The following is a 562153-nucleotide window of genomic DNA, read 5'->3' as shown; positions in this document are numbered from 1 at the left end:
CCATGAGGGCATAACAGAGCCACTTTAGTTATCCCTGAAGAATTCCTTGCTTGCCAAGAGAAGAGTAAAAGACCTGTCAGAGGTGTTAGTGGCCATTCCACAGCTGTTGTCAAGTAACATGGGCCCTGGCAGGAGGACCTGTGGAGAGGACCTAGAACTGCATGCAGTGGCAGGATATGGGACATGGTGTGTGCATTGGACCTGTGCATGGGGTAATTAATGCTTTTTTGTGTGTGATCTCATGTCTTTGTGAAGAGTATCTGCTGTACAGTTGGGCCAATATAGCTAACAGGAAAAAACCTCGACTGTGCATGGTTTTAGTAACTGCATCTATTTGAATTAATGTGGGTTTTTTTTCAATCCAGTATTCTAACTATTGTTAGTGTTTTACTATCGTAGTTGCTAACAATAATCGCATATTAATGTAATAATGTAAATGCTTTTAAAAATATTGGTCATATTAAATTGCTGTTTAAGGACAAAATAAGTCAGTACTGGACAGATATGTAGTTAACTTGAAAATTCTATATGGAATAAGCATAAAATATTTATGTAATCATTTTTCTATAAATTTGGTAGTATGCAGAAGTATATGAGGTAATTTATAAAATAATTTTACTCTATAAAATTTTTATGAAATTTTGTTTATTGAACCCATAATTCAACTGAAGTGATTCCATTTTTGGTGTCTCAAATGCTAAACTTGTTGGTCCTTTACAGAAAGAGTAAAGTATTTTTGGATTCCAAGTGTCTATATTTGAATAAATGTGTATCCTCTTATATTTCTTTGAAATTATTCCAGTATCCCTTGAAGATAAAAAGTTTATGGAAGACAAAGTTGACTTGCAGACTTCCTCATTAACCTGCAGGTATAAAATAAATTAATGTTTTATTGTTGATATAAGACAGTTGTTTCAGAGTAATGAGTTGGTAATATATAATTATGCAAAATATTAAGCAGAATTTCTAGAACAGAAGGACACTGCACTCTCTTACTGTCTCAGCTCACAGAGAATGAAAAATTAATGAGAAAGATTCCCTTAATATTGTCTCAGAGAGCTTTCTGTACTCTTTCTTACTAATCCAGGATCGTGTGTTTTATTTTGTGAAGGTTTCATCAACCTCCAGCCTTCCTCCCCATCCCTCCCAAAAAGCCAACCATACCCCAAACCTGTATCAGGACATAGAAGGGGAACATTTCTGGGGTTTTTTTTCAAATCTTGGCCTTGCTCAACTCTATAACAAAACTCAGTTTCATTTCTAAGGGCAGGACTTATCCTGCATCCATCCTACAAGATTACTTGTGAAAATATAAAAGGGGGAGATAGGAGGGGGAATAGATAGGATATTGCTCATTTGCCCTTTTTTTTTTTTTTTCTTAAAGAGGCTTTTAATATGTTCTGGGGGTTGTTTGTGTTTTTCAGCAAGAATTCCTGTTGCAGAGTGGCGTGCCTAGCTGGAATGGCTGCAGTCAGAGCATGGCCCTGGCAGCGCGAGATGTGCCAGCTGTGGCGCCTCCAGCAGAGGGCACAGGCGGCCGCCGCTGCTGCCGGTGCCGGGTGGCTGCGCACACGGGCGGCATGCACACACTCAGACTGCAGGCACAGGGGAGAGCTTACAGCTTTACAGACAATGGATAGATTTTTATATCTGTTACAGCACGATAATTCCTCTTGTTCTGTAAAGAAAGCCTTGTCGTTAATACTTCTGTGACTGAAACAACACTTCCCCAGATTTAAGTTTTGTGCCCTGTAAGTCGTGGACCTGTATCCAGACCTGACACCACACTGCTTGAGAAATGCCATGCTCATCTGAGCTTACTACACTACAGCTGAAGGGTGTTGATGCACCAGGGAATTCCACAAATAGTTCTAGTTTTACTTTTATTAATAGGCATTATTCATCTGACCCCACAGTGCACCCCTGAAACAGCCCCAGCCTTCTAAAAGAATCACATATGAAAGTATTTATGTCACTTTCAGTCATAAATATATCAAAAATGCAATTTTGGGGGGACATAAAAAGTCCTTATGATACTTGTTCTATAGTACGGGTTCAGAAAGGCTTATCTAGCTCAGTAGAACATTAGAAGAACTAATCTGAAACATCTGCAGTGTAGGAATATTTAATGGCTCACAAACCTCTGCATTAGCAACATCTTTTTCAGTGGGGGATGGTACCATCTCTTTCATTGTCTGAGCACAACTAGGTTTTGTCTGTGTGATACAGCATGCAAGCTCTGGCACTCAGCATGTTTATTTCTCCTTGGTGATCAGTGGGAGCTGTTGCACAGCGAAAGAGACATATTCTAGTGCTTCCCTAAAAAAAAAAAAAAGATACTGCAGTGTAACCCAAGCAAAGTAAACTGCGGCACATTTTCATCCCTCTGGAGAGGGAAAATTGCATGCTGAAGCACACGTGATCTCTGCTGCAAGAAAAGCTTTTGATGAAAATAAAGAGTGACACTTCATAAACAATTTATAACAATCAAACCAAGCACTTCCAGACATGCTCTGCACTTCCATTTTCTATTGTCTTAAAAGCATGCTACTTTCTCTTTAACAACAATCTTGATAATAATCTTGTGGAATGTGACAGCTGATCAGAAAACACCACCATATTCTTCAGAAAATGTGTATCTGAAACAGAATGTAAGAAGCTATTTTCGTTTTCAAAGGAGTATCTGCAAATTCATGTTTAAAAATGGTCAGAGAATTACATGCTGTATTGGTATTTGCAGTATTGCTTTATAAAATGTCAAGCTTGCAGATACCATAGCAACCCGTCGTGTGGTATTTTTTGATTGCTAAACTGTATAGTAGCTTTATGCTCATATTCTGTAGCCATACTTGCACTAATATCTTTATACAGTGGAGTAAAAATTGCATCTGCATTTGCAACATAAGGCAAACTGGATTCTGCCAGCAATGGTCTCAGGTTCATGGTCACAGACAGGCAAAAAGTTAAAATATTCTCTCCAATAATAAACATTGTAAATAGTCATAACCTTTCTCTTAACTTCTTCATGGCCTTTCATGGCTGTCAAGTGGGGCCTACAAGGATTCATGCAGCATTGCTGCAAATGCTAGTATATTTATTTAAACAGATGGAAAGCAGCTGCTCATGCTCTAACAGTGTAAGATTGGAAATTGGATGTGACTTATATGATGATGAATAGGTGGGCAGATAAAGGCCTGCTCTTGATAGCCTCTATCTGGAACTGCCTGCACATCCAAGACAAACCCCCACATTTTCAGTGATGTTCAAGAGCACCATGAAGTTACCAGCTTTACCACTCTTGCTTTCTTGTGTATTTGAAAAGCAATTACTTGAAATTTCATTTATCGTCATAGTGCAACAATCTTTTAGAATTCTGTTAATTTTGTATACAAATTAAAAGAACAAGGAAAGGAGAGTGTTTGTGTTAAAAGAATGGTAACCAATGACAGATATGGGAGAAACATAATAAAATGTTAACATACTTTTTCTGCTTATATTTTAGGATTAAAACTTTTATTTCACAGTGGAATTCTACTCCGTATGAGGAGAGTTTCAAACCCAGGAAATTTCAAAAGGTGTACATAAAAGGACTGACAAGAAAGGAAATTACAGTGCTGATATTACTGAAAGGGTATTAATGTAAAATCTTTTGCAGAAGTTAATTGGAAGCTGATGCACTCTGAAAATAAAAAATCATTCCAAAGAACACACAGTGAGAAAAATCTGCAGTGAAGTACAATTAGAAATTATTGTCTTGGCACAGTGAAACTGTTTTGCTTTTGTGGTCAGAGAGAAAAATTCATACTGAAATCTAGGATCAAAAAAATGTATATATGTATGTTAACATCCAAAACACCTCTATGTAGATGTACCCTTTTTATTCATGTCTGTTACTGTATAACGTTCTTTAACCATTTTAAAGTATAAAAATCTTCTCCATTTTCTTAAGAAAAAAAGAGAAAAGGTGTAATAAAAGGGCACACCGGTTCAACTTTTCTGTATTACTTGGTACCTACTCACATTACAGCTTCTCTTTCTCTGTTCCACTATCAAATCATTTGCATGAGGTGAAGATTTCACATGACAATTCAGACTGATGTGGTAGAATCCACTCCTTTTGAAAATCCATGATGAAGTCAAATAAAATGCATTTTCCCTCTGAAGGACAGCAAAAGGTGGAGTTTACAGGCCTTTCTAGCCTTGTCAACAATATACTGCTCCAAAACCACTCATGCAATTCTTAGCTTTGAAAAAGTCCTGGGTTTTATGTTAAAGGAACTGACCTGAAAGGTTTCCTCAAAATTCCTTCATATATGCCATAGTAAAAAAAAATACGTTTCTCACAGGTGCATTTAGACTACAATCTCTGACTCCATTTTTGCCTCTGGTCTTATGGAAGTATATTTGTGGAAGTCTAAAGGAAGAGCATGTAAGTAGGTAGGTAAGAGCCTAGACCTATTCCTCTACCTGTAGGTTCTTTTCTGACTTTAAGGCACCTCTAGTAGAGCATAATTCAGCCTCCCTTCCTTTTTTTTTCCTTCTCTATTTCCAGTCTGGAAGACAGAAGTTTCCTTTCAAGCAGGAAGACCACAAATCAATTTATTGTTGCAGAGGATTCAAACAGTGGAGCTGAAGAGTTACTGGATTAGCTGTAGCAGTTATTTCACATATGACAGCACCAGCAAATGATGGTAGGTAAACCCATTAGCACATAGACTTCCGCAGCAATTAGAATAAATGTTAAAGAGGGAAGAAAGAAGATACTGGTATTTAGAAAAACAATAATGGGAGAGAAGTTAAGGTCTGATAGGTTTTATAGGTAATTTTATTCCACATAACACATTTGTGTATGAATTCTTTAAAAAGCAGAGGCACAGTACTCAGACCTCCCTCATGGGGACAAAGAACAATCTAGAAGTGATTTTAAATAACTTTGAAACATGGCAAAAATGTCCCATTTGACTGTAAGTAGAAGAAGATAAAAGTTCATACTCAGAGACTGATAAATAACTTACTTCCTCCTTTTACTTAATTTTTTCATATAGAGAAGTTGGGTTTGTCTCTTTAAGACTTGTTGCATCTGATGGAAGTGATACAGACTTCTGCAGTGTCTGGTTTGTTCATAACCTCCTGAACGTTTCTTTAAATTTGACTGCATTTTCCTAACAGTTTCAAGAGTATAGTTAAATTTCTGGGCAATTTCAGCTGTAAAATTCTCAGAATTTTCTCTTGGAGCCTAATGGCTTTTCTAAAAACTTGCTAATCTATACACCACTAAATGTATGAAAAAAGAAAGGAAATTAGAATCTGACAGAATGTAATCTAAACTTCTACTACATTTCTGGTCCTTCTCAGCTCAGCTGCGATGCTGGTCTGCAAAACCTTCTGTGGAGATCACTGGCTGCTGGCCGTTCTGATGGTGAAAAACCATTCATTTCAAAAAGCCGCTAAATGTATTACTGGACTAATCTAAGGTTTATCTGATTCCCTGGTTGAGAGACTGACCAATCGATTGCTTTCTGATTCTTCCCAGCCAGCTGTTTGCAGATGCATTGGAAAACTCGTGGTAGTTACCATGAAGGTAAAAAGTTCTTTTGCCAATCTGCAAACTGCCCAGCATCTTAACTCTTCAATAAGTCTGTTTGAGAAAGCATTACAGTCAACAAGAGTTTGCTTCAGCTTGCACAGTGTGGTGAAAGCCTTGAGTGTATACTGGCAATCTTTGCTGTGAATGAGGTGGGGTTTCTCTGTCACAGTTTTCTGCTCTTTATTGTTACCACAGTGTGAGGTGAGGGAAATAAGGGAAGGGATGGAAAGGAAGAGAAGTGACTCAGTTTAGAAAGCTGACAAGAAGCTGGGCAGTGTAGGGATAAAGACAAGGCAAAGGAATGCAGTTAAGCTGGGCACTAACTCCTGTTGCAGACTGTTGAAGACTAATTAGCTGCACTGGTTTCATTTAGTGTAAAGAAAAATTATGTCAGAAAATCATGACTCCACTGTAAATATGAACATGATATCCCTGATATCTTCAGGATAAGAGGTATTGAGCAACTGCACAGCTTGCTTCATATTTATAAAACATGCATGCTAAAGAGTTTCTGACTGCTTCTTACTAGTTTTTATATCAAAGGACTGCTGCAAACTTGTCTGAAATCATGTAGATCTATTACCGTCAGTTACACTGACATGTCATGATCAGTCTGTACTGTCGGACAGTGTAGTTTATTTCAATTAGCATTCCATATCACTACCCTTCCCTAATCTTGGTTGTTCCTAGCTAGGAGAGGAGTTGAGTCAGCTCATTGTTTTATCAGTGCTGTCCCCTAGTATTTTTGGAAACTGGAAATTTTGGTGCCTTTGGAAGCAGAATTAATAACATGGACACATTTATATTCCAGTATAACTGAAGAATACTCCAAATGGCTCAGAAACTTGCTAGGATACATTGTCAGTTTAGCAGCTCCTTCACAACTCAGCTGTGGGAGAGCATTGTCAAAATGTTTCTGCAAAGAATTTGTTATAGTGCTGTTAGGTACTTTTAATGTTCAGGATTTATGTAACTGATTTATTAACATAGCTACTAGACAGTGAATGGGATACAGAGAAGTTAGGGTCAAATCTTACCAAATAAGAGAATTTTCCTGATCTTCAGTGACTTAGAAAGAAAATGTCATTCTTTACATATTAATAATGCAAAATTATTCTATTTTGTAGACTAACATAAAATTATTTGCCACTGTTTGAGTTCCCTTCCTTAAAATGTAATGCAATTACCTTGATACTCCTGATTCAGTGTGAATTTAGTACAAGTAATACTGACAGCCATGTTTCTAAGCCTGGTTATCATACAATCATAATTTCATTTAAGTAGGTATACATATGTGCCTTTCTCTTTCCCTCCTTAAAATTCTTGACAACTCTTTGGTGAGTAAGCTCTGGTGCTGGTGACTCACTGCGATTTTTGTTTCAGTAGCACTTCTGACAGCTGACATCTCTGAAAGTGTCTTATCCTTGCTAGTTGTCAAGTGTAAAGTCTAAATTAGGCCACAGTTTCACAAGAATTTTAACTGCCATAAGGTGGCAATGTAAGTGAAAGAGGCAGCTCTTTCCCCTGGGTTAGAACACCAATTTGTGTTTCCCTACAATAAATTAGATTGGAGAACTAAAAACTTAGTGAGTACAAAATAAGGTTATCCTTAACCTAGATAATTTTCCTATTCAAGTCACCCTGTGGCCATACCAATGCTTGTGGTAGACAGAAGGGAAGTGCAGAGCAGCAAGCAATGCCTTTGTGTGCTAATTTGGTATCTGTGGAACTATGACTTTGGATCTTTTGGTGGTCCCTCAAGCTAAAGCCTTGATGTTTTCCTTCCCTCCTAGAAGAGAAATAAAACTGCAAAGTATTACAAGAATTAAAAATTAGGATTCAGACCCCATTGTATCACAGAATCATGTAGGTTGGACAAGACCTCTGAGAGCAAGTCCAACCTTTGACTGATCGTCACCTTCTCAAAGAGACCATGGCATGAAGTGCCACATTGAGTCATTCCTTGAGCACCTCCAGGGATGGTGACTCAACACCTCCCTGGGCAGTCCATTCATATGTTTAATAACCCTTTCTATGAAGAAATTCCTCCTGATGGGCAGTGTAGGTCAAACTCAAACCTGTGTATGTTCAATTTGCAATACTCTATACCCCTGAAGGCAGTCAAATGCCACCCTGACACCCGTTCCTGTCAGATCTCAGAAGCTCAGCAGGGTCAGCCCTGGTCAGTACTCGGATGGGAGCCCTCCTGGGAACACCAGGGGCTGTAGGTTCTAGTCCCGAGTACTTCCCTGTCACCGTCCAAGCTCGCTCGGCCGTGGGAGATGAACCTGAGGAGTCAAAGGGTGGAGCCAGTTCCATGCACACTCTGCCTCACCTAAAAAGCCCCTGTGATATAGTGTTATTTTTTCTGAACTATTTGTCTCTACTATAATTTCTAAATTATAAAATTATGTTCATTAAAAGCAAACAAGCAAAAAAACAACAAACCCTGCACATACAAAGAAACAAAGAAACAAACAAACCCCTCAAAACCACAATAACCAAACAAATAAAAAGGCAAGAAGATATTTACAGAAACTTGGAAAATCAGCATCATTGGATCAGAACTTTCATGCTTTATGGCTAATGAAAAACTTGTCTGTGGACACTTAGTAGTTCAAGTCTCAGTTTATTATATAATTTTTTCCTCTTTTAAGATTATTTAAAAACCACCATTGTCTAGTACTGTATTTCTATAAGCTGTGTCAGCAATATGGATATGCCACCTCATAGCAACTCTTATGTTCTTCTCTAAGTTTAATCATAATAATTAAAAACTGTACTCTGGAGCAACTTTTGCTTGCATGGCTTTATTTTCCCTGCCTCTACTGCTAGTAGTTTTATAGTCTCAAAAATGTGATGCATAATTTCTTAACTTCTCTTTCAATCATTTTATTTTCAGTACAGGAATTACTTTCTTCAAAAATTTGTCTAACAGAAAACTGCTTTCTTGTTCTTTCAACACCGTAGTCTCATTAATAGTTATGCCACCTCCAAAGCAGACTGCTCCGTGCTCCATGTGTAGTTACTGATTGATCAGCCAGTCATTTCATCTACCTGTATGAGAAGTCACGTAGCCAGTCACTTCACTTCTGAGTGGTGATTTTTACACCTTTATAACTCTTCCTGGGAGTTACCTCTCCTTACCCAATCTTCCCACAAATAATTAGACAAAAGTATGGCTACAGTGTAGTCCATAAATAATACATAGTGCCACCTCTTAAAATGTGCTCATTCTGGTTATTCCAAAAACATTGCCTTCTTACAGTGAATGTTGAGGGGCACTGAGGTAGAGTAAGCCAACACAGACTACTTACATTTTAGAAGAGGACTTTACTCCAGTTCCAAGTAAAGGAATTTCCTCTGTTATTCAGTTGGAGTATATAGAACTATATTTTTGTCTGATACGAAAAATGTACCTTGACAGAGGCAGAGTGAGGTGGCAGCAGGTTGGGTGGGTTAGGGCAGAGACAGTGACTTAGTGAGATAGGAGGAGAATCCAATATTGTGGTCCTGCTGCTGGGAGCAAGTATCATAGACAACTGATATGATAACTTTGGGATATGGTAATTGTATAAAATCCAGGGTCAGGGATGAGATGCCATCCATTCAGTGAATTTACTCTCACTTTCAAGTTGACTTTTATCTTTTGGTGGTGTGTCCCTGTACTATTTATTTCATGAAGATCTGTGAATTTTTAGACTCATGAGAAAAAAAAATAAAGAAAAAAAGGCAAAATAAGCGCATTAGGTTGGGTTTCTTTCTGGCTTTTGAGTGTGCATAATAAATGATTAGTGAAGAATGCTTAGAATCTGGGGATTAAGATGATGTCCTCTTTAGGATTTGCATAACTTGGAAGTACGTCATACATAACTGTCTTTTCTAAAGCCAAGTTTTCCAAGGATCAGAAGAGAGTTTTTTTAAGGAGTATTTATTCAATTGAAGATAAATCTTTGAATTTCAGAGGTCTTTTTATGAAGCAAAATGTGCCTGTGACTTTTTTATATAATGGGCTGTGTACACATTTATCACCATGCAGTTGATTTTTTTAAAATTTCCACACTAATTGTTCTTAAGGCATTTAGAGTCAAAATTAGGGATTTGTATCTTTTTAATAGTTCTTAATGTCTGAAAGGACAGACAATAATAATAATAATATTAAGACATAATCTCCCACGAGGTGTGTTTATCATCTTGACAACCCACCTCTAATGGCTTTTTATCACTTTTGCCTGCCTCAGCCTATCAACCTGAGTCATGCCATCAGGACTAAACTGAATGGAGGATTCCCAGATGGTGATTTTTTAAGTCAACCTGATGTAAATACTTCACATTTGTGAACAACCTTGAGAAATTGTCTCTATTTCAAAATCCTTATCAAACATTAAATTTAAGAAATTCAGCTTTTAGGAGCAATAAACCTTTTGATAAAGAACATGCATAGATTTTCTTTGAATAACCATTTTATTCTGACATGAATATCTAAGCTATGTATCTGAAAATAATTGATTAACCTAATTCATACATATATCATGTAATTATATAAGACCTACTAACAGAATAAAAATATATTTTCATAGCTTTAAAGGTTTTAATCAAAGCAGTGCTCCCCTACGAACAAATAGAATGATCCTTCTTTGGGCTCTCTGCCAAGATTCCTGAGTATGGCAAAAAAATTAGACTGAAGGCTTTAAAATTAGATCTTACCTGTCTCTCCATAAATGCTAATAAAATGGAAAAAATAACTCACTTGAATGCAAGACTCAGTGAGTGTATCAAGATCTGGGGGGCTAGGATGGAGAGCGTGGGTTGATTCTGCAGCCTGCTGCTGAGCAGGGGGTTCCATTTCGGAAGGAGGCAGCCAGCATGTCTGCAGCGCTTTGCAGGTGTAAGGACAGCAACCTTTTACAGTTGGTGCTCTCAGAAATCCACCGATATTGCTGATGCCTTTTAAGAGAATATGGAGAAATTCAAGAAATTTCTACTTCCTTAGAGGTTTGTGGCATATATTAACACAGTGGAGTCCAGAGGTATGAACTGGCTAAAACACCTTCTTCACTACCTAGGCTCAGGGAAGTGACTGTGTCACTGTAACAAATAGTAACAAACCTGCTAGTGCTGTATGTAGGGACAGATACTGCTAGTGACTCTTCAGCTTTTGTTCCAAGTGCAGAATGTAACCCAATTGAATAAATAATAATAATAAAGCACTAGCCTTCCCTGTCACAATATTTTTGGGGTTAAAGGGGAGCAGGACAAAATCAGAATAGTGCTTGTGATTTTATTATTTCAAGGTGAATGGTAGACATGTAAAACACGTTCTTATTACTTGTGTTTTAATGATTTTTTTCCAGACCAAAGTTGGAAGAATGATTATATGTACCATTCAGTGCAATGCTAATGCAAAGTAACTTGAGGAATAGCCAAGAATGGTACCAAAAAAGCTGCAGTCTTGATGGCTTGTGTAGTGGGTGATTGAGCAAAGTGTGAAGTTATTAGCATGTAATCAAAGCAGACAGACATTACTTTGAGCCTAGTTTTACTGATCATTAAAAACCTCGGTAGTAAATCAGCTGTAGAGGGGTTCATTTCTGCCTGCCATGTGGGGATGGAGGCGTGCAGGTTCACAGAGCCTGAGCAAACTCCTGGGCAAGAAAAGAGGGCTTGTTCTCTAGAAGGTACAGCTATGGCAGGGAGCGGCTGGGGGTGGCAGCAAGCAGGGCGGCATCCAAAAAGCCAAGTGCCATCAACATTTGGTGACATAGTTAGACCTAAATGCATTTGTGTCATTCTGTGCATGAACTCATTATGCTCACAGTACACAAGCAGGTGGGAGTAGGTCCCCAGAATCTCATTTCAGTCACATTGATGTTATTTACCCTGTTACAATGCAAAAAACAGAAGAGTACCTTTACAGAATGCTACCCCATTACTCCCATTTTTTACATTATTTGTTTAATGAGAAAGATAATTTTTTATTATAGAGGTTATAATAGAGATAAGCCTGATTTGCTGCTGCTTTTCTAATTGCAAAGCAACTGATATGAAGGTGAACCTGCTGTTCTGTGGAATGATGTAGGCATGGGGAAATAATTTTAAATTAAAACTTTTTTTTTTTTATTCAGAATAGCATGAGAAAGCTTCTTGTGTCTCCTGACTCATCCATCCAAACAGTTACTGGTAAGTACAACACTAAATGAAGTATTCTACTTTGTTCAGGTTTTCTTTTGAAAGCTTTTCATACTTTTCATTTCATTACATAGGTACTTTAAAGGGAAATTCAAAGACAATGATTAAATATTACCTAAGAACTTTCCCTACGTTCAATTATACTATGCCTACATTCCTCCTAATTTCAGAGCATGACAAGATATGTTAAATAAAATTAAAATTATAGGGCTAAAATGCAAACAGGTTACTTTTAACACACTTACTGTGGCACATAAGCAGACTTCTGACAAATAGCAGTTGCTCTAATCTTATTTGCAGTATTTTCTGGTGTACCTAAAAAGACTTCTGTTTACTGAATTAATGTTAATTTCAATAAATAGTACAGGATGCTACTTCATTCTGGTGATTGGTAATGACATACAACCCCCTCTTCTGGCTTTGGAATATTAAGGCAGCAGTTTAGACCTCTGTAGGACTTCAGCAACTGTGAGCAGTTACCATTTGATGGTCATTCAGCAGCCTATGTAAAATGAATTAGTGATTTCTGGGGCACCATAAACAAGCCTGCAATGCTGCTTTGCCTATTCTCAATATAAATAGACAGGCCAGTTCTCCAGAGATGTCAGTCTGGCACCTCTCACAAGCTTTGCATTTACTTACTATTCATTATTAATTGTTAAGTGCTTGCAGCACACTTGATATTGTAAAAAGTACAAAGATATGCTCACTGCCTGAAGGAGTTTACTTTAGAAGATAAGCAGAACCAACTCATTCTTTTCCTGTACAACAAATACAGTTTTCCTTATGTTTTGTTCAAATTCTCTGAAACTTGAAAAATATGGACTTCAAGGCAGGTTACATAACATTTCTTTACTGACTTTCACATTACCCAGTTCAAAGTGAAAGAACTGTCAGAGCATGCTCAGCTCTATGCAGTGTGACAGATTTCACTGTTCTGAACAATTGGTTCCAACTGCTCTTCTTGTTTGAGGTTTCAAACCACTTTTGAGAGCTATCAAATTTCATGTTAATCTCCTCAGGAGGAGAAAGAATGAATCTCTGGATGGGAAGACAAGTTAGAGTTGATGCCTACTGAATAGCAGGAGAGGCATAATATTACTTGGAAAGGCCTCTGACTAGTCTGTGCCCCCTTCTCCATAAGGCAGAAAGTTTTATGATTTTGCTGGGGGGACAAAAGGAGGAATTAATAGGTTAGCAAAATGTGGCATTCTCTTGAAATAAAAAAATGCACTACCCTTCATTTTATGAATAGATTTTGTGTGATTTTATTTGTATGATTTCCTCTCTGGTAAGAATTTGGATTTTTTTTATGTCCATGGCTATACTTGTTCCATCCTATTCATTCCAGAATCTCAAGCACAGTCACCAGTTTTTGAAGGCTTCATAAGAAAATGCTAAGATTTGGGTGAATGAGAGGGAATTTGTAACTAAAAGGATAAAATGGGAGGAAAAACAGGCAAGAGGAAGTAGGTGACTTGAAACATGCAGAGAAAGATATAAAAATATTCTGAAGAAAATTAGAGATCGAATCACAGTTGTTTTTCTAGCATGACAAACAAAGCATCTCTGCAACAGTTTTTGGGTGGTGTGTTTGGGTAGTTTTACTTGTATGAGGCTGCTTTGTGAACAAGTCAGTTGTTTTAATAGGGCAGAAGATTATGAGGAGGAAAAAAGGGAGAGATTGGAAGCAGTCACTCCAGAGGCTTCTAACTGGAGGGCAGTTGAGGTACTTGGTCAAACAAGTGAACTGGAAGATTCATGGCTTGGCTGCCCACAGGTCCTAGTGAAGCTGACCCATGAGTCAGGACCTGGATCTTGTCAGGACTATGGGAGCACTGGGTGCCAAAAAGGAAACTGTCTGCTAAGACAGGCAATAGATGTTGGGAGCTACTCAACTTCCTGATCAGTATGTAGGAACTTAGAGATCTTGAGGTAATATTTTTAGCAAAACAGGTACTCCATGTGTACTGTTCTAAATATTTTCCCTGTTGGTACTTATTCCTTCTGTTAAATCAAAAATGCCTGGTCACCATCCTTTCATTACATTCACAAATGAAGACCTGCAGATGCCAGTATCAGAAGAAACTTGGTAAGAGCAGTTCAGAAAAATTAACACAGCCACTCAGTTCACCATGATTTTCCTTTTCAGTTCAGCATACCAGATACTCCTCATTGACATTACAATCCTTTCTGTAACTTTCAGACTCTTTTATGGAAATATTCGAGTCTATGGATCAATAATCTATTGTAAAGAATCTAAAAGCATCATGAAGATCAGTATATACTTTACAATAAGTGTGGTCCAAGGGGATCTTGACAAATTTAAGGAATAAGCCAGGAGGAATACCAAGCTGATCCAAGTATAGTGTCTTTCAAAATTTGTCTAATGGGAGGTGATCAACTGAGGAAAAAAGCCAACTGAACTCAGAAAGTGCATTAGGACTGGCCACAGAAGCAAACAATAGGTTCAGGATCAATATTTCAGACACTTACCAGCAAATTTAAACAAAGCTAGATTAGATACTGAATACTCAAGAAAACTTCAATGTAAAGATGGAAACACAGATAATTGAAAGTATTCTCCATGTTTGAGGCTCTTGACTGTGAAGTTAGCTATAAAATTAAGCATTCTCGATATGCTCTGAGCATCATAAATGGTAAGTGAGGGCAATGAATTTTATTTTAGTTGTAACCATTTAGGCAGAGCACCGAGAGGCAATCAACATCTACAGAGTGTAAGGAAAAAAAGAAGTTTTGAATTCTCTGATGAGTGGTGATATGTAAAATTAGGCCTAGGCTTCATCCCAACACACACATATTCTTTTTAAATTCCTCCTTTTTTTTTTTTAACATCAAGATGGTTAGAGAAAACCATTTTAGGCATGATGGTCCATGAACCCAACAATTTTATTTTTGCTGACTGAGGTTTTTGAGTAACAATAGCCTAAGATCTTCTGAAACTTCCTTTGCTTTGAGTTTCAGGTTGCTGGAATATAAAATGCTTCAATCTTCTTGAAAATAGCAAGGTAGATACCAGCCATATTTGAAAGATGAAGAGGTTATTATGGTAAGCAATACAGCATGTCTATGTGCTTTCTGCTAGAGACTCTTTGCTCACACATAGGCCTTTATAGCAGCTGCAAAAAATGTCTGTGTTTCCCATCGGTTCTTATGTCTCATGATAAAAGGAGTTCCCATGCCCAGTGTATTTCCTATTCTATGTTATATGGATATGGTTCAGAGGGTTTTATTTCCAAATCATTTGGGTACAGGAAGGAAACACCAATAGGTAAGGTCAAAGAACTACTTTCTTAGTTCCTATACTATAACATCAGCAGAGAAAAAGGTCTTTGTAGACATGAACTGTAGCATCTAAGCATAGAGTGACAAATAAGTACCTATCTAGACATACCTATTACATAAAGAAAAAAAAAGGTTTTGCAAAAGCTTATTATTTGATAATTCATTGCTACACTCCCAAACATAGTAGGTTCCCAGCTGTACTGATTCAAAGAATTGGCAATGTAAGTAAGAATGTTTCAGTCACTCTCATGACTAAAAATCTTTAAACACTTTCCTGACAAATTGTAGAAAAATAATATAAAAATCATGCTTGTGATGGCTTCAGACTTCAGCCTGCAAATGCAACGCAGACAGTTTAATGTGGTAGTAAGAGTCTGCAGCTTCATACAGGAGCACACCAGGAACACCTCAGGGAACAAGAAACTCTTCAATAACAAAACCTTCAAGACACATGAAAAGTGAGACACACTCCTACAGAAAGAGCCATGCATAGCTTTATGCAATGCTTTTAATTATTTAGTATTTAAAAAAGGAAAAGGAGAAAATACAATTCCAAAAATAACCAAACAAACAGAAAAGCAATATTTTAATAACAAACTCGGGAATTTTAATTTACCTAAAACAGTAGAACTCGGAGGCTGAAATGTTATTTTCTACTATTTTATATATGGTGTGTTATTCAGATATTGATTCTGGTTTTAAAAAATTATTTGGGAAATGTAATAATGTTTTAGACTAAAGGTTTCATAATCTTTCTAAACATTATTATTTTGTTTTCTTTCAAAAATTTAAGAACTTGGTCTGCTCTTTGCTTGCAGGATTTTGTTTGAAAATTATCTAAACTAGTGTTGGCAATTATTTTTCTAGTTATTATTATAAGCTTAAGGACCTTTGGGAGAATGTCAGATTATATGTCTATAATTACTACAGCCCCCTCTAGTTTCTCTTCAATAAAAAAATAAGATCAATAGCTCCTGGTACACAGTAACTGTGCAGAGCTCCTTGTCTCTGCAGGCAAGAAAGCCCAACCTATATAAATGATGAATTCTCATCACCACAAAATCCTGCATTAAGTTGTCTTAACTTAAGTCCAGAGATTGTGTGAATCCTCTTTCTCTAATGTTTATATCTGATAGAGTGCAAAATATTTGGGAATAGGAGGAAGCTGTTCCCAGGAGTATGCTGAAGGAATCTTGAAAATGGTCCATAAGCTTAGTGTATTCTAATGGCTATTCCTATCCAAAGAAGCTGGTGATTCTAAGATTTCAGGCTCCTGTTGAATATGAGGTATGCAAAGCAAGGCAGATAGGCATTTGAATGCGGGTAAACATTACTGATGCACTTTAAGAGGAATTGTGCTTTGCAGCGTGATGCCATATAGGTAAGAAGACCATATTTTATACTGTTCTGTGCAGCATTAGTGTGTTTTTGGGAATTTTTGTGGCACCCCTTTGTTGTGTATTGGACTTGAGGAAATGAAAAAAAACACCTTGCTGCTCTTTTGCAACCTCTGGGATGCACCAAAAACTGCTTTGGTTATAATTCAGTTTCATTGCCAAATTTCACCACCTATTGCTTATGGTGGCAATGTCCAAAACATGTAGTTATCCAGTGCTTGTAAAACACAGAATTATACCTTGGCATATTTTTTTCTTAGATCAGAAAAAACTCTTCTGTTCAAAAATTATTTGTAATGAAAGTTTAAAAAGTTTAAGCATTAACAAAATAACAACACAAATACAACTGTGAGAATAGAGAATCATCTAACCACAAATTACCTTAAGTCGTGTCTTAACCACATTATGAATTGCACAGGCCTGCTGCTGCTACTTATTTCCCATTTCAAATCTCAGCTAAAATATTACTAAAATTACAGAAATTACTACTGTCATCTTAAGAAGATGCCAGGTTTTGCTTAAGGAAGTTATACTGTTCTTAGTGGGCTGGCATGCAGTGGGCACAGGCAGGGATGGGACCCCCTAAAGTTTATCAATGGAAGTTTGTGCTCAAATTATAGTAAAAAAGTTTGAGAGCCTCAAAGTATTTTGTGAGAATTTTCAGCATGGTCCACAGGTAAACAAATGAATTCACTATTCATGGCACTAACAGTAGTCCTCGTGACTGTTAATGGTAAATTGCATTTTACTGGAATAACAGAAGAAAGAAAGATAAGCAACACATCATTAGAACAAATAAGAAGAAAAGGAGAGAAAAATACATTATTTTTAATATTCTGAGTGCTGTCTCTTGAATATCATGCATGGACTCCATTTTATTACTGTATATCACAAGTTGAAATAAATGAGATTAATCAGTGAAGACTGGTGAACAATATTAATATTCGCTTATTGTTAACAAAACTAACAGCAAGTTTCTGAAAATGTGACATTAAGAACACTGGAGGACTGCCAATCTTGCCCCAAATTTATAAATACTAAAAATTACATTTTGAAGAACTATTGATTAGTTACACGAATGCCAGTTTCTAGTAAAGTAGGGAAGATTTTTGAATATAAGCAATGAAAAATTACAGGCTAAAGTGCTAATTATGGTAATCAGCACAAAGATAAGTCTTGTCAAATGACTCCATTTTTTGAAAGGATCATAGATCTATTTAAAAAGGCAAGTGTAGAAAATAGTTTGGTTTGGGGTTTTTTAAGGCACTAAATATGCACTCATTAAACACTTTGGTTGGCTGTAAGAGAACATATTAGGTGGGCTACAAGCTGGGCTGATAGTTTTTAAAGTATTACTGACGAGGAAATGTATCTACAGGGTATAATTTCTAGTAAAGGCCCTCTATGAATAGGGTCTTCATTTGTTGTAATTAGTATTTTTTTCAGTTACGCAAACAATCCTTTAATGCTGTTGATAGTAAAGTTTGCAGATGACATGGAGAAAGAACAAGATTAATAAGGTTGCTATTTCAGGGCAAGCTGAGTAGTTTGGTTTAAATATTCAAGTTGAAAACACTGTATTTGAACATAGTCAAATGCAAGGTAGAACAACTGGGACTTTGGAAAACGGGATAAGAAACTTCATTTTCAAATGAAACAAGAATGAAAGATTTAAAAGCCAAAACCACCTCAGAGTGAGTGGACTGGGAAAGAAGGCCAATGTGATACTGTGATGACTGGAATGGAGAGCAGCAAGTAGAAGCACAGATATGACTATGGTATGAGTTGGAACGTGTTGCACTGATGGGGTTTCTTTGGAATATTCTGCCTTTTGTTCAAGAAGGAATTTGAATTTTGTGGGAGAGCCACAAAAGTGTTTTGAGGGGTTGGCAATGAGATTTAAACCAAGCCTTAACAGCTCAGCTTATGAACTTGCTGAAAGGAAAATTAAGAAGCCCACATGACTGCTGGAGAAGATATTACACTGGGACTCCCCAGCTTGCCTGAAAATGAAATAATATTTCCTCACAACTGTGAGTTGATAGTAGGTGAGTTCACCTGGTAAAATGCAGTTTATTTTAAGTAAGTGTTGGAACAGCTAATACAAAAGGCAGTGGATATAAAACTGGTCTGGGCCTTTAATTCAGATTTAGAGCACACTGAATTTAAATTGTTCACTTCCATCAAGCAATTTGCTAACTTGGCAACTCCTCTTTTCCCTTCATCTTGAAAGAGGTTTTTCCTATGACTAATAGGGACAGTTCTGCTTTAGGACTATTATTATAATCAAATTATGTCCTTTAGAGGTCGTGAAACAACTTCTCAAAGATATATAAATTAGCCATTTTCTATTGCTCTTTTTTCCCTTAACTGCTTTAAGGAAGTATAAATTAGCACTGGACAATAGATAGTTTTTGGGATATACCTGTAGTCTGAAGGACTGGTGGGAATGAGCCAGCTGTATCTTTCTCATGTCAGTTTTAAAGTGGTTTTTGTGCCTGGGACTAACTTTGAAATCAGCAGAGAAAGGCTTTTAAGGGCTTTTCTCTTCCTTTCTTTTGCAGCACAGGATACCTCAATACATTTCACCCAGTGATCACTTGCCCATACAGGCATTTGTCACAATTCTTTCTCTTCATTCTGTGACCTTTGTCACCCAATTATTTAATTTCTTTCTGATTCCAGTCAAAATAAATAAATTATGGTTATATTAGAGGAGTAACTCAGCTAAATCCAGTGGAATGAAGCTCAGACTAAGCATTCTAGTCCATGAAGCCTGAGCCTGTGTAAAGCAATGTTGCTTATATTTTCCAACTTTTTTTCTTAAAATCACTTCTTTATCTGAATGTGGCTGCAATGGAGTAAACTCCTCAGGGATTAGTGTTCCTTTCTATACTGCTGTTGAAAATGCTTAAGATCAGCTCTCAGCAATGGCAGGTTGTAACATACTGCTCCAATTCAAGACTGACATGGCTATTCCCACACACTCAGAGTAACAAAAAGCAGGACTGAGTTTGTAGGAAAAAAGTATCAATACAGCCCCTCAGCCAATATCAGGGTAACCCTGCTGAGGGTTAGGGTTAGGGGAGCAGCACTTACATGATTAGTAGCCTCACATAAGTGCTATGTTAAGAAGGGGAAAATAAAAAATTACTCGGTCCTGTTCTCTTAGTCTTAAAGGAGAGGGTAATGAAAGTTCAGTGGAAAACGTGTTGTTTCCACAGAGCTGGTGAATCAAAATAGAAATCCTGGAGGAGGATTTGAGACTGCAGAGCTGTTGTTATAGACAGAAAGTCCTATTAACCTTTCTGTTCTAATTTCTATTCTAATGGCACTTGGGGACATGGTTTAGTGGTGAACACAGTGGTGCTTTGGTTAATGGTTGGATGCAATGATTCTATGATTCTACTAGAGTAGCACAGAAGTTCTGACAACTCTTGTGAGAGAGAGCTCAATCTCTTTCCCAGGTGACTCTGTTTAGACCTGGGGCTTTCAGGTGACTTCAGCCAGTTGTTCTTAGGCAAAATAACAGAGAGATTTGCATTGCTTGATTTCCTTTGCAAGTCCCCCTTTAGACACCAGGAGACTAAAATCCACAGTTTACCAGGCAATGATTCAAAGCTGACATAAATTGAGATACTGGTCCTTGAAAGAAGATGGTCTCTGACAGAACACCCTAGGTATGCACTGTAAGTAACTGAAGAATGTCTTTCACAAGGTCACATTGCCACAGCTTCCAATGAAACTTAAAAACTGTTAAAGAAGTAAATATGATGAGAGAAAGAATTTTGCTTTAGAATTTTCAGAATTCACTGGAGGAGACCTGGAAAAAATAGGAAAAGAGAGGTGTTTTCCCTTACTGACCTTTAAGAACCTTGTGATTTGAGTATATATAACTGAATCTTGAAGAATGACCCACTAGGAATGATTGAGAAAGGAGGAATTTCTGCAATACATTTCTCTGAGATGTCACTGTTTTACACTGTGAAATCTGCTCTAAAGAGATTAGCATAAAGAGCTAATATGATTTAATGTTGAGACATTTTATGCAGTGCTTTGGTCCATTTATGGTTGGTTTTGTTTGGTGGTTTTGTTTTTTCTTTTTTACTCTGCCTGAAAGCAAGCCACAGTGGCTTACAAGGACATTCAGTTTGCTTTCTCTTATAAGGGAAGGAAAAAGAGACAGCAAAGTCAAAAAATGAGCAAGATAAGCAAATACAATGCAGACTTTCATGTGTCTTTGTCCTCAAAATACTATTGCTGATTATGCAATTATTGTGTTAATTGTTTTTAGTTGAGAGTGTACTTAAATCAAAGACCAGTTAACAGTGGCCAAAATAATACTCCTTCTGAAAGGTAAAATAAATGTTTTTTAAACAAGGCATTCTACAAGTTACTAGAATTTTCTTTAGATGATGTAGTAGTAATATCTTTTTTAAAGCTTTTATGCAGTGCTTCTAAGCTCAACGTTAGAAACAGAAGCACTTAAAGTGTAAGTAAAAAGCATGCTGGCAAGGATATATCTTGCTATGTAAATAAATAATATACTGGTTATCAGTCAGCAAAGGACTGAAGAACCTCAGAACCTGGGAGCTGCAGAAAATAGCTGACAGCCCCTGAATCCTCTGCTCTGCAAGGGACCACCCTCAACTCACAAAGGTTTGAGGCATCCAGTGTGTTAGACCACTGCGCCTTTCAGCACTGCATGAAGCTGGAAGACTTGCCTCATTCTTACAGTCTTTATCTTTGGGTTGTTGAGAAATGGAGATAGAAGCATGCCCTGACCTAGATGCCCATGCACCATCCATATTTAACTTTGCATAGTGTGAAGGCAGACTAGTCTTTTGCTTTTGAGTGCTTGTAGTGTGCAAGTTCAAAATTTGGATGTGCAATACATAACCTGAAGAGCTTTGATTACTGCTCAGTAAGTCCTTTGTGGAATAGAGCTACAAATGCGAGAGACCTGAAAAGTTGCCAGACACACAGGGGTGTTTTTTAGGTAATTGTGAGCCCTTACATTGCAAACTATGCCTAAGTGACCCGGAACCTCTTGGGAAGAAAGGCAAGAGACCAAAAGGGAATCTGTATTATTTCCTGGAAGCATCCAAATTATGGAAATAAAGGGAACAGAATACAGGAGCTGGAACATTTACTTTGGTGGGAACCAAAGAAATGTATTGAAAACATTTAACAGGTCACCCACACTTTGTTACCCTGCGTATTAAGCATAATTCTAAAATTTCTGGTAAAACAATCACTTCTCTATAAAGAATTGTTGTGGGTGAGAGTGGGGACTTTAGATAAAGTTTGTTAGAGAAGCCCTCCCATTGACTAACAAGGTGCCTTTTATACTCCTTCTCTGAGACAGGAGCCTGGGTGCAGCTGGATCCAACCTCAGCCCCAGACTTTGTCAATAGTTTAAATACAACTTTGGCCTGCAGGATTAAAGATAGCAAACTGGCTATATTTATATAAAATGAATTATTTAATATGGCAAATGAACAGAGAAAAGAGCTTAATCAGAATTATTTAAAACACAACAGAAAAGCTAAAACTACTAATAGTGAATAGTACAGTGCACTATAATAAAGCAATTATATTAAAGCTAGCAAAAACCCCCAATCGTTAATTAGAGATGGATGTACCTTACCATCCCAACACTTGTGGCAGATCTCTTCCACTCAGCCTCCAGGAGTATCCTTGAAGGGGCATCCCAACTGCAAGGGAGAAACTCCCCACACTCCAAGAAAGGGTATGTTAGAAGAATCTGCTCTGATGGACTGGGCTTCTGTTGTATAAAGTGATATGCCTGTCAGTCACATATCTCCAGATAAGCTAAGCAGATCATCTCCCATTTTTGCCTTACTAGAATGTTGATTTTAGGTTGATGTGTCAGAGGTTTTACCCAAAGCAGCACAAGACATCCCCTCTCAACCCGCCACAGAGATTTGCAAACGGGGCATTGTCCTGTGGAGCTGCTTTCCAGGAGCATTCCAGGATGAAGAGCCCTACTACAAGAACTAAACCTGAATCCTTTTTTCCCCCCAGAAACATAAACATTTCAAAGACTTGAAAAGAGATTAAAACCTAATGAAGGCTAAATATAGTTTGTTTGACTGGTCCAGATCCATGTCAACTAAAGAAAGACAAAAATAAGCTACTTGAATCGAGAATGAAATTGAAGTGATGAATTTATGCCCTTTAACTAAAAGTCAGTACTGATTGTATTTTCATTTGTTGCTAGAGGGGATGACCAGTCTTGCAAACTTGTTCATTGCAGTTGGTCTTTCACGATTTTGTGTTAGCCAGTTCTGCATCTATGTTAAATCAATATCACAAATGATGTATGCTGTGGGCTATGTAGGAGGAGTTTGGGGGGGAAAAAAGGGAAAAAAAATTGGCACTTTATTGCTTTTATTGCTAATGGTACATTCATTATGCTGAACCATAAATCTGTTTAGCCTGATACTGTTCTTAGGCATCAATAACTCATGGCTTGGAGTTCAAGGTACTACCACTACAATTTCTATGTGTTCTGGTGGGTGACATACAACTTAACTTCATCTCCCAAACTCAGTGGTTTGTTTCTTGCTTTTCAGCTCAAAAGAAGTAGTTTAGGGAGATGCTAAAAATAATTAAAACCTAAATTCAACATTCTGGAATCATTGACAGATGAAAATTCAACAGAAGAGCCTGCCAGTACTAATTATTTTCAGTTGATAAAGATCATTCATTTATTCAAAATAAATAGGCATATTTACTGAATGGTTAATTAAACTGCTTTTTCATTTTAACTTTTTTTTTTCCTCCTATTTTTGCCATTCTGTATTAGTATTAGTATGCAAAACATCAGATTTTTTTTTTTTTGTGAGATAAGTATAAAAATAATGACTTGGGAAATCAGTTTATAGGCTCTCCTAGATATATAACAGGTGACCCTATAAATCTTACAAAAAATCTGGGAAAGGAATTAAAAAGACTATCATAGCTAGGTTTATTGTAGAGGAAAAGATGTCAAAGAGAAGTGAAAGACTAGTCAATGGCTACTAAGATTACTGTGACCTTGACCTATTCAATGTTCGTAGTTTAATTGTAGAAAGTTTTATGCTTAATTAGACTATATTTTTTTCAGTTATTTTCTAGGATAATGTATGTTGTTATATACCAGAAAGTGCATGTGAGTACAGAATTAGTGATATCTGACGTTGAGAATTCAGTGTTCACCTATCATTGCTGGAATAAATCATAATTTGGAGAAAAATCAGGTATGTTCTTGTAAATATGTAGAATAGTAAATATTGTAAAATACTAAGGAAAGGAGACACTGACACATCTTAACATCTAAACCACACAATTTCAGATGCTTGGAAATGGCACTACTTTTGGAATGCTCTTTACTTCAGTTTCAAGTTGTGTAAAGTATCATCTAAGAATAAAATAATATTTATAAATGTACTTCTGCCAATTTGAATATTGGCATCAGTTGGATGCCAGAAAATTTAGTCAACTAAAAGAGAAGACTATTCCTCTTTGACTAGTCGTCCAGTGATCTTAATTATGATATGACTGGGTGAAATAATAAAAAATATATGTAGAGTAAACTGAAGTCTTGAGCTGCTGGATAATACTTAAAGAAAGTAAAAGCTTTTCCTATCTGTTTCAAAATGGAGATCTGTGGTATTATTGGTTTTGATTACAGAAGTAGCACATGCATGGAAATGGCTGAAGTCTTCACAGGGAGTAAAGGACTCCTATATGGAATCCTCCTTGTCCCCTGTTTAGAACAGTATGTGTTATCAGGTCTAACACAGGGGTTTATTTTTTGGAGACTCTGAGCCACTGTTTACACATTTCAGCATGAATCACTTGTGCAGGTTGTTCATGAACACAAGGGATAAATTATTTTGAGAAAAGAAATAAAGGTCAAAGGAGGATGGAAAAAACCAAAAACCTGCACCTCAAGGCATTGTAGTTGTGTCTCCATCAGTGTTACCAGAGCATTTTAATGTTTCAGCAGATCCCAAATGGAATCTATCTTAGTATGAGAAAACCTCAAATAATGATTTATTTATGTGCAAGGCATCTTAAGAGCAAGGTGTCTAAAAAAATTCTCCTGTTTACTGAAGGTTGTTGGCAGGACTAATGCCTATGAGATACTGCTCCCTTCATTTCAGTATGGAATAGAAAGGACCCTGTGGAAAGAAACTCAGCTAGTAAGGATAATTTAGTGATAAGCATTGCAAACATCTACTGCTAGATCTCCCATAAAAGAAAAATTGCAGAACTTCTTTCATAGGCTTATAGTCTTCCATATGAACATGACTAGCATTATCTTCATAACACATGTGAAGCAAAAAGTCTCATTAAACTCTCAAAGATGCGTATTTTCATCTCTATCATGGGAGGGGTCATCTAGTCCATTCTTCTTTTCCAATCAGCTGCTTTGTTCTACAGCAATTTGCAAAACCCCACAATTTTTAAAAGATTTTTTTCAAACTGCGTTTACTTTATTTACTTTGATAGAATTTTTTAATCTTCTGGGGCATCAGAATAATTAATTTGCTAGTTGAGTGTGATATAAACTTGAGTTATTTTCCTACCACTGTCAAGCAATAGACATTAATACTCACCAATGCAGCTGGCTCAGAAATGGTCCTTCGCTGAGAGTCCAACATGCCAGCAATTTCTGTATCAATTTGTATTAGGATAGTCTTGAGTTGCCAACAGATGAGACGAAGTTCATGTACCGGAAAAATGCTTATAAGAATTATTATAAACTGAAAAATTCTGTGCCTCAATGGAAGAGCAAGTTGGTTGGTACCTGAGACAAGTAAACAGTTTTTGTACTCCAGACAAAATCTATGGCTCTCAGGTGCAATTTGAATGACAATAACTTAATGTTTGCAAAATATTACATAGTATTTACCTATCCTCATGGCAACAGACCATGATGAGGCAGTCATTGTTCTGCAGTTGGATATACAGTTTATAGGGAGAATTGTAGAAAAGAAGACTAGAAAAGCTTTAAAGGAATATCTAGTTTATCCTTTCACCCAAAGATGGAACCAGCTGTGTCAACTTGTCTAAGTTTGCCTCAACTGTAACATCAAGCAAAATGTATATCGCCTTTGTAAGGCTGGTGGTCAGGTTTGTTAATCTGTTCATTTAGGTAGTGTTTTCTACTCAATCTCTGTTGAGTTGGTTTACCTGTAGTTTACTGATGAACTTTGTTTTTCTTCCTGATGAAGTCAACTTTTGGTTACCTGTAGGCAGTTGGTCCTGGTGATGTATTAACAGTGCCATGGCTGTTCAGGCATCTGAGTTTTCCTTAGGTTTGGCTCCTTTGCTGTTTGGAGTGCCACAATAAACAGAATTGCTAAGTTTTTGCACCTTAATTAAACTTTCATTGTATGCCTCATGCAGGTTATATTTTCAATTCTTGATTAACCCAGGTCAAGTATGTAAAAAGATTTTTTTCTAAAGCTGGCACTTTCCTTTAACACTTGAAGAGGTTGGTATATATAGCTTTGTTGTAATAGGGATTTGTCACTGACCGTCTGCACCAATATGTGAAATAATAATTGGACAAAGATATTTTTAATGTTATTTTCTGAAGTGGTATAAATAAGTAGTGGGGGTTGGGGAAAAAAGTTGCTGATTTCAAATACATCAATAATTGTTTTAAAAAATCATTCTCAAATTATATTTCTTTTGCATTTCTTTTGTTTCCACATTATACTTAACTCAGGATATGCTAGTTGAAGGTCTTATTACTGATCTGCCTTTTATATGAAATGCTTCTGATATTTTCCTGTCTTTTTCTCCTTTACTTTTCCTTTTTTTTTTCAATTTTCAAGAAAACAAAAAGAAAAGCATTCAACAAGGGACAAGAAAAAACATATTTCAAAACCCAGTGACAATAAACCATTTTTTTTATTTGAACAAATATGGTAGAAAACTCATTGTATGTTCATCTTTGAAAGAAAAGTCATAATTTACATACATTTTGTAAGCAAAAAGTTGAAATATTTTTACCATTTCACATTCACCTTGATTTTCCCATTTCACATCAGAGCTCAAGTTGTGTTTACTCTGCTAACATAATTAAGACTAACAGTCCCTGCACCTAACCCAACTCCTGTAAAACCCAGTCAGTGTTCCACATTGAGACTAAAACTTTTTGTGACTTGTCTTTTATTGTTACCATGGGGTTTGTGGCTAGTTGCATTTCCTCTTGATTATGCCTAATCAAGCTGTCTCAAATATAAGTAGAAAACTTTAGATGCTCCATCTTAGTGAAACCTTTGCCTTCTGTTGTAAGGAGAAACTATATCAATCTACGTATTTATTCGAGAACAATTTCTATATGCATTATCAGTATTTAAAGCTATTTACTATTGAAGTATTAAAATTAAATAACTGGAATACAAGCCATATGCAGTAATTTCAATTAACATAAAGTGCTTTTTGTAAACAAGATTGTGTAGGTTTCTAACAGCTGGTTGAGCCTGCATACGTCTTTCTCCTGTTGTGCCCTTCATAGAGGAAGTGCTGATTTGACCCAAACAATAATAAACTGAAATATACCAAACCTTCTCTCTCTCAAAAAAAAAAAAAAAAAGCGCAAAGAATTGTTGTAAAATCTTCACAACCAGGACTGTGTCTTACCCATCATTTTCTTGAAAAATCACATCTGGAATACAAGCACTTTAACGTCTGTAACACCATGGAAAACAGGTACAAAAGGCTTATTTTCCAGCAACTAAACTTCATGCACTAAGATTTATTTGAGGGGATAGCACTTCTCTTTGGAAATTAATCCCAGCTTTTTTCTTATACCAGAGCTTTTCTCCTACTCACCACAGTAAGTCACCCAGACGCTTGCAGAGGAGCGTGTCTCGTTCCGGCCGTGCTGCTGCTCTGTCAGCTGTGGCTGTGCAGTCCTGGGGCAGCGAGGCAGGAGAGCTGAGAGCAGGTACAGCCTCAGGTGTGGCTGTGCAGTCCTGGGGCAGCGAGGCAGGAGCGCTGAAAGCAAGTACAGCCGCAGTCTCAGCGCTCGCCGTCTGGCTCCAATTCGTGACACCCTCGCTCCTTCCGGTCATTCGTTCCAGGGGAGGAATGACACCAGCATTTCTGAGCTGTTCTTGTGTTTTCTCCCAGAACAGGCAGGGAGAGCAGACTTCGTGATCTCCATGCTAACTACCAGCCTGCCTGCTGCCAGTTCTCCCCACTTCTGCCAGTGATGACATTCAGCTTGCTCCTCCACACAGGATACAGCGCTGCTTCCTCATTATGTAAGGCAGTCTAGGTCAAGTGTAGGAGAGACGCTGCTGGCCCGAGCAAGCTAGTGGATTGCTCCCTCAGCTTCATGGGGTCTGGAAGCTGGAGCCTGATCTTTGCTGCATCTTCTTTGGTGAGTGTTTTTGCTTGATTTAAATGGTTCCTGTGCTGTTTTTCTATGCAGATAGCTGTCAGCCATGCTGTGAAATGCAGAGATAATTTGCTAGGTGAAACCAGCTCTGTCAGCATGATTGAATTAACAGAGTAGTAGATATTTTAGACATCTCAGCTTTGAGACACTTTTAAAATAAATAAATAAATAATAATTTGAGTTTGTTTAACAAACACCATTTCTAACCATATGGGGATTAGTATTAATTTGGCTGATTTAGCAGTGAATTAAATCCATTTGCTTGAAAATGGTGTGGGAAAGCATTATTGGATATTGCTATTAACTCTGAGAGGTTTACTGCAGTTCTTGGCTGTTGCATTGTTTTAGCTTTGGAAATTGCAGACATGCTTCTTCTATTACACTAAACAAAATAATCAAAAAGGTATTTAATTGTCTTTTAATCTATGTTTTTTTTTCTGAAGTAGCACTTAAATTCAGGGTTCTATTTGCTATTTACTGCATGAATGTGTGAATCTATGTGCTTCTGAGATATGTAAGGTGAATACTGCAGATAAAATTGCATTTAGTGACTGCTCTGCAGAATGCCAGAACAGTACATATGAGCTAGATTTGTATGAGAGGGTAGCTTTTTTCTTGCGCCATGTAGAATTCAAACATGTTTTTTGTATTTAAACCCTGCTGAAAATCAGTCTGTAACAAAGCACAGAACAGGTTTGTCCTTAGAGGAGTTATACATACTTGATATCGTCAGGTGCTGGAATGTCTGGCTATACTGGAATGCAGCAGAAGAGGCCCGGGAAAGTAACAGCATAGCACTGATACTGCAGTATCATGTAGGGAATTTCAACAAGGCTAGCTGCCCTGCTAAGGACAATTATTGTCTCATAAATCTGAAAATATTTTTAATGCATTTCAGAAATTAATTGGAAGACTTGTCTTTATGTGCAGTACCTTGGACAGCAACTTTTTGTGTTCTCTTGTACTGTGCCTCTGCATAGTAGTCAGCAATTTTTGAAAATAATACAATTTTAAGATACATTAATGAATTCAAAAATACAGGGAAACTCATAGTAAAAAAAAAAGAGAGAGAGAGAAAGAAACTTTGGTCAGCATTGTATCACTGCATTATATTTAACTACTTACTACCTTTTAATTTCCTTTCACTTAATATTAACTTAAAAATAGTGGTATTTGTATTAAATTATGTTAATGAGTATCAAAACAGAAAATTAAAAATGCAGAATTATTGACTATTTACAATATGGCATTTATAGAATTTGCATGTCTAATAGGTAACTGCTTGCTTTAAAAGTATCAAAGTCCCTTCCTTAAGTCAAAATAAGACTGGACTCTAATATAAGTTTATGTATTAATATCAGATTAAAACTAATTTTGATGGGAAGAATGGAAGCCTTTTAAATGTGGTTTTCCTCCTCACAAGAAATTAGTTTTTCTTCACATTGTTCTAGAAATAACTCATAGAATTTAGTTTCAACACTTTTTCTGAAATGAGATGAATAGTTTTAGCCTTTTCTTATAATGTTTAAAATGTTTCCCTCTCTGGAAAAGAACTGCCAAGAAGTCAGTTTTCTCTTCATCATGGCCTCACCTTACCGTTTACTATTTTTTTTTTAAATGACAGTCCTATAAATCTATGCTGTGATTTAGTAGAAATACCAGGCTGGTTCCTTCACTAATTACATTGTATAAGTTAGGTTCAAGAAAATGTAACTAATTTTTGGTATCTCAATAACATTCCTGTTGCAATGCAGTATATCACATTGTATAATATTTTATAGATACTATTTCATGCTTCAAAACACAGAAGTATGCCTTTCAAACAAATAATAGAATAGTATAGGAACTCAGAAGAAAACTGTCAGGTACTGTGCATTATTATAATGATGTACTTCACATTCTTTGTTTCTTGCTGCATGAAGTGTTCTAAAATAGTTATGCTATTATGTATGAGTACACTGTGTTCCATCCCATTTCAAGTGTGGGTGCTTGAGGTATTTTCTTACAGGCTCAAGAAGTATTAATAACCTATCTATTCAATTAGAAGGGGGGGAAAAAAAGACTTACTGTCTTTAAATGTATAGTGATTTTCTGGAAGTGTTAGTTTTATTTTTGCATCATGGTTCATAGCAGGACACTCTACTTCACAGTAGACCAAGCTGCAGGTACTAAAGTAGGATATAAAGCTTTAGAAAATGGTAGTTCCTATGTGTATTTCTATATCCTGGTATATCACTTTGGGTCTGAGAAATTGAATCTGAGTCGTAAGGTATGTTTTGAACCCACTACAATGCAGCATATTGACTGTTAATGGTCAGTGTCTCCTCCTGGTAACTTTCAGTGGTTTACTGGAGATATCCAATCCATGGACATCAGTAGCTTGCTTTAAATATTCTGTATATTTTCTCAAATCAAAATATGCAGCTTGAGTTTCTGACAAACTTTTCACTTTTCCTCACAGCACTAGAGTTTTCTGTACTGGAAGGGAGTTACTTTGTTATCTTTATAGTCATGAAAATGACACTAAAACTGAGGAGCATGGAAAAATATGAAAGTGTGTGAAATAGTTATTTTAGAAGAATTTCTTTAGCAGAAAATATGGTGTGACCAGTTTTTGTAATCCATAATGTTTAAAAATATAGGAGAATACAGTAGATCATTATTTTCTATAACGATTTTTACATCTCAGATTTTATCTGCCTATTTTGAGTAGTTGAGATATATATTGTGCTTACAATCATATGCTAAGTTAGTGCTAAATTGAAAAATAAAGATTACAAAGATTAAGTTTACTTCATGTAACATCTTAACTGTAAGACTGAATAGTGTAGTTGTCAAGATTTCCAGATAAGTTTGGGTTCACAAATGCAGATCTTGCACTGTCCAGAACAGTCAACTTTTATTTGCATCTAGTACACAGAAACATTGCAAATATGACAAAAATCTATTGCTGTAGAAATGGGCTTTATCTATTCTGAAGATACATGTTTAGAAGCTGGCAGATGTTACTCTTCCTTTTATTCAAAGGTTTTCCTTACTTTTCCTTGAAACTGGTTGGATGCAGTCTTCTGTTCTATATTGCTACAGTTTGTCTCATTTTTCCAGGTTCTGGTTCTCCTTTATGACGTTTTTTCATCCTTAGCTGCCTGTGTAGCACATCTGTGACTGCAGTACATTTGGTTCACAAGTTTAGAAAGAGAAAATGTCCCCTGGATTATCATGTTCACCTGCTTGTCTGTGGAAGATCTTGGTTGGCTCATTCCTTATATAATTGATTAATTACTCCCTTAGCTCTTTTCCACACCCACTTTAATTCATAGAATTCATTCCTAGAATGCCAGAAGGAGATACTGTAGAGAATCAAGGGAGTTTTCTTAATGTTTTGATAAATAAAATGTACCTCAGGCACTGTCATTAAATATATGTGTGCATATATATATATATTGCTCTTAACACTTTAGTAATTGTGTATGTAGAACATACTACTCTGCATTGTTGCTTCTGTGGTTGCTGCCATGGCTGAACGTCTCAGCTTCTAAGGTTAATTTTAAAGGTTTCTCTAGATTTTATGCAACTATATTTACAGCAAAAATGCTGTAACAGGATGGTGGAAAAAGGGACTACATTCTCTTTTTGTTCAGTTGCAATTCATTATAAATTCCTTTCAGAAAGGGGACTGTGCTGCAGAGGATCACCAGAGAAGGACTCCCAGATGAATCCTTTCATGTGCTGGAGAAAACCAGAATCTCACAATGCCTGGTGATCACAAGGCTCTTGAGCCAAAAACTTACCGGAATGTTCTCGCCAATGCTCTTAAACATTTACACAGGATTCCTGAGGCAGAGCCAAGAGTAGGACTGGTCAAAATTTATATGAGACCAAGTGAACCACAGATCTCCATTAACACAAAGTTACCAGGTCTGCAGAATCTGAAATCTGCAAGATTGCAAGCTCACAGCTGCAATGGAAAGTTTGCCTGGCAACTGTGTCCCTGCTGTGCCTTTGGGCCTCTTGGATGGTTCCTTCAGCCCGTGCCCATTAAGATGATTTATTCTTGGGCACTCAGGAAGGGAGTTGTCACCACACTTGCAGAAAGAAGTGCTCAAAATTTTCCAAACAAAATGCAATCAGTATCATAGACTTGCTTGGATGTGAAAATTATTTGACTAGCTATTACCAGTGTTCTATTTGTTTAGAGACAGTAAAAAAGGCAGGTTGGATTTTGGAGAGGAGAGGGAAGGGAGACATGTCTTATTTACTAAGTTTTCATCTATCTTAGAATTGGGGCAGCTGTGATTAACAAGTCTACCTTTTTCATTTTCTTCAGTCGTGGTGCAATGAATAATGTAAGAATTTTTGGGATATAGCTTTTCAGCAGTTGGAAAGAAGTTGCTGTAGTGTTGATGAAGTCTTCTCTCTCAAACCCTGTATCAGATGACAGTCTGGTTAAAGAAACCACCAAAGAAGCTTGTTAAGATAACCAGAGGCGCTATCAATTTTCCTGACAATGTAAGCTGGTGGCACTGAATTTGAGCACCTGGTTATACCACTGTGACCAGTGAAAATGGAGCCATGAGAAATACTGCTTTAAAAAAAAAGCTTTTGTATTCTATTTATTATACTTGGAGATTTCTCAAAGTCAGTGGTCATATTAAGCATCTTATGCTGAATCTCTACTGATGCTTAAAGAAGGGAATTTTGGTTCATTCATTCCTGGTTTATTGTTTAATTTTGTGGTGTTTCTGTCATTTCAAAATGCAATGTTTTAGAGGAGCTATGGCTGAACATGTCAAACATGCCCAGATTGTAGCAAAGCCTGGAGGAGCTTGTATTAAAATTTCAAGCTGAGGAGCAAATATTCTACCTTTTTTCTCAGTGATAAATCTGTGTTTATAAACACCAGAAAATTAATCATTTCCAGAAACATCCCTCATTAACAGAAAGATTTCTGTGAAGGACCAGTTTGCATCAGCAATAGTATCTGAACATCTGTTTAGTATTTAAAATTTTGGGGATGATTCTGAGTCAGATGTGTTACTAGTGTTACAAAGTAATTTGTCACCTGTAAATGCCCTTCATGACCCCAAAGAACTGCAAATATATGAAAAAAGACAAATCAGCCTTTAGAATTATACCTAAGAAAGCATCAAACAGTTGAAAAGGGTGTTATCAGCTGATAATAACAAGATAATGGTTTAAAGAAACATTTTTCTACCTGAAGGTCATAGACTTGAACTCCGTTTGGCTCATGGGGATGTGCCTGAGCAGCCAACCAGAAATGCCAGCAGAAAAGCTTAATTTCAAAACTGGTGATCATGACAGAAGTGAAAGATGAAAGCAAGTGAAGTCTTTTTAAATCAGAGCTCAGGCATATTCAAAGGATACAGGTTGCATGATTGTGTCCGGTTTGGTCTTGCTTTTTCTATGTCAGTATTTGAGTATTAGTATTTGGATCTATTATGGTGTATTTTAACTAAATATTTAGTGTCCTAAGCTTTCCTTGCTGTGTCCTTTTAATCACTGCAATATTTGAAGAGAAAATATTTTAAAATTTGTGAGATTAGATTTCATTGTTAGAACAATTCATGACATTTTGTATTGATAAACGCTTGAAAATGAGGTGTTATACTGAGAGATTTCAAGTGCTTCTTGTGAAGGGACAAGCATGTCAGGTCACCACTGGGAGGTGGAGAAATTCAGATTCACATAGCTTGGCTTCAAGGAAAATTTAAGCACTGAAAACCTCATGATGTAAAAATATCAAAAAAACAGTATCAGAACAATACCAGGATTGAAACTAGGGCATCATTAAAGCTGCCTGTGGTCACTGAATCAGAGATGAATGTTAAGTATATGTTATATCATACAGATTTTAGACTTCCTGCATGCAGGTATAAATTAGATTTATTTTCTTATGGTATTAAATAATGAAAGAAATGCAGTATTACTTTTGGCCCTTCTTCCATGCACCTCTCACCTTCCCAGTCCCTGCCCCCTTCCTTCCTTTCCTATCACACCGCACCCCTCCCCTCCAGCACGGAGGACACGGGGGTTTGCACAAGTGTTTGCTCGTGGCCACCTCCACTTTTTTTTTTTTGTCAATAAAGCAAAGTGAGAAATATCTAATGCTGCCTGATTTAGCTCAAACTGAGGCTGAGCCAATGCAGATGGAGTTCATTGTGTTAGCAGTTACTGTTACTTAGCAGTGTGAATTTTAAAAAGGAGCATTTTTTGTCTGGGCTCCAGCTTTGGCCGCACAGCTGCCGTCTGAATGCAGGGGGATGTATAGAGCTGACGTGGCAAGTGTGGCCCGCGCGCCGGGATCAGCGGCACAGGCTGCAAGGGGTGGGCACGTCACGGAACTCGGGCGCAGGAGCCCTTTTGCCTTTTTTGTGGTTGAAGCCCTGACTGGGGGCGTTGAATCTCCCACCGCTGCTCAGCGGGGAGGTGTAAAACGAGGGAAGGACGGGTAGCCCTGAGCTCTGGCGTGCCAAGGGCTGACCTGCAAAGGTATCTGGTGCTTTCGTAACAGCCAACACTTACTCAAACTATTTCTTTCGCACGTTTCAGAGACAAGTAATTAACAGAAAAGAAATGAAAATTACTGAAAACTGTAGCTTGTTTAACACTGGGTAAAGAAATCTACTCAGCGCAACCCGTGCCCTTTGTTCCTCGCTGAAGGAAAACGGGGTTGCAGATTTTCAGACTCGCGTTAAATCAGAAAATCGCCTAAAAAGCGATCCTTAACAGCCAGTTCTTTGCTTATGCCGATAGATGGGGCTGTTCTTTAAGGTATCTCCCCCCTTAAATTTTTCTTTCTTCACCCTCCTCCCATCCCCCCTCTTTTTTTTTTTTTTTGTCTGCTATTTGCTGATTTGTATTAGGTACCACAGAGTGAGCCTCAGAACAGGAAGCTGAGAATGAAGCGGAGAGGATACTGCAGAGGTCTTTTTTTTATCCTTTCCCTTCTCAATGGGAATGCAGCAATTTATAAACACTTTCTAATATTTTGGAACTGAGAATCTAAAAAAGTTTGTTAGCATTTCAAGTATTTCATCATGACTATTTCTTCGTGGTTTTTAAATTTTTGTATTCTTCATAACATACTTGAAATTCCCATGTTATCAGGTAAGCCAGAAGGATGTTAAATCCTAGACCTTTGTGTATTTATGTGAGCTCTCAGCCTGTATCCCCCCCACACCTTTTTTATTTTTAAAATAGTTTCTGAATGCTTGCTTCATAGTTATTGTTAAACATATAATTAAGGAGAGAATAAAATTTTGGTGCTTTTAAAAATTTTTCAAAGGCTGCAGTCAGTTCTTTTTGGCATGTCAGCATTTTGTTATGTTTGTTGGATTTCAGTGGCCTTGTATTTTGGGGTGTTCGCCATTTTGTTGTGGGGTAATTTTTAAAAAATTATTAAGTATTTTTCCCGAAACTGTTTAGAAGGTAAAAGAGGTCATATTATCCCTTCACATAGAAAACACATTAAGGACTAAAGCAAGCATTGCAGGAGTGTACAGTTTTCCATCCTATAGAGAAGCTCTGCTTAAAGGCTAAATGCTTCACAGAAAGGTTTTACCAAGGGAAGAAAGGCATCCTTTTCTCTCTCTCGCCCTCTGCCCTCACTCTTTCTGATCAGGTACACTGCTAGAAGCTCTTACTTTCATTTACTGACCAGGACTGGTTTTAATACTGTAGATATAACTCGGTTCATAATCTGGACCGTCTTGCTTTTTCAAACAGCACGAGAAATTTGCCAGGTGGACATCAGGCTCTTTCAGCGTCTTTTCTAAAATGGATTTCTCCTCTGCTGCTTGTCTGAGGTATGTGCTTAAAAGAATCCCACTGAAATAATTTACCTGGGATTGAGCTGTTTGTTCAAGGCACCCATCTTCCATCTCCACTTTGGAAAAGGTGTTGTTAATCATTCAGCTGTATTTGAAAATGGGTTGGTGTATTTCTATTGCTATTGAAGGCCTGTTCAGCTGTACTTTTTCCAGAAATGCTTATTTTATGGTTATGACATCAAACTCCTGAGCTGTATTGGTTGATGTTAATGCTGCATGCTTGAAGTGCACCTAGTTTGCTATTGTGATTTTCAGGCTTGACCGCTGTGTTGATATAAAGTACAAAGGATAAAAGGCAGTTCTAAAAATTACTCTCAGATCTAAGGAGAACCAATAACAGGATGATTGCTGTCAACACTGACACCCTGATAGTCTATTCTGTTGAGCCTGGTTTGTGTGATCTTGAACATTTGCTGAAGTATTTAGACAAAGGAAAGCAAGTTGGAGACAAACAGCCTCAAACTGGTTGTCCTCAGTTTGCCAGAAAGTTTTCATTATTTTAAAGGAAGTATAAAGGGGGGAGAAGGGGGCGGGACAGAGAATTAGGGGAATTAAAAACTTGTACAAAGCACAGTCTTATCGGTACAATTCTAGTGAGATTCTAGGAAAACAACAGCTATTTGCATAACATCTTACATCAGAAAGAAATAATTTTAAAAGTCTTTGATGACTTACAGGAAAATTATATAGATAAATGTATATAATGAAATCATATATCTTATCAGCTGTTTGAAATGATACTTTATATCAGGACAAGGGTAGTTTATTATTGATCACTGAAATCTATGTTGAAATTGTACTATTGGAACCTATACTTGCTTTGAAGTTTCAGAAATTGTAAATGTCAACAACTGAGATAACTGAGAAGCTAAAATCAATTACAGATTATTTCATTCTTAAAATGAAGGTGGCCTTGAGCTAGAAAAGCTTCAGAATGTCTATGAATACGACTCTTCAATGTACTACCCCAATGCCAAGCAGTTTGAAAGACAGCTGATTATTGACATTAAGGATGGCATCACTGCTCCTATCCACATTACTCTACATCCTTCCAACATGTGAATTCTATTGTTAGAGTTTCGTACATTAATGACAGAACCTGATATATTTAAGGGACAAACCCACAAAGCTTAGCACTGAATTTTGATCCTTAAATAATATTTTTTAAATCCTTCTATAAAATTTTTGGCTACCTGAAATGTGTGAATGTTCTCCTGCTCTTGGTTATGAGAAATAGTCTAATCAACAGAAGTGGGTACTTCTTCACAAATTTTTTTTAAAGAGGCAGAAAGCTTGATCTTATTTGTAAGTGTGCCTTTAGAATTGTGTTATTCTTCTGGATTAATATATTTCATCTTATTAATTTTCTGAGCTCCAGTGCCAGCTCACCTGTGGAAACACTTAGTGGATCTTTTGGGCTAAATATCACAAAAAGAACTGTTGATTTTTTTCCAATAACATGCTCTATCTTCTTTTTCTCCATTGATAACAGCTGATATATGTGGGAGGCAGTGGGATTCCACCAGTGTCCTGTATTTGACCTGCAGACTTTCTATTGGTGCCAAAATGAGTACAGCAGAAGACGAACCAAATTAAAAATTGAACAAAATATATTCCCACTTGTAAGCTGAGACAACCAATGTTATGGTGACACTATGACATACTAGATGAGGAATACTGGGAGGCTTTTTTTAGCATAATATTTTAGAGCTCTTAAGAGGTCACATTGCTCCAAGAGAAAAAAAAATCATAAAGTTGAAATATCCTAAAATGTGAACAAAACAACCTTTGAGTAAATTTTAGCCATTCAAAGGTACAACTGATCTTTCTGACTGACGTAATTTTTGTAGGGAAATGGGGAATGTCATGCAACTTCAGGGTTTTTTTCCAAAGCTCAGTAGTTCTGGTACGTTATTTCCATTTTTCTGGTTGTGGTTTTATTCTTTGCAGATTCCTATCCAAAAAACATAGAGAAGTTGGATGGAAACAACTGAAAGTTTGTTATGGGTGAAGTATTTAGTTAAATGAGAGATGTGGACTTTGAAATCTTCACTCTTTCCATACTGGAGTTAGTCCAGCTTTTGTAAAATGTACCAATTTCTTTTTATTCAATATTACTGGTATTCACTGAAAAAATCACTGTGATGGCCTACTGAATACACAGGTGTACGGTGTTTTTAGGCTTGTTGTCTTTTATTCATTCTTGTGTTATCATTTCTGTCTCTTCCACTGCCACCAGTGTGTGTGGTTCCAGGTCCCTTTTCACCCTCTTCCAAAATGCTCTGATAAAAAAAAAAAATATTTTGCACTTGCTTAAAAAATTCTGGGTAGCAACCTTCCCTGCCATAATAAATATTACTTGAAAATCCACAATTCTGATTCAACCACCATGCTATTTATTGTAGTCATTTATCAGCCTCAGAAACTCTCAACTTCCTCTTTCTACTAGAAAATTCTCCTTATGTTGCATTTTCAGAATGCAAGTTTTCATTGCTTTCCGTGTTGGCAGTATCCAGTGGATCTCTAACCTTCCAGTGCTATATTTTTTATATTAATTTCTTCTTTTTATTAATTTCCTCTTTTTTCACAAGTCTCTGAGAAAAAAAGAAAAGGACATAGCCCATCTGGGTCTCAGAAACATCCAGCTCAGTTCAAGCTTTCGAGCTCTATCCCATCTCATTCCCTCTCATTTGGTAATTTACATCAGTACCTTGTAAACATGCAGACCAATCTTCCTCATCTTTCTTACTCCTTAAACAGATTCTCTAATTTTCTTCCAACACTGGCTTTTAAAGTTACTTTATAATACAATTCAAAACACTGAAGATCATCTTCCTGGTTGAAAAAAACAAAACAAAACAAAAACCAACACCAAAACCAAAAAAAACCCCCAAATCCTGTCAGGGTCAGAAAAAACCCCCAAAAACCTAGGAATAAATGTAGTGTGTGTGACTCAGAGTTTGTTTAACAGTGACATTGGTCCAAGATGACAGCACTAAATAGCAACCACAGTATTGTTTAACTGAAATCGTATGTCTGAAGGAAACTTTCAAATGCTTGGTTATTTAAGTGCCTTTTAAGCCAATAACCATGTTCTAGGTGTATGTGCCTGCAAGTCTACCACCCTCTTATTCCTCTCCATACTCCCTTTTCTCCTTAGTCCTTAATGGTTTTTCATTCAAAGTAAGACCTTTAATTTTCTTTATTTAGAGTGTCTAACCTCTTTGTTTGAAATTATTGTTGAATTTGTTTGCTAAAAGGAAATCGCTACGGAGGTATTTCCGAATGTAGACGGTAGGTGCCCCTCTTGGGAATGGCACAGCAGGGCTCTTTCAGTAGCTTTGCAGGATTCCTGGAATAGGTCTACAACACCTGAAATCAGCAGTGAAGTGACTGGTGGATCACTGGAAGCAGAATGCTGAAGATGACCTCTGCTCTGTGTCCACATGGGTGGGACAGGAAGTGAAGACTGAAGAAATGGGCTCACTGAGATGAGATGTGGGGACAATATTTTAGTAGACAGAATAGTGGAGAGCTGAAATAGTGTCAGAGTAATCTGAAATTTGTCCTGAAGGTCTGTAGGAAGAGGTTAGTTGAAACATCTGTTGGGAAATAGGTATAGCAACCTTGCCTTGGGCAGCAAGGTGAACTAGGTGGCCTCTGATCTTTTTTCCAACCCAATTTTTCAGTGAGTCTACAAAAAGAAGTAGATATCTGAGGTGAAATAGATTTTAAAAAGAAGTGTATAATAAATTATATAGGGTTGAAAGTAGACCTACTAAGAGCTAACTTCATTAGGATTGCCTAAAAGTATATAAAGATCCCCTGAAAATATTTATCTTATGGTATATACACTCTACAACTCTTCAAATACATCCAGAATGAACAGAAAACAGATTCTAAAAAGTGACTTAATTTCTTAGTGTTTCTTTTAGATTAAATAGTCTTTACTGGTTAGCCATAACAAGTGTGTGAATAAAAGGGGCAGGGAAAGGATATTTAGTAAATCTGATCAAATTTGCTTATTGTCAGGAGAATACTACATACTTAATTAAAAAGATTTTTAACCTCATAGTTTTTCTTTGTAGAGAACTAGAACACTTCAGAATCTGATTAAATAAAGTGAGTGTACCAGAGCCACTTCAAAGTTTTATCTTTAGTGTTTATATTCAATATTTGTATTCACAGCTAAGAAAACCAATCTGATAATATTTATTCTCTAAAATTAAACCCTAAATACTGCCAAATATATAATCTGAAATGTGAAGTGATACATAAAGACAGAGAACTATGCAAAGCTCCATACTGCCTACATTAACAATGCTTGATTGAAAAAGAAGTTATCCAACAATTTAATTTTTTTCCTTAAACACTAACTGTGTGATCCAAGTGTAATCTAGAAACATTGCATCTGAGTATTTTTGCCTTCAGGTTGACTTGTTTTCTCTTTACACACACTGGGAGAGATAAACCAGAAAGGATGATCCTTTATTATTTTTTCAGGACTTCATATTGTCTCAAAAAATTTTATTACAAATCAGCTACTGTGAATTAATAAAATGTTTTATCTGAAACAAAAATTTTCACTGCAAGGAAAATTATATATTCTAATACAGTTTTTTCTTACTCATTTTGCTCAGTCTAAGACCAAGACTAAGTGGCATTGAGATATCCTGTATCTATCTTTACCAATCAGGTGGCTGTTTGCACCCTGTCGACAGGACATGCCTCCTGCTGTGAGCTAAGTCTAGTCATGTTCCCAAACTCCTTGGGCAACCACTAACTAAAATGAGTGAAAATTGCACCAGGATTAGCTCTTTTTAGCAAGAGAGGTGATTATGTCCCTGGATCCAGAAGTATTTCTTGCCACAGATTAATGCATTGGTCTGTAAGCTACAGAGCAAATAAAATAAATATTGTTCATGTAAATGTATATAATGCAAAATCTATATACTAACCTAGGATGAAATAATAGTTTATTGAGAATTTTTTTTTTTTTTTTTAGAATATGGTTTTAGAATAAGCTAAATTAATCCACAAACTAGTGTAGCGTGTTAGTCACGTGGATACAACAGAGCCTGAGATCAGCTCCCTTGGTCAGAGCCTGGTGCTGGAAACACCAGGGTTGTGCATCCAATCCCTGTATGGGCCATTCACTTAATGTTGGACTTGGTGATCCTTGTGGGTCCCTTCCGGCTGAGAATATTCTGTGAAAATATTGCAGCTTCTGAATTAACAATTGCAAAGAAACAGCACAATACTTTCCTAAGTGTCCTTTAGGAACAGCTATTTTTCGAAAAAAAATAAAATTAAAAGCTTCTTTTTCTTCCATGAACATCAATGTTATGGAGGGACACATCTTCAGACAGATTGTTTAACTTTAATGCTAATTAAAAATGTTAATTATAGCATAGAAGATTGTTAATAAATACTTACAAGAAATGCAGAAGCAATTTAGAAAGTATCTTGCTAAATCAGATGCCAAACTGAACTTAATTAAAAAAAATTGTTTTATTTCCTTGTAATAATCATGAATACTTATCTGAAAACCAGTGTGCACGAGTTGTTAAAATTACATTTCTATTTAATGGCAGAATAAACTGTTTTTGTTTTAACAAATGATGGGTAAGACATATATATAAATATTAGGGACTGAGAAAAGAAATATATATATAATATACTTAAATCTACTGCAAAGTAGAAAACCCTATAGCACTGTTTTCTGGGGCCGTGGAGCTTTGTAAAACTATATTTACTGGCATGCCTAGATGAAGAAGGCTTGTCAGATGTTATTTCAGGATGTTGCTATCTGCTTTTGATTGGTAAATATAAAATTGCCTGCAACATTTTATGGAAGTAAAATTTACACCCATCTGGGATAATATCTGTTGGGAAAATTTAGCAAAATTTCTTTATTCTAATACAACAGCCAATCTCTACCTCAGCCAGTCTATGAGTCTGTAATACAAAACCACATCCTAAGAGTGCCCAGTGAAGGTTTTCACCAGCCTGTTTATTTCTAATAAGGAAAAACTAAGCACCAAAAAAACAAAAATGAGAACATAAATTGTAAAATATGTTTTAAATATATAAATTATAAAAATATTTCTTTTACTTGAAAATATTAATGAAAATCTGGAAATGCTAATGCAGTGTTGCATCACCAGGTATGAGGAGTGTACCTGCTCGGAAGTAAAAGACTGCCATATTTCATGAGTGGGTCATGTAGTAGACAGAAGTTTTCAGCTTTATGATGTGCAATGAGATTAGGAGAAAAAACCTTAATTACTATGAGTACCTTTTAGAAGAATTTCAGTTGAAAATTACTTCTATTCAAACAACATTTTAATTTTCAAGTTTATATTTTGCAAACTTTTGAAACTGTTTTCTTGCAACAGTAGGATCAGTGGTGTTACCACTTGTGTCACACAGAAACTTCAGCCCAGCCTAGAAGGAACCATTGTCTTCTTTGCTTTGCTGTCAACCACAACTGCTGAGGGTATCACTACATTGAGTTTAAAATGAGCAGCAGCTTAGAAGGGCATACACAGTCTGTGGTGAGTTTTCAAAAAATTGATAAATGTTATATGTACTGCTAATCCCAAAGATTCTTACAGTTTATGGGAACTCTAGGGCTGCAGCGTGGTAAAAGAGTTTCTCCTATCTTTTAGCCAGTGCATCTGGTAGTTTTGCTGCAGGTTATGTGCTGTCCAGCTGCTGCACAGACTGGCTGGTAGGCTGTCCCTTGTAGGCATTGACCTCAGACTTGCTCTCTGCCTTCCCCTCGAGACAGGTTTCTGTACAACTGAGAAGTCTAAGTTCAGATTATTCCTGAACCAGCACTAAATAATATTTAATGTCTGCACTGGGAGAAACAAAAATGCTTACTGTCCAAGAGTAGAGAATGATAAATTATGAGACTTGCTAACAAGAGAAAGCAAAGTAGCCGATACAGTACCCGCTCTCTTATGTCTGCGTGCCTATTTCCTAGATGATATCTAACACTGAGTGTGTGTGGGAAAGCTGGGGAAATATGAATTAATTAATTTTTTAAAATGCAGGGAAATAGTGAACATTAACTTTCATTTTTAAAAGCTATTTCTTTGTTCCAAAACAAATTTGTTTTCAGGACATTAAGTTCTATTTAACTCTCTAATAGTATTAGCTGTTTTATTCAAAATTTTCTTTCCCTTTTTTTTGACCTCCTTGGAAATAATTTTTCTCTGGTGTCTCAGCAGTGACATTTATTTTTCAGGGTTATATACTTTTCAGAATTCTGAAATGCAAGAAATTGCTTGGTTTTGGCAGTATTTCTTTTCCTTGTGATTAAAGTAATATTGATAATGATGTAAAACTGAAATTTCATACAATAGGTATATGCTTATGTATTTAAGTCTATACTTTGATGCTGAGGACAAAAATACAATGTCTCCAAACAGAGTGATGAGAATTTCATATTGACTTTTGTGTGAATTCTTGATTACTTAGCACTCTGGAAAAGGATGGCTTGTGCCTTTAGCTGTCTGTTCAGATAGGTTTCAGATAGGAAATATGAGCCATTTGCTCTCTTTCATGTGAGAAAAGATTGTGAAGATGGCTAAATAATGGCTGAGGGTAGTGAAACTGTGATTAGCAGTGTACTGAAGCCCACAAAGTAAGCAGTTTTCCTTTCTATTTAGAGGCCTGTAGGTCTGTGTTTCTCTGTGTAATGTTTCTAATTCAAGTGGCTTTGCTGAAGCAGTAATTGTTATCAGCTTTGGGGGATTAAAACAGGACAGATTTCAGGTTTTTTTAGACATTCACGTGTCAACCAAGTTAAAATACCATATTGCAGTGCTGTGGGGTGTCTTTCTACTTCTGGAAGTTTCAGAACTTTGTTATTAAAATCCACTGGCTTTCCGACTCTGTCGGGCTCAAGTTCAGAATGCATCCCTCCATATTACTCCTCTTCCAACACCTCTTAAAATCAGATTCTTACCTGCAAATTACTCTCTTTCAATTTGTGGCCTCCATTACAGGTTGCCTTGGTATGGCATATGGATACATTTTATGCCTGTAGTAGACAGGCATTCAGGTATGGAATCTAGGAGCCCAATCTGTGTGTGCTATTCAAACAGGGAGAGAAAGGGAATTGCTGTTCCAACCAGGATACAATCAGGTATAAGGAAAAATGCTTGGATATCACAAAGGGAAGGAAGACCTTTAAGGTGATGGAGTAATTTTGGTAGATGAGCAGCCTAACCACTGAAGAGTTATAGAAGGTATCTTGCAAAAGAAGAGGTTAAAGACAGCATAATGAGGGATCTTTGAAGATTTTCGTATCTGCTAATTGGGACTGGAAATCTTAAAAGTACAGTGTCAATGTAAATTTAAAATTTAAACAACAGAGTTAACATCTAAAAAATTAAATGCAAGAAAAGGAAGAAAGGCTTCAAAGACCCTCTGAGAGGAAAGCAGTCATCTGTTTTCTGAGAACTGATAGAGCAGGATAGCATAGCCCAAGCAACTACTTAGAATAAGGGTAGATTTTCTTTGATAAGGAGAAGGAAACTTGTTTTCTTTGTAAGCATGATGGAAAATATAGAGGGAGAGAGGAGAGGTGGTCGTGTTGGAAGAACAATAAGATTTAAACATAGTTTGTCTGTAAAATTTAGACAAGGGCATTTGACATGTATAAGAGTCAGATTCATTATGACTGCCAGTAGCACAGACACCACTAACCTCAGCAGCCCTCAGGCTTGGTTGCCTTTCTTGTGCTGAGCTGCTGTGTTAAGCACTCATAGTCTGGTATGAATCACTCCATCTAGAAATTGAAGACACTTACACCAGCCATGGCAGTGGAAGGAAGTCTGAAATAATTAAAACTTGGGTCAATTGGACTACATATAGGATAAATAGGATGTTTCTTAAGGGAGCTTAGAGACTAAAATAGCTACAGCCTTCCATTCTGCCTGCTTTCAGCAGGGCCCATGTGGCTTGAACAGTTCTGATACTATTCTGAAAAGATAAACTTCACAGGTGTGTGATCCCATTTACCTGCAATGTGAACATGTCTTGGCTGTCTGTTGCTCAGGGCAAAAACTAAAAGTAACTCAAGAGAGACTTTCCCGGAAAAGCTCAGATATCTGCAGACTTGGAGATCTGAAAGCAAGCTGTCTCCCTAGTTCAGGACTGCCTGGGAAAGGCAGTATCACCAGAAACACACCAGAAATATGGGAAGGTTCATGTTGCCTCAGAAGCAGCTTGTGGCAGAATGCAGTTTTGACTGCACACTGTCAAATATAGTACAGAGGTAGCCTGAGAAAAATAGGTAGTAAAACAGAATACTAAAATATTATATTGGTGCTGATGAATTTATGTTTTCTAATTTCAAAACAAGCATCTTAAAATTTGATTTTGTAAAATTTGCACTTTTTCGCTGAGATTCTTTCTTCTTAGGGGCCACAGTCACTAAGGGGACAGGCTGTGTAAGGTACCTAATCACAGTCTTATGCTTTGGCCATCTGTTATGCGTCAGACCACTGTGTTCTTCCTGATAAAAATGCCTCTTGCTCTGGACTCTCCCCTGGCTTTAGCTGTCTTTTACAGTGGTAAAAATTTTGATCTTGACCTTATATGGGTTTGGAATATTTTAGATATATTCACCTTTTCCTGCTTGCTGACTTGTTACAAGCTTCTCTGGTCAACGTATTCCCAAAGCCTCAGCCTGCAGCAAGCCCAGCTGCCTGGGAAGGCTCGGCCAGACATGAAGGGAGGGAGCACAGTGCATGGCGCTCTCTAGGACACACTTAAGGACAGTGTTAAGTTCAAGTCCTCCATGGGCTTAGCAGAAAGATGAAAAGATTTCATGTAGGAAGAAAAGTCTGAGCAAGAAAAATAAGAGAGGAAGGGAGAGCAAAAATTTTAATACCCTTTTTTTTTAAGACTCTCTTCAGGCTAAATCCAAGCCTCCCATTTTCAACCTTTCTCAATTTGAGAATTGCTGTTTTATAGCAGTTGTTTCCAATGAGATTATATGTTGTATGACATCACATGTTGTAGTATAAAAAGCATTTTATCATCCCACAATTTAAAGTATGAGAAATAATTTCCACTATAAGTGACAAAAGAAGGCCTCTATCATAATGAATTTATAAACACTACAAAAACCTTAATAATTAATTATTGAATGATGGATAATATATGTATATTTGCATGATTGCAATTTTGTGTATATTTACATGATTGCAATAGTACTTTTATTAATTTATCAATAAAAATGTATCTCATCTATCTTTTTTATGCATTAGTCATACAGCATTGAAATATCAGAGTATGTTCAGAAAAAGAAATTGCATCATTTTAGTATACATAAAGTCAGCTTATAAAATTTCAGTATGTAAAAAAAAACTAGAGGGAAGTATTTCTCTGGGTTAATGTGCCTCTATTTTAAGGTAAAAGAGTTTTAGTTGAAGATACATTTTGACCTAGCACAAATCAGAATTCTTCAAGGTATAACTCAAATGTATGAAATAGGTAAGAAAACTTAACCTGCATGAATGAGGTCAATAGCATGTTCTGAGAACAACTTCAATAGGATCAAGACTTCCTCTGTTATATTACAAACATACATCCTGATGCAATTTTAAATCATAGAGAAAACCAAGAATTTTAAGAGTAATAAATATGAAAAAGTAGATAAATAGGCATAACAAACCTACTCCTACTCAAAATTGCTAAGCCCTGAAAATTATTCTTTGTACTTTTCATAGGCTTTTTTCTCAAAAAAAAATTAAGATGTTTGATGTCTTTTCCGCTTATGATATCAAATCTCCAATTCGTCCTTGACTCACAATGAATGTAACATGAACATTTTTTAGCTTCTTAACTGTGCATGTTTCCCTCAGACTTAAATGTCTTTCGATTCCTTAGAGCCATGACCCAACAAATTGCATTGATCTTCTCTCTGACAGTGCTCACTGTTGACACACTTTTTATAAGTGGATATTCTCATCTCTGTGTAGTGCTGTTACTTCCATTGGTCTACCCTCACTCAAGTGCATTGAAAATGGGTTTTAAAAATGGAGTTCCCTACTTTGGCTTTTCACTGTAAGCTTGTTTATACAAATGCATCTAGGTTGTGTGTCTAAGGCCCACAGAAACATTATTCAGCTCTCAGAGTCTGGTGGGAAATGGTGCCCCGTCTTGAGCTGCATTGATCAGACCAGAAGTGTGACATGCTGAGGAATCTCTCCTCATTTTTCTCAGCTGGGTGTATTGTAAATCAATACCTGACTCTGGGAGGTTGAGTGGTTGAGGCTTTCTCTCATCTAGTAGAGTTAGAACTAGTTTTCACACTGGTCTGCTATTAGTGGAGTAAAGAGGTATGGGACAACAATGACTAACCTTATAATTAATCTTTAAACTAGTTAACATAATGCCCTGGGCACCTAATGCCAAAATACCATAAGGTATTAAAACCCACCATTATAAACTAAAAACTACTATGTAGAAAAAGCATTCCAAAACACTTTAATCTCTAATACATTAAAAATGACAATGTAGCAATAAGTAGTTTCAATCTTAAATGCAAAAGTATTTTCAGTCAATGAAAAGACAAAACTGTGGGTTTAAATGAGAATAGTTGAAAGTACTCTAATCACCAATGACAAATCCTACAAAATGGGTTAACTGTTATTTTTCAATCAGATAAGCTGAGATTGAAAGAGATGTAATTTGCTGTTAGGCAGATCTGACATTATTTGCTGTGGTCTTCAATATACTATGTTGATTCTCCTGTTGGAGTTCTCATCTTACAGATGGAGCCACATGGACAAATTCATGTGATGCAGACCTTGTAATCTATCCATGTCAATTTAAAGTAGAATGCAAGATAGAAAACTTTAAAATTATTAAATATCTTATTACTTCATTAGCTTCATTAATACAGTTTAAGTGTACATTTGATTTGCATGAGTGATATTTATGAGAACTAAAGATTTCAAACCCCTTTCCTTTTTTTTATATTTCTGTATCATGATTTGAGAATGGGGCAAAATAATCACTAAAAGTTCACTACAATTCTATGTTTAACCACATAGAAGTACTATATTTGATGAAGTAAATTTTGGTTGCTTTTTGGCAAATTATCTGATCTTCAGGTAAATACCAGAAAGTGGCTCAGAAATCGAATGACTGAATGTTTTTCTGAAAAAACTTTTTATCATTTCTGCTATTTTTAAGTATATATCAGTATTTCAGAATTTTCTGATTAATGTCTTTCCAATTTTAAGTAACATGTAGTAGCCAGTGCTATTCTCATAGTTTTACATATTTTCTGATTTCTCAGTACACTTCATAGCACTAAGTTAATTAATATTCAAATGTTCTGGACTTTTAACATTTAAAGTCCCTGCCCATAACATAGTCTTATTTATTTTTAAAAAGCACATTTTTCTTTAATTGTTCTTCTTGGAATTAAAAAAACCCTCTCAAAGTCCCAATACCACCAGATTTCATAGTTTATAATGTTATTTCTGTTGGCTTTTGACTGGATTATTTATTTTATCTTTACATTCCCATAGAAAATCAACATCCTGAACATTTATTGTAAGGTTAGAATACAAAATACCAAGTGACTGGAAACTTTCCAGCACCTCAGAGGGGAAAAAAAGAGGCAAAACTTCTTTTGCTCTAAAATGAAAATCAGTGTGGCTAACAGTCTGCACTCAGTGGCTTTCAAAATGCTGCTTCTGCAGAAATACTAATTCCTAGGCTCTGCCTTTCTTTGCTAATTCAAAACTTTTTCCAATAAGGCATTTCACAAAGGGTGGGGCAGAGGCTGCAGATGTTGCTGCAGCTTGTTGTTAACTATTTAATAGCAAGAACCATTACACTATCTCTAGGAATTTTCAAGACTGTTTTCGTCTTAATGCAATTGAAAATACTGAGTGCCATGTGAGAGCTTTTTGAATCTCAAAACAAGCTAAATATCTAATATTCAATAGAGTAAATGAAATATGCAACTATACCTCTAGGGCATAAGGTGTAGGGCTTGGCATTGTCATGTCTCAAGACCATGTCATGTATAGACATCTGGACACAAGACTGAGACGTGGTGGCATGAGTGTCCACTGAACGAGAACTTTCCAATAGCATATTGGTTAATTCAAAGCTTGTAGAAAATCAGTTCAAACCTAATCAGAAAAGGGGTGAGAGTCATTTACTTGTTTGTTTTTGGCCAGGTCTCTGTTTTAAAAGAAGTTTTATTACAGCAGTGATGTGACTTTTTAAATTTTTTTTTGAGAGCTATATGTATCTATAAAATAGTTTTTTAAAGTAAAATAGAAGTGTATCTGAAGGAAGAGATACTAATTATACTACTGTAAAGAGAAGTTGTTAATCTCCTGGTAATAAGCCATTTCTCACAGATTATTAGGAAATTAGTTAAGTTCAAAGCAGCTTACTAAGAAATAGCAGAATCCTCTTACTGTTGGTAAAAATGGTTGCTCATTCGTGTGTTCAGAATCCCAGAAATGCAGGGGGACACGTGGGGAGAGCTGCAGATGAGTTCTGAAACTTAACAGGATCAGAAGTGTGTGGTGAGCAAGGACACATTGCCTTGCCCATGTAAACAGCAATACAAGTGTGAGGTGTGTACAGACTTGTCTTATGTGTAACATGACATTAGCATGGGGCATACAAATTACTTTGAAAAACACTTGATTCACATGTAGCCCATGTATTTGTTGCATCTTTAAAACCTGAGATAGGCTGAGTGCTGCAGAAGGGGCTGATGAGTGCAGGAGCCATACCAGTCATGCAGTGGCAGTGGTGCTTCCTTAGGCTGTGCAGCTGGTTTGTGGTTTGAGCATCTCCATGCCTTTCAAACACCATCTGTGAGATGGATCCCTCACTGCACTGCAGTGACTTGGCACAATACCCTGCTTCCAAAGCACAGTGGCGGGGCTGTTACTGCCTCCTCTCTGCACTGTGCACAGCCATGTGCTGGGACATGCCTTGAGTGTACAGTGAGTTAAAATCAAGGGGGTAAAGTTTCAAAAGTTTTACCTTTCATGTGTGTCTGGATTTCCTGTGCAGTATAAAAAGTATTTACAAATTTCTACACTCTGGGGAAGTTTACCACTTCCTAACAGTCCCATCACTGTGCAGGTAAACCAGAAATTCTTTTGGTTTCCTTAATTATAGTTGATTTTTTCCCCTGTTATCTTGTATGTTAAACATGCTCCTGTTGTTCCTGCATCGGCTTTCCTGCCTCAGGGAGACCTCAAGAGTGAAATCAGTGCTTGCTGTCCAATCTGTTTGCAAACAAGCATTGCAAAAATTGTTCAAAAAGTAAATATTTTTGCCATCATGTCTTTCAGGCTTCTGGCCTTTTCATGGATCACATAAGACAGCAAGTATCTGAATGCTATTTTTGGGGTTAGGCAACACACAAAACTAATAATTTGAGTATGGCAATGTCTTTCGGTTTGTTAGCTCTGCAAATTTGGCATTGTTAGAGGGTATGGAGCAATCTGTTTTCCATCAGCTTTTATTTCTTCTTTCCCAAGTGTGGTAATATGCCAAGACCAGAACTTAAATCTTGTCTTAAATTCAGTTTTACCTTAATGTAAAATGAATCAGTAGCATTACGTAATGTACACTGCATAGCCTACATGGCCTTGTTTATTGATTTAACTGAGGAAAGGTACTATTATGTTTGCTAAGGTAAATGGAATCAGATGTTTTGGAAACAGATGTTTAAGAAAATTAATCTTGAGTTAGTAATGTATATTGGCAGTAGAAGGGGTCAGTGCTTTAATCAAATGAAAGAAAGCACAAAGATTGCTGCTCTGTACTGCAGTCATTTGCTGCCCAAGGTACACTGCAGGAACAGAGTAAGCATGGAATTCATTCAGCTTGGTAGCAGTCCTGTAGTTCTAAGCTATTAAATGTGTTTGCTGAGATGGAGTAGTAACGCAGCTGCATTGTGACTTATCCCATTAAAATATTTTTTTTCCTTTCTATGCAGCTATGTAAGTAATTTTGGCTTTTTTCAATTTTCTAAAATAGAAATTACTTGCTTGCAGTGAAAAGAATTAAATTAGCAAAGCCATAAGCAGAAGAAACTTTTTTTTTAATCTAAAGCAAGGCAGATTACCTATATTTTGGTTTAGATATAATTACTTAAATTTAAAAATGTAATGAGAATAGCAATTTCAACAATGAATACATATATGTAAATAATAGAGATGGACAATATGCTGTGTCCACATTATGTGGCTTTCTGATTTCTTCTAAACAAGACATAAGGACAGGGCTGAGAATCTAGGTTTTAAATCTAAAGGAAAAAAGGTTGCAGTGGTCAACAGTTCGAGAGTTCACAGGGAGCATTCTGGTTTTACCTGCATTGAGATTTTGCTTGGCTAGTGGTCCTGTTTGGGTAAGGCTGTCTTAGTTAGTTAGTTAGTTAGTTAGTTAGTTAGTTAGTTAGTTAGTTAGTTAGTTAGTTATATTGAGAACTGAGGCTTGTATATTCTTCCTGAATTAAAGACATTAATTGTGAGTGAAAACTAGAATCAAACTCTCTTTTCCCATAGGTAGTGCTAGGGGTTTTTTCTCAGTGATGAATGCATCTCCGGTGATTTTCGACTGACTTTTCTCAAATAACTTTACCAGATATAACAGAGAAATAGCTCTAGGAGCAGGGATCAGAAGCCATGATTGCCTTCACAAATGAAAGCTTACCATTAAGATGCAAAGTTCATGTTTTCTTAAAGGCTCTCTTTCTATTCCATTTATCTTGATTTCATTCCTGCAGTGATGGCAGAGAACTGCAAAGAGAGATCAGATGGTCTGTTGCCCGTGGCTGTGTATGAGTTTTGCTGACTGATGGAAAATGTGGCTTTGAAATCCCTGGAGCTAATGAGGGAGTTTAGCATAAATACTCATGTAATGAAATGTAAGCTAAGCAATTGTATAACAGTGTGGGTATCATAGACATGAGCTGTATTTCCTCTCCCTCTCTGTTCATCTTTCTGGCTGCTGGGCAGCCTAGACTGAGCACTAAACTGCCTTCCTAAATCACATAGATACCGCCTGGATGTTTGCAACTCTGTGGCAGACTAAACAGTCATCCTCTCCCTTCCTCACTCCCCTTCTGTGACTCTTTCACTGTGTGAATAACCTTGTTGTGTGTCAGCTTAAGTAATGGAAATACCCAGCAGCAAAGCATAGATTTTCACTTGAGCTGATATGTACTATTTGGTTGCTTCCAATATTTCAGGTAATTTATTTATAGCTCAGTGCATATCTATGTACCCTATTCTGATTTCTGCAGAGTTAATGTACCCACCCTTTATTTAAAATTAATACACATTAAATAAACACAGTTAGGCAAGTCCTAATGCATACAAGTCCTCGTGCCCAGATCTGTGTTATCGATGCTAAGAGGGAACATCAAGAAGATGGTAAAAAAATTATATGGGAGAATCCTATTAACAGTCTGGTAATATGCATGTTTTCCTTAAAAAGCTGTCCGTGAGAATTGCATTTAATTTTATATATGAGCTAAGAGAGTTGTAAAAAGTTGTATAGTCCCAAAATTCTTATTTGGTTTCTGCCCTTCTGCCAAATGTATTGCTTTGGATACCCTACCTACTTTGCTACCTGCAGTAGCCCTAAAATACAGACAAACCGGCCAGACACAGGCTTGGTTCTGTAAAGAAGGAAATAGGGATTTCTCCTTAGCTAAGGCCACACATAGAAAACTCCAGTGGTTTCTCATACCTTCCTTCCTCTCCTCTCGCAAATCCACACTTTGAGGAAGTTAATTGATATTTATTCTGTATGATAAAAGACTAGAATCATAATGTCTAGTTGATAAATCAAAAGTAATGAGAAACTGCACCAATCAACAATGAGAAATATTGTAACATAGAGATCTGGACTCTGTGAATTTATAGGTAGATTCACTAATTTATCTTTCTTTGTAGCAGTTAAATTTTAATTCATGGATGTTATTCCAGGAGATCAAACATCAAGGCATGTTGCAGCTTTAGATTTAGATGTATGGATAATATAAAGAAATTTACTGGCTAAAGTTTAGGTATTTGCAGCACTGTAGTTCTACATATATGCTAAGGTCCTCCTGACCAACCTCTCCAGAAACTCATCTCACTATTTGCTGTGAAGGCATGAAGAACATGAAAGCTAACAGTAAATTAGATGCTTATCACCTTAGGGAATAATCTTGTTGAAGCTTGTCTCTTTTTCAGAGTTATGCATCATTTAGTTGACTTCCTCAAGGGGTAATGTGTAGCTGATTTGGAAGCATTGTTTGACGAGGCACCATCTCTTCATCTAGTTGCCATTATCTCCCTCTACTTTGCCTATAAGAATTATTAAGGTGAAATTTGAAGACTATAAAAATGTGCAGATGCTCTGCGGATATTTCATAGTTCAAGTTATTTTCGACTTCAGTGTAAATCTAAAATTACACAAGTTGTACAGTAGATCACATCCATCAGGGAAATGCTGAACCAATTGTATGTGTATGTGTATAGCCCAGATGGTCTGTGTGTGCATAGTTAAGCCAGCATAGTTCTGGATTCTTCAGACTTAATATGCATGGGCAGATCAACTGTGCTTTGCGCAATTACACAGATACACCTGAACAACTTGTGGCTTATTCTGCTTGTGGTCTATAGAGGGTCAAGTCCATGCACACGGAGTGTACTGAGTGTGCTCTGCAATTACCTGGCTTACAACAGTGTATGCTACAAAGTATATGTGAATGTAGTTTGCCTGGGAAATATCAGAAGAAACACTGTGAATTTATTCTCAAACGTTCTGAGTACCTTATTTTCCAAAGTTTGAAATGTTTTGCCTACTGATAAACTGACCATAAGAAAATCTCAGACTTGGAAATATAGAAGGAAAAAAATCTCATTCCCTCCAGGAGAGTAGGAAAGAACTTAGTAAGTAATCTGTATTTTGTGTATTTGTATATTCTTTCCTATGTTGAATTACTAGCGTAATGCTAAAGAAAAAAAAAAGTCCATTTGTATCATCTAAGCAATCTATAGTTATTCAATTAATATTTAATAAATAATTTGTAGAAATCAGTAGGATATAATTTGATTATTTGGCCTGGTATCAATTTTTATCCATCCCCATCACAGATAAGTGAGAATAAATTCATTGACTATAGTAAAGGAAATACAAACCTATTAGTTAACCACTGTGATATGACAGATTAAAGTTATTTGGGACTAAGACTGTAGTGAATTCTGTATGTATTTAGTATTGACTTCAATTTATAGAATATTTCTATTTGCAATTCTAAAGACTTAAAATCATGGAAATGCATGAAGAAAAGGAAAGTGTATCTAGTGTATAATATCATCCTCTAATCTGCTAAGTAGAGGATAAAAGTAGGTAATCTTCATAAAGCCTCATGAAACATTTTGTTAAATTCAGCCCACTTAGATTTAGTTACATCTAAAGGTGTAGCTGGCTAGCTCCATGTACATTTGACAGACCTGGGAGCATTCTAGGATTAATTATAGAAAAATCATGTAGAGTTCCTTTCTATAGAAACAAATACAGGTGTTATTAGAAAAGCCCACAGCATTTTCTGTTTTTAAACTCAGTGTGTAAATACAGTAGCTGAATCAAATGTTTTTGCAACATAACTAATGGCTGTGAAGCAGCTTCTTTCTGTGCACCTGCGGGCAAGTCCTGCGGGCTTATCTCCCAGTCCTGCATGCCAGGTGGGGACACTCACTGAACTATAAGTTGATCCTGACACAGCACCCTCTGGTTTCAGACCTCATCTCTACTGACTGCTCACATTCCCTTCCTCTTCAACACATGAGATTGCCCTTGCTGCTGTCCAGCACCTCACTCCCACTGTTCCAGGACTCGTTTGGCTTGCTGAGCCCTCACTGGCGACTCTGGCAGGGAACACCGAGTGCTGTGTACAGTAGTGGTTTCAGACAAAGAATGAAATTTTCAAAGGAAAAATGGCAAAGGGGAAAGCCACCCTCCTTGGTCTCACTAGAAGGAGGAGAGGGAAAGGCAAGCAGGTCTGTGTAGACTCATTTGCTGATGCCTATGAGAATTGCACAAGAGAAGAGAAGGTCTTAGTCCCCTCCTTTGCCTGATAAGCTGAACAAAGAGAGCCTGACTGTCTCTTCTCTCTTGAGTCTCTATCTACCTGAAGCCCACAGAGCTGATTGTATCCCCCTACAGCTGTGTCTCCTGTAATATTTGAATAACGGCTTAGTATGGGATCTGTTTTCCAAATTGCAGTGCCACTTATGGGGATCCGTTTGGGATCAGAAAGTTTAGTGATGTGGCAGGGAGTTTTTTTCTCCTACTTTCCCAGTATCCACAAGGTGTGATGGAAGTGTAAGAACAATGTCAGAGTGTGCAAACTATGAGTTTGTAACCGTTCAGTAGTTATGTGATTGAAGCGTTCGTTCCCAGGAGTAACCAAAACCATGATACAGGGGAGCAGAAGGCTGTCTGGAGGACAGTCTCTGTGTGGAGAAAAGCAGGATTTTACATCCTTTTTCGTTGAGATACATTTTATTATATCCTTTTCCCCCTATTGGAAACAGAATAGGATGATTCCTTTTCCCTTAGAAAGAGGGGAAATTGGTACTGAACTGGTTTGGGCATGAGCCTATACTCTGTATGGGTGAGTACTTTGTGTTTTGATAAGGGATTAGCTCACTTTCATTTTTTTGAAGTGAGAAATTTGCCACCTTGATTCTTTAGAAGTCATTCCTCTGTTTTTGGGTGATGATCCTATATATCTGTGTGTAATATAAGGGGTTTAACTTTTGAGAAATCAAGAAAATTGAGTTTGTAGAGCCCATGACAACATTGACCTCTCTTTCTTATTTTATCCACTGTACTCCAATACTCAGTACATACATGTGATTAAGATGTTATTGCTCATCCTGCCATTATTAATCTAGAGAATTTGGGGGTTATTACCTTACATTATTTGGTGACCTTCTTTTTAATTTCCCAGCTATATTTTTCTTTTTGCTGCGTTTATTTGTCATCTAACTACTTATTCTCCTTTTTGACTTTTCCATAGTAGAAAGTTTAACCCCATCTGTATTTGCTTCCCTTCCTGCTCGTTTCCCAGTAATCTGTTCTTCTACCTATGATTTATTTTTCTTTGTTTTCATCTCTGCATTTTTATACTGATAATCTTCCCATTTTCCTATTTTTAGATTTTTGCATTCTTCATTTTCCCCCTTGATTATTTCTACATTCATTTACAGTCTCCTCTTTAGCCATTTATTTCGCTCTGTTTTCCTCATATTTTATGGCTTCCCTGACTTCTGGGGTTTGCTGTCTTTTAATTTGTTTTAATGTGTTTTCCCCCAACCATCTCTTGTATTCTTACTTCTTTCTCATTCCATATCTCTAGCTAATTTCAGTGGCTGCCAACCTGCACTGACCCTTGAGTTCCCTGAAAGGCTGACTCATCATTTCATAAGGACTCCTGCAATACACATTCAGGCATGAGGGATATATGCACCATTGTGAGCCCAAATATACATTTCATCTGTATGTCTGGTATCATCAGAAATCTATTCAGCAACATGAAAGATGCCAGATTTGTAGTTTTAACAGGACTTCTGTTTTCCAACACCCCCTCTCCCTCCAGTTTTTTTCCTTAGTTGCAATATATAAATAAATATGTATATTAGAATATTTCCAGAATTTTCCAGTTACAGATATTGAACAAAGAACCAGATACATAGTAACAGCTAATCTGAAATAAAATGAGGCAATTGCTCTTCTTATCTAGAATAATTACTCATACAAATACTTACTTGGAATAACTACTTTAATATTTCATAATATACAGACTTGATTTTTATTTGTTTGGTAGAAATATCTTCTTTCTGATACTGTTACTGAACTCAATGAAAATTTCTGTGTTACTGCCGATGAACTGTGTTATTTATAGCTACCTATGTAATCCTGATTGATTCCAGAGGCGTGTGAAGTGGTCATAGTAGAACTAAATTTATGAGGAAAGAAAATATTTGATTATTCTTAAACACAATGCTTTTCCTTATTTGGAGTAAAAGACTGTTATAGTCCTGAAGTTGAGAAATATTTGCAGTTTCAATAACTAGCGTATGAACCACACAAGTGCTTCTTACAAAGGTCAAATCACCAACTAAACTGCTTGCTTTATCTTTATTTACATAATTTCAATATTGTGTATTTTAATGTTTCAACATAGCATAAACAAAAGCATTTAAAAAGAAATGCTATATCTTTCTTACTTGGTAATTTCAACCTATTTGTTTATTTTCTGCTTTCTTTTAGTATTTTCCTATGCAGAAGAATAAATGGTAATTAAAATGTGCAGGATGAAAAGATGGAGCAGTCAGTGCTTGTACCACCAGGACCAGACAGCTTCCAATACTTCACTAGAGAGTCTCTTGCAGCTATTGAACAACGCATTGCTGCAGAAAAAGCCAAGAATCCTAAGCAAGAGCGTAAAGACGATGATGAAAATGGGCCAAAACCAAATAGTGACTTGGAGGCAGGAAAAACACTGCCGTTTATATATGGCGACATACCTCCAGGAATGGTGTCTGAGCCCTTGGAAGACATGGACCCATATTACATCAACAAAAAAGTAAGTCTAATATCAATCCTGTTCATATGCCAGTGTTTAGAGTGCTTTATTATGTTCATATCATTTTCGTGGAGTGGATCGTGTAGTTACTTCAGTATGTTAATCTGCAGCCAGAATCCATCCACCTCAATGGTTACTAACCTTCCACCCTTTTCTTTTAACTTACACCAAAATTCACTCCTTTGCTATAATTCAACTTGTATCAGAGAAATATTTATATCAAGACTGAAACATAGTATGTGGTCTTTGCCTATAAGCAATATATAATACCTATACAAACATGTATACATAATGGGTATATACTTAGTGAACTTTAAAAAAGTGAATATATATTGGAACTGAGTACATCAACATTCTCTAAGGTTCTTCAGATTTAAAACTGACAACATGAACCAAGGCATAGCATATTTTGTTCCCAGAAATCTGCTTTGATAGCAAATTCTTGGGAATTCAAAGAATCAATAGAGAAACAAACAGATAAGCAGAAAATATACAAAAGAGTGTAAAATTGAATTTCAAATTTCTGGTGGAACTGGCCTTGGAAAGGCCTGGAATCCTTTCAGGATGATTCTGTTGCACAGCCTATATGCAGCAGAAAAAGTTTGTGGTTTATAGCAGTAGCTAGATTGGGTGATCCTTTATTTATTGGATTCTGTGATTATAAAAACTCTATCAATATCGGATTTATTTTGACTTTCACAAGCTACTCTGTTCTAGGTGTCTCAGCTTGCTAAATTTCATGTGATTTATGAGTCCTATTTTGACAAGAGAGAAAATACTATATGAAAGAACAATATTTTTATCTTTATTATTTGATGCCTCTGAAAGAGCCTTTATCTGCCATTCACAGCATATGAAGATTTATCTTTAAATCACAGTTCTACTTTTACAAAGATAAAAGATGTGTTTCTATAAAAGCAGGCTTTGTAGAGTTCTGTACTAATTGTGTCTGTTTATGATACAATATCCCATACAATTTTATCCCTACCTGCCCACAGCTTATCCTGGACCTTTATAGCCAAATCAGTCTGTCTTGTGTGTCTTACAGTGAAAACAGATACACGAGAGGTATGACCTATCATAGATATGCTTCTAAAGCCCTTAGAAATAGAAGACCCTTTCGATCCCTTCACAAATGGAGCTGAAAACTTATTGCATCAGCCAGGTTCTGATGATAGAATTTAAGAAGTGAAGAAAACCAGATGAACATATTCAATTCAGTTTCTGTACTATTTGAAAGGAAGAATCTTTTTATTTGCACACTAAATAACTTTAATGGGCCAGTCACGTACCCTCTGGGATCCTCTTCTTTCTGCTGAAGTCCACACATGCTCTCTATGCAAATGCTTTAATCTTCTACAGGACAGAAATAGAAACAGCCCTGTCAGTCTAAGACAAGAGAAAAATTTCTTACATGCTGCAATTCTCTCTATTTTTGCTTCCTTCAGTAAGAAGAAAATAGACTTTCCGAACAGAAATTCAACACCTATTTCAATTTTACATAAGTAATTTCACTTTAGAATATCAAATTTCCAGATTTTCTTATCTAGCTATATGTGAATTCTGGAAATACTTTTGTCATGTTTCACTTCTATTTTAAAAGTACTGGAAGTAGTTGAAGTTCCTGCAAGTCTCAGAACAGGAAATACTTCAAGAAAAGCCTGAAGCAGAAGTGAACATCTCCAGGAAGATACATAGGACTCTTAATGCTCAATGTACTTATCTCTTTTCCCCTCTCTGAATTACACTTTGTAAACCAAGAAGTCCATCAGCACGCTCTCCTGGAATGTAACAGTGTGACACTGCTGCATGTTCAGTAGAGATTTGATGTTTCTGCCTGGGGAAGCATCTGTCTGAAATGTCATGGATCTACCAAACCCCACCAGAATGGAGGAAAGCCTTTATTTCCAAGAAAGGGCTAGGACAGGTGTATGTACTATCAGATGCCACCATTGCTCCAGACCTCTGTTAAGATCTCTGCATAAACTGTAGCTGATTTATCAACAGGAACTGCATCAATTTAGCTTTCAGACTTTCAAATAGGGAATGGAAATGGTTGCCCACAGCACTTACCAAATGACAGTAATGAATGCCATCATGGTGTTTATTTGGGAAACCTGTTTAGGATTTTTAGGACTATCTTTTTTATTACAAATTTGGGTCATGAAGCAAATCATCATTTGCCTCATATGCAAGTATTGCATCCCACTTGCTGGTGTTTGGGGTTTTTTTCCTGTTTTTGTAGCAAGATTGATCAAGCTCATTGTATTTTTTCATGCACTGAATGTTGTAAGGTCATCTAGTGTTTTGCATTTCATCTTTGGGACTGCTTTTTTCTAAACAAAAGATTTGTTCATGCCATGCTTTGTTAGAGTTTAATATTGAATAAGACAGGAATAAATAAATGCATTGAACTGATTTGAGAGCCCTAATTTATGCCTAGGGTAGGCCTGGGATGAAAAGTTAAAATGTGAAAACCTGTTGAGAGAAGAAAAAGCAAATATGTATACTAATTTTATGGTTTTGTAACTGTATGCAAAACCTACCACGAAATAGGACGTATTCATGTTCAATATTAATCTGAATTTGAAAGAAAAATTTAAAAATTGACAACAGAGCAGCCCATTAAAGCAGTTTTACACACCTGACAGTATTTTTGATTTACAGGGTATCCCAGATAGTCTGAATGCCAGCAACTGTACCCTGGAAGCATAATTATCATATTAGAATAGAATACAATACTGGTCTCATATACTTATGATTTCATTGTAATGAAATGCTGCCAGCTGTGGTGGCCAATAATGGTGGTCTTTAGAACTGTGAAGTTTAGCATTCTAAAGGGTGGCAATACTTTTTTTTTTCAATGCATAATTGAGTAAAAGTGAACTGGAACTTTGTTCATTTTTTCTGTTCTGCTTCTGTGTAAGTGCAAATAAGTATGTTCCAGCATAATAGTGACTGTCTGTTCATGCTCATGCTGACATCACAAAGGATCAGTGATGCTCACATCACTGTCTATAGAAAAAAGATCAGCTGGAACCCCCTAAGATTCTGACCTGTGGGCATGAATCAAAATCTGATCCACTTGGTCTCATGCTTTAAGGGCTGACTCTTTTCCTTTAAACCTTTCTGCTACATTAAAAAGGAAGGAGAGAATAGGTGGAACTAAAGGGGTAAAACTTTATTTTCCTCCTGCTATAACAGAGATGTAGCAGTGGTTTTTGCCATTCCATGCCCTGCCTCTTGCCAGAAGGATATTGAGTGATGTCTATTAGAAAAGATGCCTCCTTTTGTGCTGGCACTTGGTAATATCAATCCCTAATCTGATCAAATCATTGACTCCTGTGTTTCATGTTCTGAGTTTAAAAAAAAAAAAAGATTCTGTAAAATTGCTTTACTTTGTAAAATCAGTAGTGGTGAATGCACTAGTGATTTTAGAAATTTTCATAGTTGCAAGTGAAAGAATTTTAAGTGAAAAGTGCTAACAAAGCAAACAAAGACTTACTAGAAAATATGAATGCAAAAGATAACCACAAACCCAGGAATGGCAACTTCCCATATGCCATGAATCTCTTGTTCTAGCTGCTGCAGGAGTTTTTCCTGAAAACTGGGGACCCAGCTCAATCATATGTTACCTTCTGTCTTTCAGAAGGTCCTGTGAGGTTTTGGATGGTGTTTATTTAACTGTAGAAAGTGGAAATGCAACTGGGTAGCAGTCAGCCTGCTAAATGTAGCCTTCCAGAAACTACATTTAAAGCTAACTAGGAGGAAGGAGAGGAGAAATAAGGTTTTGTCCCAAAAGGTTCTCAGAGACCATATCTTTGATCAGTATTGACTATTCTCTCTTAGCTACATCTTCTCAACACTCCTCCTCCTCCTTTGCCCTTCTAAGAATGCAGTTTCTGGCTTTATTTCAAATATGGCAGAAGTTACAGAATTGGGTTTTAGGTTACAGATGCAAAAGCAGCAAATCAGGGACTTCTCTTCAGGGAATTCTTTGAATTTATATTCACAGTCAAATACTTTGAGTGTGAGGCAGGTTTGTGCCTTTACAAAAATGAATAAAGTACTTCATAAAACTTAAGCCCTAAAAAGTATACATAATCCTTCATACACGAGCATTAATCTTACAATGCGTTTAGAATTCTTTTAGCTTTCCTCAGTGTATGTCTACTTTGTCCTAACAGCTTTGGGTACAATTCTTCATGTTCATCCACTCTGCCTACACATTGGCTTGCATCTGGGTTGGGAATGGAGTGAGAAATAGCAGGCATACCAGGGAGGTAAGCTTACACAGGGATTGGATATCAGCTCTTATCTGTATTTTTTAAATGAAAATTCTTCTTCAGACATAAGATACACTTTTAGATCATGTTTAAGGCTAGAAGTCAGAGGACCAACAGTGTCATTCTGAAAGCTCGAGTCACGAAGATGCTTTGAGTGAAAAATTTTAACAGAGTTAGGGAATTTATGTCTTGTTGGTTCTGCTTATGCAGGGCAACAGAAAGTAGAACAGCTAAAATAGCAGCAGCTTCCAACTGAAACTGGAGCTGTGCCAGCATGCTGTTATTTTCCATAAGGCATGTCAGAAAATAGATGTATGTTTAATACGCTTGTGTTCAAAGATTTTTAAAAAAAATGTAGGTTGACTAAATGTAGGTGGTGTAGTCTTAGATACAGAGTTAGTAGGGAGTGTGATTTTTATTGCATTTTTTCAACTACCTTACAGCTGCAAAAGCAGAGAGGATGAGTTGGAGGCTCCTGAGATGTGAGTCTCGGGGGCTGGGGACAGACCTGGGAGGAAAAACTCACCTTCCCCCTCGGGGTGTGAGGCTTTACAACATTGTGAAAAAAAAATCATTCATCTGCTTGGTTGCTTCAGTAGTTGAAGTGAAAGCTTCATTTAAGGTCAGGTCATCAGCAGGCTGTTGTTACCTGTAAGCCATAACTGGAAATGTCCCCAGCTTCCTATGCAGCTTCTCCATTTCTGTGTAGGGAAAACAAATATGTATCTTACACTATTCCTACATATCCTGAGTTTGGACTCAAGACAGTGTAAATTCTTGACTAGTATTGTCCCTTGTTCCTAAGGGGTTTGGTCTGCATGGGAAGAAGCCAGCAAGTGAGCTGGCATTGGAACAACTCTTCTTCAGGGTTTAATCCTTGCTTTTCCTCTGCCTTCAGTACTTGTTATCTGTAAAAGACTGGTGGTAACCCTCATCTCTGCATCTCTCTCCAGCTCCTGTGGGCTTCTAGAGATTTCTATATGTATTTCATGGTTCATACATGCCAAGATTTCCAAATCTCAGCCAACTGAAGGATTGTCCTCCTTGAACCTTATTGACATATTTTCTCTGTCTATCAGACTTCACAGAAGTAATTTTATCATTCACTTGCTTACAGTCTTGAAGTGATGCTTGATGTCCTGGGCACCAGATGCAACCAACATACCCTTTCCCACACTTCTACTTGCATTCCAGTTTACAGCTCATTTTGTCAGCAATGTAATGAAAATCAAGGAGGCTTTCTCATAGACTTTCTCACAGCTTAGTTGCAAAATACACAAGTCTGACAAAAAAGAAAAAAGGCAATTTTAGACATTTCCCTTTCATTTCATTTGAATTTAGGTTATAATCCTTGCATCTTCCCTTCCACTGGATGCAGATGTCTTCTGAGTTACTGAACCTTCTGCAGCGTTCATTCTTTTCTGATTGATCTTGCAATTGAAGAGCAGCTTAGTAACACAAAGAAACCTGCCAGTCCACATTTGCTGTGCTGCAGTGTTCATGCTGTTGCAGCCAGGATGGCCTGCAGTGGAAGCAAAGTAATGTTCCTGCTGTTGCACTCAATCCATGGCACAAAGACAAAGAAACAGACTAGAACAAAAAATATGAACAAGTAGTTATTCTATTAAATCAGTTTTTAGAAAGATTTCTAGTTAGTAAGACAAATATATAATTAACATCCACAGGTGATATTTTCCTGCTTATGATATTTCAAACAGGAAGAGAGAATTTTCTCTGGGAAAACATAAAATTGTAATTTTCAGTTAATAATTTTTCCATCTTGTTTTTTCATGAAGCACATGTAAATGTATCATATTGCTACACTGAGGTGTTGAATGAAGAAGTATAAAAACATTAATGAATTTAATAATATTTTCATATGTCAGGTATATCAGGTAAGTGCTGGAAATAATTTTTATTTTAAAAATTAGTCATGAGATTTGTGTATTACTTGTTCAAAATTTACAATTTTGGTGATTGGTCACGTGGAACAGTTTTTAAATGAGAATTTACAGTGAATAAATACTTAAAAATGTTTTTTCTTTCTCTTTTGCAGACCTTTATAGTATTGAATAAAGGGAAGGCAATCTTCCGATTCAGTGCCACCTCTGCCCTGTACATTTTAACTCCCTTCAATCCTCTTAGAAAAATAGCTATTAAAATTTTGGTACATTCATATCCTTTTTTAGTGGTTGCTCAAAATGTTGCACACTGAAAATAAGAAAACACGTAACTATTTCATCATAAATAGGCCATCATTTTTATTTTACAATTGAAGACTTACAGTAAGGTTTTACAAATATAAGAAAATATGTATATATTAGATACATGCATTGATTTTTGAATCAAATTATTTTCTTGAATTTCACTTATTGTACTGTAGACTTAATCCATCTTGATTATTTTTTCAGAAAAGCTTCTACAGATTTATTTTAAATGGAATTTTTCTGCATCTCATTCTTTCATGTGCTATGAAGCCCATTCATAAAATAGTTACATCTAAAAAAAAAAAAGGAAAAAGTAGTTTGTGCTCACGAGTTCCATAAGAGTTCTGACTTTTGCAAGCAGTTAGAAAAATATGCAGCTGCTCAGGATCAGCCAGCTCAGGGTATGTTTGTACTGCCTCTTTGGGGTCCTTCTGGGGCCATCCTCAGGATCAGTTTGATCTGTGTTTCTGGAAGCCTGGCTCATGCATGCTGATTCTCACATTCTCAAACCTGCCCAGCTGTACCATAAGCCTCTGCCAAATTCAATGCATTGCCAGAAAGCATAGGCAGCATTCCTGCAGGCGGTTTGCAAAGCATCTGTACATGCAGATGGTGGACAGATTGGGGGACCATAAATGATTGGATGGTGCATGAGGTAAAGTTTCAGACTGACATGTGGGATTGCTGCCTGATGGTCATAACAGGTTGATGGGAATTTCTAGTGGATGCAATTTTGGTACACTTGTTTTTTTGAAAAACCTCAGGACTGGGAAATGAACTTCAGTGTGACAGTAAGAATTTCAACATTGAACAAGTTGTCAAATGCAGAAACTTTATTATTAGAGACGGCTGGCAGAATTTTCTAGGTCTTTGCAAAAAGTAAGAAACAAGGCTGATGGTTGCTGACTCAGAATACCTTTTCCTCTCAGCTCCTGGAAAGTTAAAGCAGTGAGAGAAGGGGGAAAAGTTGTGTGGAAGAGTCAGGGAGCATTTGGGGACAGTAGCTATGGGATCTGACAGGCACAGTGGTGGTGATGATGAGAAAGCACAGCCAAATACTGTCAGTTTGCAGCCTCCAATGAATGCTCATCCGTGCACGCGACAGACTGATTTGCAATACCTTCCAACCTTGCTGCTGGGTGAGCTGGGGGTAATCCTTTCACTGGCATACTGGTTATTGAGCTTGGTCTTGGTTTTAACTTTCTCCGAATTGTGCTCAAAGAGTATCCAGCTGGTCTTCATGGCAGAGATTCTAAGAGACAGTATGCAATTCCAATGCTTTTCCTCCTATCTATTAACTGCTTATACAAGGTTATTAACAGCTGCTTATACAAGGTTAGCTACCTATACAAGAAAAGATTAAGGGGTAAAATTGATTATTGTTTTTAATAATATTTTGACTTTTATTGGTAAATTCTACTGCCCTCACATTCTGTGGTGGATGTTTGGCATTTGGTCCTTTGTAACAGAAATGTACCTTTCAGCATGAAAAGCAAGTGTTGAGCACAAGGAAACAGGCACATCAGTTGGAAACCCTTCGTCTGTATGTCCTCCAAATTCTCAGAACCTCTGTACAGGAGACTCTGATCATATGCACCCAGACATGCAGGCACATGTCGGTCCCCCTGCAAAGAAACAGAGTGTGTCTCTTCTAAGTGCTCACAGATGTTCTCTACAAGTATTCTTCCTCACTGCTGGTACCTACCGTAATACTGGATACAGGAACTGGTAACAGCATGAATTTATCTCTCTGCTGACTCACCTCCTAATAATCTTCCTTTTTTTTCTTTTTTTTTCCCTTTTGCTTGCCTGACTTGAGTTAAAGTAGAGCATGGAAACTAAGGGGGCAACACAAGAGTGATGGGAGATGGCCAGACTTTGGCAATGAAGAAGGATGAAAAGGTGAAAATAGGTGGAGTGTTGAGCAGACAAAAAAAGGGAGGTGGCAGTGGCTGGAGCTGCAGAGTGTTAAAGAATGTTAGCAAGGAACAGGGAGATGCTCTAGAGAAAATGTGTAAGTACCCCTGTGCAAGTCTCTGGAAACTGAAATTACAGTATTCCTCAGTGTGGCCTGACTGCCAGCAGGTGTCTGTGAAACCAACTGGCAGTGTTTGGTTTTTTCAAATGTCCATCTTCCACTAATCGGCACAGGCGATAAGAGACTGCAGCTGCTCCTATAACTGATTAGCTGGAGGCCGTGTGGTGCCTCTAATCCTAGCGCTTGCCTATTTGGGAAGAGCATGAAAAAGACACTTCATTTCCATGAAGTCACTATAGATCAGAACTGTTTACCTATGTGTATAATAGAAATAGTAAATTAAGGAAACATTGAGCTTGTAAATCAATCACTCAAAATGTGGGAGAAGACAGAAGAGGTGCATGGATGTTGAATGTGTCAGTTATGTTTGAGATTCCCATAAGGGAAAGCATGGTCAACATTTATGTTTCAAAGGATGTTAGTCCTCACTAAGAATCTACTCCCTTGGAGAGTGAACAGCACTTTGGCCCTGCAGCTCACAGATGTGGCAAGTTATGTACAGAGTGAGAAATTTGCAAGGGCCTACCTGTGGCCTTTGTTATGAATGATATCATAGTACTTAGCTGAGAGCACATTGCACAGGGATGAAACCTCAGCTCTCCTAAGAGGACATTGTGCTTTAACTCTTTTATGAGACAGCGGAAGCTGCAGGCAGGCATCTCTAAGCTGGATTCCAAACTGAATTCTCTTTATTTAAAGGATTTTCCCAATTATATTGACAGACTCTCTAGTCTGTGGACTGTGGTGAAAAGCAGTGTAAGGCATTCTAATAATTTATTCTAAGGCACTGAACAATTTTTACTGTTCAGAGCTTGTATGACAATATGATCTCCAAAACTAGTTAAGTCACTTACTGAAATATATCACAATATTCACTGCTGGTCAGGCATTAGACAAAGGTCACACATACCTGTCTGTGGGGATCAGACAGCTAAATCCTTTCCTGTGATTTGAGTGTTTAGTTTAAAAGGTATGCTCAAGTTTGAATTTTTCAGTAGCTGCAAGCAGTGGTCCTAATGATTGCACCAATTACCTGATTCAGTTTAGACTATGTTGTTATTTCTATTCCTTCTTCACCAAGAGTGAAAGGTTGGGTTTTTGGCTTGGGTTTGGTGGTGGTGGTAGTGGTTGTTTTGGGGGCTTGTTTCATTTTGGTTTTGTCCATGGTATCAAAATATACCACATACGACAACATGCTTGATTAAATCTACTTTATAAAAAGTAAAAAATTAAATCATGGGCTCTCAGATGCAAGTTTAGCTGTAAACAGCTTCTTTTGCAGTTATGCAACTACTTTTAAGGAACACATCATTTAGAGAGATGACTAGAGAAAAAATCAGAGTTAACCATTTGGTATACATATGTAGGAGAGCTTATTTTTTGCTGCCATCATGTGGCCGTTTTGAGACAGATTTTCATCTAGTTTGGTTACTTCATTTCAAATATTTCCAAATGTTTGAATAATTGACTTTATTGCTACAAAAAGGGAAGGACCGCACTGTTTGTAGAGCCAGGGATTTGGTAAACCAAGAACATCGTATTGAGTATAATGAAGCCCCACATCCCTCTGAGCTGTTAGTATTGGGTTGATAGTCCCAGAATACCTAAATATTCCTTCCTGGTACTTCAAATAAAAATTAATTTTCACCAGTTATCCATGCTTTTCAAGCAACTCACTACAAAATACTATTGGCCCATTTTCGAATTATAGCATTGGTAGAACCATAGGCTGCTTTTGCTGCTTCATGTGTGTTTTGAGAGAGCCCAAAGGTAATAGAAAATTATTCACCTTAATCTGTGAGCTCTCTATGGATTTCTGTTTCACTGATTGAAGCACACACTGCTAAGCTAGCATTAGGGAAACATGGGATGAGGTCACTTCAGCAATTAAAACCAGTGTTTTGTGTTTGGGTGTGTTTTTTTGACAGACTGGCTGTGCTAGGTGCTGGAGTGGCACTGACTCTGTTCAGCTCTACTCAGGGTATATAGGAGAAACATTTTTTACCTTGCATATGCCAGTTCTTGAGTTTAGTGCCAAAACTGTAGAACTGAAAGACTAAAACTTATTCAGTCATACCAGGTGCTTAAGACAAACTCTATTCTTCTGCAAGATGTTTTGGTTTTGGCTGTTGCTGGGTGTTGCCTCCCAGGGTGTGAGAGCCATCTCCTTCACCTTTCAGTACCGGCTGAAAACAAAACATGAGGACACCAACAGATCATCATCAGAGCATCAACAAATCAAGACAATAGTAAAATTTAATGAGCTAAAGTGAAAACTGTGAGGTTAAGCAAAATGTATGTCAATTTTTACCAAAGTCTAAAATATTTGTGTAAGTGGCAATATTTTACTGTACTTAAGATATATGACAGGTGATATTGTGTTAATTACTCTTGTGTTTTCCTTAACTATATCTACATTATTCAGCATGCTTATCATGTGCACTATTTTGACCAACTGTGTATTTATGACCATGAGTAACCCTCCAGACTGGACAAAGAATGTAGAGTAAGTTGCATGTTATTTAAATATATCTTTAACTGTTCCTATAGGAGTCAGCATGCCAGTAACTGTAGTGTAAGGTGTGCTAAAATGAACTACCCTGAGGTACTACTACTATTTCCTTTGCAAACTGTATGGAAGTGTTGAGTAATTATTTAAATCTCCTTCTAGAAGAACAGTTGGGAAGGAAAAATGGAAGTTGTTTACAGATGGTATTCTACTGAGATTGCACTAGTTGTCTTTCCTTGTGGTTTAGTACCTCCCCAATATTCTTACCCTTCCTTTACACCACTGCATCACTAGCTGAACCATGGCCATCTATATGTACACATAGAACATGAAGAACAACAAATAAGCAAAAGTATTACTGAAGTGAGAATTCGGTGCATTTTTCCCTCTCTAGAGTCAAAACTAGCTGGTTTAGATGGTAGTGAGTCATAACTTATGCTCACAGCTTTCTCATTTAAGACTAATGGATGTAGTGTTGCATATTGTTAAACTGAACGTCACCAATAAATTTTAATATATATTATGTATTTGTTGGATTTATTTATTTTGATTTGTGTACAAGATCAGGACTGCTGTACTTCAACAGCAGGTCACAGGTAATGCATGGAAATACACAAGTATCTATGATGCATATAATGCTTTTTAGAAGAAATTGATAATTTACTGTATTTCTTCTGCAGTTTTGAAATAAAAAATGCTTTCATTTGGTCATCATGTTGCTGCTAGATTACCAATGTAAAATATTGCTACTTATTCTTCTTTTGATTAATTTTTTCCTATATTTCTCAGGTATACCTTCACTGGAATTTACACATTTGAGTCACTAATCAAAATCATTGCAAGGGGCTTTTGCTTAGAAGATTTTACTTTTCTTCGAGATCCATGGAACTGGCTTGATTTCACTGTCATTACCTTTGCGTAAGTTTTTGTTTTTTGCTTCTTCTTTGAAAGTGAAGGGCAAAAAGGGCATGAAATTAGTATCAATACATATCAATTTTGTTAAACGGAAAATCTTGTATGGCTTTACCGTTGTCTAAAACAATTTTCACATTCTAAAATGCATATTTTGGTGTAAACATAAATACTGCAGCAGCCATTAGTACAGCTAGTATTAGAGAGGCTAATTTCATGTCCTGCTTCTTTTTTTTCCTGAGCAGAAAAGGAGCTTCCCTTTTTCTTCATTCTCCAAAATTCCCAATTTAGTTTAGATAAATTTTAGACTTTCAAAGTAAAATCAGTGTGATTCACTTCAGAGACATTTAATTTAGCTGAAGGCTCTGAAAGTATATTAATACAAGGCAAACTGCAGTGAAAGGTAAACCTCTGACTGTTGCTATTTAAGTTTTTGGTAAAAACGCCAAAGAGGTCTTGATCAAAGACCCAAGTAAGTAGCATAACTTTGCCTAAATTCTGAATAACTGTGATTTAATCCTACAGGTATGTAACAGAATTTGTAAACCTAGGCAATGTTTCAGCTCTTCGAACTTTCAGAGTATTGAGAGCTTTGAAAACTATTTCTGTAATTCCAGGTAAGAAGTAACTGGTGTAAGGTGTTAGGCCCCTTGTACCTCCCAACTGTTCCTTTTTATCCTGTCATTGTGTTTGTGTGTGAACTCCCCTATTACAGATATGTGACAGAGTTTGTGGACCTGGGCAATGTCTCAGCGTTGAGAACATTCAGAGTTCTCCGAGCTTTGAAAACAATATCAGTCATTCCAGGTGAGAGCGAGGTTAAACACTGAGGCTGACTTTAACTCACTGAAAGGAATTCATGTTTTTTTAAACATAAGTCCTATTTCTTTCCACAAAAAAGCAGGAATCAGAAGATAGCAGAATTCACTGAAATCTCTGATTCATTGCTTTTGAAAATGAGCACTTTCCTTTTGAAATCAGCCTTTGAGTTTAACAGATCCTTGCATGAGACATTGCAGTACAGTGTGTGTGGTTTGCATCGTATGGCGTCAAGCTTTCTTCTCCACATTCAACGAATATCAGTAACCCTGAAGTTTTCTTACCCATGTGTATCCTACCTACATGATGTTATGTGGTATTTGTTGTGAATATTTGTGTTTGAAAAATAGAAGTGTCTGAAATGTTGACTTAGTAAGAAGATGAAGGACTAAGATAATAAAGAATAGCATGGGCATTGCATGGGGGATTTATTATCTTAAAAATCTACAATTTTCCAAACCATTTACAGTTTTATAGCATTAAATTTTAATCCTACTTAATGTTGAACAGGCTTTTTACTACTGTCTTCTAAATCTAGTATGTTATAAAACTGATAGTGGCAAAGGTTTGGAGCAAGAGGTGTTGACAAATGAAAAGAAAGAAGACTTTTATGTGAGATTCATGTACAGCATGAATAAAAAATAGTTGCTTGTTTTATCATTAAAACAAGTGTTTCGAAATATATGCAACTCATTCCATTCACAGTTTCAAATGAACATAAATTTCAGCTGTTTATTCATTTTCACAAGTGGAAAAGCTCTTCACAAAAATGTGGTTTCACAGACATTGCAATCATTTATTTGGTCTTATGCATGAAATCTGTAACTTTACTGGGAAACACTGTCATTTTTATGCTTTGAAAAAGTTTCCAACATCAGAATAAAAATTCTTTTCCATTTTCAGGCCTGAAGACTATTGTGGGAGCCCTAATTCAGTCTGTGAAGAAGCTCTCGGATGTGATGATCCTGACAGTGTTTTGTCTGAGTGTATTTGCACTAATAGGGCTGCAGCTGTTCATGGGCAACCTGAGGAATAAATGCCTGCAGTGGCCTCCAGACAATTTTACCTTGGAAACAAATATTACTTCCCAGTTAAACAGCACCATAGGTGAAAATGGTACATTACTTAATTCAACAGTGGCTCCGTTTGACTGGAAGGGGTACATTGAAGATGAAAGTAAGTATTGTCTACAGAATTCTCACTGTTTGTGGCTGACCCAGTTCTTAGAAGTAAGATGATATATTTACTTAACATGGAGCTGAAGTGTTCTCTCACTCACAGGTCTGCTCCAAAGGCCTGTGTGGAAGAGGGAACAAGGAACATGGTCACGCTACTTGATATAACTCTTTTTCTCAGCTCCATCTGCCAAATTCTCATCTCCCCTGAGACAGAAAGAAGTTCAAAGGAGTCTTAAAATTACTTAATAATCTTAAATGTTTTCCTTTCTGATACTCCAAAGTAAAATCGGTAGCAGTATGTTCTGTCATTTCTGACAGATGAGACTTCCAACATACAGTGAGAAGTCCAGTGATGAAGTCCTCAGTCTGTTCATCATCCACCCATCCTTGTGCCTCTCCGTCATTATTATTAGGAAGGGGTTTTTTTTAAGCTAGGAGATTTTTCTGCTAAAACTTTTGCTTATTGTTCTTATCACCTGCAACACAGGCAACAAACTCAATTTTTTCCCTATCATTAATCCCTGTCTCTGAAGTATTTAGAGACTATTCTTAGGTTTCCATGCCCTGTTCTCTCCTCTTTCAGTCTTCTTTTATATTAAACAACCCAGATCATTAACTATTTCCTCCTACAATGTATTTTCTGGATTTTGATCTCTCATCTGGCTTCTCTCTTGTACATAAACATCCTTTTTAAAGTGCAGTACCCATATCTAGGCATTTTTTTCTCCACACAAGGCATACTGAGTAGAGAAGAAGGATAATGTGGTGGCACAGTGACTTATACTGCTATTTTATTTATCCTATACAGCTTGCTGTTGATTACAATTGTATCATTGTTCAGTTTATGGTCTATCTGCTCCTGAATCTTTTACAGATTTCTACCACATTGAGTTTTTGCTTTGTGTTTGCACAGGTTACAGTTCCAGCCTGAAGTACCTTGCATTTTCAGACTGTCTACAATTGTCCTGGACTTTTTAAATTGTAATTGTTTCCTCAAATGCACCACCATCCTTGTCAGATCAGTGTAATTTGAAAATTTGATAAGCGTTCTTCCATAATCTAGATTAGTTAAAACCTCAAATAGCAGCAGTCTTAGACAAACATCTTCAGAAGTTGTTTTGATGGATCTTTCCACCTTGATAATTTCTCCAAGTATGACTTTCCAAATAGTTTTGGAGCAGTCTGGCAAACTGAGAGTAGGTAAAGAAGTGCATTTCAGTATAATTAAATGTGAGAGGGAAACCTTAGCTCCCTGTCCTACAAATAATCCTGCACAGTTCTTGTTGAGACAGTTTTGCATGCCTGGAGACTGTAGGTGATGGCATACATAACCTCTAATAGTGAAAGTTACTTTTGAAGTAACTTAAGAACTAAAGAGGGGAGAGGGATAGAAAATGGAAGGGAAGGGGAGAACTGACCATAGTAATCAGCTGCAAAAGAAGTGGGAATCCTTGCTTGGGAATCCTTTCTAGTGCAGCAGTGATCACAATACTTTTCTCATAGCAACTGTGAGGTTTTTGTTAGCATCTCCTCAAATTCCCTACAGCTCTCCCCTTCTTACAGTGCTATTAGCACTAATTGGAATGCACTTTGATCAGAGCAGGTGCTGCATGTCTTCTTGGTTTTTAAGCTCATGCGTGCATGTTATTAGGTCATCTAATATAAACCAAAATCTACAAGCAAGGAGTAGGGAAAAAGGGGGAGAAAGAGGGGTGGATTTCAGACCAGAGACAATTGCCTCCCGTGTGGACCTGCTGTGGCAATAGTGTATTTGCAAGTGTAATGTCATGAGAATAAGAATTACATGAAAAATGAGAACATAGGAAAAATAGTGCTACAGAGGCTCTGGAGAACATTGCACAGCAGTTTATGTGTGAGGCTGCCGAGCAACAAAAAGGCAGGATATAGAAATGCAGTTGCCTTGATAATAGAGAGGCTGAGGCACCTAAGGCACTGTGGAGCAGCCAGGACTGAAAAATTAAGACTAAAACTCTGCAGCCAAAAAGCTAAATAATATCCTGTTCACATAAATAAATTATTGACTGGGAAGGCAGAATTGCTCCTGTATTAAGCACTACTGCAGTTGCTACTGGAATACTACATAAAGTTCAATTTAGATAGAATGTTGAAAAAATGGAGGATTTTCAGAAAAGAGCAGAATGAATAAAGGGCTGGAAAACATCCTTTATACCAAGATAGACCAGGAGCTCAGCCTACTTAGCATATCAAAGAGAAGGTTTAAGGGGTGATTTGATCACAGTTGAAAAAAAAAAAACCTCATGGGGAACAGAAATTTCATCCTAGACATATCTTTGATCTAGCAGGCAAAGATATAACAGGTTCTATAGCTGCAAGTGAAAGTCAGACAAATTTTGAATAGAAGTAAGACAGCTTCTAACAGTGATCACACAGCTGAAGAATGAGTATGATGGATTTCCAGCTGAATTTCTAAAATCAATTTCTTTGTGAAACTTAATTTACTTGAATATGTGAATTCACAGAGATACCATGACATGAGGTATAACAAAGTCTAAACAAAGTCCCCTAATGAAGACCTGGACTTTAAGGCCTCAATTTATTTCCTCACTTTTTAACACAGAAGCTATAAACTCAGGTTCTCATTTAATTTGATCTAAAGAAGACCTGAAGCCCCCTGAAAACGAAGGTGAATTGAATCAGTTACAGAAAGTTCTTTATTGAATGGCTGCGTGAGCCTTTGGTAGCTTTACACAGGATTTTGTATGTATTATGAAATTTATAATGAAATTATGAGCCTTACTGTGAAGGTAATAAGCTTGTCCTTGTTTACCAGCAGTTTCAAAGAGATAAATTATCTTCTCATGGCTTCCTGCTTTCTTTTTGCAGGTAGGCAAACAGGATACAGAAACCAGCTGCATGACAGGGCAGTAAGAAGGGGCTTACCTGCAGCTCAGAGCAGTGCAATGGCACTGTATTTTGTAGGAATTATAGGAGTATTTATGCCACTAGTTGTGTATGCTGTGCAAAGGAGACATTTAAGCCCTAATTTTGCCACTGAGCTCATTTTTGGAGACAACCTTTAGAGGAACTAAATGTAAGCATTCCTGGCATTAATGAGTCAAGCACCCTTTTTTTTTTCCTGCCCCCTTTTTCTTTTTCCATGGTTAGAAATCTGATAAACTTAGTTCTAGATAAGCTGAAATTTATCTTGGTAAGCTTTCCATAAACATTTTTTTTTCTGGGAAAAAGCATCTTACAATCAATTTCGTGAAATAATGATTGTTCTGTCATTTCCCTACACTTTCCCAAAAAACTATAAACCCCCTGGAAGTTAAGTGCCCACCTACAAGGGATTTTTTTCTCATTTCCCTATCAATTAAAGGGGAGTCGAAAATATACCTTTCATATAGTGAGAGATTTTTCACATTACTTTGGTAAAATACAATTCAAAGTTTTGCATCTATCTCAGGGCACATGCTTTTACTGCTCAGCTTGTGTGTTATAAAACTTCCTATCATGATAATATTTTGAGCACTTGTCCTGGTTGTATGAGTGTACTCAGAGAAAGTCTGTATGGCTCTTGTTTCCTATGGAACTGGCAAGTACAGGGTGCTTACAGGGCACATCTTGTCTGAAGCACAGAACCTGAATGCAGACCCTACAGTAGCAGTTCAGCTCAGCTGTTGCAGTACTGATCATGACTGACTGCTCCATGTAAACTAAATCAAGGCAGGTTTGCATTCTCCCCATCAGCTGTTATGTTCCAGTATGTTTTAATCATGATTAGCTGACATAATGCAGAGTACCATTTGCCTCCTAAGGGTCAGTTGTGGGCAGCATCCTGTCAGCTTCCTGTTTACAGCTGCGTTTCAGCACAGAGCAGCTTTGCAATGCACACCAGCCCAGAGGGACCACGGCTGCACTCAGGGCTCTGCACTTCACACAGCACAGGAGATGCTTCCCTGTAAGACACATATATACCATTAGACACTGAAAATGAGTCCTTCACACAGTGCCAGAACAAGGTCTACATGCAGCTTAAAGCCTAATTTTTCCAAATGGTGAATTTAGCTCACAGGATGGAGGAATGCAGCTGACCAGGGTACTATGTCACTCCTGCAGCAAATCAGTGTGCTGAGCCAGTGGTTTCTGATGCCTTCTCAGACTCAGAATTCAATAATATCTGTAGTAACCTGGCTTGGGGAGCTCAATCAGCACAGCCAGAGTCAAGTTTAAACTCAGCTATGCTGGTAGCATTTCAAATGAGATCATTTTAAAGAAATTTAACAGGACAGTCCAATGGAAAAAAAATCCTATGTGGGCTTCAAATCTTCTCAGAAGCAAAAAAGGTACCACCTTAATTCTGAAGCTGCTGTGCTTCAGAAGTTTTGGACCTGAGGAGGTGCTCAGAGGCACATCACCATGTTCCTGCCCCGTCCTTAAAGACAGCCTGAGGTGATGCTTTCTGTTTCCATCAGAGATGGGATACTGGTCAATGCAGTCTGACCCTGTATAAATTTCATCCTTAAGCCTGTGATCAAGCAGGAGATTTTTACCATGGGAGGAGGCTGCTCCTGTGATAATTCTTCCAAAAATCATGAGTTTAGCAACTGTAGGCATCTGCTTTGAGAGGCAAAACACTTCTCAAGGATACAGTCAAAATGAATTTGACTAAAGTTTTAATTATCTCTTTATTCTTCTAAAAAGAGAGAGGTTAATGTCTTTATTATTTAAACACTTAAAACATCCTTTAACTACAGGGTTACAGAACAGACTCTGGGATGGTTGGACACAGGGTGATTTGGTGGAGCTTACCTTTGTTCTTAAGGTGTTCAATAATTTCTCATGTACTCTTCAAATCCTACCTACACGAGTTGGTGATTGCAGCAGCAGTTCTGCCTGGGTTCAATGCAGGGTGTGCCAGAGTACTCACACCAGGCAGTGGGCTCATTGCGGAGTGCACACCCATAACGGTTCGAGCCACTGGCAGCTGAGGGGATTTCTGCAGTTTACCCATTAGGTAACTCTCACAAGTGTTTATAAGTGAAAAACTGGAACCCTTGACAATGCTGACTGGAAAGTTTTAAATAAATTATGAGTGTGTTTTTTTCAGTTACATTTTAATTGCTATAATAAACAACTGTACAATATATTTTCACAAAACTTTTAGTTCAATGCTCAGGTGGAAAGAAGAATCTACGTCTGGAAGCATTTGACAGATTTTTTAGTACATTTTGGCATTTTAACAGTAAGTGCTGTTAGTGACAATGCTTACTGAAATTCATAATGTAGTTTACTCTAAATTTGTGGTCCTGTTGAAAAAATAACACTGCTTGTTTTAAATTGCATCTGAAATAGTCTTAACACTTTTAGAGTGGAACTGTTTATTTCACAGAACTTTAGGATTTTATATTTGGAATTCCATAATTTTTTAAAATTCTTTTCTAAACAGGTCATTTTTACTTTCTGGAAGGGCAAAGCGATGCTCTGCTTTGTGGAAATAGTTCTGATGCTGGGTAAGACCAAATTTCATCATATTATTGCACTGTGTACAAACTAGATCCATGTTCTGTAGCTGTGGAGTTGAAGGGGGGCTGTATTTTGAGTAACCACTTCCTTCCACATAAGAAATATTAGGATTTTACACTGGATTTTTGTTCCTGCTCAGAGCTTAGTGCATTGGTAAGGTGAACTTTGAGTGAATGAATGAGTAATTTTGTATTAGTGTAGTTCCTGCCTGGTTGAAAAGTAATAGGAACAGCAATTGGAAAAAAGAAAGTTATTTTGCAGTTCTGGCTGCACATATGAATGCATCAACATCCAGCTGATAGTATTAGAACGTAATAGTTTGACCCATGGCTTCCTCAGTAACCATTGTATCTAAGGACGTTACAAGTATTCCACACGTGTATTCCACGTAGCGGGGGGGAGTGGTTTAGGTTTTTTTTTTCCTTCCTTGGCCGTGGAGCCAATAAATAGCTAATATCCAGTTTGTTTTTGTAGGCAGTGCCCAGAAGGATATACCTGTGTGAAAGCTGGTAGAAACCCCAACTATGGGTACACAAGTTTTGACACCTTCAGCTGGGCTTTCTTGTCACTGTTTCGATTGATGACTCAAGACTTCTGGGAAAACCTTTATCAACTGGTGAGAATTTTTTAATGACAATTAACTAAATATGTTTGTATCAGTAATGCAAGAGGACTAGAGTAAATTTTCTCATCTTAACAATCTGAAAAACAGATCTTCTGTTAACCTATTCTTGCTTGTAAATATTTTATCATTTCCAGACACTGCGTGCTGCTGGGAAGACATATATGATATTTTTTGTTCTGGTGATTTTTCTGGGCTCTTTCTATCTGATCAACTTGATCCTGGCTGTGGTCGCCATGGCCTATGAAGAACAGAATCAAGCAACCTTGGAAGAAGCAGAGCAAAAAGAGGCAGAATTTCAGCAGATGCTGGAACAATTGAAGAAGCAACAAGAAGCAGCTCAGGTATAATCTGTGGTGTAGTAATGCAGAAGGGTATGGAAGTGATTTTACTAGAGATTTCATCCTCTGCTTTCTGAATTTGGACACTCTTTTGGTCATTCAGTGAGAGAGCTAGCTCACAGGTTTGCTATTCTGCCCTCAAGACATTGCATTGTGAATTATTCAGCCATCATGAAGGAATATTGAAGTCTATATATACAGTATTCACTGTGGTTTTCTAGTCATTAATACAGTCTAGTAGACTTCTGCATTTAAAATCTACTCATGAAGGGTGGAAGAAGGTTATGACCAACACATATCTGGAGTAAATTGAGTAGTCATAATTAGGAAAAAACCCTAGGAATAGGATATCCTACAGAAAGAGTTAAGATCCGGGACATTTGGACTAGAAATTATGTAATTTTTTAAAAAATGAATTATGTTGTGATTTTCTCAGGGACATAACTTCTTTTTGCATCATGGCAGGCAGCAGCAGTGGCAGCAGCAGCAGTAACAGCATCTGCAGAGTCCAGGGAACCCAGCGCTGGGGGAGAAGCAGGAGGGCTCTCAGAAAGTTCCTCAGATGCATCAAAATTGAGCTCAAAGAGTGCAAAAGAGAGGAGAAACAGAAGGAAAAAAAGAAAACAGAAAGAACAGTCTGGAGGAGAGGAAAAAGATGAAGATGAATTTCACAAGTCTGAATCAGAAGACAGCATCAGAAGGAAAGGTTTCCGATTGTCCATTGAAGGCAATAGACTGACATACGAAAAGAAATATTCTTCCCCACATCAGGTATTGCATGGACTCAATTTTTGTAAAAGCAGGCGTTGAAAGCATCATAGGCTGTTGCAAAACTACTTTAGTCTTCCAGGTACTGTAATATGATGCTGCTGCCTAAACAAAGGAAGCACTGAGATTTTTATTAACCTTTATTAATGTTGCTTGTGCTTGAGTGCAAGAGCTCTAGCTGCCTTGTAAAAAAAAACCCCAGAATTAAATGTAACCTCATATCTGTATTCCTCTAATAGAATTGTTTATAAATAATATTAAACTACTCTGTTCGATTTAGGATGGGGGAGGGGTGGCTAGTGTGATTTTTTATTATTTTTATAGAATTAATATGTATTATTCATGTATTATTTATATCAAATTTTTAAAATGCAGCAGTATATTTCCATTATGATAAACTCATATTTTCCTCCTGCTTCAGTGATATTTGAACCAATATGTGTTCACTATGGGCAAGATGCTGCGTACATGAAAGAATGTGCATGTATAGACTTGCTTTTTATCTTGGTGGGCATTATGCAACAAATCCACTCAGCAGCTCTAGATGAGAAATGAATACTCAACACTGGTTTTGTCTGAAGAATCCATGAAGAGCAATATTTATCTGCAAAATATATATAATGAAATACATACAAAAATTTCACAGCAGCATTTAGCTTCTGGGTAAAATGGTTACTCTCATTTAAGAAAAAAAAGGAAACCTATGCTAGCCTAACAATGGTGCTAGGTCTGAGGATTCCAGCTAATAATTACCTGTGTTGTTTGCCTACAGTCTTTGCTGAGCATTCGTGGCTCCCTGTTCTCCCCAAGGCGGAACAGCAGAACAAGTCTTTTCAGCTTCAGAGGTCGAGCAAAAGATGTAGGATCAGAAAATGACTTTGCTGATGATGAGCACAGCACTTTTGAAGACAATGACAGCAGAAGAGATTCTCTCTTTGTGCCACGCAGACATGGTGAACGGCGCAACAGTAACATTAGTCAGGCCAGTAGGTCATCCAGGATGCTGGCAGTGTTTCCAGTGAATGGGAAGATGCACAGCACTGTGGATTGCAATGGGGTGGTTTCCCTGGTTGGTGGACCATCTGTTCCTACATCGCCTGTTGGACAGCTTCTGCCAGAGGTGATAATAGATAAACCAGCTACTGATGACAATGTAAGAAAGTTTTAAATAGCTTAGGCATGGTGGCCTTTTATTACTGCACCAGCCAGTGTTTTCTACAGAATGGAACCCTTGGCAATGCTCCCTGGTTGGTCAAGCTGTGAATGCTCCTGCATCTTGTAAAGTCTTTAGTGAATAAACAGCTAAGATAGGTTTGCAAACTAAGCATTTACTTACAAAGATTCTCATAACTAACAAATGCAATTTGCAGTTTCCAAGTAATAAAATATTAATTCACACATTCATAAAAATGCTATGCTTTACTATATTACTGTGCCACACTTTCATTTAGCTGATCTAAAGGTCCACCTAGCTATTACAGTTGGCATACAATTGAAATTAGTATACGAAAATGTTATATAACTGCAATCAATATGATGCTGCTTTTACCACTATCAAAATTAGCGTTATTAGTTAATTTTGATAACATTCTTCCTTATCAGCCTGGTTAAAAATGTAAGGAAGTTGTCAATTCTTTATAATCATTTTTTTCTCATTCCTCTATATTTTCCATCCATTTCTGGTGGAGTTCTGTAGTATAGATAACAAATAGTTCATTGGAAGGTCACAATTCAATACACACTTCCAAAAACACAAATGTCTGTGTGAAAACATGTGCAGCACATATTGCTGCCATTCTCTTATTATATACAAGGTAAGAAAAGAAGTCTTCAAAAAATTTCTTTCTTAGTTCAAATTTGTCCACTCACATTGCTAAAAAATACTAGCATGAGGAAGCATGAAGAAGTCAGACTTTTCTTACTTGCTACAGTTTGCTTAGGGGGAAAGATTATTATGTTACAAACCCCAGAACATTCTGTCAGCAGGAGCAAAGAAAAAAGAATTGCAAAAATTTTAGGCAATATTTTGAACTCAGTCCTTTTCCATTTGTTTAAATGGTTTTTTTCTAACTTGACAGAAAGAAATGCAAAAGTTCAGTAAATAAACTAACTTTTAGTCTTGAATGGTAAATAATTATGGCCTAATACCTTTTTAAAAGATACCACAAAGTAAAAAAAGTCTGACAATAAAAAACTAAGTGCACGAAGCACGTATCCAAGCTAAGATATTAATAACAGGGTTATATAGTATTTGCTTATCTTACTGTTTCTTCAAGGTGATCTCACTTACTATTGTTCTCTGTACAGGGTACCACGACAGAAACAGAAATGAAGAAGAGAAAATCAGGTTCTTTTCATGTTTCTATGGATTTTCTGGAAGATCCAGCTTTAAGGGAAAGAGCCATGAGTATTGCTAGTATCCTCACAAACACTGTGGAAGGTGTGTGCTATGCATAATTTAATATTTAATACCTGTTTTTGTCATGGATTTCTAAAAATTTGAGTTGGAACCTAAAACCTGATTTAAAATAGCTCAAATAACAAATACCATCCTACAAATGACACATATTTATTAGTAAACTCAAAGCTCTTTTTTTATTAAGGTTATTACATAAGTAAGCATTATTTCACAGACTTTCACAGACTATTCTGAGTTGGAAGGGACCCACAAGCATCATTCAGTCCAACTCTTAAGTAAATGGCAAGTAATTACATAAATAAACATTTATATATCGTTACTTTGCCACCATCTAACTCATATGGATAGTCATAACTGACTGGATGTTTATGCATAGTAATTAAAAATATATTATTGGACACAAAATGGCCACTGAACATTCCTCAAACATATGCAACTATTGTTAAAAAAAAAGTATTTTTACCAGTCATATTTATTCAGTTTCTCTTTAAAGAAGTGCTATTTCAGGTGATTAGGATGTTTTTTTTCTTGAATTAGGAATGAAAAGTTTTACCAAAATTTTCCAAATTTTAAAATAAAAATATTTCCATACCAGAACAGTAGGTGGGAGAAACAGGCTGAAGTGTAATCAAGAAAAAATTAAATACATAGTACAAATTGATGCATATATTGATGCTAATCAGCATAGTGAATACAAAAGTTGTACCTGATAGTTAAGCTTTAAACATAGTAAATATATTTGATAGCAACTTTTAAAGACTTTCCTGAAAAGCCCTGTAGAAAGAGGGCTTATAAGAGGTTAATCAGTACCAGTACAGACTGACAACTTGCCTGGTACAATTTATATAGGACTGAGGAGTGTTAGAGCAATCACAGAGTTACCTTTATGAACTTTGTTTTGCCACAGAACTTGAAGAATCGAGACAGAAATGCCCACCATGTTGGTATAAATTTTCAAATATTTTCTTGATCTGGGACTGCAGTCCACACTGGCTAAAAGTCAAACATATTGTCAACTTAGTGGTAATGGACCCCTTTGTTGACCTGGCTATTACAATTTGCATTGTTTTAAATACACTCTTTATGGCCATGGAGCACTATCCGATGACTGAAGAATTCAATAATGTACTTTCAGTGGGAAATCTGGTAAGTCCGTTGGGTTTTTATGTTCGTGATGTTTAAGGAAATACATCTGAAATAACTAAAAAAAAAAAAAAAAAGAAAAAAGGAGTTTTAACAGCTTTATTTTTTTAACTCTTTATCAAGTAGAATTATTAGATATTTATTGGTCTCCAGACATGAGTGTCAGAACATTTTTTGAAATTTCACTGTCAACCCTGACTCATGAAGCATAGGATAGTGTAAAATCAATATATTGCAGTTTTCTGTGAAACCAAATTAAAAATTTAAAAATTGTCTCCAATGCTACATTAAGTGGAGGTCATCTTAAACAGAAGTTGATTTATGTAACTACTAAACCAGGAAATGCATTGCTTCCATGAAAAAGACACTATGCAAATAAATGTAGTGTTAATTTCTTAATCAAATCAATACAAATATTTAAATTATGAATGTGTTTTTAATTGCTGTTTCCTGAGCATAAATTTACAGTAGCTAAAAGGTCAATCTAAAAGCATTTCTAGAATTTTCTTCTGTAAAAGACTTTTTATGTGGGTAATGGATTGTTTTCTTTATATTATATGCATTATGTGAAAAAATATTCAGTAGTACTTTTCCTCTATGGTTTTTTGTTGTCCTCAGACAATTAGTAAGATATATTTTCCTCATGTCATCAACTATATTTCTCCCTTCTACTTCAAAAAGATAAATTATTAAAGATTTCAGGAGTTAACTTTTTGTAGCTCTCATGCTTTTAAACTGACAGGTTTGATCACATAGAAGTATCTGCAGCTGCAGCTCTTCTTTATCTCTTATTTTAAGATTTGATTTCTTATAATGGGATTTTTACTAATCCTCATTTTTAATGAGGAAAAATATCTCAGATCATGCAAATAACTACAGGACTTATGAGGGAGGATTAATAGATAATTGTATTGTTGATTTTCATATATTTAAAATAAACAAAACTCTGGAACTTAGTTTCCTAGTAAAATGCAAAATTTTGTATAGTAGCATTTTATAGGTTTGTTTTCCAACCAAGAATATCCATATAAATCTTGATGTACATCTGACTGCAAAGGATGTGTGAGAGAACGTGGCTATAAGCACCATGCTCTCCCAGTTCTGGCTCCCTGACATAAACAAAGCCCTTCTGCAATACAGAGGCTCTTGAGGATTGCCTGGTGCAGTAGTTCCACTTTGAAGCTCCTTGAGAACCTTCCTGTCCTGATTGTTAGGAACCTTAGTCAGTGTTTCAAACTGTATTTATCATTCTTATGTCTCCCTTAGGGATTACAATCCTGTAGCTTAAAAATTAGTAACCTTTCCCCCATTGGTGTCTGTATCTAGAGTGTATTTAAAGACTGTAACACAATCTGTCTTGAGTATTGGTGTTCTCAGGCAGAGCAAGTCAGACTCTTCTTTTCCATTTCCTTATTATCCCAGTTAGGTTATTCTCTTTAGCTGTCCCATTTTCTGTTCAGCTTGCTAGAAAATAGGTTATCAAACCCAAGAAAAGAAAGCATTTCAGAGCAGGGCTTGAACAGTCTTTAACAGTGGCTTTAGTACATTCCTATCCTACAGGAAATTCACCCAAGACTTCTCCCAGAGCTACTCAGGGTCATTACCTTGGTGGCTCTTAAATATGATTCTTCCTTCATTCAGCTTAGCATCCCATGATGAGAAGCCATTATCAGCAACATTCTGTTTAAAGTGCAATCTTAAATGCTCTTTCATTCCTGATATCAAAGCGATTGTGCCAAACAGCTTCACTGAACTTACCGGCAACACCCAGGCAGAAGTTACTCAGCTTCAGCAAATTGTTGTGACTTAGTATATTATAATGTATCTCAGTTGCTCTATCAACTGAGATTGATTATAATGTACTATTTATTCATCAGATATTAATAATTATGGCTCTGTTGAACTGAATGGCAGGTTATACCAGTGAAGAAGCTGCCCCTCTGGAGTCTTAGATTTGACCTCATTTGTAATTTGTATACCAATAAAGATGTTATACCATGTAATTTCTTGGAAAGCGTTCTGGTTTACATTCTGAAAATCAAATTTGGGATATTGTTTGTGCAGTACATAAGAAAGTCCACATCCTGATGGAGTTAAAATTGGATTATAAATGGTCTAAAAAAAGTTTATGTAGTTTGCATGGCATAAAATTGAATTAATTGGTTTGTATGGCACTTGTTAAGGGAAGGTGGGCATAATAAATCACTACAGTAAACCTAACTATTTTTAAGTATCAGTTTAGGATAAGACATTGCAGATATGTAGCTTGAATTAAAAACCTAGACAACATCTAAATCTGCAGTATTATATCTCACAAAGAAGTAACAAACTGCACTTTGAACTCAGGTCTTCACTGGAATCTTCACAGCAGAAATGTTTCTCAAGATAATTGCAATGGATCCTTACTATTATTTCCAAGAAGGCTGGAATATTTTTGATGGTTTTATTGTAACCCTTAGCTTGGTCGAGCTTGGACTTGCAGATGTGGAAGGACTATCAGTTCTTCGGTCATTCAGATTGGTAAATATACACCGATTGCACTGATTTTTCAGTGGGGCTTCATTGAAATAATTTTATTTTTGCCTTAAAAGTTTTCTTGATGTTTGCCATTATACTGATCCCGTTGACACTTGCATTACTGCTAATCCTTATTAATTGTGGTATCTTACTGTCTCCAATGGGAATTGACAGAGATGCAGACAGCCAGCAGTGGCTGCCCTGGGCCTATTTCCAATTTATCTGTTGTATATACAGACTTTAAACATCATGCTATGCAGAAATAAATTCATTCTCTAGATGTGTTGTTCTGTGATTGGCATCACAGGAATAGATAAGCTCTACAAATACCAGTTGAAATGGGACCCAGATAATTTTAACAGAGGTACCCTAGATTTTAAATTCCATCTGATGCACAAGTAGCTCCTTTGGACTTCAGTTAATAACTATGCTTTGAGGATATCAAACTCCAACTTTACAAGTTTTTCTCAAGGTAACCTTCAATCTTCATGCTTTAGACAAGATGATTTCATCTGGACAATTATACTCAAGGCTTATTTTGCAGTAATATCCTTCCACAAATTAATTTTAAAATATATTTTTGTGTTTCTGGTTGTCCTAACAGTATTTTTCTTTTCTTCCAGTTACGAGTTTTCAAATTGGCAAAATCTTGGCCAACATTAAATATGTTGATAAAAATTATTGGTAATTCTGTGGGAGCTCTGGGGAATCTGACCCTGGTCCTGGCCATCATTGTGTTCATTTTCGCTGTGGTTGGGATGCAGCTGTTTGGGAAAAGCTACAAGGAATGTGTCTGCAAGATCTCCAGTGACTGTGAACTTCCACGCTGGCACATGCAAGATTTTTTCCACTCTTTTTTGATTGTGTTCCGAGTGCTGTGTGGAGAGTGGATAGAAACGATGTGGGACTGCATGGAGGTTGCAGGCCAAGCCATGTGCCTTACTGTCTTCATGATGGTCATGGTGATTGGAAACCTAGTGGTATGTAATCAAAGCGTTAGCGAGATGTATTTGGCAATAGAATGGTCTCTGTCCTGAAGTGAACTATGTGCTCTGGCTCTGCTTCAAAAGAGCACTTAAGGGGGTGGTTTCAAGCAATGCTTAAAGTTAAGCTTAAGAGCTTTTTTGGATAGAGAACAAAGTATTCTGCAATATCAAAATCCTAAGAATGTTAAAGTGAGCACTTAAGAATGTGACTACTTTGTCTTTTGGCTCTTTGTAAATATTTTGCACTAAAAATTGTTTTAGTTTATGGGCTCTTTATAAATTGTTTGCTGTGGATTTTTTATTATTTATTCCATATGATTAGTCACCTAAATAATCTCATTTCTGCTGTGTGATGGGATAGAATAAAGTTTTTAATCATGCTGAATAGCAAATCTGATATCTCCATTTTTGGATTATAAGGTTTGGCACCAAAACATTTATATACAGTGTGGAATTAAAGACACATTTGCAGATATTATTCAGTTGTAGGAATATTTTTGGAATTGTGAGTAGAACCTAAGCTAAATTAAATAAGCTTTGGTTTTTATAGAGAAGAGAAGAGAAAAAGTTTTGAGGGTGCTGTTCATGTTTATGGTGAATTATAGGAATTTCAGTATTTGATGACACTAATACAACATTTTTAATAAAATAAACGCTATTTGTTGGGATAAAGTCTAGAATATCCTTTTTTAAATCTTTTTGCAGGTACTGAACCTATTTTTGGCCTTGCTCTTGAGTTCATTTAGTGCAGACAACCTGGCTGTGACAGACGATGATAATGAAATGAACAACCTCCAAATTGCTGTAGCAAGAATGCAGAAAGGCATCGATTATGTGAAAAGGAAAGCACGTGAATTCATCCAAAAAGCTTTTGTTAAAAAACAGAAAGCTTTAGATGAAATCAAGCCACTTGAAGATTTGAACAACAAGAATAGCTGCATTTCTAACCATACAACTGTGGAGCTAAGCAAGGACCATGACTATATTAAAGATCCGAATGGAACCACCAGTGGTATAGGCACAGGCAGCAGTGTGGAAAAATACATAATTGATGAAAGTGATTACATGTCATTCATAAACAACCCAAGCCTCACTGTGACAGTGCCCATTGCTGTGGGTGAATCCGACTTTGAAAATCTAAACACAGAGGAATTTAGTAGTGAATCAGACCTGGAGGAAAGCAAAGAGGTATTTAGATATTTTGTGCATTTCTCTCTGATCTTTTGAAGGTTTTGGTTTTGTGGGGGGTTTGTTGTTTCTTGAGTTTTGTTTTTCAAAAGCCAGTGTATTCAATTCTTGATCATTTGTTATTTTTACACTTCTTTGTAGATAGGCTTAAATGAGTATATAAAGGAGGGTTTAACGATTGATAAACAAAAGTATGAGAAAGGGTTAAAAATTATAGCCTACAAGAGGGGATAAGAGGCCAGGTAATGGGACACCAAACCAATCCATAAAAACTGTTTATGGTCCATATGGTAGTTACAACAACAAGGCAGTGCCTTAGCTACTATAGAAACTTTTGTTTGCCTTCTGTAACAAGGGTCCCATGAGGACCGGTCATACATCTTTTGGCCACTCAGAAAATTCCCCTCAGTGGGACTTTTTCTGTGAGCAGATATAAACCAGAAAACACAAAAATAGTTTATGTATCTCCTTTAGAGATCCTTTTAGACACAAGAATTCTTTTAGATTTTAAAATTGTCAGCTGTTCTAGACCTGGATTTCCATAAAAAGAAGTCTTAACCATAGATTCTTCCATATACTTCAAATGCACTTGTTAAAGTTGAAAAATATAAACAGATCAAAATATCTAATGTTGCTAAAGGAATGCCAAAGCAGGCTATAGATATAAAGCCTTTTTGAGAACTGTAATTTTAAAAAACATACTGGGGCTATAACTGTTCCTTTATGGGACTTTTTGTCTGTGGCTATTTTAACAAAATAATTTAAATTGATTTGATAACAGAGTTTACAAAACAGCTACACCCACAATAAATTACTTTGTTGATATTTTAGTCAAATTATAAAATTACCTTTCCAGACCCTTAACAATATTAATTTTCTGACTTGAAGAACCTCAGCCTTACACTAGCTAGTTTCCATTCTGGTAGCAGGGCAGTTTCTTTACAGGGATAACTCATCTTTCCCGCTCCCTCCCACTGTTGTATTGCTACCAATACTTCAGATACCTAATTGTAGGGGAGCAGTATTCTTCACCACTGTCCCTTCAGTGTGCATAAGCCCTCTAGTGCTTGCAACAAAACCCCAGTGTTAAGCTAAGTGCAAACCTTGGATTCTTCCCCAGGACAGGAGAACTGTGCAAAACAGCCTCTCCCCATGGCAACCTATGTCAGAGAGAGTGTTATTCCAATTTCCAATTAATATCTGAAACATTAATAATTCTTTTCCTGTTAAATATTAGGCAAAATCCCTATAATCTGGCTTTGACTCACACTTCTGAACTGCTGTTACAAGAGAGGTTCTAAAAAGTTCTTTGATCACATTATGAACTTGCCCTAGCATGAAGAATTTAAAAATAAAGCATTTCAGCAAAGATACTTTGGAGAAAAACAATGGCTCATCATCTACTCTCTCCACAACTACCTTCACACTGATCAGTTCAGTCTTTCAGACCATCATAGTGCAGGCAGTCAAGTTGGATCATGACTGAACAATGGAGAATGGATTTCTTTTAGAAACAGGTTCAGTTTAGGAAGGCTTTCTGTCAATGTCCTACTACCTGTAGGAACAGGGTTAGCTTTTATTCTATTTAAAAAGTACTATGACACTTCTGACTTACCACTACCCCTGCTTTAGGAAGAGTTTTGTTGTTAGGGTTTGGGGATCTTTTTGTCCTCAATATCAAAAGGCCTGCTGCAACCTGGCATTGAAAGGAGCGTGTTAGGGAGGTGGAGGTGTCATCCAAATAAGGATGGCAGGATGAGAGGAAATGGCCTCAAGTTGCACCAGGGGAGGTTCAGATTGGATATTGGGGGTAATTTCTCCACTGAAAGGATTGTCTAGCACTGGAACAGGCTGCCCAGGGAAGTGGTTGAGTTGCCATCTCTGGAGGTATTTAAAAGAGGTGTAGATATGGCACTTGGGGACATGGTTTAGTGGTGGACTTGGTAGTGCTGGGTTTACAGTTGGACTCAGTGATCTGTATTGTATTGTTTTCATTATTTTGTTTAATCCTACATCCTTAAATATGTTTTCTTCACATTCTTTACCTACCCTTTAGCCCTGTTACCAATCATTTAGATTTCAACCAGGTCCCAGCTATACATTACAACACTTTTAGGATGAGAATTAAGTGATTTTTTTTTTTAATTTGGCTTCCACTTTACACTTCTCTCTTTTTATGCTCATCATGTTATTGAAAACAACTGTCTGATTTTTTTATGGACTTAAACTCCCTCGGCCTTCTTGTATGCAGATTCTGCTTCACTCTGAGCTAGACTTTCAGCAATTTTAATCTGGATATACTGACTTCTGAAGTATGGCTTTCTCTTCTTTTTTCCCTCATTCCTCTGAGCTCCCATCTAATTTATGTAGTTATTTTTAGACTCTTATCTGATTTTTCAGTAGATGCTCCAGATTCCTGCATATTTAGTTAAGCTTCATTATTTCTATGCAGATCAAGAGATCATCACCACTTATGGCTTGTTGGGGTCATAAATCTTTACAGGTTTAGCATCACCACCCATATTTTTCAGTTTAAAGCACAATTCTGTTTATTCTTGTCTATCACTGATGCCCCTTCTATTTAATAGATCCATACAAGGCAGAAGGAATACCAAAGACTGTGCAAATTTCACAGATGTTCATCAGCAATTTACTTATGTTGAATTCTAGAACATTCTCAAACATTTGCTAATTATTTACTTATTCCAGAATAAAATAGTATATGCCTTAAAATTATTTGCTGTGTCTTTTGTGATGCTACTTTCCTTTACAGAAGTTAAATTCATCGAGTTCATCTGAAGGTAGCACAGTTGATATTGGACTTCCTGCAGAAGAACAACCAGAAGCTGAGCCTGAAGAAGCCCAGGAACCAGAAGCCTGCTTTACAGAAGGTGTTTGCAACAAAAACACTAATACTTACTAATAGAAGAATAGAATCATTTTCTGTTTAAATTAAGTATTAAGAGTTATGGCTCATATTACTCTTTTGTTTATGTTTCAACTTTTGGTTATTAGCAGTAGTACTTTTAGTTCAAAAAAGCTGTTTAGTGATAAATAAAATCTGCACCTAAATGATCTTGTGCAAAATGCTAAATGAACCCTCTACAAACTGGCAGAAGAAGAAGGAAGAGTCTTGTGGACCACTTGGGGCAAGAATAGTCTCACCTGGTGGACTACTTCATCTTTAATTCTTCACTCTATTGGCCCAAAATTCAATAAGACCAGAATCTAGTCAGAAATGTTTTTCCAATGCCTTTTTCTTTTAAGAAATCTTATAGATGTGTGCATATGGGAAAAGAAACCTGTTCAAAATAGTAATGTAAGGATACAAATGCCATTTCTGGTATCTGCAAGCAAAAGTTAGATTTAGACATTGAAGAATAAATGCTACTGTCAGGCTGTATTATTTCTGGACATGATACCAGATCATTTTTTCAAAATTTACATTGGACTTGTAAAAAGTAGTACTGTAAAAGTCTAGAATTTGGCAAGAAAAATACCGTTATTGTTTACTGGTATTTTTCTACATAAAAGAAGAAAAAAAGTAAGTCAGCAGGTATATCATAAAAGCTTAAATAAACTGTGGGCACCAGTTAGGTTAGCTGGTATGGAAAAGCCCAGACTCAGTTAAGAGGCTCAGATTTTTTCATCAGATGAATGCAATATTGTCTAAATAGAGTATCCTGTACAAAGAAAGGTATAATTTAATATCATTTGCCCATATCTTACTATATAAACCTCCTTAATGTTTGGATAGGTTTTTATATGTTAACTTAGATTTCGTATTCTGTAATTTGGCTTCATAGAATCATAGAATCATAGAATCGATTGGGTTGGAAAAGACCTCCAAGATCATCGAGTCCAACCCTTGGTCCAACTCTAGTTCATTTACTAGATCATGGCACCCAGCGCCACGTCCAATCTGTGTTTAAAAATCTCTAGGGATGGTGAATCCACCACCTCTCCGGGCAGACCATTCCAATGCCTGATTACTCTCTCTGTAAAAAATTTTTTTCTGATATCCAACTTAAATTTCCTCTGGCAGAGCTTAAGCCCGTGCCCCCTTGTTCTATTGCTGAGTGCCTGGGAGAAGAGACCAGCCCTCACCTGGCTATAACTTCCCTTCAGGTAGTTACAGACAGTGATGAGGTCACCTCTGAGCCTCCTCTTCTCCAGGCTAAACAACCCCAGCTCCCTCAGCCTCTCCCCATAGGGCTTGTGCTCCAGTCCCTTCTCCAGCCTTGTTGCTCTTCTCTGGACCCGCTCCAGCACCTCAATATCCTTTCTGAACTGAGGGGCCCAGAACTGAACACAGTACTCAAGGTGTGGCCTCACCAATGCAGAGTACAGGGGAAGGATCACTTCCCTGGTCCTGCTGGTCACGCTATTTTTGATCCAGGACAGGATCCCATTGGCCTTCTTGGCCACCTGGGCACACTGTTGACTCATGTTGAGCTTCCTGTCAATTAGTACTCCAAGGTCCCTTTCTGCCTGGCTGCTTTCCAGCCACTCTGTGCCCAGCCTGTAGTGCTGCAGGGGGTTGTTGTGGCCAAAGTGCAGGACCCGGCACTTGGCCTTGTTGAACTTCATCCCATTGGAATCAGCCCATCTCTCAAGTCTATCCAGATCCCTCTGCAGAGCCCTCCTGCCTTTCAGCAGGTCGACACTCCCTCCCAACTTGGTGTCATCAGCAAATTTGCTGATGATGGACTCAATCCCCTCATCTAAATCATCAATAAAGATGTTAAACAGGACTGGACCCAATGCAGACCCCTGGGGAACACCACTGGTGACTGGCCGCCAGCTGGATGCAGCTCCGTTCACCAGCACTCTCTGGGCCCGACCCTCCAGCCAGCTCTTAATCCAGGAGAGGGTACACTTGTCCAGGCCATGGCCTACCAGCTTTTTCAGGAGTATATTATGGGAGACAGTGTCAAAGACCTTGCTGAAGTCCAGATAGACCACATCCACAGCCTTCCCCTCATCCACCAGGAGGGTCACCTGATCATAGAAAGAGATCAGGTTGGTCAGACAGGACCTGCCCCTCCTAAACCCATGCTGGCTGGGTCTAATCCCTTGTCCACCATGAAGGTGCTGTGTGATTGCACTCAGGATGAACTGCTCCATAACCCTGCCAGGCACGGAGGTCAGGCTGACAGGCCTGTAGTTGCCAGGGTCCTGCTTGCAGCCCTTTTTGTAGATTGGGGTGACACTGGCCAACCTCCAATCATCTGGGACCTCCCCAGAGAGCCAGGACTGTTGGAAGATGATGGAGAGTGGTTTGGCAAGCTCTTCTGCCAGCTCCTTCATCACTCTGGGATGGATCCCATCTGGTCCCATAGACTTGTTAGGATCCAGCTGGCTCAGTAAGTCAGTAACTATTTCCTCCTGGAATACAGGAGGGGTATTCAGCTCTCTCTCCCTGTCCACCAGCTCCAGAGGCCAGTTGTCTTGAGGGCCACCTCTCTTACTGGTGAAAACTGAGGCAAAGTAGGTGTTAAGTACCTCAGCCTTCTCCTCATCTTCCTTAACTATATTTCCCTCCAAGTCCAACAGAGAATGGAGGTTTTCCTTGCCCCTCCTTTTGTTATTAATGTATTTATAAAAGGACTTTTTGTTATCCCTAACTGAAATAGCCAAATTTACTTCAAATTCCACTTTTCTTTCCCTAATTTTTTTCCTGCATGACCTAGCTCTATCTGTAAATTCTTTGTAAGTAGCCAGCCCTTTTTTCCATAGTCTGTAAACTTTCTTTTTATCCCTGATTTCTTGCAGAATCTCCCTATTTAACCAAGCTGCCTGTCTTCCCCTCCGGCTGGCCTTTCGGCACACTGGGACAGCCTATTGCTGTGCATTCAAAATCTCCCTCTTAAAACATGTCCATCCCTCCTGGACCCCCTTACTTTTAAGGGTTGTTTCCCAGGGTATGCTCTGAATCAGTTCTTTGAATAGGCCAAAATCTGCTCTCCGAAAGTCCAAGGTAGAGGTTTTAATGGTGGCTCTCCTTACATCCCTGAGGACTGAAAATTCTATTATTTCATGGTCACTATGCCCCAAGCGGCCTCCAACCACTACATCATCTACCAGCCCCTCTCTGTTTGTAAACAGTAGGTCTAGCAGGGCCTTCCCCCTGGTAGGCTCATTTACCAGTTGATGAAGGAAATTATCCTCTATACACTCCAGGAACCTCCTTGACTGCCATGTTCCATGGAATTTTATCTTTTCATGTGCACTGTACTGAGCATGTAGCTCTTGGTAAATGAGAAATACTTTCTTGTCACTTGTTCATTTAACAATGAATTTCAATTGTTGTCTTAATGTTAATTTTTTTCCTTTGGAGATAAAGGACATCTAGGTGAAAATGTATTCAGTTTTTACTAAAAACCACAGCTTCCATAAATATAGCATTATATAATTAACAAAATGCATGACCAAATTAATGCAAATCAACAAAATCTCTTCTTTTTCTCCCCCTTTCATTACATACACTGTTCTAAAGGTTGTGTAAGAAGGTTCAAGTGCTGTCAAGTAAGTATAGAAGAAGGGAGAGGAAAGCAGTGGTGGAACCTTAGAAAAACCTGCTTCAGAATTGTCGAGCACAACTGGTTTGAGACTTTCATTGTCTTTATGATTCTCCTCAGCAGTGGAGCTCTGGTAAGTAAAACATGAACACAATGTCTCCGTGTTGTCAGAAAACTCCTTAAAAGTTGGGTCTTCAAGCATTGTTTTAACTTTTAGCAATTCCATGTCTTCAAATGACAGGACTAAATTTTAGCCAGGCCTTTGAAAAAATGTCATAAAAAGTCTCTTCTGAACAATATGTAGAAAAAGGACAGATGTGATTGGAGAAAACCTGAGTCCATTGGTGAAAATGCTTGTGCTACACCTGAGGCAGAGGGAGAAACAACTTGTGAAGAAAACATATTTAACTTTATTATTTGAATTTGCTCTCTCATTTCACTGGTGTTTACTGATGTAACGCAGGGAAAAGAACTGTCACTGTTGAAGAGTTTTGAACTAACTGTAATGGCATAAACAGCTAAAGCCAGGGCTGGCTTATGCAGTCTTATAAATGTTATGTGCTAGAACAGCAAGAAAGATTAAGACTGTGTGTTTTTCAGGATTCCTTTGTAAGAATAAGAATTTATTACTTAGGCTTGCAATTCAGCTTCTACTGACTCATACTTGTGTAAAGGAACATCTGTAAGAATATGAATTTGTTTTAACAAACATGTACAAGAAAAATAAAAAGAAGCAAACCATCATATAAATCTATAACAATAAATGAAATAAAACATACCAACAATATGTTATTTCAAGGCATAAAAATAATTACAACGAATAAAGAAATTGGAGATAAATTGGGAAATAAAGGTGAGCCTCGATGTCTACTGAGGTGAAGTTTCTTAGGCAAATTACTTGCTCTGAGACAGCATAGAGTGAATCTAGTATCTGTCCTGGTAGTTGCAATTGCCCTTTGGCAGTTCCTTAAGTTCCTTGAGTTATTATTTACATAATAAAAAAACTGTGTTGCAAAATTCTATTATAAACTCTTTAGACCACTCCCAACACTTTAACATATTAATGGTTAGCAGTTTATGATTATACCTATCACTACCTTCATTTATATCTCCAAGAATTATTCTGCTTTTGTTTGGTCTAATATCAATGCAACGATCAAAGAAACAACTTTTTCTCAACACGATGTGAAACCTTCCCTGTCATTTAAAGCCATCCAAATAAAAAAAAAAAACAAACAAACCAAAACAAAAAAAAAATCAAGTCTATACTTTCTAGTTCTGTGAGATAAAGCTTTTAAGGAACACATAAGAGTGTTAGGTGCCATCTAAGTATCCAGAATTACTGGTACACAAACTTTAGCTTGATGCCTGATACACAAACACTAATGATTTGAACTGACAGATGTAAAGTTGTTCAAAAGCAGGCTGAGTAAAAATGAGTTTTAGTATCAATAAATATTCAAATCTTTGCAAGCTAGCATATCATTCCAGTTCTTTCAGGCTGATGAAATCAGTCATTCTCCATAAGAAATAATAGCATAATTGAAATTTGAAAGCAATTAAAGGAAAAATATTTTTGAGACAGAAAAACAAGCTTAGAAAAGTGGAAGCTGTTTGCTTTTTCAAATGCTTAAAAATGAGAACAGAAAAAGTATAAATAACATTGCAAGGAGCTCAGAAATTTTATTTATCTCATAAAACATGAATAATACATTAAAGCAGGTATTTGATTTAAATATATTTTTGAGGAAAGAAAGAACTTATTCTATGATTTATAACTTAAAAGTTTCAAAAAGCAACAGGACTTAAAATCAAAAGTTCATTTGTGTTGTCATTGTCCTGAAAATTTAAATAGCTATGGCCCTGGATTTTGGAATTGCATCTACTGACATACAAACCAAATGGTCTCAGTAGAGTTCAGTTCAGGCATAACACTTTGCAAAATTGATTCTGTTACCATTAGATAGAAGTGACATACCCATGCCTTTTCTTGAAGATTGCTTCCTTTTTTTGTTGCCCTTTTTTGATGTTTTTGTAGCAACCCGAAGTACCTACAGTAACAAAAAATAACATATCTTTGTTTCTACTCACAGGCTTTTGAAGACATATATATTGAACAGCGTAAAACTATCAAGACCATGCTGGAATATGCTGACAAGGTCTTCACTTACATCTTCATTCTGGAAATGCTGCTGAAGTGGGTGGCCTATGGCTACCAAACATACTTCACTAATGCCTGGTGCTGGTTGGACTTCCTGATTGTTGATGTATGTAGTGTATTTTCTAGGTGACACTTTTATATTTATCTGATGATTTTTAAGTTGCTTTCTCTGCAACCGTAATATCTACTAATGCCTATTTTACTTTTCAAATTAAAAAGTAAGGTAGCTGGAAAAATTCCATATTTCTTTGTGTTTCACTTTAAACTTGTAGCACTGCCTTGCTATACCACAGAGTTAGGAAAGACTGGAAGTTCTCCTGCTAACAGAAGGACCTTACATAGTAATCGCACTATCAGTTAAAGGGCTTAGCCCAACACTGCTATTGAAAGGAGTCATGCTGTCCTCCATTCTGGCCCAGACTGCTCATTCCCACCTTCAGACCCACCATCCCTCCTGCTGTGGTCTAATTTGGATCCAGTGTTTACATGGGTGTCTGGTGCCCCAGACATCCAACAGACATCTGAATCAAAACTCCTCTGGCAAGAAAACTAATACTATGTCCCCAGATTTCAGCACATGGATGAATTAGGGGTTTACAAGGAAAGCAAGATAGATCTCTAGCATTGATAGTATGGTTTACTTAAAGTCCAATAACTATTACTGAACTTGCATATTTGAAATAAGGCTCAATAGTCTTTGCTGCAAGGGTTATCTCATAGTTCTAACTCTGCTGTGCCATGCTGTGAAATGGGAGAGAACTTTTTTTGATGCATTGAAACAACTATGGAGAATTTAAGAACATCCTTATTATACCCTTTTGAGAAAATCTCCAGTGTGCAGGAATGCAAATACTATGTTTTACATAGTTACAAAACCACAGTCAGTCACTATATTTATAAGACAGTAATATCCGGCAGAACATACACAAACCCCAGATATGGAATGAGCTTGATTTTACAATTAAGATTCTTTTTGTCCTGGTTTAGATGACTTAGAAAGAGATACTGAATAGGCAAAAAAAGAAATTTATAAGCATTTATTATTCCAAAGAATTGCCAAAAATCCAACAGTTTCTGAATGTGTTCCCAGCATACAAGGGCTAATCGGAGCAATTAATTATCTTCAGATTTGTTTTATGATGGGTGTCTACAAAATTTTTGATTTGTGTACATTATGGTTTAAATATATCCAGAATTCAACTCCACATATACAGCTGCATGTTCGTACACAGAAAATACTCACTCTTGGAAACCCCTTTGTTCTTTAGTATTGAAATTCTTCTCAAAATTGCACCTACAACAAAAAAGCTTGAAAAAGCATGCAAGCAGAAGCTGCTGTTCCTTTCCTAAACTAATTTTCTCTAATATTTGACCTTATTTAAATCATAATATCCCAAACAACTATCTTGTGAATGGGAAAATTTGAATACATAGTTGTGTGAAGGTATAGTACATATTCAAGTGTCTGAATAAGTTTTTGATTAAATCTTGGATTTACATACATAGGTATTTTCTTTAATTTTGCTTCAGATCATGGCACCTGGAAAGTTTTCAGTAGCATGAGCAATGTGCCTGAGAACAAAACTCAGATTTCATAAGAACTTAGTTTCGTGGGTTGCTAGAGCTCAGGATTGACAAGTACAGAAAAGCTATTAACTCTTAAAAGCTGAAGATTTCACATATAATGCTTAATTTAAAATATGGCTCATAAAGAGCACTGTTCCTAGAGTACTCTTTACCTGATATATTTTTTCTTGCAATGAAAGAGTACATGAGAACATTATGCTTTTTGGCCCAATGAATAGTTAAGGAATTAGATCAGCATAGTGAAGAAACATTTAGGGGAAATGGGAAACAAACAAGGTAATATTTTGTACAGAAACCATAGCCAATGTGGAGAATGTGGTATTTCTCACTGAGGTAATGTAGGGACGTGGAATATTTAAAGGCCTGTCAAGTTCTTCCACCTATGGACTGTTCTTATAAGGTCTTAGAAACAGCATAATACAGGTTAATGTCAGCTTGTAAAGCACATAAATTCCGCAGTCAGGCATAAGGATTAGTCAGTGTTAAAGATTATAGAAAAATTAATCCTTTCTACCAATTTCCAGAGGAGCAATATTGCCCTGTGGCCCATCTGTTAGTTCAACACAAACTTCAATCACTTCCTTTTCAGTTCTGAGCAACAAAATGGGCATTATCAACCATAATTATTGATCCCAATAGCATTGTAAAACAAAAAGAATAGTGAGAGCAATACCTAAACTGATGTAAAGGAGAAATTGATTTATTTGCTTTTTGTTGTTTTAAATTGTCCTGGGTTGAGCTGGCAAAACGCCAACTGTCCAAGACAGAGTGAAAAGGGTTCCTCCTCCCCCCAACCAGCTAAGGGGAAAAGAAGAGGGAGAGAAGAAAAAAAAACTTCCGAAGCCAGGTTTAAGCTGAAACTAACTACATGTATTTATACAGAAAAAAGAAAATTAAGAGGATACTACAATATAACACACACTTACACAAGTTACATATATATAACAAGGAATAGCTTCCCACTCCCCAATTAATACAAAGCCCATTACTCTAAATTCATAAGCACTCCAACAGACACTCAGCAAGAAAAAGTATAACAACAAAATATTTCTACTTCCTTGAATGCAAACAAAATGCAAGCAGAGGCAATAGAAGCAGGGCCTAGCATAGCAGAGGAGCTGCTAGATGTCTTTCTCTTAGTGCAGCCATGGTGGAACTAACTAAGCCACTCTCACACACTGGATTTTACCCCCTTGAGATTATGTAGTATGGTATGGAATACAATATTACTGGCTGGAAGAAGTCAGCTGTTAGCTAGCTTAGCCCAGCTCAAGTCAGCTGACAATCCTAGCCTTAGCTGAACTTTAAAACTTAAATTTAGGTCTACTTGGCTAAACTCATAACATAAATGCCCTCAAATCACTAGCAAAATATGAAATTCAGAAGTATTAATGTTTTCAGATACTAGTTATCTTATGCTATTTTTGTTTATTTACCTATTCTTCTTTCATATTACTTCTTTCTTCTTTTTTTTCTTTCTTTTTTTTTCTTATTTGAAAGACATCCTATTCCTGAAGAAAGTGATCCAAAATTAGAACCTTCTAAGGAAGTGTATATCTCACATCTATGGTACGTAAAGTAGCGTGTACAATATAATAATTTTTACTTTCCTGTTTTCATATAGGTCTCTTTGGTTAGCTTAACAGCAAATGCATTGGGTTACTCTGAACTTGGTGCCATTAAGTCCCTTAGGACACTAAGAGCTTTGAGACCTCTAAGAGCTTTGTCACGATTTGAAGGCATGAGGGTAAGACCACATGAAGAATCTGAAAGTATGCATGCATAGAAGGAGTACATGCATGCAGAATAAGGAATGACAAGTCCATGCAGAAAGGCTGCACTATCTTTTTATTGCATATTTTTTACTAACAGATAAGCAAAAAGCTTCATCAATTCACCTAAATCCATATGCAGTATCGCATAGAAGTTACATTCATTAAGGTTACTTTACTTTCTAGCCAATCTCAGGAGTTTTTCAGATAAGTCTTTGAAATTACCAACTATGAACTCTCTTAACAGACTCTTTATAATTAATAAAACATAACAAAATTATATTACTCTTTTACTGATAAACATAATACAATATTTGTACAGGAATCTAATTTAACATTAGTTAAAGATATTTTCTGTAAAATTTGAAATCTTTTTTCTTTATATTTGGTAAACCCCCTTTTATCCAACCCCACTGAATTTTGCTAGGTGATACTACAGACATATTTATACCCACTAGTGGTTTAAATCTATTTCTGAGTTTGGCTGACTTAAAAAAGCAAATCAAGTTATTTGATTTCTCTCTGAAATTATTCTTTTTTTAAGGTATACACTGTGTTTTATTTCAACTAATCTCTACTCAATATTCAATACAATGTATATAAGGTCATTTCTTATTACTCTGAGCAACTTAGAGGCCCTGCTTACTATTCATCTCACTCAAGAAACCTTTTTAACTTATTTTTTCATTTGTTTATATCTTCTGTTCCTTAAAGCCACTGAATACAAACTAACTCTATATGCATGTCAATGAAATATGTTTTAGGAGAATGCTTTTTCCTTCTTCATGGGAACATAAGAGGAAACAATGAAATCATGAATTTCAAGTCAATTATAAACCAGTGGAATAGGCTGGAATATACTGTCTGAATAATTTTTAGAAAGAAATCTAAGCTCAATGAAGTCCAATTGAAGCTTCAGAATCTATTCCTTGAATTGTATTCAGCAAACTACCTATGTCTTCTTCACAATGCAGCAGAAAATACATCACTAACCCTTTACTAGATTAATAAATTTCAGCTTCATACAGCAAATTGACTTGTGACAGTTGTGTCCTTATTCGAAACTCCTGAACTGATATTCAGCAGGATTAGAGCTGGTCAAGTACTGCAGAATGCACAACTGTTTAATTTAGCCATTTTCTCTTTGTCTTTCTTTGTACCTACTGTTCATGACCATTCAGAAAAATATATGTGGCTTTGTGTAGAGAAATGTCATGAAACTGCTGTCAGCTTTACTTTTTTAATAACATTCTGGTCAGCTGCAGGAGGACTGGGAGATCGGTATAGACAATAGACAGGCAGACAAAAAAGCAGCTCTTAAAATGACATTGGAAAAAAGGTAATTTCTAGAAAGAGAATGTCAAAACTGATTTCCAAATGTTTTATTTGATTTCTCTGTATCCTTACATGATTGCCTTAGTAAAGTTTACACTTAAAAGATTTAGGCTAGTTATGCTGAAAGAAAAGTACCTATTACTTGAAATCTGTTTACTGCTTTCCCTTATTTCTTGCTGAATAACTATGAAATTATGCCAGAAGCCCAATCATATGATAGAATTTCAGCTACACAAAATGAATAATTCATGAGCAATTTACTGTGTAGGAATCACAGACAAGCTTGGAAAAGCAAAAAGGCTTCAGCTGTCCTCCAATATTAATGACAGTCAATGAGGTACCTGATTTCAGTCACTTAGTATATTTGACTCACCAATTATATTTACTATTAGTTACATGCACTGTTGAATTTTTTTTTCCAAAGTACTTGGCAAGTATTCATAACAGCTCACTGACAGTTGTTGGCATCACTTTATGAATGACTCACGAACAGTAAAAATATTCAAATAATAAATAATTGACCAGCTCATGGTAAGACTATCATCAGATTGTAGTCTTCTCAGAAACTGAGTTCATTGCATAAGAATTCATAAAAGGAGATTCTTTTTTTTCTGCCTGCAGAAAGCAAAAATAAGTCAACCCTCTTTGCTTTCTTATATTTCCCATACCTACACTGAGCCGTGATAAAACAAGCTGACTTCTTATTCAGCATGTATTTAAATTTTAATGTTCACCCCATGTTCAGAACTGTGCAAATTATGCCTTGGAAATATAGAATATCTTAACTATTCCACAGAACTCCGTGCATATAAAACAATCTGCTGAGTTCTCAACTACTTTAAATTCTGGTGAATTGGAAGAGCACAGAATTTTACACAGTCATTAGTAGTTACAACTTAATTTTATAATAATGCTGTTTCATAAAAGGGATAAATTCTCTTTCCAAACTGAATATAAGACATATGAATCACTTGCACCAAAATAGGGTCAAAGTGATCCATATCCTGTCCTTGCCTAAGCACAGAAGTGAATCTTGCCATATCAAAGGCATTTAGTATATCTCCAGTATACTGAAGTCTAAAAAATTTATTACTTTCTACAGTGAAACTCAAAACCAACTCCACCCAGATGCTGGAAGGCAAAGTAAAGGATTGCTTTAATTTAATTTAAATTTCTGTCTTAGGGTTTATATTCTCATCTCAATTAGTGTATGTATAAGCAGAAGTAGCTTTAAACTGAGATTTGAATATACCCATTGCTTTTTGTTTAGCTTTCTAGTCCTTGCAATATAATGCTTTTGCGCTAGTTCTGAATTGGTATGCTATCTGTAAATGTAGAATACTGAGTATACATTGCTTTGCTGAGTTAGAGAATTAAGTGACAATAAAGCATGCATTTGTGTCTAATTTCACAAAATAAAGCATGTCATGCTGTGCTTGATTTATTGATTAAAGAAATAGTAGAAGGCAGCAAACAATCTGAAATCCACTTGCACTTTCAGTTTTGCATGCCTTATGCATATTTCTGGCTGATGGCTTTAAACATTTACTGTATTTCAAATTTCCAGTCCAATTTCATAACTTGCAAAACCAAATTAGAGTATTTGATGTCTTAAATATCCTGTAAAATTCAATGGCTATTCCTTAGATTTCCTTATAAGGAAAGTACTAATGAGGCATTTTCGAGTACTCAAAACTTCATTAGTATAAAAGAAACATTTTTCATATAATTGAGTTTTAAAACATAACCTCAAGTGTCTGTCATTACAGATTCATAACTAATAACAGGCTCTATATTTCTATTTCATATAGGATAACCTTTCAGCATGGATGGGGTGGACCACTGGTTCCTCCCCTTATCTATATTGTGGGTACAGTATTTTGCCCTTTTCTACCCTTAATAAGCACAGTCTGACTAATCACTACATTGTATATTTTAGGGTTAGAAGGAGAGACAACCATATTTGAGAATCCCAGTACCAGCAAAAGTAGCGTATATATATTCACCCTACACCCCTTCTTAATTGCTTTAAATCTTTGGAAATAATTATTTGAAATTTTGGATGTTACGGAAGCAAAATGAAAACTTTTGAGCAAATCAGTACTGTTCTTTAGAGTTTCCAGAGTTCTTTTTGCAGGAGAAGGTACCTCAGCTATTTTAAGATTTTTAATTGCTTTTTTAACTGAGATAAAAATTGGCTTTCTTTAAAAATTTGAATCTGGCTTTCATATTGTTTTAGAAAGATCTGTGCTTTACCCTCTTATTCAATTTATAGCTATATGTATTAAAAAATATCCTGTAGAAAGTTTTGAACATTACTCAATATATTAAGCACACACCAAAACATTATGATCTGAATAGTCCCAACTATAGATACTTATAAAATTGCAGTGTAAATTTTTGCTTAATTTTAAAACCCCTGTATGTTGCATTAAGTAAATCACTCCAAGTATATACAGATAACACGAGACAATGTGTACATATGTAATCCTTTCTTGGAATCTGAAGTCAGTTTTCTTTGGCCTCTGTTGGCAACTAGTTTCTGTAATTTTGATAAAATGCCTATAACAGTAGTTTCTTCCTGAGGGTCTAGGAATGTCCTGCAGGAGACATGTCAGTGATATAAAAATTTTGCATTCATTATAATAATTAGAAAATACACTTCTTAGAACTAAAACACTTGCAAGCACCAGCATAAGAGGGTATCAGTGCAGTGGGGTTTGTAGCTTCAGTGTAAATGATGTATCAGCATAAACTGCATTCACTACTAATTCAGTGTCTTATCTCACAGTTAAGGATTATGTATTCACTCTCAACAAAGCGTATTCACTATTTTCTGCAAGTTTCTCTTAAAAATAGAGGAATAGATTTTGTTGAGCTAAGGATTTTACACTTCGAACAATTCTTTGAGGACAGTGATCATATTCATTACCTTTGAGGTTTAAGGAAAGTCTATTAGATATGTTGTCTCCTGAATGGCAATTAAAAACTTTACAAACTCGATGTAAGAAGGCTCTGTATATAGATGTTCATAAATCATACAGGGAATATTATTTTTTAAACTATAATTCTGCAATTAGAGGAGAACCATTGGAGAGGTGTCTTATAATTGAAAATGATAAGATTTTTTTCCCCAGATTTGTATTTGTTGTATCTTAAAGATAATCCTTACTTTTAGAAGTAATTTAATGAAATTTGAACAGGATAAATAATGCAGTTTGCATTTTAATTGAAAATGTTACAGGGCACATAAAAGTCAGTAACATTTCATTAATGCAACAAGAAGGGCAGAAAGTTGGGCTTTTTCAGTGCATTCAGTGAAATATGAAGATATTGTTTCCACATCAAGTAATTACTTTGTTTTCAAGCTCATGTCTCTTTACAATATTTACTTGGTCTTCTCAAACAAATTGAGTCGTGTGATTTATTACTTGGCAGATAATTATCGTATTTTATCCTGCAGTGTGTTAAATCGTGTCTTTTCTTCTATGTTGTCTTCAAAAGTACTTTGTTGTATACTTGATTTCTGGTGAAAAACAGTGTCAGGCTGCTTCAGAACTTCCATTCTTTTCTTAAATCCAACAGTGTAGCTTGCTTTTAATAGACTGCTCTGTGAATAACAAATGCTTGTGTTGCTGCTTTAACTAAGTTACATGTTCATATAAAAGCTGGGACAAAACTGCAGAATCATCTAGTTGAACCACTCTGCCAACAGCTGCAGCATTCCAAGATATAAACTCACCACCCAATAGCATGAAATTTCACCAGCACAAACTGTTATAAAAATACTTGGTGTGTTAAAAATTTGAGCAACTATTTTGCAACTATTGATCAACTTTCTTTGAAGATAAAATTCACTATCGGAAGTATTCTTCAGTCAGGTGCACCTGTACAGTACCAGTTATTGAAAAGTAGAAAATACAGTAATTGGCTTGGTAAGGGAATGTTTTTCTTTACCTCTTAGATCTTTTACCTCTTACTTCATCTTTATTTGCTCATTACTGTTCACATTAAGATTTACTTGTCAGGTCTCTGGTTCTTTCCACCTGCCTGCCTTTGCATACTCTCAGTTAAATCCAACTTTTTCTTTACAGTCACTGCTCTAAATTGTAGTTTTCCAATAATCTTCACTCTATATTCCCAATGCAGTCTTCATTTTACTAAAATAATTAAGACTTGGCCATAAATAATTTTTTTTCAATTGATTCACATTAGATGCTTCTCATGCCAGTTCTACACTCTGACAAAACACATTCATTATTTCTTTCAGGAAACAATCTTCTGTGCTTTTTAAATTTTTAATCAATTTAAATAATAATATAGTCCCACTATCACAATCTTCTTCTACAAACTTTCAATTTACTAATTTTTAGTGATTGTGATTTAAGGTTAAACATTAGTTTGCTAGAATGAGATTTTAGTTTTATTTTTCAATTGTCTTATAACTTTTCTAAATGTTATTTAATTCTGGCTCAGCTGAATCACAGATCATGTAGTTAAGAATAAATTATATGTATTTACATGGCATTACGGCAAACTGTGTAGCAAAGGTGTCAACCAGTTCTTTTACTATGCACTTCTTAAAAGCAAATCCATAAACATACTCCGGTTTTCGTTAGAAGATAGATAAAAGACAAAGCTGGACTCTTCTCAGATGTGCACAATGGTAAGAAGACAAAAGACATGGGAGATTCTTATTTGATATTAAGGGTTTTAGGAAGGTTTATGGGTTTATGTTTTTAATTTGGGGGGTGGGGGCATATGATTTTCATTTTGGTGTTTTGGGATGGAGTTTTTTAGGGGGGTGAGGTAAATAGTGGAACAGTGGAATGTAATTAGTGGATTATAGATCACACTTTCATACCAACATAGTGTACCACCCTGACTTCTGTTTGTGGGACAAAGTTAGGGAAGTTAGTTTCTTGCAAGAAATCCATTAAGATGAAATAAAGAGCAGTAATTAATTGAAAATGAAAAGCTTTGAATTACTTGGATTAATATACATTTTTAGATTCCTAGAATCTAAAAATTCTCCTAGATCCTCCCCAGAATCATTATTTGGACCATGTCAAGTAGGCTGCCCTTTCTCTCAGAGATATATTTCATTCCCATCCTCTGTTGTCTCTACAGCCAGTTCCTAGCTGACCAAGCATATGCAGCATGCTTCTTCCCAGTGTACCCATTTCGAGCTACCCTATGAGAAAATATGTGGCGTAGAGGTAAAAGAATTATTGCCATCTCTCTCAATTCCTTTGCTATCTTTCTTCCTTTCCCTTTCTGTCCTCATCTGCTAGACTCCATTGTCATATGTTTTATTATCTGTTAAAACATTGATAAAACAAGAAAAATTTTCTTTATTATCAGTGAACAAAAGTTTCCATCTACATTACCACTGTGGCAATGTACAAATACTTTATCCCTTCGACATAAAGAACTTTTAATCCTTATATATCCATACATGGCAACCCTCCTCCATCAAACCCATGTATTCACTCAGATGAGACAGAATATGAGACATCTGGGAATATTTTTCCTGAATTGCATCATCAGTTATCTTCCTTGATGGGCACCTCCAAACCCCACACTAAGCACCTGTGGCAGAGAACCCAGAGCTTCTGCTGAGGATCAGTCTTAGTCCTGTGCACTGGGCAGAGTTTGTATTCTCTCTGCTGGCCCAAAGGTCTGGTACGTCCATTGCTTTTGTGACAGAAACATTTTCAACTGACAAAGCTACTCCTAATTTAAGCCCCATAACTATTTCCCCCCAATCCCACTGACTTTCTGCTGTGTAAGGATTTGTAGAAGTGGCTCTTTTAACTTTGGAGAGTGGCAGTTTCCATCACCAGTTTTACAGTACCGGGAAGAACAGGAAGCCATTACTGCAGCATAAGATAGTGTTAATCTTTTTGATTCAGGAATGGGCTTTCTTCATGGTCTGCCTCAGATGCTCTTTTAGTCCCCTGACCGGGAAAGTTACTGTATTCTTTATGTCTTTTCCTCCCTTGACTCAGGTCTTCCACAGATTGAGAGAGAATGCACCTGTCTGTTACTTGATACCCACTTGGTCAAGTCAGTGTGGTTTCAGCATCTTCTAGCCTTCCTTGTGTGTTGTCCTCCAAGTCCTTCACTATGAGAACATGCTAAACTCAGATCATGTGTGTCACCTGCACCTCCATTCCTATCCATGCACAGCACACCTCCTGCTCATTCCAGCAATCTTACCTGTGTGAAGCACCAAGAATCTAAACCAATGTCTACTGGCTCACTTCTTCTTCCGGTGCAAATGGTCTCTCTGGCAGCATCTTGGGAACTTTCCCTGTTTAAGCATAAAATTCTGAATCTGACACCTTCCAAAGTGGAGGCAACTTTTAATTTTAAGTGGGAATAATGTTCTGGACACAATCCTAGAATCTTCCTTTCCATCCCAAAGATGGTAACTTCCTCCTCTTTCACACCAGGAACACAGTTTGGAACTTCTTCACAGAATCTGCAAAAGTTATGGGAAAAGTGGATAAGTACTACTAAAGATTTTCCCTGGTTTGTTTACAGATTTCAGGAGGCCTTTATATATCCACTACTCAGCTCCAGTGCAAAAATTCCTGGAAAGTCTGTGGCTGCTGAGGTGCCAGGATCTATGGAAAATATTTTGCTATGGGAAATGAAATACATTTATGTCATACTATGTGTTCAGCTATGCCTCCTACAGCAAGGCTGAAAGTAGTAAAGCTTTCTTATATTCTGCTCATACAGCAGGGATAAGCTGGTGTTTGGCAAAATCCTCATTCTATGCATATGAACAGTTCTGATAGGACAACTTTTTTTCTAGTTTTTTTATTGTTTTCTTTGGATATTTGTCCAGAAAAAGATACAAACAGCAACACAAAGAACAACTGGACTACTTATTTATATTGACATGAAGTCATATCAGCCAGAAGACAGAATAGAGAATTAGTATTGCAGTAATTCTTTTATTTTATGTATAAATCTGATACTGGAAGATAAATATTATGGAAATGTAAGCATGAAAAAATACGTTTATATATGAAATACTGCTTTGTTCTAGAGGAGACATGGTTTCCCAGGACAATGTTTTTATCCCTGGATAATTATTAACTGAAATGAAAAAATAGTCTAGAGCCCCTTTGTCTTTGTGTGTATCAAGCGTTGCTTTTCACTTGCTCTTACTGCTGTTCCACCTACCTGAAGCTATAGGAAGGTGAACAAGCAGAGTCAACTTGGGCTTTTGCAGCTTGCTCACTGGAGGCAGCCTGACCAACAACATCCCAGCCTTGAGGAAATGCATAGGTAATTCACAAAACCAAACAACTGTGCAAACATCTTTTTCCAATTTACTGGCATTATATTCTGTATGAAGAAATAATGGAAAATAGGCCCAGAGAACAGCCTCTTAAAATAAAAAATGCATTTTGATTCACATATCTAGATTTAAAGAACAAGCAAAAATAAGAGCTGTAGTTGTCAACAATCTTTTAACTTTCTGCAGACTCTTTGAAACAAGATGAGAATGAAAATTTTCATTTCCTAAATTAACTCATTAAGAAATGCTAATTAATCTCTTTTCTGCATTCAGTTCCCTTTCCAATTGGTTCTCCCTTTCTACTGTCCATTTGCTGTAACTTGTTTGTAGGTGTTGTCTGTGTATGTATGGGTGCTATCTTGGATATATATTATGTAAGTTAATGTCATGGGTATCCTGACATACCTCAGCTAATTCCTGAAGCAAATACCAAAAAAAAAAAGTAAAACAGAAAAAAGCAATTGCCTTCAACCATATGTGTTGAAGAAATTAAAGAGTTCTTCCTAAGGTGGACTTTACAGTCAGCCGAGCATCCGACCAGAGTGTAAAAACACAGTTTTAGATTATAAATATGATAGGGGAAAGGCTCAACACTGGTGGGGAAAAAACCATCAAAAAAAACCAGAATGCAAACAGGAAACAACTTCAAAAAGTTTTAATTTTCTTTTCTTCTTTTCTTAAAAAACCTTCCAGGGGGACTGGATAGCTCAAGGGGTTGGTAATAGGAAACAGAGCCTTTCATCTCTAGGTCACCAGTTCGCATCCAGGCCAGGTCAGTAGTGACCAAAAATTGTTACCATTTGATGGGTTTTCAGTGACCTATATGAAATAAGCTGTTGGAAGCATTGTTGGAACAGTTGCTGGAAGCTGTTCTCTTTTTATCCAAGAAGATGTGGCTGATCTTTTCATAAGCTCAGTGGGGAGACTGCATTACCCGTTCATCTAAAGATGCAAGACACACTGATGGCATTTTGTAGAAATCTTTCTTTCTACAACTATTATCAATTCATAGTTGTTGTAACAATTACTGTAGCTGTTAGTATTCTTCTGCCTGTTCTGGATCTGTGCTGTGGTCCAATGGATCTCAGGGTTGTTATAAAAGTAATTGTTATCAGCACTCAATTCATGCAAAACCATTCTTCATGTGAGCGCAGGTAAACTTAACTTGTTTAAGTTGCAGAACTAAATCCCCATCTTTTTTCTTGACATCTTTATTTTCAGGTTTTTCACCAAGATTAACAGAGGAATTCAATCAGTATAACACATCTGGAACATTTTTATGAGCGGAAAAAAAAAAGATAAGACAAAAACTAGCTGGCCTAGAATTTCAAAGCAGCAATAGCATAACATAATGTCATAGACCACGTCAGACTTGGAATCAATTCCAGAGTTTCTAATTCCATCTCTGATTTTTATGTTGTTCTCAGTTCCATCAAGATAAGTATCACCAGATTTATGTTCAGAATATTACTGGAACCTTTTTAGCCTTTTTAAACACTTCTCAAAATGGATAGCTTATGCATACATTGCCTAGATACTTCACAGTTTCTAGGAAATCTCAAGAAGCAAGCATGATTTCTTTAAAGCTCTCACCAAAAACAGAAGCTACCAAAAAAAAAAAAAAGAAGCTTAAATAGAAAAAACCAAATACATGGTTTTATAAAAGATAAGGATTGTTCTCAGTTACAGAAAGGTCCCATTTCTATTGTCTGGCAATGGAGGAGACCCTTCTAAATAGGAAAATATGCCCTGAAAATAACATTTCTTCCTAAGATCTCTAAACAGATCCTAATTCCTGAACATAACATTTGGGAGGAGGAGGAGGGTGCTGAGTGATGAATAACACAACCACAATATTCCTCTTCCAAAGGCCCTCAAGAGGCTGTGGAATACAGGTAGTAAGACAGCCGTTCTGAGGTTGCTCAGAATTATGTTGGTAGTGGGAAGGATGCACCTACATTGCAGAAATAAGGGATCAAAGATGGACTAAGACAACTTAATACAGTCCAAGTATCCATGCCAATCCTTTCCTGCCTCACTGCAGGACTTGGATTACTGAGAATCAGAGCCCTACTATATATTTTATTTTACTTTTATACAAGGTTTACAGAGGAAAAAAATTAAAATAAAATATAACTTGTGAATGAGAATCTGGTATTGGATACTTCAGGAGAAATAGCTGCTCATCACAAATGTTTTGATAGCTCTGACAGACACATGTGATTAATTACTGTACATATCAGAACAATACACTTCTTATTGACGGAAGGTTTGTTGACATCTTGCCTGCATGTGGCTGAGAAGGCAAATGGCCAAAAGTAATTTAAAATGCAAAATCAAAAGCCCTAAATATGTCCTTCTTTAGATAAATGAAGGGTATTGCTGACTTAAACTCAATACATGAAACAATAAGACTGGAGCTTGAAATAAATTATGTTGATTCAAATAGACACATACTGCAAAACTGTCTTGCTTTTCTATACAAAGAAATTAATCTTTGTTATAATCTTGCATGGAACAATAAGGCAATAAAATATGTATTTAATTCGTGCATAATCCTTTTAATGTAGAGCTTAGTTTCTAGATTCATGGCATTTGTTGTTTCAGCTTAAATTTCAAAGCTACTTTAGTCAAATCTACAGGTTGCGATTTTTCTTTAAACATTTTTAATCTATAATTTGATGCATTTTTAGTATTTTGTTATGTCTGTATTTTCATTTAACATATTTTTCTTTTTTATCTAGAATACAGCAATGTCACCTTCATCTTGTTACCACCGGGTCTTCTCTTTTGTTTTTATATTCATTGTTTTCATTTTCTCACTTATTTTCCTTTTGTTACATGTACTAATGCTAATAATTTAAAAGAACAGTGCAATACTACAGTTATTAATGTACTACTTTAAAATTTATAGTATCAGTTTCTGAACAAGCATTTATTAAGCATTGGTGAAACAGTATACAAAACTTTATTGCTGTAAATTTGCTTACACTCTTTTCTCTTTCCCCCTGTATTTGTGTATTAGGTGGTTGTGAATGCCCTTTTAGGAGCAATTCCATCCATCATGAACGTGCTTCTCGTTTGTCTTATATTCTGGCTAATTTTCAGCATCATGGGAGTAAATCTGTTTGCTGGGAAGTTCTACTACTGTGTTAACACCACAACTGATGAAAGGTTTGAAGTCGACCAAATCAACAATTTTAGTCAGTGCGAGGAACTCATAAAAAACAATCAAAGTGCCCGATGGAAAAACGTGAAAGTAAACTTTGATAATGTAGGATTTGGGTATCTTTCTTTACTTCAAGTAGTAAGTGATCACTCTTTATATACCTTTTACTGTTTATATATAATAGTGTAAAGCAATTCTAGCAACAAGGGGAGAAACATTTACCTCATGATTTTTATCTGTGACTTAGTAATACCACTGCACTGGTAACTGATTACTCTTTTCACCATAAGCAGCAAGTAGAGGCAACTATGATGAATAAAGAATTTTAGGACATCTGAAGAAACAAGTGCTGTTCTTCCTGTTTATAGCTCCCTTAGTTCTCCAGCCCTTTCAAACTTTCAAAGCTACTAGAAATACCTAGGGATGGTAATCAGCTATCTGAATATTTTAAGTTTTCCTGTTGCTAAAAAACAAATATCTGCATTGGTGTGATTAAGTTACAGAGAAGAATTCCAGGTAGTAAATCTCATCTTTGTCATGTGGCTGCCACAAGTGCAGACTTATGTGATCTAGAGAAGCAATTTCTCATTCAGAAGAGAAATAGGAAAAGAAAAATATCACTGAATACTATAATATATGAAATATTTTCTCTGATACTTCTGTGCATAAGCACCTAGTGGGGTTTATTTAGCAAAAATTGAAGGAAGAAGAAAAAAATATGTAGAAAGATACTATAAGATTACGCCTTCACTATCAAAAATTGTGTCCTCACAACTCTATCTTTGTATTTTGAAGTAGCTAACACTCTTTAATACTTTAATTATAAATTATTAATAATTTAATAACAAACCAGCTTTAATCAAGAAAATGCTGGACTCTAAACTATGTTGTGTACCTTTAGCAATCTCTATGGGTACCTTAGGTCTCATTTTTATAGTTTTTAAATAAGTTTCTAGCTTTTATGTTGGCGGATGAAATCTCAGTAATACAAATCATTAACATAATGCAGTTGTATCAAAATGGTCCTGCACAAAGTCTAAAACAATAGTTTTGTGCTATGTAAACTGCCTCTCCCAGCTACTGCAGCTCTTACCTGTGTGACTACAACTGACAATTTAAATAATAATTTCATTATCAATATTTACGTTACTGTCACGTCAGGAAAGAGTGGAGAGGGACCAACAGCATTAAAGAAATAAACTACTGAATGGAATTTCGTTTTGATAAAAAAATTTTATTGTAATAGAAAGACTTGAAATACTTTTTTTTTTGCCTTTTTTATGAAATTCACTGACCCAGGTAGGTAGAATGCTTTATTAAACAAGTTCAGGAGAAACAAGACATCAACAAAACTCTTTTCAAGTAGTTTGCAACTGTTTCTAGTTGTAAGCTAGTCTGCTCTGGGTAATAACACGTAATTTCCTTCCTGCCTTTGTGGCCGCAGTCACCACTCCTCAGCTACTTGCAGTCCTATTTTTCAGCATCTTGGCTATGCAGAGCTTATTCAATTTTCATTGAAAAGCAACAAATATTTTTTACATGAAGACTTAGATTCTTAAATTCCTGGACTTTTCTGGCAGGCAAACTGCGATAAATTTGCTAATTGTTCCCACAATTTCAAAGGAAAAATTAATCTAGACCTACCACAGAGGGACCTAGCTCTCCTGGGAGGACAAGCCCGTTGTTTTTGCAGTATCTGCAATATAGAGATTTAGTGCCAATATGAAAGGCTTCCTTCATGATAGAGGGGACTTTCTGTGTGAGTGGATTGTCCATGTATTGCTAAAATGCCTGTGAAAGCATGAAAGGTTTTTTCGTTTGACATACTGGAAAAAAGGAGGCAGTTCTGTCATTGCACAAAACAGACACTTGGTCCTGCATCTTTTAAGGTTTGGTAAGTAAACCACTAGTAATGATCTTGCTGCTATGGAATGATAAGAGCTCTAGGGCAAAGAAGGAAAAGAATCAGCTTGATTTTCAGTTAATGTGTTAAAATGTGCAGAATCTATGTTTTTTCACCTTCAAGAACACAATTCATAAGTGTTCCAGAGTCTTATATTTCTTTCTCAATCAAAGAAGACAGTTATAAGGTGATTTTCTATTTGATATATAAAGTACATTGGATGAGACTCTAGAACAGGACTGCAAAGCTACTGTGTCCAAAATAAACATGAGGAATGAATAGTTGTCACAGCCCTCTATTTCCCTACCCTTCCTAAGCAGATTGTAGCAATAGTAAAGATGACTAAATACTAAGGTATTACACAATTAGAGGTATCCATTACTATGTCAGAAACAAAGACAAAGCTATTGAAACTTTAGTATTTGGCCTAAAATAAGATATTGAGCCTGAAAAATCTGATTATAAAAGCTTGGTTGCAAATGGGTATGATTTTGTGCACCTAATGTGAACATTAATGGCCTTTTGAAAACATCTTAATGATTACTTGAAGACTCTATTGAAGTAATTTGGTTCTCCACCTAATAGCCTCAGGCACAGCCTTTTGTTAGGTTGTGATGGACCTGAGAAAATAACCCCATAGAGCTCAAAGTCATGTTCCTAACGACGATCTCCATGCTAAGTGTCAATGCATGAATGACTGACACAAGGGCCCTGTTTTCAGGCATCTAGAACCTAACTACAGAAACCTTCTTCCAGTTCTCCAAGATTATTGCCATTCTCCATTTCTGCCCTCTGATTCGTGCCCTTTGCATCAGCTAAAGAATGTTGTGAATCCTTTCAGCTTCTCTGGGTTACAGGAACCATAACTGTTTACTTTCTGTATCACTACCTTGAGTGAATATTACTGGAACTAGTACCATTTTCATTACAAAAAAATCAAAATGAAAACAAGTCAAAAAACCTCCAAACCCAGGCACGGAGGACTTAAAAGTTCTTGGAAAGACATGAGTCCTGTGAACAACTTTTTTTTCAAATGTTTCTGGTAGTATATGTGTCTGTTCGTCACAGAAAACGCTTCCTTTTTTTAAGAGTTATATGGAAAAGAAACATAGGCATTTCACACAAGTGTTCAAAAGTAGTGGGTTTATTTCAGAAAAATATTCTGGGATCAAAAATTAGAAATATGTCATAGTAGCTTTTTAAGCAAAAAGAACTCTCTGAAAAGCTCTTTCTTGAGTTTACTTGGCAGTCATAGCAAATGAATTTCTGGAATGAGTGGCCTAAGAAAAGCACACAAGCTAATTTTGGTTGGCATTAGTTTGGGGTTTTTTTCTTTTGGGAGACAGGTATGTGTGCAAAATCTTCAGTATTATAAATCCTTAGTCTTATAGCAATGGTACAGTTCTTACTGCCCAAAACTACAGGCTAACAGTATATGCCATTGTTCAAGTTTTATGGACTTTATTGATCAGGCTATTTTCCAGAATTCTTACAGGATTTGGAGTATAAATATTTATGCCATCAGTCATATAAATACACATTCTCTCTGTAAGAATTTTTTTCTTCTATGATGCAGCATAGATCATGTGGGTTTCTGTGGATCTTCAAGCTTCTTTTTTCATTTCTTGCTCTGATCTTGCTTGAGTATTTCTCTGTCCCTAAAGAGAAGCATCAAAGCAGAAACAGATCTGCTGGAGAAATTCCTTTCACAATTGTCATGCATCAGTGAGTGAAGAGGAAGAGGTTGGTGTACACAAAGAGATGTGGCATCTGCCCTGATAATTTTATGGCCTTATGCCTTTTAACCTGAGCCTAGTGTTTGGATTCTTTGGTAAGTAAATCTCTCAGGGGCCCGCTTTTATCCTGCCAACAAGCATACACCCTGGTTACCAGGAGAAAATGTGGCAAACCAGTGGGCCTCCAAGCACAATATTATGTTATACTTCAGTTACTAATAGCAGTAAGAAAATACATCTTGTAAAGTGTAGGGAGAAAAAATCAGAAGTTGAATTCTAGGGCTAGAAGTTTAGGATACCTTCAAAGTTCCAGCAGGTCAATGTTTTAAAAGCAAGACGCTATTGTATCTCCAAAAGGGAATGTGAATCTTCCTAGTGGTTATATCTGGTAAAGAAATTGAGTGGGGAACTCCAGCATGACTTACAACTTCATTAGAAATTATTTATCAGGGGGAAAAGAATCTATGTATTTTTACCGACAGTAAAGGAGAAGGGGGATTTTTGTTCTATTTTTTTTTCTAACTGCATTTGAATTTGCATTTGAATGTGTCACTGACATTTCCTTGGGGGAAAGAAAACATTTGGAACAGAGGCTGATTTCTGTTATACTGCTGTAATCTTTGAAATCAATTAATTACTCGTAATGTGTTGTCACTAAAAATATGCAATATATTTTATATGGTAATATGCAAAAAGGAAACTAATAATTTGATCTCCTGGTCATTTTCTGTGTTACTTTCTATTCAATATGCACAAATACTCAAAGGATACCTTCTTTCTGATGAAGAAAACATATTGCAGATAAATATAAGCAGGCCTAAACATCTGCAGTAGAAATAACACACTATCACTAAATGTGATGCCTTGACTCTCTCTTAATTCCTTCAATAATTTTAATCTAACAGTTTTATGAAACTGACTGTGTAAAACAAAAGGTAGTAATGTGTTATATTTCTGTTTTTCCACACCCACACTCTTTTCAATTTTTTTTTTTTTAACAGCAACAATACTAATACAACTCAGTTCTTCAGTTTTCTAGTACTAGCTGAAAGGTACTCTCTGTTTATACTTCAGTACTTTATTGATCATGGTGAAGCTTCATATTTTAAAATTGGTCTATTTTTTTTCATTCACGGTAGTCTAGGTTACACTAATAAATTTTTTAAAACCCCAATAATAATTTAATTTTTCCTGGAGGATGATAGGTAAAGATCATCATGTGTCTGAATCTGAGGCAACTGCATAGACTTTGCAAAAGTGCCACTTCATCATTTGCATCATCTTTCTCATATAAAAGTATACCCATTACTTGCATTTAGTATTTCAGGTTGAAGTGCTGATTTCAAGTTATGACATTAAAAAAATGCAAATAGTGTACCAAAGCAAAAACAAAAGTAGCAAGGCCTGAAGTAATCATCCTGCCCTACTTAGATCTCACTAGAGGAAAGGCCAAGACCCTGTTTAGTCATTTCCATAGATGAACTACTGTAAGAGAGCTCAGAGGAAAGTAATGAGAGTGACCAGAGTTCTGAAGAACAAGATCTATGTGGGAAGATTGAAGGAACTGCCTAATGAAGAAAGGCAGCAACAATCAGTTTGCAAATAAAAGATGCTGCATGAAGGTGATTAATACTGTTCTCCAGATATGTAATGACTATGACAAGAGACAGTCTTAAAAGGAACAGAAGGATGCAGGTGTTAAGAAACAATAAAAGCAAGTGCTGAAAGAAATCTGTTTTATAATGTTGTGGAGTGTTCACTATTAAAAGCCTTTGAGACAAAGTTAAACATATATTAGTAATTATATCTACTTCTAATCCCTTGAAGTCCAAGTATTCCACAAGGACTTCAAATTCTTCAGTTGAGACTTCTACTTTTTTTCAGATTTAGTCTTGATTTATTAGTACTCTGATACTACACCTTAAGTTCACCATTGTACTGTTAGTTGCCTGAACTTCATGTTTGCTGTCTTGACCCCAAGATGTGAAAGTTGATGCATATTGGATTTGCATCAAAACATAATTATGCTTTTTTCAGTATTCCACTGTTTCAAAAGTGTAAGAGACCTCTTTTCCTTTATGAGAATAATTTCTTCTCATTTTAAGTTCACTTCAGTAGAATGCCAAACTGCTCTGTGTGCTGCATAAGCAAAGGCTTTTTGAAACTTCCACTGGAACTAAACCTCAAGAAGATGCTGATGCAGCAATAACCATGGATGAAGAGTGTTCCGTTCCTGATTCTATTCTGCAACTGGTCTCTATGGCAAGGAATATGAAGGAACTAATGACCTGCAGTCTTGATTAGCAAAATTATGAGGATTAAATGACAGAGGACTGTCTACTTTTTGCTTTATTTTGGACACAACTGGATTAAAGCTTGAGTGATTTCTCCTTGAGATGTTGCCTAGTTAAAAGAAAAGTAATTGCTACAACAAAGTAAATTACTTTCTGTTTAGAGTCTCAGATTAAGCAATCTACATTTCACTGTCAAATATAAAAACTTACAGATTTGGGGCAGAAGAAATAGCTATAAAATTTCACTAAATGCTGTTATCTATGAGACAAATTAAGTATTCAATGCACATAAAACATTCTTACCAGTTAATCTCAGAATGTATCTGAGAGATCTAGCCTCTGTAAAGCACAATACAATATATTTAAAGTAGAAGTATTAAATTAGGTATAATCTTTCAAAGTAGAGAAAAATGTAAATTCTGATTGATAGGAAAATAACTTTTTTGAGCTGATCAAATTTTTGGTTCCCTTTTATTGCACCTTTCTGATTTGAGAGGGAGGAACTAGATATCAGTGTTCATTGGTGGTAACTGAGTTGCATGAGGCTACTTCTCAGCCTTTGCAGTTGACATGATTTTGTGAACTAAAATGATACCGCCTTCTGTAATTTTTGATAATTAATTAGAAATAAGAAATAAGTTAATTATGTTTACTGCTTAAATTTTCATATAGAGACAAAGTAGTGGGATACACAGCAGTATATCTGACGAGCAGCTCTGTAGAAAGCCAAGAGACAAAATTCTTTGAAATCCAATGTTATGCTAATTATTCCTGGTGCTGTACTGAGTTGCTGGAAATTATTAAATGAGTTGTCTTCAAGCTCTGTGCTTAAACAGGTGTGTACCGTTTACAGGCTACATTTAAAGGCTGGATGGATATTATGTATGCAGCTATTGACTCAAGAGATGTAAGTAATGCAAAATATTATCTTTTTTTTCTTGAGGTCTATCAGCAAGTGTGTATTTATGCATTTTACATAAGCAGTTAATATCCATACAACAGAATGAAGAAAATTAAATTGATTAGTATGAGATTCTGTGGTAATAAAATGTGGAATAATGAATACAAACTGCCAGATGCTCTCAGCAATGAATGGAATGGACAAAATATATTGATAAATGTCATAGGAGTATTATCCAAACACAAAATATGGGAGACATTTTGTCCAAGGTTGCCAATTGTTCAGTTGAAATTTTCACATGAAATCTTAGGAATTATATTTCATTTCTTTTCCCCCTTAGGTATTACAGCAACCCAAGTATGAAGACAACCTGTATATGTATTTGTATTTTGTCATCTTTATTATTTTTGGGTCTTTCTTCACCCTGAACTTGTTCATTGGTGTCATTATTGATAACTTCAATCAGCAAAAAAAGAAGATAAGTATTGTTACATTTCCCTTCTAAAGATATTCTACAATATTACATTTTTGCAGGTGCATGATATATAGAAAGTAGACCTATGGTTTGGTTGAAACTGAAAAAGCTTGAAGTGTGTTAGGGCATAAAATCATACCTGTAGTATGCATTAACATCATAAGATTTTTCATTGTAGCGAATGGGACAGATCCTTCTGTTATCTATGTCCAGTTTAGCCTTCCTCAAGTCATCTGCTTGTCCATGCCTAAACTTCATGATCAAACTCCTGACTTGGGTCCCTACATTAAAGCACTCAGAATTTCTTGATTTTTTTTTCTTCTTGATTTGTAGTTATTCTATCAGCACACAAAACTATGGTTATGAAACACAAGGCATAATTTCAACACACAGCCACAGGTGCTGTTTTAATAACCACTACAGGTGCTGTTTTAATGATCCCCAGTATGCAAGTTCTATTTTGTGGCACTGAACAATCAGAAACTATACAGAGCAAAAATGGTTTGTAACTATTGTTTCGCACAGCAGATGTGGATAATGTCATTGGTATAGATGGTCTGAATATATATAGATGCTCATCTTTAAAATTATTTTCTGTAACCAGATAAAATAATGAAAGCTAAAGGACAAAAGCAGCTATGAATTACCAGTTTACTTTTTCTATACTGGACTGCATCACTTTCTTTGGGTTTATGTTAATAATGAGAGATGCTAAGTAAGATTTTTGGAACCTGTACATGGTAGAGACCTAGAGATATATGGTCAGGGAATCTGTCCGGCTTATGGTCCACGCAGTCTTCAAGCTTACCACACACTCATCCACAAAGGGCTGTATCCAGTCCTATGTGTGCATTGACATTCCTGGAATTAGATGTTTGCAAGTATCTCTTGTCCAGGAAAAATTTTCTTCAAGAGGTATGAAAGTCTCATAGGTTTTTATTCAAGCTGTCTCTAAAAGAAAGTTATTATTGAATTTGGTTAGGTTGCCATGAAAGTCCTGTAATTCTGTCTTTATCATTGTTGTCAGACTACAAAGGCCAGTTCAGGCTTTTGCTAAACAGAACTTCATTGAACAAGGAACCTAATCATGATAAAAGACTCAAAAGACAGCATTTTGCTCTTAATAGTATCAAGAGTGCTTCAATCTCTAGTTATGTTTCTCCAAAGTCTGATAATCCATCTTCTAAAAAACCTTGAAGACTTTGAGTCCCAATGTTAATTTTATGATTGCTAAACAAGGCATACCTAATGCCCTAACACATTCGTGTACTGAAAATCTGACTTTGTTTGCTTCCTTTGTTTCACTAAAATCGCAGTTCAGAAGTCACAGTACTGAGCAGTCCAGACTATCTGAGCTTCTCTCAAATATTATTTTCTGTCTCTCTTCATATAGAAGAGGTACTGAAAATTATTTCTTGGAGATCAAGGAAAGTAATTGTAGAGAAATGTTGTATTGCTCTTTGTTTTTGTGAGATGCAGTCCTAGATGTCCACACAACTTCTAGACTACCTGCTTATACTGCAGACAGCCACATTTGCTACCCAAGAGATTATTCTCAATTCAGTATTCTTGATTTTCATTAAATCACTCAATCAAACAGTCAATTGTTATTTCTCTAAGAGTTTTTTCTGCACTGCATATGAATGTGATTATAACCAGTTTTGATTTCATGTTTTTACTTTGGAGGTCAAGACATATTTATGACAGAAGAGCAGAAGAAATACTACAATGCGATGAAAAAGCTGGGATCCAAAAAACCACAAAAACCTATACCAAGACCAGGGGTAAAATTATTTATACATGTCAGACCAATAGCTGTTTACAAAGAGTTTTTACTGATACAAAGAGAGCAGAAATATGCCCATGTGAAAATTATCATTAACTGTGTATTAGCCAGCAGAAATGGAAAATAAAAACATGAGGAAAATTAGTTTTTCCCTTTACAACCAATTTATGTATGACTATGCAACAAAGGAGGCTGAACTAAACTGTTGTATTTGAGTACTCTACTTAAGATCATTAGTTACATTTTTATTGAAATCTCATAGGTCGTATTGCATGTGTTTTTCTACTTTCTTCTAACAGGAAAAGAAAAACATTTGCTGTTTGTATTGGATGTTTCTTCTTTTCTTTCTTCCTCAGAATAAATTCCAAGGCATGGTCTTCGATTTTGTGACACAGCAAGTATTTGACATCAGCATCATGATTCTTATTTGTCTTAACATGGTTACCATGATGGTAGAAACAGACGACCAGAGTGAAGAAATGGAAAATATTTTATACTGGATAAACCTGGTGTTCATTGTCCTTTTCACTGGAGAATGTGTCCTAAAATTAATTTCACTTCGCCATTACTACTTCACTATAGGCTGGAACATTTTTGATTTTGTGGTTGTGATTCTCTCTATAGTAGGTACGTCTTGTTTATTAAACAAAAAAAGAAAGTAAAATGAATATGAGGTAAACTTTTACTTGAACAGAGTTTATATGATTAGCTTTTGCCTTTGCAAAATTTATCAACCAGGTCATTCAACTTTCATTTTATCTCATAATTTAGCTAAATCAACCATCACAACTGTTATAATCATTCAACATATATTGCACCTGCAACGATTAAGTGTAACTGCTATAACAGAAACTGTACAAGTGGAATCTACGGAGTATCTTTGATTGCTACACAGAACTGCCAATTTTAAAAATATTTTTCTAAATTCCTATTGTGATATGGAGATGAAGAGATAATTGACTTTCTTCTTTTCTTTTTTTCTTTTTTTAGGAATGTTCTTAGCTGAGATGATTGAGAAGTACTTTGTATCCCCCACACTATTCAGAGTCATCCGACTTGCCAGAATCGGTCGAATCCTGCGCCTCATCAAAGGCGCCAAGGGAATCCGCACTCTGCTTTTTGCTTTGATGATGTCCCTTCCTGCTCTGTTCAACATTGGTCTGCTGCTCTTCCTGGTCATGTTCATCTATGCCATATTTGGCATGTCCAACTTTGCCTACGTTAAGAGGGAAGCTGGGATTGATGACATGTTCAACTTTGAAACGTTTGGCAACAGCATGATCTGCTTGTTTCAGATCACCACGTCTGCCGGCTGGGACGGTTTGCTCGCCCCAATCCTGAACAGTGGGGAGCCCGACTGTGACCCTAATAAGGCTCATCCAGGGAGCTCTGTGAAAGGTGACTGTGGCAACCCTTCTGTTGGGATTTTCTTCTTTGTCAGCTACATTATCATCTCCTTTCTGGTAGTGGTGAACATGTACATTGCTGTGATTTTGGAGAACTTTGGTGTTGCCACTGAAGAAAGTGCTGAACCCTTGAGTGAGGATGACTTTGAGATGTTCTATGAAGTCTGGGAGAAATTTGATCCTGATGCAACACAATTCATGGAATTTGAGAAATTGTCTGATTTTGCAGCAGCACTTGACCCTCCCCTTCATTTACCCAAACCAAATAAAGTGCAGCTCATTGCAATGGATCTGCCCATGGTGAGCGGTGACAGAATTCACTGCCTTGACATCCTGTTTGCTTTCACCAAGCGTGTTTTGGGGGAGAGTGGGGAGATGGATGCCCTCAGAATACAGATGGAAGATCGGTTTATGGCATCCAATCCTTCTAAAGCTTCCTATGAACCAATTACGACTACATTAAAAAGAAAACAGGAGGAAGTATCTGCTGTTATTATCCAGCGTGCTTACAGACGCCACCTTTTAAAACGAACAGTAAAACAAGCTTCCTTTATCTATAACAAAAACAAAACTGAAGGAGGGACTGGTCAGGGTATGAAAGATGAAATCCTTATTGACAAGTTAAATGAAAACTCATTTACAGAGAAAACTGATATAACCGCATCAACAGCAGTTTGTCCACCTTCTTATGATCGTGTAATGAGGCCAGTCAAAGAAAAGCATGAAAAGGAAGATAAAGACAGTCAGAAATAAAAGCAAAATAAAATCATATATGTGCAAAATAGTTCATAGCCTGTAAGGATCATGTGTTTGTGTCAACAGGACTCCTAAAGGAGGTCTATGCCAAACTGACAATTTTTACGAATATACTGTATATCAAAGGTCAGTGCCTATTAAAAGACAGTGACCCCTTGTCAGTGACTGTTACTGTGATAATAGGAAACAACCTTGACAGGAGGTTACTGTTCTCACTACCAGCTGACACTGCTGAAGAGGAGAGAAAGAATGGCTACACAGACTGTAGGGACCAGTTAAAGGGGTGCAAGACCAAGTATTTGTGTGTTTAGCATAAAACAATATGGTAACTGTATCCACTGTTTGCATTTCAACTGCCACACACTTCATATTTTTACAAAATCTGTGTTGGTGGATTCATCTTGTTTTTATTCATATGTTGTTTATTATATGTGACTATTTTTGTAAATGGGGCTTCTGTTGGGGAAGGGGATTAAGTACACCTTTACAGGTACAAGGGCCAGATGTTCTATTATACAACTGATATACACACAGAAATTATTTGCATGAAGGCATGCTGCACTTATAGATCATGCATGAAAGTAACATTAAGTCACAAAGAACAGATTTTTTTAGCACAGTGTTTCTGGAAAGGAGTAACAGATTTTGAGGTGCTTAATTAACGTATTCATGTTGTCTCATGTCCGAACAAGTCTTGGTATGCCTGTGGAGTCCCCGACAAGAATAGTAGAGAGGGTTTTTTTTTTTTGCACAGACCATTAAGTTTCAGAAGATGCAAACTTCTTCCTAGGTCCGGAGTCACAGATTTTGTCTTTGTCAAATGTCTTTCTGCATACAAATACTAAATGAATCTGCCTCAGCCCTCCAAATTGAACAAAAAGAGCCCGTTGTTCTGCTTTATCCTGCAGTATTGTTTAGCCATCTTCAGCTCTCAGTAAGGTTGATGTTGTACACGTTAATGAAAAGCCCTTGCTATGTAAATAGTAATTTTTAACCTGTGGTGCATGTTTGAGCAAACAGATAATGACTTTAGCACATTTATTGCATCAAATATGTACCACAATAGGTGTAGTGTGCAAGCGTTCAACAGGTAAAATTAGGTATTATCTACCATTATAGATAGTTTGGATGCAATCAATGCATGTTTATATTGCCTATGCTGTTCCTTTGACTGTCCAGGATTCTTAAACGTGGGAAGCCATACATCAGAGCTAAGTGAAATAAACTACTCAACAGGACCTCATTCCTCCATACCATTAAGCAATATTTTGCAGCTATTTAGGAGCTTTATTTGTTTTACATTTTTGAATTTTCAGTGAAAAGCATATAGTGTATATCCAAACTGTACAGACATGTTGAAAACTACTAAACCTGTTGAAAATAATGTTAGTATTTTATAAGCAAATATAAATACTGTAAAAATCATTTTATTTTATTTTTCAGCATTATGTACATAAAATAAGAACTGAATTTTATCTTCAGGTTGATGTCACACCATTTTTGTTACTTTCTGTCCATAGCACTTTTTCACAGAAGTACTTCAGAAAACAAGGTATAACTGAGTGAATGGATAGCTGCAGGTTCTTATTTTTTACAATATTTGCAAACATGTCAATACTTTCTGTGAAGTTCATATTTTGCTTCTAAAAATCTAAGGTTTTTTGCAGTTGGGAAATGGTCTAAAGTTCAAATTGAATGTCTAAGCAGTGCCTGCATCATAAGTTTTCAGATACAACCTTTCCTTCACAGAATCCTTAATCTTTTCTCATATTTACTCACAGATTTCTTTTTATTCATGCTGCAATAGAACAGTTCTAAATGTTATCTAGGGTCAACAATATTTTTTCACAAAGAGAAAGTAGCAAAATTGTATAATCCAACACATCAGGACATTTTATGTTTCTTACACAGGAAAATTAAATATAGATTACTTTTATTAAAATTACTGACTAACTCTGTATTAGTGAACTGCATGCAGGAAAATGCTACTATTACCCTAACTGATGCTAAAGAACATTATTAATGCGTCAAAATAATAAAGATTACATTTTTTATTGTATATTCCTTTTCTCTTTATTATTTGTCATTATTATTAAAAAGTATGCTTCTAAAACCACAGGATGAGAAGGTACTGGAAACAGCCAGCTATATGGTTCTTCCACATAAGGAAATCCTTAAGACTTGCTTGTTAGTCACCAACTGGAATTTCTAATTCAGTGTATCTTAGACAGTGAGCATGATGATCCTGCATGGAGCAATAGTTCTGCCCTGAGTGACTTCACTTGAGCAGCCCCATGCAGTGGGGTACCAGAGCTCTGCTGAGAGTGTCCCAGGAGGCTCAGAGCATTTACAGAGATGAGAACTGAGCATTCAAGAATTCACAAAGAGAAAATGAGGACTGAAAATAGTACTAGATACATGACATTCCCCACCCTGGATGAAGAACCAGTTTATTCTTTATGGTTACTGTTCACAAACAGGTTACAGAACATCTCATATTCAAGTGAATTTCTGAGAAAGGTGAAACAGAATTGGGATGAATAATCATTGGTCTTTTCCTCAGGAATTTTAAGAATCTCTCTGGAAGCACCATGTTCCTAGAAGCAATAAATTGTGGATACGGATGTGGAAAAATGCAAATGCTGCTGGAAAGTGGGCCTGTTGGTTGTTCTTTAGCAATGGCTTCAGTGAATTTCTGGAAATATTAATTTCACATGTTGACATAATTTTATATCGCATTCCCCTACAACTTACAATGAAAATACTGAGAGGCAAACACTGAACTTATTATAAAACCAGTTTCTGAGCAATTGTAGTTCTATAAGCTTCCTCAGTTGCTAATGCAGAAATATAATTTCATAGCATTTTCCCTGAAATTCATCAAAAATCTTTTGAGGAAGGGAAATGTTTCTTCTGTAGAATGTTCTTAAAGTCTAAGGCTTCGATAGAAAATCATAAGTATCAAAATGGAAATATAAGTATTTTCAGATAATGTATACACAAAATATGTCTTAAAAGGTTATCTTAAAAACTATGTAAAAAATAACTTGTTTCTTGTACTACTTTTAGGTTTTAAATGTTACAGAAACAAAAATGCCGCTTCAGAACAAGTGAAGCATAACTTAAACATAACAGGAAGGTCAGAGGATTGTCGTGGCCAACAGGGAAACCCAATATGCCTACACAGTGCTCCTGTGGCACCTTCCCGACGCTGGGAGGAGCAGGGTGCGACGGGGGAGTGCCGGGCGTGGTGGGCTTGTTTGGAGAGCTCCCTGTGAGCGCTCCCTGCTGGCAGCACTGCGACCCCGATCCACCCTCCAGGCTCGGCGGTGCTGCCCTTGTGCCGGGGCCATCCCTCCCTGCTGGGGCCATCCATCCCTGCCTGGGCTATCTATCCCTGCCGGCTGTCCTGCGGCATGGAGAGCCCACTCGCTCCAGCCCTTGTCTCTGGTGTCCAGAAATTCTGAATTTCACTAGTCTTTGCACCTCTTTAATTCTCCAGAAGGAAAGAAAGGGGAGGAGGAGTGAACTTTCTGTATCTGATTTTACCTATTGCTGTTTTATTTCTAAGAGAAGGGTCACGTAACTTGAAGGGCTCAGCACTGAGCTGTACTATGAAACATATGGAGTGTGGGCCACTTAGTCGTATGTTCAGCTAAGCAAGGAAATTCCCAAAGCTTCCCTTCCCGAGGGCGAGCCGGAAGCACAGCCTCCGGCTCGGGATCGCCGGGATTGCCCGGCTCGGCTCGGCCCGGCCCGAGAGCCGCGTTCCTTCGCGTTCTCCTTCCCGTGTCTCCCCCGCCTCCTTCCCGCCCAGGCCAATGGCAGTGCGCTGCCCTCGCTCTTCCGGAGCCCCCCCTCCGTGGCGCTGGGTAGCAACGATGGACGCTGAGGTGCAGCAGGTGGGCGCTGCCACTGTCCGGCCCCCCCGGGGAGGGAGCAGCTGGGAATGAAGGACGGAGCGGGGACGGCTGGGCGACGAGCCGCAAGAGGGGCCGGGGGAGCCGGGGTCGGTGGAGCCGGGGAGCCGGGGCGGGAGGGCGAGCGGCCGGGCTGGGGCAGGACGGGGCAGTGGGCGCGGTGTCCCCTCCCGGGGCCGTCCCGGGTGAGCCGATGGCACGAGTGATCCGCGGTCGCTCCCCCGCAGGCGCTGCTTAATTACTACTGCCAGGAGGGGCGATTCCAGCACGTCCGGGCCGCGGCGGACGAGGCACTGGGGCGGCTGGGCAGCGACCCCGTGCTGCTCTTCTACCGGGCCTACGGCGCGCTCAGGACAGGTAATGCGGGCTGGGCCGCCCGGAGCCTCCCAGGCTCAGTCTGCAGCCAGTTGCACAGGGAAAACCAGTGATACGGAGGCTGAGTGTTTATCGTGTGAACTAAGTACCGGTGTGTCACCGCTCCTCCCCAGTTTGAATGAAGATGATCTAGATCACACAGTACCAAAGGGAGAAACACTTGAGTGTTTTTAATTGTTACATGAACGTGGGTCAGGTAAATGAGTTCCGTGAAGGGAATTTGAGCCCTGCCTAAAGGCAAATTGCATTTGATCAGAAATCATTCCTGCGTCCCAGCTAATAGCTCTTCCCTTCAAAGCAGCTGTATCTAATACCTATTGGGGGATTTCAAGGATGTCACAGAACATTAACAAATAAAGTGGCAGAGGGATGTGGCAGGGTCTAGGAAAGTGTGCTGATTTTGACGTAGTTTATCTGCTCCTAAACTCCCAGATGTTTTCTATTTGTGTTACAGTCATGTCATTGTTCAAGATACTGTCTATCGTATTGATGTTCAAAATATTCACATAAACAGGGCAAAAATCCTGGTTATATAAAGAAACAGGAGCAAAAATTGCTGCTTAATGCCCTGTATAAAGCAAGTAATAAATATGATTTTCATCATTATGGCAGTTGGCAGAACTAGCACATATCCCCTTTCAAGTTCTCTGCATTGAGATGCTATTTTATTTCTTGTGACTGTTTGAAGACTTGCACAAACAAGTGAAAACAGATGTGTGAATAATGAACAAAAGCTTGGAATTAAAAATAGAGGGGGAAATTCAAGTCAGATTGATGTTTGATGTTGATATTCTTTGTCTTGAAAGGTGTTATAGCTTATTGTGCACTTGTTTTCACTAGGTGACGTCCAAGAGGGTATTCAACAATTGGAGTCTATTAAAAACAAACAGGAGGTATCACTTTGTACAATGATGGCTCTGATTTATGCCCATAAAAAGAGCCCTAATCCAGGTATGCTCATTAAGACGTGCTGCTTCATGTTCTAACCAGCTTTGTGTGATGGCCTGAGAGTTGTTGGCTAATTCTGCCTAATTGAAAAAGGTATACTCCAGCTTTGCATTTGTCATAAGATCTCTTAATGAATTGAGTTACACTTAGAAGATTGTAAACAAAACCCAAAACTACTGCCAGGAGTAGTTTTACTCTGAAGAGTAAGACTGAACATTAAAATAAAGCACACACACAAAAAATCTGACTTACCCACCATGATGAAAAATCTTTAATGGAAAAAAAATTGAATCAAGATTCTTGAGATACTTGTTCACTGGAGTCTGATACTAGCACTTTTGAGCAAAACTGCAACTTTAAAGAAATCTTTAAAACCCTGTCATTTCTAACTTTCAAGTTACCCTGACCATATAAACATAGAAGAGAATTTTGTGAATGTTGGTATTCCTATCTGCAGTCTAAAAACTGGGACCTCCTCTTCCCACACCTGTGTTTTTGGGAACCCTCTTCTGCCTTTTCCATCTCTGTCACTAAATATTTTTAGTCTGAGGGATTGCCTGTGTGTTTATCAATGTACAATAAAGAAAACAGTGTTTGCTTTGGAAGACCTGTGCTGCTCTTTTGTGGTATTTTGAGAGGTTATCAACAAGAGCTCTGAACACAACCTTTCCAGATCGAGATGCTATTCTAGAGTTGGATGGAAAATTGAAGGAGCAACGTAAAACAGCAGGACAGCAGGCTCTGTACTATGCGGGCTTATTTCTGTGGCATCTTGGTCGTGAGGACAAAGCCCGGGAATATGTTGATAGAATGATCAAGGTTTCTGGTGGTGGTAAAGAGGTAACTGTTTTTTTTGCCATATAAAATATTAATAGGACCAGATATACTGTGAAGCTCAACTTACTGTATTAATGCTATTTGGAGGTTATCTTTAACTATTTTCTGTTCTACTACTTTCCTTCTTAATGTCATGAGTTCATTTGACACAGTTGAGTAACCTCCCGTAATGATTTTTTTGTCCACTATTCATTTTCGCTTAGTAAATAATAAATAATGGGTTAATAAATAGAAAAAAAGCATTTAATAAATGCAAATGATATGCAGTTAAGCCAGTATTGTTACTTGATAGACCATCATAATTCCTAACAAAAAAAATAAGCATGCAAGTCTCAATAGAGGGAGACATCTGTTTTGGATCTGAAAACTCAAAAATACCCAGAGGACTTGGGATTTAAATTTTGCAGTTAAAGGCTAAATTTGCCTAAGGTTCTACTGAACTTATTTAAAAATCAGTGTAAGTGTTGTGTGTGGCAATGTCTTCTGCATTTGTGTACAGATGTCAAAATTCACTAGAATCTTTAAAGAGATTTGTGAAAGCTTACTGTGTTATTTCTTTAAAGGAGGTATCAGCTTTAGTTCAAGGAGAGAAAAAAACCCTGAAATTTTTGTAGTCCAGCATCTTTGAGGCAGAGCTGTCAGAATTGAGCGTATAACTGTTCTCTCAGGACAGTAGTGTTGAACCCTGATGTTGTTTCTAAGTTGTTCCGCTGTGTGGTTCAGTACATTGCTCAGTTTGTAAATCTGCAACTATTCTAAACATTGATTTCTGAAATTACATTATCATTTAAGTAACAGCTGAGATTTCCAACTGACACTGATTATTAATTACAATTGGTAATTATTTTAAATTACTGACTAATTTGTACTAATTAAGAAATTTATATTAATGAAGATATAGTTAAGGACATCACAAACCATTAATATGTTAATTCCTAGAAAGACTAAAGATAGGTCATTTTGGTGAAATAGCAGTATTTATGACTTTGGAAGTCATAGTAGTTGATTTTTGTTGTTAAGAATTTGGAAATGTTACTTAGTAGGAAATACTTCTACCTGAAGTATTAATAATATTTGAAATAATTAATCTTTTTTTATAGACACCTGCGTGTAGATGAAAAAGTACATTGATATTTAAATATCAATGAAATATGATTTGCTTAGTATATCCAGTTTGTTTTGATAAGGTACTTTCTGTACTTCTTGTGTAGAAGTACAATACCTGCCTTTCTTTAAAAAAATGCTCTAGTATATGAGGTTCAGCCAGTTTCTGTTGCATAACAAAATCATGACCCTGATAGCAATTACAAAATTAGGCCCTTGTACTAACCTTTGAGTTTTAAGTACAGGCCTTCTTTAATTTTATGTTACAAAAGAACTGGTGATATTTTATATTCTAAACTTTTGTTCTGATGGCAATTATAATTTGGTTAAATAATTCAGCAATTCAAAGTAGATTTTATTTACTTAAGATATAATTAATGTCTGGAACATATAAGAGAAAAAAATCATGATTACAAGTAATAATTTATCTAATGGAAAGACACATTGCACCTTTAAAGCTTCATTTTTTTTAAAAATAATATTGTTGTTTTAATATTACTGATGTAGATTTGGGAGATGTCAGATTTTTCCCCTTCATGCATAAGTTTTAATTTATAATCTGAAAGTAGAAGAAAAATCCCAAGTTTCTCAGTTTTTTTGAGCACCCATATGTTTCTCTGTGTCTCGTGTAAGTGAAATCTTAAGAAAACACTGTTAAGAAATGTTTGTGGAAAATATTCTGCCTCATAAGATTACTTCTTTGAGGTTTCGTTGTGTCTCCTGATCATGTTAGACTAGTTCAGTGCCATTGGTGGATTTTTTTAATCCTGTAAGTAAATATACTGTTTGATTAATTTAATGCTGGAATAAATTACTAATATTTTAGGTTCCACTATAGACTGCTTATAATTATATATATTTTAAGACATTAAAATACATACTCAAAGTCCGATTTCATATTTAGGTTATTTCTGCTTATTGTATCTAGTATAATTTTTTTACTACCTTTTTAGCAAAGTTTTCCAGTTTATATTTTGTTTATAGGGGTTAATTTTGAAAGCATGGCTTGATCTCACCTGTGGGAAGGAAACTCAGATTAAAAAAGCTGTGAAATACTTCGATGAAGCACTGCAGGAAGGCAATGATGTTTTTGCACTGCTTGGTAAAGTAAGTTTACTTCATGATTTTACCTCTTCCTAAATGTCCTATTAGTCTTGTAGAGTGATTAGGGAGATGCTGAGAAGAGCTGTCTATGGTGAGCTTACCCAAGGAAAAAAAATATAGCTCAGATCGTAAAGGAACTTTAGGGTCCATTAGACACCAATTTAAAAAAGAATGGTAGAGATTAAATACAGTCAGTCTAAATGTATACTGAGATTATGACTTTACTATGTACACAAGAAAAACTTTTCTATTCATGTATTTATATGTACAGAATGAGGTTTCAAATCACTTGAAAATGTAAAAAATGTGCGATCTCTTCCTTCTTCATGGGACACCTGTGCACATTACAGAATTGCTGTGTGCGTGGCACAAACGTAGTAGCTAAACACTGTAGTGTGATCTTTTGGGAACATTGTTAACACTCTTTTTTAGTTGCCATTAGTCTATTTCAAGTGTTTATTTTTATTATATTTCCTTAAAGGAGCGGTATGAATTGTCTTCTTTATAGGTGTTTCTGTTTCAGAGCATATTAGTTTGCTTATATCACAGACATTATTACTCATTGGCATAATATTCGTTTAGTATTCTAAAGCTAAATGCAAAAAAAAATTGTTCAATGAATATCGGAACACTAAAGTTCCGACGTGTGTGCTTGGCTGCGTGTGGACCATTGAATTAGATTAACAGTATATGTCAAATTTAGTTACTGCAATTAGACTTTTGACAGGCTACCTCTTTAGGGCTTAAGAAATTAACTCTCAGAAACTACTACTTTTGCACCATTTCTGTCTTAAAAAGATGAAATAAAATGGCACAAATGGAATATGGTAAGTAAATTTAAAGCATCAAAACAAAACAGGTTTAAGGCCTGATTTTTACCTGAATTAATTTAAAACTGACACTTGACATGAAGTAGTTCTGTATTTGGAGTACTCTGTAAATTGCTTTACAGTTAAAAAGTTGTTAATTCTGGCAACAACAATTGCATGCTGAGTGTGCATTCTTACAGGGTATGTACCTCAGGCCTTGAAAAAATGTTTCATCAATGGGTTGTGTTAAATATTTTCTCTCACTAGCTCTTTTTTCATGTTTCTGTATGGAAGAACAACTGAATTTTGTCCCCTATGTGAGTGTGCAAGTTCTTAATGCAGGTTCTTTTCCTTCCAATAGGCACAGTATTTTGAGGTCCGACAGAATTACTCAGGAGCTCTGGAAACTGTGAACCAGATAATTGCAAACTTCCCAAACTTCATTCCTGCTTTCATAAAGAAAATGAAGCTCCAATTAGCCTTGCAGGACTGGGAGCAGACAGTTGAAACAGCACATAGGTTGAGTATTAAGAAGCACACCATTAAAATGTTTTTTGCCATGTTTACTTGCACTCTAAGGACTCTGAAACAAAAGTAGATAAGTTTTCTTTCCTTTGTAATGAATCTGAATTAGTTAAATCAGTTTTTTGAAAATAAATTTAAAGTAAATTAAGTTTATTAGAATCCAGCCTTGCAATTCTGTCAGGATACTACATCAATATGTGAATCCATTTGGGATAGAAGAGCACCTTTCTTGACCATAGGCATGAAATAAGAGCTGTGTTTTCAGTTGAGAGCCACGATGTAAAGTGACTGTGTTATACAAGTTATTCCATTCTTGTTTTAGGATAAAATAGGTGATTGAGTAAAGGTTTTGTTTTAGTTTCTTCACATTCAACTTTTGTTTGACTTTAGACTACTGCAGAAAGATGCCCTCAATTTAGAAGCCATAAGAATGGAGGCCCTGTATTATCTGTGCAGGGAAGGAAATATAAATGAGGTGAGTCTTCTTATCAGCAGAATGTTGAGTACAGCACAGCTTTTGTAGGGACTGGATGCCACATGCACTGTCTTTATATGTCTTCTCCTCATACACTTTGTCTGATCCTGTGCTACACTGCTTATCTGCAGAAGGAGGTATATTCACCTATTCTGACTTGAATGGCTGCTCTAGCTTATTCTTGGGGTGTTTTCTGGATGCCAAGGAATAGAAAATTTTTAACCTCCTCCTTTCCAGAAAACAGGTATCAAGCCAAACAGAAGTCTCCTTTGGACAGTTAATTGAATCACATTGATTTGAATCAAATTTTTTTTGTTTAAATGCTCTTTTGATAAATTCTTAAGCTATTGTAAACCTTTCATTATTTTTAAGTATTTTATTAATTGAACTAGGGGAAATAATGAGGTCTGGTAGTGATAGATTTTTGGAAGCTGGTCATAGTTACTTATCAACAGTCTGTGATGTTAGGCTGTGTACTTTGTGTTTTGTTCACCATTTTTTGACAATTACTGTTTATTATTTTCATCTCTTAAGAGTTCTGCCTAACTTCCTTTTACTCCCAAGATCCCTTTTCTGTTTTTGCACAGGTCTGTATGTGTGTATTTTGTCCATATGGTGTTTGTGCCATTTTCTGGAAATTTTAAAATACTTGATCTAAATTGTCACCAAAAAATCATTCAATATTTTTTCTCATTATGCAAAAATACTGGTATAATTTACCTGGAAATTTAGCAAAAAAAGTGTTTTCAGTGTGTTGTAGGAGTGTTCAAGTTCTAGAAGAAAAAGTACTTTAGGTTGCTTAACATATTTTTAGTTATTGCAAAGAACTCAGTTATTAGTCTGTTTGTAGTCAAATTTAAGTCTTATGCTCAATCACATGGAGAAACAGTAAGAATTTTTGACTCCAGTGTAGCTGTTCAGGGAAGAAACTTGCTTGACATAGTAGATTGTAAACTAAACATTCTGGGGTAAGGTTTCACATGTGACTGAGAGCCATGTCCAGGGAAAAATTTCAAGGCCTTTTAACATTTTAACATGTTTCAGGTGTTTGCATTTAACATCACATTAAAACAACCTGTGTACCTTATTATTATAAGCCCAAAAAATCACCCTACGTGCTTTGAGAAACTGATGTTAAAAGTCTGAGCACCTGGAAGTGCATTGGTTTTGAGCCTGTGTATCTCACTGAATCCCAAACAGGATTCACACAGATCGGATTCCTCAGACTATCTTCCTTTATGGGACTCTTGTGTTATATCAGACTTATCTCAAGTCTTTCACCTTTTTTTTTAGAACATGCCTAGAGGACATATGGTCTGCTTTATTGTCACTTTACTGCTCCAAAGTATTATCTTAGCAATTCTAAAGTCTAAGTCCTGAAAACTTCTGAATTTAAATTTTAGGATATTATTGCATAGTAAAAATGTGACTAGTTTTTAGTGAAAACTGTTCAGTTGTCTTAGTCTGTTAATTCTATTACTTATTACTATTTCTATTTCCTTTTTCTCTAAGGCCTCAGCAAGACTGGGAGACCTAATTAAAGCACTGGATAGGTTAGAACCACGTAACTCTCAGCTCTTCTGTAAAATGGCTTTAGCTTTCAGCAGAACAGTGAGTATGCCTTTTTTTCTTAAGTGGCATACAACTATCTATATATCCTGGGTTTTTTTTATTTTTTGGTAGACAAATGTTAAATATCTACAGAAAAGTAGGAAGATTAACTTGTGTAGCCTTTGGGAACCAGATATTTCAAGTCTCATATTCAGTACAAATTATAATACTGAGACCATCTCATTCCTGAAATGGTTTTACTGTTTGCTTTTAAATGAGAAACAACTTTCCAATGGAAATACACTCCATTTTCACCAATCATATTCTTAATGTAGGAAAGTGACAAGGTTGACCACATAGCCTTGAAACGGAAGGTTTCTTTAATTTCTGTATTGATCAGAAATGCTGTTAAGGAAGCATTCAAAGCAACTATCAACTATTCCTTGTTGTATAATATTGTATATTCTTGTTTGAATCCATCCTGCTTTAATGTCACACTTTTCATTGAATTACTGCAGATTTGAGTATTCTTGTAGGAGATGTTTTCTCAACTGTGACAGCTGTATTCAGTATGGTTTTCTAATTGAATCCGAAAACTAAGAAAAACTTAAGGTTTAAAGATTGTTCTTACCATTAGTGTGGCCGGAACCAGCTCATCCTTCAACATACACAAACCTTAGTTGAAAAAGCATTTGATTTGGCATCTGACAATGCAGAATTTGCTACTGAACTTGGCTACCAAATGATTTTACAAGGGAAAGTGAAAGAAGCTTTAAAATGGTACAAGACTGCTATGACACTTGATGAAACAAGTGTTTCTGCACTAACTGGTAAGGTCTTAACACTTTTCTTTTGATTTTTACTGGACAATGCTTTTTTGATCAAGTTTTCCTATTAGTCTTGCTAGGAAAATCTGGAACAATTAGAACAGAAGCACTGGGCTGTACTTTCAAAACCATGTTGTGCTGTCTTCCTTCTAGCAACAGTTTCTCCTTACTGGATATGTCTCTTGGGTTTCCTTTTTGAAAAGTGAATCTTTTCTCTCTAGCAGAACCCTCAAAGTAATGGTGGGATCAGACATGTGGCTGTATTTTGTTTTTTTATTTTATTTCTGTAGTGCCTAAAAACTAGAGAACTACAAATATAAAAAAATCAAGGGTAGTTGATAGAACAAGCTGTCCATTCATGTCCATTAGACTGAAAAACATAATCAGCTCAAAGCATCATACTTCAGGTACATGTTACATAAAAAAAATCACACTTTTTATGAAGTCCCATTACTGTCAAGAAAGTTGACAGTAAATATGTCATATTTGCTTGACAGATTTTCCTTTATTTTGCCTTGACTATGGCCTTGCCTTAAACAGTATGAAAAATTTAGATGGTAGAAGTGGGTTGGGGGTGTGTGTTTGTATGTTTATTTTGTTTTCCTTCTTGTACTTGGCTAGAATTTAGAAGCTAAACTTTATGGTGCTTCTGCTTAGTCTAGAACCAATTGAGGATTTGCTATTTCAAACTGCTTTATAGCATTGAGTGTATGAGTGTATCAGTCATGTATCACCTACCCTAGGTTTTTCTAGATATGTAAAATTTGCATTAAGGTAAGTCTTGATCCATTCTTTCTTATGTCACTGCTTTGTGAAGAGGCTAGGGAGAGAAAAAGTTCATTCTGGCAAACAAAGCATGTGCTTGACCTTGAAGTTGAATTGGCAATCAAGTCTTTAAATATGTTACAGGAATTATCCGTTGTCAGCTAATACAAGGACATTTAGAAGACGCAGAGCAGCAGTTGGAGTTTCTTAATGAAATTCAACAGTCCATTGGGAAATCTGCGGTAGGAGACATTTTTCTTCATTAAAATCCTCTGATTACAGTCCGAACTGTGGTCTGCTAGCTATTGCATGTTCTATATTTCAATCACTTGTGCAGAGCATTTTTAACAGAGGACCGTTAAATCTCAGTTTCAGTTTTAGTCCCTATCTTAAGTATTGTGTTCCCTAACTTTGCAACATGAGGCAATTTGGTTTGCTTGCAGAGCTAAAAGATCTTTGCTCTCCAACAGTGCTTTTTCTCTGAAGATAAGTTCAAAATGTCAGGGAGAGAGAGGTACTAATTATTTTCAGGATTTTGTGCTTAGACAAATTTAGAAGTTCTTGCCCAAATTAAAAGAATGAATTGATATCATAATCATCAGTGTCTTTTACAGTGAACATACTAAATTTTTTACAGTATTCCTAAATATAAAGAAGAAATTGTTAGCATTAATAATTATGTAGTATTGTGTAAGTAATAGATGAACATATCTGGAATATGGAGAATGTTTGGAGTTTTTGTGTTGTTTTTTTTTTTTCTGTAGGAATTATCTTTCTTGTATGCAGTCCTAGCTATGAAAAAATGTAAGAGACAAGAAGCAGTTATTACCTTACTGAATGATGTTCTGGATACTCATTTTTCATCTTTGCATGGATTTCCTCTCGGTGTGGAATATTTTGAAAAACTAAACCCTGATTTCTTGCTAGAAATTATTAGAGAATACCTTAATTTTTGCCCAGCACAGGTAAGGAACTATAGATCACATCTCTGAAAATGAGAATTATTTTGTTTTGAGACCATTTAATCATGAACCAAAGATATAGAAAATTTTCCCTCTTAAAAAGTGGATTTATTTGAAGTAAGAGTTGTTTTAAGATATTTCACCACTATTTAATCAAAGTAATGATAAATATACATCTTTTGTGCTGTAAGCAAGTTGCAGTAATAACACCTGAGGAAACTTGGGAAATTTCTGTAATGCACTCTGTGTGTGTAGTTATACTTCCTTAGCATCTCTTAAGAAACCGAAGCAATACAGTGAGTAGAGCTGTCTCATTGTGAAACCAGGATGTGCACACTGACCACCCTATTAATGAAATGGTTTCGTCAGCTTAGGATATCGTTTCAATATACATGAGTTCTTTCTTCATTTCAGTTTCTTTTGTGAGTTGGTAAAAATCAGTGGAATATTGCTTTTTTTATATTAGCATTTCTTATTCCAGTGAAAAATCTCACTTGCTTAGGGTGGCTCGTTTTCTGTGACTGAATGTGTGTGTGTTAGTTTTGGCAATAAAGGCATGTAGAACTTAATAAATTGAATGGGGACCTGACATCTTTAAAACAGAAGAAACACATATAAAGTTTCTTTAAATAGTGTCTTCCTTAAATAGATTATTCTTCTGAAATAGGTGGGAGCTGACTTCTGTCATACTGTCATAACTGGATTTCTAGCCTAGTTATAGAACCTTTCCATAAATATGTTTATGTAGGGTTTTAAAATCTTAACAGGCTTTTCTAATACTCATTTGAGTTTATAGTGAAGCTCAGACTTAAAATGAAATAAAAATCCTAAATTTTTTGACTCAAATGCTGGTGGTTGTTTTTTGGGGTCCTTTTTGTATTACTTTTTTTCATTTTCTTTTTTGTTTTTCTTTTTACTTCTAGCCTGCAAGTCCTGGGCAGTCTCCTTCACCGCTTCTCAAACACTGTGCTTCTGTTCTTGAAACTGTTGTAAGAACTGTTCCTGGTCTTCAACAAGCTGTGTTTTTATTTGCAAAAGTGAAGTACTTGTCAGGTAATGCTTATATGAATGGTTAGTTATCCCCGTCTTTAGTGTATTAATTATAAAAAATCATTTCACACTTTTTAATCATAATGAATATTTTCCTTTCACTGCAGAATGCTGTGTTGTAACTAAGTGAAGAACATTTGCACTTGCCTTTTTTGTCATTTATTTGAGGGTATCTTAATTGTACAGACACATAAATACAGTATATTTTTATTTATTGCTTCCCAAACAGTTCACTTATTGAATGACTTACAGATGGAACAATGACAAAATATCATACCTTTGACCTGCTTTTGGTTTCATGTCATAGACACATAATACTTTGCATATGAGTTTATTCACTAAATGCTGACATGTATTAAAAAAACAGTGAATAATAAATGCTCTGTATTTAACTTCTGTGTTTTTTATCAACTGTTTTTTAACTTTTCTTGTTTTTAACTTCCTAGGGGATATTGAAGCAGCACATGGTCACCTACATTACTGTCTGGAAAGGAATCCTTCTTATGCAGATGCACACTTACTGATGGCCCAGGTGTACTTGGCTCAAAACAATACTCAACTGTGTTCTCAGTCCTTGGAACTTTGTCTAAGCTACAATTTTGAGGTGAGTTGAAGAAAAGAATGAAACCTCTTTATCCATTCTCTCATCTGAAGTTGTATGGTTTTGTATCTAGTAATTTTCAACTTAACATTTTATGAGTACAAATTTAATATCTAAATGTTTATATGAGAACACAGTATCTGAATCATGGCTTGGCTTCACCAACACAGATTTGGGAAGGGCTCTCCCCACGTGGGTGTGCCCTTCCAGCCTGGGCAACGGATGTTTTAGGTGAGGCACAGCGTGTGCAGAACTGGCCCCACCCTTTAACCCCTAAGGTTGGTCTGCCACGGCTGAGCGAGCTTGGACGGTGACAGGGAAGTCCTTGGCACTGGAACCTACAGCCCCCAGTATTGTCAGGAGGGCTCCCACCCAAGTACTACCCAGGGCTGACCCTGCTTGGCTTCCGCGATCTGACGGGATTGGGCGTCAGGGTGGCATTTAACTGCCCAGTACCTGAAAATTTACCAAAGAAATGACCATAATGACAAAACTAATGCCATATTACAACATACTGAAACTGCTTTGAAATACCAAGGAAAGAAATGGCAGCTTTTCCTGAAATTTTACTTAAATACTAAAATATGTTACATAAACAGAATTTGTAATTTCATACTAACCTTGCAACAATCTTTAAAAGCCAATATAGAAGGACTTGAAGAGTGATCCAGTGTTGTTCTGGACTTTTTGCACAGAGGTACAATTACTAATGAAAATATGCACAGATACATAAGGGGATCTAAAGAGGTCTGTAGGTATCTCTTGACAGTTCCTCATGCTTTAAGCACTTGTGTTAAAAGAGTAGGCATATGCTATACTGTCTTCCATTAATGTCACATCTTTGTGCATTTTTTCTGTCCCTTCAGGAGGAAATTTCATAAATTGAGCACTGTATTAAAAAACGTCCACTGTTTTGCAGTGGTCTTCACGAGTTTTATTTCATGGGACTAATATACAGTATGGGATTTTTGATTTGTTGACATCAGTGGAACTTTATGTAGGATTAACACAGAGTTGGAAACACTGTACACACCAGTCATCAAGTCACAGTTGTAAAAAGTCTCTTGAGACTGCTTAGCTGAAAAGGGATAAACTACCATTTCCTTGCAAGCATGTTCCTATCTTAGTTTCTTCTAGTTTCTTCTTCCAAGTGGTACAAGAAAACTGAAGTTTAATATCCAATTAGGAGACATTGAAGTGCTTGAAGTTGTATATGTTTGCAGGAAGAAAAGAACACAGGTCAATATTAAAAAAGAGTCTTGCAAGGGGTTTGAATACTATACATAAGGTAAAATTTGGAAACCCTTTATCTTACATTTTTTTCAGGTTAGAGAACATCCTGTTTATCACTTAATTAAGGCCCAAACCCAGAGGAAGATGGGAGAATTGTCAGAAGCTATTAAAACCTTACAGATGGCAAAGAACTTGCCTGGAATGAGAAAACCTACAGCTTCCTCAAAAACAAAAGGAAAAAGTATGGAAATTGATGCAAGTGATCGTGTGTCTGTGTTCCTGGAGTTAGCAGAAGCTCATCGTTTGAATGGAGAACTGGTAAGATGGCAAACTTACGGAGTTGTAGAACACACGTGAGAACAGCTTCCTCTTCCCATTGACAGAAGTGCATGTTCTCTGCTCAGAATAGAAAACCATCACTTCTTTTACTCAGAGGACTTGCTTAGTCAAATTTCCAGCGTGTGAAGATCTGACTTGAGAACTTTTACCTTAAATTGTACAGAGGAAAAACAAACTGCTTGCAGGTGCTCAATTTTGACGCTACAAACCCCCTTTAATTTTATACTGTTGATGTTCATTTGCTGGGTGTAGATTTCCCCTTTTGTTCTCAGAATGCTATTAGCAATATTTTTGGATTATGTCCTTATCTTTGTGTAGCAGCATCCTTAATATCAGCTGTATCTGGATGAACAGTAGGACACTACATAAGTATAAGAATATAAGAGGAGCTATACAGTCCTGTAGTTTGGAGATCATCCTGCTCAAAACAGAGCTTGTTAGAGCAAAGTGCTAAAGACATTGTCCAGTTGAAGTCTGAGCATGTACTTGCATATATGCAATGCAAATGTTATTTCCTTTATATAGTAGTTCATATCACATAATTTTTATTTACAAAACTGAGAGGAAAAACCATTATAGCAAATAAAATGGATATTGCTTTGGGTTTGGGGTTTTTTTTTGGTTGGTTTGAATAATACCCATAAATACTCATTGGCTTATGTTGTCTTTATTTTTGGCTCTTCAACAACAGGAAATAATAAATTAATTCTATTTTTTTATTATTTGCAGCATGAAGCTGCTATAGTACTCCAAGATGCCATTAATGAATTTTCTGGAACTCCTGAGGAACTAAGAGTTGTGATTGCAAATGCAGATCTGGCAATTGCTCAAGGAGATGTTGAACATGCCTTGACTATGCTCCGAAATATTACACCTGAACAGCCTTACTTTGTACAAGCCAAAGAAAAAATGGCAGATATTTATCTTCAGTATAGGAAAGATAAGAAGTTATATGCTGCCTGCTACAGGTAGAAATTTGTGATGTGCATATATAGTTTTCTAGATGTTTAATAGCATGGCGAGCTTATTTTTTCTCTATACTACAGTAAATCAGAATTATTTAGTGACATGAATTCATTTGAGTAGTGTGGTAACATTTAAAAGGGAAATTGAAATTCTTACTTTGAAAGGATGTCTCAGATTTTTTTTGTTTTATTTTTAGAAATAACTAAAATCTGCAGAGGGTAAAATTGTCATGCCCTTCTATTCTTTAAATACCAGTACTGACATGGTAAATATTGAGCAAGGTTTTGTCTTCTGTTTCCAGTGACCTTGTAGAAAAACTGCCAAGTGCTCATACTTTTCTTCTTCTTGGTGATGCATACATGAAGATTCAAGAGGTAAGTGCTTGCAAGGGATTAATTGAATATTTTGAGTCCTTCCTTGACTTTATCTAGTTGAAACAATGTGGCATTCTGACTCGTTGGTAATTGCCAAACAAACTGCTTTAGAGTATAAAGCAATTAAAGATAAAATTATTGGCTACAATGTAACTGCTTAAATTCAAAGCAAAAGTGTTGAAAATGCATTTCTTCTAAAAACTGAGGGTGTGAGAGTTGAGGTTATTTCCTCTGGGAGAACACTGACTAACACTTAGCTGGAGTGAGAGCTAAATTAAAATCAGAAAGAAGCTGGAGTTGTATAGAAGTGTTTTGAAGTCTAGAATAGTCCTAGGTAGCATATTCTCATGCTGATGGTTTTATTTAAAAAAATTAAATTACATAGTTCCTATAATGTTTTTTACATCCTTTATATTCTTTGTCAACTGGAAATGTTACTCAGTATTTGTAGAAGACAATATAGCCAAGTGGACATAGCACTTTGAAGGATACAGATGTAAATTCATATGTTAAAAGAATTGATGAGTTAGAACATGCAACTGATAGTTAAGATTGTTAGTTTGGGAATCTCTAGGTGATTAATGGTTGTTTACATATTAGTGTTTGTATGTAGCTTTCTCCTTAATGAAGAATTATCACACAAAGTGGAATTTCTTTGATCTGCTGCAGAGTGGCTAGAGCAAATAATGGATGATCATCCAACTTTAATACATTTGCCTCTTAGTTAAATAGTGAAAATGGTAGTAGTGAAATTTCAGTGAAAAAAGAATGAGGTTAATTCAAACTCACTTGTTTGCTAAGTTCTCTCCCTTTTTTGTTTTAGCATGGAATACTTAATTTACATGGCTTTTATACTTACTGCAATTTTATAGTGACCATTCTTCTCTCAGAAGTATCAAAGCTTATGAATCAACAGCACTTGGCAGTCACTCCTGGAGTTGTTAGCACGTTTTGTTTTCTTCATGCACTTTGTATCTTAATCCTTGATTTATGTGTGTTTATATTTTACTGTTGAAGCCTGATGAAGCCATAGAAACCTATGAGCAGGCCTTGAAGAAAAATCCAAAAGATCCATCTTTAGCAAGTAAAATTGGAAAAGCCCTGATCAAAACGCATAACTACTCAAAGGTATTGTATAAGTACTGGTTAGTTGGGTACTGTATCCATTAATGTCAACACATGGGCTTTGCCTGACAGGTTGGGTAGAAGAAATGTTTTACTTCAAGTGCTGAAAGAGATGTTTTATCCTGAAAGTAAGTTTGTAGATCCCCTTCAAATCATCTGGCCAAAGGTGCAGTTGGTGGATCTGCATATTGGTGGATTCAAATCTATTCACTTGTGGTTTGGGTGACTTGCAGTTTCTGTGGGTTTGGGCCGCACTCAAAACCATGTTTAATTACTTCTCAATTTACCCAGTTTTGCTACATCTCCTATCATTAATATTGACTAGGAGGCTAGTAATAGAAGCTTTAGCTTCTTATTGTAGGAAAACCAAAAGAAAATGTTTGGGGAAAACTTGCAGAAGCAAATAATTTCATTTGGGCAGCCTCAAACTACTCAAATTGTGCTTTGTGTTTGCAGTTACAATTTTTACTTGCTTCTGTTTAGGTCAGTATTACAATCAGTATAGTGTATAATTCTTATCTTGCTTCTTGCAATTTCAGACTTTTTTTGGGGGTGTAATACTCTGATGTCTTATGAGGGCTCCTAGAGGTGCTACAGAAAAAATTTGTAATTTGGATAGTGATGTTTTACAGACTTTGACTTTTCTATAATGAGGCTTCAGCTATATTATCCTTATGATGCCTAAGCCTATACAGGTAACCAGCTTGATATGTGCATTATTATGCATGTTTAAATGAGTTGTGCTTTAAAACAGTACAAGTTAATAAAATATTTCAAATTCATTTTGGAAATACAGCTTTTCAACATAATTCCAGTTCTCATTTTTTCCTTTACTTATGGAAGTAACATCATATTTCAAGACTACTTAAGTTGTTATTTTTAAGCTTTATTTATATAATAATTTCTTTATCCATAGTTTCTTGATCTTGATTAAATTATGCTTAGTTGGTAATTTTAAACTTTTCATTATTTCCTTTTATCTTCATATTTTGCAGGTAGACTTTGGGTAAATATTTGTCCTTTGTACACAGTGAAACAGAACTTTACAACTCTAGTCCGACTGGAATTATACAACTTCAGCAGCTAATGAAAAAATAGTTTAATTAGTAGTGATCCTGTCTAAGATAGCCTAACCACATTATCACATTGGATGTAAATGCATGCTTATCAGAATGTGGGATAGAGTTATCCTAGTTACCTTAATTTGACATTACATTTTGGAAGTCTGAATTTGCAACTAAATAGCACTTGTTTAAGATGGTATTAATTAGACATGACTTGGCTACAAGACAAGTAAAGAAAGTAAAGAAAATTCTTTAGCAAAATGTCATTAAATACCTAAGTAACAAGGTGGTTGTCTTCAAGATTTGTCTTTAAATTATATACAGATTTTTGCTTCTTCCTTTTAGGCAATCAGTTATTATGAGGCTGCCCTGAGAAGTGGTGAACAGAACTTCCTTTGCTATGATTTGGCTGAGCTTTTAATGAAATTGAAGCAGCATGAAAAGGCAGAAAAAGTACTTCAGCAAGCTTTAGATCATGAGCCTGGTAGGAGTGTTATTAATTCACAGGAAAACATACAATTTCTACTGTTATTTGTGTTTTCTGCATGGTTCTAAGAAGTAAACAAGTTCCATGTAAACCATTTTTTGAACTGTTCAACACAGGAAACTATTAAGTCTCAAGCACTCTGAACTAAACTAAACATTTTTATTTAAATGTGTTTTGTCAGGATTTTTAAACTTGGAATATCTGTGATAGCTGAAGTCAGTAATATAATGGCAGAGCTCTACACATGCAAGGTTCATTCTCTTCTGTGGTAACAATGTTCTGATTCTGAATTGATCAAGTATAGATGACTCATTCCTGTTGTTAGGGAATGGTTGTTTAGGTGGTCGATGCTACCCAGTATCCTTTAGAGCAAAGAGATTGAACTGGTTGAAGATGTCCTCCCCTTTTACATGCGAGGAAAATGCACTTAGAAAGCTTAAACTTCTGGGTTTTTTTTCCTTGTCTTTGTTAAAATTAAGAAGTTTTTCGCTGTTTAGTTGAGCTATAGCCTTAATTAAGGAAATCTTGTTGCAGTGGTTTAATTATATTTGTTAACTATATTTGCTAAAATATCCTTTATATGTGAAAGAAAAATGAATCATAGGAAATGTACTGGGTGGACTGATCTTACATGGTTGTCTACATGGTCTAATCTCTGACTGAGATCAGCATGTCACAATTACAGCACCTGAAGACCAATTTGCTAATAGAGTGTAGCTCTAAATACTGGTTTGTTAAATTTTAACAAAATACAAATTTCCCTGTCTTTTATATTTTAACATGGAACTGTACTTGATACCACTTTGTCAATAGATTAAAATGAATATAAGCCAGGGAGAACTTGTATTCTTCAAATATTAATTTATGCATATATAGTTTAACTATTATTTGAAAGTCATTTGCTGCTGTTTAAGTAGGTACTGAAATACTTAGTTAAAATAACCTTGTATTCCTGCCTGATCCAGATTCTAGCAACTAAAGAAACATAGTTTGAGGTCTGACTAGAAATTTTGTCAGTCTTCTGCTTTTTGCATGTACAGTAACACATTGAATCAATCTGGACATTTTTCATTGACTTCGAAGAGGATTTAGACAAGAAATGTCAGGAATGGCTTTATTTCCTGTTCACTTAAATCAAAACATTTTCTCTCATTTCTGAGAACGTGAATAGACTAGACAGTCAATTTTTTTGTATTCCTTTTGCATCTTTCAATATTTTTGGCCTTAAATTTCACTTTGTAGTGTGTAATGTTTGCTCTGCTCACTACCAACATAGTCTGCCCAATATCAACACACTGTCAAATCACAGTCCTAAATACGTAAGATGGAGCTGTGAATTTTTCACGTAAGCTCTTGCCTGGAGTATGTGGAAAGCTTCATCTTTCTTTGACTTTACCAGGTTCAGTTCTTCCAAGAATAATGTTTGTTTAATGTAATTCTTACAGTTAATGAATTGTCTTCACTGATAGAAGATGTACGTTACCAGGTGCTTCTGGCAAAAATTTACAGCAAAATGGAAAAGATTGACAAAGCTATTATTTCACTCCAACAGGTAAAGAAGAGAACAAGAAACACCTAGGAAAACTTGCAGGGTGTCCTCATGTTTATCCCTGGTTTCTCTTTTATTTCAGATTCAAACCATAATATTCTTGTGAATGCAGGAAATGCATACGTGCCAGAGATAAAGCACCAGTGACTGGTGCAAAATGTAAAATACATAAGGTGCTAGAAAATCTCAGCTTTTTCCCAGTGGTGTTACCTGAATTTTAGATCAGAATTCAGTCTTTTACTGGAAGCCTGAACTCCTACTATGCCTACATTTGCATGTGGAGTATCGCAGTTTTAGCAGAGCATGTGAAAATGAAATTGGCCATGGGGACAGCTTGGTTGCCTGTCTGTATCTCTGCATTGAACACCATTCAGAGAGCAATCTGGAACAGCTTTCAATGGCTGCCTGTCATTTTGTTGTACTCCTGTTTATTTTAAATAGCAGTAATAAAATCTGTTCATTCTGGAGCTGAGTATTATCACTCAGGCTGAGGCTAGAAGGAACAAAATTAGAAGACAGAGACTTAATCCCACAGATTAAGTCTCTGCTTTCTCAACATAAAGGTTGAGCACGAGGTTGGGTCAGCACATTCTATTCCATTACACGTCCTCTCTGTGAAAGTGAAGGTAATAGAAATGGTAAGCCTTGGCAGCATCTTCTGACCAGCAAGAAAAGTAAAATCTGTAGATTGGTTAGGAGGGCAATTGTATGTAAGAGTCAAAAACCTACCTACCTTTATTGGTATTTAATCTGTTGTTAAAATCTTACTTCTTTTTTCCTCATCATGTACCTTTTTCTTTCACAAAGTTGACTTTTTTCACCCCAATGTTCCTTTGGTAAAATTCCCTCAGAGCAGTCTCCTTCTCTTATCTTTACTTCCTTAGTCTTTCAGGTTTCTCAAGAAATCACATTTCAAAAAACTTTATCTCTCTCCTTTAGTTATTGTTTTTGTTACTACCCTCAAAACTGTCCTTCCTAGTATCTATTCTCTTTGAAATATATCTCTGTTCCTTTTTCCTTTTGATTCCACATCCATTTACATAAAACCACCTGTACTTTGATCATTTCAGTGACATGCCTGGTTGTGTTACTGCCTCTTAAACAGTTTTATTCCCTTTGGTTTAGAAATTCTCCCCAGATTTTACTTGGTGTTTTAGTTCTTCTTCCCTTCTAGGCAAAATAGTATAAGTGTATGAACCAACAGAATAGTTTTAATGTGTCCTCTTAAAAAAAATGAAGTACACTATTTTAAAGCAGATAATATAAAATTAATTCCTTTGAAAATTTTTGACTGCTCCCTGCTTTCCCCACACTAGGCTCGGGAGTTACAAGCCAGAGTGCTCAAACAAGCTCAAGTAGAACAGCTGGATGCAGTTCCTGCACAGAAACAGTTAGCAGCTGAAATTTGTGCTGAGATTGCAAAACATTCTACAGCCCAGCGAAACTATGAAAAAGCAATTAAGTTTTACAAAGAAGCCCTTGTTCACTGTGAAACCAATAACAAGGTCAGTTCTCCCTCTGATTATTTTGCATTGTTTTTCCATTCAGTTCTTAGATATAGCAATATGTTTTTCCAATTACCCACAGAGTAGAAATACATTTGCAATTATTTGAGCTTCATGATATACATAGAGGCTTGAACTTTTTCCTCTTCATTGCTTATCATGATAAAATAGTTGCATATACTGGTAATTTCTGTCTCTTACATAAACTCCTGACTCAAGAGGTGCCCTCCGAGTTGTCTGTTAGCTCATACAGTGAGTCTGTTCTTCAGGTACAAGTTGAGGGCCTGTAAGGTACGGCATGGTCATAATGGGGATAATTTCAATCTTGCTTGTTACTTGTCCTCTGGAATGCACTCCCAGGGATTTTCGTCAGTTGAAACAATCCCTGTCTTTTCTGTCTGCTTTAGTAGTTTCAGACTTTTATCTGGACTTGGTAGAAATTTTAGTCACAAAGTGTTGCTGATGTTGAGCAGGGATTATTATACTGCTTCTCTCTTCTCTGCACTGTTTCTTTCCCACAAGTTCATAAATACAGGTAAATTTGAGCTTCTTTTTATCTTCCTTCTCATCCTTTCATAGCCCTGGGCTTTGGAGATGAGAGGTAGAAACAAAAGACTAAGAAATTTATAATGACTGTCAATTTTAGTAGGGTTTTTTAGCTTAAAAATAAATAAATACAATTTTTGTTCTTTTTGCATTATTTTCTATCATCATTCTGTTATATATTTAGGTGTACATGAAGACTTCTTATTTTGCTGCTTGTTTTTGAACAGCTGTCACATTCAACAGCTGCTAAATTATCAGCATATCACCTAATTTTAATACTTGAACTCGTGTTGTGGTTCAAGAATCTAGGTCCTTCCTAAAGCTACAACTTCAGCATATTTGAGACAGGCTTTCCTCAAGGCTTTTTGTAAGTATGATGATGGAGAAGAAAATAAATTGGAAGAATAAAAATGTTCTTAAAATGGTAACTTCCCCATTCTACCATTAAGAACAAGGAGACTGCCTGTTGTAGGTGCAGCTGCGGCTTTTCTACCAGTATGAAAGCCTTAATCTTTTACCAGCATGACATTTCCCTTCAATTCTTGATAGAATCATTCTATTGAGAGATTCCCATTGTTACAGGATGTGCTGTGCCACTGACATTTGTACAAAATATGAATTAGGTGCACTTAATGAAGATTTTTATTTTAATCCTACTTCATTAGCAACACAGAGTATAATGACATCTTAGCAAATAAAAGTCTGAATTGGTGATTAATTGTTGCCTGCTTAGAGTACTGAAAGCAAAATACTTTGTTACCCATAACTAGTATAAAGGAATTATCTCAATCTATTTTTATAGTTTCAGTAGAGTTGAACTTGTTTTCTTCCGTTCATTTTTAAAAACATTGCTAGTACAAGATTGGAATTGAATTCTTTAAATAAAAAAATATAATTCTGAGCTCTTAGACATCCACCTGTTTCTTGGTATCTTCAGAGTTTAGTTTCCTTAAAATTATATACAGAAATAAAGGAAATTCCTTTGAAGCTATTTGTACCTTGTTTCATTAGAACAAAATCATCCTATATTTTAGCCAAAGTAACACAAAATGGATTTGAAATACTACATTAAACAAGTTACTCAGGTAAATGTGAACAGATTGCTGTCTATGTTATCAGGGACTTGTGTTATTTTGTTTTACATAGTTAAGTCTGGTAGGTAATACCCTACCTTTGGATCACTGATTGCATCAAGTGCATCACTTCATAGTATCATTGTTTGTGTTGGAGTTCAAAATTTAGAGACCCATTTCAGTCACTAGAATCTGGTATAAAAGTTCAGCCTACCCAGATCTTCTCTATGACCTGCTCAAGTCAGGAAGAGTTCCTTGACTACAAGACTGGCTTTTGTTTTCCACTGTTACAGACCTAAGAACAGCAGCTTAAAGAAAGCTTTAATAGTTAAAGGTCTTGCACATGTGCATTCTCGATTTGATTTCAGTGCTTACCCTCCTGCCTGTTTCAGAATTACATGGTATGTGTTTGAATATGTAAATAACAGAAAGTAGGAAGAAAACAGTTGTTAAAACTATCTAAGTAGCCTGCATATCATGATGTTCAAAACATGATTCTGATCCAGAAGTGCTTTTCACAAGTGTGACCAGAGAGGCAATTATGATCCAATTATAAATACCTTCTTTTTGAAAAGAAAATCAAAACATTTAAAATGAAGCAGCAGTGACATTGCTTACTGTTTGTCTACTGCTAATTTTACTTTGTGATCAGTTTACCTTCTCCTCAATGAAAGCTTGATTAGATATTGGTAACTCACATTTATAAACTTTTTCTGTGGCATTTTATTCAGAATAGTCTGATGGGACTTGACCTTTAAGAATGCATGCTTATGAACATTTCAATTTGCTCATATTTGCTCTGTGATTGCCTCTCAAAAATGGATTCACAGAGTCAGTGTGGTAGGTTTGGAAATGCAAATAAGAAAAGAGTTTCTTCTCAGTTTGTTTCTAGTCCAGAACTAATTGGTGAATGTTAATGAGGTATTTGTTTCTTTCAATGAATTTAAAACTACTTGCAGTTACATTTTCTTCTAAGGCCATTATTCATACCAAAATACTGTAGTCTTCAGAGCAATACTATTTGAACAACTCTGTTGTCAATATACCTCCAGAATATCCCTCAGAAGAAGAAAAGTTTTTTTCTGTTTTAAAGATGAGGGAAGGAAAATGAATTAAATTAATTGACTATGAGCCCACAGGAAACAATAGAGAAGGCTTTCTCTTTAGAAGAGACACAATTTGTCCCTGCAGCTCTACAATATCAGGTTGATACTCATAGAACTGAACCAAATTCCTTCATCTTTGAATTAACATGTAGTTAAATATTTTAATATGCAGGCAATGTTGGAACTTGCACGTTTATATCTTGCACAAGGTGATACTGATGCCTGTCAATATCAGTGTTCCTTACTACTGAAGAACGACCAAGATAATGAAGCGGCAACCATGGTATGTGCTATTATCCTAATCCTGAATCAGATGGGTTTTGAAGTTTGTGTGCCTGTAATATGATGTATTTATAAAACACTAATGTTAAGAAAGCCTACACATTGTGATTTCAAAAAACATGTGAAAATCCACTGGGGCAAAATGTTTTTCTGTTTATGCTGGATGATGTTTCAGGATGAAGTTTCTAGCAATCATAGCCGCTGTTCTATCTCAATACAAAATGTATCTTTAAATATACAAGAAAAGGTAGTGGTAGTAAGATTGGCCAAAGTATGGCTTAATGCATGTTCTGTTAGCAGCTGAGTAATGGTCAGGGAAGAAGCTATTTTTCCAGCACAGTAATATTAAAGTATTTTTTTAAAGTTCCAGAAGAAAAGAACTATGTTCTTTAGATTGTTTTACAGTCTCATACAACCTTAGTTAATCACATTCCTACTTAACAAGTTTTATTCACAGCTGCAGGTTCTTTCCAAGACTTGTATACTTCTGGGCTTAAAAGACATCTCAGTAGACTGAGCAACTTTTGATTTCACACGTTAGGAGGAAAATTATTTTAAAATTGGAATTTTTTTTTCATAGCAGTCTAACATCTGAAATTTATCCTAGTATGGTGCATGAAAAGGAGTAATACCACTTTTAATAAATGCTATTAAATCTATTATGTATTAGCTGCCTGTCAGTGGAGAGAGTTTGAAATGAAGTAATTTATTTACTTGCACTGCTGAAGTGGGCTGTCTACTTTCTTTTTCCCTAATTTTAAGCACATGGAAAAGCAAAGTTAGTTTAATCTCCATTTATGGGAAATAAAATTTGGAGTGAAACTATGGAATGGAAAACAAACATATTTGAAAGCTACAGCATGTTGCTTCGTTATCTTTTAATTTCCACCTTACATGAAAAATTAAGATATAAGTTTATACATGTTCATTATAATCCTGTGTGTGTATATAGTGTTTGTTTTCCAGAGAGTAATGAAAAGTCCAACTCAGTTTACTTCGTGTGCAGTTCCTGCAGCACTTGAAAGCTATAGCTTTAACTCCTCACTTCACATAACCAGAGTTCATTATTTATAATTCTTATTTTATGTTTATATATTCAAAATTTATAATATCTTGATTTGGTTTTTCTAAATTGTTCAATATTATAGATGATGGCTGATCTCATGTTCAGGAAACAAGATTATGAACAAGCTGTTTTTCATTTCCAGCAACTCCTAGAACACAAGCCGGGTGAATATTTAGCAGTGATATCTTTAATTATTTCTAATATATAGTTTTACCAAGAGCAAGGAATATATATATCTTAAAAATAATTTTGCTTGATTAAAAGAAAAAATGTTATTTATAATTTAATGAGTATTAGAGCCAAAGACCTTTACTGTATATAAAATTGTAATATGAGAAAATTATAGATACAGTAATTTACTGTGCTGCAATGTAATGTGTGTAGTTTATCTTAAGCTGAATACAACCAGGGTGTTACTGACTTGCTAACTGCAAAGCACTTTGTTTTGTGTTTAAGATACTAAGTGCATGAACACAAAGGTAGCATTTTATTTCTAGATTATTTAAGTAAACTTGTCTTGGACAGTAGTACATTTCTTTTAGCCATTTTCAAATTTTGACCAGAGGGAAAGCTACTAAAACTCTATTAAAATTGTACTATAATGAATGTAAAGCTTTCTAGTGGACTTTGAAAGAAGTTGTGAGGGTGCAAAAAATGGTTTTGTTTCTTGTGTCTGTGGTTACTGTATAATATGCTTTATGTATTAAATCATATCTCATTTTTATGTGTGAAAACACTAAGGCGGGCTCTTTATGTCTTAAGCTATTCATACAGCAAATAACTGTAATTACAGTGTCCTAATTATTTGTATACTTAGATAACTATGCAACCCTCTCACGATTAATTGATCTATTAAGAAGAGCTGGAAAACTAGAAGAAGTCCCAAGATTTCTTTTGATGGCTGAAAAACATTCTTCCAGAGCAAAGCTTGAACCAGGATTTCACTACTGCAAAGGACTATATCTTTGGTACTTGGAATTATAATTAAGATAAGGTTTATTTGATTATGTAGCATGTATTTAAATTAACTTTCTTGTCATTCGTTATCATTCAAAGGTGCTGTGTTGATCTTTAGGGGCAAGAATTCAAGGAAAGGTCTCAGTTTCTCTGAATATCTCAGGATATTCTTCATGGTTCGATAATGTAATGCTGCTTATCTTCAAATTCTAGAATTTGAATTTTAGACTGTTTTTAGTTTGCAAAATCAAGTTTCTTGCAATAGTATGTGTATTGTTCAAACCTTGTATTATCAGTGTGTGCAAGTGGGTCATCTGTTTTTAAATACTTGGGGTTTTTTGTGGGATTTGGAACAGCAAATCTTACTTGCCCAGCTTTAAATATTTTAATTATGTGTGTAGGTATACAGGGGAACCAAATGATGCACTCCGGCATTTTAATAAAGCTCGAAAGGACAGTGACTGGGGACAGAATGCAGTCTACAACATGATTGAAATTTGTTTGAACCCAGATAATGAAACTGTGGGTGGAGAAGTCTTTGAAAATCTGGATGCTGATACAGGGTAGGTGAATGAAATAAGTAATTGCTTGAGTTCTTCTGTCATCCCCTTCCTCTGCTGCCTAATTTAAATAGTTAGAACTTTGAGATCATCTAGTGCTATGAATATTCTGTCTTACTGTGAGAGACTATTCTATACTGTAACAAGTCAGTCTCTAGCAGAAAAATGTAGAAGATTTTCTCTGGAATCTTGGGCACTTGCAGTGTTACCAACAGCTTGTTGGGTTAGAACTGCTGTTGTTGCAGAGGAGAATCAATGTAGAATGCCTATATACCATAGTAATTTTTCACAAAATGGCCTGCCTTTAGCATAGAATCCATTCTAACTTGTAATTTATTTGGTGTATATTAAAAAAATAAGCTTTTATGAACACTTTCTTTCTGATACTAGTAATGTAACAGAGAAGCAGGAGTCTGTGCAGTTGGCTGTAAGAACAGCAGGAAACCTGCTGAAGGAGCTCAAGCCTCAAACCATTCAGGGTCACGTTCAACTGCGAATCATGGAAAATTATTGTCTCATGGCAACCAAACAAAAATCAAGTGTTGAACAAGCACTGAGCACTTTCACTGAAATAGTCACAGCTGAGGTTAGTAATTGTCTCATTTCCTCAGTCTTCCCTTTCATACTTACTATGTTTTTTTAACCGGTCTCACAGTTTACAGACATTGATAGGAGTATGTGTTAATGCTGTTCAGTCCAAGGATTTTTTCCTCTTAAAGAATATTTTATATAAAATTTGAAAAAAAATGTCTGAAATAATGATATATTTTAGAAGTTTTCAATTGATTTGCAAATTTAGAACACAACTAAATGGTAATATTGCCAGTTACTGAAATGTGATTAGGCTGGTTGGTTGCTGAGTTTGTTTTTTAATTTCCAGGCTTGTCAGCAGTGTGTCTGATAGAAGTCTATACAGTGCTTCATGGCAATTTGACAAAATTTAGACTCCAGGACAAGATTACCCATCACTTTAGAATTCATGCTTACAATGGAAATCGTCAATATTTTATGGTTACTTGTAGTCATTAGTTTTATGATTAATAATGAATGTTCCTGTTAACCAGCAGATCATATATATAAGCATTTAGTCCATTAGAATCCCTCAAAATACTTCAGTTATTACTGCCCACTAACTGTGTGCTAAACTGCATCTTGTCTGAGCTGATTATACTGATGCTGGTCTTATGTGTAAGGCACTTCTGAGAATCACAAGATGTTCCTCTGCCTCCAGTACTGGCTTCTCAGTCCTGCTCCGGATTGATCTGAGGTCCTGTGAATATGGCATGTTTTTCACATTGTGACAGTTCCAGCAGGAAGAATGCTCCAGTTTATTTAGTTATTTACTTCCAGTGTTGCATAAGATATATAGCTTTAGTCTCTTGAGACTTCTGAGGTTATTGATCCATGCTAGGTGTGGCTATTGAGGGAGAAGAGGGATGAGCTTATCATTACGTGGAAGAGAGGGGCTTTTGGTGGGGTAATTTTTTATTTATTGTTTCTTTAACACACTATGACAAGCATTTACATCTCTAGAAAGAGAAGTAGAGGCAGAATACCAGGAATGAGCCAGGAACACTGAGAGGGAGAAAGAAGCTTTTAAGTTAGCTGGTGATGGAACTACTCTCTGCATTTAGGAGGCAGTTTCAGGATGTGACCCAGTTCTCATCCTTTACTAATAAAGGCAGGATGTTAAAAATCCTCCTTGCTCTTATACTTCTTGCCTGTGAGGCTCTTGCATAGCATGGTGACTTTTAAGAATCCTGTTCATTTATACATGAATTTTGGATGCATACTGTTCAGACTTATTATACAGTATAGACTATTAGGAGCTGTACACCTAATAACAGGAATCAGCATCCCTGTTACTAACATTTGAGAGGGACTTCTAAAAGTGGAAAATACCACTTGTAACCTCTCGTAAGTTTAGTTTCTATCTGAAGTATTTATTTGTATATTTGAAGGATAGCTCTTAGTGGTATCAGATTTTTTTTCTTGTGAGATGAAGTGCCTCTGGATGTTTTCAGCATTTCCTTAGCCTGGTGTTTATCATAATTAGTCTTACAGAAATAAGTGTAGCATTAGGTGGAAAACATGTTTGTGAGATTAGATGTTCTATCTTTATTTCCTGAGATGTAGGTTTTAGTTTAGCTTTTAGATACGTGGTAAAAGTCTTACTTTAAAAAAAAATATTAAAAATAAAATAAGACATCACCAAACAGTTGTGATATTTATTACTGCAGAAGGATCATATACCAGCACTTTTGGGAATGGCCACAGCCTACATGATCTTGAAACAGACTCCACGAGCCAAAAATCAGTTAAAACGGATTTCAAAAATGAGCTGGAATCCCATTGATGCAGAGGAGTTTGAAAAGAGTTGGCTTCTGCTTGCAGATATATATATTCAATACGCAAAATATGATATGGCAGATGAATTATTAAAACGATGCCTTCGTCATAACAGAGTAAGTGAAAGCACATTGAAAGTAGCCTTTTATTTGAATGCATCTAAATGCTTAGTTTTCCTCTGAAACAGAATTTTGAAACATACTCCTTTGTTCAGTTGCCTGGTGTTTTGCTTAGTGAAGGCAAGTAGACCAACACAAGGCAGGAAACCAACAACTTCACATTGGAGAGTAGCAAACCTGTGAATGCTGCTAAGTCACTTTTATTCTTGTCCTATAGTACTTTATGCAGGTTTTAGACGGGGGGACACTGGAAGCTTCAGGTGTTCATGGAATCCCAGAAATGCATTTTACTGAGTCTCACAAAACTGATTAAGATGTGGCTATATAAATGTTGGAGACTTGCTCCATTTATTGAGATGTTATCTTCATCTCTTGTGTCTTTAAACTTTTGTGTTCATAAGCCTGCTATAGTGCAGGATTATTATTTTTTTTAATGCTACTCTTAATCCTCTTCTGTGGTGATACTGTGCAGTAGATTGTCTGGAGACAAGCTCTAATGAGTTTACCTCAGGGTTTCTGAGCAGGCAAACTGTACAATACGCTACTTTGACTGTGCTTAGCTCTTGTGCTTATTTTTCATTTTGTCCCTTTGTGCTGCTCATGTTTTTCCATCTGTGTGCTTCACTTTCCTTCACATGGGGCAGTCCAGTAGGCTAGTCCTCCACAGATACTGTGCTGCACATTCAGGATGCTGCTTACAGAGCATGGACCCGATACTGTATATTTCTTTATTTATGAATTTATTACTATAGAAGGTAAGGTTCATTATTCAGTCATATTTCTGAAACCTCCTTGAGAGACATGTTTTTTGAACTCTTTTTATTTCTAAAAATAAAATTAATAGGCAGCTACAACAGTTCTTGGTATAATGGTATCATGTACTTCTGCAGAGATGCCTCTTAAAATAGGATGTAGTCAATTTGATTTTTATAAAAAATTAGTGTGAATTTAGTTAAGAAAAAATTCTGTCTTAAGGTCAGTTACACACTTATCCAGATGGCCAAGGGAAGTTGCAAAATCCATGTAGGAGGATAAACCCCCAGCCATCTCCCAAAATGAGACCTGTCTTGAAACAGATGGTCTGTGGAGCAGGTATATACCACAGATGACACTTTGTTGCAGAAATTCCCAAGCATAAAAATCATAGCCCACCAAGTAATTTGTTTTCTTTTAAAAAGTTCGGGACCCACAAGGGACTCGGATAAATAGGCTCTGCTTATAGCAGGGAGGATGACAAATCTGAAGGATGTATCTCCAGTTCCTTGCAAAACATCACAGTAGGGATAGTGACTTTTCTCCAGCTTGCAAAGCTGCTAAGCAGGAATTGTATTTAACAAATAGATACTGAATATTTTAGATCTTAAAGTATCTTGTTAATTCACAAGAAGATATTTCGTGTGGTATTTTCTGGTTTGGAAGACTTGATTGGATTGAAAAAACCACATTATTGTGATTAATGAGTTTTTAGCATTATTTTTAACAATCAGAATTGAATTTTATGTATACACAATGTAAGTAAATATGTTGAGTGACAACTTCATAAAAACCTAGTGTCTTTTAATATGGATATGATGTGATTTTAAATCACTTAAGATTGGTTGGTGAGATCCCAAGGGGGCAGACTGTTTCTGTGGAACTGGGGGTACTTAGTGATTACTTTTGATTTTGAACTTTGCTTATCACAAAGTAGAGGGGGAGTATATTTTTATCCTCAACTTCCAGGCATTCCTGTACTGATCCCAGTATGCTGTGATCTGAAAGGTTTTCATCAGTATATTTTGGAAGCCCAGTTGGCAATAGTGAAGTTAAAGATGGAACGTAATTTATATATAAACGTTTATTTGCGCTACGTATTTTTGAATATTTTTGCATATATTCATAAAAGTATTATTTTTCTCTTAAAAATATGGGACCTATTGACAGCATGATGATATAAACTGTTCATGGTAAGGGCATACAGTAGTTAGGGGTTTTGTGAATTTTTTTCCTGCTTCATGCACTAAATATAAGATTTCTATATGAATTACTGTATCTTTCATACTAACCTTTATTATGGAGTTGAACTGATTTGTATGTATATACTCTTAATATATAAGCAAGGCTGGTTATTTTCAACTAGTGCTTACTACTTTTTTGGAACCTGTTTTTCAGATGCTTGTGACTTGCTGCTTGGAGTTATACAAAATGAATACTTAATGGTTCATTTTTCTCTTTAGGTTATTTGTGTCTGGTTTTAAGCTTTAGGTGGAAAATTATAATGTAAAATAATTTCCAAGAATAAAGTTATGAAAATACTTTTTTAAGAAAAAAATAAGAAAATAATATTTGTGGACGGTACAACGCTTCTCAGACATGAAACGTGGCTGCCATAGGGTTGTTATTAACTAGTCATCTATCTATTTTTGAAGGAGTAGTTGCAGTGGCCTCTGATGAACTCCATACTTGACTCAAAGAGTGCAGAATTGCATATAATTCACTTGTATTACAGATGCTTTAAATTAAGGCTATCATGTCATCAAAGTTAGGACAAGTATTGCTTGTACTTTTCAGTTGTAGAGATTTGAAGTATTTTAGGATAAAGCTGTTGGTATTATTATATATAAACTTAACTAAATAAAATTTTGGATGAATATTTGTATTTTGCAGTCATGCTGCAAAGCTTATGAATACATAGGATACATAATGGAAAAGGAACAATTGTATAAGGATGCAGCGACAAATTACGAGATGGCCTGGAAATACGGAAACCAATCAAACCCAACAGTAGGCATGTATATCTAACCTATGTTCTTGGGCACTAGAGTAGGGATGAGATCACTGCCCCTTACTGGAGAGACTGCTTTTAATTTTCCATAGAAATAGAGTATCACTAGTTTTCCTCACATAAAAACCATTAATGTTTAAAGGAATACGGAACAGTCCCTCGGAAAGCTTCCATGGCAGGAGGTGGCAGCTTTATGATACTTCAGAAGTTCATTCTTAATGTTTTAGTACAAGATTTGATCTGAAACAGTTTTAGTTTGCTATTTATGAACAACTTTCTCTGGAAGCACAGTGTTAATTTTTAATGATGTATTTACTGTCATCTACTATGTACTGTCTATACCAGAGAATCTTTTACAATACATAATATATACATATATGATGGTGGCAGGTCATTGGTTTGAGTATTTCATTCTGATAATCAGGAAAATTATCTATTTGTATGGATTATCTATTTGTATGGCTCAGTTTTTATATACATGAGTAAGAATTTAAAAATAAGTTACTTTAAATGTCTTTAAATATATCTGGTTTAAAAAAGATGGCCAACTGAAAACTTGGGACAGTAGTCAAGTTTCAGTTTGGATGGTAAATTGAATTTTACCTTAAATTGCCGCATATTTAGACCACTTAAATGTAGGAAACCCTTTATAAAATGGATACACAGGATAAAATGCCCTTTTCTACCTCAACACCTGGAGTCTGTCCATGGGTCCCAAGGCTGGTGGGTGACACAAATTCTATTCCAAGTTTTGGGATATGTTTATTGCCCCTCAGAAATACGTACTACTTCGTTCAATACATACTGCTCCCTACACCTTTAAGCTATGGTCTTTTTGGGTACACTGGGTTTTTTAGTGTTAGGATGAGAGAGCCTTTGCCATCAACTGAAAAATGTCTGGTTTTTTAACAAAATTTTAACTGTTATGCATTTGAACTGGCATACATTTTTTTTAACTGTAACTCCTGGATGCTACAATGGTTTGGTTCCTGGTTTTATCAAATATGATCAAATATGATTAAAGGAGTGTTTTATTAATGAAACGGAATGTTTTGTGGTTTAGCTCCTGCTTTAACTGTATTTTTAAAGTTCTGCACATGCATGCACATATGCACATACATGGATGGATTGGCAAAACTGGATGTTACCATATGTACTCTAAGTCATTAGGAGGGCCTAAGCAGAGGAAGACTCAGATGTCAAAACAGAAATAAAAATGACTGATAGAAATCTGGCTTAGGTTATGTAGAAAAATCCCTAGATATCTTAAGTATGTGTTTGGGTGCAGTAATTTTTACTAGATGTTTCTAGTAAAAAGTTTCATGGCAGACTGAGCCATGAATCCCTTGGCTAAAATATTACAGTTGTTCATCAAAGAAAATGTAATAGAAAAAAATTTCAATAGTGAAAAGTTGTGATTTCTTGAGTACTTATTTGCTAAGAGGGATAAGTTCATAAATGAAAGATTTAAAATTTCAGATTTTGGAAGTTGCCTGCTTATAATGTTGGGGGTTTTTTGTCAGGCCTGGTCTCTGTCCAGGCTGATACACTTGAGCTTTACTTCTTAAATGGAAAGTATCAGCCTGGCATGTTGCTATGCAACTTAGCTATTCCATCTGATTTTTATATCAGTGGTCTGCTGACAGTGGAACAGAATAGCATTTTAAGTCCCTAGTTTGTTATCCTGATTCTTTTTCCTTTTGTCCTTTAATAACGGAATTACCTTTACAGAGGGAGAATGTATTGTAGATCACAGTGAGAAACTCTATGGGGTACCACAGTAATTGAAAGAGGACAACCATTATGTTTTCTCTGTAGTAGCACATGCTCTTCACATTAATGTCTCCTTTTGATTCAGACATAGCTATCAGTGTGTAGAGGACTTTTATTTACTACTTGAAGTGACTTTCAGTAGAAATTTTGATCACTACCAGGCTTATATGAGAGAACACTAGAAAACAAACATAATAACTTTGGAAACATATGATGAGCAATACTAATTCAATTGTGATTGATGTTTTTGTTTCTCTAACTGTTGCCTTCCCTCTTTCCGCCACCTTTACTTACAGGATACAAGCTGGCTTTCAATTACCTGAAAGGGAAGAGATATGTTGATGCAATCGATGTTTGTCATAAGGTAGAATTTATATATGTACTTATTAGTCTGTCTTCTGTAGCAACATTCTTTTACGTAGTGATCCTGAGGGTTTTTTGTCATGTTTAAATTTCTAAAATACATCGCTTAATGTCAAAAAGGTGCCCTGTTTAATATGTTTGATGAAAATTATATATTCTCTACATAATCTGCTCTGTCCTGAGCTCCATGGCCACCAGATAGGTAGAAGATAAAAGTGGATTGGGTATAATATGTGAAAGCATATTCAAATGGCACCACATTGTTTTGGTCATGTGGTTGCAACTTGGTCAATCCCTACAGAAGTGGAACTGAAGTAGTTAAGTCATGTTAGTATCAGAAGACACTGTTAGAAAGTAACTTCAAGTATTACCTTTACATGTCCAAACATAAGTAGAGCAGATGCACAGTAAGAGGAAGGGCTATTATTAAAGAAGCAGAGTGAACATTATGAATTAATAATTATTTGTATTAAAATAAATTACATTTGTTCTTTTAAAAGGAAATAAAGGTAACTAGAAAGGACAAATAGAATGGAAGGATAAGGAAGAAGAGGGAATTGAAGGGAAGAAGATGAAGTAGATATACTATAAGATAGAGCCTAAGGGAGTGAAAACATAAAGGCAGTTTATCATTGGAGAGAAAGTACACTTAAAACCTCAGAAATGTCTCCAGAGGTCCCTTTTTCTGGTGCAGGCGTTTCAAGCCACCCAGAGGCTTTAGTGTTTGACCCATGTCTTTTGGCACCAGGGTGATAGGACAGTGAAAAGGGAAGCAAGGTGTCTCCAAGAGAGCTGGTTCTGACCTCAGTGTGTGTTGGTCTTGAGCCACAATTTGTGCATTTTTAAAAGAAACTTGTCATGTCGTTTTTTTTAGTTTTAGAATGTGCAAGCTCAGTGATGAGGGGGATTACCAAATACAGAGTTCTTTTGCAGAACTTTTGGGTTTTTTTGTCTTTTGCAGGTCCTTAGAGCACATCCAAACTATCCAAAAATCCGAAAGGAAATACTTGACAAGGCCCGTGCATCACTAAGAACCTGAATTTGTGGGTGTTTTTATGACTCATGGACTTTCGTTTGATCTTTGGAAACTATGAATGAAATACTGCAGTGACAGACACCATATCAGCACAGAAGTATTGTGAATATGAAGAATTTAGTTAAGTTAGAGATCTGGATTATTCTCAAGAAAAATCTGCAACCCTGAAAGAAATGGTATTTATTCCCATTCAGGAAAGAATACTACTCCCATGTGTGTTATGTAAAGTGACATCATAAAAAAGTGTTATCAGCGTTATGAAGTTATTTTAAAGCATGTATCTCAGTATTTTGTTTTGTTTATTTGAAATAGCACTCAAAATAACCTGTCTTACCTAGTGGAAATGTATTGTTAAGATGCCAGATTTCAGTTTGTGTAAACCATTACTTCATAATTATAATGTAATCTTTATGACTACTATGGGTGTATTTCTAAATTATGGGGGGGGAGGGTTTATTTCTACATATATTAAAGGCATGCTTTGTTTTTTGAAATCTTAAACAGCTGTTTGTATTGTTTGCACTGAAATTTACATTTTTAATGAAAACGTAAGAGATAAAATCCTATGTAAATATTCAGTAAAAACTTTCATAGATCATGCAAGTCTTACACGGCATTTACTTTTTACTCACGCTCTCTATCATCCTCCTGTCAGATTTCCATGAAGAGAAGTGTTCATCATTTGTAGTGTTTAGTCTCTCAACATTGTATGTGTAGTCACTACAGTCATATGTGCATAAATTAGCACTCATGTGGTTTAATCCATGTAAAACACTTTTTTAGAGAAATAATTTTTATTATAGGAGATTATGATCTTGTCTCACATATAGAATATACCCATGAATCTTGAAGGGAGCAATAACATGTCATGAATGAGAGGAAAGGAAGGAGAAGGGTCAGTTTTTTTCCACTGATGCTGAATTTTTGAGAAAACAAATGCCTAACAAAATCCACTGTTGTACTGCTGTATTTGCTTTTCAAAAAGCACTTGATGTTGTATGTATATTACTGGAAAAGTAATGTTATCACATGAAAAGGGAATTCTTAATACTAATGATCAACTTTATTTTAAAGCAATTTCAGTTTCCTCCTCAGCTGATTTTAGCTTTTTTTGTATAAAGTCACTTTCAGTGGTTTCTTTTTATGACAACTGAATGTTAAGGCTACAAAAGGGAGACTGTTTACAATAGTATCTAATCTTGCTTATCAATAATTGGATGCTGTATCTTGGGTAACTTTATAGCCTTGTTTCCTGAATACATTGATATGCATCACTTACACAGGGATGCTGCCTGCTGGTTTGCTGTTTGTTTGCTGCATTCCAGTAACTTTTGAGCTCTTGCTCAGCTAAACTAAAATGAATAGATGTGTCTCAGGACTATGACACTTCTACAAGATTCGTGTGAATATTAAAATTGAGAAATGACTCAAATAAGCAGCCCCTCCTTCCCTAGGGAACCTTGAAACTTAAGGTGTAGCCTGTCCTTTCTGTTGGAGCACTGGCAGTCCATGTGGACACAACTGTACCAGGGACAGTACAAGCTCCCTGGGGTTTTTTTGCCTGTGAATTTTGCAGCATGGTAAGAGCTCAGAGGATGAAGGTTTAGTATACTAGGGAAAACCTGATGATACAGAGTGGAATGAGGAACAGGGAAGGATCTGATCTAGAAAAGGCTGAGACTGGGGGGAATTCTAAGGGAGCTGGGCTGTGGGGGTCAGTAGGCTATAAATTGTTACACTATGCAGTTAAATGCCTCCCTGACATCCGATCCCACCAGATCTCGGAAGCTAAGCAGGGTCAGCCCCGGATTAGTACTTGGATGGGAGACCTCCTGGGAAATGCCGGGTGCTGTAGGTTCTAGTCCTGAGGACTTCACTGGCACTGTCCAAGCTCGCTTGGCCGTGGCAGATGAACCTCAGGACTTAAACGGTGGGGCCAGTTCTGCCCACGCTGAGCCTCACCTAAAATTCACTGCGCAGGCTGGAAGGGCACACCCACGTGGGGACAGCCCTTCCCAAATCTTCGTTCGTGAAGTTTGGCCATACATACATACATGCTCTTTGGCACTTTTTTTCCCCACTGTTAAAAGAATAAGTACATAGGCCTTATGAGGCAGTTTCTAGTAAAACAACATTTCTTTGTAGACAGCCTAATTCATGCAGGATCAATGTATTGTTACTTCCTGGTTAGCACAGGAATAACATTTAGCTGAAGTTTAGAATAAAAATAGGTGGGTTTATTTCAAGAAATGAAAGATGTTTTCAAAAAAGAGACATCTATGTCTACATTTTGTGATAAGACATTAGCCTTTTGTAAGATGGATGGGACAGATTAAGTCATGGCAATGGTAAGATACAGAACGTAGCTGAATTAGAAATTGAATGAGGCTTTCTGTGGCAAACTTCCGCCGAAGAGTTTTACGCATATACCATGCAGGGAAAGGATTTCTGAATTCCCATTAGCCATTATGTATGTATCTAGGCACTGGAGTCTTTATAGATGAGGTCTTTAAGAGTATAAATGAGACATCTTTGGATTTCAGAATAAAAAAAAAAGTGGCTCTAAGTAGAACTTCAGAGAAATTCTTTCTTTAATATAGTATTCTCAGAAGAAATAAATGCCATTTCCATATCCCTTTTGGTTTATATTAAGGCAATTCTCCTGTGCTTCTGTTTGTTTTTTACTTTCTCTGCAGAAGGAATGGTTTGGTGCCATTTCACTTTACTCCAGCTAATTGAAAGTGTTAATTTCAGCTTTCTCTCCACTTTTATAGTTTCTTATTTTAAAAATGCATGTTCTGGTAGTTCAACGGGGGGTTTTAGCCCCTTTCTTAATAAATGGGTTTGAATGGAAGAGACTTCTGGGATGGAGGGGAGTCAGTAATGCTAATTTCAAAGCCTGCACTCTTTAGTGTGATGTTGCTTAGCAACTCATCTTCCAGTTTTGCCTTTGATGAATAAAAGAGGAGAGTGAAGCTGTGGTTTCTATTGATTCATTCACTGGAACTGAAAATCTAAGCATCTCGTAGCTATAGCAACATAAGCCTTAGGTGTCTCTTCCTCTTCTCTGTTGCCCCCCTTTCACCTGCAGGTACAGAATGCCTAGAACATATTCTCAAGGGTATGTAAAGATTTTTGGTAACACTGTTCCAAATAATAATTCTGTTTTAATTTGCTATTGCTTTTTTCATATTTGTACCAATACTAGAAAGATGGTCTAGGAAGAATTATTAGGCAAAATAATTAGTATAAGTAGCTAAACATAACTAAACTAGTAAGACACTTAAACAAAAATAGAGTAAAGGGAACTTGAAAGGATTTCTCCTTTTTGGACTAGGTTTGACTATTAGGAATAATTTCTCAAATGTGGCTACAGCCATTTATAGAAAGACTGTGGTCTTCCTAAAATCAGGCAGCTTTGGTTTAGTAAACTAATCTTGTTATTCATTAGATGAGTGAGTAGTTTATTTATAAACATAATACTTTAAACAGAGTTTGTAATGTTAGAGAATTTGCTAAAAATTTTCCAAACGAATTATCTTTGAAATTGGTCCAGGAGACGTGTCAGGGAAGTCTCAATAGTGGGAGTGGATTCTGGTTCTTCAAAGTTGATGATAAAGAGCTTATTAGTGTGTTCCATATCCAATGCTGAACAGGGGGAAAAGTAGGAAAAGAAATTAAGGGAATATTTCACTAACAAGTGCTTCTCCATCAGCTTGTGACTATGCCACTTTTCAAAGATCGCAACAGTGATCTGGCTTTATTTGCTCTGTGGTTTTACCTCTTGCTTCATCTTGCAATGAAATCAGAACCCTTTGTTTTTTGGAACATTGACCTGCTTTAAATTGTGGATTGGACCATGACTGCAAAAATCACATGCTTTTATCTCTGCTTTAGTTGTTGCTAATTACGTGACGTGGTACTTGCTGAAAGAGGGGCTGAGTGAATGGTCTAAGTCTTGTTCTGGAGATTTTTTGTTGTTGTTGATGTTTAGTTGGGGGTGAGTTTTTATAAGGAGTCAGCATGCCTGTTAATGCAAGTTTTTTTTCTGCAAAACAGCAGCTTTTTAAATGTTCACATTAGAAATTTACCTCACTTGAATTTTGTGCTATGAAAGTTGAATGTTGGCTGTGTCTTGGTGATGTAGCCACAGTTCAGGCCTCACCTTTCAAAGGCATAAGGAAGGATTTTAACATGCTAGGAATACCAGAGCATATTAATTGTGATAGATTCTGGTCTAAATCTTTATCAAGTGTTCCTAGGCAATATTAATTTGTAAAAAACTGGTATCAACATTTCTGTCACTGCTGTGGAATGAATATAAGTAGTTGCTGAGCACATTTCGTGACCTGCAGCTCAGCAGTGCGAGAACGAAGCTTTGAAGTGCTGGGCTGGGACAGTGATTGTGCTGCTTATGTTTGAGAATAGCAAGAAGAGGAGACTACACTCTATTAAGGGAATGCAAATAGTACTTTATTTTTTTTTCTCCCGTAAATTAAACCGTGCTTCTATTGAGAAGCGATTTTGCATCTCTCTGGGAAAGCGCATTGTGAAGAGAGGGAGCTCAGTGTGATATCCCTTCTCCGATCCGTGATCTCACCTCTGAGGGATTTTGTGTTCTGTTTCCCAGCAACCTGAGCTGGGAGTGCTTGGTCAACCACGACCTGCACGACATCGCACTTCGGTGACTGAGGCAAGACCCGCAGCCCTGCCGACCCGCCTGAGCTGCGCCTTGGGACGTGCTGGCCCTGCGTCCTGTCCCTGTGCCCGGAGCGCCGCGTCCCGCGGCGGCGGCTCAACCTCGGCGCCCCCCGCGCTCACACCCCTCCCGCCCCCCGCCGCGGTGCCTCGCGCACCTGGCGCCAGGTGAGGGCGGGGCGCGCTTGCGCAGGCGCGGGGCCGGCCGCACGCACCTGGCGCCGCGGGGCGGAAACCGCAGAGCCCGCCCGGCTCGGGCCTCCCGCGGGTCTTGGTGCGGTGCCCGCGGCAGCGCCTTCGCCTTACTCCCGCCGGACGAGGTGAGTGAGGGGTTGCAGGAGCCCCCGCGCTCCTCCTTGGCCTCGCCAGGGGCTGTGGTCAGCGGCGGGGCAGCGCCTGGTGCCACTTCTCCTGCATTCGCCGCCGCCTGTGCGGGCTCGGAGCTGGGCGGGCGTGCGGGCGGGCGCCGTGACGGGGGGCTGCCCCGGGGGGTCCCTTCGGCCGCCCCTTGGCGCGCACTCCCCACGCGCCGTCCCCTCGGAGCCCACCGAGGCCGCGGCCGCGGGGCCCTTCCCGCACAGCCGAGTCCCGCCAGCCCTTCCCGCACAGCCCTTCCGCGGCCGGGGTAACCCCGCCAGCCCGTCCCGCGGCCGGGATGCCCCGCTCACTCCGCTCCAGGCCAGCGCGCCGTGGGCGAGGAGCCCGCGCTGCCCCCTGGAAACGGGCTCTGGGAAGCGCCGGGCTCCGGGAAGCGCCGGGCGGGTGCACCGTCCACGGCGAAGGTATTGACCGAGGGAGGTGTCTCCTGCCACGTAGGGATCCCGCCCAAGGGTTTGCCCACAGTGCCGCATTCATTCGATAGCGAGCAGGGTGGGAGTTCCATTGTGTACGTTGCCAGCTCACTGGGATATGTCATCCTATAGGAAGTGCTTTTGAAAAGTCACCAAATTGTCTCTTTGCTCCGGCAGTTTGTTAGTCTTCTACACAGTTGGTGAGAATACTTAGACACTATTTTCTGGGGTCTGGAGACCTGACAGAAGTGCATTTTAACATTAATTAACTTAGTGTCATGGATTTTTTTTTAAACTCTGTGCAAAATATTCTTGTATAAAGAAGAATTTTCTAAGAAAATATTTGCTGGTTAAATAAAAAAATCTTACAGGAAATTCAAGTGTTATATGTGCACCTCAGTAGTATTTTACATATTAGCCTTCTGTAACAAAATTACATCTTTCGTTTAAAAAGCTATAAATTATTTTGATCTACTCCATCTTGACTAAAGCCAGTGTTGTGCTGCTGAGCTGACAGTTAAAGACTGAGACAAAACAGCCAACTTTATGGTGTTTGATTTCCTTTTTTGCTGGGTTTGCTCACTGGTCTGGTCAGTTTGGCATCTGCCACTGTCATCTCAAGTCTTCTCAATAACAGAGCAAAGTAAAAATTAAGTTATTTACAGAGATCCTGAATTACTAGTTTTGTTGCACTGTGGGAAGGAGCAGAAGAACAGTTTTCCTCCTCCTTCCCCTTGTAATTGCTGTTGCTGCTTAACTTTGCTCCGTTCTTGGGGTGGGGTAGTACCAGGGGCATACCTGATATCTTGACCTCTGTCAAAATAGGAACAAGATATAATTGCCTGCTCTGTGACATTTCCCCAAAGTCTGTGGTTCTGGGTGACTCTGTGTTGCTTTGAGATGGGTTTTTTTGCTTTGCACAAGTTTTCTGCCTGATTGGTCAGTTCCGAGAGCTGATACCCAGTGCAGGACTTCCCCTTTGTTTGGAATCAACCTAGAGAATCACGTTCAGGATACAAACTGCTGATCAGTTGCCTGCTAGCACTGATGAGTTTCTCATCCCAACCTACTCATTGCTCTGCTTGTTGTCCACAAGATTTGAACGTGCCTCAGGTTTCTAGACCATGAAGTAATAATAGGCTTTGTCCACTCACGTAATAAAGCATGAAATTACTCACTTGCTGTTACCACCTTCTGGTATTGTGTGCCATGGGAAGTAGTTCTGCTTACAAACAGAAATCATATCACAAAACTACTGACAGTGATTTTGCGATTAAATTCTATAGGCAAATGAGTAACTAGAGGGAACTAATGTTATTCAGCAGTGAAATGAAGCTGGAAAACAAACACTGAAATGGGGAGAGGAGGAAAGGAAAGACACCTTTGGGAGATTCTGACAAAGATTAGTTTAGCACTCACTGACCCAATAAATCTCAGTAAATCTCCCATGAGGAGGCTCTCTTTGCTTTACACTTATCACTTAAGAGTTTAAGGCTAGTTGGAAAACTGATTTCAAGACCTGTACTTGATACTCAGATGCTCTTGTTATCTTAGAAGCATTACTACAATCAGTAAAGCAAATAAAGTCCCTTGATTATGATCCAGACACTAATCCTTCAAAGTTAAAATGGCACTTTACTGCTGCATTTTGCTCACTTGTCATCACGGCATTTGTAGGGACAGTCTAAAATAATTTTCACAGAGGTCCAAAACAATCTGACCAAGAAAAAAAGGAAGATACAGAGTTGAGTGAAAATTAAATTTGAGATAAGTGCATGTCATTTACATGACCCAGGTCCTTACATCATGTACAGTCCAATAAGACATAAATACTTTTATAATATATCATTACTGTATATTTTTAATATGCTATCACTTGTCACAGGGAACTGTCTTAACACTGCCTGTCACATACAGTGCTTGGCTGTAGAAAACCGGCACTAGTGCTCATTTTGAAAGAGGATGTGAAAGTTTGAGCTTGAAGCACTTCCATTAGAATACATAGAAGGATATTTAGTGATGGTTTGTTTGGGTTTTTTTCCCCTTTTGCTGTTTTGATCTCAAAGAGTCTGCTGAAGGAGATATTTGACCAAATTTTTGCTAGAATAATCTGTGCCTCCAATGTTTCTAAAACGAAGGCTCAGGAACTGAATACATTCAGTATTCCTCTTACAACTTTTTTTCAGGAGTAGAACCACATTTCCACTGGCTGAGTTTCAAAGAATGTACCCGGAGGAACAGCACCTGGGTTTGTGAATCTCTGTTTCTTTTTTTGGTACATGTACCCTATCTAGGAGTGTATTGAGTTGGAGTTCTTGGTGGAACAGATATGCAAGTATCTTTTGTTGCAGTTGTGCAGATGGAAACTAGACACCTTGATTCTGGTTTTTTCAAATGAAGCTATAGTTTTTAGCTTCTGTACACGTCATTTTATTTAAGTCAAGGGCTAGTTGATAAACTTGAGGGGCTTTTTAAATTTTCTCCGATTTCTGAAGTGCTTTTGAGTGTTTTTGATTTTATGAAGAGCCTTCATATTCCATATTAAGCTAAACCTATATGAGAAATGCACTCCAAATTGGATGTTTCTTAGTCTGTCACAAAAGGTATTTATGTGAATGGATGTTCCTCTGGGAAGTACTTCTAGGAAGTGGAAACAGTTTTGTTCAGTGATTTGCTATTTTGGTGGTAGAAATAAACTACAATTGCCATGGTGGTAGAAGATGAAAATATCTTTTCCAAACTAATTAATTCAGTAACTTTCTTAACGTTTTAATAATATCTAAATTGATATTCATGCAAAGAAAACAAAAAAGCCCTGTCTAGAATTTTAGATTCAGAAATACCAGTGGTAAAAGTAGCAGTCCTTACAGGTAAAGTATCCTGAAATGTCTTTATCAGACTTTTGCAAAATTGGAGAGAAGAGTTGATCACCAGTGTCAGGGTGTTTTTCCTAAAGAATTTGCTCTGTGTTTCTATTCACACACCCACCGTCTGATTAAAGGGACATTAAGGTTTGATGGAAGGAGTGTATAATTTGATAACAAGGAAAACCAGACAAGATGGAATTATAGAAGAATTAGATTAAGTTGAAGCAAAGCTATGTAGTTAAATAGTTTTTATTACAATGATTCTGAAGCATTTTCTCCTATTCCCCCTTTTTTAGTTTTTTTTTTATTTTTAGTAAATTTTTGTCTAGTATTTTCTATTTTTAGCGGCTTTTTAATGCTCTATAAATAGTGTTGTCAGGAAACTTTTGAAACTTGTTTAACATGCAGATAAAAGAAAAATAGATTTTAAAATAGTTTTATTATAAAACTGAGGTCAAGTGTATTGTGGATACTAACCTCAAAAAATTTTGCCTCACTGGTCTGAAAGAATTTCTGCTGAATTGGTTTATATTGACGCTTTTGGGGTTTTTATACAAAAGTATTATTGTCTACAGTGTTGTTCAGAACAAGCTAACAAAAAATCCGAGTTGTCTGTGTTGGCTACAGTGGTGAGTCTTTCTTCTAAGTAAGAGATTTTGCAGGCAGTCTGACATCAGAGTCGGTGGGTGGCATAATGGAACAGACTGCACTGAATTCACACACTGCCCATGTGATGTGGTTTGAAGTAGTGTGGCAGCTGCTTTTTGGCACTTTCAGAAGACTTTTGTAGTACTTATTAGTTTTCTGGTTATTTTCTTCTTAGGAAAAAAAAATCCAACTTCTGATGTTTAGGGCTAGTTATTTCAAAGTGCTCTAAGAATCCAAACTACTATTAGTGAAAATAACACTAATGAATAGAAGATTAAACACTTCGCAAAACAGTCACCCCAGGGAGTTTAATCATGCCACACATTTCTTCAGCATGTCCTGGAGGAGGGAACAGTAGCTTGGTCTGTGTTTACTGACAGTGCTGTGCCATGGAAATGTGAGAGGCATTTGTGGGGAATAAAGATCGTATTTCTGACTACAGAATTATCCTGGTAAAAACCCTAAGTAAGATGCAGCTTTCATGGCAAAAGTTCTTTGGACAATGTAGCTTCTGTTCTAGAAAATGCTACTATTTTGTGCAACAGAGAGCTCTTCTCTTATTGTAAGCAATATTCCTATCAGATATTTTGTTAACAAAACTACACTCAGCATTTGTCTATATCAAAAGGTTTTATTGTATGTTTCTGGCAAATGAGTCTCTGTCCACTTTCTCTCTGCTGCACGTCCTATCCCAAGGCTATCACTTGATCCTTCCTGTGAAAAAGAAACATCACTTGCACTTATTTCTGTGTACGCTCTCCTGCCGTGTGTGCTCCTGCAGGGTACTCATCCACACTGAAAGGGTTGGGTTGTGTTGCTGTCCTCCACAACACGCCTAACTCAGGTGAGTTGCCTTTTCATTTCTAGGAATGCACCTTTCACCTGTGTGTTTTGGCAGCTGCTGCTAGGCCTGAGCAGCTGAGACAGATGTATCCAATAAAAGGATATATGTCGTCAAAGTGCAAGTGTATGCAAATGACAGTGAATATACTAACACAGGAAAACAAATGCTGAATAACTTGCTTGTGGTTGCTCATCATGTCTGCTTACTATGAAGAGAATGTATTGACTTACTTGTCTGAAGGCAGAGGTGTGCAAAACAGGCAGTGCAAGAAATATTCTGGATGAATTTTAGATTTTGGTTATTCGGATTTATGGATATCTTGACTGTTGTGTTGTGTTGAGCATGAGAATTCTAAGGATTTGCATGTGCTTAATTTGTGCAGGAAATAGTCCCAAATGAAAACAAGAAATATTTAGTTTACATTTTTGGTAAAATGTACATATATACTTCTTATGTTTTGTGATAATTAGGTTAGTGTTTTAGCATCAAAATCTGAGGTATGTCCTAAAACTCTATGGAAGAAACATCTGGTATTTTCTAGTCAATTTTTTCTTTTTGTTGCTGAAGGCAATAAAGTAAATATAAAAATAGAAAAAAAGTATGTCTTAGTGTAACATAAGTAAGTCTTGCTGTGTTAATTGAAATGCTGAAAATGATGATATGGAAATCTAACAATTGCAGTTTTAACTCTCTAAAATAGTTGTTAAATTAGTTAAAAGATTTCTCTGGTACTGATATCTCAGTAACAGGTGTGTAGCCACATTTTGTATTCTTCTCTTTTGAGTAGTCTCAGGCCAGCTCATTAAAACAAAATGAGACAGATGTAAATATTTGACTCAAATATTAAGTTCTTCAGTTTAAGCATGATTTCAGTCAGTGTTGCTATATAGAATTAACTTTAACCTCATTTCTCTTGACATATCTTATACTAATCATGTTCATTAAAGCTTAACCTTTTTCTTGTCATGGTCAAATTTAAGTTTCTTTACCAAGAGGAGGAAGCCTAGAGGAAGTTGTAGAACAAGAATGTCCTTGCATGTTTAATGAGATAAAAGAAATTTGAAGACAACAGTGTTTGGAAACCAACCAGCCAGCCCACAAATGCTAATGCCCCCCTCCCCATGTGCTTACCTGATTGATCATGCCTAATGACTGCTTATGAGATAAAAATGTTTCCAGACTTCTCTTCTTACGTTAGGTACTCCAAATTTGTAGATACAGATATATATAAAAAGATGTTTTCTTTTTTTCTATTTGAGGAAGATATATTTGTATTGCTTATTGAATTCTAAGCTTTAAGATTTACTCATATCATATGCACTTGTCCTTGGTGCACTGAGAAACTGTAATGTGATTTTATTTTTGCTGGTGTTACAGAAGTGTTCCTGATGAGCAGCCTGCAGAGGCTGTAGCCTGTGCAGTGACACTCTTCTTGGTGGGGGCTAATCTGTACATATGCTGAGTGGTTTACATTGTGTATGGCATTTTCATTGCAAGGCTGGAAGGTGGGGGTGACCACACACGTGGCCTCTGTGGTGAGGCCAGGGGCTGCTCCCCACCAGCCCCCATCCTGAGCTGGACACAGCTGGTTCCAGACAGCTGTAAAATAGACCCACTGGTGGCCAAAGCTGAGCCACCCAGTGCAGCAGGTGGTGCCTCTGTGATGAGGTATTTAAGAAAGGGTAAAACAAGCTGCACAGCAGCTGTGAGGACAAGGAGTGAGAAAAATGTGAGATCCTGCAGAAAGCAAAGGCGATAAAGAAGAGGAGAACATATTCCAGGCACTGGAGCAGATATTCCCCATGCAGCTAATGGAGAAGACTACAGTGAAGAAGTATTTCTTTGCAACCCATGAAGGAGCACCACAGAGCAGGTATCCACACTGCAGCCGGTGCAGAACCCCGTGCCAGAGCAGGTGGGTGTGCCCTGAAGAAAGCTGCAGCCTATGGAGAGCCCATGCAGGAGCAAGATCCTGGCAGGAACTGTAACCCATGGATGGCCTATGCTCGAACAGTTTATGGTGAAGTACTGAATCACACAGAGAGAACCCACACTGGAGCAAGGGAGAAGTGTGAAGGGGACAGAGTGGTAGAGATGAAGTCTTACAAGCTGACCACAGCCGGTATTCTTCATCCCCTCTGCACCACTTGGGAGAAAGGAGATAGAAGGATTGTCAATGAAGGAGTGAAGCTCATCCAGGGACGTAGTTTGAGTGTCCGTTTCTCACCATCCTACTCTAATTTTAATTGGCAGTAAATTAAAATTCATCATTGTAAGTCTGTTTTCACTGTGACAGTAACTGGAAACTAATCACACTGTCCTTAGCTCAACCCATGTGATTTGCCACTGTAGGGAGAAAATTCATGCATCCAAAGCTCAGTTGGAGTTGCAGCTGTCAGAAATGTGGGAGACAGTAAAAAGAGTTTTTTCAAACACATTAATTGCAAGAGGCAGGATAGAAATATCCTCGGCCTGGGTGCGGATGGCCACCTCACAAACAGGGACAGAGACAAGGCAGAGGTGTTTAGCGCTTTCTTTACCTCTGTCTTCAAGGGGTCTCAGTGCCCTGAGCTGGAGGACCATGACTGCGATCACTCGCAGTCAACCCTGAAATTGTGCAGGATTTGCTGCTCCAGCTGGATCCCTACAAATCTATAGGGCCTGATGGGATTCATTCCAGAATCCTCAAAGAGCTGCTGATGTCATTGCAAAACCTCTCTCAATTTTTGAGCCATCTTGAGAACCTAGAGGAGTCCCAGTTGACTGGAAACTGGCAAACATTGTCCTGATTTTCAAGAAGGGCAAGAAGGAGGACCCTGGAAACTACAGGCCTGTCAGTCTCACTTCAGTACGTGGTAAAGTTATGGAGAAGGTTATTCTGGGAGGTATTGAAAAATACCTAAAAGACAACAGTCATTGATCACAGCCAGCACAGCTTCATGAGAGGAAAGTCCTGCTTATCAAACCTGATTTTCTTTCATGACAAGGTTACCCACCTAACTGATCAAGGGAAGCTGGTTGATGTAACCCTTCTCTCAAAGGATCCTTCTGGACACAGCTGGATAAACACACCATGTGGTGGGTGAGCAATTGGCTCATGGGTCAAGCACAGAGGGTGACAGTAAATGGGGTGACATCACATTTGTGTCCTGTCACCAATGAGGTTCCACAGGGCTCCATCTGGGGCCCTGTGCTGTTCAGCATCTTCATAATTGACTTGGATGCAGGACTGGAAGGGATACCAAGCATGTTCGCAGATGACACAAAACTGGGAGGAGCTGTTGACTCCCTCAAAGGCAGGGAGGGCTTGCAGAGAGACCTCAACAAATTAGAGAGCTGGGCAATCACCGGTCATGTGAAGTTCAACAAGGGGAAGTGCTGGATTCTGCACCTGGGATGGGGCAACCCTGGATGTACAGACAGACTGGGGAAGGAGATGCTGGAGAGCAATGCCATGGAAAGGGACCTGGGGGTCCTGGCTGATGGCCAGTTGAACACAAGTCAGCAGTGCCCTGGCAGCCATGAGGGCCAACCATATCCTGGGGGGCATCAGGCACAGCATTGTCAGCCGGGCAAGGGAGGGGATTGTCCCACTCTGCTCTGCTCTGGGGTGGCCTCACCCTGAATATTGTGTGCAGTTTTGGGCACTGCAATATAGGAAAGATATTAAACTATTAGAGAGTGTTCAAAGGAGGGCAGTGAAGATGGTGAAGGGCCTCGAGGGGAAGCCACATGAGGAGTGGCTGAGAGCAACTTGGTCTGTTCAGCCTGGAGAGGAGGAGACTGAGGGGAGACCTCATTGCAGTTACAACTTCCTTGGGAGGGAAAGAGAAGGGGCAAGCACTGATCTCTTCTCTGTCATGACCAGTGACAGGATCTGAGGGAATGGCCTCAAATTATGTCAGGGGAGGTTTAGGCTGGGTGTTAGGAAGAGATTCTTTACCCAGGGGGTGGCCTGTGCTGGAACAGTGGAAGGTGCTGGAAAGTGATCTTTGCCAGGGCCAGAAATTGGACTTGATGAACCTTGTGGGTCCCTTCTAACTCTGCATATTCTGTGATTCTGGGATTGTTTTGTCCCCACTGTCATGTTGAGGACGGGAAGTGGAGAGAGTGAGGAGGTGGGTGTCTGGCAGCCAGTCAAGATCAACCCACCCATGCTGAGAAAACAAGACATTTTTCAATCTGACAGTTTGGTAAATTGGTTGCAGTTCTTTCATCAGGAAAGAAAGTTTTAGTCTTGCAGTATATAGGTACTGGTGCTGTAGTACAAATTTTTCAGCACTAAAAAATGGGAAAATAATAACATGAAACAGAAATGGACTGGTTTTGCAGTTTTGTTTTGGTTTTCGTTTTAATTTAGTGAGTTGTGAAGCACATTTTTGGTACCTTTCGGTATCTCTGGCAATTATGTAATAAGCTCCCATCTGCATTTTTTAATAATAACTCTGTGGTTAAAGTACTGCATTTTGAATGTTTATTAAGATGACACAAGCTTTGAAATACAGTATAATATGAAGAAATCCAGATGTTTAATTTCTCCTGCAAATTCTTGAAGGAAACCAGGTGAAGGGGTTTTTTTGTTTTCTCTGACTTTTATCTCTTCCTGAGGATATGTTACTCCAACTCAGAAATGCAGAATCTACTTATATTTCAAAGAAATAAATAGAAAAGTAGGTTTTTTGCAATTTTCTGGCAAGTGGGAACTAACTGTGGCTTTTACATAGTTGCTGTTTATTTCCTTTCTCAGTTCACATATGTGCAATGTAGACAAAAGTGAAGCTGTTTCTTGAATTCAGGCTGGTTGCTCTATTTCCCCTTCTTGTAAAGTGCCAATTTTGCAGAGCGATTTTAGTTCAAATCACTTAGATTTTGGTAGTCCTGAAATGTTTTTCATAGTTTCAGCCATTTCAGCCACTGAATGTGGGTTTCATTTGTCTATGAAAAAAAATAGTGGCAGAATTCCTGAAAGACAAGATCTCTCTGTCATGTTCTCTTGATGAGCTGCAGCAGCACATGCCAGAAAATGCAGTACAAGTGAATGAAAAAAATGCACAGAATGATTCCTTGATCCCCAGGCTAAATTAGCCTACTCCAATTTACCTGCATCAAACATGTATATTAGATAACTAAATTAAGAATTTACCACTTGAAGTCTGATTACTTAAGTTAAGACTGATCTTGAAATAGATTTTTTAAAAAAAAATATTGGAAACTTTCAAATTGTTGAAATAAATTGATGGAGAAGTCTTTCCTGACTTTATAGTTTACTTTTCATGTGGCTCTCTCTGACATGGAACTTGAACTTATGTATTGGTTTCACTTGTTTTCCTTCTATCCTGTCATTGAACTAAAATTCTCTGCTTCTAGAAGACCTTTTCTCTACAGCACTTTTCTCTAATTTTAAACAACTTAATTGTAAGAGAATGAATGTGAAGTGGTTGCACTGTGTAGAAATAGTGTTTTATTCTTAGTGTGCCTGATTTCTGGTTCTTCTATTTGAATTGTATTTAAAAAATACAACCCAAACCAAAAAACAGGGAAAGGGCATTTTGGGTATCTTATAGGTGGGTCTGAAGTACCTTTAAGTGATGTAGCATGCATAACATTTGACATTTGGGAGTTGTGAATTAATTCCTCTCCATTAATTTCTTATGGCTTTACATTGTTGAATATACTAAATATCCAAATTAATACTTTCTTGTTTAATTTACAGGTATTTTGATTTCAAGAAATGCTGTGACCTCTTTGAAGAACAACACTTACAGAAAGTTGCCGTGTGAATTTTTTTTAAAAACTAGAATGGCCTTGAAAAAAACACCTAAACTATTCAAGACACTTTTTCACTGGAAACTTTGGAAGTTTAGCATTATTGTGTTTGTCTTTCTGGTATTTTTATTTTTATTACAGAGAGAAGTGGGTGTTCAAGATTTTAAAGATGAAGCAGGGATTGAGCCAGTTGTTGGAAAGAAAAGTCATGTATTAGGTCTTGTGTTAAATGCTATGAACAATATCAAAGGTGTAAAGCCAAAAATGCAGATAAAAGCACCAGTTAGGCAAACTAAAATTCCCAGAGAGAGACACTGTTTGCCAGGGCACTACACTGCAGTGGAACTAAAACCCTTTCTAGATCGACCCCTTCAAGATCCTAATGCTCCTGGAGCTTCTGGTAAAGCATTTAAAACCATCAACTTAAATCCAGAAGAACAGAAAGAAAAACAGCTTGGCGAAGAGAAACACTGTTTTAATGCATTTGCAAGTGACAGGATTTCTCTACACCGAGATCTTGGACCAGACACTCGACCTCCTGAGTATGTTGAAATGTGTATGTCCTTATAGTTGAAAAACTTCTCAGAAATTCAGGCTGCAAAGTGATTTGAGTTCAGCATTAGGTGATAGTTTAGTAAAGTCTCCTAGCTGTACATAATGATTGGCTGTACATAACTACAGTGCCAAAGCCAAGAATGTTTAGAAAAACTCACTTCTTTCACAGTTTTGAATTTAAAGTGACCATATTTAAATAAGGATTTGTGCTTTCACCTTTAAGCTAAAATTTCTGAGTAACTTTCAGAAAGCCTGCTAAGTTTTGCTTAGAAGAAAACTGAAAATGTGGTTTAGACTTTTCTCCAATTTAACCCCCCCCCCCATTCTTTTAGTATTCAATGTTAATAGAATAATTTAATAAATTAGTAAACTGTGAACTGTTGAACAGGGTAATGGAACATCTCAGTGGCAGTCTTGTAGCATTGCAAAATTTTATTAGTGTAGACTGTAGGACTGGGATAGAGTGAGTTTTGGTCTCTGAGTGTTGGATTATGTGCTGCCAGCCATGGGTGCCAAAAGTGACTGAACTTACTGACCTGCTGATGCACATGGTGCAGCTCACCATAACCTTGGCTGGAGCGGGAGTGGTGAGCATAACTGTGGATTTTGTGAGGCAATGGCTGTGATTATTACCTTGGAGGGTCTTCCAGTCTCTAAAGTTGACAGGTGGTAAACAGTAAGTGTGCAGCTTATGAATCAACACAATGTTGTCATCTTAACTTGCGATTGGATGTAAAGCTGTGGTCAGGAGATGTCACTCTTGAAAAACTCTGGGTTTAAAATTGTATTCCTTGAGCAGGGTATGCTGTCCTAGGGATTATGTAGTATTTCTACAAAATTTTGACGTTCTGAATTAGATATGTTCTATTTTTCCATGCAAAAATGCATTTATTCTAATAAATATTCTTCTTTGTATTCTTGAGTTTCAGAAGTAGTAACTTTCAGTCAGCTCAGTCAAGTACCTGCTACTCTCAACAGAATAACTTTTTTTTTCCTGAAGAGCTGGGTATTATATGGAATGTTCTCAAATGTTTGTGAGACAAAAACAGAACTGAGTCAGTTTTCAAGTAGAATTCTCAGTTATCATATTTTGAAAATATTTTGAACAGCTGCTCCAGTTGGAGAACCTGCCTTTGCACCCTAAAACTGGGATAGAAAGTAGAGAAGCTGAAATATTTAATGTCCATAATTATAAAGCTTTGTACTAGAAAGAGAAGGATTTCTTTTAAGAATTTGAGTCAAAAACTGTTGTCTGTTTTGTAATACCTGACACCTTCTTACCTGTAGATGTATTGAACAAAAGTTTAAGCGTTGCCCACCATTGCCAACCACAAGTATTATAATAGTTTTTCATAATGAAGCCTGGTCTACTCTGCTCAGAACTGTTCACAGTGTGATGTACACATCTCCTGCCATACTGCTAAAGGAGATTATTTTGGTGGATGATGCCAGTGGAGATGGTAAGAAGTCTTTTTACTTTCACTTCTTTTTTTTTCTTTTTTTTAATTGAAGACATGTTATGGTTGCAGATAAATAGGTTAAGAGGATATCTCTTTGCCACCATTGATATGTATAATGGTCTTTTTCTAAGTGGTTTTGCTCCTTTCTTTAAAAGACAAAATAGACCTCCCCCATCTTTCTTTTCCATAGAGTAGTCAAATACAAAATTCTTGTGCTCAAGGGTTTTTAAACTCCACTTTTAGTTTTTTCAATTCAAGTTCTGCTTTAACTGTGTGACTGGTTGCATGACAAGTAGCTTTGTAATTTGTGCTTCAAACCAATTGCAATTTGTTGAACAAAGTATCCAAGTACAAATTGGCCAATACTTAGGGCAATTTCCATTTTATCATAGTGATTGTCTTTATGCAAATTAATTTCATTAATATGAAGAGCAGATTTTACTAGAAAGTAAAATTATTTATTGGAGAAAAAAATCTTCAACACTCCAGCTGACAATAATTAAGTATATACTGGGTGCAAACACAAATGCAAGTTCAAAAAACATTATATGCTTAACTTTGGAGCACCATGTCAATACATTTATGAGTCTACTAATGGATTTACACTTTTTTTGTGAGTCTGTAATTAGCATACTGGCACACTTGGATGTGAAATATGTTCAGTACTACAGTTTAATACTAAGTCCAGAAGGTGATGTGGAATATTTAATGAGGGATGTGGGGTTGTTTCTCAAACCTTGAACATTTAAATAGTTTTTTTGTATGTCTTCTGTTGCTGTTTTAAATATTGGAGCCTTTGAAAATTCTGTAAGTCATAAATGTGGCATCATTCAGGGAAGAACTGTGTGTTCTGCAGATAACATAGGTACATGATCCATTTGCTCTGAAAATGGACTTTGAAGTGGTATTCAAACTGTTAATAATGCAGCAGAGATTTACTAGCATGTCCTTTCTTGTTTAGAAGATGTTTATTTAGTGTTCCATCTCCTGTTCTCTGCCAGTCACAGTCAGCTCGTCCCACACCCCTACCTCCAGCAAAACTCAGCCCCTAAAAATAACCTTCAGCAGTTAGGAATTTTTATGGTTTTGATGTTGAGGTAATTTATGGGGTTAATGAGTTGTTTATCTTCTTAGTTTAATAATGTAAAATTTTTGGCATATATATACTCTGAATATCCTGAAACTGATTCCTTGTTCTAGAATACCTGCATGATAAACTGGATGAATATGTGAAACAGTTTCAAATAGTTAAAGTAGTCCGGCAGAAGGAAAGAAAAGGTCTGATCACTGCACGGTTGTTGGGAGCTTCAGTAGCAACAGGAGAGACCCTTACGTTTCTGGATGCTCATTGTAAGTGTGACCTGTATGCTAGGTCTGGTTTATAATGCTCTTGTCTTTGATTTGATATTGCAGATTTTTTATGAATTGTAAAACTTTGCAATATATCATCTTCCCTATTGCTGTTTCATATTATTCAAAGCATAGTTAGCAATGCTGTTTAAAAGCAGTCCATACTGGCTTGCTGGACATGTTGAAAAATTCCCTTTACTTTATAGCCAAGTAAAACGTCAGTGTTTGTTCCCATTTTCTCCACAGGTGAATGCTTTTATGGCTGGTTAGAGCCATTATTGGCAAGAATAGCTGAGAACCCTGTTGCTGTTGTCAGCCCTGACATTGCTTCCATAGATCTCAATACTTTTGAATTCAGTAAACCATCTCCTTATGGGCATAGCCACAACAGAGGGAATTTTGATTGGAGTTTGTCATTTGGATGGGAGTCTCTTCCTAAACACGAAAATAAAAGAAGAAAAGATGAAACTTACCCAATTAGGTAAATGTAATTCGAATGCTGTTTAAATTTTTCTGTTTTCATGGGCGGTTTGTTATGAACAGCAGTTTGTAAATAAACTATTTCTTCAGATGAGTATAATTGGACATCTTAGAGTCTTAGATGTTTTTTGTAATACTTTCTTTAAGGATCACATTTTAAATCTTTTATAAAAATACTGCCTTCTTAAGGCAGTAGTTGCTCTGCATTACCTTTTTTCTACATACACTAGGAATATAAGCAATTTGTATTGCTTATTATATGCCAAGCAGGAGGGGGCAGAGGAGGAATGTACATGGTTATTTTCAGGGACAGTAGTACAGATTATGGCTTCTCATTCATCATACTTGAAAGAATGACAACTTCGGTCAGAGCACCCAAATATTTGGCTGATAAAGGAGTGCATTTGATGATAATTGTACCTGTTTGACCACTGACAGGTTGCTGGCCTGTAAGAGTAATAACTTTGCTTGATATCCTCCATACAGGGAAAATATGTTGGTTTTCCTGATGCTGTCTTTTATAGCAGAAGTCATTAGTCTAAATGAGTTGTTAATAAATGCTAATAAAACTGTCAAAGGAGATTCCATATAGGCAGATTTAATTGCTAGAAGTGTTACCTATGCCACGAAAATGCACCACTGCACTGAAACAGTGATAAATACATGGAAAATTCCTAGAACAGTTATACCATGCTTTTGCATCTCTATTTAAAAAACCCTACGTATTTGAGTCCTGTCTTCCTCAGTAAGATTTTCTTTTTGCAGAACACCTACTTTTGCTGGAGGTCTGTTTTCAATATCAAAAGACTACTTTGAACACATTGGAAGCTATGACGAAGAAATGGAAATATGGGGAGGTGAAAACATAGAAATGTCTTTCAGAGTAAGTTTAGCTCCCTAATTAACAATTGTCTCTATGCTGACAGTGTACAGGTGTTTTGAGGGCAAATTAGGATTAGATCTTGACTTCTCTGCTGCATCAACTAACTAGGATATGATAAAATGAATTACTAATTACCTATGAAATAAAATACAAACAGGCTCACTGAACTGATTTTAATTTTTTTTAATCTGTTTAGGGTCGATAACTGAAATCTGTGTTTCCAAGGTGTTTACCTAATTAAAAAATTCACTTACGGCATGCCTGATATATGTACCCTTGATAGTAGTTTGATATTATCTGGTGAACAATAATATTGCTGAATTTTTTTCCACCCTCTTAATTCTACCTGCAGTGCACTTACACACTGAATGTTATTATTAGGTATGGCAATGTGGTGGACAGTTGGAGATCATGCCTTGCTCTGTTGTTGGCCATGTCTTTCGCAGCAAGAGTCCCCACACTTTCCCAAAAGGTACTCAAGTGATCACACGTAATCAAGTTCGCCTTGCAGAAGTGTGGATGGATGAATATAAAGAAATATTTTACCGAAGAAACACAGAGGCAGCAAAAATTGTGAAACAAGTAGGTGGTGGTGGTGGTATTAGAAATCACACTTGCTGCGTTGAAAGTTTTGGTGAGCAAAAGTTATTTATTGACAAAGTATGTAAGGATTCTAGATGTTTTAATGAAAATACAGAGTTCAGTTTGCTGTAGCCCCCCAACAAACATGAAAAAACGTGTTTGGATGGTGTTAGTGTTCTTTTTTTAATGGTGAGGTTTTTTTATTGGTGGGTTTTTTATACATTCTCCAAAATCCTGTGTTATTTGCACTGAGCAGCTGCTGGAACTATCAGAAGAGCATGAGAAAAACTATTGAGCATAGACAATGTAAACTAACTTATTTTTTGCAAAACATAATGTGTTATTAGTCTTAAGTTGCCTAGTATATTTACTTAAAAAGCAGGTTTTGTTGTTCTTTAGCTGCAGAATAAAGCTTGCTTAATGATGGATAACCATCCTATCTCTATCGCCTTTAAAACTTCAGCTGATTTCAAGGGAGACTTGGGTGTTGACTTACTTATTTTGTAAGTTTTCTGTCCAGCTAGAATCTAGAGTTTCCTTCAAGAAGGTATTTTTCTGCTTGCATGACTATCTAGTAATATAGCATTAATAAGAAAAAAAAATGAACAAATGAAGCTTAAAACTTGTTTAATACTACAACACAGAATATCATAGCTTTACATGTACAAAATTGATGCTGGTAACGTTAATATACTTACCTTTCATTCTTCCTTACTTACCCAACTCTAACAGAAAACATTTGGAGACATCTCAAAAAGACTTGATTTAAGGCAGCGTCTGCAGTGTAAAAATTTTACCTGGTATCTCAGTAATGTTTATCCAGAAGCATATGTGCCAGATCTGAATCCTTTATTTTCTGGATATGTAAGTTTCATTTTAATTATTTTCTGTAGTCTCCACTGTCCAGAAGCTTGCTGATCCTTTCTGCTACCTTAGCCATAGTTTTTAGTCTTTAGCTGTCATTAACTGCTCTAGAGTTTCCTGTCACTACTCTGGACAAAGAATCTCTTCTGCATACCTTGCTGTTGGAATATTTTATAGCTTTGTCAATAGCTATGTAATTTTCATTTTTCATTTATGTCAGTAGTCATTTTCCCTGTCAAATAACTTCAGAAATTGCATTGCTGAAACAAAAAAAATATTAAAGAAGTAATGACTCTTTGCTTAACTGTGAATGTTTAGCGTGTATTTACAAATAAAACTTCCCCTTCCTTCTGCTTTGAATATTTTATGTGTATCTGTTCAAATAATAATTTGAATAACAGTAACATTGTACACCAGTAGGCTAATAATTCGATGTGTGACTATGTAGTTATTGGGCTTTTAGTTAGAAAAGATGAACTGAGAGAACAGGATTTTTAGATTCAAGCTAGCAGAAAGCAGAAATGGACTAACATCTGTAATTGTTATTAAACTAAAGCTTAGTTTTGTATGCACGTGAGACAGTTTTCATTTTTTGTCATCCATACTAAGCTTTTTTAATCCTGATAACACCCTTTCTTCAGTTAAAAAATATAGGCAACCGAATGTGTCTGGATGTTGGTGAAAATAACCATGGTGACAAACCATTGATTATGTATTCTTGTCATGGACTTGGAGGAAATCAGGTAAAATATTTGCTACCTGATTTTTATGATCTCCTCTGCTGTAGCTTTACCATATAAAAGCTTTTAATTTATTTTAGCAAAATGGAGTAATTTGTAATATGCAGTATCTCTCTCTGTATCTTTTTTTTCCTGTTTTTTCTTTAATGGTGAATTCCTGTATATATTGTTAAAGAAAAACTCCATACCACTCTCCATGTTGTGTCTCACTTCTAATGTTTTAGGTTCAGCATACAAATTCAGATTTCAACCACAGTTGCACTGCTTCACTTGATCTGTCCTTTCTGTGCAAAACCTTTTCGTCCTACCCTTACTCCTGTCTTGTGTTTTCTTAATTCTTCCTATCCTTATGCTTCCTCCTGTTGCTTCTTTCTCTGTCACCAGGACTCGCACTGTCCAGGACGATGTTGGTTGGAATGTGGCCAGTGGGAGACCAAGGGGCCAGGCCTGAGCCGCCTTCCCTGTCATGCTTGCACCTTGTAGTGTGAGGTCACGGTGGCCTATCCCGTACTGGCTAATGCAAGTGGATAAACCATTTGTTCAAGAGGAGCCCTCTTTGGTGCATAGCTCTTGGAGGCAGCAATGGTGCTCTGTTCCTTCTATAGTATAACCTGCAATAGATGTCAGATACTGAATCCTTCAGTCACTACTGTGATACTAATACAAGGAACATCTCCTTCCCTGCCCAGAAATGCACATTTCTCTGTTGCCTTTAAGAGTGAATAGAATTTATCAACTATAGATTCTTAATAAAAGAACATCAGCAAAGGTTTTAAAGTTTTTGTTAGAATATAATTGTTATTTGGGGGGGGTTAATACATTTTTTTCAATCTTAAAAGCCACTCATTGATGGCACTGTGAAAATTCAGGCACGTAATCCTAGTTAGCTGATATTTTCCTAATCCATTTTTGCAGGAGATGGCATGCTGTCTAGATTAAGAACTACCCTGATATGTTAACTTCTTACAGTATCCAACTTGTTTTCTTAGTCTATTGTGGATTAACACAATAATAGCCTTTCCACACTGTCACAGTCTTTAATTTGGGAACACTGTACCAAGACATTGTATTAAGAGATCTGCTGTATGCTTCTACTGTTCTCTCACTCTAAGTTATCTCAGACTGTACTAAAACTCTATTCTTTTAAAGTATTTTTGTTTTTCCTCCTGCGATAATATAAGTCTGAAGCCCTTTAAATGCCATCCTTTGGAGAACTTTAATACTGGTTTCGCTGGTAATGCTTGAGGGATGCATATTTCCTTACTTAACCCTTCTCATTACAATGCTCTGTTTCCAGTTGTTTTCCAGACTTTTATCAGTGTAGGCTGATCTTTTCCATGCTGTCACCTTTATCCATATATTTGAGATGGCAGAAAGGAGTGGAAGAGAGAACCTACTTGTCAGAGTTGTCCATCAGTTGTATATTATTCTTCCTTTTTAGAATATTTTGGGGCTGGGAACATGACCGTCTCAATATCCAAAACTAATGAAGTTCTAAACCTAGCTTTTAAGTCATATTTTCAGTGCTTGCAGAGATTTTGAAGTTCAAAAGACAAATCAGGAGAGATTAAGTGAGATTACCAGATTTAGAGTAAATTATTGTATCTGAGAGCTGAGTGACTAAGCAGGTCCCTCCTACCTGTACCTATTTCAGGGATTAATGCTGGTTACAGTCTTAAGAGGGAGATGCCTGTTTGTTCTTCAGTGCTCTTCTCAGTGCTATTCCCACTGATTCCAAGGCAGTGAGCATGTGATTGTTGACCAATTGGACAGGTGGTTGAAAGCCACAGGGGAGTCATCGAGCCTGGTCTTAATAGTCAAAGGAAAGGTATGGGGAAGACAGCTGACAAGAAACAGTGGTAATAGAATGTAATGGGAAGAACTCTGCTGTTAAATGACGGATAACAGGAAGATACCAGGATGTTAGGGTAGGACTAGAGGTATAAAAGGACAGTGGTGTTTCTGTTAGAAGTAAATCTCTGTTAAAACCAAATTATAGCCTAGAATTCCCAAGCCTTAGCAGTAATGTGCTGGCAGGAAATCATGGTAAAACTAATTCACAAGATACATGCTTATATTATTTTTCTAATGGCTAGCTCACAAGAGGACATAGCAGCATCCTATTCACATTTACTGCTTAGATCCAGTAGAAAAAGTTGTCATACAGCAATCAGTATTGTTCCAGGTGACTTTTTTTATTGCTCCAAGAAAAAAACCAAAATCCAGCAACAGAATTGAATACAGATTTTTAAAGATAAGAAATACCAAAATTTAAGTTATCTGTGCAACTATCTCTAGTCTTCAGTTGTCTCCTTGAATTAGGTGTGATTTATGTGGGAGCACACAGTGAGACCTTGCATCATGATACATAAGCAGCAAGTGTTATCTGTGATTTATACATATGTGTCAATTAGCATTGCATTAGAATGCTTTCAGTTTGCAAACATTTTTAATGTGTGTATGCTAAAAATCAGAGAAATTATTCTGTAGTCTCAAATTCTTGAATCAGACAAGAAATTTATTACTTTGTGCATGGGAATTTAGAAGACTTGTTTTAGTTTAATACTTTTGTTTGGTTTTATTTACTGAACTTTTAAATAATTTTTAAATAGTACTTTGAATATTCTGCACACCATGAAATTCGACATAACATTCAGAAGGAGCTTTGTCTACATGCTTCAAAGGGACCTGTGCAGCTTCGAGAGTGCAGCTACAAAGGGCAGAAAACCTTTGCTGTTGGAGAGGAGCAATGGCTGCACCAAAAGGTATGTGCAGTCAATTGGCAGTTTTATCAGTTATCTTTTATATTATTTCAGTTTGGATTTCCAATAAAAGTGAAATACCATCAAAACCAAACTCTGAAACAAAAAAGAGGAAGTTTAGTTTTGGGAGAAAATGTAGGTAACTTCAGCTTTTCAGTTACCAGATCAAAACTTGATTTCATTAGTAGGAATATCACCTAAAAAAACAGTAGCTATCCTTTTGTGTGTGTGTGTGTCTGGACATCCACATGGGAGCCAATTCAGATATTTTGAATCTACTAAATTTTTTTTTTTAATTTTTGTAAAAAAACAAGTTGGCACTTGCATACTACTTTTATTTATTTGCTAGCCACCTCTGCACCATCTGTATGACCTTTAGCAATCAACACAGGGGAGAGACAGTGGGGAGGAAATAGGATGTTCATTGTTTGTTCACTTTTTTCCCCTCCTTTTTTCCTCATTTTAGGATCAAACTCTGTACAATGCAGCACTACACATGTGCCTTACAGGGAATGGAGAGCATCCGAGTTTGGCATCCTGTAATCCATCCGACCCCTTCCAGAAGTGGATCTTTGGCCAGAACAATTAAGATTTGATATCTATAGGCCAGAAGCATTTTATTAAAAGAGAAGATCCATTCTGAACTGTGATCATATGAATATACTGCATTTTTAAGTGATACTTTAAATGCAAAATGTTAAAAGTTTCTTTTCCCTCTTAAGTTGGATATAAAATGTGTCATCAGATTTCCTAGGAGTCTGTTATACCAAAGATTATTGGGATCCTGACTATACTTTGTTTACAATATTTCTATGATAAGACTTTATATGTTGACCACTGATTTATGGATCCTGTTAGTCCTTTCACCTTGGGGGCCATATGTATGTTGTTTTTTCACATATTGTAATTATTTCTGAAGAAAACTGATTTTTTCTGTAGGGTTGCGAGAAATTATTGTCTACTGTCTAAAACTCAATACATTTTATATTTTTATGCTCACTTGGTTGACTTTTTTTTTTTTAATAATTTACTTTACTAAGTGACACTTTCTTTTAAGTTCCTTCACTTGAAAAACTAAATATTTGACTGTCAGGTAAAAGCCAAATAGGCTACCACAGTGGTCAGCTTCTATCAAGTCAGTTCTTTTGTAGAAGGAATCTCACTAAAATACATATTTATGATTATTCTAATGGAAAATCTGCTTATTCTGATACTAATCTTTTGTTTAGCCAAAACTACAGATTATTTATACTTCATGAACTTTAAAATTTATGACAAAGTTATATTGTAATAATTTCCAAGCTGCTTAACATTTACACGTTTTTCAGCATTTTGTTCATTATTGCTTTTCAATTACTTTATATCTACTATTTTTTCCTTACCTTTTAGGGATGTTTGCAATGTTACCTCACAGGTTTCTAATGTGATCTGAACATAATTTCTTTTGTGAGCACTTGCATGGGTTTTTTTTCCTAGTTTCCCCTTTTACAAATGACTGACCTCAGTTTTATCAGTCCAAGTGAGACCTTGGCCTTCCTAGCTATTCTGCTAAGTATAGAAAAAAATACAGAAGAATCAAATATAGAATCAATTTTTTAAAATCTTTTAAGGGAAGACAAAAATATTTAGCTCCATGATTGAATATAAAGCTAAGAGTAAATTTGAAGGGGTAGGTATTAAAGATTGAATAGGACAAAACATACTAACAATAAATTTGTTCTTTTTTTCCTGGTATATAAATATACCTAAATTAGCATTTATCTATAATGATACTAGAGTCTGGTGGATGGATGATGATGTGTGAATTTTTTTACTTCTATTGAGGGGCGGGAGCCTGTCTGTGGATAATTTAATGGTATCTACCTCATGTGTTCAGTTTCTGAATACAAGCAAGAAGAAATCATTTCAGTAGTTCTAAGTCATCTTAAAGGACAAAAAAGTGAATAAGCAAGGAGCAGTGATAATTGATTGGAAGCATTAACTTTATTTTTCTGGCTTGATAATGCCTTTGAGTTGCATCTTGGCTTCTGTAGGGCTTTTGGTGACACCTGTGAGAATATGCTATGAAGTTAAAGCTGTAGGACTGAAAATGACTTCATAAAGTGTGCACAGAAATTGTTGAAAAGACTGTACTGGGAACGGTTATTAAAATACCACTGTGAAACTGGAAGGCTGGATAGAACAGCATTGCCTGACCTCTGATAAATACTTGTAATTTGGTAATGGAATACAAATTATTATTACTTTTGCAGATCAGACCAGTGCTGGAAGGGCAACAAATGCTCTTGATAAACTGGAGGAGTTTAGGTAAAATAGAGTGCGGGTCAATGAGAAAACTGTTGAACAATATGAGTAGAGGATGGGAGATTACACAGTTGAAGTCCAGGTATGAATTGGAAACCCAGTGTTCAAGGAACGTGTTCTAGAAGACAAGGTGTTTAGCTCAGTGCTTCAAAACAACTTGTGCTTTTAGTTCTTAGTTCATGTTACAGAAAAAATGCATTTATTATTTTTCGTATCACTAAATGGTAATTTCTTCTTGCAAACTTGTCAGACTGGAATATGCCTAAGTTAAACATCATTTATCTACTCACTACCAGTGGTGTTTTTTTTTAAGGTTTGTTTTTTTGGGTTTTTTTTAGAGGTAGTGTTCTAAACCAGGGTAGAATTAGACTTCTTGCAAGGAAACAAGTGTTCTATTGCACTTAGAATGAGGAATCTCTTCAAGAGCAATGCTAGAGAAGCTCCACTTCGAATTTTTTTTTCTTAACTGGTAATCTAAGATCATATCATAGCAGCTATAGCAACGTATGTAGTTGTGACTCTTGTTTTCTGCAAAGATGGGGTATAGCAGTTCACGCAGTTATTATATTTTGTCTTTAGTTCTAGGTGTGGAAGGGACAAAATTAATTCTTTGATTTAAAAATTGTCTGCTAAGATTTGCCTTTAATATTTTGAGACTTGTTTTCTGGCCTAAAAGGAAAAAATTCCTATGTACTCTTTTTTTTTAAAGTGTGTTTACTATCTGTCCTTTAAACCATGAGTGCCATTTTAGTTTGCATTTTTGCAACACTTAGAACAGCAGCAGTTCAGTCTTACTTGGACTCTGCACTACCTGCCTGAAAAGAGGGAAGATCTATAAACAGAGGAAATCTTTAAATGACATTTTTGAAATTAACTTCTGTGTCTACATTGAGTATTGGACTTCCAAATATTCGTATGTGTGTGAGTGTGTGTGTGTGTGTGTGTGTGTATGCAGACATCATGTAATACTAGAAGAGAAGCAGGAGATCTGTAAATATGACTGGAGATTAAAAAGTTGGATTCGGGTTGTTTTTTGTAATTTAATAAAAAAGCAGCAGCATCTTCTGGATGTTGTTCTTCTGAAAGTGGCATACGGAAGATCTGTTTGTTGCAAGGAGGCTCTTTTGTGTCTTTTTGGTAATTTAAAGCAATGGTATTATGCTCTTCTCTGCCCTCATGAAGGGGAAAAAGATAAATACTATTACCATACAGCACAGAAAAATGCATACATCAATCAGACAGCTGTATAAACTACTGAAGGTTAATTACTACAGCGGCAGGCATCAGTGTTAACCTGCATCTCACCATTCTCTCTCACACATCCAGGGCAGTCATCACAAGTGCTGAAGAAGGCTTGATTTCAGGCAAGGAGAGCTCAGCCCTACTCCCAGCAGGACAAAGCGGGTCCTAAACATTTTGGGACTTCAGGGCCTGTGGCTCTGAGTGGCTCCTGCCTGTGAACAAGAGGTCCAAGGTCCCCACTGGCTGGTTGTGGCTCTCTCTGTTTACAACACTGTTCACTGCAGTGGGGATTCACCATACCTGAGGATTTTGTTTTATCACCCTTAGGAATGACTGCTGGTTTTCTCTAGGGTGAGTATAGAATAACATGAGTATAATAGATAACTTAGAAATGAACTTAGTGTTAAATCTTAATTCTGAATTGGCATCCTGGTATCTTTAATTAGAACACCAGTGTTGAAAGTTGTTTTACAACTTTCTTTTTTGTCAGTATGGCTTAGCAAGCCCTGAACAGCCCTGTTAACCACGGTTCATGGCAATCGCAAAAGCAGTGTGATAGATGTTAATCGGTTTCATTCTGTCTAACTCCTAATAAGCTAAAAACAAATGATACCTTAAATCCTTTGAGAACTTTTTTTATGATCTAGAGAATCACATCTTTATCAGCTTTTGTAATTTCAAATAATTTAGCTATATGTCATTTGTCATTAAAGCACATTTAAGGACAACTTCTATAAATGTACAGCTCAATTTAATAAATGTCAGAATGAAAATATGAAAGAGACTTGTGACAATTATTTTCTTAATGAAGCAATGTTGATTGGCAGTTTTCACAATAAGCAGTTGTGCTGAAATGCAGCGTATGCTTTATATGCAGTGTAACCATTGAAATGACTTGCTGTATAATGTTACTGCTTATTGCCCACCAGAGAGAGCTGTTGCAAAACTTTATTCCAACAGCTGTTGAAAACAATTGTTTCATTACCCAATAATAAAAATTAAGTTCACTGTGATAGGCACATATGAATCAGGTACTTTATTTCACTGGCCAAAGAAAAGTGTAGCATCATAAAAGGGCAAATGGGTATACCTAACAAGGCATTTCTGTTTATTTCTTTCCTTTTAATTGGCATACAAATACTTAAAAACACGCAAAAAGAAACCCTTCACACAGATTGTTCATGCTGTCAGACTTTGAGGAACATGAGAAATGCCTGAAATTTCAGAGTGTCTTTGGAGGCTCTACAGGTCTCATGGAGGAGGTGCAGGACTCATTCTGGTTCTCTCAGCTGAGAGAGGACTCTGTGACTGCACAGCAGAAAAAAGACACACAATGCACTGGCAGTCATGACGTAACGTAGAAACCTGTTTTACTTCATTGCAAACAAATGGACAATATATATTGTACAATATATAATAAAAATACAGCTGATACAAGTGCCACTAATTAACAAAAAAACTAATGTTAAGACTTAAAAATGCTCATTTTTGTAATATATACACTGCAGTAATAAGCCACAATAAATACATCAAATTCCATATCATTCATAATAAATACCGAAAATATAAATACAGAAGAATACATTAATTTGAATAAATTATTACAATGTAAGGTCTAGGTTAAGTTCTGTTGAATATTATTGTAGCTTATATTACCCTTTGGCATCTTTGATGTTACAACTTGTTTAAAAAAAGGAAATTAAGGAAATGTGTAGTTCATGAAGCTTAAAATTATTTCCATGTACAGATTTTAAGATGAGCTTTCTTTCCCTTCGCTTCTTCAGTTTAAAAGCAGCAGTCCGATTAAATATCTTGCTTTACTGTTGAGCTCTCCATTATTTTAGTGTGCAAGATAATCTGTAATGGAAAATGTTAAGTACTTAACGTAATTATTTTTCTCAGAAATTGGTAAAGTTAGAAGTAATGTACAAATTTTAAACAAATGGCTGCAATTACACCACAATTTTACTAGTCCTGTTTGAATGGATTACCTGTCTGAAAGACCATCAGCTTAAGTGCTTTTGAATCTATGCCATGGTATATTATTTACTACTTGCCAACAAAAAATTTCAAAAGCAATTTTATATTCTTATGGGGAAATATATACACAGAGAGAGAGAGAGAGACAGGGTTGGACTAGACAGTGTAAATGTTACATGGTCTGTATTTGTTAAAACAATGAAAATACTTTAAACATATAAAAAGTAATGTGTTGGGTTTTGTTTTTTGGTTTTTTTTTTTTTTTTTTATAAAATATCTATTAGCTGTAGATGGAAACAAATCAAAATAACCAATTAGCCATGTCTTATGTTAACAGGTATTAACCAGTATATTTGTAGTAATAATTTTATTTGTAAAAGGTTATTACACCAGAATACAATTTAACTTAAAAGATCAACTGTACTAAGACAATACTACAGGCTGAGGCTCTTAGGGATGGATTTGTAATCTACAGATTTTGTCTATTTCTGCACTGGTAAATGTCTAGCGCTTATTTTACATCAAACACTTTTTTAACATGTTTTACAAACTACACTTCAGGTGTATTTCCATAGAGGTGCCTACAATCTGTCAATTAAAAGAATGGCCCAGTTGTTAAGCACTGTTTACATGGGCATTTGAGAACTGGAGTGGTGGTATTTTTGTGAAATGGTTTGAAATAAAGAAGCATGTTTGCTTCGGGTTTTTATTTAAGAGAACCAGCTGCTGGTGCACACACTGATCTTTTCAAGAAGCTCAAAACTGGTGCTGAATCTGTATCTGGGACTCACAAACGGGTGTTTACAGTGATCCTCCAGGAGCCCAGCTAGCAAGGTTAGCCTTCATCCACCATTCTTAAGAAGGTATTTTAAAAGTTTAGGATGGAGAAACCTAAAATAATTACTTGCCACAATGTACTAAGTCTCATTGGAAAATCCCAAACTAAAATGCTAATAAAAAGGACACCTATTGTGTCGTTGCTTTTAGCGTCTCTTTTTATCTGAGAAATTGGTTATACAAAAATACATGCTTGGGAGCAGAGTAAACTGAAATGATCCTGAACATGACTCTATAATTGCAAAGAAAGGACATGGTAGCAATGCTTCTAGGGTGTTGCTTTGTAGTTTTTTACCCCATGCATTTGGATAAGTCTTTTATTTAATGGCCACTTGTATACAACTGGTCTGGAAAAATGTCATTTGCTGTTTGCACTGAGTTTATGTTTGGTTTAAAATACATTAAATAACAGAATCAGTATCATGATCTAACATGGGAAAGCTTGTAGTGAATGTCCATATACTCCTCCATTCTTGTACTGAAGAAATCTTAATTTCCCTTTTTCCTTCCTTTTTAGTATGTAATGTTTTGTTTTGTCCTTTAGAAGAAAAACAGACCTCACCAATCTGCCTCTTGCCTTCATCTTCTTTTCCTCTAAACTGTCCTTTTTGTCCTCCCCTCGCTTACTCTAGTGCTTCAAGACAAAGTATTATCTTGATCTTTGTGCTAGAACAATGATGTGCATTTGTACTTTCCTCCTCCCATTTTTCCTGTCTATCATGAAAAGCTAATCCCATCTTCACAGTTTATTGGGAAAGTGAACAGTTAGAGAACATACATGAAAGACAAACTTCTTTTGACTTGGTTCTGGTGGACATTCATTCATGAGACAGAAGTGTCATTGCTAAGATCCAAATTAAGATAATTGAGTAAATGAAGGACAAAGTCTGCCCCTCGACAATTTTTTTTTCAACCTCAGGCATGGATGAAGGACTACCATCCTTTCAAGTGAGAAGCTGCAGTACAGAGCACTATAAACAAGGTTCTCTGGGCCAGGGGGACCTCCTGAGCTGTATCAGGCAAAGACTACGGCACTGCAGCAATAATCACTTCAGCTCAGAGTGAAAGAATGGCCCCATTTGGAATGGACCTTAAAGATCGTCTTCAATCCCCCTGCCCTGGGCAGAGATGCCGCACTCTAAACCCAGTTATTGAAAGCCCCATCCAACCTCGCTTTTCAAGATCTAATTCACAGCACAGAGGGCACAGGAGCCTTGCTGTACAACAGACCTCCCAAACACCAACAGGAAAAAAGGAAGGAAGGAAGGCATTAAAAAGGAAAATACTAAGGCTGCAGAATCTATCTTTCATGAATTGGATGTTCCATATAAAAAGTAAAATTCTTGGTATCAACCACTGGGGTAGCAGAAAAGTCCTCAAGGATGTTATGACTTTGATCCTTAAGTGGAAACAATACTCTAGTACATTTATTAGCAACAACATTAAAAGCTGCCTTGAAGTTGGGACTGGGAAGAGACAGTGAAAGGAAGAACTTGTGAAGAACTCAAGCGTGTGCTCACTCAGACATCTTTAAAACTAAATTGCACTTGTTCATCATTTCACAATGTTCGTGCTTTGGATTTGACACTTCTTGGAGAAAATGGACAATTACATAATTTTCACATAGACAATGATTACAGAGAATAGCAAAATTAAGAATATTAAAAAAAACCCTGGAAACACTGAAAAGGCAAATGCTGAGATTTCTTATACCAAGGAACATGTAACTCTGTTTTTGAAAATAACAGCTTTCTACCATTTTAAAAAAATAGTAATCAGATTTATTATTTTAGAAATAAATTCTATAGAATATATTCTCTGAGTTAATTCTAGTTTTTCAAAGTATTTTACATCAAACGTTATGCAACCATAATAAAGAAGATGCTAGAATTACTTTTCAGTCTAAGCAGGAAAGCTTAACACCCCTGAATGCTTAAGGATTTTTCCATGTCATCCTCTTCTATCCCTGTTCCTGACTGTTTCAGGACTGGCACAATGAACGTAAGTTTACACAACTCATGAGTTCTAACAATGGAGATCCTGATTTAGCAAATACCTTTTAAAAGGCTATCATGGGTCTCTCTTGCTTTTAAGGCCAGCTGCTTTGCTAGGAGTTCCAACTGAGAGAATTCAGCCAGCAAAAGAAGACAACACGCAGGGAAGTAAGATCACCTGCTCTGCCAAGAATGGTGTTGCAGGCAAACTACAATCTCACTGCTCAAATGTTAAGCACTCGACAGGTAAACGTTGTATGCAACACAGCTTTTATTCTAATTTTTCACTGTGAAATTTACTGTTAAAACTCCTTATTAATCCATCCAAGGAAAGCAGAGCTTGCTTTAGCTTTGTTTCACATTAGTGCAAAATCTCTATTCACTTCTGAGCTAGGCTGGACTTCATTTGGAAAGTGGTGTTGGCTGCAGCACCAACATTTAGTTATGATGCCAAAAAAAAGAGGAATGAAGTGGTATTTTGCCTGTTTTATAGAATTATGTTTTATATCATAGTATCTCCAAGTACATTATCAAACCAGAGCACAGAGAATGCAAGTAACACAACAGGACAAGGCAAAGCCAACAGAATCCAGGTCTCCTCTCTCTGAGCCCAGTACTCTCTATCTAGTACATCATATTTCTATCAAAGAGCCTAAAACATAATATATATTCTGCTTTGCATAAAAATGTATGTATCCAATCTTTAACAAATAGCTGTGTTTGTGAAGATACTCCCTGAGAGGCAGGGAAAGCAACATGATCAGTTTGTTTGCACATTTGCTGACACAAAACACCCAGGTAAGGTTAGAAACTGGCTCTGGGTGAGTCAGCAATCACTCTGGGTGAGTGAGCACCATCAACACTACACAGGATTTCTGCAGCACTTCATAAAAGGCAGGATCCTCTTACCAGAGCAGTGATCAGGCTGAATTGTATCTGGCTGTGTACAATGGCCTTAAAATAAGTAAATGTCAACTCCAACTATGATTCACTAGCAGGAACTTGTGTAAATGAGAAACAGTAAAACTTCACAAATCTAGAACTTTCTGATCTAAATGGTAGACAGCTCAACAAAGAACAGTCAGAAGTTTTACTGACCAGCTTTTAAGTTTTTAAGGATGTTCCAGTGGGCATGAGTTACAGGTCTTAGAAAGCAATTGCTGTAGTTATGCCAGAAAGTTTTAATTTCATGTCTAATGTCAGTTAAAGCTTTATAAATATTTAGTAGTGCACTTTTTTCCGAGAGCTGAAGTTCACTTTATAGGCAAAAAAGGCATCTGGTTTTAGGTGCTGTTCCAGTGGGGATCTGTATGAAAATTTTGGTTTATTTTAACAGAGGGAAATGCTCTTGCTATGACTCATTTTTCTGAACTATGTAATACAGTCATAATTTGTTACCTGGCTTCTTAGGAGTGCTTATCAGTAGCCAGATATCTTGGGAAATAAAGCTGATACAACTATCAGTAAAGTAAACATTTCCACAAATGATACACTGTGTTGATACAGAAGCAAATACTGCTCGCTATCATTTAGTAATATACTTCAATTACACGGAAACAGCCCCCCCCAAATTACAGCACTAGTTATCAAAATGAGCATTACTCACCTGAGAAATGGGACACAGTATACACTAGCTCAGAAAATAATTTTAAATTATTTTCCATTCTATGATTTAAGCTTTTTTCCCTTCAATGAAGAGTATGGTTTTGTTCTAAACAAAACATCAAAGTCCAATCAAGTAGTGGGAAACCTGACTCTCACCTGATTCCTACATCCTACACTGGACTTCAGGTAAATAAGCCCACCTGTCAGCTAAATTAACCCTCCTGTTTTGGTCAGGGCTGCAACTATTTTTTTCTCACTCTAGTGAACTTACACATACTAGAAAAGGCCTTAGCTTTATTATTTGCTGGCATGAAATTGGCTGGGCAACAGATTCAGCCTATAGTAAATAAAAAAGAGGTTTCTGGGTTTTTTTCCTCAGTATGAGTTTATCCCTGTTGATATTATTAATATAGCTACCAGGAACTCTCCATGGATTATAAACAAACTGGGCCTTGTAACTTGTTGCAAAAGCTAAACAATATTTGTTTACTTTGTATCCTGAAATCTTTATCATAAAACCTCAGATCAGATCCAAAGAAAGGTATTACTATCTACATTATCATCAGCTCATTATTTAGGAATATTTTTTAAACTTAAATCTTTATTCTGCACATTTTACTTTTTCCCAGGAATTAGCTACTTTAAATATGAGGAAATTGTATCAAAAATGCTTTCTCTATTCACTGCGCTCTCTGCCTTTCTCTGCCAAGGTACTGTTTGTTATCCTGTGCTGCAGGCTGGAGAGAATTTGGCTGTATTCCCCTCTGATGCCCCAGTGGCATAGAACATAAACATCTAAGTACTCATAAGTTTATACAGGTGCTAATATTAAGGAGGACTGGGGTCTGAAGCCTGTGCAAATGGAAATAATAAATAACCATCACCTCAGTATTTTAAAGCTGGCCAGGATGTATTCTATAAAGTTAATCACTTACTGTGCTTGTTGCCACAATTAAAGGTATTTGTCAGGTCAAAACACAAGGGCCAAGAAAATAATTTCTTATTGTTCAGTAAAGGGGTGAGTCACAAAACAAAAGATATCATTTAACTTTCCCCTGAGATAAATACCCCGGTTAAGGGTGTGTGGTTTGCCAACACACTCTGAGGTTAAAGAGCTGCTTCTGATCCTCATCAACTGTCCCAGCTTAAGCAGAAAATATTTGTGCTTTTGGTGCTGGTGTTGAGTCAGAGTGGCAAATTTAACTAACACTGTTGATGCAAGATGCCTATACACAGGAACTTGTTACACTGGCCCTTAGAACATCTTGAACAGAATATTGTTTTCAGGTGCAGAACTTTAAGAACTAGCATGTTTCTCTTTAAAAATCAAGGGTGTTTGCTGCATGGCATTGGAGAATACAGGTGCTTACCTGGCTGCTCAGCCTTAGGAGTGTGTTCTGTGACTACAGGTGGAACAGAGGCTATGGGACTGCTGAGGCAGATAACCAACATGAGTGGGCTTTCCCAGGAGGTGGATTATCTTTCATGTTTGGAATCCAGTCCCTGGAGAACTACAGTTTTCAATGCAGTTCATAAAAAACATGTAGGACTTCTTGTGGAAACAAATAAATAAAAAACCTTTCCATCTACTACATGGAGTAAAAATATTTTGCTAATTTAGCATAAATATGAGAAATCACTTTGCCCAGATTTTGTACAAAACAATTCAGTTAGGTTTGGGAGTTTTTTTGAAAAGCATATTTTACATTTGGCAGTTTTTCTACTGGAGTACTGTACACGATGTTTTAAAGAACTTCTGACCAGAAGAGTCATTGCAACAGAGCCAAAATTTACACTGTGTTTACATGCACACTGTTAACCATCTAGATTTGACACAGATAAAACTAAGATGCTGATCCTTATTTTGACAAACAAGACATGTCTACATTTCAACTCGATGTAGAATAAATAAAATTTCAGTATTAGAGGAACAAAAATGCTTAAGTAGATTTTGAAATCAAAATAAGGCAGTGCAGAATTACCAATGCACCAAAAAGCTGGTTCCTGTGCTTCCTTTTCTAGACAAAAGCAAGGTTGGCTGATAAATTCAAGGTAATGGCTATCCTTTTGATGCACATGCTATTTTGCTTGCAGACTATCACAGATATCCTCATTGAATCTGCTGTTTCCTAATTAGACCAAATGACGCTAAATTTGAGATATGATCAGAAGCACACCAAAGCCAGTCTGGTATTTTGTAAAAACTCTTAAATATTTAGGCAATCTTGAGACTTCCATATTTTTTCCTAAGCTGTATTTAAGCTTTGATCAGTAAGGCTCTGCTTTTATAAATTGCATACTGACATATTCATAAACTGGCTTGGGAAAGGTACAGGTTTTGTTACAGTGAATGTTAAGATCTTCCCTAGGCCTCAGAGTGTGCAGCTATGGCATTTCTCCAGAGTAGGTCACAGTTCCCGCAGTTAATACAGTACTGCAAAACAGCACTAAAGTGCGAAGTATCTGAATGGTCACTGGGCTAAAAGGTGCTGTGCAAGCCTAAGCTACTGCTTTGTCATTATATACAAGATCATTTTTCTTTAGGGAGAGGGTACTAGTTCTGGAATGCCACTTGTTTTAGTTTTAATGGAGGATTGTCTACCTTTCTAGAAGATGTAAATGCCCCCTTTCTGACTCTTCTGTTTGTCAAGAACAGTACAAGAGAAAATAGTACACTCTAAAAATGCATTTCAAGACAATTTACCAGAAATGGTATTAAAAAAAGATAAGGAAGAATACAAGGTACTCCAGATGAAAAGTGGACATGCTCTTTGTAACTAGCTATGGATCTTCTGCTCAAATGAACATGCTGTTCATTTTTATCAAAACATGAGTATTAAACTACCATAAATAAAATACATACAGTACAGAACAATTAGAATTGTACAGTAGTTACTTTTACATTAAACTTACCGTCTTTTCAGATATGTTGAAAATTAGGACTCTAAACATGATTATTTCAAAGTATCATTTTTAACATTTTTGCACAGGCCCGACAGTCAAAAACACAAAGCTTTGATTCAGATAGCTTGGCAGGCTTCACACATGTCGTAGGTAGGCTACTTTGAAATAGGTTGGTGTGGTTTTTTACTTACGTGTTTTATTTTTTATCAAAAAAAGGTTTGATTCGTTAAATCTTTACACGAACTGTTTCTGTGCAATACCACTGCCAGTGTAGCTTGAGAAAACAGAATGTGTCTGGAACATTGATTATAGTCCAAGTGTTGTCTACCTCTTAAAAAAGTAAGATTCTAGGAAAATCCAATGGGAGTGAATTTTAATACAGGAAGTCAGTCCTAGAATGATTTTAATATTAAACAGGTACAGTTTCTACCACTGGCGATTTGATGCACTCTTCGTGCAGTCTGCTCTTCTCTGGGAGGTTTAGTGAATTCTCAGCAGGGTGCTCTTGTACATGACTGTCGCCATTCAAAGCTGACACAAAGCCATCTGGAGAAGGACCTTTCAAGTAGGAGTGAAATTCCACTTGTGGGTGACTCGGCCTATGCTCAGTGTATAAACTGTTACATGGAGCACTGCCATCCCCTTCAGAAGATGAGCAGCAAACAATCACTGAGGGGTTTGCAGAATGGTAATGAGGGCTGCTAAAAGTTTCCTCTGATTGCCGTGTGTAGTCAACAAACTGTTCTGAAGTCATGTTATAAGGCACCAGAGAAAGACTACCGTTCTTGACAGCATCCCTTTCTGAGTAAGTCTCACCAATCTGGTTAGCAGTGCCAGCAACGTGGTTCTCTATTTGGTAATACAGAGTTGAAGAGTTAGTATAGTATGAGGCATTTTTAGAGTGGTTTTCATGCACAGCAGTTCCATCAGAGTAGCAAAGGACAGAAGGAAGAGGCACCATATCAGCATGGGAGCCCATGCTTTCTACAAAATCATCTGCTTTTTCTTCCTCCTCATCTTCCTCCTCATCTTCCTCTTCCTCTTCATCATCATCTGATTCACTAGGGGCTAAACTCTGTGTGCTAGAATCTGTAACTCCGCTACAAAAGCTACTCCCATCTTCCTCTTCCTCCTCTTCCCCTGGGCAGTCCAAGTCCTCGGCTGACTGGGAACGCATAACCGCAGCCGGAGGTTCCGTTTCAATCTCAAAATTTTCTGCAATTGAATATTCAACGGGATGGGGTCCTGGACTCATAGAACTAGTGTGTGCACTTATCTCAGTGTGGCAGCCATTAAGTGCTGGAACTTGCTGCTCTCTATTTTTCTCCAATTCAAGTTTCATTATTGTGTGCAAAAAGTGAGTCCGTACACGGATAGGGTTAAATTCGATTCTACCTGCTGTATTGCTACACCCTTCTTTAGTGCAACCGCATGGGAAAGACATACGATCCACCTTTTAAAGAAAAGAATACAGATTAACAATGCGTAGCATAAGCCTGGTGATATGACAGAACCTAGACAGCCTAGAGAAACACAGTGGTGAAGGGGAATTCACCTTGAGAAATACTCATAAGACTGGTCAGAGCTAACCATAATTCAGAGTCAGCCCTGGAACTGAGCAATACTGAGAGGAACAGTAAGGGACCCATTTGTGCATCAGTGATGTACAGTAGGCAAAACACATTTCTGTTCCACAGGTATTACACATTGGAACAAAAAATAGGTAGTTTTTGTATCTATGGATCTGCTACAGCTTTACTTCAGTTTGTCCTCAAATCCAGGCAAAAGCATTATCAGAAAACACCTTAAAATTTGGTAAAAGTCATGGAAACTGGACACCTTTTGAAACAAAAATGAGTTATTAATAGAACACTTTCTGAAGTTGCCAACGGGGACGGACACCTGACCACGGAAAATAGGAATAAAAACTCAAGTGCATTTTAAAAGGTGTTCCAGTCCACTGTTGATGCAATATTGTAAGCTCAACAGACTGTGCACAGAATTTCTACATCTAAAATACCCATCTTAAGTTTTTAAAAATGTGGCTGAATCCACATGTCAGCCAGTTCCATGAGACGGCTTAGGGTCTATGACTTTCACCTACACTGTAATACCTAAACATCAAATATGATGCAGAGGAGAACCGTATAACACAATCCAGTACACCTCCTCTGTGTGTGGAGATGAAAACAGAAACACCAAGGAGAATATATTATTTAAATAGCAGAGAAAGTTTAGCTTGGATTTATGAGATGATGAAAAATGCATTCAGGAAGAAAACTCAGCTGCAAAACAGCAACTCAGCAGAACTAGTAGAAACCTCTTACAGCGAACATTTTGGGACATGTACAGGTGACACTGTGTAAATGTACAATATGAAATACCTCTTCAGTCGGCAGGGGAAAAACTTCCCTGCTGTATTAGCAGATACATTTTTTATTGCCTACATGCAAATTTATCATGCATAGATTTTAAGTATCATGCATGTTATATAAAGGACAGTACCACAGAGTGTCATTTGTTGTTTCTCATTGAGTTTGGACTATATTCACATTTGGAGTGTATGCTAATTGTCTCTAAAATAAAAGGTAATATCCTTTATGAGATCTGCAGGCTACTGATTCTTCTGTTGTCCGCATTTCCCTATTTAGATAAAGGCCAAAGAAGAGTATGAACCTGTACAAGAACAAAAAAACCCACCCTAGACCATGTATGTGCCTAAACCAATCATGAAATAAATAAAGATATTTTAGGAGATTGTTTGTATCAATTGCCCACTATGCACTCTTAAACTGGGGCCTTAAAAAACTGGTTTGAGATTATTGTCTAATACTTGATTGTAACTTCAACAACAAGCACACACATGTGCATGGACACCTCCCCTCCACTGATAATTTAATGGTGGCAATAATGTAGACATTTACCTGACATTTTATGCCTGCAAGACTGCAGGTGCAGGTTTCTGGATCACAGAAGACACGGCAGTCACAGCCACAATCCTCTCTGGACAAGCGGATGGCTCGCAGCTCGTGTTTCTCTTCCACATCGATCTTCTTCACTCCGGACGCTCGCAGCAACGCCCGGCGCTTCTTGGTCGGCAGTGGTTGTAGAAAGAAGTACTCATCTACTTCAGTGTTGTCCAGATCAATGTCATCATCAGAAATGTCATCCAGGGTCAACGTATTGGCTTCTTCAGACTCCACTGTCCCATTCTTCGTCATCTGTTGCACAGGACAATTAACAAAGTCCTTAAACTGTACTCACACATATGTATGTCACAGATGTGAATATGTGTAATAGACTATGAATGGGGAAAGCTGTATGTAAAAATGCTGCATGACTGCCAGTAAGGTCCAGAATATAATCACAGAGATGGTGATCAAGCATTTATTTCACATTTAGCATATGAATTAAATATACATTTTGAGTACCATGTTTGTAATGAATACAATTTTTCTTAAGTTTCTAGTTTCTTATCTGTTCTTTATTTACCTACATTGTGCCATGTGGCTGCCAGAACTTATGCCTTTCTGGAATTCTAGTCTTTTCTGTGTCGTTTCACGAGATAATTTTTGAGACCTTAATTGAGTCCTGTAAGCTCTTTGAAATTCTTAAATATCCCTTTTGGGATAGGAATTATACTACTGACACAGGTTCAGATCATGATGCATCAATTTGTAAAATGGTGTATTCTATGTACTATTCACAATCCTATTCTTTTCTAACCTGACAAGTTGTTTGACATTTGTATTGATGAGGACACAAAGCAGTATTTCCACTTAATCATCTGGGCAGATGCCTATGCTTGCTTGTGGAGACAATTTTAAAGTCACTTGACCTTGTCCCTTTCTACCTAAATCACTTCATTCCCACCTAAATGATTCTGGGATTCCATGTTTATTTGCACTGTGTTTCACAGTGTGGATGCATAAAGCTCTTCTGATGTTCTTTCTAGTTCTCTCTGGTCCCGAAAAGAACACATTTAGCTTTGTGTTGTTATAGATTTTAGTACTTCACTAATGATCCAGATTATTCTTAGATAACTAATGAATATATTTAGAAAAAAAGGAAGTACATTGTTAACCTGCTGTGCAGGATCTTGAGAAAAGTTTCAAGAGGATTCATGCTCTTTTCCTAGGAATATGAATTTTGGAGTCTAATAGAAACAAGTATCCTGGCACTGTACAGTCTAGCTCTCAAACCTTTCAAGAATTGTTCCAGAATTAAATGGTCATGAACATTAAGCACAAACATACACTGCCACATTTGTGACATAGCACACTTCTGTACCACACTCCTGTAACTTAGGCCAGTTTTAAATACAGATAAAATAGTGATGTCATAAGTATCACAACCTGTTTCTTGTGCATTTCAGTGTTTAGACATTTAACAATTATCACTGTAAAACTAACTCCCTGTTTTTCTGCTACTAATTTGTGTCATCTCCATCTATTTATGTTTCTGATGTGTAAGAAAGCTATCCTGAATTTTACCTATTCCACTATTTCTGCTTTTCTTATATGGCCAATTGCTTCATTTCCCATTTATATTAACAGTTCATCCTTTCCACAGTCTTGGATTGTAACTGTCATTTATGGCATTATTGAATTACTTGACAGTGACCTCCTACTGACTGCTCTTTGGCAATTGCAATTTTTTGCTTCTAACAACTGTGCAAGACAATCACAGGAAAAAACCCACCAACAACCTAATTATTCCTGACTTGTAAAGTCAGGCTAAAAGCAATACTCATCCCTTTAACAGAGGGGAGTCTCAGGGTCATGACTGGCAGTCCTTATGTACAGTTTATGTGTACACATTACACTGCACAAAGAAAACTTTCTTGAGATCAGCAATCATCCCTTCTTGGCAATTCAGCACTGTATTTAGTTCAAGCAGAGGTGTTCTGCCACTTCCACAACTCCACTTTATAAGCATTATAGTTTCTTTCTCTTTCCAGTGTATTCTCAAACCTTCTAACTGTAGCCCTCCAAGTGTAGTGCCTTCATTTTATGTAATGCTTCAGTTTATCATGTCTGTTATCCCTGTAACATTCAAATCCCTTTATGTGCATATACCTCTAGCTCCTTCTTCATCTTAAATACAGGCGTTTTCAAAATGTCCTCTCAAACTTCCTTCAGATTGTTTTCTTACTCCATTTTCTCCCATGCATTTCATGTTATAGTGGCTGGCAAAAGAGGAGGTAGGAGTTCCTAATCAGTTCTGCCTGGCCCTGGGACAGTGGAGAGAATATTACACCAGGTCTTTCAATGATTAGTTCAGTAAGGTAGGAAGGGCAACGGTAGAAGTCATCCCTTTGTACATTCTGCAGTAAGAGACAGGTAAGTCCACACAGTGATTAAAGACATCTTGAATTAGCTGCCTGAAGCTGAGGGGAGCTCAGCCTGACTGTTCCAATCCAGAATGGCACCCTTCAGGGGTTTATGTGTTTTTCACTTCATATGTTAGCAAGGTGGAAGTACAGTGTATTCATGTTTCATTTGCTTGCCTTTTTTTTCTTTTGTTTATGTTTAATATATAATAGAGGAATGACCTACCTAAGAAATCTGATTTCCCTAATTTTAGATATGCAAGGCTCAAACCACTCCTCAAGCAGATGACTGTTACTTAAGTTTGAAACTGGGGAAGGGGAAGAATTCTAATCCCTGCTTCTGTAATTATTTTAGTACTTCATTCAACTGCTGTTTAATAAAAATTAACTTTTAGGGCTCTTACCCATGAGGTGAATGCTGTTAACTGTTCGGCTCACAAAGGCACCTATAGAACCACACCAGTTTTGTCACGTATTTCTTCTCCTCCTCCTCCTGCAAATCTTAACTGCTTTGCTACACAGCAGGAGAGCATTAAGGAATGGACTCCAGTCACATGCTGAACACTACAGACATCCCAGCAGGCTGGAATGGCAAATGTCTGGGCATCAAGTGGGATTAGACAGCAGTTTGGCATTTCAAAGCACCTTAGCTCCTGACTCCTTTGCTGGATGATTTCCTTGTTATCTCCTCTGATTTTTTCCCCTTAATTTTGCCATACAAAGGACAAATGAATAAATGAAACAAAAGAGTAACATTTCACAAACAAGTAACTGGGTAACTACAGAGGGAGGAAGATTATCAGATTATCAAACACGTTTTCCAATACAGAACTTCACAGGAACATTAAGTTCTGTTGATTGTCATAATATTGCTCATCTGAATTGCACTTGATATGGATATGGGTAAATTTCTCTCATAAAGGTTAATGTCATAACCACAGAATAAGGGAAGGGCCAATGAATATGTGAAGCCTTTGGGTCAAATTCACTCCAACTCAGTAAAACATGAAAAATCTAGAATGAATACACCTTTCCCAGCCCTAGCTGGAAATTATTCCTTACCATTTCCCACAAAGGAAACCAACTGTGTCCACAGACCTGTGAGCCTTAACTTCACTAGTCTCATGCTAATCATTTTAATAAATTTTAATTTGAGAAGACACTGGGAGTAAGCAATAAGGACTATTCCAGTTAATTTATTGTGCTTACTAGTATTTTCTCAAATGACTACCTTGCACCTTTCATTTAACAGGATGGCTTTTATGTCCAAATTGCCATTAGAATTTTCACACTCTGCTGATAACAAGTGTTCATGCCACTGTCAACAGTGTTTGCTTACACAAACTGCTGGTGCTAAATGACTAAAATGACTTGAAGATGATATCAGAGTCTTTATCTGCTTTTAATTGGAGATGTTTCTTATTTGGCTCTTCACTTTTGGCAAGTAAAATAATAAACAGAAGCTAGTATTATGGAAACTCAATTTCAATATATTTCTGTATCAAGCTACTAACTGGTATATTGTAATGCAATGCAAAAAATGAAAAAATCACAGGGAAACTGAAATTAAAAATCATGCTGAAAATGTTATTTTCTGTTTGCATAATGGTTTTCAAATAGAAAAAACCTCTGAGCAATCTTTGCTCTACTTAATTTTCTCTTTTTCTTCATTTTTCTGTGATGTACAGTAATTTTGATGCAAATCCTGATTAGCACATTTTCATTAAAAATCATAATTGCTGACATTGCTACCTTGGAATGCCACAGAATTTCCTTTTTGTGTTAATTTAGAAACTATGTGAGTGACCAAGCAGCTCTTCCATCTCTATAAAGGACAATCAGCAAGGCCCTGCTGTCATAAGCAAATAAAACATGCACAGTACTTTACAGTGACTCTTCACTAATTCAGCAAGTAATGGATTTGCTTTTCATGTTCGAATTTTTCTTTTTTATCCCAAGTGCATAATCAGCGATGCAACTAAACTGAGATTCATGGACTAGTTCAAAAAGGAAGTTTTCTGTTGTCTACGTTTTTATACATAGTCCAGGGCAAAGAGAAATACTTTACTCTAGACAAAGATTCAACGCCAGTAAGATGCAAATAAGGCTCTCCTTATTCATTGAATACTTATGAAAAGATTTTGCAGGAACTTTGTCTCAATAAAGATTATCATTTACTCAAACAAGTGACTGGGAAGATGGAAGAACATGTTTTATTTGGAAGATGAGCAGAAAGTAGAGTTCATGTCCCCAAAAAAGAAGTGCATTAAGTTAGTGAAAAAGGAAATCCATCCCAGCCAAGCAGAGGATTATGAAAGCACAAAGAGCCAAGCTCTGCTCCACACAGATGAAGGCTAAAAGGCCTCATTGAATCTTTCAAGGTAAACAGGATCTGTGCTTTTTCTTAAGGTACTTTCTAGCTAAGAAAAGGAAAAGTGAAATACTTGCATGCTTGGCTATTCTTTACTGACTCCACTGGGGATTCCTCTCTTTGAGCTGATTCCTGGAAGTCAGCCAAGGGTTTTACAGATAGTCATCAGTTAAACTCACACAGCGCAATTCGCACTTGATGCTCTGAAGACCCTGTGATGTGAAATGTTTGGAGGTATAACCTCTATCTAGTGATAAGTCACTAACATTCTAGCCTTTGGTTTTCAACCTGTCCAAATATCTGTCTTTAATTTGCTTTTGTCCTGAGTGGTTTTATGTTTGTTTTATGATAGTTCAAATTTTATGAACTTATTGATTTATTTAAGAATCCATTTAGCTATTTAGAATCTATTTAGCTATTAAAAACCCCAACTATTAGGAGACTGAAAAAATAATTACAAAAGTAAGGGTCATGCACACTTCCTCAGATGTTCAGACACAAAACTCATGAACATAATTCATTCTATGGGAAAAGTACTGAAAGACATTCTTAAACTTGGAGGTGCCACTTCATGCTGGACAACAGCAGAGACAGACATGTACTATCACAAAAGAAGGGGATATGCAGCACCGAAGTGCAGTTGCAATTCTAAATATTGTTCACTTTTAATTACAGGATTCTTCTAAAAAAGAGCCCAAAACACAAGTAACAAAAGCCATGACACAGTAAGTGTTTCATCCACCACAAAAACATAAAATGTTCTTCCACCAGTTTTAAAATGGCAAAGGGACACTTTCAAGAATACAATCCCCTTCTCTGTTCTCAAACACACAGTTTCTCTCCTCTGCTATGCTGTATTTAAAAGGGCAGCTTCATTGGCAAGCTGGCCCCAGGTGGGCCAATGGTATCTCTGCTTTTGTTTTCCTCTCTATAAACTGGGAGTAAAGAACAACCTTCCTGTAAAGCACTTGGAGGTACACAGTAATGACAGCTACAAGAGCACTTGGTATTATCAAACAAAAATACATCTTCAGTAAAAAATAAAATAAAAAGAAAAATGCCCTTTTCAATTGAAAATGGAGTTCATAGAAAGGAGGTGGTTTTGTTTAACACACACACTGGGCCCAGATAACTCTGACACCACTCATTAAATAAATAAGGCAGGGATCAAAGCCTTAAGCAATTTTTACCTTTAACTTTAGAGAATTGAGTTTTTCCTCCCGTAGATGCTCTCTCAGCATCTCGCGGTGCAGCCTCTCCTGTTCCATGGCAAACTCCCCCAGGGTATACTGGCGCACGCTGTTGTGGCGAGTAGACATTCCCAGTGTGCTTCCCCCTTGGCTGGGAACACTGGTGAAGCCTTGTCTTCTCGTGAAGTAATACACAGTGACACAGTTAAAATGGACATTTTTCGTCCTCTTCCGCTTCTCTCTCTTCAGGATTGAAGATGCTGGAACAGATGCAGGTTACAGCATGAACGACAACTTGCAGCCACACAGCAAATGTGTTATGGGAAAGGGAGCTACACAAGTGACAACACCTGACTATGTACGCGGATATACAGACACTGCATTCCAAGGTGTGCAGTCTGAAAGAGGAGATAATGTTACATGCAAAACTAGAAGTCACTACAAACTGCTACACTCATGAACACCACTGTCTCCTTTAGAACAGAAGTTCTTGGCCAGGGCAGTTGTTTCCAATCTCATCATAAGAATGTTTTATCCTTTTACCAAGGGCAGAGCTGAGGCTCTGTGACGAACCCCATGGTCATCACTTGTATGCTGCTGCTAGGGAGGAGTCAGAATATATTTGTATTTATGAGAATGTTGTTTACAAGAACAGATCTGGCAGGAACTGCAAAAGATTAGAGGATTTTATTTGATTACCCAAAAACACAGATTAGACATGTCAGCGAGGAGACGTGAGAACTGCAACCACCTCAGTAACCAAGGACATGAAAGGAAGCACAGTCAGCACTGCAAAGGCACTATGTTCTTGCTCTATTATACTTCCTAAAATCTCTGAGCAGAGGGCTGCCTTAATGTGAGCTCAAAAATATTACTGGATATTGAATGAAAATGTTGGACATTTTCCAACATCAGGGACAAAGTGCTCTTTAACTCATTCAGTACATTTCCTTCAAGCCAGCTAGAACTCAGGTTCTCAGACCATCTAATCAGGAGTCAGGAGCACATGTTATCTTGCATGCACTGTCCCTTAAATAGTATGTTAAAATCAGCTGTAATTCCTGCTAAGGACACTGCTTAACTCAAGACAGAGCAGAAGAACATACAAAATACATGTATTCTGAGATACTAGAAAGCACAAATACAGACTCAGCAAAATTTACTGACATTAATCAGTGAGCAAGCTCCTTTCAGAATGAAGGACACAGACTGGGCAAGGCTTGCATGCCTATGTACCAAGTGGTATCAGTGGATGCCACTATCCCCTGTTCTGCCCCAAAAGGATGATACTGACTCCAGGCAGAGGCTGCTAGGTTGAGAGGCAGTTTTTTAGCAGCTACTGGACACACACTCTCAACACTAATTAGAAAGTTATTAATATGCATAAAATACATCCATAATCAGGGAAGAACGATAGTGTTAAGACCATCAGTACAGAAGTATCTCTAAGAAAAGGTCACTGTATCTGAACAGGGTCTTCAGACATAGGTATCTTCAAATAGGACTGTCGTAAGTCCTCATCCAAAATAACATCAACTACTGAAATTTTTGACATCTGAGTGGCTCTGTTTCTGGTTGAGCAGAGCAGAGCTCAAGTTAATAACCAGCTTGCAATTGGCCTTCCTCCTCATGAAGTCAGGGCAGGTCCTGCAGACTTATCAGCTCCTTGCCCGGCAAAGGCAGCTGCTGCAGATTCTGGGCTGTATCTGGCCCCAGCACAGTCCCATCTGTGCAGCACTCAACCACAGCTACAGCCACAGCACAGGTCCTCTGCACCACAGACCATCCATGCCAAAAATGGCAACTGTATGTAAAAAAGATTCCTAAAGGTGAGCCCAAAATAATTAAAGGAAAGCTTTTAATAGCAAACCATTGTTTAACCCAAGCATGGTTAACCCAACCTGGAAACACAACCTGCTCTTTGTGCTTTCCCTTTTGCTTTGTTCATGATGTGCCTGCACAGACACACAGGACGATGCACTTACTCATTTTTTCTCAGTTATTAACCTTTGTCCCTCATAGCAATTTCCTTTATCCACAGCAGTTATAATTTATTTCATGACTGCATATATTTCTGTAATTCCCCCTTATGCACAGTTCCTGGCTACATAGATCTTTGGCTGTTTCCAAATTTTCCTAATGTTCCCAAAATTTAAGAACACCTGTATGGTTAGCCCAGAGCTTGCAGAACGGTGCAATACCTAAACCCTGCATACTGAGTTTTTGTGTTACAGCAATACCCTTTTTCAGTCATTCACTGTAATATAGACTAGAGATAACTGTTCAGCAGTCTATCAAGAAACTGAGATTTCAGTGATTTATTCATAAGGCTGCACACAAACATAATTATGGTTTTTCCCACACGTGGTAAATTATACATATAGTTGGAGGCCATCTCCCACACTGGGAGACTAAATCAGAACCTTTATTACCACTATTCTTATTTAAATGGTTGCAGTTTAAAATGGTAACATTTTATCTACCAAAAAGTACAGTTTTTATCTCCCAGTGGCTAACAGTAATGGCACACAAGATGGTTTACGGGAAAGATTTTCTCAAATTTTTTTTTCAGTTTCTAAGTACTTGATCAAATGCATTAAATGGATTTTTACAGACACAGTGTGTCTTGTGTGAAACACAAAGCCCCACTAATTCATTTTTCAGATACACACTAAAAATAAAACTTGAATGTCAAAACTGAAGAAAGTATTAATGTAAAAAAACCACCAGCTATCGTGAATATAACAATAGCCTTAAAAAAGAAAACTGCTCTGCAACACAGCTTCCATGGCTGCTGTTCCTTCTTACTTAGGCTGCTGTATCACATAAGTCTCCATCATGACAATTAATGGGGAAAGGGCAAATATTACAAAGAGCAGATTGACAATAATTAACTTCCCTGTCAGATTCATCCTGGCTAAAGTATGTTGTACAAAGCATTGATCTGTGCTGGAATGGTGTCACCAAAATGAGCAAGTGAGGAAATACACTACGGGCTTGGAACAAGACTCCTCAGTGAAGGAGCTAAGAAAAATGAGAGCCACTCACATCACGTGAGGTTACAGACAATACAGAAAGGCCCTTCCTCATCAACAGTTAATAAAAGAGAATGAAGTAATTTATATGGTGGAAGGGTTTAAACACACATCTAGAGGAATGTATTCTTGTAGGAACAGACAAGAAACATATAGCAATACCCTAAATTTGTAACAAATCAGTGTCAATATTTTTGCACTGTATTTTAATGTAACTACAACACTACAGTAAGAGACTATCTCCTTAGTGCATAGTTTGTTATATGGAAGAAACCAGATGGTTGCCATCACCTTATTCCTACCAACAACCTCATAATGATAAGATTTTCGGCACTTACCTTCTGTATTGCAAACAAAAATTCTCATCGTATGTATTATTAGGGACTGAAGAATTTCATTACTGTAACTCATTTTTCACAGCTCTCTAACTACTGAAATCATGTGCCCTTCTTTCCTCTCCCTACCCGACACCAGGATCATAGAGTGGAGAGACAGAAGCAGAGATTCCTGCTGACCTCTGCACATGGGGCTGGGCTGTTTATGTCCCTGCCTGTGCCACCCATGGCAGCCAACCAGGCTGGGTCTCCCCCAGCCCGGGAGGGCCAGTGGGAACATCCTGGCACTGGCATGAAGTTCTTCAGCTGTTTCTGGTGCCCCTCCCTTCCCCACCTCAAACTGTATTTCCTTCACTCATCGCTAAGAATAATCATTATTTATCTGTTTGTGAACTTGTGAAAAATTAGAATATGCAACTCCCCAACTCTTTTCACATTTGAAAAATTCAGGTTTTATTATACCTAGTCACCATATATTTCTTATATCCTGGTAACAGATGTTATCATTGGCCCATACAACTCCGAAATTCCACAAAAAGTAATTTTCCAAAGGGGAAAATCAGTATTTAGACTAGCAGTCAAACACACGCTTAAGAGAACCATCCAAGTTGCATTTGTATGAGTAAATTATAACTGATAAAATAGGTAAGCAACAAAACTAACATGCTGGGCAGACTGAAACAAAGATTTTCTGAACTGCTCTCACATACACAGAAGGCACTCTGCAGCTGCACTGTTCACTCACCTTTGAACATCCTCATCTTCCAGTCTGTGCAGCAGAGTCACAGTGTGAAACCTGGGAAAGACACATTTCCTTCTGTGTGCTCAGTGGCCAAAACAGAACATAAACTCTCACCTAGGAAGAGCACTCACTGAGGCTGTATTCATCCATGAAATGCAAAACCTGCTTCATAATTTTACAAAATCCTGATAGGAGTTGCATTTTAAGCCCACTCTGTTTTTCAAACATTTTTACTGAGAAAACTGGTAGTTCCTTGATTACAAAATGTAAATGATCTCAGTTCTGGCTGAACTCCAACACATAAGCACTTTCTTCTGCTGTCTCAGCAACTCTCCTGATGTCAAAGACACATTAAAATAAATGTGAACCATATGGCTCCCCAGCAGATTACTCACACTCCTGCATCAATGAGGGCAAAGCAATTCATTGTCACCAGCGCAGAAATTATCTCAGGCACATGAAAAATTCAAACGGCTGGAAAAAGCATGCACGAAGCAGACTTTTGGGTTAAAGCTCTTAGACCAGAGGAAATGCTGCACTTCTTACACTCTACTACCTGTTTGTCTGCTTTTTACATATTCTTAGTGTCATATAAACCCTTATGGCAAGAAGGATTAGCACCATTCTCCACCTGCTCCACAACTTTCCCATGCAGTGTTTCATCAGTCTAACACCACAGAACAGCAAAACCTAATCCATCATGGTAATCCAGGTCATACTACTGCTTTTTATAAAAGCCATCTTGCTCCCAGCTGTCACGGAAATCAAAAACTTGGGAAAAGGTTGTGTCCAGAAATTGCATCTACCTCTTTCTCCCACCTCTCCTCCTACCCCATTGCCCCCCAAAAGATATTTTTCTAAGAGTCTCTATACACTAAATTTACAAATTTTCAACCCTGAATGATAAAACCCTTTTCCTACATGCCAGAAATCCACATTAAGAGGAAATGCTGTTACATAAAATACAACCTTCCAAAGAAACATGTAAGCTTGAGGGCAGGGAGGTACTTTCTAGAATAATCTTGAATCTGAAAGTCTTAAAGGGAACTGCATCCTCAGAAAGGTGCAAGTTGAGTAGTGGACATTTGACAGGAGAGGGACAATGCTGTGGAGTGGCAACACCCACCCTAGCGGCATTTCACTGCTCCATCCTTCCATACCCTCCTTTAGGGTAAAGCTAAAGCTAAATTCACCTCCCAGAAGGGCCTTAATGGGAATGCTTGCCTAATCCTAGAATTAAGTCCCATTTGAAAAGGTTTTTGAAAAATACTAGCTCACAGACAGGTCTGACGTGAATAGGAGCAGTTTTTAATTTGTGCTTTAAACATTTTACTTCATTCCCAAGAGCTTTGTCTAAAACCTGACAGAAATGTTAAATTCTTGGGATGCATCCTAAAAGCTGGAACTTCACTGCTAAAATTCCAGTGAGAGTTTTACTTCCTCAGCATTCTCTGTCTCCAGCAAGCTTTTCTGTGACTTCCATCACACTAGTCCAGTCTCTCCATTCTGCAAATACCATCAGCCTGTGGGGAGGACTGAGATGGTTAACTGCTCTCTGCCTCTCCATTTACTCTAAATGCCAGCTGCTGTTTCATAGATGATTATTCCTGACCTTGGCCCCAGCTTCAAGAGGAGCAAAGCCACTACCAGGGATCCTTGCAGGAACACCCATGCATAACAATTGCATTTTTGCTGTGCTCTCCTATGACACTACAGCCAATCCTTTGTCCCATCTTATGTGTGACTTCTGTGAATAGCCATTTGATACAAGTACAACTACCCATTCAGCTGCCCATGACTTTGCATTTGCAAACATATTTTGTGTATCCGTCATGAGCATTTTCAACAAAAAAAAAATTTTGATGAGTTTTAAGCCAACAAAACATCATGTAATGCAAAAACTGTCCCTCTGGTTGTAAACTGTATGAAGTGCACTATTTATAGCAGAGAACTTATTTAAAGAAATAAGAATTAGATGCACAAATCCTTCTAAAAACCAGAAGGAGCCTGCCCCATAACATCTCTGCATTTTTCAGAAAGTCCCTCTAGAGTAGTCCTTACTGCAGATGACAGGCAAGACCCTGTCATGGCATACCCTGCCCTGTCATTCTGCGCAATTTTCAGAAAAGATGCTACACTACATGTCATTGAATTTCTTTGCATTTCTTGGTTTTTACTACTCAGATGAGCCAACTTCTTTGAAATCAAGTATCATAATCTCTCAACCTGTTAGCATTTCATAACATGAGTCAACAGTAGCAATAAGAACATTCCTCATTATCAAGGAAATTCTAAGCCTGGTTGCTGGCAATATAATTAACAGCAAGATGCCATGAAAAAGGAATGCCTGCATTTAGCTACACCTACGTGTTTTCCCAAAATAAGCCAGCACCACCACTCCTTTAGATTCTATCATTAACCAGCAATTAAACATACAGCTTAAATTCAAAGCTCAGATAATGCCCTGCACTCAGACAATGCCTAATACCAAATAAAACTTTGTCCTTCTATAAAGGTAAATTAAGCGAACCTACATCTTCCTAAGGATTTCATACCTTCTTCCAAGTTCTGCATGGCCACACAGATGAGGCAATCTCAATAAGTCAGCAACTGTAGAATGTTCAAACAGTACTTTTAAAGCCATGTTGAAGGAAGTGCAATAGGGATGTATTTGTATTTTCAAATTCCTCAATGGCAAAATCAAAAGACAGCAAGACCATTTAGAGACCAAAGGGTTTTCTCAGAATCCTTACTGACCTATCACATTCCTAATGAACCTCAGGCACTCAACACTCTAAAAGACAGTACCCTAATTAATGAAATGACAGGACCTATGACTGTGGCTGCAGGATAACCTGGCTCATGACAGTGGTGATGTTAGTAGCAATAAAGAGATAACTGATGGAGGTTATCAACTAGACTGTGTGATGTCACTACCTCCCGTTGGTGATGATCACCTTATCAGATAAGCTGGTGCTGGTGATTTCAAGTGGCTCAGGCAGCTCCTCAAAGTATGTTTCTTAAGAGATGTATCTGGTATTAATACAGTATGGGGAGTTTTTACTAGCACCAAAATGCAAAAGACAGGAGGTCTTCCCAGGTCTTTCAATTGCATGCAATTCTGTAACTTAAATTTGGGTATTTTGACTTGACGAAGCATTTAGGGACAGGTATCTCAACAAGGCAGGAAGAACTACAGAATCATAGATTAAGGTTAGAGAAGACCTCCAAGATCATTAAGTTCAACTTTTGACCAATACCACCATGACCTTTAAACCATACCATGAAGTGCCATGTCTACTTATTTTCTGAATGCTTACAAGGATGGTGACACCATCACTTCCCAGAGGAGCCTGTTCCAATGCTTAACTATTCTTACAGTGAAGCAATTTTTCCTAATATCCAACCTCAACCTCCACTGACACAATCTGAGGCCATTTTCCCCTGTCTGGGAGAAGAGACCAACTCCCACCTTCCCACAACCTTTCAAGTAGTTGCAGAAAGTAAAAAGGTCTCCTTTTAATCCAGACCAAAAAGTCACAGCTCCCTCAGCCACCCTTCATAGAACTTACATTCTAGACCCCTCACCAGCTTCATTTCACATATTCCCCAAACCTGAGCTGGAGCGTGGAACCTCGTGTCCCTCAGTGCACACAATCCCAGGAATCATCAGGTGTTTTAGTGACATCCTGAACAGCAATTCCACATTCATCAGTGTGCTGTGGAGCTGATCTAACAAAGCAGCTGGGTACCCTAACTGAACAGGGCAATTTAAAGGAGCTGAAATCCTTTAAAGGCAACAAATCCTTAGTCCTGGCTCATACTGCACATGCATACTTGGACTGCTACTTGAAGATGAACATCCCTCTTTCTGGTACGAAGGTGGGGCTGTGAAATGGGATAGGTATGTGGACTAGTTAGTAATATGCTTTGGCATCCATTAAGGTAAATCTGTGGTCTGACTAACGACCTGCTGAATCAAACTGAAATTACCTCAACAGACTGAGAAAGATGAGTAAAAAAGACTGTAGGGATTGGATCTGCCAGCAGTAATTTAGGCCTCCCATCACCATTTGCTAAGCGATATTAAAATATGCACATGTGCAAAAATACACATATCTGGCCAAGAAAATACTGGGTTTTTTGTTACAAACCTGGTAACAATTGTCTGTTCTCCATGGACTGTACTTTTCATTGACTGACTCAAAAAAAGAAGAATGTAACAGGCTAGGGATTTACTCAATTTTTTTGTTGTTCTCGTTGCTGTCTTTATTTGTTTAAACGGATTCATTGTTAAAGGAACTCTGTGTCCCTTTGTAGTAGTCAGCACTTAGGTACTTGTCAGTCATGTATTTTCTGCCTTGGCACTGCAGGGTTCACTGCTGAGAACAAAGCTCTCTTCTGGTGTTTCTGCCGCCCCCGAATGCCCCCCAGCAACTTTGCCAATTCGGCTGGCAGGGAAAACCGACCTTAAGGCTAATGGAGCAGGAGAGCTGACAGGCTCGTTTATCTGACCCAATACATACTGTTTCAAGGGTTGTGTAAATATTGAGATGCATCAGCTATTCTAGATAGATTTATACACAAACTGCCTGTTTGCTGAAGCGCTGAAAGGGTTGTAGTTACAAGTGATTTAAAATTATCTCTTTGTCAGGTCAATTAGAAAGGAAAAATAAGACTTAGAGGACCACACTAGGCTTTTAAATTCTCAGTTTAACACAGAGCTCTTCATGTTGACTACAGGCCATCTACAACCCCTCCCCTCCCATTTCCAGTCAGTAAGAGAGTTTATACTGAACTTCACATTTACCTATATGAAAACAGAGCAGAAGGAAGACAGTATTTGACAATGTCTCACACACGAGAAAAGAAAATGTTACCACCTATCAGGAAATGGCTTAGAAAGAAAACCTCCATCAAGGAGGTACTCAGGCACATAACAGGCAAGGAATCTGGCCAGCCTTTCTCCTGCACTGGCTCTTTTCAGTCTGCTTCCTGAAAAAGTCTCATCAGAAATCATCCTTAAAAGTACAGATTCAAATCTTCAACATAGCAAAGCTCTCATCTTTTATTTCAGTAGATTAATGTGTTTAAAGCATGAAAAAAACACCTCCCACTGTACACTGTAAAGTTTTGTTACCATACAACACATCTTCATGTAGTTTTTAGGTGAGCACTTCACAGCTGGCTGAGAGTGATGTATTCACCAGACATAGCATTGACAATTGCTACATATTCAGCTTTGAAAATACAGGACAAACTATTTCAGCAAGATTAGTTCATTTTTCATCACTTCCCAGAACTCAAGATATGCTCTTTCAAATAAAACTGTTTAAAAAACCTAGAAGGTAAAAAAAAAAATCTAACTATATAAAAAGTGCTCCTGCCCTGATGAGCATCCAACATCACTCATGATATGGTGCATCACTGATATCAACCAACTGATACAACCAAACTGAAAACAAATCCCGTACATACAAAATTTCAACAATGTCCAATTAGAACATTCTTTCCAGAATCAAAGCACACAAAGTCTCAAGAAAATGTGAGAATAAAACAAAATAAAAATCCAATCTCAACAAAAGCCCTATTTTGTTCTAGAGATAGTCAGTTATCAAGTAGGAAAAAACCTTTCAGCATTTTTACGTTTAATATAAATAATAATTAATTTTTATTGCAAACACATATTAACTTTTATTATCATACATCATCACTTAGACTCATCTTTTTTGGGCAGAGCTGCTTATATAAAAAGCAGAGATGTGCTTAAGGCTAAGTGATTTTTCAAACACCACTCAATTGGTAGGTGTTGATTGTGTAAACATGTAAGTAACTGATATGCTTTACTATTAAGAGAGAAGAAGGTGCAAAATCTCACCTGCAGTATTTTAATATGAATTAATAAAATCTGACTTCTCTATCATGTGCAACATGGAGCACCCCTGGTAAAGTTAAAAAACAATGATGCACACTGGAAGAGATTCTGGCTGCAAGATGTGCACAATTAGGTGGGGATTAAACCATCTTTTCATTCTAGACTTCACCTGACCATCCATATCCTCTATTTCCTTACAAATAAAACATTATCACCTTTCTCAAGCTCCTACAAGCCTGCTGCATTACAGTTAGAGCAAAGCAGAATGTCAGACACTGAAAGATGCCATCTTCTTGTGGCACAGAAACTAGACTCCAAAAGTCTTTTCCTTGAGGACCTTGAGGTTTGCCTATTTAAATGTTATGCCCAGGCCACCAGTTCAAGTCTTTTCTTGCCGAATCAACCTTATATAATACTGAAATTCTGTATTTGATTTCTTGGAATTTAGGCTGGTGCATCTATATTAAAGACAATCCTTTTTAAAAAGTAGTATCAGTACACATGCAAACGTTTTATTTCTGTATTACCAACTGATCTATACATCTATATGTATTTTTTTAAATGCAATATGCACAATTTCTATACGCTTGTGTGAGTGCACATTTATTACTCTGGCCACAAATATTTCAATTAGATAGATCATTAGTCATAATACTGAAATGCTATAGTTTGCCTTACAGATTTTATTAAAAAACTTAATTATTTATTGTATCAACTACAATTAAACCTTATTGTTGCATGTATGTATTAGAGCTTCCAAGTTTGGCCCCTGAATTACTCACTTTCTTTGTATCATCTGTGTATTCACAATAAAATTGCTGTCCTCTGTGTGGGTGGGAATGACTGATATAAAAAGACTGTTTTCAGTCTATGATGAATAATCAACTAATTCCTTCAACAAAAGTTAAAATATCAGCACGCAGAAAATATTGTCACCAAGATATTTCTTGATACTGCCAAAGAGGCTTATGGGGTCACTTACTCCTTTGTGGCATTTCAATAGAATAGATCCCCTACTGGTGCTGCATCTTAAATACAATACAGCACATCAAGAGTGTTCCATGTAAACCCACTTGAAAACTTGTGCCTGTGTCCTCCTTGCACAGGAGCGTTCCACACTAGAGCAAAGAGGACCTGGACTCTCACATCCAAACCCCGCATAAACTGCACAGCAGCATTTGGTAGACCAATCAGTTATCAGAACATTCATAACTTGTGCTACGAACGTGATTTCTAGGCACAATCCAAACCACAGAGTTACAAGCACCACATTGTGTGTGGGCAGTAATGAGGAGGCTCACCTACTCCCTGGCTCACACTCTTGACAAACTAACTCCTGCAGGGAGATCTACATGCAAAAGAGCTGAAGGAGGCAAACCCTTGCTTTTTCAAACACGCAGTTCACTGCTGAAACAATATAACCACCTAAAACAAGTATCATAAACTGCATAATAAACTGTACATACATTTTCCCCAGAAATACACGCTGCACATGTAGCTTTGCTAAGTTAAGACCAAATTATGACCTGTACACACAACCACTGCCTAAGTACAGAGATACTGTGCTACATGAAGAACCGAAACTACTGAAATGTGTTCCATACACAACATTCCTCAATTCCAAATAAAAGAAAGCTTGTATTTCCTTTGGTGAAGAATTCTCACCAATGCAATATTAAAGACAGCTGTCAGCTACACTACATTTATCTAAGGAAAATAAACAAACTTACTTAATGCACTTTTCGTACAGTACCTGTTTGAAATACTTTAAGCACAGCTCCAAAAGTTAACTACAAACAGCTACATAATTAAAGCAGCTTTCAAGTGACTTCTAACTTTTACAGTGACAAATAGTTCTATATAATTAACAAGAAGTCAACTAAGTCATTCTGAGCAAGTCACAAACTAAACAGAATAGCGAGTCCATTTTATCATCTGTTCAATTAAAAATCATTATGCTTATCTGACCACAAAATTTATTTTATTTAGAGAAACAGGGATAATTCTTTAGATACACAGAATTAGTACTTACGGGTAAAATGGCTAGAAGTGGATGGATTGACACTATCACCACTGTCAGCACTTTCACTGCTAGAAATGTCATCATCTGATTCCCTCACAGAGGAACAAGGTGAGGAGCCATCAACTTCTTCAAACTTCCTCTTTAAAATCCCACTCATTGCTGCAATGCTGTCACATGCACCTGTAACAGGAACAGAGGCAATGAGGCACTGAAACATCCAGCTGCAGAATATGCAGTCATAACCTCCAAAGTAATTTTTACTCAGAAATAACAGTAAGTTGCCACTTCTAGTGTTGAATAACCATTTAGTATGAAATAACATATAATTAATTAGGAGACAACAAAGCCATAGGAAAGAAAAAAATTATCTGAAGTCATACTTTAACTTGACATGTATGGAGATGGTTATTTCACAAGGATAACCTTTTAAGAGCTTGCTTTCAGGGACTGTTTTTCCCATTTTGATGTCAATAGCATCCCTGGTTTCTGGGTTATGTTGTCAATTTCAAATCAAGAAAAAAGTTGCAGTTTCACTTCAAAGACCCTGACTTAGTCCCTCCCTTGGCTGCCACAAGTGGAAGGAATGTTCACAGTCAGGGAGGAAATTACCTAAGTATTCATCTTGAACACTACAGTTCCTTTCACCGAATATATGTGATCTAACCAGTGTTCACATCACTCTGTAAGAAACTCATCATTCCAATATTACAGACAGAAAAAAGACAGTGAAGTCACAAAGACCATATACCAATTTAGTACTCAATAAATGCTTGGAATTCAGAAATTCCCCATCCCAGTCAGAGACACCAGTTGCCTCCAGGAGGTCGTTAGCACCTCTACACCCAGCCTGAGGTGTCATGTCTGCTAATGAACTATCAACTATTCCAAATACCCCATGACTCACAGAGTGAGATCACCCATTGTGAAACTCCCCACCCTAGGGGAGGTACTGGGTGCTCCCACCTGGACCTGAGGGTACATGATCTTGGGGGTTTTGGGACTTGGGGACCCCACTCCTTGGATCCAGAGGAGGACCAGAACCTCAACAGGAGGAGACCATCACTCTTGACCAGACTGCGACCGTCATTTGAACCAACAGGTTTCTCCCTTCTTTTTCACTTTGGACTCAGGGGGAACGACATGAGGCTCAGCACAGGAGCCAATGAACACCATTGTGTTTGTGCCCCAGGGGGTTGGGTTATACTTCTGGGTTTTGTGGGTTAAAACCAATTTCTCTTTGTATCATTGCATTTATTGTAATATTTTTTATTAAATTGTAACTTTGACTTATAATATCTTTTGTGTTGGGTTTGTTTCTCCTGCCAGTTTACCTTTAAACCAGCACAGCAGGTTAAAAACTGGTAGCATGGCTAGGCCTAGAGAGTGGTGGGGAATGGAACTAAATCCAGCTGGTGTCTAGTCATCAGTGATGTTCCCCAAGGATCAGTACTGGGGCCAGTCCTGTTTAATATCTTAATCAGTGATCTGGACAAGGGGATTGAGTGCTCCCTCAGTCAGTTTGCAGATAACTGACATCAAGTTGGGCAGGAGTGCTGATCTGCTGGAGGGCAGGCAGGCTCTGCAGAGGGATCAGGACAGGCTGGATCCGTAGGCTGAGACCAAGTGTCTGAGGTTCAGCAAGGCGTAATTCCAGGTCCTGCACTTGCGTCACAACAACCCCAAGCAGCACCACAAGCTGCAGGGAGAATGGCTGGGAAGTGGCCCAGTAGAAAAGGACCTGGGGATGCTGGTGGACAGCAGCTGAACATGGGGCCAAGAAGGCCAGTGGCATCCTGGGCTGTGTGAGGAATAGTGTGACCAGGACAGTAACTGTCCCTCTGTATTTAGCACTGGTGAGGTGGCACAGTAAGTCCTGTGTCCAGTTCCGGGCCCCTCAGTACAGGAAGGACATTGAAGTGCTGGAGTGAGTCCAGAGAAGGGGAACAAAACTGGTGAAGGGTCTGGGGAGTGAGTCATTTGAGGAGCAGCTGGGGGTGTTTAGCCTGGGGAGACCTTACTGATCTCTACAACTACCTGAAAGGAGGTTGTAGCCAGGTAGGAGTTGGACTTTTCTCACAAGTAACAAGACAAGAGAAAATGGCCTCAAGCTGTGCCAGGGGATGTTTAGATTGGTTATTGGAAAAGATTTCTTCACTGAAAGGGTGGTCTTGCATTAGAATGGGCTGCCCAGGGAAGTGATTGTGTCACCACTCCTGGAGGCATTTAAAAGACAGATAGATGTGGTACTTGGGGACATATTTTAGTGGTACACTTGTCAGTGTTAGCTTAATGGTTGGCTTTGATGATCTTTGATGTCTTTTCCAACCTAAATTATTCTATGACACCCATATAAAGAAATCAGATGCCTAATACATTCCTGAGGTTGAGAGTAGATTATAAAGCACAGTATTCAAGCAGAAATTTAGCAGCAGAGGAAGAAATACTACACGTAATTACAGGCAAAGTATACACTTAACTAACTGAGGAGAGATCAAGAACAGCTGGAGCCCGCCCAGAGGACACACAGCTGCCACCATGCCACCTGCAGCACTGCAGAGACCAGCACTGCTGACACTGGTCCAGGCAAAAAGTTTGTCTAGGACTGATGGACATACTGTACTTGCCGAGGACACACAACCCAGCGCTACAGACTTACCACAGGGTTCTGCCATATCCCACTAAAAGTAAGAAAAATAAAAGAGAACTTTTTAAATTCCTGCAGCTACCTTTAGGCCTCACTAATTCTGAGCCAGCCACATTCTGCTCCTTCCAAGAAGCTGGACTACGTAACCTCCAGAACTCCCTTCCAACCACCATTTCCATGGTTCTACATTTAAAAAAACCCAATAAATCTGTCGGGAAGCTATCACAAGCTGGGCTAAGTGGCTACTGGTAAAGAAGGCAAGGCTAAGGCAGAGACTCCAGTACTGGCCATACTGTCTAACAATTAGCACATTTCAGGGTTTTGGCCCAGGACATCTCATGCTCTCCTGGATAACTCAGGATGAAGCAGGTGCCAGAACCATTCCCAGCAGGCAGGCTGGATGAGCGCACCTAGGTTTTGGCAAAGGCCTGACAGCTTAGCCACTGTGGACAAGAGCTGTACCTTGCCACTTGGCAGCAAAAGCCAAAGAATGCTGTTCCTAGCCTGCATCTTTCTTATCTTTTCAATTAGTACAGAGATAGTCTCAGTGATAAAGCTGCTCTGTTCAGACCCTGCAAGCACAGCACTTCAGCAGACTTGGTGCTATCTTTGCTCACACTTGGTCTTATACCAAGTAGTTTCAATGTCTCCTATGCATTCTATAGCTCCCTTCAAGACCCAGCACCAGTTTCTCTCCTGGAAAAAAACAAACAGTGACAGCATGAAGAGATCTGCAACCAACTTGTGGCCTGGTATGAAATTAGAACAGGAGCAAGGTGGGTATATGTGAATGAGAACTACAAAAAAAATCCCCAAAAAACCCAACCAACCCTAAAAAAAACCCAACAAACCACAAACCAAACCAACCAACCAACCAACAAACCAAAAAACCCTACCACAACTGATGACCAAAAAAAGCACCAAAAAAATCAAACCAAAAAAGGAAGAAGGACCAGGTTACAGTTTGTAAGACTAATTCAAAATCACGATTCAGCAAACATTAAAGTCTATCTACAGCAAATTCTGGGGCTAAGGAGGCAAAAACATGGTGGTTTCTTTCCAATGCAACATAAAGTTAGTTCTAAATACTTGTTTTGCCATGCTAACAAAGCATTTTACTTTGCCTACCAGCTCCTAAGCACAGCAGGAGGGAGTTATGTACAGGTTTAAACTTGCCTTTGTAAGTCAAAACTAGAAATTACATATACATTATACAAGATTTTTATGATACTATTTAATTACAAGGACTAGAGCTAAAGTTTTATAATAAGGAGTTCATTCACCTCTTAAGAACCAAAAGCTCTAAGAAGCACACACACGATTGCACCAAGTTTAATATCCTGTCTCCAGCAGCTGTCACTATTTAATGCTTCAGTGGAAAGCAATGGGATGCGAAATCCAGCCACAGCCACTGCGGATACAGAGCTCTGCTTTCTCGTCCTTGCAGTCAATTTCCCCTAAGCATAAGGCTGAAATGTTGCTATATGACAGTGCACACCATCCTAGAAATTCATTTGACTTGATCTCCTGAGGCAACAAATTTCTCATTAGTTTACTGGGAGAAAAAACCCACAACAAAACACATCTCCTGGACATAGACCCTTCAAGATCACACCGGTTTCAATCTTTACAATATTTTGGACAATCAACAGCAGCAGAAAGGCACCACTGTCTGGCAGCATGCTGTACTCGGTAGAACTCCATGTACACAGGTACTCCCCACAAAGGGGAAACAGCTGAAGAGAAGTCACTGACATCTTGCTGTATTACAGTAAAATTTTCATTTCAGTCAGGAGTAGTGATTGTATTACACAGGAGGCACAGTGCATCTGTTGATCCTGTATGGAACTGGGAAACGCCTATATATTTGGGAGGATTGCAGGGAGGGAATGGCGATGGAGACGCAAATGGAACTGCAGCATCCAGTTCCTCATCCCAAAGCCAGAGAGTCTGTCCAATGGCTGCAGTTGCTGGGAAGCACCCAGCATGTTGCTGCCTATGCTCTCAATCTCACAGCAGTGCAGCCCTTAACAGCATGGGGAGGTCCCCAAAGCCACACAGCCTCTCGCTGACACTACTCCACTTCTAATGTGGTAACTAAAGTGCTCATGAGCCAGAACAAGCAAGAGAAAGTGAGCAAGAAATTGTGCAGATCTGGAAACACTTGTGCACTTAGTTGCTATTCAGACTCTTCTCAATTCCGAGTTAACAATTCCCAGAACAAGACACGGATTCCCATCAGAAGGTACAGGTCATGACAGTGACGTGGAGGGAGGACTGGTCCACAGCACAGCCAACTTGCGTCTTCTCTGGGAACTGGTCCCAGATTCCTTAGGGCCAGAAAAAAAAAAAAGCAGAGGAAGCAATGTGCCATCTGGACAGGTACACATTGCCACCTGGCAGTTACACCTGCACAGTCTACCCCCCCTGCAAGGGCACAGGGGCATACAAATGGCTGATTACTGCCTGTTGACTGAGAAACAGCTGCTTTCACTGGAGCAACCAGCAACTTTTAAATTACTCCAACATCCTTGTCTTTGGCTGGTCGTCATATCAAATCCCCTTTCCTAGAAGGCTCTGTCCATCTGTTACCAAACTGTCTTCTTCAAAGGCATGTGAGCTTTTCTAGGGTCTCACTTTCTTACTTTCAAGTTCCCCCAGCATAAAGGCATTTCTGCACATATCCAAAGTTACAGAGATTTGAGATGCCTGAGTAAGTTCATGTTGATGTCTCTCTAGGAGACTGAAACTTCATGTTCTTCCAAGTAAGATGTCTAAGAACAAAAGAAAAGTATAGCATGAGTGCAGAACATGCTGAGAAGGAAAATTGATGGAAAGGCTGGGCCAGGCGCAAATCCACAAGGAGCAACAGTTGATGTACCTGAAGGCTGGTAAGTTCAGTGCAGCACCTGGCTTGTTACCTGTGCCCACTCTCATGGACTATGACTCTTGGCACTACTTTCTATAGAGTGAAATGGCCTTCACCTAAGCCATAGACTAGGATGCTCCCCAGGAAGCTACAGCTCAGAGGGCAGCAGTTACTGAACAGATTCGGCTCTCCAGCATCCTGGTGAGTTTCTTAGCTGTTACCACTGTGTAAATTAACAAGCAACCCCTTCAACAGCAGACCTTTACAAGAAAGATGTTTTGAGAGGAAGAGTGACCTGTGCTCTGTTCTTGAAAGGGAAGGTCTGTGTGCTGCCTTCAGGAGCGGGCACTGGGCTGTGACCGTGGCGCACAGGGAGCTCCAAGAGGAAGCAGCTGAGCTACCGTTCCATGCTGAAAGGTAACCACTCGGGCACTGGGGATTAAAACATTTATCTCTCAAGCATCTAACCTCCAATTGCCTCGCTTCTTACTTCATTAAGGGGACTTGACTTAGGGATTAATCCTGAAACCTTATTCAGAAGCAAAAGACCTGCAGTCCTCAATGACCACAGACAGTACAAGAAAAAAAGCATTCCGGCTCAAAGAGAGCCATTAAAGGACAGGGAATTTTACAGCGCTCTTGACACTGCTGGTAGATATGCCCCTCCTTACGCTGTGCTACTGCCCCTCTGCATCAGGAAACAAGCTCTGCTGGCACTGTAATTCTGCCTTGCCTTCAAATACAATGGACTCTGATCAATTCTAAAACACCTTAAAAGGAAATGTTAGAAAAGCAAAGCAGATGTATTAAATACTAGGATCTCTGGGGGAATGAGAGCTTGGCCTAATAATTTTCAAAATTTTTTTCTGAACATCAATCACACTCCCCTTCAATAAAAGGCAATTGAATTCTTCGAGTTTATCTTCCAGCCACCTTAAAATCAACTTGTCTCTTAACACCCTAAAATTACAACTTTAAAGCATTAAGTTTGCATATCACAGCTAATGTAATGTCAAGATTATAATTTAAATATTTAGTTATAACTTCCTTATGAGGAAATATACCTTGCACTACACAATGTTTGCTCTAATTGAGAAAGCATTAACACTTGGGATTAGAGTGACACAGTATTTAGTTGGAGCCTAGATGTTTTGTTTTAAAAATATTTCCAGGCATTACGATTTCAAATGCAGAGGAAGTGTAGTGAAAGTGTCAACAATGAGACTGCCAAGGGCATGGTTGAAAGAAATGGCTACAACAATTTAAATGGCTAAATAAATATAGGCTAAGAGTCAAGTCAAGGGTAAAGATATAAATTCATACTGCCTCTGGCAGGAATCAATTATGCTGGCTATTTTGACCTCTAAATAGGTTCTTCTGGAGAGGAACCATGAAGAGCTTGCTCTGACTATCACTTTTTACCCATTTTCTCTCATCTTCATTGCAAGTTTCTTATGTACGTTCACACGTTTAAGCTTGGCAAAAATATTTAAAAAGGAAAAAGAGATAAACTGTTTTATTTGTGTTAAAACATTGACAGTTAAAATTTACATCTACAGTGGTTGAAAAGCATTCTCAATCCAAAGAACATTAAGGAAAAGATTTGCAATTCTTAGTGGAGACATTTTGAGAAATGTCAAATTGCCTAAATTAGTCAGATTCTGAGAATGACAATACACACTGAATAACAGCAAATGAAACACATAAAACTGGAGAAAGAAAAAAAGATGAGAAGGGATTGAAGGAAAAGGTAATGAAAAATTTTCTTTCCTATGGAAGTGGGACTCTTGAGACAAAAATACTGAGTTTCAAGTTTCCTTCACTGTGTAAGAGAATGTAATTGAAACAGCAAAGCCATGCGCTGCCATTGTCACTGGAGGCCAGTTATAAAGGAGAAGGTAAACAAAGCAGATATAAAAAAACCACAAGTGTCCTCAAAGTTAAGTGTTACCATGCAGTGGTGTCCATCTATGCTATATCCCAACATATAGCTGAGGGTTTGCACTGGCTCAGCACAGTCAGCAGAAGCAGATCAGCTCTACTAATATATGCAGCTTCTCAGCAGAACTAATTTGTGAAGCAGAACACTGCCCTAACACAGACCATTTGCAGTACCCTTGTGAAATACATTCTTAGCTTCAACAGGCATCTCTGAAGTGTAAACACATTGCTTTGGCTATCAAAATAAATATACAGTAGAAAGTCACATGATGGCAAAAATAATGCTATTTATCAATTACAGATTACTTAATTCTGCAAATTTTATGGCTCTTATAATACAGGTTTTCTTTTATCATACACTGGCAAAATTTAATTATGTGCACACATTTAATGTACATGTTTAATGTGCTTTAACAAATATTGTTAATAAGAATTCATCACAGAGGTGACATAAGAAAGGGCCTTAGCTTATTATGCATCAAATGCTGAGATATTAAAGCCCTGCCTGTGCACAGCCAGCAGCCATTTGCGTTTCGAAACTGCTGCAGTGTTATACAATAGACATGCTCAGCACGTTCCCTCATGGAGACTGTTTCAACTTTCCTCTCCACAATTAAGTGTTCAAATTCCAGCCTGGCAGATGATTTTGTCCAACCCAATGCCTTTGTCTTGTCACATCTACCCAAGAAAAAGCACAGCTGCAGGAATACCTTCCCCTGTGCCCACTGGCACAGACACAGGTGCTTCAGGAGTCTCCAGGTTGTCCACATGAAAAACGCTGTGAAGCCCCTGATACTACAAAAATCAGATCGTATTCTTCCTACTTCAATAACAAGACATGTAAAATTTAAGGTGTGAGCTTGGTTCTTTGCATCCAACAACTTACAAGCAACCAAAAATTATTTTGGTCAGCAGGATTCAACACTGAATGGCCACCAATGAAATGGATACAGCTCCACAGCATGACAGTAAAAGCATGACTTCATTCAAGGCTTGGACTCAAGTAAAGCCAAAATTAGTAAAAAGATGTTTATGTGCATCTTTCTCTCTAGAGAACAGAGTCAATAAAACTATTTGAACTGGAATACATAAATTATTAATATCCACTGGAAGGCTGTGATGTTTTGAAATGACTATCTTCAAAAATACCTTTATGGCTGTAATAATTCAAGCTTTCTATCTAGATCAAGGACAACACACAACCAAAATATAATATCACAATGTGCAGGTTTCGTGCACACCCAAGGCAGCCCTAAGCAGGCATTCAAGCCCACAAAAAAATATACAAAAATAAAAGATGTAAAATTATTATTGTTTCTACTATTTGCTTTTGACTTTTCACCATACACAGTGTATCTATTCAACCATGAAAACCAATACATTTATTTAAAAAAACTGGAGATTTTTAGCAATATTACTATTTCAACAATAAACATTGATGGCGGAAATTCACCAAAACCACCGCATAACACACACAAAAATGCAGGTAACAGTGAATTTATACAATAATTGGTTAGTTTCCTTCTGACACATATGTACAGCATTGACAATTTACTTTTCTTTCTGAGAACAGCACAAGGTAAATATAAGCTACTTAGTTATTAACTAAAAATATGAGTAGACTATAATTTCAAATTAAAGAAAAAAAGAGAAAAAAACCTGAAAACCCCATGGAACTTGATTATGTACTGATGTGCCTTCTCTGGGTGGATTACCCAGGGCAGAGTATGAGGGTTGCTTCACTGATGCTCCTCCCAGGGTCTTGCTGTTTAAGCTTTCCTCTATATGGTTACTTTGATAATCAGAGACTTAGTAATAGTGCAAATTGTTTTTCACTGGTGTGAACTAACAATCTTTTTTTTTCCCCGTATCACCATCCATTTGCACAAAACTTGAAGGAAGTTGACTGTTTCTATTTCAAGCTCAGCTGATATGAGGTATCTGGTTAAAAAAACTAATAAGGAGAATATGATAGACCTATTGAACAATATGACAGGGACAGAGAAAGCACAACAGCACACACCTAATTTCCTTAAGAAATCAGTCAGAAATATCAGCTACCCTAAGATTTCAGTCCCAAATCTAGTGACCACAGCATCATAGAATGAGATGTTTTTTATAAAGACAGACAAAATACACATAATAAATGAACTAAAATGTTTCTCTGTAAGTCAGTAGTCTTCTCAGTAATCTCAATAACTGCAAACCTCAAAGAGGATTTTTAAAGTGCATATTCAACTACAGGCAATCTTCCCAATAGTAACTACATATTTTTAGCCATCAAAAATGACCCACAGGTTTTTACTCACCTGTGCACATGTACACTTATATAATCAACATAATGGCATGCAAAGGAAGGATGTATGATGTTAAGATAATATAACAGACAAGAGCAAGACTGACCTAAAATTAGAATCCCAGTTGCATTAAAACTGATTGTTGACTCTTCACTTTTTTTTTTTTAATACTAAAGAAAACCATCAGGTTTTGGCTGTAGTGACTTGGTATCATAATAAACATCTCTAAAAATCAGTTCATAATTCAAAGCTGAAAACTTTTCTAGAAAGCTGATAGAAGAGCTGCAAGTCTAATAATAAGTATATACCCATTCAATTCCCAAGGCACTCTTGTCACTGAGAGCAAGGAATAGAAGCAGCCAGACCATTTCCATCGCACTGCCTGACTTGTAAGCAGCTTATGACCATCCAACAATACTTCATCCAAGGGACTCTGCTGGGACAAAATTAATTATCTGCCCTACACTCTCCTGAAAAGCAGTGCTGTGAAGGTATGTGGCTTATGTTTTCAGCCTGAGGTGTTTGGTTGGTTTTTTTCATATATTTTGTGTTATCAAATCTCTGATGATTCTGCCTTTTCCAGGAGAGCTGAGAAGGTTAATACTCTGCAAATTTCATTTTTCCATTTTACTGTTAAAAGATGTTTAGACATGTGAGTGGGTGAGGAAGGCATAATGCTAAACAACTGAGCAACTTAATTGAAAGCTACCAAGTTAAAGCTAGAGCTACTGGGAAAGGGAATGGTTCAATAAAGACTCAGATACTCCAGGAGAGTGAAACAATGGCAGCTCTGCAAGGACTCCAAGTCCCCCCAGAGTCTTGGGGCTTACTTCCCTGTCCCTAGAATAAAATACTTAAAAGACAAATGTTTGCTTGAGGATAGCCTGCTCAGCTGTCAGTTTATGCTGGAAGTAAGCAGTGCTATCACTTGCTGTCCACAGTAAAAACAATTAAAAAACACATTTTGTGGCTTTCAACAACTTTTGTTTACCCTTTCAATTCCAGACAAACAGCATTCACTACAGACTGCTATCACTTAGAAAGTAGAACTAACAAAATTTGCAATCCAGCTTCCTATTATAACATATTCACAATATATTAAACCAGACTTTGTTCAATTGTAACGAAGAACAGATTTCAAACCACTAAAGTTCATTATCAAATTCAGATCACTATTCAAAAATACCCCAGTCTCCTCCTGAAGCCATCACAGTGTCAGCCTATTTCATCTTGCCAGAAGGGCCAGCCAGCTGCTCCTCAGGTGGGAGATGCCCACAGACACTGGAGGAGCCCTGGCCCCACTTCCAGGCAGGCCAAGGAGATGTGTTTGAAATGGAAGCTCCTTCCCCCAGCTGTGATCCCCAGCAGGGACTTGTAGGACCTGGACCTGCTCTGTCAGCCCTTCCACAGCTCACTTGGTCATGCGACAGCAGCTATGGAGCCACCCCAGCGGCTGCTGCCCCTTCCCACAGCTCCCCCAGCAGCTCCAGGCTGGCTGGACATGGTTCCAACCCCAGACCTGCAGCTGCAGCACAGACCCAATGCAGACCCTTCTACTCGTTTGCAGCACAGATGAAAAATAAGACTTTTTTATGGGCACGCACAGAAATTGTTTACCAGAATAAAGAAATGCATTGAAGGGGCAGCACGCTAATGAAAGCTACAATTACAACAGAGGCTTATTTACTCTGCAGCCTTACCCTACATAATGGTATCACTTGGTTGCATTTCCTCATCAAAATTCAAGAACTGAATGAGATAGTGAAGCTACAATCAGTAAATGCTGTACTTCCTGCCCATATCCCTCAGAACAACTGATGAGGGCAAGTTCCATACTATGCAGCCCACATTTCCTACTTCACATTAGACAATAACATAAGTATGCAAATCCCTACTGCTTATGAAAGAGCAGGATACAAACCAGCCCCCAAATGAACTAGGGCTTCAAGTTAAATATTCCATGAAATTATATATGAAGTACTAACTAAAAGCCATATATCTGTTCATCAGAAAGCCTAAATGCAAATGGTCCAATGCATTTTGATATTACATTTTAAGAAGTATCCTTCCTTATATTTTTGCATTTGACAGAAAAACCTGAAAAACTCAAGCAGATCCTCTCCTTTTTATCCCTCACTTCACAATATGTAAGTTGTCTACTTATATATTAGGTGGATATGAAGTAATGGAAAACTGAAGTAGTGGTGCTAGAAATGTAAATCTTTTTTGTAGGATGGGGCATAAGACTAGAGGCAGGGGAGCTGTTGTAGAGAATGACATGAAAGTGTGAAGAAGACGACCACAATTTTGGTGGGGTTTTTTTTGTTTGCTTTTTTTGTTGTATCAATTACTCACATCTCCCATTTATCACAAGTTTCATTAGAATGCTGTATCCATATCTGTGGAGAGATGGAGAAATTAAAGCCATGCTATTTATCTCAGAGCTGTTTTAACTTAATAAATATTTTTAGCTTGTGTGCATTTGTAGATGAGTCATATCTTTCTTTTACCTACATTCAATCCCTTTTTCAGGGTTACAAAAACCTACAAAAGAGAAATGAAGCAACAGTTATCAAAAAATCACTGGTAGGACTTTGAATGGCATCAATGTTTTCAAGATGTGATGGCATTTGGTGATGTTTTACTGAGGGAACAGAACATCTATAATCCAGTTTTTCTCAGCATCGTAACTGGTTCAGAGCAAGGATGAAGAGAAATACTGACAAGACTACATGTAAATTTATCGTTCAGACAGCTTTATCAATTTTGCCATGGATTACACCTGCCTTGCTTCAGCCTGACTTTCCACCTGCTTGTTTAAAGGGAAAACAACTCCAAACTTCAAGGTTCAGTTACTGTAAGTACCTCTTACAGCAAGTAAGAGTTTTAGATGGACACAGTCATCTGTTGCTATCTCAGGGAAAATATTTAAGCTTTGGAATATATTTCCAAACCTTTGCCACTGTGTACTCTAAACCATGACTTACATGTCTTCAATTAATACTGAACTTAAACTTTAGTCAACTATTGTATTTATCCAAAGCAACATGTTTTTCAATAAATGCAAATTCCTCTTTCCAATAAACAAATGAGACTACAAATCTAAGATAAAAATTAAACATTACACACCAGACTTCGACTCCTCAGATCTAGAAGTAAATTAAGACTAGTATAGTCAACACTACACTTCAGTAACATGGGAGATCATAATCATGTCTCTGTCTTCAAAATGCCAGATACTTACAGAAAGATTTGGTTCTACTTACGATTCTTAAAGGGGCTCAACATCCACCATTCAAATTACAGCACAAAATGTTTATACAAACCTTATTTTGAATGTAGATGGGGGGGAAAAAGTGTATCTCAAAATTACCATAACTTGGCAGCAACACAGAACACCTTTCTGCCTTCAGATTTTTTCCTTAAGCTTTCTTAAATAACTTAATACTGGGAGTGCTTTAGAACACAAAACGCCTGATCCACAGGAGAAAGTTTTGTTTTTTGTTTTCTGCCTGCAAAAATGAACAAGACAGGTGTATTTCAAAGTTGTGATTCCATTGTACCACTGGGAATGCTGTTTTGTCAGGATGTTCCTATTGTTACTTTGGAGCACACTGTTAATTTTATCTCTGTATGCAGTTACTGTAAGTACCCAAATGCCTCATAAACTGGAATTTAAAATCCACTTAACTCCTTTTAGACAAATACAGTAATTATATGATAATTCTGTGACTATATACCGCTGTATTTTCTATGCTTAAATTAGCATACGGTTACACATTAGGTGTATCTCATCCAATCTGATGGTACAAACTGCAGGTGTTACTGTGATTTTACCTGGGTTCCATATTAAACAAATTAATATTTGCACAGAAGAAGTACATGAAAAAGTACCTTTACATATCCTTTCTGACCTATTGTCTAAACCACAAAACACGAACAGGCCTGTTTTCCGAGACGCCAAGCTGTATCTGGTTCTCAATGCAGAATTACCTTCCATAGGAGAACTGTCTCAATACAGGGATTACAAAGCACTTCCAATTAGGTTTCAGTAATACCTACAACCGGAAAATTCCGCACTAGATTTCCGAATCCGAACGCGCGTGGGCTGCGCTACTGAGAGAGCTCCCGAGCCCAGCTCGGCCCCGCACGGGCAGCTCCGGGAGCGTCCGGCCCGGCCGCTGCGCTGCGCAATCGATCGTACCCCGCTCCCGCAGCAGGCCCGGCCCGCACCTGCCCCGCACCTGCCCCGCCCGTACCTGCCCCGCCGCCGCCGCGCCGAGCTTCGCGCCCAGGCCCGCCCCTCATTTCCCTGGCGCGGGCCCGCCCCGCCGCGGGGCATGCCGGGCACGGGCTCCGCGCCCCCCGCCCGCACCGGGGCCCGCCGGGGCCGCACCGGGCCCGGGAGGGACAGAGGGAAGGAGGACGGCAGCGCCCGCGGTCCCCGCCCCGCCCGTCCCTCCGCCGCGCCGGTTTCCAGGGAGACCCACCCCCTCCCCGCTCAGCAGCCGGAGCCCCGGCTTCCTTCTCGCTTTCTTTATTTGCGGCGGGCAGGGGGCGCGGGGGCCCGAGGGGTCTGTCTGGCCGCGCTCAGCTCACGCACAATGGCGAACCCGCACGGACACAGCCCGGGCGCATCTCCCTCTGTGCCCGCAGCGCCGCGGGGACACGGCCGCGATATCAACGTGGTGCTCCTAAAGAACATTTCTGCACTGAAAGCATAAGTGCACATGAAAGAAGATCCTGTTATCAGCGTTTCGGGTTTTGTTTCTTTATTTCCCCAACTGCTTTTCAAGGGCTCCATTTCCTTCCTGCTGAAATACTCCCTCAAAATCAGTAGATCTATTTCTTTGAGGCATTGCCAGCGTATCTAATTCATGATCTCCCGTACTCAGTAAAGAGGGGGGAAAAAGCAACAAAAAAACCACAGTACTGTAAAGAGATTTAAGGATTAAAACTTTTACATGGTTAATTTCTACTTGATGTGATACAACAGAGAAATTGCATGTCTATGCTCTGCAAGACAAACACAGGCCACAGAAATCTTTGGGAGCAGTTTTCAAAAAATAATTATGTATAATTAAGTACAAACTACTATGAGAAATTCTTGCTTGAAAAATAATAACATATATTGCATCAATATTAGAGTGAAATGCATGCAGAGGGTTATAATGTATCATTCTTGTGTGTATATAACTGCAATAAAGACAAAACATCACTTTCAAAATTATCCAAGAAGAATGTGGAGGAAAAAAACATAAGTGCATTGTTAGAAATACTCTACTGTTACATTATTTTTAACCAAGCACAGACGCTACAGATCTCCTACTGAGAAAGAATTAGTCTCGAATACATAGCAGAATAATAGATTGTTGTTACTAAATATTTTATGATATTGGTAAATGATCCATCTAGCATAAATTTATTTTTACTTGCTATTCCATTTTTCATGCACAATTGAAGTTTGAATTGCATAGGAATAATGGTAGAAATATTTTACAATGAATTCGATCACAGAACCTACACAATTTATATAGCTGGTTATCACATTGATGTGCATCCTTTCAATCCCACCTCACAAAATGCAAAAAAAACTGGCTTTATTAATAATAAGGAAATAGCAAAACCCCCGCTTATAGTTAAAATACTGAAGTGTGTGAAGAATCTATAAAATAACTGACCTGTTCAAAATGGTGTTTTTCCAATCCATGCACTGTTTTTATTAATTAGGAACCAAACCAGACTGATCATCATTTTATAACGTTTGACATATTCACTGTCGTCCTACTTCCAGAAGAATCTTCTTGAATTTCCCCGCACTGTGTTTTATTGCTGGTACCATATGCTTTATTGTTCAGCCACAAGAGCTTCGCTCTGCACAAAGACTCATTACCTACTGCTTGCTGAGCAGCTTCGGGCTCACTGAGCCTGCCTGTGTGATCACATGGGAGTTTTGTCTGAGAAAGCCGGGCATGCCACAGATTTCACTGGCTAGGGATATTTTTATCAGCTGAGGTCTACTATGAGAAAGGAATAACAAATTCTAAGGCTTCTTTAGCTCATTAAGACAGCAGTTGTTATGGAAATCCCCTCGACTTTTTTTTTTTCATTATTATTATTAACACTCCCACTTGTAACACTGGTCCAAGTAGAAATTCAAGGGATCTGTTAAAAGTAATTTTTTCTTGTGGGGAGTGGCACAAACCATGCATCTGCATCGCTCCGCACACAGTGCACACTGAAATTAATATTCTGAAGAGGTAATATTTTGCCAACTGCCAGTGTTTATCCTTTATGTAGAGGATGAGCTTCCAAATAAAAAATTGGACCTAAAAAGCAGCCCCTTGATTTAAATTTGTCGCATCAGTCAAGGGCATTATCCTGTAATCTTTGGTCATAAAATGAGTTTTGCTGGCTTCAGTGAGACTACTCAGGTGAATAAGAATTGGCCATTTGAGCGAGGATTAGTCTCAAATCCAAATGACAAATTATGTAATATAATGAAGTCCAATCTCTTCTTGGTAATAGTTAGTGATAGTCGGGGGGGAGGGTGGTGTTTGTGTGTGCACATGTTTGTTTGTTTGGGCTGGGTATTGTTGTTTATTTAAGAACAAATTATAAATTTGAATAACATTTTATATTGGTTAAAAACTTAATATTTACCTAGGCACGTCACACTAAAATAACTGAGTATCTACATTCAAATTTAAAAAGCCTTTACAGAAAATGGTAAATATTAATGATCTTTTCTCACTGCTACATTATCTGTAGGAGGGATCCATGTTAGAATATTTGGAGATAGTATAATTCCTTCTGCAGAGTGAATTCCCCACATATTCTAATTTTAAACTCTCAAGAAACAGCTAGTGATGATAAACTAACATCTCTTCTCCACCCTGAAAACTGGTACCGAACACGCAATTATCCATAATATTAACATTGCAAAGATGCAGCTATTCTATGAAATGGTCAATTATCTGTAGAATAATTCATAGCATTTTGATCACATAACATAGCAAGAAGAAACTCTTTTCTCATTAACATTCCACAAATGAAATACCTCCTTGCTCTATTTAGATCTCTCTCATTAGAATAAAAGACAGCTTGTAGCTCACAGTTGGTATTATTCTGGTCTTATGGAAGTCAGTGGAAGTTTTGCTGCTGATTTGCATGGAAGAAGGGACAAGCATGACTAACACAGTTTCATTTGCCTTACCGTGTCGTCATGCAAATCAATGACAAAACTCATTTCTTTATTGTTCTTGGCATCTTGCTTGTCTTGTATTATTAAGGTTTTGTAACAGTTGATATGCAGTCGCTATGATTACACTGAATTAGACAAGGATTCAGAATTACATACAACTAAATCCAGTAATGAATATCTTCTAGACTCTCCCATTCATTTTTTTACATAAAAAACTCCATTATCAAGAATGAGTGCATTTTAAAGTGCCACCATTTTCATCTACCCAACAACACGGACTGAGCAGATGGTTCATGGCTGAGAACCTTCTCCATCTCTTAAGCAGAAAACACTACTGTGTATACATTAATGAGAAGGAACGAAAGCAGACTAGATGGGCTGCTAACGAACAGCTGGTTTAGCTACAGTTATGCATATTTTTTTCCCCTGGCGATATCACTGATGATGTCACGATGCCAGTGTAGGAAGACATAAACAAAAGGCAGGCATTTTTGCTGCAGTAGCACTAGGGAAAAAAACCCCAACAAACCTTTGACAGATGGAAAGAACAAAAACGGATCAAAAAAAAAGTGCTACTGTCACATTTTTCTAAGTGTCGTTATATACACTGTGGAACAGTTCTCAGATCCCGAAGGGTGGTTAGAGGAAAACACGTTCAAGGACATGATATAGTTAAACCAGTCAGCAGTAAAGTGTTGTTTCTGCAGGAAACAATGGCAGCAAGCAGTCTTCATGCTGTACAAAAGGCAGCCAGAGTTAATCACTTCTTCAGGGTTGATGGGGGTGGGGAGGGACATTGCTTAATTTCTGCTCAAACCTACTATTGAGGAAGCGCCTTTTTGCCATCATGGAAGGCATTACAGACCACCCAAGAGCCAGAGCCTAGCCTCCCTTGTCTCTCCTTAGTAAGAAGAGCTCCAAATGAGACAATACTTTCTGGTATCCCTCCCATAACAGACAGGACTTCTTCAAAAGAATCCAAATTCACCTCTCCTTGAAACAACAGTGGATGAATGCAAATGCTTAGCAGTCTCTTTCACCCAAGGTCTCCCACGGGAGCTGAGGTAAGCAAGGACTCCCTTTTCTCTAATAAAAGGTTCCCTGTGAATCCAAATGGAAACAGAATCAAGAATCTGCCAACCATCTGTGCATAAGGGTAAACTGTCAGATCCCACAATGGCTTTGTATGAAAAACAGTTCATAAGAACATTCTTATGCTTCCCCATTCCACAGAAGCCACAGCAAAAGATAACTGCTAAGGAAATTTGGACTCTGGTAATCTCTATCATTAATTAGAAATAATTGTATAAATCCTGGTTTATTCTACTCTGTATGCATTTAAACTTGAGTACTTTTATAAAGCTTATATGCATTGAAATACAGATCTTACACAGAATTTAAAAACAAAGAAACCCCAAGCAAAACCCCCAAATCCCCAGCACAACCCAAAACCAGTCATATATTGCAAAACAACTAGGCCTTTGATTTAGAATTCAAATAATTTCCACCTTATAAAATTATTTTGTTAGGTATTGAATTTAATCTGCTGTTTAGTATTCTGTATCACAGTTGCATGAATTAGATATGAATCAAAACAATTATGGAAACAGACTTTTCAATTTCATGAATCAAAAAAGGGACAACTTGCACTCAATACCTTGTTATTCTAAAGTTTGGAATCCTGTACTTTGCAATAAAATGCAAGAGCTCCTGTTTCCCCAAGTACACCAGAAATGCAGTAGCTTCCATACTCGTTGAGTAAAAGAGGGTTTTTCTGAAACTCTTTTGCAGTCTAGTGCGAAGAAAGATCTGAAGTCCAGGATTTATAAAACATGTTCAGTGGACCATGCATGCTCTACTCCAGCTCTTACAAATGGGATGGTTCATATGCCATGGTTTGCAATTTACGAGCTACAGCAGCAGCAGCTCTAAATGCCTCAGCACTGGCTTTCAGGTTTGGAAATAGATGATTTGCGGTCACTTCTTTGGTAAGATCCATAAACCTTGCCCATGCCAACTCCTCTAATTTGCATTCAGGATGAGACAAACTTCCCATGGAACTGTGCCATTACAGAAGTGCTACAGAGTAAAAAATGCACACTAAGAGGAAACAGTGTAATATTTGTTAACCTAAAGTTACTGTCAGTAACCCTGGGTAGGAGGATCTTAAGTATAAATTCTACATATTTCTTTCCAGATCAAATATAATTTAAGCAAATAAATTTCTTCACCTTGGGCCCAAATTTCTTGCTTTCTCTAGATACATCACCACCACAGCTAAAGCATCTTCAAGTAGTGTCACGTTAACTACTCAGTTCCAAATACTGAGGTTGCTGGGTTTCCGTAGCCTGCGAGGAAGAGTCACATACTTTGGGTTCCCCAATTGCACAAATATGAAAATCTTACTCATTTGTAAATGGTATTTTCAACAGAGAAATACAACCATGTTTTGAAATAAGAGTCTAGTCAGTGAAATGAATGAAAATTGACAAAATATAATTGAAAGGTAAGATGACATCCTCAGAACAACAGATGGGTGGATAAAGCAGCTTATAACTGAAGGGCAGGCCTGTGAGAAGCACATCTGATTTCTGCCACTCTAGCAATCTCATCACCAAACTTCATGCAGTCACTCCAAGCTTGTCAGTGTAAGGCTGCCAGTGCCACCCTTCACTCCTACTTCTGGCACCCTTACCCTGTCATGTCAATTTGAAGGACACCATGTATAGTTTGCTTTTTTTCCCTGACTCTTCACCAGGGCCAACTTCCTAAATCATGTGGTACAAAGCAGGCACAGATGATCCATGCTGAGTAGTAATACAGAACTACACAGAGCTATGCTTGGTGTGGTTAGAAATTCCAAGACATAAACAGAAGAAACAAAGGTGCCTTTTGGTTTATAATTAACATATAAGGACATACTCCTTACTCCATCTCTTTTCTCTTGCTTGGTCACTAAGTGCACCTTTTCTCATAGTATCATTTTCCAGCTCACAACTTTCACTTGGCTGTTGACCATCAAAACATTTAAAAATAAGTAAAATTAAGAGATATTTGAAGTATGCATGATAATTAGTATTTTCTCTCTCCAACAATTTGGTTCTTCTAGTCTTCCTTATACCACAGTAAACCAAAAAGAAGTTTACTGAGTCAGTGCAGTTGAAACAGGAAAAAGTCCAGTCAGAAGAAAGCAGACTGGGCTTGTCATCAACAGAGCTTCACAAAGTACCACTGTTGCTAAACCAGCAACATTGCTTCATTCCTTGTTGTCTCAACTTCCATAGCAGAGCATGCAAGCTCTTTAGTTTTCACATTCCATGGAAAGATGAATTTTTCGTTGTTACAATTTTTGCATTTGTTCCTGTCTACCATAAACGCAAGTTTATTAATTTGAGCAGAGACAGATGTAAAAATGTAACAGACACATCGACAGATCTAAGCAGTAATGTAAATAGGTTTTTACATTTTATAGCAGTTAGTTTATGAAGCATTCAAACTTAAAACACAAGACATTTTCAATGTAATACTTAGAATAAAATACATTATTATGCACAGTGGATTTTCAAACTTATAGACAAGAGATATCTAAATTCTGAAATTCTATATTGCTAAACATCAGTTTAGTATCTCAATCCACAGGAAGCAAATCCACTGCAACACTTCTTCCCACCTTTGTACATCCTACATACAACCTTAGATCTGACATTTAAAGCTTGAAAGAACACTGAATTATAGGTTATATGGTAACTTTTCACTGTTTTAAATAACATTTAAAACCTAGAAACTGATTCTTCTTTGGTAATTCTGTCCGTTTCCATTTGGCCAGCACTGATTTCTTTCCCTTAACGTGTATTCAGCAAAACTTGAAAATAATTTTTATTTCCTTCTTCATTTGTTTGCCAGCATTACTGGTAACATCAGCACAACAATGGAAATTTTATTGCTTATGTTGTGTCTTCTCTACTAGCAGCTATTGAGTGACTATTGTATCTACAGTTCTACCTAAAAGGGATCAGAATGAAATAAAAAGTTTCATTAGAGAATTTTACAGCCCAAATATCTTTCAAGACTTCAGCATTTCGGAAACCATAATGAATTTGTTTTTAATTAAACTGCTTGATACCTACCAGCTGCAGAACCTAATGTTTCAGTTAGATTTTTGTTCACAATATTAAGTAGACACACTTATCACCCTGACAGCAGTACAATAGCCATGGATTGAGGATGTCAGGCTATGGGCCCTGAAGACTGCAGTCTCTTGTATTGGTGCACTTGCAGGGGAGGAAATTTTTTCTTCCTTTTTTAATTATTCAATATATTTTCCAGTGAACAGCTTAAAGACTAAGTTTGACTTTCAAGCAGGATTACATTCAAATACTTTGAATAAAGCTCATCAATTTAGAGCACAGATAAAACTTGTAGTGACTGCTGATATCACCTGACACAAAGTTGCATCATCTGACAGTTTCTTGTGTTGCAGAAAAAAGGCAATTACCAACTCGGTGTGATTTTTGGCATCCTTGCAATGATTGTGATTTTTTAGCCAGATTTATCCCTTTGGCCGAGGATCTTAAAGCACTGAGGATAATATTGTTTCCATCACACTATTTTTCCTTTTAGGAAAACGAGGACCATGTTTATTACTGCCATATTAAGTTGAGATAACACTAGGCTTGTCAGATATGTAGGAAGAGTGTAGTCAGTGTGTCTGTTTTGACCTTCCAGGTCACAGCAAAGGTGCAAGCTGACAGCACCAGCTGTCATTTGCTGTTAGCAGACTTTACCAGACCAACAGCTCCAAGCTCACAGGGAAACTCACCAGTTTTGTGACTGAAGAGCAAGAAGTCAGGGTCCTGAGCTCTCTCTTTCCGTCTTCCAGGGTGGGAGGATTTCAGTGACCCTGCCGCTGCTCTAGCTGCCTGCCTGGAATTCTCTCCTGCCCTAAGTCCACTGTTGGTACCAGTCTCTAGGATACAGGATCGAAAATGCAGACTTCAGCCATTTAAGATTTCCAGAAGTACAAAGATTTTCCACTGCCAACTATTCTACTTTTTTAGAGCAAAAGACATTCTCACTGCCCTGGATGTCTTGGATTGAGAGACAGGAGTGGCCCCATTTACATTCAGAAAACATATTCTGTGTCATTTACAATGGCAATGAGTTCCTAACTGCAGTGTTTATCCTGCAGTTTTCTTACTATCTCCAGTACTGTGGGAATTCCTGAAAAGCTGTCATATTTAGTTTGTTACATACTTAAAACAGCAAATTGGTACATGCTCTGTGCTGATATTCTTTTCTGTAGTTGCAAACAATTCAAAAATTACTTTAAGATCATGATCACACAGGAACAGACCCAGATCAACAACTGCAAGCCCTGTGACATTCAGCGTGTCAAGCAATGTCATAGGCAGAGTTTGCAGAGAACAGCAGTATCTTGAAGCAGACAAGCTGAGTAGGAAAACCAAACCCTTTGAGGACATGAGAAAGGGGTCATAGACACAAAAGCCTGTCTACTTTTCCAACTGCAGAAGTTAATCTAATTAAAAAATGCTAATTTCCTGACAAACCTTGCCTGATGCCTTAAATTATCATGTCTCAATAATGACAGCATTAACAGCCTTAAAACTTATATATAACCTGATACATAACTTTAGAAGCTAAACAAATGTCAAGCAGGAAACAAAGATGGATTTACAGACTTAGGGCTGCAGAGAAAACCAGGAGCTACCACTTTTCCTCTCGTAACAGTTATTTTTTCACAGCAACTGAAACTTTTATACATATAATGACAAAGGTAAGTTTTAGAAAAAGGTTTTAAAAAACAATGAAATAGATTTGCAGGAACTGCTTCAAAATATAAGAAACAGCACGGGAGTTGAAAATTTTAAAAGTTACCAATATTAATGAACCCTTACAAGTACTTAGAGATGAAAAGACCAAGAAAACTTGCCTCTATTTCAAGAGGCAGAGACAAAGAATGACCATTTATGACAGTAAAAAGTGATGCTAATGCAGATACAAAGACATGCATCAGCAGGTCAAAGTAACATCATTTTTAAAGCAGTGCTGAGATATACACGAGAACACAGCAGGAATGCATTTTTGAAGGCCAGGATTTTGAGATATTGAGATGAAAAAGGCCAAAAATTTTGCATAATTTTTTTTTGCTTCACAGCTGAGTTGGAGAAGAGGTAAACTGCTTACTGAAAAACAATCTTACAGTAAAAATCTGAGGGAGATACATCTATTGTTAGCCTAGATATAATAAATGATCTTTTTTTCCCCCCCTATATTATCCAGGAAAAGTACAGATGGAAATGAAAAGGCCAGTAAAAATATAATGGGATAGAAACTTGTAAGATATGGATGGAAAGAAGTGCCTTTTCAAAAAAAACCTGAGTAGTAAATAGAAGAATAAAAGAATCAACAATGGAAAAAAAAGTGCAGGCAAGCCAACATTTCAGAAGATGAAATATGATAAACTCCTGAGGATGGGTTGTGGAAGATGAGGCCAAAATGTTTCTTTTGAGATCTAGGAAATATAGTTGCATCTAATGTATATATGCTGAAAATATATACATGGGTCCTAAAGTAACTGAATGACAGAAAAAAATTAATTGAATGAGAGTACCAGAAGTACCATACTGTGATACTGGCTGCCAATTTATGCTAGGAACATAATTCTATCCATTAAAAGAAAAAGCAGTAAAAAGGAATTCCCTTGCATCTTAACCTTGCAGCAAACTCAGAGGCAGAAAAAGTGGAATGTTTGAAAGGTATCATTTTGCTTCACAAGATCAGAGAATTTGGTGAAAATAGATCAACGAAGTGGGGATGAGGAATGCCAAATGCCAAAATATGAGACAGGCTGACAGCTGAATCAAATATAGCCTGAACCAGAACTTAAACTCCCTGCCTGTCCACACATGCAGTGTTCCGTTCCATCTGAGCACACAAACAAGGTGGCTCTGCCAGTGACATCCAACACTGGTCTCTCTACGCAACACTCAGTCATCAGCCACAGTCAGACCTTCAGAAAACAAACCCAAAAGTTCAGAGCCCCACATATTAAATGTCAAATGAAACACAGAGGAATTTTTTACTAGACAGTGGGTAACTACCAAGCACTTTGAAGTCATAGCCTGACTGCATGCAATTCAGCACTAGCAATAAAAACTGGCAACCGATAGCATACCAAGAGCTTACTAATGGCTATACTACTGTTATTTTCACTATACAGATGTTATTAATACTTGAATGCTTATACTGCAAAACTTTTCTCTGGATTGTAAAAAGAAGAACCTACTGAACTGCTAGCATTGGACTGGCAGCAGAGACATGAAACCAGTTTGCATAATCAATTAGATCCCCAAATCTATTTTTTCTGAGTAATTCTGCGAGACTTTGAACAGCTTAACTATTCTATACCTAGCACCTCTATATAAAAAACAAAATTAAAAAAATCAAATATTGTTACTTATCCCACAGTTGTGCTCTTAATGGTTAAAAGTAAAACATATTCTTCAAGATAATAAGAGAGAACTTTTTTCATTGAAAAACTCAAACAATTAGAGGAAGAAAATCAATTCAGTCTTATTTTGCACATTCATCATTAAAAAGGGGGGGAAAAAAGGAAAATTATAGGGGTACATCTGTAAATTTAAACTCCATATGAACTTTACAATTCTAAGTAATATCAGTTAAGTGGATGGGAAATTACTGTTTCTTCTGATAGAGGGTGATATGTCACTTGAATTTAAAACTAAAAAATAAACTCTTCAGACAGGAAAAATTTAAAACATCTAGCATTATTTTAGTACACACAAAGCGATTAAAAGCCATTTATTTCTCCTCTCAAAGATAATCCCTACTAATTGCTCTAGTTGTGGAAATACATTTTGTGGGAAAGGATAATGAAGACTACTTGTCAAATTGCTCACGTCATTACTTCACTGCAGAATCCAAATACTATAGCCAGACCCATTCCCAGCATGTATCAGCCTACAGAAAAGGACCCGTGCATAAGCCACTCTGACCTTTCTTGCTAGTTTCTTCTGACCTTTCTGACCTCATTAGACTGCTATAAAGAAAATAAAGGAGCTGTTGGGTACTCTTGACGGATTAGAAATAACAAGAATGTGTCTAGGGCTTACTTAAGTACTAAACCAGACCACTGATTTATAATGCTTTTCAAACAATCAAAAGGATAATAGAGATGATGATGAAGAAATTGAGGTAGGGAGAAACAGATTCTTAAAATATTAAGTGTGAATACTACGCTTTTTGGAAATTGTTCATCAGCATCCTTAACCATTTATTCTGCTGCAATTTTAGATAGCTGAATTTTTAAGGCCCCAGTTGAGTGAGAACAGATATTAAAAAACAATGGTCCCAGCAGAGTTATTCTCATTAGGCATGACTCTAACTTAAGCACCTTGCTGAAAGAGGGCTTTAGTCTCCTCTGGTCAGATTTATTTAATGAATTCTTCAAATTCCCAAAGGAAGGAAATTCTAGAGGCTAGAATGGAAGTCTCTGCATTCCAGGTGTTACATTTCAAACGCTACATCATATTCTCAAAAAAATCTGTATCTACACAGACAAAAGGGTAGAGACACTATGAACGTGCTTACTCTTTCCATACACATCTTATCTTGCGGCATTACTTGGAATTTTTAACTGTCTCCCAGTCCTGAAATGGAAAAATCATGCATTTTTATAGCTTACATCATAAGAAGTACAAAGCCTACAAATTAATTTTACTCTCTAGATACTGGGTTTAGCCATCCCCAGGAAATATTTATTTATTTATAATATTTATTTATAAGAATGGCATCTAAGCAAAACTCTCAGAAAGGAAAACACAGATCACAACTTATAATATAAGCTCCAAGTACTACAAGGTAAATTTTACAGCAGCTGTCCTCTGAGGTACAAGTGGGACACATGCCTTTTTATCTTTTTCTGTATTTCTAATTTGTAGGGAGAGAAATGCTACCATACTGGAATTTATAGTCACAGAAATCTTCTAAGTTCCCATATATTGTGATTTCTGATTAAAAGCTCTTGTACTTAAACACTGGAAAATATTTATGGAAAGAAAAGAATTCTTCTTCATATGCTAAACTACTACTAAAAGAAGACACTAGTAGATTGGCTGACCTCAGCCAAAGGGTTCAGGCTGTATTATGCTATACATTAAAATGCAGTCATTGTCACATAAAATTAAATTATGTCCTTTTTTAAAAATAAGACTATGCCATCATTTGTTCCTGAAATATCCTCTGTTCGGCTGTCCCGCAGTTTTATAGATCCTGACATGGGAAAACTGTTGCAATTGTGACAGTGGGGATTGTTCCCTTCAGAAATTTATAGCCTTTGGTAAATCTCTGCATGTCTCACATCTCTCCTGCACTGAGTACACAAGCCAGCACCACTGAAGAGGATGCATCCACTGCATTTGTGCAGAACTCTCACTGGGCTTTATCCCTGCCAGCTAAAATGTCTTTATGCAGCCACTGAATCCAGATACTATCACACTGCACACAGAGATAAGTTAGATGATACAGTGGTTAAAAAACAATACTGTTTCTAGCACAGATTTCACAGTTGCTGTATCTGGGCAGCTGTTCTAGCACAACTGGATTAGTGATTTATGCCACCATTTAAGACAGTGGATTGAGATTTGAAAATGTGTATTTTTCATCCTCATCACTATTCAGAGTTTGCAAATGCAGAGATATTTCAAGACTTGGAGAAGAGTTTTGGGTTTGTTTGGTTTTGTTTGGGGGTTTGTTTGTTTTGTTGTGGTGGGGATTTTTTCCCTTTGTTGTTAGCCAGACATTGTGGTGTGAAGATAAATGGTGGACAAAGACCTTGTGTTTGGATACCTAAAATTTAAAAAAAAACCCCACCAAAGCAGAATTGTTATGACCTGGCAACTCCTCCCTCTGATACATGATTGGGAAAAACTCATTTCATCTAAATTGTATTCATCGTCTTACAGCTATGCAGACATTTCTATCATCTGTCTGTTCAGTAACTGAAAGAGAAATTCAAAGATTGCACCTATTTGAGGTTAAATTATTTCCCAGCTTGTCCTTGTTTTGGAATTTCCTTATTCCTGTGAATTAGATACAGCAATTAACCTCCATTGAAAGAGCACATGGAAGAAAATTCAGAGAACAAAGGGCAAGGGAGAAAAAAACATTAAAAAAAAGGTAACTGTTCTTTTATCACATTATTTATTTATGTTGTTATCTCATGTATATGACGGGTTACTTATCTTATTTACTAAATAAGGCCTGGAAAAGGAAACCCCTTTCAACTCATCTCTTATGTAGATCAGAAACCGAACGCTGAGTACCAGAGGGAGAAGCAGGGAAGGGATGGGAACTCCTATCCTTCCTCCACATCTCTACTCAGAACAACAGGACAAAAGCTTTGCTTCACAATGCAGGATTACAATAGCAGATATAAGCAAGAATTACTAGTAGGCAGTAAATGTCTTTCAGTGACTGATGATGACACTGAATTTTAGGTACAACTATATCAACAAGGTTTGCAAGATCAGTAACATTTAGGCATATAAGAAATTGATTCCAAAATCTGATCCATATTTTCACGCTCACTGAAATAAAAGACACATTTTGATCATTAAGAAGGTAATTTTTCAGTAAGTCTAAGATTCTTATTAAATCCCATAGTAAGTCACCTCTCCTCTTATATATGTTATTGTAAGAAAAAAACCCCTACCTGAAGGAGTTACACACACATCATCATCATGTAGGTAAAATTTTGAAAGTTTTACTTCAGTAATGACTATGATTGTTGCAAAACTTACTTATATACCATAACTCAAAAACAGCTGATGTTATTATTACACTGCAACACAAATATAAGAGGCTTCTGAAGAATTTTCCAAAATTTTACATATATATATATATATATATCTTATCTGTCTAGAGAAGGGCACAGATAACAGTAGGCTTTCAGCTTGCTGTAAGGTAATTTATTTGCTACTTGAAGATTCACCACAACCCTCCTCTCTTATGCTGCCACTAAAGGAATATTGGTCTATTACCTTTCTAAATCACATTTTTAATTGCACCCAGCAGTGGAGCAATGGTAACACTAGGGATTATTTGGAATTTTTTCTTGCAGCATTTACTGATCTAACTTAATGGAGCACATCTTAAGTCAGCAGTACCATTTTCCAGTTTGGGGTTTTTTTCAATATATTTCCACATTACTGCATGCCAAGCATACAAGTAAGACCCACACCCTTTCCATCACTTGAGTACAGCAAAACAGTTCAATACTGGAAGTGTTCTTTCTTAAATGAATATTATGTGAAAATTCCGATGTATTCATCTTTATTTATGCACAAAAGATGAGGTAAGTTGGGTCAAGTGAGCCTTCATTAAGTGGCTTGTGTACTCTTCACTGTAGACTCATCAGATAATTGAAATCAGACACAACATAATATATGGCTTAAGCTACTGAAAGAGAATCAACTGCCTTCAGTAACATGTGACAAGGATAATCCAGCTAAAGTAAAAAGAAATAATATAAAAAGTTCATTTGAGTTAGGCTATAAAGACATTCAACAAGGTAAATTGGAAAAGGAGGTCAGTAATGCTGTGGTCAGGGACTACTGCCCTACATGTGAATGGCCACAAGATGCTGTAGGGGATCAGCACACAACTACAGCCAGATGCCCAAAAAAGCAGCCAGGTTTAATGTCTGCATTCATATCCTGGTTTGCCCATAAATCAAACAGACCCTTCAGAGTTACTTACACTTGTACATTCTGATTTTTCCTTCATCAGTACCTGTAACATTAAAAAAACCCATTCTCATAACAAACAACTAAAAGATAAATATTGTATACATTTTTCAGTATTGAAGTAAAGCTTTCATGAAATTACACACAGGTTATCCAAGAGAAGATGCTATCATCATTTTCTTGCTCTTTATTAAGGATTTATTATTTTGTGACATTATTAAAATATTATTTACACACAGTTCTTTAAACACATTTACTGTTTGAGATGTGTTGGCCAGCTCTTTGTGACTGAATAAATCATATCCCTTACTTCCAGTCTTTGAAAAAAATAGATCACATCATGATGTGACAAATTACAAAAAAAGCCTTGAAACTATCTCTTCAGATGACTTGGTGTTTCCTTTTTCAAAATAATAAAGAGCTGATACTTTTGCAAGCAAGGGACAAACAATGCAAATATGCAGTAAATAACTTATTTACAAACACAGGCAATAAATTAGGAACATTTTACCTGTGTGCATCTAATTACACTGGAAGTTGCTGATGTATACTAATCCAATAACTTTCAGCCTAAATTTTTAAGCATTTTTAAACACAAAGTTACAGTGGGAAAACTGGGGGGGTTTATTATTAATGTTGTTCCAAAAGCGCTAATCAAGATCTCTGCAGAGATGTAAAATATATCATCATGTTTTGTACCATCAAATGGTCCAGCAGTGAAATTGGGCCTGCATAATTGTATAGATATATGTGTGTGAATAACTGCTACTGTACTACCGACCTTGCGATCTCAGAGAATGCCAGTTTTTCTCAGGAGATTTTTACACCTCCGAAATAACGTTTTCAGTCTGTAGACATTTCCTTAATCTGTCCTTAAAAAAATGAAATTCATGTCTCATTACTGTTAAAATGATACCAACAAACTTTCAGAATTTCTCCCAAAGTATTGCCAATGCCATATGCAAACTCACAGAATAAACAGAAAATTAGGTTTGTTTGCAGTGAAATCAGTTACCATATCAGGTGAAAAAATTTAGAAAAATTCAGTCACATGTATGAGTAAACTACAAGTTTTATTAATAAATATTTATTGTTGCAAACAGTTATTGACTGAGTTACAGAATAATATAAATCTCAGAAGAGCAGACCCAACTTGTTAGAAAATTACATATATATGTATCTTTTTATTTATATAGATATATAAATGATCATACAACTTTTAAGCACCACATAGCCAGTATGCACATTTGGTTTCTCGTACCCATGAGCTACTTCTGCTCTGACACAACAGGGAGTCTGAAAACCTTCCTGTATTTCACAGAATAGAACAAAATTCGACAATTGCAAGGACAATTAAACATTAATCCTGCTTACCATGGTAGGTGACAGACTTGCCATCTGTTGAAGTCCTTAAAGCAAGGTTGGATGTCTTTCTAAAAGACATTTATGGATGTAGGGTATTTTGGGAGGAGCAAAAACCAAATCAAACCAAACCAAACCAAACCACTAGCATTTGATCCATACTGCAAACTGGTGGCCGTGGCTGTGGCATAGAAAGAAGGGTCTGGTGGCACAAGCCAGCAACAGTCCTGGCTTTGCCATTCCAGACACCTGTCTGTGTGTGCTGTGGTTACCCCCAGCCAGCAGCCAAGCCTTGCAGCCACACTCATGTCCCCACCAGTGGCACTGGGCAGAGAATCAAAGGGTAAAACCAACAAAACTTGTGGTTGAGATAAAGACAGTTTGATATGGAAAACAAAAGCCAGGCATGCAAGCAAAGCGAAATAAGGAATTAATTCACTGCTTCCCATGGGCAGGCAGGTGTTCAGCCATCCATGACAGTAGGGCCCCATCACGCATAATGGTTACTTGGGAAGACAAACACCATCATGCCAAACATTCCCTCCTTCCTCCTTCTTCTCCCCAGCTTTATATACTGAGCATGATGGCATATGGTCTGAAATATCCCTGTGGTCAATTGAAGTCAACTGTCCCGCCCATGTCTGCTCCTTATTTCCCATACACCCTCAACCTCTTTGCCAGAGTGGCAGTATGGACAGCAGAAAAGGCCTTGGCTCTGCTCAGTAATAACAAAAACATCTCTGTATTATCAACCCTGTGTTCAACACAAATCTACAACACGCCCCATATGAGCCACTGTAAAGAAAATTAACTCTACCCCAGCAAAAACCAGCACAGTGTCTCTTTTCATTCTGGCCACAAATACTTATGATCCTGCTTTAAAATTATGTCAGAACCTTAGCTTGGTTGGTCTTAGCTTTTGGTACTTAAGTTAGACCTGTGGTGGTACCCTTGCTCAGCCCAGGCCATGGCTCTCTGGGCATGCAGCTCCTACACATTGTCTTCACCATGATCTTGAGCATCAGAGCTGCAATGTTTGTTGTTGTGCCATGCTCTATTTAAGGCACATATAAGGTATTTTTAGGATCAATATGATTTGGGAAAAGAAGATTTTGATCATGGTACTGGAAGTGTAGGTGATAATGAAATTCTGCATCATAAAGTTGAACTAGATCAACTCTCAGAAGTATTTAGTACTGGGTGTTTTACACAATTAGTATTTCTTGCTGCTGTGTGAATGTATCAGAATGTAGGCAGGTGGGCACAGAGCACACAGTTCAAGCTTTCTGAAGCAACAAAAAACGTAACAAACAAAAAATGTTTTTTAAGGTATGCAAACAAATGAGTTTGTAGCTGATCTAATAACATATGACTGAAATGATGGAGCACCACATGCTGAGCAGTATAGATGAAACTGAGTAGGCTGTATGAACTTCAAAGCAAAAAACAGGCTACAAAAGATGTGTGGGCAGAGGGGAGAAAGTTGGAAATATAGGAGAGATTGGGAGGTGGTTCCATGATCAGCTGCAGGATGCATATAATGTTGTACATACGAACAGTGAGGAAGGACTGCAAAATATGGATCTGAACAGTCACATCTCAGCCTCTTATAGTCCCATCAAATGTCATGACAGATATGGCTACAAGAGGGTTTCCGTAATTAGCAGGTGGTCCGCAAAGTTATGACAAAAAATTTATTTGGTCTCAAAAAAGTCTTTATTGCAGTATTTCTCTGTCCTTAATTTGTGTGAAACTCAAGATTCCTTCACACTATGAAGCACAATAAACAATCAATATAGAGCAGTGTATTTATAGAAAGACCATCAAAGTCACCCAAATTAAAAAAAAAATTAAATGTAAATCATTTCTCCAAGAAGCTGTTTTAACAAAATTTTCTGAAAATCCAGGCCTGGCTCATCTGTAAGCCAAAGTTCTACACAAATCACAACATTTAATGACTTTCTAAGGCACGTGCTCTGACCCAATTCCTGCCCTTCTGTGTTAATCTCACAGTAAGAAATGTATATTTCAAATGCCAACTTAAGTTTTATCTGAAATGTCACACTTTGTCCTCCGTCCTGGCTGCTCTTTCGTCTGTCTGCAGAATATTCTCATTTTTTGAGAAAGTTCTCACATCCTTAAATGAAGATGAATTTACTAAACCCAAAAGCAGTTCTGATGCTTCCTTGAAGTCCAACAGTTTGAGTAGCTTTATCGATACAGTAGCCTACTGACTTGCAATGTTGTGAAATAGGTAAATTCACAAGAATGAGCCTTTCCACTGCAAACTGTTATAGACCACACCCTGACAGCTATACAAATAATACATTATTAGAATGCCCACTGCAATTAATTGTGTTACCTTCTTCCTAAGAACATAGAATTAGACATGACAGCAAAGGCAAAAATTTTAAATAGTAGTCTAACAATGAAATGCTATCTCTGCTTCAACATTTTTTATGTCCATTCCACACTAATCACTCAAAACCAAGAATTCTACTTGAGTAAAATAATGTGTAAAAGATGAAAGTCACTAGCAGAAATCAATGGGGGTGCTCCAGTAAAAAAAAAGAAAAGAAACTTGATCACTTTTTGGTAAAATGTAGGTCACCTATGGTTTCCATAGTAACCACTGCTGAACTACTGCTCTGCAGATGACCACTGCCTATGCCTGCTTCCTATCCTAGCAGGTGATGAACAAATACAGTCATACCTCAATAAAAATATGAAAGAGATAAAGAAGTGCTTGGAATTGCCATTACTTTACTTCCAAACATAACTCCTACTTAAACATTTTCAAAAGTATTTCCTAATATCCTTGTCTCGATAAAATACTCAGCTGACCAGTTGAAAACAACCAGACCCTAATTTTCAGTACTAGAAAAATCTGTTCTTTGTCTGTATCTCAAGCCTGGAGTCTCCAAAATGAAGACAAACAACTTCACAAGAAGTTGTAAATACAAAAAATATTTATACACAGCAACTCACTAAATATCAGTAACATGGAAGTCAACAAGTAGCCATTAAGTCAAGCTTTGATAAGCACAGAGCAAGTTCTGTGATGGTGTATGCAGTACATTCACTGCAAGTGGGAGTTAATGGGTTGGCATATTATTATTTTGCATACAAGCACACAGTGGAAACTAGTCATGTAACAAGGCTGGAGCCACAAATAACAACACTTAAAGCCTCACTTGGGACAAAGTCATATAATCTGCAGTCAGCTTGATGGTGAGACGACTTCTCACCACTATTACTCTGGGGCATATAAAGTTGATGATGAATTCATTAAAACACAAAAGACTCCATATTACAAAAAGAGTCTTAATTGGCTTTGATAGTGAACTGGGAAGTATCAGGACACACCAATGTTGCTTCAGAACAGCCATATCACTGTTATGTGAGTTCAGACTAAATGAGCTACTTTTTTTTCCCAGGTATTATATAAACTCTAAAAGATAAGCTTTGAGGTCTGGCTGTTACCCACATGCCCTAATGCTGTTAGTGCTACAAATACATTGCAGTACGGTCGCATCAGTATTCACAGACCCAATCAGAACACTAGAAATACTATATATTCAGGGAATGGAAGAATGACGATCAACATTGTTGAATACCATCAATGCAGAATCATGTCCCCTCACTGGCTTTGAAAGTTTAAACCAGACAGATGAATAGGTAGATGAACACAAGACACTGCAGCAAGACTGCTGGGAAGCCAAACAGACAAGTCACCATTGAACAAAGACAGCTTGAGAAAGTTGTCTTGTTTCCATCAGAGCTTTAGAATCAAACAATTCATGTAACTGTTTGTAATACACTGAATTGGCAAATTCCAAAGAAACAATAGTTTGCATCTATTCTCCTAACTGCAACTGCTGAAAACACCACTACAGTATTTTTTTTGGGGGGAAGGAGGTTGATACTCAATGTCTTTATATTCCTGTAAGGATCAGGATCTTCAATACACTCTTGCCTAAAATGGGAAAAAAGAACTTTGCAGGCAATAATAGTATAGATAAAACAGAGAGTGGGTTCTTTAATGAAAGCGCTTTCAGGTACAACAAAATGCAGAAGTGCACACTACAATGTGAGGTTTTTACAAATTTATAACACTACTTGATTATCATATCTAATGGACACATCCAACCTGAGAATTGTCAGCCCCCAGAATGTCCCCAGGTCTGCCCTTCTGGGGCTTCTCCAAGAGTTTTGGCACTTCTATCTTGCTTTGACTATAACATATCTTCTAAGTGCATGTTTCCCAAACAAGATGTCCTTGCTAAAATCTTTTCCTTGAAAAGAACGTTCAACAGAATTTCAAGAATGTAGCATTAACGGTGAGAAAGGGGTTTTAGTAACTGTCAACTTCTACCTTAAGTGTGAGAAACTACACAGCTATATTAAAATCTACAACTACATAAAAATCTTAAGGCATCAACACCAACATGCACAGTGCACACCAATGGACTGCCATGAGCACCAGGGCATCTCAGCAAACAGGAAGACGAGAATACATGTGGGAGATGAAGCTGAGTTACAGAGGAAGAAGAAAGCAAGAAGTCAATATGGGTTCCAGCAAGAAGAATATTTTTCTTTTTCTGTAATGTTTCAATCAAAGTTCTTGAATTTTTTCTCATGGGCCAGTACTTCCCATGGATTCAGTACTCCCTACAGTCCTACATTTACTGTATGTGGTTCCTGTCTTATAAGACTGTAAACTATTGGAGAAAGTCTGTGATTTTGTATGCAGATGCAGACTTTTATTTTAAGCAGGTCCAGGTCTAGGCCCACTGGGGCCAAAAAGTCCCAGTACAAGACAAATGACATAATAAAAATCAGAACATAAAACTCAATGATTGAAGGCTACCAAGATTGAAAACAGGGATAAGAAAACACAGTTACACCTTTCTTGTAAGAATTAGAACAGTGTTTCTTCAAGAAGCATCAAGAAAAGGTAAAACTCCTAAGTTCATCTGCCTATTAATTCTGCTTTGTGAGCACAACTGCTAGTCTATTGAAAAAAAAACCCAGAAAGAACAACCAAACCAAACCTCATAGAAGGCTGTTCCTAGCTCAGTGCTAGATGTTTAAGTTCTCTTACAGCATGTTCATACAAACAACAGCTATATCAAATGGAGAAAAACCCTTTGAGCAGGAACAAGCCACTGGATGGAAGGAACTTTTAAAAGAAGATCCACTACCAGTAGAAACTCTGCCTTTATGTTGCTGTCCTTCTGGTGTTATCTCCCCTCCGCCACACCTATTGCTAAATCTATTGCTTGTGTGAGCAAACAATAGCAGAGCAACGTTCAGCAAGGAGAAAACACTGCCCAGTGGCTCATGTATGGAGCATGGTACAGACTGAAATTAGTTATAAAGTTTACGGTAATGGACAATCATAGCACAGTTTGGTTTGGAAGGTACCTTAAAGTTGATACAGTTCCAAACTCCCCACCATGATCAGGGATGTCACCCATGAGGATCAGGTTGCTCATGGCCAGTAAGACAATGGGCTTTTTTAAAAGTACTGAATCTAACTTGGCTTTAAATTTCAAAACATCTTAAAAGTCATCTTTATGCAGATTGGTAGGAAAAGTTGTAAACTAGTATAAAATGCAGAAAACATACTAAACATGGCACTAGAGGAGAGAAGATATTGCAATACTCTTTCTGAAGCTTCATTTGCTTTGAAAGAACACATAAAAAATTCAAAGAAATCTGCTGAAGGGCCATTGGGACTTTCATGAGGAATAAATGCTAGCATTAGATAGAACAGAGAAAGCAAGCATGAAACTTTTTTTCAGACAAAAATGAAGTTATTCGAAGTTATAAACAGGTTACAGAAAAATCCATTTTTCCCTCCTTTTTGATTTGTTTCACCAATTATTTCCCTGCAGAAGCTAGTGTAATGGATCAGGCCACCCACAGTTTTCACTGGTATCCAAATGTTGTCATAATGCTGCTTCTTATTTGAAGAATGGGGCAGTGACTTTTAGAATCCTGATCTTATTTGCCAAAGACCATGAAGCAAATCTTCACTAAAATTAAGCTCATCTACATCCCAACCTTATGGTTTCTCCAGAGAAGGGCGTTGGCTGAGACTACTTCAAATCCAAGCTAAAAGAAGAACTTCTGAAAGAATTTTCATGACTGTGGACTTAGGTACATTCCTCTTTGTCAAGAAAGCCATGGTCATCAGGATTTTGCATTTCTAAAACTGCATGCATGTGTTCCTGGTGAGAAAAAAATATACTTCACATTCTATGAGTCCATAAATTAGGCTGCAAAGTTACTAAAATTATTTTGCGTATTGTAGTAGCATCTAGAGACAGCAAGTGCTATAGAAAGACTAAACCCAGTGGCTAAGGGTTGATCTGGTGTACTACCCAATTGTGCATCTAATTTTTTTCTGTTTAACAAATCAAGGACAATATCCAACCATCACCCTTAATTTTTATGAAATCTCACAGACAACAGCCAATCAGCAAATATAATTTCATACATTGTGTTAGCATCATTCTGCACTAGAGATCCCAGATTTGCCTGCAAAAGGTGGTTCCAGACCTGCTGACATTACATATTCCCAAATATGGACCAGAATTTATATGTACATTCTTAGTGCAAGGCGCTTTTCTCTAACTAATAAATACAGAACAGATCTTGAAGTGCTACAGAACCTAAATCAACATTTCCCAGTAATTTTCTAATTTGTTTTTGAAACGTGTTTTATACACATTAATGTAGTGAGAGAGGCTGAGTCACTTGGAGTAAGAATTTGCAAACTTCTGGAGCACTAAATTCCTTTGATCTTGATAAGCTGGCTCATTCTCATTCTGTTCATTAGTCCCCCCTCTTTTCCCAGTTTTGAGCCAGCCAATCTGTAGCCCTTTCTGCAAGCTGACATATTTACTAAGTAAAATCTGTTACAACTGCTTTCTTGCTCTTAATGAAAAACACCCTGTTGCTTGTCAAGCTCCTCATCTTAGGGACCCTCCTCTCTTTTCCTTCATACATGACATACTGAACAAGCTGTCTGCCCACCCTGAGCAGCTCTGTATTAGCTCCTCTCTGTATTTCCCCAGTAACCACAAACTGCTGACCTGTGCATTCTGTTTTCTTTTTTTGATTTCCACCAAATGAAATTTCATCAAGTACCATTTTGCTTCTGACTTGTAAAAACTGCCATAGAATCTCAGAAAGCAATCCAGTTGTGTTGCTTTGAACCACATCTTGACAAATACATTTCTTTAATAGTTAACATGGGAATGTAAATATCCACATGATCTGAAAATTAAAAACGTCCTAAATTATAAGTATAAATTATCTTTGATTTTGCAGAAAGTTATTTGGCAACTATAATAGCTCTATTTTCTCATCTGTTCAATCTGAAAAATTAGTGTATGTGGAGTCTGCCACAAACAGGTATCCACATTTAGACAGCAATTTAACTTCAACACTGATTAGCAAAAAGCTAATATTTTCACTCTATTCTTTTGATGGAAAAATGCTGTACAGCCCCAAAAAATCCTTTCGTACTTGATTCTTTACCAATCAAAAAATCATGGTTGTCATAGAAACTGTAAAAACTGAAGTCAGTCATGACATAACAACAGGGAATGCAAAATGTCTGCAGGCTCAGGTTTTTGTACTGGAGATGTTTCTGTGAATTTAACTAGGGAGCCAAGCAGTTTCACAAATTCAACAAAGAATATTATAACAATACATATTATTATTGTTTATAAAATCCTGTTCGGAGCCTGGTAAGCAAGAGTATTTATCACTCCTGCTCTACACATTGGCTACTTTAACAGCAAACAGACTCTTCCCAAAACATTCAGTGCAAACCTCTGCTAAAAAGGGGACTGAATTTCTCTGTTAACACATCTTAGATGCCCTGGAGGGACTTTGGTCAGTGTTCTTCACATTCCTGAGATCCCATTTTTGGCATTTTAAACTGACACAAATCACTTTAACAATCTGTATTGCCATTAGTTTCTGTCTCTTGCATATGCTGTTCAGAAAAAGACTTCTAATCTGCAGGCCTGTGCCCCAACCTAAGGTGATTCAGCTTCAAACATTATTTCAGGTTTTTCCCCCATGACATCAAACTCTGTAAAATATAACTCTACTCCTGACTAACAAAGGCTACAAGAGCCTTTCCCTCTGCATCTCCCAGAGCTAAATCATAGATCGCCTCCACACAACAGAGTTGCCTTTTACTGGAACCACTTGACACTTCATAACTACTGACAGGGCTGCCTTAATGCAACCACTTGCCCTGTAAGCAGAGACCATCCTGCTGGAAAGAAAATAATCATAACAGGAATATTGTAGGGTTGGCCCCACTGCAGGTGAGAAAACTGAGTAGTTTAACCACGAATAGCACGAAAGCAGCAATGTGAAAGTGGAAGTACTCAGATCTTAAAAAAATAATTATCTCAGGGCCTTCAATGAAGTTTTATGATGAAATTTTAAGGACTTTTTGTTTCAGCTAGTTTCCTAAGATTTTACTTTATTCTTTCAAAGTAACTAGGTACACATATTTTGAATAGAGAGCAAACAAGTACTGGCATTCCTTATGCATTAGTAGAATTATCTTAAATAAACACTGTTTTATCATGATTGCATCTAGCAGTTACCAGACCAGCTAAACTGGTCACTGACACCCACACTACAGCCCCGTCCCTGCCCTGGTAAAGAATTATGTTCAATGGCAGGGGTGAGCACAGCTGGTCTATGACATGCTTCAGCAATTTACAGAAATTTAACTGACATACATAGAGAAACCCTCCAGTTGCACTGTAGATAAAGTTTGAGACAGTGGAACTCACCTGTTTCCTAACCCTGAGTTAGAAAAAAGTTCTGATTGAAAATGAAGTGATATCCGATTCCAGTAAAATAACCATCAAGCAAGCTATGAGTAAAATAGTAAACTTTTTTCAAGGAACAAAGGAAGAAAACCACAAATCAAACCTCCTTAAAAAAAGCGCATGATTTATTTGTATAGTGCATTATATAGTTCAGGCTTCTTACTAGAAAAGTCCCTGATTAATACAAATCCCTAAACCTCAAGCAGAGAGAGACAGGTACATTTCTTCAGTTACCATGACTGGGACCACAGTCAACAACATGCATAAAACCCAGCAGCTTCTCACTCTTCAGTTCTATGGCATTCTCTTAGACTTTACATTTAAAATATCACTCAACACTTCTGTATGCCATCATCACATGTACTGCACTTGTACATATATATGGACAGAAACACACGTATATCTATGTAGAAAAATCACATATACATATATATATATATGGTTATGTCTATTTCACACTATATATGCACGTCTGTAGACATGCACACAGACCTATATCTTAAATTCTGAAGAAGGCATATTCATTTCCATGAATGTCACTGAGGAAATAAAAAGCAATATAAGGGTACTATAATCATTTAACTGATTTGGATAAGTACATTTATTTTTGAATAAAACATGCTACCACAGGAAAATAAATATAAATATTCATGTATAATATTGAGTTTTAATTATTAACAGCAGCCTTAATCTACATGCAGCTTAAAAAATACTGCTATAATATTTCACTATCACAAAGAATTACTGTATACTGACAGGGTTTACTGGAGCTCATGGCATAATAGAGGATTTTTTTAGATTGCTGTTGTGTATCTCAGTAGTGTCTTGGAGAAGCAATGAATGTGCACATGTATTGATAAATAAGAGTGGGAAGAATTTATATGAATCTTTTTAGATTTTTCTGAACAGCAAAATGGCTTTGAGCACACAGTAGGAGACCAGACTTCATGGAACATCATGTGTACAGAATAAACACACCAAGTGGGCTGAGGAGGTAAGAATTTTACACTGATCTCAGATGAGGCTAGAGCAAACATGCCTAACATATTCTAAAGGCCTGTTGTTCTCTGTGTAACATATGCTAGTGAGGATAGAGTTCTTTGCAACAGCAAATGTTTCCTTGTTTTGCTCCATATTCAAACATTAGGCAATGCAATCCTGCAATCTTCTCACACTAAAAAAATCTGTATTTGGAAATATTCTTACTGATGTCCATTTTACATCTTGAGATTTTGGACTGTTAATAAATTTTGCATTTGGGTTTTGCAGAAGCTGATGACTAATAGAAAACAATCATGACAGAGGACAGGAATCAGAAAACCAGGAATCTGATTATAAATAAGTGAGCTCTAACACAAAATGTGCAATTCCAGATCCCCTGAAAAATCCTTAGTAAGTAGCAATCTGTTGTAGCAATCACTTCAATAAACCCATTCTTCCCAGAAAAATTTAAAACTGTACTTTCAGAAGCCAATAGATTACAGTAAAATTTTGAAAACAAAACTTATAGAAGAATTGCTAAATTTTCTTTGAGATAACAAACATGAAAATATCCAGAAGTTTCTAAGCTAATTTAAATGAAACATTACTTTTTTTTGTGGACATAGGTCTGATTCTTCACCACCTTATATAAACACCATTGTAAAAGCTAGATGTGACTTCTATTTTGATGCCACTAAATTGTACAAGATTCAACTATGGAGAGCCAAGCTCCTTGAATTTAATCTTTGTTGTTTATTTCTTTCTTTATGAAAACAATTGCACTGATCCATCAGACCAGGCCCAAAAGCTGTCTAATTGGGGATTCACAGTACTATATAAACTGTTTCTGGACATGTGCTTACTGCTACCACTCTCAGCTTACCAGGGAACTTGGCTCTGGAACAAGAACAAGCAGTGCTATTTCAGCTCCCTCCGAAGCTCTGATGCACATAATCTGTAAACCCACCAAATGAGGACTTCAGCAGGTGTCTAGTCCAACCTCCCACTCAAAGCAAGGACAGCTAAGATATCAGACAAGGCTGTTCACAACTTTAGCCAGTCAAGGGTTAAGAATCTACAAAGGAGAGAGACTACACAGACTCTCTGGCCAACCTTTTCAAGTGCCTGACTATCCTCATGGTGAAAAGTTTCTCCTTCTATCCAGCTGGAACATGTCTCGTTTCAATCTACATCCATTGCCCATCACTGACCAGTAGGAAGAGCTGCATACATTCTGCATGAGCTCCTCAAAGGTACTGCATGGTTTCTGCAGAGTCCACCCATAGCCAGGCTGAACATGGTCAGGTTTCTTGGTCTCTCCTGACACGGTGAATGCTCCAGCCCTCTCATGACCTGGGTGACCCTCTGCTGCACTTGCTCCATTTCATCAATGTCTGCTTGCACTGTGGGGCCAAACCTGAACACAGTTCTCTAGGTCAGCTCCCAGCCTGTATCACTGCAGGGGGCTCTTCCTTCCCAAGTACACAATTGCATTTGTCTGTGCTGAATTTTGCATGTCTCCTGTTAGCCTGTTTCTCCAGTCTGCCTGGGTCGCTCTGAATTACAGTTTTTCCCTTAAGGGCATCAACTATTCCCCTCAACGTGATTCTCTGCAAACAATGTAAGTCACTGTCACCTCCTTCAGGTGATCGATAAAGATGTTAAGCACAACAGGCTTCAGAAGAGACTCCTGTGGTGCCCAGTCGAAGTAAAACACAACCCCTTCACCACCACCCTCAGCTGAACACCCAGGACCTCAGAGTACTTTTGAAAAGCCTGCTCTGAGAAAAGGTGGTACAGAAGTACCTCTTACTCAGAGGAGTCCTTTTCCTTTTGAGATAAGGAGCTACACTAATTCTATTCAGAATTAGCTGCAATTCACAAATAGCTCTAGCCTAGCTTTATTAGCCAGACAATAAATAAAATTCTAAAAAAATGGAGACACTCTTCTCACTGGTACATATGAAATATCAAAGTCCAGATCATTTACTGCTACTCAATTACACACTGTTTACTGCAGAGATGAGGCTTTATATATATACATATATATATGTGTGTGTGCGTGTGTGTATATATATATTCCAGAATTTATGCCAGTTTAGTGATGGGTAACCTCAACCTGAGAAGTCAAAAGAAAAATATGCTGTAAATTAACTTAGTTCAGCTGGTTGAGTGGGAACAAGAACGGGATTTCTGTCCTTCAAGTGTCTCATGGAGACATCAAATATGAATCTTAACATCCTCTCAGGGAGGATTACATATTTCTTCCTCTGTTTACTCCTGTATCAAGTGAAAGAAAAAGACTGAAAGCTGTATGGTTACACTGGCTCAAGTGGAAGAATAACTGATCAGATTCTGTCATAGATTGTGTACAGTACTTTCAACTCTGAACACACAGCACTAAATAGAAGCACTGGCCCAAAGTTAGTTATTGCCAATATTAGTTCTTCCCCCAAACCATCAACCAAAATGGAAGACATTATCCTATATACTTAAAACATTTCATACTAACTAGATGTGAATGAAAAAGCCTAGAAGTGAAGTTTCCACTGAAACTCACTTTGACACACAAATTTCACAGACACAATCACCAGATGAAATAGTTGGTTTTCAAAAATAAGTACTTCCTCATAGTGTCAGCACTTAAATGTAAGAAAACAGAAAAATACTTCAAAATAAAAGCAGATAGTCTTCACTGTATTTCTTACAAGTAAAATGAACCTTCTTTGCTTGTATGAAAAGCAGTATCTTGCCTTACACACCACCTTAGTACTTACGAGTGAAATGGTCAGAAGTGGATGGATGGACATTACTTCCACTGTCAGCACTTTCACTGCTAGAAATGTCATCATCTGATTCCCACACACATGAACAGGGTGAGGTGCCACCAACTTCTTCAAATTTCCTCTTTAAAATTCCACTCATTGTTGCGATGATGTCAACATACACCTGTAACAGGAACAGAGGCAATGAGGCACTGACACACCTGTCTACTGCTGGTGTTCCATAATTCACATGGAAGAGTTTACACATCAATCAGATACTACTTACTACCTGCAGCTAAATGGCTGCTTAGCAAGAGTTTTAAACAACTTTTCCAAGGAGTCAAAAAACCCTTATCAGTATATTTATCATCTATAATGTAAATTTATCATCTGTAACATAAATGCTACTTGTATTCTACCATTGCAGACAAAATTCTGTAACCAACCTCATGTATTTCAGTCATGCAGCAGTTTAGGGCCAAGCATAAAGAATATATACTCCAACGTAATTCACCAAAAATGTGCTTTTATACAACACTTACAAACTTCCTCGGCACCAAGAAACATTGCATGACAAAAATCAGCATTCACTAATAAATGTGGACCAGAAAAAAATGTTCTCTTTTGATTTATTTTAAATATCTAATTTATGTAATACTCAGTACTAATGTATGTCCACATTTGCAATTAGATTTGAGAGGTATATGACACACTCAGCATCAGGTCAGGCTCCATGAATACAGTTCTGGCTCATTTTGTCATTTTAATTTTTGCAGAAGTTTCTTACATTGCATTTTTGAAATTCAGATATGAGTACTGGCACACACAGACTAGTTCTATTCAAACAAGTATCAAGGGACTGAATCTAATCTTATGGACTTGACTTCATAATAACATTGCCCAACAAAGCCAGAGTCATGTTGAACATTCCTTATTGTTTCCCTTTCATATATAACAGCTGATCTTCATATCTCCATTTACAGAATACCAAGTAGAAAAAGATCAAAATATTTTAAAGCAATTCCTAAATCATTTTAATGCATCTGATAGACTGAAAAATTTTTTCTCTACCTTTAATTAAAAAATATCTTAATAGTTTACTGTCACCATCTCTACTGATTACATCCTACTGAAGACTGAAAATTAATTCTAATATCTGAAGTTAAAAGTTACAGATAGTATCTACTCTCTGATTACACTAATCAGTGAAATGCTGTTGTAAATAGCTAGGGGAAAAAAGCTGCTGTTTGATGCTTTTAAGCATATAGTATCAGAAGTTCTCATGCTTCTGAATGCTACTTGTTTGCATCTTGATGAGTTGCCTATTCAATTGATTTTATTACAAAGTTATTTCCTCCTGTAAGCTTTGCTCTACCTTTATGGACGTGTCTAAATTAGAGAAAAGATTTCAGTATAGACATGGAATCCTGACATAATACTAAGAACAGATGCTACATGAGATGATCTTCCACACCCAGATTGTTCCTATGCAAAGCACACTAACAATTAAATAACAAATATATTAGGGTTTAATACTGTCAGTAAGACAGCTTTAAATGCATATGCTCACCATGATGTTCTCAGCTTGTTTTACTATTTATGAAAAAAAATTTTTTCCTGAAAGGGATTTCTTCAGCCTAAATATATAACTCAGAATATGCTCAGATCTCAACTTTTGCCCCTATTGTCCAAAATGAATTACTATGAACTGCAAAGAAAGCACTGTATTTTTATTCTGAGGACAAGGAAAGGAGAATTTAGCATCACTTTGTAATAACCTCTGCAAAAAAAAAAAAGTAAGAATACATGACATTTTTATGAATTGACCTTTAATATAATCATGTTTAGACACACAAAGAAGAGGAAAGGAAAAGAGGGGAAGGGGAAGGGGAAGGGAAAGAGGGAAGGAAAGGGGAAGGAAAAGAGGGAAGGAAAGGGGCAGGAGAGGGGAAGGAAAGGGAGAAGGGAGAGGGAAGGGAGAGGGAAGGGAGGGGGAAGGGAGGGGGAAGGGAGGGGGAAGGGAGGGGGAAGGGAGGGGGAAGGGAGGGGGAAGGGAGGGGGAAGGGAGGGGGAAGGGAGGGGGAAGGGAGGGGGAAGGGAGGGGGAAGGGAGGGGGAAGGAAGGGGGAAGGAAGGGGGAAGGAAGGGGGAAGGAAGGGGGAAGGAAAGAGAGAAGGAAGGGGGAAGGAAGGGGGGAAGGAAGGGGGAAAGAAGGGGGAAAGAAGGGGGAAAGAAGGGGGAAAGAAGGGGGAAAGAAGGGGGAAAGAAGGGGGAAAGAAGGGGGAAAGAAGGGGGAAAGAAGGGGGAAAGAAGGGGGAAAGGGGAAGGGGGAAAGGGGAAGGGGGAAAGGGGAAGGGGGAAAGGGGAAGGGGGAAAGGGGAAGGGGGAAAGGGGAAGGGGGAAAGGGGAAGGGGGAAAGGGGAAGGGGGAAAGGGGAAGGGGGAAAGGGGAAGGGGGAAAGGGGAAGGGGGAAAGGGGAAGGGGGAAAGGGGAAGGGGGAAAGGGGAAGGGGGAAAGGGGAAGGGGGAAAGGGGAAGGGGGAAAGGGGAAGGGGGAAAGGGGAAGGGGGAAAGGGGAAGGGGGAAAGGGGAAGGGGGAAAGGGGAAGGGGGAAAGGGGAAGGGGGAAAGGGGAAGGGGGAAAGGGGAAGGGGGAAAGGGGAAGGGGGAAAGGGGAAGGGGGAAAGAGGAAGGGGGAAAGGGGAAGGGGGAAAGGGGAAGGGGGAAAGGGGAAGGGGGAAAGGGGAAGGGGGAAAGGGGGAGGGGGAAAGGGGGAGGGGAAAAGGGGAAGGGGGAAAGGGGGAGGGGGAAAGGGGGAGGGGGAAAGGGGGAAAGGGGAAGGGGAAGGGAAAGGGGAAGGGAAAGGGGGAATAAGACAAGGCAAGGCAAGCAAAGGACTAAACACATACACACTGAACTCCTACAATTATAAGGAGGGGTGCAAGCTCCTTCCCAAAAACCAGGTTCAGAAACAACTCCTCTGAATTTTCCCCCATGTCCTCACTGTATCTCTTGCCAACCACCTCTCCCATTGCCTCCTGCAGTGCTTACAGCACTGAAATTGTGAAATCACCATTATTTCCATGGCAACAGCCTGCAATATCAAATCCACAGGATTATAGCTTGACTGCAGAAGAGGGTAAAGAAGCAGCTGGAGTGCAAGAAAGAAAATGCTTACACTCAAACATCTCAGTGAAGACAGTGAAAAATGGGCTGACAAAGGGTTTATTGTACAAGTGAGATCTAAGTCAAATCCATGTCCGTGCCCATTGAAATTGTGGCTGCAGGAGTCATGGACTCCCAGGTCCAAAGAACTGCAGTTGTAAGTGCATTGCAAGGCAAACCTAAATAGCTGCAATCATTGCTAGTGCACAGACTGTCAGAGAGCAAGATCTAATTTCATAGCCTGAGATGATTTCCAGACAAAAGCCCTTTTGTCCAACACTGTCTTTCACAACTATACCACACAGTGACTGGATGACTAACATCTATCTTCCACATCAGTAAAGTCATTGCAGATAGTGAGTCTCAACAGCCAGAGCTATTCACAACAAGTAGCAGAAACAAGTATTTTTCACACCAGAGGGTTTTTAATTTGCTTGCTTTTAGCATAGCCTACATTTGCAACAAGTGCCACAACCTGGTAGTAGCAAAGCCCTTTCGTTAGGATGATTTACATAATGAACCATAACAAATGATTCCCAGGATCCTTGGAAATAGCATATAGGTTAGTTCTACACCCAGCTAGCTGATTTAGATAAGCCAGGAGATACAGGAATACTGCAAAACCTGAATATCACTACAACACAAAGAAGGCATAGCTATCTATTATATATATTTAGTGTGACTGTAGCCTGATTTTTGTTCCGGATCTCTTCCAAGAAGATTATTGAGAAGGTTGTTTGATGAAGCAGTGATAAAATGTAGGTGTTGCCACTTTCCTGAGATCTGTTCATTCTAATCTTTCTGCTATCAAGTCTCCCCAGGAAAATGTTACATGGGGGAAAGGAGACACTTCCATTATTTAAGAGCTTGGCTATCACAGAGATAGATTAAAGAATATCTAAAGCTGTTTGTATACACCATGTACCAGTGGGAGATCCCTTTAGAATAACATCTGTATAAACAGATGCTGCACCATAAGCCAATATTCTTCAGAAAGAGGCACATCTGCACAGCAGCACACAAGGCATGCTCTATCTGGTTTCCTTGTTTACACAGACATCCTGCAGTACCTGCAAGACCCATCTCTCCAGGAACTAGGACATTCTAAGCATGGGACACACAACCCAATACTGTTCATGAAGGTGTTATTACTCACTATATGATACATCCCAGTGGAAAACAGGGATGTATGCCAGAGACCAAGAGGAATAAGCAACAGTCAAACTTCTATCGGCAATGAGGCCACAAAGTTAATATCACTAAAGGTTCCCTAATTCCACAGTCAGGGTACCAGGATAGGGAACTCAACTGGATTGGTCTTTGTTCTACACCACAATTACAACTGAATAGATAACCTCAGATTTTGGGGAATCCAACTGAAGCAACTTCAGTCACAAAGAAATCTGAATCCAACCTCATGTGAGCAGAAGACCCTCCATGTTTAGGGGATAAGGCACCAAAAAGACTTACACAACTCAAATTTTCAATACATGAATGGAGAGCAAAACTATAATAAACCCCACAGCTTTTAAGAGGAATCCTAGGGATAATACAACTACACAGTAGTACAATTTTGCTAACACAAGTCACTCAGAGCATGTGAAACAGTACCATCATATAGCTGGGAAAACTCTTAAACACACAGAAATACTGCAGCAATATGTGTATTCCGAAAAAAAAATGAGCAAATATACACAGGTATAGAATCCAGTACATAAAAGTCCATGACTGACTATAGGAACCAAACAACAGCATATGACTAAGAAAAATGAATGCAGAGTGGTGAAACAATGTTCTCGGACCTCCAGTAAAACACCAGTAAGGTTCAGCCTTCAGAGGCAAACACAAGAAAAACAACCACCATCTACAGTTGAGAGATCTGCTCTAACAAACATCCATCTGGTTAAAAAGGGTTAAAGTTGGCATGAAAAGTTCAGTTAGAAACAGACCTTTTCAGATGATTACTAAATAGCTGTCTAGTAGCTATGATTACTTTGGAGCAACATCCTGCTGATTCACATAACTGAGTAACGAGCAGGCTTTGGAAGCTTTCCTGTTTGTTGCTGCATCTTTCACAACAAAATATCCTTGCCCAGAGATGTGATACATCACCCTCTGCCATCCCTCACCCTGCTACTGTGGCATTAATCCACGGCAAAGCAACACAAAGTTGAAACAGAGGGAACAATGTATTAAAGTGAGGAAAACCAGCTAGCACACATTGCTGTGAGCTCTAGGTCAGATAGCAATTGCCTGACACAGTTAAGGATTCTTCAAGAAAATGGCAACTTGACGCAGCAGAAGCATATGATAGATGTCGGCTGCAAGAAGGATGTATCTCTCTTTAACACCCCTCATCCATTTTTTCCTTCTTTCTTTCTTAGTTTTCCACCACCATATAGAAACTACTCTTACAAAGAGATCATTTCTCTGGTTCTGTATCTGCAGGTATGCTGACTGCCAAAGCAAGTCCTTAAAGCTCCATGGCAACAGGCTTTGCCTTGCTTTGATGCTGGATGATTGGCAGGCATCTTATATTTTAAAAGTTCAGAGGCAACATGTTATTACTAGAAAACAAAAATCCCATGTAAATGTGGGGGATATATTTAAAACAGTCACAATACTACCTGGAACCTACAAAGTAAAATAATGTAAATCCTGTCTGGTTTGATTTTCTCTAAAAATGCTGGAAATTTTAGAAACTCTTGGTAACCATGTCATTGCAGCAGGCCTTTAGAGAGCAGGTATCTCCAAATCCCAGTAAAAAGCCCCAAACAAATGATGTTAGAATTACTGAGGGAGTGAAGCAGAGGGGTGACAACACATTCATATACCAGTGCTCCCAAGAGAAAATTCCTATGATACTGCAACAACATACACTGCCAAACTTGTTCTACAAAACCTAACTTTAAGCTGCCATATCCTCAATGTCTCACTGACACACATATGGACAGAAAAAAGTAAATGAAAAAATAATCCACCAAAAAAGTGCACCAGGACCATGTTAATTAAGCATTGTAAGGAGAGGTAAAAGCATGTCTGCACTTCAGCTCTTGCTTTGAAATTTGCTAAAAGATACTATTAAGATAGACAGAAAGCTGCAATATAGAAATAAGAAATTGCCAAAATCTTTGTGCAGTGGTGCCAGGGCTTAACACCAGCCAGCAAGTAAGGACCATGCAGCTGCTCACTCACTCCACCGCCCCACCCAGCAGTGAGAGGGAGAATTAGAAAGAAAAGTTAAACCTCGTGAGTTAAGAACAATTTAATAATTGAAACAAAATGTCATTGTAGTAATAATAACAACAATAACAATAATAATACTGCTACTAATAATAGTAGTAATTGCAATCATAAAGAGAGGGAGGGAGAAACAGATTCCAAGAAAAGCAAGTGATGCACAATACATTTGCTCACCACTCTCTGACTGATGTCCAGCCTGCCCCAAAGCAGCAACTGGCCTCTTGCAGGTGATTCCCCCAGTTTATATACTGGGCATGACTATGGCATGGAATATCCCCTTGGCCAGTCTGGGTCAGCTGTTGTGGCTATGCTCACGACAACTCCTTGTGAAGCTCCTCACTGGCAGAGCAGAAGACACTGAAAAGTCCTTAACTTAGGGTAAGCACCACTTAGCAACAACCAAATCATCAGGGTGTTGTCAACATAATTCTCATACTGAATCCAAAAAAATACAGCATTGAACCAGCTATTAAGAATAAAGTGAACTCTGTCACAGGCAAAATCAGGACAAGTCACAAAGATACTTTCATTCTTGCCAAAATCTTCAAAGAAACATTTTTCAAAATTCAGCACTACAGTATACAGCTCATACAACATCACTTGGGAAATCGAACAAGTGAAGACATAAACATCAAGCACGTACCATAGGCAGTAAGCATAACAAAACAGATATGAAATAATAAAATTGGACCCTACTTCATATCCTCATGAGTTAGAGAAAAGCTCACTATAAAAAGCTGTTATTGACTAAAGGTAAGGAAAAACACATTGGCATTTGGGGTTCAGGGAGGAGAAGAAATCTAGTTACTTGTTTCTTTGATTCATTGATTAAATGTTTCCTATTAATTCATTTTGAGACCTGATCACATTTCATGATAAAATCTACCTGGATAAAAAGTTCTTTTCTGAAAATAGAAACCAAAATAAAACATAAAAGGCAGGCATTAAATAAATACCTGTCCTGTGAGTCACACTGCATTTTGCCTTGTTTCAAATGAATCATCTGAAAATACAGAAAAATTTGGCATCTGTAGCAGCAATACAGATTCGCCTATGAACATAAAACACTTCTATGCAAATGACTTCAAACTGAACAGGAGGATGCAGAAAACAGATGTTACACATAAAACATTACTGCAAAACACTCATCACAAACAAATCCCACCCACTGGCCAGTCAGCATGTACTATAACTAGCTAGGGAGACTTGGCAAATAATATCACAGTCAAATCATGAATATTGATGCTCACAAGCAGAGATGTTTGGGTTACTTGTTGTGATTAATACTGGTTTTGAATTTAGGTCCTTTTCTTACCTTGAAAAGCTTAATTTTTTTAAAGACATTTTTCTTACCTGTGAATAAATGTCAGCAGCAGAGATGGTTATGAACTAATCAATGTGCTTGCTTGGATCCACATATTGCACTGAATTACTCTGCTCTATGTAACCAACAGTTTTAAACTCAGGAGGGGAGAAGGTAGTCAAACCCAAAAGCACCAACAGTGACATCATCACTCACACAAAAATATTACATGCTTGTAAAAATGACTATTCACATAAAAAACCGCGTTAATTCAGACAAAAAGCCATTCGTGTATATGCTTGCAAACAGTGAACAACAGAGGTACATGAAGAAGAATTAAACAGCTGCTCAGAATTCAAATTAATGTTTGCAATACATGTTTTGCTGTATTTGGCAGCTCTAATCACAAGCACCAGTTGCCAGAGGTAAGCTTGGGTAGCTTCAGTACTACAGCCTGTAAAATTTAAAAACACGTAGAAACTAATTCCACTGTATAGGCACAGGGAATACCATTAGTATAATCTTACTCCTACATTGTGCTTACAGCAGTGATCAAGTTACACAAACATAAAACAGGAAAAGTCTTTCTTCGATTGCTTCAGTCTAGCTAAGTCCACAGCACCAAGTAAATCCTGCAGGATAAGACTGCACAATTCAACCTGGGGAATCTGTTCTGGCATTGCACGCCAAATCCTGCCAAGTCTGCTCTTTGCAGGGTTTCTATACCATCACTTTACAGCACTCCTGATTTCACACTTGAGTACTAATCCACTAATCTTCTAGACTGCCTACACATTGTTGTACAGTAACACATGGCACCAAGCTCCACTGGCAATGAATTTAAAATGCAGAAACGATACTGGCATATGCTCACCTCCTGTCTCTCCAAGTAGTATGGATGCAGCACTGGTAGATCTGGCTCTCTTAGTCTTCCAAAAGCATGTCACACAGGCCAACATGCACCAAGCATGCAAATATCCCTCTCTCCCTCATTCAAGTGCAAGAGTCCTGCATACAATAACTGAAATGGCTTCCTAATTCTTAGCTATATCATCAGATGTCAACAGTTGACTGAAATGCTTTTATAATTCAGCCAACAAAATTCTAGGCTACTTCTCTTAAGTTTTCTCTCAGCATGCTCACCAGAGAGCAAAATAAGATGAATAAGAGGTAGTATTAATTCAATCAGGAACCCAGAAGCTTAGAATTCAGGTCTCCAATGATGAAGATGCAACCTGATAGAAAGGCATTCAGAGGCATTCAGCAAGAGAGCTTTCCTATCAAGATGAGATTTGTCCAAAAAAGCTGTTTATTTTGAGCTCATGTTTCATTTATAACAATTTTCCAAGCTTGCTACAGGAAGAACTGCTTCTTGCAAAAGAGGCTTAGATCACACCAAGTCCTAGAAGAAAACAGGAGATTCAGGAAAAAGACGTGCTGAAGCTGGGTCACAAACTCATAACACCTAAGCTGCATATAAGTAACTTAGGACACTTTTAGCAGCACTTGTTAAAGCCCCTTCCAGTCTTCAGGTAACACTATTGAAGATCTGGTATTGGGCACTTCTAGGATTTAAATCTTCATTATAAAATTTCAATTAAAGTCTATTCACCTAAAATCTCTACAGAAGATTTTCTTTTGTTTTTCTTAAAGAAAAGAAGAAATTACTGCCTGTATCCCAAAATAGGTTTTGGCATTTGTATGTATGCTCCAGAAAAGGCTTACTACTGTTTAGACTGTACTGCTGGACTAGCAGTAAAGATCTGGCCAGGACATGTCACAACTCTTCATAAAACTGAAGTGTGCAGACAGAAAAACGCCCTACCAGTCCTACTGGCTTCTACAGATACAGAGACTTCAGGGCAGAGTGCGCATACTAACAACACATCTTTATTGTACCTCTTTACAAAAGGACATGCAACATTTGGCTTGCTCAGCCCCTTCCCAGAATCTGGAGTGAGGTTGTGAGACTGGCAGCAGTTTTTTTTGGCACAGCAGCTTTGGATTATGCTGCTCCCAGCTGCAAGAATGGCAGTAGGATCCAGCTTTGTTGGGAAGATTGGAATGCTATCAACTTCCTGAGTGCTGGAAGTAAGTGGCCTTTAAATTTTGCCCTGCTTAGCGCAGGTAGTAACACTAATTGGTTCATGCAACTATTTCTATATGACAAGATAAAAAAAAAGTCTAATTTTAGGAGATTAGAGTTTAGAAACAAGACAAATGGATAGTTTGGGGATTTTTTGGAGAGTGACAAATGTGGTAAGATAGCCTGTCTTCACTTGGGTGGCCTGATATTAGCTGTACAGCACAGAACTGTCTTTCATCATGCATGAACAAGCAGTGTTGAAAATTGCTAATAAAATCTAGCCTGGCAGAAACCTCAGCTGATTGCAACTTGTTATAAAAAATTCCAAACCAAACCAAAAAAAAGCAGTACTTCTTCCATGTCATCATCACTATCTTCCACAACCTAGACATGACAGGCAATATGCAACAAACTTTCTCATTATTATTCTGATTAGATGAGAACTTCTGCTCCTATATCCAAAAATCAAAGGATTCATGTCAAATTGGCACAACTTGACTTCCACTATAAAATGCAATGATGCTGTCTTCCAGTAACATATCCTGTACTTCCTCAAATAATGTTTAGATTTACTCATTATCTCCACAGAATCTTAAATTACATACATGGGAAAGGGTGATTTAAAATTAAAGAAACTTGGGTTTGTCTATCTCAATACAAAATATGACTCCCAATAAGAAGGTTTGCTCTGATTAATTTTTTCTCATAGAAAAGTTTCTATAATCTATTTAATAACCTGCTGTCTTAATATGTTAATAGTCTCTTATAGAATGGAAGATATCAGATAGTTTCCTCTTACTCATTTCTCTGGATGGCTGGGCCCAGAGACTGGTGGTGAAAGGTGCTGCATCCAGCTGGCATCTGGTCACTAGAGGTGTCCCCCAGGGATCAGTGTTGTGCCCAGTCCTGTTTAGTATCTCTACTGATGACCTCAGTGAGGGGATTGAGTCTACCATTAGCAAATTCATGAATGACACCAAGTTTAATTGGAGTGTCCATCTGGTGGAGGGCAGGAAGGTCCTGCAGAGGGACCTGGACAGGCTGGATTTATGGGCCAAGACCAGCAGCATGAGGTTCAAAAAGACCAAGTGCTGGGTCCTACGCTTTGGCCACAGCAACCCCATGAAGCACTACAGGCTGGGGCAGAATGCCTGGAAAGTGGCCCAGCTCTGAGGGTGCTGGTCAGCAGTGACTGAACATGAGCCAGCAGCATGCCAAGGTGGCCAAGGCCAGTGGGACGAGGGCAGCGATTATCCCTTGGTACTCAGTATTGGTGAGGCCGCACCTCAATCCTGTGTCCAGTTCTGGGCCCCTCAATTCAGGAAGGACATGGAGGTGCTGGAACGTGCCCAGAGAAGGGCAACAAAACTGGTGAAAGGTCTGGAGCACAAGTCCTGTGAGGAGCTGCTGATGGAGCTTGGGTTGTTGAGCCTGGAGAACAAGAGGCTCAGGGGTGACCTAATCACTCTCTACAGCCACTCAAAAGGAGTATGCAGCCAGGTGGGGATCAGCCTTTTCTCCCAGGCAACCAATAATAGGACGAGAGGACACAGCCTTAAGCTCCTCCAGAGGAGGTTTCACTTGGATATTAGGAAGAATTTATTCACAGAAAGGGTACTTAGACATTGGAATGGACTGCCCCGGGAGGTGGTGGAGTCACCATTACTGGAGGTGTTTAAGGAAAGACTGTATGTGGCACTTCGTGCTATAGTCTGCTGGATGTGACGGGGTTCAGTCCTAAGTTGGACTCGATGATCTCAGAGGTCTTTTCCAACCTATTTGATTCCGTGATTTCAAGTAATCAAAATCAAGTATTCAACTTCTATTTTAAGTGATCTTTGGTACTTGTGTTGTCTGCTAAAAATGGATTTTAGTATTAATTTGCAGATTCATTATTTGTATGAGTAATATCTTGTAATATTTTAAAGCTATTTTTAAGACATTGCATAACACAAAAAATACCCTATTCAATGAAGAAAAACAAATCAGCATGCTGATTAACATATGCTACAAGAAACCACATGCATACCAACAAAATAAAAGAATGAGAGAGGTATATTTAACCCACTAAGAAAATGTAATTTGTTCTGTTCTCTAGGCATAACAGGAAGTCACGCAATGGCAAAGTGAGAAATTGAAAAAATAGAAGTGGATTTTTCATTTACACTGAAGACCAGATAACAACAAAAGAAGTTATTGTATGCGGAGGGAATAAGGAATAAAGAACAAGATGAAAAAAAAGTATTATCACAGAATATCCCAAGTTGGAAGGGGCCCACAAGGATCACTGAGTCCAACTGCTGAAAATAGCGCCTACCCATTCTTAACTGAAGATAATTAATTCTTTAAAAAATGAAATTTCTTAGCAATGCTAAGCAATGGAATGCTATTTCTTGCTTACAGCAAATTCTTTTAGTAATTTAGGTTTTGGCTTTTGTTTAAGCTAGTTTAGTATTTGACTTAAAATGGTTTGTAAGATATTTCAGTCACCTGCACATACAACTGATAAATAAGCATTCATTAATGCAATAAATAAATAAGAAATTCTTGCATTTACAGATTGTTAACTTACAAAGGCAGGGCTTAAGCACAGTTTTCCTATCGTAGACCTCCCTGAGTCTTCAAATATTATGCAACATATACCTGCATCACCACTGTGATTTTTTTAACCAACTTCCTACCTGCTTTCAAACTCTTCATCTAGTCTATCTCCCACTCATACGGTCCCTTATTAGCCTGGGTTGGAGACCCTGCTGAGGAGATTGTCTCATTTCCACTGAGCTGTGAGTGCTGGTAGCAGCTGACAGGGAATACTGGACAGAAAATGCAAATCTGTAGTTCATGTAGAATACCTGAATCATTAGGGAACTTTAAAACTAGTGACAGCACAGTAGTTTTATTCAGTATCTTTCATGCTGTCATTATTAAGCGGTAGATATTTTTAGCCAGTAAAAGCCAAATCCATCTGCAGCAGCAGCGTTTCCAAGGAGACAGAATAATTTAAACACATGTGGAACTAGATCTCTGTTTTCATCAACTCCTCTCTGTTACTGAAGCTCCTCTGAGTCAGATTTCTCATTTGAGGGGAGAAAAATGATTCAAATACATAGATTTGAGACTGTAATTTAACAGTTGTGCTTATGTTTTTCAGATACATATCTATCACTTACAAATAAAAAATGTTAGGATGCAACTCAACTATTTTTCCATCAGTATGATTTACCAGTGTTTACATTCCAGTATAAAAAAATAAAAAAGATACAGCTCATTAGTATTTTAGAATAATTTTATGAATCGCTGACATTTGCTGTAAATTACTGACTTTTTTTTTTCTGATTGATGGCTTTTCAGCACGCATACCAGGCTCCATCTTCTGAAGAAACAGCCAGGAGGAAAGGACACCACTCCAGTGGTTGCAGCTGGTAAGGTACATAAATAAGGACAAAGCTTCTTCCAGTCCTTTTTAGCACATAAGAGTTCTATTGGCTTGTTCCAATTTTTCTTTTATGACATCACTTTTTAATAATTTTAGATCTGCTCTAAGGGAATTCACTAAGTGAATACAACAAAAATAGATACATGGATTTAATAATTTTAATCTCTGAAATCTGTTAAAATATATTTCAGCATTTTAGTTTTATAAAGGCATTTTATTAATAAACATATATATAGTCCCAAACCAATGATAATCATAATTTATTAATGTCAATTAAATTTTTTGCTTCAAATCAGGAAAACAGAGTCCTGTATAATAATTATTTACTACATGCAAAATGTGGAAGTAAGTCAATAGAGAGCTGACACATTGAAATCCTTGCCCCAGTGAGGCCAATATCAAAATCCCCAGTTCTTTCAGTGGGGCCAGGACTTCTGCCTGTAGTCCTATTTCCTTATATCACATGGCCTGACAAATAAATCTATTTTCCCTATCAAGTAAGTTCTCTGCTACTTGATGTCTGCAGTCTCTATGAACTAACAGCTGTTGCTAACACAAACTCAGCAGAATCAAGCTATTTCAACAGTTTATTGAAATTATTACATAAATGCTGTAGGCACTACAATACTTTATGAGTCTCATACACATAATCATATGCATCACGTTTTCCTTTATGATAAAGATAATTTTATGACTGAATTATTAACCACATTCATTCCAAACCTGAAAATAATGCAAAAATCCACAAAATCCCTTTCAGTTGCTCTGAGGAACTATTCTTACTATTTGTTCAACACTAAATAAGACACAGTTTTAGAAGCAGTTCATTTTCCGATCCAAACTCAAATAAAACATTTTTACATCTCCAAGCAATATTTTGTGGCTGGCAGCATACACTGTATTTTCAACAGTGAGTATTTCCATCACACAAAATGACCTCTCTTCCCACAGCTTACTGAACAACTTCGGCATCAATGAGATGCAATGCGCACACTGTCACATGAGGAAGCTGTCAGCATCAGGCATGCCTGTGATTTCACTGCTCATGGATCTCACAGCGGCTGAAACCTCCTAGCAGAAGGAATAATAACATGAAAAGCTGCTTCACAGTAATTTGTGAGGAACAAGCAAGATGCTTGCACATGCATTTTTCATACCTGAAAAATGTTGTGGCAAGGATCAAGAATAGCTATTCATAACAGGAATTTTTTTTCACCCTTACCTGTAAATCGGGTTTCTGTGTTTCAGCTCTGTCAGTGCAGAATGAAAGGTTTACTCCTCCTTTTTCCATCTATCAGACAGCAGTCATCCAATAACTGAAGTCATCCTGGCATCCTCTGGAACATGCTCTCTCCCTTATTTCCCACTCCCCACCCCCATCTGCATGCTAGCAAAATAGGAAAACAGCAAGAAGAAAACAGAACAAAAAAAGCACATCTGAAAACCAGCTTTAAAGTGTTACTTAGTAATCAGTGAGGACACTCTGTACTGAAAGGTAATAACAAAATTTAACAACAACAAAGAAAAGTGTTGCTATTAATAAACCTTCAGCTCCACTACTGAATAGTAACTCTCCCTCTCAGCTTCTTTTTGTAAGGAAAAACCAAGCAAACAGCTGTAGGAACACAGCTACTGCCTCTTTACATTCTTTGAGACTGACTCAGCTATCTGTATCTTCAGTGAAGAGTGCTGCTGTGTATTTAGAAAAGCTTGTGATCATAAAAATAACAGTGGTGCTTTTATACAAACAAGGATCTGAAATCTCAATGCAAGGTAGAATAATTCAGAGATAAATGCCAGGAATTTTCTACTAAATATGTTTTCTTTCTGTTTGAGGTAGTATTTGTAAAATACCTAAAAGGAATACTTAGTATGTACTTCTTGAAGTGCCAACTATATAAAGCTCTCCCTCTATAACTGGTGCATGTGTATATATTTTAGTGTATTTATAATATAGTAGCCCAAAGTTCAATGTGCTGCATGAACTTCACACATACAAAACCTTGTACCTAAATAAGAATTCAAATGTAAAAAGATGACTAGGTGAACGCTTTTCAATTCATGTCCCTCAAGTACACTGTCTATTTGTAGCTCTTAAATCTCATTGAAAAAAATTACTTCCAAGATCAGAGAATTTTAATTTTGTTCATATCTATATAAATCAGGTATTCACTCAGTTGAAAACATCATCACATTTAGTTTACGACAGTTTAATTACATTTAAAATCAAAATCAAGCATGAGTCTTCCTAGCTAAGATATCATTTACTGCCACATCAAAGCATTTGTACTCCAGGATTTCCCCTTGAAAGGAAAATGTTAAGCAGCAGAAGCTGACAAATACCTTTGTGTTTACAAATTTCAATCTTCTGCTATAGCTTTCCAATAAAATTAACTGTGAATTCCTTTAAATAGGAGCATCTGTTCTCTTCACTGAATTATTGATCTTTAACCACACAAGACAATACCAATTAGCATACTTGCACTACAAAGTAATAGTTGATTTAGCTTCTGAAAAAATTAGCTGTCAATCTTATCACAATGAACTGCCAGCAGATCCTGTGCATAACATTCAGAGTCTGTCTTAACAAGTGAAGTAGGTGTCTTTTTAACCAAATTACCTCAGTTTAACACAAAACCTCTTCCTAGATGCCTAGAAAAATGGAAATCCATTCCTGCAAGTATTAAACTATTAGGTTTCAAATCCAGACAATCAACAGTTTTCAGTAGTGGGAAAGAACTATAAAGAACCTAAACAGACATTTTGCCCTGATAAGCGATTGGCTGAAAGACTTCATCAAATTTATTTTCTTTTTGATCTACAGAAAGAAATTTGGGGCTGAGCACCATGGCTCCCCCTCTCAACCAGCCTGACTGCTGAGGGAAATGCACAGATATACAGAATTGTATTGTCATAACTAGACTTAATAAATATCTTCTAAATGCCAATGCAAGGTACAACACTCTTTCATCCCCCAAACCCTCTGAGAATTGCTGGTCAGAGAACTGGCAGTAAAAAACAAAGTAAATCACAATGCCTTTCAAAATCTACTTGAAAAAAGGTTATTAACAACAAAAATCCTAGCAGCTCTAAGACGCTCCCAGAATGAAGCAACATTGCAAACTCTATGTGTTTCTAAATTAGAACACAAATAGCACTGCTGCAAAAACTGCTTATCATGAACGGGGCTGCTGTGTCCCCCAAACATGACATGGGCAGCACACGTGAGCCTCCCCAACAGTGGGGTCTGTGCGACCTCCAACACCCAACCTCTCCAGTTCCCTCAGCTTTCTGCATAACATTAGACAGTCCTTGTGAAACTTGACCCAATTTGCACATCCAAAATTAAGTAAACTCATTTACCTTATAAAAGCATTTTAAATATATGAATCACTTGTGCTAGTACTGCAGGGTGCTGAGGTGCCCTGTGCAGGTGGGGTTTCGGCTGCCTGGGCACAAAGCCAACCTACAGGTTGGTAGCCTTGAGAGAAGAATGGAGTAGAACCCCCTGCCCACCCTTTGCCAGGACCCTGCCTTTGAGTTCAGCCTCTTGGCCCTGGCCCCTGCCCAAGCTGTGCTCCCACTGCTCCAGCAATGCTGGCACCCAGCCAGGCAGGCCCAGACCCAAGTGCCCACTCCTGAGGGATCCCAGATCTGCCTCTCCACCCAGCTCCAGAGCGAGCCTGGCAGCCATCCCGAGGCCTGACCTGCTCCTGCTGCGGGTCTGCCCTCGGCTTCTGTCCTACCTGCCCTTTCCAAGACACCTGCTGCACTGTCTGCTCCCCGGCAGAGCACCTGGACCTGACTGCCCCTTTCCAGAGCCAGCACCTGCTAAATCTTAGCAATGCCTTCCAGCTCCAAAGTGCCATTATTAGACTAATTAATCACATATACACAGAGATAGAAGAAGGGAAATTTTTTAATTCAGCCGTGTACCAAGTCCCTGGTGTGACTCAATGGATTACTCTTTGTGCTTGTATTTGTTTGGCTATTTCTAATTTTTTAAAAAAATCTTATTTATACTTGATACGCCATAGAACACACATTTCTCTGTTTTCTTCAGAGCTGTTATAGTGGACAAAAGGAAAACTTCCAACAGGAAGCAGATTCCTGCAACAACTTCCTTTACTTTTCCTTTCTGTGATTATATCTGTTGCTGTCCAGATATTTACTTCCATTTTTGAAGAATTAAGTTTCTTTAGGCAATCCCTGTATGGAAGGATAGTACTGCAACAGTCACCTCCTTCCTGACTTCCTGAATAAACCTTCCAGTTACGGTACTGGGTAGCACCTTCGCACCATTTTAGTTTCTTCTGAAATGCAAATCTTTGCAAGTGGGAGAGAAGGGAAACAATGGCTGGGGGCATTGTAACTGTACACATCTCAAAGAACTCCGATTCCTGGTAACTAACATTTCCTGATCTCCACTCAGGCACTCACATCGTCCCTGGATTCCAGTAGCTATCCTTAGGTTATGTAACTTGTGACAGGTTATACAACAGTCCTTCATTAGAAACTAGATACTGTAGATTTCTTCTGTCCAGTGAGAGATCAGCGCTAACAAACTGCTTCATGAAGACATGGGTGGAGCCTGATGTCTAAAGAAAGCTACAGGCAGCCTTTCGAGAGCGTTACCAGTTTGTTTACTGGGCTACTGACTCCAGGATCAGCTTTTCTTTGCCTAAGAAAAGGTTCAGAAGCAGAAGAGTTATCACCTGGTCTGCTATCGGAAAACGTCAGGTTTCCCACACCATAATCACTTTACTGAAAGACTGTTCGGCCATCAAATCAAATTTCTCACTGATCTAGAAATAAGGACCTTATTTACTTTTCTGCTAGCAAGATCCCAGGAAGGCATGTCATATTCCACACATTAGATCTACTAGATTTCCTGAACGGAGACAGATACTGTAATACCTTCTTTCTCAGCATCCTACCCATCTGCGCAAACACTTGAAGTGGGAGGAACTCGGCTTGTAAGGCAGTAAGAAGACTACTGGAATTTCACAGCCACTGCCAATTCAATGTGGCATCTCAATATTCAATGTCGTCATGAAATGTGCCAGCATGGTTCCTAAGCAAAGTAAACACCAATAGAGAAAAAAAGAAGGTGGTGAATGAACCACGTATGACTTTTTGGTGTGTACTCAGCTTCCTAGAGAAATCCTACATGGTCAAAAGAACTGGAACCCATTGATTATGAAATGAGGGCCATTCCCTTAATTTGAAGCTGCTGCCACTGCAAGGAAATTACTTATTATTCATGACTGAAAACAAATGGGAAAAATTGATGCTTCTATCTCACAAATGGTAGACAAGTGCTATCATCTACCAGTCTTAGAAATCTCTCAAGGCATTCAGAATTCCAGTACTCTGAAGTTTTAAATAGTGAGGAGCTATCAAACAGGATGTGTGTGATAAGAGTTTCCACAGCCTCTGAAAAAAACAAACTCCACAGCCAAACAGCAAAGTAAAAATGCAGAAGCCATACAACAAGCTATACTGGCTTCAATGACATACTCACAGCATTAATGAAGCCTGAAGGGAAGATTGTTCAGGTTGAAGAAGGTGGTGGATAATTATGGGCAATGCACAGTGAAAACACATCCACCCTACAGTTTGAAAATCAAAACTGTTTCAGGAAAGAACAGGATTACTTAGTCACAGCATTTTTACTCTTTAATAGACCCTAGGAGACTCTACTGTGTCTGAAGCAGTCGAAGTGTGTTTGCTCTAGTCCAGAACAGGGACAAAGAAAGCCCTTTCTATAAGGCATATCAGACTGGTCAGTGGATCTGACACTTGAATACATTCCTCCTGTTAGATTAGGAGGAATTGACTATCAAGAAGCTGTAAAAACTACACGGCTTTGGCGGTATTGAGGAATGTGTCTGGTCCGGTTAGATGCAGATTGAGCGCTCTCTGGGTGGAAGCCCGAGAAAACGGCATGAACACGAGTGATGTCAGCCAGGTGAATGGAGACTGGGAGACAGCAGGAGGTGGGATCTGACAACCTTTGGCATAACAAAGGAGAGGAAGTCAGCAAGGTGGATGAATGGACACAGAGAGGGGAGCAGGAGCTGAAGACTCAAAAGGAAAAGTGAGACTCCCATGCGCCTGGAATGTGAGGGTATAAAAGCCCAGGGGTCCCTTTGTTGGGGGTCCCCCCTCAAAGGTACCAGCTTGAGCTGTTCCTGCGTTACTGCACCATGAATAAATAGCTTACTGAAATGAGATCTCAGACTGTGCCATGGTAAAGCCATGATCGAACTCGTAAGAAAACTGGTCTGGCTGTGAGTGAGGTGTGTGGGGAGTGTGGGGACCTGTCGGGTCATTGGAGCCACCGGCTGTTGAGGGGCTTCTGTCCCAGCAGGGAAGTCTCTGGCATTGGGAGTGTGACTGCCAGAGTGGTTCCTGAATGGTCAGACTGGGAAGTTTTCTTAACAAGAGGAGGGGAGAAGGACTACACTGCTTATTGCACTGCTAAAGGCTGAACACAGTCCTTAGTTTTAAAACAAACAGTACTGCAGCACCTGATATAACAAGTTTTTCTTTACTCATTGATAAATAAAACCAAGTAAAACCAAATCAAACTTCCCTTTCCTTTTAAAATATATGTAGAGAGCTTGTGTGAAATCAATAAAATCAAAAAAATAAATTAAAAGCCCAGAACAAAATAAAACCACACCATAAAAACCTCCATGAAAATAGTGCCAGGTGAGAACAAATCAAAGGGTAAAATTGAAAAACATATTCAAGGCAGACTAATTTATACATCTTAGAAATGCAAGTTACATAAATTCCAAGTTTCTCAGACTCCCACCCACCCACCAAGATCCATTTATATTCCTTCAATCAAATCAAGAGTACAGTCATCTGCCTTCAAAGCAAAAATTGTATAATAAATGACACAAAAATAGATAAAAGGTAAGCAAAGAACTTCTGCATAAGAGTATACATGGATTTCCATTAATTCATCTGTGACTATCTAATAAAGCAGCTTTATAGCATTGAAATTATTTCCAATTTTCCTTATTTACATACAAACTAAGTCAGGTAAGCTCTTCCCAAAATCTGGAGTTGACTTCTCATAATTAAATAACAGTAGAAAAGCCTGAAACATCAGACTTCAAAAACAACCTTCCCTTGAACCATAATCTATGCTTCATGACTTAAAGGCAAAATTAAGCAAACCTGAAAAAGTTTACTAACTTTGTAAATAAAAATTGTTATTTTGTTAGCTTTAAATAAAAATTTCTGGTTTTCAGCCATATGTGCTCCAGCGAGGAACAGAGTGGTGGCACAGCACAGCAAGCAAAAGGATGAGGTACTACCCCTTTGCAAGGAGCACAGCCACAGAATGACAGCTAAGTCAGGGAGGAACACCACTTCTCACTGCTATGACAGGAGCCTTATGAGATTTTACTTAGTCACTACAGCTGAGTACCTGAAAGATTAATAAGGGTTATTTTTCTTTCTGCTTATTTTGCAGGTTAGATGAGTTTCTTGTTTTATTCATATTCCTCTTCCTCTACTAATACACTGACTTGATGCAACCTTTAAGCTTAACAAATCAAACACAAACATGAATGTGTGAAGCCAAATATTCTGAGCCTAAGCAGCTATACCACAGGTAGTTACAAACATCCATCAGACAGGAAAGATGGAAAAACATTAAGTACAGGGTTAATACCTAAATACATTTCCTGCAAACATTTGATGCTTACCCCAAGCTAGTACTGTGAATTTCTCTAATCTTTTCAAGAATAAAATTAGAAATAAACTAGATTTAGATAAATTTTGCCCTGCATGTTACCATCTGGATTTCAACCATAGGCAGTGTCCTAATCCTCTTAATTTGTTTTTCCCTACAACTTTCTGTTCTCTCCACCCAGCCCAGCTTCTTGCATGACTCCACAGCTACCCTGTCCTCAGCCTCACCTATTGGTCATGTTCACTTAAAAGTAGCTTTTTACTCAGGCAGTTAATATTGCCCACAATAAGCCCACATAAATTACCAGAGAGGTGACCAGGCTACAATATCTAAAAGTCACACTTCTTCTGCATTAGATTGTGGATTTTGTTCCATATGTCAACCACTGATTAAAAAGAGGTACCAAATGGTGAACCAGGTCCTCAACTACATTATACAAACATAAGCCTTTTTTTTTAATAACCTAATTTCTGGTTTTAAAAAAAAAGTAACATTGCTTAACATTTCTACTAATACAAGTACTACATTTTTAAACACACTTGCACAAAATTTAATTCCAGTAGTCACTGAAGGAGTTCCTCCTTTTCCCCATGCAAAATTTTAAGAAAGGCCATGCACTGTTGCTAGTGAGGTACTCACTGGTTTTCCCCAGTGCTGCTGCTGCACAGCTCATCAAACAGAGGAAAAGAGAGCACCCAAGGTAATCATGACCAGTCCATAAAGACATATGACTAACCGGTACTCACCAGGCTTTCAATACAATTGCTTCCTTGGGGTCATCCTTACACCTGTTTCATTTATGGCTTTTTGCAGAATGTATTTTTTAAAAGAATGCAATTGGCTCTTTAAGGTAAAATACACCATTGTACATGCAACAAGCATAAAAAGTTATGCATCACACAGGCACTGGGTAAACATCTTTAATCACAAAAGATGACCAGTACAGCATTAGGTTAACCTATTGAATAGCAAACAAATATAAAGCTTGTAAGCTACATATCTGTTAAAAAATGAGGGAAAAATAAAAAAGAAATTATATGAAAGATCAGCTACCTTTTCAGAAATTCAGACCGTGCCTGATTTGTCTTGTTGCTGCTTGTAACAAGAAAGTTTATTATTTTAACTTTTTGTTCCATCATAGTTAAGGTGGAATTCAAAATGTACATAGGTTTGCTGCTAAATTAAAATGACTCATTCCCTAAGTGACGTGGACTTAAGCTGCACAAAGCAAGCAATGTCCTGGAAAAAAAAAAAGGGATGTGTCTTCACACATGGATTTGCAAAAGCATTCTAGAAGAGAATACTCACTTGGGTGGGAACGAGGAACCTGGTCCCTATTTCCAAAATAAGCTTGTCAATAACAAAGCCCAGCTATCCTTCCACACAACTGAATGGAACTGAATGACCCAATATTGGAGTGTTATACGCCATTTCATCCAGTATTGACCACAAAAAAGAGGCAGACCCTTGCTTAGCACTGTCTTCTCAAAATTATTTTATAGCTTGTCAATTAGGGTACATTTCTGAAAGATGCAGGCATCAATCAGAACACTTTCAGGCTGAGAAAAAAAGTAACCAAGTCTCTCTCTTTCTTAGGAACTGCTCTCAACTAACAGGTACATGTCTGTCTTTGACAGAAGAGTAAACCCTATTACATTCAGAGTTTGTCCACAGAAAAGGGATCAGTGCTTTAGATTCCCAGTGCATGCAGATGTCTATACTCTAAAGCTCAGAAATTCAGACATCCTACAGTGCTAGGATGTCCATTTCAGCTGAAATCCCAGTAAAACGCAGGATGATTGCATTTTTCTTTGCACATTTTGTAGAGACACAAGCTCTGCTACTGGCTATGTTAAAAACACAGTAGGCATTACTTTAAAAGTTGCAGCTGTAGAGAGTCATCAAAAGGATTTCCTGAGTTGCAAATGCCTTTTTAATCACCTTCACTGCAGCAGCAAGCCTGCAAGGAAATGCTTAGCAGAATCATCAACTTCAAAGGAGCCATACCAATAAGCATCAGGATTGGCAATGAAAAGAAGGACTGTAGAAATAAACCACCAGGAATTATTTTAAACAACTTTTCCAAGATATGTCAAACAACGAAAGACAAAAAATTTGCCAATAGGCAGAGAAATCTCTTTTCAGACAGATCAGCTTCTGAAGAGAGGTCCTGGAAGAATCCCACAGTTGTCATTAAAAACAAAAATCAGCACTTACACATAAATGGTTAAGCCTTAGGTTAGGAACATTAGTAATTCTTAAATTTAATCCGAGCATTCTGGAAACAAAAGTAGGAATTTTCTTTAGCATACCTATTCATAAGGCAGGTATCACCAAAGAACTCAGCAGGAACATCAGTTCGGTGCAAGCACGTACTGACACCTAGTGAATACTTGCAGTTAAGAAATCCTGTTGCTTATCTCCTCACATTATCTCCGTGCAGGACAGGTGTTATCAATATAATCATACTGACAAGATGCTTCACGTACACACTGTTTCTTTTCTTCTAATTAGAGAGACATTATGATGTGCAGTATTTCTTGTACATGAGCATGAAAGACACATACAGCATGTGACCTGCTCAAAAATGTGCATGTCCCTGTAAATGAGTCACTGCTTTGTTCTATTTCTCATACATAGTGGCAGCCTAGGGACTACTGCACAGCATGGCAGTGAGAACAAGCAGACAAGTTCTTTGAGATGAGATGTATTTTGCAACCCCGAACTCCACTCAGCGAGTCAGCTGGCTCCAGACACAGCACAATTGTTTTCTTTCCATTATGCAGCAGATGGTGCTGGAGATGATCTGAAAAGCCCTTAAACGTGAACAGCACATGCAGAGAAACAGTGGAGACTGCAACCAGAGGATTTATAGCTGAGAATAATCTGGGGTCAGTGACTATGTCATCACATTGTCACTCCTCCTAATGCGTCTCAACAGAGATGCAGGAGCTGCCTGTTTGACCCATTCATCCAGCTTCATGCAGAACCACCAGCTGAGCATCCTCTCCACAAACAACAGAAAACATCTGACATTGCAACTCAACTCATCTTTAACTGTATTTAAGGAATCCCTTCCCCTAAACACTGCACATTTCTCAAGCATAAAATCCAAGGTAGCAACTATCTGTTCTCTAGAATTCTCAGGGAACACTGGATACATTATTTGGTGAAAAACTGCACTGCCTGGTATTACAAGCAAAGCCAGAAAAACAAATGCCAAGATAAGCCATCAAGCTCTTACAAATAGGTTGAGGCAGGGGAGGAAAGATAATGCAATACAATGCCAGATGCTATCAGTCACCATAAATCTTTTCAGACCCTTGTTCAAAATTCCAGTTTTCACAGTCTGATTTTCTTAAATTCCAAAATACACAGATGTTCCAGAATCACATATAGCATTCTGAATTGCAGCCTGTAAGCTTTTTTTCCCCAATATTAGCACTGAATTGACTTCAGTGGAAGTCAGTTCGAAGAAAAAGTTAAAATTAGTCATTCCAGAACTTCTCGTTTCACTTGAAAAAACTGGTATGTATCCAGGGTATTCATGCCTTGGGTTAGGCTCATTTACCTCTCATGTATAACTACCAAGTTATTTTGTTACTGCTACAACTAGTCAAGTCTTTTACAACTGCGTTTTTGGATGAAGTTACTACCTAAATACCTTCTCCTGTGCAGCATTTGTCCAGCAGAACTGTTTGTCTTTGGATAAGTAGCTTCAGTTGCAGAGATCAAAGCGGTGGTTTTTGTTTTCCATGATTCCACAATAATCCTACAGCGGTGTGTGGTGATGGTGACAGAAGACAGAGGTTTCCCAGCCCAATTCACATGAAGACCTGCAAGCCCCTGACCTTCACTTTCCAAAATTGTTTTTAAGGCATCTCTAAATTGCCTTTCCCACACCACAAGGATAAATTTCTTAGATGTGCTATTCAGAGGCTTTTACAACATAAAATGATCTAGTTTACCCATGCTGTTTGTTTCACCAACTGCATCATTTCCATTTTCTTTTTTACCAGTTACAAAACAAATCCAAACTAAACTGGAAGGGTATGGAGGGAACTTGAAAAATCTGAATAACTGGTTTCTTCTTTTGGAACAAGTGCTCAAAAGGAAGAACAACACAAAAAAACTATCTAACTCAGAAAAAATGACCCATACCCTAATCATAGTTACAATATAAGACGAGATAGAGTAACTGTTTGGTTCAGGATACATCCCAAACCACCCAGGTATTCATCTGAGATGGAGAGGGGTAAACACAGTAAAACACACAAGATTATTGCCACTGTTAATGAATTTTAGTTCATGAATCAGAAGCAGTATTTTGAGATCTTTTAGTTGAAAAGTGTAAGTCCATTTAAAAAGTAAATATTTTAAGAATGCATCCTGGCAACAAGTCCAAGCCAAACTAAACATTTGCAGAAGCCAATGCAAATCCTGAGCAACTTTAATTCTCATTACTTTTTACATGCATACATAATGTTCACAAATTTCTAGCTATATACAATGGTCTCCTGTTTGTCAAGACTGCACCTGGAAGATGATGTTTTCCTATACTATGTTTCTCTTATACTATGTCAAAAATTAAAACAGGCAACTGTGTTCTTGTCAAATAGGAATTCAGATTTAGGTGTAAGCTTACAGGCAAAACAAACGATTAAAGGGAGGGATGTGAAGGGGGACAGCAGAGTGCTTAATCAGCTTTCATAGATCAAAATTTCTTCTGTAATAAAGAAAATTTATACTCTCTCAAATCGGCATCCTGCTTTGAAGCTCAAAAATCCTTGTTGCCATGGGAACTGCAAAAGGAGCCAATCATGACATAGCAAGGCTGCAACAGAAAGGAGTCTGCTGTGAAATAACCAGTAGTCCAGTGTTCTGTGTAAAAACCACTTGAGTATTTTCACCCTGAAAACAAAATGCTTCCTCAAATCTTACTTCCAAATCCTCCTTCCACAAATATTTTGCAAATTTTCACTAAAACCTGATCATACACATATATTGACAAAATAAGGTTAAGTAGATTTGTGTTTAAGAGCTATAACACCTACAACAGTGCAAAAATACTGACTTGCACATGTCTTTTCCAGATATACTTGGTACAAAGTGTACACTAGTGATTTAAAGTACTGTACCACGTGTAGATGGAATGAGCAGAGATCTCTCTGAAAAAAATAGAAGAGACAAAAAAAAGACTAAAGCACCTGATGAGAAGCACACAAATAATTAAAAAGAACGCATAGGATAAACTATATAAAGCAAGATTTCTAATGCAATTGTTTAAAACAATATGTCAAGGTTATACATATATTTGCCCTTTGTATCTGTGTTCTCACCAGGTAACAAAAATGAGTGCTTGATTACTAAAATAGAACATCGTGCCTTTTGAGAGGGCTGTTGGCACTTCAAAGCAAAGTGAAAAATCCGTGTCAAACCAAGAGTCAGGCGATTCCCACTTGAATACAAACATTTCCCAGAAGTGTGAATTAAAAAAGCCCAACAAGCTGATCAAAGGATACATGTAATAATATGGAATTCATACTATTAAACATACCCTTTTCGGCACCCATTATAATCTTATCAAGGCACCAGATTTATTTTCCTGTCAAATATGTGTATGATACAAAATGTCTCAGAACACTGCCTGGTAAGTACTGCACTGAAATGATGTGACCTCTGGGTCACATATGCAGATTCATAACACAACAATGAAGTTGGCAAGAACCCTGAAGAAAACAGTTTTGCAGAAGAATATCTGCAAAAATTGCTTTTATATGTCAAAGTAGTCTCAAAGTATTTCAAAATACCTTTTTCTTTTAACATTTTAAGTACTTAATTATCAGATTATGGCAAACAAATTTAAAAAGAATCCTTGGAAACTACGTACAAATCTTATCTGCAGACTGGTTCATGGTTCCAGACTGCCTTGCGGAAACATTAATTAGGAAATACATTATTTTTCTATCTGTTCTTAGGTAAATACTTTTTTATCTATTCTAATAACATTTGCTTATCAGACAGCACACCATACAGAATGTATTATCACTGAAACCAATTACTCTGGATCAGCTTCATTTCATCCCCCTCCCTGGAGTGTAGATAAGGGCAGCTACCTCCAACCTGGCCATGCCCACTCTCCTCTTTGACCTGGCCAGGGCACCCCAGCATAGAACTGCACAGGTCTTGCAGAATGCTGGGAGAAATCATCAAATAACTGAGGATACTCAGACCAATGGAAAGCATTTCCAAGGGAGAGGGTACTCACCTGGGAAAGAGGAAATGTAACAGATTTTTGTTTATTTTAACTTATCAAAGCCATACAGTAAACAGGATGATGGGGAGGGGGGGCAGCAATACCTGCATCTTTATCATGGCTTGCAAAAGTACTTCAATTGGGCTCCAGAAGTCAAGCAATTTACAGCAAAGTGAATCTGTTGTGTGAAATACCTTTAAAGGTAAATTTTTATGTTCAGGATAGCATGGCATTGTTAATTTGAAAACTTTTTAGAATTAGCAAAAATATAAGTTTCTTTAAACAGGTTGAGGTGAAGAAAGTAACTAATATAGTACAACATGTACTAGAAATAGTAAAAAAACAGAGGGAAATATTTAATTACATCTTTTTATATGCATGTATCAGTCCTTAACACTGCACCTATCTGATGAATCCTTTTTTCAGTAACACAAATGCTGTACATTTCTCATATTCATACATCCATCAGGCAGATGTCTTTGCGGCCAGAGACATCCAAACCTTGTCCTCTGGATCACTACTGCTCTAAATCAGCATGCTGGTTTTGGCTGGGAGGGAGTTCATTTTCTTCACAGTAGTTGGATTTGTGCTGAAAATGGTGTTGGGAATTCAGGAATGTTTCCATTATTGCTGAGCAAGGGTTACACAGAGTCAGGGCCTTTTCTGCTCCTCACGCAGCCCCACCAGTGAGGAGGCTGGGGGTGCACAAGGAGCTGGGAGGGGACACAGCTGGGACAGCTGCCTCCAGCTGACCATGGGGATATTCCACACCATATGGTGTCATGCACAGCATAAAAAGCTGGGGGAAGAAGGAGGGCATGTTTGGAGTGACTGTGTTTGTCTTCCCAAGTCACCACTACGTGAAGTGGAGCCACACTGTCCTGGGGATGGCTGAGCACCTTCCACACCACGGGAAGTGGTGGATGAATGCCTTGTGCGGCTTTGCTTGGGTGCACTGCTTTTGCTTTACCTGTTGAACCATCTTTACCTCAACCCATGAGTTTTCTCACTTTTACCCTTCTGCTTCTCCCCCTGTTCTGCTGGTGGGGTCTAGGCAAGCAGCTGTGCAGCATTTAATTGCCAGCCGGGGTTAACCCACAACAATCAGTCACCATCAACCACCTGTAGAAGATTCCCCCCTATAGAAAGTAAACCAAACCACAGTTCAGCCCCACTGACCCCCTATCCACTTTGAACAAATACACTCATCTAGTACATCTGTGCTGTAACATCTGTCTGTGGTTAAGCCGAGCTGTGGTATCAGTGTGGCAAGTGCCAAACTAGGCTGCAGGCTGCGTGCTGATCTGTAGTCTCTCTACAGGGCCGTTTGTTTCCAAGGTATAGCAATTTACAATAGTGGATCTGTGTTGTAACAACATATTTCAACTGTCATTAGAACAACTTGACGGAATCCAAAATCTAAAAAGTAAGGCACAAGACCTATCACAGAGGTAAAATCACAGCAGGGTAACACTGCATGCTGCAAACACTTCTCAGATTACACAAGGAAGGGTTCCCCCAGAGTGAAGAAGCCAGTCTACATTCAGGAGCTTTATATTCCAGAAATCTGAGACTACCTAACTCAAACTACAAATAGATTTCTCAGGGTTCAACCAAACTCACGCTATATACTGCAGAAAGATCTATTTATTACATGGTAAAAGCTAGATAAATCTAAAAAGCTCCATAAACATTTTAAAATAAAGGATGCTTAGTCACAAACTACTTCTCCAAGTTCTCTGGTTATGCTGCTATTAATTACATTATCTAAAACAAATGATAATGTGTTTTTTAGCGTCTTGCACTCAACTAGTGAGGATATTGCCAGGCTAGTCTGAACTATGGTTCATACAACAAACACAAAAATAGCATATTGAAACAATAACCACAGATAAGACCAGGCATACAAACAGTAAACCTTTCCTCTGACAAGACTAAACAGCACAGAAGTCATCCTGGGGTCACCCTAGGGTATGGCACTCACAGCATCTTTGCCTTTGGGTGTTTATTTACTTTGAGACTTCTCAGCGTGAACACACTGAAATTTACAGGCCTCTCAGAGCTTTATATTTTCCACACACACTAAGCACTGTCCCTCTTGTGTGCCCGCCGCACTGCCCCCCTTGTGTGCCCGCACTGCCCCACGTGTGTGCCCGCAGCACTGCCCCACGTGTGTGCCCGCACTGCCTCCGGTGCGGCCGCGCTCCCCCCGAGGGGCGGCTCAAACTCCCGAGGCCCAAAGCGGTGTCGCAGGTCACCCCTCGCCTCAGGTACCAGAAACGTCAGGAAAGCAGGCGATCCCATAGGCGAGGATCCAGTAAATCTCCAGTTTTGGGCGCGCCGGGGCTGCACCGCTGCCTCTGCGCTTGGCAACACCCACTGCGCTTCCCTGAGCCCGCGGTGTCCCAGCGCATCCTGCCGCCTCCCAGGCTCTCCGGCCGGGAGTACCGGGGAAGCCCGGCCCCCGCCCCCGCCCCATCCCCGGCAGGGAGCGCTGCCAGCGGCGCTGCCGCAGTCCCGGGGCGGGGTGACCCCGAGCGGCTGCCGAGGGCCGCTCCCCTCTCCCCGGGGTCGCCCTGTGCAGCCGTCCGGCCCCCGCCTCCCGCCCCGAGCTTGCGGTGCCGCCGGGAACGCGCCGCCCTCACCTTCAGGCGCGGGCAGGTCCCGAGGCACCGGGATGGAGCGGCCGCTCCCTCCTACCTGCCCTCCGCCCTCAGCTCCATGCGCGCTGCGCCCGCTGCCCGGGCGGAGGGTGGGGCGCCGGGGGGCGGTGGTGCCGCGGCGGGAGGACCTGGAGCGGCGGGATCACGGAGCGGCCCAAGCTGCCTCCCGGCTGCGCGCTCTACCCGCGTTGGGGGCGCTCCGGGGCCGCGTCCCGGCGGAGCGCGGTGAGATGCGACTGTGCCCGTAAGGGTGCACTAAGCGAAAAACAAACAAAAACCAAAAACATGGGGAGGCACCCGAGCAAAACCCTGCCTGCTTGTCAGCTTTGAGGCATTTAATTAATTTTTTTCTCTGTACTTGTATTCTTGTTACGCACAAACCCCTGCCAGACGCATACTGATTATTTTCAGAATGGTCTAATTCGTACAAATATTTATGAAATTTTTTTCAAATTTTGTTGTGTTTTTTTTTTTTTCCACAAAACCAACCAAACAGATGAAGCTTGTGCTTAAATCACAGAATTTCAGATTCTCTCATCTCTTCTTGTCTTACACCCTGCCCTGACAACTGTTAAATCACAGGCTGAGGTGAAAGATCTAATTGCAACACAGCAGCTTATGAGCCCTCTACACTAATGCAGCAATACTCATTTTTAGAGTAAACAATCTCAACAGACCATCAATAGTTGAAAACTGTGGAGAGATGAGGGGCACCACCGTCCTACTGCCCCCTTGGGAAATGTTTCTCCTGCGGTCCACACCCAAAGCTCGAATTCCACATCACACAGATCATTGGGTACATCTGGGTTTCCTGATACGCCACAGAGTAGCTGATGTGCACACACCTGTGATGATTATTAGTTTGTGCTTTTAATTTGTTCAGTGTATCCTATCTTCATGGCACAATTTTAAATTTACAACAGAGAAAAGATATTTTTAGAAATAGCACTCAGATGTGATTGCTACCCTCAAAATTGACTCATGTCTTGACACAAAATAATAAATTACTCTTTAAAAATTAAGAGGAAAATATTTTTTCCTCGTAACACAGAATTAATTCTTCACATCAAATGTGAAGTATCATTAAAATTATATATACTGGGTTTGAGCCTTGATAGCTGGAGAGTTTCTGTAGCATCTGTTTTTCTAGTTGTGTACCTGATACGAAAAAGGGCCTTAAGCATCACGAGCCCATAGACTTTATCCTCCTAGGATCCTAAACAGGATTCATAACCTGAAAAGTGTAAGTGCAAATCATACTGAAGATCTTTCTGAAAACATTAGGCTTCCAGTTTTTTTTTTTACTTTTCACAAATCTATTATTATAATGAATTTTAATCACTACTTATTTCTAACACTTTATATATTAGTATTTTATTTTCATAGCACCTCTTGATAGCCAATAGTTTTTAGTGAAAAAAAGACAGAACCATTAAGTACAATAAAAAATGAAGTCTTTATTCTTTTGGCTCAACTGTAATGTGGTTTACTGTTCTTTATGGTAATAGCATTTTCCTGCATGCAGTTCACCGACACACAAGTCAATATTTTTGTAAAAGGAGGAGTCAACATCGAATTTTTGCTTGTGTAAGAAACACAAAATGTCCTGATGTGATCAATTATACAAGTTTGCTATTTAATTCCTGTGGAAAGAAAAACATTGTGGATCCCATATTATTTTTAGAACAGTTCTAGTGCAGCATGAATCAACAAGAATAAGAATAGTCTATGTAAACAAACACTGGTAAAGATTTCATGAATAAAAAGACTACCTTGAAACTTCTGATGCAGGCAGTGCTAGAATTTTAAACAAATTTTCCCCACCACATTTCAATTACAAGTTATATCTATTTGGAAGCAAGTGCATTTTGGACTCAGTTTGAATCTTATTTCACATTAAAATGTGTGCAAAAATACAGTACTAATAAAAAAGCAGAAACCTAAAGCTACCCCATTCTTTCCTTTGTCTCTTATTTTGTGAAGTTCTTGAATTAAAAAGTGCTATGGATAGAAAGTAACAAAAGTGACAGTAACATCAACCTGAAGATACTTCTCATTTCTTATTTTATGTACAAAACGCTGAAAAATAAAATAAAATGGTATTTTTTACAATATTTATATTTTCTTAGAAAATTCTATCCATGTATTTTTCAACAGATTAAGCAGTTTGCAATGTGACCTGTCCAGTCTGACTATACACCGTACAGTAGTCACTTAAAATTTTAGAATGCAAAGCAAGAAGCTCTTAAATAGCTGCAAACTATTGCTTGATGTTGTGAAAGAATGATGACCAATTGAACAATTTATTTCACTTAACCACTGAGATATGGCTTCCCATATTAGACTCTTAACAGTGGAAGGAGTAAAATTACAGCAGCAAAGGCAAGATAAACATGCATCAGTGATAGCTTCCAAACTATCTATAATGGCACAGAATACTTCATATTAGCTGTTGAGAGCTTGCAAATTACACTTACTGTGGTACATATTTGATGCAATAAATATTGTGCATGTCATTATTTGTTTGCTCAAACATGCACCACGGGATAAAATAACTATTTACATAGACAATACTTTTTTAATCAACATGTATAATGTCAACCTGGCTGAGAGCAGAAGATGGCTAAATGATACTGCAGGGTGAAGCAGAACAACTTCATAATTCTTAAGTTTTTCAGGTTTTTGGTAAACTCAATTTCCCAATGTCAGGCAATTTTCCTCAGAAGAATATAAAAGTGGACTTTTATGTCCTTCGGCAAAATTTTTACGCAGAGTTTGTTGAACTACAGTTAAATGACTTATGAAAAAATAAAACATCTGTTCTATTATTGTAGACTCTATGGGACTTTACAGGCACATTAAGATTTGTCTGGATGAGATACTAGACGGATACTGTTATTAAGCACCTCAAAATATAGAGCCACCCTGAAACATGGAAGTAGTCAGACTGCTGCTTTGTGCGACGTCATGTTTTTCCATGCATGAACTACAAGTGCAGCATGCCTTCATGCAAATCACTTCTGTCTGTACATTAGAGAGAATCCGAGAGTAGAACACCTGGTCCTCATACCCCCTTCCCCAACATAAAACCCATTTACAAAAATAGTCACATATAATAGTAAACAACTTGTGAATTAAAAAATGATAAGTTCACCAACACTGATTTTTGTAAAAATATGGCAAATGTGACTATTGAAATGCAAAGAGTGGATACAATTTTTGTTCTGTGTGTTTCATGTTAAACACAGAGATTCATAGGTTTGCACCTTTTTTTTTAGAACTGGTCCCTACCACCTGATTGGCCATTTTATCATCTCTTCAGCAGTGTCAGCTGGTACTAAAAACAACAACCTCCTGTCAAGATGTTACCCTGTCTTACAGAGTTGCGGTTTGATGACGAGGGGTCACTGTCTTGTTAGAGGCACTGACCTTATATATATATAATTATATATATATATCTATATATGTAAAAACTGACAGTTTGGTATGTACCTCCTACAGGAGTCCTGTTGACACATATAAATACTTTTCCAGGCTGTAAACAGTTTATCACAAACAGCATTCTGTGTTACTTTTTACTTTCCTTGCTGTCTTTACCTTTATCTTCTTTTTCCGATTTGTCTTTTTCATATTTATCCTTGTCTGGCTTTGTTACACTGTCATAAGAAGGCGGTGAGGTTGTGGATGGGGTCATATCTGTTTTTTCTGGAGTTGAGTTCTCATTTAGTTTATCCATAATCATATCTTCTTTCATGGGCAGATCGTCCTCCTCTTTACCTTTATCTTGACTAAACATACATGACACTTTTTTGAATTTTTGCCTTAAAAGATGACGTCTATAAGCACGCTGAATGATGACAGCAGACACCTCCTCCTGCTTTCGTTTCAATGTGGTTGTAATTGGTTCATAGGAGACTTTAGAAGGATTGGCTGCCATAAACCGATCCTCCATCTGTATTCTGAGGGCATCCATCTCCCCACTCTCCCCCAAAACACGCTTGGTGAAAGCAAACAGAATGTCAAGGCAGTGAATTCTGTCACCGCTCACCATGGGCAGATCCATTGCAATGAGCTGCACTTTGTTTGGTTTAGCAATGAGAAGAGGTGGATCTAACGAAGCTGCAAAATCTGATAATTTACTGAACTCTATGAACTGTGTTGCATCAGGATCAAATTTCTCCCAGACTTCATAGAACATCTCAAAGTCATCCTCACTCAAGGGTTCAGCACTTTCTTCAGTAGCAACACTGAAGTTCTCCAAAATCACAGCAATGTACATGTTCACCACTACCAGAAAGGAGATGATAATGTAGCTGACAAAGAAGAAAATCCCAACAGAAGGGTTGCCACAGTCACCTTTCACAGAGCTCCCTGGATGATCTTTATGGGGGTCACAGTCGGGCTCCCCACTGTTCAGGATTGGGGCGAGCAAACCGTCCCAGCCGGCAGACGTGGTGATCTGAAACAAGCAGATCATGCTGTTGCCAAACGTTTCAAAGTTGAACATGTCATCAATCCCAACTTCCCTCTTCACGTAGGCAAAGTTGGACATGCCAAATATGGCATAGATGAACATGACCAGGAAGAGCAGCAGACCAATGTTGAACAGAGCAGGAAGGGACATCATCAAAGCAAAAAGCAGAGTGCGGATTCCCTTGGCGCCTTTGATGAGGCGCAGGATTCGACCGATTCTGGCAAGTCGGATGACTCTGAATAGTGTGGGGGATACAAAGTACTTCTCAATCATCTCAGCTAAGAACATACCTAGCGAAAAAAAATCAGTAAAGAATATTATTACATTTAGAAACCACTGCTAAATGAATATTCTACAAACATTGTAGAACTTTAAGAAGAATAGGATATTTAACTAGATTTTTAAAAATTAGCCATTCAGTTGCTTTTACAAAACCTTTATAGTTTGGTGTGCTTTGGAATCTCATAAATTCGAATAGAAATGCTGAAGTGATTTTCAAGATAATGGAAAACTGCATCAATGGTGTTTCTGAGTATTAATTGTGTGAGTATGTATGTCAACAGACAGACATAAGTACAAAATCAATCTTTTTTTAGAACAAACTGATAACTAGTGTATGTATACTAGCAAATGCTGAGACCAGAGGAATACCAATGCATTTTATTGTAATAAAAATAATCTAAATTAATCTGAAGAAAGATCACATGTACAGCAGTATTAAAATGCCACATAATCAAGTTATGGTATTAAAAGAAAATAGGTACGTTTGTAGAGAACTGCAACTTCTTATTCATCCATAACATGAACACAAGTTTATTATTAATGACAGAGTAATTCAAACATAAACAAATTGATAATAAAAAGGTTTGTTAGAATTCACTGAAGAGTAAAGAATTGAGCATTATATTATGTGCCTCAAAGCAGAAAAATAACTACATTTTGTTTCAATATAGAAACAGCAAAACCTATTTGCATATTAAGGAGTTCTGAAAAGTTAAAATAACACAGTTTTTACTCAAGTTCTTTCAGGTTTGCTGCTCTAGAGAAAGCAAAGATTAGTGGAGCCATTATTTGCCACTACAACTATGCTTCTCCAGTTGCTCACTCTAGCTCAGGCATAAAACCTCTCCATATGAAAGAAAACTCTGAAGTAAGCTAAGGGTTTTACCCTGCTGTCTGGGGTGTGTGCACACTAGTCAAAAATAGTCCCACACAGATTTTGCTCTTGGATTTTGGATTGCTGGACTCTTCCACCCAAAACTGCCACTGTAAGTTTATCTCAAAATTGTCTTTCGTGTATGCACTCTCTACTGAATTCAGGATAAAGATTTAATTTCAGCTAATAGAAAAGTAGGAGTGTGTGAAACCTCTTGTTAAAAAATTTCCTACCATACTCTGTTCAGTTATCTTATGGATAAGAGTTTCTAGTGACAAAGATGAACCAAAATATAAACAGACTGTGCATGCAAAAATTGTTTCAGTTTTTCCAGAATTAGACATTTCATAAAAATGAATTGCTCTTACCTACTATGGAGAGAATAACAACCACAAAATCAAAAATGTTCCAACCTATGGTAAAGTAGTAATGGCGAAGTGAAATCAATTTCAGGACAAATTCTCCAGTGAAAAGTACGATAAATACCAAGTTAATCCAATATAAAATGTTTTCCATGTCTTCACTCTGATCATCTGTTTCTACCATCATTGTGACCATGTTAAGGCAGATAAGTATCATGATGCTGATATCAAATGCTTGTTTTGTTACAAAATCAAAGACCATGCCTTGGAATTTGTTCTGTTTGGGGTGGGGAAGAGAAAAAAAAGTATTTCAGATAAATAAGACTTTTCTTACCTCACTTCTTGTTTTAACTTACAACTTAATTCAGCCTAAGACACAATGGAAAAAATCCAATTTTCAAATAGATGTAAAAATAACAGAAAATATTTTTATTCTTACTGCTGGTCGAGGTATAGGCTTTTGTGGTTTCTTTGAACCCAATTTTTTCATTGCATTGTAGTATTTCTTCTGTTCTTCTGTCATAAAAATGTCTTGACCTCCAAAGTAAACCAAAGAGACAAAAACTGGTTACAATCATGTATCTTCATTGATTACTTAAAAAATAATAATAATAATCACATTTTCAACAGTGAGATTATTTAGGACAGATATAAAAACGCCCTTTTATAATTTTTATAAATTAAGCTACACAAAAGGTTAAGTTCTGCAGCTGAAACACTGATATCTTATGACAGTGTTGACAAAACACAAGGACGAAAGAGCATAAATAAAGATAATACCATGTTTATTATTAACGTTCAGAAATCTACACTGCTGAGCTCTGTGACATGAAGATAGTACAGCAACAAGTTTTTATAGCTACATTTTGCTATTTCAGTGGTTAGCCTTTTATGAGTCTGCCACAGACTTCGGCCCCAAATCCACAGCTTTACAAAGATGACACCATCTCACTAATACTCAATGTTTTCACTAACCATGGACAAACATAGATTGTTGTTTGTCCATCACACTCTCATAAATTAATAATTGGATGTAGTTAGTATGCAGAGCTCATACAGTTTATCTTAAAGAAAAAAAAGAATGAATGAAATTGTAATAAGTAGACCACAAATAAGCAATTTTTTTTGCTTTCTTTTCAGAATGGTAATGAAATACTTATCTTCTTTTTCTGCTGGTTGAAATTGTCTATGATGACACCAATAAAAAGGTTCAAGGTAAAAAATGATCCAAAGATGATAAAGATGACAAAGTAAAGATACATGTACAAGTTATCTTCGTACTTAGGCTGGTCCAAAACCTGCAAAAAAGGCATAGAGACTAAATGTCAGTTTAATAGTGAGCACAAAATATCTGCTAGATAAAATCTAGGGCGCTATCACTCTGATCTTTGCTTCTTTTGGTCAAGTTCTGACATATCCATTCCACTGATGTTCAATCTATTTGGTTACATTCTTGAAAAAGAACTTTGCTATTAGACTTGATATTTCCTTTTAAAAAATGTAACTGGCCTGTATGAATATAGAATAAATAGTGAAGACATGTTTAGTTTAAACTAGTAAAGTTCCACCTGGCTGAGTCTACAGACAACCAGAAACACCAGGTTGTGAATCTGCAGAATCTTCTGTAAATCTTGTGGGAGGCCCCTGATGTGGACAGGTGGAGCTTTCACTGCTACAGGCACTTATGAAACTGTACAGGGTTTCTGTAGAGAGGGATCCAAGGCATGTTTAGACTAAGCACATTTTCTTGGTACAGCTGTGTACATTTACTATACTACAACAGGACTGCTATGAGTGTAGCTGGACCTTAACCACTATAGCTTATTCAGTTGTCTACTTAGAACTAGAGGAAAACTTGCACCAAGGAAGCAAGGAGGAGGCAAAAGGGTAAGAAAACTCACAGGCCAAATTAAAAATAGGCACTGTGCCCTTAAGGAAGGAGCCAGGTGGCTTGGAGAGTCACAGTGAAAGTCTCAACTTTAAAAAAAAATCATTATTACAATAAAACCTCTCTATGTATCAGTGCCTGTTTCCAAATATAAATAATTTCTCAATATACAATAAGAGGAGGAAAAGGCACTTCAGGCAATAGTTAAGTCTGTTGTGGGATTGAGAAATTTTGGTTGAACCATTCCATTGAGAACATGGAATCCTTTAGGACTGCTCTTCTGCTTTCCCCATCTTTTGTATTTTTCCTATGGCTTTCATTTTTTTTTTTACTATAGAATTATAAGAATTCCTTGTTCTTTCATTTTTACTGTTATTTCTGAAAGATGTTAAAATTACATTCTGAAATTTTAGAGCTCATAGAGTCAAAACAAATGGAGTCAAGGGACTATACTTACATTACGAGAATCCACAGCTGCATACATGATATCCATCCATCCCTTAAATGTAGCCTATGAAAAGAACACTGGTGTTTACATCACACTTTTCCTGGAAAATAGCTTGTCAGAAACACTGGTTAAGAGCTGAAGACTAAGTACCTTTAGCCCTTATCATAAAAACCAGTACAGTGCAATGTTATGAGCTCTTACCTACTATTTTATGTTTTATTAAAGCACAAGAATATTAAGCAAATTCTGACTATAGAGGACTATCAAAAACTTTTATCTATTATGAGTAATATCTGATGCAAAAGTTACTTTTTCATGTTATTTTTTTTAAATGCAGCTGAGGTGGATTAGTCTTGAATGGTGTATTTTTTCTCACAGTCACCATAGTCTCTGAGCCTTGTGTTATTTCTGTAGAGTCATGGATTTATCCCACACTTCATAATTCAAACTAAGAAGTGAGAGATAAAATTTCTAAATAAAAAAAGAAACAATGAAAAATACCTTTTTTAGTGTTACAAGTAAACAATAGAGATACAGAAACACAAATGAAGGAGTGGTGACCTACCACTTGAAGCAGAGAAAGATAACCAAGGCCCACGTTATCAAAGTTAACCTTCACATTCTTCCACCGGGCAGTTTCATTGTTTTGTATGAGCTCCTCACATTGACTGTAGTTGTTGATTTGGCTGATTTCAAATCTCTCATCAGTGGTGGTGTTAACACAGTAGTAAAATTTTCCAGCAAACAGATTTACTCCCATGATACTGAAGATCAGCCAGAATATAAGGCAAACAAGAAGCACATTCATAATGGATGGAATCGCTCCCAGCAGGGCATTCACAACCACCTAGAGGAGAAATTAACCCAAAGAACACAGGCATCAGTATCTGCAGCATTAGCCTTTCTTAAATGTAACTCTACTATAATTCTGTGTCACACTTTTTAATTGTTGAGAGTAACAAGATAGAAAAGCAGTATAGAGAAAAGATAAAATGTCAACATATAGAGAAGCTAAAAGTACAATGAGTAGCAAATGGTAGCTTTAAAAAATGGGAAAAATAAGAACAAATCAGTAAAACCAACTAAAAAAGGTAGAAAAAAAAGCATTTAATAATTCTTTTTAGAATATTTACTTAATGCATGTCTGAAAAACCATGTCCATAATAATTATAATCACTGATTGAATCAAACCAACCAAATTTTTCAAACAGTTCAAATCTGTTACTGAGCAAATTTTTAACTGAAATTAATGTTAAGTCTTTTTAAAAATAAAAGTCAGTGACCTCTGCATGTTCATTTGGATGGTTACATATAAAATCACAAAAGCAGAAATGTTCAAACCAGGAAACCTGCTGAGTATCTGAACACACTAAAGCTCTTAGTGTTCAGGCAAGTGGCAGATAAAACTCAAAGAAGAGACGTGATTTAATTCACAAATTAATTTTGGGAAAAATCAGGCTTCAGGAAAGAAGAATGTGAAAATGAGTATGTATGATGATTAACAATGATTAAAAACATGCCAGAATGAAAATAAAAACAGTAAGGGAAATAAACTTAGGGAGAAAGTAGGTCCATTATGATAGAGAATTATTAATTTAATGATGGAATTGATGAACATCTAAATTAGTTAAGTCCTATTTTATATCTTTCTGTAAATAACTCTAAGAATATCAAATTTAGTAACTGTGGAGCACTGCTGCCAACTTTGCCAAAACAACTGATTCAGATTCTTAGAACCCAATGAAGAATTTGTTTTAAAGTGCAGAACACTAGCTGTCACATTGATGGGATTGTTTATAATTAATTAAGTTTATTTGATTTAGGCATTAGGGATGATCCTCTTGCATACTAAGCTAATTGTTTCTGTTTGAAATACAAATATGTAGTTTAAGCCTGTAAAGTGTTTTGGTCTTACAATTATATCTACAATTAAGAGCATTCATAGAATCAATTAATTATAAAATTAGTCATCCAGGTAGATCACCTTTCATTCCTTGCCATTTTACAGAACAGAAAAAAACCCCTTCTATGTTAGAGCAGGTGATGAACCACCTTCATGTATGCTATAAAGTTGAATTGGGCTGAAGGAAATGAGAAATGTCTGGTTGACTTTCAGGACTCCATTCCTACCAAAGCACTACCTCTTTTGGATGATACATACTTTGGACAACATTTGAGATCCTATAGGACTTCAATGAAATTGTTGTTATGTTAAATTTAGGAGTAGGACCATAAGGGTTCCTTTCAATGTAAATTACTCGATGACTCTATAAAAGCATAGAATGGTGCATGAAATCCAAATCTCCCATGCTTTCTTGTTTGTGTTTTTGGTTGTTGTTGTTTTCCCCCTCCCCTTCCACACCATGCTTGTATTTTAAATCACAGGTTTCAATAAGTGGTTATTTCTAGTGGGAAAATTAAAAAAAAAAATCAGAACAGTTTCTTTATCATACTAAAAATCTCCTTAACAATACCTATTTATAAATCAATAAGCAAAAATAATATAGCATTTTATCATTCAGCAGCTGGAAAAACAGGATTGCCTGACTAAAGGAAAAATCTGACTATTTCAACAGTGCTATCTTATGATGACAGGCTTGTACTCAGCATTGTCAATGACATGACTGTGGAAGGCCATAAGGAGTTGTTTGACCTAATCGAATAAAGAGTCTAATAACAATGCTGAATTAGTTTAAATTGGAAATACATGAACTCGTTGATTTTAGTAGCAAGTTTGACAGGAATAATAAATAGCAAGACAGTTTTTTCCCAATTTGGGAATATTTCCCAAATATATTAGTTACTACTTTTTCATTAATTTTAAAGTCATCTCACTTCTTCTACTTAAAAAATATAAGTTGATCTCTTAAATTTAGTAATATCATCCATCAGGAATAATTATTGAGATATAAATAGTGAAGTAAAAATATCTGTCCTCATGCTTTCAGTTTCAGTACACCCAAGAATTCTGTTCTTCTTTCTGCTACAGCTGCAGATCCAGTCATGTTACTGGTTTTAGTCTGAGTCTGAAGCTATAGAGGACCAGCTCGTAACATGAATCATTTGAAGACACTCAAAACATACAATTGAGCATCACTGGAAACACTGAGTCAGACACCTCCCTGCTTCCACTGGTAGTAAGGGTGTGAGAATAGAGGGCAAGGCCTGACAGTAAGTGAAAGCAGGGGAAACATTAGAAAGATATTAGAAGTGTTGTTTTCTGGTTGAAAAAAAGGTATTATGTGATTACTGCCATAAAGCAGTAAGTGATACTCCTTGGGACAGAGCATGGACAGACTAATTATATTCACACAGGCTATTTTATGATGTACCAAATGCAAATTAAACTGTATTTTCCGTAGCAATAGAAGTGGTGGGAAGATGCAAGGAAAAGATCATGTTTTTCATAGGAGCAATTTTTTTCTACTAATTATCAATTTGCATGGTTTCAATTCCTGATCCTAGAGAATAGTACATTGAATTAAAAATTTTATATGTGTAGAATGGAATTTCCTGCTTGTATATATTGATTGGAAGTATAATCCTCATTGGAAGTAATTTTAAGTGCCTATGCAAATATATGCATCATACTATACTGTCTTATTTTCAGTTCATACATGTTTTTAAATACCAATGAAATTATTATGTTATGAACAGACATCTTGAATTTCCATGTCTCAGACCTTAAAATGTTCTCATATTAATTCCTTCATCAACTTGAGCTAATGTATTTTTAAAGACACCAAACCTAGAATAATTACTTTAAATAAGGCAAAATCCATTATATCCATAGGAAAATTTCAGTGATTAGTTGCTTAACTAATGAAAATATAGATCACATTTGTAGTCTGAAGTTATCTAACTTTATCCCATACTTTTATCATATCTTTTGCTAAAGTCATAAACCTCCTCTGTATCTGGGTATTTTACAAAGAGATAAGAGTTGGCAGATTACGATCAAATCTGTAGGTAAAGTTTACAGCAACACTGAAGACATGGGATTGACAATTACCCATGAACCTTCATGACAAAGCTCGAGAAATTTGTAGAAGATAAGGAAATGGTATTTCCTATTTGAACTTAAAACGTTTCACTGAGGCCCATTTTATTTTTGGCTGAAGTCTCTTTTCTCACTTTCCATACACATAGAGCAGCACATTTTCTTCAGAAGCTCATCAATTTGTAGTTGACTTACAAATTTGCTAATCTGCTTATAACCTGGGGTGCCAAAGATCAGTGCTTGCAGCACAGAGCTCACACAAGGATCCCTTTTAATTACAGCAGTAGGGTTCCAGTTCAGGTCCATCTGCTGGTTAGATCTATGGCAGTATGTCCAGGAGAGACAGATGGACACTGAAGGTGTAAGTAAGAGATCTTCCTGTGGCTGGAGCCACAAATAGCTACAAATATCTTACCATCTCCAGGTGTTCACTACTAACCCTAAGAGAAATATTACTAGAACTTTCAAGTCACAACAGAATATGTAAGCTCTTTGTCCATTTCAGTGCACTAAAGAATTCTTCTACTTAAAGTAATCAATTTGACTTTGTGTTGGAATAGAGTGAGCATGCCCCATTGGGCAGCTGAGGGTCTCAGTTGTGGTAACTGATATGGTGCTAATGAAAAGCTGGGGACAGGTTATTCTCAAATATGCCCAACTCTGACAGCAAAAGTCTGGTATGTTTTCAGACTGCTTAGTGCTCTACAGATTTTAATTAACATTTTAAAATCAATACGGAAAGCAGTAAGCAACCAGAAATCATGAAACTAGCTTGATCTCTGATATGCTAGAAAAGTTTTCTTAAATAGGATGCAATAGTTCTAATATGAAAGAGAGGAGGTATTTTAAGAGTGCCAATATAGTTATTAACATACAAATTCATTACAAAACTTTCAGTTGTACACATTCTCAAGTAAGATATACATAATAGTAGGTTAAAAGATACTTGATAGACTATCCATGATACCCTACACTTGTAAGAAATACACATGTGCATATGTACATGGGTGTATGTGCACACACATTCAAGAGAAATTATTGGTTTTAAACTGTTCTGACTATAGCAGGATGTATTTCTATGGTATTAATTCATTTTTGTAGTAATGTTGCTTAGATCCATGCAGTTAATAAGTCCTTGGGCCATCCATGAAAATATGAAATATGGTGAAAGGCCAAGGAGCCTCAATAAGTGTAAAATGTGTGCAAATAACACATGAATTCATATAAGCAGATGAAGCCTTTTGCTTATATGTTAGTGATAAAAGTGAAATACGTAAGATGACAGTGTGGCATTTCTGCATGGATTTGCTGCTGGTTGTTCTGCATGCATTGTTTCCATCTATGCATGCATCACTGAGGTTCTGTCATGTGCTCTTACCCTCATCCCTTCAAATCGCGACAAGGCCCTCAGAGGTCTCAAAGCTCTTAGTGTCCTAAGGGATTTAATCGCACCAAGTTCTGAGTAGCCCAAGGCATTAGCTGTTAAGCTAACCAAAGAGACCTACACAAAAACAGAAAGGCAATATTGCTCATTTATCTTGTATATCCTTTCGAGACGTATGGTGGGAATGATGTGTGCCCTGAACTTCTCACGAAGATTCAAGGCTGGACCTCTTTCTCCAGGAATCCCTCTATAATTCAGAAAGATCTTTCAAGTCAGACAAAGTAGAATAAAAGTATATTCTAGGTACCTGTTGATGAAATTGTGTTGGTAGAATGGTATAAAAAATGCCTTCTAAATTCACATAAACCAGTCAACATTTGGTGGTATTTAAAGAAAAATGCAGTCACATGCAAAAAGAAAGTTGGGTGAATTGGAATGGCCAATTTAGGTCAGGACTTCCCATGATATCTTCAGAACTTGATGAGAATGTAAAAGCTCTCAAAAACCACATCCAGACTGGCTTTTGGTCAAATGTAACTTTCTAGTGTCCAGAAAATCTTATTCAATAGCCATAGCTACCAGTGCTGTTCAGATTTAACCAGACTAATCAAGACTGAGAACCAACTGTTTGTTAGACAATGGTAGAAGCTTCATTGTTAGGCATATCCACACTTCATTACATTCCCTGTGATTCCTTTAACCACTTCATCAATTCTGGCTTGCATAACGCTGGTCTGGTCTGCAGGCAGATGAGTAAATAAACTAGAATAGCTGTAAAATAAATAATACAATTATCTTTCATCAATAATCCTTGGAAAAGTACTTATAATAGCCATTGGGAAGGAGTGGCCCTAACAATAAAAAAATAAACCAAATCACCCCCTAATTCCCTCCATTTAATGCCCTTCCCTTCTCTCAATTCTTTCATCTCCAAATTGATCTTTTCACATTTTTATCTCTGTTCGCTGACTATAGATTAAAAAGAATGCTTCAGATATTAATTTTTTTCATGAAAAAAATTGCACCAAGGTAAGGTTGTCATGCAAAACTAATTAAGGTATTTATAAAGGTCGTAGAAGTAACTAAACCACCAATTATTTAATGAATAAAATATTTGTTGATAAATACAAGCTCTACTGGTCATAGCAATTTATACGTCTGATGGCTGAGCCAATACATATTTTATAAAGGTACAGAATCAATTACAGAATACTCAAGAGCATATAGTCATGTTTTATCATAGGGTTTTCAATGCTGGTATGGATTTAAAAGTTATGTTTTCCAGGTTTTGTATAGTAGACTTCATGATCTATCATATCATTGTAGTTTTAGGGAGATACATAGCCATTTCTATAGAATTCTGCTGCTTTTCAAAATGAGCAAATAAGAGATTCAAGACACATTCTTAGCTTGCATTCTGTAGGAATTACATCTGTGGAACTGAGAGATGCCTATTAGCACAGTCAGGCTACTGGGGATGGAAGGGAAATGAATTTCTGCTATATGGTAGAAGATCTGTAGTCTTCCATTTATGCTACCCAGTACTGTGCCGACACTGTTGAGGATGTCGATTTGGAATCACAATGCTCTTCTCACTAGGTTGCCTTCAGACAATGTGTATGTGCTCCCTGGTAGTGCAGCCTTCTGAAAATCATAAGAGAACCCTTTCTAAGGGGGGTCATCTATGGTTCTCCAAAGCATCTCTTTGATGTCACCCACGATACAGTGAAAAGTGCAAGATTAGTGAATAGCACAATGGAACTGAGAATTCCTAGCAGTATTTTCCCTTTATATTGCAACGAGTAAGTGACAAGACACTTACAGTAATTGATTAGAATATTAGAAACATTTAAAAAAAGTGCTTCCACATACAGCAAAAACTGAAGAGGATGAACAGCATCCTCTTCATACCACAAAAAAGGGATAGTAAAAAACATGATTTAAATAAAGCATTACAACTTCATAAAACTATGGAATTCCATAAAACATGTCTAAAGTAACAAATATTTATCCAAATATTTTTTGTCTCTGAACAGAATTATAAACCACACCACAACAACAATTAAAATAGAGTTTTCATTGAACAGAACAGAAATCTTATTCTGAAAACACAATACTCTGACTTTTAGAGCCTGTCATACCAGACATGAAAAAGAATACATACGTCAACAATCAGGAAGTCCAGCCAGCACCACGCATTAGTGAAATAGGTTTGAAAGCCATAAGCCACCCATTTTAAAAGCATTTCCAGAATGAAGATGTAAGTGAAAACTTTGTCAGCATATTCCAGCATGGTCTTGATAGTTTTACGTTGCTCTATGTAGATATCTTCAAATGCCTGTGAAAAACATTTTTGAAGATATAATTAAATATCTTCATCATTTGCTGTGTGGTATATAATGGCCAAAAAAGGATTTGAATTGAAAAAAAAGTGATATATATATCCTTCCCTCAGGTATAACTTTGGCTTTCACTTCATACTTTTCATAAGGCTGTGTCCAAACACAATATTCAACTTTCAGCTAAGCTGAACAGGGGACACACAAAGCTTACTGTAACATCACTCTCCAAACATCATTTTAATTTGCTTCCATGGATAGTATACTGGGTTTGCATGGCCAGGTTTGGGCAGCAGGTAGGGGGTACAGGGGTGGCTTCTCTGAGAAGCTACCCAAAACTTCCTCCTTGTGTCCAGCAGAGCCAATGCCAGGCAGCTCCAGGTTGGACCCATCACTGGCCAAGGAATCATGGTAACATAATTAAGAAGGAAAAAAAAAGTTATTGCACAGATGTAACTAAAGCCAGAGAAGAGTGGAGTGAGGACACGTGAGAAAACAGCCCTGCAGACACCATGGTGAGTGGAGAACAAGAGGCAGGAGGTGTTTCAAGCACCAGAGCTGAGATTCCCCTGCAGCCCATAGTGCAGACCATGGTGCAGCTGTGCCCCTGCAAGCCCAAGGAAGAGACTCACACTGGAGCAGGTGGGTGCCCAAAAGAGGGCTGTGAACTTGTGGGGAAACTCATGCCAGAGCAGGATCCTGGCCCAGACTTGCAGACCCATGGAGAGAGGAGCCCACGCTAGAGCAGGTTTCCTGGTAGCACTTGTGGCCCTCTGGGGGGCCTATGTTGGAGCAGGTTTGCCTGAACGACTGCACCCTGTGACCCACATTGGAGCAGTTCATGAAATGCTGTTGCCCCTGGCATGGACTCAGGTTGGAGAAGTTCGTGGAGAGCTCTCTCCCATGGGAGAGACCCTATGCTGGAGCGATGAAAGGACTCCTCTCCCTGAGCAATAGCAGGAACAACCTGCGATGAACTGACTGTAACCTCCATTCCCCATCTCCCTGCAGTGCTATGAGGGAGGAGGCAGACAGAGCTTAGGAAGGAGGGAGGGATGTTGTTAAGATTTATTTTACTTCTCATTATCCTGCTCTGATTTTATTAGCAATAAATTCAATTAATACTTCAAGGCTGTTTTTCCCATGACAGTAATTGGTGAGGGATCTATCCCTGTCCTTATATCAACTCATGAACCCTTTATTCTATTTTCTCTTCCCTGTCCACTTGTGAAGGGGAGTGATAGAGCAGCTTTGGTGGGTGCCTGGCATCCAGCCAGGGTCAATCCACTACAGATAACAATGGCTTACTGATATAAGGATTACCTCTGTGGTAGCTACAACTTTATGTCAAAATTATATAAGGGATTTACAATCGACAGTGATACAGTATTTTTGAGGAATAATTGAAACCAAACACTGCACACTAACCCACAAAGCCATCCTAAAGAGACAGAACTGTCCTGTCAAAAGAAAATATCTACAACGACAGTGAATCGCTGTGCATTAAGCTAAGTGTAGCAAGACTATTATATTTTGCTCCTAATTACTTCAGTATTTACTCAGTGCACTTGATTTAACAGCAATCTGTAAAATGACAGAATCATGTTGGCACCTTACATCTCAGTCTGACAATCCAAGTTGTAAGTTCCTAGCTCAGCTGTGTTTTTATTTAAATGTGCACATATAAAAAAAGCTATTATCATCAATATGAAGACATTTGAACACCAGTCTGATAAAACTATTTCTTATTTCCATCGACTCTAAATTTTTACCTTGCCAAACAATTTGTTTCATAGCCTGTGAGTAAACTCTTACATATCCTACAATATATGCCAAATACTTGCTGATATATGTTCATATTATAACGTTTATGAATTGGATATAAAATTCTGAGTTGTTACCTGCAGCTGTATCATTAACTTCAATTCTAAATACTGGCTGCTTAAAACAGTCAGAATAGTTCCACACTTAATTTACCAGAGCACCGCTGCTGAGAAGAATCATGAAGACTATGAAGGTCTCAAACCAGTTGTGTTCAACAATCTTATAGCAGGTTTTCCTAAGATTCCACCAGATTTTCCCTTTTCCATCTTCTACACTGACTTGACAGCATTTGAATCTCCGTACACACCCTAAATGTGATAATAAATTTTGAGATGTCAGAATAAGGTAAATATTTATTAGGAATTACAATGAACAGTAGTCATTTGACTTATTTCAGTGCTACTGCAATAGATGCTTTTAAATAAGTATCGTTATAAGCATTTTTGTTTCAATATTTGAAGTTAAAGCTTTATACCTTTCATAATACCTTCCAACGAGAAAGAGACCATGCAGAAGAACAGTAAATCTATGGCAATAACTCTGAAAGAGTTACTAATACAAACAGAAATTACAACAATAATCACAAAGCTTCTTTTTGATTTTTAATAAAACCAGAATCCAGAACAAGTCAATACCATTAGGTCTATTTATTTTGCATACATTTTGCTTTGCCTACCTTCTGTAAAACAAGCCTCTGGCTCCAGAACTTCTTCCGGTTCTGCTTCAGGCTGTTCACCCTCTGGAGGTAGTCCAATATCAACTGTACTGCCTTCTGATGAACTGGATGCATTTAATTTCTGTGAATAAAACCCCACATAAATATTTTTTCAATTTTAGTTATTTTGAATAGAAATTGATGTTTGAAATGCGTATCAAAATATTTTGCATGTATTCAGTGCTCTCACTTTAACATCTACAATCTATAATGCCAAATTGCTCTACTACAGGTAAGGTCACAAAATCAGAAACTACATCATGTGCATTTTCCCTATTGAAAATACTGTAATATTTTCATACAAGGAATTGCAGAAATTATTAGACTACTATTCTGAGCCACACATAAGAATTTTGAAGTGAAATTTCAGTGAGTCAGGAATGGGTGCCTTCTATACTTTGTACTGTTTAGTTATTCCAATCATGTGGCTGCATTTTAGATTACACTTCTGATAGCATATTTTAATACAAATAAATTTCCAACATCATGACCAAACCAACAGCAAGCTGCACAGATGCATTTTCATGTCTCAAGTAAATGTTATTCTATCAAGTCTGTAAAATATAAATCTAAGAAGTTTCAGCATTAACTTTTCATTATCATTGACATGAAAACACATGTTATGAATTGTATAGGGTAGTTTAATTCTTTCTATTTCCAAAAGAGCAGCACATTACTTTAGGAGCAGTAGCTGATATTTTGCATTCTCACTTGCCAATGCATTTTCTGAATTTATTGTGCATTTTGAAACTACTTATTACTTTGGTACAGTACACATAGATGTTCAATCACTATAAAAGGCCAAAAAAAAATCTTTGGAAGACTAAAGTGAACACAAATGCTTTTAAAACAATACTGTCATAAAATAACACTGCACCAATAAATCATATTGATAATATAATCCAAGCCTTAAAAATTATTCTTTTACACCATCACATTATGTTGGCAACAGGCAAATATGAGTACTACACTAAGTAAAAGTAGTTTCATGACAGCATTCTATGACTCTTCTAATGTTATCACTATGTGGAGTATAACATCAGTAAAATGGCTGCATTGATAAGCAGCTAATCTGATAAAGGGAATGATGAAAGCAGATTTAGAATGGTCTATAGGGAATTAATACTAGACAGACATGGTCTATGGTAACAATAAAGATATATATTTTTGCTGACACAAATCTGACGTTAGAGGCATTATTCCTTTAAAATGTCTTTAAGAAGCTTCAAATTCTATAGTTTTTTGTAAAGGAAATGGAAGGAAATGTAAACAATATTAGCCTATGGATACAAAAAGTAATTTAAGACTTTAATGGAACTTGACATTGCAGAAAATATTCAGTAACCTCTTCAAACCAAAAGATTTATTCCTTTCTCCACCACTCTGATTTTACTGAATCAGACTGACAATATATTTTGTTGTGCTTTTGACACAGGCTTAACTCTGATTTTTGTGTACTATGGTGCATAGAGTATATTTTAGAGAAAGGCCAAACAAATGGAATCATGTATTGTGCACTTAATTTCAGTGATATCTGCAAACTCATTTTCTCTGTGTGTTTTTTAAAATCCCAGTTTACATATTCATTTCTCATGTTTGTGCATGAGTTTTAGCATCTATGAGGTCAGATCCAATGTACAGAGATATGGATGCACATTTTTCTGCAGGTTATTATTTACAAATTTCCCCTTGAGAAATGTTCAAATTATGGATAATGCATGGCAGTTTGGTCACTGTGGAATACTGCCTCTAAAACTGAGAAACTGGAAAGTATGGAATAAATACCGTAGTCCTCAAGTAAGGATCACAGCATTTAAACATCAGTGGAAGTCAATCATTAGTTTGAGGAAAGACCAGAAATACCATAAATGTAAGGTACATTCCCAAAAATTTATATATGGTGTATTTATCAACACAATACAGTGAATCATTTTTAAACTGAGAAGTGACTGTCTGGTTTAATATACAGTGTTTTCTTAAAATGTTGCTTGCATCATTCCAATCTGGACAGCATTTCCAGCAGAATGCTGTAGTAGTAGCGGAGCACACTAAAATTATGAACTGGCTAAATGGTAAGTTTGAAAGACCTACTGTTCGTTCTTTTACAAGAAAATGAAGAGTTCAGTAACTCAGACATTTTGAAGTTAGTTTAATAAGCACAAGGGGTAATGAATTCCTATTACTGATCTTTGCATAAGACTAACAGTGAACTCAACATGGAAGAATTGAGATATCCATTGTAAGGAGAGATCAAAAAGATCAGACAGAAAAGGTAAAAAAATATCAGTAGAACTGTCAATTATTAGAAACATCAAAAAGACAACTTTATTCATGTGGGGCACTATGTATGGAAAGTTGTATCTTACACATCCTCTTCTCACTAAAAATCTGGTATGCTTCTTTTGCAGAGCTGTAGCAATAATCACAGGAGTTAAGCTGAACAGAAAAATTGCAAATTGAATCAACAGCAGCTGATACTTCAAATGCAATGACTAAATGCCTTATCCGACTGAGAATTCAGTTACTCTTCTGTTGATGTAACAGAGTATTTCCTTAGCATGCTGCTCTGTTATACCTGGAATTAGCCCCAAACTGAGCAGTATATAAAGAGGAATATTATAAAAATTATTCAGTAAATTCAATCTGTAATAATTCAGTATCATTTGGGGAAGAAAAAAATCAGGAATTTTTAACAGATATAATTACTTTTTTCATTCTTCTCTGTTACGTCTAACATGGAATTTATTGCATTGTGTTCTGTGCAATATTTATAAAATTCAGTATGTGTAATAAACTGCTAGGATGGTTTTATGATAATGAATCTTAAGATTTTCTTGAATCAATTAAGTTCAGTATGCCAGGAAAACTTCCACAGGAAGCCTACGGTCTGGCATAAAGAACTGATGCAGGGATGTTGTGCTGATCTCTATGTATTCAACACAACATCACCTGGGAATGGATCGTGCTATTGCCAATTATGTTTTGTCCACATGCTTTCATACATAGGAAGACTTTTTCTACCACTTACTGTGACTTGCCAGTATTCACACATGGAATCCAGTTGGACAGCTAGACTACCCCTAATTGCAGACCCTGATATGTTAGGTATTTGACATATATCCCAGTTCTTTACCTGAACATATCTGAAAGTTACCTTTGTACCTGATAAATTGCTCTCTGCTCACCTACATTACAAAAACCGGATTTAGGCAATGTTTATATACTTAACATACATACAGCTTTTTAAAAAAATGAACCTGTAGAAACAAGATCATCATCAACCCAATTGTTAGCTTTGATCTAATAGTAAATCACTTTTAAGATTTTTGTTATACCATGGTTCTAGATTTCAAAAGTATTCAGTCATGCAGATTATAAGAGATTATCAGGATCAAGCACTAGATACTCTTTGAGAGTTATGATAATAGATTTTTTTCTGAATAGTATGCTAAGGAAATTATTCTCAGAGAAATCTGATTTTCAACACCTTAGAATGTACATACTCCATGTCTTTTCCATGGAAGACAGTAAGGGAACAAAAGTACTTACATGTTTCTAAAGCAACAGTATACTGATTATCAGAGGGATTTATGTATCTTTTACATCACATGTACCAACAGCCTTACCATTCATGCTTTAGTCAGCAATACAGTACACTGTGAGATACAGACTTTAGTTTAGCTTTCAAGATAGGAAAGCAGCTTGCCTATCAGCAGCATTGAAAAAGCAGCAGCCAAGACTAGGTCAGGAAGTTTTTTACATAATTACTTTCTGAACCTTGACAACATCTCATAGATTCATATAATTCTGCTTCACTTACAGCCAGGCCTCTTTTAACTTATTCCTTTCTTTGGTTCAAAGATGATTATCTGAGAGTAGCTGAACAGCTCTTAGCTTAATATTTTTAACAGAGCCTGACATTTCATGATATGCCAGGATGCCACTAATAGCTGTTGAAATCATAATTCGAGGAACTGAAGGAGCAAAGAGCAGAACAAACATAAGCAGGAAGATGGCACCAAGAGAAACCACCATTTCAGTTTTGGTTTCAATTTTCCCCCAAATCCCTAAGAAAATGTAAAATAACGGAAATTACATTGTTTTTAACTTCTCAGTGCATTGTGAATGTCATTATGAAAATGAGATGTTCTGTGATATAAATGGTAATATTATATCCAAACTGTCCAGTTTTTTTCAGTACAGCTCTATCACCTATAGAAAAAATTTACCAATGTCATTGTGATTCCACTGGTACAATTAAGTGGAATCTGGTTGTCATTCTTATACAGTCAGGCGTACTGTCTATCAGTACAAAAAACCAGAAAACTAAATTAAAGTAAAACCATTTTGTGATAATTATTGGTTGCAAATAGTGCAAAAACACAGGATCCCTAAATTATAGTCCACTTTCTACTTTATTGATATTCATAATTCCTTCAATCTACTTATTTATGAGCATTTCATCCATGAAAATATTTGCAAAAAAAGTTGTATGAAAGCAAAAAGATCATAATCAGCAGTGAAAATATGCTCTGGGGGGAAAAGCTCTCTCACTAGCAGCTAATTAAAAAGGCTTTTTAATTCATACAAGCAATAGTGAAAGGCTATTTCTGGAACAGAGTAAGAGACTGCTGTTTGCAGAGACTAATTAAGTAAACTCCAATTAAGTTGAACATTAACAACTTAATGTCATCCACTATGAATCACAGTAAGCCAATACTATGTTGACCAATACAAAGCCTAAATTCTTCAGAGTATCAAAGGACTTTGAATAATGAATATTTTAAAATCAAAATACATCTTAGCAGGTAAATTATTCCTTACAAAATATAAGAGAAAAAGCTCTGCAACAAGTATATTTTAGTTCACTGATTTACAAAGCTGAAAGCAGCATCATATAACTGTGATGTTGTAAATATTATGGCAATGTTTAATAGCTGATATGTAAATTACACTGAAGCTGGGGACCTTTAGATCCAAACTCAGTAGCTTCTTTACTAGACTGCTGAGCTTTATTACTTATTGGATGAGAATAAGTTCAAGTTTCTCAGAGCAGACAATCTTAGATGTTTTGGGAGGTAATTAATTTGTGAGCATAAATTAAAGAGCCATAGTAAGACTAAATTGGGCCACATCTTGCTACCAGTTTTCTCTTTGCATCTCTACACCTGTAAGTGTGGGTGTAAGTAAGAGCAGAACTGATCTCTGAATGTTTGACCAGCCAAATACCAGTTTTGTATGAATTCTTTTAACTAAATTGTGGTCACATGCTTTGCCTGCAGAAATTAAGTTAATTTCATGCTTAATGGTGCTTCAAGTACTGCATATTAATATCCAAAATAACTAAATGCTTATATAAGTACTAAAGAAAAGCATTTCTAAAAAAAAATAAAAACAAATAAAAACATGACTATCATGAGTTTGCAAGTTACCTCAATTATAAGCTAAAATACAACAGTATGAATGTATTCCAAAACAGCTAGTAGCTTTTCATTATTAACACGATTTACAGATAGACTTATAGAAGCTTCCGATGAGAAACATAGCATACGTCATACGTATTCTGTCCTCCTTTAAAGCAAAAGAAAACCCTTCAAAAATAGAATCCTGAAAACTATACCATCAAGATTGGGAAAGGTACATAGCATGCACTGCAAAGTACTCTTAAAATCTCATGGAAGGTATAGCATCTGTATGACAGAAATATTGGGGCTGCCGATCTTGCTTGACCATGCCGTGATGCGAGTCCCGTGACTCAGAGAGAGCAGCTGTGCATGTTGGTACTTATTGCAATGGATGGGGCAGGATCATAGCTGAGGAGCATGCAGGCCAGTCCACACCCGCTAAAAAGTGATTAAATAGGATATACATAGAGATGTATAACTTGCTTAGGTAACCTGTATAAAACTGGTGACACGATGCTCTGCCTCGCTAAAAGGCACCAGAGCTGCAGCTTGACTGATCCAGCTTGGTTCTACTCCTGTGAGAAGTAAGAACGGTAGGAAATGAAGTTCAGGACACAACACCTGTGGGTTTATTGTGCTGAATATTGCTTAAAGTAAAATATACATTATTAATGTGTCTGCAACAGCATTAGGAGATTCCATTTTTTCCAAAGCATTTAAAATTATCTTATAATTGTTATATCTTGGTGTAATTACTGGCCTAGAAATTACATTTAGCATAAATTAATTATTATCAGCTATTATTATTATTTTAACTAATTATTAAACAGTCATACATGTACTACAAAAGTTTCCATATAAACTATCCCCATAGTACTTAAGAACTAAATATGGCAAAATTATCTTTATATTTTCTACACTGGACAGCAGTAATACAGCTCGGATCTATGGACCTTTTTGTATGACAGGGGACTCAGCACAGTGGTCCCACATTTACTAGTGGCCCTATTTCCATGGTAAAGTTTTATTTAGTATTTGTTCTCTAATTCCTTTATTACACTGGATTCACCCACTGTCGTTCTTATGGACACAATGCTCTTATAACTAATTTTATTTTAGGTTTCAGGCAATTTTCTATATAAGTTCTTGTTCATTCACACCTACTAAGCACATAAAACATTGTATGTATTGTTTCTGGAAAGGCGTAATCTACTTAAAATTTCTATCAAATTACTGCAAAATACGTGTGTTATAATAAAGAATTCAACAAACATTAATATACTTAATTAAAACGTGCTAATAAATCACAACTACTTTGTTGAAATGTGCTTATTGCCCTGTACCACAGTGAATTCATACACAGCAGCAAGCAGCACAGAGACACACGCTCTGGGTTTGCCTCTGGCTGTCTTGTGCAGTGTCCTCGCAGTACCTGGATGCCCAGGCTGCCTTTCCTTTGGGATACTGCTAACTGAACACAGCTTGGGGCAGTTCCTAAATTCCATTCTTTTCATTTGTGGTGTAAGCAATGAAGTGACAGGCAGATCAACTCAGCAACAACAGTATATAAATGGGAAAATATGAGAGGGCAGAAATACAGGGCATATTAGAGCATAGAAAAAAAGAGGAAGCCTTAAATAAAACATCATTTGTAGCCTCCAAGATTGCAATGAGGATGCTGTTTTCTTCTAAAGATGGTATGTGGAGTAGAAAGCCTTTTTCTTTTTTGGTGGAAGCTTAATGACAGGAACTCATGTCTCAAATGTGGGATAATCCGCTTCAAAAATTTCCCCATAGGAATTCAGTATTTTTGTCACCTTGTAGAATAACCCAATTAGGTTCCTTCCATTGGAAGAAAGAAATTATTTGGCTATTGAAAACAGTCAACAGTCATACCATCCTGTTACACAATGAAGTAATAGATGCACCATTGTCACTGTGGTCATACTCAGACCTGCTAACCACCAGCACAGAGGTTTGTATAAGGTGCATCCTCCATCTCTTCTACTGACATAATGTTTTTGTGCAGTAAAGAGTTAAAAATGAGCTGGGGGATAAAAGAAGCAAATGAGAGAATGCTGGTGACCAGGGAATTCATCTGGTTTTGGTCCCTATTTCAAGGTATTTTAGGCACAGACTATTGACTGTAGAAAAAGTATAAATAGATTTTGTAGCAGGAAAATATTTCATTCTTAAAATAAATGCCTTAACCATTAGGCAAGTTCCTTCTTGCTACCACTGCTCAGAGAAACACAAATTATTTTATGCACAACAATTGTACAGCAAAAGAAGTGGAGAATATTAGTGCAGAACAGTCCTGTGATTACATTTTTAAAAACAGATTTCAGCAACTTATTAATATAATAATCACTACTGAAAAATATTTAAAATTACCTTTCAGTCATTTTAATGACATAGTATTTAAATTGGTAGAATTCAATTGCATTGCCAAATTACCTTCTGCAGAGAAGTTGCCGATTAAAAATTATGAGAGCTATAATCTATTCTGATAAAACTTCAGTTAATATGTACATAACTTTAAAAAGAGAACAAGCATATGAAAAGTACAATAGGACAATTAAAACATGGTTTACTACTACCATGAGCAGTGGTAATACCAGAATCAGTAACATTATCAGAGTTAGTCTCAAATGGGTGGGAGCACAAAATAAGCAGCAAAGAGAGAAGAGTTCTCTTGGGTGCATACTTCTGATTGTACTGGAATGGCACAGTCAACATCTCACTGGATTTGTGTCAGATTTTCTTTTAATGTCATTCATACAGTAACATAATCTACAATGTATCTGTAGAATAACAGTATCTTCTTCACATTTTCTATTTTAGGCATTTAAAGTGTTTTAGGAAAAGATAGTTTTAGACTGAAAGCACTCTTGAAACATATAAAAATATTATACTAACTTTACAGACTAATACAGCTCGATAGACAGGTATTTCTTATTCCACCAAGACAGTAGTAATATTTTGTGATGAAGAAATCCAAAGTATTGTGTTTCCTAGCACTGAACTTGAATTGAAAACACTTTATTCCCAAACTTGCAGGGCATCCCCTGGCTATCACTAATTGCTAAACAGGGAAAAGGTTGAAAGTGATAGCTGGACTTGGAAAGATGAACAAATCCAGAAGGATCAGGCCTATACTAATGAAGTAAGTGATTCACAAAAAGAAAAATTACCTGTGCCATTACTGTCACATGCAGTTATTATGGATGATTTCAATGCTGGGTAGAATTTCACCAGATCAGCAATAGAATTTGCTGCTCCTTTGGCAGCAATAAGTTTCAAAACAATTAATGGGACAGAACAATGGAACAGGACAATGGAACAGCAGAACAATAGAAAGACAGAACAATGCCCTAGGTCTATGTGGCTTAAAGGTGCCTGAAGAAGATTCTTTTTCTTATCTCATGTACAAAGACAGAATAGTATCAACCAAAATTCTACATTCAGATAGAGAAACTTCCATATAATCACCCTCTTCATGATACAGAACAATTAGAGGTTAAACTACAACAACCTCTGATTTGTTCTGCACCCAAGTCATGAAGAGTAAGATAAATACTCAAATAATCAATCTTAAAAATATATTTTTAGAACAATAAAGACAATTGTGATAAGAAAAAAGAAAAAGAAAAAAAATGTGATAGTTCATACAAAAAAGGATCTCAGGGTGAATCCTGAATCTTACACATATTTATACCCTCAGTTTCAAGCATGATAAAATCACTTATGATAATCTTTATGCTAGTTTATATCTACCCCACAGCATGCAATACTGTTTAAAAACACTCACACTAATGCTGAATGAACTGGCATCACTACTAAGCATTGTGGAGACTTACTCCATTTGGGGTGGAAGTGCCTTCATCATTTTTAGTTGTGTGGGACAGAGCACTGAGTTAAACACAATAATAATGTTCAGCATCCACTGTAACTCCTTCAGTGTTAGCTTGAATTTATTCACTTGGCACCACATTGTGCCAGAAAGACATACATTTTATTAGAGTAGGTAGATTGAGCAGATTCAAGTATCTTAAAGCTTTGAAAATAACAATGGGTACTCATATGAAAGGATCATGTACTGAGATAAAAGCTTTTTTTCCTATAAGACCATTACTTCACTTCTTCAATAGTTCTGCTACTATCAGATGGATTATTAGTGATTTACATGAAATTGTTTAGTGATGCTGGCCCAGTACTCAATTGTACCTATGACATATTTAGATATATTCTGACTATATCAAAAAGATTAAAAACATCACAATGAACTGTTAAGTTCCAGAAAGCAGATAAAGGAATAAATAAACTTCACTGATTAAATAAGCATGGAGAAACTTACACCAACCAAACATACTTTGTATGACTTCTGGTATCTAGGACAATTAAATTGGTACCTTTTCTTGTTGAAGATTTAACTAAATAAATAAGGGGGGGAGAAGTATTCATTTTCTAAAAAATTGTCTTATGCATCTTGATTACTGTAAATGCAATATTGTACCACCATCCCACTCAAAACTTGTAACGTTACACAAATTCATCTTAAATCACATCACAAGTTTGTATATGATATTATAAAGGATTAAAGAGAGATTTAAATTCAACACTAGTAACCTTTGGAAAAAAAGAAAAGGAGCAGAGTATTTTAAATCTAGAAATAGTCTTACCTCTTTGCTTTCTTCCAGGTCTGACTCACTGCTGAACTCCTCTGTATTTAAATTTTCAAAATCTGATTCCCCGACAGCAATTGGCACTGTCACGGTGAGACTTGGGTTGTTTATGAATGACATGTAATCACTTTCATCAACAACATACTTTTCCACACTGCTGCCTATGCCACTGGTAGTTCCATTCCCTTCTTTAAGATAGGCAAGGTTTTTACCTATGTCTACTATTGTATGGTTGGAAATACAGCTGTCTTTTTTATTGTTTAGGTCTTCAAGAGGTTTGATTTCATCTAAAACTTTCTGTTTTCTAACAAAGGCTTTTTGGATGAATTCACGCACTTTTCTCTTCACATAATCTATGCCTTTCTGGATCCTTGCCACAGCAATCTGGAGATTGTTCATTTCATTATCATCATCTGTAGCAGCAAGGTTGTCTGAACTAAATGAGCTCAGCAGCAAGGCCAGAAAGAGGTTGAGTACCTAGAAGAGAGTAAGGAAAGAATATATTTGCTCTCTTATTTTTAAGTCATAAACACAATTCTGTTAAAAGCTGTACAATATGACATAAATTTTATTCCACAGCTAGTACTTTGTTTCAACCCACTTTCCTGATATTTTTTCCGGTCCATAATCCTTGTCTCCCGCATTTTATTATCTTGCCAAAACATTTCTAGCTGGTTTAACTTTACTAATATAAGGAAATCCGAGCTGTTCCTCCTTGACTTTCTTCTTCACACTGGCAGTGCTCCTCACACAGTAGTAACCTGTGCAAGCCATGTCCACAGCAGTGCTCACTGGCCAGGGGAATGCAGGCAGTCTGCTGTAGTTCTACAGACCATAGCATCAGTGTCTCAAATTCAGAATATAATAAACTTCTGTCTGGCAAGAATATGTGGGTCTATTTTGGTTTTGAGCAGGAAAACTGTCTAAGTGCTAAGGAGTCCACAGATGTGATACACCTCAATTTCAGGAAACTATTTCAGAATTACTTGCATGACATTCTACAAACATACAAGCGAAATTTGGATTGCATGCAATTATGACAGGCTGTGCAAAAGCAATTAAAAATCAGTTAACTTATATTTATCAGTTCTTCCTGCTCAAACTTGCAGAATATTTTAGAAGGTATACTACAGAAGTCTCACATTAGTCTGGTAACAGTTGATATTTATGACTGTGCATAAGCATATTTACAAAATTTGTGGATTATACCAAAAAGAGAAGCGATGCTAGCACTCAAGTAAAAACTACAATTAAGTAAAACCATGCTAAATTGGTGAAATGATTGAAAATCAATACGGCATTTAATTCTGAAATACTGCTGTGGAAACGACAGTCTAGAAAAAACGAAAAGTATATACTGGGAAAGTGTGAAAACTTGCAAGGTGGAAGAACTACAGAAAAGAAAAGGGCATAGAGGCTGCATCAGGAAACAATGCTGATACAGAAATTTCATTTGGGGATGTATCACAAGGAATGTTCTAAGTATATGGAATGGAAGAAATGAGCATATAATTATTCCACATTATTCAGCACTTGTGTTGCTATTCAAAATGCTGCTGAGGAGGAATTCAGAGGCCAGTATCAAAAGGGATACGTAGTTTACAAATCACCACCTACAAGAAAAAAATTGAAGAGCTCAGCTTGTTTTGTTTCAAAAGTAAAAGACTGAAACTAGAAACAGTAAGCCCTTAAATATTAGAAATGTTGTCATGAAGACGAACAGTTTTCCATCACTACTGTGACCGGTTAGTTTAATTTGCTGTAAAAGGTAATTTAAGTTTGATAGTTTTTAAAAAGGCATTTTTTAACTATACACAGCCCTGATCTTACTAAAGAGGTTATAAACTTACTAAGATTGAAAGGAAAATGTAGACAAGTGTTTTTCATAAATAATCAAGGTGTATTTGAGCCTGATTTAGAGGAAAGGCAAATGAATTACATGATCTCCTGAAGTCCTCCTCCAGTCTTCTCTGATTTCTAAATCATAATAAAAAAGAAGTATGTTCTAAGAGTTTTAAAAAACCCCCACTGACTACATACCACTAGGTTTCCAATCACCATGACCATCATGAAGACAGTAAGGCACATGGTTTGGCCTGCAACCTCCATGCAGTCCCACATCGTTTCTATCCACTCTCCACACAGCACTCGGAATACAATCAGGAAGGAGTGGAAAAAGTCATGCATGTGCCAGCGTGGAAGTTCACAGTCACTGGAGATTTTGCAGACACATTCCTTGTAGTTTTTCCCAAACAGCTGCATCCCAACCACAGCGAAAATGAACACAATGATGGCCAGCACCAGGGTCAGATTCCCCAGAGCCCCCACTGAGTTGCCAATAATCTTTATCAGCATATTTAAAGTTGGCCAAGATTTTGCCAACTTGAAAACACGAAGCTGCAAAATAGAAGAATGGTACAGAGTTATTCATGCTACCAATTTTAATGAAATTACTGCTATACATTTCATATTTCAGTTACCCTGTGTCTAAATCATGTCCATGTAACCTTTACAAACTTCAGTTAAAAACTTTGTTTCCAGCTCTTTGTACAATACTACACATCAGCAGACTTAAGTCCTGGTCCAAGTGACAGAAATCAAAAATACTCTCTCTAGGCTTATTTCAATTATGTTGCAATTATCACAATTGTCACTCCAATTCAGATTTTGCTTCTTTTGGTAACTTTAGATACTTATAAACAAGTGATACTTGTCAGACAAATTGGAGAAAACAGTCTTTCTCCTTTAGTCAACTCTAAAAGATCATTAGTAAACACAAATTAGTACATATGAAATATGATCAGTTTAACAGGATCATAAGTGTATAGACACTTCCAGATCTCTTTCATCTTAACTGGCAGGGAGATGGAAAAAATTATTTTCCTAGAAAGAGCAACAAGTTAGAGTTGTTAATGTCAGACATACAAACTACTCACAAGTATCTTTAACAATATCTTTTCTGTCACTTAGAATAAATGTAATGTCTTACAGTTTGACCTACAGCATTGAGAAAAACAAAGGAAACTATTGAAACAGACAAAATAGTACAACTTGAAACAGACAAAAATGAAACTATTGCAAAGTGAAAAAAAATTACAGCAAGTGTTCAGAAAATTGAAAGAGGAGGATACTAAAACAAATCTAAAACTATATATTATTTAATGACATATAATAGAACATACATATGCAGATTTAAAACCAGAATTCTACTACTGCAAGAGAAGTCAATCCAGACAGATTTTAGGCAAAGTGCAGTATAATGCTGTACAGAGAACCAGAAAACAGACATATTTAAACCCCCTCCTTTTTAAAATGGGGATTTATTTAACTTTTATTTAAAGTAAAATTTTTTTTTGCTTTATTTAAGGCAAATGTTGAGCTTGATGACTAGGAACTCTAGCTTCACGTCTCTTACTGTGTAGGTCTTTTCAGAAGAGGAATTGGACATCTACTTGCATGCTAGCCTAGTCTGCAGCAAGACCAAGGTTTTTCAAGTTCCTGTTCATGAAAGAGAATATCTAATAACAGACAGAGATACTGTAATGACTTCTGATCAGAAAAGCTGTGAGACAGCAGATGGACCCTTGCAGAGGATGGCAAAATGGCTGGTAGTGATGAAAGACTCCTATAGAAAGAAAAATCTTAACACTACACTCTTTTAAAAGTAACCATGCAAGTCAATTGGTAATGTAAGTCTATAAGATAAAACTGTCAATAGATTTTTATCAACTAACCCATTATTTATTAAGCGATTTACTTATTTTCCATCATAGGTTGTGAAAGCCTGTGGCTCTTGCGTTTTTTTAACTCCTTCATCTAGGGAGACCACTCTAAGAGATACTTTTATTAAAAAAAATTAATCTTTAAAGCACAGTTGCTGCAAGAATAGAACTGATGTTGACAATATCTTGAAGGAGAAATAGATGTTACTAAGATGATATGTAAACCAAACATGACATAATAGATACATGCCATCTAGTGGGTATGCAATTTAGTGTTTTGTAAATGCTGAAAAGATCTTAGCCAAATATATAATGTACAAATGAAAAAGGCACAAAATATATATGTACAAATACAAAAATATAACATAGAAACATATTTTATTTAGTATATTTACCAATCGGAATGATCGAAGGACTGATAATCCTTCCACGTTTGCAAGGCCAAGTTCCATTAAACTAAGACTCACAATAAAACCATCAAAAATATTCCAGCCCTCTTGGAAATAATAATAAGGATCCATGGCTATTATCTTGAGAAACATTTCTGCTGTGAAAATTCCAGTAAACACCTGCAAGGAAGATACAGCTTCTTACTCCAGTTTAATGAGAAAATATTTTAAAAGTAAAACTAATAGTATCAACTTCAATAAGTTATATTTTCAGCAAGCAATTCCTGATAAATCTGAATAGCGTCTTTACATTGCCATACATTGGGGTTAGGAATAAAATTCATATTTGAAGCTTACATACACATCACAATGTTTGGTTTCCAAAGAAAGAGGTAAAGGGGAAAATGTGGGTTTTAGCTAGCCTGCTAACATACATGTATGCCAACCCAAAGAATCTCTCCTGATTTTACTGCTCATTTTTGCTTCCTTACATGTCATCTTTGTCCTTGGGCCATCTTTTCACTTCTAGGGATAAAGATAAGTTTATGATAGGGACAATAATTTTATTAAAGAAAAAATACTGAAAGTTGAAAACTGTTCTTCTTCAGGATGACCAGTGGAAGGCACTGTCATTCCATTTCTCCATTTCCTGCAGAGTTGCAGTAAATTTGCCATTCTTCTGCATTTTTCCCCTCTATAATTCCCTAAATACCCAAAACCTCAGGAGGTGTTAGTGAGAAGAAGAACAGGTGTGGGAATGGAACAGAAAGTTTTTATTATTTGTAACTATCCATTAAAAAAAAAAGTCCTTTAATCAACTTCTGTGACAGAAGTTGAAGGTTTTAAAAATCAAAATGCATATTGATTAAGTAAATCTTACTATCTTTTGCTCTGTAAAGAAAGAGTGGTGAAATCCACAAATGTCAACAGCTTACAAATATCTAGTCAACATTTTCTTTTACATTCATGTGCATAGGTCGCAGAAGAATTAAATATAAACGCATTTCACACACGTGGCACATCATGAGAGACTTACAAGGTTTCCTACTGAAAGCACACCACTGAACTGCTCTGTCATTGGATAGTGCTCCATGGCCATGAACAGCGTGTTTAGGACGATGCAGATAGTAATGGCCAGATCAACAAATGGGTCCATCACAATCAGATTCACAATATGTTTGACTTTCAGCCAGGGAGTACAGCAGTCCCAAATCAAACAAGTGTTAGCAAATTTATACCAGCATGGTGGGCATTTCTGTCTGGATTCTTCCAGTTCTACAGAAAAATTTGAAAATAACATTTTAAACATATTTCTCTATTCCAGCATCACATAGTTATTTTCTTGAAGACTAACTGCTGTTTTCCAAGGTACTATTGATAAACTGTGTTGACATTTTGAAACAAAGACTGCTGTCAGTCAAATGAAATTACAATTTCGTTTGTAATCTGTAAAATTTTAGAAAGAATACAAAAGATTCAACAGATAAAAGAACCATTCAAAATCCAATGTTACATAGGATGCATTTGTCTTAGAAATCTGTTATAGAGGCTGGGTGATGAGGGGATTGAGGGCAGGCCAGCGGAGAAAGACCTGAGGACATTGGGGGATGAAATATGACCCAACAATGTTGGTCATAGCCCACAAAACCAATCTCCTGCTGGGTAGCATCAAAATCAGTATGGCCAGAAGGCTGAGGAAGGGGATTATTCCCCTCTATTCCACTCTGGTGAGACCCCACCTGGAGTGCTGTGTTCAGCTCTATGGTTCCCAGCATAAGAAAGATGTGGACCTCTTAGAGCAGGGTCAGTGGAGGCCACAAGATGATCAGGGGCTGCAGCACCTCTCCTTTGAGAACATACTGAGAGAGACGGGTTTTTTATACTAGAGAAGGGAAGGCTCCAAGGGGACATTATAGTGCAGCCTTCCAGTATTTAAAGGGAACCTGCAGGAAAGATGGAGTGGGACTCTTTACCAGGCAGTAGTGTGATAGGATGAGGGTAACAGTTTTAAACAGAAAGAAGGTAGATTCAGACTAGATATTAGGAAAAAAAAATTCTTTACTGTGAGGGTGGTGAGGCACTGGCACAGTTTGCTCAGAGCAGCTGTGGATGCCCCGTTGTTGGAAGTGTTCAAGGCCAGGTTGGATGGGGCTTGGAGCAATCTGGTCCAGTGAGAGGTGTCCCTGCCCATGGCAAGGGGATTGGAACTAGATGATCTTTAAGGTCTATTCCAACAAAATGTTTTAAGATTTCCTCATGAAAGATAAACATTTAGAACAAACCTGAAGTCAGACAACTATTTAGACAGCATTACGGTCCACATGTGCACAAGTGCTTACTATTACTTTCCAATCTACTATTTTGAACACAGTCATTTAAGCCTCAAAGTAATGTTTTGCCCTTTCTTACAAATAGTTGCTTAATTCCATGATTCACATTAATTGTATTTAGCCTTATAGAAAGAAGAATGTGATCCTTCCTTTGTTAACCAGCATGTCTATTGCTTTGGTAGAAGGGGATTGTTCTACTGCAAAAAGCATAGGCCATATAAGTAACCTAAAAAGAGCTTTTACCCCAAAACGTAACTTCACTAGAGAAAGACTATGTTTAACAATCATTTTTGCTTCCATTTAAATTGGAAGCTTGCTGCTTCCACCTCAAACATATCAATAAACTACAAGCTTAACTGCTTTTCCAAATTTATCAGTCCCATATTAAAAACCCCAATCAAACAAAAAACCTTCCTCTACATGGAAATCTCTTCTTGTCTGTACCCTTTAGGCTGAAATAACTGCCTTAACACACCACTACTACTTAATGTATCACACATTTAATAGCACTTTAAGGCCCTGGCATACAAAAAAAATTGTTTCTTACCTTCCATCGTGTTTGTAAGCATGCTGGCTATACTCATTGCTCTTTGCCTTGCACTAGGGTCTGTAAGGTAGTCCATAGGAACATGGTAAGAACTAGACCGTCTCTTTCTTAAGTCAGTTTCTGTAGTAGTGCCCTGAAAATAAAACAATAGCATTGCAAATTGATGGTTCATTTAAAAACACCATAAGTTATTGTAGAAATACACTGTTTTAAAACACTGCTGTCCACACCATGCTCCATTTAAGCTGTGGCTTTGCAATAGACCTATGCCTAATTTTGTATAGAACAAATAGTCAAACACTGCATTGGAATTGTCCCTAAAGAACATGTTTTTAAGTATTTTGCTGGAACAGGGCTGAGACATTAAAACAGATTTTAGACTATAAACAGTTTTTAGACTACAAAATTTTTCACAATGCTTGTCAATGAGGTCTGCCATAAATATCTTTCTAATTAGGCAGTGAAGTCTTTTTCTAAACATGAAAATGCACAGCTCACACAGCTAGCAGTAAAAGAATAAAGAGCAAGTCCATTTTAAGATAACTCTTAATTTAGAATAATCAATTTCCTAGCATATTTTTCAAACAAAAAGAAGAAAAAATATTTAGTAATGTTGAAGCAACAAAAAACCAACAGAAAAATTAACTGTTATGGGAACGCTATCACAATTCATGTAAGTTGTACTATCAGGGTTACATCAAAAGTTTCTTGTATGGTCAGCAGTAAGTTGAATACTCATGTAATATATTCCATTAAGTAAATATGCTTAATATAAACATATATAAAATAAACACATAATTATATATTATATTAAATATATAACAAATTTATTATATTTTACATGTGATTAATTAATATAATTTTATTCCATTTTTATATCCTTTGACATACAGGACCTTCCAGTTAAGTCTAAGAATAATGAATCAACAGGTGTAAGACTACACAGACTAAAATTATGCTATTCTGTTAATTCCTAGTAAATTAGCATATATTTCCAAATATTTAGTCAATGATAGCTAGACAATTTCAGTTTCTCATTTAGCTACTAACTGGAATATATGCAAGGAGCATTCACAGCTTGGCCAAAAAGGTAATCATTGCCAAGTGACTAAATTTGGTAAAAACAGTGGCTAATCCCACAGGGAGAGAATATCATGCCTGAGCTATGGCAGACTTCCTTACATTGCTAGCAGTGGCTGCTTTATCAATCATCACCTCTGGCAGGAGCTGTCCAGTAGGTGACATCAGAGCTGGTGGCCCACCGACTAAAGACACTACTCCATTGCAGTCCACGGTGCTGTGCATCTTCCCATTTGCTGGAAGTGCAGGTACTGTTCTGGATGACCTACTGGCCTGACTAATGTTGCTGTTGCGCCGTTCACCATGTCTACGAGGAACAAAGAGAGAATCTCTTCTGCTCTCATTGTCTTCAAAAGTGCTGTGCTCATCATCAGCAAAGTCATTTTCTGATCCTACATCCTTTGCTCGACCTCTGAAGCTGAAAAGACTTGTTCTGCTGTTCCGCCTTGGGGAGAACAGGGAGCCACGAATGCTCAGCAAAGACTGTAGGCAAATAAAAACAATTATTATTGGATGAAAATCCTTTGAAATACAACATTTTCCATACAGAGTAAAAATCCACAATGTCATAAAGGGTAAGGTCATCTACAAAGAAATGAACTGGTACAGTACCCCCCTAATACACTCCCTTTTGGGTAGTAAACAAAAAGCACATAAGTGACAGACAAAGACTAGTTATTTTACTTCTTCAGATATATGGAATCAATTGGCTTAATTAGAGTAAAAGAAACTGCTTTACAGATTTGTTTTCTCTGCTATTCTGCCTTTTTTATTATAGTTATAACTGTTCATAAACTGAGTAAATGTATCTAGACATTGTTTACCCCAGGTTGACATTAGTCTGACAGGCTGGGCAAATAAAATTCTAAGCAAATTTCCTGTCACTCAGTCTGCACACAGAGGTATCTCCCAAATACTGCCTAGTTTAAGAAACATACATATCTTTTTAGATACTAGCCAAGTAGGCCATAATAAGTTTTTTATGTCTTTTTCAAAGTCTTAGCTATCCTGAATATGCAAGATATGCCTGTAATTTTGTATGAACAGCCTTGCTAATCTTTACCAGTTTACTCGTGAGTAAATGCTCTGCTATGCGAGGATCAGAATAAAAATAATGCTCTAATCTTATAAATAATTATACATGTTCTTAATTTTAATTCATATCAGTAATTGCTTTGACTTGTTGATTAGCATTAGCACTTGATTTCACCAAGTCCTCTATGAACAGCAGAGATGATACATTAGAAAGCAGTGCCTTTGTTTCTCTTCAGCAACTTCTCTTTGTGGACCTGAGCCCCATTGTTCTAGTACTGCACAATGCAGAACAAAAAGGCACTCTGCAAAGAACTTATCATCTAAGTGTAACACAACAGATGGATACAAAAAGAGAGGGAATACAAGGAGGCAAAATTGATGAGTATGATAAACAGTCGTCTTAGCTCACCTGAAGTCACTTCCCTGTCAAGCTTTCTGTAGGCAGCATGGTAAAAGAGAGTTTTAAAGAGGGATTTGAGGAAAGCAATGAAGTGTTCTGTGAAAACTCATGGGAGCTTCTTCCAAGCATGAGGGGCAGCATACCAGAAAGAGCTCAAAGAAACTAGTTTGAAAATTTAATAGGAGGTTATGGATGCTGGGATGGGTCAGTCAAAGCTGGGACTTGACTTGTTTACTGTAAGTAGACAAGGTGAGTTGGGAGGAACTTGAGGTACAAAATTTTAATGGTATTAAAAAAATTTCTTTGGGTAAATATGTTTACTAGCAGAGTAGATAAAAGCAATGGGATAGGTTAGTGCTCTTTGCAACAACATTCTTGATTAATGCAGCAGTAATTGGGATATGGAAAGAGGTCCAAGTTAGACATGATTCACAGCTGTGGGTCCAGAACAGAGTTAAAAAAAAAAAAGAAGAAAGAGAGAGAAAGGAAGAAAAGAACTAGCAAAAGTACTTGTGGAAATCCCTTAGAAAACTGTTAAAGGGGTAAAAGGATCTTCTTAAGCATAACTAAACCAGGAAAATTGAGAAGAGACAAAATCATGAATGTAAGGAAGAACAAGCCCTCAAGAGGAATAAAATGGTCATTTACATTGAAAGAAAATGAAATGTCAAGGAAAAAGTAAAAGATGAGATGTAAAACTGAGCTTTCTCTAGGAAAGTGTTAGTAAAAACTAGTGAGAGGAACTTCTGTTCAGTGGTTAGAATCCAGAGTGAAAAGGAACTATGGCTGGAAAACCAGAGGGGAGGGGATTTCTAGACTGTCATAGTCAAACAGCCGTAAATGAACTTGGGAGACGAAAAGGTTAGAAGAGCAAGTTGTATGAGGAATGCTTAATTTCTCACAAGATGGATGAACCGAGCTGCAGCTGAATAAGGCTGCAGTCTGAATGAAGACACAGGCAAGAATATGCACCTAAGGGATCAGATGGGTCTTCAACACAAAGTTGAAGTCAACTGATACGGGTGTGAAAGTTTGTATAAGAAACAGAATGAATCATGAACTAACTAAGCTCAGCAATGAAGTCTTACAGAGATTAGTTACACAGTTAACAACATAAAATGGTGGCAGACCAAGGAAGTGAGATGGGGGAAAGGATGCAGTATTGTTGAGAAAGGAAGGACATTAGGAAGTGAGTGGAAGGAGTGGCAGAAATAGAAAGCTGGAAACATTATATTCCCACCACAATCTGATCTAAGAAGGCTAATCCTTAATAAGAAAACATTGGATGAAGAGGTCTGAGCTTCTTTGAGAATGGGAGCTGGAGAAAATGATACATGAACAGAATATGAATGCCCATGATCTATTAAGGGATGAAACAGGCTTTCCAGAGACAGTAATAGAAGAAGATTAAAAAAGACAGGAATGAGTTCAGTAATAATGACTACGAAGAGGGAGAAAGCAAATCACAAAGACCAGGGAGAATTGAGAAGGTGGGGATAAAAGGAAGAGGCATATTTAGACACAAAAAGAGCCAGAAAAAGGAAAGACTATATGAAAAGGACCTTTGAAAACTGTAGAAGGGATAACATAACAAAACTATCAAAGGAAATAAATGTCGGGATGGGAGATGCAGATGGCACTCTGAATCATTGGTGTTTCAATGTAAGAGAACACATGCAATGACACATTGCCACACATATTTCTACCTTCTTTAAGATAACACAATTAATGGTCTCACATCAATTAATTTTCAAATTTCACATGAACATTTAAGTAATTTCCATTGAGCTTTTTGCATCCTAAATTTTAGTACTTTTCTCACTTAAAACCCTATATTTCCTTGTGTGTGTGCACCATATTTTAAAGCCACTGCTCATGCTGAACACATCCAATCTGATGAGGAGATAGGTCGATTTTCATTAAGAAACTTGAAATACAGCTCATGTTAATTAATAAACAAAATTTTGCTTTTTCACACATAAATTTAGAATAAAACGAAAATATCTCAAATTCTTACATTTTCGTATCTGGCTGCAAGTTTTAACTTGGTCATACTTTGAATTAAGATGCTAATGAATCTGTGGTATCTTGCAAGCATTAACCAAACTACTTTACAGGGCTTTCTTTATATGAGGAGTAGACAACAAAGGTGTTTAAGAGGTAATAATACCATGGTACCTGGTGTGGGGATGAGAATCTCTTTTCGTATGTCAGTCTATTTCCCTCAATGGAAAATCGGAAACCTTTCTTTTTGATGCTGTCCTCTGATCCAGATTTGTGAAATTCTTCCCCATCCTTCTCCTCGCCTTCGGACTGTTCTTTTTGTTTTTTTTTCTTTCTTCTATTTCTTCTCTCTTTAGCACTCTTTGAGCTCAGTTTTGATGCCTCAGAAGAACTTTCGGAGAATCCACCTATTCCACCTACTCCACTATAATCTCTCGAATCAGCTGCTGCAGCTGCTGCTGCCGCCTATACATACAAGCACATATGCAATTTATAACATTTATACACACATACTACTACTTTAAATTTATTGCCATTCTTTAAAAAAATACTATTTTAAAATAAAAGCAATGATTCCACTTCAGTGAACCCAGAATATCGTAAGAAATGTAATTTGTGAAATATCACAAGAACTGTAATTTTGCCACTGCTCCATAAATTAGGAGTTAGAGCAACACAAGGGGAAACTGTGCTGTCAGATAAACAGGTTAACAAGCATCTGTTTTAGATTAGAGCAACATGTTGCAATGAATTTTTCATCTGAAATACTATGTAGAAATAAGGAATCAAGGCTCAAACAACTGGTAAAATGCCTGTTAACAGGAAACAATACTTTCTTAAAACATTTTGATGGATTTTGAATACTCCCTAGTCTATTAAAGATCTTATGTGACATTGACATCTCAGTTTTGCAAATCATAATCAGAGATTTGAGTTAAACTGAAGACTGTTAGATACCTGTTGCTGTTTGATTTTCAAAACATGTGGAGCATTTTATTAACTTTTATTTACAAGCTGTGGAAAGTAAAAACTCAAACCTAAACAAAAAAACCCAAACAGAGAGCAACTAACCAATTAAATACTCTGATTGCGGACCTTAGTCATGTGCTTATATGGAAGACATATTTCAACTTCTGCTGTCTGTGGCCAAATGCCAAGCAGACATTATCAATTATCCTATTAAAGATTTGAGAGCCTTCAAAAATGCAAAGTAATTTCAAAGCAATATGTAATCATTACATCTGTGCCACAGGAGTGTTTTCTTCAGTTTCTCCACTTTCTCCAGTTTTCTTTAAAATGGGAACACTATGGCTTTCTGCTGTGAGAGATGGGAAGGGAGTAGAAAAATCCAAATATTGCTGAAGTAAAATATGTCTCCTAAAGCACCTACTATAGTTTTGATTCTGTTACTTATTTAAACAGAATTACTGTTGGGTTTTTTTCCCCACATGTCCATTGCAGACAATCACAGAACGGCTGAGGTTGGAAGGAAACCTCTGGAGGTCATTGTGTCCAACTCCTCAGTACAGACAGGGTCACCTAAAACAGGCTGTCCAAGGACCATATCCAGATGGCTTTTGGTTATATCCACAAGCACTCTGGGCAACTTGGTTCAAGTGCTTAGTTAAAAAGTCGACTTCCATCTCCAATTTGAAAATCCAGTGTTTTAGCTTGTTGGTTATCATTTTTGGCACAAATTAACAGCTTCACTCGAGCCAGCAGAAACAATGCAATGGGAAACATTAAAGATTGTTTGCAATATGAAGGCATTTATGAGACAAAGTAAAACATTGTTGGGAGAGTAAAAGTATTCTCATATGTGGACATAAAGCATCCAGTCACAGTCATGAATGGAAAAAGAGATATTACTTTATAGGGATACCTGAGCTTCTTCCTGTTGCTTTTTCAGTTGTTCCAACATTTGCTGAAATTCTGCTTCTTTTTGTTCTGCTTCTTCCATGGTTGCTTGATTCTGTTCTTCATAGGCCATGGCAACCACAGCCAGGATTAAGTTGATCAGGTAGAAAGAACCAAGGAAAATGACCAAAACAAAAAATATCATGTATGTTTTCCCAGCAGCACGCAGAGTCTGGAGAAAAAGAGATAATACATATTTTAGCAGACTTTAAACACTGTTACATAATATGGTAGCCTCTGTGTTATATAAATATAAGATTGCTTTGTGCTAGCATAAGATTATTTAGTTACCTTTCCCATACAGAAATAATATTATATCCTGGACACATATGCAAAAATCTGAGTTTTGTATCTATTTCCAAGGTAAATCAGATTCTGAATACTTCAGAACTCATACCAATCTACACATTTATGTTACAGCCTTTAAATTTAACAGTAGTGGGGCCAGTAATCAGCATCTTACCTTCTTGTCTCATCAGTCCCAAACTACAGTACCACAAAGACAGTGCAGTACACAAAATGTCACAGTGGACAGAATTACTGTCCTTCACATTAAGGACACACTGTGTAGATCAGGGACAAGATGTAACCTTTTCAAACAGAACATCTTTGTACTAGGCTGCAAATCAATTCAACTAGCATTTATTTACAGCACGTTTGCGTAAGAAACTTTAACAACTTAAGTTCATTTTCTCATTTAGGAAAACAAACAATGTCTAACCACCTTCATAAAATAGCAGCTATTCCTTATTATGTATTTAAGTAGCACATGGGAACCTGTATCATGAATAAGGGCCTATTGTTCAAGGCAATAGCTTACATGTATGAAATTAAAGATGATTTCTGTTCCAAAGGGCTTAGGTACATGTGAATGAAAATAACTATGCAATTATTATGTAATAATGGTATTGGTGATGGTGCTGTTTATTTTAAGAAGTCCTCACCAGCTGGTAGAGATTCTCCCAAAAGTCCTGAGTCATCAATCGAAACAGTGACAAGAATGCCCAACTGAATGTATCAAAGCTTGTGTAGCCATAGTTGGGGTTTCTACCAGCTTTCACACATATATATCCTTCTGGACATTGACTACAAAAGAAGAGGAAATGCTATTTTTAGCAACTACTCTATATTATGATACACTGTAGTAAAACAAAATTGTTCAGGAGTACTAGTTGCTAACAAAACTATGAACAAGTAAAATTTTATTCCACATAGCTAAGATAAAAATATATATCTTACTGTTTTTCAATTTCTAATTCCACTTCCTAATTTCCTAATTCCATTTCCTGGTATTTCAATGCTTTAATAATATAACTAGCATTACTCTACCCTTCCCCACAATTTGTCATAAGAACACATCTCCAGCAGGACAAGAGAAGAACACCAAGAAGCATGGCTGATGAAACAGCTGGCAGCAACACTTCTGCACACAGCATTCATGTGGTTACCTTTACAAAACCAGTCTAAGGCGCTGGTGCAAGTGCCTGTGTAAAAAATCACATAAATGGCTGTATTTAGGTAAAGCTTCAAATGCAAAACATTGGTAATTTGCAACTCTGCTGTACAGTTGATATTGAAGTTGACCATCTGAGCTATTCTAAGCAGCTAATTATTTTTCCTTGATGCATGATGAAAAATAATCATTTTCTTACCCTGCATCTGAGCTATTGCCACACAGCAGTGCATCACTTTGTCCTTCCAAGAAGTAAAAATGACCTGATTTAAAAAGAAAAAAATAAAAAGGGGATGAGAAACATAACATTTATGCCCAATGGAAATGGAGCAGTTATATAGACATTATACACTTATGTACATTTGAAAGAAATTAGCAGAGCTAACAAATTTTTTAACTTCAATATATAATGGTTAGTAATGAAAAAAGCATGGGAAATACTGTTTTAACAGGAAAATTACTTTCTATAGAGTCTTAAAGTTGGTCTTTCTTTAGAAAATGGAAAGGTAATTGTACAGTTAATTCTCAGCAACCTAACCAAATTAATAATATGGGTGAAATACAAATTGTATATGTCAACAAATGGAAAAATAGCAGGAAAAGAAGGCAAAGTATAAAGGGCAATTCTCTGCTTTTGTTACTGCATGTTGATATAGAAAATTTAGTATTATTAATTTATAATTTTTCATTACATATTATTTTATCCAAATATTCCTTGAAAAATACTGACATTTTGCAGCATGAAAACACAACACAACACACTCAAGAAATTGCTAACTGATCTTGATTTGAGCAGCTGGGGGAGAAACCAAGCTTTTACTGGCCATTGCACAAAATTACTACACAAAATTCTAGAGCAGAGGAATGGACTTGAAGTATCTATACGTATTTTTTAACTGGATAACTATTAAAATGAAGTAAAATATAATTTAAAGAGATGGAAGTCTCAAAAGCCCCCAGCACGTACTTTTATTTTCTGTGTTCTGCTTCACAGCCGAAAGGCAAAGACAATTTGCCATCAATGCCTAGTTTGGGATTCTTATGGCAAAATGGGAATCTCCAGTGGAGATTTTTGGGTCAGGTGGCATATTAAGCTAAAGTTGCCAGAATTAGGTATGTTCTGGCTGTTCCCAGGAAGCAGATGGTTCCGTGAGATTCAGTGCCAGCTGGCACAGACTAACTTAGCTGGCAGCAACTGACTGAGGGCTGATGCTAAAGGGACAAGCAGGGAACAGGGAATTGCAACCAGTTCCTCTTGACTGCTTCTTCTCTGTCACCACCTGTATACGACAGAGGCAGCATAAAATCTGCTTGTTTAAAAGAGAGAGATTAGATGTATAATTTATACATCAGCAATCTACTCTCAGGTATCAGATAAGAAATCAGTGGATTTTCTGACATTCTGGTGATCACATGGTCAGACCCTCTAAGAGATATAACCCCTGCTTAAAAAGTTCAAGAAGTTTAAAGATGCAAATAGGCTCGAAGTGGGACTTTCAAAATTGTCTCTGGGCCTAATTCACATTCTTATGTGGCACAGCTCCTCCTCTGGAAAGCAGAGGAGACAGTCAAACCATCCAGTCAGCTCAACTCTAAGCCCACTATTTCGGAAAACACTTAAATAAGACCTTTTTTAATACAAAAATTATAAAGTAATAAAAATAGTCAATATGAGTTTGCAAAAAATATGCCATATATAAAACTACTCCTGTCTCCTGCCAACTTAATAACAGGACAATATTCATGTGTACAAGTTGTACATGACAATTCCATATGTAAATAAAGGAGATGTGTTCTGGCTGGAAATATCACAAAATACTTGAAAAAAAATCCCAGAGAGCAGTCACAAGCGACCCAGTGTCAATTCTTAAGGGCATCTCTCTGAAGATCCTCCAGGGATCTGTGTTAGACACAGTTTTCATAACAAGTTTCATTACCAACTCAAGACACCAAACAATAGAAAATGCATCAAGTATTCTAAAGACAACAAGCTAGAGGAGAAGATAACTGAAATTTAGAATGACCTTTGGAAGCGGACAAGTTGGTCCAAAAGCAATTAGATTTATTCCAAAAGAGACAAGTGGAAAATGCTACACTTGACAAGGCAAAATCAAATAAGTAAATGCAAAACAGACAAGATGTAGCCACAGCCACCACAGCAGAAAAAGATGGAGTGACTGTCAGAGTTGACTGTGAGTCAACAATACAGTGCTGACATAAAACTGAGGTACTTTTGAAACGTATTAGTAGGAATGTTGCATATGTGGCACATGATGTAAAGTTACAAACTAGAATTGTTAGAGGAGTAAGTACCCAATTTGAGCATCCCTTAAAAAAACCCAACCAAGCAAATCCCATAACTGAAAAAAAAACAAAACAAAAAAACCCAGAAAAAACAGCAACAAGAAAAAAAATCCCAGACTAACTGGAAAAAAGAAAGTGAAAAAAGGTATAGAAAATGAAAACCAGAAAACAGAATTGCTTGGCTTGGAAAAGACAAGAAATAAAGAAGGAAAGTTTAAACATCATAAAGGCTAATATACAGTAGTCTATGATTTTCTTATTTCTAATTTCACAGGAGAAGTAGTAACATATTCAATTTGGAATTAGGAGAATGTAGGTCAGATATCTAGGAAAAAAATTTTATTTGTGTGAAATAGTACCAGAAACAATGAAAGGGAAATGGAATGGAATCTGTTCCTCAGATTGGTTTTAAGACTAGTTTATCATTCAAAATTTCTCCATGACACATGCATACTACAAGTATGCTGAGACGATAAGTATATTAAAAGATTATCAGGCAATGATACCAGGATCCAAAAGTATTTAGTTCTTAAACTGAGGTTTCCTAACTTTCAGTGACATAGTCCTCAGTTACACTTATAGACTTTACAAAAACCTATGATTATGCTAAATTATGAAGATAAAACACTAAATACAATAAATAAAGAGGCTAAAAAGATAAATAGGAGAGACTGACACTACCATTATAAAAGACAAAATAACAATTTACTACAGATATATTCAGAGTTGTTCTATCTGAATTTTAAAACTATTTTTGCTACTACAGTAGTGGCATTAACTACCTAATATGATGAAAATATTGCATTATAAGGTACAAAGGAGACTCAAATTCTCATTTCTTGATTTTCCAAAGATACAAAACAAGTTAAAAGGCAGAAATTTGGAATCTAGTTCTTGTTTTGCAAAAATCAGAAGCATGGGATAAATCACCAATATTGTGATAAAGGCACATCTGTGCTGTGCGAGGGAGTGTGATGCAGAGACTCCAAGTGCCAGAAGAAACAACACAGTTGCACTGCTGTGTTGCAGCAGGATTCCTGGGCTAACTGATGTTCAAATGGGGGCTTATGATCTTGGGCACTATCTTGCACTAACCTAGCTATTACATTTCAGATCCCATATTAGGGCTGCCACACTATTTTCAGAGGCTTGAAGCTATCACAGAAATTTCTGGCTTAAGCAGCAATGTGATTTTACTCTAAATGTCAGTCATTCAGTCACTCTCTCATTCATAAAAAGGTAAACCCATGTTTTGGTAGCAGTATGGTATTATGAGTACATTAAATGATATTATGACTGTTCTTCTATTTTCTAGAGAAAATGAGTGCTCTTATGTCTGTTGGTCAAGCAGCACACTTTAAAAGGCAGGGAAAAGATACTGATGTTCCTGTATCTGTTGAAATAAATTCCAGCAAATCAATGCAGCAGATGATATATGTGACTCTTACTTTGATCTTCGATGTACTCATCCCAGTTAAATATTGTCATTGTTGTATTAATAAATGTACCATTTTCTCCTATAGAGCTATTAAAGATGGAAATAACAGTTGTTTCAAAAGTAGAGTTGTCTGGAGGCCACTGCAGGCATTTATTTCTCAGGTTGCCCATGAACAGCTGCAGCCCTATTAGTGCAAATACACTCAGACAAAACACTGTCAGGATCATCACATCTGAGAGCTTCTTCACAGACTGAATTAGGGCTCCCACGATAGTTTTCAAGCCTGCAAAGAGAAAAGATTTTTATTATGATGTTAAATAGATAGTGAACACACAAAAAAGATCACATGATTTTTTCCTGATAAAGATGTCATGCAAAGGGACTAGTAAATTACTCAAATATTTGTGATATAATAACTTTAATGAAAGTTTTATTACTTGTGAAGATGAATGAAAAGATGTAAGTTTATGCTTATTTTATGGTGTACAGAAACAAAAGGTAGATAATTCCAAACACATTGTTTATGCCAAAACAAGTGCTTTTATTATCCATGCTATATTTCAACCCTACATAGAATGGCACTCTTAGCTTTTGCTGATGCTTCTTGCCCAAACCTTTGTTATATCCCTTTTATAATGTATTCTACATTAGTAAACCCATTATAGAGACATTATAAGTGCATATTCAAATGATGTCATAATAATCTTCTTACAATATACGAGGGGTGATGGTTTGGAGAAGAAAGACATCTTTAAAACAATATCCCATGCATGGCCCATGCTATCCTTTAAAGTTGAATTTTTCATACATGACTTAAAACTGAATTAAGTTGCTATATCAAGTGCTTTCAATAAATGATAAAATTTGCATCACCAGGAAAGCTTAAAATTAACTTATGTTTAAAACATGTAAAGGAAAGCTTGATGTCGTAAGATGCAAATCACATAGGCTGTTTACTGCAAATATCCCATGCAAGAATTTGTTAAACTCAAAGGCTGATTTTTTTAAAGAAAATACAACTAATAAAAGCATGAATCAATTTAAATAAAATTATACATCTTGATTCTTGCTTTTTGTTTTGTTGACAATGTGTAGCAAACAAGGCATGTGCTTTAAAATATGTGAATACAGCCATTGTAGAACAAAAGTCAGCCTCAGTGTTTAACCTGGCTCTCACCTGGAATGACTGATATTGTTTTCAAAGCTCGGAGAACTCTGAATGTTCTCAACGCTGAGACATTGCCCAGGTCCACAAACTCTGTCACATATCTGTAATAGGGGAGTTCACACACAAACACAATGACAGCACACAAATAACAGTTGGAGATACGAGGGGCCTAACACCTTACACCAACTTCTTCTTACCTGGAATTACAGAAATAGTTTTCAAAGCTCTCAATACTCTGAAAGTTCGAAGAGCTGAAACATTGCCTAGGTTTACAAATTCTGTTACATACCTGTAGGATTAAATCACAGTTACTCAGAATTGAGGCAGATTTTATCCTATTTGCTCGGGTCTTTGATCAAGACCTCTTGACCGTTCACTGTATTTTGCCTGTGTTATAAATACACTTCTGACCATAAGATCAAATTAAGCTCTATCAAAATAAACCACATTGACTTATGTTTGAAACCTAATTTCATCAGCTATTAGCAGGAAGTCAAGAGGATTCCTTTTAATTCTGGTCTGCAGAAAGGAGACAGGATATGAACAGCTCAGGCTGATGGCATTCACAATCCTAATGGGCTGGCACACCATGCTGGCCTCTGCAGCACATGCTTGGTTAGAAATACTAAAATGTGTAAAAGAGGTAGAAGAAACATATTGAAACCGCAGGAAGTCCAGGCTCCAAATGTTCTGGCTGACAAAATATGAGGCAATTTTTAGTCACTAATCTCATGCTATCAGAAAGAATTTTTATTAAAAAAAATAAGTAGAAGACTTACGCAAATGTTATGACGGTGAAATCCAGCCAGTTCCATGGGTCTCGAAGAAATGTAAAATCTTCTAAACAAAAGCCCCTTGCAAGAATTTTAATAAGTGATTCAAAGGTATAAATTCCAGTGAATGTGTATCTGAAGAAAATATGCAAGACAGAGTTTATAGATACACACATTATCTACATAGTTTATGCTCTCTAGTTCCTTTATTTTGATTTTCTTCTCCTTAAATGACATAAGAATTTAATGGCCATTAAACCAACTTTAATCACGTGTATGATTTTTACCATAAGGTAGGAGGCATGAAATTAGGATTAAAAAACTAAATGACAACCCATAGCTTAAGTTCAAATTCTGTAATCTATATCAATAAGAGAGATATAAATTTCATTCAGTTGTTACTTCAGTCATGCATGTTTATATCCAGTCTGAATCCATGTTATAACAAAACACACAGATGGATTATGTTAGGATTTAAAAAGCTGCTCCAGACTAAAAATTTCTTTCTTCAATGTTATTTTTATGCTGAAATGTTGCTTAGTACCATGACCTGGCAAGTGCCAACCCTCAGCAGTCCTCATTCATTACAGAGTAGGTATACCCAGTACTTCACCTTCAGCAAGACACAGTACTGGAATGAAAAAAGTGGTTTTAGATGCAAAATCATGTGGAAGAACAACCAAAAATATTTATGAATGCCAATAAAATTCAGCCAATAAAAAGCTAAAAAACGTAGTTGAAATGTAAATTTAAAAAATATTTAATTCCAGCATTCTGAGTCATTTCAGTGTTCTGTGTCCAAATGATGTTGTCTTGAAATTTAGTTCAATTTATCTTTAATGAAAAAGAATTCAAGTTAAACTTTTTAAAAAGCTTACTTTAACTGAGCCAACCTGAAACAGCTTTCCAATGTGAATGTTTTCAGTCCAATTACTAAAATATTTATTTCCTGCACAACTTTACTGAACAGATGAGGACAATACAAAGACATGAAGAAATATTCAAGCAACCAATCTTTATCACCAATATTTACTACATGCTAGACATCCTGAATACATATACTTTCACAATGAACTCAAAATGAGAAAGTCTTTCTTGACTTTAATAGCCCTATGAATTCACTTTTGATTACTGGAGGTTAAACATGTATGTATCATCCCAAACACTAAGGAATGAAGAAACAGCTGAAGCATAAAAGCTACTGCAAAAAATAAGCACCATGAAGTGCTTAAGTGCTTCACACTGTGGTCTACAGCTTTGGAAGTGTCATTGTCCATTAGTACCATGTAGCTGAGATCATACTGGACCAATTAGCCAACAAGATGCCATCATGCTACACCAATGATTAGCTAATCATTTAAATACTTCTTTAATAGCTTATTTTGCATGCATGCTTTCCATTGTTAGACTGGCTTTGGTAAAAGAAAGCTGCAGTATGGTGAACACAGGCATAGATGAAAGGATCCCTTTATCTGTTAATGGTTACTGCAATGGAGATGAAAGAGGCCATTTCCGGTATTCTTGCCCAGATGAAATTTAGAATGCAGTAAAAATATTTATAATCCACTTTTTCTGTATGCTCATAAAACTAGCGTTTCTCCTTACATCCCCCATATAGTACTGCAAAGAGAAGATGGACATTACACAACTTGTCATGAGACAATGATATGTATTTAATGCTACAGTAAAAAAGCTATCAGGAGAATAGCTGTTGAAAGGATATGCCAACACGGTAGCTGCTGCCAGTTGATGCCATTGTAATATAAAATAATTTACAGTAGTTTATTTCTGATTGCTGAATATTATTAAGAGAAAATCCATTTAACTTACTCTACATTCTTTGTCCAGTCTGGAGGGTTACTCATGGTCATAAATACGCAGTTGGTCAAAATAGTGCACATGATAAGCATGCTGAATAATGTAGGTTAAGAGTTAAGGAATGTAAGCCAGAAAATCTAATTAAAAGAGTATCAAATAACACACTGTTTTGGTAGATTTTCATTTTCAGGAGCTATTTATCCCTCCACAGCTCTTTTATTTGCCAGGGAAAAGGCCTCAATATGTTAAAGCTTTCATGATCACTTTATAACTAAAAGAGAAAAATCACATAGTAAAAATTAGAAAATCTGAAAGATACTAAAAGGAAAGACCCACCTCTTAATTTTAGGAAGCTCTTATTTTCTCTTTTTGAATATAAATGTTAGAATTTGAAGTATTAGCTTCCAATTTCTTGGAATAATGCAAAAAGCATTACTTTTAGATGATCTAGACAAATCTGACATACTTCATGCACACAAAACAATAAAAAATACTTTTTCTTCACTTTGATGTTTCACTATAAAATTTGCCATGTCTCAACCTCTTTGCTCATCATTATGATACATACACTGAAAGATAGATGTGACATATGAGAGAACATAGGGAAATCTTAGTGAGAGAAGTATTTTATTGCTGTTTGCTTTCTACATGACTTTTATAAATGCTGTTAGAAGGAAAGGCACATGTTATTATCAAAAAAAATTTAAAAAGAATTCCTAAAGAAGTCCAAGTTATAAATAATTTCATTTATTTTAACAGAACTGCTCTAGATCTACAACCTTTGACTCTTAAAACAGCTGACATCCTTCTATGATAAGAAAATACAACCACAAAAATGAAAACCATGACAGCGAATCACAAAATGTCCACATGATGGCACCATTACCTAAATATAGCAGGAGGACAAAGCTCAATTTTGAGAAGAGCTTTAGCTGCAGGTTCATGTGGTGCTCCTAAATAGAAATCCAAATGTAATGGAGAGAGAAGTACTGTGTGGTTCCCCTCATAAAGTTTTCTTTGCAAGTCTACATTAATTAAAAAAATCTTCAAGCGACAATAAATACCTCTGCCTTCTGAACTGTGGAACACGCGTGGCATTACATTCAACAGTTCTTTGGGTTTTCTGCTCAGTAAATATATTTTAAACCCTTTACTCAGAAACTAGCTTCTTATTGTGTAATTCATATATGAACAGAAAAGAAAGGAATATATTTTTAAAAACATAAATCCCCATGTTTATGTTTCCCCAGCCTGTATTTTACATAGGCATTCAAAATCCTTTGTGATGACATGTCCTCTCAGAGCTGCAGATCCTCACTATTCTTTCATCAGTGGAGAAATAACTATAATATACCTTCCCATAAGTTTAAACAACGTTTTGTAACATGCTGCCTTTAGTGACTAGCTCCACACCAACATCTCAGTCCCACGATCTTCTATGATTCCACATAACTGAATAATGCTTCAGAATGTAGTAAGGAGTGTCATATTATTAAAAAATAATTATTTGTAGTGGCATCTGTGGCAAGAAAATTGAAAACATGCTATGTAGTATCATGATTGATTCTGAAGTCATTTGTAGGCTGGCCATTGATAACAACATCCAACACATAACAGCCATTGTAATTATCTGACTTCCATTATACCAAGACTGCAAGAAATCCTTTCAAGATGTATTCTACCTGACCCAAGGCCCCCATATGCAGTGCTACACACAGAACTACTTTCAGTCTACTCATGTTAGATTTTGGTAAAATGTAAGTGTGCCAAACATTTGTATTTGCACCTTAAGTAAACAGATTTTCTGAAGTCAATGCCCTCATTGCTCATATGAGCATTTGGGATCAGACCAATGGGATGCCTACTATACTCAGCTAAAAGACACTGAAAAATCAAAATAATAGAAAAGTAATTATAAAAACTTAGTTTTTCAAATGTCTACCTGCAGTGTGGCCTACTTGAACACTGAAATTAAAACATGAACAGGATTATGAGTGCATAATGCAATAATGATCAAGAAATAAACAGTCAGGTGAAATACATATAGAACTGATAATGTGTAACAAAACAAGAAATCTAAGCTGTTTTATGAATCTATCTTTCTACAATTGTTATCTGAATCACAAAATGAAAAGGAATAATGAAACCATATTTTCACTAAATATTGATGCAGGCACAGACCTGAGATCAAAGATTTGATTTTAACACATAGTGTCAGTGAAGAACTGAAAGTATTTTGAGCAATATATCTGCAGTTTATGAAGAATGTGGAGTAGGGGAAAAGATGAAAAAAGATGTGATGATTACAGGAAAAATAAGAGGGAAGGAAAAAAATATGTGGCAGAAGAAAGAAGACACAGAAAGAAATTGTAAAGGATGATGACTGGTTGTCTGGCTTCTGGTATTACTATATTCGGATCCAGCAATGAAGAGAAACGTAAAAAGAGAATAAGAAAAAGAACAGAAGACAGAAATAGTAGAGGGAAAAGGGACAAAGCACTACAGATCATATTGATCCTGGGACATGTGCCAGAGAATGATTTAAATACTAAGTAACATCTCATTCATTACAGTTTTTGACTAACCACTTGAAAAGGATATGAATGTACCAAAATCTTAATAGCTATTTTTCTAAGAGGATTGAAAGGAGTTAACATGTACAGAGCAGAGGTGGCACTGAATCGGAATATTGCCTTTCCTTTATTCAATACTATAAAGGTCTGGGAAAACAAAAACAGAAGGAAAAACAGCATTTAGAAGACACCAAGTGACAAACCCTGAATATTTTTCACTTCATCATTAATTGTATTTCGTCAATATGTTCTTTTATTTACACAATCGCCTTGTCCAGTTCAAACATCCTAGAGTCCAGTTAAATTACTATAATTGAATGAAAACACTTGAATAAGTTTATCTAGAAATCATAAGACAAAAGTACCTCAAAGTTATCTAACTTTCAAGAGTGATCATGAAAATATGGCAATTAAGAGTATTCAATAACCAGTTTTCCAACATAACATGAATGTAACTCAATAGCTTTTGCTGTACTCTGAGAATAATGTATTACTTCCCCTTTCAACTCTTTCTTGTAATAGTTCTGTACCTGCAATTATATTTTTGTATGCTATATTCTACTCAATAAAAAATTCACTAATTCACATATTTTCACTGTCTCTCCACAGTTTCAGCAAGAACTCATGTGTATTACCAACATTTTAAAAAGCACTTCTGAATGTAATAGTCTTCTTAAAAACTGGGAAATATAGAAGAATAAAATCTTTATTTAAGTTTATTAAAAATTAATTTGATTTCCACCCATTTGGGGAAATTCCCATCTATTTCTATGATCTCTTTTGTCTACACATGGGTCTAAGTTCATGCTTACTGGAAGGAAATGGCTCTAGCTTAGCATTGTGGCAGTCCTAGAAAGCCCAAGGGGCACAGAAGCCATGCAGACCTGGAACGCTGCCAGTAGCCATGATCTGCCTCACCTGGAATCAGAGGGCAGCATTTCTAAAGGTTATGCTATACTTTATACTTTCTGTGGCAAGTAGAGCAGCTGAAATCCTGGAAATACAATGCCTCTCCCTCCCTGAAATAATAAATTTCAGCACTTCCAAACTAAGCATATTTGCATTCTCACATAACTATTGATTGTCAAGTCATACTTTGGTCCTTTATTGTAGAGGAGCTGTAATGTGCTGTTGACTACCACTGCTTTTCAACTCTCTTACTATTACTCCTGGAGTCCATGAAAATATGACCTCTAATAATCTGTTCCCTTTACTCTGACAAAACCTTTGAGGAAGTATCATTTGCATGATGCTGACTCATCAAGATATATTAAAAAGTGAAAATGGAGCCTGATCCAAGCAAGGATGTTCAAAGATATGCAAAAAACACCAAGAAAAATAATAGGAGAAATTATGATTGCAACATAAAGCTTGAAGTCTTGCATTTCCTAGTAGACACCACTATGCTTTTGGAAAAGATCAAGACAACTGCTAAGCATTTCTTAATCAGGAACAAGCAATTAAGAAGGATTTTACTTCACATCCACACTTAATTGCAGAATTACTTTTCCAGTTTCCAAAACCTGATAATATGTGCTTTAACTTTAGGATTTCCAGCAGTGAATTTACATTTTTACTACTACAGAACAGGGAAATAAGGAAGGAAAGGAATCAGTACTTTGACCCAAATTCTATTTGCCTTCCAGACTTCAATAGGGTAAATCACTTGAGTAAAGGGAGCAGAGCATATTTAGCTGAAAACCTTGTTTTCAAATTTAACTCATGATTCTCCATACATGAATTGAGTTTTAGAAATTCTGCAATGAACATTTCAGGCACAGCTGATTTTTTTGAGCTGCTATGTTTAGCTCCTCATGGTATGCCTATAATCACTATTGTTTCAACATATTACTGGTGAGGCATACCCCTAATTCCTGCAGGAAATATCTTCATTTGTACTTTTTCACTTAGTTCAAGTTTGACTCATGTCAATTCTTGGGGTTTTTCTTCATTTTTCTTTCAAGCGGTTGCTGCACTTTCATGTTTTCTGTTTGATTGGGTTTTTTTTTAATTCACTTGGGTTTGTTTGCTAGCTAGTTTCCACAGAAAAAGAAAAGAAAGCACACGAAAAAAAATATGAAAACAGAAAAAAAATTTGTTAATTTCTTCTTTAGTGGTAATGATGGTGTGATACGTCTGATGCCAAAATCTAAGGGACCGAAATTCTGGAGGAAACCCAAGGCCATCTGGATACAATTCTAAAGTTCAGCACTTTTTTTCTGGCCACAACACTTGCTGTTACTTTAAACAAAAATAAAATATGTGGTTTGGGGTTTTTTTAATATATCACTAGAAAAACATTTTTAAATTATGTAACATTCTGTCAACACTCCAAGAGCAATTCCTACCTCCTCTTTCTTTATGTCCTTCTTTTAAACACCTCTTCTTTTAAAACAATCACAAAAAAGTACAAAGCTAGATGTCAAAACTTTTTCACCCAGCCTATCTAAGTTGGACATATGATGCTTCTATAGAGTACAATATGGAAGAGGATGATCTTCATCATATCCTGAGAAATTACCTTTACATACTTCACCATCCTTCCCAGAACCCAGAGAATGCAACCTAGACTTTCTACATGACAGTGAAGAAATCTAGTGATGAGGTGTCCAGCTACCCTTGAGATAGGTTTCATACCGAATATCTGCTCCTTTCACATCTATAATACAGCAATTAGTAATAAGTCTAAAGATAACTCCTGTGCTACTTCTTCAATTCTCCTGTGTGTAAACCCCTGAAAGTTACAGGGTTTTGTAAAATTCTAGGTAAATTAAAATAAATCTAAATTCACCTTTTCTGACAAACCAGGTCCCACAAACTTGCATTACTAACTTCTGTTCTTACAATGGAGATTCCTGCCAATCAGATGAGCTGTTGGGGGAATATATTATACAGAATGACTCAATGACTGGATCAAAAATAATAGAAGTACTATGTGAAGGTTTCTTTGTTATTTAATCTTCTGAAAGTCTGATAGAAATATAGAACGCACTCACTTTTTTATTGATATAATATGGGTCCAGGTCTTCCAAGGGCTCAGACACCATTCCTGGAGGTATGTCGCCGTAAATAAATGGCAGTGTCTTTCCTGCCTCCAAGTCACTATTTGGCTTTGGGCCATCTTCATCATCATCATCTTTACGTTCTTGTTTGGATTTTTGAGCTTTTTCTTCATTGATACGCTGCTCAATAGCTGCAAGTGATTCTCTTGTGAAGTAGCGGAAGCTGTCGGGTCCTGGTGGTACCAGCACTGATTGTGCCATCTTTTCATCCTGCACCTCTTAATTACTGTTTGGCCTCTCTCATAAAAAAGTGCTAAAAATATTAAAAATACAGAAAAAAAAATTAGAGCAACACAGACAGCTACAAACAATATAAAGGAATATACTTTCACAGAATTTTCTGTGAGACATCTTGTTAAATTCATTAATTATCATCCAAGAGGAGGCTGCTGTGAAATGAACTTTTAAATTTGTTTTTCTTTCAAGACAAACCATTTTCCTTTGCAGCTTGCCTGTTAGAGTTGTCTCAAGGGTATCAATTCTTAAAACACCTAGTTTAAAATTCACTTGAATTCACTTAGTGCTTGTGACAACAGATTATCAATTCTATAGACTTATTAAAAAGTCACATAAAACACAATAACATCTTTTTGCCTTTTTCAAGGGTAATGTTTCATTCTAGTCAATAAAGTAGGAAATATTTTCTACTGCATTCAGTGTGAGGAATCAACAGTTCTGAAATGTTTGGTTTGGTGTTGAGGAGCAAGACTCCAGACAATTCACCTCCCTAGTATCCTGGACCAATTATCTTGGACCAACCCTCCCTCTAGCTATATGGACCAGAAATGACTCCTGGAATCCCCTATTGCCATGTAAGGCCAGAGGGAGCAGTTGAAAGCAACACGAGATGCTCCTTCTCTTCAGGTACAAATATGCTGCCTTTGCAGAGCTGCCAGCTCAGGAAACAAGATTCAGGCATAAGCACCTGTATACAGATCCCCTGTGTGGCAACACACTGTGCACTGGAACAATTGCTGAACTGAATAAAAATTATCTTTAATCATTACATGCTGCACTTAGATCCTTGATTTCATATCAATTGTATATATTTTTCACAAATTTCACTAGCAAGAGCAAGAACATCTCCTCTTAATGTCTCCAGACAGTTTAGTTAAAAAGAACAAGTGGAAAATATTTCCAATGCAAATACTTTGATCCGATATCACAAACAGCATCTCTGCTGTAGCCTACAAGAATTTTTCTCAAGAGTCCTTCTGAGTAAGCACATTAAAAATATAGGAAATGCAATAAAGTAACAAATTTTGAGTAAGACAACACACCCAGAAAGTATTATCAAATTAATATGATACAACAATTTGAATACAAACAGTAGGGTGCTATTTTACTGTCTTGCTTAACACACACACTCAGCACAGCCGCAACAAACTCATATTTTTGAAGGCTGCTAAATAAGCTTTAACATGATGCTTTCTCCTCCTTTTCAACCATATGCACACAGCCATACACACCTACACAAACATCCACACACATCCCAACTCCGGCAGGTCTGCCTGCGAGCATGCTCTCCCACTGCAGGAAAATGCACCTGGTGCATTCTGTCATGGACGGTCTGTAGCAAACTGCTGCTGGAAGCTGCACTGACTAGTACCAGCAAAAGGGTTAATTAAGAAAATGAAAGTGGTCCTGCAGCAGAATCCTGTTAGGTTTTATTTTTAATTACAGAAGAAAAAAGACAAAAAACCTGAAAAAGCACAATTCTGTTTTAATACTGCAGGAAACAATTAAAAATTCATTACCAGTGAAGAATCTTGCACTTATGTGGGTTTGGAATCGCATCAAGGAGGACTGCAGCTAAAATTCCATCATCCCTTTTTCTTTTTTTTTTTCCTCTCTCTCTTTTTTTTTTTTTTTATTTTTCAATTCTCCTTGTAAGACCACACCTAACTTCCTGCTGGAGGATCCCTGGTTATTGAAGTAAAATCTAGTATTTCCTGTGCCAACCTACTAAGCGCTGCAACTCTTGCTGCCAGTAGATGGTAGTGATATACACACATAAATTCTTGCAGAAATGTTAAAGAATTTTTGCTCAAACACTTGCTTAAACTGAGATTCTGGGACTAAAATACACAATTTTACATAACCAGCCATGTCTCAGGATTCTCAAAAATTCTTTTGAATACATAGCAGCTACTGCTGAGGAGACTGCAGCAGCTAAAACTGTGAAGGTGAACAGAAAGAAAGTAGGAGGGATAGCAAAGTAAAAGAAATTAAAAAATGGAGGTTACACTGGCAGTGTACGACCAAAGCAGTTCCTGAAACTGTATTATTGTCAGTCTGGATTATTTTAAACTATAGCTTGTGCAAATTTTCTAAAATAAGTATATACAGTATTTTCAATGTGTATTCTTTCTAAATTTGGGAAAGCCAGCAATGAGAGGGAGGGAGGGCAGTTCTGAGTGTTCCTTGCCATGAGTTCCTATACAGAAATCATCTATTCTTGCTCCGTGCTACAGCAGGTGATCAGGAACACTGTCAGCCTCTTTAGTTTTGCAAATCAGTAAGATACCACCTTTGGGCACCACTCCCCTGAGATGCCACCCTACTTCCTTCCACTCTCCTGCTTTCTCTTTATTTTTCATACTTACTGATTTTCGTACTTTTTCTCCTTTTGCACTAATAAAACGTTTTTACCTTTCTCCTACATCACCATTGACCTTCTTCCCTTCCCTCCTTCTCTCACGTATACACAAATCCCTTCCAAACTTTTTAAGCACACAAGTCTTGCTGTATCTACACATTCAGATGTTCTGGCAGTCATTTACTCCCTGCTATCCCCTTTCCTTCAGCTGTGAAGAGGACAAAAAGATGTGGTGGAAAGTACTAAAAAGCAAAAGGTCATTTCACAGTGAGATGTTGGAGAAGGAAAGAACACAGTAGCTGAAGAAATGCCATTGTGGCTTTGAAAAACATACAATTAAGAGAGGGAAAAATATTGATAATTTGTTTCTTTGGTAATCATGGTGAGAGAATGAACAGTTTGACTTAATCAAAACAAGTTTTTTTAAGTTTTCGTCAACGAAGAAAATACGTGCCAAATGGGAAATGTAATTCAAACACATCAAAAGTATTGATTTGGTTTTGATTCATGTAAATATGACACACTATTTTAAAATTATGTTAAAAGCCCTTTTAGAAAAATTTTATTTGATAGGGTTTTCTAATTTCACAGATGATTCAATGAAATCAATAAAAAGTTTACAAAAAATTGCATGTAACCAATTTTTTTGGTGAAAAAGAAACTTCGGATGAAAACTTCTGGCTGGCTCTAATCAGGACTACGGTTTACTTGGAGCTGCTCTGAAGTCTCAAAATAAGAGGATTGGGAGACAGCGCAGATTCACAGGAGGAGTAAAGGAGCTTCAAACTACAAAAGCACTTTGATTATTTATTCATGTGGCATTGCATATATGTGTTTATGCAGCTGCTTATATATGAAAGTTGCAGTAAATCAAGGGGCTGAAAAGCCGGGCTCATTCTCACAATACGGAAAAGGAACTTTGTTCTTCCATTAGTGGTATTTAAGTTAAAGTACCTGATTATTTGTTTCTTATTGTCTGGGATCGAAATTACCCAATATCTTGATTTGATTTCCACCAGTGCTACACAGTCTACATGCATAGTGTTAGGAAGCACAGTGCAAAGCGAAGATGAAAAGAAAAGCCAGTGGCACATTTTATGCCATTGCCTTAAATGCTCGGGCCTGTAGTCTTACCAGGCTGTAAGAAGTGAACAGAACAGACAGGAAACCCAGCATGGTCTTTGAAGTTTAAAAAACAAATACATCTCCTTCTAAATAAAGAGGAGACCACAGGTTAGTAACAATCCTTAAAATACATTAATTAGATACTACATAGCTATAGTAAATGTAACAGATAAAATTAGTAGAGACAGGAAGAGAAAATTACTAAATTGGATCAAATATCAATCAAAACCCAATCCAACATAGCCTATATTTAAAATCTATTGTTCAAACATGGCGAAAGTTTACCTAAAATATAAATTTGAAAAAATAACTTCCAGCTGCTGTCTAGCTTCCCACCCACAGCCATGGGTACATTTTATGAACAATTTTTTCACTAGTGGTATCCATCCTCCCTCTGCTATGGCACAGCCGAAAGTTTGAGTGGACCTTGTCCTTTAATCACTTGGCGAAACACATGGCCCATGTAAAGGGTAGAGATGAACAAGTGTTCAGTGTCATGTGTAAAGAAACTCTACATAAGGGCGAATGACTTTTGACAGGACAGAGTGAACAGAGCCCTGTCTAGGAGCCCTTCACCTATAGACAATCCGCATTAATACAATCAGAAATAAAACACATTGCCAGTTTCTCCTCAAAAATCTGTAAAAATTAACTGTCTTTGTTCAGTGGTAAAGCAGAGCATTAAAATGCACAACTGGCAACCATCATTCTGTGGTTCCATGATCCTTTTACTCTACATCTGTGTGTTGCTGTACTATATTAGATTGTCCCTAAATGCATGACTTTTCATTTATAGCTCTGAATTTCATCTCATTCCAGTAACGCCAGCCATCAAGCTCATCTAGTCCTTTCTGTATAATAGTTTGCTCAGTCTTTGACAATGCTGTCCAAGTTTCTGATAGGAAGAAATTACATTCTCATATTTCCACTTTCTTTGCTGATACAATTAACTTTAAAGAAAATCTGTCCCAAAATTGTAACAGTGAAAAGCAACTTTAACCAAAGTGTGGGTTACTGTGATACTTGCTGTAGAGTTTGCAAGATATGTTAATATGACTCTAAGAGCTTTAATCTTACAAAAAGTCCAATGTTTATGCCTTAAAATAAATAGGTTTTTTTTAATTGAAGAGCAAAAGGCGCAGAAGAGTGGAGCTATTTCTTCTTGTATATAGTATCCATTTAATCAAATACACTGAATCTAAAAAATTCCTGTCACCTCTTTCCCCCCATGCTACTTAAAACACTTACTATAGTACTAAATTATTCATGGTGACCTAGATGACATGTTTGCTAGCTTTGAGATGACATGTGAGGGCTGCAGGTAAACAGAAGGAGAGCATTAGAATTTAAAATGTTCTGACAAATAACAAAACGGGCTCAAAAACTGATGTAATTCAAGAGACAAAAGTCCTACTTTTTTATTTAGGCAAGAATAAGTAACAGAACAATTACAAGATGTGGGGAAAAATACACCAATAGCTCTGCAGGAAAAGATATAAAGTACTTATTACATCACGAAACATGAGTGAAAACTGTTGGTGTTGCAAGGAAAAAAAAAGTACTTGGATTTATAAACTTTTGAACTGATCTACTCTTCTGCTTGAAGTAGTATGTCCAACTTGGGTATTACATTTCAAAAAGTATGGAAAGAATTCTGACCACAGCAATAAAACATAAGTTATGAGAACACAACCAAGGAAATGTGGGATTTGAGCTATTCCTGTCTTAAATTTACATTGGAATGATTGATTGAAGACCCATTGACAGTCTTTGTATGTCCAGAAAGCTTCTCCAAGGAAGAGGAGGAATTTTTTTCCCTTTATCCAGCATGTAGGCAAATAGGTTGTTGGGTTAAATGGAAGCAAGAAAGGGTTGTTAGCAAAACCTTTTACCAGTCAAAAAAGAGCAGACACATGACAATCATTCAAGCACTTTAAGAAAGGCTGGACCTTGGAAAAAGAAAGATCAGTGGTGAGTGTGAGTTTTGGAGCAAAACTGACCAGGATGAGAATCAAGAAACTTATAGCAGGCCCTCACTGGTTTACAGTTTTAATAAGCATAGGGTTCTCATTGCTCTGTGCTGCTTCATCTGTTATTTATTCCCCAGGCCTCAAGTGAGCACAAATTTATTGTTTATATACCAGAGAAACAGAAAAGAAAAGGGGTTTGATTTCAGTCACTGTGGGCTGAGAATGTTCTTCAAGAGCCAGTGGGGGTGCAGGATAGAAGAAAATTACATCACATGAAAGACATTCTAAGGACTTCTTTAGAGTGAAAAGGACAAGATCAAGAGTCCTTAAGGAAGTATTGGTGTGGAATAGGAGACATCTGCCCCCAATTTTAATTTACTCATGTCTCTTTTCACCCAGCTTCATAAAAAGAAATTAAAACAATCAAATTTTGAAAACCTGTATTAGTGCATTCTCTTACTTGCACCTCACATTACTGTTATTCTCATACATGGGTAAAATAAAAGCAGGAAATACCCTGTTCTGTCTCACAGAGTATTATCTTTGTAACCCTTCTGGATCTGTCAGCACTCCATGGCACTGCATGAAAGATTGTGTAACATGTGATTGCCTTGTCTGAAGGTGGAAGGTTTACAGCTGGCATAGTATCTCTGCTAAGATTTATGGTCTCACTACTGATGAAATTACACAGCAAATAAACATCAGTTTTCCTATCCTCGAGTGTGTTTCATACAATTCTGTACTGTCTGTTCAGTAGCCAGAGCTGTGACAGAGGTCCCTTCATACCGTATCAACGTGCTGAATTGAGCACTTTGAACAGTAGGTGTTCCTGCACAACAAACCTTTCCAAACAGCTCTTAGAGAGCTATATAAAAATACAGCTTCCTACACATTTTCCAACATTTTAAATGGATGTATAACTAGCGAGTCACCTTTAAAAATGAAAACCTTACGCGAAAATATGACATAGTGGTGTCAGAAAGGACAGATGCATTTTCCACACACTCTTACCCTGCTCATTCCCCACTGTGCTGGTCTGAGCATTTCTGCACCTCTGCATTACAGCCAAATCAGCTCACTGATCTGGCTGAAAACTTGAAATAACTGGCCAGATTTCAGATAGATTTAAGAGCTGATCCATCACACTTCAGAAAAGAAATTAAGAGGCTTATTATGTCCCCTCACTTTTAGAGTGCAAAGGACTAGCTGACTACCTTTGGAGTCTTCCAAGTTTTAGTGCTTCTCCTATGTGCAACCTCCATAGGGCTTAAGGTGCCACAGTATGAATGAATCGATCTCCAGTTCTTGAATAAAGGAGCAGGACAGGGCTCTAACAATTGTAGTCAACAAATATTGGCATAGATCCTGTACCTAGTGCAGAATGCAGTATAAGTAGGATAAAAAAGCAAATTTGGTTATAAAAATGCCCAAACACTACCGAGTCTAAAGATGAAATTGCATTTACATTCAGCTACAGGAGCCTCAGAACTGCTCTTCCGAGATCAGGTGACCAGAATCAGGTGACCTGATCCAAGATCAGGTGACCATTTCCCTTTCAACATGAACATGAGCACAGCATTTCATGCAAAATGTGCAGCAAGGATCTTCTAACGTGAAAACAGTTATACACAGATCCCTACTGGGAAATTGGGGGGGGGCTTTCAAATGAATTTTCTTACTCTCCTTAAAACTTATTTCAAGAAACTGCTCACAGTGCTACAGGCAAGATGTACTCCAAAGAAGTATGAAAAACACATTGATAAAAATCAGCGGATTGTTATCTTCCTGTTAGCCAATAACGGGCAACGACTTGCATTTCTTAAAGCTACTCTACTTCTTTTATCAGAAAAGGTCTTTGAACAATTTCTGATTTTCAATCAAATGTCAGTGCAAGAACAAAAATCTACTTGTCTTTCCAGAGGCCCTTAAATCCTTCCTTCTAGTATTAGACAATTTGTTTTTTTCACTTGATAAAAATACCATTCTTCACTGTTTTTTTTAATACAGTGAAATAAACTTTCTACCAGACTCCAATGAGCACCTTCGGTGCTCCTTGACTAGAGTAAAAAATGAAGGCCAATCCACATTCAAGAAAGATTCAAAACAACAGTTCAAGTTTCCCTTGACAAAAAGAGAAATATTGTCTGCAAAGCAAAGACCAATGTGGGAAGACAATGCAAGGCTATTCGCCAAATCCCTAATGAAGCTGTTTAAGTGATTAAGGCCTTTCAGCTGTCTAGCTGCAGTGGGCTTTTCTTCAAATCAATCTTTGCCTTGATACCCATTGTGAGAAACATATCCCCACAAGTACAGTCTTGTGTTTCAGGCTAGAAATATACCCATTTTTAGTGTGTTTGTGTGGGGAGAGTGAATACACAATTCAAAGATGTAATGATAACAGAAATGCCATATGTATGGGATGAGCTAGATATTTCCAGATGCCTGAATAGGAGAATGTGCTGACTACTTATGCTGTTAATAAAACATGCTGTGATTTCTTTCCTGACAAACCAGAACTCAGAGTTCAACATTCCCAGTATGGGTATTACATAAAGATGTTTAGATGGAAACCTCCACTAATCTTAACTACAGCATGGCTACAGAAAATTCATATGTAATTTATATGCTTTTGGATACAAGACACCAGGTAGATAGGGTATGCTAATACTCCCCTAATACATGCCTAGCAGTTTTGGATGAAAAACATAAACTGTGATTCTGAACCTAGTGACAAGTGATTGTGGAGAATGCTGTGTGATTCCACTTTCATAACCTCTTACTGTCTGCTGTTGCAAACACAACCTGTGAACGAGACACTGCCTTTCCAGGGATGGCTTACGTAACCCAGGCCAAACTCCCCGCAAGCCGAGTACAAAGTGCCAAGGGCCGAGCCGTCCGCCCCACAGAACTGCTGCGACCGGCTCCCACTTCCCCCCCAGGTCGCTCCCCCCCCCGCTCCGTGCAGTCCGGCAGCGTCAACACGCCCACACCGCAGGCGCTGCGGAAAACGAGAGGGAAGCGAGGGCGGCGAGGGGAGCCGGGGCGGAGCCCGCCGGGCGCCACCGCCCTGCCCGCGCCGCCGCAGGGCGCCGCAGGTGCGGCAGCCGAGCCGTCGCGCTGGGCCTCTCAGTTCCCCTCGTCCCCAGGCCGAGGGAAGGAGGCGTCCGATGTCGCTGGAAGCGCCATCCCGAGTGCGGAGCCACCCGGGGGCGCGCACCGGCAGTGCCGCTCCGCAATGGCGCGGCCGAGGGCACGTTGCCAGGCAACGGGGCCGGCGGCTGCGGCACCGCGCGGCGAGGGAGGGGGGGGGGGCACAGCCCGCGGGTGCGGGGGCTCCCTGAGACACCCCCAGTACCGAGTCCCCTCCACAGGGGAGGGCACCCCCAGCTCCTGCAGCCGGACTGAGCGCACAGGGGAAGGGGCAGGGGCGGCGAGGAGCGGGCGTTTCGTGTTGGCCAGAGAGCGGCAGACTGCGGAGAGGCGGACGTGGGTTGCTGTGGAGAGGGGTGGCTCGGCCGCACTCCGCGGGGATGGGCAGAACCCGCCCTTCGCGAGTCCCTATCGAGGGCCATCGAGGCCCAGGGCCAGTCCGGGGTTGGAATCCTGCTGGGCGAGGTCCCTCTCCTTTGTCCCACACGCTGAGCTGAGCAGGCATGGAGCCCAAATGACGCTTTACCACCAGGGCAACAAGGAACCGGAGCGGGGGATCACCACCCTCCTCTGAAACTTGTGGACTGTCTGTATGGATACAGACAGCCATACTGCTTTCTGTCTACAGCCTTCCAGTTCTCCTGCTCCAGGCTGGGCGGAGTGTTGCGGGTTTTTTTTAAATAGGAAACGGCGACTGTAGAACCACAGAGACGGACATGGGGAGAGCGGCGCTGGGACAGTTCCTACATCTCTTACATCACCTCCACTCATTTCAAGCTGTTGACATATTTTTAAGAAAAGAACTGACCTCCTCCACTACATGCCCAAACCCCACGGGTTTCCGTTTGGTATATGTGAGACTGCATGAAGAACGTACTTATCCAGTTTGTAACTTTGCAAAATAAACAAAGAGAATCTGGATCTGAACGGAGCACTCTCTAAATAGGCTGCAGTTACAGACTGCTTAGTAGTAACAAGCACAACTGCCTCTTGAGAAACTTCCAAATCCATAACACAATTGATGGAGAAAGCGTGAGGGCCATCCCACATGGAGAAAGCAAATATCTCCATGGATAACAGATGAGAATTTCCCCCCTGGGAACTGTACCGACAGTGACAGGCTCCCTGCAGCTGCACAGCACCAGCTGCCAAGGGGAGCCTGCAGGGGTTAATGCAGCTTGAAAGAACCATTAACTCCCTGGATATCTATCAGCGTTCAAGGGCAGCATGCCACAAAATGTTTCCTCATAAGCACTACTCATGCCCCTACTATGCAGTTGCATCTGGAAACATAGGAAGGTCTCCAAAGCAGATAGAAACACAAAAAAGCACAACTGCAAAGTGCAATTCCCTTCCTCACGCATGGTCTCCACCAGATTCCCTTTGCCACTGGAATGGAAGAACTGGCATTGTTTCAGGAAAGTGCCAGTTCAAATAAGCCAGAAGCAAAGTGGATTCAGTGATTCTGGAAATTAAGTCACAGATGAGGTCTCATATTTACTTTTAAATATTCTTTCAGTCTTACGATGGTTTATGGGTTAGCAGTTGTTATTATATCCTTAGGGACAGAGTGCAGATGGGTCCAAGCCACCTACTAGTTACAGGTTGCCATGTTTCATGATAATTGCAGATGAGGCTGATGGTACTGTTTATTACTGAGATGCTTGACCTGTCCTTTTTTCCTTTTTCTTTTTTCCTGTTCCCCCTTGCTTGATTCTGCCAAACTTGAAGTGCTGGGGCTAAAATTTTCCATTTTTGCCTCAGATTGATTTTTTGAGAGAAGCTTCAACTCAAATGATGCAGCCATTTCCAAGAAAAAGCTACCTATATATGTTTCTCCTTAAAATTTTATAGCTGCCAATTTTCAAAGCATGAAAATGAAGTCCTGCAGAAATTTTTGCAAAACAGCATTCTGAATTTTATACTTTTTCTTTCGGAATGGTATCTATAATACTTGCCAGAGTTGAAAAATTTTGAAAAATTAGTTTGCATGTATTTGGAAGAACACCCCAGAGGTTTAAAAGTGTGAAGAGTGGGAATGCTTTTGTGTTCTAAAACCATCCTATATTTTGATTATTAAATAAAGCCAAGCCAAATAAAAACAAACAAGAAAAAAACCATCAAAATCCAGAAGGAAATACAAAAGGAAAAGGGGCATTTAGGAAGAAATATCTGAGATTGAAGACAGGCAGCATAAAAACCTTCAGGGAAAATGATATGTGTAAGAACTGTCTGCCTGGATAAAGAGACTGTCTGAAAATTAGCTGCAGTAGTCCTGGAGGCTGGCTGGAGAGACATGAAAAGCTCAAAGACTTGTAGATTTTTATGATCCAGAAATTCATGTAGGTTGATCAATTTGACCTCAAAGGAGACCAAGCTGGGGAAAAGTCAAGGAAAAGGGAAGCCGAGGAACCAGTTATAAATGGGGCAAGCTGAGATAGGACAAAGCAAAACAGCTTGGGATAAAAGGGCAAGAGAGGGAATAAAAAGCTGAGATAACTGGACTGGAATTAATTGGAAGAATGGACAAGAAGATGTGAAAATGAGTTAATAAAAAACTATGAAGATGACAAGTTCAGAGCTCTGTGAAGTATGTGTAAATGTACATTCAATAACTGCTGTTCATTCATATGAGTATCAATGTGGTCTCCCTAAAATTGTGTACAAAACCTCTAATAAAAAAACACATTACTGCAGGAAGAAGAACTCAAAAGACAGCATATGCTAGAATTGAGATCTGCTTTACTTTTGGTGCATTTGTCAGTAGATACTGTAATGCAATGTTCACTGTCTTCACAACATGAATGAGTTCTCACAAGCAGTGAGATTCATTTTGGAGGAGACTTTCTTGGTTCATTTTAGTGCTGCACAGGGATTTGGAGAAGTGACTAGCAGGAAATGGAAGAAAAGGATGATAACTATGTGGGCAAAAAGCACTGTCCTTTGTGCAAAGTCTATGTGCTGGGTATTACCTCTGCCTGTGTCGTGAGGTGGGACTCACCTCCCTGGCATCAGATGCCTGGATCTGTAGCCATCCACATCTGAGCCAATCTGAACTCCCTTCACATTCACTGAAGAAAAATGGGTCCTTTAAAAGGCAATTCTTCTGACCTATTTCAGGTATCTACCGTAACATGAGGCAAGTTGTGCCCTAGAAGTGCCTCTCTCTCTGCTGACTAGAAGGAAAGAGAGATGAGATGAATGCTACTCAGTACTGCTCGATGGCAGGCAATTCACTCAAACTACTCTTTTCACAGGTGGCTACAAATCATAATGTGTGATTTCCAGAATGTAAAGACAGGCTTAGTGCAGTGTTCCACAACTGACTGCTTGACTCTGCCACTTACTAATGTACTTTTAATGGGGTTTTTAAAATGTGAAATATTTAGTGGATCCTCTTCCTTCCACACCTCTTTATTAAATATGAGCCACTTATTTGGCCCCCATTACCATTATTCCCACTTTGCATTTTGAGAAGCAGAACCATGCGTGGTTTTGGAACCAGAATGACATATGGAAATATATGTGGTTTGTGCACTGATACCCATTAACAGGGGCAGGGTGAGAATTGGATATTCCTGTTATTGTACTTAACAATATATATTAATTACTGTAATTTTAAGTTATTATGTATTACAGGTCTGCCAACTGACCAAAACTTCACACTACAGCCATCTCTAAAGCTGAGTAACTACATCTTTTAAATGAAGAAGTAACCAGTTTGGGACACGTAAGGCTGCTTGTATATTCAAAATTTGGCACTCGAAAAGGAAAAATTAAACCAAACAGAATGAAATTAGGCCCCATGATGAGTAATATGGTTGGTGACTTGTGCAGAACAGCTGACTGGTTATATAGCATTTCTCAGACCATCATACAGGTACCATTTGAAAACTTTAGAGCTGCAGCTTCATCCCTCCCATGCAAAGGAAGACAGCAAACATCACCACTGCTCCCTGGTGACCTGACCAGCACGTTTGTTTCTATGGTTAATGAAAAGCTCAGTCAGATATATAACATTAGAAAGCATTAAACAAGTCTCTATTAAATTTTGAAGATTTTTTTTATCTGAAAGGAAACAGGGTAGTTAATTGACCCACAATTAAATAGAAATGACATTTAAAAACCCTGAAACAATCTGCCAGGCCCAATTTCTGTTTGCCTTTTATGGTGTCCTGATAACCTAACTGTCATATCAAGACATAAAGTAAGAATATTCTAAACACAGTAAAAAGACGTTTATGGGTTAAGCCATCCAGAGGGACAAAATGCATATGGCAGACACATACACTTAAGTAAGAGCAGAAAGGTAGTATCAGTATTCATGAAGAAACTTGAAAGGCCTGAGGGAGCAACACAGATTCATAAATGCAGGATCAGAGGAGACGATTATGAGTGTGTTTATTCTGACATTCTGCACAGTACAGATTACACCAGTCCCCTGATTTAAAAAGAGCCTCAGCTGGAGCACACCAAATTCATGAGAATCCCTTAGGTAAGTTACCTGATGGCAAAGTATTATTACAATAACATGGACGTGTTGTTTTATAGTTAGGCATCACTTTCCTGGGTAGTGGTGTTGACAAAACTTCTGTAGCACTTCTTTTAAGTATGGAAATGTGCAGAAATGGAAAGCTGAATAGTTAAATCATATATCTGCCCAAAACCTAGTTTTATATAGCTCCTGATTTTTTTTTCCATAAGAGGGGTAAAACAACCAACAGCAGTAAATTTGAGTCAGTTTCTTTAAAAATACAGAATTGGTTTCAAGGTAACTTTTAAAGAAAAAACCAAAACCAACCAAAAAAAGCATGGAGGCTTATTTATATATAACTACAGGGTAAAGAGGGATTTCTGAGGATAATCAACAAAATTCTAGGCTAAAATACAACTGCAGCTCATTATAATTGGGTGACTTGGAACTGAAATTTTTTTCTATGGAGTTTGATAATTTTCTCGAGTTCAGAATAATTTCCTAACTGTAAATTTTCTGAGAGTATATTCCCCATTTGCATTTGTTAGCACATGTCAATAAAGCAAGGGAGCAGATGTTAAAAACCTCTTCAGGACTGTTTTTCCTTTCCTACTACATTTGAGCCAGCAAAACAGGTTCTGATTACATCGAATACAGGAGCTCCCCAAAGAGTTCTTACAAGCATTCCTTGCTCACAGCATCACCTGCAACTTGGAGCTCTACCAGTGCACCGAGATTTTCCCACTGGAGCCATACATGCCACACTGCTTACTTCCATACAGGAACGTGGATACACTTGTCAAGATCTCCTTTACTATGTGTTTTACTTTTTCCCTTATATAAACTGAATTTTTGTAACCTCATAAAATTTCTTGCCTCCCCTGTTACATTTGACTGCTTTCCTCCTATCAGTTTCTCTTCCTCTAGATTCCCAGGGGATATTTCCCTTCCTTACCACGATTCTGGAGCCAGTCACCAATCCTCACAATATTTATAAACTAACTCACCAGATCACTAAATTTCTGCATCATATCCATCATCTTTCTCACTAAGAACAGATTATTTTGAGAATGTGTGAATCCTTATTTGGCAGCTCTATAATCCCTTTCCCAGCAATGGAGAATGCTGCTGGGTTCCCAGCCTCTGCCACTCCACAGAGCATGATATCAGCATGACTAATAGCACCCAAGTGTCCTGTGTAACATTAAAGGTCATCATCATCCCCGGAGGCTTATGTTCAATTCACCCCGCCCCGAAGGATATTAGTGGGATAAAGTCCCAGATTTCTTTCTTTGAGACCAACCTGCCTTTGGCTTGGCTTTGCTTCAGATCAAAGATCATGTAATTCATAAAAACTTCAGCTGGCAAAAGCACAAATCTTTTTACAGTCACAGATGTAAAGGCTGTGAAGCACTTTAAATGTTAACTCTAACTGAAAATACTGTAAATAAATAATTTGAAACAATAAGTCTTGAAAATGTTCTGGCTGTTGCATATGTTTAGCCAACATAACCACAAAAGCAAACGTTGCACAAGGTGTAAAATGTTACTATGTTGAAAAGCGACTCTTAAGTGTGGCCCAGTAACATTTACAGTCTATTGCTTTCTAATCAAATTGATTTCCTTAATAACTTTTAAGATTTGCATCTTCCCATTGCTTCTGACAGTAAAATTGTAGGCTTTCTGTTTTGTCTATCAGTATTTTGGAGAAGACAAATGAAAATAAAACGTTAGCTCAGCCTGCACCCCAGTCTTTTCAATATTCTCATTGCCTCACTGGGAGGATTTGTCAGTAGTATCAAGGTGGTACCTCAGAGGGCTCCTGCTGTCAGCACGTCCACAGTGCTTCCCATCCCACAAAATGGAAACCAGCCTCTGCACTGCAAACCCGAACCTGTGCCAGTGCCTCTGCACAGGATGTTTGTGCAGCCATCGCTGAAGTCTCAATCAGCAAACAACTGTGCAGTGTTTGCCCCATGTCTGCTTTCAGGTTAACACAACTACAGACGGAAGATTTTTTCATTCTGCCTGGTGTCAGTAGTTATCTTTTAGTTTCCATGGTTGCATTATTGACTCTCAGCAAAGAGAAAACACATGGAGCTCACACACTCTGCAAACACACCTGTTATACTCTTTGTGATACGACCTTGCGTGCCACAGTCCCAGTTAAAATAACCTTGCCAGAGATTTCAGTAGGGAAAACTAATCATCAAAGCTGGCCTTGTGGTTCAAAAGGTAGAATTTTCCACTGGTTTTCACTTGGTCCAAATATTTACTAATAAATAAAATACAATGAGTATACATAGAGTAAGGCTGTCAAATTTCAACTACCCTAGGCAGAGTTCTTGTTTCATAATAGTATTTGTATTGAAATTTGCCATATACTTCCCTATCACACATGGTCTGTTGAGATACTCTGGTGCTACTTCAACCTTCTTTTTGTTTGCACCTGTTCATGGAATTCATTTTAAGCAGCAAATTCTGATCCCACTGGCCAGGCAAAGGACATTTGTTTCTAACTTTTCTCTGCGCAGTTTATGATGCAATAAACTCCACCTACTATTTCGATCAAGTTCACAGACTGTAAAATTTTTCTGCATGCATCGGACTCCATTTTGTATACATGCATGGAATCTGGCTCCTAATATATCTGTGATCCTCCTGAGACAAATGGGTGAGTCTAGAATACAGTGTATTGCTTTGCACAACTTGAGTCAGAATCCTAATTTCAGAGTGAGTCATTTACATTTATCATCAAACAAAACTACATTGGGGTCAAAGTCTGGAGGATTTTGCAGTTACACTGAGGATGGTGAGACATGGTAAGGATGGTATAGAAAAAATAATGTATAAATAACACCCATTCAGACAGGAAGACTGTTTCTGTGAAAGCCTGCTGGTAATAATTCATCTAAAGCAAAATTCACCCTGCTGTCAGAGGAATGACAGCACTAGATTTTGAAATATTGAAGCTTTAAGTTAGCTCAGTACCAGCATCCAGAAAGCTACAGAGTGGTAAGTTAGCAGGCCAAAATAATCAGGTGGGTTTGTACAGTTCGAAGTCCTGAGCTGAGAGCTGGCTAGACCCTCAGCTGTCATGGTTTTTTTACTACAGGGTTGAATGATATGCAATTTTTTTGGCTAGAGTGGGTCCTTTGACATTTTCTAAATTACTCAAAATCTGTACGTTACAACTCCATTGAAGACCAGACAAGCAGCACCATATGCCATAAAAATCAGGCTCTCCTGTGATATGAAAAGGCCCCTTTAGAGGATGAGACCACTTACTGTATGTTGAAAAGCTGGACATCCATCATCTTAAAATGCACACCTGCTCATGCTGTATGTTAACACTTTGTGCAGGTGAGGTAACTATACCCCCCATAGAGCAATCATTATCTTATTGAACATGATCCTCTTTCTTGGGAGGGAAAGTTTGCTTTTTTAATGCATAATGGGGAGTACCTGTGAGGATCTCCAGAAAGATGAGTGAGAACCAACTAGCATTAGCAGTTCAAGAACAACTCATCTGGCAAAAATCAGATTCTGCACACATTTAAGGGAAGCCAAGCTAAGAATCAAGCAGCAAGTGGGATCACAATTACACAAAACTTATGGAAACTTCAGCTAGAGAGACCTAAAATATGTTATTGCTGATTTTTTTGCTTTTTTTCATATAGTATGAACAGAACTGACAGAGTTTTGTTTGCTTAATAGTTTCCATCATGTTAATCCTTCATAATGCCTTCAGCTTTGCCAAACATTAATTGTTGAGACTGGATTTATTTCTTTAATGACACTGCAAATCATGAGACACTCCTTTCAATGAAGTCAGAAAGAAAAGCTTAACTTGACAATGCAGATTCATGTATCCTCATCATAGTTCTTATTTCTTTCAATTTGAATGCTCCTAACAACAAAATCTTCACCATTTAATAGAAAAAGTACATTCATAGTCTGCTTATTGGAGAAAGTTTGAAAGTATTATTTCACTAATCTAAAAGTTTAAAAACCAATAGGCAAGAATGATGAACCTGTGTTGGGTTTTTAATAGGAAGATTGAAGACTATTTTTCTAATTATTTAATGAGCATGATGGTAATGCTGCAGCCTAAAAATGTATTTCCAGCCATTTTCTTGAGAACATTTGCTACAATTTATTTACTAAGGATTGTGTCAAGTAGGCTGCTCAGGCAATATAAAAGTTTGAATTTTGTTGCTCCTATTTAAATTTATTGAAATCTGGCCATTCAGCACTTCTCTAAAGTAATTTCTAAATATGCTCAGGAAAAAAGCTTCTTAGCAGCTTGTAATAAATACTTACAGAGCTGCCACTTGTTAACTGTGGTTCTGCCTAGCATTAGCAGCCCTTTCAGCAACATTGACAGTGATAGCTGCTGAGGCATCAAACACAGAAACCAGGAGTGAAAGCAAAGCCCAACCCAGTCAGAGGCAGTGAAAGCTGGTCCCAACCCAGTCAGAGGCAGAAAGAGGGAGCAGCCTAACTTCAGTTGGAAGTAGGGAATGGAAAAGGAACAATAGTAGATTCAGAAGCAGAAATAAGAGAGGTGAAGTTGCAAACTTGGAATAGGAACTGAATAACATGAGTATAGTTATTCTATGTTTTTTTAAATTGTCCTTTTTCAGTATTTTGGTCCCAAACCTCCTTTATTGCATATCATCCCAAATATGCAGTGAGAATGCAATTATTAATTTCCTCCTTAGCTTTTTAGTTTATTTGGTTTTAATCCTTATGATATTTAGTAACTCACAACATCATTTGCCTCTCACCATTAACACCCCTTGGAAATCAGGTACATTATTTGTTTTTCAAAGACCATAACAGAAGATTCAGGCCTTCCTTGGCAGAAATGTCATTTAACTCACCATTTCTGAGACTGGTGGGTGTCAGTGAGACAAGAGGAGGCATAAGGAATGGATTTATTCAAGTGACTTCAGGAATCCTCTAGAAAGGAGGCCCTGGAATCCCTGACACCTGCTTGGCAAGCTGAGGCCAAGGGCATAGAGAGGGGAACAGGAGGGCTCTGATGGCCAAGAGGCTGCTCCCACTCAGGGGGACTATAGGATCAGGGTCTGTGGATGCAAAGGATCCAAACTGTGTTCTGGAGAGAGCATGTACATGGCTTTTAAACATTGGAGACAACACAGTAAAAAGCTTTTTTGAGATTTTCGTGCTCCAGCCAAGAGCTGCATGCATAAGAGGGGATTACGGCTGCATTTCTTGCTACCAAGTAAGATTCGAGCAGATAGACTATATGATATTTCAGTGTCCTCTCCATGCCTTTAGTGGGACAGTTTCAGGGCTACTCAGGGGTAGAGCAGGGCTGCAGGTATCCACTCATAAAGGCCTGTGATGAAGAAATCATCAGCAGGCAGCACTGGCAGCATAACTGATGCTGGACTCTTGCTCTGGCTGCAGAGCAGATACGCTGGTCCCTGCTGTGAAGATCTCATGCTTATAGGAGTACTGAATACCCTTCAGTTGGAGTAATTCAGATGAACAAAAATAGCAAGGCTTTAATATTTCCTAAAACTAAGTTTCACAAAAGGCAGGGAGGGCTAGCTTTCTCTTAGGGTCAAGTTTTGCTTGAACTCTTCCAGAAATATCCAAGTTCATTCATCCTGAAAGGTAAATGGATCATGCCTTGATATAATATGGTCATTTATGTGCCTCATTTCCCAAGACCTAATGCTCCCAGTGAACGTACTCAAAACCTGTAAGAATTCAGCTTTGGTGTTTCCCTTTAAGGCCTGTTACAACTCTATGGATTTTCCTTTTATTTTTTAAACATAAAAGTTAATCTATAATTTATCTTTGAAGCTCATTTGGCCTACTAACTGTGTTTTATGAACACTGCAAAATTTCTGTGATTACAAAAGTTATTCTTTCCCTGAAAATTGGTGCAGTCTGAAAATCAAGAGATCAGAGCCAGGTACTTATCCACTTCCCTAATATTAAGAATGTGAGTCATCCCATTGCCATGCCTGTTTGTTGTTGAAGTGGGGCCTATAGACATATGAGAGCATCATTTATTTAATGCATTTGTCACTCGAGGAAATTGCAGATCATTTGGACAGGATTATTCGTCGTTTCTTCAGATCTCAAGAATGGAGAATCTTTACCATCTAATGAAGAGATCTTCAGACATTACAATGGCTGAGCCATACCCAGATATACATATTGTAAACATCGATCACAAAAATACAGCCAAGCAGGCAACCTGCACAGATGGCGAGAACGCGTGTGAACCTCCTCAACATTTCATGTGTATCTAAGGAATCAGCTAAGCCCAATGCAGCATCCAGCATTCAAAGCCCAACAGGCAATTTTCTGTTGCTTCACCAATCACCACTAAAAGAAGAAAGTTTACTTTTACACAGGTGTGTGAAAATTTTGATTAAGTGCTACTTGCCACCTTAAAATCAAAATGCATTTAAACTAATTGCACATTCTTAATTTTTTTCCACAAACTGGCTACTGAGCCCCCTCTCTGACCTATGACTGTGTACATCAATACATATGTATGTTGTTTTTCCCAACTATATACGTTATTTATGTAATTCAGAGAAGGTAAGAAAAAAGACCAGAAGGTTTGAAAGAAGACTCAGGGGGTGCTGCATGAGCTTCCCACCTCCTGAGTCATTCCCCTGTCTCTCCCAGTGTGTATCATGCTTCTAAAAAAATAATGGAAGGAATGATTTTTCTCTGTCATGCAATATGGAATGAATTTTTTACAATAAAAATTTCATTCTTATATATGTAAAACAATTCACAAAACATATGTGTTTCATATAGTACATGCAGCAGTGCAAAACCATGTTTAGTCACAGACTAAGCCCTCCATTCTGTCTTTCATCAGGGAGAGGCTGTTTTGGGAGATGAGGGAGGGGAGAATCCTGTTAAATCTCCCATGCCTCACAGAAACAAAATGATGCATTTAGGAAGTAAGGAAAGCCTCGGTCTGAAGATGGTATAAAGAAGCAACAGCACATTTCTGCATCAGAATTGTGCAATCCCAAGGATGCATTTGTGTGCTTTAAAACATCCCAAATTCGTATTCTGAATAGAGCACAGTATAGCCTCCAGCAGAAAAAGAAAACACTTGTGGATGACCACCTCAAACCAACAGCAACAAATTACCACAATCAGAATGAAAAACACAAACACAAAAGTAATCCTTATTATACACATGCAAGCTTAAAAAAAAACATAGGACCAGAAAACTCCCAAGAGAAACAACATTTTTATTATTGTGCTAAGACCTAATTAAATACTGTGAAAAAACCATGCAGTGGCAAAGATGGCTATGATTTCCTCCCTTCTTGCTCTATTAATATTAATTGAAAACTAGGTGTGGCAGCACAAGAGAAGAAGCTTGGTATAAAACAACTGAAATTTGATGTCTAAAGCATTCCAATTAAATGTAATAGTGTCTTACCTGATTAAAAGAGAATTAAAAACCATAGCATAATAAATATCCATACACTTGTAGATAGATGATGAGAGGCTCGTTGTACTGCAGGTACAGGTTCGTGGGCAGAGAGGCTTGTAAACTCTTAATTTCACTGAAATGAAAAAGGAAAGAAATAAAGAAAGGATCTCCCCCATAAAAGCAACAAAGGAACCTCTGCAGTATTCTGTAGTCTCTTCGCCTGCTTCCTGTTCTGAGATTCACTCCTTGAATCCCAGCATCGATCCGAAAATTGGTTGTGGGGGAAATGAGAAGTGGGGAGGGAGGGGAAGCAGAGCGGAGGGGGAGGAAACGAGGCGGCCGCGGGTTCTGTGCTGGCTCCCCCTGCCGGCACGGCCCGAGCGCGCCGGAGCCGCACCCCCTGCCCAGCCAGCGCCGCGTTGGGAGGGCACTCAGCCCTTCACTGTACGGCTCCAGAAGAAAGCAAGAGTCATGAATGCTTACCAATGCTGGAAAATTGGCTTGAGATTAAAACTGCCCAACTTTTTTTTGTTGTTGTTAACATTGAAGTAAGTATATACATCAATATACAAATAATTGCAGAAACTCAAGGTTCTGCCAGATATCTCTAATTTACCATGTACTAATGCACTTAATGTTTAGAAATTAAGAAGTAAATCTTTATCCAGAACTCCCCACTATAAAACAGTAGAAAATAAGGGTGTCTGCTATTTTTCCTTTGATTATTGATTCTGCAAAATAAAAGTTACATTTTTACCCTCATTGAAAGACAGAGGAAAAAAGATCATTATGTAAGACAGAAGGAATGGATGCATAGAATTCGCCAGGACTATTACATTATTGCTCAATAAAGAGTTTTTAAGGTGATCTGTTTTACTTATTTTAATCCAAGGCTTTGTTGCATTTTATAGAATCTTGAAACCAATCTTTGATACTCTGGATACTACTAATTGTTTTAAACTAATATACAAGTTCACTGCCTCACCCCAGTTGTGTCTAGCCACAATTCCCATAATAGCAGTGTTGGATTTACTGTTACTAAAGGATACCTTATACTGGAATGCTGTGTAGCTGACTGTTTCTACTTTTATCTTCTATTTGGATCATGTACACCTGCTCTGTCTCATCACACAGCAGCCACCTGCATGCAGAGTTGGCTCAACAGCTCTCAGCTGTGGAGGAAAATTTAATCAAGCCAAAATGTTGGGTTTGGGGGAGGAACAAATGCAGGAGTTAACTAGGAATGAATTTAGACGAAGACCATGGATTTTTTTTAGTTAGGTTCCATGATCTAAGTCATTACAAAAATCACTGATCTCAACACAGGGAAGTAGCTGGAGGGACAATCTCTTTGAGTAGCAACTCATAGTTATGTCAGCTTAAACCATTCATCTCAGTTATCAAAAACCCTTGGAATGTCTTCAGAAAAATTATCCATTTCTATGCTTGTTCAATCCCTACAATGATATCTTGGATCATATAAGAACTCCAAAGTACTAAAATAGTTCAAGTAATGAGAATAATACGTCAGAATGCCTACTGCGTGAGCATGGACTGAGCATCTTAGAAATCCTATTGTCACACAAAAAATACACTTTAGACTGACTTTGTTTTACGGATTTTTTGAAATATAGAATACTGTTTTATGCAAACCCAATATTTATACCTTGTGGAGGATTTCCCCGCGAAGGCGCCGCCCGCAGTGAGCGCTGTCCGCGGTGCTGCAGCTTGGCCGGGCTCTGCGGGCACTGCGCCTCCAGGGCCCGCCCTCCCGAGGGCACGCCGCAGGAATTCCGTGCGCTGGAATATACCTGCACAGCTTTGTATAAATATGAAAATGCACTATGAATGAATATAGGCCTACTTGAAACATCAAATGGGGAAGCTTATATTCTAAGCCTAATTCTAAAGTTACTTCTTGAATGTACTTTTCACAAAACAATAACTTAATTGGAATATGTAACATTAAAGTTTCAAATGTTAATTTGGCTTACTTCATAAACCAAAAGAGCTTTTAGTCTGTCGTTCTGTCTGTCTGTCTGTCTATCTATCTATCTATCTATCTATCTATCTATCTATCTATCTGAATTAATAAAATCTGAACTGAGATAAAACTGTTACAAGAGATTTGGAGATTGTATGAACCTTTATTACTTATACTAATATATAATTCTTTGCAGTAGAGTAGAAAATTAATTTAAAGTGTACTGGTAAGAAACATGCATTTCAGCTCCATTATAAAGATTATTTTCTCTCATTAACTGAGAAACTTTTATTCTGTTTTATATTCTGTAATCTTGATCCTTCTACAGTCTATCACAGTCTTACTTCTTTAATCTGGAGGACAAGTATACCTTAGTGGTAAAGCTCATTGGCAAAGCAAGATTTGATTTTCTGTATCTTCTGTGAAGAGTACAGTGAAAATGAGATATAATAATATCTCACATATAACACAATAAAGTGCCACAGTAAGTCAAAGACAATAGACTTGTAACTGCTGAAATTCACAGGATTTTTCTACATTTACATTTTCCCATAAACCCCTCATTTTCAGTGCAAAACATTTACTTACATGTCTGTGAGAAAATCAAGAGGTTTTGTATGAAAAATTCGGAAGAGATTCAGAGAGATTCCAGCAAATCTCTCAGAGCAGATTCTAAATCTCCTAAAGCTCTCCAACAACATCTACAAACATGGTTTATTCATGATTTTATTTAACATATCAATAGTAATTATAGTAAGTATATAGGAATGAAAACAATTATCCGTTGAACAAATCTCATTTTATGATTTTTTTTTATTTAAGTGTGTAAAACTAGGATAGCCGGTAGAATCTTTCTGCTTATTCAACCATGCTGATAGAGCTTGTTTCTACCAGAAATTTCTCTTTGCCTCTCAGAGCTTGTCTAACAGTCATCTGCATAAAAAATAACCATTCTATTAAATCATGCAAAAACATTTGCCCAGAAGAGATGGAGCAAAAGGTCAAACTCCAGTTTCCACAGCGCATGGGATGTTAAGCTTAAGGAGCAATGCCTGCAGCTGTTCTGGCCCATAGACACTGATCTACGCCTGTCATTTACATGCCTCAAAGAAATAGCTGTTTCACATTTTTAGAAACATTTATTTTCCTTTATATCCCTTTTAATCCACAAATCTCTTAGTCTCAAATGCTAGATCTGAATCTCTGAAGTGATCAGACAAAAGACAGGTCTGCAGATTGAACAGATTCCTAGTTCCTTGATTTGTCATCTTGTTAAAAGACATAAATTAATCTCAATCAAAAGTTATTAGAGTTTGTTATTTAGTTCTGATGTAATCATAAAGCCTGTCATTCTTGCCTTTAAAGTCTGAGAGCCATCTTTGCAACTTACTCATTGAAGTGAAACTGAATGTTAAGGTGATTCTAAATATGAAGTGTGATTTTTTTTCTCTTTTCTAGAGTTACTTTAAGAGAAATTACTCTGTTGACTACTAAACATCAGCAATCTTTTAATTTTGTCGCACTACTTTCATATCTAAAATCTTTGCATCTGAGGTGTATTAGTGCAGGCTGCCAGATTTTACCTCTGCCTAAGAAAGATAGTTTTGGAACTTAAAAGATTTCCAAACATTTTTCTATGTAATGAAAACTATTTGGTCTTGGTAATTACTTGTGAAGAAGGGACTATTTTGTATCACATTCATAATGCTTTCAAAATGTGAAGGCAGTAATTTCTTGGCTGCCTTTTAATGACCAACAGTGAAGATAGATTTGAAAAGGAATGTGTACAACAGTTTCTGAAAGTACGTATCACTTCCATCTTTGCTCTCTTTGACACTGTATGCCTATAGTACCACCATGAAGGCATTAGTTTGTGCTTACTTTGCAGTTCAGTGCACTGAAGAGTTTACATGTTCTGTATCCTTATCATTTTTGGCTGAAAAGCAGATCAAAGTACAGTTATTTTTCTTTAACGTCAATTGTCTGAAATTTGTTGTCATCTCTCTGTAATATATTTTCATGGCTTAGTTAAAAAGGTATGATTTTTACTGCAGAAAACTCCTAGGCACTCTGAGATGTGGAGAAACTTTCTAGTGGAAAATCAACTTGGCAAGCATGTGTTATTAAACAAAGCAATTATTCTAGGCATTCCAGCTTTTAAAGGCTAGCAAATAAATAAGTTATAACTTGAGGTTTGCTTAGCAAAACCTCCCCTCTCTGCAAGTGATGATTACCTTTCATCTGACCAATTAAACCACATGACTCAGTAGCAATAAATAGAATGAAAACATATGAATGCAATCTCTCTGTTTATAGGTGTCCTGGGAGGACATTATTAGATTTTGTTACTAGCTCTGAGAGCACTAGTGCACTTCTTACTGAGGTATCATTTAATTCATTTCTCCACGTCTTAAAATCTGCCTATCTTAAATTGTATTTGTTCACTCTGAAATCGATTGCTTGCATTTCATCTTTGTTTATTGGCCTTGTCATATATACATATATATATCTATATATTAGATCCTTTTGAACATGGTCTGTGTCCTGTGAATATATGGTGCCTGAAATAGTAGCTTCCAAGGCCTGGCTGGTCTCTTTGGACATTACAAAGAATATTAAAATATTTCTTGACTCTTGATCTCTATAGCTTGGTTAGCTAACAAAAAATTATCTCCATTTCATAGGTGAGGAATTGAGACACATACATACATTAAGTTCTGGAAGTTAGATGAGAAGTTTGCAAGCCTTAGATACTGAATTCTTATTATCCAAGTCAGTTCCTGCTCCCTGTTCTAAGCCTTATTGCTCACATAAATATGTAGTGTTTTTTAGAATCCCTCTAAGCTGTTGGCCTGTATCTGTATAAGTTCTTAAGGTATATTACATGTCATGCAAAAAAGTATTTCCTAATAAATTAATTGCCTTCTGTGACTCTCTTGTGTCATGCCAAAATAAAATAAAAAATCATATCAAGCAAGATTAACAAGATTAAAAGGAATGTAGCTTCTAGCAATCAGAAATTCCTAAACTTCTGCGGTGGCAGCAGATGCAGTGCCTGCTGCATGCTGGAGGATAGAAACATCTAGAAGATACATGGTGGGAGAGCTACATCTTTCCAGTTAACCTATGGAACTTTTCATCAACTCACCAAGTAATTAACAATGCCAAGTGAAGTTGGCTGTGAAGCTCCTGAAGCCAAGCAGTGTGCCAGCTACATCCACCTTAGCTTGAGGATCACTGGCATAAGGAAAGAACCCTTTTTATTGACCTGTTATTCTTGTCTGTGGCTTATTATCTTGGACTTAGACTAAACAGACAACAGTCTCACATAACAATCTTATTTCTTCAAAACAGGATTCCTACTCTTTCTAAATATATGAACAGTGGGTGCATATATAAACAGAATATTTTAAGACATCTCTAAGCTGTGATTGCTGTGTACATCTTGTTCAGCTCATGATAATTTTATAAGTGTGATTGTAGTTCATCTGAAAGTTGTAACCTGAGGTCAGTGTTTTGGAAGCACTTAGGCACATATGGAAGGTGGTTGGGGTGGTTTATCCTTTGTGACTTATTTTTCCTAAACTGATGGAATTATCACAACTGAATCCATTTGTGTATGGCCTTAGTATTGGTTTTTCTACAAGAGTTGGTGGACTCTTAACTATTACTTAATAACATTCATGTTAAAATAATTTTATTATTATTAAAAGCTACAACCATTAGAGTACAGATTGCTAATCATATATCTTTATTATGATGTTAGCAATAACTTAAAGCAGCTAATTATTCAGCTAGTGTGCTCTATGGCGTTAAAATATTTTAATGGTCAAAGGCTTAAGTTACTATGAAGTCTTTATACTTTTAATTGATCCTATACAAACAGAATATTATGTTATTACTGATGATCCCATGAGGATGTGGTGTTGAGGTGTATCCTCCAGCTTGTCTTTGTCCAAAGAGGTTATGCATTTCTGTTCTATAGTACTTAACTGCTAGCCACATTTTGTATTTTCTTTCCTAGTTTTCAAATTCCACATGTGCAATCTACAAGTTTTTTAATAAAAAAACCCCTGTAGAAACTGATTTGCAAGTCTACCACTGATCTTCATGAAATGTTAGACCAGATATTTCCAATGCAGTTCCACTTCCCTAAATTTTACTTACCACTGTATACAGCAGTGAAATAAAAATAGATTCTGAAATAAAAGTGCAGATTATTAATTGGAAAGCCACTATGTCAGGTCCAACACTTGTAAATATGCATTAATAGCTGGTACAAAATATATTAAAAGCAGGGGGTTTTGATTCTGCAGGTTAGGGACAAAAGGGGGGAAAAAGAGAGAAACCAAAGATGAAAAACAGTTTTCTACAGTGCTATCAGCCTGTGTTGAATTTGAATTGAAGTCAGATTCATCACACTTAGCTAAATGCTGCAATTTTGGTCACTTTCAAAGGCTAATACAAGTAAGTAGTTGAAGTTATGACATCATGATTTGTATTTTGGTGCATTTAAGTACATGTTACTGTTAACAAAAATGCCTGAAAATTAATAAAGAGACTTATTGTCTAAAATTAATTGCATTCATCAAAAAAAATTGATGTTAAAACAAGCTGATGATTGCATTACTGAAAACTTACTTGTGAGCTATGTATAAGCCCTTATGAGACCTGATACAGGTTCAACACTTCAAAACTATTTGTCTCTTTGGAACTAAGATATTTCAACATTTGTATTTCAGCTGTTTAGTTAAAACTGACTGAATAGCTTCACATTTACTTAGTCATTACTAAGAGCATAAGTGCACCTGGGGCAAGATTCCCAGACAGATTGTTTAGAAATGTCAGGGCTTTTCAAGCTGGATTTTTAAATGCAATTTCTGAATTGAACTTTCAATGATGATTCATTAAAAGTTGTACAAATAATTTAAATTGAAACAAGTGTCAGGCTAGCATTGTTATAAATTACTTTTGTGAAAGCAGCCTGTTTGCTTAATGACCATTTCTGTTTTCCAGATCTGGCACTGGGATCTAGCTAGGCAGAGGAAAGGAAGGAGAGAGATTTTGTACACATATTGTGTATCACATATATACATTTTATATAGGGCTTTGGAGAGGCAGTTGTTCCATATAGAAGGTTATATATATTTATTTGTTTCTGCCCCGTTGTTCCAATGATAATTTTTAAGAGTGGTAAGGAGTTCTTAAGAGCATGATTCAAGCTCAGTTTCAGTAAACCAGAGACTCTGGCTGGTTTTAATGAATTTGAATTGCTATACAGGTGATCCCGTATACTGATGAAAGAATATAGGTCATATATGAGCTATACATGATCTGGGCCTGTTTAGCCTGGAGAAGAGATAACTGAGAGGGGATCTTACCAATGCACACAAATATCTTAAGGACAGATGTCAAGCAGATGAGACCAGGCTCTTTCCAGTGGTGCCCAGTGGCAGGTTAAGGGACAATGGACACAAGCTGAAATGTAGGAAGTTCTATCTGAACATGAAGAACTTCTCTGAGTGTGACAAAGCACTGGAACAGGCTGTGCAGAGACGTTGTCGGGTCTCTTTGCCTGGAGTTATTCAAAAGTCACCTGTATGTGATCCTGTGCAACCTGCTCGAGGTGAGCCTGCTGGAGCAGAGGGGTTGGATTAGATGTTCTGCAGGGTTGGATTAGATGTTCTGTTTGCTGCTGCCAGGTTCAGGAATTTGGTACTTATATATGTTGAGCACACAGCAAGTGTAACTGAAATCAAAAGGACTGCTCACAAATTGGCACAAATGCTTAAGGACAAATGCTAACTGAAATAAGGATGTCTGTGGATATCAGAGATACGGGACATGAATCATAGGCAGTTATCACCAGTACTGCTCCTTTGTGCAGTTGTGATTTGGTAGTGACTGTCAGGCTGGGTACGTGCTGGCTGTCCTGGCATTCCCGCTTCTGAAACAAAGGGTGTGACCAGTGGGACAGAGAATGGGGCTGCCTCTAGGCACTGCAGAAGAGGTATTTACAGGAACTACAGGAGCTACAAGAAAGCAAAATATTCATTGTTTTTATAACCTTATCTTGTTTTGTGAAATAATGTTTGTTCATTAATTCCCACATGACTGAACAAAGCTGGTAGCTTGATTTTAAATTTGTTGGGAACTGTGGTGGCCTCTAACCCAAGGCTGTGGGTCAATATATTGCTCATACTTGCTGACATTGCTCAGCATTCCTACACTTTGCTTTCCACAGACACAATACTCCTTAAACTGACATGCAGGGCAAAATAATACTCTGCCTGAAGGACATTATTCACTCAGTGCTGCTGCCCATGAACCAGGCAATGCTGGAGCCACTGCTCTAATAACTCTTCCCAGGAGGGCCATAGGAATCCTAGGTAAGCAGATGTAAATCTGCACATGGCCAGGAATCCTGTGTAAGGGAAAGACTTTGAGCTATGCTTTCTACATAAGCATAGTACATTTTACACACATGAAAGAAATTAATGTGATGCCAAAAATGCATGGAAGTATTTAATGAATAAGACAGTATCAGGATAATCAGCAAGCTCTGCATATACCAGTTAGGGGGGCAGTCAGTGACTGTGCTCTGTTATTTACACATTCCTCCCTTCCCATGCATTTTTAAAGCACATTTAAAACTAGATGCTGTGCTCAATATATGTAGACAATTTTATGTTTAATTATTTTAAGAAAAAGTATTTTAAGGGACTATTCAATAACCAGTGTGGTTCTGTTGGTCTGTTCTGCTTCTTGCCTGAAGGAGGTTAGTACATGGAGCTGTTTGAAGTGCAGGTCAGAACGCCTGGGCTGGAGCAGCCTCGGAGGCTGCGCTCGGTCCGTGTCGTTCTCGCCACCAGTAGGTGGAGCTGCCACGTCAGGTGCTGCGGGCTCGTCACTTCTCCCCCTCCATCCATCCCCCCTCCTCCAGCCCCCCTCCTCCTAATAAGCTGTTTTCTGATATATGTTGGGTACCATAGAGTGAGACTGAGAACAGGAAGCGGAGGCAGAATCAGAGAGGATTCTGGAAAGGTCTCTGTGTTTTCTTTTCCACTGAGAATACAGAAATTATAATTAATTAGTAAAGCTTTGTGGATGGAAATCTGGACTATTTCAGGAGGAGACATATATTATTTTTGGATGCTGGGTTTTGCTGTGATTTTTCGATCCCTTATAATCAGGTAAGCTGGCAAAACATTTAATTTTACCCATAATAAATCATGGCAACATGATCTTTTCCACATTTCGGAATTGGATTGTATCGTCTGGTTTGCTGTTAAGGTAGAGCCAAAGATGGAACGGGGAATTCAAAGCCATTTTGTACTGACTGATTGTGATGATGGTGTGATTTTTTTTTCTTTTTAACCTTGTTAAATCTGGTATCTGGCCTCTGCTCTTAATGAGATGCTGTGATGCAGTGCTATTAATTGCAAAATTAGATCATTTTATAATCAAGGTATACTACATTCATTCCAAGCATTTTATTGAAGTGACCTTGTTTCCTAGGAAGAAAAATCTGGTGATATGCAGACTCAGGAACAGCAGGTCTCCTAAGATTCTGAGCATCTCATACTCCGATGATTCAGGAATAAAATCTATGTTGTTTTTTACTGCTATTTTATACATATCTATGTGTGTGTGTGTGTGTGTCTGTGTGTGTGTGTGTGTCTGTGTGTGTGTATGTATGTATATATATGTATGTGTATATATATATATATATAATTTGAAGAAATACCCTTATTAGGTAAATTTGGTAAAAAAAAATTAAGGAAATATTTTCTTTCTTTGCCATTTTTTGCATGGTTGTGTGTCTGTGTGTACGAGAGAATGGGATCACCAACTATTAACCAACCAGAGATTCACACCAAATATATAGTTCCCATTTTGCCTGTAACATGAAGCTTAATACATGCTTCTTAACAGGACTGTTTGAAGAAATCAGCACAAAAAATATTATATTTCTTCATTTTATTGTCCATTGATGTATTGTCTCATTCACTGTTATCAGTGATAATTAAACCTGTCAGGTATTAAAGGTAAAAGGAAAATGCCTATTGAAGATCACTTTGATATTCTATTTTTCACTAGTTATTTACTCATTCACTATGTGTGTTCTATAGACACACATAGACATTTAAAATACATGTGTTATGTTAGTATTGGTTTGGAATTATTTTCAAAAGAAAACAGTAGAAATAAAAAGCCCAAACCCCCATGCATCAGAATAAGGAGCCCACAAATTAGAAATCACCACCTCAATCCATACAAGAAAAGAAAGCTGGATTGAGTCTCAGGTGGTACTGAGATTAGCAAGTGAGGCCTGTACCTGAAGTAGTGACAGGGAAGAATGAAGTTTTTAGTTTGTATTTTTTATGGTGCCAAATCAATGTGCCTATGGTGTCCTTGTGTAACATCAAAATAAATAATCAGTATTAATGATGATGGGTGTTTTTAGAAATATACCATGTTTGTGCTTTCATGATTGATTTGTTAAGAACACAGTTTCAGAAGGAGACTTTATAACAGTTTAATATTTCATATTTGCCCTCCTGCACATCTCCATTTTGGGATGAAAAATTGTTAAAGACAGGATTGTTAAAGACAAGAACGTGAACTGCTGCAGTAATGTGAAGCTTCCTAGCACCTGTTAAACAGATACATTTTTTGTTAGGCCTTGATATTTATAGAAGTTATGCTTGTGTTGTCAGCTGATGATTTTTCCCTCTAATAAGCAGAATTTAAGAGCCTATACTGATTTCTGAGCTGTGCAAATTAAGCTCAGTATTGCAAAATTCTGTTTAGATAATACTAGCTGCTAGCAAAGGTAGACAATTTCACATTTTCAATGGAGAACATAAAGCAATTCCCTATGCTCTCTTAGGTTGTCAGAGTGGTAGTTTTTTCATTTCCCTTAATTATCAGGTAACCTGGAGCAAGGAAGGAGCAAGGAAAGAAGAAAGTATAGAAAGTATGGCGGTTTTAATCAATATGCTGGTGCTTCTACCTTTTTTTGTGCTTCTATTTTTTTTTCTTCACAGATAGCAATAGATGAGTTAACCTGTATCTGATGAAGATTAGGCATGGAGGGAAATTTATTTGCCCCTCAAGAGAGTAAGGATTTTAGAAAGAAAAAGAGTAGTGGAATGTAAGATGGAACTTTCTGACTGATGATGTCCATTTCGTTGTGCTGCTCACATCTCACCCAATATAATTTGTTGTGTACTAATTACATTACTGGAGTCCCACAGCTTTTGATGAATCAGAGAATAGCAGATACTAAAAGAGTTCTTTGTATAAGGCAAGCAAATTGTAATCTTGTTCTCTAAAGCACAAATCTTGGACCTTTTTATCCATTTGCTGTTCTTGCCATAAGGTGACAAATGAAAAAAATTTGTTTGAACCCTGCTTCAGTTAAACCTACGGGAAAATAAATGCAAGTTGCTGATATTTGGTACTTTATTTGTTAAGAGGATCTATTTGACAAACTCTGAAATGCCTATGGAAAATAAGTTTCAGGAAGTTACATTTCCTCCATTCTTTACCACAAAATTCTAGTTAGAAGTTAGAAAATTTACATTCAAAATTCTAGTTAGCTTATTTGCCACTCATTGTAACCCTTCTGTGTCTTTTATTTACCTTGTAGCTGTTAATCATTAATATATACTGTTGCCATTTCCAGGAAATACTGGTTTTTTTCATCCTCACTCAAATAACTAAAAGCTTTAAAATATAAAATTGATGCTCACTAGTTCAGACTGCTTAGAGAACACATGTACACACTCTGAGCTGTGGTTTCAGTGAGTCTATCAAACTAAGTGTCAATCACCATCAAATCTATCTATAGGAAAAGTCATCCTCTTAATTGGAAACCTGATGTTACTCATTACATCTACTACTCCTGATTAGAAGTTCTGAAGCACATTGCAATGGCATCTCTCTCTAAGTTTGATATTGACCAATAGCACTACCACAGGATCTTGATACTGGAGCTGGTATCTTACAACCAACTCATCTGCTTTTGTCCAAATTATCTTTATGGACAGCTGGAATCCCTAGTATATTAGCTGTGATAGTGTTACTGCTTGATGTTCCTTGTCTTATGATGAGATAAAGCAGAGGCAAGAGGGATAAGTGCAGCTCAGGCAGGCACTGTATTACTTTAAAATATAAATATAGAGTAGGAACACCATATGCTCTGGAGTAACCATAATGTGTGCATACTACCACTGTAATCCTAAACAGGAGTAAGCAAGTTAAATGCTATGTCACAAAAGTATCTAGTCTCTCATTTGTTCATTACCCAACCCAAAATTTTTTCTTCCCAGTACAAAAAACCCAAAACCAAACCAAACTCAAAACCAAACTGCAAAGCAAGCAAAACAAACCATAAGAAACCTCAGACAAAAAGCTCCAGCCAATCCACCCCAAAACTGTGATTTAAAATTGTGACTAAATTTTAATGTAGGCACCAGTCTTGGTAACGTCTTCTCACAAAAAATTACTGCTCACTCACTCTATCAACTAAGACAGATCACAGAATGTATTTTACAGTGAAAAATGCAACTAAAAAATTAAAATTGAATTAAAGAGCTTGAGCTTTTACGGGCCTCTTTCACATGTAAAACCTTAAGGGAAAGGTTATTTATGATCAGATTAATTATTTGTCTAGTTATTAATCTTTATTGCTATTGATCTTTTTTTACTAAGTAGTTTTACTTAGGGAAGTATAATCACAGAGCTGCCATTTGCACAGGTCCCCTTTCAACCTGGAATTGTTTTTCCTGCTACTTTGGGTCAACTTGCTTGATGTCATATATCGTTATTGAATGCTCACATTTTGAATATGTCTATACTGATTGTGTAGCCCTGCACTGACATGCAGTGAGTCTGGCACATCCCAGATATTTTGGTTGCATATATGCTGTACCTGCTCAGCAAAGCTGATGTTTCACATGTGTTGAAGTTACTACATATGTAAAGATCAGCTGAAGAGCACATACAGCTGACTCCCCATCCCTGCAATGCCTCAGGCACATCCTCCTATTGCATTGCAGGGTTTCCTGAACAAAAGTATCAGGCACACTGCTACATCTGAAAGGCTATCACAGATGCCAGTATGGAAAATGGCTGGGAAGAGTATCAGCACTACTGGCTCTGTGATCCCTTTGTCATACCCCAGTATTTATGCTTAAATTAGATGACACTTATTTCATTTCAAGGTCCCCTTTTCAGTATGAGAGTGGACCAACATTTATGGTCTTGTAGCATAATTTATTTTACAAACAATGTGAAGTGAGAAACTTCCTTTATCTGCTTAATTGTAAAATATTATTATGTATTATTATATAGGTTTCTAGGAAGTTACAAGTCTATGTTCAAAATCACTGCAGAAATGCTGATGAAGAATTAAATGAGGAAATTAATTGTCCATTGGAAATATAGTTACTTTTATGCAGGGCAACGTAGCACTATGTGGTCTTGTGATTTATTAATTGAGAAAAGAATCTGCCATCATTTCTCATAAATCATTCTTTCACTGCTTGGTCATCCTGGAATAGAAGCAGTAATTTCTTGAGTCTGTGTAGCCTGAATTTGGCCTCACATGTTCCAAATTCTTGCTTGCTTTGGTTTGAATATCCTGAAAACTCTTTCTTAGAATGTTTGGACACACTGAGGAATTCCTTGAGTATGGATATTTCTCCATAGTTGTTATTATCAAGAGCATTAACTTTTGAATGTATATGTGATCATGCAGTGGTTAGATGGCAAGCTGGTAGATTACAAAATTAGGATATTAAGTCATAGGAATGAAGAATTCCTATACATTTTAGCAAAGTTGGCCTGACTCCACAGTGACACTCAGAGATAGCCATTTTTCACCACAAATAATTATTCTTACTTCAACAGATATTTTAGTGTGTTTTCCATTGAAAAGCACTCTTTATAGAAAAATAATATTAAATCTAAACTGTGTGATAACTTTTATATTACATAGTGAGTATTCTTAAATGATGAGTGAAAGCATACACCTAACTTGCCCTCTTGCACCTTAGCAAGGAGCAAAGCAAACTCCACTCATCACAAAGAGCTTTGAATATTTTAAAAAAAATTATTTTAAGGTTATCTTAACTTAATAGCCCAATCATCTATAAAACTTGTTTATGACAGATGAAAGCTAAAGTACTAGGGTTTGCAGTAAGAAAGGCAATCAATAATTTATTTTTAGGTCTGAGTGGTGTAAACTTGATGACAAAAGTAAGTAGTAATCTCAAAAGGGCCCAAGAGTCCAAGGTCAGATTGAACTGAAGGAGGGCAATCCTAATGTTTACTGTCATTTACATGAAATGTCTAAAGAAAAGCCTGTCACTAATATTTAAAGCCAAAAATGCTCCTATGAAGAAATTTCGTCTGAGTCAGAAGTTCTGACAAAAGCAATATAAATAAAATTCAACCTGTATTATGAAGCAATTTCTTACCTACCAAGTGAAGCTGTAACTGAGCATTTAAGGAGACTTCCTGAAAGGTTTTTACTAACATCAGTTTAAGTTACTTGCCGTGTATTTTTTACACATAAATTTGCTTTACTTAGTGTTATAATAGGAAGAATATTGGAATTCTAGGAGCTGCTATAACACTATCATTATGTTATTTAAAGCTCTAGGCCTCTAATTCGTACAATATTTTGTTAATATACTGAAATTTCAATGTTAGAAGAGATAACTATTAAAGAGGTGGTAGAACTTTTAACTCATAGGCTTTTCACCTTTGGATTTATCAGGTTCAGATAGTGACTAAATTACAGTTATATTTTCATAATCCATTTGGAAAACATTCCAAACCTAACGCTTGGTTAAGTTTGATTAGAGGTTTCCATGATACTGGAATAAATGCCTTGGAGAAATCCATACACATTTTTCATATGCTGTGTTAAACACCACGTATAAAGCATTCTATTTTCATGTTGACTTTGTGTGCATTTTCCTCCTTGTGTAGTAAGATTCACATTCGGCCAAGAACTGTGTGTAAGCGTCTCAAACACAAGTTCCAATTTTTTCCCGTTTGGTTTCCTAGACAACTGTCAAATTCTAAATACAGTCCATTAATCTTGTGCTATATGATGTTTATTCTTTCATATTTCATATTGATTAGTTTCTGGGGCATAGTAAGACTAGGAAAGCAAGTGTTCCAGCTTCACGGTGATTCAATTAATTTTCTGAGTTTAGTTTGTTATTTCTTTTTAAGTTCATAAGCAATATTTTCTGTTGCAAATGCATTTTCATAAGTTTCCCTAGAAAAATTGAGGAAACAGTATTACTTTACAAACAGAGCTTTCTGGGTTTTTTACACAGCAAAATCAATACTGCAATGTATTTAGATAATGTAACTGATGTTTTATTGTAACTTCTTTAACACCTTCCCAGTGGATACTGGTGAATGTATTAGTGTATCACTTGTCAGCACATTTAAAGTTTTTGTACATGAAGTATTAGGAATGAGTTGAATTTGGACAATTAATTTTGTGGATAACTCTGTTATAACTGGGTTAACACTTTCATAATTGCTTAGCACCAAATGTCTATATAGTAGCCCATGATTTCTGTTCACTGCATTTGCCTCTAACATCAGATTTCAGTTAGTTGACGCCATGACTGGCATATTGTCCTATAATGGTCTTTATGAGAATATTTAATTTTTAATAACCCCATTTTTTTCTTTTCTGGTTTATCATTACGTTGAAAGGGAACTCAAGTGCTTGAGGATATCATTTGAAACATTTTTTTAAGCAACATCCTGTCTAGAATTTGAAAGATATTCTAACCAGTCTTAAATAAAATGCTAATGCCATATATGCAGAAAACTTTAGGAAAGAGCCCTGCAGGAAACCATATGTGTAATCTGTCCATCAGCAATCACCTCTGACCAGGCCTGAGAGTTTACCTATGATTCAGTAGTGGGAGATGAATCAAGATAAGGTACCATAAATCAAAATTATTTTGGTCAACATGATATAAGCCAAAATAATCCTCTATCATCACCTTCAGCCACAGTAAAACTATATAATCTGGACCCACCTATGAAAATTTCTGGTATTCGAGTGAAAACCAAACCCATTAATTTAAGGAAAAAATCACAAAGGTTGTTTGTTTTTTAGTATATTGCAAATATTTTTATTATGAAAGAAAAAAGTAAAAACTATATGAGATATTAATTGAATTCTTGTAATGACATTACACTTACATGGCTTAGGCCTTTTATAAATTCTGGCTTAACAGTTCAGTCATCCTCCTTTCTTCAAGTTTTGCTGTGACTTACCACTGTTACACTACCATGATGCATGGAGATAGAGATAAGGTGAGAAGGTTACATATGAAAAAAGGCTCTCTGCCTTGTCCTTTAACTCAAAATACAGATTTATTGATATTACCTGCACTGCTAGTGTTATTAACAATTTCCCATTAAAAATTAATTCCTCAGCATTTTTCAAACTGGCAAATATTTTACAACTAGATAGAAGTTACACCCTATCTCTTTAAAATAAATGCCATAGGAATGTTTAGTATTACTGATGACTCTTTTTATTAGGAAGCTATAGAATCCCTTTCATATTATTTTTATACTTGTGAGCAACAACACAAACATTTCCCTGTATCTGACCATGAGATCAGATTTCAGCCACAGTGCTGCTTCAGAGGCAGAATGCAGATGCACCCGATAGGCAAAGGCATGGGGGAGTCCCCTCGTGCCCCAAGGGAAAGCTGCATTCAGTGTAAAATATGCATTGGTGGATAAGTATCCTTGGTGGCAGAGTCATGATCCCCTGAGGTCAGTATTGGAGACACAGCTTTCAGATGTCTTCAGTGGAGCCTCTCCAGGAGTGACTCACCACAGCAAAACGTGCTGAATCAGTGCCTTACTCAAAATTACCAGGGCATTGAAAGAATTTGCTGTTAGCAATTGTTGGAATGACTTTATGTTACAATATTACACAATGGAAGCTCTAATTGTCCTACCACTTACTGTATCTTTGGGAGAAATGTAATTCTAGACTGATAAGAACTAGTACTAGGTAAATTCTAGGTTAGTTTTTGAAACATATTTTTGTAAGAGTACTTGGAGATCCTCTAATTTGAAAACAAGGAAAGCTGTGGTCTAATAAAAAGCTTTCATATTTTGGTTTTCCACCATCTGTGTTCTCTTTGACCTGATCTATGTCTACTCAGGTTTTCTTTATTTTATCTACAGAGTTTCTACAGTGGCTGTTCATTCTCATTGTATTTGGATAAAAGTATTACTGAGGGCTGCTTTCACGAGAGCAGAGAGCTAAGAGAGATGTTTTCTTTCCTTCTATAGGAGTAAAAGCAAAATAACAACAATATAAAAAAGTACAAAAATTATATCTAGATGAGATATCCAAATGAGAATAAATGTCTCAGACAGCTCATCACAATCTCAATGACTGAAGACTAAAATTTTTAAGATGTAAGTAGACTATTTAAATTTAATTAACTAGATAGATTATTAAAGACTGAGGAAGCCACAGCAAATCCTTGCTCAGCTCTTGTAAACTGAAGAACCTGAAGATACTGTCTTTTTCTGCCATTACATTACTTCATGTGGAAGAAAAATATTTTACACAAAAAACACGTGTACCAACATTCTCTATAATAAATAACTCGAAGAAATGTCCATATTTTCTTGCAAATACAGAGTTAATTAATTCTTATTCTTGTTTAAAGACAGTAAATCCAGTGGGGAATAATGACCTACTGTGCAGTTCCCCAGGCGACAGATGGGAAAGCTCCTGTTAGCCTGGACACTCAGTTACCCTTGTCCCATGTCTGCTAAAGACTCCACTAGTCCACTAGTCCTGCAGCAATGTCAAAAACACTCATTGTTCCCTTTTAGTTAAAACATGAGGGTAAACAATTAAAATGAATTTTTGAATCTCATATCACTTAAAGAATATTCTTAAATATACTTTTGGTCTGTATTAGGTTTTGTTGAATAATCCATTTTGAATCCTGCTTTTCCTACCTCTCTGCTCTTAGGTTGGAAAAATGTGTCTACATGAAGATGTAGGCTTGTCTACTGCAATTAATTTTCAGAAACTTTGGACACAGGAGCAAAGAATGAGAAAGCCTTAAAGAAATTTCAGTCTTGAAGAAGCTTCAGCTCCCAAGGAGAAACCTTTCTTGGCAATTTCATTTTCTGCTAGAAATGCAGCTTTTTTCTTTTCACATTAGCACAAGATACTGAGACTAACTTCTGAGATTTGGTATTAGAAAAATAAAGGTAAGACTTGTCTTCTCAGCCAGAAATAATGTTTCAGTTCATCAGATGGCCTTTTGATGTAGTGCTGTATTTCTTCACTAGAATACCAGTGGGATAATGAAATTACACTGTTAATGAGGTCTAGCCACAGAAATTTGTGTTACATATATTGTAGCTATTTTTATTATAATGTAAAAATCTTCAACATTGGAAGGTATTTACAAAATGTTAATTAAGTACTGTATTCCCATTAAGTTGATGGGCTAAGAAAGAAACCCTTCCTCTTCCTCTTAAATTGTATATGGCTTTCATTTGTCCTTCAGGTTTCTCCAATATTTCAAGCATTTACACTTGATCTCTTTTCATACCTTCTCAGAGGCAACTTATGGTGTTAAAGAAAATACAAGACAGTCCTGTACTTAAAGAATTCCTAGAAGTTTGGGTCAATTTTTATAAATAAATGGGTCAGATTATTTATTTTAGGAGTTCTGCAACCTGCAGGTACATATCTGAGGAATCCAGATTCATACCTTTACATAACCTAAGTGTTGGATTACCCCACTTTAGTGGGTACAGTTGGCCTTGGTGGAGGAACCTTAATCCTTTATATGCCACTCCTAGGCAGGAGGAGAGAAGAAAAAAACAAATGTTGCAGTGAGATAGAGAGAAGAAAAGAGATGACTGTGGGATGGCAATGGGCATGAAGAGGCAAATAAGCAGGGGAAAGACTCTCTGTAGCAACGTTTGGTGAGGGAGAGCAGCGTCCAGTGAAACTCTCCAAAGATGCAGCTTATGGTTCTTTCAGACAGTTCTGAAATTGCTTTCCAGTCTCTAATCTAATCTGTTTTGAATGTTTTCCCATTTGCCTAGTCTTTCACCAGTCAGACTGAAACTCATATAATATATTCTACCAGATTTCCAAACTCTTACAGTGTTTTCTTTTGCTGAGATTGGGATTCTTAAGATTTGGTAAATGTGCTTTCACACCTAATTGCAAGTCATTAGTAAGGATATGAAATAAAACTGCATGTAATATCCCTGAGGCACCTGAAGTATTTACTGCATTTACTGTTATTTGGTCAGGTTTCTGCCAGTGTGAAACTACCAGTTCATATTCAGCCACTAAATAATTCTAAATAATTTTAAAGCAAGTTTTTATTAAGGAATATTATTTCTGTGACATACTCTTATTAGTTGATTTCATAGTCTTATGATGAGTAGTGTTTTTGTCTTATTTATTAATTTTATTAATAAATACCTGGTGGTGATTTCATTATTTTTATTTTGAATGGTTATGTAACACAGATGCCTATAGGCTACTGAGGCTGGCTGTACAAATACAGACAAAAATTATAGTCATTGCTACAGATAAATTATAGTCTAAAGAAAATGGCACAATAGATGAATGGTAAATATTGAATAGAATGGAAAAAAGAAAAATAATTTCTATTTAATAGTCAGTGAGGACCTGTAAACACAAATTATCATAGTTTAGTTTACAGTTTAAAAAGGAGGCAAGTTCTGACCAGGTGCTAAATGCTGGAGTCTGTGTTCAGCTTTAAGGAAGTCATGCCTTTGCTTGAAATACCTACTTTTGTGAAGCCAACTTGCATGGATTCCTTGCCCTAGGACCCACGGATAGATCTGACTAGATGTCTCTTTAGATATCTCAAATAAATCTGCATTGCATTGCATTTACCATTGTGAACTACAGCAGTGACATTTCGGGTCTCTTTTTTTCTTTTAAAAATTCTGTTTCTTACTCAAATATTTTTAAAACAATAAAAAATAGGGTGGATATGTGAGGAAAAACATGATAAATGTCAGTTATGAAAGGACAATGGTCTATAACTTAAAAAAAATTTCAAAGCACTTTTTCAGATAAGTGGATTGATTTTTCTTTGTGAAATTAGTCTCTGTGCACAAATGCCATGAGAAATGTCAATAGAAATATTTCATTTTAGATCTTCTCCATAATAATATTTACTCAGCCTTTTGTTTTTAGAACAAATTGATGACAAATTTCCCAATTTGTAATTTGATCAGAGCATAGTAACTTAAACACATACCTTACCTACACTCCCAAATACAAAGGCAGGGAGTTAAGACGACTAATCTCTTCAGACTGTCCCTGCATATACCCTCTCTGTACCCCTTTCCTCCTCAGGACAGTGATAGATGGAGTTGAGGAATTTTCTGATGATAACAGCACCCAACAGCCGCCCTTTTTACTTCTAAAAAAGTCATCTCTAGCTGATGCTGAGGTCTTGCCATTAGCCCTCTTGTTTCTGTCTGTCCTACCATGGGAGCCCCACCTGTTTTAATTGGACAAATCACTTCACTTCAGTGTGAGAGAGCTAGTTTTATTAACACTAGTGATTTAGAGGAGAGTTTTTAATCCAGGCTTTAGCATCTGGGAGGTTATTGCAGGGCTTGGCCAGAGGAGGATATTAATCCCAAATTACAGCTTCTCAAATAGATTAACATAAGAAAATTAGGATTGTTGGTCATTTTACAAATTCCATTTGCTATTCTTGCACTTAACTCCAGCCCTAATCAACTGTTTCAGTTTTAATGGAATCAAAATCTTAAAGTCAGCTTTTTCAAGGTAGCAGGAAAATAATTCTCATGCCACTTCTTCAAATGGGGAACTAACAAAATCAAATTCAAAACCACAAGATATGCTCTTTCTACACCTTGAAAATTTTGAAGTGTATGTGTGGAGTCTTTCAGGCAAAAATGCAAATAACTTCTTAGATTACCCAGTGATTTGAGTATAGAATCATAGTATGTACCTGTTACTTACACTGATACGTCCACTTTTATCATTTGTCCTATTCAAGATACCAAACAAACAGATTCCTTCAGGCCACTTGCTCTGGCTTTTTCAGAGATGTGGAAAAATTAATTTGACATTGTTAGCAGAGATATTTTACTTACCTTCTGACTCATCTTCTGTGTAAATGGTGAGAAGATAATCATATTTGAAAAAAAAAGTTTACCAAGTTATCCATGGACATAATATAATTAGCTGAAATATGTGTAAAATTAAGAACATATGGATACTGTTTATTGCTCAATCTTATTATTTAAAGGAAGAGACTGAATGAAAACTAGAGGATTTATGGAATGCAATGCTCAGTTGCAGTTAAATGGATTTATTTGGCAAAAGTGTGTCTTTAATAAATTGCAACCATAGTTTTCTAGTGAAATTAATTATAGACCATTATACATGTGGTCTCTAGGCCCGAATTGTATTTCAAGTGATTGAAACTCTCTTTGCTAAGCAGCATAGGGTAGTGAGAGGCCTGCAGCACACATATTTTTGAGACTGTTTCTTTAAAGATTGCTTTTTAATGACATTTCTTCTGAATTATTAGGTATACAGAATGTCTAAATCCTGCCTAGTATCATTCGTGTCCTGGCAGTGTAGTTACCAGATCACAGACGATTTTCAAACCAGTGAAGGAAGGAGAGGGAAGCTATCACTAACAAATGAGTGGTTTGTCATTCAAGGATTGCTAAGAGCTTGTTTGGGGCTCATTACAGGGAACAGAACACCTTTTGTTTCATTACTCTATTAGATTAATGCATGTATAGCAAAATGAATCAAATGCTATTTCTGTGTTATGCCATTAAGCTTTGTCATCTGAATGAAAATGCTTGGGGTATATTTAGTGTAGGAAAACCCTTCTTCTCTAGTAGCAGCAGCCAAGAAAGGGATAACTACACCAGAGAGTGGAGCAGGCAGGTCTCAAGCAATGTTTCCAACTTGTCGGGAAAACTTTTTTAAAACAAGGTTTTTTGCCTGTCTGAGAAATACAGTGAAACCCCAAGTCTGCTAATAGTTTCCCCAGTCACTCATTGGCCTCTTTGTGGAGTTCCAGCAATACAAATGCATTTATTTCAAGTGAGGGCAATGCATTTTGTTATAGCATACATACCTGTAACTGTTAATGCATGAAAAGCAGCCAAACAAATGCACTGAACTATAAAGATGACAGACCCACTGATAACTCTATTTGCATGCACCTTTTAAGACCAGTTTCATGGAAAAGGCACCTAGGTTGAGAAGCTGAATCACAGACCTGTAAAGTGTGGAATAAAGCAATGAATTATTCAGAAAGACCAAAGGGAAACCTTGAACATCTTCTTAGTTATTAATCCTGCATGGGCAAAAGCAATAATCAAAGGACTGAGGACTGTATCCAGAGAATGAGTGTTCTTTTAATTCTGAAATAAAGGACAAGTTTTAGTTTAGGATTCTTGTAATTGGAATTTACATTAATAATAAAAAAGGGGGATCAGCAAAGGCTTACATCTTGTATAAAATAAAAATTAATAGGAGAAGTTTCAGCCTAGAAACATGTGATAAGGCTGCCTGCTGGAGACTCTGGGTGGCTTTACAATTTATTTTTCCATCTATACTACATCTGTAGCTCCAGCCACTCCAGGATCTCTGTCATTCTGCACGCTACATTCACAGAATCACAGACTATACTGAGCTGGAAGGGACCCACAGGGATCACTGAGTCCAACTCTTAAGTCAATGGCCCACATAGGGGATTGAACCCATGACCTTTGCATTATTACAACCAAGTTTTAACCAACATTTAACTCATAGTTCTCCAGGATATTCCTTGAGAGAAGCTTTCCTTGTTTCTATGTTACAGTGTATTTTATTTAGGAATTTCTGATCAGGTGCCTTGGTTCTGGTTTTGTGTTACTTAGCTGCTTGGTGCTATGATCTACTGACCAGATTTTTTCCATGATGTCCGTGCTGGTTGTACACACCAGTGCTGTGCTCTGAACCCACTCCAGAGATAAAGACTTGAGGTGCCACAGACACATGTTTACCCACCATCTCATTGGATTGGTAATTAAGATTTTGGAATATACTGTTTCATTTATTTCCCCAGTTTCCTACTCTAGATTTTCAAGTGCTTTTTAACATCCCCCCGTGCCTTCATACATCTTAGATCATTACTGGAGCACTTTCTGTGTGTATTTCTATAAACTGCTTCAGACAGCCTAGAAGCTTTAAGACTATTGAATGAGGACAAATGAATAGGATACAGATGTTGCACATTCATGAAGTAACATAGGGAAGGTTACATGGCTTCATGTACAGACAATGTAATTAAAACTTATTAGTTAAGCAATTGAACTCATTCTTAAAACTCTTTTTCATATTTAAAATTTTTACAACACTATGCCACAAACTATTGCAAAGTAGACATCAAGTAAGGCTTTAATCTTCTCCCTGGTGGCATGACTCCTTAATCAGATCTGCCTTCCTTCTGCCATTCTCTTCCTCCAGCTATTCAAACCTCTCAGCTGTGCTGTACAGTGCATCAGTTTGAATAACTGGTCCTGCTGCAGAAAGACTTGGAAGAGAGAAAATAACACCACTTTCGGCTGATGCACTGCAGGGCTTCATAAAGGGATCTGCTGTACAGTGGAGGGTTTGGTGTAGAGAGCAGCAAAAAGCAGCAGCATCCAGCACGGACACTAAAAACATTCACAGGGAACCAGAGTCTTAGATTTCAAACTAGTTTCAGTGTGAAATAATGCTATGACACTTGCCTTGCAAAAAATCAGAAGCAGCATCTTTTCCAACATAGTCTTGATTGTACATCCTGTTTCTTTTTTCTTAAAAGGCCTGTGGCTTTGATTCACATCTTACAGACAGTCAATAAATGCAACCTAACCTTTGGTATCTAACATTAGCCTTCACTACAGTTAACTGTCAATAGGAAAGAATTATGCTTGTTCCTCCCCTAATTTAGTTGCTGTCATTTAAAGAGCACTAGTTGTGCAAAACTTTCTCATTTAATGAAAGTATTTGTGTTTCTTAACTGTATTATTGAGACTTAAAAAAATTGGGAAGATAAAATCTATTAAATAGTGAAATATAGGTTTACAATTTTCAAGAGTACATCACAGAACATTTGTTTATACTTGCTATTACAAAAAAAAGCTATACTATTAAAACACTTGTATCAGCAGTTTGCTCTATCTGGGAGAGTCCAACGACAGAGGCAAAGCAGTGTTTGTGGGCAGAAACAGTGTCTCTAAGCTGAAAAATAATTTATAAAATATTTAAATAAATTCTGAGCAGTCGCTTTTAAGTTTCATTCAGCCTTGCAATATGCTGCTTCTATTTCTGTTTACACCTGAAAAGTTTCTGACCAAATGTTGGCTTTTTTCTGTTGGTACAATCTAGTTTGCTTAAATTATTTAATTTTCTTTTATAGGTCATTCTTATGCGAGAAGCTAAAAGTAATTAAATTTGCAGGATGAAAACATGGCACAGGCACTGCTGGCACCACCTGGACCTGAAAGCTTCCGCTATTTTACTAGAGAGTCTCTCGCAGCTATTGAGAAGCGTTGTGCAGAAGAAAAAGCTAAAAAGCCCAAGCAAGAACATACTGATGATGATGATGAAAATGGTCCAAAACCAAACAGTGACTTGGAGGCAGGAAAGACACTGCCATTTATTTATGGTGACATACCTCCAGGAATGGTGTCTGAGCCCTTGGAAGACCTGGACCCATATTATATCAATAAAAAAGTGAGTGTATTATGTTTTGCACAACAAAATAATATAATTTTCTACACTAAAAAAGTTTAATCCCAAAATGTGATGGTTAGAACCATCAATCCACTAAATCTACAGAAAGATCCTTCCATTTAAGAGAACTGATTTATGCTCTTCTGTATTGTGATTGCTTCAATTCCATTGAGTTACTTGTTATTTACTTCATTGTAAGGAAGATGGAGCTTGAGAACATGAATGAATTTTCCTGATTTCAATATAGTAGTAAGACTGGATACGACAAAAAAGATATTCCAACATGGTTTTGCAATGGACATAGTTGTAGGTAACCAGGTAGCATCCATCCAAGTTAGTGAAATACAGGAATGTAACCATATTCTTTGTTTCTCCTATAGCTATATAACACATGTAAACATACGTATGTGTGTATGAAATATATCTATCTCTATATATGTAGCATATAGTGTAAATCTTGGCTCATATGGTACTACCCCAATGAAAACTATTGTTTGAGATGCTTGGAATTGCTGTGTAGATCTCTACTGCACAGCTGTCAATTACAAATCTGAGGCAGACACCATGGAAAAGCTGCTTTCGAGAGAGGTATTGAAAAAAGACATTTTTGGTGTTCTGAAGAGTGTTTATACAGAAAGAGCAGAGTGAAAAGTTACATGTTATGAGACAAAAGCAATGTTTGTGAATTATATGTGTAAGCCTGTAACACACCTCGACCATTAGTAGCATGAAGAATGTAAACTCCTAAAAGAGGTGTAATTTCCCCTCCACTTTACACAGGCGTACACTGTCTTTCTTTTCCCATCATCTGCAAGCTAGGGACTTGGATTAGAAAGGATAGTTCAAACAGTCCCATTAAAGTAAAAGGTCTGACTTTTTGAAAGTCAGGATCTGCGTTAAAGTATGTGGGGTTTGGTCTTGTAGCAATGATGCATTCATTCTGGAAACAGACTACCATTATTTGACTTAAAAGAGAAACAAGGAACAAACAACTACGCCTCCATAGCTAGGAATAGTTGTAGACCATTTTAAACTCCTTCAGGGTCTGAAATAGTCCAGCCTGGGAATAGTTAAAAGTACCTTATATCCTGCAATAATTAGTGAAAGGTACAGAGCAGGTTTTCCTCTATATTCTTGTTTATTTTTGTGTGCTCCTTTAGCAGTATCAAGATGTTCTCTCAGTTCCTGATAGACCTGGAAAGTGTCATGGATAAAGAGGGTGTAGGAAGACGAGGATGCGGATAGCAACCCTAAATTAAAAAGTGCAGAAGGTATTTTATGGATAAGAGCCTGGGATTACCTTTTCCCATCTTTCTGAAACAGAAAGAAATGGACACAGTTGTTCTGAGGAGGGCTTGAAAGATTCCAGGCTGCCATCAAGATAAGAAACTTGACGTTGAGCAACTATAAAGAAGTCATGACATAAAATATTTTAAAGTCTAAAGAAACTTACTTTGCTTTAAAAAAAACCCAACATGCAGATAGTACTTTTAGTTTTGTGGCTAAATTTGTGGTTGAGTTTGGTTTGCAAAACTGGATTAAAAATTATGGATTTAGTAACAGGAACAGAAAACAAAGCAGCATCTGTATGTAATTGCATAACCTAACAGTTGCCAAAGTTAAATAAACAGTGTATGTAGATGTATGTTAAATAAACAGTGTACTGTAGACAGTACATATATTCACATTATTAAGTAAATGTAAAGAAATGAATGCCCAGAGAAGAAGTATTACTGAGGGGTTATTTTCATTTATGTGGTTTGGGTTATATCAACAGTTCTGTGCAAATTCTTACTTACAGTATAATTGTCTGCACTAAGCTCTTTCCTGGACTAGCTAAAAAAAAAAAAACAGGAATAAAGTTGCATAAGTAAGTTCAGGGATAAAGTTATCTGAACAAGCCTTCTACAAGTGAAGTATCAGAAAATCTGAGAAGTGCTGAAATACCGTTTCTAACCTCCATTGATCAGAAAAAGTAGTCCAATTTTTTGGAACAAAAGTGTCAAAACTCAGTATACTGATGGACTTTTTAGTCTATGAGAGCAATTAGTAAACTGTAAACTTTTGTCACAGGTGACATTTGTATTTATATTACGTACCAGCCTAATTATGCTTAACAGAAAACAAATGGGCATCTTAAATGATGGGCTAGAATTAGTCATCCCTCCTCCCATGTATAGCAGAAAGTACTCTTAATTATTGACTTGTCAGTGCAGAGAAAATCCTGTGTGAATTATAGTCTGTCTTCAGGCTGTGCTGCAGCAGTGACCTTGGGACAGGAAACATCTTTCTAGCATTTCCAGCTGGGTGAAGGGCTGTAGGGCAGAGAGAAATGCCAACGAGTGTGGTCCATTCTCTGCTACCCTCAGTGTTTGCTTGGTGTTATTCTGTGAACAGGCACCAGCAACACTCCTTTACCTATTTTCTTTCCCACCACATAGAGGTTTGCTTTCCCTGCCAGAGATGATAGACCAGACAGGCAATAAAGGCCGTGGAGAGGGCAGCATTTTTCTATCACAGCCAAGTTTTTACAGAGAATGGAAATCAACATGGAGAACAGTGATACTATATAGTTCTGCTGAGAGTGTAACAAAGACTCTATTATGTTAACACAAAGCAGAGCCATTACCATCGACAAAAAGCAAAAGGAATGAAGAATAGTTATGTCCTGAAGAAATTTCAAGGAGTACCAGAGATGCAAGTAAACCTTATTCACACACAAATACACTTAGGCAATGCCTGCCAACAGGAACAGAATAAAATGAACACCAGCCGCAGGTTTATCGGGTCAAATTTTAAAAGATAATAACTAGCTAAATATGCCGCTGACATATAGGGAAAATACGAGCATATTGTTAGAAGCAAAACCGGCAATTTTTTGAAAAAAAAAGGTTTTTTGTCATAGAATGCCAAATTCTGGTGTATGTTTGTCTCAGACTGCTCAGAACTCTGCCAGCTGGAAATTTATTAATCCTTTTTATTTTTTCACAGCTATATTTTTAGAAGATACATGTAATTGATATTGTAGTATCCAAAATACAAAATGAAGGCAAGATTATTTTAAAACTATAGTTGGTTGTGTAGTAACAGATATTTCTCCTTGTTGCCATGTATATGTATATATAATTTTGTCAAGTATTGGTTCCAAATACAAACTGACTTTAGAATTGCCCTTTTGCTGTTTCTGTTTTGCTTGTTGGCTCACAAGGTAGAATGTATTTGATTAATTTGAAACTCTCCCTTTAATCAAATACTTCATTAGAAATAAAATGAAATATTTTAGTGATAAAATGCTGCATTTTTATTGATAAACTGTCATTATTTTTTGTAATTCCTACCAATATAAATGTCAGCAGAATTCAGTCCACATTTTGGGAAATTCTGCAAACTGGAGAACTGGCTGTGGAAGGCTTAATCCAATATATTCATAGAAATCAGTTATTTTCCTGCCACAGGTAGACAGTAGAATGGAACTTGTGCCTCTTAGGTGGAGAATGGAAACTTTTACTAGGAGGAAAAGACATTTCTGTAGCCCACACTATATTTTAATCTTGTATTTCTTTTTTGCAGACTTTCATAGTATTGAATAAGGGGAAAGCAATTTTCCGATTCAGTGCCACATCTGCCTTGTATATTTTAACTCCTTTTAATCCCATCAGAAAAATTGCTATCAAGATTTTGGTGCATTCATATCCTTTTTTTCTAAATGTTGATTTAAGGTTTGCCATTTAAAACTAATGACTGAAATGATACTTTTCTTGTGGATATACAAATTGTGTCCATGGGGGTGTACTATGCTAAATAAATAGCTGTTCACACTTTAAAAATGATCAATATTACACATGAATTGAAGTATGATCTTCATTCTTGCTGGAGGAATTCTCTACTGAACCACCTATAGCTGTCAGAGTTTAAATATCAAGCTTTATATCTAAAAGGAGACCTGATTTCATACTAAGCCCTGCAGCTAAGGCCAAATTAATAACAAACCATTGCACTTGAAAATATCTAAGGTCACACTTTTACCAAGACCAGTAGTACTATTCTTGAACTAGACTCATTTAGCAAGGACAAAAAAGCATGAGTAAAGAGCTGCTTTTTCAACTCAGTATTGTGTTTTCAGCATTGTGGTGGGTGTCCAATAAAAGACTCAGGATAAAGGAGAATATTTTCAAATATATTTCAATCATGTCCAAGGAAAAACTTAGGCTTAAATGTCCAACCTCTAACTAAAGATCTTTTAGAATGATCCCCATGTCTTCAATGAATAATTTCATTTGAGTACTCATTTCATGTTTTACAGACTTAAGGATGTGTTTAAGTTTCATTTAAAACCTAAAGCTGCTATCATTACAAAAGTAATGCATTCTTTTACAGAAGTGCACCATACCATGCCAGATAGCATACCATTTAAAATAGACGAAATGATGTGCAAAGTTTTATTTTCAAACTTTAATTACAATTTCATGTTATTTGCACACATTTCTATACACTTGATAATTTTATATTATTTCAGTGTTATAAAACTGTCATACTTTTTTGACTTACATGCCTTGACTATAACCTACATTATTCAGCATGCTCATCATGTGCACTATTTTGACCAACTGTGTATTTATGACCATGAGTAACCCTCCAGACTGGACAAAGAATGTAGAGTAAGTAAAACATTTTTAGTTCTTTTTTTTACATCTTTGTTTTTGTGTGACTCTGAACAAGAAGCATTTATGAAAAGTTGTGTGTCAGAATGGGCTTGTCCAGAGTCATGAAGAATCAGATTCCATGAGATCATCAGTATCTTTCTGGTTTCCTCCTGAATAACTTAAATTGTTTAAAAGTAACATCTTATTCTTTAAAATTATGTCTGAGGAATATCTGAACTTCTACTGTGAAATATGAACAGGAGATCTTGTCCTTGTATGATTTGAGCTGTAAATTGGATAAGGAGCTCCAGAACTACGAATGTGCACGTAAAATTGCTCCCTGCAATGGTGAGGGCAGCCATATAGTGCCTGCCTAGCCATGAGCTTATCACAGTAGGACATTTATCAGGGCTCACTCTGTGAACTCCTAAGTGCCCGCTACAGCAAGCACATACAACATCACACTCAACCGGCTGAGGAAAGGGCCATGCCTTGCCTGTGAAGGAGTAACAAAGAGCTGACAGAAGTAAGGAAACAACAAAGTATCTATTTCTCTTTCTTGTTCATATCTATAAATGCATCTTAGTTCTTTAACTAAATACAGAATTTGTTTTCCTCTGAAATATTGTAGAGTCATAGAGTGATTTGGGTTGGAAGGGGCCTTAAAAATCCTCAGGTTCCAAGCCCCTGGCACAGGCAGAGACACCTTCCACAATGCCAGGTGGCTCAAAGCCCTTTATGTTTTTATTTGAAATACTGCTGCTCATGAAAAACCTGGTTCTAACCACTTGTTGTTTCTTTCATTCCCTCCTGTTCTCAAATAGCTATTACTGATTTTTATTTATTTATTTCACTGCATTAACAAATCTTACTCTGAATGCTATGTTTAGAAACCACCACTATTAACCCATTCCCAGTATGCTCACCAGTGACTATGGCTTGTTAAGAGTTGCTGAGAGTCTGAAAGGAGAGCAGTAGGGTCGGTAGGTAGAGTTCCTTTACTTTGGAGGTCCACAGAGATCCATGTGGGTCACAGGAAGTGCCTGCATTATGCTGATTATAACTGACTATTCTGTGTTGTTAAATGAGTGGCTGTTCCCACGACACAGGTAAACCGGTAATCATGCTCCACATCTTCAAGAATAAGTCTGAGCATGCTTTGTTATATTTAATGATTATTTATGAAATAAACATGTAATATAGGCATGAGTATAGTGATTATCCAGAACTGATTTTCACAAAACTCTCTGATTTTGACACCCAAAAAGTTCTTCTTTTTTTATAACACTTAGACATCTACCTGATTTATGAATTCAAGTTAAGAGGCAACCCTGTGAATACCAGGGAATATCAAAATCAGAAATGTATCTATAAATACTAATCTGACATTATTTTCAATCACAAGAACTGAGATTAAATTAACCTTTTAGCAACTGAGTAGTATATATATATCAGGTTCAAAATTCAACAACAACTGAACAGCAATTACAATGTTTAGGGCAAGCGAAGTTAATTATTTACTTCCTTCACTTCTAAATACTTTTCTTGTAAGTCATCTTTGCTAAAGAATGTAACTGTCTGTAAGTATGCAAAAATACAGTCTTTGTGTTCTGATGATTTTCAGGTACACTTTCACTGGAATTTATACCTTTGAATCACTTATCAAAATTCTTGCAAGGGGCTTCTGCTTAGAAGGTTTCACTTTTCTGCGAGACCCATGGAACTGGCTTGACTTCAGTGTCATTTTAATGGCGTAAGTGGTTCAAGAACTTTTAAAACTTTGAGGACATGAAATTAGTGGGAGTTATTATTTTAAGTCTATATATTTAAACATATTTCTTGTCTGAAACCTGTGAAGTTTAGACACCATATCACACATTTTAGTACTCACAAATCGAAGTAAAAAACGGCCAAAGCTGACACGGAGCCTCAGCCACTGCTGTAATCACTGCTGAGGGACTCTAATTTCATGCTCTACATTTTTCTGCTCACCAGAAATGAAGCCATCTCTTTGACTTCATGTCACCGTCCCATTACAAGTTAATTAGTTCAATTAGCTGTTCAAATACAAGTCAGTGAGTTTCACTTCAATGACATTTAGGAAAAATTAATGAAAATAATTATTAAAGTGAGATGTGCTGAAGAGACAGGTAAATTTTTAAGTACGATTGCTAGTATTGCCACAGAGGTTTTAAAGACCCACATAATTAGTATAAGCTCTGCCTCAATTCTGAATAACTGTGATTTAATCCTACAGGTATGTAACAGAATTTGTAAACCTAGGCAATGTTTCAGCTCTTCGAACTTTCAGAGTATTGAGAGCTTTGAAAACTATTTCTGTAATTCCAGGTAAGAAGAAGTTGGTGTAAGGTGTTAGGCCCCTCGTATCTCCAACTGTTATTTGTGTGCTGTCATTGTGTTTGTGTGTGAACTCCCCTATTACAGATATGTGACAGAGTTTGTGGACCTGGGCAATGTCTCAGCGTTGAGAACATTCAGAGTTCTCCGAGCTTTGAAAACAATATCAGTCATTCCAGGTGAGAGCCAGGTTAAACACTGAGGCTGACTTTTGTTCCATTGAAGTCAAATTCACTTCCTTTGAGCATAAGTCTTGCTGTTGGCTGCTCATGTTGCCAAAAAAAAGAATAAATCAAAAGGCCTGGATCATAAACCTAGATTATGATTCTTTGCCTTTGCAGCATTAGCTTCTTTTATTTTGCAAAATCAGCCTTTGAGTTTAACAGAGTCTTGCATGAAATACAAAATATAAGGCCTATGGGTTATTTTGCTTGGTTTTTCTGCATTTTATTATGAAAACTTGTCTCTACATTACAAAAGCTTTAGTGCTTTGGCTTTCTTGGTTGTGAATTTCTTCCTTCATTTTGCCACTTAAAAGTGACATTAGTCTTAAAGAAAATGAACTAACAACAAAAAAGCTACGCAAAAGAAAATAAATGATGCACAGGAAAATTTATCAATGCAAATTACTTTTTTTCCTAAAAATTACCTACAATTTTATCTTGTCTATATTCATACTGTTGTGAGGTCATGTTTAATATTAACTAGAAACTGGATTATTGGCATAATATTAAATGCAGAGAAAAATTAAGAAATGGAATACAATCTATAGTAGGAAAGAATGATTGATAAAATTTCCTGCTCGAGAATAATACTATATATTTGATTTTTGAGAATATATGTACATTGCCTATTCATTAAAAGGAATCTTTTTTTCTTTCATTCATCTTCACAAGCTCTGAGGCTGCTCATGAAACTTTATTTTTGAAAAATAAAAAATATAAGTGTCTGCATGACATCTGAATTATATGGCAAGGGCAAAGATACTCTTTGATAATTCTATGGATCTTTTTTCTTCGCAGGCCTGAAGACTATCGTGGGAGCCCTAATTCAGTCTGTGAAGAAGCTCTCAGATGTGATGATCCTGACAGTGTTTTGTCTGAGTGTATTTGCACTAATAGGGCTGCAGCTGTTCATGGGCAACCTGAGGAATAAATGCCTGCAGTGGCCTCCAGACAACTCTACTTTTGAAATAAACATTATTTCCTACTTTAACAGCACAATGAATGAAAATGGTACATTTGTTAATATGACAGTGAGCACTTTTAACTGGAAGGATTACATTGAGGATGAAAGTAAGAATGTCTGATATAACTGTTTTTAATATGTTTGTGGCTAAAATATGTAACTATTTGTGATCAAACAAAGAACATTTTGTGGTGTATATTTCTGCCTTATGTAGAACTGCTTACAATACATACAAGAAAAAAGTACAATAACCAGAGAGTTTCTAAACAAGCTAAAAAGTGATCAGCAGCTAGCCACTTTTGAGTTAACAGGTTTTCTTATTTTACTTTGTAGCACATTCGGGTTTTATTTGATTTATTCATATATATTTCTAATGCTTTCTGCACAGCTCATTTTTACATTTTGGAAGGACAAAGAGATGCCCTACTTTGTGGTAACAGCTCTGATGCAGGGTAAGGCCCTTTCAAAAATTCTCTGTTATTCTCTGCAGAAAAAGCCATAACATGAAACTCAGTTGCTTGCAACTCCATATTTAGGGTTACAGAACTTACAGAATTTTACTGCAAAGCAAGAATTTCTTATTGAAGTCAAAATATTTTACTCACTGGCTGAACAAAATACTAATTAACAGCCTTTCTTCCTGCTTAATTGGAAAATGATGTTGGTGTTACTGATAAAATCTGAACTCTTTTAAAGTCTATTTTGGTGATATTCTGATTGAAAAAAGTAGGAGTAAAGCAAAAGTCAGAACTAAGAAAGAGAATGTGAATAATATTAAGAAAGCACAACAGTGACTTCATGGTTCAAGACTGATTCTTTTTTTTCAAGCTTATTGCTTCCATTACTGGCAAATTCTGCCACTCACATGTGTCCAATTATGGGCCTAGAATTGTTAACTGAGCTTGGATACCTGTCAATAGTGAAGAGGCTTACTAAAAATGTATATATCAGTATATATATATATATATATATATATATACAAGATAGGGAGATTCTTAATATTACAAATGGATTTAGCTAATAATATTCTTTCATCTGTGTGTAACTTTAAGAATATTTTAGCAATTATTTCTGCTTGGAAATTATTCATTTGGAATAAAGTTTCTATTTGCAAAGTGTGACTGAGGAGAATTTTAATATTTAGGTAATTTCAATCAGTGAACAGATGGAAAGGGTATCTTTCATTTACTCTGTTATTAAGTTCGTTTCTTAGGACTTTTTGTTTTCTGAATGAATTTAATTGTAATTAATGGATTTCCTATGGGAAAATAATGCGTATTGGTCGAAAAGTTAATAAATATGTTCTAAAAGGGAATAAAAGTCCCGACTAAGTACCTTCTGTTTGGTTTTCATATAGGCAATGTCCAGAAGGGTACATTTGTGTGAAAGCTGGTAGAAATCCCAATTATGGTTACACGAGTTTTGACACCTTCAGCTGGGCTTTCTTGTCACTGTTTCGGCTAATGACTCAGGACTTCTGGGAAAACCTTTATCAGCTGGTAAGAAATTTTTATTATATAAATAGTAAACTGTTGATGACATCCAAAATTACATAAATTGGCTTAATTGTACATGCTGTTGCAGTAACAGAGATAAGTGATGGCATACCATTCAGCTGTGCTTTCTACTCCTTAGACTCTGCGTGCTGCTGGGAAGACATACATGATATTTTTTGTTCTGGTGATTTTTCTGGGCTCTTTCTATCTCATCAACTTGATCCTGGCTGTGGTTGCCATGGCCTATGAAGAACAGAATCAAGCAACCATGGAAGAAGCAGAGCAAAAAGAGGCAGAATTTCAGCAGATGCTGGAACAACTGAAGAAGCAACAAGAAGAAGCTCAGGTAGTGATGGAAATTGTGCCTTCTGAACAGCCTTGTTCTTAAGGCAAGGATAAAAATCTTCTATGAATTCAGACTTGTACAAATTGTGCAGTGAATTACAGAAAAAAAGGGTCTTATTTACCATGCACATTATAAAAGCGGAAATAGCCAAAGAAAACCAAAAACTAAGGAAATAACAAAAAGGCAAGCTAATGGTACAGAGGAAAATGGTACTTCATTCACCAAAAGACAGGAAAAGTAAAATATTTGTGATAAGTGTTTTAGAAACCTGACTGCAAGTAGTGATAATTTGTGATGCTTTTATGCCACAGATCTTATGAACAGCATGAAAAAAGTCTAGTGATGTTACTACTGGTTTACATCTGAGTAAGAATTGCCAGGTTTGCAAATAGAGAGAAGGATTCTAATCAGTGTTCTTTTAGGTTTCTATCCAGCAAGGTGCTTAAACATATCCCTCATTGACACTGAAGTAAATAAGAAGCTTATATATCCTTAGAACAGACAAGAAATATTCATAACCAGACAAGCAACATTCATAACAAAGGTATTACTTCAGAATTCCTTTAAAGTAATCTTTGTTTTCTTTGAGAAGAGAATTACTTGAAGTTTTATGAGAAAAAAAAACATTTTAATATACTTTTGTGAGAGGACTTCTTATCCAAAAGTAAAATGTGTGCAGGAGGTCAGCTCTGTGCATCAGCCATCTGTCTAATTTCTGAACTGATTTTTCATTGCTTTTCAAACGGCGTTTAGCCAATTTCAACAGGACAGTGTTTATAAAATTTGAGCAAATGAGAAAATTCCATGGAACTATGTTTTTAGTACTATTTTAAGCTATTTCACTAAGGTAGAATGACTCCATAAAGTGCTAATAAAAAGCTAAACTCTCCTCCATTTTTTTTCTTGAATAGAAATCTTTATGTATGACCTGTGGAATCTAATTGGTATATCTTTATTTTAGTCATTAAACCTTATCACTTCCAAATCACTAAAGAAAAAGCAGAATCCTGCAAATTTCGAATTTAAAAGTGTTAAATGTCAGCAAACAGTATGTTGTTGAGTTTTTCTTATATCTGATATTTTAATCTCTTAAGGGCACTAATTCATATTATATCAAAAGATATCAGGAGGCTCATCTAGATGTTTGTATGTTTGAGAGTTGGGACAAGTGAACCTGATCCAGAATTAGAAAGAATAGAATATGAAACAGAGACTATAAAGCAGGTTGGATAGAGACTCTCAGAAGTAATATTTTTCAAATGACTGATCTCTATATTCAGTACAAGTAAAGCATCATTACAGTCAGGATCTTTTTTTTTTGGTGAAAATACTATCAAAAAGTAGGCATTACAAGATGGATCACTGAGCTGTTGAATTAGTTGCTGAGGCAGAAATGAGTTTGGGTCCCACCTCTTCACTCCCTTAACAATGGAGCTATTCATCCACAAACTTAAGTCATCACAGCAGTCTGGATTGCTCCACTTGTTTGACCTTTGCTATTGGTATTATGAAGTACATGGGTGATGACTCAGCATCTGCTACCTTTGTTTCTGCTGGAGTCTTTGAAGGATGATATTCTTAACTAGTATGACAAAAGTGGGAGTATCACTTTTTCAATGGATAAACACTTCAGAATCCTTTTAATGCTCCATTTAGCAGAAAATACCTGTATCAAGTCAACTTGTATAGCATGAGTTGTATACTGGGGCAAAGAGAGACATTAATTCATACTACGAGCTTTCAAACTACCCTTTCCTGCTGTAGAGAGGTATGACATCATTTGTGAAATACTTGGCATTGAATATAATATGTTTTGCTGGATAATTGCTAGTTATCTTTCTTATATTACCCTAGTCTCTTGCCATTTATCACACCACTACTTTCTGTATGCTCACAGCAGCCTATTATGTTCTCAAAGGTATTTTCCACTGAGAATTTTACAGCAATCTCCCACAGTTCTTACTAGGAACAGCACTGAACATACTCTTTTTTGATGAGTAAATGAACCTGTTTCCCTAATGAATCAAATCCAGTAGGCTGATCACTGTAGCTGAAGATACTGGTCCTGAGTTTTGGGTTGACACTTTGCTCCAGTAAATCATCTCACCCCTTTCCACTAGAGAAAAATCTAAACTTTTCCCTCTCTCTGGCTGCAGCACCAACAGGCAAAAAATGTACCTTTTTATATATCTATAACAAAGACACAGAGTGCTGATTCAGTGGGTGTTTAAGGAAGGCAGGGCTTGAAGACATGTCTAGAGAGTGTGCCTGTTGCCAGTGAAGGTAGAAGGAAAGTAAGGGGAGTGTCTTTGCTGTAAAGACAGTGAAGGCTGAATTCCACTACTTGCAGGCTGTAGTTGGATTATGATACATTCACTGAATGTAGTGAATGTTAGGCATTAGTTTTCTCTGTGAGAACTCAAAAGATGTCATCTGAATTAGAGCATGATGTGGGACTTTTCTCAAGAGCAAATGGAAAAGCAGGTCTGAAATACATGAAAAAGCACAATGCTTATACTTTTCTGACTCACTGGATTTTAGATCAGTGTCTTCTGCAACAATTCCTTATTGAATAGTGTGGCTATTGTTCTGCTGAAGTTGGTGCTTCAAGTAGCTCATGCTATATGAGGAGATATGCAACTCAATAGTTTATCTTCAGTTCAATTTGTTTGGGGTTGGAGATTTACATAATCAAGAGTATACAAAGATCATTATTATCACAGTGATAATAAAAAACAGTTGATAAAAGACTATAAATTATTATCTTTTTTTGGCCTACTAAGAATACCTTGCTTTGTAACCTGACAGACAACAGCAGCAGTAGCAGCGGCATCAGTTGCATCAAGAGATTTCAGTGGTGTAGGGGGCTTAGGAGAGCTCTTGGAAAGCTCCTCAGAAGCATCAAAGTTGAGCTCAAAGAGCGCTAAAGAAAGAAGAAACAGAAGGAAGAAAAGAAGACAGAGAGAAATGTCTGATGCAGAGGACAGAGGAGATATCGATAAATTTCCCAAGTCTGAATCAGAAGACAGTATCAGAAGAAAAAGTTTCCGTTTCTCCACAGAAGGAAGTCAACTGACATACGAAAAAAGGCTCACATCTCCTCACCAGGTACAGTACTCTCTTTTGCTAAGTCATTATGTCTACTTTACTTTTATTTTCGCTGACTTTACATACTGGAAGTTACGTAAATGGTGAGTGAAGGGAAAAACTAGTGGTAGTACCTTTCTCAGTGTTACAGTTTGAGATGGTTTGGCCCATTCTGTTAGCAAAGAGCTAAAAAGAATGTACCAAGAGTAATTGTAAACTTAATTAATACATTTCTGAAAATGTATTTCTGAAGATATAGCTAGTAGACTGGAGAAAGTATCAAAGACTCTTTGATTAGTATTCATACATTAGCATTCATCAACCATACGTTCCCTGTTCTGGATCCATTTAAAAACTATACAGATATGTGGGGTTTTTAACAGACTGCAACATCAAAATCCCATCAAAATCCCACATAACCATTAGTTTCTGTTACTTTCCTTAATTAGCTTCTTTAACAGGTATATAATGAGAAAATTAGTGCTAGTACTTCACAGTTAAGACAAAGTGCATTGGGATTGTTTGCGCTTGTATTTATGAGTTTAGTCTTGGTATTCTTTTTCATTAGAAATTCATTATACATTGCAATCACAGAAAAAAGGTAGTTTATGAAGGATTTCTGGAAATCATTTAGTCAAAATATCAAAGCTCTACTACCATAAATCAAAGGATCTCTTCTGTCACTTAAAGATACTCCCTCTGTATTTGGCCCTGGGGAGGCTGCACCTTGAATCCCATGTCTTGTTCTGGGCCCTGCTCTTCAAAGTTGAGGTCCTGGAGTGTGTCCAGAGAAGGGCAATGGAACTGGTGAAGGTCAAGAGAGTGAGTCATATGGGGAACAGCTGAGGGATATGGGGGTGATTGTCCTGGAGAAAAAGACGCTCAGAGGAGACATTACTGCTCCCTATAACTACCTGAAAGGAGGTTGTAGCCAGGTGAGGGCTGGCCTCTTCTCCCAGGCAGCCAGTGACAGAACAAGAGGACATAGCTTCAAGTTGTGCCAGGGGACGTTCAGGTTGGGCCTTAGGAGGAATTTCTGCATGGAAAGGATTGTCAAATATTGGAATGGATTGCCCAGGGAGATGATGGAGTTATCATCCCTTGCGGTGTTCAAGAAATAACTAGACACAGCACTTAGTGCTGTGTTCTAGCTGACAAGGTGCTGATTGGTCAAAGGTTGGACTCGATGATCTTGGAGGTCTTTTCCAAACTAAATGATTTTGTGATTCTGTGATACCTTTGCTTATTTCAAGGCTACACACAGTTATGTCTCAAAATGCATCTCTTTAAAATGATGTGTGGTCTGAGCCAATAGATGACATTTACTACTCATACCACCCATGTTGAGTGTAATTTATTAACTTATTTATTAGTTACAGACTCTCTTGATAGTTGTTTTTGCAGTTGCAACAATGCTTTGGGGCAAAAGTTGCCAGCATATAACTAAAACTGGGGTACCACAAGAATGAAATTGGTAAAGAGTCAAATTGGTAAAGGAAGAGCTCCTTTGTCTGGTTAGCCATGCAGTATCTCACTGGTGAGACAGGGTCCAGAGCATGAAGCAATGGGGCAGAATGGTAAGGAGAGATAATGTGCTCACTTGGCCCCTGTAAGAGATTTTGCCCTGTGGCACAATATTCCATGTGCAGGTGAATGATGCAGCCTGCCAGAAAAGTCAAGCCTTCCTTTCAGACCTTACTTTCCAAGAGCATGTAGACATATATATTTCTGCCTCTACATGTGTTAAAATTGCAGCCATTTCAGCTTATATATTTTTTCTCAATGCAGCAGAGACTTGCAGAGCAGGCATTACTCCTCCCAAATCCCTGGCAGGGCTGATGCAATTAGCTGTGCTCAGAACATGGTAAGACATACCGGAAAGATTGGCCTACAAATAAAACATGGCAGCCATGGGAACATTCTTTAAAAGAACAAGGGCATCCCTGGTAGTCAGCTGAAACCCTACTGAGCATATGATTTTTGAGGGATTGTAGGTTGGCTGATTGCATTTACAAAGAAATCAAAAAAGGGTGTAGTAAATAATTCACTGCTTTGTCAGAATTCACTGTCATACTCCATAGAAACTAGAGCATCTTTTTTTATAAAATTATCTTTCAGTGTAAGCAAAATGCCACTTTTTCTCCAGCCAAGTTTACACAAATGGGTTAGCAAAACCATTTGGCTGATACTCTTTAAGTAACTCAGCCTGAACAGAAAATTTCAGCCCAAACTATTAAAATTTGGTGCAAATATAAGAGCAGAAAAAACTACATCTCATTATGTTAAACACCTGTCAGCCTTTATAATAGGCCATGCTTTGAGTTTGGACCAGGTATTATGTGTCTGAATTTATATATCTGACTATGTGTATACAGAGATACATATGGATGGGTATATGTATATATTCAGTGTTTGGTTTTCACAGTGTTAACATAGGTTCAGACACTATAGGGCAGTTTGCACTCTCACTTTAATTATCCTGGGACAAAACACACTGCTATTATGTATGAGCATTTTCTACCTGCAAAACTAATGAAAAATTGAGAATCACCTCAAACCAGGTTTTTGATGTACCAAGATGTGACTATTTGTACAAATGCAGAATTGAAGAAAGCTGAATGCAAGGTTTCTTTTCTCCACAATTAGTACTCATTTTATTTATTTATGAAGGCTGTTAATAAAATATGCAGTAAGAGAGAAAAACACTCCATTAACCAGCCTTGACTCTAATTAAAAGATGAATTATCAACAACCACTGATTCATTTTTCTCACTTACAAGAGAATATCTTTAGATAGCTGTATCCCTGGTGAATAGTTGCTTTGAGCTGCCTGATGGCCAAGTGGTACCTTCTGGCAGGTGTGCAGCCTGCTATAGCCCCCAGAGATCTATGCCTGGGAGTGCTACTGCTGTCCCCCCAGAGCTTCCCCAGGCTGTCACCTCTGTCTTCCAGTTGTTGGTCCCACAACATTGAGCCTATTGTGAAGAGGTCAGTCAAGATCTTTATATGTTTAGACTGAATTTAATGCCAAACCTAAGATCACTTCTGCCTCTAGTAAGTAAAACAGAAAACAATGACTGGTGAACATTATTTGTTGTTATCCTTAGGAATCCAGGGGATGAAGAAGGGAAGTAAAAGGTTTTTGGCTCTGTTATCTAATAGAAGGAATAAAAGACAAATATATGCAAACCCTTGATAGTGATGTTGAAAACTGTCTCCAGCACAGTCATAAGTCCTTACCAGTCCCATGCACCTTCTTCACTCAAAACTGTTCAGCCTTGCTTAATGTCTTCTGCAAAACTTTCCCTCAGTCCTGCTACATTACCATAAAAGAATTTTTCCCCTCTTCTTCAGGTCCCCTGATGAGCACATTCACCTAACACTTATACTATGGGAAAAGAAAATTACTATCTTTCCTCTAGCACTGTACCTATTCTTTGAAAAGCCAGAAACTTACAACTTCAGTTCTAATTGTGGGTTTTTTTGGTTTGTTTTAATCTTTTACAGTCTTTGTTAAGCATTCGTGGTTCTCTGTTCTCACCAAGGCGCAACAGCAAAACAAGCATTTTTAGTTTCAGAGGTCATGCAAAGGATATAGGATCTGAGAATGACTTTGCTGATGATGAGCACAGCACTCTTGAAGACAATGAGAGCAGAAGAGATTCTCTCTTTGTTCCAAATCGACATGGAGAACGGCGCAACAGCAACATTAGTCAGGCAAGTGTGTCATCTAGAATGATACCAGCCCTTCCAGTAAACGGGAAGATGCACAGCACGGTGGATTGCAATGGAGTAGTTTCCTTGGTTGGAGGACCTTCAGCTTTAACTTCACCTACTGGTCAGCTCATACCAGAGGTAATTATAAGTAAACCAGTAATTATTGCAGTTTGGTTCAGGCACAGAATTTTGTCTTACTCCTCATCTCTTCATTCCTTATAATTTCTTAGAGCAATGAGAAATTATTTGTGATAGTTTCTAAAAAACAGAACATAAATGAAAAAAGTCCTCATCTCCTATGTCTGAGCCTCAGTAAAACAGTACATTCTCCCTGCTTTCAGTAAGAGATCTGCCCATAGAAAGAAAAAGATGATGAATTGAATTTGATGATTTGTATAAAGTTTCACTTCAACAAAGGCAGAGATTCAATATATAACTAAGGTTATGGCTTGGAAATATATGTGGAAATATATGTAGAAATACATAGAAAACACCTGTAAAATTAAGCATGATGCAGTTACTACTCTCATGATAGTTAAGGGAAATACTCCTTACTGAGTTTATCTTGAGGAATTTTTCTCATAACTTTCATGAGAAAAATACATGCAGTTCCTATGTACCTTTGCAATTGCCTTACATTTCAGTCTCAGTTTCAGACTTCTGTAAGCCAAGATGTTCCTTCAAACTTTTAAAACGTCAAGTCTTTTCACATATAGTATTTTGCTATGGATTCTGTGTGGTATTTTGGTGTCTGTAATAGCTTGTTATCTAAGCTGAAAAATACTTGCATTATAAATAAGTATTGAGCTTTCAGTATTTCTATTACACATTTTTCTTTGGTTTTTTCTCCTGTCTTGATAAAGACATTTGTACCAGAAATTCCATCAGATTGCCTCAGAGATTATGCATATATAGTTCTGTTCCAGAAAATTTCAAAAATTTCACTTGAAATCAGCCATTTAACTCAAGAGTCTTTTCTAAAGAAGTTGTACCAGTGAATACTCAAAAATGGTTTTTCATCTTCACATTAACATAACTTTGAAATCTCTTATAGGTTCTGCAAGTTTTTTGTTCTTTTTATGGATGGGAATGGAATAATGTGAAAAAGAGTGAGTGGTTTCCATGAATCACAGAAGTCGTGGTAGATCTGAAACCAAGATTTGGGAACTTTTTAATCCCACTCCTGTGCTTAGATCCCTAGGTCACGGTCCAGAAAAAATGCAAATCAACTGTAAGGACATCTACATGTACAGAGTAGTGACATGTCAGGTACATTTAAATCAGAATTGAGAATTAGTGCCTTAGAAAGATAATTAGAAGCCATACAAAACAAAGGGGACTTGCAAATTCATTGCAAGAATTTATCACAAACTCTGTATGAGCATTGTTGGGAGAGGGAATTAGGTAGAAGAAATATTAAATAAGATATGTTTTTTTGTCATATAAAATTTTCCAACCACACTTACCACCTTAAGAATACAGTAAACCGTGTTACAGATATACTTAATTCCTAAAATTATATTCATGTTTCTTGTATAAAAGTTACTTTCTTAACTAAAAGTTCAGTTTTCTCTGTACTTGCACTTTTGTTGTTTAACATGACTACCTGCTGAAAATTAAGGTGACAGGTTTCAACTTGGAGCATTTTTTCTTGAAAGAATAATAATAATCATTAGCAAAAATATGGTTAGCAAAACGTTTGTTCAGCCAGTCATTTAAATAAGAACAACCCTTGGTCCCACATTGCATTTGTATTGGGTGCACTGGCTGATTATTTGTAGCAATGTACAAAGTACTGAGTTCCTCAATAAAGAAGAATGAAATCTCTACAGGAACAGAAACCTTCAGTGTGTAAGAAAAGCACAGTCTGTTGCACAAAGCTGTACTATCACTACAGTATTTACACAGTAAATATCGTTAATTGGCTGTTGAAAAGGAAGGTCTAATTCCTCAGTATATTTCATTTACAGGGCACCACTACAGAAACAGAAATAAGGAAAAGAAGACTGAGTTCTTACCAAATTTCCATGGAAATGCTGGAAGAGTCTGCTGCAAGACAAAGAGCAATGAGCATAGCCAGCATACTTACAAATACAATGGAAGGTATTCAATGAATTTTATCTGACAAGCATTGCAGTGAATTTCTGCTAACCACATGTACAGAGAAATTATTTACACAATTTTCTTTGTAAATGTAAAACTGGACATGTGAAATCTCTGAACATTAGATAGAAAAGGCTTTTGAGCATTTCTAAGATAATTTACACATTCTAAATGATTAACCATTATTTTTCATGACACCTTCCAAAATATTACTCTACTGAGTGGGCTAACAGATGTAAAATAATTGTTGCTGGGGGATTTCTAGAGCCTCAAACACAGAATATAGGGATTTTCTTCCCATTAGAGATCAACAGGAAAATCAACTAAGATGCACAGGAATTGTCACTATAAAGGCAGTGATGTGCTATATAAGTCACTTCCCTCAGACTTTAAATCCAAGGATAGACAATAGGAAATTAGAATGAGAAATACATTTTAAAGAAAAAAACACCACCTGTAATCAACCCATGCCAGTGCACATGAAGTGTTTCTTAAGCATTTCTTAAACTTTCTTAGGTATCAAAGATTAAAAAAAATTATATTTGCTATATGCAAAAGCATATAGAAAATATGCTTGTTGAGATTTTTTTTCTTACTTAGTGGAAATCGAGTATGCTCACTTTCCATACATATGCCATTAAAGTATTTTTATAAGCTTAAAGCTTATAAGCTTATCTACTGGATTATGGCAAAGTGTGGCAGTTGTTACAGTCAGACCATCTTTGCAGACGTGCTTCAACACATGTTCTAAAAGGACAAGAAATTACCAAGAAACTTTACAGTGTTATTAAGCCAGTATTGAAATATATTTTTTTGAGTTCTGAAGCCCTTTGGTCTCAAATAAAGAAACAGATCCCAAACCAATTGTAGTCAGAAATACAAGGTTTATATCATCTAATTGCTGCTAAAGATATTAAAAAACTCTTCTCACAAACATGTCTTTCTGATTATATCTTCCTACTTTAGGGCAAGTCTGAGCTGTTGGTGCCTCCTAATTCTCAGTGTGAGGTGTCCTTCCATTCTCCTGACCAGAAAACACATGTCACTGTAAACTAAATTGTTGTGATAGTCATCACCTTTTCCTCATCTGGTTTCCACTAATTCAGAGGTTTCTAAGTGCAGCAATGGACTTTTCTGTGTCAACTTGGTGTTCAGTATGAGTGGCCCCTTTTGTCCAGGGCCAGTCCTATCTTACCTTTCAGCATTCTGAGTTACATGTTCAGAACTGTGATTATTCCACTTGATGTATATATTCCTCCAGAAGCACAGTCTTTGTTATGGCTTATAAAGACTATACAAGTCTTTTGCTACTTATGATAACCTTTTCTACCTGGACAACTTGCTTGTTTCAATCAGTTTGAAAGCTGTGGCAACTGACATTTTAAATTCCAGTAATTCCACCCATATAGGACAATATTAGAGCGAGAAATCAATCCACTAGTCCTCAAAGTGTAGATGTTTGCACTAAATCCTTACTAGCAAATCTGTAAAATGGCATGCTTGCTATTTTTGTAAAATCACCCATGAGTGTCATGAAGATCAGTATCTCTCTGTGTGCTCTAAGGAATGCCTGAAAAATGGGAAATTTCAGAATTGGGTTCATGCTACTATGCAGAAATTTTATCAAAACTGTTGTGGCTATTTCTTACATATTTTGCAGTCTAAGTATTTTTCACTTAAGCAAACATCAGTCTTCCTTCTGGACTGTCCTCAAATACCCCATCACATTAGATATTTATTCTTGCTATTATTAACTTAGTAGAAGTTAATTATCTTCTGTAACTTTGAAAATATTGACAGTGAAATGGAAACGCAAAGATTTTGACTGAATGCAGTGGTTCTGCAGTTGCTCAATGGAGTTGTTCTAATACTAATGTTGCTCTATTTCTCAATTGATAGACACTGCAACTGTACAAGACATTTTCAAACAAAACCAAATTATAATTTTATAAAAAGAAAACAGGCATTCAGTATATTAAAAATACTGATTCAAGTAAGAAATTATAGGTATGCACAATGAGTAGTTTTTCTGTGGTTCAGTGGCAGAGGCAAATACAACATTTTTAGTATCTCAAATCAAAATATATACTCATGTACTTAACACAAAAATGTGAAACTTTTATGTAGCTTACACTAATTATATACATGAGTTCTATTGACGAGTGAGTCATGTTAACTTTTAATATCCAAAATTAAGGTATCTGCTGTAAGCAAGTCAAGTAACCCAAACTCAGTGTCTAGATTCTCCCTACTGCCATGGGAAAGAGAAACACATTTCTCTCCCTAAACAGCTGTCTGAGATGATTCACCCCTTACTGTATGGACTTAACTGTCCACTGATAGTAGAGAAGCTTAAGTAAATTAGATGCCTTACTTTAAGGTGGCTAAACCTATGTGAGAGAAATCCCATGTTAGTGAGAGCTGTTTATTTGAATGACATAATCTTTTTCTGTATTTTAAACAAGAACTTCTAGAGGATACAACTGGAATATTCCTCTTTTCTATTTTTTTCAGAGCTTGAAGAATCCAGACAGAAATGCCCCCCATGTTGGTACAGATTTGCAAATACTTTCTTGATCTGGGATTGCTGGAGTCCATGGTTAAAAGTAAAGCATGTCGTCAACTTAGTTGTGATGGATCCATTTGTTGATCTTGCTATAACTATTTGCATTGTTTTAAACACCTTGTTCATGGCCATGGAACATTACCCAATGACAGAACAGTTCAGTAGTGTCCTTTCTGTGGGGAACCTGGTAAGTGGTTTGTCATGCACTACTTGGTGTAAAAATCCTTTTCTAAAAGAAGGAATGTATCAATACATAGCATTGGATTTAAATTTATTGCACAATGTTTTTTTATAATCAGTTTAGAAGTGGCATATATGATTTTCACAGGTAAAGAGATTTTTACATGCCTTTACCTTTCATGAATCCATTTTGTAACAACTATAATGAAATAACTGAATATATGTGGAAGTGCAGTCTTCACTGGAATGTCAGATTTCTTGATGTCTACTTTGGGGTTTTTCTTTAAAATGTTAAGGTAGATTATGTAATTTTTATCAGGGTACTGCTACTCCATACTAGCACTACTCATTGCAAGAAAGTGTTGAGTTAAACAGAAAATATTTTTGTTCTGTACAAAACTGATGAAACATTCAGATGTCAGAATTTCACTCAGAATTTTTTTCAGTTACACTACAATGACAGTACTTTTCCAAAAAAGGCATGTTTGTTAGAAGTAAGACCTTGCCACTTTAAGTAACTAAAGATATTTAATAAATAGGTGATTATTATACATTCTCTTTAAAAAAGCATCTCTTATTTCTGAGTTTATTAGTGATGCCTTTCCCATTTTTAACCTGATCCAGAGATCTAGGGGTTCCATGTAATTCCTTTTCTGAGCTGATCCCTGAATGTAGCACAACACATATTCTTGTCTGTTTGTCTCCTTTTGCTTCCAGTGCTGAGGAAGCAGAGGGCTGAACCTTGCAAGTGTTTATTTCAGAGGTAGATTCATCCATTTTTAATGTATTGCCAGCACCCATAACTACCAATAGTTCACATAGGAGAGGTCTGGATAGACTCACACAGCATGCAGTCCTGAAAATCAAAACAAAGCAAGTGTTCTGAACTAAGCACTCAAAAAGATTAGTTTGGAAAAGTCAGCTAATGTTCAAATGGAATACTAATAGATTTTTCAGTCAGAGTATGTTTGAAAGTCTAAATATTTTCCTACGTACTAGTAATACATCCTTCTATGATATTTTTTTAAAAAATAGAACTAAAATTGAACTTACTAGCTGTGTGTTCTTGTGTGCATTGCAGTTTCCTTTCTCCCGGTCAAAGATTGAATCACAGCATATTCTTATATTCATCACAGATTACCGAATGTAGTATTTTAAAATGTTGGTCTGTCATATTTTTAGGATTATTTCTTTCCAATAATTTGCATTTTCTAGGTCTGCTTTTTCACATCTCATATTTTTATTATTTTACTCTAAGCTAACAACAGTCATATTTCTATCTACCTTTGTAACAATTTGGTATCCTTAATTAGGACAATATATGTGCACTGAATACTGTACCTGCTGGTTTCAATTAAATTCTCTGTTCCTCGGTGTATTAATCTATTAACCTTAACTTTTTTGTTTCCATTTAAATTACATTAATTTACTCTTTGCTTGTGACACCACAATGTGTGTTTGAGGATAAATTAAATATGACAAATATGACTGCCTTTTTGGTAGCATTTTACTGGGAAGGAAGAAATAGTTCTAAAATGCAATGATTAATTTTCTGTAATAATAAAATACATTCAGTATTCAAATTTCTAAGTTGAAGAAAACTTGAGTTTACTTCTGTTAAAACGTATTTCTGTGGAATTAGGGATGTAGTTATGCTGAAGAAAAATAGTTTGTGAGTGGAATAGGAGATACCTTGAAATTAAATGTTTTTACAGCTTTTTTTCAATTATTTAAACAAATACAAGAGTTTTGTCAAGAATAAATTTCTTTGTTGCATTCTTTTTTACTACACATAGAAATACCTGTTACATTCTTCTGATTATATGGTAACATCTCTAGTGCTGTAAAAAGTTAGGTTTGCTGCCATAAAACTTTCGGTAGTAGGACTGAGAACAAGCAGGGTAAGGAACTCTCTCAGAGACTGCAATGTACAATGGCACAGTACACTGGTGTACATCTGAAGACTTTTGGATCATCTGGGATATCTTTTAAGTGCTGTGCACAATATTCATATACTTTGGTGTTTTACATCACGCTCCAAAATGTCTTTACTATGGTGCACAAGCCACTGAGCACTACTCATTGCAAGAAAGTGTTGAGTTAAATTCTGGACTTAAAACATTTTGCACTTCCCGATATTTTCAATAACAGTATCACCCTGAAGTTCTTTTTCACAAAGGGAAGTAGCTGCCACACAGCATGGTTGCTGTGTGTGAAACCTCCATATCCTTACAGAAAGCCTGGTGCAAGAAACTCCAGCTTTCTCTGTCTATTCCACCCAAACTCCTCAACTCTGTCCTACAAGACACATCTCTGTCCTTAGACAGTCTGACATTAGAGAGTATCTTCCAACACTTCTGTTCAGACCATGAGCTAGGAATAAAATGACTGTCAAGTCTTCTTATTCTTTACTGGGACTGTCATCTTTAAACAGGACTGAAAACACAGATCACATCACATCATCTGCTGGATGGATAGTCCGGCACACACTAGTCAAATCTGAGCTGGAGCTCAGCTACTGACTGGTCAATAGCTTTTCACAGGTGTATCAAACCTCTGTCCTACTCTGTATGTCCTGGTTTAGTAATTTTTGCTCAGTGTTTAGAAATACTTAGATGCCATTTGGAAAGCAATTGGCTGTTCTTTATAGTAACAGGTATAAGAACTCGAGCTGGATTAAAACAACTTACTCAGGTATATAAATTTCTCATAACAACTCAATTAATTCATTACATTTTGTTTTAGGTGTTCACTGGGATATTCACAGCAGAAATGGTACTAAAGATAATTGCCATGGACCCTTATTATTATTTCCAAGAAGGCTGGAATATTTTTGATGGTATTATTGTTAGCCTTAGTTTAATGGAGCTTGGTCTTGCAAATGTTGAAGGATTATCTGTTCTTCGGTCATTCAGATTGGTAAATATCCTGAAAATTAAATATTTGCATGCAACTGTCTCACTGGAAAAGTGCTAGTTCCTTAATAATTAGCATATTTTGTAAATATATAGTATATACTTCAATTGCTCAGGTTACTTCACAGATGTGCCTCATTTGCAAGCCATGTTTGATAAGATGCTTGTCAATCGATCCTTTTACATCCTTTGGTATCAAATTCTCCTATTGATCTTCTATCACGGAGATATCCTTTGCCAGCATAAGACTAACTGCTACCTTTTAAGAATTTTTAAATCTTCATTACATTGATTTCATTAGGAATCATCAAAGCATAAAAACATAGCTATTGTTACCAGCATAAAGAATAATAACATTTTTCATCTTTATATAATGAACATTACTTTGTGTTACTGGTAAAGACCCTTAGCAGATCCTCTATTCACATTTATTTTAATGGGCTCCAACAGTAAACTTCTAGTAACTCCATTACATATAACAAGGAGTTTTAACAAGCTGATCTTAAGATAACATTTAAATTTAAATACTATTAAGCTTCTACAAAAAATGTATTTTTAATAGCAATTACTATTGTACACAAATTAATTTACTCATATGTTTGCTGGAGGCACAAGATTTACAATTTGAAAGTCCTTATTACCAGTAGTTATCACACAACTTGAAAACTTAGGTTATCTCCTATTATATAGAATAGGAAGTAGTGACTTAGTTTAGCAGCACTACTTGCAGTGGTAAACAACTTCAACATAATATAGTCTGGGTAATAAATACTGGTCTTAAGTTAGTGTTTTTGATTTAAATGGACATCACAATGTCAACATCAACTTTTTGCTTAAAAGTTGTCCTGTAACTAAGCATGAAAAGCTTAATGTGGTGCTGAGGGAAATGTGGAACTAAGCCAGCAAAAATGGTGTGGTGAAGATGATGAAAAAAGTACAAAATTCTAAAATGTCTTTTGGAATTGTTCATCGATCATCTGTAAGTGGACATTTAAAAATATTAAAATAAAACATACATTATGATTTTTTTTACTATCAATGCTGAAGAATGCATTTTTGACAAATACTCCATGTTTGCTGCTTTCCATTAAAATATTAATACTTTCCTACTGAAGAACAAATTAATCTACAGAAATTGATATGCTCTGCTAAACAACTTGGACTTAGCTTCTGTTTCACAGCTAACACTAAGGATTCCTCTGCATATTTTTTTGCAGCTTCGCGTTTTTAAATTGGCAAAATCTTGGCCAACTCTAAATATGCTGATAAAGATTATTGGCAACTCAGTGGGGGCTCTGGGGAATCTGACCCTGGTCCTGGCCATCATTGTGTTCATTTTCGCTGTGGTTGGGATGCAGCTGTTTGGGAAAAGCTACAAGGAATGTGTCTGCAAGATCTCCAGTGACTGTGAACTTCCACGCTGGCACATGCATGACTTTTTCCACTCTTTCCTGATTGTGTTCCGAGTGCTGTGTGGAGAGTGGATAGAAACGATGTGGGACTGCATGGAGGTTGCAGGCCAAACCATGTGCCTTATTGTTTTCATGCTGGTCATGGTGATTGGAAACCTAGTGGTAAGTGATGAATATTTTTGAGCATTTACCACTGATGCAAATGCACAGGAATTAGAGCTAAGCAATAAAATATTTGTCATACTTCTGTTTAGAACTAAAAAAATTAATCTGAATATGCTAATTCTGGGTGAAAACATATGATTCCCTTCTCCTCTTTTTCACTCATTTCTATACACTGAAGTACTCTTACTATTGGTACAGAAATTTAGAAGTACACCAAAATGCCAAATCAAACCCCCTATCACGGGAGTGCTGCAGCTTATTTAGAGGTGCTGTTTAAATTCAAATGTCTTCCTCACTACTCTTGAAATAATACAGTTCGTGCTGCACCAGCTCCTGGAAAGCTGCTTCTTCAGAAGTACTCCCATTACAGCTAATTCCAGCACTTTTACTTCTGACTTAATAAAAATAATGTATAAAGTAGCTGGTTTTGTTTAGACTATCTTGAACTTAAGCATTGAACTTTTTGGTTTTTTAGGTATAAGAAATGAAAAACACAGAGGGATTTGACATCCAGCTTAAAAATGTGTTGAAAACCTTCTAACTCAAAACTGTGCAGAAAATTTTTTATTCAAGCTGACAAGTTAAAATGCAAAATTTCAATCAATAAATATTGAATTGGTGAAAACTTCTTAGAAATCAGCATTATAAATGGAATGTACTATTTACACTTTAAGTTTCTATTACTGTTAAACTTGGCAGTTCATTCTGATTATGCCTAAACCCTCTATCTGTCAAACTTCTCTTTCTGTAGTGATATATTTCAACATTATTTAAAGTCTTATAAAATAGAATTCAAAATGTTTGTATCTTAGTCATTTACATAATCTTGCAATCTTGACATTATGTCAGCAGAAATGTTCAAAGTCCCAGAAAGTTATTTAGGATAAGTAACCTGCTGATTTTTTTTTAGAATCATAGAAACATTTAAATTGGAAAAGGCATTTGAGATCATCAAGTACAACTGTTTACCCAGCATTGCCAACTCTAACACTTCTTATATGTATGTATTTACTACACAGCTGTATTCTCTTATCTTTTAGGTATTGAACCTGTTTCTGGCCTTGTTGCTGAGCTCATTTAGTTCAGACAACCTTGCTGCTACAGATGATGATAATGAAATGAACAATCTCCAGATTGCTGTGGCAAGGATCCAGAAGGGAATAGATTATGTTAAAAAAAAGATACAGGAGTTCGTCCAAAAAGCCTTTGTTAGAAAGCAGAAATCTCTGGAGGAAATAAAAGCACTTGAAGAACTAAACAACAAGAAAGACAGCTGCATTTCCAATCATACTGCTGTTGAAATAAGCAAAGATCTGAATTATCTTAAAGACGGGAATGGAACCACCAGTGGTGTAGGCACAGGCAGCAGTGTGGAAAAATACATTATTGATGAAAATGATTACATGTCATTCATAAACAACCCAGGCCTCACTGTGACAGTGCCCATTGCAGTTGGAGAATCAGATTTTGAAAATTTAAATACAGAAGAATTTAGCAGCGAATCTGACATGGAAGAAAGCAAACAGGTAGGAATTTTCATATCTTCACAATTAAATTGTGCATTTACCTGTTTTAATCATATATTTAGAATTGTTTAAAAACTGTAATATACTGTGTATATGTATTTCTTGTTTTAGAATTCTGTGTAATCATAAATCAAGAAAAAAATTACCTTATATAATGGTATAGTAGAGGGTCCTTAGAGTTTATATTTTTAGCACTTTGCTTATTAACATTTGGAAGATGTTTGACTTTAAATATGATTATTTCTTTCACAGTTTTATGAGGCTTTAGGACTAGCATACGTTTCATAAAGCATTTTTTCTATAGTACCTACAATGCAATAAGAATTTAAGGGTAGAAGGCTAAGGAACAATTAAGACTACACAGCTTTGCATACCTGAGCAAATATAACTGGAGAAAAAAAAATGGTTTTCAATATTTAGGGTAATTCTAAAAATTAACTCTCACAAATCAGTAGTGTATTCTGGATTATCCAAAAATTTTGAGAGTAATATTCTTAGAGATTTTGGGTTCAGAGACCATAGTTGGCTGAATTAAAGTAATCCCAGGTACCCATGAATGTCATGGCAAAGCAGTATATCAAGTTATCCTAAAGAGCAGAATGATCTTGTAATATAGAAGCATGCGGAAACAGCTTACTTGAAACCTTTATGCTATTATTATTGTTTGTCTAAAAGTTGGTCTAAAAACCAAATGCCATGTATTTCAAAATTTAAGTGGCTGAAATAACAGAGTGATCATGAACAGATGCTAATAGTATTCCAGGAAAACTTTGTTGAAGTCATGATTAATGACAAGCTAATAAATGCATTAGTAGGATATAATTATACTCAGTGCCAGGAGAAGTTTAGGAACTCTTGAGGTTGAAGGGCTCAGAAACCATGGATAAATTTGCTTTTAATTGGATTAGAAGCTGTGATGTTGTGTAGTAAGTTATTGATACAAAAGGGTTTGTTTACCATAAAGTTCTTCTATACAGAAGTCCTGCATTCATGACTTTATCATAGCTGTATAACTGCTATATTTGCAAATAATGATGCATTCCTCAGCAATATCAAACTATTCCACATTACATTAATGGATAGCCATGATCTAATTAATCATAGTATGGGTTTTTTGATAAGGAACATAAAGGAACATTAGGAGTGTGTGCTTAATTGCATCTGCAAAGATTGTTGCTCTGTGTAACAATTTTAAGATGAAGAACAAGATATTCTATCACACAACTGAGTTGGTCAGTTATGAAACAACATATTTCAATGCAGATGTATAAGACAGTACCAGCAGCAGTGCTTACCCATGGCAATTTAAGAATATGAGATACAGGAAGCGTAAAGTGGTGTAAGTTATGAGATCTATTAGAATCACAAAGAACCCCATTCAGAGTGACTCTGGGTCTGAGAGTTAAGAATTTTTCATATAAACTGATCTAATAAAAGCTTATTGTAATTTCCAATGAACCTTTAGCAAAGTCTTTGATGTATTTTCATATATTCTGTTTTTTTAAAATGTCATTTTACTATAAATTTTCTGCTTTCCTTGTGGTTAGTTTTGATAAATACAATGATGAGTGCCTTCCTAGTAACTCCATCTTACAAAGTTACAAGCCTAAAAATTTCCCAAGTATGTTAATTTGAAGGTTTGTAATATGCATTAGGCTAAATGTGTGTTTACATGACATGTTAGCCTCAGCAGCAGAGGAACTTGGGGAGTTCCCATCCACACTTGGTTAGTGATCCCCTGGCAGTCTTTACCCCTTTCTCTGCCTCAGTGCTTGTGGGTCTGTGCTGTAAGGCAGGTCACTGGTTGTGCCATAGGTGTTATTTGTTTATTTCTTCTTTAAGGTAGACTGAATGGCTCAGTTTACAGTGTACTGCTGTATATTCTATCAGAACAGCTGAGGACAAAACAAAACACAGAGCAAAGACAGAAACTCCTCTGCTTTCCAGGTGAATATGTGATGTATGTACATCTCAAGAAAAAGGAGTAAAAGCCCTTGTTGTGCTGAGAAGTTCTCAATACCAGTTTCAAGGTGACTTTCATAAGTCAATTGCTCTGTTCATCTCCATCTTTGCTTGGTTCAGGAATTATGCTTTTGCCTTCTAAGGCCATCTTGAAGTTTCTGGATGGTAATAAATCCAAAGAGATTTTACAGGGTTTCTTTGTGGACTTGTATCCTTATGTCTCACAGACAAAAACCAAATCCAAAAGTCTGCATAAACAATTTGAAAGTGAAAATTTCAGGTGACTGTGGAAAATCCAGAAGTAAATGATGAGTGGTGTTTGTATTAAGAAATTGTGGAGAAATTTTCAGTGGGGTTAGGATAGATTTAGCACGTCTGTGCAGCCTCAGTATCCCCATAGAATGTAATAATCAATACCGTTGCAAAGCTGGAACTATAATACTTCTCCCAAATTCTGCTTACAGAGTGTTTAGCTGTCTAACATGTATTCACACAGTGCAAGTGTGCATATTGTGAACAGTATCTAATCAGATAGTGCCCTGAAAATTGTGAATATTAGAGAAATTGCACTTTCTGCTCTGGATTCCTTATTCCTTTTGGATTACTTGTAGGGAAATGATAAAGTGGGGTTTTTTAATTGTGCATATAAAAATTCACCAGCTCTGGTAATGTGGGAAGAGATGTTCTGGCATGTGATGGGCATTGGTGAAGATTCCCAGTCTTCTCCGACCACATCAACAGTTACTGTTGAATATTTTGCTACCTTCTGATTGTCTTTTAAGGAAGATAAAGAGTGCATTGGCACAGTGTTTAAGCTCCCTCTCTAGAACAGTGCACCATCACTTGTTCTGCCTCTCAAGGGGTACCAGTGAGACAACATTTCTGCTAGAAGGCCTGGTCTGCAACAGGAGGGGTAAGAGATGGGGCAGAACTTTCCCTGCCTAAGCTGTGGCAGTATGTAGCACTTGAAACACCTTAAGGAGGTATCCTCTGTAATAACCTTCTATTTAACAAGAGAGCTGTGGGAAGCTCGATGGGCCCAGGAACTGTAAAATGATCAATTTTTTTCTGGTGTCTTACTGTCACTGATATTAAGACCAGAATGATTATTTCAAATCTGTCATGCTAGAAGTGGGGCAGGGGCTGTGTGCCTCTTAGGAATATACCAGGAGCAGGTAACTGTTATAGAAATTGTAACTTTGGGTGAGTGAGGGAAAATTGTATTATTTCCTATTTTTATTATCAGATATACTATGCTACAAAATAACTCTAGCCACAGAGCTTCTTTTGGAAGGCTAGTTCTTTTTTACCTTTTTTTTTTCTTCTGCCATTTCAGAAACCCTGTCTAATTAATGTTCTAGTTAATAATTTCCCAAATCTGCCAGAACATCTTCTGGAACCTGGTTGCAAGTTTCAGACCTAAATAAGATCTTTCTAATACGTATCACTAGAAATTTGAGGAATTCGTCTGTTTGGATGAAACAGGACAAAGCATTTATTAGATTATAAAGTTACCCGCTGCTTTAGAGCAATAGTTGGCTGAAATTACCTAAGGAGGTGAACATTTCATTGATACTTTGAAGGAGGATTTTTTAAATTAATAATCAGAAAATAGAGGTACAATACACAATGAAATAATCATCAGAAAAAAAAAACTAACAGATTTCTGCTCTGAAAATAAGACACTCGAGATAATTAACTTTGAAGATAGCAAGAAAATCAGAAGTAACTAAAGGGGGTGGTTTGGTAGCTTTTAACAATAGCATTGCGGATGCTGTTTCTATTGTAAAACATGCTGCTAATCAGTGAAATGACTACACCATGTTAATCATTCCAAACATCAGACTCCTAACTGTTGTGTACCACTTAACAACTGTTCATTGTATCAGATTTACAACTTTATAAATAACTCTTTGCATTTGAATATGGAAAAATAATTTCAAATATTTTCATCAGTGAGAGAAATCTCAAGAGTAAAGAAATATATATATACCTATAGGCCATTATATAGGCCCATATACCTATCAGAATTCCTAAACCTGTTCTATCTACACTATATGTACAGTAAGTAAAAATGCAGAATGGAGAAGTAAGGCTACTCAATTGACTTCTAAAATCACAATAGATAATTTTGATAAAAGTAAAAATATCTTTCATCATCTAATTTACTGAATTTTCAAAACAAGGAATAAGTTCAGTTTTCTGACTGGCTTCACTAGTGCCTTTGTGCCTAGGTGAAGGTAAAAAGACAAGAGCAGTTATTGCATTCCCAAAAGTTAAGCACTGTCATTGGGCTTCAATAAATTTCTTAGCCAAAACAGACCCAGTAGGAATTGACCAATTTATTGGTTGATGCTTTATCATGTTTAAAAGGTCCAACAATCTAAATTATCGCTTCTGAAACTAAACCAATTCTGGGACAGTATCTTGAGAAGTCACAAACTGTTTAAGTTACGAACTAGGTGTGGATAATGATTTAAACCATATCTCTGGATACACTGATGCTCCACGGTGCAGACCCCAATCCAATCCTCTTTTGAAACAATTAGCTAGAAGAGTCAGAAGTGTATGGCATACTAAATCTAAACTAGAAACATACACAATATGATAATTCATCACATTTAATTTGAATAGAAATTGAAGGCATTTATTTTCATCGAGATCTAGAAGTTCTATCATTATTAGAGGATGAAGGAGGAATGAAAAGCCATACATCTTCAAAGTATTTTACTTACTGTACGTACATATTTTTCAAATAAAAGGAATAATCATTAGTCAATTAAATGAAGACTAGAACATTAAACAAACAAACAAAAAACCCCTTAAAATTTTTAATATGCATTAAGCACTATATAAATACAGGAATAGTTTCCAAATCTGCTAACCATGTCTTTGTTAATTTTATTCATTCTATTTTTATTTATGCATCACAATTTCTGAGTGCAGATTACTAGTTCTAGCTTCTGCATTTTTAATTTCTCTAAAATAAACTAACAAGTTCTGTAGAAAATTTTGTTGAGTATTTCAGGTGGTGTGTATTTCCCTTTTTCCAACTAATAATAAAATATTTAATAATTATGTTTTAATTGTGTTAAAGCCATGTTTGAATTAGAGATTCCAAAAAGAGGAAAACTAGTGATCCTGTGTCTTGAACTTCACTACCTACCATTCTTACTTCTCACAGGGGTAAAACCAAGCTGGAGCAATCAAGAATGCAGCTCTGGTGCTTTTTAACCAGGTAGAGCAACGTGTCACCACTTTCACACAGGTTACCTAAGCAAGTTATACATATATATGTATATATATATATAATCACTTTTTAATGGATTTTGACTGGCCTGCATGCTCTTCAGCTATGTCCCTTCCCTATCCATTGCAAGACAGTAGAAACATGCACAGCTGCTCTCTGCTGAGTCACGGGACTCACATCACAGCATGGTCAGGTGGGATTGGCAACCCCAACATACATTTTTTAATTCTGCTAATGATTTTTCTGAATATTTCAATACAGTTTTTAGCAATAACTGCATGCTCTTCAGGTTTTGAAGTATGGATCATAAAACTACTGGAATGTTATATGCTAAAGAAGCCAAAGAAAAAAGGGAGCATGCATAGTTTTTAAAAAATAAAAACAACCCTTTTTGATTCAGCCCTTATAAATGTAAATATTTATTGAAAAGTGTGAAATGTGTTAAGTGATTTATAAAATCCTTACTGCCACGACTTCAGCTTCTTAATGAATAACGTGAATTTTTGGAGTAGCTACTTGTGCAAAATTTACAATGTTCTACTTTTAAATCTACAACACACTGTAATGCAACTCTTCAAGATGCTACAAACTACACTCTGTATTCATTTGGACAGTGCATATCTTGAGTTTTATAAACTGAAAGCAGAAAAAACAGTTTCATAATTGTTAAAATGACACTTAACAAGTAACTCTCCTTAAAGAAGTCTCAAAGCAAAACATTTTACAAATCCTCTTTTTGCAAACTTTAAACTCCTTCATAAATAGTAATTTTTTGGAATGTGTTTCATGGTAGTGATCTGTAATTGATTTGGGGGACTTTTTTGTGTAAATTAGAAAGATTATTCAGCATAATTTTTATAAAATTGCATATATATTTACTCTAGAGGTTTTTTCATTATAGGCAAACATGCTCTCCATTGATGAGTAATTGGCAGAGCCTTAAGGGATAGTGACAGCAAATACTGCACGGGAGTCAAAGTTACATGAAACTAAGGAGATCAAATTAACCTAGTAAAACTAGGCATCAAAATTTTGAGGGGATTGAGATTTCAGTTCTATAGCTATTGAAAGCTATTTGATCTGATTGAAAGTTGTTTCCGTCAGGCAGAGTTTACTGGCTTCAAAAGGATCACCAAGTAGTTCATTTTGTACCCTTGATTATAATGTAGTATGACCTACCTATATTATATTTTAGTCTAAATTGCCCAGAGATGCCCAAAGAAATTATTATTAGTATGTATTATGTGAATTCTCAGATTTCACTGATTAAATTTTAAACCAAGATATGCTCCAAACATCAAATAAAATTCTAATGAAAGAGATTTTTAAAGAAATTTTCTTAATATTAAATAAAAATCAAATATCATAACATCTGAGATTTAAAGTCAGTTTACAGTCACTTTGGAATAATCAATTTCCATTATTTTATATTTTTTCACTCAATTACAGTGCAGCTTTCAAGATTCCAAGGATAAAATCACATGACTGAATTATTGACGGCAATTTGTAATGGCTGAATCCCTTTATTTTATTGTCACTTGAATCATGAAGCCGTTTGTAAAGCTTAAAATTTTAGTAGCCTGCTCTTGCTCTTATTGCAATCCAGGAGAGAATCAAATGAGAGCAAGACTGGGTCTCAAGTGAATGCACCTTCTTGTAAATGGGCACATTAATATGCTATTGGTCAAAGCTTGTTTTAATGATCGGAGCTGTTGATCAGAGATGCATTGCTCTGAAAGGACATTATGGAGGCTGATTATACATACATTAACCAAGTATTTGGGTTGGTGATGAAGCATTTTTTTCTGTTAAATCTTACACAATAATATTTACGTTACGGTTTACAGAAAAAATATAGTCCCATTGAGGTAGTCTGATTTTTGTTTTATTTTTGTGTGTGGTTTCCACAGTATTGCTCAGGCTTCTGCTCTAGTCAAGCATGTTGTTTTGCTGATTCAGGCCTTGAGAATGCTGCATCATAAGCAATCGCTTTCAAATGTTTCCTTATAAAGAAAAATGTGATATCACTGAAGATGCAAATAAGTATTTATAGGGTATGTTCGAAAGGCTGATAATCACATTTATGAACTGAAAAGGAGACTGTGCTACTCTATCATGTATCTTGAGCTTCCTATTAGTTTTATTAGTTTTATTGCTGGAAAGAATATAATTAATGTCACCTTATTTAAAATGTATTGGTTCTTTCCTAATTTAGGGTCTTGAAGCAAAGAAGAGGAATTTTATTAACTAATGAGGTTTTTCTCTTAATAATGCAGTCATTCAAGATTACTTAAAAATAAAGAAGAGAATGTTTTGTGGGAAAATTAATGAAGACAATTAAAATAGGTTTTGTTGGTTATAAATTGCACTTCTGTGACTTGGTTTTTAGCAACAACGCTGACAGGACTATCTGCAGCAGAATTTGCATGGGAAAATGCAGTTAAACATGTTCCTGCCTTTTCATTTGCACTCCTAGATTTATAATTGGTGCTTACGATGAATCTTTCTGTTGCTACTATTAAGTCAGTAAATGATTTAATGATGATGGATCAGGTCATGGATTCATTTTAATTTTCCTAACTTGAATGTGACAGATAATTATTTCCACAATATTTGGTTTTGGTTTAATAAAGGAACTGCCTATAATTTCAATGACAAGTTTCAGACTTCTTCCTTCTTGGGTATTCTATGAAATATAAAGAGATTTAATTCACAAGTATTATTTCCTTTTTAAAAGAGAAAAAAGCCTTATGTGGGGAAAATAAGGTGGTGTGCTAATAATGGTTAATACAGTAGACCTTACTGGGCATTTTTGTTTGTAAATGCAATATAGAACATGAAATTTAAAATATTCTCACAATATGAGATACACATATATCTGGAATATTTTATTCCAGACTTACAGATTTGCATGACCAGTAACAAAATTATTCTGTTTAGAGGCACTATGGCTATAACTATTTACATGTATAAATTTTGGAAATCGTACAAGAAGTGGAGTATTAAAAAATGAAACAAAGTATTTTAACAGGTTTACTAAGCAAAAAAGGCAGTTAAATGCCTCCCTGACATCCGATCCCACCAGATCTCGGAAGCTAAGCAGGGTCAGCCCCGGATTAGTACTTGGATGGGAGACCTCCTGGGAAATGCCGGGTGCTGTAGGTTCTAGTCCTGAGGACTTCACTGGCACTGTCCAAGCTCGCTCGGCCGTGGCAGATGAACCTCAGGACTTAAACGGTGGGGCCAGTTCTGCCCACGCTGAGCCTCACCTAAAACTCCACTGCGCAGACTGGAAGGGCACACCCACGTGGGGACAGCCCTTCCCAAATCTTCGTTCGCGAAGATGAGCCACACACACTAAGCATAAAACACAAACTTTGGAAGCATCCAATTGGTAATGCATTTATCCCAATATTTTCACATTTTTAAGTGAAATTTTCCATGTATGACAGATCATGAAATTTAAAAAGCAAAATAATGGTTTTTAAATTCATACCTGTCTTTTCTATTATGTGACAAGTCCTTTATTTCTGGTCACAATGCAGTAACAACTATGTGACCTGAGGTCTGACTGACCTTATATTGACTGCATATGCACATGTGTACAAAAGGCAACTTCTTGAAAATTAGCCCTGAAATTATCCATCACCCAGCATGACTTTTATTTTAAACTTCATTCATCTCAGGTAAGAGTTGAATATGAGGAAAGAATTGCTTACAGAGCTGTATTAAGATATATGTGCTATTTACTTAAATTCAGGTAGAAAACCCCCTTAGCTGCCAACACCTTTTCCTGAAGAGACTGGATTTTAACTGACAATTTAAATAACTAGTTTTAATTTGCAGCAGTGTCTCTGAAGAAGAAGAGACTGCATGGAAATGCCTTTTTCAAAAAACGAGTTATTGTTTATTATTTCTTGCAAAATTATTCAAATCTTCTGAACAGCGGGGGGGTTTGTATTTTAAAAACGTCAATATCTCAAAAACTAAATAATGGAAGGAGTTGGTATTAAGCATTGTCTCAACAAAATTGTATAGGAAGGTCTTCATCCTTTCTATGCATGACCTTCATCCAAAGGTTAAAGAATATGTACAGATCTGCTAAACTAAACTCACAAGTCTAGTCAGTGACCAAATGCCCTTTTGTTACATCAGTGCCTGTACGGTTTAAAGTATTAATTTAGATGTCCATTCTACATCTCCCTTGAAATGCTACATGAGATAAAGCAAAGAATTTCACTGTCAAGATTTTTTTAAGGCTTTCTGATTACACGGTAAAAGAGAAAGTATTTTTAATGAAAATAATTAAAGACACAACAGTATTGACAACTGAAAAGTTACAAACTCTGATTATTGCATTTGTTGTGTACATCTTTAGCAGGTGTATCCTTTCAAAATACGCTTTCTTAAAAGAACAAAATTATGGGCAGTCTTGTATGACTGATGAACAGTTTGACCTGATCAGAATTTTAAGCTACTTGGTAAAAAGTTTCTTAATTTGATTGTTTTATATCACTTTCCAGCTCTTGCAGTTTTCAGATCCAGAAGTGCTTTTACTGTAGCAAGAAATAGCATTTCACTATACAAAAGAGTAGTAGAATGATAGAAAAATTTGAGGTGGGAGGGACATCAGAAAGTCTCTCCATAAGCACAGGAGACTGGAATACAAAGAAGATACTTTGGAACTGATAATTTGTGCTTTCTGCAAAAATTAAGTTGCACAGAAAATTGCCATTAAATGACATTATATGTGCAACTTTTTAATACAGATAAGGTGTATGTTAGTGAAAACACCATCTGTAGTGGTCATGAAGATGTATGTGGAGATTTCTCTTAGTTCATTTTGCTGGGGAAACTGAGACACGTTTTCAATGTAACCCAGTATAACAGTAAAAAAATTAAATAACTTGAGAGTGCAAGCTCTTCTGTTTTAATTCTACTAAGAATTCTTCAGAAGTCATATACGTGGATCAGGTTAGTAGTCAAACTATATTTCATTGTTCCTTATGAGAAGATAAATGGGGAAATAGATCTAAACACTGTACATGTCATTAATACGGTTTTGATTTTGGTGATGGATATTTGTAAGTTTACTATTCCTCAAAAGTCAGACTGGCATGATTTGATTCACTCTAATTTCTTAAGGACTATGTATCTAATGAGAAAAAATTTTTCTGTGGAACTTTACTTGCAGAAACTAAATGCATCAAGCTCATCAGAAGGCAGCACAGTTGATATTGCTCCTCCTGGGGAGGGTGAGCAAGCAGAAATTGAAAGTGAAGAAGCTCTTGAACCAGAAGCCTGTTTTACAGAAGGTTGTAAAATAACTGTTGACTTCAGAGATGTATTGCTAAAATTACATTATGACTAAGCATATTTAATTTTCTGAGGGTTTCAAATCTGGTGAACCTTCATGACCTCAAAAAGGAAATATTTTTTATCCTAGAATGCTGGAAATCAGATGTCAAAAGAAAGTTTCATGAGGTTTCAAGTAACTTTATATCTCTGGCCACTGTATACAGCTTTTAACTAAGAAACTTCATTGACTTTTCTATTGTTAAAATGCTTTTCAGTTATTTGAAAGGGCCCCTGAAATTTGGAACAAATAACTTTTTGTGTGACTCCATCAACAGTTGGAACAATTCCCTGCCAACAGTCAAAAAAATCAGTATTTTTTGAATTGACTTTACTCATAATTTTGTCTACTATTGTCTGCTTTTTCTCAAGATTAGTTATCTAAACTCAGATATTCAGCATCCTATGTGATGTGATATCCTATGTAGCATTCCAGTGATTAATTAGAAAAATATTATAAAATTAGTTAAAGCTTTTAACAATACTGATACAACAGTAAATACTGACTTTCAAGTAATTGTCTTTTGGATCCTAATATCTCCTAATCTAATGCAGGTTGTGTGCAGAAATTTCCATGTTGCCAAGTAAGTATAGAGGATGGCAAAGGAAAAACTTGGTGGAATCTTAGAAAGACCTGCTACAGCATAGTTGAACACAACTGGTTTGAGACTTTCATTGTATTCATGATTCTCCTCAGCAGTGGAGCACTAGTAAGTAGAACAAAATTGCAGATGCTGATATATTTAGATATCTCTTTAGGAGCAACAGCAAAAATCATGTTTGCTTCAGAAACACTTGATTTGCTTGAAGCTGTATTTCGTCATTTCAGGACAGAATGAAACTTGACCCAACCATGAAAAGGTTTCGTAAATTTTACATGCGCTTTTTAAGTGCTACTTTTGTCTTACCAGTGTAAAACTGGTGCAATTTTCTTTCAGACGAACATAGGTACTCAAACTTTATATTGCCTTCCAATTTTCAGCATGGTTGTCAAGAGACTGGAGTACAAAGGACTGTGAATATAGCTAAATGTGTGGGGTTTAAGTCATTCATTCCTTCTAAGCTCAGCCGCAAATTGAATCTTACTTATGAAAGACCATAACAAAAAATGAATTACTTCATTCTGTTCCTTTTTTGAAGGCAGCAGAGGTGGAAGAGTGCAGCAGCAAAATAAATCTAACAACCCCTTTCCAAAACGATCTACATTACCTGCCTTTCCAGCTTTACTCAAATTGAATATTTGCTACAACATAAATTTGCATAGTTGTACATTCTAGGAAATACATTGCTTTTTAATTTGACTTTAAACATAAGTTCGATTGATGGAGGATAGAAATGGAATCCCTCTAGCTGCTTTCTTGACTATCCAGACATATCTGAAAACAGTGATGTATGAGAAAGGTTGTGAGGTTTCTGTGCATCTTTGAAAGGTTCTTAATACTACAGAGGATAAAAAAGTCATGCTGCGAATTTATTTCTTCATTCATTAGCAAAACAGAAGACATACACATATATATATATATATATATGTATTCAACTCCAGACAGGGAAGAATACATAATGTTGCTCCAACTTGTAACATGGTTAAAGATGGGAAATATATAAAATTAGAGGATGAAGAACAAGGGGAAAAATAGTTCTGACCTACTTACTTTTTATTATTGATTCCTTAATTTTATAATGCATATTCTGTGAAACAGTAGTAATACCTGGATATATTTTTCTAGGCTTTTGAAGACATATATATTGAACAACGCAAAACTATCAAGACCATGCTGGAATATGCTGACAAAGTTTTTACGTATATTTTCATTTTGGAAATGCTTTTAAAATGGGTAGCATATGGTTTTCAAATATATTTTACTAATGCCTGGTGCTGGTTGGACTTCCTGATTGTTGATGTAAGTACAGAGTCATTAATACTGTAAAGTTCAATATAGTAAAGATCTTTATGTTGTAAAATTCATTACTCCTAAGTAATCTAACGTGCAAAATTAATTCACATTGTATAGTTACACTGCATTAATAGTAGCCTGCAGTGCTGGACATGTTATTTAAAGTACATTCATTTGCCAGAAGGAAAAGGATGGTTAGCCATAATTTTGTCCATTCTTTGTGGTTAGTAATTTCATGCCCAAGATATATCAAGAGATTTTATGAGCAAAACCCTAGTTTTTAAACATGCTGTCTTCAATGGACTCTGATCATACTATCTTATTCCTTGGCAAATAAAACAGTTCATTGTTCAAATTTCTTCTACAAATACTGTAGCTTTTCAAGTAAAACAAAATACATTTGATCCAGACTTCATCTGAGTTCTCAGAACTTTCTCCCTCAAAACTATCATGTTACCATTTTTAGTAAAAACAGAAAGACATTGGCTATTTGGTCTGAAAATTAACTAGTTTTAATAGGCTGACAATCTGCATTGATTAAATCAGCTATGACTTGGCAGGGTTTATGATAGAAGAGAGTGCAAGGTTTCTTGGCTGCCTTCCCAGCTGTTTTATACTTCTGTGCAAAGGCCTTGCTTATGTTGTCAGAAGGGATCAAAGTTGGGTTTGCTCCAGAATATTTTGGTTTCTTGCCTTTACACATTATCTGACCCAGTTCACTGGCTATACATGTCCTCAGTGTGGGACTGAGAGATGGCATCTCAGGGCAATTTCTGCCCATGCTACCATTTCTTGTGAAGTTTGCATAACTCTTGGTCCCATCAATACTTATTTCCTTATGTATATAGAAATGTGTCAGATTTGTAACTCCCACTGAAAAAAACCCCAAACCTAGCTGTATTGCCCATAACTCAGAATTGAAGACCTCTTTTTTCTAACTCGCCCAAGTTAAGTTTTGTTATACAGTTAATCTCTAGATCTGTGCTCTGGATCTGAAAATCTACACCAGAACAAAGCAGTGTGAATTGTTTCCTTAAGAGGAGGTTAATGAAGTAGAAGGATGCTCCCTTGCAGCATTATGTTGAGAATGGATTTTTTTCTTAGATAAACTAAAACTCATGTTTTGATTATTCTTTTTGTAATTTAAACCTTAACAGATTATTCTAAGCCATAGTCTATGGTTTCTTAGTTTAGCCTCAGAGATCCTGTTATCTGATCAGACTCTTAGATTTATAATGTACATCATCATAAGTAAAGCAGCTTATAAAACTAACATTTCACTCATAATTTATAGTTTTAAAAACAAAAGCATGAATAAATGAGATTGCAACTTTCTACTTTTGAAGAATTATATTCAGTGTTTCAGAAAGTGGTAAAAAATGCCTTACCTTGCTTAAGGTTAATTCAGTGATTTCTTTAGCACCACCAGAAAGCGCTTGAAAGAAAAAAGTGAGCTTGTGCTATCTTCCTGTGGAAAAGCAGAGAAAATACACTGCTTTAACAGACAGATTAAACAGGTGTGATTCAGTGGCATTCTGCCAGTGAGAACACCAGTGTCTCCTTCTTCATTAGAAGTGACTAAACTTAATCAAGTTGTTTAATTCCATTCCCTAAAATTATTCAAGAGCAAACACTGATAGTCCCCTTAGGGCTTTGGCATTTAATATCTCACATACCTGAGTGTCTCACTGTGAGAAGTGCCATAGTTGCTCTCACTGACTGTGACCGGATTAGCTTTTAATAATTATACTAAGAAATGGTAATTTTCAGCTCTGTTGGTTTACAGCTGTGACAGATTGGTACATCTACCTCTCTCAGTTTAATATTTTATCATGCCATCTCTCTGCCCCACTCTTCTGCCTGATGCAACAATGTCTGTAGCAAGGAGCAGGTATTTGGGTGGAGTGGCCTATGTACCCAAAATCACAATCTTTTAAATTAGATCAAACACATATATCAGTGGTTTCAGCAAGTAGACTGAATTTTGTATGCACACTTGCTTTTTCATGAGGGGAGGCTAATTATAGCAGAGATACCCAGTAAAGGCTTGAGACAGCAATGTCTTGACCAAACCCAACTAGGTGGTCCAGAACATGTCATCCCATGCCTTGGTTTTTGCTTTTACCTCTCTTTCTGACGCCATCTCTCATGAGTTTATTATGTCTAGATTTTAAGGTACAGCTGTTTGCCACACACCAAGCTAGGAACTAACTAGGACATCAGGAAAGAAGACAGGGAATACCCAATGAGTTTGTCAGTTAACACATTTGTTTGTGTTGTTTTCTGCTGTGATGTGTAACCTTAGATAATCTTAAACTGATAACATTTTATGCTGTATTTTTTAAACTTTATGAGTTGGTCCTATAATTTTGTATAGACACTTTATTTCTAAATCACTGTGTAATAAATTATACATGAATGAAATGGAAATAAGTAACATTTAAAACAAGTCATATATTTGCCAAATACTGTGGGGCAATAATGAATCTGTAAGTGAAATGAAATATTTGACCTTCCTGAAATTGCTCACACCTGATAGAATTGCAGTGAGTACAGATTTTTAATAATTAAATGTAGAATCCTTCAACTGGGCTTGTTGTATAGTACATTAAAAGCTGGTCATATTAATGGCCTGTTTAATGTTTCTTTCATATAGCTAAAAATATTTCATGCTTTTTGTAAAACAATTAAAGCAGTTTAATTAAATCATGCTCTCAACCCTTTTAATAGCTTTCTAGAATAATTAACTCACCAGCAACGTTCTGTAAAAGATCAGGGTCACATTATACTTCTGTGCCAAATGCCATATGCATAGAGGAAGAGGCAACTGCTGCTCTGACAATTTCATAATAAAACTAACAAGAAATTGGATAAACTTATTGATGTGTTGAAAAAACAGATATATAAAAAGATGTCACTTTGTCTTCCCAGCCAGTCTCATATATTGTTACATGCATCCTAACATGGATGCTATCTGGCTTGGAAAATCCAGAAAATAATGAAATTAAATAATTAATTCAAAGGAATATTCAGATGACATAGGCAGAAACCCCAAAACTGTTGTTCAGTGAGTTACAGAATAGAATCACAGCTTGCAAATATGCATCTAAACAAAATAATTTTTGATCACTTGCCAGGAAAGTAGGTTAAATTAAGCATTATTCACAAAGTTCATATAGAAATACATAAATATATCTTAGCATAGGGCCATAATATAAGATAGTCTACATAAAGCGTAAAAAGGCTGTGCTGGGTTTTAGTGTCATAGCTTCCAAGAGTGTAAAAATGCCTGCTTGGAAAACCAATAACATAGTTTCCATCTTTCAAAGAATAAGAAAAATCATTAACTTAGTACACAGAAAAAAATGGATTTTTTTGAGGTCTTGCAGTATATTTTTATTCCTAGTTAAGTGTAATATTAGAGCATTAAACTACATAAAAGATACAATAAGAAGCTGGAAGTGAGGAGGGCCATGTGCCACTGAGGACCTGGAATGAAATCACTTAATTAGCCCCCTCCCCAGTAGCACAGAATTCCTATGGATCAAACTTTAGGCCTAAATAGAAATAAAGTCAAGGTGAAGCTGTATGAACAACGATCTGGCCCAGATTTACAACCCTGACTGAGGATCTTGGGCAGGGCTAATAGTGACTGCTAAGTTTCTATATTAGAAGACAAACACAAATGAGGACATACAACTCCTCAGTTTTAGGATACAAATGTAGAAAATCTTTCCATGATTTTGAGTTAGTTTCCATTTCTTACAATTACTACATCTGCATTCATTCTTATCTCAAAAAAAGAAATTAATCTAATTATCACTGTACAGAGACACTTATTTTCTCACCTACTAGCAACAAAACAGATGGAACAGATGAGAGAAGAGCAAGGTAAGAAGACTGAGAACATCAGAGCAGTACAGAACAGCTGGATAGACAATTGAATTCCAAGCAGATCTTTGCTTGTCATATGAACTGTCCTTCAGAGGGAAGCGTTTTTTCCAATAGGTGAAGTATTTCTCTGAGAAACAACTTCAGGGTTATGGTGTAAGACACTAGCACCATGGTAAGAAAGCTGCTAAGTCTGAAAGAGAAAGCACAAACAAGACCAAAGAATGCCTTACAACCGCAACCTGAGAGCTGCCAGTACATGCAGTGCCCCTGAGCTTACAGGAGCTACTGCTGCCTAACTAGCTAGGAAGGAGTCTGCTTTGCAAAAGGCAGCTAAGGCACAGTGCTAGTTCGGGGAGAAAAGTATGAAATGAAGGACCCATTAATGTGATATCAATTTTAAAAGAGATGTTGTGCTCTCCCAGTGAGAGACGGATTTTTTTAATATTAGTTTCATAGTTCAATTTTGACTCATAAAATGTGCTATCTTTACACTAAAGTTTATTGTTATGTCTGGGTATCTTGTTGATGTGAGTGAATAAATGGCTATTCTATTAAAAATACAGAAAACTCCATGTCTTATTATCTCTGGAATGTATTAAAGGTGGTTAAGGATGAAAAAGAACTCTGCCACTGTAGAATCACAAGACGAATAAGTTGTACAAATAACAATTATTAATAACAATTAATGACAATAGTTAATGCAATGGTAGAAACACTGTTATCTCTTGTAAGTGAACAGACTTCAGCTACAGATTACAGAAAATAAGTAAGATATTCTTCATAATATGCTTATAAATCACAGCACATTACATTTATCCATTATAGCAATAAAATAATCCTTTCCTTTGATTAAAAGAACTACATCTTGGCATGTACTCCAGTTAAAATGTACAGTGATATGAATTCACTAAATACTATTTTCTGTTAGATTAAAATATATAGCAACATAGTAATGAATAATTGATTTGTATTTGCTCTTGGATTGTCCTTTTGAGAAATGATCTTGTAACTCTTATGTTTGTGAGTCATTTAATTGTTCCTTATGGATATAACTAATACAGGAAACCAACTTTTCATATATTTGGCAAAATCTCACCACTGTTATCAGTGAATGCCTGTTTCTGTACAGCCTTGGAAGAGTTCTGCACACAAATGAACATTGAGGGATTTTCTCAAGGACTGAAATAGTCTGTGTTCATTTATGTGTCTTCTATGCTTTTGGTGGTAGAACTGAATAAAATATGAACAAGGTATGATGTTTCCCCACTCTTGTCTCCAAAACTGCTCGAAGTAAATGAATTTCCTTCACATTAACACTGTCTGAAGCTCAGTTCCACTTGAGAACAAATTAATTGCTCCTTACTCAAGTGGATTGTCTTATAATGAAATCCCATAACATGCATCAGGATCTTACTACTGCTGTAGATAATAAAGTTCTTACTATAAGATTTATAAGGCTACCATCTGTTAATATGTATCCCATAATATTTTGCTGTATAAAAAAACAGAAAGATTTGTCAGGCAGGTGAGAAGGTACCCCCTCCTTCAATACATATTTCAGAAATATCCTGGTTATTGTTGCTATGAACTGTTTGACTTAGAAGTAATATTTATAACAAATATTTAAAATTAACCACTACAATGTTTAGCATAGCATTAGTGATTATGGATATTCAAAATATTGTCAGTAGTTAGTCAAGTGTCCTAATGTATTCAGAATTTTAAATATTTTGGAAGGTCAGACTTTAATGAAGTTATGGCAAGTATGGCTATTTAGTATTCCTGAAAATTATATCCTTTACCAATAGTGTGTTTCCATATGATTGTTAAAGCCTAATGAACCATAATAGACATTTGCTAGCATATATTTCTTTTTCAACCATGTCTTTATGAACCCTCTTGCCTTTCAAGCAGGTATGAAAATTGTGTCGTTCTTCAATTTGTCACTGTTGATTTGTTGATTGGATCTGTTTGGGTTTTTTTAAATAGTGTAGAAAAAATTTTAAATTATTTTTTCCTGTATTTTATAGGTCTCATTGGTTAGTTTAATAGCCAATGCTCTGGGCTATTCTGAACTTGGTGCCATTAAATCACTACGGACGTTACGAGCTTTAAGACCTTTAAGAGCCTTGTCACGATTTGAAGGAATGAGGGTGAGATAAAATGAATGTCTGAACAAATGTATGCATATAAAAATTAATGTATTAATGGTTCCACTCATGCCTTCTTCAAAGAACTCCAGAATGGGAATGCATGCAAAAACATGTGGGAAAAGGTCTCCCAACACATCCTTATAAACATAACTTGTTTACAGCTTACATTTGGAGATCAGCCCTTGTGCTCATTAGATTTGCCTCCTCACTGCTGCAGTTGTCTTATGCCAGCCCCCTGACTCTTGAAATTTCCACTGATTTGTGGACCTATAAAAGTAAAAGGACATGACAGATTTTAGAACAGAGGTTTGGAGTTATTTTCTGCAGTTTAGCTGGGAACATTTTTTATCAATTTCTGTAGCTAACTTCTATTTCTTTTATCAGTGGTTCAGGATAGAGAAGGATTAGACAGAAAACAAAGCAAAACAAAATAAGACAAGATGAAGAAGCTGACAAGAGTGACACACCAGAAACTAAAGCCTCACTGTAGCTCCCTGCCTACCTGCCTGGGGGAAAAAAATCCCACAATAACTGCTGTAGTATTAGGGAAAGATTTGCTGAACAGACACCTGAAATAAGCATAGGGTTGGGAGTATAGAAGGGAAGATATGGGAAATTGTTTTCTCAACTAGTGTCCTTTTAGTTCATTTGAATATATCTGCTTTACTCTTACATCTCCTCCTAGACAGTTAAAAACCTTCCTTTTCATATTCTGACCAAAAAAAAAAGTGGCACCTAAAGAAACTCTGTTAAACTGTCTGCTGAAAATGCAGACTATGCTATTTCCTGGAAAAACAAGGAAAAGTTACTGACACATCTCCTTTTAATATTTCCCTAAAATATTCCAATGCTGCAATACATATTTTTATAGTACTGTCATAGCTCTTCAGTTTCCAACTAAACAGTGCGGCTCCTGTCTGGGTCAGGACTGCTGGTATTCCAGAGGTGGTCATGCCAGCCAGTGTAGGGAAATGTGTCCTGTGGTACGTCACTGTCACCACTGTGTTTGACATGATTTGCATTCCAAACATCACACAAGTCCCTATCTAATATACAGACAAAATCGCTACTGATCCTAGACTATGTTCAGTCAACTTAGTGAAATGAAAAATGCTACTTTTTTCAAAACCAAACACAAAAAACTAATGCAGTCTCTACTGATTTGGTAGAAAATTATTGTCTGAAGATCTACAGCTTTCTGTTAGTTCAAGCACAATAAGTAAAAGAACATTTTTGTTAAAGGATTTTATCTGGTCTTTTACTGCCACTTGTCCATATAGAGTAGCTCAAGTGTATCAAATGCAGCCAATTACAAAGAAAAAGCAACTATAGTGATCCAAGCAATATAAACCCAAGACTTAGATATTGTTAATAAAAATTAAGATATCCTTAATTATGTTACATTGTATGTAGATACTAAAATATGCTGATGCCAATCTACACATGAAGTTTCTAAAATAAAATCATTATTAATGATAGTTTTACATGCACACGTTTTTATTCAGTCTTCCACATCATAATTTTTTAAGCTTTTTTTTTAATTGATTTTGATTTATATTGTTGGAATTTAACATTTGTTTCTCTCTTTCTCTCTAGAGCACACAAATTCTAAGAATCCATCTTGCTACTAACAGGTTTTCTTTTGCTTTTTTGGGTTTTTTTTTTTGACTTTTGCATTGTCTTTGTTTCCACATTATTTTATTTCTTGCTTTTTGCAATCTCATTAGCACTTTATTAAACTGTAATTAACATTTCCCCCGTAAATTTTAATGTAGTATTTTAACTGCCCATCCCATATTAATACTGTTTCAACATTTTTAAAGTGTTTGAAATTATTTTGTTCCCCATAAACTAAGTGGCTATTTTGTCTAATTTGTACAACAGGTGGTTGTAAATGCCCTTGTAGGAGCAATCCCATCTATCATGAATGTATTGCTGGTATGTCTTATATTCTGGCTAATCTTCAGCATCATGGGAGTAAATCTGTTTGCTGGAAAATTCTATCACTGTGTCAACACCACAACTGGTGAGATGTTTGATGTTGGTGATGTCAACAATTATACTCAGTGTGAGGAACTCATAAAAAGCAATCAGAGTGCCCGATGGAAAAATGTGAAAGTAAACTTTGATAATGTAGGAGCTGGATATCTTGCTCTGCTTCAAGTAGTAAGTAAATTCATATATTTTCTTTTTGCTCTTTTTAAAGAATCTATGGAAAATGGGCAAGTTAATACTGTTAAGTAGTGGAATAATTTTTTCCCAGCAATGATGTACAGTTCACATGGCTCTATTACATTCTTTCTTATAATTTTTGTAGTAATGATAGTAGAACAATTTTCCACTCCAAGGCTAGGGAACACAGTATCATGATGATAATGATAATAATAATAATAGCAATGTGAAAACAATAAGTGAAAAAGGTGCAAGAATCTTTTTAGTGGTATAAAATATAGAACAATCATATTCCTTAATATTTATTAAAGAGTCATTCTAGTACACTGAATAATCATTATGTTACTTACAGCATTATCCTTGTGAAGTATTAGATGTTATTTTAGTGCATGCCATATTCATTCCATTAATTACTGCTACTTATACAAAATCTGTACATTGTATTTTCTCTTCAATTCCTTATCCCGTGCACTGTGGTACACAAATGTTCTAAGTAGTGAACATATTTTATTTATGGCAGAGAAATAAAAACCTTAGCTCTTTACAGGCTCCTTGGCTTAGAACTGACCTTCTGATAGCTGGGATATGACCCAAAACACAAGCAAGAAAACATGCAGTTACATTTAGATGATTGCACTCTGTAGAAACACTTGCGTATAACTCAACATACCGCTACACTGAATGAAAGTTGTCAGAAATGTCATGAGATTGTTGCAGCTCTGATATTCAAAATTATCTAAGAACTGTATACTTGTTCCTTCTATCTCAGAGCAGCTCAGTATCCCTAGTTGACCTTATATCAAAAATTAACTACCTGGCTTAAAACGTTTTTCTTCTAAAGGCAATGTGACTGTTATGTGCTGAGCAGCAGTACTGAATGATGGCTCTGGTTCTCTGACTTCAGATCTCATTGCTACTGTTGTACTGGAGGTTAAAGTGAACCATCTTATTACCAATACTTGTCTCTGAAGATGTATAAGGAAAACTGCTAGTCTCTTGAAACTGTGTCTGAATTTCATCCTTATCACATATCCAGACAGTCTTGAACTTTAAGGACTACCTCAATAATGTGAACCTTTAATTCTTCTCTTTCTTTTGGTTTTTTGGGGGTTTTTTTTGGTCCTGATTTTTCATAGTTTTCTTTTTCAAATATTCCCTTCTGACCTTTACTTTTCCTTCAGAGATTAAGTGATCCTTGAGCACGTACTGTATCACCTCTTCATCTGATTGTCTCCATTAACAGTCTCCCTCCACTCTTGTCCTGTATTTTTTGTTCTTGCTGAACTCTGCTCCTCTTCTATGCAAAGTATGCCAAAAGGCTGACAATTGTCAGCTGAGCCAGAAAGCTTTGTGAAGCCTGGCTCCAAGCATACCTTAGTAAAGTGATGATGCACTGCAGGATTCAGGAGGATAGGAACACTTCCAGAGTGCAAGTTTTCTGCTGTGAAAACTGGCAACCGTACTGAACGGAGGGAGGCGGGTTTGTGACCTGCAGAGACGACTTCACAGAAGTTACTGCAACAGGCAACTTTTATTCATCCGCTCACAAAACTCTTATACACTTCAAAAGTTGAATCCCTCCGCAGCTCTGCCACCTTGGCACTGATAATTGGTTAACAATGCTGTTTACATGACAATGCCCGCTCTAATTGGCCGATTACACACATCTGTTGAGAGGGTGGCAGGAGCTGCTGACCTCATTAACTAGTCCTTGAAGCTACAACACGCTAAGTACAGAAACAAGTTCAATACACAACTAACACTTTAGATCTAAGAGCATATAAAATCCCAACACTGTACCAATGTCCCAGAGCTACTTCTGGCAAGCATAGATGAAAATATACTCCTTGGGATTTTTTCTCTCCTAAATCTTCTCAGGAATGATGCTCTTTCTGTTCATTTCACAGGCTTTTTAGCTTTTTTTTTTTATTGTGAATAAGCTTGAAAACCCTGGCTAATGATTGCACACTCACACTTCCACCTAGCATGTCACACCAACCCTTTGCTGTTTCTTAGAAAGTGGACATTCTTGACCCATGGAAATCACCTTCTGAGAGCAATGATGACAGATCTTTTTTACTCTTTACATAGAAAAAGTCTCTATAGGAACTCAGACAAATTTTTATAGATGTTAATCATAGCTCTTTCTAGTTCACTTTCTGGTCTTCTGTAAAACAAATCTCTCCAGAATCAATGTATATTTTTACTTTGGACAGTCTATTCCTTTTAGCTATGGGAATTAAAACATTTCTAAAAATACCATGTCAGTTTAGACACAGAAAAAGCATTCAGATGCATGTTGGTATCTGTCCAGAGGTTGTATTGCTAATTTCCCCAATTCACACTGTAAACTTAACAAGATGGCTGCAGCCATGAGTGGTTCTAGTGGATTCTACCTAAACATCTCTAGCATTAATGTCTATTTAAGTCTATCATTCTTCATCTGCAAAATAACAACTGCAGCTCCAAACACACCATGGCCTTGCTGGGACATTCAGAACCTGGGTTTTAATATTTTTGTAATACCTAAAAAATAAATTCTCAAAAACCCCCATGTTTTATTATACCTGTGTTGTTAGGTGTGGTTTATAAATTTAGAACTGATTTTATTAAGAGTCAAGGTCCAGATAAATAAATCAATATCCCAGTTAATTTCCACATTATGAATTTTAACAGGCAAGATAAACAACTGTTCTTTTCCTAGGCTACTTTCAAAGGATGGATGGATATTATGTATGCTGCTGTTGATTCACGAGATGTAAGTGTAAGACTTTCAACAATCATCTGTTGATTATATTATCTTATAGAGTATATAATTTAAACAGCTACACACACAATATCATTAAAAATTATAACCAGCGCCAACACATATTTTTTGGAACCTTAGAATTTTTACTGGGAAGAATTTAATCCCACTTCCTTCTGTTCAGCCAAATAAACTAGACTTTTTTTTGGAAATACTAATGTTAATGTATAAGAACAAAGAAGAGGTTTTTTAATTAATTCCTTTGTTGATCATGAGTATGAAGTCATTTAAGATTATATAGTTCAGTTTTAAATATGGAATATATTCATATTGTTTTATCATTTTTAACTGTGCATTTCATTGTTTCCTTACACTGAGCACTTATGTTATCTAGATATTTAGGAGCAGTTAGATTTTGAGGTTGAAGATCATCTGTTACACTTTCTGGGGATTAGAATTTTATCTTGGCTACAAAACTAAGCCTATGTTAAACTTGTATAAACAGTCGTGTTAATAATATTGTCTCCCGAAGTAAAATATCCTATTTAATTATCTTCAGCATCGCTACATTCCTGCTCACTGTGCTGTAGAGGTGCAAGTGTTGAGATGTGAAATCCAGCAGAATCAAGACACTAACAAAATCCTCCTTGACATTTGCCTCAATTTAATGGATTTCACGAAACATATTCACTAGAAATTTATTGAGAGCATCTATTCTTAGCTGGATGTAAGAATGCTCATGCAAGACCAAAAGAGTTCTGAGGAGATTTAGGCGATAGCAAAATTCATTGGGTTTGTTGCATGAAAATATACTGAATACAGTATAAAATATTTAGATTTCTGCTGTTAACATTTGAAGTACTAATGACTGTTCTAAGTCCCACATTACTTCTTCCTTCTATACGAGGAACTATTTATATATGTACATACACAAACATATCTGTGGGCACATTTACTTTAAAATTCCATGTGAGCAATAATTCTGTCAGCTTCCAGTTCTTCAAATATTCATTGGAATGGACATGTTGGATCTTTTTAATAAATTTTTGCAGTTTATAGCTTTTCTAGCTGAGATAGCATATACTTTGTCTTTTAAATCTAGTATTCTCATGGGTAATAAAATTTATAATATTTTGTAGGTAGAAGATCAACCTAAGTATGAGGACAACTTGTATATGTATCTCTACTTTGTCATCTTTATCATATTTGGATCATTTTTTACCCTGAATCTTTTCATTGGTGTCATTATAGACAACTTCAACCAACAAAAAAAGAAGATAAGTATTTAAAATGTTTCCATAGTGTTATAAATGATTAGCTATAGTGAATTAATAAGTTATTTATGTAAGGCTAATAAAAATGAAAAGCCTTTTCAAGACGTTGAATAAAAATATCTCATTTTATAATAATCTGTGCTAAAATCTGGGGATATGATCTTGAACTTTTCATTTTAGCATTTTGACAAATGAAGAGGTGCAAATCATGAGTTGGTTCATAATAGTTTGCTGATTGTGTAAATAGCTAAAATGAATATGAAAAAAGGAAATGTGTATTATTGGTTTGGTTAGATGTGATATTATCTGCCATGAAATAATTTCTTTTTAAATTAACCTTAAAGAATTAATATAAATTAATTTTAATTAATCTTATAAACTGTTAATGCTTAATGAAGATGCAATACAGCATTGTGTTCATACAGTGGATAATGGATCTGCAAACTGATGAAACAGTGAGTTAGGTCTGATACACCTCAGAAGACCAGGCTTATAAAGACAAGTTAAAATATGTACAAAAGAGCTCTTTTTTTCTAACACTTTTGTGAGAAATGAGATGAAATTGTCAAATGCATTTCTTGTCAATAACAAAACAAAGGTATAAAGGGAAGGATGTTTTTTGTATACATTTGACATACAAGTATGTTTAAAAATAATTCTATTGATAATGCATACAGTTCTGTTTTAAAGAAATTAAAAAACTTAAAATTGCAATTAATCACATTTAAAATGCTTCAAAGCCTCTCAATTCTTAGCCTTTAAAAGCCCCAAAGAACTAGAACCTCAAGGTCATTTGTATGCTGTGAAAAAGCAGCTTCATAGAATTTGCATTTATCCAATCAGCAAACAACAACCAGCAGTACTAAACAGAATCTATGGTAATAGAAAATTGTGAACTACAGAAATTTTTCCTTGTGAAAATATTATTTAGCTTCCTAAAAGGGTCATAAACATGTCTGGGTTTCTTCATCAGTATCTATCAATCATGTGATGCTTCAGGCTATGATAGCCAGTTTAGGAGACAGTGACTTTGACATTGTGCTTCCATCTGACTTAGTGCAGACTCATCAATAAACGCAATTCACTTATACTGAAATTCAGTCAGTTTCTCACCTAAATGACAGGATTTGCATCTGCAAACAAGGGCTAATTTGAATTAGTCAAGGTTCCAGTGATGTTTTAATTAATAATTTGCTATGACATAATTTGGATTACTTTTTAAGTTTATATCAATGGTGATTTTTTTATTTTCTCATTAAACCCACATATTAGACACAAATACTGTCCCTTGACACAACTTGTATCTCAAAGTTATGCTGCTTTTAGGCCTGTCTGGCTGTAATTCTAAAAATCTATATAGACTATGGGACATTAAGGCACTGGCCACTCTCATATTCCCTAAACATATCCTCATCAGCAAGTTATTCAACAGTATCAGTATGGAAAGAACCACTTTAGCCATGTCAGCAAATGTGAGCATGAAGACACTGTAAAACCCTACTGTCAACCTGACAAGGCATCAGTAAGGGAGTTTTTCTGTGTGTTAGGAATGTATATGAGCATCTCCACTGTATATACCTGAAAAAATCCCCCTTTTTCATATATAATTAAAATATAAATGTAGTGTTCTATTACAGAGAGACATACTGTAGTTAATGTTTTATGTGTGGACATGATAGTAATTAGTTTTGGTATCATTTCTTTACTTTGGAGGTCAGGATATATTTATGACAGAAGAACAGAAGAAATATTACAATGCAATGAAAAAACTGGGATCCAAAAAGCCACAGAAACCTATACCAAGACCAGTGGTATGAGCGATTTGATTCATATACCCCTAATACTAAATACACATTTGAGATTATGGTATTAGCCACAAGAGGAAGTTATATGTCTGGCAAGAAGACATTTTTCCACTTATATTCTTGTAAATTTGTTCCCTTTTGAATGCATCAGATTAGATCATTCATGTTTCATTTAAAAACATACACTCTGAAGTGTGAACTGTAGGATTTAATAAGGCTAATGTGATACATTTAGAATTCACTGCCAAAGTCCTGGAAAAACACAGTTGATTGGAACATTTCTAGGTTCTTGTTATGAGGGATAAACTTCATTTTCAGGTTTGGTCTCCTTACAGAGAATTTGTAAGAAATGGGCATGCACTGGCCCTTTTTGCTGAAGACAGAAAGAGGTGGTGGTCACCTAATGCGAAAGAAAAAGACAGATGCAGAAAATCTTACAGAATAAAAGAATGCCCTAGGGAGTAAAGCACAAACTAGGATAAATTTGTCTTAAACCACTACTCTTGTTATTTACTGAACTCCTACAGTGTTTGGAAAAAATAAAGTACTTGTTGCACCTTATGCACCAAGCGGTTAAAAATAGCCTTTCTAAGGAGAGACATATGGCAATAAACGTTGAGCTAAGTACTAAAGAAAAACTAGAATATTGCAGTCATGGTGTGTTTGAGACATGTAACTTCAGTGGCCTAATGATCTCACCCAGCACAATTAATTTAAGGAAGACAGAGGGCTAGCATTCTAAAACCACCTGAGAATAGAGATAAGAAAATTAGTTTCTATTTGGCTGGTACTCTGGGTATCAAGTTCTAACACCTTTTTTTACAACAATAATATCAATTGTCATTGTTACTACTCTTATGATTGCATTGTTTCCCCTTCCTGTCTCTTCAGCCAACAGTGTTGAACTTCTTGATTCACTCTAACAAGATGAGACACAAACAAGCATGGGTTAGATGTGTATTAGCACCTCTACTGTGAATGGGTCTTGCTCTGCACTCCTCAATCTTGAAGGGAGCTGCTTTCCCATTTGGCATTTTTAAAGACAAATATTTTCAGAGTATGAACTGTATTCTATTTTGGTTTTTGCAGAACAAATTCCAAGGCATGATCTTTGATTTTGTAACCAAACAAGTATTTGATATCAGCATCATGATACTCATCTGCCTTAACATGGTTACCATGATGGTAGAAACAGACGACCAGAGTAAAGAAATGGAAACAATTTTATCCCGGATTAACCTGGTGTTCATTATCCTTTTCACTGGAGAATTTGTCCTGAAATTGATTTCACTTCGTCATTACTACTTCACTATAGGCTGGAACATTTTTGATTTTGTGGTTGTGATTCTCTCTATAGTAGGTAAGAGCAATTCCCTTTCAGGAAAGAACTAGTAGAAATAAGGAACATTTGTTCAAGAATGTTATGATACTGAATATGAAATTTTCTGTTTCCTAGATGACTTATATGTTGATTCAGATCTTCATACTTTATGGCATACAATATATGAAATGTTGCATATAAGATTTTTATGTTTACCATTAGATCTATTCTGATTTTGTACATCAAAAGACATAATGGAACTGTTTGGCACATTAGATCAACATGCACAAATATAAAGAGTAATGTTTAGTGATACATGCAAACTAACCACAGATTTACTTTAAGTAGTAAACCTAAAATCTGTGTGAAAGAGATGAGATTTTTCTTTGCTTTTGCAAGCTAAGATCTTGGTAAATACTTATACTTCTTTCAGTTAAAAGCTAATGACTCTCCATGGTGCAAATGAGGCCATGTGACAAAACTTTATTCTTACTGAGTGACGCATCAAAAAGAGATGATGCTGATACAGTGTAGATCTGTTAAAAATCAGTGATTTGCAAAAATTAAGCCAGTATCATCCTTCATAAAAGATAGTGGTTATAGGCTCAGCTTCAAGAATTAACTGTATATGAGACATAAATTTCCTTTCCCAGCTGCTTTAGGAACCACTGAAAGCTTAGACAGGCACTAGCTACCTGGCCACAAGCAGTCTTCTTTCTTTCACTTATTTCCCTTCCTATTTCAACATAAGGAAGACGCTTTCACCTTAATAATGTAATAATTTGCATAATGTTTTGCTATAACATAGATTCCCTATACTGATTGTTTTGGAGATAGCAATACACAAATCTTTCTATAGGTAATGAATGAATTTTAAATTGTATTTTAATTATTCAATTTTTTTTCTCTAGGTATGTTCTTAGCTGAGATGATTGAGAAGTACTTTGTATCCCCCACACTATTCAGAGTCATCCGACTTGCCAGAATCGGTCGAATCCTGCGCCTCATCAAAGGCGCCAAGGGAATCCGCACTCTGCTTTTTGCTTTGATGATGTCCCTTCCTGCTCTGTTCAACATTGGTCTGCTGCTCTTCCTGGTCATGTTCATCTATGCCATATTTGGCATGTCCAACTTTGCCTACGTGAAGAGGGAAGTTGGGATTGATGACATGTTCAACTTTGAAACGTTTGGCAACAGCATGATCTGCTTGTTTCAGATCACCACGTCTGCCGGCTGGGATGGTTTGCTCGCCCCAATCCTGAACAGTGGGGAGCCCGACTGTGACCCCCATAAAGATCATCCAGGGAGCTCTGTGAAAGGTGACTGTGGCAACCCTTCTGTTGGGATTTTCTTCTTTGTCAGCTACATTATTATCTCCTTTCTGGTAGTGGTGAACATGTACATTGCTGTGATTTTGGAGAACTTCAGTGTTGCTACTGAAGAAAGTGCTGAACCCTTGAGTGAGGATGACTTTGAGATGTTCTATGAAGTCTGGGAGAAATTTGATCCTGATGCAACACAATTCATAGAATATAGCAAACTGTCTGATTTTGCAGCTTCGTTAGATCCACCTCTTCTCATTGCAAAACCAAACAAAGTGCAGCTCATTGCAATGGATCTGCCCATGGTGAGCGGTGACAGAATTCACTGCCTTGACATCCTGTTTGCTTTCACCAAGCGTGTTTTGGGGGAGAGTGGGGAGATGGATGCCCTCAGAATACAGATGGAAGATCGGTTTATGGCAGCCAATCCTTCTAAAGTCTCCTATGAACCAATTACAACCACATTGAAACGAAAGCAGGAGGAGGTGTCTGCTGTCATCATTCAGCGTGCTTATAGACGTTATCTTTTAAGGCAAAAAGTTAAACAGGTGTCTAGTATATATAATAGAAATAAGAACAAAGAGGGAGATGGACAAGTAATAAAAGAGATAATTATTGAAAAACTAAAGGGGAACTCCACTCCAGAAAAAACAGATGAGAGTTCCTCTACAACTTCCCCACCTTCTTATGACAGTGTAACAAAGCCAGACAAAGAAAAATATGAGAAAGATAAAGCAGAAAAGAACTACAAAGGTAAAGACATCAGGGAAAATAAAAAGTAATGATCTAAGAATTTTGCTTGTGGGACAACTTGTTTACAGTCTTTGAGAATGAAGCATCAACTGGACTCCTGCAGGAGCTTTATGCCAAACCGACAGTTTTTACACATCTCTATGTGTGTGTGTGCGCGCGCGCATGTGTGTGCATATACATACATTATATATATACTTAAGGTCAGTGCCTATAACAAAACAGTGAACCTCCATCATCAGACTGTGACTCTGTCAATCAGGGTAAAAAACTTGACAAGAGGTTACTGTTTTTACTACAGCTGACACTGCTAAGAATGAGGGAAAAAGTGGCTCCACAGAAAAGACAGAGCATGAAATGAGTGCAAAAGGATACTTTATGTTTTACATGTAGAACAGTAATTCTCTTCACTGTTTGTAAAGCAACAGCTACATTTGTCATATTTTTACAAAATCGGTATTAGTGTATTTATCATTTTTTAATTCACAGGTTGTTTACTATTATATGTGACTATTTTTGTAATAGGTTTTATGTTGGGGAAAGAGGTATGAGGACCAGGAGTTCTACTCTCAGATTCTCTATAATGTACAGATAAAGTTGATTTGCATAGGCATGCTGCACTTGTCAATCATGCATAAATAAAAATATGACATTGCACAAAGCTAAAAATTTTAAGAACTTTCATGTCAGGGTTGCTCTTAAATTGAGGTGTTCTTACTACTTGTATGGCTGCATCAAGATTATGTGCATCCAGATTAATGTGCCTGGAAAGTCTCCTCTAATTTACAGGAATCTGCAATGACTTATTTTTATGTGAATCATTAAACATGAACAAGTTCATGGTTTTGTTAACATATTTACAGCTCAAAAAATATTGTGCAGTTTCTGCACGGAAAAAAATAGCTTCACCAAAATATATCTGGTAGCTCTTTTCTTTTTTTATTTTTTTTTAAAGAGCTCAGATTTTTTCCTGACTGCTTTTCTTTGGTTACTGTCTTTTCTCATTATGGCCAACATCCAATCAATCCATTAAATACCATTTTCCATGTAAATATTAACATACGTATGTGCATATTTGAGCACAGAATTAAATAGCTTTGCCACATGAAATTGCATCAGATATGTACCACATTATGGTTAATTCACAAGAGCTCAACAGGACATGTTACATTCCATGTCATTATAGATAGTTAGGAGAGTATCACTGATGCATTGCAATGCTTTTGCTGCTGTACCTTGCTCCTTCCACTGTCCACAGTCTCCACTATAGGAAGCCATGTGTCAGTGGTGAAGTGAATCAAATTGTCCAACCAGACCTCATTCTTTCAAGTCATTAAGCAATAGTTTGCAGCTATTTATGAGCTTTTTTAATTTTGCATTTTAAATTTGAAGTGGCTGCTATATGGTGTAGAATCAGACTGTACAGGCCATATTGCAAATTGTTTAACCTGTTGAAAATGTGGTTAGCATATATAAATAATGTAAAGAAATACTATTTGGCAACATTTTTGTATATAAGAAAAGTGTCTTCAAGTTTAGATCACTGTTTCTTATATTTCTTTTCTCATTCACATGGCTTATTTTCTAACCACAGTAATTCCAAACTGGAATCATCACACTATGAGAAAAAAAAAGTGAGTATTTGTAGACTATCTTGTTTTAATATTATATATGCATATATTTCAATGTGAAGTAAATTGTGTAAATCTGGAACCCAGCTTGTTTCCAAATAGTTACAGGACATAGCAAGGAAAGCATTAGGGCAACGTGCAAATTTCTAGGACTGTTTGCATCAGAAGTTCCAAGATAGTCTCATAGTTCATTAAATCCTTGCTATCTTGCAGAGTTTGTTTACATAGTCTACTCTTATTCTTTTTTGAATCACACTGCACTAGGCTTGTACAAATAAAATATTTCCCAAGAAAAAAAATGGCACATTTGTATAATCAAGGACATCAGGACATTTTGTGTTTCATACACAAGCTGACATAAAATGTAGAATCTTTCTTTTACAAATGCTTTTGACTTGTAATGTGTTGGTGAAATGCATGCAGGAAAATGTTATTATCATAAACAACAAAAACAATATTACAAATGAGCCAAAAAATAAAGATTTTTTTTTATTGTGTTAATTTTGCTTTGTCTCTGTCCTTCTGTTGGTTAAAGCAAGACAAAAACTGGCTTTGGTACAAATAAAGAATGCTTTCTTTTTCACTAGGGCTAAGTAGCCTATTCTTCATATTTTAACTTTTATGTAAAATAAATATAAAAAAAAGTATCTAAGAACTTTGATCAGACACCACTGATCTCTACTTCTTTGTCACCAGCATATTGTTTGGGGAGAGCACAGGACACCTACACATTCTGCCCCAACAGCCTTTGTGTCAACCTTCAAGAGCCCTTCCCAACCATAAAGGCACTGCTCAGTTTTGTTTTAATTTGCCACAGTGCTGCTACCAAAGCTGCTCACGTTTTATAAATCTTAAATATGTAAACAAACTAACCAGCAAAATTCCTTTGTTTGGTCCTATATAACATTCAGGCCAAAGGGCTCATTGCAAGCAGATAAAAGTTGGTTTTGGTTGTACAATGATTCGTTTTATTCCAGTAATTCTCAGAAGTAATAAATACCATTTCACTTGATCTCACAAGAAAGGAACCACACTGAAACTCAGCTGTGTTAAGAAGTGTTCATACCCCATAATAACTGGATGTTACGTAGTAACCTTTGATTTAATATGGATCTTGTCAAGGGCAGAAAGACATAGGACATTGAAACACCATATTATCTTACTGAATTTAAAAAATATTATTATATTTTAAAATTAGCAATACGTAGCATATTCCAGGAGTTTACTCACTGGCATGTTTTCAGTGTTTCTTAATATTTGGATATTATGCCATATTACCTGTATTTTGGCTAAATACTAAATTGCTTATATGACCATGAAATAAATAATGGAACAACATTAAGTCTACAATCTATTAAAATCTCTAATATGATGAATATCAGCAATAGCCGCAGCACCCTGTGACTTGGGCTACCATGCAGTGGATAAGCCATAGTTGCTTAGTATGTATATAGAGTTCTTCAGGTGGCATGTTCGGGAAGCATAGGAGAGAAGCAATGTTAGATTTAAATTATGCAAACTCAATCGATTTCAGTGGAAAAAAAGAATAGGTAGAAGGGAAGAAGTTGTTCACAGAATCAGCAAAGTGTAATTAGAAGGACACATGTTCCCTCAAAGCAGTAAGCCTGTTCCCAGTCCAGGTGAAACCAAGACCTTCAGCCACTCCTGTTCATGCACACCAAAAGCACTGTCAGTGTTTTCGCACATACAGTACTTGGTAATGAAGATGGATACAAGGCCCTTAATTTGCTGAGTACTGTAAGAGACTCCATGTGAATGGCTTTCCCTATACTAGAAAAATGCCATACTAAGAACACGCAGAATTGTCTAGCCTGCTCATATCATTAGCTCCTGGAGCTGGTCCTAGCCCTCTCAGAATACAGAGTTAAGGCTCTAAGATATGGCCTTCCCCAGTTGGCTGGGCATCCTTGCAAGCACTTGGCCTGCAGGCCCAAATGAGGGAATCCTCTACCTTCTGTCAATGTCAATATGTACATCCGTGAAGTCAAAGTCTTACATCATTTATTCCACTGCTCCTCCGACTGCCTCATCTCACCTTATAAATGATTCAATTTACTTCCAGAGACCTTTGGAGCTCTTCTGCTTCTTTGGTTTTTGACTTCACATCTAACAATTGTATTTTACTCTTAACTATTCTTATTACCTGTTCAAAACAGCATCTAAAATCTGCAGAACTATTACTCTGTGAACAGGTTGGCAAGTGTTCTGATGAGGAACAACAGTTCAAAACTCATTTTCAGGAACCTGGACTCTCTTACAGTACTCTGCAAATTAAAGGTATTGAATCCATCTTCATTACCAAGTACTGTATGTGTGAAAACACTGACATATGACAGGCTGCCGTTAGCAGTAATGGCTGAAGGTCCTGGTTTCACCTGGATTGGGAACAGGTTTTGAGGGAATCTGTGTCCTCCTAATTACACTTTGCTGCTTCTGTGAACAACTTCTTCCCTTCTATCTATTCTTTTTTCCACAGAAATCAATTGAGTTTATAGAATTTGAATCTAACATTGCTTCTCTCCTACGCTTCCAGAACATGCCACCTGAAAGAACTCTACGTGCACACTAGGCAAGCCAGTATTGATGGTTATTCCAGTCAAGCAGGGTTTTATATTCCTACCACATTGTACTTGTAGTCATTCTCCACCACCTACAGTCACCAAAGGAGGAACCCTTATTTTATTACCTCCTAAAATCCTCATTGTATAACTATAGTGATCCATGTCCAGGTGAATTTTAACATGTCGAATTTTAAAATGCCTTCCTCTCTGTATTAAACTTCTTATCTGTCATGAGTTGCCAAAATGAGAGCATTAGTAATGTTGACAGTAGTGCTAGGTCACTCTTCTAGTATTAAGTTCATTACTTGGTACTTTTCCTTAGTGAGTTTTCAGATGAAAAATTTCCACATGGATGCCCAGAAAGGAGACATATTCCTGCTCAGTCCATTATAAATTAATTCACAGGGCAGCACAGCTTAATACTGTTCCCGAGCAAGTGTTCCCAGAAATCCCAGTGCCTCACAAGAGCTAATGCAGCAGTACTAACATGTGCACAGTCATGAAAGAGTAACAAGCTTGCAGAATTAACTGAAGCTAATTCAGCACTGAAGTAATATTAACAAAGGCGGAAAGATCAGTGTGCAGTGGCAAAAAAAGCCCAACCATTTCCTCCAAGAAGGAGCAGACTGGCCACAACAAAGAAAAGTGGCACTGCCATTAAGGTAAGTTAGGATCCTGAGTAGTCAAATGTATTTATTGGGAAATTCATTAATCCATTAACAGAAATGGTGAGTACTCAACACTCTTTAGTCCATTATTAATTGTATACTGTACTTTATTGAAAAAAGATCAATCATTTAGAAGGTAAAGTCATTATAGGAATAAAAGGAAGAAAGCTCTTGTTCAGAGGTTTAATCTCTTACAGGATACATTATCATTATTGATATGTGAATTGTCAAAATTGCGTGAAGGTTTTTACATTGAAGGGCTTAACTCTCTTGATGTGCCGTGTTATTTTTATGTTCATCCCTTTAGTTCTTCATCTAGACAGATAAAATTGAAAAAAAAAAACATAAAGAAAGCTGAGCAGAAAAGATTACGGAACAACAAAATCCTATATTTAAAGTAAGTTTTTATTTTTTATTTTTTTGTCATTTTATAGAATGTTTCATTACCCAGACAGAGATAAACCTCAGAAAAGAGAAATAACACCATGAGTGAGGCTCAGAACCACAGAAATACGTAATTATAATTAGACAAAACAAATAGCAACCACAGCTCATTAGTCATGTGTTAAAATTACTGAGCTAGTTACAGTGGATGTTTTCTAAAAGATCATGATTAGTTCACATACAATTTAATAACAAGACCAGATAAGGTAAAGGGGGATGGTGTAGTGCTGTAATCTGTTTCCACTAAACACTACAGAGCAGGGGTGTGCTTTGTCTTTGTAATGTAACACATACACTCCATCACTTTACAAATTAAACACTACACCCTCACAGAAGAAAATATACTGCAACATGAGGCTTGGCTAAGCTAAGAAAATAAATTGTACTGCAGTAGCCTAAGTAAACTGAAGCCAATTACCATCTCTCAGGAGAGAAGACAAATCACATGCATCTCTGCAGCAAGTGCTATGCTTGATGCATATAAGAAAAGACATATCATGAACAATTTATCGCAGTAAAGCAGGCATTCGTTCCCAAGCATTCTACACTTCAAGTACTTTTCCTGTATAATAAAAGCCATTTAATTTTTTTTCTCATAACCTGCATTAAGGAGTAGTAGGGAAAACAGTATCCCCCTAAAAGGGATTCTTTGTGTTATAGGAAACACACATAAAAAATACAAAAAGGATTTACCAGACCTTCCATGGCATTGCTGTTTTTTTTAATAAAACTATGAGCCTCTCACAGGAATTTCAGTATCAGAGGGTTATTTACAATTTTTTCTAAAACATTTATAGCCTGTACATCGACCACAAACATTCTGCCTCACCATTTCCCTGATGTAGAAGGTTTTGTGTTGCTTTCAGAAGGCATAGCCCCAGGTATGTGCTTACAGCGAAGTACAAGCAAAGTACAGTCTTAATGAATGAAGTCGGTCATCCTAAATCAAAGTGGGTCATGCCATTTTTTCCCTCAGTCTAATGCAGTGATACCAAATTCAGCAAACCAAAAGATGCAGTTTAACAACATGACATGTATTAGTAGCTATAATCAAAGATAACATGCACAGGTTTTTTAATTATGTCATACAAACACTGTAAGTGGTTGTATTACGTATTTCTTCCTGAGAGAATTGGAACTGATTGACTGAGTTGAACAGCCACAAAAATTTACACTTCTTCACATTTTTTCTCTTGTTGCTGTTACAGGGGGATGACAGTGACGAGTTTAATTTTATGGCTGCGGTACACACTTCAGAGACCCCAGCTCTGATGTAAGGAAAGAAATTGATTGACCCAGAAAAAATAACAGCTTTTTGTCTCTGCTGAATACCAAAGGCCTTATCCTACCTCTTCATGCAAATAAGTAGAGAAATATCTGAGAAGCAGGTGAAAGTATGCAATGGGAAAGCTGTATAAATTAGCTCTCCCAACTAAGTAACATTAAACACATAACCACAAAAATACACCAAAGATAAAAGGGATAGTAGTTTTAATTGGGATAGTCAGATCTGACCATGTGTATCATAGGTATCATTTATTCTTTAGAGGGGATTTTGATACTGCAAGTCCAGGGAAGAGCACATTCTTTTCAAAGTCTGAAACTGAAAAGAGACAAAACTGGCAGAGCATATGCTACTTCCATGAATGTGTGCTGTGTAGAAAGGATGTTACTAACATCTCCCGTCTGCACCAGGCACATCCTTAATTCATGTGTTGCAGACTTTGTTCAGAAATTAGGACAAGCAATGCTTTTTATTTTACTGTTATCTTCACTTCATAATACAGTATTTTAACACAGAATCTGTATTTTAAATGCTTGATTTTTGTATGTATTTTCAGTTATGTTCTAGAGTTAAAATCTGTAACTGCTCCATTTACCACACTTTTTTTCACTTTTTCTTTTATTATGAAAGAATGAGAACAAACTATCTGGTGCATCCAGGTTGTGCAATAGACAGCAGTGATGTTTAAACTACCTGCATCCTCCTCCCACGCCCTCCGGGTTCCTGATACACAGCAGAAGAATTTCAAGAGTTCCAAATGGGAACAATAAGCAATATCCTGCTTGCTGCCCACATACATGGAAATATATGAGTACAAATAGCCTTAAGGGGTACTTGGCCTTCAGTGGGCAGACCTATAGGGGAACTCTCAGTTCCTAGATCCAGCATGATTATAGTCTTTTTGCATACTGTGATCGCAGTTCACCAGAACTCTGACATTGACAATTTTTACGTCTCCATGATTGGTCTCCAAAAACAAGTCCTAAAACTTGGTAGGTAACTAAAACACAAAGCCCCATATTGTTTTGTTAATCTCAGAATACCTGCCCAGAACACTTGCACTGTCAATGGAACAGGCAGGACAATTTGACGGTTTGGTAGTAAATTCTCAAACTGAATATGAAAACCTGTATTTCTTGTTCTAAAAATTCTAGTTCTGTTTTACAGATTGTACATATATACAAGAATGTCCTTGTTGTACTTCAGGTTAAAATATGCAACTCAAAATTTTGGAAGACAATGCAATTTACTAGCCTGGCTGCTCCCAATTCCCATTCTGCAGAATTTGTCTAGCTGAAGCTAGAGATTGTAAATATTTTACAGTAAAATAATACTTCTGTATTTTCTAGGTCACTGCTTTTTCTGTTCCAGAATCATTAGGAACAAACAGCAGACTGAAGGAAGTGCTGCATCTGAAGATGTAGTACAAAGGAGACCAATTGTTCTCTGCAGCCTCACTGCTTCTCCCACACTGCTCCACAGCACTGAAAAGATACAGTTTCTCCCCTTGGGAAACAAAGATCCAGGCAGTAACTCTCATTCAACATGGAGATTTACACACTTCAAGGAAGTATTAGCTGGAATCCTTTCTTCCATTTAGTCAATTCACTTTAAATAATTCCCCATTAAAAAGGACGGCTTTCTTTATATCTTTACTCTCCTAGAGCACTATACTCTCTTTCTTTCTGTCAGACCACATTAATTTTGAAGCAGGGACACCTTCCTGTTGTCTGTCAGCATTCCTGACTGAACTTTAGGCTGAAAATTCCAATACTGAATAATATTAGTCACATCTCAGATTATAAACTTTTCCACAGCTCATCTTCACCACCTATTGCATGTAGACATACAGAGTGACAGCTGCAGAGTCCTTAAAGCTAAGTTTTAGTCATGTAAGCCACAAAAAATACCAGCTTTCATTTACCTTGTTCTGTCCCTTGAAGTCTGGCAGTCCCTTAGCATTTTTCCAGTTTACAGTAACTCTCTTACACAAATCTCAAGTTTCTCTCTCCTTACTCAAACACATGACTTCCTGCAGTAGCAGAGATGTTTACCTGTGCTGCTGCAAAGGAGGAATGGAATTGAAACGACAAGTATCCTGCAGCAATACCAAGTCCAGCTGCGGTCTTGGCAGAGCTCGGAAGTTTAAACGAGGCCATGCCAGGTCAGGCCACAGAAAGCATGTAGAAGAAAAATACTGGCAATTCATTAGGTGGCATTTTTACGAGCCACTTGAATCTGAAGCCAAAGATGACACAATCCCATTTTTCTGCTACGACATCAACAAGGTCAAACCACATTTCTTCACTAGAAATGTTGTTAGACCTCTTTCACAAGCAAAAGCTGGTGGTCTGTGCGTCCTAGGTAAACTCAAGCTTCATATTTCTACTTACCTAAGTTCCTGGGACATACTGAGCCAAAGGACTTCCCCCTTTATTCTCATTAACATTTCCCACCATGCATGTCTACTTTCTGCCACTAGAAGTGGTCATAGCCACAGAGCTCTCCCTTCCCATTCAGACTAATGCCCTAAACCACTGCCATGTTAACGTGCTTTCACCTCAGCATAGCTATACCTCTCCTTCAAAAGTGCCTAAGGCTGGGAAAACCTTTGGGTCATACAATGCAAAAGCTCAGGCTGTCCAGCTGTGATCATTCTCTTGCTTTTCGAATCTGCGTGAAGACTTTAAATGGCAAATGTGAGCAGCCCGTGCTGCACTGTCTGCAGTAATGGATTCTGTCCCTTTCCTGCATTTAAGGGAGTGCACATTCATGTGACAGGGTAGACAGGGTAGGCATGTAATTGTGTGAAACCCATACAAAAGAACTCACAGCTAGAAGGAGAATATCTTCATGCCCTTCCCCCATTTGGGAATTACTATCATCTTACAAGAGCCCTCCCTAAGGGCTGTATGTAGTCATGGTGACAAGACATCACCACCTGTCTGCCCCTGCAATGGAAGCGATGAGCCAGAATGCAAAGCTTTGTTTTGCTGCTGCTGAATGCATGCAGCACATTTCTGAATAGCCTGATTTTAACACAAACCAAAAAAATGACAACAGTTTACAAAAGATAAAATCTGAAGAAAATTCCAGATTTGTTAATGAAGGCTTATGAAAATGAATCAATAAAGCAGTGGCTTGAAAATGTACATGAATTGGCATGCTTAGGAAAATGCAATTTTGATCATAAAATCATAAAAGGGATGCTTTATGGCCAAAATCTGAAAATGCAGTCATTAAAGAAAGAGAATTTAAAATGGGCAGCAATTGTTAGCACACACTGCTTTTATTCCAGGGGAAGTGCACACAGATTGTTACATACTGTTTGCCTGCAGTTAACAGTACCCAGCTTGCAACATTTTGCCAGTTTTATGAGACTCCAAACATCAACTGACCAAAAACCACAGAGAAACTGGCTGAACTGCTATCACAGTACCACTCAGTGAAGGGAAGCAGTAAACAATATAAATAATGAAACAAGCAGGCATAATGCATCCTAGCAAAGAAAGGAGATAGCCTAAATAGGATGGGAGCAGAGGATCTCCTCCTTCTTATCCTACATATATCTAGTCTATACCTCAGGTTATGCATACACTGTGTAATTGGGAAGAACCTCACAGCTTATTGATGTGGCTGCATGTCCCTACCTTGGGCTGACCTTATACTGGGCAAGACACAGAGAGTACCTCCTTTCTTTTCTCTTCCTAGCACATTGATACAGCCTGTCCAGTTCCCTCTGTAGAACCTTCGGGTCCTCAAGAAAATCAACACTCCCACCCAGCTTGGTGTCATCCACAAACTGACTGAGAGGGCACCCCATCCCCTTGTCCAGATCATCAAAAAAGATACTAAACAAGACTGGCCCCAGTACTGATCCCTGGGGGACTGCACTGGTGACCAGCCACCAACTGAATTTAACTCCATTCACCACCACTCTCAGGCACAGCCACTCAGCCAGTTTTTTACCCAGAGAAGAGTGTGCCCATCCAAGCCATGAACAGTTAGTTTCTCCAGAAGAAGGCTCTGGGAAATGGTATCAAAGGCTTTACTAAGGTCTAGGTAGATGACAGACGCAACCTTTCCCTCATCCACTAGGTGAGGCACCTTGTCCTTGTCATAGGAGATTACGTCAGATGTTCTTTCATCCTTCACTGGATCGTTTGGAAACAGGACACATTTTTCTTTGAAATGGTTAGCAGAGAAAACAGAGTTTTAGTAAAGTTAAGAGAAATTATTAAGAGTAGTTCAGTGCTTTCAGATACTTACTGTTTCAATTTTGACTAATCTTTACAATTGCACAATGGGAGGTGTTTATGAACTCTGCCTATATTTACTCTCCTTCCAACACAAACCCATTAAACAGACAGGCAGAGCTTTCTGGCATCAATAAAACATAAAATCTTCATGTCTAAAACCAAAATTCAGCAAATGCTAAAGGTCACATGTTCTAAAGTTAATCTGCCATCTTGTGGGTATATGCCACAATACACTTTTTAAAAATCAACTATATAATTTTTTACAGACAAATTAGTATCCTGTATTTGCATATAAACTACCTAAAGGTTTGTGAATGAAGAATGGAAGATACTTATCAGATGGTAGGTTGTATTTGTAAGATGTACACAATGAGCATTGTATGTCCTAAAGAAGTAACCACAAAGCAATACTGCCTGAGATATAGTAGTAATTCTAGTTGGACAGACACTGTAAGCTGGAAACTTGGACACTTTGAAACAAACAGTAATAGAGTTATAAATTATGATTTAACTACATCCATAAATTCCTGTAATTAAAAAAAAAAAGAAAAAGGAAAAAAAAACTCAAGTCAGACTCTTTCCAAATACAGGAAAAAAGATCAGTCAAAAACACTAAAAAAATTCATGAAGTGCTCAGTAACAACTTCATTACTGCTTTGGCTGCCAAGTAAATTATACATGGCATAGAACAAGAACCAATGCAAAGGTAAAGATCAAATGGCATCTGCAATCGTACAAATATCAAAAATGTTTCCATCCATATATATGTGTGTGTGTGTGTGTATGTGTATATGTATATATATATATATGTGTGTGTGTGTGTATATATATGTGTGTGTGTGTGTATATATAACATTGTCAGCAAATTAGGACTATCAAAGCAAAAAAAAATTTCTCAAATGTGCTTAAGTCCTGCTCTAAAATGCAAACAGCCTTTCTTTTCATCCTGTGTGGAATATTAATAAATTAATACAAAACAAGATTATGAAATTACAATAGTTTAATTGGTGATTAACTTCAACAGCATCATGAAACGTTGGTCCCTGGCAGAAACTCCCAAACTGCTATCACACTTCATTAGAATGAGAACAAATAAAACACACGAAAATTTCTCTCTAGTCATGAATTGTGGGAACTCTTTATAAAATCAATGGTAAAACGTTGATTCTGCTTTAAAGATAATTTATTTCTGTATAATCCATTAAGACATTTTTCCATATCTGTGATCAAAATGACTATTTGCAAAGCTGTAAGAATTCTGTGGCACCTCATAGGAATATTTCTACAAGATAGAAGCAGTATTGTAGTATGGAGATGTCACATATCTAATACATTTCCCTTTTTGAACAATTATAAATCCAAACTCTGGTTATGTCTTATCAAAAGCTATTTAGGATGCTTTAATAAAAACAATTAAATGGACTCAAAAGTACTTGCAAATAGCATTTTAAACCATCATTGTTAAAGCCATGATGTGTGTCACTTGCTAAGTATTCTGAAAGAGATTCACTCTTTTCTTAAGCAGGATTGAGGATTTAGCTTCATTCATGGATTAGAAACCTGGAATCTTTATAGGCTAGCTAAAGAAAAATAGCAAGCTTCACTTAAGAAAATGAAAAGAAAGCTGAAGAAACAGTAATAAAAAGTACGGCTTGATAGCTTATTACGTCCTTCCAAAATGGTATTCAAAAGGAAAAAAAAATTCTGTAATGGACATTTAGGATTTATTTACGGACTGATAAAAGAAGGTTATAGAGCTTTTGGCTGTTTACCAGACCAAGATAACAATCCTAGCATAAACAGACAAGAAAACATTGCAGATATGCTGCTGTTTTGACTCCTTGAATGAATCTCTGTGGGTACAAAAACTATATTACAGGAAGAACAAGACCACCTGAAGACCTCTTTTGAGTCACCTCTTACCTCCAGTGCAGCTGATTGGAGAAAGGGGGTGTAGGAGATAAATATACTAAGATCCTTGATTGAATGATAACATTAAATATTTTCATAGAAGACTAATTTGGTAGCCTGGTGAGTCAAAATTCTGCATTCGTTACGGAAAAAATTATTATACTCATTAGGTTAAAGAAAAGAATGCCTTCTTCCACTTCTAGAAAGTACTTTAAGATATACAAATTCAGATCTGACACAGATACAGCAAAGAAAAATCTTTATTTTTTTAATTTGTTTGTACAATCCATTTGGATTTATGCTACACTTTATGAATGTTGCATCAGTTATATCATGGAGCACTGATTAATTTCAGTTAAATTTATCATCACAAATGGAAGCCTGCCACAAAACTAAGACATGGATTTTGAGTTACTAATCTTTCAGGGGGAACTACTGTCCAGATTTTGGTTCAGTTCACTTTACAATAAAATACTGTTTGGAAATCCAAATTCTAGATAGGTGACATAGTTTTGAATAAAAATCCTCCTCATACCTCTGTACCAGTCATGGCATCCTACACAGATTTTGGTGTGATATCTGAATACAAACATATTCTGAAAATGCTTCACATAATGACAATATTAAATGAAATAAATTTCTTTAGTTATCTATAATTTTGCTTTTCCTTAGTATGTGCATGTACTATATATACATATACGAAACGTAGCTCAGATAATTTCATATACAAAGATTCAGCAGTTACACAGACAATGGTGACAGCAATGTCTCATTTACAGGTACTAGAGATTATATTGATGTCTTCCCATAGCCAAATGGAACAGGAATGGAACAGGGAGCCCTGCAACAGTGACTGGAGAGAAGGCTGAGATGCTGAACACCTTCCTTTCTTCAGTCCTCATTGCTAAGACCAGCCCTGGAGAAAGGAATATTTCCCTTTGGTTGAGGAGGATTTGGTTAGAGGCCATGTATTGAAACTTGACTTTCTGGGCACTGAGAGGCTGCACACACAAGTGTCAAGGGAACTGGCAGACATCATTGCTAAGACCATTCTCAATCACTGAAAGATCATGGCAGTCAGGAGAGGTGCCTGAGGGCTGGAAAGAAGCAAATGTCACCCCAGTTTTCAAAAAGGGCAAGAGGAAAACCCAAGGAATAGCCAGTCTGTCTCACCTCAGTCCCTGGAAAGGTGATGGAACAGCTCCTCCTGGAGGTCATCTCTAAGCACATGGAAGATGAGGTGATCAGGAATAGACAATGTGGCTTCACCAAATTGACTAATTTGATTGCCTTACATGAGGGGGCAATTGACTAGATAGACGAGGGCAGAGCAGTGGATGTTGCCTACCTGGATTTCGGCAAGGCTTTTGACAGTCCCCCATCACACCCTCATGAGCAAGCTCAGAAGGTGTAGGCTGGACAAGTGGATGGTTAGGTGGAAGATGAACTGGCTGAATGGCAGGTCCCAGAGGGCTGTGGTCTGTGGCACAGACTCTACTTGTCTACACAGTCTCTAAAGGAAGTCAACTGTATTATAGGAGGACAAATACTGTCAAGATATCTCTGACAGAAAAGAGAGAAAGCAGAAAACCGAAAACTCCCAACAAACAAAAAATCCCAGCCTATTCAACGTCTTGTATTTTTTTTGCAACGAATTAGTATACAATACATGAGATTTTAGAGGAACTTGAATAACTATAGTCCTGCTCTGAAGAAAATGCCTTTAAAATTGCATTAAAATAATACTGTTGCTTCAGTGCTGCTCATATAAATTACATTTCCTTAGACTGCAAATTGAAAAAACTTAAGTAAATCATTCACTAAGTTGTATTGTTTGGTTTGTTCCACTTCCCTTCCAAATTCACATTCCAGAAACAGAATGTGAAGATCAAGCTAAGTTATTTCTGGATTTTCAACTGATGCTTACTGAAATTTGCTCTTGTCCCACAGGCTACAATTCATTTATTACTGTCCCCAAGTAAATGATCACCTTGGCACCTGTCTTCCCTGCTTATATCTGCCCTCCTTGCTTCACTCCATAGGTATCACCTACTTCAGATCTCATATAATCTGAGACAAATTATTCAATGGTATTTAATTTTGAAGTTTGTTGTTTTCTTTCAGATCCAAAAAAGGGGCTTCTTTGACCAATTGTCTCTTTGCCAATGGTACTAATTGTTCCAAGAAAACACATCACCTGTACCTACCATTCCAATCTAGCCTCTGATAAGACACACACAGCCACCATTATCAACAACATCTATACAGCTGTTTAAGTAATTTCAAATGAGCTGAGACGAAGAGATCATTGCCCCACTTTGCACAGCCTATCCAATTACTTCATGGCATTTGTACAGATTACATTGCATAGCTACTCAAGTGATGAAACTGAGATCTGTGCACAAATGAATAAAAGGCATCAAGGGTTAGACTTCAATAAAATGCTACCAAGGGTTGAATTCTGTTTTAATCCCTGGACAGTCACATGGCTGCTATTGACTGTGCTCTTAAATGTGCCTCAAGCCTTAAGCTTTTCTTTAAAATATGTCTTGATCTTTAAAGGACTGATGAATAAAACAACTAGGAAATGTTATTTTTATGTTATTTCCTAAAATGTTATTTTAGGAAATGTTATATTATGGAAATGTACTTTCCATGGTGAAGTGAGGGAAAGAAGGGACAGTAGGATTCAGGATTCATAGCAGACCACGTAAAGTCAAAGAACCAGGTATACAAAGAAAAGTGAAAGTGGTGGCATCAAAACTGTAATTATTTACTTATTGCAGTATTATTCACATTGAAACACTGAAAATTTCAGATGAAAATAGGATTCTTTCCAGCTTTCAATTATTTAGCTTAAAAGAAGATAGCCTTTGTCATAAAGAAGAGGTTTTGTTAAAACCTAGTCATGTGGTGAAAAACAGAACACCATCAACCTAGTCTAGTTACCTTTGCAAATTTAATCTCAAATAATAAAATAAACTTTCTAAGTAAGAAATTTTCTAAAAAACTAAGTCAACTTCCTCCACTGAGTTTAAAGGTCTAATGTTTTGAGTAAACCACACACTACCATAAAATTGTACAAGATCATCTATTTACATACATTCATGTCTCTAAAATAGAAGCAGATGGGAAGATATCAAGCAGAACAGGAGGAAGCAGGGAAACGGAAAGAGATAATAAGCCTTTAATGTGGACAATATATTCAACCTACCAAGCACTGCAGCAAGATTCTAGTCTATGTATTCTTATCCTATTTCTGAGTAATAAAAAGTTGACAAATACAGAAGAAAGGTATGCCCTGGACACAGACACGTAGTCTCTTAGGTTCGTATTACTATGGATTTTAGCATGAGCACTCTGCTTATTTACAGAATCTGAGATAAATAATATGGAAAACTTAGGACTAATAAAACATTAACAATTTTCTCTCAGTTCTCATAAAGTTTTGCATTATTTTTTCTGAGACTGGATACTAGCAGGGTAAATGAACCATTATTCTGATGCTATGTGTCAAGCTGACATAGAACACATTAAAATCCAATAAAGTTTTCTTAATACCTTTTGTATTATTGCTGTAAAGCGGCACAAGATTCAGAAAAAGAAAACTAAACTGAACTGCAAGTAGGGCTTCATTAGGAAACCAGGTTGCATTTTAACTCACTAGATCAATTAATTGATGATGCTGGCTGTGAACAGGCAGTACAGATAAGGCAGAACAAAATTTTCAAAAACCTAATCATGTCTTTTGAGTGTTTACCTTAGTTTACCTATTGTGATACTGACATTTTTTTACACTCTCTTCATAAATGACTGCTCAAATCTAAAAATCAGCACAAACTATGTATAAACTGCTGCAGTGACACTAAACACCCTTTCAATATGTAGTTGTAATGCCAGCATTTTACCACTTACCCTCATACTTCTGATTAACGGTCAAATAATATTTTGCAGTGAAAACAAAAACTGTTGGCCTGATCACTTTAGCAAACTGGCTGATTGGGCATATGGTCTGACTAACATGGGTTGATGGAAGGAAGGAGTTTTATATCACCACACTTTAAATTAATGTCATGGCTAAAAAGATGTAATGGCCATGTAATCTTGCATGATCCTGTTCTCTCTGTGGTGAATAGTCCTGTGTAAAGGTACCCTACAAAAAAGATCGATCAGATTATAGAAAGCACCGGATCAATGCTGGTTAAATACCAGTCTGATTCCATGGTTTACATTTTTAGTGAAGAACCTCCTTAAAAATTAACTATCAGACTACAGATGAGTAAAGTAAATCCAATTAAGTAAAAAACAGAATAGGTCAATAACTAATAAAAAATAATGGTCATTTCATGGGAACATGCAATAAGGATACTCCAACATTCTTACTGACTTGACTAATCCTAGGAAAGTCCTTCTAATGTATTTTTATAGATCATCACTCTGCAGTACAGCAAGCAGGGCTTGTGCATAAACAAGATGACCTAGTTTTCAACATCTGCAAGTCTTAGCTTGAAGCTTGTTTGTTACTTGAAAAGGCAATTAAAATTTAAACAAGTGTGAAAGAACAAACTCTTATTTTCCTTGAATTTCTGTGGGAAAAAAAACCCAGTTACACATTAACTAGTATTTAATACAAAGCCACATCAGAATTCAAAATAACAGCAGATAATTAAAAGTAATATTTTTGAGAATAAAACAAATTACAGAGGGATACTAAAACATATGCAGAAATACACAAGAACAGTAGAGGTAAAACAATTCAGGAGACTAGACTGGGCAATCCCTTTCAAATTATAAACCATGCAAAGAAAGTGTAATGTCACAGAACATTCCTCAAGTAAGAAATAAACTGTGAGTTGATAAACAAAGTGACCTGTACATAATTGTATGAAATCCATCAAAAATCGAGGCAATCAACTTGCAACAGACAAACACTTCACATTACCGATAGCAATTTTTCTTTCATTGCATTTCCATCTGTTACTATTTAATTATATATTATAGGATGGATTTACTGTTATTTATTGAATGTGATCCTCATTACAAGCTGAAAAGTGATACACAAACCAAATTGACTCCTGGGCCAAAGAGTTTGTAAACCAGGCAAACATGGGGAAACAGGAAAAGCTGCCAAAGGGCCAAGGAGCATTACAGCAGCAATTTTTCAAGGAAGGTAAAGAACCCAAGTAATTTATATTCAGTGACCTGAAATACATTCTGGAAGATAAAGGTACAAGATCTATTAATCTTGAAATTAGCTCGGTTGGTTAAAATTTGGTTATAATAATGCCAAGCTCATGGGTTCAATCCCCTATCTGGGCCATTGACTTAAGAGTTGGACTCAATGATCTTTGTGGGTCCCTTCCAACTCAGAATAGTCTGTGAATCTGTGAATCTTAATCTATGTTATATTAACAAACTATACTGAGTAAATTTAGCTTCATCTCTGTCACTGCTCCAAAGGATGGTATTTTAGTTAAAGCACAAATGCTGAAATAAACAGGATTACATCTGGTTACCTGCTCCTCCTCCACAGGACTACAGACTTTTGGCTGAAACCATTATATATTTTCTTTGTGTTCAGAGTCTAAATGGATGTGTTACACAAATGTATGTAAAATCTACATAAACAAGTGTTCTAGACTTTCCCCATGGAAAGTCTACTTGTTTTATATAAGGCATATAAACTATTTTGATGACAAAATGTGGCATTCAACAGAAAAGTGCACAATACTATAAAGACAAGATTTCTGCTTCCACAGGCTCTAGCATTCATAAAAGGAATAACTTATAAGGACAAAGCATAGGAAATAGAGTAGTGACAGGACATTACATCTCCTTTAAAATTAAGTATACATTGCTATCCTTCATGAACTTTCATTCAGAAGTGCAAATACTATTCAAAATACATATACATTATCTGATAATATAAATATCTGATCTTGGTGCATTAAAAGACCTGAGGTCATTAGTGAAGAAATGTCAATATTAATATTTCCTCACTGAACATTGATGTATTTTCTGCTTCTTATATTTATCCTAAATTCACTCTTCAAAGTGTCCTGATTCTTTATTTTTTAATTTCTATCTCCTTTGACCTTTTCCTCTTATTAATACAAAGTATTTTCAAATCATGAAAGAGATCAGACATGCACACATATGCTGTTATTTTGACACTTATCCTGGGTAAAATCATAGAACAGAATATAAAAACTGCAATCCCTTTAGAATTAGAGATGCTAGACTAACTGATCAGCATCAGAACAGCTTAAGGAAAACTAAGTCTTGCCAAACATCACTTTTTCCTGAATACAGGTTTATTTGATCAAAGTAACTCTGTTGACATCAAATGCCCTGCAGTCTTTTAATAGGCTTATATGACATTCTGAGGGACAGTACTAAAAAATCAGTGCTATATAAATACAGGTATCTAAAGGTAAATGCAAATGAGATGATACAAATACAAGGGAGCATTCCCGTGCAGAGTGTACATGGCTGGTTTTGGCCAATAGTAACACAGGACTGCAACAGGATCTTTTATCACATTCTGGCATCGTCAGTCAAGAAGAAAAAAAAGTTGACAATCTGAAAGTTTTAAGACAAAAAGACAAAAAAAAATCAAGGTCAGTTTTAGATCTGAAATAATGAAAAGTGAAAATTGTATTCACAGACCAATTATCCAACTGCATACTGAAGCAATGTGATTATCATCAACACATTCTTACATGCAGAAGATATGACTTTTACATTCTTAAAATGCAATGGGATAATATGGCTTGCACACTATTCTCTTCAATATCATAATCTTGTAATAGATGCAAAGCCTAACACACAATCAGAGAATACTTGCATAAAAGCTACAGCTCTGTAAAATCATCCCTTTTCCTATAATTTACACACCTCCTTTTACTCTCACAAAGAGGTGTTATTAGAATTATTACTAGAATCCTAGAGGGAAAAAAAAACCCCAACAACCAAGAACCAAACCCCCTTCAAGAAACAGAAAGGAACAAGGCAGTCAGCAATAGGACAAGGGGGCATGGGCTTAAGCTCTGCCAGAGGAAATTTAAGACGGATATCAGAAAAAAATTCTTTCCAGAGAGAGTAATCAGGCATTGGAATGGTCTGCCCAGAGAGGTGGTGGATTCACCATCCCTGGAGGTTTTTAAACTGAGATTGGGCATGGCACTGAGACCTATGATCTAGTAAATGGACTGGAGTTGGATCAGGTGTTGGACTTGATGATCTCAGAGGTCTTTTCCAACCCAACAGATTCTATGATTCTAAGAAGTTTAAAAAAACCCATACAAACATCTCTTTGGATTTGATGTATGTGCACATGAGATTACATACATTGGAATTCAAATTGCCCGATTCCAGGATCCTTTTCACCAGTAGAACAGCTCTATGTGTTAACTGTTATTTCTTTAAATAATACATCTTGTTATTGAAGAATTCTGCCTTAGTGTAATTTATGTTTGGATTTCTTCTTTCTACCATCCCCTCATTCTCTTAGGTAATCCATTTGCGTACGGTAGCCTCTGAGAAAAGATTGCAGTTTAACCTGGAATCTATCAGCCAGCAGACAGTTTCCCTTCCAGGACAGCACCTCTGGGCAGATGGTCTGGCAAGGCAGTTTTCTCCATCCTGATTCTGCCCAGACAGGGACACAAGTGATTCATCCCCCCTGGCAGATAAGCTGCTGACATTTCCATCTCTGTTTACTGGGTTAGCTGACAGATTGTTGACATGATCCCTTTATTTCCTCCCTATTCTCTTTACATTAGAGCCAGAAACTCTAGCAGGTGAACACCTACTCTCTGCTACAGAATGGAAACACCATATGGAGTCAAGTTTACTAGTAGTTTAATTTTCAGAATATAAAAGTGAAGCATGTGTATTAAAAATCTATATTGCAAAGCTCAGTTTGACAAAAAGTATCACAAATCATTGATGCATATTAATTTTGCATACAAATGTGACTTATCAAATTGCTCAAAAGAATATAGAATCATAGAATAGAATCATAGAATCGATTGGGTTGGAAAAGACCTCCAAGATCATCGAGTCCAACCCTTGGTCCAACTCTATTCCATTTACTAGATCATGGCACTCAGCGCCATGTCCAATCTGCGTTTAAAAATCTCCAGGGATGGTGAATCCACCACCTCTCTGGGCAGCCCATTCCAATGCCTGAGCACTCTCTCTGGAAAGAATTTTTTTCTGATATCCAACTTAAATTTCCCCTGGCAGAGCTTGAGCCCGTGCCCCCTTGTCCTGTTGCTGAGTGCCTGGGAAAAGAGACCAGCCCCCACCTGGCTATAACTTCCCTTCAGGTAGTTATAGACAGTGATGAGGTCACCTCTGAGCCTCCTCTTCTCCAGGCTAAACAACCCCAGCTCCCTCAGCCTCTCCCCATAGGACTTGTGCTCCAGTCCCTTCACCAGCCTTGTTGCTCTTCTCTGGACCCGCTCCAGCACCTCAATATCCTTTCTGAACTGAGGGGCCCAGAACTGAACACAGTACTCAAGGTGTGGCCTCACCAGCGCAGAGTACAGGGGAAGGATCACTGCCCTGGTCCTGCTGGCCACACTATTTTTGATACAGGACAGGATCCCATTGTCCTTCTTGGCCACCTGGGCACACTGTTGGCTCATGTTGAGCTTCCTGTCAATTAGTACTCCAAGGTCCCTTTCTGCCTGCCTGCTCTCCAGCCACTCTGTGCCCAGCCTGTAGCGCTGCAGGGGGTTGTTGTGGCCAAAGTGCAGGACCCGGCACTTGGCCTTTCTGAACTTCATCTCATTGGAATCAGCCCATCTCTCAAGTCTATCCAGATCCCTCTGCAGAGCCCTCCTGCCTTTCAGCAGGTCGACACTCCCTCCCAACTTGGTGTCATCAGCAAATTTGCTGATGATGGACTCAATCCCCTCATCTAAATCATCAATAAAGATGTTAAATTTGCAACGATTTCTTAAGCTGTGGCAAAAACACTTAGGAACATGTCTTTCTCCATAAAAAATTAGATCAGACCAGTTTTTTAACTTAAGTGACAAGCAGTTTTAATTCTATACAGTAAAGAATTTTAAATTCAGAACTTTCCAGAAAGAAATGCACCTTTCCAACAAGTGACTTAAGTAGCTTAAGGAGTGTAAGAATCCTACCCAAAAGTTCTATTGATCTATAAATAAAGGATATACTATAAATTTTTACATTGTTTGCCAGATCTACAAATTTTAAGCAAGATAATCTTGAGGTTGCTCAACTGTAAAACACACAAAACTCTAAATTATATATAGGATATATATAGGATTACGCAAATAAATCTTCCTAGGAATGGAACTTTAACGGCCCTACAGGACAGAGATAATAGGTTGGGGGAAGGGGAAACACACCTGGAAACAGGGTTAGCAGAATTAAAACAGCATTAATGTTCTAAGAAGCAGGAAAAGCAATGGACCCATAAACTTGTGACGCTACCACACTAGACATTACATAGCACACAAAAATGTGGAATGACATTTGTTTATTCACTGTTTACTGAAAACTCACTAAATTGAGATAATGTATTGGGGTTTTTTTTTCAGTGAATAAATCATCATGAACAAAAAGCATCATTTTTCATAAAGATTTGTCTGACAAGGATACTTAAAAAACCAAAACATTCTGCAGCATACTAATACAAAACAAGAATCACTGCCTAAGAGTCCCTGTAAAAAAAAGAAGTTATTAATGATAGCCTCTGAAAATAAAACAAAATTAACTTTCCCTTCTAGATATCCTCAAACTCCCTTCAAAATGTACTTTTTTTCTTGCCAGTTTTAATGGGCGAAGGTGAAAAGTGGCACTCAGCACTGGACCCACCAGAATATCACTGTTCATGGCAGCACCTAATGGGACTGTAGACCAGAGAGTTGGTTTGATACTTTAATTGTTAAAAAAAGTGGGTGAGGGTGGAGAGGGATGAGATAAATTTATCTTACAAAACAAAAGAAATTTTTGATTCTCACCAACCTCTAGATTTGAATTCTACATGGGTATGAACACTTAACAATTCTATGGGTCCCTCCCTGATCTCCCTCAGTCTTCATTTCCCATATTTAATCTCTTTTTTTTTCTTTTTTTTTCCTTTTTGTTTTTACAGGCAAGCTGGAGCTTCCCTGTTACAAAATGCCTTTCAGACTATCTTATGAAGAGAGATTTTAAAACACAAAACTGGCAGAAACTGAACATCTTTTTATATTTTATGAAATGGAGACCTGCAAGTAAATTCAATTTGTGGTCAAAAGAGACACAATGTTTCCTTCAAATGCATGGTAGGATGGCTCAAAGTGCCTGTAAAATGTGCTCACTGATGCAAATGCTTAAAACATTATCTACTGCCAGTAGCTGCACCACAGGCAGTAGATTACAAGTGCAGAAAATTTCTATCTACTACAGCAGAAAACTGACACTTTATACATGCTCATAACTGATCAGAAAAGCTTAGCAAAAAGAATAAAAGCATTTTTAATACATAAAATGATAAAAATCAGGCTTTAGATAAAAAAAAATTTCATATACCATGAAGTCTTATCTCACTGAGTTGGTGGTGATGAATAAAACCATTTTTAAAAATTGTGTTTGCTATAGGTTTTTACTTATCTCTGTTAGAATGGGCCTTAAAAAAGAAGACAACCTGGGTTCTATAGGATTGAAAAAGAAACTGTGTTATAGTGGCCATCTAGCTGTTATGACTAGTATTGTCCTCAGTTTTGAATCTCTCAATGCCTTAAATATTTTAGATTGTCTATAAATGTTTCCATCAAACCTGCTTATATTAAGAGAAAATTGTGTATTTTATTATGTCATTCTCTCTTTTTACTGTCACACCACAGTGTCAGGTGAACATTTCCCATTATCTACTGACAGATTCGCCCTACAAAAGCTGCAACTAGAAAGTTTCTTCCATGAATCTGTATGGAGCAGTAAAGTCCTGGTGGGAAAGATCCCAGAGTCCAGTGGTGTAAGGACAATGCCATAGGTTTGTGGGGAAGCCACAAGCACAGGATGCATTGCTGCTCCAGTGACGGATTCCACCACAGCTTTCCACATTTCAATTCATTAAGTACAACCCCCTGAGATTTATGTACATATGCAGCCATTTTGGTAATTTTTTCTAAGATGTTGTCTGAAGGCAAAGGAAACCACAGAATCACATAGGTTTGAAGGGACCTCTAGAGATGAACTAGTCCAACTCCCTTGCACAAGCAAGGTCAAGGAGATCAGGTTGTGCAGGAACCTTCTCCAGACGTCTTTTGGTATCTACAGATGGATACTCCACAGCTTCTCCAGGCAACTCATTCCATTGTTTGACCATCCTCACAGTAAAAGAAAAAAAAATTGCTTTTCTTTTGTTCAGAGGGAATTTCAAGAGTTTTAATTTTTGCCCATGACCTCTTATCCTACAGTAGGCACAACTGACAAAAGTCTAGCTCCCTTTTCTTCATTCTCTCTCAAAAGACACTTAAACACACAGGATTTCTGCTGAGCTTTCTCTCCTTCAGACTGGAAGTCCCAGTTCTCTCAGCCTCTCTTCATATGAAAATATGCTCCAAAGACCTCCATGATCTTTATGGTCCTTCTATAAACTCAGTAAAGGAAGTTAACATATTTTCATACTGGGGAGCCCAGAAGTGGACCTGGTACTCCATATATGACCTCATCAATACTCAGTACAGAAGATCTCCTGCCTTAACCTGCTGGCAGTTCTCTTCCTGCTACAACCCAGGATCTGAGCTTTCTTTGCTGTGAGGAGGCCTTGCTGGCTCATGATCAACTTATTGTCACACAGGACCCCAAAATCCCACTCTGCGTAACCACTTTCCAACCACTTGGCCCCCAGCATCTACTGCAAGGACTTGGCACTGCCCTTTGTTAAATATGAGATTCCTCTGTGCTCTGTTCTCCAGGCTGATCACATACATCAGAGTGGCAGCATAACCACTTAGATTTACAATATTCTATAGTAACTCTTCACCATTTTTGTATTGTCTGCAAATCTGCTGAGGGTGCACTCTGCCCCATCACCAGGTGATTGACAGAAATATCGAACAGTACTGGCCCCAGTCAGTTAAATGCCTCCCTGACATCCGATCCCGTCAGATCTCGGAAGCTAAGCAGGGTCAGCCCCGGATTAGTACTTGGATGGGAGACCTCCTGGGAAATGCCGGGTGCTGTAGGTTCTAGTCCTGAGGAACTTCACTGGCACTGTCCAAGCTCGCTCGGCCGTGGCAGATGAACCTCAGGACTTAAACGGTGGGGCCAGTTCTGCGCACGCTGAGCCTCACCTAAAATCCACTGCGCAGGCTGGAAGGGCACACCCACGTGGGGACAGCCCTTCCCAAATCTTCGTTCGCGAAGTTTGGCCATACATACATACATACTGGCCCCAGTATCAATGCCTGGGGTACACATTAATTAGTGGCTTGTCTCCAACTGAACTTGGTGCTGCAATGTTAGTCTTCAGCACTTAAGAACTTAATTTTGTTGGCTTAAAATGAATTATATGTTTTTTTTTTCTTGGCTCAACAAATTCCATAAATATTAATACAATTAAATAACTTGCAAGTACAGTTTTTTGCAAGCAAAAACATTCTGAAGCAATATGGAGAAGAAACATGAGTACTACAAAGTCTAAGAGAACATGCATTCAAAATAGAGACAATCTAAAAACAGGTTTAAGTTACTATGTCCTCTGTCTGTGGCACTAATTTCTAAAGAGGTTTTTATACTGGTTTATCTTTGTACTATTAACAATACTATGCATATTTTATAACTATTTCCCTTTTGACAGAACTAGGTCTCCACAAACACACACATATATATAAAAGCTAGAATCTTACAACTGCTTTTACTGACACTGCATTACGTAATGAGGTTATGCTGGATTTTTTTTCTGATATTAGTATGAAATGAAAAGCCAAAATTTTAAGACTTCTTGTATGAATCGATTCCTTGCTATTCGTAAGTGATTTGTTTGGTACTATAGCATGCATTTTGCACATGCATCTAGCTGTGTGTCATTCTCTGCCCACTCTGAGTAGTTATGCCTCTGTAGGTACTAGAAGTGTTGCAGGGCTTAAATAAATGACTTAACACCTCAAAATGCTGTACATACAAAAGCTTCAGTTAGTGTAAAGGAAATAAAATTCTCAGAAACAGCTATTCAAAACAAAGCCCACAAGAAAGTCTTTTTCAAATGTATCATATTAGATATTTTCTTTGTAGTCTATATGCATATTCAAGATAAATAAATATTTTATAACATTCTTAAATATCAATTAAAAATGTAATGCAATGAAATGCATTAAAATACACAGATAGCTGCAAAAAATCTGTGTAAATTGTGACTGAAATATAACTTGAGAAGGAAAAATGAATTAACTTTTTTTTTTAAGTTGCACACATACACACAAAATACAAATTAGAGACAGACAAAAATAACACTGAAAAGAACATTGCTCATGTATAATTTCTACTGAGTTTTACGCCTGTTTCTCGTTATTTGGAAAGAAACTGTTGAGGCTCTTGCACCTAAAATTAGACTTACTCTATCAGTTATATTTGTGTTCTTAGCTGCAGCATCCTTTCAGTCTGCCCCTACACTGCACTCTTGTGTGCTAGTGTGGTAATGCAGTAGCTCCAGATAACTTGTTCCAGTAGTGTGCAGTCTCATCTATACAGAGATGCAGAATGGGAAATGAGTGACATAGCAGTTACAGGCATGAGAGAGAACTCCTTGGCCTTAATTTGCTGCTGCTGGAGGATTCAGGAAGAAAAGCAGATTAAACACACCTGAAAGTGTGCCTTTCTGAACCGGCACTGTAGATCAGAACTACTATATATTTATTTTGCAAATTAAACTGAGAGAAGATAAAGCAGCCAGACAAGCTTTTAATATCACATTATGGTTCAATAATAATTATTCATAGAATAATAATGAATCTAGTTTTTTTTCTTTTCACTGGAAGTAACCCACTGTAATTCATTATGCAATTCCATCTTGTGGCTGTAGCAGGAATCAAGATATTCAACTCCTTCACAGCAATGTGTTTTCCTCAGCTTTAAGCAGATCTATGCTTATCATGCCTATCATGACTGTGACCACATTAGTGTACTTCTGAACCAAATCTAGTGAACTGTTGATATGGTGGTCTTCAGTGAAAGCTTGAACTCAATAATTTTGGAAGTCTTTTCCAACCTTAACAATTCTTTGATGCTAACTGGTCATCACCTGAATCATACAGATGTTTCCAATTTTATAATCACTTGTTTTTTTAAGGCAGCACCACTAAGCTTAAAATAACCTTTAAAAGCATTTAAATAATATGTTATCTCTACTGCTATGCTAGGAAACCAACATTTAGAAAGCCTGGGAAAAGTTGTTCAGCTAGATTTCAGTGATATAAATTTGATGTTCATTTGCATATGTTATGTTAGTAAAATGAGGTATAGAGGAAAAGTGGAATTGATAGAGGATCATCTTAAACAGCATTACCATAACAGTAATCCATAACTAAGTCTAACAATGGAGAAACTCTAACTGCAGTCCTTTCTGCAATGTCAGTAATGGTTGCTGTGGAAATAACTGTCATTAATCCAAAACTGAAAGCAGGGAGCATCTGGAAACACAGCTCAGCCTGCAGCACCTCTGGAGTTCAAATTCTAATGTAAAAATTTATTTGCAGGATTGTATTTCACACCCATAGATCATATTCTCTCAATCCTCTTTTCTGCCTCCCACCCAGCTGCACCTCCACCCACCACACTTCAAGGCTGTACTGTTTGTGCAAGGTAATATTCATTGCTGCATATAGTAAAATGACTCTACCTTCTGTTACCAAACAGAGCTTCTTTTTCACTCCATATCATTAATAGTTAGTCATACAGCTATTAATCACCCTCTGAACTCCTAAAATGAGATATCACCGACAGGTTTGCATCCTTAGCAACTGCACATAATACGGAGAACAGTATTTTGTTCAGCTGTATTATCACATGTTCCTATTTCTGCTTACACACAGACTCTTGTTGAAGGTGTGTCAACAACGGGCTTCAACAAGATATTTCATATCTGTTAATATTTAGAGCATGTCTTTACTTCCCCAGCAATGTCACTAGTTTGAGTTACTCCAGTCTTTCAGCCCAAAAGTAGATTTCTCTACCAGCTAGTACCTATTAACCCTTGGTTTTAGTATAAAAAATAAATATGCATATATATCCAGTTTTGCCTGAAATAATACTGCCTCTTTATATGTAGAATATGTTAAATTGCCTAAAATATTTGATCACATAGTGATAATTACTCCTGTAAATATTAATTATGCTTTTTATTTTAAAACTTAAGATTTTATTTCAATTATTTGCTGTATCTTATTCAATTTTACTCCACATGCACAGCAGGGGGTGCCCCAAATAGAAGAGGTGAGATTGACATTCTTTCAGAAAATGAAACTGTTTCAATAGTCATGATCAAATTTTATATATACTGGGAAAAACGTGTAGGATATGGAAGAACTTTAAAAAAGAACATATCGAACTTTAGATATGTTAGCATTAGCAAACTTCTATAATAAAGGAAAAGGTGTTGGAAGACTGTCTTGCTATACTAAGCATAAAGTACATTCAGGGTCAGCTGGTCTTTCAACATAGATCCAACTTGGACAGACCCTCTATTAAATAAAATTTGTCCGTTTCCCAAGTCAGTAATAAGTTCAGAAATAAGGAAAAGTCACAAGGTCAGACAATACTCCAGTGGCATGAATATTTAAAAGCTGACAACTCTCTAAGTAAATTCTCCCTTTTATAAGGAAAATATGTCTTCTCTTCAAATCCCACCTCTTGTTTCTGGATGCTTTTTGGTCAGTATTGGCAGTGGCTTTCTTACAATTCTACATTCCTTGTAGATCAACCATGCTTCAAAAGTACTACAAGAAATCATAAAAGCACAAACAATACAACTATTATCTCTGTACACAGGGGGAAATCTTTTTCATGCCATGTTATAGTAACATCTTGTTCCATACACAGACTAAGCTGGTATGAGCTGCTTTCCTTTTCCATATATACAACAGGTTAAAAAGAACAAAAAACCAATGAAATTTTTAAAATAATTTGTGAAATTATTTATTAAAAAATACCATAATTTTGCTCCATTTGCCCCTCTTTTGGTTATTCTTTTGCCAGAGTCTCACTTTCTTAAACCTTTCTTGAAGAAAGTCAGACTCACTGCATCTTGCAGTCATAAATACTTTACCCCTAAAACAGAGAGAAAAAGTGATTTGAATTTTGAATAAGGGAAGTGAGAACCACAGGGACCACTGTTGTTCCTTAGGCTTCAAAGCCAGAAAAGTCCATTATCCTTTTTCTCAAAGGATATAACTCAGACAGCACAAGGTGGTTTTTGTAGGCCAAGGTAGTGTTTCTTGAGTAGCAGAGGGTTCTGAAGGGATAGCAGTAACAGCAAAATGGGACTAAAATGTGTGCAGAAGTGCTTAACACTTAAACTGGAGCATGTCTATACTTTTTTTTAAACAAAAAAGATTAAACAACATAGAGGACTAATTAAATAAATACCACTACTGCATTACATGCCACTCCTATGGAAAAAATGTTCTCAGCTATATATGCACCTTGTATGCCAAGCTCTTCAAAACAGTGCCTCTTCAGTAACTCTCCTAGAAAAAGTATGGTTTGGATCTTGAGAGGTAGAAGATATTCTGTAATACCTCCAGTTGAGTTGCTCTGTTGAACATAGATATGTGTATATTTATCATGCATATATTCACTCAGTTGCACACACACAGTTATTAACATTTCCTTTTCTTCCTTCCACTGAAAATGCTACAAAAGTCTCTCTTATCAGTTATCTGTACTCAAAATAGAAAAGGATTGTTTTTATTAGGAAATACTTTATTGTTATAATCGCAGTTATCCATTCCTTTAGTTGTTATTGCCAATGGAGATTATTCTCAGTCTCTCCCCAGTGACGCTCTATTTGTCACTATTCTGGGCATTAATCCAAGTCCAAAGATAGGAATGAAAATTATAGTCTCTTCCTACATAGCTTTCCTTTTTAGCAACTTCATGCCGGCTCCACATTAGCAACTTCTAACATCTCTCAGATTTCTTCCTACATAAGTCATTCTCCAAATGGATGAAAAGAGGAAAAAATTCAGCTCACTGCTATAAGCAAAATTATTCTTCTTTTGAAAATACATAGTTTTTCTTTTTTTTTTTTCCAAACTAAAATAAAGCTAATAGGGCTTTTTTGTGGTTATTGTTTACTTGTATCATTTTCTATAACACATTAATACCTGAGATAAAGTATTAGTGGATTTTTCTTCACAGTAGTTCTGTAAAATGGAAAATATCATCCTCCTCATTTTAGCAATAGGGAACTCAAGCACAGAGAGTGAACCGCATGTGCAACATCATAAAAGAAGATTATGCTGAAATCAGGAATACCTTTCTGAAAATACAATCCCCTTCATTCCAATTATTTTCAGTGCTTTGGAAAATATTGTTATATATATTTTTACTGTTGTGCCATTATGTTAATTATATGGAATGCTGAATGCACCTTTTGATTTGATCTTAGTCATCACACTATATTAATGGGTAGGACTCCTGTTGTGGGTCAGGATTTTTTCTGCCAAATGTTAACAAAGGAACAAATGCTAATAATACTAAGTATTAACTAACCAATAAAAATAGAGAGCCAAATTTAATTCATTCCAAGTCTGAATTAATTGACATAAAGTCTATTTTGAAGCAGAAGACTGAACTAAGGTGTCACTGATACCATCTGTCATTTATGCTTTGACAAAGAGAGATTTGCAAGGTACATCCACATCCTACTGCTAATGGAAAATCTCTGTATGTGATTATATGGAGTCCCTGAATAGCAGTAGGAGTATGTTGTATTAAACATTGTTCTCTATGTTTACTAAATCCCTTGGATTATATCACGTAGCTAATTCAAAAGAGACTTTCTGTTTTACTGAATTTCAGTAGACATACTGACAACACACTGGAGATCTGCTTGGCATTTTTTTTCTTTCCTCTCGAGACCCTTCCTCTTTCTTCACTTCGCTATAATAATGTAAAAATCAGGAAACTGTATTTGCATGTAGCTCTTCAACCTTTCTCTAAAATAAAATCAACAACTCTTGCCAGATACTTCTTGGCTGCATTTCACAATGTAATGCATTCACTTAGGATTAAAATGAGCAATCAGATATGATTACAAAGCGAATGGTGATTTGGAAGCACTTAATCACCTAACTAAGATAAAACATTAGGATTGGCAAATCAGAACATGCTCCTGAAAGAAAAATCTCAGAGGCTGCAAATGCAGTCAGAAGAGAAATTAAATGGCAGGGAAGTCATTTGCAAAACAATATTTGATAAGCCTGATTGCCTTCTACTTATTTTTGTCCTACCATTTTAAAATCATCACTTTTCCACAGTCCATTTCTAGTTTTCTCCATCTTTCTTCCTTCCCCTTGCTAGTCCTTTTGGCAAAACAAAAACTACCTATTCTTCTACTCCTAAAAACACACCAGTCTTTCCGGTATTAATACACTCCAAACCTGCATTACGGTAGAACCTACTACAGGATACATTCAAACAAGTCTGTCACCCCTACAAGTAACAAAAACACACATGAAGCATAACAAAGTACTCCATTACATCCTACAGGTGTAAGGACGTGGTTAGCTCTTATGCTATAGTCATACTATACCATAGGGCATTTAGGAGTGACACCATTGACTTCTCTTTGTCCAAGCTTTCATTATTAATATTCTCTCGATAAATCATATTTTAAAATAGTAAACAAGAAAAAACCTATGGGGAGTTAACTGTTTCTACAAGTATAGCAAAAATATTTCTTCATCTTGGTACACAAAAAATAAACAAACTTTAATCAGTTTGTTGCCCATAACATTTTGCGCCATAAACATCTTCAATATTTATGTACCATGTTTTAAACACCAACTTCCTTGCTCAGATTTCCAATTTCTTATCTTACCACTCTGCAAAGAAACAGAGAAATAAAGAAAAATGAAAGAAAAACCCCAAAGAAAAATGAGTGAGAAAATGATCAAGACTCTTAACTGGACAGCCAGCTGTAAGGAATGTAAAGTACAAAGATTGTTATGAAGAAGTCAACAAAAGACAGGAATTTGACTAATCTCTGACACAATTACCATTTACTGTGCATAATTTTTGCCATGTTTTTACAATACGACCCTTTTTTTGAAAAAGAAAAGAACTGAAACAGTGTAACTTCATTTTATTTTTATTTTCCATCCCTGATAAGTCTTCCCCCCAATGCCCTCAGAGTTCAAGCTCGGTTTTACTCATTTCTTTTCGACCGTGGGAGTGTTTGTGGCAGCCTCTCTGTCCGGGAAGTGTGAGGAGCGGGAGGGCGAGGGCAGCGCTGCCGGGCGGGGGCGGTAGAGCAGGGGCAGGGGCAGCAGAGCCGGGCGGGGGCAGTGGCGGGCGGGGGCAGCGCTGCCCGAGGGGCTCCGCCGGAGCAGCCGAACGCGGTCCGGCACCGCCCTCTGGTGCCCGCGCGGCGAAGCGCGCCCCTGACGCGCCTTTGACACTTCCTTAACAACGCAGAGAATCGCAGTGGGAACTTGCAGTGGGAGCACAGAGGATTGAGGTGATGCATCATTACAAAGCCCAGCAAACAGCTGCGCTCCTTAACCCTTACTGGGTGGTTTCCTTACAACGTGTCTTAGAAATCCAATCGGGATTCATGGAGACACACCGTTCACAACGCTGCTGCTTCCTTTGAGAACACACGCAGAATCAGTCTCGAGGAGAAAAGGAAACGTAGAAAGAACCGTTCCTCGCCAATATCACCAAAGGAGACGTCCTTTTGTGACTGGACTTGCCTATCCCGCATCAGCCTCTTTAGCCACCAGCACGCTTGCAGCAAGCGTGGATAGTGCCCTTCCCAAACTTAATTCACAAAGCCTAGCCATGATGATCTTAGAAATGAGTGTAACTGAGCAGGAACTACTTCGTTCTGAAAAGAGAAGTTAAAAACACTAGCAAAGAACTTCAGGAAAGAATTAATTAATATTTTGTATTAAGAATACAAGGGCTATGCATGTCAAAAGATGAGGAAAGGAGGCCTTTTTATACTCAAAAGTATATTTTGTCCTAAACTAGAAAAAAAAAAAAAGTTGAGTAAATTGACCAAATGAACCAAGAGCTTACCATAATAAGAGTAGCATTTTTTATGCTACTACAATTAATCAGTTCAACATCCACTTCAAAAAACATAGAAGATACATTCCTTAAAAACAAGGGAATCATGTCAATGACTAGTATTTGTTCTGAAGACATTCAAAGATTAAAGCACAAAAAACATAGCCAAAACAGCAAGACCTAGTAAGAGAAATTAATACTGTAACACCTATTTTAACCATTTGAAAATAAAAGTACATAAGTAGTAATCAAAGTAACTTAGATTACTTCTGTGTAGGATCTGTTAAAGCACTAGAGAGATACTATAGCAAAAGCTCTAGGATTGCACATGGCTTCACATCATCAGTGAATCATAAATACCCATGAGAATACCAGCACCAACTTCTGTTTCACCTCAGAAAGAGGTCTGAACTGATTAAGCTGACCAACAGGTAACCACAATGCCATTGCACTCTGCATAAATCAAAACCATGCATGGGGCAAAGAAACTTAGATCACTTCAAAAAAACACTGTTAAACATAATGCCTGCCAAGCATGCCTCTGTGCCCTTACCTTTCTTTCTCTGAACACTGAATGCCTTCAGGCTAGCTGGGGGCTAGTAAGTCATCAGACACTTGCTCCTTACTCTCTTGCCTATAGCTCTCCTACTTCTCTTTATGTTTATATTCTTTCATCTACAATAATTCTGTAGTATTTTTTTATGTCTATAATGCTGTAGTCAGAAGAGAATATTAAATAAAAAGCCTGAAGATCCCACAGTTCAACTCCATGACAACAGCAATTTATCTGCTATTGCACATTCAGTAAGCAACCTGTTTTATGCACTGTATGTTATTATTTGTTTAAACATTATCAGGACACCAACATCTACCATCTAGGAAAATAAAATTCTGACAGTAAGGGCTTAAAGTAGCATAAACATGTAAGAAGAGCAACAGAGATTGTTATAAATTAAATATGTAAGATCCAGGATCAAAGGGAAGAAAAAGACAGCAGATAGCAAAAGCTGAAGCCTCTAATGGAGAAGCAGGGTAACCCAGATGACTTAATAACCCAAGGCTGTAGCCAAATACCATTGTCTCCACGTTGTCAACAATGAGGAGGGACAGAATGACATGAGAGTAAGCTGCTTTTATTATGGTGACAAGCTTAAGGCAGCTACCTAAATAAGTTCTTATATACCTTCATAAATTAAAATAGCTTTAATCTTTTTTCCTGACAACTAGTCAGTTTTCTCAGCCAACTACTAGCATGAAAATTTATCCACTGAATATGAGGCATCTTGACAGACTTTGTTTGTCCCTTTTTGGTAGACCTGTCTAAAAACACTGGAAAAAAAAAATCTTACGTTGGTTTCTGAGAGACCAAAACCTTTGTAAAAGTCTTCTCAAGAACATTCCTTTACTACAAACCTGGCTGGTTGGTGGAAACCGTGGCTGTTACCATTTACTTCCAGCTCCAGATAAAAATGATAATTTTAGTGTGAAATAGGAAAGTAAAATGGGAGAAAAAACTCTCTAAACTGATTGACTCTTTGCCTCAGCAGTTTGTCTGTATAAAATGTAATTCATCAATCCCAATGGCTCCCAACTTACCCAAATGCTTCCTAACTTCACCCCAATTTATCAAGTCCTCAGGGGTACAGACAGATTCTGTTCCTCACTGCTACCCAACGCTTAGTTTGTTCTTCCACATTCCTGGTGGAAGGTGGCACACTTACTCTGGGGGGACACTTTCTCTTCCCTCAAATATATTTTGCATTCCTGTAAGCAAAATGTGATGGGTTTTCAGCATTTGTTGAAAAATTCTGTTTGTGAAATTCCACAATCAGTTCACAATTCAAAGTACCCTTTCTTAGAGTATTTATTTTTTCTCTTGCAGATTTTGTATTAAGTTCTACATTAGCACTGTAGAAATAACAAACTTTTCTATAAACCAAACAGCCCTACTAAATGAAATTTGTGAACTTCTTTGTATTGAAGTTAAATATTTTAATAAATTTGTGCCCTCAATGCCCTCATTCACATGTTCAGGATCAGTGTAGGTGTAAGGAAACCAACTTGCTTGAAGACCAAGCAATATCTTTAATCTTTTGTACAATTCATAGGTATCGATGTTCCCAACATTTGGAGAGGGAATTAGCCAGGTGCCCCAAGAAAGATTTACAACTACATTAATAACATAACCTTGATACACATAGTACATTGAATCTTATGTAGGTAACACGTTTGAGACACATGGCATAAAAATTTCAGTACTATTGTTAGGTTATGTAAGACAGATCTGTTCAGACTGAGGACAGAAGGTGTTTTGCAAGAGGTGAAGGTCCACACTTGGCCTGCTTTCTCACGCCCTTTCAAACCTGTTCAAGCAGCACCAAAGGAGATATCCAGACCTGATGCAGCAACACTTCAAGCAAATCCCAATTTTTATAACTTCCTTCTCACTAAAATTCTAGTTCACATCCAGTAAACAATCAGACATAACTGACTTCTGGGTTCAGCTCCAATTTCGCCCCTGCAACAAGGGTAGGTGAGCTGGTGAAATTGTGATGTCGGCTTCAATCTCTATTTTGCCACACCCCTTCCTCTCTCCACTCCCGACTCCTGGGTTAGGCTTACTCTTAGAGTTACACTTAGAATTAGGGTTAGGGTTAGGGTTAGGGCTGGGGTTAGGGTTAGGCTAACCTTTTGTGTTAGGACTAGGCTTTGGGTGGTTTTTTAATGTTCATGGCGCAGCATCTTCAGCACCTGACAGCCCAAGGCACCTTTTCTCTTGGCACAAAGCTCAGGCCTTCCTTGGCACCAGTGGGTCTGGGAAATTGCCATTTTTCAGCCAAGAATTGAAGACGGACGAAGATTCCTCTTCGAAAAGGAATCCAAGAGGAAAGGTGCCAGCCCACAAAGGGCTGGCCTAGTTCTCCCTATTCTGCCACACCCCCTCCTCTCTCCACTCCCAACTCCTGCGTTAGGCTTAGAGTTACGCTTAGAATTAGGGTTAGGGTAGGGTTAGGGGTAGGATTAGGGTTAGGCTTCTCTTTTGTGTTAGGATTAGGCTTTGGGTGTTTTTTTAATGTTCGTGGTGCAGCATCATCGGCACCTGACAGCCCAAGGCTGCCACCTTTTCTCTTGCTACAAAGCTCAGGCCTTCCTTGGCACCTAAAGCCTCAATTAAGCACAGTCACAGTTAGCTCCACCCACATGCTGTCCACTTAGAGCAACTCAAATATAAAGCAACCATTTATTCTCTCACTTTCTCAATTATAGGAAATAATCAACTGCTGCAAGTCAAAGTACAGAAGAGAAAAAAAAACCTTCCAAGTTTCAAGAAAGATGAAAGAAACTTCTAGGAAAGCAAATAAGCAGTTCTTTTTGGACTCATACAGTTTAGCTGAAGAGATGTAGAATGTAACACAGCAAAGTAGTTCTCAATTCAGAGTCATGAGTTCTTGGTACAGCTCTCCCACACCAGCGTGGCTGCCCTCTGGGCTCCATTTGTGGCTATTTTGAAGGAGAATTTGGGTTTTGATTTTGCCAGAGACAGATCCCGTGAGTTAATGAGACAGAGAGAGAAACAATGAGTTTAAATTTCAAATATGCCATACGAAAAATTCTTAAGTAAAGCTTCAAATTCTCTTGTTTAGCTGGTTTTACGTGAGATTTAAATTAAGTAAATAGTATATTGTTTGTCACAATCAACTAATAGCAGATAGCCAGTTGCAGTTTGAGAATTTTTCCTTTCATATGATTCTTCTGACCACAACTGTGCAGGACATGAGACAGAAAATGTTATCACATACTCTGAAGACCCAGAATCTACAATGAGAACTATCTCAAAAAGTTACAACACTTCTCCAAAACAGATTATGGTAGCTTCAACTCATAGGAGAGAAAAAAATGTACTGATAACTTCCAGCTCAGTTGTTCAGCATTTGTCCACTAACTTCACAAAGACTACAGGTTCTTATGAAGGCCAGGTTAGAAGTTTTCAGCTGCAGATAAACATTTTCCTCAAACCAGAATTCTTTTAAGTAGTTTCTGCAGTGGCCTATACACTCTTACTGGAGACCACGTGCTTGGTGTTTATTAAGCTCATTAACTAAGCACCACAAGCAGACTCTCTGCAGCTGCAGCGTTAGGAGGGGGCATTGCCCATAGTCCTGATGATCCTTGCAGGGGGGCACAATAGATTTGGACGGTTTCCACTCATTTCTCACATACATCACAACACCTCATTTCTCAACAAAATCTTTTTTAAAAGAGGTTCATCATCTCTTACTGCAGACTATTAGGTATCTTATAGCTAAATTAATTTACTGTTGAAAACACTAGTCCTTTTTTAATATGTTTGCCTCACAGACAAAGACACTATTAAAAAGTAAAAGGTTACTGACCTTTTCAAAAAGGAGTAGTGAAGCTGACATTAAAGTGGCATGTGATTATAATAATCATTCCCTACCAAAAAATGCTTTTTTTCTGTTTTATTCCTTCATTTAAAGAAAGCAAACCTCTCCTTTATGTCTGTCAATTTGTACCACTTGACCTTTCTTTCCTAGGCCTGCTTTGTGCTTAATCTTAAATCTTAATGTTTTCAGATGATCAAGACAACATCCTTGGAGTACACAAAGAGCTTATAGTACTGAGTTTTCTTTGGGTTTCTTTTTAATGCCTTGTTTGCTTCCTACCCAGACTTAATTTTCAGTGGATCCTCAGGATTCATGTTCATAAATACTAATGTTACTAATGATTCCTTTTTGCTAGTTGTTGCTCTAACTCTTTTTAACCTGCCTTAATATGTTGCCACATTTCATGAGAATTTATGATTCTTTCTGTTTACTTTTTTTGGACACAACTTCCTTTGTGTCCATCTTTTTGGAAGATGCCTTCTGAGTTCTTGTTTTTTGGTTTTTTTAATAATTGCCCTACCTCTGTGGTTTGTGTTGGCATCCTTCAGAGCTTGGACTTCCACTGCAATCAGAAGGGTAAATTATTGTACAAACTGTCCTGCAGCAAACTCCCAAAGAACATAACGCAAACAGTAGATTATGCACTTTCAGTGCATCCTGTAATTTTATTCAGAATGTACTCCTAGACTCCTAAGACCCAAACCAGTATTAAGCTTTACAATAACCATGTCCCAGAGCACAGCAAGGAGCACAGAGCAATACAAGTTACCAAAACCTACTCTTGCAGTACACAAAAAAGAACCTCTTACACAATCTTTTGGGATGTGAGAAGTCCTTTCCCTAATTCACTGTTACTATACTGAATTAAAGCTGATAAATTTACAAACAATACTTGAAATCCAGATACTGTGACTGATACAAATAAAATTCTATGACTCTTAAATGGTGCCACATTTGGGCATCATCCCCCTCACACACTAAGAGCTGCACAGTGGGAGCTTCACATAATTCGTATCAAAAGAATGCCTGAAGAGTGTATCTGATTAACAACAAGGACATACAAGAGAAAATATTTGCACAAAACAGAAATTATTTTCTAAGGTAGCAAATGCACATTTCAAACTGGCACTAAAACAAAATCACACAACTCAGAGGGACTATTGTAGGGTGTGTGGTTGTTAGATACAGAGGCTTTGTAAGGAAGTTGCTACAGTACTACGTATAGAAGACTGTCATGAAAACATACTATATGCTTTATTACAGTCTGCTTTAAAACAGCTTCATTACATGTTTTCACTCAGAATTCTTTATATAGTTCAAGAAAGAAAATAACACTGCCACAAATCGCAGGAACTTTGTCTGCATCTTATTTGTCTAAAATTACTCTGCTGAGTCATGTCATCTGACTGGTCACACAAGAATACATGTCAGCTTGTAGCTTGTCATGGAGCTGATTAGAGATTTTTTTGAAGGAGTTGAAGCTAATGTGCTTAAGCTATTGAACAAAAATGTCATATATGCTCTTCATGTGCACTTTGTTCTCCATATTAAATCATATGCATCATAGATCTTTAAGGGCAAAATTACTGATGCACAGCACATGTGCTCCTTTAACCACCACAGTTCACCCCAGCAAAGTATTATCACATATAGGAGTTCTTAAGAATATAGAAAGGAAATTTTCACGCTCTATTTTCTTCTGCTATTGTCATCTCTGAAGGACATTTTCGCCACAATTATTTCATCTTGTTGAAAATTTTGGGTCCACGTTCTTTTGATTGTGCCCTCCAGTAACTGGACTAAGTACCCTCAGTATTTTTTTCAATATTGTAGGCCCTAAATTTTATGTCCAGCATTCTTCACAAAATCAATGACTGTACCCAGTGCTTACTCTTTCCTACAAGTTTTTGCTTAAATTTCTTTTCATGACTTGTTCCATATTTACAAAGCATGTTTCTGATGGAGGCTGCTCGAGATAACAGGTATCTACAGACTGAAGTTTCAGCACTGTCATTTTGCATCTTTTAATTAGTTTGGCCTTTTCCCATACTCTCACTGGAACCTCAGTGTGTTCTTTATCTGACTTAGCCCCCTTAATGCAGCTTGTCCTTCCTGGCAGAATAAACAAGGGGCTGCAGCCTCGCCAGTAACACCAATGTTAAAAAGCAACCACGGATTAGGAGCTATGGCAGTTGAGATGGTTTTTCGCCACACATACCACTGAGAAAACTGTCCTCGTGCCCTCGGGTGAAACAAGTATCGAGTAAACTCGGTGCCTCACAAACTCGTGGCAGAAGCTCTTACTTTCCAGAGTGTTTGCAGAGCAGCGGCCTCTCGGCGGAGGGGCCGCCCGGCCGCTCCGCGCGCCCCTGACCGCGCTCCAACAGGTCTCCGGAGGGGCGGGGCGGGGAGTGGGGCCGGGGCGATCCAGGCATACAGTCGTTTTCCCAACATCCGCGGAGGTGCCGCGGGACACTCCCGAGCCCGCCCCAGGCCGTGCCTGCCCGTGCCGAGCAGCCCCGCGAGGGACGCGCCGCGCCCGCCCCGCGGGCTATGGAGCCGTCGGCGGCCGCCGCCGCGCAGGTACCGGGGCGGTACCGGGGCGGGGGCTTTCTCCGCGGCTCGGCGAGCCCGCCGGCACCGCCTGGCCGGCCTGTCTCTGCTCTCCTCGGCCCGTGGCCGCGGGACGCGCGGCAGGGGACGGGGCGTGAGCGGCACCGCGGCCGGTTGTGGCGGCTGAGAGCGAGCGGCCGCTGGAACGCGCCGCTCCGCCGCCGGGCTGGCGGCACCCGTGGCCTCATCAGCTCTCTTCAGTTGCCCCCGAACTCGTACGAGGAAGAGAGTCATAGGTTCCACGGAGAGGGCAAAAATGCCGTCTGAGGGGCTTTACCCTCCCGAGGGAGGGGAAGGGCGGCCGCCTGGCACGACTGAAATTCCGTGTCGAGTGAGGACCAGAGCGTGAGCGCCCTATCATCTGCTGCCATGCCCCATCATCTCCAGCCTTGCCCGGCGCTGTCACTGCCACAGCAGGTGGTCCTGGCTGTCCCATGGCTCGCAGCCGGCCCCGGGAGAGGACCCCGAGCGAAGCAAACGCCTCCTGTTCCCCCTACCGCAGCCTCCTGCGTTGCACAGCTCCTTAGCCGGGCTCCCAGCAGACATCCCTCCCCGTCTGCAGGTCAAGTGCACCCTCGAGAGCACTACAGGAGCCATTCCACCTGTGTCACACCTTCTGTTGCCCTTTCTTTTCTTCTTTTTGCCCATTTAAATGTGTCTCTTCCAAGTGTGTGCAATGCACATTGTGTTCGTTTCTTGTAACAACTGAAGAGAGGGAACTGAGCTGTTCTAGGTCAGTGCAATTTCACGTGTACAGTGCTCTAAGTAACAGAGGCATTAAAATTACAGGAGAGAATGACAGGCACGCTCCTGCCGCTGAAATCAGTAGTGAAATAAAAAAAGTCTGGATAAGAAACAGCTGAGGGAGAATGCTACTTATGAAACTGCGTATGGTATGAAGATGATAGAAAATAGTTGACTTATCTGTGATAACACAAAACCTTTTGGAACAGCAAGTGGAAATACTTCATGGTAGATTCAGAACAAAGAAAAATACCTGTCTTTTTATATGATGCATAGTTAAAACATGGCATTCCCCACCACCTGATATTACAGATGCTAAAAGTTGTACTGGTTACAAGAAAGGGAAAATTCGAGGAGCAATCCATTAAGGGATCTGCTGCACCAAGAACATGACTACTTCAGGAAGTCCAGAATATGCAAAGTGAGGAAAGCTGGGACAGGAAAATTATTTGCCAACTGGCCATTTCCAGTGTTCTTCCCTAGGCACCTTCCATGGTCACTCTCTCAGATGGAATGCCAGACTATACTGGCCTTTGATCTGAGCCAGTATTACTCTTCTTATGTTAGTACTGCTTAAGGATTAGAGGTTCCAATGAAATATATAGCCCTTCTTGAGGCAGGCACTCTTATGATTGTCAGCTTATTTCTCTATCTACAGATGACTTAGATTTTTCAGTAATTTTTTTTCAGGAGTAGTAGTGACAAGCATCTGAGCTTGTACTACCTACTATATAAGTTAAATAGGCTTCTGCATCCAGTTAATAGTGGTTTTACTTTCAGACAAAGTACATGGTGTTTTACCTTTGTTGAAAACAGGCAGGAATTTATTAAATGCATGTTCCTCTTTTGAATTTCACAACTTCAGTTAAAATACTCTCTTTCTAATGAATAATTCTAAAATATTCTTTGGCACCATAGTGGTTATCTGAGGAAAAGACCACTACATGCTTACGAAGAAATACTTTATGAAGATACAAAACTTTAATTTTTTAAGGTAGTTGCTACAAATTGTGCTTTCAACTTTAGTTTGTATCAAACTTTTCCACAGAAACTTTCTGGGATGAGGTCATTAACTATTCATAATTAACTAAAGCATTGAATGGCACAGAAATATTTAAAATACTGGATAAGACCTTACAATTAGAATGTATTCAGATGTTGGCATGCTTTATTAGTAACTCTTGAAATTAATTTCATTTCCTTGATTCAGGGGCAATTTTTAGTGACCAGTTGTAGTAGCCAAAATATTTTCAAAAATATTTGATTCACATTTCTCCCTTTGAAATGTAACTAAAAAGTGCTTTGTTTAGCAGCCTGCCTCTTGAGTTTTTATATATTTCTGTCCTACCACTTACTATTTTTCAGAGAAGAATCACAGAAGATTATGGGTCACACTTACACAGGAATTAGGTGCCTAATACTCCTTTGATTTCTGACTGAAAAAATAGGATTTATTTAGAAAAATACCTCCACATATCTGAGTCTAGGAAAAGGGGTTATGTATCTTTCATAGAGCATGTGTAAAAATCCTTGCTCATGTACAATGTTTTTATTGTCTTTCTGAAAAAGGTAGAAACAGATGACCAAATAGCTCTCCTTAGTAAGCCCAGGAAAAAAGGAGGAAACAGTGATCTGGCATCAGCTGCATTTAACATTGTCAATTCAATCATAGGATCAGGTGTTATAGGTAAGTCTACGTTTCTTTGCTATCCTTTGTTCAGCCTGGTTTATTCACACATGGCTATCAACTTGGAGAGTAACACTGTCATCTTACTTTCTGCTGCTGTTTCTAAAGATTTTCTCTATAATTTGCTTACTATACAAAAAAGCAGAAGTATCAGCTGAGGTCACATCTCGGTAATAAACACCCCACAACCTCTTGGCCATAATGATCAGAGGGGTTGGACAGGTGCTGACTGAGCCTCACACATAGGGAACACTTTGTCCACTGAAAATTATCTTTTTGAGGTTATTAAGCATGCTGGTCCAATTTGGGAAATTACTAGCATTTTTGTGTAAATCTGAATATTTCTCTATTTTGGTTGTCACAATTAATTATTTGTAAAGATTGTTCTGTAAATTCCTCTTTTTCTTCTTTGCAGGATTGCCATATTCAATGAAGGAAGCTGGCTTTCCTTTAGGAGTACTGCTTTTATTTGTGGTTGCCTATATCACAGGTACTGTAAAGGCAGTTTCTATTGTAAAGGGGAAATTAGTCCTGCAACATTTTGGCTGATTTTGAGCTTAATGATACCTTAAGTAAGTAGATTTGTGAGAGTAAAAATTACTAATTTTTTACTTTACCTCACTAATCCTTTGAGCAGATTACTAAACGTGGAGAATTACACTGTACAACATATAAAGCTACTTTTTGTGTGCATTTATTTTCATAAAGCCTAGTTATTTAGACCAGTCAAGGTAATATTGTGCCTTATAACAACCTGTTTTAGTCCAGTATTTTTATCCTAATTAAGAGACTGATCCTTGAGTGGGTTGTATATCACTTTCTTTTTAAATATACCATAGAATGAAAATCTTTGGTTATACTGTGATTTTGGATATATTCCTTCCAATACGAACCTATAACTCCTGCATTGTTGGGTGGAAGTATTCTATGAGATTTCTAATCCCAGCTCTTCCCAATGCCACTGTTTTACTGTCTACAGATTTATTTTTTTTAAGGAGTGAAAGAAGGTGAGAAGTAATGAACAACAAGCTGATTCGTACTGTCTTTAACAGTATTTTATATTTTAACAGATTATTCCATTATATTACTGATCAAAGGAGGAAACCTGTCCAATACCAAAACCTATCAAGAGCTGGTCAGAAAAACATATGGTCGTGTAGGTTATATAATTCTTTCAACTCTTCAGTTTTTATATCCATTTATTGGTAAGGTCACATGAAATATAAATGTTTGGGGTTTAGAAGTAACAAGCTTTTTCACAGTACTTAATTTTTTCAGTGGTTAAATAGTAAGAACTGTATAAAGAATGTATTGTATATGCCTCTTTGTTAGTAAAAAAATAAAGTTACTTTGTGTGTTCTGAAGAATGACTGAGGAAGAATTCAATGAATTGGAGGACCGGAATAGTAGAAATTAATTGAAATGTAATAGTAGATAAATTCATGATCAGACATGTAATAATTAATGACAAAAGTAGCTATGGAAAATAGCAAAGGAGATTCTGTTCTAGAATGAGTTAACAGCACAAAGTTGATGTGCCTGAAACAAAAGGGGAATATGGCTTTGGGAATATATTGAATTAGTATTTTTTCAGAGATGGAGTATTACTGTAATTGGAGAAGCCACTGATTAAATCTCACTTGAATATTGTGTGCTGTCATTGCTCTTCAAAAGCATTATTTCAGCCTCATACCCAAGAAGATACTGGAAAATTAGGCAGTCAAGACCCCTTTGAAGAAGAAATAGTAAAAAACCAGGGCAGGAAGTTCATAGACCAAAAGTTTGAAATGAAGTGATATTCTGAATCTGTCCCCTACAGTAGTACTATAATTAAATCAAATCTTAAATAATCTTGATATTTTCACACTTGGGACTGCAAGAGATGTTGACTTGAGATACCAAGAGTCTGGACTCAATGACTCGAGTCCCAGATCAAAATTCCTACTTTGGTAATAATCAGCCTGATTATAGGTAGCTGGGTTTTTAAGGGAGTCAAGTTACTGTTATTGCAGGCAACAATGTTATACATGTAATTGTCCTCCTTTGTAAGATCAACTACTTTGTAGATAATACAAAAAAGAATTGTAAAGGTCTCAGTCCTTACCATGGAGCTGGTTATGTCCTTGAATGTATTTCTGTAAGTAGTGTTAATGACTTACAGTTTCACAACAGTGGATATTTATGCACTATTTAAGGTCAGTGCCTAAACGTATGCTGTCTAAACCTGGAAGAACACAGAGTGTATTATATTTTATGTGTCTGTATACACACATGCACAAATATACAAACCTTTAGTGTAGAATTAGACAAGAATGAAATATTAACATTAAGGCCACAGCACTTACACTGTGTGAGGGAGGATTGGAAGTCTATATCTGATATTTTAAACTATTTTCTTCTTTCTTCTGGTTTAAAGATTTTGCTAGCTTTTTGCATTACCTAGAAAGTCCCTTGCATTTCTTTGCAGGACTGATTATTAGAGTAACGCATGACTTTACTAAATAGAAACAAGAATTTGAAAATAAACTGACAAAGAATTGCTATTTAAAACAAACAGTTTTAAAAAGCATTTCTTACCTCTACTGAAGTAAGTTTATATGGAAAGTCAGCACAGTAGCCTTGCTTATCAGGTTAGATTATTGCTTAGTTGTACCTCTTAAAAAACAAGGAAAAAAAAAGTATTAAATTTTTTTTTTTTTTTTTAAACATGAAACATAAAAATTGTTAGTGCTAGCCAGCATTCATCTAAGAGGGATAGTGGCAATATGATCCTGAAGTCTACAAAATGTGTGTTTCACTGTTTATCAAATATTTTTGATACGACTGGTACTAACAAAAAATATCTTTTCTTTAAGCTATGATCAGTTACAACATAATAACAGGAGACACTTTAACTAAAGTTTTTCAGAGAATTCCTGGAGGTAAGAGGCATTTAAAAATTCAAAATGAGGGATTATGTACTGGATAGGAGTGTAACATAAGTATTTAAGTATTACCTGTTACTTTGGTTCTAAATTGCTCTTAAATATATTTCAGGTTAAGAGCTTGAGGCATATGTCTATGAATGGTTTTTTGATTGTTTTTTTGTGTTTTGGTTTTGGGGGTTTGTTTGTTTGTTTGTTTGTTTCAATAAGTCTTTCCCAAATAAAACTTATAAATCCTAGTCCTTGGTTATCAGTCCACTGTGTCAGTGAAGAGACCACATGCTTCAGTGAAACACTAAGCAAACAGGAATGAGTCTTCAACAGTTGTATTATATTTACAAGGTCATAATTTTTGGTCATCTTTTTAGATAATACATATAATGGTCATTTGAATACTAAAACTGCACTTCATCTAGGGAATAATTCAGGATGAGTTGCAAATAATACAATGATTGTAATGCTTACTTAAGCATATCTGTAATAATTGTTCATGAACTGTGTAACTTTAGTGATCTTAGGTATTACTGCACAACCAGATGTGGCACTTTGCAGTTTTTAACTCAGGCTTTTGTTTCCCTCCCTGTGCTGAGTTTTCACAGCAGTATCAGTGGAGCAATTTATGTCCATGCTTGCACTCTGTTTTAGCACAAAGCCAGCTAAGTTAAAACATTCTTTACTGGGAACTTAAACTAAAAAAAGAACATATCTGCAATGAAGTGGAAATTAATATTTGCATGAACTATTTCCACAGGAGGACTTTAATTTTCAGCATGTGAAGGCTGCAAGGTGTGGATGTAGTTTTAACTGTCACACTCTGTTATTCTGTGAATACCTGATCAAATTGATAGTGCCAGTGAATATCTAATAATTTATATATAATATGACTTCTGTAACAGAAGGAACCCCCACCATGGCAAATCTTTTTACCTGCCTGGAAAGAAGTGGGAAAGCATTATAGTCTCCCAAAGAAAAGAGGTAACACAACATAGATTTCTCCATGTCACTTGCAAGTCCCTTTCCAGCCATAATTACTCAGCAAGTGTCCATTCAAGCATATGGTTTATGGTAGCCTGACTGAAACTGAGATATGTTTTATTTTAAATTGTCATTGGCTTGAGAAAAACCACCAGTTATACAAATAAATCCCACTGACTGCATGGAATATTATAACAACATTGTTGCCTTCACATGATAATCTGTTTTGCAAGTGAAAGCCATCTGATAGCAAGAAAGAAGGTTTTCAAAAGAAACCTGAAAATTACCTTATTTTAGGATTGTTCTTGAAGAGTTGATCTATCTTCAACAGCACAGTAATTGATACCACCCTACAGTGTCAAAAAATCCTCAAGAGTAAATGGCAAAAAGAAGTAGTAGAATGTTTTACTTGCAGTTTCCCGACTCTGACTCTGATATGATGAAAGACATTAATACTTACCTATATGTAGGAATGCCAGACTTTCCTGTTTTGGTTTAATATATCTCATAAGTTATGCATTTGGGTTGAATTTGCAGAATTCTTGTGATTATGCACATGCTGTGCATGGCTTCCTAAAAGTTGGTTAATGCCTGGTTTTCAGTATCACTTAGGTGGAGTAAGGGGCGTAAAAGCTGAATAATCAGCAGTTTGTTACTCTAAACTTTTGAATGTCATTAATCTGTTTCTCAAATCAGTCTCTTAAAGAAATAAATTATTTTCTTTTTTGCTTTAGTTGGGCTGGATAACATGCTTACTGACCGTCACTTCATAATTCTTCTCACCACCATCATCTTTACCTTACCTATGTCTTTATATCAAGATATAGCAAAATTGGGAAAGGTAAATCATAACAGCAGTTGATTTTTGGTTTGTTTTTTTTTGTATGCTATTACAAAATAAGTGCCAGTCACAACTTATTGAAAATAATTAATAAATGCATTATGCTGCTAAAAGAACAACCTTTCAGCAGCTTACTGACTGAAGTAATGTTTTTACCTTTACAGATATCTCTTATTTCTGTGATTTTAACCATTGTCATCCTGATAATTGTGATGGTGAGAACAGTAACCTTCAGTCCACAAGTGTGAGTGTTGCCACAAAGTGAATTTTTGATCAAATAATCTATAATTTCACTCTTGCATATATCTGCATAATTCTGGAATATGCCTATTTTGGGACAGACACATAATTGAAAAATCTGTATCAATACAAAATGAACAGTTAAATATACTTTATCCTTTTTTTAAATTCTGTTGCATGTAAGCAAATTTGCAAGAAGTCTCAAAACCCCTACAGATTAACTGGAAATAGTGGATGATATGACTAACAGCAGGTGTGTCCTGAATGGGCATATGAGGTGGTCTGTCATTTGAGAATTTTTTTTCTTTTGTCCATTTGTCAGATGGCCTACATTTACAATCTGAAAATAGCTAGTATCTTAGGAATATTTCTTTTTCTGTTAATATAATAATTTCATAATAAATATTGAATACAAATAATTAAAATTTTAAAAAGGGAACACAATAATAAAAAAATTATTCTGTCATTTGACAAAACAACAATATAAGCATGCAAAACTTTTCCAGCACTCATACTCTAAAAGTAGTATTTAACATTGGACATTGGAGTTTTCTAAACTTAGTACACACATGTTGTGACAATATTTTTATAATTATATTGCAAGAAATTGTTATGAATCTATTCTTCTTTAGTGGCCTAGAAGAGCTGCCTTTTTCTTCATCCTTCAAATGTGAAGAATATTAATAAAAATGACAAAATCTATTTCTGAATGTGCTATTTTATTTATGGGAACAGGTTTATATGGTTTGTCTTATGTCTCTGTAAGAAGTGGATTCTTCTACCAGAATTGTTTCAGCAGTGTTATGCATAATTGTTCATTTGTTTTACTGCTCTGATACGTGGGTTAATTGCAGGGTATTTGGGTTTAATGCTGCTAGAATAGCAGTTTCTAAAATGGTACCAGATGATGTTGTCTATCATCTGCAAAATGACGCACTCAGAACAGTGTGGGACTTCCCTCCCCACCACCTTTCTGATGCAGCGTGTTTTTCATACTGGGTATGTGTTAAAGGGGTATTTGAAAGGTTAATCTCAAAATCCCCTGTAAAAAAAGGAAGAAGCTATATATAAGCGTTACTGATGACCTTGTTCCTATGGTAACATTTTTTCTCAACAGTTGTGTTGCACAAAAAAGTATGGAATGCATGGGTTTATTTTTTCTTCCAACAAGTAATGTTGGGGTTTGAGTGATTATTAAAGTTTTACTTTTTAGTTCTTTAGAGATTTACATTTTTGTCTTTACACTTGTTTTCAAAAATGCATCTATCAATTTGATAAAATGTTAGTAAGAATTTTTTCCTTGCAAACATTCTGTTAATGTCTACTTTTGCTATTCTTATTTCACAGTTAAATACAGGCATATACTTCAATTATTAAAACTCTCTTCTAATATTTTGTTAGTGGTATACTGGTATGCCATCTCTTTTCATATAAGAATAAAAAACACTCTTATATGTTATTATGGGTCCCATCATATTACAAATTTAAAAAGTGAATTAACACATTTACTGTGAATCCTTTTTGGCATACAGTATAAGTTGGAGATTCCAAAGAGATTTTTAAAAATCATGATTATGAAAACACAGTCCTTGTATCTGTCATATAGGAAAAGAATTTGTACAATCCTAGGTGAAGGCTTGAGGGGGCCAAGAATATTTAATCCTTGCAATTGTTACGTGGCTGAACTGATGATGTGCCTGCCATTGATGACAAGTGATTTGTTCTTGGTAATTCCATGGTTTCTCATTTCAGTTCTTATGAATTCTTCCTAAATGTGTATTGCATGTCTCTTACTGCATTTCTTATTGGTTGCTTCTTGTCCTAACCACAGTGGCTATGGACAGCAAGCTGCTCATTCTTTTTCAAATTCTTGAAAAACACCAGTAAAAAGCTGTAACTTGTCCACATTTGGGGATCCTTTCTATAGACCAACCATACAATTCCTTTAGTGTTTCTCTGCTTGTCATTTGCTGTGCTTCTGATCATGGTTAATGGCAGCCTTAAGTTTTCTGCAAATTAAAGTGAGGTGATGGTGCCTCACCTGTGTGTGGTGTTCCCTCTGAGAGGCAGAAAAGAAAGACTGATGTAGCTTAAATGCAAAGTGTCTTAAAGTCCCCTTCTACTGTATCCCTTGGGCATTGCCATACTTCTTTATGTAATACAGTTTGATGTTTGCGTCTTTGGAAAGTAACATAACATTGAGGACATGCCTTGAGTTTGCAGTCTAGTAGAAGTACCAAGTCCTCTGCAGAAGTGTGAGCTGGTGAATTTTCCTTTATTTTTGTTCTGTTCTCATGAAATTTGGGATTTTTGTTGTTATTGTTTCCCCCCCTCCCCCTCCCCCCCCGTTTTTGTGAAGACTTTTTTTTCCCCTGCATAACTGTAGAATTTGTCATTACAGAATTGAATGGTGCTTTACCAGATGATTCTTCTTTTCCCAACATACTTATGATTTTTCTTTTTTCAACTCAATCTTTAGCACGCTTCTGTTAACTGCATATTTATGTTTTCTGTAAAGGACACTTCTTGCTTTTTGTTCTGTCATTCAAGTTAGTGCTCAATAGATTAAAAAATACTGGACTCCGATCAGGATGATAGACAACATCATCTGGTATAACTTTAGAAATTGCTATTCTAGGCATCTTCCCAGCATTAAACCCAAATATCCTGCAATTAACCCACAGTAAAACAAATGAACAATTATGCATAACACTGCTGAAACAATCCTGGTGGAAGAATCCACTTCTTACAGAGACATAAGACATACCATATAAACCTGTTCCCATAAATAAAATAGCACATTCAGAAATAGATTTGATTTTTTTTAAATTACTTTAGGAATGGAGCAGATTGTCCAGGGATATTATAGGACTGTTAATTCTCAGGAGAAAAAAACCCTCAGTATTTATGATGCAGGATTACTTGGTTTAATTTATTTCCTTTTACAAAAAATAAGACACTGAGGTACTTTTTTCAGTTTTGCTTTTGATTACTATCATCCCTATGATTATTGTTGTCTGAATGACACAATGAACCTGCAGATAAAATCCAGTGTTCTGATCTTTATTTCCATCTGCTTATGGCTGGGTATTTACCTGCTGTGATCAAAAACAATAGGTTAGAATTGTCTCAAACTGTAAATGTACAGTATGTTAATACTGCATGAAATATTTCAGCTTTGAAGCATGAAGTTAACATTCATTGCTGTAAAAGGAAATATTTTATGTTTATATTATAAAGATGGATAATTTTAATTTAATTTGGTGTTCTTTTGCAAAGAATGTCATGATGTCAGTGTCTACATAACACATAAATCTCTAGGAAAAACTTCAAGAGCACCTGCTACACGTAAAGAGGATGTGAGAATTACTCAACTGGCAGCTGATCATAGGGATGAAACACCAAGTACTCAGGAAAAACGCTTGAAAGGAGAAAGCTGATTCTTTCCTTCATATAAAAAAAATCCAGTAGTAAGCAAAGATAAACTTTAATGTGTGATGAAATTTAAAAATAAAACTAAGCTACCATATATTTACAGAACTGCTAAGTAATTCATTAAGGAAGAAAGAAGAATTAAAGCACCTGTAACTAAGTGGGGCTGACATGATCAGTTTGCCTTTGACTGTGTTCTTTCACAAGATGACTTTGATTAATACAAAGTCTAAGCCTAATGTGAGCTGTGCTCATTTTCTTTCTGTTACATTGATTGAAGTTATATTTTGCATTTATAAACTTTTCAGTATCTTTAAACTTTTAAAGCTTAAAAAGAACTAAAAATGTATTTTACCTTAGAATAGAATTAAATTGAAAATTCAGAGTTTATTTCTTAAAGGTCTAAATAATTGAATTAAACCTGAATTAATCTGTGAGATGTTTCTGGATTATGTTTTTAACAGCTGGTTTGCACCTAAACTAGGTGGTTTGTCCCTGATTTTTGGTCCAAAACAATGGAAGTCTTTTGCTCATTCCAACATGTAGCTCCCCTGTCAAAAATATGACTGTGCTTCTGTAGAAATTAACTTTTTATTTTGTTTTAGTCAATGTTTCATACCTGCAAGCTGGGATGAGGTCAGGGATGAATGGTTTTTGTCCCTACCTTAAAGATGTTTTGCTTCTCATACACTCTGCTGCTGTATTATTATATTTGGCAGCATTTCTACATAAATGACAGAAAAGATTTTTGCATAGCATGGATCTTAAGATGGGAATTATTATGCTGTAAGTGTTTTGCAAGAAGTAGAACATAGGCTCTTTTAGAACGCCAAACAAATTTGCCCAACTCTCACTCATGATCTGGATGTGAAATTCCTTTTACCTTGCTAGGATGTCTTAACCTTTGCCTGGTTCATTTGTTCTTTTAATTTTTCTCTGTTCTTATGTGGATAAACATGAATATTTTCAAAGCTTTGTAACATTTATTATGCTATACTTTCACTTATGTATGCTGAAGACTGAGTAGAGTCTTATTTTCTTAACCTCTAAGCTTTCTTCATTGCTAGGTCTCACTACCCTCAGTCTGTCTTGCCTTAGTTTCAGCTGAAACTTCTTCCTGTCTGGGAACTCCTCACTCTTTTTCCTCAGTCTTTCATTATTTTTGTTTGAGGAATCACAGTTATGTGGCATCTCAGATGCTATTTGGTATTACAGCTCCTGCTATATGTGATAGTAAGCTGTCAACAAGCACATTTAGGATCAAAAATTTATTTCTTCAGTTTCTTTCTGGTTTGTTTTTTTTTTCATCCAACTAATACTCTTTCTCCAGCATGAAAAAACCCTTTCTGTTCATGCATGCATAGCCTGTGTTTTTATACAATGAGTGAGTGCAGAGAGCTGCCTGGTTTTGTCATTCATGTTTTTTTGCTACTGCTATTCTTGCATAAGCAGCAGTTAAAATCTTCTCCTAACAACTCCTAACAAGAATGTAGGTCAAACTGGTCAGAACAAAGGTCTTTCTCAAAACAAACAAACAAAAAGTCAGTCTTGAACAGTGGCAGCAGGATTGAAAAAGTACAACAGGTGTCATGTTACCTGTATTCATGTGGTAGACTCTCAGTGTGTGTGCATCTGCTTACATAGACCCATATATTTCTATCAATGTGTGTATGTTTAGCTTGACACTTGATGTTTCCACAAGGTGTCCTTTGCTTTGTGAGTAATTTTATGGGATTGTTCACTGTATAGCTCTTCCATAACCATCTCCTGCTATTCTTTGACACAGTTTTCTCTTTCTGATCATGAACTCTTATTTTATATGGGCACTTTCATGTCATCTGAACCATTTTCCTGGAGCTTTGCATAAGTCTGTATGTTCTGCAGACTGAACTTGGGGATAATTTCTTACTGATGTGGTCACAACTCTACAGCTGTTGACTCTCAGAAGTGAAATTTCTTACTATGTACTTTCACTGTGGGAGATCCCTCTATTCCCACGGTATGAAAATGTTTTTCAAAGTACATGCAGCAGTGTGTGAGTTACTGTAGCAAACATGACGTATGTACCAACGTGCCTCATAGGGCATTTACAAGCTGCTGGTAGTGTTCAAATCAGGGATCTGAAATTCTTCCTCAATTCTGCAACTAGAATGGAAGGAATTTATCTTCTTAGGCTGCTAAATAAGCAGGATTTTGTTCTTTCAGATTTTTTCCCCAAAATAATGCTCCTAATCTGATTTGCCATTCGTCCTTATAGCAAAGCTGTATTTTGGTCTGTTGCATATTGCTAGTGCATAAGCTAACACTGTGCAGGGGGAAAAGTAGCTCCTGTGATTTTAATTTTTTTAAATTGATTAATTGGCCACTTTACTAAAAATATTTCAAATTAAATTCCTGTGCTTTCTGCATTCCCTTTTTGAAAATCCCCTTTTGTAGGAGCTGATGATACAGCTATAATTTTGCACAGGATATAGCATTTTCACACAAATGAAATATGTTTCAGAAAAGAACATTCTTTATTTCTGTACATTTGAAAATATTTTGGTTTATCAAGTATTAGATAATCTAAGTGTTAATTATTAGTAGAAAAAGGCCAAAGAAAACTGGTAAATTCTGCTGTCAAAGGATAATATAAACTAAATTTTTATTCTGTATGTTTACTATCAAAGCTGACCTCTAGTGGTCACAGAATGGAACAGCTGGTGCTGTTAGTTCTATATGCTGTTTTTATTTTGAAATGCTGATATTTTTCCAGTAATTTCTGAATGTTTTACTGGAAAATAATACATTAAAAATTATTGATAGTAATTTTCCACAGGCATCTCTAGTGATAGTGATTTGAAATCAGTGGCATCAAGTTCAGGGAGCCTATATAAGGAACTGCAGCAGCTATACAGGATCAGAAGTCCTATTTCACAAGATAAATGTTCTATTTCATCCATAGTATTTATTACATCTACATGCTGAGTGTGTGGATATTTCAGAGGGCTGTATTCAGCTGCTGAAGACTGGAAGCAGTGTGTTACAGCAGTCAAGACAATATGCTGTGTCTGAGGACAAAAAAATGAACTTGAGTTCTGTTCACTTCAAAGCTGGGCTTAACAACCACAGCTAAAAGAGCTGAAAAGAAGCTCTGAATCTGAACTGAATGTGGATTAGATACTGTAAATCCAGGTTTTTCTAATATGAAAAGGAAGTATTGACTATTTGAGTGCTCAAGAAATAGTAAGATGAGTTCTGAAAGAGGAACAGCAACTTTTTAATTTTAGGACCTGGAGGTGGAATTTAAACATTTGAAAGCAATGAAATGTGACACAGCATATGCCACTATAGCTGCCAAAATGAGCTAGGTATCACCAGAGAGGGAGAGACAAAGCTGTCATTGTTACCTTCACAGTACTGACCTGAGTGCTGTACTGCTTTCTAGGGCAGTAGGAAAAGAGTAGTAAGGCTGAGGTGGCAGCAGCTTTCCCTCTAAATAAAACAGAGCAATCAAAGTTGGAAGCAGCCAACTTTTTAAGAGCAAGCTTCGCTGTAATGTTTGTTTCTTTGTCCATGCTTTAATATCACAAATACAATGTTTAATTGGCTTGTGAATTTCATTTGATGTTTTTAGCAAATTGTATTTCTGTAAAAGGATATTTTGTGTCCTTCCCCATTTCTTCAGTTTGGTTCTTTATTTAGATATGAATTTCATGGAGTAAATGTTTTTTAACAAAGTTTGCTGATGGTTTTCCATGGTCCTCCTCTAAGCGGTGCAATTACCGCAAGTCCAAAACTGTGCTCTTAAGAGGAGATGTGGGAAATATTATTCTTGCCTGATTATAGGTCTCCATGTACTCTCTTATACATTCTTTTGCCTTTTGAGAAGTGGCAAATCTCTTCACTATGAGGAATAGTTGGAACTGGTGTAAAGAAAGGTGAACTGCCTCACTTGATCTGTAGCCTAGGAAAAGGTGTCTCTAGGCTGCATAGATTACATGTGCAAATACAGAGGTAGAAATTGCCTTTAAATAGTCAGAAGACATTTTGGATTGAAATAACCTTAGTCAGAATCAGTAACAGCTTTTACCTTCCCTGTTGCTATTTCTTGGTATATGATGACTTGAAGAGTTTACAAAACTGAAACAGACTGACTTTTTTACTGTAAAAACTGGTTACAGAAATACATGAGTCAAATCAAGGGAGATAAGAAGGGTACCTCCCTAGTTTCAAGTTGTTGATGGACACTGAGGCCTACTTCAGAGAGTTCTGGAGATCTGACTAGCAGCAGTTCTGTATTACATTGTATTATTTTAAGTCATTTTTAATAACTGATAATTGAAAAGAGAATAATCTATTAAAATAAATGTCTGTTTTAGACCAAAATCAGAAAATGCATGGACATTTGCAAAATCAAATGTAGTACAAGCCATTGGGGTGATGTCATTCGGTAAGTAATTTTTTCTGGTTTTTTTTTTCAATATTCAGATCAACTGTAAAAAATCATTTAATATTTTATACCAAGAAATTGAATTTTTATCGGTTGTTTTTATATTTCTGTGAAGCTGCTGTAGGAAAAAAAGTGAAATTGACTGAGGCATCCCTGTGATTTTCATTGTTCTGGTGTAAGACATAATCCTCATCCATTGCCCGCCTGGCTGTTGCCAGCGTAGCAGGGAGTGGTTTGTACGTGAATGGAGCTGGACTGTGCAGGTCATCCTAAAGCACCTGCACCAGTGGGGTTATTCTGTCATAGAAACTGAGCATGCTGGCATTGTTCTGCATTCCCTTGCATAACCTTCAACAGAGAAGTCCACATTCTGAAATGTGTTCCTGCCTGCAGGGTCTGGTATATTATTTCCCGTGAAGGTTGTGGGTCTGGGGCCTGCCAATGCTTGCTGCTGCCTAAAATGGATGCCATAGGAAGTCTGAAAGTAGCAAATGGCTTGTGGATTAAAGAAAAAAATCTCAAATCTGCTGTTGGGTTCTTAAGCAAAAGAGCAGGAAAAGATGGAATAGAGGTGTGGAGGGTAGGAAATGGCATAGCATTTAAGGCTAATGTAATCAGAATCAGGATGAATATAAACCTTCATCAAATCAACTAAGCAGGTATAAGATCAAGCCATTTATCTTTGCCACTCATTGCAGGATTAGTGTTTGTATTTAATAATGAATGGATTCAAACAGTTCTGTGTCTCTCTATGCATTTATGCATGAATTCATCCATTTGTTTTAACTGTCCTGTGTGTTTCAGCATTCATCTGCAACCATAACAGCTTTTTAATATATGAATCTCTCGAAGAACCCACATTAAAAAACTGGTCTCAAGTCACACATGTGTCTGTCTCACTCGCTGTTGTCATCAGCGTAGTGTTTGCTGCATGTGGATATATGACTTTTACAGGATACACAGAAGGTAAACTACTTGATCCCTCAGTTTTGGTGCTTGCTATCATCCTTACATTTCTGCCTTTCTGCATAACTTTTGCTTTAAATATCTTAGTGGTCATAATAATGCAAAAATCATAGTATGTTTGGACAGAAGTAAGACATTCCTTGAAGTTATCCCACAACCAAAATGGGATACAAAAATGTCAGATGCAGGTGTCAGATTCCCAAGTGTAAGCCTCACTGGTGGAATTTCCCTTGGAATACTTCCACAGCTTCAGTTTGCAAATAGGCAAGTGATGTTAAGTTCAAGCTAATTATTTTTTGCTATGCCTCAGGAGATATATTTGAAAACTACTGTAGAGATGACAACTTTGCTACATTTGGAAGGTTTTGTTATGGAGTTACGGTAATTCTGACCTTCCCCCTTGAATGTTTTGTGACCAGAGAGGTAAGAATTTATTACATTTTTCCTTTAACAATGTGGTTATATATTAATAATATCCTCACATTAGTAATACATATTGCAGCTGAAGTCTATGGTTGATCCATAATAAATATCAGCATATCTTATCCTGCTACATGTAATGAGTATGAGGGACTAATTGTACTGTTTAGATGCTGGCCATATAATTTATTATATTTATTATACTATTACCCAACACTATATGAATAATTACTTAATATTACCAGGACTGCTTAAAATTAAAGTTTGACATAAATGCTGCTGTTGTTACTATGTTGAGAATAGCAAAACATAGCATACTTTTTATGCTTAATAGTTTTTAGAAGCGTCTTCATCTAAGAAATCCATCTGTTCAATAAATAATTTTAAGTGGGTTTTATTCTGTAGTGGGTAAATGAGAAGGAAGTTAAGTATCCTCTAAATTCTGCAGATATAACTAAGTCTGTCTTGCAAGTGTTGTGCAATTTTAGTAATGCTTGTTATGAGTTATTTTTGGAAGCAGATGGAGATGTTTCCTTGAAGCAAGAAAAGTAAAATTCAGTCCATGTATTCTCACACATTCCTTTAGTTTTCTAAGATTAGAAGATTTGGAATAATCCAACAACATAAGGAAAAAAAGGTTTAAAATTGTGGTTCTGTTTCAGGTGGTTGCCAATGTGTTTTTCCATGGGAACCTCTCAACAGCTTTCCATATTGTTGTGACAGTAGTTATCGTTGCTGTGGCGACTGGTGTGTCATTAGTGTATGATTGCCTTGGAATAGTTTTAGAGCTGAATGTAAGTGAACCTGTATATTCTTTTATTTAATAAATCACTTTTTAATAAAACAGAACACTGTAAAATCCACAGCTCTACTGAAAATCTTATGTAATTTTGCCTAGTAGTCTGTGGTAAAGTTCACTGCTTGAAAATCAGGTAAGTGAAGGAGAAAGGAAGTTCAGGAACTAAAGGTCATATGGTTGGGGAGGACTTTTAGAACAGTTTTGGAGATGTGTCAAGTGGCTATGACTTGACAAATATGTTTAAACTGCTGTAAAAATCAGTAAAATACTCATCCAAGCTGTATAGTGGTACTGAATCTAGCATTTCTTTCTCTAGTCCCTGCATCTGATGAAGTTGGCAAATTATTAAACACTGGGACAGATCATAGTGATTGCCTTGTGCCAAAGGGGCAAAAAAAAAACAAGAGGGGGTTAGAAAGAATGAAAGAAAGAACCAGTAGTAATGAGACCACAGAGATAGTAACTGAAATTTTTCCCTGCTTTGGACTTAAACAGAAAGCAAAACAGAGTCATTTTACAACCTGAGTGTATGACTGTTTTAAGGGAACTGCTTTGTTTGCCGGTAAACATTCCTGTGTCTGGTATCACCTCATAGCAGAGATAGTGCTTACCAGGCAGGCCACACAAGGCAATTGCTGCCTTTTAACACAGTTATGTTACTTTGGTTGGTTGGCTGGAACTGCTGTGTAATCTGTGTGAGACCTAGACCACTCAGCAAAGTGGACTAACATGGTGAAGTCAGTGTGTTTTGGCATAGCATGTACGTTTAATCAGTTAAATTTAAAACAAAAAAACATCCAATCCATGTTTATGATAAACATTGCTTATCTTAACAGTTTTCCTTTTTAAGTCATCTATCTTTAATAAATAAAAAAGATGTGGAAATACGAAAATTAGAAGGTGGAGAAAACCTTTTAAGGGCAGCCCTTGCTTCTGTATAGAAATATTTTAGAAGTTACATACTTTGAACTTACATGCCTCCTTACATCCCCATCCCTGCATTCATTGACACTCTCAAGTCATACATTGCATGCTTACTGATGGAACAAATGGAGGGAGTTGTTCTTTAAACTCCATTATACACGTACGTATATAAACATGTGCACTCTTCTCATCCACAGTGCAGTTTCTCTGCTAAGAGAACCATAATGAGTGCTTTTGTAGCAGTGATTTATCAGGTCACGCTTGCAATAATATTATAGAACAGGTTAGAAGATACTTTGTACATGTACCTTTTTTTGATGTCTGCACGGCTCAGTGTTAACAGGTTCTATCATAAAAATATAAAAACATATGTACAAATGATGATGTAATGTTATTCCTTAGGCTGCATTTCTACCTCACCATAATTAAGGTGAATCGTAGTGTTTGTTAAGTATGTGACAAAATAAACATTCAAAATTTCTGCATAAAATTGCTCTCTTTTGGCATGTAACTCATGTTAATCTGCAGTGACTTTACTATAAAAAGCCTTTAAAGAGGTGCTTTTTATTTGATCATATCTAAGAGAGTTGCTTAAGGAGGAGCTGAATTTTAATGAGAGAAGAAGTTCTACTCTATTAAGGGGAGTTTTGCTTTCATAAGGAAGTCAGCCTAAATCTGGTCATAATGTAGAAATTGATCAGAATTCTTTGAACTGCTACATGATGGCTCCACTTTTATTTATTTATTTAAGGCAGTGTTGTATCTAAACTCCTTCATGGAATCATCTTAAATATTTTAATTCAGTTACAGTATTGCAGAGCTGTTATGTTTGGACCTCTACTGTATTTCTTAAACTGACACACTTCTGATAGTCAGATTTAATAGTACTTGCAATATAAAATACAGTTCTGTATGAGCAAAGCAAAAGTATTTGAATAAATCTGAATTATTTGAAATAGTTTTACAGATACTTTTGCAAGTTACTTTGGACTTGGGGAAAAAAAGGTTTCCATATTGCAACACTGGAAAAGGCCTTTATTCTCTGGCCTTACTGTTGCATCAGTCTAATCACAACCATTTAAAATTTAGGTTTTTGTTCTTCACATCTAAATATACATACTTATGAGGTTTTTTCTATTGTTGTTTCCCATACACAGGGAGTTCTGAGTGCTACCCCACTTGTTTTTATCATCCCATCAGCGTGTTATCTCAGATTGTCCAAGGAGCGATGGAGCCATTCAGATAACCTCATATCCTGCCTGATTCTTACTGTTGGTGTGCTAGTGATGGCAGTTGGGTTTGTTATGACTGTCTTGCATCCCCAGGAGTGTAGCCATGGAAAAGAAATGTTCTACTGCTTCTCTAGTAATGTTTCTGTTCACAACAGTACACTCCCACCATAGGTAGCATACCCAGCCTAGATCAGGCACATCTCACAATGAGCTGTACATGCCAGTTTAAAGGAGATGGAACAAGGAGCTTTTATGCTTTGATATGCATTAAAAATTTTAAACTGTATAATTGTATCTATATGCTTGATTTTATGCTGCCTTCCTTTTCCAGGTAGGACTTAAGTTTTAACTCTTGACACTCAGATTTTCAGAGATGTCTTGCAGTAGACATTACTTGAAAAACTTGCAAGTCTAACAAGAAGGTGATCACATTTTTTTAACTTAGTCTGCAATGCTGTTTAAAAGATATAAATTAAATGTTGTGGAATGTAAAAAATTCTCATTTTTCATTGATTAAATTTAATTTTTATTAATTTTATAATATTTTCAAATATATTTATTAGCACACTATAGTATAGGGATTTTGAAGTCCTGAGAAAAAGTATGTCTGGATCTCTGTGTATTAAAATTCTGCTGTTAAATTGAAAGACCCTTCTTAATTCTGTCTTTGGTTTTTCAGTAAGTGCCCTTTAGTGCTGAAAGCTTCCCTTATACTGGCTCTTTAGTCAAGGGCAATTTTGTATGCTGACAGAACTGTAACTGACACAATTTAACTGTAACTGTTACAATTTGTGGTCTTATAATTAAAAAATACTGCATGAATAAATCCACAGAGGTGAATTAAAAATGATTCAACTAGGCTGTGTTTGTAATAATTTCAAGATTGACAGAGAAGAAAATTACATGTGTGACAAACACAGTTTGATTCTTACATTTATAACCCTATTTATTGCTTCTGAAACTGAAGTGAAACACTGCAGTACATCAGGCACGTGCAGCTTGAGTGAATGCTGTAAGAAGACATTCTAGACTTGATTATCATTCTTGTCCATTTTTTCAGTATGTGACTATTCATTTTGTCATGATTTGTCAAATTTTGGTGATTTGCTGTGTTTTCCAAAATTCATTTCACATCAAGGATTTATGTATATATATATATATATGTACATATATACATGTGTATATATAAAAAATAGAGTCACTTATCCCTGTAGAATATGTGTAATTTGAAGTTAAGTTATATGAGTATTCTCAGTCATATCAATGCTGGGATTTTGAAAATGTTTTGTTATCAAATCAAACTGTGTAGTTTGAATTTATTTTTGCATTATTGTGGTCATTGTGGTTCCTCTTGCCAACTAGATGTATAATGCTACTTCATTTTTATGCTCTTTAATGGGAATGGTTTTTGTCTTCATTTCATCCCGCATGACAATGCTGTTTCATTCAAGACTTCTAGCTAAGTAGATCTTTAAGCAAGGGCCACTAGATAATGACAATATGCATAAGAATAACACACTTTTTCAAAGTAGTTCTTCCAAAATGAATGTTTTAAGTATTAGTGGGGGCTTTGGGGAGGTGGTGGGGTTTTTTTTCAGTTAGTTGGTTGGTTTGGGTTATTTTTAAGTTGTAAAACTATTAGAGAGAGCTGTGAGTGTTATTTTGCTTTAATTTCCCTACAAATAGTTAACTTGGAGGGTGATAATTTTTCTGTTGTTCAGGTACCTATTACTGTTAACAGAGAATATTTTTCACCAGTTTAGATCCATCAATAGTTGATTTTTTCTTAGCTGTGGATGAGATTCACTTTCTTCTATGCCAAATGGAGTTAAAGCTAAATAATATTTCCTTGTGACAGGTAATGACATCTTTCTGATGCATCAGAAATCTCTCATGGGCTGTATTGTCCTTTTTTTTTCCATTTTTTTTTCTGTTGAAATATGTTAGCTGGTCTTAAGTATTAATTATTAACTATCTTTGCTTTAGTGTGTCAGTGGAATAATTTATAAGATGTGTTGTAGTATTGCCTGTTAAACATTCTGCTGAGGCTGTGTTGATAGTAAATTTTGTGTCTTTTATGAAGGACGAGTCTTTCTACACTTTTCTACTTTATAAATGCAAATTTAAAGAAAATTTGTTTCATTATTCTTTCTAATTTGCAAAGTGTAAAGTCTGAGGTAGTAATGGTCAGTTAAATGTTTTCATTGCTGATAAAGCTTCTTTTGCTCTTAGAAGATACTTTTGCCAAAATTAATTGCGTTCCTTTAATTATATGATTGTGGTTTTCCATTCATGAATTTTCCAGGTGATGATAGGGCTCTCCCAGCCATAACTATATTAAAAAAGGGAAGTCAGATGCCATGGATACCAAAATTTAAAGTTAGCTGCTATTTGGGTAATGGCTTTATAAAAGCTGTGGTTACTTCCTTTCCTATATTACATAGTGCAATTTACTTTTATTGAAATGACAACAGCAACCTGCTATGTGCTTTCTTAAGACCTAGGAGGCCTTAATACAGAAAGAAGCAGCTTTTTATTTAATAATGAAAATTGTGATAGCCAGTGTTTTTTTTGAGACACGACTTTCTGGAATAAAACTGTAGATATCACCAAAGCAAAGCACTATTTAAGGATATAAAAATAAAGCTATTATAAGTATGACAGTAAGTAAGTCTTGGTGCTATAGAAAAAAAGATAATAGGAAACATTACAGCAAAGAGAGTATAACTAACATAAAGAATTACTTGTGAATATACTTAAATTAAGCTTCAAAGAGAAGTGCCTTTCTCTGACTAAAAAAATATAAAGCAAAAGCAGCAATTTACAATCTGGTAGTTTTAGTGGAGCTGACTGAGAATGAACAAAAACTAGTTCCTGCATTTAGCTCTTGGACAGACTTGCAATGAAGAGTCTGCCTTAGGTTTGTACTTCTAAAGCAGATTTGGTTGGTAAGCTGGAATTCTGTAGTGTTACTCAACTGTTGAGCAAATCACAACTCCTGGCTCTTTACATTTCAGTACAATAAAGTTTTCCTTCTTGTCCTAGTAATTTTTCAGATTTTTACCTTTATTTGGCTTGTTAACATTGCGGACTGGGGTTTGCTCTAACTTTGTAAAATCCATTGGATACTCTCACTGGCCAACATGTGCAGGATCTCACCAAAGTCATGGTGCTTCAGGCAGAGGTTTACTGTGCAGAGAAGTGGAGGGAGTCCTGGGAGCAGCAGTATACCCAGCACCAAATGCCTGTGGTGACAGAACTTCACCGAGTCTGTGTGGAGGGAGAACAGCAAAGTCTCACAAGTGCTTGGTGGCAGAATTTTCACATCAAAAGCTGGTAGTGTGAGTCACTATTTCTCCAAGTTCCTCTCTCCAGCTGAGAAGGCATTTCAGGACACCAGATGTACAATTACGATTCTCACAAGAGCCAGCAGAGAGTTTCTGACTTTCTAGTGCAGTGTGTTCCTTATCAATCACAGACTTCTGCACATTCACAAAATACTTCCTCCTGAAAGTCTGACAAATGACCAAACCCTGTGTACTATGTTAGACTCCCTAGAGAATTTTTCTTCCTCAAGTTTCTCTGTGGAGAGGGAAGGAAAATGGCTCAGGTTTGCTAAATGGACATAACTCCACACATTTTTCACACACAAAATCTTTATATCTCTTACTGCACACGTTATCTGGATCTGATAGGGGAAGGATGTTTATCTATTTAATAGATACACTTTAGTATTTGCGACTCACTGCCAAACAAACCTTAGATTTGTGTGAGGATTTATTTGGACACTGGTATGAACACTGAGTAGACTTTAGGGAGAAAGACATATAAGTGACAGACTAAACAAATGTATGGTGAGTGAGAAACATGATATTGAACACATTCCCATAGGAGGAATGAGGGAGAAATCAAAAACCAAACATAATGGACAGAAGAGTTATATTTTTATACTAGTTCTGCTACATGGAAATCTAATTTTAAAATGAATTTGCAAGTTTCAGACTAGAAAGTGTGTTGCAACATTTGGTGTTTGGATTTTTTCTTTTTTTTTTTCTTTCTTTTTTTTTTTAATTGTGTAAATTCTAAAATGTACAAGATTTTAATTCAGGACAGTGAAGGAAATAAGTAGAAGCTTTCCAGTTTCTGTCATCCAGTCTTATTGGAAAAGGTGAAATTAAGGTACATGCTTAGAACACAACTCTGAACTCTTCATGGAGAGAAATAGTTGGTTATCCCTCTTTCTCCTTATCTTTCTGTTCCCTCCTAACTAAATGCTGACTCTAGGTGCTGCAGTCGAAATGCTACAGTTACTGTAGAGAATTCCAAAGTCACGAAGTACACATTCAACAAAACCACAGGAATGGCTGAGTTTTCACGTGTGGTTTCCTTACAGATGCAGTGGCCACCACTAAACACTGGAAATTCCCATTAAGGTTCATGGACTTACTGTATTAATACAAATACAGAAGTAACTAGCTGAAGACAGAAAGTTAGAAACTAAGTGAAAATGATTATTAGATACTGTAGGAATAAATTACAGATGTTATTCTGTAAAACCTGCATTTAGGTGGGGGTAACACAAATTGCCTTTCGGTGGGAAGTTTATGCCTGCCACAAGCAGTACACTTGCCAGGCTCTTCAGCAGTGTCCTTTGTCTTGATGGGGGCAGAAAAGCTGACAGTGGGATTATTGCTGCCTTGGCAAGACTGACTGCCTGACATTGCATGGCAATATGTCATACACATCCCTTGTGATTTTTGTTTCTAAAGGCAGGGGATGTCTTACTGTTTTTCTCTGTATTCGTACAGTGTTTAGCACAGTGGCTTCTGATAGATGACAGGGCCTCCTATGGGCTGTAGTAACATAGGCAGTAATTATTATACTTTGGCCATATTATGCCATTTCTCTCATTCTATCTTGTTCCACTCATAAATGAGTAACATAAATACATCACTGGGTGACAGAGGGTCCCTTTACTTTTATTTTTGGTTTGATTATTTGGGGGTGGGGAGAAAGGCTTAGAAGATGTCTCCGTACTTGGTTCATTGCCTTTTGTGATTCTTGGGAAAAGGACATGAGTGTCACATACCGTGTTTATGCAATCAAAGCAGTTAGTAGTTATTCCAGTTTTTGTAATGCTGCATGAAAACTCTTGTGTAAAAGCAGTGCTGAGTCAATTATACAGAATATGTTCAAATACAGGGCAGTTCTGGCCCTCTTGGAACACTAATTCGCTCATCAAAGGAGGCATAGATTGGATCATGTGACATTTGATGGAGCGACAGCTGCCTAATTTTGGCCTTCTTTCATATCCATCCATTTGGAAAAAGAATTTTGAGGGCAAAAGACAAATATTTTAAAGCCTAAACTGACCTATTGGAAAAAATGGAATAGACCCTCTAGGGCAACTAAAGTTACATGATTACAGCGACATAGAGTTAAAACTGTTTCCTTTATACTGAGCACTAACTTTTTCCTTTCATCATACCTGTATCTGTCACAGAAAAGGAAGTTTCTAATGAACTCCATTGAGTAAGTTTCAGGCTTTTTTCTATCATATTGCAAGAAATATGTTAGCTGAGAAGAGACAAATACAAATACCTTCCTATGCTGTTTGACTGAAGAAGTCACTTGACTGGACACTAACACTAAAATAAAAAAAAAAGGAAAAATAAATTATGTAATTTGAGCATGTTTAAGAAACATTCCAGTCCCATAAATTCATTTCTGCTCATTTGCTCCTTCTCTTTCCATTTTTCCTGTGGTTTACTTTTTTGCTGAAAGGCTTGTCTGTCTTTTGAATGAGGTTCCTTTTATATCTCAGCTCAGTGCTTTGATCTGTGAAGTGCAAAGTCTTCTCTCTTCCATTTTTTTTTACATTAATACGCTTGGCATTCACCTACCACAGAATAACAGATACCTTAAAGTAACATGAGTTTTCACAGAAGGATTACCTTCCCTGAATGATGTAGTTAGCTGTCTGCCAGAGAAGAGATAAATCCCTAAAGAGGTAGGTCCCTAAAATTAAATTTCGAAGGAGCTAAGATAGAAGACAATACTGTAACATGGTGTTTTACAGCATTTTAAATTAGCAACATGCAGCATTGCTGTGTGCTGACACCAGCCTTTTGTAGCAGTGCTAGTCTACCTGCAGGGTGAGACAAATGGTGCTCTCAAACTCCATTCATATATTTAACAGCACATATTAAATCTGTTTCCATCCAATGACTGGGCAGCAGAATGAAAGATTGTTTTTTCTGAGAAGACAGTAATTCTTAAAGTATGCAAAAAGATTATGATATAGCTCATTTTGTGCAGAAATCTAATCACCAAAGAGTAGTTTATGGTGTGCTGATCCTTCCAGGGACTTAATAAACCACCATGAAGCCTTCCTGGAAAGGTGGGACAAGAGTATACAGTCAGCCAGCTATCACAGGATAATTGGCATTTTCAGTCTTTCATAAATTGGATGTAATTTAATCCAGGTTTTATAAAAGAAGAGTAGGCCTCAATGGTGAAATGCAAACATTTGATGGCATATCAAATTGTTGCTGGTGGGCTCTGTTGTATTCATCCCAGCTGTGGGAAAAGCAGGTGGATGCAGCAGTCTTAAAACAGCACACTGAGAGAGGGGAAGGGGTTATAGACCATAGAGGTATAAAGCACTGTCAATTTTCTGAATTTGGGTTCAGCCACAAAAGCTATGGGAATCAATGGCAAAATACACATTTCTTCCTTGCAGTTCCTCCTCTTAGCTCTGTTTCCAGTCTATTGCATTAAGTGGTTTACAGGCCACTGTAATAGGAAAAGGCCATGAGAATGAGTGAGCTGGATCAGGATTCTAATTTTGTAGGAGAGACAAGAGTATGAGAAGTTTTGACAGAGGGAATGGTGTAGCTGTGGATCCTAGGTGACTGAAGGCCCATGCCATTATACTTCATGGAGAAGTTACTTGTGGAACTGAACAAGAGAATGTTTTTCATTTCTTGCACATGAAAAATACAGATAACATGGTGCAGAAAGCTTGTTGTGTTACATAAAAACCCAGTATTTTTATCTACTGTCTGGAAATATTCAATCTTGTATTGCCTAAGAATTACAAGAGAAAGATAGTAACAATTCTGCTTGCTATAAAGCAATTCAAGCATCTGGAATTGATTTATTCTCCTCTGTCTGCTCTGAAGTCCACAGCAACCATTGACGAAAAAGGCAGGGAAATGAAGAAAGATGAAAAAAAACTTGAAACTAGTTTTTGCTTTGGCAGCTTCTGCTGTTATCAAACACCAGCTGAACCAAGGAATCCATGTAAGTATTCAAAATGCAAATCTTCAATAGACAGGAATACTGTTTCCTCTAATACATACATAGACTGTAAAGTAAAGAACTGTGGACTTCCTGGAGCAGAATTTGTTGTAGAAGATTTTCTGAGTTATGTTGCTTGGTATTTTGTATTATTAATTGCTCTTGTTTGTTCCCACCTTCTTTTATTAGGGTGCAGGTCTTCCTTACATGGATGTTCTATTGTAACTTTCCTTCCTTGGAAGACTGTGAAACTTGTAGGGTGCTTCCAAGAAGGCTTATATCTTGGAACTAAAGCAGGATGCAACAAGAAAAACATCCTGAAACTTTAGTAGGGCATCAAAGGAGGAGCATCCTAGAACTGAGGAAGGAAATTTGTTGAAAATTTGCAAATATTCCCAACTGATGGTTAATGCTTCTAAAACTAGAGCCAAGAAAAACCCCAACATTGTGCTTGTTGTACTATAGTTAGATGTAGTCTGGAAACTCACTTGGAACTAATTTGTAACATCATTCTTTAAACAATGTAAATTGCATAACATTGGACTGTATTTTTAAATTGTTGAGATAAGAATGTTTTACAAGTAATTATTCCTTTGGATGAGGTTTACTAACTTGTGCAACAGCTTCTATTTCCTATAAGTGGGACAGTGCTAGTACAGAATTATAAAATAACACATTCCATGCATCAAGATGTCAGTAGGTGCTAGACACAGTATCATGGGACTGGTACAAATTTATGAGCGATATCACTGTGATGCAAGAGAAAGAAGCTGTTAGTGTGAGAAGATGAAAGAAGATGAAGTGAACTAGTTATAAACAGGCAACTAGATAAGCTGTTGTGTTAAAATGTTAACAAATTTTTCTTGTCTATAGAACAATGATAAAAAGTTGTCTATATAGTTTCATTGTAGTATACCTACCCTTTTTTTATTGTAAAAAAACTAAAGAGCACAAACAAACCCTTAAAGTGCTGTTTTGCAAATGCAAAAATAATGTTTTATTCCAAGTAATGTCTTAAAGGAATTGCAGAAACACGTCTACTTATGTTATTCCAGGATCTTCACTTTTGGCCTAACTCTACTACCAGTACTCTTGTAAATGAAAATCTGTGCCAGTGCCATTGGGATTCCTGCAAATTACCAATGGATATTAAGAACTGATTGCATTTTCTCTTTTTAGAATCATCTTGATCCAGACCAAACACTTAGATTTTTTTTCTCCTGTAGGAAGTGTTAATGTTCTTGAAGTATTAAGCATATTTCAGTGCTGAAGAGACTCATTCATGAACACCAGCCTTCGGCATGCTCTTTTATTTGGATTTAAATTTTTGTGAGCATCCAAAGGGCTCCAAAGTCATTACACGGCAATTCAACCTGAAAATAGATTATCTTTAACATAAAGCATATGCAGTTTTTTTATTTTTTACAAAATATTTTGGTATGTGCAAATTAAACAAGTATATATTTAGAGCCCTAGGGAAAAGAAGGAAAGAATAGGGCTCCAAATTTTTTACATTAGCCTTGTCAGAATCCAAGCTCCTAACATGGGACAGTTTCATCCTGTCCTAGAGGAAATGTTAGGTCTTTCTCTTTCTGGAATGGAGTAAGGGGAAAGAAAAGAAAAACAGATGTCACTGTATTTCTAGGAACAAGAGGTGAGCAAGAAATAATGATGATGATGAATTTGAGGTTGAGGTTCTGTCTTTGTAGGTTTCTCTACAACTCTGCAGTACGGAGTATCAGCAAGAAATAAAAGATAGCAGTGATAGCTCTTCTTTCCTTGCTGACAAGAGTTGTGGTAAGGGTGACATATGGTATGTTAAGAGAAAACAGTGGCCAAGTTTCTTTCATTTTCAATGTTCTTTAGAAACCTTTTCAGCATAAAAACATCACTGTGATGAAGTTGCCTCAATTAATGTTAACTGCAGAGCAGCCATTTTAAACTTCCCAACGTCTCCTCCATAGCCATCCATTTGCATGTGAATTCTGTTATTTCCTCCAGTATGAGGATAGTGCATGATTTGTGGGATCTTTTAATAAATATGTAATAAAGTACATAATAACTCAATACAGACCTGAAGATTTATCTGGGTGTTCCAGCGTTTGGGAAATTTGGTGGTTGTTTTAGTAGCAGACCAGTAGATGGTGCTCGGAAATTAGTCGCAGCATAACTGATTTGTGATAGTGCAATTTTAGTTCTTTATTTTTCTTTTTTTATTCTTTATAGAATGACTATTATACCCATTTCTGAATTAAATGGAAGTGTGAATAAGGATGGAAGAACAGAAGAATACCCAGTACATTTTGGAAATCAGTCTCCGAATCCTTACAATTTTTTTTTTCCTAGCAATAATTGTTGGTTTTTCTCATATCAGACTGAGGTGGTTTGTCTTGTAGATTTAAGCATAATTTAATAATATTTGGGGGGATTATGGTAGATGCAGATCATAGTTACTGGGGGGTTTTTACATAGAGAAGGTCTCTGCTTGAACTGAAGTAAAGCTGCAATGATACATAATAATCTTAAGAGCCTTGGGAATTTATTTTATTTTTATTTTATTTTGTTTTATTTTATTTTAATATTCATAAAGTAAGCACTGCCCTGTGTTAAAATGCAGTAAGCTAAACATGCTCTGCCATCCTGCTAACTCTGTCTATGGCTGTGACAACCTGTTGACATGTTATATTCTAGATTCTGCAGATGGTATGACCAGGTACTTTGAAACTTGGCAGCTTTACAGTCCCTGCTTTCTTGGATATTTCACTTGCAGACACCTTGATAAATGCCCACTTCAGTTCATGCAACAGGGTGTGAAAATGAACCTGACTTGGGAGCTGTGTAAGCCCCACACAAGGTGGATAGTCTGTTTTTAATTAAATATATTGGCAAGTCAATGAAGCTGTTTGTTTGAACAGTAAAAGCTTAACATTGGCAGTAACTGCCTTGAGGTATCTGTAGTGGAAAGGAGAGAGAGATTTGACAAAAAAAAAAAACAAAAAAGTGACAAATAGTGTACTGGTGGTGGCATTTTGTGCGGGAAGGATGAATTAGACTGATCTTTGGCAGGACAGGGATGTACACTGGGCTAACTTGTGTATCAGTGGACATAGCTAAAGAAGTCACCACTAATATAAGAGGTGTGTGACAAGTAACAAAGTTTGGACTACATAAATTTCAGGAAAATGCAGGTACTGTGCACTACAGTGGAGTTTGGGAAGTAGAAATTTTATATATGCATGCGCACAAAACCCAAAACCACCTGTGCATTCTTTGAAAAGGAGAAAATGCAGTTTAGAAACAAGAAAAATTTGCAAAACAACATGTGAATAAAACAAGGTAGCCATCTTTGTCTCTTGCTGCTAAGCCTATTGTTATAGACCTCTCTTAAAATAAACTTTCCATTAGTGTTTCAACAGATGCATCAGGGAAAAAAAGTAAAGATTTATCTGTTTACTGTTAGGTTGCACATAAAAGGAGGGACCTTAATACGGGACCTTCTGAAAAGCATTCTCAAGTAATCTCAGCTCATATAGTTGATCTGTACGCTCCTTGGTTGGTGCTTGGCACACCTGCAGCATCCATGAGAAACATGTCTCCTTGGGTTTCTACTGTAAGCTGCTGGGATTGCTGCATTTCCAGCAGAAAAAGAAAATGAAACACAACAACAGCCCAACAAACCTAAAATATAAATTAAGATTCAGTTCAAAACTGTGTGCACATACATACAGAGTGATTTTCGTGGACCTTAAATATATGACTTAAGACCTTTGATAGACTGAGAATGAATCAGACTACACAGCAAGTCCAAAGCCACACATAGGGATCTGACTGACTTTCAGATATGCTCTAGGCATAAAGAGAAAAAGAGAGGTATTTTTGAAACTGCCAGTGTCACAATAATCCAGTTTGGAAGTTATGTATGCTGTGACATGTCTTTGAACTCAAAGCTGATCAAACAGTTTTCTTTTCCTCATTTCTTATTCTACTGGCAGATGAGATTCCTGTATGTAGAACACCTTTCTTTGCTTCAAATACAGGAATAGAGTAATTTGTTCATGCTTTTAGTGAACAAACAGGCATTGTAATGGTGTGTATTGATTTGGGGGACTGTATGCATTACCTGAACTTCCATGGCCAAGTTAGGGACAAGTACAAACAAGTCATTTATCTATACATCTAGAGCTTTTGAATACAGCTATTACTCTGTACTGCACATGAAGTTAGAGCTACAGTTCAAGTGCAGCTTGAAGTCAAGGCCATTCCTTAGAGTCAATCTACCCCAAGGCAAGATGCTTCATGCATGTTCTCAAGGAAGTGGTCAGGAGCTCCTGTGGAAATAAGAAAAATGGTGGTGACTATTACAGTTAAGCATGGCCATAGGTCTTTAACAGTGCCATCCTTTCTTGGGTTTGTTTTTTAGTACTTTTGTTGCTTTGTACTCTTGTTGCATATGACATTTACTGTGCACCACAAGGTGTCCATCAGCCACCTTCTTCCAGTAAAGATTGTGTTTAAAAGTGTTGTTTCCTGCTCTAAATTCATAATAGTCTTCAGTTTCATTGACATTCATCTTTGGCTAAGAGATGAGATAATTTTTCTCTTAAACTGAGTGCATATATTTATATTTTCATTGATCTCATCCACAGTACACTTGGCCAGTCAGAAAAACAGCATGAATATGCTGAGATGGAGGTCATGGGGCTGAATGTCACAGAGTTCAGGCATGCAATAGTTGCTGACTGCTGTTTTTCTGTGCAGAATAGGAGACTGCTGTGACAGAGGCTCTGAAACCTCTGGCAACATGTAGTGGACAAAGACAGCAGTGGGGTCAGAGCAGACCTATATAAGCCTGGTGGTTTAGCACCTGCTTTGATAACAGCTTCAACAGGAAGCTGTTTTCACCTGATGCTTGTGGACTACCTAACAAATGGTGTCCCCTGCACTAAACTGGCTCTTCAGGAAAATGCAGTATTGATTCTCTTAAAACCTGGCCCTTGCAGTAGGTTATTGAGGCTTTAGAGAGAGTAGCCTGGTCTCTAGATCAGAGGGCAAATGGCACAGAACTGGTTATACCCACAATGTGCATTAGTTGACCCTTGATGTACCCTGGGCAAAATAGAATACTGCTCTGGCTCAAGGCATTATTTGTGTGTACATGCATGTGCATGTCTGTGAGAAAACTCGAAGTATTTAGAATGATGGGAAGGATACACAGCATCTTCTGGGACAGGTAAAGACTTGCAGATAGCCTTATACAGAGGGTATAGGAAAGAATACTAGTTGGTACAGTGAAACAATGGCAGGGTTTTATCTTGTTCCATGTTCCTGACTAATTCAGCCATATAGACACAGTCTGCCTTTGTGACTGGTGAAAAGTGTGTGATAAATGATCAAATGTCTGTCAATATCAGATGTCTGTACCATTTACAGTTTTCAGACAATGTCAGAGCAGGCTAATAAGGACTAATATAGACTTGTTTATGTAGTTCCTGCTTAATAAATAGGCGGACTGAAATCAGTTCCAGAATTATAGAGGTTTTGTGTTCCACCTGCAGAGGGCATTCATACTATTCAGTACATCATTCCTCTCCAGCTGACAGCGAAAGCATTATTTATGCTTATCTCAGTTAAGGCTGCATGAATTGGTAGCTTTATGACGTTTGGTTTACTGAGCATACCTGCCATCTCTGAAGACACTGAGAACCTATAGCTGTGTATATGAAACAGCTGTAAACTGTAGTTGTGAGAAGGGTTGTAAGAGAAGGTCAGATATTTCCCTAAGGAAAAATACTTTGAGCTTGCTGAACTATTTTTTTTCATTTTAGTTATAAAGTCTTTTAAGTTATTGTTATTATTAATTTCTAACCCTTGGCACTTTAATAAGTTTTTATACATAGTTTGTGCCCAGTGCAAAACTCCTAAACTCCTTCTTAATAAAGCTACACCACAAAGCTTACACTGAACTTGCAAAGAGCAGCAAAAGTTACAAATATGAAAATTTTGGAAAAGACACAATGAAATTAGGCTAGAATGTAGAAAGACGATATTTTATTTTCTTGAAACCAAGAAGCATAAGAGGAAAAATACAGTTTTATCAGGGCTATTAATCAAATATTTTTCAAAGCATATGTTTCAGTTCTAAATTTATTATGAAAGTGATTGTGTTGAAGAGGGAGCATGCCTCTTTGGCAGGCTCAGGAAGTATCTTCTTAAAGGATCTCCCCATCCTGGAAGTGGCAAGGAATGTAGACTAGCTGGAAGAACGGGTCTGAGATATGGTAACCCAGGCCCATTGTATCAGACAATGACAACTGCTGAACAAACACTGGCAGGGCAACATTAGTCTGCACAAGAGACAAGCCTAAGCACAGAACACTTGAGAACCTATTCATGAGATAGTTGTTGATCCTTGGATGCCTCTGGAAGTGAAGATGACTCTTAGAAAGTTAGCAGTCTATAACAGCTGAGAATAGATCTTTAAGAAACAGAGAAAGAGGAACAAGAGGAGTCTCTGCCTCTTTTTGAGACTAGGCGTTCTACTTTCGGGGATTTATTCTTATTGCAAGCTATAAGACAATATACTGGAAAGTCTGTATTCATTATGTCAAAGGGATTATGAAGTATATCATTGAGAATCCAGGGCACTGAGATGAGAACAAGGTGCTTGGCAGGAAGGTCATCCTTGGCAGCAGACACACCTGTATTGCAGAACACAGTATTGCTGGAACTGCAGCTTCCTTTCATGTAATAGTCCAGCATGTATTCATGAAACTGAGAGTGACTGAATGCTATATTCCAGCTTCTAAGTGCCTGGCATCTCTCCCCTTGGATGCATATATTTCTGTAGTCTCTTTATACTCTTACAAGCTGCTTGACACACAGCTCTCTCCTCTGAACTCTCATCAGCTTTCTGACAAATCTTATTGATTATTTCTTAGTGGAACTTACATAATAAATATTTGAGTGTGATCACTGCAGATGGTGTGCTAAGACTTGCTGCTCTCAATCATATTTTACTACAGAGGCCTTTCTGCTTATTCACGCTTCCAGTAAAAGTGTTCATATGCCTTAACAATTTTACATGAGACAAGGGTTACAGTGATTGCCAGGAAGAAGAAATTCAGGAAAGCTTTTCTTGCTGACTGGTAGAGAGATCTCTTTCTGTAGAATCCACCCATCTTTACAATGGGCTCTATAATATTAGGCTTGTGGTGTCTAGTGCACATATGTAGGTATGGAAAGATGAAATATTCTCTTAGGTCTGCTGCATCAAATTTTGCTAAAGAGATTAAATTGCAAGAGTTACCTGACTTTTCTATGCCTTTGGGTAGTGAAAGGGAGGACTGGAGTTGTTGGAACTTGCTATTTGTTATAAGTTTGGCAAGGGATTCTACCCGTCTTATTTTCTGTTTCCTGTATTGCAGACTAAACACAAGTACTACTCAGGCAGGATCTGCTGGTAAAGTAGATCCGGAAGTAGATGAGGGGTGAGATTTCTAGCAGAAATGGGAAAAGGCATTACCACCCCATGCCTTTACCACCACTTCCATAGTAGTAATCATAAATTAAATAGATTAGATTTTTTTGGTCATGCCTACTATGTAAATTTGAAGCTAGACTTCAGAGGTTTTGAGCTGACTTTAACAATTGAGTAAAATCTCAGTTTTTTAATTGGACCAATTAATAACCCCTGGAAAGTACATTTAGTCTTGATAAGACTTCTCACAAAAAAAATTACAAACTGCAAGCAAAAGCTAAAATGTAGTACAATCATGTCCTGAGATTTTCCTGTAATTTCCAGCAAGCTTCATTCATACCTTGCTTTTACCAGCTACTAAGTTTCTCTTTCAATAACTTAAATCTTTTCTGTTAATCTGTAACTGAAGTAGAATGTTTGCAAATTAAATGCTACAGTTCTGATCAGATTGCAGTCTGCTATGGCATTTTGCAATGTGTGATACTCGCTGCTATCTGGTGCAACCTGGAGAGATCTCTGGAAAGGCCAGTTTGCTGGATAAACACAAGGAGTAAGCTCTGTTGTGTGGAAGGATTTAAGAAATATTTCACTTTCTTCTTCCCATTGTCAGGTTAAAGTTCTCATGGCTTAAGCACATTACAGATTCCTGGTGTTCTCTGTCATATCATACTTGGATACCTTTTCTGTGCTGCACTCTTGTTTTTTACTTGGATATATGATTTGCACAGTCATCAGAGAAAACTTAGAGATTTTAGTCTCTTTAAAGTTACTGCGTACAATTTATGTTCCTGTTTCTAAGTTAGCTACACATACTTGCTCCAGCTCTTAAGAGATCTTCTTTACAGTGACCGTGATAATGAATTCTCAACGCTACCCTCACTATCTCCCCCATGTTCTATTTTGCTGAAGTTTGCAAAGGGCTTCTTTTCTTATCATAAGCCCCAGATGTCTAGGATTCTTTCACAGAAGTAACTTTCAGAATATATCTCATGATTTAATTTAGAGTTAAGAAGAGAGACTTAGTTAAAACTAGGAAAATGGACATCTATAAGGGTGGAACTTCAATACATTACAAAATCGTTGCTTTGAAATCTGCCTCCTGGCTTTTTTCTTCTTCAGGATTGTGATACAAATCTTTCTCTGAACTTAAACTGTGGAATGTGTTAAAAAATTACATTGAAAGGGCCATCAGTTAGGGGTGATCTTTACAATGATCAGTAATCATTATTGGTAGCCTTCCAGGCACAGATAAAGCACAGATGGAAATCCTGGTACAAATTCACTCAGTAGGTAGGACAACAGATTCCAGCTGGCTGCTGTGTGGAGGTGAACAGGAATAAATAAAGTCTCAGTTATAAACTATGCAGGAAAAAACCTGCTGTATATCCTTTATTAGGAAATAAAGTCTTAATAAAATAAAAACTATAGAAGATAGTATTATGTCATGTATAAAACAAGGTACATGTTGTCCACAATCATAAATTCTATTAGGGAAAAAAAGGAAAAAAATTAAAAAGCTTCCACATAAATTTTAAACAGTTTAAGATAATTCCCCCTTCCTCATTATTCCTCCATCTAAATGAGTCCAGTCTTTACCTGCTTTTGTGAAGTAATTTTAAGTGAAATAGAGACTTAAATACCTACAAACTTTAAAAAATGAAACTTCTTAGCAATCTTGAAAACCTCTATGTTTGAACTTTGAAACATCAGGTAAAGGATCTTGATCTAACCCTTGAAGCAACTAGGTTGGAGTTCATGCATGGTGTGTGTGTTCTGCATTGGTGAGTCAGTAGAACAGGGTAGAATAGGTTCTCTTCTTTCTAGAGAGTAATTTCTGTTAAGTTTAACTAGAGAATAATACATGTTACTGTGACGTGACTCTTAGAATACAACTGATTCACTTTTGTTGTTTGCTTTGCTTTCAACAGAACATATATTTAGTCTGATTTGCAATTCAGAAGTATCATATTAACTGTGTAAGATGTATTCAGGTTTACTATCAGTGGTTCAAGTCTTTATGAACTACAGTTTAGTTTTTGTCAGCTACAAATTTATTTTGTAATAGATATCAGTCTTTATCATAAGAAAGATTAAAAAACTTATTTTATTGAAAGATATGGGGAAAAATTAATTTTATATGCAGTAGTTCCAACTAGAAATTGCAGTTGTCTAGATAACTAGAAATTTAGTTGTCTCTGCCATTTCAGCTTGAAGTGCATAACTTCTGATTCACATTCACTACTTTTCAGGTTTACATAGAAATAATCCTGCTTGATGCAGCTTTATCACTTTGCTTCTGTTCTTTTCATACATTAAGACAGTAACAAATCTGATTTTTTGACTCAGACTTGATCAAAGTCATCAGAGCACAGATCTTGAAGAGTACCAGCATTAAAGTCTTTTAGTCTTCGCTAGGGATGAGATTGTGGCAAAATTCATATTGCACTTTTCTTTAGCCACTCTGCATTTTCTTTTCATCAGTGGCACATAAAGTGGAAAAAAAGGTGGCTTGGAAAAGTAAAAAAAAAGTAACAGGTATTATTATTGTTGTTGTTGATATAACTATTATAATGGTTAATGCAGCCTATCCTAGTAGTCACTCTGATCTAGAGAGGCCCCCTGTCCAGCCCAAGGGCATTATTTTTACTTGCGTTATGAATTTGTTCCTGTACCTTTGTGTTCCTTAACCATATGCTCTGGCTTTGCCAGACATTTTTACCTGTAGATTCTCTCTCTCTCTCATCTCACTTTTTGTATTTTATGCTGGAAAATGTCACGTTTCCTTTTAACTGTGATAATCCGAGTCTATGATTTAAAACAATTTCCTTCTTACCTCACAGAAATCTATCTTCTGAGCCACGGTGCAGCTTTATCTTCCTATTCTTTTTCATTCACTTTAAATGTTTCCAAGATTTTCTGCCCTTGGGCCAAGGATTTTCTAAGGTGCATCTTGAATTAATTACTTAAAACGGGTTGTGCAGCAGGGTTTTGTCTGTAAAATCAAGAGACAAGAGTCAGTTCACTTAAAAAATGCTTGTGTGGCTCAGCTCCAACTGATTTCTTGTTGATCTGAGTCTACAGCTGCCTATTTATCAAACGCAGTTTCATAAGTTATAAAATAAAAGAATATGGACTATTTAAGGTTACACTTTATCTCCCCTCTACTTTCTTCTGCATCTGCGTCTGGGCTGCTCAACCCTGTTTCTGTCTTTTCTCTTTAACTGTTTGGCCTAAATAGACTCTGATGCATTTAATTAGCATATGCATGTTTATCTTTGTAAATCTTGGCCTGAATGAAGCCCAAGAACTTGTATTTGACTATAATGGCCTGACTTTTAAGGTTCAACCCAGTCAATAAGCATTTCATACACTGCTAGGGAGAGATAAAACATCTCCTTGTGCTTGTGCCTTCACTGTCAGGCACACTGGCCTCAGAGTTGTTAATGAGGCCATTCAGCATCAGCACTTTACAGAGAGCTTCTAAAGTCAGTACCCAAGCAAGTCATTCACCAGAGCTGTAATTTACCTTCTAACACCACCAAACTGAATTTACCAGCTCTTTGAATGCTTAAGTGCTTGAAAGGTGTGGTACAGTACAATGTAAAAAATAAGACCTAAGGCAAAATCTTGAAATTATAATTACAGTAAGTTCAAAGAAACCACATACCTCTATAGCACTCCTTTGCCTTTATTAAAAAACCCGGCCAGACCTCCAAATATATCTAAGGAACTGCAGAACATAAGAAGGCCTTTCAGTTTCAGACTGAATGTCTTATCTGGCCTGGTATCCTGTCTCATACAATGTCCAAAAATGGATGTTGAGGGAACACTATAAATGAAGGGAAAGCATGTATACATCCATAAATATTCCTATCATCGAGCAGTATGTGGTTCAGGAACTTCCTGAGCTAGAGATGATGCTTTGTAATTAAGAACTCTTATTGGATTTCTTTCCCATTAACTTGCCCAGTCTTCTCCAGGAAGAGCGAGGGGACACAAAGTGGGTGTTCTTTTAATTTTCTAATCTTTTTTTTTTTTTCTTAGAAAAACACTAGACCTATTCCACAAAGTCAGAAACAGTTATAGTGCTGTTACAGGAGCTCAGTGGCCTATGGCTCCAATTAGAATGACAATGGCAATTTCACATTTCCTGGGATAAATGCATGATGCTAGAGCTACACATTGGTCATGGAGTGGGACTGACCAATGCATTCAAAATCTATTTGCTATATTTAGCTGGGTTCTTCTTTCTACAGGAAAGGTTTAAAAATACCTTTAATGAACTACTTAAAAGTTGAATCTTCAGATGTTTTAATTGTGCAGTCATACTGCTAAGAAAAGAACTTTGCACAGCCTTCTAAATCTGGTCTAATGCCCAAGTCAAACTGGATGAGCTAATGGCATTTCTTTTGTCCATATAGAGTATTTAAAGCTCTATCCTAGCTTGGGGTTGTTTGAGGTTTTTTAAATTTTATTTTTAATGAAAATTTTGGGACAATTTCATGCAAGTTTTGTCTCGGATTAGTACACAGTACTTAACTAGAGGGAATTCATAGATATTGATGTACAGTCAAAAGTAATGTAAACTGCTGCAATGTATAGATAGTAAATGACATGAAAATTCTAAGTATCATTATATTTGTTTTATGCCATAGTAAACAGAAAAAATCCAAACTAGATTGTTAAACCTTCTTTCCCTACTGATTGCATCAAGATACAAATTTTCCAAACTGTGTCATACTCAGTGGATCGTAAGCAGTGATTTGGAAGCAGAAATTTGGAAGGAAGAAAGACTGAAGGAACGGCATCTCTGATGCCAGGAAGAGTGCTTCTTATGGTGTATGGACACAGTCCCTCAAATACAAAAAAAAATGCTAAAACTAGTGCTAGAAAATGCTTCATACATTTCTTAAATAAAATTAAACTTAGCTAAAACTTATCTTTTTAAATTAGAAGCATTTCAAGATGCTGAGTGTATACACTGCAGTTTGCTAAATCAATAGCAGATAGGTATGAATACAAGTTAGGTTTTTATACAACACACAAAAGGCAAGACAGCTTTCTCAATCTGTTTTGCCAGGGGCATATTGTTATGTGTGAGATTACTTTGCTGCTTAATTACCGTTTTTTGATTAATGGCAGATACAGTGTATATACTGGTGGATACATACCAGAGAATATACTTGTACTACCCTTGAGTTATCCTGTCCTGTGTACTCTTGCAAAGCATAGCCAAGGAGATAAATCTCATTTCTATGTTCATCAGAAACCTGACTCTGAAATGGCGTTGTTAGTCCGTGCTGAGCTTCACACAGCTGCTAATTCCAAACTGTCTTTGACATGTCTGCACAAGCTGTGTTCACTACACATAGATGCTCTCTACCGAGGTAATTCTGCAAGGAGACACTAGCAAACTGCAGAACAAAAGCAGAGTCAAAGCTGGGCTTTGAAATCACTTGAAATTATTTATGCAAACACTCAAACTCAGATCAGTAATAATTTTCAGTGAAAAACTCAAAGAATTTCTGAAGTTGATGTTTCATCTCCCCCTGATGAGGCTTATGCTTGACTTAAAGCCACATTCAGCTGTAATACATGGCCTTGGGCTCCTGTCCAGTGTGATTGAAAAGGTTGTGGGAATTATTACAGTTGGTGAACTCTGCCGTGTACTCTGACAGACATCTTTATGTAAGTATCTGTTCATAACATTTTTATATGTTTATTGGGAAAAAAAATCCAGCTTTCTAAAAGCTTAGAACACTAATAATTTTCAGATCTATGAAGCAGCATATGTGCCTACAGTGCAACTTATATAGAGCTTGGTGCAGTGTTGTATTCTTGAAACTGCCCACATATGGAGGTAGAATGAGCCTTTTTTCCCCAAAAAAATTACATTTCTCCAGGTTCTTAGAATTCACTCTATGCACATATGTGATCAAAATTATCTTTGATTTGTCTGTGCTGAATGTCTCAGTACCATCTTATGTTTAAAACAGACATGATAAATACTTCCCTTTGGAGCTGGGTTGTGAGGCCATTGCCACAGTAGGTCCCTAAAGCACACCTGAATAAGCATGCTGCACACAGAACAGCTGCTTTTTCCTCTTGGCATTACAGAGGAGCGTCTCTTCCTTCTCTTCTCCCCATTTATTCAGTTGTCTAATCAAAGCACACAGTTCATAATGTACAAGTGAAGCATTTAACTCCTTCTCTATACTTCTAAAGCAGCTTCACACGTGGCACTACTTTTCACTAAATGGATGTAGCACCTCTGAGGATGCCCAGAGAGTGTGAGCCCTGTTCAGTTACCCAGGCTAGTTCTGAGTGAGCTGACTAAGTACCAAGTAATACAATTTGGTGCAGCATAAGGCTTCTCCTTGGCTAATACATCTTGTTTTCATGACACAGTACAGCTATAGCAATATAGATTTCAGGACGTAAGATAACTCCTCTACTGATACCTTAGCTATTACTACATTTTCTGTATCTCTGTTGAAGAAATTCTCGAATCTCTTTTGGATCTAAGTGTATTTTTCTAATAGAAAAAGGAGATTATGTTTCTTGTAGTGTTGTGATATATGACACAATAAGCTATAAGTTAATACATTAGTAATCAACTGAACACATACTATGAATGTATTTATTCCCAGAGTTTGCAGACTTCTGTGTTGAGGATTTTTGCACAGCATACTTTCATAGTTATATACATTCACAGTCTGGAAATTTAGTGCATGATAGCAATTTAGCAAACTTGTAGTTTCTTCTAAACCCCAAGATTAATATTTAAATCCATTCATATACAATCCTTCATTATAACTATTGTGGTTAACATGACTTGAAAGCATTAGACAAAGCTGTTTTAAAAATAATTAACATTGCAACAGGATACTTTATGGCATATGTGATTCTATATCTTAAGTCACTTGCTACTCAGCATTGTCTAAAGCTTTCTAATATAACTCAAGTGCAATGTTATTCCACATGAATATGTCACTAGTTATTATTTAATGCATCCCCAAAAATACTGTTCAACAAAAAAATAACTTAGAAATTATGTCATATAAGTGGTAAAACATTTGCTTTGATGATCCAAAGGCAAAAATAACATACTAGCAGAGTAAAAACACAATGGTAGTAATGAGAATGCTTCATGGTATCATCATGCTGGTCTTGAATATGACCTAAAAGGACAGTGTGTCTCTAAGAAAGTAAATGCCTGTTATACACTTTGTAGGACTAAAAAATATTTGACAGTATTACATGTAGTAGTGACTATTGGACAACCCGATAGAAAAGGCAATAATTACTCAGTCCTATATCAGACAGTATATGGGATACCTTTTTGTAGAATTATTCGTATTTCATCTGTCAGGTCAAAGCAATAAACAGACAACAGCATTACTTACAATTTAGAACAATGTGATCCATCTCTTTCTCAGGGTAGAACCTGTCTTTGTGTAGATGACCAGCACAGATATGATCTGTGTATAAATTATTAAAAAAACCCCACAATAAACAGAAAGACTAAATAGTATTGTCTGTGTAATACTGTTTAGATTAGTAGAGTCCGTGGGAGTCTATGGCACTTTAGCTACTGTAATTGGACTCCATTGCAAAGCACCTGTACAAACACACCTGTAGGGTAATTTTAGTATTAGTTTGGGCTACATAGATAGGACAGTCCTAACAATATATTTTCTATTTTTCCCTTTTGTAGGATGAGATAATTCTTTTATATAGAAATAGTGGGGGATATGACTTAATGCTATCCCATATGTGCAGCTAACTAGATGTGATTTTAGAAAATTTTGTATTCTTCAGGCACTGAGGTTATTGAACATGAGACATAGAAATAATAATTTTAACTTGTCTTTAGTGGTAACTTTTCACTATTTAGAAATGCTTCCCCAGCTCCTTAGAAAAAAAGTGTTAACAAAATGCTTATTATTCCTCTTGTATATTTACAAATGAGATCATAGAATCATAGAAATGTTTAGGTTGGAAAAGATGTCAAAGATTACCAAGCCCAAACATTAACCTAACACTGCCAAGTCTACCACTAAACCACATGTCCAAGTGCCACATCTACCTGTGTTTTAAGTACCTCCAGGGGTGGTGACTTCACCGCTTTCCTGGGCAGCCTGTTCCAATTCCTGACTCTGCATGAAGCAATTTTTCCCAATATCCAACCTGAACCTCCCCTGACAAAATTTGAGGCCATTTCCTCCTGTCCTGTCAATTTGTTACTTGTGAGAAGAGGTTGACCCGCATCTGGCTCCAATCTCCTTTCAGGTAGTTGTAGAGAGCAGTAAGGTCCCTTCTGAGCCTCCTTTTCTCCAGGGTAAACATCCCCAGCTCCCTCAGCCACTCCTCACAGGACTTGTCCTTCAGGCCCTTGCCCAGCTCTGTTGCCATTCTCTGGACACCTCAGTGTAGTGAGAGTCCCAGAACTGGACAGAAGGTTTGAGATGCAGCCTCACCAGCGCTAAGTATGGGAGCACAGTGTTCTTCAATTAAGTGCACAGATTAAATGGGGACAGCAATCCTTTCAGTAGTTCTATATACATGTGTGTGCATGTTTCCCAAAACCTAACCCACACTCTGGAATGCAAACACAGAAAAGGCAACTGTTCAACAGGATGTGATGTAAGTTGATTGCCTGCTCTGGAGAAAAAAGATTACATACGGATTTAGTTTTCATTTAAACAAAAGGAAGCATCATATAATAATTCCTTCTTTTATCTTTACACTACAAGGGTAAAAACCGGTTTTTATCATGTTTGTTATACTGGCAGAATAAAACATCTCAGCTTTCAAATGTATTTGAATTATGCATCAGGAAATTAATTTAACAAGGAAAACACCTTTAAATTCCATATTCTATTTCACACCTACTTTACACAAAACAACTACTGTGTCACACAGTATGATTTCCAATGTACAGAACTATGTTAGGAGTGCATTCAGGTTATATATTTAAATCACAAAATGTCACTAATAACCAGTTATATATTAAAAAATTTAAAAAGACCTTGTAAGCAGACCTTTACAATAGTGAGAAATATTGCAAGACTCCTGTGGTCTGTTTAGCACTTCAAATAGTTTTCACCACATGCAGTAATGGGCATACCTGTTTGAAAATCATACAGTCTATTGTATTTCTACAGGATCTTTCATTCAAAAATATTTGTATTCACATTTCTGGCAACCTCCTGAACAGAGGACACCAAGCACCAGCACTAAATCTACAATTCCCAACTTATGAAAAATGGGATATTTTTGGTTTTTCAGAGCAGGCAGGGCTTTCTTTTTAGTATTTTAACTCACATGAAAATCCAATAGTTAGTAAGGTGCCTGGAACTTCATGTCTCTACCTAAGATAGTAGTTCTCCTTCAAACAGCAGTTGCAATTAACACTTCTCACTACATGCATAACTTGAAGGTTATGCTAACAGTAATCAGAACTGTGTATTAATCTGCAAACATTTATACTAAATATACAATGGCACCACGTACATTCACAGAGTGCACTGGGTGGTGACTTGTCACATGGATTAATGTGACAGATGAGTGATTATTTTACCTCAAGTCATCGACAAAGGATGACATTATTGCAATGGTCCAATTAATAACCTGCCACATCATTAATTGTTGTGGATATCTTCACAGATCACTTGGAAAATCTAGGGTACTTTAAATGTTTTGTTGTGTTGTTTTTCTTTGACTATTCAATAGGAGAGACAATGAATAGTGTGTTAATATCCCACTTGGGATTCTCCAGTGCAGCCCTCTGTTTATTGTGTATGAGACAATATCTTGAGGTCAGGACAAAGTTGGAAACTTTATAGAACTAGAAAAATTTAAAAAGAACATTTGTCTCCATCAACATCTTTTGAAACTGGAACACAGAATTGATTTTCTATTGATAAAGAAACAAAATTCCATAGGATCCAGAATCTGTTTCTAAAAATTGATATGCCTAAGACAAACGGTATCTCCAGTATCTCATAAACCCAGCAATTTTAAGTCTAGTTATCACAAAACTGTCACTGCAGAAGATGGCCTGCAGGCACTCAAGTTTAAAGCCTACAATGCTTCTAGTGATCAGCATTTCAGATGTGTTTAGTTAATAACCAAGATAAGAAAAAGAGATGTGGTAATGTAAGAAAAGAAGCATGACCTCTCCCCTCTTAAAGTGAGATTGGCACTATCCAGTGAACTGCTTTTTTCCATAATCCCCCAGGCTCTATTGGAAACTATCACCACTAATAAATTTTTTTTAGGTTATTTCCCAGTTGCCGCTTTTCTGTCTGGCATTGCTGAGTTTCTCTTATTAGCCCATGTGAGTTATTCAATAGATTGCAATCTTTGTGGCATTAGTACTTGCCAAAACAATTAGACTATAGCATGTATTAGTTTTCAAATGAGATTGTAAAGGGAGTGCTACAACCGTTCCTTATCTGCTGGTGGTGCAGCAGTTTATTAGAAGGGATGACAACCTGACACTGACCTGTGTAATTATTCTAATACACAGTCAGCTACGAGGGTCTTCAGTTCAGTCTAAACAGCACTATACTGTTGAATCATCTCACACTTTGCAACGTGGGCGTTTCATTACTGTTTAGAAGATGCTGTCACGTAATAGTTTTGCCCAAGAAGTTGCTGGTTGGAAACATGAAGTTCTTTTGTACTGAAAGTGAGACTACAAACTGAACACAGAGTTATTGTGCCCTGAACAGTCAATATACAAAAGAATTGGTCAGCCTTCATCCTAACCTAGCAAGGGGCCAAACAATTGGAGAAGTGTGAGAAAAGAAAGTGGGCTGTCAAAAGAGAAAATTGATCAAAAACTTACATAAGGTCTTTAGTGGGATTGTTCCTGAGATTCTTAATTGATCAATTTGTTTAACACTATCTCTCTGAGAACTGGACCATGAAAAACCCATCTGACTCACCAGTGATTAATTTTTTGGCTTAAGAAACATACACAGATTAATGGGGTGTGCCTGATAATGGCAAGTGGTTATTCGGGGTGTGAACAACTTCTAGGGTCTGTCAAAACAGACGGCTTCAGGTTTAGTCTCCACTAAAGAACAAAAAAAATAAAAGTAGATGAAATCTTTATTGAAGAAGCACAGTACAAATGACAAGGGCATACAGGGAGAAGCAAAATGTTGCTAAAGTACAATATCTATACTATGTTATGTACAGTATTATAGTAGATATTATGAATATTAACATTGAATATTATGTTAACATCAATTGGTCAATTACGGATTTTTTTCCAGATATATAATCTTAGAATTAGTCAGAAAAGGACATTTATACTAGAATGAAACGTTCTACTTTGTCCCAATGGACAAAAAAGAAAGGTGTAAATGCTTTGTCGTTGGCTATTTTTCAACTTCTGTAAAGAGCTGGCCAAAATGTTACCTGCGTAGAGTTGTATTTGCTGCGCAACATCATCTCCCTGTCCCCACTGCACAGCAGAAAAGGCAGTCTGTGCTGACACAGGTGAGGAGCGCGTTACTGTCAGACCTGCTCACTAGATACGGAACGGAACAGCTGAGGTGCCGTCACGCTCAACGAGCAATGGGAAGATCAGGCTGAACTGCTGCTGACAGCGGTAGCTCGTCGGCCAGGTCACGACTCAGCCGAGCCCCAGGAGCGCTCGGCTGTGGCACAGGGCGGCTTTGCAGGACAGTCCCCACCGCGGGCTGCCACTGCCGCCGGCCCCCGCCCGGCTCTCCCCACCTGTGCGGGTTTCGCCCTGCTCTCTGGTGGCTGGAATGGGGACAGGCTGAGCCCGAGGCCGCCGCCGGGACGCTTCGCTCGGGCAGAGGAAAATTCCAGCCGAGAGGAGCGGCCCTGCCCCTGCTGGCCGCTGACAGCCCGCGGCCGGGCCCAGCGGAGTCCCCGCTCCGGCCGCCCCCGGAGGGACAGCCGGGTGTGCGGGGGCGGAGGGAGGCGCTGGGATGGGAACAGGGAGTCTCTGTCTCCGCGCGTGCCGGAGCGAGGAAGATTCCGCGTTTGAAGTTTCTGGCCGTGAAGTTTTTTGTGGGTTTTTGTTGTTGGTTTTTTTTTCATTTTTTTCTTCATTTGTGATTTTTTACCCCCTCCGCCCAAGGTGTGGCTCCGCGAGCAGCAGGAGCCTGGCGGAGCCCTGAGCGCGGCCGCCGCCCCGGGAAGGAGCGCCGTATCCGAGCTGTAAACAGCGGGCAATGCCCGCGCTCGGGGGCGAGGCGGTGCCGGGGGCAGCGGAGCGGGGCCGCCCTCCCCAGCCCGCCCCGAGCAGGTGAGGCGGGAGCTGGGGCGCTGTGCGGGCGGGTCCCCGGGTTGCGCCCGCCCTGCGCTCCCTCGGCCGCTGGCACGGACGGCCGCACTCGGCCCCCAGAGGCCCCGCCGCCCTCCGGGTAAGCGCAGCTCACGGCGCGGGCGAGAGTCGCGGCCGCCCCTGGCTCCAGCGGGGCAGCCGGTGAGGATCCGGGGCCGTGCGCGGGGCTGGGTGAGGTGAGGTGAGAGCGCGGGGGCAGCTCGGGTCGGGGAGGCCGGTGCGGTGCGCTGGGAGGTGCGGCGTTTGGGAGGCTGCTACGGCCGGGAGGCGGCTCCCCAGCGCCGGGGGCTGGACTGCTGTGCCCCGTCCCGGGGCTGCTGCGGCGGGGGAGAGGCGGAAGCCCCCGGGCGGGACCGCAGATGGAGCGGCGCGACCGTTAAACGGCCGCGGGAGCGGAACGAGCGGCGGCCGCGGCGCCTTGACGGCATTCCGGGCGGTCCTCCGGGCTGAGCACGGGGTCCCGCCCGGCCGGCACTGCGGGGCATTCCGAGCCGCGATCCGCCCGCGGTGTCGCCGTCCAGAAGCCGCTGCCAGCGCAGGACCCGCCGGGTGCGGGGCACTCCCGGGACCGGCCCCTCGGTGACATCTCTGCAGGTCAAAACTTGCCGGTCGGAGGCGCATCCTTAGGTGTGCGGAGTCAGCTTCCAGCTCTCTGGGCGAGAGTGGCGGCGGTGTGGGAGCGCTGGGCCCTCCTCGGTGCTCTGGTAACTACCCACGTTGGGAGAGAAAGAAAATAAATAAGCAGCATCTGTTGGGAGTAGTAAAAGAGCTGGGTTGTTTGTTTTTAAATGTTAGGCCACTCAGCGTTTCGCTTATAATAAGCCAGAAAATGTAACATTTAAAGAATATCTTTTTTGAATCTTAAGTAAAACTACCCCAATTATAGATCAGGAGGAGGATGAGGATGATTTCTCCCTAAGTAGTCAGATATGTTTGAAAATTAACTCACTCTAACTTCAGTTGGAACTTGAGTGAATCAGACTACTGGCAAGACTGCTGAAGTTATCTGTAAATAGAAGAGAGAAAGTACATGGTGAGTGCATATTTTTAACATAAAGACTTGAAGCTTCCATACTATAGGCAGAAATGGATTACTTGGTTTTCTGACCAAGGCTACAGGATAAACAGGTGCAAATGATGGCAATTTACTGCAGTATTTGCTGCAGCAATCAAATCAGTTTGAAGTCATGGCTGTAGTGAATATTGAAGACTCACAAAGGGTAGAATACTTATTCACTTAAGGCCGTATCACCATTTCACATTTATATGTAGCCATTGAGAAATAAACTTTCTATTGTTAATCATTGTAGAAGGCATAATTACTACGGTTTTAAGACTCTTGGTAAGTAAGCACAGTTGGAAGGATTGGGTGAAGGATAATAGTGCTTGATTCCAGGTTAGGAAGGGACTAAACCAGTAGGTCTTGAAGGACCTGAGTTTTGTGGGCAGGAACACAAAAATAAGGGAAAAAGACACAAAACTTTGGCTGTTCTCATAGTTTCTCTAGACCTCTTGATTGCCATGTTGCTGTTGAGTGAAGTGAATTTTGGCTGCTACTTGACATCTAAGTCAGGAAAAGTAGTATGTTCCCTTTATGTGACTTTAAGCATCTGGGAACATCCACATTTCAGTTGTGAGAAACACGGAGCTAACCACAGTGCTCACAGTGCACAGTTAGCCCTGCAGATATTATTTCCAGGCCTTTTATCAGCTGTTCCCATGTAATTTAGTACCCATGTAATTTAGGAAATCAAGTTACGGTGCCTTTCTCGTAAGATTTCTTTATTGTCAATCTTAATTATTTCCCTGAAGTTGGTCTCATTTGCTCATCAAAACTCTGGATTTGAGGAAAAAAATGTGGATATACCAGCAAAACCGACATCTCTCAGTTTTAATGAAAATGCTGCACAGATACATTTTTGAATAGTAAGCATTTACTGTGATTCTCTGTCTGAGAAGGTAGGAAAAAATGTGCAATCTGGGAAGAATTTCAGTTGAAATAGCAGTTTTCTTTAATTGTATTACCAAATGATGTGATACACCATATTACATCTCTTCTTAACTTGTCTAGCTAGGTTGAAAGTGGTGTTAATTTGTCCTGTTGGCAATATTTATTTTCTAAAACTAATTAAGACAAGCTGATAAGTCCACCTGGGACATGCTTTTCTTTCTGAGTCCTCATTAATCTGCAACTGAAAAGTGTTTACCAGTCAATGTATTCTTAAATCACTGTTTGAAGTTCTGTGGAGTAGCTACTGGTAACTCTTCACAGACAATTTATTTATGCTAAATGCTAAGAAGGCCTTTAAAGTGTTTTGTGAGTTTTCAAGCACTGATGTTTGTGTAGGCTTGGAACTCCTATATAATGTAAGCATTAGTGGGTCTTCAATATAGAATTTTGTTACCAGATTTATGGGAACAGCTTTAGGAAAGGATCCTGTCGGATCTTGGAATCCTTTTTTTCCTAATACAGGGTTACGCTTTCCTTTGGAAAAAATTGTTTATTAACACTGGTTGTGGAGAAAAATGCTTGTCTAAATTTGGTGAAAAATATGACTGTGTTATTCTCACTGTACATTCAAAGTAAACAAGGGAAAATTTTTAAAAAGCAACAACTGCTAGATTTTTTTTTTTAATATGGCGAATAGAAATGTGCCCAGCAACTGGTTGGAATTTTTTGGAATATGATGAATAGGAGGTGTGTCCAGTTAGCGGCTGGACATGACACATAGTTTCTTCTTTTAGCAGAAACTTGGCTGGACCTACTTTTAAGGCATTTTTATAGCTCATCTATCTTACCCTGAGTCTGAGCAACCTTCATGACAGTGTGCTCCTTCCAGGCCAGTTGACACAGTCTGCTTCTGTTCATCACAGAGCTTTATGTATTGTCTGTGTTATGAATGATAGGAAAATGTGTGATTTAATACTTACAAATAAAAAAAGAGGCTGTAGTTTGTGTCCCACCTTTTCAACACAATTTTCCTGGTGTTGCTGAATATTCTGTACCTTTGAGTAAATAAGTTTACATGTACATTACAAGTACATGTTAGTGGTTGACATGGGATTTTATCATGAAGAACTGTGTTATAGCTTAATATGCCATTAGAATATTGGAGCAAATGTGAATTTAGGTAAAGGAAAGATTGATATCCTTTGAAATATTAGAATGCACATTGAGATCCACCTTTAATTCAATTGTAATCAGGTTCTGAGAATTTCACATTATTTAATTTGTTCCCTTAAATCATATTTAAAGCTCTATGCTTACTTACAAAATAACAGCTTCTGACCTCCTTTACCCAAGCAAACTGCCTTTGTTTTGTCGTTTTCATTGTGTGTCTAAGGGAAATATGCTTAGGAGATAGAGCTGCTCTCCAGTGGCTGAAGATGGGGGAGGTGGCAGAGCCAGAGTGCTTTGGTTCACTTATTGCCAGAAACACTCCTCATGTCTGCCTTCATGCTTGGCCTAATGAATGTATTTGAAGAATTTAATAAGGAGAACAGAAGTCTTTTTCCCATAGTTCCCAGGGCTGTTTCAGGAAGTGAGAGGTATTTTCAGAAAGAACAAGAAATTTACCATTTCTCTTGCACACAACTGCTGAGTTTTTGTAAAATAATTTCAATCAGATTATGGATCTCTGGTGACATCAGCTGTGGCACAGTGTTAGCAGGTGTCTGGCATCAAGCTTGGAATACTAATTTGAGTTCTCTTCCTTTGTTTCATGTGTTTGGTTGAGTCAGTTCACAACATAGCCACAGATTTATTTGAGTGTAATGAAAGTCCCTGTTATGGAGTTCAGAAGGAGACAGAAGGTGCAGCCATAACTTCAAACAAAGCATTCTACAGCCAAGCGACAGCAGCAGACTGGGGTTGGATGCATGTGTGTTTGTCTGAACTTCACTTAAAGGAAATTTAACTTGGGGCTGAAATGACATTTTTCTCTTGTAATGAATTAGTTGTTGCTACTGCTCTGTATACTGCATTGTTGTATACACGTTTATCAATAAATGCAAGACCTTTTAAACTTGTGGTACTAGATGGTAGCACTATCTAGGACTTAGAGGTTAGGCTGTCATGGATCTAGCAAGTAGTCCTATCTTAGATATGTTTCATCTCCTAGACTGAGGTCTTCAAGATAATAGCACATTCTTCCCACCCGCATGACCCTGATTGAAGAACAGCTAATGGAGCTATAACAAAATGGAAAGAATTCTGAGAATTTGTGACCACAGAGTTTGCTGGATGTTTGAAGCAGGGAGTTAGCTCCTTGGTGGGTGGATGCCCATCAGGAGCCACTCGAATGCTAATCATTCCAGGGACCAGTTTACCATCTGAGCTCCAAACACTTTTTGAGGTGATTATGTTGTTCTTATTAATGTATTTTCCTTAACCGAGGCAGCATCAAATAGTTGCATGGCACTGGTGCCATTAACTGAATGTTGTATTTAAAAACTGATTTGATTACTCGAACTTTGTGAAGTCTGAAGTCATAGCTGGGTGCCTACGGAGTAGTCCATGGTAATACTCACTGTTGGAGTGTGTTGCTGTGGGAATGAGATCAAGAAAACATTAGGAGGTTGAGGACTGTGGATACTAGGATGAAACAATGTGTGGGAGGGTAATACACAAATAGAGAAATCAGCAGAGTTATTTCAAAGCTTTATCCAAGTGTGTTGGTATCCCATGAAAATGAAAAGTGAGAGCTAGATAATGAGGTATTAAAGCATTTGAGGAGAAAATGCTTGAGACTAGAAGGTGGGTTTTGGTGTTGTCTTAGAGTAGGTTCTTTTCTTTCTGTTGTTACTAGATTTTTGTTTTGTTTTGCATCCTCTAAATGAGATCACAGTGTTTATGTAAACCTGAATATCACTGTTTATTTTGAGTAGGTGCATCTGTGTTGCGTGGAATAAGAAGGGAGTTCATTGTAGGAGACCAAAAGCTTAGGTTCCAGAGGAAACTGAAGATCTTGGGACTTCTGCCATCTGACAGATAAGATAATTCACTACGAATATTTTAAGGTTGCAATTAAATGGTTTCTCCTGTAATCTGGCAACATCTAAATAGGTCTCCCTTCATGAAGCCCAGTACTGTTTCTATCTTGACTGTGGCTTGGAAAAAAAATTCTAAGCATGCAAGTTTTTCTAGCTTGATTACTGTTGTTTCTAGCTGCCGCTGTTGTAGCTTTATGGAGAAGCAGGTGCCAGATTATCCAGCCAGCCCGTGGAGTTGTAACAACGTTAGTATGCTCAGCTAAATATTTTTTCTTTTTTCTAGAAATTAAGTCAGTATGATGAGTTGCTCTGTCAGTGTAGTGGGTATCAGGAATGCCAGGTGTTCTCTTTTATGGTTCCTTGCAAGTTAAAACAGATCTGATTGTGCGCTCTCTTTTCACCTGGCTCTCACTTGCTTCCCCAACAGCTGACCTGCTACTCTGACCTAAGTTCCCATAGCTGCCTGCTGTTTGAGAAAGGGGTGCTCTTCACTGTATTTGCTCTTGCTGTGTACTGCTCTAAAACTCTGAGCTGACGTCAGGGCATTAGAGGATGACAAGAAGCTGAGATGTTGGCTCCTGGATTCCTGTAGAGTTCTGTGGCTGTGCCCAGTGTTAGCACAATGAAGAGGAAACTCTGACTGTGCAGTATAGGACAATGGAGAGTTCAAGGGGGGAGAGCACCCCTGCTGTTCTGAGCTGTAACAACCAATTAAAAACTTGATGACGCTTCACCTGAATTCTCTTCTGAGGTAAGGTCCCACAATTAAAAATGAAACTCCTCATGAAAGCAAACTTAAACATTTACTAACTGGAGTTCTAGTAGATGTGCTTTGATTCAAAATCTCCGTGACAGCTGACTGATGGATAAAAAGTGTGGGTTTTTTTCATAGTTGTTCTTATGCAGAAGTAGAATACCATGGGAATCTTTACAGAATTCACAGTTCCTGGATTTGTTTTTTATTTGCTAGGAGTCTGTCCAGTTCAAAAGGGGCATGTATGTTTGTTTGTATCTTTTGGTTGTAAATTAAGTGCTATAGGAGGTTAAAAGATGGGTCCCTAATCTATGAAATGTCTCCCTTGGAAGTTTGCATTGAGGTCAACTCTTCTGCAAGACTAGGCTTGTCAGGATTGCTGTTTTCAGTTAAAGAAAATAGAGTATGTGAGTATTTTTAGCTGGGCGTAAGCTTTCTTCTGTGAGAAAGCATTGGTGGTGTTGGAAGCTTTAGTTCTGCAGAGGTGCTCATTGAAGAAGCAGCTTCCAAGCTGTGCTTTCTTAGGTGTGTTTTAAAAATACTTTCTGCGCATTTCTTTGATTTTCATTTCTGTTCTGGAAGTAGAACTGCTTGGTTTGGAAACTATAAATCAATCTTATTTAATAATAGACAAAGCTCTCCTTTTACCCAAACAGTGCAAACCCTTGCTCTGTGTTAAACAAGAAATGTAGTGAACTTGAATAGGAAGAAACAAAAAAACACCCTCAACAAACAAAACCCCTTCCTATCTCAAAAGAACAGCACTAGAAATGTGGGTATTTTTCTTCAAAATCAAATCCAATTTCAATTTAATATTTTCCTGGATTATTGATGTATTGATGTAACAGTCTTGTTTTTTTCAAGGGCTTTTGTTTCCTCTTGACAATTAATTTTGGTATTGTACCCGACTTTCACATCAGACCTTCAGATGGATTTTCTTCCAAAGACTGATGCTCTATACATGGGATTTAGCAGATAACTTTTAAATGTTTTGCTATGGGAAGAGCAAGATAATTACCTTCACTTGTCCCTTTAATACAGACTTACTGTTGTTGTTATTGGAGGAACTGCTTCTTCTATTCTTTTCACAAAATGAATTGTATCATTTTATGTTCAATCCAGTTTGACTGTTTGCTTGTTTAGGTTGAGTTTTTTTTGTTCATCTGTGTCCCCTCCCTGTCCCCCAGTCTGATGTGCTGGGAGCTTTGCTGAATAAAGTGAATTAAGTAAGAATATTCAAGGATATGGGACCATCAGAGTAGCAATTAAAACTGTCTTACTATTGCCCAGAAACTTTTTATATGTATTGCTCTTGACTTTTATGAAACCTAGATCAGTCCTTCTGTACTGTCAAACTAGACTGACAAAAGAACTGGATGCACTTGCAGGTAGAAAGTAATCTACTGAGATAGCTATTGTTTAACTTTTTCTGACAGCAATTTCAAAAACTCTTTTTACTTGGGAAGAACAATGTTTTGTCTCTGTATCTAGGAAAAAAAAAAGAGGCAAGATGTTTGTTAATACCGAAGTTGAGAAGACAAATGTTTACAACTTGTCATGCCGGGTTGTACCACCTCAAGGCAAAGATGAAGTGTGTGTTTCTTTACTAGTACCTGTGGATTTAAACATTTTGTCCTTCTCATTAAAAATTAATGTTGTGCAGAATTAAATATGTAACCATTTTGTCTTTGAGATAATAGAAGTGTTCTGCATGGAGGGATGGGCGTTTTACTTCTTTAGTTAGTAAGTCGCCACACAAGGTGTATGGTAGTTGGTTACGATAGTTCAGTGGGTGGAGTTTCCAGAAGTGGAATTTCTGATGACTTTCAGGCATTTGTGTAAAATCAGAAATTCAAGCCATGCCAGGAATCTGGACTTGGATTACTTTAACTTTTTTAAATTTTTAAACTTGAAACTTTAATTCCTCAAAAATAAAGTACCACTGTATGTTTCCCCTAGGTTCCCAAACTTTCATTTCTTATGAGTTACTCATTTTTCCATTTACTCTCTGAAATCTCCAGACATAAACTTCTCTGTATGCTCCAGTGCTGGTCTGTGATTCATAATCTTTGACTTCCCCTTGCCTGTAATTTTGATCCTCTTCTTCCACCCACATTACAAAGCAGCCTCCTTAATTCCATCCTTGGCACCCTCCTTGAGCTACATTTATCTCATTTAGTTTTTAAAGTACTCACTGCTTGGAGAAAGTCCCTTTTTGCTGAATCTTAAACTTCATGTAAGTTTGTAAGTCCACAACTACTAGTAAAGAAAGATGTACTTGATTTTTTTTTTCCTCAAGAGATTACAAGCCGAGATGACAAGTAGACCTTTTGGGGTTCTGGCTTTGTGCATACTTTTAAATCTTCAGTTTAAAAACAGCTTGAGCCTTCATCTTGGTCCTTTCATCTGGTATGAGGGTTTTTTTTTCTTTTCTTTCTTTTTATTTTTTCTTCTTTTTGTTTTTTTTTTTCTTTTTTTTCCCTGTGTCCCATTCTCCCTGTATCTGATTCCTCTTCCCCAACTTCACTCTGAAATTCTAGATTCTTTTTATAAATGCAAGTTTGTGTTTAAATATTGCGTATCGTTTTACCCATTTTAATGCATCTTATTCCTTTCTACTTATATGGACATGGAGATTATTTTTGCCCCAGTATATAAGGGGAGAAAGGTTTCCCAGGCCCTTTCATATGGCACTTAAAGCAGGGTCATTGGCTGTCTTTGCAGTTGCTGATCTCATCCGCATACTTATCTACAGCTGAGGAATGCCTTGGATATTGCAGGATTTGGAGCTGAGATCTTAAGACAGGCAGTGATAGCTGGAGACATGAAATAGGATTTTTTTTTTCTTCTTTCAACTAGGTCAGCATTTACTTCTGACTTTGTGGGGCCAGTAGCAGTAATTTTATTAATGTATTATATGCTGTCCTTCCTCAGAATTAGATATGTTTAATTTGATGTCTGCATGACAGGTTATCAAGACATTTGTTGTAGAAATAAACTGATGGAACTAAGTCAGATGTGTCATTATTCCTTCAGTTTCTTAATGCTTCTCTTGTCTCTTGATGGTTGATTGAAGTTGTTTTGGGGGGTAGAAAGAGGAATCTGGTTTTCTGCCAAGTGATATCTGCAGGTATTGGAGGATGTTGAAATCTGGGTAATTTCGGTGTTTTGTTTTGATGGTTCTTTTGCACTGAAGGATTCATATTCACCCTTCCCCTACAAATATTATTGAGATAGTCCCAACATGCCAGGCAATGCTTGTTCACTTTTGTAGAAAAGCAAGATGAAAATGTGGAAGATATGGAAAACCAAAGCATTTTATGAGCACTTCTTCAGAGCTGGATGGCAATAATGAGGAGTATAGAAGGGAATCTGAAGAGGCTTATTTTGGAAAAGTAATAGGGATCTGACATCACTGTCTGAACTGCTGGAATCTCTGTCTTATTTCTAAGCATCTTTCTTTGAATGTTCTCATATTTCCACTGCCCAAACATTCTTACAAACTTTCCAGTCTTCCTCCCAAAATACACTGTTGTAATGCATCTTTATCCATAAATCTCGAATGAATAAAGGAGGAAAGAAACTCACTCAATTGTAAATGTAAACTGGAACCTTAAAAATATACGATGTTCTATTTTAAGGAAAAAAATGGGAGTTGGTACTATAATAGTTTTAGAAATATTCAAACAAATGAATAGATTCTTATTTTTTCTTTCCTGTGGTGTTCTTTAAGATGCTGCTTATAGGCTCTTGTTAAGTTTTCTTGCTGCTTTCACTCACCCCAAAATTTTCCTGGATTCTGTAGTTCCAACATATAAAGCCTGCCAGTTAACATGTTTATGGGAATTTTTTTTTTAAAGACTGCTTGCCAGCACTTAATTGAGAATAAGATTTTATTTTAGAATTGAGAATGTTTGGAAATAATGACACATAAGTGCTGAAAGTTCACCCTATACAATGCCAAGCAGTACTTCATATGTGTTGAGTGTAGATGGAAATTGTAAAATCACTTGGTACCCTGACGGAGTGGTTCTGTGGAGAGATCTGTACAGTGTCAGTCAGCACTCTGCCCCTCTGCATGAGCCAGCTGTCCTGTGTGTGCTGTCTCCACTAGAGAAGAACAGCTGGATGTTCCTTCACATTCCCTGATTGAAATCTGTCTATTCTCCAACAAGCTGATGCTGCCTCTTCCTGCTCATGGTGCAGAGATCTGCAGTAGGAAATGAATTGTCCAGTGAACTGTTTGTTTTGTGAAAGTGTTTGTCAGAGCTACTTGGGAGAACTTTAGCAACTTAAGATGGAAATACCCTTGCAAAATTCTGCCTTACTTAATTGAAAAGTGTGGAATTTATTTGGTTACAACATACTCTCGTAAAGGAAAAATGGTTGAGTATGTAAAGAGTTCCTCCGTTAAATGAAAACAAAAGATCCAAGGTCAGAAGTTGTACTTCATAATGTTTTCACTTTCATTTTAAAATACTTTAAAAAGTCTAATGAGATCTGTAAAACTCTATCTGTGCTTATTGGCCTTTCCCACATCCTGTCACATCACATTTCACATCTCAGTCACACACTGAGTATTTCGTTGAGTCAGTTTGTGGTATCATGTGAATAAACGCTCAAGATGGTAGAAAGATTTCCAGTCTGTTTGTGAAAGAGCATGTGATGCTTTATCAAAGATAAGAAGGCACAGCTGAACATGGCATAGCATTGTTTGAAATTGAAAACATTTAGCTCAACTCATTAAAAAACTTTTGGCTTCTGATGGTAAAATGAGATCCATCAGAAAATGTGAATCATATCCTCAAACTGATGTAGGTATTGTATTATGTATATTAATTACCATTGTGTTTATTACACAATTAACAAATATTTTCACTTAAACATTGAAGTGACAGTGAGAAAGAAGTGGCTTGGTGATGTTATTTAGAGAACTGACACTGGGTATGGATATTGATTCTTCCTCTTCTTGCCACTTTTTTGTTGATTGATTTTTGATAGTCACTGAATAATTAACAACTGCTGCTTACCTTTCTCCCTCCCTTATGGCCTATCTAGGCAGAAGGAAGTTTTCATGTCTTCTAAACTGAGTAGGTTTGCTGCTGCTATTCAACTGGTGGAGTAGGTTTGTTTCAGCTTCTTTATGTCCTCCCCTTTAGTCAAAAGAAGCCAGTGATAAGCTGTTGGTAATCAAGACTAGGGTAATTCCTTTTTCTTTTTTTAAGGTTAGACTAGGCTTTCATTCCTTTGCCTGTATTCACCTTAGGATATTCTTTTAGTTTGGGATATTTTTGAAGTGTCAGCTTTGAATTTCTGGATCCAAAGAGAGCTTTTCTGCTTTAAGCTGACAGCACTATGCTAGTGACTTTATATCCATGTAATAAAATTTCAAAAAATTCTGATTGTCGTCATTTAATGTGTGTCAGAAGAATAGCTGGATGGCCATGAACCACAATTTGAATCTCTTATCTGATAAACCAGTGTTCTTTCCATGGATTTCTGCCTTTGGGTGGCATTCAAAACCCAATCCATACTTACTGGGAGAAAATGTGTCACTTGGAAGAGCTTGATGGGCTTAGGTTACTGGCACTTAAAAGTTTTACTTGGTAGGGTGAGGGTGAACTTTTGGAAAGTTCTTAGAGTTTTCAGCTGAGTTTTAGTACTTCCTTGTGTCTTCTGCTTCTATGATCTGTGCAGGTAGCTGCCTATGTAGTTTTTATCCAGATTGACTGACTGCTCTGGTTTTCCATGTTAACTTTAGTTTTCTGACCATATTCTGTGAAAGCAGTTACATTTGGAGAAATCATGACAAAATTTGGAGAGGTTTTAGCAAATGAACTATCTGCAGCTTGTCCCTGACTTAGCTCTTACCACTAAGGACAGAAGTAGAAGCTCTGGTCTAGGATTCTGATCTGCGTATCTTGGCACTTTGGCTTCTGCAGTAGCAGTGTTGGTGGTAATTTTGCCGTCTTCACCCCTACTATAGGCCATTTTTTGGCCAGTGTAGGCAAATCCTAGGTGCTCTATTGCTCTTGTACCAGGGTCATTAGTTACTAAATAAAAAGTCTGCCCTATATTGGTGGTAGTTGCTTTTTTGTTTCCACTGAGGTTGTACTGACATGCTGTTTACCCCTTGCTTGAAAATAAATGGGTAAAAAATGTGGATGCCTTGAAGATATACCTAACAAAAGTTTCCTCACTTTATAAATTTTTAGTGATTTAATGTATTCAACAAGCAACAATTTCTTCTAAAACTGTTTTAAACAAATGCAGTGGTTAACAGTTAAGCACTCTTGGTCTATTTCTAAAGTGTGACAACATGTGAATGGCATGTTCATGAGTTACTGCATGGTTACAGAGCAAGAACATGTAAATCCTTCAAAATGCTCTTTAGCTGGTTACTTTCATGGGTAAGAATGTGGAAAATATTGCATTTCTGACAGGATTCTGATTGTTGTGGTAACAGAGCATACAGAATTATTAAATACATAGAGTAATTTGAAGGATGGCTATTCAAGTGTTTTATACATATATTCCTTTAGGCATTTTGCAGAGATTCACTGTTATATTCAGGGAAAACTTTTAAATCCAGGGAGAACTTTACAGAGATGGTTTCAGATATCAGGAATTTGTGTGTGTTTTAAAGGCTTTAGGAGATCATAAAGCTTAGATAATTTGAGCAATACTTTTATTCTTTTCTCTGAAGTCCATAAAATAAGACAATGCTACTTTTATCTGTGAATTTTCCTGGGTGTTTTTTTTTTTTTACGTGATTCCTGGGTAGGAGAAATGTGTTACTTTTTTCAGTTAACATTTATAAATTTAAGTCACATTGTTTCAAAGCACTTAGTAAACATCTATGTGCTCTGTTAGCAGGTTGGTACCCTGTTAAACTTTTCACGAGGGAAGAACAGGAGGGTAAAATGCTACTAAGTTGAGGGTGCTGTTTCTTATAACAAGAAGGCATTCAGTTATAGGGTCTAATAAATAAAGCCTGTAGACAAACTGCCCAACTGTACTTTGAGATGAAAACAGGATGTTGGTTGTATTGCTGGAGAACTGCTGTATAAATCAAAGGATATGCTATTATTGCTGTTTAAGGAAGCTGTACTCCCTTAGAGTAGTTCTGTATATAAAAGAATGGTAATTGCTGTGCTTATCAAGGACTGGCAGTTCTCCTTTTTCAATTGTGACCTGGTGAATCCACCTCTAGCTCATGACTTAAAACGTTGCCAGTTATTTTAATCCCTATTCAATAGGACCAACAGAATGTGGTTATTTTTATCTCTTTATGTTCATTAGATAGGTAGAAAACCCCTTTGCCATATTTAAATCAAAGGTGGTTTTGCTGAGGGGTGTGTCAATTGTTTCCCCAGTGCCTGTTAAACCCTGTGAGTTCAAGTTGTGTCCAATTAGTTATGGCACCTGGATATGGCCAGGTGATTTTCTCCTCTTGCCAGTGTCTCACATTTTATTCTCCTCACTGGTTTTCTTGAAGAGTTCACTTACAGCCCTTTTAACTTTTTGTTTGAAAGTCTGAGCCACTTTTTGTTTTCTTCTCATATTCCCTTTTAAAGTGCTTCTTTGCCCCTATTCCACTCAGTGTTTCTTAATTTCAACTAGAATGGTGTTGCCTTTATTTTTAAAATTAATTTAATAGTTTTTATGCTTCTAAGCACTACATCCAAGTACACTTTCTCTCCTCTGGAAGATAGTATGTCAAAATGCTTTTATGCTTTTGATTTTCACCAGTGTGTTTTTTTTCTCTTCACAGAAATCTTAGAATCGTAGAATTATTTGGCTTGGAAGCAACCCTTGAAAATCATCTAGTCTAACCCCCATGGTAGATCTGTAGTAGACTGTAGGGTTGCCAAAATTGTTATTTAGAAAATATAAGTAGATTTCTCTTACACGGAAGTAGCTCAGTCTAGAACAACAATGAGTGCAGGGGTAAAGGTTAAATTGGTATTCCTGTAATATCCATATGGTTTTACAGAATTATTTTTGAGTAAGTCTTCAGAGTTGAGACTTTGAAAAGTTTTGGTAGAGTGATTTAAACTTAGCAGTTTATACTGGTTAGTAGAGAGCTGACAGCCTCTTAGTATTTGTACTCAAGTGTAGAGTTAGCCTCCCTGCAGTAAGAATCCTGACCATGAATCAGATTGGAAACCACGCCATGCTGCTGATGGGAGCAGAGCAACAGAGTCTGATAAGAAAGGGGGAAGGCAGCAATGGTGAGTCACTTGTGCAGGACTGTAAGGGAAAACAGATATACTTCACTCTTGAAAGGTTCTTAACTCTTGAAAGCTTTACAACATAAGCTTAATATTGTTTTAATATTGACTGAAATATAAATTCATCTTTCAAATGTATAGTTTTCCTTAAGTTTGATGTTCATAATGGCTATTGTATTATTTACCATCACTTATCTACGTTTTGCTGAAGTTCTGTCAGAGAAGGATGTTGTAAAAACTTTTTAGGCTATGTAAGCAGCTATGTTTAGGCTCTTGGGGTACTTATTGGTATCCCCTTTTCATAATTTCTGCTTCCTCATGGTACTCACTTTTCCTTATCATTTTAATCATAAATATTGATAAAATCTATTTAAAACTAGGATCTGAGTGTATTCCAATAAGAATTAATGAGTGTGTTTTTGAAGAAGTAAGGCCTTTCTAATCTGCTTCTTTCTGCTTTTTCACAAGGATGGAATAGGAGGAAGTCTCAAAATCTTGAATTTGTTTCATTTCTGTACTAAACAGTTGTAGGTATTTATCAGGAGTGAGTCTTTTTGTTGAAACACAAGGAGTTCTGTAATACAGGTCAAGTTATATTGAATGTACTTGGGAGGATACCATATTACATGTAAAGATAAGTAATTTCCATTCAGGGGACCCTTTTCTGGAGCCAGAAACTAATTTTTGAAAACATATTTAATTCAGATGTCTTAGCATCTGTAGCAGTGATCTATTAAATAAGGGTAGGTAATGATTTAGGGTTGACCAGTGATTTTGGAAAATGCATATAATTTCTAAGTAGTCATGTTCTCTGGCTATTAAAGATAAATATAAAGGCACGGTGTTCTTTAACAGGCCAGAAGCATGGTTATCAGGAGACATGCTGTGGAATTACCCTGGTGTGACCTTGTAACTGGTGGATTTGAAAAGCATTAAGAATTATTTGAACTGGTTCAGTACTCTGAAGGCCTCTTAGTTGTACTGCCAGTATTCTTTTTCTTAAAAATTCTGATGAAGGGGGATGTATTCTGAAGCACTTGTCTCAGTTACGCACTGAGACAGTTCTCACTGTGCAGCGGTATTGTACCTTAAAATAATTGTGATTTGTTTGCTTGTTTTATTTAATTTTGAGCAAGTACTGCAACTTTTCATCCTCAAAGCAAATAGCTGTTGCTTTTGATTAGTAACTAAAAACTTGGCAAGTATGTAAATTCCTCAACAGGGCACTGGTTTTGAAGAGCTACTTATGTTCCAGTGAGAAATCTTTTGAACAGATTGTTTTAGAACATGTGATTTTTATTTTTTAAACTTTTTTCCTGCTTCTGTACAACATTATCTGCACTGATTTAGTCCTTTCCTCCAGGAAACACATTTGCATTAAATATCCGGTCTTCTGTTTACTTAGTTCCTGCTGCTTATTGCTTCCATGAGGTCCTCTTTGACCTTGCAATTAACATAAAAATCACTGATATCCTGGGAATTAAATCAAGAAGAAATTAAGTACAAGGAGCTGGTAAATTCTGATGGATTCTTTCACTGATCAAAATTACATTTTGGCATGCAAAGAGCCTCAGTAATAAAGATTAAAAAACTCCATAAGGAGCATGTTTTTCATGGCACCTCTGATGCTTCATGTAAAGCTTTAAACTACAAGAGTCAGGGATACCACTGACTCCTACTGTTAAATGTTGACTTTGTCGTCAGAAAAAGTTCAGTATTTTCTGGAAGGTACTCTAACCTGGCTGAACCAATTTTTATTATCTGAGCTGTTTTGATTCACTGACTTTTAGGTAGAATGGTTGCATTGCACCACGGTATTTACTAGTCCCAGCTGATATACCCTGGTTTCTAATTTAATTTGGTCAGCTGGTAAGGATTTTTTGATGCAATTAGTGCAATACTGAAATAATAGTAAGTATAAGACATCATTCAGCTTGCTTTAAACTTAATCATATACAGCAAATCCAGTGAAATAGCAGTGATAGTTCTGCTTTGTTGGTTTCTTTAAATTGTATTATGCTATTATAATTTTGTAGAAAATAAACAAGACTGGCGAGAGTTAAAACTACCATATCAAAGAATTGAAAAGTGTTGACCACAACCTGCTTAGAGTCAGGCTTTATTGCCTGCTTAGTGTCATTTTAAATATCTAGGCTGGATAATTTGGTCTGATTTGAACACAGTGTCATGTTGGAAGCACAGGATGCTGAGAAAGGAAGGAGATGATTTACATCTCTCAAGCTTCTGTAAGTGGGAGTTTCAAATTTGAATTTGGCAATAAAACCTTGAGATTTTTCAGAAAGACCTACATGATAAATGAGGATGTGGTACCAAGTCCTGCAATTGGATCCTTTGGCAACCAAATTTGCATGTACTTTTTCCAAAATGGAAAGGGCAATTTCCTTTGATATTAAAGAAAGTAAAATAAAAAAAAAAAAAGAAAAAAAAGGAAAAAAAAAGTGTGAGCAGTGTGAAGAGGCACTTTCATCCCTCCAATGAAGAAGGTAGGAACTTGGCAGTGTTAAGTTTATGATTGGACTTGATGATCTTAATGGTCTTTTCCAACTTAAATTACTCTGTGATTCCATCCTTTCCTTCACGCAGTCACTTAGCTGCATCACCTAGCATCAGTTGTGATAAAGTTGTGCAGTTGTGTTTGGGGCTAAAAAAAGGCACTAATTACTAATTTCTAAGATAGAGAAATGATAGATAAGCCTTGCTGTAAAATTTGTCTGGCAATTTTCTCAGAACCTTTTGTTGTTGTGTTATGATTCTTTGCTTTTTACAGTTACCTGATATCCTTATTGTTCACCTTTGACATTAGAAAGCTAATAGTATAGAATATATTTAAAGGATGCTGGATCATACTTGCAGTCTGAAAAAGTGTTTCATGTGGTCTGCAATGTTACGGTTACAGAGGTGTCCCCTGTTCAACATGTTTCACATCAGCAAATATGCAGAAAATGGAATTATGAAACAGTGATGGTAAGCTTGAGAAACTATGTGACTGCATGCACAGAAATAGTGCACTGCTGTGAAGTGTTTTATTAACATCCATTATTAAGCCATGTTGATTTTGTTTTTTGCTTAGTGAAGAGATTGAGCCAGGCTGCTGGTGAGTATTTAGGAGGTGTGGTCTCATAATTCATATGTGATTGGCAGTGAGATCCACTGAGGTTGTGTAGCCAATGGCTGGTCCTTAGATCAAGAAGATGGTGAGAGGTTGGTGGACCTTATGAAGAGGAGAAGGGTGAAGGCATCCTGAATCACTCAGTCTGTTTCTTCTGCCTTTACTTACTGTAACTCCTAATTTGACAGGTGAATTCTGGTATCTTTTAGCAAGTCACAACTTGTTTGATCTTCTGTACATATGAAGAGAAATAAAGCCGTAGCTTATTTTTCTCGTCCCTATTAATACGTCTGAATCAATACTAGAGCAGCTTTGTCTAACAAACTTAATTTTTGGCTGTTCCATGACTTTCAACGCAGAACTACTTATGTATTATGGTAACTGCAGTTACATGACTATGTAAATTTTCCATCCACATTGACTCAGTTCTACTGAAATTGCTAAGGGAATATTTATGACCTTTGAGTAAAAACTGAGTGGAAGTCCAGAAATGAAAGTTGTTAATAATCTAGCTTTTAAGTCGATAATAAATTCATTTTAGCAAGAAAAATGCTGGAAGTAAAATGCTGTTTAGTTGTATCAGGAAGAGACAGAGGCAAGATTGTCATATGTGATGGGACTTCTGCATCATGTTTTCTGGACTCCTTCTCATAGTGATATGATGATAGCAGTCACCTGTCTGAAGTTTTTAATGTGGCAGAATTCGTACTCATAAGATAGTTTTGGAAATGGGCTTTGCATGTGTGTTTAGCTTATGCTGTCAAGCATAGCCTACTAGCAATTAGAGAGATTTTTGTCTCTTCTGTGTTTTTTTTTTGTTTTTGTTTGTTTTTGTTTTTGTTTTTTGTTGTTTTTGTTTTTATCATGCAGTAATGAGTTGTTCATTTAAAGGAAGAAATCTGTGTTCTTAACACAAATGACACACATACAGCTGTGTAGCCAAGTGACCCAGAGAAAATGAGTTCCCATGGTCTGGGTGTATGTGCAAGTGGTGGGGACCAGAACTTGTTCTTTTTCCAAGGGTTCAGTTGTGCCTGGCCTCAAGGGATCATGCAGCCATGCTCCTTGTGCTGTTAACTTTCCATGGGAATGTAAGAATGTGCCTCAGTGCTGGCTAAGAATAATTGCATACAAGGTTTTTAAATGGCTGTGGTTTGTGCAGAAATTTGAGTTAAATATTGATTGCAATTTGATGAAGGATGTAAAATGATGAGATACTATGGTTGTTAAGAATTGGATGTAAATGTTTTGCATTGCAGTGACAAAAGCTATGCAGCCATTTAATTCCTGTCCTTTATGTTCTTGAACAAATGTTTCTGTTAAAGAATATGTGAACAATGAAGAGAACTATTTAGTCATCTGCATAAATAAATAGATGTGAAGTTCTCAGATACCAGAGATAGTTTATATTTGTTTGTTTGTTTATTATGCATTGGGTGAGACAGGGCTAGGATAGGCCAAATTGTTTCTTTGGTATTTGATTTTATGAGTTAATTTGGTATTTGATTTTATGAGTTAAAATTTTTGTATTTAATTTTTTTTCCCTTGGGGATGTTGTGTGTATGTGACTTTCTGTCTAGAATTGAAAATTCAGTAATGGCATATCATAGACCAAGCGCTGTTCCAGTTACTGATGACCAACTATGTTGGCTAGTTTCAAAATTATGACTAGGAATTTGTTGTTTAGAAATATGATTAGCAAAATTAGCAAATAAGTTGTATAAGTTTCCTAGTGCTGTCCAGAGATATTATTACAAAACTGTGCAAAATATGTACAAATTAACTATGAACACTTCTCTGCTTTAAGGAAGGAAACTAAAAAGCAGAAGAAAACAGAATTCAAACAGAAGACACAGCTTTCTTAATGTCCATGCTTTTAAGGGTATGGTCTTGATGAGCAATGTACCTATTTCCCAAATTTGTCCGCTTTCATTTAGCTTTCTATTAATACTGGTATGGATATCAGGAGAGAGGGACAGAGAAACCTATTTGAAGCACTTTAAGGTTGCATCCAGTGTGTCTGTTTTTTGCCTAAATAGTTATTTTATTTAGAATTAATGGACTTTTGTTAGTTGCATCAGCACGTGACCTTGCAGCATTACACGTGAATAGTGTGGTAGTTCCTGTAACTGATGAGCTGGGATGTTACTGATGAGCTGGGATGCGTGGAGTGTTGTAGGTACAGTTACACAGTGTCTGTGCACCAGCACTTCATCAGGATCCCTTGCTCTCCCAGTCCAGGCAAAAGAAATAATAATAGGTTAGTCTTTACAGTAGTATTTTCCTTTGTGTTTTATGGTTGGCTGATGGTTTTATTTGTGTTTTTTTGAGTGGGAGGTGTCTTAAAAACTTTTCTATTAAATGTATTGTTTTTAAGAGGTATTGCCACCAGACCCCAAAGTCTAGCTTTGAAATATTGCTGTAATAAGTTGTCTGTTGTGGCTGAAATTATGTATTATTCTTTTACATATGAGTGAAAATGTTTTAAAAGGATGTGATAGTGTTGAATGGAGTGTTAAGACTTTTTCATAACGTAATACTGTCCTTTCTTTCAGTGGAAGAGAGAACTGTTTGAGGTTTTTCCATCTCGACATTGATAAAAAATAATGGTATGAAAAATATTCATTTCCTTTTACATGAAAATGCACATGCTTTGTGAAGATTTTTTTCTTAAATTGTTTCAAAATGAACTGACAAACCCAAAGTAGGTATCAATTCCTAACCTGTCTTTACAATGGTGTTCTTACGTTAATGCTCTTAAATACATTTTATGAATTTATAAACTACCCTGACAATTCCGACATAGGTGCCTCTTTTATGATGTGATTTATATTCTAGGGATATTTGTTGCTGGGCAGTGAAATGCTTGAAGAAAACTTAATGAACCACTGTCCTGTTTTATACAGATAAGATTAGACAAGCTCTGATTTACTCAGAAAAGAATAAGCAGCCAAGTAGTTTCAAAATACAGCCTACCTGCAGTGCCACCCTGTGGCTTTCTTTTTTCATGACTTCTTTTAAACCAACCAGTTTTATTGCCTCATCCCTACACAGAAAATGACGTGAACTTGTAAAATGTCTGTGCTCCTGACTGCAGGCCTGGTCTAACTGGGATAGTACAGCACTTTATTTTTGCCTAGCTTCAGCATTATTTATACCTGCTGAAACCTGCATAGATGGAGAACCAGAAAGAGGATTTCTGAGCAACCTACCACATCAAAGTACTGAGCAGTGGCTGGTTTGGTCATTGAAAAGAAAAGATCACACTGGAGCTGTAAAGCAAAATGTGTCAATTCTCAGCAGTAACTTGAAGAACTACATTAATTGGTCTCATCAGTTCCAGCAAGGTTACATATGCAAATAGTTTATTTCCAAGTAGTCAGTTTTCTAGGAAGATGTTTTACCTTTAAAATTAGATTGTCTAGGTAAACACAGCTTATGGAGATAGTTGATATTATTTTGCATTTCAGACATCTGCATTTTTGTTGACTTTAACTGAAGGATGTCAGAGAGACTATTTTTAAAAGCAGCATTATGCTTTGAGGTAGTAATGCTTTGCTTGGCGGGGTAAGTGCCTGCCTGTCTAAGACTGGTTTTCACATACAGGAAATATTACAATGTTGAGGATGTTTTATGCCGACCAAGCACGCAGGAAGGAACTTTTCAGCACTGCACCTGCTTGGCATGCCTTGGAGAGGAGAACCTGTTTCCTTCCTCACAACCAGTTTAGTTTTACTGACATCTCTGAGAGAAAGGCATCTGTATTTTCTTACTGCCATTCTGGCAGGGAGCAGCAGAACAATCTCTCTTGCCCCTTCTGCCCAGGTGGGAGCAGTAACATCACTGCTCAGTGCAGACATCAGCCCAGTTCCCTGCACTTAGTGCCACTGCCATCACCTCTCCCCAGTACCCCAAAGGCTGGCCTGCCACTCCCTAGTCCAAGGACAGTGTTTGGCTATGGTTTGAAGTGTTTAAAATCAATGCTTTTAGTATTGTAAGAGTTTTTACTGTAATACTTTGAATACGCTTTCAATGCTTTCTTGCTGCAAAGGCACTCATTGTAGCACCAGGCCCTCCCCACACTCCTGTGCTCTGCTCTTGGCCTGGCAGCGCTGCCTCTGTGTGCCGCTCTCAGCGAGCATCGCTGCCTCTGCCCCAGAGCTGCTCCTGCTCAGTGCGGGCAGGATGAGTGACTAAGGGCACAAATCAAGTCTGGGCTGGCAAAGCCTCAGCATGTGTTATTGAGACATTCCTGGGCTTCACCGCCTTCACTAAGGGCTTTCTATTTTTCTGTTAGAGAAACGAAAAATATAAGAGCGTGGTAAGTCTCAAGCTGTATATTTGAGGTGTCTAGACTTTCTCTGATAAACAGGCACTTCCACTCACACTTGTCTCGTAATTACAAAAGTTATATTTGGTCTTTTCTGGAAAGTGAATGTTTGATTTTCTAAATTCATATATTTTGCATGTAAACTGTATGTAGAGGTTGATGAAGAGGTCTGAGTTCTTACAGAATCTTAAAGCCAGCAGTGGAAATATCTCATACTACACTCCATATCTGTAGGTTGCACTGTTTGTTGAAAAGTCTTATACTAAAGTTGGAAAGTCTTAAATGGTGAGAATTAAAAAAGCAGTTTGGCAGGATTTCCATTTTTTGACAAGGAGTGTTGTGCTTTTTTTGTCTATTATTTTTATTATAAATGCAGTGTATATCTAAGCAAAATGATGAACAAAAGGGTTAAAAAGAAACAGCTAAAAGACTGTACTTTGTTTTTGTAAAACAATTTTGAGTGGTGTAGTACTTGCAGTTAGATACATGTTTTAGGAAGTCTGGATTTCCAGGTAGGAAGAACCAAAGGTAGAAGTGGATATGAGGGAAAGGGCTAGAGAAGTTTTTGATTACCTATGTTTATCTAGGAAGCTTGTTTGCTCTTTGTACAGTGCATCAGACTTCTGCACTACTGGGATATGTAAACTAAAGTGTCTGTGATTTAAGATAGTTATTGCAGAAACTCTTCAAGCTGCTATAAGTTGCAATGGAAGGAGCAAGTTAATTGTCCTTTAGATTTTGGGTTTTGTTTTCAAATGACTCAAATGTAAGGCATGGACAAATCTGATTACTCTTTCTTAAAACAGAAAACAAAATATTGAATTGTACACATGCATGTACATTCTTGTGTATCACAGCTCCTGACTTGAGTCCTTCCTGTATTAGAATTTTGCCTGGCAAAAAATATCTCAGTTCAAGACATTAAATCACAAAAGGACTGCAATTTTATTTTGAAAAAATAAATTTAAAAACTTGTGTACTGTGTATCAAATTCTTGTAAGTCTTCAGCATTGTGAATGAAAGCCTGTTAGTGTCTCTGATGGCACTTTATTTCATTGGGAAAATAAATCTCTGCTTGGTGGTGTGAAAGTGAAATTCATGACTGTGCTGAAAGCCCTGCCATATCTTTTTGATAGGTACTTTTGTTTATGTCTTTCTTTAAAGTAAAATTCAAAAAATTGACAAAAGCTTACCTGTAAAACTTTGTGTGTTTAGGAACCTTTATGGAAAGATATTTTTTGATTACTACAAATAGCCCACAAGGGGATGGGAAAACAGCAAAAAACCCAAACACACACCCCCCCCCCCCCCCCCCCACTCCAGTTTTGAGACATGCTGTTTCCTTCAGTCCTGGGATATGCTTGTCTAACTTGGACTGTTTGTTTGATAGAAAAAATGTTTCCAGAAATAGGCACTTACTGTAACTGTTTGCCTTTCTGTTGATGGCTTCCAATGTTTGCAGGGCTAAAGTAAAACCCTGAATCATAAAAACTTGGTATATTGCATTCCTGAGTTTAAAAGCAGATAATATCGAGTAAGGCAGAACAAATGTTCTGTGACTGGTGTAGAACTAAAATAATGTGCCTTTTTTTTTTTTTTTTGGTTGAGCAGAACTCAGCTTCTTTAAACCGTGCTGTTGGAATTTCTTCTTTCATCTTGCTTTCTTTCATTTTGTTCTTTGTAAGTTTTTAATTTGATAGAATTTCAGTATTTGTAGTCCACATAAATAGAAGCATTTGAATACTTTTATAGCTCTTCTTTTACTCTTTTCTGAGTTGGTAGAAAATCAAGCTGACAGTCTTGCTCTTTGAAGGGCTTTTATGAACTTGGGATGTATTAATATACAAAATTTTTTAAGCATGTTCTGTACTATTGCAGAGAGGAGATGGTCTGCACAA

The 562153-nt window shown here is 37.0% G+C and overlaps 7 protein-coding genes across 21 annotated transcripts; 5 read left to right on the top strand and 2 right to left on the bottom strand.

Annotated features, from left to right (window-relative positions):
• Nucleotides 1-27490: 27490 nt before the first annotated feature.
• On the top strand, nucleotides 27491-124044 carry LOC139674848 (sodium channel protein type 1 subunit alpha-like). The gene is given in 30 exon segments (XM_071561698.1): nucleotides 27491-27892; nucleotides 57109-57424; nucleotides 63767-63885; nucleotides 68372-68461; nucleotides 69254-69382; nucleotides 70092-70183; nucleotides 71099-71371; nucleotides 76805-76868; nucleotides 77356-77497; nucleotides 77641-77847; nucleotides 78310-78615; nucleotides 79385-79732; nucleotides 80920-81052; nucleotides 81939-82177; nucleotides 84521-84694; nucleotides 85315-85671; nucleotides 86383-86865; nucleotides 89639-89756; nucleotides 93365-93519; nucleotides 95480-95653; nucleotides 98759-98881; nucleotides 104270-104310; nucleotides 105372-105429; nucleotides 105431-105460; nucleotides 110585-110866; nucleotides 117515-117568; nucleotides 117903-118040; nucleotides 119717-119821; nucleotides 120180-120450; nucleotides 120814-124044. Coding segments are annotated over 29 exon segments (6138 nt in total). The 5' UTR covers nucleotides 27491-27892; nucleotides 57109-57160; the 3' UTR covers nucleotides 121983-124044.
• A 1762-nt stretch (nucleotides 124045-125806) lies between these two features.
• TTC21B (tetratricopeptide repeat domain 21B) lies at nucleotides 125807-161509 on the top strand. Of its 2 annotated transcripts, none has more exons than XM_071562322.1 (29): nucleotides 125807-125887; nucleotides 126133-126262; nucleotides 127121-127231; nucleotides 127902-128068; nucleotides 130154-130276; nucleotides 131444-131601; nucleotides 131998-132082; nucleotides 133595-133693; nucleotides 134271-134463; nucleotides 135370-135467; nucleotides 135990-136190; nucleotides 137111-137240; nucleotides 137684-137841; nucleotides 139165-139389; nucleotides 140140-140378; nucleotides 140678-140750; nucleotides 141768-141878; nucleotides 143285-143423; nucleotides 144872-144978; nucleotides 146292-146480; nucleotides 149378-149488; nucleotides 150636-150717; nucleotides 151371-151521; nucleotides 151912-152073; nucleotides 152461-152656; nucleotides 154311-154535; nucleotides 157185-157305; nucleotides 159372-159439; nucleotides 160400-161509. In XM_071562322.1, the coding sequence occupies exons 1-29, from the start codon at nucleotides 125807-125809 to the stop codon at nucleotides 160475-160477; spliced, it is 4011 nt and encodes a 1336-aa protein (XP_071418423.1). In that variant the 3' UTR covers nucleotides 160478-161509. The 2 variants fall into 2 exon arrangements, with proteins under 2 accessions (XP_071418423.1, XP_071418424.1); XM_071562323.1 differs by having other exon boundaries at nucleotides 125845-125887; nucleotides 151885-152073.
• A 3868-nt stretch (nucleotides 161510-165377) lies between these two features.
• On the top strand, nucleotides 165378-186763 carry GALNT3 (polypeptide N-acetylgalactosaminyltransferase 3). Of its 2 annotated transcripts, XM_071562916.1 has the most exons (11): nucleotides 165378-165492; nucleotides 176036-176630; nucleotides 177931-178103; nucleotides 179304-179453; nucleotides 179700-179934; nucleotides 180699-180816; nucleotides 181198-181398; nucleotides 182131-182262; nucleotides 182904-183005; nucleotides 185615-185767; nucleotides 186231-186763. In XM_071562916.1, exons 2-11 carry the CDS (start codon nucleotides 176122-176124, stop codon nucleotides 186351-186353), a joined length of 1896 nt encoding a protein of 631 aa, XP_071419017.1. In that variant the 5' UTR covers nucleotides 165378-165492; nucleotides 176036-176121; the 3' UTR covers nucleotides 186354-186763. The 2 variants fall into 2 exon arrangements, with proteins under 2 accessions (XP_071419017.1, XP_071419018.1); XM_071562917.1 differs by lacking the exons at nucleotides 185615-185767; nucleotides 186231-186763 and adding an exon at nucleotides 183387-183674.
• A 3417-nt stretch (nucleotides 186764-190180) lies between these two features.
• On the bottom strand, nucleotides 190181-291772 carry CSRNP3 (cysteine and serine rich nuclear protein 3). Of its 5 annotated transcripts, XM_071562912.1 has the most exons (8): nucleotides 276708-276731; nucleotides 269617-269663; nucleotides 262268-262439; nucleotides 219543-219713; nucleotides 207524-207783; nucleotides 201555-201851; nucleotides 198640-200083; nucleotides 190181-191167 (listed from the first exon to the last, which is right to left on the bottom strand). In XM_071562912.1, the coding sequence occupies exons 3-7, from the start codon at nucleotides 262413-262415 to the stop codon at nucleotides 199040-199042; spliced, it is 1920 nt and encodes a 639-aa protein (XP_071419013.1). In that variant the 5' UTR covers nucleotides 262416-262439; nucleotides 269617-269663; nucleotides 276708-276731; the 3' UTR covers nucleotides 190181-191167; nucleotides 198640-199039. The 5 variants fall into 5 exon arrangements, with proteins under 5 accessions (XP_071419013.1, XP_071419012.1, XP_071419011.1 ...); XM_071562911.1 differs by lacking the exons at nucleotides 269617-269663; nucleotides 276708-276731 and adding an exon at nucleotides 291730-291772; XM_071562910.1 differs by lacking the exon at nucleotides 269617-269663 and having other exon boundaries at nucleotides 276708-276785.
• Nucleotides 291773-293555: 1783 nt separating this feature from the next.
• On the bottom strand, nucleotides 293556-369916 carry LOC139674813 (sodium channel protein type 2 subunit alpha). Of its 5 annotated transcripts, none has more exons than XM_071561605.1 (27): nucleotides 369589-369916; nucleotides 348746-349064; nucleotides 345779-345896; nucleotides 343189-343279; nucleotides 341365-341493; nucleotides 340783-340874; nucleotides 339428-339700; nucleotides 335875-335938; nucleotides 335167-335308; nucleotides 334188-334394; nucleotides 332480-332770; nucleotides 329002-329349; nucleotides 327787-327919; nucleotides 325946-326184; nucleotides 324916-325089; nucleotides 322839-323195; nucleotides 320796-321275; nucleotides 310670-310790; nucleotides 310147-310301; nucleotides 307995-308168; nucleotides 305825-305947; nucleotides 301012-301293; nucleotides 300456-300509; nucleotides 299271-299408; nucleotides 298550-298654; nucleotides 298117-298387; nucleotides 293556-296882 (listed from the first exon to the last, which is right to left on the bottom strand). In XM_071561605.1, exons 2-27 carry the CDS (start codon nucleotides 349010-349012, stop codon nucleotides 295687-295689), a joined length of 6024 nt encoding a protein of 2007 aa, XP_071417706.1. In that variant the 5' UTR covers nucleotides 349013-349064; nucleotides 369589-369916; the 3' UTR covers nucleotides 293556-295686. The 5 variants fall into 5 exon arrangements, with proteins under 5 accessions (XP_071417706.1, XP_071417700.1, XP_071417705.1 ...); XM_071561599.1 differs by lacking the exon at nucleotides 340783-340874 and adding an exon at nucleotides 340595-340686 and having other exon boundaries at nucleotides 328969-329349; XM_071561604.1 differs by lacking the exon at nucleotides 340783-340874 and adding an exon at nucleotides 340595-340686.
• Nucleotides 369917-378553: 8637 nt separating this feature from the next.
• Nucleotides 378554-454243, top strand: LOC139674832 (sodium channel protein type 2 subunit alpha-like). 4 transcript variants are annotated; one of them, XM_071561649.1, is made up of 29 exons: nucleotides 378554-378759; nucleotides 386930-387058; nucleotides 387628-387871; nucleotides 394108-394424; nucleotides 397995-398115; nucleotides 398995-399082; nucleotides 400692-400820; nucleotides 401513-401604; nucleotides 402448-402720; nucleotides 403002-403065; nucleotides 403971-404112; nucleotides 404249-404455; nucleotides 407264-407563; nucleotides 411050-411397; nucleotides 413230-413362; nucleotides 415877-416115; nucleotides 418854-419027; nucleotides 420241-420597; nucleotides 421641-422126; nucleotides 432533-432653; nucleotides 433249-433403; nucleotides 434421-434594; nucleotides 440513-440635; nucleotides 442520-442801; nucleotides 445512-445565; nucleotides 446693-446830; nucleotides 448534-448638; nucleotides 449722-449992; nucleotides 450865-454243. In XM_071561649.1, the coding sequence occupies exons 4-29, from the start codon at nucleotides 394158-394160 to the stop codon at nucleotides 452055-452057; spliced, it is 6036 nt and encodes a 2011-aa protein (XP_071417750.1). In that variant the 5' UTR covers nucleotides 378554-378759; nucleotides 386930-387058; nucleotides 387628-387871; nucleotides 394108-394157; the 3' UTR covers nucleotides 452058-454243. The 4 variants fall into 4 exon arrangements, with proteins under 4 accessions (XP_071417750.1, XP_071417749.1, XP_071417752.1 ...); XM_071561648.1 differs by lacking the exon at nucleotides 386930-387058; XM_071561651.1 differs by lacking the exons at nucleotides 386930-387058; nucleotides 401513-401604 and adding an exon at nucleotides 401325-401416.
• A 37783-nt stretch (nucleotides 454244-492026) lies between these two features.
• SLC38A11 (solute carrier family 38 member 11) lies at nucleotides 492027-511873 on the top strand. Of its 2 annotated transcripts, XM_071562428.1 has the most exons (12): nucleotides 492027-492056; nucleotides 494400-494517; nucleotides 494933-495007; nucleotides 495588-495722; nucleotides 497373-497438; nucleotides 499151-499257; nucleotides 499422-499501; nucleotides 507291-507361; nucleotides 508166-508327; nucleotides 508638-508750; nucleotides 509410-509541; nucleotides 511628-511873. In XM_071562428.1, exons 1-12 carry the CDS (start codon nucleotides 492027-492029, stop codon nucleotides 511871-511873), a joined length of 1335 nt encoding a protein of 444 aa, XP_071418529.1. The 2 variants fall into 2 exon arrangements, with proteins under 2 accessions (XP_071418529.1, XP_071418528.1); XM_071562427.1 differs by lacking the exon at nucleotides 492027-492056 and having other exon boundaries at nucleotides 494367-494517.
• Nucleotides 511874-562153: the final 50280 nt, after the last annotated feature.

The sequence above is a fragment of the Pithys albifrons genome, chromosome 8 (assembly GCF_047495875.1).
Source record: "Pithys albifrons albifrons isolate INPA30051 chromosome 8, PitAlb_v1, whole genome shotgun sequence".
Taxonomy (NCBI): domain Eukaryota; kingdom Metazoa; phylum Chordata; class Aves; order Passeriformes; family Thamnophilidae; genus Pithys; species Pithys albifrons.
This window is presented reverse-complemented; position numbering and strand designations above follow the sequence as displayed.

Coding starts and splice junctions, on each gene's coding strand:
- LOC139674813 (XM_071561599.1), bottom strand. CDS start 349,012: ATGGCACAATCAGTGCTGGTACCACCAGGACCCGACAGCTTCCGCTAC. Junction 341,494..343,188: donor GACTGGACAAAGAATGTAGA/GTAAGTTAAATG, acceptor TATTTTCTTCAG/ATACACATTCACTGGAATTT. Junction 308,169..310,146: donor TTCTCAGCAGCGGTGCTCTG/GTAAATTAAGTG, acceptor TGTTTTTCACAG/GCATTTGAAGATATCTACAT.
- GALNT3 (XM_071562916.1), top strand. CDS start 176,122: ATGGCCTTGAAAAAAACACCTAAACTATTCAAGACACTTTTTCACTGG. Junction 180,817..181,197: donor ACATAGAAATGTCTTTCAGA/GTAAGTTTAGCT, acceptor TGTTATTATTAG/GTATGGCAATGTGGTGGACA. Junction 183,006..185,614: donor ATGGACTTGGAGGAAATCAG/GTAAAATATTTG, acceptor ATTTTTAAATAG/TACTTTGAATATTCTGCACA.
- SLC38A11 (XM_071562427.1), top strand. CDS start 494,367: ATGTACAATGTTTTTATTGTCTTTCTGAAAAAGGTAGAAACAGATGAC. Junction 494,518..494,932: donor CATAGGATCAGGTGTTATAG/GTAAGTCTACGT, acceptor TCTTCTTTGCAG/GATTGCCATATTCAATGAAG. Junction 509,542..511,627: donor GAATAGTTTTAGAGCTGAAT/GTAAGTGAACCT, acceptor TCCCATACACAG/GGAGTTCTGAGTGCTACCCC.
- LOC139674832 (XM_071561650.1), top strand. CDS start 394,158: ATGGCACAGGCACTGCTGGCACCACCTGGACCTGAAAGCTTCCGCTAT. Junction 402,721..403,001: donor GGATTACATTGAGGATGAAA/GTAAGAATGTCT, acceptor CTTTCTGCACAG/CTCATTTTTACATTTTGGAA. Junction 432,654..433,248: donor AGAAGCCTGTTTTACAGAAG/GTTGTAAAATAA, acceptor AATCTAATGCAG/GTTGTGTGCAGAAATTTCCA.
- CSRNP3 (XM_071562910.1), bottom strand. CDS start 276,776: ATGGAAAAAGGAGGAGTAAACCTTTCATTCTGCACTGACAGAGCTGAA. Junction 262,440..276,707: donor CACAGAAACCCGATTTACAG/GTAAGGGTGAAA, acceptor TTCCTGTTACAG/GTGTATGTTGACATCATCGC. Junction 219,714..262,267: donor CACTTCTGACCATTTCACTC/GTAAGTACTAAG, acceptor TTCCTGTTACAG/GTGCATGTGACAGCATTGCA.
- TTC21B (XM_071562322.1), top strand. CDS start 125,807: ATGGCAGTGCGCTGCCCTCGCTCTTCCGGAGCCCCCCCTCCGTGGCGC. Junction 137,241..137,683: donor AAAAGTGAAGTACTTGTCAG/GTAATGCTTATA, acceptor TTAACTTCCTAG/GGGATATTGAAGCAGCACAT. Junction 139,390..140,139: donor ATCGTTTGAATGGAGAACTG/GTAAGATGGCAA, acceptor TATTATTTGCAG/CATGAAGCTGCTATAGTACT.